Here is a 576,716-nt window from a genome sequence, read left to right on the forward strand (position 1 = left end):
AACTCGTCCTGCAGTCTTCACAATGTCTGTCCAGAAGTAAATCTGAGGTAAAGGGTAAGGATTGCAGCTTTGGGTGCAGCTAAGCAGAAATATTAACATGCAGCAAAACCCTATGCTTCTGCTGCTGTTTTGGTGATCACTCAAAAGTCCCACTGTGTGCTGTGGGCAGAATGTTGTTTGATTTCTACATAAATCTGCATAAAATTATGCTTCCAATACCATGGTCATCAAAGAACATCTTGTATAATTGCCTTAAATCCTCTGCCCTCTTTCTTGGATAGGGTTGGTGTGTCCAAAGAGCTGTCTTGAGTAATCCCAAAAGGCTTCATATGACCTGTGATTTTTTTATAAAAATAATTAGTTTAAGCAGCTGATTCTGTTCCCATGCCACACTTTCTGTCATGAGGCTGATTTACAGCAATCCTTACTGAACTATTCCAATTAATTCATTAAAACGGAACTGCAGGAGACATTTCAGGGGGTGGTCTTGAACAAATCTCAGCATCCCCTATTATTTTAATTTATTAGATTTATATACCACCCTTCATCATAAGATCTCGGGGCCGTTGACAGACTAAAATAAAGGATAAAACAAAACAGCAAATCAATACCCCCCCTTCCTATTGGCAGGATAAATTGAGAGTAAGTCTGTCGCCTTTGGTTTTACGCTTTGTGACCTTATGTATATGATATAGTGTATTAAAAAAACAACTACAGGACTGCGAAACTTGGGTGCTTTTGTAAATAAAATAACAAGCAGACTCGCAGCGAGATCGTTATCGGTCACCTCCGCAAACCCCACCCGCGCTCTTTCCCGGACTGTTTGAAAGCAGCGTGTCACCGCCCTTTCGTCCAATCAGAGAAGCGCTGCGCTTTTCCTTCGTTCCGTTCTCGTAAACCAATAGAATTCGCATGTGTTTCCTTCCCCGATCCCGCCCTCCGCCTGCCCCCACCCCACCCCGCCCGCCGAAATCCAAAAGCGAGTTTCCTAGGCGCCAGGTAAGGGGCGTGCGCGTGCGCACTTACAAGAAACTAGAGGAGGGGGGCGTTTCTCTCTCTTTCCCCCTCCCAGTCCCTCCTTCTTCCAGAGTTCGACGCTTGTTGGGGTTGCCGTGACGTTTCCGAACGGTGTCCTCGCGCATCAATGCGCGTGCCCGGAGGCGCCCGAGAGCTGCCGTTCCAGCTCTCGCTTTTGCTTTGGGTGAGCGGTTTAGTGTGGTGGGGGGGGGGGAGGTTGGGTGGTGTTTTTTTTTGAGGGGGGCATGTTTTTCTCAATCAGAAGCGGCCGTTTTAGGTCGTTTTAGGGGCCGTTTCCATTCTCTCTTGCTTCCCGCTTCCCCTCCCTCCCGTGTCGGCGCCTAAAGCGAGTGTCGGGGAAGCTTTTTTTGGCGGGTGTCCCGAGAAGAGAGGACGGAGGGGCGGGAGCCCATTTCAGGGGGAACCGGAAAAAAAAAGGCGCGCCCCTTTGCTTCCCTCGCGGCGCTTCGCTTCAGCCCCGCGCCGTCCTTAGCAGGAAAAACGCTAGAAATCGGCGCCCTCCACGTGTGCCTGGCGCAGTTATTTGTATTCTGCGGTGGGGACAGAGTTCCTCTTCCTTTCCTCCTCCTGCTCTGAGTGCCTTGGAAGTGTCCACACTCCTTTCCTATAAGTTGCCCATAAGAAGGTCGAAAACGGGGACAAAGCTGAGCCACATCTCGGCTCCGCAGCAAACTCTGAATGAATGCTTTGTTGGACGATGCTGGTGTCGGGGAGTGTTTCTGAGCATGTGTAGAGGGCTGCTCCGGCACCGCGCCCTGCTAATGTGCTATGGAAGAAGACTACTTTGAAGCTAGCAACACTGACCCACACGGCTCCAGAACAGTTGCAGAAAAGAGCCCTTTTCTTTTAAAAAGTAATTCCTGTAAATTCAACAAGGCAGTTAATTGCTACTTTTGTAGCAAAAGAAATAGTCTTAATTTATCTTGCAGATTTGTGAAGTACTTGCCTCGGTGTGAAAAAATATATTTGGAGCTGACCAAAACTTAGTTGTGATTCAGAATTATTTCGTACGCAAGAAAGTTGATGGTGCTTCTCACATTCCCCCACTCCCATAGTAAAGGTTTTGGTTGAAAGAGCATTAATGAAAAATTGAGTACGTACACCATTCTCTCTGCTGTACCCCACTTCAGGTGCTGGCAGCCTCTAGAAACAGCAATAAACTCATGCCAATCGGCTTAAACAGCTAAATATAGCACCTGCACTGTGTGTAGTCAGCAATCTAATGAGCTGTGTTCCTGAAAAGAATTTATTTTGTTAAATGATTGACAACCTGCATGTGTGTTTTGGTGCTTTGTATAACTTGATTTTGAAAATAAAAATACAGTAAAAGTTGCGTTTTGCAATTGTGATTGATGTAACTCTAATCTTGGACTGCTCTGGCATTTTGCTTTCAAAGAGCTTGTACCTGTTCCAGTCCTTCAAATGTGTGTTCCTTTTACGTTTGGAATTTCTTGAGCGTATTGTGAAAGAATTTACTCAGTGTCTGTCTTTGTGGAAGATCTAGGGATACTGTGCTACGCTTGTGTTGGCAGTCATAGCAAAGTCAAACAACTGCACAGCTTTTCAGTTTTGTTTCTCAGTTATTGAGCTCCTGTAGCAATTTAGGAGCTTGATGACAGGTCAGACAGTTTCTGACTGTACACTTGCCATCTAGGAAGCAAAGACTAGACAATGTGATTTAAAAGTACTGATAAAATAGAACATTTCTTGAATGTTATCTTGCTGCCTATGTGTAACCTCTCTCTCTTACCCTTTAGGGCAGCTATGAGAAGACAGTATAATGGAAGACTTCAAATGTATTGCAGATGAAACGTTTCCAAGTGTTTTGCTCAACTCTGTAGCTGGCTGCACCAGTGACATTTTTGACAATATCACAATTTCATCAACTCTTGGTATACCAGTTGCTGCTTCAACTGAAGCCAGACGGAAAACTGGCTCTCATGATGGGTAAGACATTTGTTAGTTCATGACTAGAAATTCGTATGTGAGTGTAGGGAAGAATGTATTGACTGAAGGATTGCTCATGGTAGGTAATTTCTAAATCTGAAACTGTTTCCAGGCATGGCTTTCTACTTCCATCAGTGTATGATTCATGATAAAAATAGAATCTAGATAATTGGAAATCTTACATAAAATTTGTTGAAACAGAATTCAGCAAGCTCATAATTATGTGCTGAACTGTCACACGTTGTGTAGTAACTTGGATGCAAGTAAAGCAGGTACCGGCAAGGGGCTGTTTGAAGACTACCTCCTCTCCTCCCAAGTGGTGAGATCTGGAGCGGGTCCCAGACATATTAGCATATTATCTCGGTCACCCTCTTGTGTGTAGAGGTGAATACCTGAATCCCTAGATATTAAAGCCATTTTAGCTAGTAACTGTAATATACAGGGTTGAGTAACAGTAGCTGCTCTTGAGGCAGTTAGCTGGAGGCTACTAGTAACTGCTGCTGACCACTGCTTTATGGGGAAGAAGACTCCAGAACCCTTTCCAGGTGGAGTTGTGAAGCAGCTTGGGGGCTGCTGGCTTAGCACCATGAAGACTTATAGTTGTTCGTAGCAATGGCCATTGACATCAGCAGTATCATTTAGTGAGCCACCTCATAAGCTGCTATTATTAGGCAAGATGCTGAAAGCTGAAAACCATGGTGGGGGGGAGGGGAAGCAAATATGTTCCTTTTTCAAAAGAAGAAGAAGAAGAGTGCTCTGAGTATGAGACACTAAGGATTGGAGTACCTTCCTCATTTGATTTTACCTTGGATTGCTACTGGAGACAAATTTATCATGTGGTTAATGTGAGGAGGTAGTGCCACTTCATAAGACATTCCTGATCACTGAAATGGTCTTCTAAACAACAGAGCTGAGAACTTGCAAAATAATGGTTTTGTTTTCTCTGTATTGCAGACAATATGATGAAGTGTCTTACATGGACAATAGATTCCCTGCTCCATTAGCATCTTCCTGTAGTGGTGAATCTGATTCTGATCCAAGAAAGAATCTTAACTTTCAGGATACTGTGTAAGAAGTAGATTACATAATTTAATGTTATATCTTGTGTTGGATCCAAAGATAAATTTCTGCTCACAGAAGACTCCCTTCTGCTTATAGATTAGAACTTTTTGATTCAACTTTAAAATTAACTTTCAAGAGATATTCTCTGACAAATAGGTTTCATGAATGCCTGATTTAAATGTTGCTGCATGTCTTATCACTTTTAACAGCAGAGATGGGGGTGTAATTTCATTATATATCTTTTGCCAACAGAAAAAAACAACATTCCTCTTCTTCCAGCCTTCAGCTAATTAAAGAACGTATGGTCTCTTAAACTCTGTTTTTTATTGTTTTGTTTGTTATTTGTTATGTATTTTTGTGCTTTTATACTGTAAACTGCCCTGTGAAAAGTGGTATATAAATTTAATAAATATAATAATACTATAGTCCCCCAGATGTTGGTCCTAAGCTTTCATAATACCTGACTGTTGGTCATGCTGATGAGAATTGCAGTCCAACACCTGAAGGTCCAAAGGTTCATTCCTGTTCTAGACTGCTAAGACCATGAAATATACTCCTTATGTTTTAAATCCTAAAATGTTAAGATTAACCTACGGATAGTAATGAAAGCCCAACTCGCTTGTTCCTTAGACTCATTTCTGTGGCATGTGGAGTTGTCTCACAAGAGAACCTGTGGTCAGATTGTATCTAGCAAACTCACCCACTCAAGGCCATTTATGACTCTAGAAGCAAATCTTATGTACTCCCTATTAAGTTCTATCTTTTGCTTGCATGGTGTATATCATTTTTTCCAAATTATGACCTGTTGAAGGAACATAAGTTCCCTGTTAAAAATGTTTAGGTAGATGCTGCTAATAAACCTAGCTTGGGTGTGGTTGGTTTTTTTTAAGTGTTGAAGTAGATAATTACTTCCTGGCTTAGCTTGTTAAAAAGTACCTGTAAGATCCTAATATATTTTTCAGATTTTAGCCTTAGTTAACTTTTTCATTTAAGTTAGTCTAATATTGATATTACCAGTTGAGAAGCACTAGAAAATCTTTATATGTTGCTGGAAAGCTAAACTTGCCTCCCATTTCAGAATGATCATGAGAAATAAAACTTTTATTCAAATACACCTACTATGTTGGAGCTAGAAGGAAAACACATGAGAATTGGTTTATGGAAAGATGTACTTAGTTTGTAAAATTTTGGAACAGCAAGCTATAGGCTAATATGCAAACTTAACTATAAAAATATTTATACATGTTAAACACAAATTAAATTTGAGTTGGAAACCTCTTATTAAGAATTGACAATGACTGTATATGTTTTATAAACATGCCTTTTATTATATTATATTTTTAAATAAAATGCAGCAGGTTGCAGCTTCCTGCCTACAATATCCAGGGTGTGATCCAATCTACAAGATACCACTAGGGAAGTCATTCTGGAATATATAGCTTAGTGTGGTTCAGCTAAACAATGCAGGTGGAGCTGTCTGACATTAAGTATATTAAACTACTACTAAGCAGTTGTAAAATTAAGATTAAAACCTTCATTTTTACTTTCTCAGGGAATGCTGTAATAAAGCTGCAGACAATCAGTTGGAGTCAAACCAGCAAGGACATAATGTTTTGCAGCAAAAGCACCAGCATTTTTCTAATGAAAGCTCTGGGAACCAGTGGCATTCTTTGCATGAGAGGCTTTCACTTCAACACTTGGAAGGTAGGCAGTTTTCACAGTGTCTGTAGGAATACTATTAAGCATTCTACAATGTATTCTGAAGTTCTGCTAAGTGTGGTATCCTCATTTGTGATACTTCAAGTGTAATATAGCTTTCCTGCTAATAGTCACCCACTATGAGTTTCCCATCAGTTTGGAAATGAACTGGAGCTACCAAAAATAAGGTAGTAGCTGGCATCTACATAATTTGGCTGGCTGACTTGGTGGGAATAGAAAAACTTGGATGATGGGGGAGAATGGAGTAGAGGAGGAGTGGGGAGCTGTTGATCTACAGACCTAATTAGGCCTGGCAGACAATTTTATTTCTTTACTTTTATTTCATAAAATTTATATACCGCTTGATTGTAAAAAACCTCAAAGTGGTTTAAAGTAATTTTGGGCAAACCAAACCCACATTTCTCTGTACCTGAGCTCATATGTGAATGTACTTGAAGGGTGGAATTAATTAAAAAATAATATTCTTGAATGATTCCATACTTGATTAGTTTAGATTTGCTAAAGGTTTTTGATAGCGTTCAATTTTTATGCACAGTGCTAAGTGGGAGACAGTGACCCCCCCAAAAATAAACTAGTGATATTTGCAGAGCAAGAGTATTTGCATAAAATTTGCAAGCAATATAATCCATGTACCACTGTGGTTAAGAAATTCCTGGCAAATTCTTTTCTCTGCCTTTGTAAAGATGACTGCTAATGCAGTAGGAAAAAACCTTTTATTTTTTAAACTTTCAGATTTGACAGCTAGAATATTTGCTTCATTTGAAAAAGACAGTGAAGACTGCAAGGTAACTTTTCTGCCGTATGATTGATGTAGACTTTACAAAGAACTAATGTACTTTTTTCTAGCAAAAAGTCTTAAGTAAATAATGTCTTCTGAAGCATCACTTTCCACATGCTTGGCCGCACTCTCAGAGAATCCAAAGCAGTAGTAAGGTAGGCTTTATCTTTGCAGAAGCCATGCTGTTGTTTCATTAGCAAGACTTCTTCTCTTTTATACTTTACCATTTTATCTTTAAAGCTTTACACCAATTTAACTGGAATAAACATTAAGTTAACTTGTCTGTAATTTCTTGAATCCCTTCTATTTTTTAAAACCTATGCAACTTAAACGTGGGATAATATAACATCATGTTCTGCTTTCCTTGGGGGCATTTGATGAACACTAGAGACTTTGATTGATCCAGCCAGTAAAAAGTGAAGTAATGGAGGAGACTCAACAATAAGTACTTCAAATTCCTGTATTGACTTTGGTTTGTAGGCTGTTTCATTAGAACATGGTCAGAAGAGGATAACAAATGAAATAGACAACAAGGCTAGGATCGACTTTTCCAGATTTATAGAAAATGAACAACCACTGAGCTTTGCAAGCTTAGAAGGACATTCTACAGGTATTGCTTTAAAATTTGAATTGTTTGGTATACTTCCAGTTAATTTTTGCTAAGGATGCCAACAGCAAGCCAGATTATTTGTGCACTGGTGTTTCATGCGATGCATATGCTTCCTGCAGTGAACATGTGAAGTGCAGATGATATACAAATGTCCTTAAAACACCTGTCTGCATATATCTGGGGAACTGTGGAAGAATGCACGTGGTTCATACTCAATATCTGAACTAATGGCAAGCTGCTTTTTGCTGAATTAGAATATGAAATTGGAGATGAAGAGTTCTGTGATGGCCAACTGGAGACCTATTTTGAGCAGCTGGTACTACCAGAAATGCAGATGGAAGATGTTGAAGAACATGAATTTGGAGAACATGTTAAAGCCATGGAACTGCCTTCAAATAGGAAAACTGTAAGTGAAAATTCAGTTATTCTAGTATTGGGGGTTTGTAGGCACACTATGACATTGTTCAGTCTGCATGAACAATTTTGTAAAAGGTGCTTGGGGGGTAGATAATGTTGGTAACTTAAGGGAGCTAAAATGAGGCACAGTTCACTTGCCCCAAAGCTGCATCTCCTGCAGAGGATCCTAATAGCAATAATGCCCCATTTCCCTTTTCTTTCCTCACCTTCTACACAAGAGCTACAAAAGAATACAGAATGAACAATAGATGGAGATAAGGCAGCACACAGAGACTAGACATTCTCCCTTATGTTGTGTACTTGTGCTCGTACGCCCTTGTCGGTTGGTGAAAAGAAATGATTCTGTTCAGGCTTTCTGGGATCCTTCATAAGCACTACACTTGCGGTGCAAGTGGATCATGCTCTAACAAAATGCATAAATAATCTTCTGCCGTTGCTCAAGAGTTCTTGGGTACTTGAGCTTCACCTGCTCTGAGCGTGATGAGTAGCTAGCCAACCTCCCAATTTTGAAGCTGTAGCGGTGAGCAGGCCTATCCTGACACACTGTATGATGTTCCTTGCAAAGCCACAGGCCTCCCCAACTCTAGAGCACATTGAAGGCATTTTGGCTGAAAACTAACACTTAAAATTCTTCAGGAAAAGTTCCAGATACCTAACGTTTGCCAGGCAGCAAGAACTGATTCTCCTGTTGCAAGCGACGAAGAACTGTATGACTTTAAGGAAGCTGGGCAGAACGAGAAAGACGAGCAATTTATGTTGCCCATGACAGCAAGGCAAGAGGTGCGTCATAATTAAGCTTGGCGAAATTTCTAGAGAAGACACAAACCTTTAACCAATATAGTTTGGGGGTTGCTGAACATGGGTTGCTTATACTCGAATACATTTTAAGAATTTTTTTCCCTTTAAATTGCAATGCATTTGCTTATCTTTTCTTTTTTATTTGCAACAGGTAGAATGCAGTAAACCTAGTCTAAACTCCGGACACAGTGATAGTTCTGAAAAGTTTCCTGCTGAAATGGAAGTTTACACATCTGAAGTATGCAGTAAAACAACAGATTATCAACACGCTTCTTCAGATGCCCTAGGTAGCAGCTCTGTTATTGATGGTGACATTTTAATGTACTGAATGTGCATATCAGTTTGGTACAACTTCGTTTATTATGTGTCTCCTTAAAAGGCACAATGTTGTCATGACAAATTTTAAGCATCTTTAAAAAAATGCATATTGAGTAAAAATGAATATAATGAGGAAAATACGGTATAGTAATGATGCCCAAAGTACTGTGGGAATAACATGTTGATGCCTAGATGTGTTACCTATTAAATGGTTTTTTCTATTACAACATTTCTTTCATTTCATTTAAAATCAATGCTAAATAACTGTATCACTGCAGGTTGTCATGACTGTAGTGAGGAAGATGGAATATCTGTAAAGACGAAAACAGTCAGCAGCAGCAGAAACGTAAGTAGAGGACTGAAAATCAGAATCCATGTATTCTGGCTCAAGATACTGAGTTTGACCTAATGTTGGGTATCTCCTAGAGTAGACCCATTGAAATAAATAATCTTAAGTAACTTGTTCATGGGTCTACTCTGAGTATGAGTTGGATATCACCAGTTTCTTTTAACAGGGGATCATATCTTTTTTAAATAAACCAGACTTCTTTTTGAGCAAGTGTTGGAGATACTTTTTGTTTCTGTTTTTTAAGGAAAACATTCTGAGTAGTCTGAATTTCCAAAGCTTCTCAAGAGTTTATGAATCAATCACACATGCAAATCCCTATTATTTTTTTCCAACCAGTAGTCATCTGTCTCATGCCAAGACCTTGAGTAGACAACATTAACTTGTTCCTTTTGTCCCTTCCTCCTCTCCCCATCACCACAATGAGCACTATAGTTAAGAGTACCTAGCTGATGATCCTATATGGAAGCTGGAGGAAGCTTTCCCGGTAAAATTGCCCAAATGGCATACACTACTTAACAGCAATAAACACTTTAAATTGCTTGCTAAAACCATACTCAATGAAAGTCCTTGAGCAGTTATAGAAAACCTTACTACATGAGGTTATTTAAAATTGGTCTGGGAAAGTATCTCTTAATTGACATTAAAAAGAAAATGAACATTTTTGTCCAGTTAATAAAGTAACTCTCTCTCTTTCCTTTTGCTTTTTATAAAAGGATGCCACAAACATAACCAACTGTGAATTAAAGCTAGATTCTCTCTACTTTAAATGCATTGCTGACAGTAATGCTGCTTCTGAGATATGGCACACAGAACAGCAAACCCAATTTCCTGATCTGTCGCAGCTTGCTAATGAAAATTATGTTCCTCTGGCTGATGCATACCTGTTGCCAAGTGCTTACAAAGGTTCAGAGCAATATGAATGTACAGCAGAAGGTTAGTTAAATGCTAGCTCCTGTGTGCTTTCAGCTTCTAGATTGATTTTGAGATGTTGCCGAATTGGTGGGTGGCTGCTGTGAATGCTTTTGTGTTATGCCTGATGTAAACAGCACATGGCCTTACTGATGAAATACTGTAGCTTACTTGAAAATGAGAGTGGAACAAAAGTAGCTTTTGAATATCCCGGTTCAGTTTTGTTTTAACCACTAAGTTAAAGCATGCATGTATTGCTTATTGTTGTTGTTTTGTTAAATCAACTCATTGTTAGCTTTCCTTTCCTTCCCCCAATTGTCAAAGTCTAGGTAGTAACATCCTTTGGATAGGAACCTTATTTGTGCTATATTGTAATGTACTCATTCATGTACATGTGTGTCATGACTGAAAGTGGAGGAAGCTAAAGACAATATGTGATTCCTTTTTTAGAGGACCCACCACATGATGTTGTGTATCAAAATGAAGATGGTAGATGGGTGACAGATCTTGCTTACTACACGTCATTTAATAAAGAAGAAGTATCCAGTTTCTCAAACTTAAGTGGAGACTTCGTAGCTGGATGTAAGCCTTACTATACCTGTAAATCTTTGGAAATGTCTTGGTTGCATTTCACTTCCTAATCTTAAAAGAACAGACACCTACATTTACAAAATATGTCAGTATCAGAAGGAGTTTTGTCGGAGCTCCCTTGATTTCTCGAGATTATTTTTTTTACTTCGGTTTTAAATTACCCTTTTCCACAAGGATAAGTAGGAAACATAGCAGGGGTCTTGCAAAGCTTTCCTTCGACCTGGCTTGAGTAAGTTTGTACTACAAGATTAATTATATGTTAGGACATGGGTCACCAAGATTCTCCACATATTTGTAGGTAATGTAATGCAGATGCCAATTGGATGACAGTGAAACAAAAATACTTCTTTGGGTAACTGAAACTTCAGTGTTAAAGCAATTGACAATTAATAGCATAAGTAACCTAACTTCTTTAAACTTAGGATATTAGTTGTGTTAGACTTCAAATGTAGTATTACTTACAAAACTGCTGAAATTAAATAATGGTAGAGGAAAAGGGCTGGCATGGCTTTCAGATTTCCTAGCAGATAGCTCTGCTCCTTACAAAGACAGCAGCACAGAATACCAGGGCTTCAGATGATACAAAAGCGTGTTTTTATTCAAAGTGGTTCTCCTTGAATGGTAAATATCTGTCTTTTCTTACAGTTGGTATTACCATAATATCATAAAACCACACAAAACTTTTAAATTTTATTTATTTATTTGGATTTATATACTGGTGACATTTTTAGGAAAAAATCTATTTAAGTAGCTACAAGTATCATGAAATTACAAATAGAAATCAGAAAATAATAACTAAATTATTTTTTAAAATCCATCAATTAAAAACATCACAGCCAGTAGCTGAACAGAATAACCACCTTAAACATCTCAAGAAGCCTGAGTAAGCAGATATGCTTTTAGCCGACTTAAAACATTCAGCTGATGGAGCTAAACAAATTGCATATTAACATTACATGACCTTACAGGAAACTAAGCTCAGTACATAAAATATGCCTAATTTTTAATGTAATTTTTACTTCACAATTACTTTACCTTTCACTCATTCATCCATTCTGCCTAGGGAATGTGGGATATGCTAAGAGGTTAATCGTTTCCCTTTCTTCCTCTTACTCTTTGAAAAGCTGAAGCAATTGCTGTGATTGACCAAGATCAAGAAGAATTTGAAAGGGAACACAGATTTATTCAGGTAGGAAACATCGTAAAGAGTCTATTCTGATCCTTTTGTCTATAGGTAATGATAATTCTTGACGTTTTTGTTTGCTACATTTTCAGGAAGAGAAAATGGAACTGCAAAATACCTCTGGATTAGAGGACTCTTCATGGAAATGTGTTAATAACGGCAACCCACTAAGAGGTTCACAAACTGACTTTAGCAAAGATGCTAGTTACCTACGGCTCTCTCTAGGAGAGTTCTTTGGTCAGAGGTCTGAGGCTCTTGGTTGCCTTGGAGGAGGAGGTGATGTGAAACGGGTACGTAGCTGTCTTGTCCACATACTTTTACCACTATATGTACATACTTGGTTTTTGACAAGATTCCTCTCAGACTACAAAATAGAAATAAGTAAATGAGCAGGCTCATAGCTGAGCATATGCTTTGCATACAGAAAATGCAGGTTTAGTGCCTTCCAAATTCATTAAAATATCTCTGATAGAAGTACTGAAAGAGATATATGCCTGAGACCCCGGAGAACTACTGCATTTTATGACTTGTTGAGTTATTTTCTACAATGGACTGTGAAACATGGGCAAAGAAGCAAATATTTGAAGGCAAGTTTGACATCTTCCAGATCTAGACGCTGTGTTGGCCAGCTTCTATTACTACATGTTTCTCAAAGCATTTATCACGAACGTTATTTCCTCTTACAGCCATCTTTTGGTTATCACATTACTTCACCGGAAAAGAGACAACCTCTTCCTTTGTGGAGGCAATCTGATGTATCTAGAACAAACTCTGATGAACAGAATTCTCAGACATCTACTCTTCAAGGTAATTTCTTGTAAACCTAATAATTTCTCGTAAACCTAAGAATTCTGTGCAAGTAGCTGTTTATCAGGCGAAGCCAACCTAGTGGCCTCCAAAGATTGTGAACTACAGTTCTCATACTTTCCACCAGCATGGCTAATGGACTGTTCACAACACCTGAAGGGCATCACGCTGGCCACACATGATGTTAGCCAATTGTTCACTTCATTTCCAAAATCTGCTTATGTATTGGGCCAAGTCTGATAACACTATATAGCATACAGTTGCAGACTATGCTGCTAGCCTGCCAACGGAGTTTAAGTGAGGGCAAGAAATTGGGATCTGTGTTTTATATTGAGCATATTCCAGAATGGCATTAGAGGACTGCTCTGCCCCCTGGCAACTATGCTGCAGGGTTTCATTCTGTTTCATATTAATGTAAGGAGCAGCTCATATTTTTCATGCAGAGGGCAGGATTGATTCATGGCCAACCCCTCTAGGGGCAACATGTCAAAGTGGGTATTGCTGAAGTCTGAAAGTGAGGATAGCTAATTTTAAATTTCTTTTTTTTAAAAAAAGACACATGGGTATCGCAAAAAGCTTTTCGTATCGTAACACTGGGGGTGCATAGGAACTTTTAAAAGTCATTTTGGGCTGTGTGTCAAAAACCGTGTTGGGGCTATATGCAGGCCAAGAGGTTTTTTTAACAGATTTTAAAATTTTTGTTTTAGTGCTTTATTATGTGTGGTATTTAATGGTACAGATATGTAAATTACCCTGCAATCTTTTCATGAAGGATGGCTTAGGAATCATATTTTTCCTTATGCAGCTACAGATAGGTAGCCGTGTTGGTCTGCCATAGTCAAAACAAAACAAATTCCTTCCAGTAGCATCTTAGTTGGTCTTTAAGGTGCTACTGGAAGGAATTTGTTTTGTTTTGACTTATGCAGCTAAGTATTATACTCACACACTGTGCTTGGTATGAAAATAAGCAGTTAGAGTACAGATAGAATTAAATTGCTTTCACATAGGATTTTCGTTATTCCAAATAGATCTTAGATGTGTGCTTAATTACATTTGTGTGGTGTTTACACTTAAAATGGCCATGTTCAGACAATCATTCCTAGTGTCGTAAAACACATTTCTCTCCCCTTTTCACATTGGCCAATGACTTGGATCTCCTGCCTTGCATTAATCCAGAATTCCCCATTGCATCCAAGCCAGGGAACTCTACATTAATGTGAGTTAACAAATCAGGTTAATAGAAGTATCTGTGCCAAAGCAAGTATACAACAGAAAGAGGAGGAACAGCAGCATGAAAACATGGATAATGATCTGAATATGGCTAGGTGCAACATTAACCTTTGCAATTTGTTCTTTGCAATATACATTTCTTTTATTGGCTTATTGTAAGCAGTATTCTAGCAAACACAAGCTAACTTTTCTTGTCTTAGGGGATGTAGAAGAAAGCATTAAGGAAGACTCACACTTTGCATCTGCTACATTTACCCTTTGTGAAGTGAGTGCAAAAGACAGAGAGGGAGGAAGGGTAAGTATTTAGATATCAAAAGCAAAATAGATATCTGTTAAAAAGTATTTCATTTCTTATAAGAATTCTGAAACAAATATTTCAGTGTGTCTAACATACTGTATTTTTCCATGTATAAGATGCCCCCATGTGTAAGACGACCCCTATTTTTTTAACCAGAAATTAAGTTGTTTAGCTTTTTTGGGGGTGGGGGAGGTCACTTCCACCAATTGCTCACTCGCCTGCCTGCCACTGCCAATTGCTTGCCACAGCCATTGCTAATTACACACCACGCCCCAGCCACCAATTGTCTGCCCGCTTGCTGCCACCGACAGCCCACCCACCCACCTATTTGCCGCAGCCGCCAGTCACCTGCCTGCCTTGCCACAGCGCCAATCGCCTGCCCAATTGCTGCAGCCGCAGCCAATCACCAGCAGGCCTTGCCACAGCCACCAATCACCCGCCCAATCGCTGCTGCCAATCTCCTGCTTGCTGCTGCCATTAATCACATGTCCCCCCTCTATATTCACTATCTGTGTATAAGACGACACCCAATTTTTGCCTTTTTTTTTTTTTTTTTAAGCAAAAAGCATTGTCTTATACATGGAAAAATATGGTACAGTTAAACCTGAAGCTGGAAGTTAAAACACTGTCTCACGAGTGGAAAACCTGGTCAATTTTTCTGAATAAATTGTCTGAGTAGCAGAACTACTACTGGATCAGACCAAAGGTCTGTCTAGTCCCACATTCTATTCTCAGTAGCCAGCCAAAATGACAATGGGAAGGCCACAAGCAGGACATGAGCGCGATGATGCAGTTCCTGTTTAAAATGCTCAATAACTGGTATTCAGAACTATACTGCCTCTGATATTGGAGGCAATATAACCGTTATGACACGAGTTCAGCTTTGCTACAAGATGTTAAAAATGTCAACTTTTCATTTTTCCAACTTCTAGGAGAAATGTGAAGACAGAAAAGTTGAATGTAAGCAGCATGAGCCATCTATATTAAGTATAAGCACAATTGCATCTGCTATTGCAAATGCTTCTGTTAGTACTGATCCAGCACAACTTGCTGCTTTGATGACGAAAGCCTCAAATAAAAATAGAGAAGTAACAAGCATCCCTGGAGGTGTCAAACCGACAGACTTTTCTGCCGCAAGTCAGTCATATGTCAACAATGTAGAAAATAGCACATTTGACATAGAGAAATATCTCAGAAAAACTGATGAAGTTGAGAATGACGGTGAACCCGAAAGCATAATTAAAGATGTAGCAACTGCCAGGGACTTGCATACAGCTTTGTACAAACAGGAATCTGAATTGCCTTCTCCAAGAGACTTATCCAGAAGTAATTTGTCTATCAGGCATGGAGAAGAGAAGCTTAATCTAAGCATAATACATGAGGAAAACAGTTACAGAGACTCATCTTGTAAAACAAGTTTTGAGAAAAAGGAAATGGAAAGTTTAAAAGCAGCATCTAACATAGGTGAAGACTTTCTTCCAAAAAACCTGACTACTTCTGTACCAGATTCAGAAAAGAGACCATCAGAAACTACTACCATATCTTTGGAGGATAGTGGAAAAACACTTCCCAGTAAGTCTTTAACATGTCTTCTAAACTGTTTGGTAGCTGTGCAATTTTAAAAAGAACATTTACAACTGACATTCACAAAATGGCAATTATTTCAATGCAGCTTAATGAAAACTTTGGGTCAGTATGGCTTGTAATGAGAGAAATGCTCTTTTGCAGTGGAATAGATCTTTTGACCACACACATAACCCTTTGCACCGCTCTTCACGTGGGCCTGCAAACAATCCAGGAAATCTGCACTGTGGTTTCTTATTTTTGTTTGTGTTGGGCAGCTGTGCTTAATAGTTTCAGAACAAATCAGGATACAAATCCAACTTCCAGCTGTGCGATAATACCCTGGTGTGTTTGAAAGCTGCTAACCATAATTTTCCTGTTTGGATGAAATGCAAACTCTAATTAATGGAAGAGTTTGTGGTTTGTTTGTTTGTTTGTTTGTTTGTTTGTTTGTTTGTTTGTTTGCTGGCTTGCATGAAGGTACTGCATGTGCAGCCAGAAAGCTCACATATCAGCTTTTGATGCCCATATATGTTTATCTAAATTATTTCTTTTGTATACAACAAGGTTCCCAAACTCTGGTCTGTGAGCTGCATTCAGGTGGCCTACAGTGTGTCTGCATTCACACATATTACATTGTTTTATGTTGCATTACGGTTTGAATGCATGGGATGCAAATTATGGTACAATAAAATACAATATAAGCAATTAAAGATGCAATAAGAATACAATTAACATTCATACAGCTTCTATCACAGTGTGTTGTAAATGCTACAATAGGCAGAAAAATAATTATGTGGTCTGCCAAGATCATAAGTAATTTCCATTGGTCTGTGTGGGAGGAAGTTTGCAACGCATTTCTAAGAGTGGAAAACCCTGCATCTCTGGTGTAAAGTCAAAAATATATAATTGGATTGTGAACACTTTTTTCTTTATCCAGCTTACTCTGAATCAGAAGGAAGAACCAGCAAGAACACTCTGCCCCTCAGTTTAAAATCTGTTCCAATATTGCTTTCCCCTCTTCCTGTACACCCTAATAAGGAAAAAACTACATCCAATATTAAATACCAAGAGAAACAAGAGGAGAAGATAATGGAAGAGAATGCTGCCTGCAACAATGAAAAACGTATAGCTTTTGAAAATATATCTGCTGATAACCAGAAAGATGTTGGTGAGTAGAGTATAGGTATATTGATTTCTGCCGAAGCCTGCTTTGAAAGTAAGCTGAAATAGTTTGTTATTTATCGGTTTGTAAAGTTTATTCTTCATTCCTGTGCTTGATAACTGCTCTCATCTACTTCTGGAGGCTGTTTCTTGGCCTCCATTGGAAGAGAACTGCTTTCCTCTGAGGCATGGTTGCTTTTACAGAACATTATTTCTTCCTTAGTTTTAGTTTAGTTAGGTGGGCTTGGTTTTGGGCTTCTGGGCAGAGAACCCTAATCTTCAAAACAAGGCAAGAAGAGGTATTATGTCTCCAAATTGTTCGCAGGAATCTAGGCCATTTGTTCTTTTTCTAGGCCTGAAACCAGGTACTAAGTGCACCCAGTTGGCATTATTTGGATTTCTGAAATGATCTCACTTACTCTAACAGACCAGGACCTAGCTCAACATTATGTTGGCTTGCCCCAAAATTTCGTTAAGATCTATACCCCCTGGATTTAAATGTAATTGTAAAGGACAAAAGGAGCACACTTCTCTCCATCAACTCTTACATTGCTTGATAGCAAGATTTGAAACCATAATTTTTCCCAATTTATTGTAGTGTTTGCATGTGATTTTCAGCAGAAGCAATTTCAATCTGGACTAAAATGTGGCAAAATACAGGTGTCTTAAGCATCTTACTGAGTCGCTCTCTAACATGTTCAAGCTCTGCAGAAATCTCACCCAAATGTTCACTGGCCCTTATTACTTGGAGTTGCAGCCACTCTGAAAGTGGGAGTACTAGCCTCATGGGTATTCTGTATGACTTTATTCTTTTCACCTAGTTCTCATAACTTGTGGCTCATGGAGCATCAATCTAATAGTGGTCATGCAGTAAAGTGGCCATGGTAGCTTTTGGTGCATAGCTGTTTTCAAGCAGCCATAGATTGATTCACACAGAATATTTTGTCCCTCTGAGTAAGACTCTCTAAGTATTGTGGTTAAAAACGTGTTCTTTTGATAACTAAGTCTAAGCAGAAGGGTATCAGCGTGACTAGCTTCAGGGCTAGACCTTCCATTTATAAACATTCTCATTTCCTGCAGATTTCATTGAATTGGGTTGTCCAGAATCAGGTAAGGGTATTTCAGGCATGGCCAGAAAACTCTACCAATTTCCCCTGGGATAAAGGAAGTGATTGTTTCAGACACAGGGGACAGATTTTGAGCTGGCCACAACTTGGTTTGTTAGTAGCCAAGACACCTCTTCTATGTATTTCTCATGTTTGCCATTGTTTTGAAACCAATGCCTGGAAAGAATCCCAAGTGATTTTGGTTGCCACATTCTATAATTTATATAATAATAATAATTTAATATTTATACCCCGCCCATCTGGCTGCGTCTCCCCAGCCTCTCTGGGCGGCTGCCAATCGAGTGTTAAAAACAACACAGCATTAAATATTAAAAACTTCCCTAAACAGGGCTAATAATAATTTCTTATTTATTCTAATTAAATAATTTATTATTTATTATACATTCTGCCCTTTCTACTGGCACTTGAAAGGAGGCAAGCTTCAGCAACCGCTTCACTGTTGAAGAAATGCCCATCTGAAGAATTTGAGCACAATTGCTAAATATATCTTTATAGGATGTCATCTCATGACAAACATGGGACATAAACTGCCATAGTTCTTTCTGATCATTAAGAGGTTGGCATCTGGGCTGACACCTGCATTTTATGTATAGTAAAAAGGTGGGGCTGTGCACAGTCAGAATGCTACATCTCAAGGATATCCTTCTATCATATACTTCACTGTTTTACCATTTTTATGTCTAGGTATTTCATAGCTAAATATGAAATCCCTAAACATAGGCTTTGCAAATTTCTGTTGAGAAGTATTGCCTCCTTAGGTGGATAGTCACTGATAATCTGAAGTCATTCTTTCCATGGCTAGGAGGATTAATTTCAACATCTCTTTTTTAAAATATTCAGGTAATGCTGTTGTATTAACAGAACAGACACCTACAACTCCTATTCCTTGTATACAGATTTCAGATGATGAACAATACAGTTTCAGACCTTCAACGTCTCCACTTATTCATTCATCTCCAAATGAAGCTTCTGGAACTGCTCTTTTAGGGTAACTATTGTGTGGGAACATGAAAAGCCCAAATGTGGGTGGGAGTTAGTAGTTGAATATGGTTAGATGGTTAGATTGCATGGTCTGAGCCATACAATCCATTATTGCCTACTGTATTGGTACAGCTCCCTCAGGTCACAGTTGGTCTTCCCCATTACCTGACAGCCCTTTTTAAAATGAGATTCCTGGGATTTCCTTTGTGCAAAGCATGCTCTCTGTCTTTGAGAGATAATCTCTCAGTTGAATATACACATTAACTAATCATGGCAAATATTACTTTTGACCTCTGTACACGAGGCCCTAATTTTTAAACACTCTTCAATCAATATAAACCTTTTCAAGACAATTGTCATAATATAAAATGGCAGTCAATTTTACATATTAAATGTGAACTAGAAATGAGGATACTGCTGCTGCTTAGCATTCTTGCCAAGTGAACAATATTGCAGTATTCAGTATCAAATCAAAGAGCCAGCATCATTAATTTATTCTTATAAATTATGTGACTCGCTCAAGTAGTAAGGATACTCCAGAAATTAATGTAGCTTCCTGTTAGCTACTCAGCTACATTCAGGCTTTCGTTGCTGGAATTCAAACCCTACACAACCTGGCACCAGGATCCAAACTGATCTTTAAGATCTTCCACAGAGACACTGCTGACCGTTCCACAACCACACAGTTGTCACTTTGTGACATCACCAAGAAGGCCTGCTTCCTGCATTGTCACCCATCCTCTTGGGTAATGCCTCTTAAAACATACTTTTTCCCAATCTTTCCTAGACTCTGGGTCTTAATTTTTAATTATCTGTTTAGTACGCTGCTCAATGTTACCTGTGGTGCATCACTTTGTGTTATTGTTTCTCTTCACTTTTAGGAATTTTGTTAAATGTTATTATCAATATTCCATTATCTATGTAAACTGCTTATTTTTATTAAGCGGTATACATTTGTTTTTGAAATACTGTGGTGATACAGGAAAAATGAAAGGCAAGCCTCATGCACATGTGATGCTACACAAACAAATTAACCATGGTGCTCCTAAATCCAAGTTCACCGACTGTTGAACAAGTAGCCAACATGGTGCCCTCCAGATGTTTTTAGACTACATTTCCATTAGCTTAAGCCAGCACTAACCAGTGTCATGGACGATGGGAATGTTAGTCTTACCAGCATCAGGAGGCTACCCCCGAACTATGTTTTTTGAGATTTAGCATGGTCAGACATGACACTGAAGAACAGCTAAGGTGATAGAGTGGGGAGGCAGAGCAATTGGATAATAAAAGAAAGGTGAAAAAGCACGAGTGTTCCATCACTTGATTATTAGCCAAGGCTGTGTCAGGGTCTATACTGTGTCTGTTACTGGCCTGTGGAGTGAAATGAGCAAAAGCAAACTCAAAAGCTGCATCTAGCCTCTTACTAGATCATGTAGTTTTAGCAGTTACTATGTCATTTTGCTTCATGCAGCTGAGATCCAGAAACACTTTTTAAAGGATTGGCTCAGATGTGGCCTCTGTTAAAGGCTAGTAGCACTAAGCTGGTAGCAGCGATGGATCTGCTAGGTCACACTTAAGACCAGAAGGTGGGAGGTGGAACATTGGAAACACAGTGCTGGTCTGGTGGCAACCACTACTCTTACCATGGAAACAGATGAGGGGCAAATCACATTACTGATGGAGTAAAAAGCCGGATATTATTAAATGGTTATGGAGGCAGTTTGCATGTGGGTACATTTTTTAAAGGCATTCTTTGTGTTTTAGAGCTGATGCTGACTGTCCTGATATAACATCAAATTCTAAGGAATCATCTTGTAATGATAGCTTACCTCAGGTGCTGTATACTGATCATAGCTTGGGACGATTGACCTTTGTCTCTGCCACTGAAAAAACACTTCAGAATCTAACTCTGTCTAGTCCAGAGAGATGTCAGGTAAGTAGCTTGTTAGATGCAAAATATTTTTATACACCAAGTTTCAAGTTGTAGTTTGATCTTAGGTACATTTTATGAAGAACTACCTTCCCAGAAGTATAAAATATTAGTCAAGGATCAGTGTAGTATAGTGGATGGTGTACTAGATTTTGACTTGTGTTACCCAAGCTGACATTGTTACACTTTAGCCAGGACTCTGACTTACTCTGTACAGTGGTACCTCTGGTTATGAACTTAATTTGTTCCGGAGGTCCGTTCTTAAGCTGAAACTGCTCTTATCCTGAGGTGCTCTTTCGCTAATGTTTCTTGTCCCCTTAAGTACAGTGGAACATACATACAAGGGATTGGATAAGTAAGGAGAACTAATTTAATGTTCTGGTCAAAATGCACTGTAAGTGGTAGAGTTAACCTCCCCCACTGCCACATTGTAAACTTACCATGTTCATGAACCTGCTGCTCTGGAATTCAGATCAGTGATATGAAAAACAAAATGGCAAAATCATAGCAAATACAGTGGTGCCTCGCAAGACAAAATTAATCCGTTCCGTGAGGCTCTTCGTATAGTGGTTTTTTCATCTTGCGAAGCAAGCCCATTGACAGCTTAGCGGATTAGCGCTATTAGCGGTTTAGCGGCTTTTAGCGATCAGCTGTTAAGCGGCTTATCAGCGGATCAGCTGATAAGCGGCTTAGGAAAAGGGGGGGAAAGGGAAAAAACCCCGCAGGAACTCACAAGACATTTTCATCTTGCGAAGCAAGCCCATAGGGAAATTCGTTTTGCGAAGCGCCTCCAAAACGGAAAACCCTTTCGTCTAGCGGGTTTTCCGTCTTGCGAGGCGTTCGTCTTGCGGGGCACCACTGTATTCTTAGGACACTTGCGAACATGAGCTAATATGAATTAATAACACAGTGGACTATGAAAACTCATTTGTGCAGTGCCACAGGAGAGGAGAACCTCTGGCCTGTGGACCAAACTTGACCTGCCAGGCCTCCCCATGTGGCATGCCAGAATGTTTTTCCCAAAGGTGTGTCCACCTGCCCCATAACTGGCATAGTCTGTGATGTCAGGTGTGGGGCAGGTGTAGACAAGCATGGAGGAAGCAGGATTAATCCTCCACGCATTAGCTCTAATCCTAATTTAGGCATTCCAGCAAGTTCCCACAGGGAATTGTCTAGTACATCCCAAACCTCTAGAAAGTAGGGTTGAACACTGATACACAAGGAGTTCTGTCCTGCTTCGGCTGTATTTCCCACGTCCATGGACCAATTTGGCAGGTGGGTGGGACAAGCCACCTGCCAGACACCTGACATCATTATGACATCAGGTGAGTGACAGGTAGGTGGCCTCACCTATCAAAGTTGACCTGTGGGGAGTGGAAGAAGATAAAGATCTGCTCTGCTGGGTCAAAAATGTTTCCCATCCCTGCCTTGCCTCATGCCAACTACTATGCTGTACCAGCAGGGCTAGTACTGGTGACACGGCAAATATTGCACCTAACCTTTAGTTGCACATACACACTTGCTCACTTAATACACCTTGATACTTCTTAAGAATTACTTTTTGTTTCATTCCTGGGGAAGCAGCCGCCTGGAGGCATCATGAGATTGCTGACTTTATATGAAAAGCTTGCAGTAAATACTCACCTTGTACCAGCGTTGTGTGGCTTTTAAAAATTAGCTCTGATGAATTTATTTAACATCGACGTCTGTTTCACACATCACGTTAAGCCCATGCTATGGTGTGCTGATGAATGCTGCTCAAACTGCACCTGCCTGGAGAGAAACCACACATTGAGCCTTGCACACCATGCTAAGCTTTCACTGTGATTTTACGGCTCAGGAAATGGAGGAGCAGAGTAGGTGCAAATTGAGGAGCACGCTGTTCATTCACAGTGAGCCATAGTTTGTTTCTAACTGTGGTTTAGTATAACATGCGAACAGGGCCAGCAAGTATTGTTTCTGCATTTAAAAGCCTTGTTTTTTTCCATTGAAGAGGATAATCAGTTTAGGCTATAATATTAATTTATTTTGTGAATTAATTGTGGTGTTTTGTCTACTTGGCAGGCAAGTATAGTAGGCTCACTTTCTGTGTGTAGAGGCTTTTAATATGTACTAATCATAAGCTTATTACAAATTATAAATGCTAATCAAAATTTTAATATCTTCTATTCAGAATAATCGTGCTAGTGGCTGGGGCACAACAATAGTTTGGACCAGCCCAACTTCAGCATTGGAAGAAGAAACTAAAAAAAACATTGATTTGCAAAATAACAAACATCCATCACTAAGCAGTGCAAGCACTAGTGCGAGAAACCATAATAAGAAGCTAGAAATAAACAAATCTGCAGATGCTTCCAGCCTACCAGAGCACCAGAAATCAACTGGAGAGCAACCATCAAAGAGCAAAGATCAGTCTGCACAGAAATGTTCAAATAGTAATGAACTGGGAAATGTTGAAGTACCAGTAACAGAGCATGGGTATGCAACCACAGCACATGGACCAGGCTTAGACTCTCAAAAAGATGTGCCTGCTCATGATGGTTTAGGTGACTGTATTTCATTAAGTCAAAATAGAGCAAACTTTAAATCACATGTTCCTGCTTCAGAAATTCCAGTCATATCTTCTCAAGTTCCAACACTGCTAACAGGGTGTTCCCTTAGAACAACACCATTTGCCCAACAATATCTGAGAAGCTTGCCATCTCAATCAAATATGGCTCTGCCTCAGTATCAAGTTGGATGTCCTCCAGTTTTTGGTGTTCCACCAGGACTGATTTATTCTACCATCCCCATGGGTCATGTTCCAAGCTCACTCACTGCTGGAATGACACCAGGTTCAGAAGTTGGATCTGGATTGTTGGGTGCAGCTCCACAGTGCAACTTCATATCCAGCCAGAATGTCTTTAGTAACACTCCACATACAGTACAAGTAACTGATGCTGGTGGACCTAGACAGCTGGAGGAATCTGTTCCATTTGGACTTGGTAAGTTATTTGTTTTTCTTCCAGCAACCTTACCTAATGCCTTTTGTGGTCAAGACGACATTTACTTGGACTCTTGGTCATTCTTTTATATATTTAATTTTTAAATGAGCACCATTTGCCATCTTTATTTGTTCATTATATGTAAAGCAGCCAGTGAACAATTTTTTCTCCTGCTCCCTTTGTCTGCTCCAAGAGGTTGATGAACCCTCCAGAGCAGATTTGAAGGGAGAAATCCTGTTGCATGAGTACAACTCTGCCTGCAGGCTGTTGCATTAAATCCATTTTATCCAAATACATTTTAGCCCTGTTTTATGTTGTCCAAAATTTGCAGTTGAAACAATTTATTGGTTGTTTTCTCTTTCCTAGAACGTGTAAAAGTCCCAGAAGAAGTAACATTCCCTAATGCTTGTTGTGTAGGGCTGACATCACACACAGTCCTTAGTATTCTTAACCCATCTGAACGGTGGCTACAGGTCAGCATCGGCCTTCTTAGTATTATGCTTGATGGCGAAAAGGTATGTACCAAACCTTGCTATGTATTATGCATCTTTTAACATTTTACTTTTTTTCTCTAGTGAAGCAGTGGCGTAGCGTGGGTTGTCAGCACCCGGGGCAAGGCAAGTGATTTGCGCCCCCTAACCCGTGGATTTGCGCCCCCTAACCCGTGGATTTGCCCTAACCCCAGAAGTTGCGCCCGGTGCGGCCGGCCCCCCCTGCACCCCCCACGCTACGCCACTGTAGTGAAGTAAACGGTGTTTTAAACTAGAGATGGTGGCCTGCTTGCCAGCCCCCCTACAAAAGGGCTAGAAAATTATTAACTTGAAATTTGGTTGAAGCTCTGTACTTTTTAATATCATTCGACCATAAACTATTATGGACTTCAACACTCTTCCTCCTATTGATAGCAATCCCTGTTTATCAAACAAAAAAGTCATTGTGATGAAACTTTCACATCTATGTTCCATTTCAAAAGTATTCACCAATGTACCATGGAGAAAGGGGGCAGCACAGCAGTAGAAAGGATTTGGATATGGTCAACGCAGGACCTTTAAATGCCATCCTAATTCTTTGCATCTCTTTTACACCTCTCTATTGAGAATGCCTTGCTTTGTCCTGAACCTCTGATTGTGTGTGTGTGCTTCTTTTTTTGCAGATGGACCCTCTGAAGCACAGGTGCTTCCTGTTTAAAAACAAAACTGTCATAGGACCTCGTACTACAGAAGATCTAATAATGCTGTTTCTACCCTGTCAAGCAGGAGTCTTTCAGTGTGTGCTTAGTATTGCCTCTTGGCCATTTACTGCAGATGCAGATACAATAGTCCAGGCACAGGCCTTAGCAGCTAGAGTGATTGTGAATGCAGTTGCTGAGATTCCCGATATTGAGGTAAAAATCCAGAGGAGTGTGTAATGCATGGTTCTGATAAATACATGGTGAGGGAAGGGGTGTAGCCCAGGCAGGGCTGAGGAGATCCCTATCTGAAACCCTGAGTGCCATTACCAGTCATTGTGAACAGTACTGAACTAGATGGACTAATAGTCTGACTTGCTATAAGGTATCCTAGCTCGCTTTTATTAATGTATTTGGTACATTTATCTTGCCCTTCATCTTTGGGGGACAGGGGGCGGGCTGGTGTGGAGGACTCCCTGGTCCTGAATGGGGTAACTGTGCCCCTGAAGGACCAGGTGCGCAGCCTGGGAGTCATTTTGGACTCACAGCTGTCCATGGAGGCGCAGGTCAATTCTGTATCCAGGGCAGCTGTCTACCAACTCCACCTGGTACGCAGGCTGAGACCCTACCTGCCCGCGGACTGTCTCGCCAGAGTGGTGCATGCTCTAGTTATCTCCCGCTTGGACTACTGCAATGCGCTCTACGTGGGGCTACCTTTGAAGGTGACTCGGAAACTACAACTAATCCAGAATGCGGCAGCTAGACTGGTGACTGGGGGCAGCCGCCGAGACCACATAACACCGGTCTTGAAAGACCTACATTGGCTCCCAGTACGTTTCCGAGCACAATTCAAAGTGCTGGTGTTGACCTTTAAAGCCCTAAACGGCCTCGGCCCAGTATACCTGAAGGAGCGTCTCCACCCCCATCGTTCTGCCCGGACGCTGAGGTCCAGCGCCGAGGGCCTTCTGGCGGTTCCCTCATTACGAGAAGCAAAGCTACAGGGAACCAGGCAGAGGGCCTTCTCGGTAGTGGCACCCGCCTTGTGGAACGCCCTCCCATCAGATGTCAAAGCGATAAATAACTACCTGACATTCAGAAGACATCTTAAGGCAGCCCTGTTCAGGGAAGTTTTTAATCTGTGATATTTTAATGTATTTCTGGTTTTTATGGAAGCCGCCCAGAGTGGCTGGGGAGACCCAGCCAGATGGGCGGGGTACAAATAATAAATTATTATTATTATTATTATTATTACAATCTCATAATAAACTACAAATATAGCAAAGTACAAACAATCTAAAAAAGACAGAGCAGGTAAAAAGGTACCTTAAATCAACTGAAGACAAATAATTTTATAAGTTCTTACAGAGCCAACACAGCTCATTACAGCAGCATACAGAAACTAATGCCAGCAACCTGAAGACGCCTGGGAAAACAGGAGTCTTAACCAAATTAGATTCCAGATTGTCAACAGATTCCATGCTAGGCACACTCCCTGATGGAGGACAATCCATAAGTGGGGCGCCAATGCAATATCCAAAAGGTTTAATTGTTTCCAAAAATTAAAAACACAAAATACAGAAATAAGCAGGAAATAAAAACACAGTAGAGTTGTAAATACTCAGTGCCTGATTCAATAAACGTTTTTGCCAGTCACCTACAGTATAAAGTTTGCACCAAATAAACATCCCTGCAGATGGTGTTCTGTAACTGGGGGGCCCTAACTGCCCCCCCACTGCTATGTTTGTTATCAGCTGTATCATTCCACAAATCGTTTCCTGAATTCCAAACGACAATACTGAGTCTTGAAACTTCATAATTCACTACACTATAAAAAAAAATTCAATAATTTTACTATACAATACTTGGTCTCTCCAAATCTACCAAAATTTGTTAGTTACCCATGTATAGCAGGATGTACATGTTCATCCTGAGGGCTGCAGTCTTCCAGAGGCTGAAGTATGGATTGACCTCTGTACAGTAGGTACGTTTCTGTCCACAGTCACACACTCCTTTATATTCTCCATCCAGGCAAGCAAGAGGCATTATCAGAATTCAAGAGCACATTCCAGCCAGGGAAAAAATATTTAAGGAGGGTATAAAGTTGGGCCAAAGAGGTGGTGTGACTTGGGGAGAGTCCTGAGGGCCAGACAGAGAGAGGTGGGGGCCACATTTGGCACCTAGGTCCAAGTTTTCCCCATCCCAATGTACACAATGAGTAATTTTTAATAACTTCAGATGTTGGTGAAACTTTTGTTTCTTTGTTTTGGCTAATCTGTAATAGTAACAGTAAGAGGTTGTGGTCAGAATGCTGCTCCAGGAGGGGGCACAGCTAGAATCTCTTGTCTAGTTATCTTTTAGTGACACCTGTTTGCTTCTTCATACAAATAAATATGACTTTGTGTGCCTCAATTCTTAAAGGTATTATTTCCCTCCCCCCTTTTCTAATATTAGGTGGAAGCAGGAACGACAAACCATCTTGACTTTGGTGATATGCCATCTGGCAGCTGGAAAGCTCTTCCACTGAAACTAACAAACAAGACATCTGCTAGAGTGCCAGTCAGACTTGTTATTTATGCAGTAAGTATTCATTCATTTATTTAAACTTGTATCCAAGCTTTTATCCATAGTTTGCAACACAAAACACGAAATACATTACAAAAACAAGAACAAAAATATGCAGAAACCAACAACCCCCTCCCAGTATAGCAACCTGTATAGTGATCTCTTGAGAAGCAACAACTTGTAAGTGACTGCTACATTGGTTCCACAGTATGGGTAACCAACAGCTTGGTTTTACTCCCAGATAATCAGAGAGCCAATGGTAACGGATTACCCTTGTTGCAGTGTGCTGATATCACTTGAGATATTTTCTTTGCATCCTGACGTGTTTCTCTACAATGGGAATGTTGGTTGTGTAGCAGGATTTCATTATGCTATTCCCACAACAGCTGTCAGAAGCAGATGTTCTAAGAAGCTGAAGCAGAGGGATTGCAGCTGATGAACCTTATTGCATGGCAATACAGTTGTGAGGCTGACTGCACTGTAGTTTTGACTTCCATTGATTTAGTAAAGTAGATCCTCGCTCTATTTCTGGAGGTCTACTTCAACTGCAAATGTTTCATTAAAGAGGTTGAAATATTCACTTCTGCCCTTGTCTCTTCTGCCTGTGAAACCGTTGACCAGGTCACTTTCTTCCTACCTGACCAATCACTCATTCAATGTTTCTGGCAAGGAAAACTTTTCCAATACTTCTCCCAGATCAGCACCCTCAATTATCTATTTTTGGTTCCCTACTATATTCATCCTCCCTTCCTCCTGGCTTTCTAAGTGTATGTACATAATGTAACATAGTTATTTACCTTCTTGACCAAGGAAAGTCTTGACTTTCTTGGATTCCTCTTTCTACTCTTCATCTCTATGTCATGTTGCTACCCCTTGTCTAACTTTGCTAAATACAGCACGCTTATTTTCTGCCCCTTAACGTAAACTCCAGTTGCCACCCACCATTACTGCAGCCTTTTCCTTTTCTGGCTTGCAGTTTCCCCCCAACCCCCAGCTTTCCAGAACTTGGCTAACAAAATAATTGATGGCCCCTTAGACTGCATAGCACCTCTCCCTAAACTCTTACATTGGGATCCTATCAACTCCTGGATGCAGCACAAACTCCTCATTGCTGCCTTACACAGCTGCATCCCCTCTAATTATCCACTACTTGTAGCTCAGTGCATTTGTGACATGTTCCACTACCTTTAGCTGTTTCAAAGATCTCTTGCTTGCTCAACTTGGAACACTAGAAGCATCCATATATCAAGTCCATAGGATCCATTTAGTATTGCCTATAGTGGCGGCAACAATTCAGGGTTACCAACAGGAGTCTTTTCCCAGCTTTACCTTGAGATTCCAGAGACTGAAATTAGGAGTTTTTGCATGCAAAACGTGTGCTCTGTTACTGAGCTACAGTTCTTTCAGTCAAACGTTTATTTAATCTGGCTTCTAGGTAAAGGTAAAGGTACCCCTGCCCGTACGGGCCAGTCGTGTCCGACTCTAGGGTTGTGCGCCCATCTGACTTAAGAGGCCAGGGGCCAGCGCTGTCCGGAGACACTTCTGGGTCATGTGGCCAGTGTGACGCAGCTGCTCTGGCGAGCCAGCACCAGCACAGCACACGGAAACGCCATTTACCTTCCCGCTATAAAGCGGTACCTATTTATCTACTTGCACTTAGGGGTGCTTTCGAACTGCTAGGTGGGCAGGAACTGGGACTGAAAGACGGGAGCTCACCCCGCCCCGGGGATTCGAACCACCGATCATGCGATCGGCAAGCCTTAGGCGCTGAGGTTTTACCCACAGCACCACCCGCGTCCCTAATCTGGCTTTTAAAAGGCATCTATTCTGCTCAGTGCCCCATATGCTTGGAATTCTTTCCCCAGAACCCGTGTGGTACCACCTCTTGCTTGAAAATTTTATTCAGTTGGCAAAACAGCAGAGCTCTATTTAGCATATCCTGACAACAGTCAACAACCTGAAATGCTGGGTAATTTAGGGGATGGCAGTGATGTTCTGCTTTTAAAATGTAAAAAACATTTTTATTACAGAATGCTGTAGCATGGCGGTGTTTCACATTTTCTAAGGAACCAGTTAACGCTAGTTTGCTCCCTACTTGTGACATTTCCCAGCGAGCAGCTCCATCAGTGATATCCCATGTAATGAATGCAAGAACTGATGGGCAAGTAAGTCACTATAAACCAAATGAATATAGTTGAATTAACCAAAATAGTATTTATCCCTAAATGCTTAGCCGAAAGTTTGATTTTAGTAACAGAGTTTTTATTTGGGAAGCATTTGCCTAAGATCCAGGACAAAGCACCACCTTTCAAAAATTCCCCTGTATGTCAATTCTGCCTTTGAAATCCCGGTAGTTTCTGGGAAAATCTGGACGTATGGCAGCCCTAGTATTGGGGACATCTGTCTTTCACTTAAATTGGTGGTGTGCTTTTCTTTGCCGGTCATGATCAGTTGTGTTCAGGTGAGCACAGAACCATTGACACCACAAAAGAGCCCTTCTCTCTTCCTACTGTATCTGTAGTTTAGGGTAGTAAAGACTTAAAGCCATGGTCTTTTAAAATATGATTCTGCTTGAAGATTGTAGCTGATCAATGTTTCAACCATAATCAGTTCTTAAAGTTAAAAAATGTTTCATTCTACACAAATGTCTTTCTTTCCAGGAGCCTGATGTTCTAGTAGTGTGGGTTCAGTTCCATGCACCGAGCAAATGCATCACTTCAGGTATAGATCTGCTATCTTATGAAATCGATGTACAGAGGTACCTTGGTTGTCAAACATAATCTCTTCCGGAGTCCATTGGACTCCTGGAATCGTTCAAAAACCAAGGTGCGGCTTCCAATTGGCTGCAGGAGATTCCTGCACTCAATCGGATGCCGCAGAAGCTGCGTCGGAAGTTCGGCTTCCAAAACACGTTCACAAACTGGAACACTTACTTCTGGGTTTGCAGCGTTCGGCAGCCAAGCCGTTTGACAACCAAGGTACCACTGTATTAGGAATCTGTGTTAGTCCAGCAGACCCGAATTCTGCTTGAAATAATATTCATGATTCCAACCTATATTCAAAATCTAGTATGCAGAGCTTTTGCTACTCAGAACTTTCAATCCTCTTCACAGTTCGATTTTTTCTAGATTTAAATGAACAAAGTATCATGTGAATAAGGCTCATGTGTTTGGAGACCCAGGAAGAAAAGAGCCAAAATAGTATTTATCATTAAATGCTTAGCTGAAAGTTTGCTTTTAGTAACAGTTACACCTGCTTAGCAAATTAAGGTCTGTGATATTTGATATCGTGCCATGTGATGAATAGCTCTCACATTAGATATTCAAGAAGCATTAAAATGTTTGAACCTGTGCATAAACGTTAACATACCAAATCTCTGTTTGCAGATTTGCATACTTAGGTCTGCAAGTGCTGACTCACGTCATATCTAGGTTAAAGAAGGCAATGTGCTAGGATTTCAAGTTTCATGGACGTTCTGGGCCAGGCAGTAATGGGCAAGCACTTATGAAATGTATATAAGCATGTGCCATAAGCTGTGCTGTCCCTTGCATTCATTGTAATGCATGCCTTTCAATGTGAGGCATGTCAAGCATGCATTAAGCTTTGTAGAAAGCCTGGTCCATTTTACCTTGAGTCACTATCTTTTGTTGAGGCTGGAAGCCAAAAATGTATCTCTTCAACCAGTTGTACGATGTACTCTGCATGCTGAAACACCTTTGAAGTATGCAGAAGCCCTGCTTCAACATATCTTTTAGGATGGACTTCATTATTGCTGTTTCCATTCATTTGCTGCTTTGAAGGCCAGTTATAACACTAAAACATTTCAAAATAAAGAGCCTTGCTTAAACAGACCAATATTGATGTAAAATACTACCATAGCACCAGATACATTCTAATTTGACATCACAGTTGGGTGATTAAATGTTGATAATACTTGGTGTCAAAGCTCATTCTAGAACAAATTATAACATTTTACACTTGATCAATCTTATTCTTTGCACTTACTTTATTCAGATTCTTTGGGCCCTGCAGATGAGTATTTTGCAAGAATTGATGTGGAGGTTGATTGTCCAGAGCCTGCTAAAATTTTAAGTATACCTCTGCATGCAAGATCTGGAACTCCTAGGATATATGCTCCAAAAGGCCTACAGGTACATTTCCCAAAACCATCTTTTGTGATGCAGCTTATTTCTTTATATATTTCACTTCTAACTATCACTTGAAACCTATTTTTTCTAGACTTTATATATGTCTGCGAGGATGGGATTATCAACAAGGCAGCAGTTGCCATTAAAGAACGCTGGGAATATTAAAGTTGACTTGAAAATCCTGGTAGGTTACCTTACTTTTCCAAGGAATAGTTCTGAAATTACGGTCAACCAAATCAGTCTAACTTAATCAGTACATAATAGACAGAGAGTCCAATCCACTCTTTCCCGGCAAAAAATTTAAAGTACAAAATGATATTGCTGTCTTATCAACAGTTTCAGAGGGGGTCATTGTTTTCATCTTGCTTTTGTCAGTGTTTAGTCAACTGGACTCACCCACAGTGGAAAGTGGAGTATAGGGCCTAATCCCCTGGTGCCTGCTTCTGAGACAAGAGAAATAGTAGACACTGTTTCCATGTTGCTGCTATGCTGGGCAGAAGGAAGACAGCTGCTCAAGTTGTTCTGGAATAGCATTATCTACTTATGTGTGTAGGGGGCTGGGTTAGTAATGTGATTTTATTTCTAAAGCCACATGGTTGGCCACTAGGAAGCTCTTGCACTATGCAGATGCTACTTAACCCTCCACACTTCCTGGTGAAAACATCAGCATTCCTGCTAAGATCCTCCCTGTGAGGTACAGCTTAGGAAATCATGGTAACTATGCATGTATCTTAACTGATATCTATGAAGTGGTTTAAAGTCAGCATTTTGAATTGAGCTCAGAAACTATAACTGATCAGAACAGAATAATTGCCATATAATTTGATCTAACTAAGGACGTTGGTTACAACACTGTAATTCACATTTGCACCACTTGGAGCTTCTAAATTTTCTTCAAAGGCAGCTCCGTGAAGGGTAACTTATATGTTGTAATTTGGATACAACTAGGGCATTGTTGTATGGGACAAAATTCAGTTTCTCTAGGAAATATCATATCTTGTGTAGCAGCCAGTGGAGACGAAGAGTATTCCTGGCTACCATTGTCACCTGAGCATCAAAGGATGACACCTTGAAATAAGACTATTCATTTCCAGGCACTTGAGCCAGATAGCGGCATATCCATCAATCCAGAGGACCTGGTTCTTATACCTGGGGAAGAACAAGAGGTGACAGTTGTGTTTTCTCCAAAGGACTATAGAAATGCTGAAAGGTAATGCAACCTAATTGGCCCAATGATATTAAGTAGAATTTCTATTTACAGAACTTCTAACTTGATGCTTTATTTTAATAGTGTTTTAAAAATCTTGGTACTGCCATCTGGGCCAGAATATAAAGTGACTGTAAAAGGCGAAGTGACTGCGGTGGAGAGCAAACCTTTGGTACAGAAATACCCCAGTTCAGAAGTTCCCCCCATCCTAGCTAACAAGCAGTTTCTGACATGGGGAGGTATACAGCTTGGCAGAACAGTGTAAGTACCAAGAAAAAAAGATATGCTGTTCATGATTGCTGGTGGTACATAAAGCGTGAATCAATTTTTCATTCAGGAGTATAAAAAACAGGCAACTCCCATTTTGTGTGCATTGAAAGCACGCGCCATTTTCAGACCCGGAAGAGAGCGCGGTGCGCTTATGCACGCTCTGCCAACATACTCGATGACCTAGAATGCAACCCCCATTCAAATCAGGGTTGCCGGCAATGTATTGTTCAAACATGGTGATGCTTGGATCCAGGAAGTCCCTGCATAAGCAGAACTGTCTTTGCCATGTCCACAGTCAGGTTTGCTGATATCCCTCACTATTCCAAATGACCATCAGAAGCAGCATTTAGGGATGTGTGAGAGACTACAGGGTCACTGTCTTGTCCTTACCGAGCTTCAGTATATTGGTCTTCATATAAACAGATAAAATACCTGGCAGCTGGCAACCCTTTTTAAAAGAAAGAAAAAAGCGACCCCTTAATGGCACACAAAATTTACTGTTGGATATGCCTGCCTTCTCAGTATTGTACCCTTTGCTGTACATTTAGAAGCAAGCACATGCTGTACATAAATAGCCAAAACTTTAGGCTGTCAATAAGGTTCTAAATATGTCTTATGATGAAAAATAACACTCCTATAACTGAGTAAAATCACAGGTGTACAGCTAGACTGACTAATTCTTCACTAGATCACCTTGGATTTACCATGCTGTAATTCTTGGTGGATTATCAGGGCAGCTGTTCATAAATATAAGCAAATTACTATGAAACGTTAAAGATTTCTATATTTTTTCAGCCAACAGAAACTAATCCTGAGAAATAACTCTCCATCTATTACTCAGCAGTTAAGATTGCTGATAAGGGGTCAAGATCAGGACTGTTTTCAAGTAAGTAATGCAAAACTGAAACTGTTTATATAAATTTAGATTCAAATATACTTGGTATTTGAAACTGAAGCTAGGTTTTATTTTAATCTTCTCACTGAAATAAGCCTTCAAATGGTATATTCTTAGTCTGCCTTCCTATACACAGTTACCTCAGAGTAAATCTCATCAAATTCAGTGGGACTTTATCAGCACATATAGGATAGTACAGTGGACATGATTTCAAATTTTAAATTTCTGAAATGTTGGTTTTGTTATGCCATTGTCCCTCTTACAGCAGTGCTTGCTGCTGGTTTTGTTGTATCAGACTTAAGAATCTTGAATTTTTCTTTAACATACTCTGCATTTCACAGAGCAATGTTATAGTAGAAAATAAAAGACATCTGAAGGCAGCCCTGTTTAGGGACGTTTTTAATATTTAATGCAGTATTGTTTTTAACACTTGATTGGAAGCCGCCTAGAGTGGCTGGGGAGACGCAGCCAGATGGGCAGGGTATAAATAATAAATTGTTGTTGTTGTTGTTGTTGTTGTTGTTGTCATTATTTTATTATATTCAGTGGCTTTTAAAACCACAAATTTGAAACAAACTTAAGATTCTTATAACTAGGGATGGAGAACAGGATGAGGTGATCATCCTGATTTCATGTGGGTGGGTGGGGGATCCCAAAGGGAGAGAAGAAAGTGCAAAGAAAGTTAGAGAGGATGCCAGTTTGAATGGAGCCATCAGTTCAGCCATTTAACACATTTTTCCTGTACTGAGATTTATCTCTGTGCATGGAAAACATTGCAAAATAGTAGTGAATAAAAAACACTTCTTCTTACTGTGTCAGCATTTCCATAGAGTGGCATACTTCAGAGGTCATAGAATTATAGGAGCAAATTATTTGGGTTTAAACTGTTCATTAAAATCTTAACTCTTCTAAAATAATTTTCTGAATTAAATTAATTTGCTGTGTGGATTTACTTGTGTATTTGCAGTTGAAACTTGGAGAACATGTGTACAATAATTGTGAAATCAAGATCCGTCCAAAACATGATTATTCTGTCTGTCTAATGTTTACACCAACTCGATTAACTTGTATGTATGCAAAGCTTGAAATGAAACAGCTTGGTCTTCTATCTCAACTAGGAATCAAGTTCACTGTAAGTTACTTTTTACACTGATCCTATTTCATGGGATGTTTCTGAATTTATTATGTTCATTTTTGCAGTAAGTCCTTCAGGATGTTTTGAAACATCTTCACACTTTCTGACTGTAAGCCAGACAAGAAATTGACCACTATAACATCCTTGGATTTTATTTTTTGTACTCCAGTTTTCTTGATATTAAGAGTGGTACAGAGTCTCTCCACATCTCAGTAACTCCCTTGCTTTGCACTTTGGATATCTTTTTCTTCATGTTCTGGGCCTTTCAGTGTCTTAAGTTAGGAGTAACCAACCTGGTGCCCCCCTGATTTTGTTGTACTCTGCGCATGGCACTGCGGTCTAAACCATTGGGCCTGCCAATCAGAAGGTCGGCAGTTTGAATCCCTGTAACAGAGTAAGCACCCGTTGCTCTATCCCAGCTCCTGCCAACCTAGCAGTTCAAAAGCACATCAGTAGCTCCCAAAGAAGCTTGCTTTCCTCACTTTTCTCAGTGGTGAAGGTGAGGGGCACCTTTGTGAAGAACCATTTCAGGGCACCATGAAATAGCTGTTCCCAACACAGCCAACTTCCTTCAACTTGCATCTTCCTGCCTGTAAAGATCCTGTTACTCGTACACATTAGAAACCAGTCATTATTCTGCTTACTTAAGCTACTTTTACCCTGTTTTCCCATCATTTGGTCTTTAGGGTGTGCTACATATGAAGATTTAAAAGAATTTTAGAATCCTTTGATTGTTTTGAATATTAAAGTTGGGGATAATGAAACTGGGAGCAAGGTTATTTCAATTCCTGTTTTTCTAAATGTACGTTTTTCTTTCTTTCAGATACCATTGTATGGATATGGAGGAAATAGCAATCTGAGATTAGAAGATGTTAAAAAACACTATAATAGATACATAGTGGGGCTGAATGATATAGCGGGGCTGAATGGTAAAACAAGACAGGCTTCTTTTTCTGTACAAAATACAGGGAGTCGGGCTGCGTACGTGAAAGCACTGTGCTTTAAGAACTCAAGTGAAATAATTGTTATGGATCCAAATGTGATGAGAGTTTCCCCAGAAAAGTTTGTTCTTCAGGAAAGTTCACAGCAGGTAATGTGAAAGCCACAATATATATATTATGCAAAACCTATAAAATGTGTAAGCTGCTAACATTCCCCCACCCACCCAAAAAGGTGCTGTAAAATCTTGCTTTGTGTTTGTGAATCTTACATATAATTCAAACAATTGTGCCACAAATTAATTTACCAAAATTTGACTGTTACAGAAAGTTACAGTAACATTTAATTCAACTGAAGATCAAAGTAATTTGCCAGTGTTGTCTACAATTTGTTTTGTCTATGGAGATGAAATTTTGAGACAGCAGTATCGCAGGTAAGGCTAAATGTTTTTTGAGAAATAACAAGTATATTCATTACTATCTGTTCTTAAGAAATAAGAAGCAGATGGTTAGAATGGATATTTAAAGAATAAAAGTTTGTTTTGATATTGGCTGTTAAATATTAATACAGAGCTTTTCAAACTGTGTGTCATGACACATTGGTGTGTCTGCTGTGTCACGCAAACGCACCCCAAACTCCTCCCGGGGTTGGAAAGGGGTTAATTTAACCTCCAGTTGCTAGTAAAACTGATTTACTGTGTCGTAAAAGGATGCATGTCTAAAATGGGTGTCACCAACATGAAAAGTTTGGAAAACTCTGTATTAATGGTTATTATCGCATTTTTCACTCTATAAGACACACTTTTCCCCTCCTAAAAAGTAAGGGGAAATGTGTATGCGTCTTATGGAGCGAATGCAGGCTGCGCAGCTTTTGCTGAAGCCAGGAGAGCAAGAGGGATTGGTGCGCACTGATCCCTCTTCCTCTCCTGGCTTCAGGGATAGCTGCCCGAAGCCTCCTGAGCAGAGCAGGAGCGCTCCCGCTGTGCTCTGGAAGCTTTGCGTTGCTTTCGCTGAAGCCAGGAGAGCAAGAGAGATCAATCCCTCTTACTCTCCTGGCTTCGCTTTGCTGGAGAGCCGCTTTGCAGCTTTCCCTCTCTGTGCAGCGCCCCTTCAGCGAAGTGGGAGGAGAAATGGAAGGGACTCCGCTTATACTGCCGCTTTGCTGGAGGTGCACTGCGCAGAGAGGGAAAGCTGCTCAGCGCCCCTTCAGGGAAGCGGGAGGAGAAGCGGAGCCCCTTCTGCTTCTCCTCCCGCTTTGCTGGAGAGGCGTTGAGCAGAGAGGGAGAGAACATTTTTTTCCTTGTTCTCCTCTAAAACTAGGTGCGTCTTATGGTCGGGTGCGTCTTCTAGAGCGAAAAATAGGGTAAATAACACAGCCAACTCTGTCTGTGTTCAAAGATCAACAGTCACTGGTATCAAGAACAAGTTCACTTTTTTTGATTATAAAATCCCCTATTGTAAAATACATTGTTTGCAAAAGGTTTGGGAAAGACTGGAATATGCAGCTGTATTCAGCACTCAGATTTGCTTCATTTTCTGGCTATGGCAGGTTAGCACTTGAGGGTGTTAGAATGCCTTTGCTTTTTGTCCTGCTCCCTCCCCCCTTGTGCATGGTAGTCAAATGCTTCGTAACAAGTTGCTAACTTCCAACAATCCCACAATGAACATGTAAGAGCAGTACATCTAGGAAACAGACATATGTAGGTGTTTCCCTCTTCCCTGCAACATAACCAAAGTAGTTCCTATTATCTGGCCTAATTTGGGCTTGCTGGGCACAATGTTTGTGGGCCAATAAACTTTCTCTGTTGTTAGTAGCAGGCCATTATATGTGCTCATTGTCAGTGCTGCTTCTCCCCTCCCCTTTGTCCTCTGTTATGTGCAGACAAATCAGTAGTAGTTGGACTCTCCACAGACCAGTGGAAGGCAAGATTCTACTTCCAGAGTTCTAACTCTGTGTGGTTCTTTAACCAGCATACTGGACATCTGGGGCAGATGATTACTGGAAGGAAACTTTTGGACACATTTTTGGAAGGATGATTGAGTCCTGACAGATTGTTATGTTTCTCATTGGGAATAAGAAGCTGATCAGATGTAGTTGCTAAGCACACTGCAGTGCATAAATGCTTTTAAAATGGGGTAATTGGATTGAATGCTTTACAGATTATTTGTGTCGTTGTTAAATGCTTCTTCATAACATTAATGAGACCCGAAAACTCTCAATTGTCTACTCAGAGCTGTACAGCAAAATCCAGAGCAAGTGCAAAAAATGCTTCCTGCTAATAATCCTGTGATAAATGTAAAGTTTGATGAAGAATTCCCTGGGGAAGAGCTGGTGACTGAAGGTAAGCTTGACCACCCTGAGAATATCTACTTGTTTGTATATTTGATTTCTCACCATTCTTTAGATGTATTTCAATTTTAGCTTTCACTACCACTTTCCCTGCTGATCAGAAGGTCGGCGGTTCGAATCCCCGCGACAGGGTGAGATCCCGTTGCTCGGTCCCTGCTCCTGCCAACCTAGCAGTTCGAAAGCACATCAAAGTGCAACTAGATAAATAGGTACCGCTCCAGTGGGAAGGTAAATGGCGTTTCCGTGCCCTGCTCTGGTTCACCAGAAGTGGCTTAGTCATGCTGGCCACATGACCTGGAAGCTGTACGCCGGCTCCCTCGGTCAGTAAAGCGAGATGAGCTCCGCAACCCCAGAGTCGTCTGCAACTGGACCTAACGGTCAGGGGTCCCTTCACCTTTTTAACTTTGCTTTTAGCTGTTGACATCCTTTTCCTGCATTGTGTGCATTGTGGAGGTGGTCTAGCCTGGATCTGTGTTCAGCTCACCTGCCCTTTTCCCGCAGGGTCAGGATTTGTGCCTCTGTGAAAACTGAGCTACCAAAACTTTAAAGAGTATGAGATGAAGCGATGTGAAGGCTAGTGCCCGTGCTGCTACAGCTGCCCTGCTGCTCTCTTGCCCTGCTGAGGGAACATGCCTTTACCTTTACCTTTACCACATTCCCTTATTCCTATGAATATATTCTTGCAATCTGGTTATCATAATGCAGGTGCTAGTGCAGCTGGGTTGTTTTTAACATGGTTGATAGTAGGGGATATTGTGGTGGGGCAGTGCTTCTCACCTGACCTCTAGTCCATCATGTTGCTGCTGTTTACATCCCCAGACCTCACAGCCTCCTTACTCTCCCAGGAAGCAATACCTATGTGACCTGCTGGAAGTCAAGTGAGCAGCCCATCTCACTGTCCAGTACTTGTTGAAAAATCAACCATGCAGCCATCTCTGTCCTCTCCATAGCAAATCTCTCCTCCCTCCCATCTCCCATTGTCATTCCTCCAATGCTATTTAGGATTCCCTTTTCATCTGCCTTTGGCAGCAGTAGTTGCTTGATCTTGCTCTAATTCTAGCTATAACTTTTTAATACTTTTCTGAAGCTTGCATCATTCATGTCACCTTTACAACATTAGCTTTTATCCTAAGTGTACATATTTGGAAGTTCCATTTGAAATCAGTGGGAATTACTTACCTTGTGTATCTGCTGGGAGGCTGGTGATGGACTATGTCCATTTTCTCTTTTAACTTCTAAAGAATTTGAAAAGGTCCAGGAATGCAATTACTGTATGTAAAGACGGTAATAACCCAGCTGATTAGTCTGCCATTAATCACCATTCTTCAGTAAATACTGCAGTTTGTTTCATTAATCCAACTTTGCTTTTGATTTTTAAATGTCTTCTCTAGTATATGATCTTCCGCAACATTCGTTTGATATCCAGTACTTTTTCATGAACATGAGAAGGATTATTGTTTCGGCGGTTAATGCCTTCAGTAGTTCTGCTTTCGATATCAAGCCGTCTTCAGTGCATTGTGTAGCACTAGAGAGGTAATTTTATTTGTCATTTTTTAGTATTTTCTGAAATACTGGTAAACAGTTCCTCTCCTTGGTAAACTTTGAATATTTCAACAAAAATGAGAATTAAAAGACTCTGAAATTAGGTCATAATGTGTAGTTACCTGACTGGACTACTTCAGTGACTGGGGTCTGTATATAATCTTTCTTGGTGGTTGTGGGTGTTGACATGAATCCTGTGGAGTAATACATAGGGGAAAGGTTATGTTGGAACTGAAAATCATTTTCAGAATACTAAATTCATCTGCTAACTTTTAATTGCTTTTTATCAGTTTTCATCTGTCTGAAACTCTGGCTAAGGCTAAGTAAGGCAAGGGTTTTTTATTTTCTTTTAGAAGGCAAGTTGTATACTCTGATATTTGCTTCTCTTGTCTCGTTTCCCAGTTTTTGGTGTTGAACTGCTCTTTCTCTGTTTCATAGACCTGGTGTTCCTGAGAAATCCAATATGACTTTGGATGTACTACCAGTTAAAGGACCTCATGGTTGTGCATTGTCATCAAATGCTAATAGCATTGATGAAAATAAGCTTGTTTCTAAGGAAAACTGGACTCTTCAGCCTGAATTTCTAATTCTCACTGCTCCTTCTCAAAGTATGTTATTTCCACACGTTTCAAGAGCTGTTTGTACCTATACATTGCTTAGGATTGTTATGTGATAGATTACTGTGAGACACAATAATAAACTGAATTTGTTTGGGATTGGGAATATTTCTCCATGTATATAGAACTCTGTTGTTAAATTAATCATGATGCATAAATTCTGGAATTAAGAGAATTTATTTCTGTAGCAGAGATGACTTCAAAAGCTTACCTAGAAACTTTCAGTGGAATTTTCTGTGTTTTACAGATCTGCTTGTTACAGTCATACCTTGGTTCTGGAATGCCTTGTGACTTGAACGTTTTGGCTCCTGAATGCCACAAACCTGGAAGTGAGTGTTTCGGTTTGTGAACATATTTTGGAAGCCAAACGTCCGACGCAGCTTCTGATTGAGTGCAGGAAGCTCCTGCAGCCAATCAGAAGCCGCGTTTTGGTTTTTGAATGTTTTTGGAAGTTGATCGGAATTCGGGAACCAATTCCGTTCAAGAACCAAGGTACAGCTGTAGTTCTAATTTGTTATAAGGAAGTAAAAGATTCCTTGTTTCAATGTTGGTAACAAATCAGTTGCTGGCAGCCTAGTCAGTGGTTGTAAAGTTTCCACTTTCCAAAGTAACTCCCAACCCACTATTTAGATATCAATAAAGTAATACATGCTTTTTTCCTATAGCTGTATTATGTAGAAGCCTCTGATTCATTACTGCATGTGTAAGTTTGGAAGTAACATTTGCATAATTGATACGGTTGTTAATGCTTTGTAAATAGCACTTAAATGTATTATAAGATAACTGAGAATTCATGCAATTCTTATCTCAAAAGGTGGAGCTGCGATTACTAAACATGCACAAATAAATAACAACTCAAACAGGTCATTGACATTTGAGCTATCGTGGCCTGCTCACTGTCTGACAGTAACACCTCAGCATGGAACTATTGAACCAGGGTAAGTACTTCCATTGTTCATTACTTTTCCACATGACTCCATATATTTGAAAACTGTGCTTTGCAGTAACTAAGGTTGCAATCCTATATCCACTTATGCACAACTAGTTTCTGTAGAATTCAGTGGGACTTACATCTCAGTGCCATTGTATAGGATTGCACTGTCAGTCTGATTACATCCAGCTCTTGAGATAGCTTGAAGGTGAAAGGGAAGGAATCTTTGTACAGTTGTGAAAAGAGCTTCTGGCTATGTCCATAGTGTCAAGCTTTTCTTTCCTAAAAGAATAAACAGCTTTGTTTTTATTTATGCTGAGAAAAACCTTTAATTTTTAGGGATAACCTAAAGTATTTGTGGTTAGCACAGAAAAAAATTATACTGTACGTATACAATATATATGATTCAGATTGAGTTAGCAGTGTATTTCAGTTTTTTTTATGAGCTGACAATACTATGATACATTTAAATAACTTAAAGTTAGAGGTTCTCTCACATATGATTTCATAGTCTTCTATGAAAAATGCTGCAACCATATGATCTGAAGCTGATATATTGCACCTATCACAATAATAGTTATACAGTTGGCAAGGATATTGTCACCCCACTTGATATTTTGTTTCTGATAGTGTTGTATCATGGACCTAATAATTCTAGCCCCATGTACATGGCAGGTGCACTGGTGATTGAAACATCACTCTGTGAGTTTTCCCTTGTCCTTATGAAGCTAGACTTGTAGATAGGCGTGGGTTTGCAATTCCTCAGATTAAATTAATAAAATACTAAAATTTCATCTATTGTGTACAAAAATGTCAAGAAGAACAGTAACCAGATCTAATAATGAAACATTGATTTCATTTAGCACATTAAAATTAATGCACTGGACGTCTTATTTCTAGAAGCAACATTTCAATTTATGTGAGTCCAAATCCATCACTCGCAGAAAAGAAATCCATCTTTCCATGGAGTGGCCTTATTTATGTACATTGTGATAATGGACAAAAAGTAAGTGGCTTAAATAAGTGTCTGTGGTTATGAAAATTCTGCCAAATGCCTTGGTTTTAGAAAACTAATTTCATGTTGTCAGTTAAGCTTTCATCTATTGCTTTAAAGGGAGTAGTTTGCATTTCCTAGATGAAGTTTGCAGTTATGGGAGTAAATGAAGAAATTGCTTGGGGTCAGTTTACCTGAGGAATAACCTGCTTCTATAGGATTGTGCCTGGCCTCAGAGGGTTTTCTCTTTGTGCCTCCCATATATGATATTAGGCAGGCATAAGTGTGTGTTCCATCTCTTTCTCTTTTGTTGATTGGTTGGTTAATTTTTATTTCTTATTTTTTAATTGCATAAAATAGCAAAATACCTTAATATAATAGTAGTCTGCTCCCTTATTGTATTTGTCCAACTATATTTGCCAGCAGAACTCAAATCCATTGGTAGTTTCTGTTCAAGGCGTGTCCAGTTAAATGTTTATTTTATCTCTGGTCACTTTTGCTCTTTTAAATTGTGTGTGCTAATACAGTGGTGCCCCGCAAGACGAATGCCTCGCAAGACGAAAAACCCGCTAGACGAAAGGGTTTTCCGTTTTGGAGGCGCTTCGCAAAACGAAATGTCTTGCGAGTTTTTCCGACTTTTTTCCCTCTCCCCCCCCCTTTTTCTAAGCCACTTATCCGCTAAGCTGATAAGCCGCTAAAAGCCGCTAAGCCGCTAATAGCGCTAATCCGCTAATCCACTAATGGGCTTGCTTCACAAGACGAAAAAACCGCTAGACGAAGAGAATCGCGGAACGGATTCTTTTCGTCTTGCGAGGCACCACTGTATATCTGTTTAATAACTGTAAGTTGTCTTGGAAATGTGTTGAAAAGTGGGAAATGCATTTCTTCAAGTGTTGGACAACTTATGCTCTTGTATGGAAGTTGTTTTAAAAGTTTAAGAGATGTATGTGTTACATTTTCTTTGTTACATTTAATATTTTCACCTTGCTTTTGAGTCCTTGGTTACAAAACAGGTTTGAGCATATGCACTGTCCAGCCAGTCTGGGAGATAACTGTAGGATTAACTTGAGACCAGTAACTGCAAAATACTATGATTTCGTTTCTTTCTTGTGCATAGCTTGTTAGGGTCCAAATTCGGGAAAATATCTCTGAGAAGCAATCTGAAACGGTTTCACCAGTTGCCAAAGTAGGTGTTCATCATCAACAGCCTGAGCTTCCTATTATGCACATAAGGCCACTTCAAAAGCCATCTTCGACAAAACTTGAAGTAAAGAATCGGACTGTGTTTTTTCCTGAAACAAAGTCTGGGGAAAGCTCAGGTAATGTCGGTCTTGCGTATGACTAGTATCTTTTTGAGTAAAATGTTTTCTAATGGTGAAAACGAAACATGTATTACTTCAGTGACACAAGCATGACTGGCCATGCATGGAAGCTACTCACAGTCTTGAAATTCACATTCACACAGTTCACACATAACACTAAGCCAATAACAAATTGGAAAGTGTGCAGGTTTCCAAACTGAAGTTGTATTAATTTCTTTATTTTCCATGTAATTCATCTCAATCTTGCAGCACTTTAAAGTCCTTTTTATAGAAGACTATAAATATGATCACTCCTGACCAAATGTTGCTAATTAATATGTTCCTTTTGGAGCAAAATAAAGTAGATTAATATGTCTTCCACTGTCTCTGAACTTAAGAAGCTCCTCAACTCACTGGACTCTCAGAAGAATGTTACTCTTGAGTAGCATGTCTTTCCCAGGTTAAAAAGTCTTTGCCTCGTCAACAGAAATCCCCTTGATCTAAGAAGCCTCTAGCCTGACTACCAGTCACAGCTTCTTCCATTCCAGGCTATAGGACCTCATGGAGCCTCACAGCCAAGAGACCTGCCACACTCCTTGTCTGTAACGAAATTCTCTCTTCCTAGCTAAGCCCCCAGGCAGTGCCCCCAAATGAATAGACAAGGAAGATAATCATTCCCATATACTATCTCACAGTCCGTGCAAACAAGGTCCAAATCCTTCACAGGCCCTTATAAGAATAACTGTTACTTGCTATGGATGTTTGTATGTGATGCCAATAAAAGGTTTGACGATGATGATGATGAATAACTGTTACTTACATTACTTGCCTGCACTTCTTCTTCCAGAAAAGTACATAGAGATTGAAAATAATGGAGATGCAAATGTGAAGTGGCTATTGTCATCTTTTGCACCGCCTTATATCAAGGTGAGTAAAAAATCTGGAAAAACAAACACACACTATCTTTAAAAGATCAGGTTACATATTCTGTAATCTTTGCATCTAAACAGACCTGGCCTGACATGAACATGCAAATAGAGATCTTCTGACAGAAGAAAAATATTGGAAAATAGGTTTCAAAAGCAACACTGAAAATTCAAACATTTTTAAAAAAATTCTTTCTGATCTGGTTTGCTTACCCTCAACTTGTAGTAGATAGACAAATGTGCATACTCTGCTTTTTATTCAGATTGTATAGATAGACAAGCGCTGGACATAGGTAAACACTTAAAATTTTGAGTGGTCTCAACTTTAGATTCACAATGGAGGTGTTAGAGAACAAACTGGAAAATCATTTTTATGAAATCATTAGATACTGAAATTTACAACTTCCATGTTAATAGGTGGCATTCATCTAAGTTTTACTTGGAGTAGCCCTGCTGAGTTAAGGGACCTAACTGAGTCATGATCATTAATTCAAATGGGTCTACTCTGAGAAAAACCTAATTGAACACCACCCAATTTCCAATCAATACCCACTTCACTTGCACTTGTTCCAAGGCTGCTTTGTAAAACTAGTGTTTCTGTTTAATAATTTCCTTTCAGGGCTTAGATGACAGTGGAGAGGTTTACAGGGCCACATATACTGCTTTTCGATGTTCATTGCTTTCTGGTATTCTTAAAGCTCATGGGGAAGAAAAGGTAAGTCACATTGGCTGTGTTTTCATCTTAATACACTGCACTTCTGCTTGTCTTCCATTAAAGAAAAATCAGTTAATGCTTCAAAAGTTCTAGGCTATAACAACAGCATTTTTGTGAAATGAAGTCAGCCTTCTACTCAAGAATCCATCTTGAAAAATCTAAAGAAATTGAAAAAGTAGCATCAAGATTACACAATACTGTTCAGTTCTGCGTGAAGAAACTTGCTTTTCTCAGAGTATACTGTGAAGAATTAACTTTGAGATATGGGTTGACTTCACCTACTCTGCATGTGCAGTGTCACATGACATAAATTCGTAGACCTAGTTCATTTGAATTTGTAGTCATACAAGGCGGGGGCGGGGGGGGGCTTATCAGATCATTCAGGATCCCCATGCGGCATAGAGCATCTCTTCCACACTCCCCTCACAATTGTGAATTACTTCCTGAGCTAGAAAGTGACACTTTTCATAGGGAAAAAGGACATACTAGTGATTCATACTGCTTGTGGGAATGGTTGTGAAAGCAGGTAAACTACAAACTCCAGTAACAAGAATGGGTGTCAGATGGATGTTGAAGGCTGCATTGTCCTATAGCTGTAATCTCAAGGCATTTGCTGAATAGAAAGTTGATCCTCTGATCAATCTAACTTTTACTTTGTGTTGCTATTCCATTGCCTTTGCTCCCCCTCACACACACCCCATTGCTGGCATGCCAAGAACATGGTGTCTCTCACATTATTTCCTGTGTCATCTGATGAACCAGTTACTAAATACAATGAAATAAAAATTAAAAAGCTGCTTATTTACAAAGCAAAAGTTAACATTCAATATTCTCTCTCTTTTTACCTTGAAAATCATTCATAAAACACTAATAAGAACGCTTGTCTGCCTTTTCCCTCCCCACACTGGTTGATGGCCTGCCATCAACAGGCAAACGCCTTTTTATTTAAACAGGCAATTGGCATTCTGGGCTGAATTGTTTTGCTCAGCTGTTCTGTGTTTTAATACGTATTTCTAATTGATGTTTGTAACTAGCTGACATTTTAATCAACTTTTGTCTCATGTGTTTATCTGATCTTATTGTTATCCTTAGTTTGGAATTTTTTTAATGGAAAGGTGAAGGGTAAATTGTGCCTCCTTTCTCCCCTTATATTTTGCATGGCAAACTTCTTTTCTCTGAGTGAGGACAGTCACTGTGCTTCAGAAAATCTCGTCACATTGGGGAACCTACATAAATTGGATAAGGAACTTATACCTTGTTAATACTGGCCCCGGGGGTTGGTTTTATAGCAGCAGTCCAGGTAGTGTCAGTGACATTACATAGATTGGAATAGCACTTTCGCCATCTCTGACAGACACAAAAGAAATGGCTATCGATTCAGTCAAATTTGGAAAAGAATATATTCTCTAATTTACTTTCTTCATAGGTTGTAGTCACCTTTTTACCTAGAGACAGAGGACACTATTCTCAGTTCTGGGATCTCGAGTGTCACCCACTTCACGAATCTCACTTGAAAGACAAACACAGACTTCAGTTTTGTGGAATGGTGAGTATATGAATGAGATCATTATTTTATTTATTAGAGATTAAAACTCAACAAGGTTTCATTCCCTGTTGAGATGTAATGTGAAACATTGTCATTTCATCATTTGTGTAGTCTCATCATTTGGCTAGCCTCCTCCATACAAAAGAACCCTCATGATAATAATAATATTCTTGTCTAATCTAAATACTTAAAGCATACAGGATTTAAACAACTTTTGTAGCTTTATGCTAGATACTTTGTACCTGTTTCCAGACAAGGTATCTCTGAGGAGACATACACATAGCAAAAAGGTCTCAGAGCACTAGGTGCTTTTGTCTCCAGCCAGATTAGATTGATTATTTAATTTCTGTATCACTTAATCTATTAAAAATATATCTAAGCGGTAGACAAAAAAGAAGTAACAACAGACATCTTAAGCAAATATTACAAAAATACAGTTACATATTAAAATGTTACATTAATATAAAGTTTTATCTGTCTATCTATCTATGCACATTTTCCTTCTGACACACCCTCCCCTTAGCTTCTGGATTTTCTCTCAGGGTCTAAACAAACTCTCAGTTCACCCGCAAAAGTCTCATGAGAAGAGTTCCTTGAAACAGTGGACAACACCCTAGTCTCTCACTCTAGACTTGCTTTTTATGGGCAGGTCCAATAACAGGATTGGAGAATCTGCGGTCCTTCAAATGTTGTTGGATTACCTCATCCCCATCCAGTAGTTGATGATAGTTGAAATGTAACATCTGGAGGATGTCAGCTTTCTCCCCCTCTGCATTAGATAATTCAGCTAGATGTTGAGTTAGAAAATACCTCCTAAAAGTCAGTCTTGCTTCTGCCTAGTTAGCGAATGGTCACAGGTTCCTGTTCTTTATTCTGCTACTTCCATTCTGTTTGAGCAAGTCCTCCCTTACAAGTCAGAGAAGGAAAAACAACAAGATAACAATAATAAGTGCTGAACTGTGCTACTTTGAACCTGCTTCTGCACTCATGATTCTTCAGTGGTACATTTTTCCTACTCAGTACAATGGCCTGAAGAGTTTTGTAATGTCAGCCTACAAGTGACATATGTAGTAAGTGAAATCTTCACTTAGTAGTGTATCTGCCTCAACACTAGAATTGTTTTTGACAACAAAAGTAGTCCCTCTCAAAGTAATGGATTTAATTTTTCACATCCGTGTAAAGATGTTCAGCGTAGTTCAGGGAGCTAATATTAATGTATAACTTCAGATGTTTCTTGCATCAGGGTATCTTAGGAAATGAAGATTTTAAAAATGAAGATTCCACAGCTGCTTTAGTAAAAGTCAGTGTTCGAGATGTGACCCTAAGAAGAGATTACCCTAATAGCTCTGAACACAAAATGTGGTACGTGAAAATGATTTTTTTTTATAAGTCTACTCTTTCTTCATCAACAAAGTAAAACTTGATCATTGTTGCTTACGTGACATAAGGTGATTCAGCTTCAAAGGAGGAACTGAGAGTGATATTCTTTCCTATGCTGAAGTGAAATCCATTTTATTTCCTTTTTATCCCACCCTCTTCCAAGGAACTCCAGCTGGCTTAGATGACTAGCAGATGGTTCGCTTATTTTTACAGTTAATAGCTTCAGACAAAAAATTACAGCAACAATGGGTTATCAGAGAACCCGCACCCAACAATATTACAGAATGTTTGCAAAATGCATTTTCGTAGGATTCCTAAAACTAAACAGTAAAGTGGGTTTGGTGGGACTCTCTATGAAAGATACTATCCAGTTGTGGTTGCAACAATGTGCCAAATGTTGATTCTTTGCTTTCAAAGAAATACATTACAAGAATATTACTAACACAGATATAATAATATAAATGATTGTTCGACTGTACTTTTACCTTTCTCTTTCAAAAACAGGAAGGGGGTACATGCCCAGGAAGACATTTATAAATTTCCTCCAACTAGAATTGGTGAATCCAGTACACTGAAAATTACTGTGAGGAATTATTCTTCCTTTTCAAACAAGGTATATATAGAATTAATAGTATTGTTTCAAGATGTGTTTATATAATAACTCTTACTCCTTAGCATCTAATTCCTGATAGTAGATTTCAGGCTAAATTTCTTTCTACCAATGTTTGTTTTCTGGTCATTCACTTCCCAGCATTCATCTCATTTTCAGCTGAACACCAATTACCTTTCCTTTTAAAATTGTACACTATATTGAATGTAAATCCCAATCTTGGAAACTGTGCTGTGGATTGGTTGTTGACCAAATATTAAAAGCTTAAACACTACAAACCTTTTCTGGTCTAAATCCAACAAAGTTGGGAGTGGGTTTAAGCAAGCTTAACTGTTTTGGATGCAGACCTTTTTGTTAAAAGATATACTGGAATGCAGGTTTATCTTATTGCTGAACTCTGGAGAACTATGTGCTTAGTTATTTAATGAATATAGCAACCTGAATTGTCTTAACCATTTCTTGTTAAATTGCAGCTGAAGTTCAGATGTCCCAGAGAGCCTTTTTACATCAAACATTCCCATTATACTTTGAGGTAAGTGAATTGAAATGTTCTAAAGCTTCAACTTTTACCTGGATTAGGAGGATGAGTATTGGCCGTGCTGGTGTGAATGGGAGTTGTCATTTAACAACATCTGGGGAGCACCATGTTGACTGTCTCTAGGACAGTGGTTCTCCTGGTGTGCTTTAATAAATTTGCACTAGGTTTGTTATGATGAATATGGGTCCCCAGATGTTGTTGGACTACAACTCTCATCATTCCTGAGCTCTGGCCTTGCTAGCTAGGGGTGATGGGAGTTGTAGTTCAACAACATCTGGGGACCCACAGGTTGAGAAAGGCTGCTCTAGAACATTTGTCTTGATACCGCTGCATAGACCATGTGGTTGTGGCACTGGAGACACTCAAAGTAAATGCCTGTGTTATGTCCTGTACACACATTTTCTAGAATGGCTTAAGTTTCTTGGTTATGCTGTTGTCAAAGATCAAAGACACAAAGAGACTTTTAAATGTTCTTACATATTCAAAAAGTTTGTAAATACTTAAATATTTTTTTATTTTAGTTGTATTGTTTTGCTGCTTTGTTATTTTCTGCCTTGGCCTCCTTTGGGAGGTAAGTGGGATAGAAATGTAATTACTGATAACAGTTAATAATCCATAATGATTGATAAACCAGTTTGAACTCCACACACAATATTATGCCACTGACTGCAGTATTCTGGCCAGTTAGCAAGTGAACTTTCTGCTGGCTCTTGCAGACCTACAGAGCTCCCAAAAAGATGGTAAAGAGCTACAGTACTTAACAGACTTTTCTCTAGAAATCTCAAACTGAAGCAGCCTGTTAAGGAATTGTCTAACTGTTGTAAACTTGTCTCTTGCAGATGTCACCACTACTGCAACTTACCAGTACAGTTCAAGCCAGTATCAGCAGGCACTTTCAAAGGCTTATTGATGGTAGAGACAGACAAAAGTGGCACTCTTACCATTCAGCTCATTGGTGTGGGTTTGGCGGAATAGTAGTTTAAAGAGCTACTGTTTTCAGTACGTGATGAATTCACAACTAAATTATTGAATGACGGGTTCTTTTTTGTTGTTGTACACAGACTATTTTGTAGGAAATGGAGGTGCTTGTAATTTTAAATAAAGTAATTTTGTATGTTATCATGCAACTTACACTACTGCACTTTGGCTGTTGAAAGCAGCATTGTGTCTTATTTTTGTATTGATTATGACTTTACAAATGACAGTGTTTTTAAACATGTTTTTTTTAAAAAAAATAAAGTTTTCCACTAAATTCTTGTCCGCTTTACAGCACCTATCACTAAACTCCGTGTGGCTTACCTGTTTCTGTCCAGCTCTATATTCCAGTAGAAAAAGAGTTACAATTTTCTGCAAATCCCTTCCTCTACTGCGTAGCTCAAAAGTGAATCCTGGTGTGCTTTAATAAATTTGCACTAGGTTTGTTATGATGAATATTGTTTAAAGCTGCTTAGAGCTCAAAAACTACTGAGGTATAGTTTCTGGTTTGCCTACTGAGTTCAGGAAACATGCTGTGACTTCAGCCTAATGGAAATTGAGCTAAGAAATACAACTCATAAACAGAGGTTAGATGGTCATCTGTCATGGATGATTTAGTTAGGATTCCCGCATTGCAGAGGGTTGGACTAGATAACCCTCGGGGTCCCTGCCAACTCTATGATTCTATGAATGGTAAGCAGCCTCTCGTTAATTTGGCCAATAACTGCATGCTTGAAATGAACAATTTTCCAAGATCCCATGAATGCTTTCAGCTATAACACCTCCTTCAGAGCAACAGAAAATAATCACTTTGTAGCAAGCTATTTATTTATAATAGCGCTCAGGTCCAGGGCCATATTCTCGAGCTAGTTTTTGCTAGTAGTGTTTGCATAGGGGTCAAAAGTGCAGTAATTTACACTTCTCTGAGCATTCTGTTCCCACTATCAGGCAATGCAGCTGAAACTGCTCCAAGCAACTATGACAAGCAAACCAGGAAATGATGACGGTTTAGTCACTAACCCTATTAAAGCATTCAAAAAAATGCATGAGGACCTAAACTGGGAAAGAGGAGATGGGTGCATGTATGCTCACAACACTTCTAACTCGCATTCACTGAACAAGAAGCTCTGAAGGAGGAAGAGATCAGAAACCCTGTGTTATCAAGGAATGTTGACTGTGAGGAGACATTCAATTATGTGCGTTTGCAAACACACACAGGCACAGCTCCCTTGCAGAGGCTTTTGTTAGTGGGGCCCTTTGGTTGTCTCTGACCCTTACATGTTGAAGGTATCTGCTTTTTCAGTTCCTTTCATCTCTGCTGCTGCCATTTCGTTCTAAGTAAATCTTCCTTTATTCACCCATTAGCGCACAGCAGCTGGGTTTAGGCTGTGGGATGAACAGATCAGATGAAGAACTGTATAGACCACCCTACACCAGAAGGCCACCAAGTGGTGTGCGGGATAATAAACAACGTAGCAACCATGCAACACAAATGCTTAAAAGCAATAACCTCAATGCATTTCATAATAAAGAAGCAGTATGGAACTGTTCACAAATTTATATGTGACAAGGAAATCACTGGGCCAAAAGAAGGACTTGATAAGAGAGAATTAAGTCAGCCATTGCCGAGTTGTTTTGCTAAACTCCACCTCCATCCACTCCCATTTTGTTACTTGTTAAGGGAAGTTTTCCTTCTGCACATATGTTTTTCCTCTGCACATAATTGTTGCATTATAGGGAAGCATTGCATCGTTCTCTTTCTACACATAACTGTGGCCTTATGGGAAGCATTGCTTCTTTTCTCTTGCATTCTGGGAACTCTCGCTTATAATCTTTTCTCTGTTTCTGCACACACTGTACGAACCTGTTCCAAACACCAAGACATTCTCTCATCGTTCAGTTCACTTTAAGTTCATGATGACTTGTACTCCATGCATAGCTGACCACATCTATAGCTATGTTAATCTTTAGTTATTATTAATTAGGAGGTTTCATGCTTGTCTAGTCCCAACCTCGTTTCCCAGCCTTTAATCTACCGGTGATTAATGTTCACATGTAATTCCCACCCCTCACATGTAATTCCCGCCTTGTATGTATGTTAACCAATCAGCATTAAGTTTCTTTGTGTTTGTATCAACCAATCAGCCACAAGCACACCTGTGGCAATGTTTGTAATATTCAATAAAAGAGAGTTCCCGGGACTTTCCCGGCAGACGCCTCATGACACCCACTACTCGTCTGTCGTGATTTTCATTCCTACAACTTGTTCCACTCCTGCACCACTATTTTTTGGTTGGTGGGGCTTAAGTCATTTTCAGCCCATACAAGTAGTTATGGAGATAGACAGTTGAAGACCCCTCAGCATAGCTTGCATAAAAGGCTGGAGCAATTCTGTGCTTTATGAAGGCTGTAAGCAGGGTATACGTCCAGGTAGACACTAGCATGCTGTTAGTATAGTTACATATAGTAATATAGGTTGGAAATGACTGTCAGAATCTGGTTTATTATATAAAACACAAAAAACAGATGTGCCACATAGCTTATTGTCTGCAGAATACTTTCATAATATTTGGAATATGTCTTGCTATTAATGTATACAGTGGTACCTCGGGTTAAGTACTTAATTCGTTCCGGAGGTCCATACTTAACCTGAAACTGTTCTTAACCTGAAGCACCACTTTAGCTAATGGGGCCTCCTGCTGCTGCCGCACCGCCGGAGCACAATTTCTGTTCTCATCCTGAAGCAAAGTTCTTAACCCGATGTATTATTTCTAGGTTAGCGGAGTCTGTAACCTGAAGCGTATGTAACCTGAGGTACCACTGTATATGTAACACTTTTAGGGACCCAAGTTGTTTTACCGGTACTGTTTGTGTTCCAGAGATTCACAGCTAAAACATCGGTGAGAATACTGGGCTCTTTTTGCTTTTCATCTGGAAGGGAGCCTGTTTTAATTACTGTTGTGGATGGAACTGATGGCTATTAGTGGCTTTCCTTCAGGTTACAGACCTGTGCTGTTTTCCGATGTCCCAATCCAGGGATAGGCAGAAGATAAATTGGGATCTACTGGTAGATCTTGGAGTAGTTTTCAGTAGCAACAATAAAAAAGACATGTCCTCAAAAAAGAAAGAAAAAAGATTAGGCTGCTGAAACAAAGAAAGCTTGGAGGAAAATTAAGTGTGTATTTATGTAGGCAGTGACTAAGAGATCCGTTCTGTTCCTAAAAACAAATTCCTGGTGCAAGCATCGAAGATGGTTCTTAATTCTAAGTGTACAGAGGTCCGTCCCCCCACCCCCACCCCGCTGTCACAGTGCCATCATTCTATGTCTGGTTCTGGTTGGTGGGTCGCAAGGTTCAAGTCAAAAACAAAGTATAATTATTAAGCCTGAAGTTGGCCCTCTCCTCAATCAGTTCTGGAAAGGTTCTTTGCCACCTGTGTAAACCTGAGCTCCATCTGTCAAAAACTGTAAGGTGGCTGGAAAGCCAAAGAAAGGAGAAAATTGTGCTTCAGAATATGCTTTTGAAAGAAGTCTTCACACTTTATTGTGTTCGTTTTTAAAAAAATCCAAATTGAAATGCTAAGGAGCGCACTGTGTCTTCAATAAACAATTGGTTCATTAGGTAAGTAATTATAATAAAATAGCCCTCTCCAATGCAGAAAAAACAGCAGGGGGTTAAACTAGTCCCTTTCTTTTCTTACCTTCATTTCCAATTTCCACCAGACTAGCGGTAGGTAATACTCATCCTGCATAGAGTTCTGTTTCATTGTGAGCATTCTGTCACTAGTCAGAGCTGTCAGGTATGTCAGTCATGGAGTATTGTGGCTGTGTCAGAGACATAAACAGAGAGATTAGATGGCTACAAAGAGCTGTGAATGAGGGAGTAAATTGCGTTCAGGAGGGGGGGAAAAGTTAAAGAAACTGTTTTATCAAAAGGTCTGTTCAGGAGGTTACTGCTAATATATTACAGCTGGAACAAGATAATTGTGGAGATCTTTGGGTGTTCTCTGCAAAATGCTGCATACTTGCAATAAATATTCAAATGCTTATTTTGTGTTGTGAGTGCCAGATAACCCATTCAAAGTGAAATACAATTCTTTTCAGAACATTTAAAATCTACTGCCAGGAAATGTTAGGAACAGTTTTATAAGCCCACAAGGAATATTTGTGCTAAATGGAGTTGCAAAAATACGTTTTCACAAAAGTTTCCTTGGAAAATCCATTCAAGCCTTAAATGGCTCTGCAGTGAGAAATATCCAGTAGCAAATTCAGTTGGGTCAAATTCTCAGCCCTGTTTCCTCTGACCAAACAGGATGCCTTGTGGGGTTAGGAACACTGCATACACAGAATGGAATTATTAAGGCCTTGTCACTGTGCAGAGCCTATCAAGTTTTCCTTTGTAGTTTAGCAGCTAATCACCCGTCACTCCATTTACCAGAAGGAAATATTCCATTTGCTTGTATGCAGTTTGATAAAGGATTTAGTTCACTACCTTTGGATTCCTAGTATTGGATGAAGGAACAACCGATGCAGACTTTTCTGTTGAAAATTCCCACGAACTTAACTGGAAAGGCATTGCAATGCATAATGCAGATGAACTCAAACCATTTTTTTTTGCCAGTACTAATAAAGCAAGCAGATGCTATACTTTCTCTATTCTAGGGAGTTTAGCAGCAGTGGATACTTTCCGCACTCCCTTCCAGGTATCCTCTTGTTTTCTTTAAACATTACTTTCAGTCATGTCAGAGCAACTTACACATAAGTGAATCACACACAACTGGTGGTTGAATCTGAAGTCACATCCACATTGTACATTTAAAGCACAGTTAGCACACATTTAAAGCACATGGCTCCCCCCAAATAATCTTGGGAACTGTAGTTTACAATTTCCATTACCCTTAACAAAATACAGATACCAGGATTTGGGGTGTGTGTATGTCAAAACGTATGCTGTGGGTGTGACCATTCATAGAATCATAGAGTTGGAAGAGACCACAAGGGCCATCGAGTCCAACCCCCTGCCAAGCAGGAAACCATCAGAGCACTCCTGACATATGGTTGTCAAGCCTCTGCTTAAAGACCTCCAAAGAAGGAGACTCCACCACACTCCTTGGCAGCAAATTCCACTGTCGAACAGCTCTTACTGTCAGGAAGTTCTTCCTAATGTTTAGGTGGAATCTTCTTTCTTGTAGTTTGGATCCATTGCTCCGTGTCCGCTTCTCTGGAGCAGCAGAAAACAACCTTTCTCCCTCTATGTGACATCCTTTTATATATTTGAACATGGCTATCATATCACCCCTTAACCTCCTCTTCTCCAGGCTAAACATGCCCAGCTCCCTTAGCCCCAGTGGCGTAGCGTGGGGGGTGCCAGGGGTGCCGGCCGCACCGGGCGCAACTTGGGCAGGGGCGCACTCGCACTAGCAGCTCTCTGCCCCTACTAAAATCCACTGGTTAGGGAGCCCGCGCTCGCTCGGCTTGGCGAGGAGGTCGCAGAAGGGGGAGAGCAAAGCCTTCTGCCGCTGGCAAAAAAAGGAGAGGAAGCCGGGCGGGCGGGCGGGCTGGCTGGCTCGCGGGGGTCTGGCTGCGCCTGCTGCTGCCGTTGCCGCTGCTGCCGGGCTTTGACAGCTTGGCGAAGCGGAGGGAGAGGTAATTGCGTCTCTCTTTCCACTGGCCGCCTGGGTAGTGAGCCGAGCGGAGCAGGGAGTCTGGCGAGGGGGCGGGAAGAGACTTTCCCCCCTTTTTCCCACCTCGCCTGGTCAAAAAGGAGAGCGGAGTCTCCTCAGGGTGCCCTCAGGCAGGGCAGGGCAAGGCAAGCAGAGCGAGGAGGAGAGAGAGGGGAAGGGGGGGGGGAGCAGCCAGGAAACGACGCGGTGTGGAGGGGGAATCAATTAAGGAGAGAAGCCTCGCTGCTGCTGCTGCTTGGGAGAGTAAATTACTGTACTTGCCTTGCCCCGGGTTAGGGGGCGCAAATTATTTGCCTTGCCCCGGGTTGGGGGGCGCAAATTACTTGCCTTGCCCCGGGTGCTGATAACCCACGCTACGCCGCTGCTTAGCCGTTCCTCATAAGGCATCGTTTCCAGGCCTTTGACCATTTTGGTTGCCCTCCTCTGGACACGTTCCAGTTTGTCAGTGTCCTTCTTGAACTGTGGTGCCCAGAACTGGACACAGTACTCCAGGTGAGGTCTCACCAGAGCAGAATACAGTGGCACTATTACTTCCCTTGATCTAGATGCTATACTCCTATTGATGCAGCCCAGAATTGCATTGGCTTTTTTAGCTGCCATGTCACACTGTTGGCTCATGTCAAGTTTGTGGTCAACCAAGTCTCCTAGATCCTTTTCACATGTACTGCTCTCAAGCCAGGTGTCACCCATCTTGTATTTGTGCCTCTCATTTTTTTTGCCCAAGTGCAATACTTTACATTTCTCCCTGATAAAATTCATCTTGTTTGTTTTGGCCCAGTTCTCTAATCTGTCAAGGTCGTTTTGAAGTGTGATCCTGTCCTCTGGGGTGTTAGCCACCCCTCCCAGTTTGGTGTCATCTGCAAATTTGATCAGGATGCCCTTGAGTCCATCATCCAAGTCGTTGATAAAGATGTTGAATAAGACCAGGCCCAAGACAGAACCCTGTGGCACCCCACTAGTCACTCTTCTCCAGGATGAAGAGGAACCATTGATGAGCACCCTTTGGGTTCGGTCAGTCAGCCAGTTACAAATCCACTGAGTGGTAGCATAGTCAAGACCGCATTTTACCAGCTTCTTTACAGGAATATCATGGGGCACCTTGTCAAATGCCTTGCTGAAATCAAGGTAGGCTACATCCACTGCGTTCCCTTCATCTACCAGGCTTGTAATTCTGTCAAAAAACGAGATCAGGTTAGTCTGACATGACTTATTTTTCAGAAATCCATGCTGACTATTGGTGATCACAGTATTCCTTTCTAGGTGCTCACAGACTGTTTGCTTAATGATTTGCTCCAGAATCTTCCCTGGTATTGATGTTAGACTGACTGGGCAGTAATTATTTGGGTCCTCTCTTTTCCCCTTTTTGAAAATAGGGACAACATTTGCCCTCCTCCAGTCTGCTAGGACTTCGCCTGTTCTCGAGACAATGGAGTTCGCCTCTGGGGGTGAAGTCAAACTACTGCAATAGCAACACCTAAATGACCTCCCTGGGGCGTAAGCCAGGGCAGTGTATATGGAGATTCTGGGCTGCCCCCTCTCGGCCTCACTGATGTGGTCCAAAGGAAAGTTTGGCACCAGCTTAGCTGCAGGAGATGCCAGAAGGAGGTGTACAAGGCGCCATCCAACCATCTTAGGGACTTCTCTCTGGATTTGTGTAGGTTTACTCCTTAGCCTTTTCTTCTCCCATGATATTCTGCAAGGCAGTGGAAGTTTAAGATCAGAGTTTTCCTTCTCATAGTTGGGCTATCTTCCCAGGTTGACAGGCCCCACTCGCCCCTCACTTCCCTCTACAGCACATGCAGAAACTGCTTTCTTGACCATTTGACCCACTATTGGTCTCATCTGAATCTGCCAGAGCTTTGCAAGCAGGGGAAGTCCCTAACTCACCAAGGATTGAAGACACATCTCACCTGGTTTAGCCTGTCAGTCAAATGTGCATGGTATACATTGCAAATGCTGATGCAGTTGACACTCGATATTAATAACAGACCCATTTAATCAGAATTTCCCACGTGGTTGGGCTCTTCAGGCCTGCCCCGACCCCCAGTATTGTGGGATAAGCATACAGGTAAGTGGCTCACAGGTTGTTGGGAAAACGCTTAAAGTGCAACTATGCATACCAGACAGCTGTAAGATGGAGCGACACATAACAACTAACAGAAACTGCTAGTTCTTGTGCAACCTTAGACAAATCTATTTGTGCAGGCTATTGATGGTAAAGGCTTGGTGACAGACTCAGTACTAACTGAAACCCATATCCCTCTGCAGGCCAAAGTATGACTATATGGTTATCATATAAATATTACCTTGTACAGTGGTACCTCGGGTTACATACGCTTCAGGTTACAGACTCCACTAACCCAGAAATAGTGCTTCAGGTTAAAAACTTTGCTTCAGGATAAGAACAGAAATTGTGCTCCGGCGGCAGCAGGAGGCCCCATTAGCTAAAGTGGTGCTTCAGGTTAAGAACAGTTTCAGGTTAAGAATGGAGCTCCGGAACGAATTAAGTACTTAACCCGAGGTACCACTGTACTCGGGAGTTTTTAAAGATGAGGTGTGGTGCAGTCAATTGTGGGACCAGGACCGACCCACCCATGAGGCAAGCTGAGGCAACCAGCGCCTGAGAAGTATGAAACTACATATGAAGTTATGAACCAGATTCCAAGTAAATTGGAGCCTCCACCGCCACTGAAGGGCAGCAGATTGGGCTTCGCAGGAATGCATCGCCTGCTGCAACTGCTGGTGGCAGCTATAGCTGTGGTGGTGTCTCCTTGGCAGGCCCTACCCCTGTTCCATTTCTACAGTGGCCTCTTGGCAAATAGAAGGTGCTGTTGGTCTTCCCCACCCCCTTGTTTCTGATGTAAAGTTTCCCTGGCCCCTGCGGGGGGAGGCGGGAGACACCATTTTGTGGTTCGCTTCAAGTGCCAAAATGTATTGGGCCAGCCCTGCGTGGGATTCTTGCACCTTGTGCGATGATTGTGATTGAAACGTGTGCTGTCCAGGCAGGTGGGTCTGGATCCATCTGTTAAGGCGGCACCTGGTTCTATATTATAATAACGCACCCTCCTGAGCAGGCTGCTGTTCAGTCACTGCTGCCTCCTGTTTTGCTTCTCACCTCTGTTTTTTCCTCTTCTGTCGGAGCCTGTCAACACAAGACAGTGCTGCATCCTCCTGAAGGTGGGGGATTGCGAGGCAGTTAACCCCAGCGGCATATCTAAACCAAGATGATGAGGAACATTAAGGTGGTGGGTGGAAGCCTTGTTTCTGAGCTAAATGCATTGGATCACATTAGCCCAAGTGTACTACATTGTATTTGAGGCATTCAAGGAATTTCCCTTGAGTGGCAGTGGAGGATACGATTTACTTGTACAGTGGTACCTCAGGTTACATACACTTCAGGTTACAAACTCCGCTAACCCAGAAATAGTGCTTCAGGTTAAGAACTTTGCTTCAGGGTGAGAGCAGAAAACGCACGGCAGCAGCGGGAGGCTCCATTAGCTAAAGTGGTGCTTCAGGTTAAGAACAGTTTCAGGTTAAGAACGGACCTCCAGAACAAATTAAGTACTTAACCTGAGGTACCACTGTAATCTGGTTCATAATTTCATAGGCAGTTTCATACATCTCAGGCCCTGGATTCACAAGCAGTATAAACTAAGTCCTCCGTTCCAGCTGATCTCTGCAGATCAGCACCTTTTCATTCTTACCCCCTCTGCCCATTAGGCTTGCAGTCATCAGAGCGAAGCACAAGAGCAGAGTGTGCCAGCGATTAATGTAAAAATCAATGGCAGGATTTCACACACAGCTCTCTTTGGTTATTGTAATGATTGGCAGCCGGAATGTTGTAGAGCTGGTCCTGGTGGGCACTGCATTAGCTTTCTCAAAGGCAAAAATTGACGTCTTATTGTAAAGTCTGTGAAGGTTTCTAAGACCAACGAGGCATCATTTCTTGGCTTGGCACCACTTGACGTGAATTAAAATTCATGCTATTTCCCCCCCAGTGGTTTTTCTCCTTTTTCTGAAGGGTATTGTGAAATATATTAGCCCAATATGATTGGAAAAACACAGATGCGGGCAAACTAGGATCCAGCATACCTTTGAGACTAAATAAAAAATAGCAAATCCACCTCTTTTTCACTATTGATTCCGTACAGAACTTTTGGAGAAATTTCATGTGTCAGGCTTCAATTTCATATATTTTCACCACAATGCATTATTAGGCTTTTAAAGCTGCCTTTGTTGTTGTTTCAAATTGGCTAACCCCCCCTCCCCGTTTTTAGCTTCTGGTGACGAGAGCCATTTGAACTTCAAAACCACCCACGCTTTCAATGAAGCAGTGTGAACCCGCTTCAAAATTCCTCCAAGTTTTCCAAGCTTTTATGCTCTCATATGGTTTGCAGACAAAAGCCCACAGGAGTTCCCATTTAGCCACCTAATAGCTAAAAGACAAAGGGGGGGGGGGAGAAAAAAAGTTTTAAACTGAAGTGCCCTCTTACAAGTGCATTAAAACCCATTTTGTTTTCTCTCCACTTCCAAAATGCCTCAGGGCAGTCTAAGATGCCATGTTAGCAAATGACTCACATGGGAACAGGGAAGAAACAGACCCTACTGCTAATTCTTGCCTTACAGTTATAGAGCTGCACAATGGAGCTACTTTACCCAAACCAAAATCCAGCATTTTGATGACATGAATCATACGGAGAGAAATAATCCAAATCCTTCAGCCTCTCAAAGCATGTTTGACAAATGCTTGTCAGTTACACAGTAAGAAATTTAGGATTTGAAGAATCCTAAGAACTCGGCTGGCAGCCAGTAGATCAACTGCAGCCTGTAGACAAGATGGTAGTTATAGCCACACCATGCATTCAAAGCATATTTAAAACACATGGCTCCCCCCAAATAATCCTAGGAATTGAGATTTGTTAAGGGTGCTGGGAATTATAGCTCTGTGAGGATTATTTGAAGGGAGACACGTGTTTTAAAATGTGCATTAAATGTATAGTGCAGCTCTTGATTACCCTGGAAATGCTGCTGCCACACTCTGTTATTTCCTGCACAACTTCTTAAATTCAGAGAACTTAAATAGATAATTCAATTAGGTTTTAACATGTTGTGCTGAGGCCTTTTCCTGTTTACTCAAGCTCCAAAGTGCTAATTCAAGCTATTAAGATAAGGTGGCCAGATTTTTTTCAATGAATCTGGGAACACTTTTCAACTTCAATGGATTTTGTATGGGGACTGATTTGTAAATCAGGAGACTGTCCCCAGGAAACGGGGACGTCTGGTAATCTTATATTAAGGGCCACACCCTTGACAGATTAGTTATTTAGGCAATGTTGCTATGGTTTGGGTATCCTATACAGTGGTACCTCGGGTTAAGAACTTAATTCGTTCTGGAGGTCCGTCCTTAATCTGAAACTGTTCTTAACCTGAGGTACCACTTTAGCTAATGGGGTCTTCTGCTGCTGCTGCCGCCGCCGCGCAATTTCTGTTCTCATCCTGAAGCAAAGATATTAACCCGAGGTACTATTTCTGGGTTAGTGGAGTCTGTAACCTGAAGCGTCTATAACCTGAAGCGTCCATAACCCGAGGTACCACTGTACTGTGGTTAGTTTCTGCTTCAACAGATGGAATTGGATGGCTGGCAGAGGCAGAGTGGTAGATAGAAGTCCCAGATATTCCTGTTTCCTGGAATGGACACATGGAATCTGTGCAGCTAAACCTACCATTCCATCTTACGAGTCCCAAACTGGCCAACCAGTACCAGTGAGACCACAACTTTCATCATCTCTGACCATGGGCCATGCTGGCTGGAGTTGATAGAAGCTGGAGTCCCACAACCACTGCAGAGCCATAGGTTTCCCATCCCTGCTATGCAGAACTTGAGCAACAGTAAGTAGATGATATAGTGTGCTTTTAATATGCTTGCATTTTTCCCCTGAATAAATAGTTGTTTTGTTGTTCACCTGGGCTACCAAATTTGTGCATCTTTTGCCAAATTTCAGACCTTAGTTCTTGTAGGACCTGAATCAAGAAGAAGCCTTTGTTGTGAGTAGTCTTCAGCTTTCTCAGACCCATGACCCATTTCTTATTTTTTCTTTACCGTATATTCGTATGGTGGTAGTGCTGCTGTTGTGACCCATAATAGATTGGACCACATCCTGGTTGTAGGATCTGACCCACTAGCTGAAGACCAACTAGTGTTAGAGGACTTTGAATCACCATTGTGTTTTGGTTGGTGTTGTATAATGAAAGCAGCACTGCTCACTTCTGATCCCCAGCAACTGGGATTCAGGGGGATACTGACTCCAATAGTGGAGGAAGAATATCGTCATTGTGGTTTGTAGCTGTTGAAAGCTTTCTCCATGCATTTGTCTAATCCAGAAGTTTTCAACCTTTTTGAGTCCACTGCTCCCTTGACCAACTACATCCAAGTTGATGGCCATCACTATTTTGGGTGGGTGTGAATGCTGCTGTTTGTTTAACTATGCTCTGTATAAAGGTGTATTTTCTTTTGCCTGTCCTGAATCTTCCAACATTCAGCATCATTGGATGGCCCCAAATGCTTAACTTATGAAAGAGATGGCAGGCAACTTGCCATCTGTGAAGTTTTGCTTGCTTGTACTGCAAGTGTTGTGTTTGCTGTTACTAAAAACTTCTATTTTTTAAAAGGAGGAATTTATCTATGAACACATCAGCAATTCTTCCAAGAAAGATTTTGCTTTATATGAAATGTTACTTTCTCTGACAGAGATTCATTATGTGCTTCACCAAGCCAGAAACATACCTCAGTATGGTTTGTAAAAACATTGCTACAATTTATATTCTATAACTGATGGATGGAAGGGCTGAAGACATTCTTGGTTTAATGAACCCTATGTAATTGAGACTATAATCGATGATCGATAAACTTCAGCATCCTTCTTTCATGTGTATGAATAAGACTTTCCTTTTATAGACCAATTTCATTGCTGATAACTACAGAATAAAGTTAGATTGTTTGTTAACCTCTATTTGAATAATGAATTAAGTAGTATGTATTGAGAGTTCTTGGGAGGATGGTGTTAGAGATTTTAACAGCAATAAATTCCTGCCTTTACGGTGCTTGCTTCATGGTTGGGAGGTCCAGGAAAGTTTTTAAACAGCAAATTATTCAAAATACATGGAAGGTTTTTGTAACTGCTAGAAATCTCAATCAGGATCCAAATGTATATTATACATCTGAACCCAGTACTGGATTTTTACCTATTGTTTTTTAAAACCCTTCATATCCTGCTTCTTCTACTAGATAGCATTTTATTTGTAATCATAGTTTTAAAAAAATGTTTTGGTTGCATTCTGCTCTAACAAGAAATCTCCAACACATCTAATACTGTATATATTACTAACTAAAGCAGAAACTGGCATCAATGGGGAGGTCTGCAGATGTGTGGGTGTAATTGGCAAAGGAACAGTGTAGTTTAGAATGTATGTTCGATGGTGTGAATACAAACAAGGAACTTATCCCTGAGTGCAATTTCACAGAATTAATATATAGCTTTTTATTTTTCCTTTTACATCCAAACCATAATTGCACAGTTTACAAGAATACGTCAGAATATAAGTAAACTTTAAATAGCAATAATTACCATTATAATCCAGAATATTATGTCAGCAAAAAAGAAAAGAAAAGAGAACATGGTAAAAGAACCAACCTACATTAGTGAATTTCATATCATTGAAAGAGGGAAGCTATTAAATAGCTCATTTTATATATATATTAATGATCCTTTGTTTAAAAAGCATATTCATATATTCTCGCAGAATTGCAAAGGGATTATAAATAACCCTGTGCCCCCTCTGTCTGCTATTTCAAAATTCTTTTAACATTACTAAATAAACATGTTACATTTTCAATGCGTAAGAGCTATTAAAACACTGTACATTTTTCTATTGCCATTTGAAAAGATTTGGAAGAAGGTTTTGTGGGAAAGATTATACTTTTGCTTAGTTTACATTTAAATCAATTCTTTCTTTTTGATTTGAAGGCAATAGTGAAATCTAATTTTAAAAAGCAGAGTATTTCCTGATTCCCTGAATTAATGATTCTCATATAGCTCCACATTATCATTTTGTATAAATAATATTCTTGTGTATCCAAAACTATAAATGAAATTGAATTGATTTAGTTTATCTGACAAACAAGGAAAAGAATTATTAGAGACTTGAAATATATTTAATGAAAGCAGTATAATGGGTCAGTAATGCTCAGATTCTGTATCTATAAAGGAATTATTATTGGCATTTTAATCCTGCTCTTCAGCCAAAAAAAAGAGTCCCAGAACAGCATACCAATATTAATGAGACAGTCTCTGACCTCAGGCTCACAACTGAAGAGACACAACACAAAAGGAAAAGGGACTGAGAGGGAGCAGGAAAAATCAAACTCGGGCACTAATTCTTAGTTACAGAGAACTTGCAGTGAACAGCAGGAATGGAAACATTTGGAATGACATGTGCTAACAATTCAAGGTAAACATTGAACCTCCCCTACAGTATGTATTCAATAGTGTATTATTGTCAGGTGAAAACCACAGTGACAAGTGTATGAGAATGTATGCAAGGATGGTAGTAATCTATGTTGTACCAGCCAACTTTTACTTTTCTCACAAGTCTTAGTTAAAGGAGTGATTTGCACTTCAGCTCTAGTTGTTGTATCATGAGATAGATAGGTAGATATAGATAGATAGATAGATAGATAGATAATTTCTCATGGTGCAACAACTAGAAATATATGTATATGTATATGCACACACACATGCAAATGAAAGCAAAGGGCAACTGGAATCTTGCTAATGCAGTTTTTAAATTTAAAAAATCATTTATTTTAACAGACACAGACACAGTTATGAATGTAAAAGAAGCAATGGCAATTGAATAGTATTGTAGTTCATGCTGGGTATTTTTTTTTTAAAGGAGGAAGAAACTGAGAAGGCCACCTAGAACTGAAATTGGGAATTGTGGCCAAACATCCTTTTCTATATTTTATTATTATTTGAGTATAACAGTATAGCTCTAATTATACATAACTCAGCCACCCACACTTCCGGATTATCTAAATTCTCTCAGTAGCCCCATAACCATTTTGAAACGAAGCACTGGGCAGCAATATAAAGTTGTGCCAGAAGAACCAAATTGCCAGGAGATGCAGCTTGCAATTTTAGGATGCTCCTATTCAAGCTGACTGCAGTGAATGACAACAAATGAAAGCCAATGGTCTCAGCAAAGGCAAACGTGCCCTCAGCTGGAGATGATAAGGAAAGGCTGTACTGCAAGACTCCAGACTCCAGGAGTGGCTTGCAGGGTTCATGGTCCCCCCCCCCCCCAAGCTGGTCAAGTATAAGAGGGTGATGATGATGAAGAAGATGAAAACTTTATTAGTCTGCTGAGCCATTAGCCCACCTTTCTGAAGTGGCTCCCTTCATGCCTGCATATTTTAAACCTACCTCAAACAATCACCTGCAGGACTCCCTTTTTCTTCCTGTAGGGCTCCTCTGAAACTGATTGATAATGCATTGTTTGGGTGGGATAAACAACAAGAAGCTATAGAAATCAGAAAAGTGGCTTCATTGACTACAATAGGAGCCAGCGTGGTGTAGTGGTTAAGAGTGGTAGTCTCGTAATCTGGTGAACCGGGTTTGCGTCTCCGCTCCTCCACATGCAGCTGCTAGGTGACCTTGGGCCATAGCTGTCAACTTTCAGATTTGAAAATAAGGGATTTTGTAGTTGTTTTCTACGGCTTGGTAGCACAAACCCTGCATTTTATAAATACACTTAATATTTGAATATGCAAATTTTGCATTTAAGTTGTAAAGCAACTGGGTTGTTCTTGTTTTTATTTTGATCATGTGTTCTGTGTTTTTATATCGTGATTTTATCCTGTGAACCGCTATGAGACCCTCGGTATAGGACAGTATACAAATTTAATAAATAATAATAAATAATAATGTTGTAGGGGCCCCCAAACTGAGTAATTGATACTCAAATGGGGGGGGGTGTCATAGGTTTCACCCAGAAATCCAACATTGCACAACATTTTGTAGTCGTTTTGTATGGTTTCTAGGATGGACTATGGATGCTTGAAGATGTCCTGAGGGGTCTTAGTTTACATATATAGGTAACAAGAGTAGACTTCTGTTATTTTCTCTTTTCTGTAATAGTTGACTCCTGGGAACCTGTCTGGCTTTGTTGATCTGTTTCTTCCTTTTCCCAAGTGAGTACTGTAACTTTAAGAATATCTGATGTAAGCCCTGAAAGTGTTCAAACTGTCTCAGGGACTGGAACATAGTTATTTATTTATTTCACATTTTTAGAAGCTTCCTTCCTCCAAGGATCCCAGGGTGGTGTATAGCAAACATTTTTAAATTACAATAAGCAATATATAAACCCTCCCCACAAAGCCCATAAATCATATCCAACTGTCAAATCAAATGGCAGTAGGGACCAAAAAATAAAAATAAAATTACATCTCCCCAAAGACCTTGAGAAATTATATGCAATTACAAATGCAATTATGTCATTGAGATTTGCTGCATACAGTGGATTGTGCAACACTGTACACTTTGGGAGAATGGTAGAGCAAATGTGTGTAGCGGTCAGTAGTTTCTATTCTGTATAAAGTGATTCCCCGCCCTTGTATTATAAACATACACACAAACAAGTGGCAGAAGTCACGTTCCAAATTATGTTCTAATGTACACTGAATAATCTCATCTAAATCATCATACATTAAAATAAAGTTAATGTAGTGAAAATACATACCGTAATTATGAGGTAATATTTATATGTTAACCACATAGTTGTACTCTGGCATGCAGAATGTGAACATGCTTCTTAGAGGGATATGGGTTTCAGTTCGTGGTAAATGAAGGCATGGCAGAATTTTCTGAAAGTGGCGTATTGTTGCTATGTGGAGACAGCAGATAGGTGAAAAAAGAATTCAAGCTAACCCTTGTGAAAGATTTTCTCATTAACCTGCTAAACAGGACTCTCTTTATTTTATTTGGCACCCTAGTATTACTTTTGTGAATCAAAATATACCTACTCAGCCCTTTTGAGATTGTTATTGGCTATACCTTACAGTTTGTTAAAAAGCTGTTTGGGAACCTTAGTGTTTTCTGTCAAGCTCTATTATGCCGACACACCAGTGTAGCGTAATGGTAGAGTATTGGACTAGGAACAGAGTTCAAATTATGACTCAGCCAAAAAGTTCACCTTGAGCCAATCGTTGTCTCTCAGCCTAACCTACCTCAGAGGTAGGCCAAACCCTACGCCAAAAGAAAAATGGACATAAATCTGATATCAGGAATCACAAGACAGAGAAACCAGTAGGAGAACACTTCAGTACATTCTATACAAGATCTCAAAGTAGTTGTCTTATTACAAAAGAATTTCAGAAATAGACTGGAAAGAGAAGTTGCTGAATTGCAACTTATTACCAAACTTAAAACCATGGAGAAACCTGGTCTGAATAGAGACATTGGATTCTTATCTCATTATACCACTTGCTTTTTCCTGTAAGATCAATTGCAGTCGTTAACAGTCCTCAACAGGTTTACCACACCCATTCCCACCACCCTTCTGAGCAATACCCCTCCCCACCCTCTCACTGTATATAAAGGTCTGGTGACTTCTGTTTCAGTGTATCTGAAGAAGTGTCCATGCACATGAAAGCTCATACCAATAACAAACTTAGTTGGTCTCTAAGGTGGTACTGGAAGGAATTTTTTTATTTTGTTTCGACTACCTCAGACAGTTGTTTTGAGCATAATAAGGGGGCAGTGGGGGAGGGGGAAGAACCACCTTGGGTTCCTATATAGGATTAAGACCTATAGAGGCTCTAAGTACTGAATACTAAACCAGAAAATAAAATGTTAAAATAAAACAGATTTATTGTAGCACACAATTAATATCACATTATATTGATCCAGGTTAGAAGGACAGCCCTTGGTTTGGGTGAGATAAGTAATACAAAAGAGTACAGAAAAATGGAGAGACTCTAACAAAGGTCTTATTTTCCCCACGATGACTACTTGGTTGCTTTCTTTGAAATATCAAATGTCAAATCATTTTTTAAAAATCTTTTTTTTTGTGTGCCCCAGCTTTGCCAGTGCCTGAAGCACTGGCTTAGCCTGCCCAGTGAGTAACGCAGCACTGTACTTGACAGAAAAGAAAGAGGCATAGAAATGCCAGTTCATTTCCAGGCCCAATTCAGGGTGCTCATGTTGGTGCTGAAAGAAGAGTTTGGATTTGATATCCTGCTTTATCACTACCTGAAGGAGTCTCAAAGCGGCTAACATTCTCCTTTCCCTTCCTCCCCCACAACAAACACTCTGTGAGGTGAGTGGGGCTGAGAGACTTCAGAGAAGTGTGACTAGCCCAAGGTCACCCAGCAGCTGCATGTGGAGGAGCGGAGACGCGAACCCGGTTCCCCAGATTACGAGACTACCTCTCCTAACCACTACACCACACTGGCTCTCCAAAATAGCTCAGGTAAACTATTTTGCTGGAAAGTCCAAAATAGCTCAGACAACATCTGACACACTGCCTGAAATATACTCAGAGTCACAAAGTGATTTCATGCTCTTTATTCAGCTCATAGTGGTGAGGAGGTATGAATGAAAGTCCCCTCACAGTATCTGCTTTATATACATTATTTACACAATGGGCTGCACATGATTGGCTAATTCTGGAATTCTACTGTAAGCCAATCAGGTTGTGGATTCACTTCTATCTGGAGCATGATTGGGTGGTTCCTGCCAACCAATCATACTGCTGCATTTTGGATCCTATTGTTCTAGGACCAATCAGACTGCTGCAGTTTGGATCCTATTCAACTCAGTACATAACACTGCCTCATTCTCTATGTACTCTGGGTGGTGGCTTTGGCAGCCCAGTGGGAGATGGCCTTCTCCATGGTGAAGCCTAAGCCTTGGGACTCCATCCTGGTGCCTTCATTGTACAGCTACCGCCTCTTCCCCCTGGACTTCAACACTTGAGGTGCACACTTTGAGGGCCTGCCTTGCTTTCGTGGTTGTTCATTGTTTTTAATTGTTCTCAGTATTGCTCTTAAGGCTGTAACCTGCCCTGTGGCTTTAGGGTGAAGAGTGGGCAATAAGTAAGCCCAAAAACACACAACCCCAAATCATAAAAGCTTGAGGTCTGTAATGATCAATAACCTGAAGGGGGCATATCCCTCCACATCCTTCAGCCCTGGACCTTCTGGTGGTTCCCTTGTTGCAAGAAGCTAAGTTACAGGGAACCGGGCAGAGGGCCTTCTTGGCAGTGGCACCTGCCTTGTGGAAAGCGTCAAGGAGATAAACAACTATCTGACTCTTCTATGACATCTGAAGGTAGCCCTGTATTGGGAATTTTTTAAATGTTGGGTGTTTTACTGTGTGTGGTGTTTTACCTTGTTAGAAGCCACCCAGGGCTTTTGTTAGGGGAGGGGGCAGAACCTCAGATTTGTATTGATTTTGATTATTTTTTTTTCGGGGGGGGAAGCTGCCCCCTGCCCCCCTTGGCTACGCCCATGGGGGCAACCCAGTCAGATGGGTGGCATATAAATATAACAACCACCACCATTTATGCTAAATCAAGAAAACGGGAAACTGGAGGTGCCAACAAAAGGGAGGGGGGGAGAGAGAAAAACGATTTTCTCGTTGAGTTTGGGATTTCAGCTAATGCAACTTTTTGCCTAGCCTGCCGTTGACACATCCAGCCCGGCAGGTGTCAGTATAGCCTGTGAATCGGCGCGCTCGGGGCTGGGCAGGAAGCTTCTCCTTCCCCTCCCCCTCCTCTCCGGCGCCCGCGCGCGTGCTCGCGCCCGGCCGCACGCCCCCGTCCCCCTTCCTTCCCCGTCTCCCCCGTTCTTTGCCTGCTGTCACTAAGAGCCAGACTAGCTGCAGACAGGCAGCAGCCAGAGGAGGGGGGAGGAGGAGGAGGAGGAGGAGGGGAAAGGAGGAGGAGGAGAGACTGGGAATGAGTTGGAAGCAGACGCAGCCTCAGCGCACAGATCTGCCCTGCCGGAGACAGACAGAGCGGGGAGGGGGCAGGGTAAAAAGGACCTCTCCTGCTCTGCATCAGGAAAGCCCCCCTCGCGGCGCCTCAGGGGCGAGATGTAGGGCTTGCAGGAAAGGTGAGTGTGCGCGGACAACCTGCCGGGCTCTCCCGTCCTTGGCTGGGCAAGCAGAGATGCCGCCGCCGCCGCCGCGCGCGCGCGCAGGGAAAGGGGGAGTCCCCGCGCTTGAAGGAGTTCCTCCAGCACCACCTAGACAGCCAGAAAGTGTCTGACAAAGTGAGGAGAGGCCCAAGTTGAAGGTCTGCGGCTCTTAAAGGGACACGGGCAGCACTCTTCTCGGGGGTTGCCCCAGAACAGAAGGTGCTTCTCTCCTCTCTCGTTCTCTCTCTCCCTCTCCTTTGTGTCTTTGGCACGCAGGCAAAGTGCGTGCAGGAGCGGCGAGTGTGTGGCTGGGTGCATGTACCGCACGCCTCATGTGAACAGAAGCACACACGTTAGACGGGGACTGCCCGCACACGCACACAGCCGAGACGTTTGGGTTGTGAATATGGCACGCGCGCACGCACACACATCCATATCCGGACTGCACATTCCAGTGGGTCCTTTCCCGGATTGGCGTAATATCCATCCAGGAGGAAGGAGGCATCTGTCTTGCCGGAGCTGAAATGAAAGTAGCAAACTGGGAACGAAATTCTATCAGGGCTTCCCTCCCATCCGTTGGTATTCCTCTTACCTTGTCAGCCAGGGGTTTGGTTACAAGCTGTGACATGTAGTTAACCACCCTGGCATCACTCTTCTTTCTTTCTTTCTTTCTTTCTTTCTTTCTTTCTTTCTTTCTTTCTTTCTTTCTTTCTTTCTTTCTCTCTCTCTCTCTCTCTTTCTCTCTTTCTCTCTTTCTCTCTTTCTTTCTAAAATCAAGTGATTCTTTTTGTCTTCCCTGACAGGGCTTTTTGGATGGTTCTCTGTGCATTAAGGTTTCACATTGTTTTGTTGGGGAATCTTCCCAGCTGAGGATAAAGCTGGAAAGTGGTTCATATGCATTTCCTGATTTGCGCCTGTGGTTTTGAAGGGGCTGCTTTGGAAATCTAGATACAGTTTAAGCTGGTGCCGCAACGTCTCATGTCACTGCAAAGCAAAGCTTTATATTGCGGGACCACTTAATATCTATGAAACGTAATAGAGAGATGAGGCAGGTTGAGGAATTGTTTTAAAGCTAATACTTGGAAACATTTTTTTTAAACTGTGCATGTTGTTGTTGGGAATGCTTAATTTTGCACGTCAGACAGTAAAAATCTGGATGCATCAAATTGTTCTGTGGTCCAGAGATGTCCCAAGAGATTGTTATAGAAGTGGCTGCCTACTGTAAACTATCAAAGGAATTATGCATGCAACTTTTTAAAAGAGAGACTCAGATGATAAGCATCCACTGAGAAGTCTGTACTTAGGGAATGTCAGTACTTGCAGAATTGGCTTGTGCTTTCCCCCACATTTCTTTTATGGGGGTTCTTACCTTGGCTTTACCTTTTGGTAGAACATATGCTGATGGGATGAGCTGGGAAAGTGAGTTCTGTTCTTTGGTGTAGATTTTTATGTGTCTAGGTAGATGAATTTCCTATGTCAGTGGAATGATTTTAATGGAGTGTTGTGTGGGATTATATTAATACCAAAGCCAACAGTCTTATGTGTGTTACTTTCAACTTTTGACCTTTAATTCTTGAAAGTTTTTCAGAGTGCATCTTCCAGTGTGTAAATCAGGGACAGGGGACATGGTATGTTGTTGAACTTCAACTCACACCATCCTTTGCCATTGGCTGTTCTGACTGGGGCTGGTTGGAGATGAGGGACCACAAGTCCCTTGGACTTAGTGGTGCCAGTGGTACAATTATTTACTGAGCAATTTCCAGTACAGTTCTATGCATGTCTACTCAAACTCATACATCGCTCAACTGAAGCTTAGTCACAGGTCAGTGGGTATAGAATTGTATCCTTAATGTGGTAAGGAAAGGAACTTCAGGTGTTGTGAAATGTTACTACGGTACTTTAGAATGGGTACTATCACTTTTGCTTGCTTTTAGTGTCTGTGTTTATTAATATGAATTAATAATTTAATTGCAAGTCTCCTGAAAAATAAAGGCATAGGAGGTATCTCAGGCAGTTTTTATATCTGCTGGAAGCTGCCCAGAGTGGCTGCAGCAACCCAAGCAGATGGGCAGAGTATAAGAATGATAATGTCAAAGAACTAATTTTGCATTTAAGTATCTGACAGTCCTACATATGTTTACATAATACAGCCCAGCACTGTATTAAATGGAACTTACTCCCAGGTAAGGTGCATAGGATTGCAATCTATGGGGTTACAGTCAACTAAATTCTACTCAAAGTAGACCCATTGAAATTAATAGAACACTAACATTTGTTTATTTTGAATAGGAGTAACTTTGAGTGCAACCCTAAGAATATGATTACTTGTAACTACTGTATAGATTAATGTAGTGAAGAGACTGGCTTTTGGGAGAAGGGTTCTAAATTGGCACGGTTTCAACTTTTTCCTATTTCTGATTGCTAGGGTAACATGTCAAAGTGATTATCACAGTACAATCCTATACATGTCTACTCAGAAGTAAGTGAGCTCAGTGGGATTTATTCTCAAGGCAAGTGGTATAGAATTGCAGCCTGTCTATTTAACGGAAGGTTTATATTCCAGTTAGCACTGTTGCTAATTATATTTGTTTGCAGATGGTACAATTGTTTTGCAGGTACTTGGAAGCATGTAAACACTGCCGTTACCCTGTTGCTTGAAATACAGTGGATAGTTTATTGGGCAGGACATTATGGGAGACAGCATATATTAAAACTAGTGAATGTCCCTACTTAGTTGCCAGATGAAATAGTGACAAAATGTTCTGCACGTCTATATCTGTACTGGTGTTTTCAGCACAAAGTATTGAGTTACTGACTGTGAGTGTGCCACAAGATTCTGCAGTGTCAAAATCTCAACTGCAACGTATCCTATATGCTTGTATATATGAAGACGTATCTCTGAATATTTTATGCTTCGCAATGTATTCTGCTGTGACTCCCAGGTCAGTGGATATGTAGGCATTTCCTTATTCCCTCTCCCTCTCTGTCTTTTATCAGGTGCTATATGCTTCTAATAATATAGAGTTCAATATAAAGTTGGTGGGGGGCCCAGACCTCCAAAGGCAATAACATTGGCATTGATTAGATTTACAGTGTGGGTAACTTTGCTTTTAGGGGACGTGGGTGGCACTGTGGTCTAAACCACAGAGCCTAGGACTTGCCGATCGTATGGTCGGCGGTTTGAATCCCCGCGGCGGGTTGAGCTCCTGTCGTTCGGTCCCTGCTCCTGCCAACCTAGCAGTTCGAAAGCACGTCAAAGTGCAAGTAGATAAATAGGTACAGCTACGGCAGGAAGGAAAACGGCGTTTCCGTGCGCTGCTCTGGTTCGCCAGAAGCAGCTTAGTCATGCTGGCCACATGACCCAGAAGCTGTACGCCGGCTCCCTCGGCCAATAAAGCGAGATGAGTGCCGCAACCCCAGAGTCGTCCACAACTGGACCTAACAGTCAGGGGTCCCTTTACCTTTTTACCTTTGCTTTTAGCTGTTGATGTCCTTTTCCCGCGTTGTGTATTTAGTTGGCAGGTTTGTTTCTTTCCTGTGGGAGGTGGCCTAGCCTGGCTCTGTGTTCAGCTCACCTGCCCTTTCTCCGCAGGGTTAGGATTTGTGCTTCTGTGAAAACTGAGCTACCAAAACTTTAAAGAGTATGAGATGAAGCAATGTGAAGGCTAGTGCGCGTGCTGCCACAGCTGCTCTGCTGCCCTGCTGCTCTCTTGCCCTGCTGAGGGAACATGCCCAGAGCATCCCGACCCCAGCCCAGCACTTGCCTTAACTCTCTACAGCAGATCTGCTTGTCAGTTCAAGCCAATATGTGGAATGCAGACACCTTCCCACTGCCTTCTGGATCTTGTTCACCCTTAGAGTTTCAGGGCCAGCATTGTGACAGGGGCTCTCTGTCATTAGTTATTGCCGAGAGGACAAATTCTATTGTAAGTTTTTTCTATCAGAGTCCCATTTCTCAGTCGTCTTCTTTTTGTTTTTCTGCTTTGCCTTTCTAAACTTTGCCCCTTAGCTTCTCTGTCTCATGAGGCTTAGCTTTCCTGTCGTTGGTCTTCTTGCAGATGTCCATTCTAGCTACTTCCATCTCTAAGGAAGATGTGGACTTTTGATCCCATCCAAACCAACCACTTGATGCCTTTTAAAGGAGGGGGCATCTTTATGTCTAGGATAGGCTAGTTTTCTTGATGGTTTTTTTGAGTCATCATAGCAGCTTATCCAATTGCTGTGTGTTTTCACTACCAAGGCATATTACAGTAATGGTTTTCTAATATTCTCTCTTCAGACTGATTTGTAGCATTCCTGGAAAAGTTAAACTTTTGAGCGTGGTGCTTGGAGGTACTTGAGGTGTGTCTGTGCTTTATCATTTTTTTCCTACCTGATTTTTGTGCATGCTGGTTCTTTAAAATCTATGTTCTGACTTCTGTGTAAATATTATTGGAACTGTGCACCATATGTGGAAGTATATAAAACCATTCGTATGCTGTTGGCGGGTTCTTGTTCTCGGTTTGGATTTCTTAACATTGTTTTTATTTTAGTGTTAATTCAAGATTAAGGAAAATAATTCAAAGGGAATATTTGCACTTGACATAACGCATAACCTCTTCTATAGCATTTGCTTCTTGGTGGGTGAATGCTATACTTGAAAGGCCTATGGTTTGGGAGTAGCATCATTCGTGTATGTTATTATCCACAAGGGAGACAACACATTTTGCAAGGTTTTCAGGCAATTATTCCAGGCTTGGTCTATATAACTGTTGAATTTGCCAGTGGCATCCAGCCAACATCAGCTGTTTATTAAATGACCTGATGCCAGTGCAGTGGTGCATCCGCTGTTAAGAATCCAACCTGTCTTGTCTAAAAGTTCTTAGACACATTTCCCCTCCTTTCCCCCAAATAATTGCTGTTTCTAAGAATAGCCTGTTTGCCTTGGAGATTGACCAGGTACAGATTTCTAACATAGATGCACCTTTTTCTTGTTCATAATAAACAACACAAGAAAGAACACAATCCTCTGTTCCTGAATGCAAGATCCTTGTAGGTTTTGTGCACTCAAGTAAGAGGAAATAATTAGGGTGATGCTAAAACATAGTTAAACTATTTTATACATATTTATGTATCTGTATTCGTGCTTTTTAAATGTAATGTTTGTATGATACTTATGTGGAATTGGCTTGCAACATTTTGTGCTATTATTAATAAAAAAGGAACATTATCAACAGATGGCACATCCAACATCTTGTGTTTCACACATTCACTGAAAAAGAGGGAAAGGATAAGAAGGTCAGATTTCACAATAGAAGGAAGAGGAGATAATGTGTACAGGCCATCTTACCTCTGAAACCTTCCTTGTTCCCTAGTTCTGAAATGTCCCCTAACAATTAATCAAGGCAATGATGGATGCCATTTTCTAGGCTTTCCGCAGAAGTTGGTAGTTGCGTCTGCATTATAAATCCAGCTGCATGAATATTTTGTTAAGAGATGCTTGGGATGTATGAGTTCATCTAAAGCATTAATGCCATTGACTTAATTGCACTAAAGCCAAAGAGAAGATGTTATCATGTTTATTTACAATTTTGAAAAAGAATTTAATAAAGAAAGGATTGTGTCTGTGCAGTACTTGCCTTATTGTTTATGATATCTCTTACAAATGGTACCACTGCTTCACATACCATTTTCTTTTGGGTCTCCACTGTGCTATGAAGATAGCTGTAGTTGCGTACAGCTGAATAAAAGTTTTGATTCTATTGCTTAACAGCCTTTGATTGCCACAGGTGTACTTTATATTTTACCTCTGTTTCCTAAATTATCAATCAATCAATCTTTGTTACGGTCCAGAGACCCAACCTAAATTATCCATATGTATCATACAGTGTCCCTGTAAGGCAGGAGTGGGGTACATTTTTCAGCCTACAGGTCCCATTTCCTAGTGAGTACCTTGCAAGGAGCAGTGGCTAAGGCAATGGATGTGACTGCTGCTTTAGTACAGTAGCCTAACATCCAGCTTGTAATCATCCCCATCCCTTCATCCAGGCAAGCACAAGGCAGTATTGCAGTTCAAGGACTCATCTAGCTGGTGAAGAGAACTGGAGGGAGTTGTGGAGCAGGGTCAGTGAAGTTTGGCCCATGGAGGATGTATGGCTTGCTGAGAGACCTGGGGGGCCAGCTAGAGATGCCTGGAGGGCTGTATATGACACCTAGGTCCAGCCCTGCTGTAAGGCTTTCAGTATTTTGGTTACTTGAGGAGCTGGTAGAGCTTAATCATGCCAAGTGCTGGAGATACCTAAAGATCTGGTCCAAATTCTTCTTTTCTGAGAGAAATGGTTTGGAGTGTTGCTTAACAGGCATTGTTAAATTGCTTAAAATTCTTGTAGGAGTATTTGAAGTTTCTAACTGAACAAGACCTAGTAGGGCAACCTGGTCCTACAGCTAAAATAGTTGCTTGAGATGGCATTATTCACCAGCAGCTCAATTACCAGTGTTGAGTGGGGAGTTGTCTGAATGGTGGGGTGGGTGTCATGGGTAATCCATATACTGGCCTTGGTCCAGTATATCTGAAGGAGCGTCTCCACCCCCATCGCTCTACCCGGACGCTGAGGTCCAGCACCGAGGGCCTTCTGGCGGTTCCCTCACTGCGAGAAGCCAAGTTACAGGGAACCAGGCAGAGGGCCTTCTCGGTAGTGGCGCCTTCCCTGTGGAACACCCTCCCACCAGATGTCAAAGAGAATAACAACTACCAGACTTTCAGAAGACATCTGAAGGCAGCCCTGTTTAGGGAAGTTTTTAATGTTTGATGTATTATAGTATTTTAATATTTTTTGGGGAAGCCGCCCAGAATGGCTGGGGAAGCCCAGCCAGATGGGCGGGGTATAAATAATAAATTATTATTATTATTATTATTGAAGAAACTAATGTCAGTAGTAAAATTGGCTGGTTTTTAAAAGATGCATCTTATATTGTAATATATCTGCCAGCACATATATAAGAAAATGAAAACCATCCCTTTTGAGTATATGCCAGCACTTATGTCTCATTCCTTTTCTTTTGCAAAACCTATGCAACATGACATGTCCCCCATTTGAAAGTACAACTTGAGTAAATCTCTTGCTGAACTTGTTGTTCTTACAGGTTTGGAAAGGATGAAGAACTGAAGGGTAATTTCTGTGCTGATTGGCAACGGAGAGCTTTTTTTGATGAAGTATGGTTACGCTGTGCCAAATGGTTGACTTTTCTAGAAGGAAAAAACTCCAAAGGTTATGTGAAAAGTACTCTGGTTAATATATTGGCATTCCCAGAACCCACTAAAACTTGGGCAGGTTGCCAGATACCACTTAATGAGGATGCAGAATGTCTGGCACAAATCTGCATAAACACAAAAGAATTTCAGAAAAGGGAGTTTGTGAGTGTAAGTTGCATATCTCTGTCTACGATTAATTTTTAATTACTATACTTTTGCACTTAAGATAGATGGAAGTCTTTCCAATTAGATTGAGCATTACATACACAACATTTTGTGTCTTTCTGTTTTTGCCTCTCGTTTATATTGTTTGTGGGGAAGTGGAATCAGAGCTGGATGTGTTCTCCAAGCCCACAATCACAGTGTGCTCACACACGCACAGAACAATGGGCTGGATTCAGGCTTAGGCTGCACTCCTAACCCTGTTTACCTGTGAGTAAGCACCGCTGCATTCAGTAGGACTTACTGCTGCATAGACATGGTTAAGATTATGCTGTTAGACATGCTTAGAGCAGACCCAATGGAATCAAATTAGTCATCATGACTAGCTTAATGCCGTATCCTGAGCTTTCCTTTAAAAACAACAGCAAGTAAGTTCTAGCCCTTAATGCCACAAATAAATAGTGTTGTTTTTTTAAAAAGGGTGGAGCCTGCTAAAATATTAGATGTGGATGTGGTAGGCTGGCTGAGCAGGGTTTCCAGTGTTCAGATATGACTTTTGTATCCTGCATACTCTCTTTGCCCTTTGAAATAAGCAGCAATTAAGCGAAATATACTGATTTTTAAAAATCTACATAAAGTCTCTAAGTTGCAGGAATCTCAGTCGGAAGGTCCCAGGTTCATTCCTTGGCACCGCCAGGTACAGTTGGGAGAGACACCTGCCTGAAATCCTGTCAGTCAGGGTAGACAACACTGAGCAAGGTGGATCAATGACCTGACTTGGTATAAGGCAGCTTCCTGTGTTCTTAAATAATACTGGGAAAGACTTCTGATTTGAGTCACAAGTAGGGCCGAGCTGAAACTTTTCATTGTTTTGCTTCTCCCCCAACCCTTGAAAGTAGCAGTGAGGTAGTGGAGGGGCTCCCCCTGCACCCTGAAATTGCTACCTCGGAGTTGAAAAGCATAACAATGAGCTCAACCCCACCAGTAAGTCAGTACTATTTCCATTTTACGGATGCGTCGCTGAAGCTGAGAGAGAATAGCTTGCCAGGTTTTCCTTAGTGTCGACGCCCCCCCCCCCCCACTGCAACATCCCATGCCAAGTATACCCAGTCACAGCTATGGGTTGCAGTGAGTTTGATGAAATCTTTTTATTCACTTATGCATTTAAGAAACGATAGGTTTTGTCAGACTGTTTATATGACAGTGCAAGTCTGTGCTTGCCAAGATCCAGACAGTCTGTTAATGTTACATGCCGGGATAAATAAATTACAGTGTCTGAGACAGAAACGCTCTCGCATTTGGTGCAAACCTGTGATGTGTCCCTACAGAGATCTGCTGGCATCTCAGATTGTAACAGGGTCAGGTAACATCAGCACCTATTTATTAATTTATGGTTTGATAACCTACCCTATCCCCAAAAGCGCTGGTGATATTTGTAAGCGATATTTTATAAAATAGATGAACACGTGTTTTTTAATGCAGCAATGTTTAGAATGATTGCTAAAGCGATAATGCTGCTTACATCTAACCAATTAAATAACCTTAAGAAATCTTACATCACTATGAGGAGATGCTTAGGTTTGAAATTTGGCAAACCTGCTGGAGAGCAGAGTCCAGAGCCAGAGTATTGTTTTTGATGAATGGAGAGTGGTGCCGTAAGGCAATCTGAGTTGTCTTTGGGAATGTGTGGAAGGACGCGGCAGGTCAGGTGGCCTTCATGGCTGTTCTTATTCTTCCAGGTTCTGCTCCCATGGTAACTTGAGCACTGTGCTCTTCTGTCACGTCTGTATAGGTCGCTGGTGAGGGGCAAATGTGACAATGGCTATAGACTTTCCCAGTGGAAGTGCTAACTGTAGACCATTGCTAAAGTGCTAATGTGAATCCTCTCCCCCCACCACTGGCGGGCAAAAAAATTAAAAATCTGCAAGAGGATCAGGAGGTCTTTCTTCAAGGGTAGGAACGTAGGAAGCTGACGAATTGGATGCCCTTCTGTTTTGGGGTACTATATATGATATTACTCTTGGGATATTGCAAACTTTATTCAGTAGCTTGCAAGGCCATTGTAGTTTAAAACAATAATATGTGGTTGCCCTAGAACCAAACTACTTGTATTATTAGCTGTGAGAATGCATTTGTTTTATTTATTTTTTTATTTAAACAAAATAACAGCCAGATCTGGGGGCTTCGTGTCTGTGTTGTGTGTGTGAGTTAACCCCTTACCTCTGCACTGTGGTACAGGTGAAAATCCCCTCACCCTATCCCAAAGTTCTGACATCTTACACTGCAGAGGGAATATCAGCTTTGGAGTCCATTTTTTCCAGTACTTAATGGAATCTATAATGGGACATAGGGTTGTTTTGTCACATAGAATACATATGAATTTAAAATATAATTATCACAAGGCTTCCATGGGTGAATAGGAAGTCTCATGGTGTCCTGGTTGCCCAAATATCCGTTTTATCTGTAGCATTTCTTTACTCTTTTTCAGCTTCTATCATTACTGTTTGTTGTAGCTACACCTTTTTATTTCTGTAACAGAAATCCCACCTTAGCCTTCTCCAAAATATGTTAGGAAAGCCTATTTTTATGGTGTAGTCATGCTGACACTATACACTTTTGGTTTCTCACTAGGGAATTGTTTGTGTTTTTCCCCTTACCCACGGGGAAGCTCTGTGACTTAGAGACAGGAAAGCTATTACAGAACAACGTCTCTGACACCTTTCTTTTACCAGTGAGCTTGGGGTAAGAGGTGTTGCAGTATGTGCATTAATTGAACAAAATTTTCATTCTGACTTCTTAAATGTGAGATCTTGGGGAAAACTGCATAAGGTTTCCTTCTACTCAAGGAGATGGATAAAACCACTGTATGTGAACTTGCCCTAAAAGTAAACTCTTGTATTAGAATGAACAACTCACTGGCTCTCTTACCAATGCCTTTTACTTAAAATTTCCAGCTGAGACCTCATTTTTGGCTGAAAGCATCTTGTAACTTCTTCCAGCAGCAGTCCCAAAATATGTGTACTGATCATAGCTGAGACTGAAATGGCTACTGGAATTTACAGAGAGCTTTGATCAAAGTAGTCCAGATGTGGCACAATTCTTGCCAATGAATGGTCAAGTTGGATCTTTCTCCCAATTATTTGTGTCTGAATATGCTTTTCAGGACTCCTTGTCTCATGGTTGTGTCACTAGGCATGCTGGTGTAAGTTAAGTCCGATGTAAAGTTACACCAGATACAAACCTTACTTAGCATCAGGGCTGCTGCTGGCCAGATGACTGAGATGAACAGACTTAGGATCCAGCCTGAGTCCTTCCCTCTGGTCCTGCCCCCACCATGCCCCCAGAACTCCCCTATTTTGACCTCAGCTGAACCCCTGTTGAGTTGGGGTGAGCAGGTTATTTTGATGTATCTATGAGCCAGGAATCCGCTGGATCCTAACCTCTTTCTGGCATTTCTTGCCATAAGACTGTCATCTTAATGTTACTAAGCATGATCTTTGATTACAATTTTTATTTCTGTTTTTGTTATATTGTTATAATATTGCTTTACATTCTGTACGCAAAATATTTTAAAAAACAACAACATTTAACAGAAAGGGTACATGAAAGAAAACAACGTGAGAAATTACATAACTTTTGCCATAACATGGTCCTCCTTTATTACATATACATCAAAGAAAGAACATGCATTTGAACCACCTAGGACACACGGGAGCATTTGGAATGATATTTTTTAAACCAGCAACTGTATAAATAATTTGTTATTTGATTATATTACTAATGTAATTACCTGGACGTAGTTGGGGCTGTTTGGGTGGCGGTTTAGGGGAAAACTGTATTTGATTGCTTGTATTTGATTATATCTTGTTCTTATATTCAACTAATAAAATATTCAAAACAACAACAACAACAACAACATAAAAGGATCTTTCAGAGTCCATTGGTGTTACTCCCAAATGGAGTAGAAAGGCTGCTTTGTATGGAAGTAATCACCCTCCACTCAGATCAAAAGTGGGTCAGTCCCATAAATTTGTAAATGTCTCTGTATGTTTATACAAATGATTCCATTGCTAAAAAAAACTGAATGAAAATGCTTTGTAGTAATGAATGGCTGCTAAAGAGTTCTGAACTTCTTAAATGTAGGGCACATAATAGAAAAATGCATGCTTAAATGAAATTATTGTCAGCGTGATTCCTCTGGAACAATTATTTCACCTTTCAAAATATCTCTTTAGAAGTCTGCTTGCTGACATTGCATAATTTTGGTTCCAAGTTTGTTTTTTTAAGAAAAATAAAGTAAATGACATGCTACAGAATGCACTTGTTTTCTGAACACCACTTTCTGAGTTGAAACCCTAGGTAGCTGGATAAACAAGTCATGTTTTAATTAGCTATGCCTCTTTTCAGCAAGATTATGTCAGAATATAAAATCAGCAGATTAATTAGGATTTGATTAAGGCTGCACTGGTATATGCAATTGTAAAATTGCCTCTGTAATAAGTTTTGTTCTAAGGTGCCACAAACGTATTCTTCTCATACTGTTAGACTTCTTAATAGCATGTATTTAAAATGCATTTAATTGGATGGTTAACAGTATTCACTATACTTACATTCTCTTTGTATGGAGGGAAAATGGGTACAGATGTGAAGTTTTTCTTTAAAAGAGCCTCTTTTTTAATTATGGGGACTGTAATGGTTAAAATTAAATGGTTACCCACAACGTCATCTTGAAGTATGTTTTGAAGTTTGGGAATAAACTACCGGTATGCTGATTTGTTAGCATTTAATACCGTTTTCCTTGCAAGGTTGAAGCTAAGCAACAGCTTAAAATGTTTTTAGGTTCCAAACTATGTTTCCTCACCATGATAAAAGAGGCTAACAGTGGAAGCCTGTACATGTCTACTCAGAAGTAAGCCCCACTGAATTCATGGGGCTTACTCCCAGGTACATGAGTATAGGATTCCAGTCCAAAAATGTCAAGCTTATTATATATCAGAAATCTTATATACAGGTTCAGAGAGGTGCTATGACTCAATGAGTGGTCCCTGTTCAATCTTGAGTCAGCCATGAATAAGTTGGATTTCTATTAACAAATTGTTTTCTCTTAGTTGCCCGTTGACAAAATGGAAATAGTGCTTTGTCAATTGGGATGTGTGTTTAATACCACCCTGCAACTTATTCATACTTTCTTTCTTGTGCTTTTGCAAATGTTAATAACCATGGTTCCCTTCCCTCTTTGCTGTTTTGACTGGAATCAACTATAAAGAATAAAATGAGGGAGAAGGAAATTATGCCAATCAGCACTGGACATGGTCTAGCCAATCATATTTGGCTGTGTCCTGTCTCACTCATGACAAGCAAGGGCAAGGCTTCCTAACACGGGTGATCTTAGCCAATCAGGGATTACTCTAAAAATTAAAAACTTTTGCTGTCATTTCACATCAATTGTAGAAAAATCTCAAAAAGGAGAGGGTACTTTCAACCCAGAAAAGATGTTCCCCTGTTGCACCGCAGCCCTGGTAATAGGCCTAATGTGTGGGCTATAATGGGCTTAAGGCTATATTGCACATAAAGGAACTGGTGTGTTATGGTGGATGTGCTTTAGTGTTGGGGGTGAGTAGTAGGTGGCCAGGTTTGCTGATGATACTATATTACCCAGGGTTAAAACAAAAAGAAATTGTGAAGAGCTCTGAAAGGACTAGGCAGTAAATGGCAAATGCAAACAACTATAAAATGACACATGTCAGGGCAAATAAATTCTTATTTTCACATATACAATCATGGTGTCTGAATTGGCGCTAACTAACCAGGAACAAGATCTTGTGGTTATAGTGGCTAGTTTCCTGAAGATATTGCTCCAGTGTGTGGCAGCTGTGGAAAAGGCAGATTCTATGCTAGGCATCATTAGGAAAGGAATTGAACTCCCTAAGCCATCCCAGATGCTGCATTCCAAATGTGGTCACAGTAGGAATATAGTGTACAGTTCTGATCACCTCACCTCAAAAAGGATATTGTAGTTTCTGAAAATGGCAACCAAAATGATCAAGGGGATGGATCATCTCCCATATAAAGAAAGGCTACAGTGTTTGGGACTTAGAGGAAACATAAGAAAGAAGTGACATGACAGAAGTTTATAAAGTGATGCATGCCATAGAGAAAGTGGACGGGGAAAGGGTATTCTTCTCTTATAACACTAGAATGCGTGGACATCCAGTGAAGATGAATGCTGAAAGCTTAAGAACAAATAAAATGTAAGCACTTCTTTACCCAACATAGAGTTAATGTCTGGAACTCACTTCCATAGGAGGCTGTGATAGCCACTAACTTGGACGGCTTTAAAACGGGATTTGACAGATTTATGGAAGATGAGACTATTATTGGCTACTAGCCATGATGGCTATGATCTTTCTCTGTGGCTGGAGGCAGTATGCTTCTGAATACTAATTGATGGAAAGAGGAGGGGAATGTGCTGTTGTGTTTGGGTCCTGGCTATGTTGAGAACAGGATGCTGAACTAGATGGGCCATTGGCCTGACCTAGCAGGCTCTTCTTATGTTTTTGCACCTCCTGATATCTTGAGTTCCTTCCTCTGAGGCAGAGGATCTGTCTTGCACGCAGAAGATCCCAGGTCCAGCCGGTTGTGGGGCTTGAAAAAGCTCAAAATCCTGGAGAACCTGGGATAAAGTAGCATCTTACGTTCTGTGCTCTGACAAACGTCTCCTCGACCTCTGACCTTTTCACGCAGTTTGCCTTCCTCAGTGTGGTTGGCTGGTTTTCTCTAATGTCAGCATGGATTGACATGGCTTCTGGCATCCACTGGATTAGATACTTTGATGGAACAGAGGCTCTTGCCAGCCTGGAGCAGGAGCTGAGTGCTTAGGAGAACGACTGAAAGATTTGAAAAACTAAATTCCATTCTGTGAGCAAAATTAGAGATAAAGTTACCTAAGGGTTAGCTAATCTATGATAAGTGATTCACGAATACCTTCTTATGATCTTTTGAAATACAACACTTTTATCCATCTGAGCAACTCTGATTGCTCCCAAATGGGCATTCATATAGGCAAACATAGTGGGCAAACTAGACAATCATACACATCGCTTGCAGCCATTTTCATGATTATGATGGCTTGAAAAGTTACTAATATGATCCTGGAAATTACAACCAAAGCAACCATATCTCTGCCCAATTCACGTATAACATTTGTCTATATAAGCATGTCTTTGAATAAATTAGTGTGACTGCCTCTTTGAAGAAGAAGAAAAATGTATACTGTGAATTCCTCGCCCATTTTTGTTCAATAGTTTATTTCTCTGGCTGGTTAGGGATAGCTTTGAGAGAATGCACTTTCCTCTGCCTGTGCACCTGGGGGTCTATCTGTCAGTTCCAGATCTATTTTGCCCTTAAAGCTTGGGAAATGCAATGTACTTATCCAGTGACATTGATATACTCTGCTTGAGGGTGTTAAATGGTACAAAAGGAGAGACTCTTGAAGTTTAAGCAGAATTGGCTGTCCGCTTTCACCTCCTAACTTGTATGAGATGCTCAGTAGAACGTAAATGAAATTGTCTGAATGGGAACAGTGCCCTTTTAAATTCTAATTAGTGAATGAATTAAGTAGTAAGAATTTTTATGAGTCACAGTGAATTACAGGTATTATTGACTTGACAGTCTTGCCTACACTAAAAGCAGTGGTTACCCAAGTGGGTCTTCAGCTGCCAGATCAAGCTGAATGACATTAAATAGTCTGATCAGGACTTCATTTTACTTTTAAAAAGTGTTTCTGTACCCTCTCAATCCTCCTCGTTCCTTTAATGAAGGGAAGCTGAAATAGTTAAGGAAAGAAGTGGATTCTAGTCTTCTGGGTGGGCTGCAGAATAGGGAAAACTGCTGTTGGCAGGCTTTCAAGTTCTGGTGCCTCATGGCTAGATTCTGAAGTTCTGAATTATACATATATCTTGTGCGTGCCTCATGTAGCATGAGGTTTATTACCAGAATGCAAGCATCATGCACTCAAAAGGAGAAGGACATCTATTGTACACTAGCACTCTTTCTCACAGTACAAACCTTGACCTAATTTCTGTAAACATGTTTCTTTTTTACCCTGTTGCTACAGCATAGGATGCCAGTATTGCTGTGTGCACCCAGCTCAAAAGGCACTTAAAAATTTAAGTGTGTCTTTTCTTTCCTGTTATTTGTGCTGAATTGTAAACTAGCCTTAACTCAGATCTTGAATTCAAGAACCAGCCTTTCTTCCTTGACAGGACGCAGAACTGTGCTTGTCAATTTTATTTGCTCCCACTCTATTACTCTGCCATGGGACAACAATAATGTTGGGCTTGAGAATGTTACTGGTCTGGGCTCAACACTTACCTGAAATGATTGACCAAGGACAGGAAAGTGGGGGCTGGGAGGAAGTCATTAAGAATTTATTTCCTTGGCTCTGATTGAACAGAGTGTCACCTCTCCAGAGGAGATCTCACCTCTTGGACACTGTTACTTGAGTCCTGCAGTTTGCAGAATGGCTCAGCAAGGGAATATGCTGTAATTGGAGCCCTATGTGGGCATTTTCCTCCATGCAGTTTTAATCATGTGGAGGGAAACAGTGGGACTGTGCTAGATAGCTCCAACATCACCATACATGCATTGCTGGGGAGGGCTGCAGAACAGGAGGGGTTTGCTCTATGCCTGTAGGCTCTCTGTGACTTTAGAACCCTGTGCTGGTTTGAGACCAGAAGCCACCGCCCACTCCCCCTATGCCCCATCTCTCAATGTTTTTAAGATTTCATGGACAATTATGCCCAAATAGGGGTTACAGTAATTCTGGATCCTCCCCCTTTTCACGGAATCCTGATGCACAGTGAAGTAAAGTGTCCATTGCTATTACTTCTCAGGCTTTGCACAATAATTTCACAGGCTGTTCTGTGCTGGTGTGGCTTTTTTCTTTCCAGAGAAGGAAGATACTGGCTTGTTTTCTCTTGGGCACCACCAGCAGTGCAGATGGTCTGAGGGCAGTATTTGGAATAAAGAGCTAAGCAGCGGGTGGGTGACACAAGATGTCCATTAGTGTTCTACCTAGCTCTAGTCTAGTGCAAGATGAACTGCTTTCTACTGACCTTATTTATTGTCTTTGGGTTGCCAACCTGCTAGCACTAACACCCTGATGTGACATTAATGCGCAGGTGCAAAAGGCAGGTGACCTTCTTGAACCAGTTCACTATTCAAGCCATCATAACATGCACTCTGAACACAAGAATGGGGGAATCAGGTGATTGAGAGTTTTGAAGAAGAAAAAATGACAAAAAAACAACCTCCAAAACCTATTTATTTATTTTTTAAAAATCTATCCTGCTCTCATCATAAATAATCTTGAGACAGGTAACAACAATTTAAAATACAGGTATACAAGAAGAGCATAATTAGAAATTAAAACTGCTATTATCTATCACATCTGTCCAATAGCAGTGATCTAAAAAGCAGAGACATCACCTTGCCGACAAAGGTCCGTATAGTTAAAGCTATGGCTTTCCCAGTAGTGATATATGGAAGTGAGAGCTGGACCATAAAGAAGGCTGATTGCCGAAGAATTGATGCTTTTGAATTATGGTGCTGGAGGAGACTCTTGAGAAGATCAAACCTATCCATTCTTAAGGAAATCAGCCCTGAGTGCTCACTGGAAGGACAGATCGTGAAGCTGAGACTCCAATACTTTGGCCACCTCATGAGAAGAGAAGACTCCCTGGAAAAGACCCTGATGTTGGGAAAGATGGAGGGCACAAGGAGAAGGGGACGACAGAGGACGAGATGGTTGGACAGTGTTCTTGAAGCTACAAACATGAGTCTGACCAAACTGCGGGAGGCAGTGGAAGACAGGAGTGCCTGGCGTGCTCTGGTCTATGGGGTCATGAAGAGTCGGACACGACTAAACAACAACATTATTTCACTGCTTGAGTCACAAAAAATCAGGTCACTGGGGCATAGTGGTCTTTTGTCTCAAAATATTGCTGAATGAATACTGTACAGCTGAGAAGCACATTGACTCCAAAGAGAAGTTAAAACGAATGATTATAGAAACAAAAGCCTTCCCCAAAAGGTGCAGCGAGCTTGTAGAGTTCACCACTTACTGCACCACTGAAAATATGTAGTATGCGTTTTAGGAATTCTACATTACAGATTGAATAGCAATAAATGTGCTCTTGGATATGATTTATTCTTTTTTCCTTTGGAGACTTAACATAGTAAGCTGTGTTCTGGGCAAATGTGGCCTCCCTCCCTGTAACAAAAGTGCAATCTTGAGCTGAAAATGTAAATTCATCTGTCATGGATGCTATAGTTGCTATTCCTTCGTTGCAAGAAGTTGGACTAGTTGGCCCCCAACGTCTCTTTCAACTCTACAATTCTGTAATTCTATGAACTGCAAATGTGCATTGATCGTGCAAAAAGAACCAAAAACAATTTGATTGAGTGGGAAGAATTATCTCTTAATCTGAGGTGGGTTACTGGCACCACAAAAATGAATGTTGCAAGTTATTCTTGAAGGTGACTGTCCCTACTTTCTCTCCACCCCACCCCATCCCCATTTTATGTTCTCTTTCTATCCCCTGCTTGACACTTTATGGTCCTGAATGGTTTCCTTTGCAGTCAGAGGAGCTAGTAGCTTCTTAGTGTAAACATGAGCGTGCATTCAAATCTGTGCTCTTTTTCTGATTCTGAGCTAAGAGCCAGTATCCCTTTAACATTAGAAGGTGCTATGCACAGCCAGCCCTCACCACCTTGGGACTTAATGTAGAAAATGTGGCAAGTGGCTGGCTTGTCAGAAGCACATTTCCTTCCAGCTTCAGGTAGCTAAAAGGTAGCTGACAGGGTGAACAATCTTATACTTACTTTACACCAGGGGTGGGGAACCTCTGACCTGCAGGCCAATTTAGGCCAAGTGGCTGTTTCTCTCAAGCTGCACCTAACTGCGCCATACCTGATATCATGCAAAGTCAGGTGTGGGGCAGGTAAGAATAAAGAAATAAATGGGCTCCTTAAAGCACTCTCCCAATTGTTCTTTGGCAATGATGCTTGCTCTCAGCTGATTGGTGGGATTGGCTGAGCTACAGAGTTCCTGAATGGAAACGCCATAGCTCTGCTGATCCCTGTCCAAAGAACGACTTACAAGTGCAATATTCCTTTGCTTTGAATTCAAGCCAGCAGTGCAAAGAATTTTTCTCCTCAGGCATAGCTTGAACTGCAGCTGCAAAAGGGGGGGGGGACCCCAAACACCTTTGAGTCACGAAATGTCATTTTGACACCACCTGTGAAAATGAACTGTGGAGGTTGGGGGAGGTCCGGATCTGAACCACTAGCTGTTTCCTGCCTTACACATATCTGGAGATATGTTGCTAGAATGCCTGCCGAAAGGCCACTAAGTATTATGCCTACTCAGCCTGGGAGAGGAGGGGAAAATACCCCAAAGAAAATGCAACCTAGTGGAGTAGACACAGGCTCCTGAGAAGCTCTACCATAGCCCCCCACTGTCTCTGTCAAGGTTTCAGGTGTTTGGTTTAAATGTTTTCATTTCAGGAAGCCTTTGCACCATGGAAGCTGTTCTGTTGTTTTAATGGCTGATGTTTTGCACATTGCACGTTTCAATTTTTTCTAAGTTGCCTTAAACCTAAATGTAAAAAAGCAGGGTAATTTCTTTAAGTAAATACCACACCCAAGCAACAAAGAAGCAACCTATGTGGCAAAGTGAAAGCTTTTATTGAATAACTTCTGGGATGCAGGAGATCCTAAAAGGAAAAGACGCATGTGGGGTTGCCATCTAGCCTTTCCAGCAGTGCTCCTGTGCCTAGGACAGTGGTGCCAGCTGCATGCTAGGGACACCTTAACCTGTTGTACGGTGGTCTGTTATGGAGTTTGCAAGGGAGCAGGAGCCTGCCTGGAACAAGTTAGTTAAGAACCCCATAGAATAATTGCCAGGAGCGTCCTGGTCATTGCCACTGGTCATGGGGTGGGGCTCCCCATGATCTGTATGAAAGTGGGCATGGAAGAGCCACTGGTAGAGTATTGTATTCGAAAAATACAGTATTGATTGTCCTTGAATCTTCCCGTGACACTTGCCATCCTCTCCTGCCACACCACTGTGGCACGTCACACCCTTTGACAACCTATACTTTCCTACTACAGTCAAACCTTGGCTGTCGAACGTAATCCGTTCCGGAAGCCTGTTTGGCTTGCAGGAGCTTCCTGCACTCAAGCAGAAGCCACATCAGATGTTTGGTTTCCAAAAAGCGTTTGAAAACCGGAGCATTTACTTCCGGGTTTTCGGCATCCGGGAGCTGAAACATTCCAAAACGGAGGTGTTCGGGAGCCGAGGTTTGACTGTGTCTGATTTGTACTTTCATTGGTGTATACCAGTTGTGGTGTGCTGCTATTTGTTATTCAGTTACACCATATGTTATGCTAAAATCCCTGAAGCAGGATGATAGGATTATATAATAATAATAATAATAATAATAATAATTTATTATTTGTACCCCGCCTATCTGGCTGGGTTTCCCCAGCCACTCTGGGCGGCTTCCAACAGAGATAAAAAATACACTAAAATGTCACATATTAAAAACTTCCCTGAACAGGGCTGCCTTCAGATGTCTTCTGAATGTCAGGTAGTTGTCCATCGCCTTGACATCCGATGGGAGGGCATTCCACAGGGCGGGCGCCACCACCGAGAAGGCCCTCTGCCTGGTTCCCTGCAACTTGGCCTCTCGCAGTGAGGGAACCGCCAGAAGGCCCTCGGAGCTGGACCTCAGTGTCCGGGCAGAACGATGGGGGAGGAGACGCTCCTTCAGATATACTGGACCGAGGCCATTTAGGGCTTTAAAGGTCAGCACCAACACTTTGAATTGTGCTCGGAAACGTACTGGGAGCCAATGTAGGTCTTTCAAGACCGGTGTTATATGGTCTCGGCGGCCGCTCCCAGTCACCAATCTAGCTGCCGCATTCTGGATTAGTTGTAGTTTCCAGGTCACCTTCAAAGGTAGCCCCACGTAGAGCGCATTGCAGTAGTCCAAGCGGGAGATAACCAGAGCATGTACCACTCTGGCGAGACAGACCGCAGGCAGATAGGGTCTCAGCCTACGTACCAGATGGAGCTGGTAAACAGCTGCCCTGGATACAGATTTGACCTGTGCCTCCATGGACAGCTGTGAGTCCAAAATGACTCCCAGGCTGCGCACCTGGTCCTTCAGGGGCACAGTTACCCCATTCAGGACCAGGGAATCCTCCACACCTGCCCGCCTCTTGTCCCCCAAAAACAGTACTTCTGTCTTGTCAGGATTCAACCTCAATCTGTTAGCCGCCATCCATCCTCCAACCGCTTCCAGACACTCACACAGGACCTTTACCGCCTTCACTGGTTCTGATTTAAAAGAGAGGTAGAGCTGGGTATCATCTGCATACTGATGAACACCCAGCCCAAACCTCCTGATGATCCCTCCCAGCGGCTGCATGTAGATGTTGAAAAGCATGGGGGAGAGGACAGAACCCTGAGGCACCCCACAAGTGAGCGGCCAGGGGTCTGAACACTCATCCCCCACCACCACTTTCTGAACACGGCCCAGGAGGAAGGAGCGGAACCACTGTATGACAGTGCCCCCAGCTCCCAGCCCCTCAAGACGGTCCAGAAGGATGTCATGGTCGATGGTATCAAACGCCGCTGAGAGATCCAGCAGAACTAGGAAACAGCTCTCACCTTTGTCCCTAGCCCGCCGGAGATCATCAACCAGTGCGACCAAGGCAGTTTCAGTCCCATGATGAGGCCTGAATCCCGACTGGAAGGGATCCAAATGGTCCGCTTCTTCCAGGCGTGCCTGGAGTTGTTCAGCAACCACTCGCTCAATCACCTTGCCCAAGAATGGAAGGTTTGAGACTGGGCGATAATTGGCCATCGTGGCCGCATCTAAAGATGGTTTTTTAAGAAGCGGTTTAATAACCGCCTCTTTCAGCGGGTCTGGGAAGGCTCCCTCACGGAGGGAAGCATTCACCACCCCACGAAGCCCATCACTCAGTCCTTCCCGGCTAGCTTTTATAAGCCAGGATGGGCAAGGATCCAGGAGACAGGTGGTTGGCTTCACTCGTCCAAGCAGCCTGTCCACATCCTCGGAGGTAACAGATTGAAATTGATCCCACACAACTTGACCAGACAGGACTCTAGCACTCTCCCGCCCCGGCCCTGCTCCCACGGTGGAGTCTACTTCTTCCCGAATCTGAGCGATTTTATCTGCAAAAAAATTTGCAAAATCATTGCAGGAGAACATGTGGCCCGTACTGGGCCCCGATGTTACAGGTGGTTCCGCTAAATTGCGAACCACCTGAAAGAGTCTCCTGCTGCTGTTTTCTGCAGATGCAATAGAGGCAGTGAAGAAAGTCTTCTTCGCCGTCGCTATCGCCACTTGGTAGGCTCGACGTTGAGCTCTAACCCGTGTCCGGTCAGATTCAGAATGAGTTATCCACCACCGGCGCTCTAGCCGTCTCAACGATTGTTTCATTGCCCTCAGATCCGTGGAAAACCACGGGGCTCTCCGGGCTTCATGCAATCGGAGAGGGCGCTTCGGAGCCAAACAGTCAATAGCCCTGGTTAACTCCACATTCCAGCGGGCCACCAGGGAATCGGCTGAAAGGCCATCAACATGGGATAAAGCATCCCCAACCACTCTCTGGAAACCATTTGGATCCATTAAGTGGCGGGGGCGGACCATCCGAATTGGTCCCACCTCCCTGCAGAGGGGATGGGTCGCAGAGAAGTCCAGTTGCACCAGGAAGTGGTCTGACCATGGCACTTCTTTCGTTTCGCTTTTACTTAGTGTCAGATCACCAACATCCGTAGAGGTAAACACCAGGTCCAAGGCATGTCCGCGGCTATGGGTTGGGCCTGACTTATTCCTGTACTGCCCCTATTGCCCAACTTCCAGAACATGCACTCAGAAAACTGGGTCTTCCCAATAGGACGCCTGGTGCAAACTAATGACTTCCTAAAAATCACTGCAACCCCCCCTCCCCGCCCACATGACCTGGGTTGCTGTGCGTAAGAGAAACCTGGTGGACAAGCAGCGGCAAGGACAGGCCCATCTGCTTCATCCAACCAAGTCTCTGTCACACATGCCAGGTCAAGTCCTCCATCCATGATCAAGTCATGGATGGCAGTGGTCTTATGAATCATTGACCTGGCATTGCACAGCAACACTTTCAGGTCATGTGGGTATCCCTTGCTGATTCTAGTATTCATCCGGTCAGGACCAGATCCCAGAGGATTGGAAACTATTTCCACCTAGGTATGGTGTAAAGTGCTGTTGGTGGGGGTATGGCCAAGTTTTGAGTGACTGCAGGCTTTGGCATGAGTCTGTACTTCCTTTGTGCTGCCTATGACTCCACTATGTTTTTGTCTGCTTCGCAATGACCTATATGGGAAGTCCTACTGACCTGTCTGTCACGCTGGCAGTGAATATAAACTTATGCCACTGTAGGCAGCCTTCTGCTGCTTTCTAAAAGCAGGGATGGGGAACATGTGGTCTTCCAGATGTTGCTATCCTGCAGCTGTAATCATCCTCAACCATTGGCCATGCTGGCTGGGACTGATGAGAATTGGAGTTCAGTAACACCTGGAGGGCACTAGGTTCCCCATTTCGGTCCTAAAGCATCTCAGCCAGCAGATCTTGAGTATAGGATTGCAGCCTAAAGTACTTGAACAAACCATTCTACGATTGGCATGTAAATTTCAATCCAACTATCTCATGTTGGGAAAATAGGTCTATAGAATATTGTAAGATGCTATTAGGCCTAAGATGCAAATAGGTAGTAGTTGCCATATAAATGCTGTGAATGCCTTGGAATACTATCTCAAGCTCAGTTGGTACTGATTTGGACAAATCAGGGCTCCTCTGAATTGTTTCAGGTAAATTTATTCTGTACACATGTTGGAAATGTTATTACATTTTTGTTTTGTGTAGATTTCAGTGAAACACAAGCTATTGTTTGGTTGTAGACAAGGCCATTCTAACAAACTTTTGATATTGACTTCATGACACGTTGCTTACAGATAAAGAGGATTTTTTTGAAGTGGAAGGCGTTGTCTTGACAACCAAACTCCAGCTAAGAATAGGAACTGAAATTAAAAGCCCAAATTTGCTATGAATTCATCTAAGTTGGTTCAGTCTTGTTCTGGAATTTGAGTGCAGATTTCAAAAGTCAGATTGTGCTTGTTCATGTTGTGTGCTTGTTCATTTGATTCCATACACTACTTATTTTAAACCTAAATTTTCACAGTATCAAATCAATTCTTGGAATTTTGTGTTTATGCAATAATTGATTCTGTGATGTTTTGTATAATGAGAAACCCCCAATTCCAACGGGATGCTTTTGGGATTAAGAACTGGAATTGAATTTACTTACATTAAAATTTAAGGGTGGAATTCAGTTTTGTGCTATGACAAACATTCTGTCTGCGCAAGCCTTTTAGCTTACCAGATGGAATGATCCCTTCTTTTTCCACCCACCCACCCCATTTTGGGGTTCTTTGCCCCCCAAGCCAATTTTGAGAGGAGGTGATCAAGATGGCTGCCAACCTCTCAGGTAGGATGAGGCAGCTGCTCTCACTGTATTACTGTTTTATTGCCCTATTTTGTGTTCTGTTTTATTGTTTTGCTTCCTTGTTATCTCGCTGGTCTAATGTATTCGCACTAACTGCAACTTACCAGATGAGAAAACCCAACTGAAAAACTGCCAAGAAAACTGCTAGGATAGGAGAAGTGCTGGGCTGAGAGAAACACAGGGCGAGTCAGTGTTTTACTGATCAGGTGAGGAGGAAAAGAAACGAAATAATTAACCCCTCTCCACTTTGTTGGATATAACTCTTTGTGGGACTCTGTGCAAGCTTGGCTTAATGCTTTGCTCTGTTACCTTCCCGAGTGGTTGACCAATATGGTGTATGCAAGGAAGGCATTTAAAGCCCTGGGAATTATGCCAAACTTTGCAAGCAGTTCTCCTGAACCTCGGAGAAGACAAAGTAAAATCACAGTTTTACCTTCAGGAGAGCAAAAAAGAGTCAAGCAAGCTGATACAAGATGAAGTATCCCCTATACTTCCTGCTTTGGAGTGGTCAGTAAATCTTAAAGGGGACATGCAAGAGCCTAGGAATATAAGAAAGTTCCTTCAATAAATTTGGCCCTAGAATTGGCCTTGGCAAAGGACATAAACAAGGTCAATTTGAGAAATAAATTGGGGCAAATCAACAAGCTTATACAGAGGTCGTCTTTTGAGCTCAGTAAAAGCCCACCCAGACAACAAGCCATTTCTAAATGCACACAAACAGAGAGACACTCAACTCCAGGATCAGCTTCATATGGTTTGCTCAGAATTATTTCTCATCAAAAACTTCGTTACAGAAAGCAATGGGCTGCTTACAACATTAGTGGAAAGTTTTACAATTCAAGAGAGAGTCGAAAGATATTGAAAGGACATCTAGACAACCCCAGCCGGTAATCAATTACAGAAGCTTTACAAGTTGATACCAACGGATTCCACTCTGGACACAAATAAGCCTACATTCAAAGCCCATAGGAAAAAAGGGAAAAGGAAGAAGACAGCAGCAAATGTTGCTAAACCACAACAAACGGTAGAGAAGGAAAATAAAACAGATGCCTCAGTTTAGGTTGCTGCTCTGACTCCAGGAGGGAAAGCACAAGGGAAATAGGATACTATCCACAAAATTGAACTTGATCCAATAACTGATTACCCAGAGGCCCAATGTGACTTTCATCAGGAAAAAAGGTGGAATTTGGTGATGATTCCACAAAAACCAGTTATCGCAAATTATCCTAAACCGACTCCCATCACAGAGATGTCCTAGTGATATTGATTTACAAAGAGTCTGTAATAAAATATTTGTTGAGGGATGATACTCCTGAAACTACCAAGATTGTTTCAGGGTACTTAGCCGAGACCTTTAAAGCTAAATCTAAAGTTGCCTGATTTATTCATTGGTCTTTTATATATTGTATATGTTTGGAGTATCAATGTATTTGGATGACTGTATGATTTTATGATTTTATGATTTTACTGTTTTAACTTATGCCAATAAAGACTACTACTACTACTACTACTACTAGTAGTAACGTATTGGCCTGAATTACCGAATTTTTTTCCAAATTCCGACCGTGAAAAGTTAAAGTGTGGCTTAAATTTGCCACCTTACAAAAACTGGCTTTTACGGTATCGCTGCTGAAACAGACATATTGTAAAACGGAACGGGTGTGAGTGCATGCAAAATTTTAAGAGAGCGGCTTATATTTGGATATTCTCTCCCCCCCCCCCTTTCCCCTTGAATTTTAAAGGTGTGGCTTATATTTGGGTGCAGGTTATATTCAGGCCAATACGATAATAGAGAGGAGAAGGGTGGGGAAGCCTTGTTTTGCAAGCAGAAGTCATTGTGCAGAGCTTCCACTTCCAAGGTTCAATTGGTTAATCCCGTCCTAAATATCTATTGTAGTAAATACTCGTTCTTTTCTGATGGCGATCTACCGGTAATTAACTGATGAAACTTCCTGAGGATACCACTTTTCAATACACCCCATGTTAGCCCTGCCACTGATAAAACCTTGCATATAGAAAACCAGTACATTTAGGGGCAAATTATAAGTAAGACTTAATCCTTTCACGCTAGTTTTCTATTTCAGGGAATTTTTATCACAGGAGAGATACAAAAGTGGTATCTTCCACCCCACCTGTAGTTTAACATTGTGCAACTGATTTTACCACTTGAGGACTCTCCCATCTTTATTTGGCGGTGAGTGAAAACAGGCATGAAGGAGACCATTGTCATCTTGTATTAATTAAAAATAGTAACCATTTTTTTTAGTGATATTAGATAAACTGTATGTAGTCTAGTCACAATATATAAGCACACATGTTGTTGATCAAAATTTAGCTAATAACGCAGGGAGCTAGAGAGCATGATAACAGCTGAAGAAAGCAATAGCTAAGCCTACCAAGTTCCTGGCAATTTCTTTTAAATTTTGATAAGACCTTAGAAATGGTTCTACCATACATATACGTCACATCCTGGAAGAGTGACCTCCTTTCCAGGAGGTACTCAATGAGATTGCTTTTTCCTTACTTCCTGATGATAAATCGGTTACAGTTATTGTTGGATAGAACCACCCAGCAAATTTCAGCTCACACTAGATGTCACTGTTCAGTTACACCACTATGTAGTGAAGTTTTGGATATTTCTCTTTCTCTTAATTTGAAAAGGAAAACCCAGAAAGAACAATGTTATTACTGTATGTGTTCAAAGTCAACATAATACTATTAAAAAACCCTGAACAGTTCTGTGTCTTTATTATTATTATTATTATTATTATTATTATTATTATTATTATTTAGTCCTGACAGTGGCTGTACTATACTTCAAAAATAATCATGGGTAAGTTCTGTTGCTAAGTTACATATAGTGGTGCTTCTGACTGAATGTGGTAAAACAACATATAAAATAATTGTCAAAACAAAAGATACCTGAAAAGGTAAACCATTAGAGCCTGTTAGATATTTTGGAATGAATCCTTTGTGGTTGTTGTGGTTGTTTTGTTTTGCCATTGTAGCAAGATGATCAGTTTACTAAGCAACACTTAAAATAACTGACTAAAAGTCACTGTTTGAGGAACACTGTTGCTTACAGTATATGATGGCGTTTGATGCCTGGGTGCTTGTAGAGAGGGAAGCTTATAGTTGCAACCAGTGCTTGAAGTGGAAGTTGGGGGAGCCGGAAATAGGATGGTTTCATTTCAAATGAGGCCAGGTTCAATTATCTCTATTGAAAACAACTTGGATGATTTTAGATCTTCTTGAAAATAGATGGGATAACGTCCTATCCCACTTCAAATACTGGTTGTAATTCAGGCGTTTTGTTCAGAATAATTTTGTTAAAGCCTGTGAAAGAGACTTCTTTTTAAAAACATCCAGCGATTTATTTATTTAATACCCAGTAAGAAGGTATTGCTAAATGCTCCTAAGAAATTGTGCAGGGGATCTGCCCTGTGTTTCGCTTTGCCCAGAAGCATTTTGTCTAGCTTGCATTAATATGTAAAATAATTCTGTTATGAGCCAGCCCTCACCATTAATGAAAAATGAGTGACCCACTTATAAACCAGCCATGTCATTTTCCTTTGCATTCTGCCTCTGGAGAAGCTTTAAATAAGATTTCTGGATATGTGCAGATATCCATATGCTCAAGCAAACAACAAGAGAAGAAAAAAAATTCTCTTTCAATATGGGCTAAGAATATGGGTTTTAAAATAAAACACACTTATTTACACTTAAATTCTTTCTTTGTTGCACTATAGCAGTGGAAACTAATAGCTTGCCATTTTGTTTGTTTGTTCGTTCAAGGTGCAGTTTGATTTGTCTCCTCAGCCAGGATAAGTGTTTCATCTTCTCCAATTAGCACTACTAGTGTTTGCTTTGAAACTTAAATAGTATGCATATGTGATCTGCAGAGAAAATGAACAATCCTTCTTGTTTCCCGTGTAACAACAAAGACCCCCCCCTTTCCAAAAACTCATGTGAAAGGGGCTTTAAAAGCTTTAAAAGTTATTTTGGAAAACATAATGATTAATCCTGTGTGCCGTTATTACGTTGGTATTGCACAAGTGTGCGAGGGTTGAACACATTTTTTAAAAGCATACAGTGGATGATGCAGAATTGCAAATGACATGTCTGCTGTTCTATTTCCAGAAGAGCCAAACTGAGTTTTTCTGAGCACCTTGACTCAAAAAGTATCTGTTTTGCCTGAGAAGGTAAGCTAGCACAGGGCTGGTCGAAGGACAAACAGATCCTGGTGGCATAGGGAAACTGTGGTTCTCCAGATGTTGTTGGTTCCATCTCCTACCTGCCCATTGTCAGGGATAATGAGAGTTGTAGTCCTGTAACATTTGGAGGGCTGTACATGTTCCCTGTCCCTGCTATCTAGGTATGGACAAAAGAAATGCCCCCACCTTCAGTTCAGCAGGCGTGAGACATATGGAAAATAGTAACATTCTATCTCCACCTGCTTCCAATCTAACTAAAGTCTCCACAGCCTCCAAAGGCAAAGCATTGTACAGGAAAATCCCATACTCACCTACAAATTCCTCATTTCTTTTTCTTGCACCTCCCTGAACCACACCTCTTTGTCTGTAAAGTCTTCAGTGACAAAGTCTATAACTGTCTGGAACCCTTCTCTGTCTTGGTCTTTCTCTTTCTCAGCATTCCTGAGCTGCATTCGATTTCCTCTGCAGTCTCTAATTCTTCTGAGTCTCCCACTTCTCTTTCCTAAGCTCATAAGTTGCTGACAGGTGAATCTTGCATCCTGGAAGAAAATCTCATAATTTACGCTTTCCACTGCTTTCCACTGCTCCCTGAGTACCTTTATGAGGGCTCTCCTCTATCTAGACTATGGTTGGCAGTCTTCTGATTCTCACTGCTGGTGTTAAATGCAACTGCTGGAGCCTACTGCTAGTCTCTGCTGGTACAAGCAGCATCAGACTGGAGAGGTGAGGAGATGGACCATTGGATAGTAGTAGTTAGTAGTAGCAGCAGCAGCAATAATAATAATAATAATATTTATATTCCACCCATCTGACAGGGTCCACCAATATCAGCACTGCATCATCTGTGACAGGGAGAAAGGTAAGAGGGAGGACTGTCCAGCTCCAAATCTTGTGATACCAGGAAATCCTGTCATAGTGAGATTCCATGTTTCAAGTATTGGGATCTCAATACTTGGAACAGAGATTGGCCTTTGTGTCTGGAGTCCTAAGGGGAGGTACCAGCACATCCACTGCCTCACCTGCAGACTTAAAGGAGAAGTAGAGCTGTGTGTCATCAGCATATTGCTGACAACATACTCCAAACATCCAGATAAACCCAGTCAATGGTTTCATTTAGATCAGTGATAGCCAAACTTGGTCCTCCAGCTGTTTTGGGACTACAACTCCCATCATCCCTAGGACCAGTGGTCAGGGATGATGGGAAGGATACCATTGTCGAGGAGACTTCTGAGAGGTCATGAAAAATTAGCAGGGGCACATTTCCCCTCTTCTTTCCTCACAGAGGTCATACAGGGCGAACAAAGCAGTTTCTTTGCCAAAACCGGGCCTAAACCCCAATTGAAATGAATCTAGTATATGTGCCCCCCAATCACTGTACCGCAGTAGCCACATTAAAAATTACTACATTTTATGTAACCCAAGTAGTTGAAGCATCAGGAGGGAGGTGAGGTGAGGAAGAAGGGTGGGAAAGATTGCACGCCTTTGTGCCGTGGTACAAAGCTTCACCCACATTTGATCTCACCACAATAGCGGTGGTGTGTAGCCACACACATAGCCTGATAGCTCTTTTTTGCACCCCTATCCCCCGTGCCTGCATCCCTGGTGGGGGCCAGTATCACCAACTCCTAGGTATGCCTCTGCTCATGGTGACCACACATCTAGTGTGCTGTCAGTGAAATGGAGCTTCTACTGTGCTTCTTATGCAATGCGAGTAAAGGATTGTTCCATAACACTATAATTTTATGATTGGTAATTCTGAATAATATGTCACTTGAAATGGTAAAACCACAGAGGTACTTTCTTTGCATATGTTGATATCTGAGACTCTTTCTGAAGCTTGTCGTATTATATTTAGAATTTGGTTGCTAAACTCTAAACCTGTTAGAAATCATGCATTTCATATACAAAATACTTAAAACTTGAATAGTTTCCAAATAATGTGAATAGAACCCCTCCTTAAACATGCTTCAGTGAAGTTACTACTGTGTTCCTTTCTAGTTATTATGGAAAGGATAAAGGAAATCTGAAAGCTCTACATCTTTTTTAAAAAGCAGACAATAAAACACAATTTAATGTTGCAAAGGGCACTTTTAGATGTAGCTGCAATGTGATTTTAAAAGAATTATGCCAGTGGGTAAGTGAATCACTAATCAGACACTGTAGGGAATTGTTCATAACTGCAATCACCTGGACATCTTTGACTTATGTTACTAAATATAATGACGATAATAGTTCTGAAGGCATTATATATTTCAGAATTATACACACCCTTTAGCAGCATGAAGGCTACAGCATTATTTCGCCCCCTGTTTATGTCTTATCCTTCCAGATGGTCTAGACATAGAAACTGTAGAGATGACCGTATTCTACTTTAAAAATTGTACATTAACAAAAAGAGAAATGGAGAGGCAGAAACTATTTAGAATATATAGAAATTCTAGAGTGTTTTGTACACAATGTGAATAATGCATGCACAGTATCTGGAACCATCACCAATATCCTAGCTGTTGCCATTAGAAACATAGGAGCATAGAAAGCTGCCATTGGTCCATTTAGCTTAGTGTTGCCTACAGTGATTGGCAGCATTCTCCAGGATTTCAGGCAGGGTTCTTTTCCCAGACCTACTTGGAGATGTTGGGAATTGAACTGGAATTGTTTGCTTGCAAAGCAGATATTCTACCAGGGAACTGTGGCCCATTGCTACTGACATTAACACATACACCGGATAGCAGTCATTACTCAACTGTGTCCCAGCAGTAATATTGAATCTCATCTCATTACAACAAAGGCTAATTAATGCATATATTTAACTACTGATACTTGAATAGGAACTCTTCCCCTCGCTCCAGTTTTCAGAGGCATAGCCACTTTGGTCTATTGCAGCTGGGAATCATTACTGGCTCACAAGCTCCCACTTGTCCATCGCCTAACCACCTTGTTTCATGCACCGACTTTGGCACTGTTCTTTTCTATCTACAGTTGCCTGTTATGCCAAAGCAGAGAACTGTGATTTAATTACAGTTTTCAGTTGGACCCTGATTTAGTAAACCACGGTTCTCTGTTTTGCATTTAACAGGGAACTGTAGCTGAAACAGACCAAATTTTGAAGCGCCAAAGTCCACACACAAAATGTGGAGGCAGGAGAAGAGTTTGTTCCTGGCTTAAACTATGGTACATTAGGGAAGGAATTTTATGTTATATAGTGGGCCAATATCCTTTGTAATACAGGCAGGGGATTTCAGGAAGTGTTGGCCTCAACACTCAGTGTCATGTATCTAAGATAGGGGTCGGTAAAGTTTTTGTGTCTTGGGCTGGTTCACGGTCCCGCAGACGTCACGGTGGGCCGGAGTGCGCGCGCATGCATGCACAAACGCTATTTCCGGCACTCCTCCCAGCACAGAGGAGGCGTGTGCAGCTTCCCATTGGCTGCAGGAGCTTCCTGCAGCCAATGGGAAGCCAGCCAGCATCGTGGAAGGCGGTCCCTGCTCTACTCCGTGCCAGTTTAGCGCAGCACACGGGAGCCGAAAGAGCAGGCAGTGGGGGTTCCTGAGCAGGCTGCGGGGTTCCATGGACCGGTTAACTTAGGTTGCCGACCCCTGATCTAAGTACTGGGTGTTGGCAGTCATCTTTAACTCTATTCAGTTGCACAGCAACTGCAACAGCCAAACTGTTGTTATGTGCATGTCCACTTTTCTGGAGATTCCACAAGATATGTTGGAATCCTTTCAGTGTAAAGGTCTTCAAAACTACTCCTGCACGTGATCTGTGTTTATATAAGCACTCTTAGTTTAATATAACTATTTTGCTAAGGAAAATGCTTCTTTTTTCACTTGGCTGCATAAGCCTGTATCCTGAAAGGCTACATTAGGACATGAATAAGTCCCCTGGGAGATAGGAAGTAGGATTCTTGGTAACATAGATGTATCTAGATCACTTTGTGTTGTGCTCTCTTGGGAGATCACTGTTTGAAGTATTCCTGTGGTAGCAAACTAGGAATGTTGTTTTGGCTCTGAGCTCTGCACAGACCTATTGGCCCTGGGTTCCAAACTTAACCCTGTCCTGAGAGTGTGGTCTGGATATTTCAAACATGATTTAAAATCTAAATTAAGCATATACAAGTGTGAGTTTTGTATTGCGGCATCAGACTTGGATTTCATCTGAACTTGGCTAGTCAGTACTTAAACTCTGATTGTTAGCATTATTTTCACTGCTTTCAGTAGATTTTTTTGGTTAACCTCTGAGTAAAGAAATCAGAGCCTAAAGCAAGTTAAGGATTCATACAGCAAACTTGTAAACAAGCTCTCTGATTCCCATTGAGTCTCCTTGAATTTGTTCATTGTTTTGCATGATGCATCCAGCATCACACAAGGGTGTGCATAACCCTCTTCAAAGAGGGTCTACCAACTCCGTTTGATGAGAATTTTCACATTTTCCCAGTCCTGCAAATAAATCAGTTTTATTTTTAGTCTTGCTTTTGAAGTATTTTACGAATCTATTTGCTCCAGGCTTCCTTTATTCTTGATGCAATTTTATCCATTGGCTCTGCTTGCTATGCTACCTACATTTTAAGTATATTGTTTCCAGCCTAATGCATTCAGCAGTCTAAGTTTTTCTTTTTAACAGCAGGCACTGGGACTTCCATTCATGCACAGCATTATATGACAAACTGTGTAAGACATGAATGTTTTGAGTTGCATGGCCTGTGCGTTCGTATTGAGTGCAAGGTAGGTACTTGTCATTCTGTTTATCTCAGTGTGTTTCCATCCCTTCCCACTGTTTCTGAGCTCCCTACTGTTTTGTTCAGTGGTCTATACTAGCAATACAGTAAAATTGACTGAAATCCACATCTCCCAGTGTTTTCTGCTGGCGCTTCAGAGATTGAGGACTATTCACTGTCATTTGTATTATGCAGCAATGAAGCTAGAATTGCAAAGAAGGGTAGCACAGCACCAGGCACTGAAGAAGCCTTCGAATTGGGGTGGAGGTGGGATGGAAGGAGTGAATGCATAGCATACATGAATTAAAAAAATAGAGAGTACTGAACTGAGGTAGTAAGTTCAGAAAAGCATTTGTGTAAGGTAAAACTCCAGAAATTGTATCATGCTAAAAAAAGTTGCTTACAAAAACCTTGTTGCTATGACGAGAAATAAAAGATGATTGCGATGAATGGATGCAATGTCATAAAGCATGTCCATGATACACAACAACCCTCTGCAAATGTACTTGAAGTAAAACCCCAGCGTTGTGAAATGAAACATATTTCATTCTAAGTGTGCATAGGATTGCAGCCTTAAGATGTCCTTGTGACTTTTTGCTGTCATTTCACCAGCTTGTTCTCAGGAACAACTGCTCTGTGCAACTGCTAGGGAGACTGATTTTTGGTGATAGGAAGGAAAACATGAAGGAACCTGAGAAGTAATGCACATAACATGCTGAACTTGACAGAGCTTGTAAGGAGACTGTCTCTTTGCCATCAGGGGGGAAATATCACGGACACCCACTGAAGAGTCATCTCCTGTTTTGCTCACTTTGATGATAGCTCTTTGCCTCATGATACAGGGCCCTCCTTCGGGTCTGCACTAGTTCTGCAAGCTTTCATTTTGAGTCCTTCATTCAGAAAAGGGTTTCCTTTTTAAATGCAGAATCTTTTATCAAGAAACACGTTGGTTTGTACTTAGTGTTTTAGACAGGAGCAACGTGTTGTTTATTTTCCTGCAGTCTTCCTTGACATTCCAGCCCGTGATATAATTTGTTTGTGTGTGTGTGCATCTTTCTCTCACACATAGAATGCAAATTAGCTTAATAGCTTGAGTTTGAGAGTTAGGCCTGATGTAAAAATTGTATCTGACTAGCCAAATCAGTCCTTCACGCAGCAGTGCACTTTACTTCTTTTCTAAGTATTCTTTCAGTTTTCATTGATTTCAGTGGGTGAGATGAAAGCACATGGAACTCAATGGAGCTTACAATGTACAGTAATCTTATAGTGTTTACTTAGAAGTAAAGATCCCATTGATGGGACTTACACATTTACATGGAAGTGTAGAATTATAACCTTAACTGTACTCAACTTCTTGCTGGAATCTACTTCTGGTATTTTCCTACTATTCTGGATTATTGCTTCACATGTATCATAAATAAGTACAAGTGCATAAATCATGAGATAAATTGACACCTATTTTTTGTGCTTTGTATTTACTTTAAATCACTTTTATATAAACAACTGTCTTGGTGTAAGTCTCCCTTTGCTTCATGTGGAATACTGTAGCTAGAATTCAAATGGCTGCTTTTAGGTAAACCATTTGGATTTTGTGCATATTTATATTTATTGTCCTTTTTTGGAGAACATATCACAAAATCACTTGTGAGACTTCAGGGACATTTCAAAAGCAGTTTGTCTCTTGGATGCAGATAAATAATTGTGCAATTTTTTTAATCCTGATATTCCAAATTTGTGATGAGCTAGATCCTACATAATTCTTCAATTTGTCTTCCCTTTATTTCTGTGCACTAGTGATCCTTTTAAACAGCAGCTTGACCCTGTAAATTTAGCTGCTTCAGTGCCAAAAGTGGGTTCTGCCATGGCAGCAGATGCAAAGCATCTATATTCATTTGCACCAAATTTGATGTTACTGCATAAAATACAGGTGCAAAGCAGCATGATCATTAGGTTCCAGGATTGTCCAGGGGTGTTTCGACTTCATTAAAAGTTGGTCTAGCATCATTTGCAGTCATACTGGAGCTTTTAACAATTTTGCCTGATCGTCTAAGCTGCTAATTCATTGCATTAGTTCGCAGGATTGGATCCTTAGCATTAACTTCTATAAATATATGTGGATACTTGTTTACAATCATTACAAATATGTGGTTTTGATTGGTGTTATGTTACTTGATAAAGTTCCTACGTTGGAAGAGCAATGCAGATAATTTGTTTTGAGACTCCCTTTTGCATAAGGCAAAAGAGCAGCTGTTGCATGTAGATCTTTGTTAAAGAGGGATGTTCAACATGAAGAATAAATTGGGTGGAAAGGATCAATACAAAAAATGTAATTCCAGAACTGCACTTTGCGGTAAATGCATAATCATGCATAGCATCTGTTAGATGAAAATATTAAGGTTGTTACATTGAAATAGCTATCTCTCTGAAGGTGCAATTATTTGGAAAACATTTATATGTTTAAAAGCCCTGAGTTACGTCTGAGTTGAGCAAAAGCATTCCTCTGTCAGAATGATGGGGAAATTGTACATGTAGGAATTATTTCAGTGAAAATTTTGAAACACATTTTCTGACATTAGTTTATTTTGAGTGCTGTGCTAACATATTGTCATGCAAGTCTAGTTCTTTTTGGAGATGCAGCTGTCATGAAGGGGTGCCTGGAATGTGTTTGAGAAACGACTATGCTAGGGTGATTTAGAGCTGAATCTAATGTGCAACCATGTACAAACCCAGAACTAGCAGCTTTTGTGTCACAGAAAGGCTTCAGCTTTAGCTTCCCGAACCTCTTAAAAAACATATTCCAGGCACAAAACAGTGGCACCTCCAGTCTGAAGAGTGAACAGGTGGCTGAGACCATTATTGGGGAGTGCCACAGTGTCTGGGCTTATGGGGGGTGGGAGTTCAGCATCATAGAGGCCGAAATCTTCCCTCCTGCATCCTCGAATAATACAGAAAGATGATTCAGGAATTTATTCTGATAAGCAGGGGCTGAGCCAGGTTAGCTCCACCTGCCCTTTGCTTACCCCATTTTCTCTTCTTCAAGGCTCTGAGCTGTGGCTTCTCCAGAGGTACTTTGCAATATATGTTGCCGCCTGTCTCGTTGCTTTCTCTGTGGCTTCCCTGGCCAAGATACAGCTGCTGCAGCCTCTGCCCACCCAGTCTCCAGCTTTGTCCTTGGGTCCAGCTGGCTCCAACACTGGTGCAAAAAAGAAAGGGAAAGGAAAAAGGGAGAATGGGCTCTGATGCTACTTGATGCAAATGCAGAGGTTCAGCACAGATGGGCAGGGAGTGAACAGAACGTTTCTCTTTACTTTGTCAAATTGGTTTTTGAGTTGGTCAGCTTTCAAGTAGGGTGCTTTTGAATTTAAGAACTTTCAAGTTTTTCAAGGTCGGGAACAGGAAGGTTTTTGTTTTACTCCAAAATGTGTTAAGCGTCAGTAAAGTTTTGCATCTGTGAGCACTGAAGACTGTTCCCCTTTTTGTTTTGCTCATTTCAGGCACTTCCCCTCCTCTTTTGGTGCTTCTGTCTCACTCATGAAACCACCTCAGCTTCTTGCTCGGTTTCAAACACTTGGGGTTGCAGCAACTGCTGCACTTCTGTTTGCCCAACAAACTTCCAGGTGTGCAACAGAACTTCTCTTTCTTCTTCTGATGCCTGTGACCCTCCCATTGTGTATCCTCAACATCTGCTTCAGAGGGTTGGGGGACCCTCTGGAGCAGATTTTGGGGTGGAGCTATATGAGGGAGGACAAGGAGAGGAATTCCCATTGTATGAGTGAAAATTGCGTTGTGCAGCGGCCATTGGATACATCCCTCCATCCTTTTCTTCCCTTCCCTTCATCTATGGCATCTACTGACTCCACCCACTTCTGCCAAGCACAGCTCATAGGAAGCAAGGATTTAATCTACATTTTCTTGGACTTTAATAAACTGTGACTGAAATCTGGAAGAGCAAATGAGGTAGCAGGAAAATTGAGTGGAGGTGAGAAAATCTTTGCTATCCCCTGAAGTCATCTTTGGTGCACAGTGCATCTGTGAGACAGATTGCCCTCTGGCAGGATTCTGATGAGGAAACAGGATTTATGATGGGTGGTGAACCTGTTCCATACTGAGTACCTTGTGACTTCCAAGAGAACTATATAACTGTTTCCTGCACACTCTATGCCAAACTGTGGCCCTCTAGCTTCATTCAGCTGGTCCACAGCATGTTAGAATTATACAATATAAGAAATAAAAGAAGCAGTAAAAATACAATTAAAAGTCACACATACAGCATCTAGCATAGTGCATTTCAATTGCTATAACAGGCAGAAAACCCAGCAATTTCCAAGTGGTCCATGGGAGCAAAAGTTTGGGAAACACTGCTCTATGCAGCTGCCCACTGGGTAGGAACTCAAGTTGCTTAACTCTATTGCATGGCATGTCCTTGCATGAGTCTGCATCCTCAGACCGTATGTTTGCAGACCACTTGTTTGAAAGCTCCTACTTTTATGAATATGGAATATGAGAGGCTGTCCTTAACCAATTCTGCATTCTCACTACTGTCTTTTGACCTCTAATGCTTAATGTCTTCGGATTACTGAATTTAGCTAAAATTGAGCAGAGGGGAGTTATATTCTTGATAAATATAATGTTTCCAAACTAAGCTATCTTTAATGACAAGTGTCCTTTTAAGATGACCTATGATTACAACCCACGGTTTTGCTGTCATTTAAGCTAGAGGGGACATGTGTTGCTGTCTTGCTCAATTGATGGGATTGGATAGATGACTGAGTGATGAGACCGCGGGCCGGGTCTTTAGCTTGTCATCTTGTCTGTAATTCAGTATGACAGCATGCATGCAAGGCCAGTAGATTTCTTCCATCGTCCTTATGCTTCGAGACAGAGCTCTCTGTGTGCTTTGGTGCTCTACATATTCTAGCTAGCTGAAACTTCCATGCATAGAAGTGTTTTCTCATTAACCATAAAGCCTTGGCAAGTTGTTTAGTATGGCTCATTTCTTGGTGAATTTCTCCTGTTATGCTATGACATACAAACTACAGTAATGTTCATTTTGAACCAAGTTATCAAGGTACTGCCTGCTGTATCTTAGTGTTTAACATGTTACGTATGCCCTTTTCCATTTCTCTCATTCAGGTGGTCTCTTTCCTCCTTTCAATCTTCCATTATCAAAACAGCTAGGAATTGCTAGGAATTATGGGATGTTTCAAGGAGCATGATATAGCTAGTTGTCAGTAAGGAATTCTAAGCACCTTTATACCTTGACTTGGTAGGTCAAGCCCTTCTGTTATTTTGTGGGTTTTTAACTAAACAAATTAGTACAATTATTTTCTCTCTCAAATTTTGGTGGATGAAAGGCTGTTGGAAAAAATGGGAGGAAATTGCCTGGTAGAGACAGAGAATAAAACAGCTGAACTAATCTTAGGTGTTAATTAGAATATTAACAATTCAAATATAATTTCTCTCTCTCTCTCTTTCTAAAAGATTAGCTGTTCTTTTCATTACTGGGTTGTTTTTTAACACAAGCAAATAAGTGTTTCATTTTTTGAAAGATGAAGCATCCTCCGTGCAGTCAGGTTTTCTAATGTACTAGTCTATTTGAATTTTTATTTCTGTTAATCTGCATGGATCATGATATATTAACACACGCATAAAGGAAATTACCATAATATTTAAAAATCTGTCCACATATATTATGCATAGGTATATTGCATGTTGAAAAATATATAGCATTTGTTCTGAAAGTAAGCTCATGGAAAGAGCATGGAGATCGGGCAGGGAGTGGGACAAGGAGATCGGGTGGGCGGCTGGGATGGTGAGGGTGTGTGTGTCCTGCTTTGCCCTCCCAAAATGTTGAAGGGTATGATGTGTAACTTAATATACAATGCCCTGCAAAGGCATTGCTCCACAGCTTCAGTAAGATCTTATAAGGACTTTCTTTCCTCATGCCACTTCAGTTGTTAGGGGTCTCTAACCGGAGTATGGGTGGAGAACATGTTGCCCTCCCAGATGTTTCTGGGCCCCTGGGATAGCTCAGTTGGCAGCGCATGAGACTCTTAATCTCAGGGTCGTGGGTTTGAGCCCCATGATGGGCAAAAGTTTCCTGCGTTGCAGGGGGTTGGTCTAGATGACCCTCGTGGTTCCTTTCAACTCTACAATTCTATGATCACTGTGATTGCGACTCGCAGCTCCCATCATCTCTGACCAGTGGAAATTGGAGTCCAGCAATGTATGGAGGGCCACTGGTTCCCCACCCCTACTCCAGGCAGACATTTCTCTCTGCTTCTGGCATCATCCAAAATTGCTACAGGATACTTGGAGGCTGTGTCCAGCGTCTGAGCAGTTTTTACTTATTAAGCAATTCAGGAGCCAAGTTTGTGGCTTGGAAGTATTTTCACGAGGACTTAAGCGAAAAGGTTACTAAAAGCAAATTAATTTTAAAAAATAACTGTGAGCTCCTGTTATTAGGAGCATTGAACTGGCAGCCAAAGTTTGACAACAGTTTCTCCACCTTAATCAGTGGGCCTTTCTTGGGGTGGCCTTAATTTTTATTTTTAACACTTGGATTTTGTTCCCAATGACTGAACTTCTTTGCTGCCAGCGTGTTACCCTTTGTTTTGAATAAGAAATTTATTGTGCAGAATGAATGTTGGAATGGGACAAGGGATTTGGTCTTTTCCTTGTATTTTTTCTTCTTCCCCTGATTGAAATTGGTTCCGCAAAACGGAAATTTGCCAAGCAAATCTGTTTACAGAACACTCTGCTTCTTAATATAACGAAAGCAACCAGAAGGAGGAAAATGCTGCAAAGCATCAAATAAAGAGCTGTTTTAATGGGGCAGTGACATTTTGCAGAATTTTCCCTTTTGTATTAGTTTCCTGCCCGTTAGCTATGTCAGCGTAAGAATTTTCTTGCTGTGTTGCTGGGAATGTGAATAAAATAACTGTGCCCAACTTGCTTCTGATATGTCATAGCCATGATTTCTGTCCTGAACCATAGAATGAAAATCACTTGCATGCATAGTTTGAATGCTTTGTCTGCCACATAAAATAAAGGCTTGTTTTCCCCCTAGAAGAATGCAATGACCTCTAGAGGGAGCCATCTGTCTAAGTCGCCTTGCTAATGGTTTTTTTCTGTCTCCCATAAGTGGCCCTGTAATGGCAAAATTTGGTAACAGTGGATCTGTAGCTATACTGTTAGCTCTGATATGTGGATCTTTGTAGACTGACCTCCGGCAGAAGAAAGCGAAAGAATAGACCAACAGTAGCTGTGAATAATTTGTTGTGTGCCTGTAGCCACAGTCAGCAGATGATGTTTTATTCCATAATAAAATGTACACTTCTGGGGCATATTTGTAGTAACTACTAACCACAGTGACAGTCACTCTGTATTTATTGTTTTGATGTCACATTATTTTGTGCTACACACCCAAATAATACTTTTCTAAAGATCATGAGTATGTTGACAAAATGTACAACATTGGGTTAAAAAATTAGACTGCAGAATAAATTATTCTGGGAACTTTGCCCATTCTCTCCCCAGCCCCATTTTACAAGGTGGAATTCATTGCACTATAGTCTAAAATAATTTGCAATCAAGATATGGAGAAAATTCCTTTATAAAAATGCTGGGTTGACATTAATGTAATTTTTCCATTGGAGCCATGAAAGACTCTTAAATGAGAAAGACTTGTATAATGAATAACTGTAACTAGCAGTACGGAGCATAATTGCAATACAGTGGTGCCCCGCCAGACGAACACCTCGCAAGACGGAAAACCCGCTAGACGAAAGGGTTTTCCGTTTTGGAGGCGCTTCGCAAAACGAATTTCCCTATGGGCTTGCTTCGCAAGACGAAAATGTCTTGCAAGTTCCTGCGGGGTTTTTTCCCTCCCCCCCCTTTTCCTAAGCCCTAAACCGCTTATCAGCTGATCCACTGATAAGCCGCTTATCAGCTGATCCGCTAAAAGCCGCTAAACCGCTAATAGCGCTAATCCGCTAAGCTGTCAATGGGCTTGCTTCGCAAGACGAAAAAACCGCTATACGAAGAGCCTCACGGAACGGATTAATTTCGTCTTGCGAGGCACCACTGTAGTTTGTTTGTTAACATTTTGTGTATTTTTCCTTTTCTCTCTTGGAAAAAAAGTTTTCAAAAAGTAACTTCTTTTTTGTGCTGTTTATAGATTTATTTTTCCAAAATAATGCTATAGTTTTTGCTATTTAGATGTAGCAAGAGAATATTATTTCATGAATGAAAGCTTTAAAATAACATGAAACATTTCTGTGATTTTTTTCTTACTGAACAGTTTTTTTTCAGTTTATGTACCCAACTGCTGCCCCACTTTTTGGGTACAGAACATTTATTCTGACTGTTCTCTACACACATTTTTTTGCATCCAAATACCTTCAAAAGGAAAGAGTCACCCACAGAGTAAAATAATTTTGAGGGGTGGGATGAGGATCCATATTTATTATTTTGCAAGGCACAAAGGCTGTCTGTTTTTAGCTGGGAGACCAAAAAATGATGCATGCCAAACCACATCCCTAATTGACCTTTTAAAAATTCATTTTACTCCAGGCACCCCCCCTACCCAAAATCATGAGAAAAATGAATTTTTTTATAAATGATGATTATCAGTGGGATAATTCTCAGACTACTGCTGTGTATGAGCTACCTGTGAATGATGGATTAATAATTCTTGAAGCATTGGCCCCCAAACTCTTATGCCTGTAACATTTATATAAGTGTGTGAAAGAAGAAAAAATCTGAAAACTACATTTTCATGTCTTGAATTGCTAATAAGCTGGAAATCCTTAGTAGTCTAATGAATAAATGTAATAGTTTCAAATTCATACATGCCAATTAAATAAAAATGAGTGTTCAGGATGGAGTGTGGAAGCACTCAGTCAAGCATACCTGTTTAGAGTTTCCCTTCATTCTTGGTTTCCATAACTATGTTGCAATAAACCCAGATCTGGAATTATCCAGGGGAAGATGGAATTTTTATGTTTTAAAATTAAAGCTCTTTGGGATAGAAGAAAGATAGCTTTCCCCCTCATGAAATGAGATGACAAGTTGGCATATCTATAGTATTTGCAGGGTACAAAGTGTTTTACAAATCTTATTTAATTAATGTCATAACACTCCTAACATTGTTTAGACTTGTGATTTGCCCAAGGCCATCCAGTGAGCATTAGACAGGCCTGCGTGAGAATTTCAGATTAGGATGCTCACACTGCTAATGTTTGGTCTGACGGTTGCTGATGCAGCTATTCCTTGCAGTGGCAGCTAGTCAGAATGGGAATTAATAGCTGTATGAAGATGTGGTCAGCCAGTTGTCGTCTTTAACAAAAAGCTTGGTTTAATTGGAACTCAGCATGTGTCCCAGAAATATGTTCTCTTTTGGCTTTGCTTCAGGCAATGAACACGGCACTATCGCCAAGGAAACTGGAGAAAACAACAATGGTTTAAGCTCAGTTTGGAGCTGGAATGGTTTAAGCCAGGCATAGGTAAACTCCGGCCCTCCGGATGGTTGGGACTACAGTTCCCATCATCCCTGACAACTGGTCCTGTTAGCTAGGAATGATGGGAATTGTAGTCCCAAACATCTGGAAGGCCAGAGTTTGCCTATGCCTGGTTTAAGCCAAACTTCCGAACATAGCAACAACCTTCATATATGGACCCCACTAAGTGCAAAAAATGATAATTCCCTGGAACTTTTACCATATCAAATGCAAGTGTACTTCCTTATTTAGCTATTCATTAACTCTGGGAAAGTAACAGTGAGGCTTCCTCCAGCAAGCGGCTTCTACCAGTAGCTGAATTAAGTCTAAATGTACTTTTCCAGGGAAATATCTGCACCTTTCCTTGGGGAGGGGGGCACCTGAATATGAGTTCTGATTGGCTAGAGTCCCCAAGTGACCTTCCTGTTCCACTTCAGCAGAAAAATTAGTTGGTTATACCTGCTGACACTTCACTAACCGTGTCCTTTGTCACATAGTGTACTTTCTGCCCAGCACTGTCCTTAATTGCAAAGTCAGTTGCAGCCTGTGGGAAAAATGATGCTCTACTTAAAAACATGGAGCAACACTGTTCTTATCCCAGCACAGGGCCACCATGGTTTTATTTCCCACCAGTTGTTGGTTTTATTTCCCACCAGTTGACACCCCAAACTATGGCAGATCTGGCTACCAATCCTTCCTCAGACAGTATAATACATAAACTTGAATGTTTTGTTCTTTAAATTACACTGCCGGCTTTAAAACTTGTTAATAAATTCTTCTCCTTTGTGCACAATTAATATTACAGTAGTGGGCTTTAGACATGGGATGAACATATATATGGATTTAGAGATATAGAGATAGATATCGATAAAGCCTACTTAGAATTTATATCATTAGACATTATCAGCGTTTCAGTAGTTCCTTGAATTGTGTACTGTCTCTTTAAGGAAACTTTTACATCCTCAAATAAGTTCATTTCCCTACTTAAAACTCATCATTTTCCTAACTTCACCCCTGCTCTCAATCTGGTTAAGTACCAACTCTGGTCAAGGACTCATTGGAAGTAAACAGAGTTGAATGGAGTTTCTTAGCTGTTACTCACCATTGGCTTCTTGTGATGGATCCTTTTTTCTCTGGAAAGCTTGCTTCAGCTTCCCTTGAAGTCTTCCATTTGATTAGGGACCTGTGGAGCAGGACACAGCAAGGAGGAGTCATGGTGTCCTCCTCTGATGTCTTCTTCCTTCTTAAGGCCAACTGCATAATACTGTCACACTGACCAGAAACTGGATAACCACCTCTGAAGTCTTCTCATAACTTGTGCCTCTGCCTTAAGTGGTATAAGTTAATAATCACCTCTTCACCTCCTTCCTAGCACTAGACCATACCACCCCTGGAAAGGGCTGTGTTTTCCCTTATATACCTCTAGAACTGCCTGCTCATTGGCCTTTCTAAACTAATGGGGGCAAATAGAACATTCTTAAATGGCCTCCAAAGCGTCACCTTTTGAATCCTCTAGTCTACTGTACTGTATAAGGTAACAGGCCTAGTTTTGATGTCTCTATAGCTTCATACAGTTATGGCCCCATTTAACCTCTTCCTGTTATTTATAAACACAACAGTATTGCCTTTTAAAACACAGTATTATTACACACAGCTATTCTAATGCATAGGAAACAGGTCCAACTTCCTGCATCTGCAAAGAGTTGGGCTAGATGAACTTCCAACTATATGGAAGTTGGCTATTAAGAATCCTTGGTTTCTGACTGTGTGGTTGCCATATTATCCTAAATTATATTTAGATGGCTAAGTGGCTACTCGTGTGTTCCTCTCCTTGGAGGGGAAAAAAGGGAAAGGCCATGTGCAAAGGAAGTGGGAGAGAATTAGCCTGAGGATTTGGACTGGATTTGGACTGTAGTCCATAGATCTTGTTGCAGACATAAAGATCACATGAAAATAAAATACTTAAAACAGAATGTGATGTGCATATTTGCCAGACTAAATGAGTCCACATGGGTGACTTCCATTCCATGCAACTACACAATATTCACCGTGCTTTTATTTTGTTTTTCTGTTAGAAAATAGTGCTTCAGTGGGTACTGGCAGAGGTTGATGTCATTTTACAAAAGCCAGCTACTGCCCTGTGGAAGCTGTTGCCAGTGCTCTTGCTTGGAAAGACCAAGTGCCCCCAAATCTAAACTGGTCTCCTGCATTGGTAACATGTTGTATTAACAGCAGATTCATTTATTTCCTAATTAACAAAAAGTGTTCTTTTTATTTAAGCCATCTGGCTGGAGAGCATGTTGTTTAGCTGCTTGCCATTACAGATTGGAGCTACATGGGGAGAAAGATGTCTCAGTTCTTGTTTTGGCTTGTGTCTGGTTTGATGTCGTAGGTGCACTATTGCACATGCTCGTCACTGCAGCATTCATTCCTCACTGACTGCAAAAAAGTGTGTTAAAATATTTCTTTTTACCAACAAAACAGGTATTGTTTTGACAGCCTATTTCATGCCACTCCATCAATTGCAATTCAGACTTGCGGTTCTCCTTACACAACAATGAAAGAACCTGGAACCAAGCTCTTTAGATGACCCTCCTCTGTAGGGGCTTGCCAAGAATTTTAAAATAGCCCCATGGTGGTCTCTTGGCTCATCTTCATTAGTGATGATGTACTTGTGTGGATTCAGTGCTGTAACATGAAAGGTCTACTGCTTTTTACCGATCCATCTTCTCTGCGGTTCCCTTCTGTTTCTCACTGTGCATGTAACCTTTCCCTGGTCTTTCCTAGCTGTGCTGTCTCACATCTCCATTCTGTCTTGAAGTGGAATTCTGCCTGACCTCTAAATTTTCTCTTTCCTGTGCAGCTTTCATTGTTTCTCCACCTTTGCTATATGAGTATTAGTCCATAAATTATCATTTTCAACAGATATGCAATTCTACTTTCCCATAATATCAAAGATCTTCTAGCCTCTGCTATGATCTTCTACTGATACTACTCGTCTTGACCTCCAGGAATATATTAATAAGAATATATTCTTGCCTTACAGGCCAGTCTTCAGCTTAGTTATTCAGGCTGATAAAAATCATGCAATTGGATAGCTTCCTCAGCTAAAACAGTAGCAAGCAAAATTGTGCTCTGTAGTCTAGCATTGGCCAACATTATACTCCAGAATTGCAGAAGACAGTATTGGGCCCTGAATTGTTTCTTTGACACATTAGTACTTCACTACACATGCAGGTTGACTTGGGAGCAGTCTGACTCGAGACCACAGTGGGAAAAAACACATGATTTGTATCCAGAAGGTCGCCGGTTCATCCCCTCCCATCTCCAGCTAGTGGTTGGAAAGACTCCTGTCTAGAACTGGAGAACCTTGGCCACTCAGTGTAGACAACACTGATGTAGGTGGATTAAGAGTCTGACCCTGTATAAGGCAGCTTCCTACCAGTAGAGAGTACTTTTTCTCAGATGACTGAATCATCAAGATAGCCTCATGCATTTGGGAATAGAGAGGCATAGTTATGGACCATCTGGATTCTAAGCATACCTCCCTCCGCCTTGCAATCCAAGGCCCACTGTCTAGATGTGATGGTGAAAGAAACATGAGCTCCAACTAAATTATGCCAAGACCAAAATAATGGTCTTTGCCGCTCGACCGAAACCTAATTTATGGTCAATTAATGGTATTCCTTTAGAGCAGGTCAGTTGCTTCAAATACCTGGGTCAGGTTGTTAGATCAAATAGGTCCTTCTCGGTGCACAGAGAATACATAGCCTCGAACGCATCAAAAGCAGCCTTGGTGATTAGAACCCTGTACTCTAAGAAACAGGCACAAACTGTCAAAGTTGCCTTGCGACTCTTTAAAATGAAAGTCCTCCCTCTTCTACTGGTGGGCATTGCCTTGGGCTCACGTAGGGACTTTGAAAAATTGGAATCTATCCAAACCCAATTCCTCAGGGCCATACTCAGGATCCCCCCCTCCGTGGCAGGTGCGATCATGAGATTGGAAACTGGTTGCCAAGCCTTTAGGTATGTGGCCCTGAAAGCGAAGTTATGGCTTTGGCTTAAGCTTTGTTTCAGACCGGTGGGTTTGGCCCCCTTGATTCTGAGGGATAACTTTAAATCTCCATGGGAAGGGGAGATAGTGGAGGAAGTGCAGAAGTGCGGGTTGTCCTCCCTTTATATAGAGTCCATGACGTATAGCCACGCAAAGGCGGTGATCGCCCAAAGATTAAGGGATATTGTGAGACAGGAGGACATAGCCCGTGTGAAACCAGGGCTGTTTCTGGGGGAGCAGATGTACCGAGCTGCTCCAGCTCACTACCTGGCGGATATCCACTACGTGGAATACCGCAGACTATTTACCGCGGCTAGGCTGAATGTTCTTGACTCGGCGGTTCTGAAGGGAAGATATGGAGGAGTCCCATATGACCAGAGATTATGCCATTGTGCGTTGGGTGAGGTAGAATCCACAGAGCACATTTTACTGAGCTGTCCCTTCTACAACGATTTAAGACAGTATCTTATAACCCCATACTTACCCCAGCTTAGTCCCCGACAAAGAGGAAAGCAGACAGCATATCTGCTAAATAAGTCTTCTAGGAAAACAACTTTGTCAGTGGCTAAATTCCTTTTCCTGGCACTCAAGCGTTGGAAACGTACAATTGAATGCCTTGATGTGGGTTATCTGTGAGAGGTTTAGTGCTGTGGCCCTACCTTACTCATGTACCCCTATGATGTTTTAGTTCATAATTCTGTATTGTGTTTTATTTCTGTGTTTTATTTCTGACTATCGGTCGAATAAAGGAAATTGATTGATAGACTGGGATTCTTTTTAATTTTAACTCTGGTCTAGAGTTATATCTGCACAGTGGTTAACACTTTTATCAAGGTTTGCAACTCTTATTCAAACTTGGTTTGAAGCACTAATTTAAATTTCTAGGAAAGGATGTGCTCCATAGGTCATGCCTTATATTTATTAAAATGTTTATGTTATTCAAATATGCCTAACAGTTTTCCTGTTGGGCTTTGTGGAGAAGCACCAGTTTTCAGGTAGGCTTACAGGTTAGCCGTGTTGTTGTCTGGTGGCCATCATATTACTCAGCAGAGATGTAGACAGGCAAGTTGACTTAGCAGGGTGTCAAGATGGGCATTTCAACATGGAATCAAATGCATAGAAAGTTCATACAACTGTTCTGCAACATAATTTTTTTGCAGCAGCAAGGTCATTAACTATTCTCTAAAACTGTAATGAAAACCTTGCTGTTACGAAAAATTAGAAAAAAATACCGGTAACCCATATCACCAACTAATAGGATACCCATATGTCATATTTTTTAAATAAAAACCCCAACACAGTGTTTAAAACTTTAAACTGAATATGAATTTGTACCAGAGATGAGGGCAAGCAGAAAGACCAGCATTTTTGAGGTTTGATGCTGTACTTTCAAAGCAACCAAGATTACACTCCTCTGCTGAAAAGTGTGCCTTCTCTTTTGCCTCTACTACTTTCACATCAAATCTCAGGAATGATGCCATCGCTCCAGGTCAAAGGAAAAGCAGAACCAGCTGCCTTAAGCCAAACAAAGAGCAGGTTTGCTGTCCTCCCTGCTGTTTTGGCTTGAGCTCTTCAGACTGGAAAATTCAGAAGCATGATCTCTCAAGCTTTGTAAATGCCAAAGCCATCTAAGAGGAAAATAGGACAAGGCTACCCCCAGGCAAGTTTGTACAGAAATCCGCTGGCTGCAAGGAAGATTTACGGTAAACATCGCATAGGATGGAACTGCTCCATGGAAATTATTCCACAAGAACAATCCTGAAGGAGTATATATAGGCAGATTTTAAAAAGGAACATCTGGGAAATATGATAGAAGGCAAAGGAAGACTCAACAGATGAGGTATTGCCTTTTCAACAGGGACCACAAGACGGCCATCAACAACAAAGCTGTCTAAACAATATTGGCTCGGCCTTGGAAGGTGATTTCATGTTGACAAGGCACACCAAAGGAGAAAGCACATGGGGTGTGCTTCTGCTGTGCTTCAGGGGAATCTGGGTAGTGAGAGACTGCACCCTTCACATGCTGCTCTGTAAATGGAAAAAAGAGAAAGCCTAGCCTTCACAGACCCAGTCTTCCAGTGCTTGCTGGAAAAAGGTACCATAGCTTTAGAAGCAACTACAGCAGCTTGTAAGCAAAAAGGATTAGGTAACACAAAGTGCCAATAAGAACCTTGAGCCTGGAGAAGGATCCAGATTTGGACCAAGTGCCGCAAGAATACTTCTAAATTGGACTCACTATTCTAAAAATATACTGTCAGTATTCATCCATTTCATTTTGAGCCCAGACACTTTAGTATTATGTCTCTCGATATTCTTATAAATGCCATACTGTAAGATAGATGCTTTGATAAATGGTGTAATGCAAAATCTAGCAAAACTGACCTATAAAGGTAGGGAGCACCAGTTGACTATTATATTGATGATTATATTTGCTCCAGATTGAGCAAAATTGCCTTACTGTAAAACACTTTGGGAATACACAGTTCCCCATCTAATGTGACATTATTATTATTATTATTATTATTATAGATTTGGAGAGGGGGAGGAAATCTAAAGTGTTAGCCAGGGAAGTTACCATTGAATGCCCTTTTTGGTACTGATTTCATTATCACTAGGATAAATCTTAAGAAGACTGTTCTGATTTAGAAATATGACTGCTTATCATTGAGGTGTAGAAACTTCATGCTACATGTTCAAGCAGCAACTTATGTACAACATAAATGAGGGAGTTAAAACTAAGAGCAATTATTCACTACCAGCTTTCTGTGTGTTGAGTAGTATGATGAGTCATATTTTTGTTGTTGTTGGCAGATTATCCCTAAATCATTCAGTCTAGCTGGGAAACTTCTTCCCAGGGAAAGTCTATCTTTAAAGTTTGGAGATCAGTTTTTGTATCCTTTGTTTGATTATTGTAAGAGAAGGCACCAATTCTCCAGAGAATATTTATGGTGTGTGTGTGTGTGTGTGTGTGTGTGTGTGTGTATGAGAGGCTGCAGGGTAGCGGAATTCCTAAAAATTGTGTGCTTCCCCCATTATGCTGGTTGATTCCTTCTGTTGGTAGACAGAGATCATTGGTTACCACTCACTGATTATTTGTTTGGAATTGTTTCACAATACTTTTTTTTTCAATTAATTGGAGTTTCATTAGTTTTTCTTTGTTGATTTGTCAAGGCATAACAGGTTTTATACTTCATATTAATGTAGTTGGTTAGATAGGAGGATGAATAGGGCATTCTAAACTCTGTTCAGTTTTGCGTTTGCTGGATTTTGCCTTTTAAAACAGCTAAAGTTGCATGAGCTGTCGCTAGCAAATGGCGTATTGTTACATCACCCAAACAGAATGGGTTTCTGCTTTTGGACAACATATCTCTAAAGTTCCTGGCAGATGGCTATCGCAGGAGGTTAGGAAGCATTGAACAGTTTGACAAACACAGCCTCGGAGAACCTCCTCTGGAATTCTAGAGAGGGTTTTCCAGCTAGACTTAGTCATTCCCCCCCCTCAAATGTCTTGGCATGGCTGATCACTTGAGGGTGACATATGGTAGGAACACGCTCTGAGGGACAAGCCTCCCGGATGGCAAACAGCACCATGCAAAACAGACAGATGGTGGCTTATTCAACCTTGGAAAGTCGTTTAATCCTACATACTGGCAAGGCCTGAGTGTAAAGAGAGACAGACACACAACCCTAATGGAATCTGAAGCAAAGATGTGATGAGTTCACTTACAAATTGCCTAGGACTGAGACTGCAGTAGAGTTGAACTGATATGGTTGTACACAAGGATTTGTGAACATACTAGTTCTGGTTGTTTTGAGCAACATCGTAGACTAAAGAACATCGAGCAAAGTCAGCACTTGTTCTTTCAGCTAAAATTAAAATGGCATATTTGAAATGCCACTGATGATTTGAATTGTTCACTTGGTTGAAACTTTGCTTAGGAGAAGTACCTGCTTCTCTTCAGGATTCTGATTACATTTTAAAAGTGAAGTATTCAGGTCTCATTTTCTCTGTCACAAACCATCAGGTTTATAAACACCCCCCCCAACCACATTTATATTGCATTTATTTGCATAATACATACAAAGAAAATGGTGAAATACAATATTTTGCTGGCTAACAATAGAGACCAACAAACTAAACAGTGGTAATCCATTAAAAATCCAGTTTGTTTTTTAAAAAATACTAATATGTTGGGTTTTTTTAATGTAAATTTTAAAGTCATAAAACCTCATATTTAGGTTCCAACTCAACTAAATCGTTGCACTGGCAGGAGCCAACACAATGACTCCTGCTAGTGCAACAGCGCTCTCCTTCCTCTCTACCTCTCATGCCCTCCTCCAAATCATCTCTTGGGGGTTGGGAGAAGTCCCAGAACAGCACATGGAGGTGAGGCACATTGTTCCATCTGGGAAGCAGAAATGCTGATGGAACGATTGTATTAGCACGATGCTGAATTCCATCCTTAAAAACCTCACCAATAGTGAGAAAGTGTTAACCTTTTTATGATTATTGGAGTGATATTTTATAGAACAGAGTCCTCCTGTGTAGAAAGTCCTTCTAAAGGATGTCCAGCTTCTGAGTTGTCTTGAAAATGCATAATAATTACTCTTCTGATCACTGCAATAGTTGGTCAAGAGTTTGGAAATATTCGTGGCTGAGATTTCTTCTCTGTGTTTTCTTCTCAGAATATTTGCCATCACATGCTTGGTTCCAGAGTGCTCATATCCACTTGAACTGGTTTCAAAGGGATACTGTGATTCTCCAATGTCTGCCTTGGTAAGTAGAGCTGTGTGTGGTGTATCCACAGTCAACCTCCCACCTGATACAGAGACTCCTAAGTTTTGTTTTGAGTAGCCCTGTCATTCTTGATTGTTTTCCCCATCTTCTCCAACACTCTTACCCAACTTGGTGCCATCCAAATGTTTTGGACTACTATGCTGACTGGGGCTGATGGATGCAATAGCCCAAAACAGCTGTAGGGGAAGGTTGGTGGACACCAGACAAATGTCAATTCTCCCCAAACACCTCAAGATCAATAGTTTGAAAGGGTTTGCAAAGATTTTAAAATGTGGCTATTAGAATGATAATAAAGATAGTCTTTCTTACAATGAAAACTGAAATTAAAAATTAAAGTGACGGATCAATATGCACATGCTGCCTCTTTCATTTTGTAGGCAATAGAAAAGGTTTTCATTTTGTAGACAGGCTAGACACAGCCTCCTCTTAGAGATTGTGTTTCAAAAAAGGCATATATTTCCTTGCCTGCATTCCTCTGGATATGAATAGCTAAGAGGTGCAGCACTTAGGAGAGGAGCCAGCTGTTTGCAGAAATGTCTTCTCTGCCTACAAAAGAGAGAGAAAGTTTCATGGCTCCTAGAAAAACTGACACAATTGTGTTTTCTCAGACATTTCTGCTGAAACAGCGAAGTCTACGTCAAACATATGTATCACCAATGATTCCTTCTCACCCCCAATATCAGCCAAGGACAATGGGAACACAAGTCAAACCGTACCCTTTTATATGCTAAATAAAGTCCAAAAGGTGGCCATAGGCATGTGAACTATTTGTCCTTTCAATACAAGTTCATATACTCTTCTCTATAAAGCAAGTGTGGGAAACCTTTGGCTTTCCAGATGTTGCTGAACTGCAGCTCCCATCACCCCTGGCAATTCTCTATGCTTGCTAGGGCAGATGGGCATTGTAGTTCAACAACATCTGAATGGCCAAAGGTTCTCCAGTGCTGTCATAAAGCAGGAGGTATTGTTGGGGGTATTGCCTGTCTCATGTTATTTTTATCTATACTACATAGCAGGGGAGGGTAACTTGTTCTGGGTACCTGGCCAGAACTTTCCAAACCACTGTGGATGAAATCTGACCAATGGGAGGGTCCGCTTGCCTCACATCAGGTGACCTGTCTTTACTCACACTTTCTGAAATGAAACCGTGTGGGTGAAGGCACATCCCACAAAGCAGTGACAATTGGCTGATCTTCAGCTGATTGTTTGTGCTTTGCAGATTGCTAAGCACTACCTGACCACTATCTGATGTCATAATAAGGCAGGTGAGTGTGATTTGGCCTAAATGGCCGAGCAGCCTGGGTTCTCCACTGCTCCCATATTGTGTGAGGGTTGCTGGCTGACCATCTCTTTTGCAGGTTGATTCCTGGCTAATAGTCCAGAATGATCAGTTGATGTTTTATCAAAGGGAGCTAACAATGGGAAATGCTCCCCTGGTACCCATGAGTCTCAGTCTCTCTCTCTCTCTCTCTCTCTCTCTCTCTCTCTCTCTCTCTCTCCCTCTCCCTCTCCCTCTCCCTCTCCCTCTCCCTCTCTCTCTCTCTTGGAATGTGATGCAGTCAGAGCTTGGGGAAGGTAACATAGTGCAGCACCCTCAAGCTTTGCTAGAAATTAGAGAAAAACAGTTAAAAGGTGTTTTACCACTCAGATTTGGAGACAATGAGAGAGCTGAGAGTTTTCTACTTCAGGTTTAGCTGGAAATTAGGGTGCAAGTTTGTGGAACTGCAGAAGTTGCACTGTAGAATCTGATGCAGGTTGTGTTGTCTGCTTGCAGAAGTGTCTTTTCCTTCTTCTGCTCTGCTTTTACAAGTAAAGTAGATATGAGGAAGGCACCATAAGCCTCCAGTGCTCTTTTAATCAATGGCAGAGCCAGTATGGTATAGGGAACACAGAAGAAGCACCAAATTTGGTACTGAGCGCACAAGAATTCTGAGAACCACAGAACCACTAAAGAGGTCATCCAGGAAAAGTAAATCAAGCCCCGTGTCACATTCTTGAACTAGGATCCCTGAACTGCAGAGTTGCACTGGCACTACAGGACTGAAAATAATTTCCTTATCCTGATCCCAGTCCTAATTTGGGGGAGAGAAGATTCCAGTGCAGCCCACAGACCTTTCCTGGCAAGCACATGCTGCCATTGGCTTGGATCCCAGGTTGCTCTGCTATTCATGCAGGGGCAGTGATTGCCACTCACACTGCAACCCCTCTTCATACCGAGGCTGATTCTGTCCCAAACCCAGGCCTGAATTGACTGAAATGGGTCAAGATAATGTGTTCCCTCCAAAACAGTCTTATAATCCAATATATATTCATCTTAATAATAGCAGTTTCCCAAGGATCCTGGGTGGTATTCAGTGTTAGTCCTACTCAGAGTAGACCCATTAAAGCTAATAAACATGACTAACATAGATTCATTAATTTCAGTGGGTTTACTCTGAGAAGCACTTAGCTGAATACAACCCACAGTCTCCAACTTAAAACAGAAAAACCAAATCAAATGTTTTGAGGCAAACCCCATTTTCAATAAAGCAGACAATATTCTACTTATTTCAAAGGATGGGTTGGGGAGAATAAATTCTAGGGATGTTTCCAACATATTTCTTGAAAATACATCATCTCTTCTGTCTCTGAACGTCCTTAATTTTGTTAAAAAATAACATTTTAAGCTTTTGGGCAGTTCTTCCTAAGAACCAGCATCTTACTGTTATTTTTCTTAGCATATCCTTTCATTATTAAAAGCTTGGTTCTGCAGCTGTCTTGCATACAGATCCTCCCTTTGAAGTCCCAATAGCTTCCAGCGCTGAGTGGACTGCAGACTTTGCCTCTGTGTGTTTTGGTTATGTAACAGATTAGATCACTATGAGCATAGTCGGATGATCTCAACAGAGTGGAAATGAGGGATTTGAGCAGGAGAAAGAACGAGATACAGCGTTTGTTTTAGTTTTATTTAAAAATGATTGCTACCCAAGATAGCAGCATGCCGTTGAATGCGAAAGTAACCACACCATAGCAAATGCTACCTTCCTTTCATTTTTATATTAGAAAAATGTTTCCCATGTGGCAAATAATAGGATTATTGGGAGTCAAAGCAACACAAGGGACTAATGAAAGAAGAGGGGGGAAGATACATGGCTTTCTAAACATCAGAAATCTGTAGGTCTCTTTAGTTAAATATTTGGCAATGGCTGTCTAGTAAATTATTTGGTTAGCCACATAAATAAAACGTTATCTCATCTATATTTTCCTCATCCCTCTGAGTAAAATTCATGCCGCATCCAATTTGGATACAAATATATAGTCTGATAATTTGTCAATAGCTAACATTTGCTGTGGAAGTTAAAGGTCAAGGCAGTGCAACATACACTCTTAAAAATGCCACTTCTACAGGAGACTAAGGGGCTGGTTAGCACAGTTGGTTAGAGCGTGGCGCTAATAATGCCAAGATCCCTGTATGGGCCATTGTACATACTTCGTACAGGAGATGAAACGAGTTTCAAGCATAACCTGCAAAGTTAAATGTGGGTAGTTTATATCCATTCCGTATCTGTCATATTTTTTTCATATTCAGTATGCCTTAGTAGGCAAGTACTTTTTGACTATAAAAGAATAGTGATGTGGTTTTTTTTTTTTTTAAAAAAAAAAACCTCATTACATTTATATATGTCGACAGTGATCATTGTGCTAATTATGTTTATAAAGTTGGGGTCCAAGTCCAGTTGGCTCCTCTGCTACAGTAGGATACTTTTCCATTCTTACCTCTGCTGAGTTTTAGTATCTGGTAGCTGTTTCCATTTCACATAGCAAGCAAGTGGCATAATAGTATGCTGATTGTGCTGAATAATGGAAATGTATTCCCCATAGGATAAGTGACTTTGTGGCATACTACAGATGTAGCACTAAACTGTGACCCCCCATCTGCACTCTACATTTTATAGCAGCATTGTACCACTTTAAACAGTCAAAGCAGTGCAAGGTGGTAGCACACAAGCATGAGACTTATGTATGTATTACCAACCTAAACCATAGCTTTGTATTACATCCATACCAGGCCTGTGTTTGTGCCAGCATGTGTATCTGCAAGAAATTATTGTCCTCATCAGAAAATAAAAAAGTGCAAGTTAGGAAGACACCCCTTTCTAAAGCACAGTTCAGTCCTGCTTTACCTTTTGCTACCTCTTATTGTGCTTGCGCAGAGATCTCAACATCATGCCCTTTTAAAATCTGCTTTTGGTTTTTCTTGGAGAGGTGTCATTTTTCGCTTCAAGAAGCTGAAAGTTCATCATGCGACTCAACAGATCAGTAAATGAAGTTCTAGAGTGTTACACACATGCAGTGCACACTTCAGACAAGCAGCTAACTTCTCCACTTCTGATAGCATTCAACTAAAATCTCAATTTTCATAATGTTTTAATGAAGAATGAAAAGTTGCCTTAATGTGGATGAGTAAGCCATTCCTCAAGTCATCAAAGAAGAAGGGGAAAATAATAATTAGAAGTCATGCCTGAAAGACTATCTGGTGTAGTTTAATGGCAGGTTGGCATTTTCTTCCCGCCCCTCAAATCATGCCAGGGGAAAATTGCTGATGAGTCATGATATGCTGTAACTGCTGCAATGAGGGGGGCATGTCAGATTATGATTCATAAATAATTGCTGGTAGGGATGAAAAAGTCGACCAATATCCTATAAAACAGGGAGACCTGTCACAAAAGCTTAATCTACCTATAGTCAGGGGATAAATTAATGACCAGTATGGATGTCACTTTAATTTTGCTCCTGCAACGTGTGTACCACAATGCAGTTACATTGGGTACTTCCAAAACAATTTAACAGGAATTCAGTACTGAACTGTCTGGGGCTTTGTTGCTTAATAAGATGAATCTCAAACTTTTTTTGTAATTATGCTGAACAGCAGTTAGTAACTTTGCAGGCTTACTCATTTGCAACTAATGATTTCATTTAATAAAATATAGTAAATCTAGACAACAACCAGCACATTTTGCTAGCATTTCCTATGCCACAATTTGGAAGTGTGTATAAGCAAAGCAAACTTTATAGTCTGCAAACTATACAAGGCAAAGGACAATAGCGAGTCTCCACAAATCAAAATAAATTCTGTTTGAATTAAGGCTTTCAAAAAGCATTTGACAAAATTGCAGAGCTTTGAAAAACTAAAAGACAAAGTGCGAGACTGGCTTCACTATTATCAATGGAGGCATACAAATTGGACAAGAAAATTGGCTTCCAGGTGGAAAAATCAAAATTGGAAACTGAACTGTTAGATCCCAAAACTAAGACTCTGTCAAGAATGTATAACTTGCTGTTGAAATGGAATACTCAGGACGAAATGGTGAAATCTGCTATGATAAAATGGGCACAAGATGTGGGACACAACATTATGCTGGCTGACTGGGAACAGTTATGGACCAGAGGTATGAAGTTTACGGCATGTAATGCCTTAAGAGAGAATATTATGAAAATGATATACAGGTGGTACATGACACCAGTCAAGCTCGCAAAAATATATCATTTGCCCGATAATAAATGTTGGAAATGTAAAGAAACTGAAAGTACATTCTTTCACCTTTGGTGGACGTGCCCAAGGATCAAGGCTTTCTGGGAGATGATCTATAATGAAATGAAAAAGGTATTTAAATATACCTTCCTGAAGAAACCAGAGGCCTTTCTCCTGGGCATGGTCGGCCAATTGGTGTTAAAGAAGGATAGAACTTTTTTCATGTATGCCACAACAGCAGCAAGAATACTCATCGCAAAGTATTGGAAGACACAAGATTTACCCACCCGGGAAGAATGGCAGATGAAGGTGATGGAGTTCATGGAGCTGGCAGAAATGACTGGCAGAATCTGAGACCAGGGAGAAGAGTCGGTAGAAGAAGATTGGAAGAAATTTAAAGACTATTTACAGAAATATTATAAAATTAAGGAATGTTAGAAGGATGTTGGAATGAAGATATGTGGTTTTAGTAGTAATGTTATAAAGGAGTATTTAAAGATGGATTATTAACAGATGAGAATGTAAAGTTATAATATATTAAGATAAATTAGTAAGATAAAAGTAAAAATGGAAAGGATTTGCTGAAATAACTAATTGAACTAGAATACAAAAAAGGGAGGTGTGAGGAGGTCAGGGAAACAAGCAAATGAAAGTTAAGGCATTGAAAGGTTGACTTGTTTTTAATTGTTTTTACTTTTTTGTACTTTGTATTTTTTGTTTCTTTTTACTTTTTCTGTTCTTATTCTTGTAACTTTTTTTTTTGAAACTTTAATAAATATTATTATTAAAAAAAGCATTTGACAAAGTCCCTCTCATCAAAGGCTCTTGAGTAGACTTGGCAGACATGGGATGACAGCTCTTCCTATGAATCAATAACTGATTAAGAAAAGGAAGCAGAGAATAGGAATATCTGGACTGTTCTCAGTTAAGTCACAGTGTAAGTTATCCTGAACATAGGTGCGAACTCCCTTGGAACTGTGGGTGCTTGAGCACCCACAAAATCTCCCATGAAGGGGCTGGGCACCCACAAATTTTGGTGCCATGGCCATGAATGCTGCATGGCACCCATAGCCCCGGGCACCCACAGTTGTGGGGCCAAGCTGGCACTCCTGATCCTGAATATGTAGTATTGCGGGTGGTGCTGTGGTCTAAACCACTGAGCCTCTTGGGCTTGCTGATTGGAAGGTCAGTGGTTCAAATCCCCGTGACGGGGTGAGCTCCTGTTGCTCTGTCCCAGCTTCTGCCAACCTTGCATTTCAAAAGCATGCCAGTGCAAGTAGATAAATAGGTATGGTGGGAAGGTAAATGGCATTTCTGTGCGCTCTGGCACTTGTCACGGTCCTCCGTACGCCAGTGGCGGTTTAGTCATACTGGCCACATGACCCGGAAAGCTGTCTGTGGACAAACACCGGCTTCCTTGGCCTGAAAGCAAGATGAGTGCTTCAACCCCATAGTCACCTTTGACTGGACTTAACTGTCCAGGGGTCCTTTACCTTTTTACCTTTTTATTGTTGGAAGAACATAAAAAGTATCTTGCTATATTAGACCAAGACTCCTCTATACCTATTCCCTTCTGATTTTGATCCACATCTCTTTCCTGCTTTCTATTAACTGGATTCTAGGAAAGGGGTGGCCACCAAGCAATTTCAAATGGCCCTGGAAGGTTTCAACAGTTTGGTGACAGTGGTGCCCTTTTTTATTTTTAATGTATCGGTCCACTTTGTGTATACAGTGCATTAGAGCAGCAGGTGAATAAGATCTTCCTCACCTTGCCTTGTTTCAAGGCATTCTATGGGGCTTTTCATACAGTTCCAATGGAGCTGCTGCTTCCAGATCACTAAGCAATGATCAGCAGCACTCGGGTATTATTGGAGGTTTCTGATGTTAACCTGAGTACCAGTGATAAATTCTATGGAAGCAGAGCTTCTATTGGTAACCACAGGAGAAACCCCATGGACCACCTTGAAGCAATAAGCCAGGCAAGAAAAATTAACTTTGCTGGAAGCTGCTACTTCAAAGGGCCCTGAGGCAGCAGTTCCCAAGGCCTTCCCTCATCCCTGCCATCAAGAAAGGTAAAAGGCAAGGGAAGCTGCCTGCAGTTGAATGTGCCTGCTATATACACAATCTACACAATCGTGCAAACCTCTTTGTGTGTTGTGAAAGAAAGGGAGGGAGAGAGAGAGATTGTCCGCGGCAACTTTGGCAACACCCATATTTTGACCATACTCACTGTATATTGTAGTCTCTTGAGGTTACAGTAGGGCAATGTGGTCCTCTGACTGAAAAGGTTTCTAGGGAATGCAGAATGCTGTCATGATTCAAGTTTTCTCTTTCACCCAGCAAGAGTTTCCTGCTCATTGTCGACCCAAATATGACAAATATTGCGAATCTAGTAATCTAATAGCTTCTACCTTCATTTGGCCTTAATGTGGAGGTGTTTTTTTTAATGTCAGGCTTGATTAATTTATCTGGGTTTGATATGGGTAACATTTAAAACAGTAAAATAAGTTTGGTAGTCCGTTCATTTTTATTGCAGCTCCCTTTGCAGCAATTTACCTCATGGAGCAGAGAAATAGAGTTTGTCAGAATTATTTCCAGATACTTAATTTACTGTGGAATTACTTAATGCCTGTGTTTTTAAAAATACATTCAAACCAATTATAGGCAGATATTTAGTTATATTCAGTATATTTATTTACATGAACACATTACCTGCGCTTTAGCTTTGTATGCAAGTTTTACCTTTTCATTTCATGTATTTTTGTATTAGGTGGTTTTAATATTTTACTTGCAAACCACACAGATAACTTTAAAAAACAAAAACAAAACAAAACTGGGTATTGAAAGTAAATGCATAAAACATACTTCCTCCGTAAACAAATCGGAAACTCTTATCTTGGGTGGATTGATTTTAAATTGTTTTTTAAGTTACAAAGAGTTAAATATGCGTGCTGAAATTTAGCAGCACTGCAGATACTTCTGACAACAGTGGCTATAACCTACTAGATGTCCTCTGTATAAGCACCAATGTGACTTTGGGGACTGCTGAGACTCAGTCTGTTGCGACTGGCATCAGTTGCCACAGGCAAGTAATCACAAGAAACTGACCTTGGCGAAAGCACATTTTACACTTCAGTGCTGTTCGACTCTGTGTGTGTGTGTGTGTGTGTGTGTGTGAGAGAGAGAGAGAGAGAGAGAGAGAGAGAGAGAGAGAGAGAGAGAGAACAATATGAATAAAAAGAAGGCAAAAGGATTATCACAATTTTCAGAAATTTCAGAGGTACAGTATATGCACAAATATAGACTAAACCTCTGGATGCCCAATTTTATTTCAATTTAATTTTTATGTCAATTGTCCTGGAAATATGTATCAAAAAGTGCTATACGAAATAACTATATATTTTTAAACAGAAAAACATGAGTAGCTGCTTTTAAAATATACCTCTCAAGGAGTGTGCAAAACAACTAACCAAGCTTCTTTCTATTCCTCACTGTGCATTGTTACCAGAAATTACAAATTCAAAAACAATATGTATGATTTTTAAAAAAGACCTTTTATAACGTAATTTTAAAATGCCTTCGTTGTGGTCCCAGTTTAAACTTTTTGCTGCAACTATGAATAATGTGCACTGTGATGGTGTCTTTTGCACTGCAACATGTGCTCAGTTGCCACTAATTAAGAACTTGATGGAGAACTTTATCACAATCCCTGATGCAAAAGGCACACATTTTCTCTGTGTTCTTTTCAACTTGCATATACAATGGCTTGAGGCCTTGAACTGCACAGTTTGTCAAGCCAGAAACAATGTTTTTCAGGGACATTGATGACCTAGGGCAGATAAGCTGACAGGCACAACCTGCAGAATTTAGACTGCCATGTGGTAACTTATAAGATACCTTTTCCAGTTTTCAACACTGGATGGCTCAAGTAAAAAACCCAGTTTAGTTTATACTTCAGATGCACGTTTGTTTCTTATAAATATTATTTAAGATTATGAACAACTTACTTATCCCAGTGTCCAAGACGCAGGCTGGTTTGCATACCCTCCAACATGTTGCCCAGAAAACTTAGACACACATCTTTTGGGACACAATCCTGCACAAGTCATGTGATATGACCCATGAGAGATTGTGCCCCAAAACATCTTTCAGGCCGTGGTGCCCAAAAACACACATTTTGGGCACCGTGCTCTGGAGAACACAGCCCCCCAAAATAGGATGTCCTGACTGAATTGGGGCATTCAGAGATTACCTGTTTGTCTCCAGGCCCAGTTCAAAGCACTGAGGATGACCTTTATAAATAGCATCGGTCCAGGAAACCTCAGGGGCTGCCTTCTTCCTACCAGCCTTCCTGCTCCAAAAGATTTGACAGAAGCTTGTCTTTTTGTCTTCTTGATGGTGCAGGCTTGGCTGATAAGAGCTAGGGAAAAGACCTCCTTTGTGGCTTCACCCAATTTACAGAACTCTTTGATTCCCCAGTGGTGTTTTACTGTATAACAAAAACCTTTTAGTTTAGGCAGATGTTTTATCAGCTAGGCAGGTTTTTATCCAATGCTTTTCTTATAGACTCACTGCTGCACTTTATATATACCATTGTATTTTATGGTTGCTTTGAATTCTTGATAGCCACTCTAAGTGGTGCATAGGCAGGATCTACCAATTCAAAATAAATAAATAAATAAATAAATAAATAAATTATTGGGCATCTAAATGAGTGAAAATTAGCTTTTTAGCAGGGAAGAGGCAGAGACTGAACTCACTTGCCCTCCTACATGCTAATTTTAGGCATTTTAAGAAGAGCTTTTGCATATGCAACCCAGGCTGCTGGATTAGGAAACCTGTGTGCAGTGCCTATTTACATGTACAATACCCAATTCAGCTAAGGATATACACTGGAAGCCTGCTTCCACATTCAAATTTCCCCCAGCTGGATCGAAGCAGACCAAAGCCGTGTTTCAATTCCTGAAGCTCTCCACCCATGCAAATTGGCTGATTTCAACCACATAGTTCCAAATTGTAATCACCACTGCTTGCTTCCAACTTCATGTGTTCAGGATTATGATGCAGGACAAAAAAGGTTCTGGAAGTTGGAACAATAGGTATAACCAATTAGTAAGTCAAGTTGCCTTCCTACTGGCAAAGTATTGATCCTTAAGTGGATGCCTTAGTATATGCAAACAAATCATGTTTATTTAAATTTTCTATGCTGCCTTTCTGCCTTTCTCTTCAGCTATAATGTGGTTTCACTAATTCCCATTTCTCAATCATTTGGGAGAGAGAGAATTTCTGTTAGTAACTACGAGTGCCTCACTTCTTTTTAAGACTTCATACTTTTCTCCATAGATTATAAACTTTAATGAGTGGTCTTAAGAGTGTAGGAGGATGAATCTTACAAGCAAGCTGTTCATGTATATATTGTTAATACACGATGAGAACAGATTACTGAGAAGCAATTCAGATACCAACACAATAGTCTGCCTTGTCCTCAAAAGTGGTAATTTCTACAACATTTTGATTCACCCGTCCCCCCCCCCCCTTACCAGATGCATGAATTACTCTTTTCAACAATATGTAGCATCTGCTAATGTTCTGTGTTGCTTTCACACTGTGGTACAATATCGAGACAGCAACATTGACATGTCTGATTCATTATTATCGTGGAGATGGAACAGGCACAGTTGCCCTGCTGTAGTCCTGGTCATTGTTCTTTGGCATACTTTGGAGAGATGGTCCTCCACCTTGGGCTGTGTACACACCATACTTTAAAGCACATTCCCCCTCCCAAAGAATCCTGGAAACTATAGTTTGTCAAGGGTGCTGGAAATAGTAGCTCTCAAAAGTAAACTACAGTAAACTTCCAGAATTCTTTTTTGGGGGGCGGGTGGGTTATGCTGAAAATGTGTTTTAAGTGAATGGTCTTCACTTAATCTCCAGTCTTAAATCAGTGGTGTATTTTTAAGAACTACTTAATATTTCAGCCACATAAAACCATCTCTGCCATAAATGTTTACTTTTCATTCCCCCCAACTCCAATGATACTGATGAAGGAATACTTTTGGAATATGAGTTGATGTCCCTCCATTTCCTCCTCCTCCTCCTCCTCCTCCTCAAGCCTCCAGGAGATTCTAGAACCATATGTACTGGGTGCATGTTAGAGATTTTTAAAGAGCTGAGATGCGCTCTGGTAAAGGTGTTATTGCCCATAGGGAGAACCATTCCCTGGTGAAAAGTGAAAACCCTTTTTTAAAAGCTGGCATTTTTCAGTAAGCTTTTTTTAATTTTATGGTTAATTTTATCTTTTGTGTTTCTTTTGTGACATCACTGTACACTACTTAGAAATGGCAGCGATAAGTGGTATAGTTGCCCTGGGCCTCCACCTGTGTAGTTGCAGTAGATGTAAATGTCATGGGCATCTATTAAATAGTGCCTATGAGGGTAACTTTATCTACCAAGCACAATAGATGCCAATTTCCAAAACCAAAGAACCATAGTTTTTCTCTCTTGTTGAGATTCATTTTCAAATTATTGGGACTCATCAAGACCATTACAGAATGCACATACAAATTTATCACCTGCGTAGCCTCACCTGCTTCCAGTGATGGAGAGAAGTAAAGTTGAGTGTCCTTAGCATACTAATGACACCTTCCTCTGAACCCTCAGATGATGTTGCTCAGCAATTTTACACAGATGTTAAAGAGCACGAGGGATAAGATGGAATCTTGCAGGACCTCACAGCTAAAGCGTTTCTCACAGCAATTGTAACGCATGAAACTTCACTTAGTTGTTTATCAGGCAAGGAAATAGAGGTTGGAACTTGAGTGCAAATACTGGCAGATTGGGGTGAATAACATATGAGAGCATGGAGACTCTTAAAATGAAGTGGATCATTAAAAACACCTCTGGAGGTGACCACTTGAATTTAAGTAGGACTGTACCTTTTAATTCAGACACTTTCCTTGAAGAGGGTCAAGCAATTGTTAAACCAGAGAGTTAACAGACATTTGAAATGCAGAGGAAAATGGAAGCTGACCAAAGTTAGGGCCATTGCCCCACTGAACTGTAAAAGGAATGCTAACGATGACAGATTTTTTTCTGGAAAGACCTTATGTGATGGAAGTTTAATTTCCGTTGTCAGTAGAAAAGCTTTTGGAAAGACAACCAGCAGTGTGCCATTTTTGTCACAACCTGAAATGTCAATGGAAAAAGTTTTAGAACAGATTGGTAGAATAAACAGCAAGAACACATGAGAGCCAAATGTTCATCTAGCTTTTTGTTTTATTGACTTCAATTATTCTGCAACATAGATCTGAGAATTTTAAAGTCATTCCCATGTCAGATTGCTGAAACTCTAGAATGTGTCCTGAATGCCATGGTCAGCTACAAAAGGGTGTATATTTTTGTGGGAGTTCAGAACTTAACTGGTTAAGTGTTCTGAGCTGTGCGTCACTTTCTGATGTGACGTCAGCTGTAGAAGCTGGGAGGAGTCTGGGAGGAGACTGTATCTTGTTGTTCTCTCTGTGTGTCTTGAGAGAGACGGACATGTTTTAACATGGCTGCAAGCAGTGATGGACAAATGTTTGAATAAAAGCTGTAAATAGACGAAGCTGTCTGTGTATGCTTGCATGGAGCAAGGGAGAAAAAGACTGTTTTACACCGCTGTCTGCTACTCTGCTAAGCCGTGGCCAAAGAGACAGCAGACTTTGTTGCGCAGCTGAGAAAGAAGCGTGCCGGACGCTGCGAATGACGGATTGGGATCGTAAAGCTGTCTGAGTACACGGCTCAACGATCAAGCTATCAAGATCGTTATCTCTGACAGGTTATGGGAAGGTCAGTAAACGCTCGTAAAACAGTCGGTGTGAGCTCCAGGAACGCTTTGAAGTCGGCACAGAAGCTAGCTGGAGGTTGGAAGCTGCATTCCTTGAGTCTAGCCTAATGCCGGGAAGCAGAGGGAGTTTTTGCCTGCTTCCGAGAGACAGTGAGAGCTTCTGATACAGAAAGCTGGCTGGAGCTGGAAGCTGAGACGCAGCTGCTGTCGTTTCTCCACGGAAGGGTGAGGCAGAGAAGCTGTACCTGATCGTAAGTACGCTTGGGCCCCCTTTAGGAGAATGGGAAGACAGGCAGGACGTTTGCAGGATGAAGAATTACGACGCCAGAAGGAGGGCAAAGCTGGCACCGGGAGCTCTGGGAGTAAGGGCGGAGCCAGGCCAGCGGAATGCACGGTCCAGGCCTTGTTTGTTCGTCGTTGCTACATCTGTAATTCACCAGACCATTTGCGTCGCAGTTGCCCCCACCGGAGCACAGAGCCAAGACAGGATGTTTTCAAGGACACTTCTCATGGGAACCAGGCGAGTTTCCATGGCAACAAGACTGGCCAGGCAGGAAGACGTGCAGGTGGGCGTCGGGGTAAACAACAGGAAGAGTCTTTTCAAACAACTGCCTGCATGGCCTTGTTTGAGCACAGCTGTGTGGAAAATTCCAAGCTTAGCTTTGTCATCGACTCTACAGCCAACCGCAACATGGTTCCAGAGACCCCTGCAGTCGAGATGTGGAATTGCACGGCAGTTTCAAAAGGACAAAGGACTGATAAGTTTGCTAATGCCTATTTTTCTGTTTTGCAGGAGACGCTGCAGTTTTGTGTTATCCCAGAGGGGGATCATTGTTTGTTATCTGTGCCTTATTTGTTAAGTAAGGGGTTCAAAGTTTGTTTTGAAAATGATGTCTGCACAATCTCCAGAGGAGGGAGGTTACTTGCCACGGTTAAGAAGGGGCAGAATGATCTTTTCATTCTTAAAACGTCTCTTGGGGGTGAGGGGAAGGTTGAGAGAGCACAGGCGCAGCGTGCTACAGTTCCCACTCATGTTCAATGTGCTTGTGCATGGCATCAGAGGACCAATCATAGTTCTCTAGAAGAACTGCAAGTACTTCCTGAGGTTACCAGAGGGTGTAAAATTAGAGATTGTGGACGTGCCATTAGTTGCGCCACATGCAAGCAGGCGAAGGTGAGGGGGTGCAGTTACCCAAAGGTGGAACGGGTTGCCACTAAACCTTTTGAGTTGGTTCACATAGATTTGGCCGGTCCTGTCAAGGAACCAAGTCTGGGAGGGGCCAGGTTTCTGCTAACTTTTTTGGATGATTTTTCGCAGAGCACCTGGACCCACGGCCTCAAATCCAGGGAGGATGCAGCACAGCTGATCAAGTGCTGGGTTGAGGGGGTGGAACAGAGATTCTCCACCAGGGTTCAAGCGATCGTCAGTGACAGAAATGCTAGGTACACTGGTTCTGCTTTGCAGCAGTTCTTTCACAGAAGAGGGATACGTCACACAGTTACTTCACCCAGTAAGAGGGGGGTGGCAGAGCTGAGAAGTGAAGCTCTGGTTAAGGCTGGACAGGTGATGCTGAAAGACGCCAGGTTACCTCCAAAGTTTTGGCGGGAGGGAATCCGTTGTGTGTCGTTCACCTGGAATCGTGTCTACAACTCACTGGTAGGTGACACACCGTACTCGTTGTTAAATGGCCGCAAACCCCAGGTTCACTTTCTGCGCAAGTTTGGATCTCCTGCGGTTGTCCCTGTGCCTAAGGCTTTGCAAGGGCCAGATGGAGACAAAGTCCAGAAAATGATCTTCTGTGGGTATGAGCCAGACGCTCGTGCATGGAGATTTGCTTATCCGTCAGGTGATCAGAGTAAGGTGCTGGTCAGTAAACACGCTGAATTCTTTGAGCAGTATGAAAGGCCAAAGATTTCTGCACAGCGTGATGTTCTTTCAGAATGTCTCTCTGATCCAGAGGACAGTTCTGGTGAGGAGGAAGAAGAGGCTGAGTCTGCTGATGACGACCAGGTCACTGACCAGGGTCAGGAGCAGGGTGGGGCGTCTCCACAAGTTGTTAGAAAAGGACAGCCCAAGAGTGAGCCTAGTTCTCCTGTGAGTGTAATGGAGAGGATTCGAAGACGCTTTAAGTCAGAGGGGGAATCCTGTGATGCAGAGGACACACCTGCTGGTGACAGTGAGCCAGAGGAAACACCAGAGTTTGTGCCTAGGCGATCCAGTCGCACAACCAAGGGTATTCCACCTGAGAGGTACCAGGCCACAGGTACGTGGGTAAGTTTCGCACAGTGCGATTCTGAGAGTTGTGAGGTGATTCCACAGATGCCCAACAGGTGCGCCAAGGTAGGGCGCAAGGCATTGGGGAAGGGATTGATCTCACAGGGTGTGGCTGAAGATGTTACACAGGTCTTGTCAGAAAGCAACGCAAGGGGGTGTGTGGGAGTTCAGAACTTAACTGGTTAAGTGTTCTGAGCTGTGCGTCACTTTCTGATGTGACGTCAGCTGTAGAAGCTGGGAGGAGTCTGGGAGGAGACTGTATCTTGTTGTTCTCTCTGTGTGTCTTGAGAGAGACGGACATGTTTTAACATGGCTGCAAGCAGTGATGGACAAATGTTTGAATAAAAGCTGTAAATAGACGAAGCTGTCTGTGTATGCTTGCATGGAGCAAGGGAGAAAAAGACTGTTTTACACCGCTGTCTGCTACTCTGCTAAGCCGTGGCCAAAGAGACAGCAGACTTTGTTGCGCAGCTGAGAAAGAAGCGTGCCGGACGCTGCGAATGACGGATTGGGATCGTAAAGCTGTCTGAGTACACGGCTCAACGATCAAGCTATCAAGATCGTTATCTCGCACAATTTTGAGACTTGAAAGTACAGTGGTACCTCAGGTTAAGTACTTAATTCGTTCTGGAGGTCCATACTTAACCTGAAACTGTTCTTAACCTGAAGCACCACTTTAGCTAATGGGGCCTCCTGCTGCTGCCGTGCTGCCGGACTATGATTTCTGTTCTCATCCTGAAGCAAAGTTCTTAACCTGAAGCACTATTTCTGGGTTAGCGGAGTCTGTAACCTGAAGCGTATGTAACCCGAGGTACCACTGTATATACAAAGTAAAAGACAAACAACAACAACAACACAAAAACAGTAAAGTGCCTTCAGTAGTGTGGTCAACATGGGTGGGTCACACTAAAGGGAAAGCCTGCATGAGTAAGAAAGTTTTTAACAAGTGTCTAAAGCATATAGCACCATAGATGCTTGCCACGTGTCCAAAGGGAAGGAATTCCATAAAATAGGTGCAATAGTGTTAAAACTTCTGCTCTGGGTGGCCATGAGGTAGATCTCAGTGACATATGGCACAGTCAGAAGAGCATCTCCGAAAGACTACAGTGAGTAAGGGGTACAGGTGGAATAAGGCAGTTTCTCAAATAGCTTGTTCCCAGGTTGTTTATAGCTTTATATACTATCAGTTTTACCTTCAGCCTGGGCGAGTACCATAATGGGAGCCTGTGCAGTTCTTTCAACAAGGGACATAGGCTGACACTAAGATTCAGTCGGTAGTCTGGCTGCTGCACTGTGCCCTAGCTGCAGCTTCTGGACCAGTCTCAAAGGTAGCCTCACACATGGTACATTACAGTAACCAGTCTTTGGGATTGCCAGTGCCCAGATTGCTGGAATACCTGTGAATTTTATTTACCAGAATGCGTTGACTGTGCTATTTGCTCAAACTGTTACTGATATGGTTATAGTTTTACTGATATAATTATATTGATTGTAATGTTAATTTTTAATGCTGCTGCTGCTAGTTGCTTTCAGCTCAGTATTCCTGTTGGAAATGTAGAATACAAATACAAATTAAAATAAAACAAGATCAGATTGGAAAAGGAAGCATTTCCTACCAAAGATCAGTTTGTATGTCTGTTATAATAATGACAGAATACGCAATACTAAGAAAAAATTCAAAAATGTCTAAATTAGAGATCCCAAAGGCATAGTATGTGAGAGGTCTGCACTGCAAAATTCATATTTTTCAATACTTCCAATGAAAGGGGGGTGGGAAGGAATGTTCCATAAAGATAAACTGTTTATCTCTCAATAACTGAATTAATAACAACAACAACAACAACAACAACAACAACAACAACAACAACAACACCACAGTGGTACCTCTGGTTACGTACTTAATTCGTTCCGGAGGTCTGTTCTTAACCTGAAACTGTTCTTAACCTGAAGCATCACTTTAGCTAATGGGGCCTCCTGCTGCTGCCACGCTGCCGCCGCCTGATTTCTGTTCTCATCCTGAAGCAAAGTTCTTAACCCGAGGTACTATTTCTGGGTTAGGGGAGTCTGTAACCTGAAGCGTATGTAACCCAAGGTACCACTGTATTTATTTATTTATTTATTTATTTATTTATTTATTTATTTATTTATTTCCCGCCCATCTGGCTGGGTTGCCCCAGCCACTCTGGGCGGCTTCCAACAAAATATTAAAATACTATAGTCTGTTAAACATTAAAAGCTTCCCTAAACAGGGCTGCCTTCAGATGTCTTCTAAAAGTCTTTTTCTCTTTGACATCTGGTGGGAGGGCGTTCCACAGGGTGGGTGCAACTACCGAGAAGGCCCTCTACCTGGTTCCCTGTAACTTGGCTTCTCACAGCAAGCCCTCGGCGCTGGAATTGGTATTGAATGCAGGAACACAAAGTTGTAGGAGTGTGAGGTTGTTTAAGAACATGGTCACTTTGTCCATCTTACACATGCATGCTTAATCAAAATAAAGGACTATAGCAGATTGAATTAATGACACATAACATAGTGAGCATTCTTGTAGGCATTATGACCTTCCTCCAGCTTCCAAACAGCAGCAGTAAATGGCTAATGTTTATCAAAGTTGTAGAAGAACACCTGTAATTCATAAAACATACTTTATAAGACCATCAGTGACTGTAGATGGATTTTATGTAAAATAAACTTTCCTGGAAATTTTGGTGTTCAGACCACAATTCTGCACATATGTTAGCATAATAGAATTTTTGAATGGGAAGGTACTTCGGTGGTAATGTAGTCTGACCATCACCACCCTGCTCCATGTAGGAAATCCTAGACAGATAACTCTCCAGTCTTTGCATAAATTTATCCAGCGAAGAGAGAGAGAGCCATCTACTACCCAGGGCAGTCTGTTCTATGGTCAACAAGCAAATGTTCTGCTAACGTTGAGCCAAAATCTGCTTCCTTGAAATTTTCACCTATCACACATAGTGTTTATCATAAACTGCATATATTTGTGTCTATTTTAAAACAATGAACTTCCAGCTTGGCTAAGATTAAAAGAGTCAGGAGTTTGGACATTACCCCCCACCCCCACCCCAAATGAATGAATGAATGAGATCCTTCTGCCATATCACAAACTGCTTTTGAAAGACCCCCCTTTTTTTTCTTCTTCAAAAGGGGTTTGTGTGTGACTTTGGATGAACTGCTGTTTGAAAAACAGAATCACAAAGCTTCTTTAGACAAGTGTAACTAGTTATGTGGTTCTTTGGATCTTGGCCAAATTGCATCCTCTCATTTTAGTTCATTGGGTTGAATAACGTTCATTATGTAGATTCATTATCCTTCTATATGTAACAATAGCATATCTAAATGGTCCACTTATGATTTTTGCAACTTGTTCAGATATGAACATTCTAGCTTGCTTGAATTGGTATCTGGGATCATGTTCCCAGAATTGTCTTTGAACACATTGCACAGGTAACACATTAGGACAAAATGTTTTCATTTGTGTGGGTTCTTTGTAATCATTCCAAAAGCCATCCCATGGATGCAATATGCTGTGTTGGATCTGGACAAGACTCTGACTGCCATCCTGGGCAAATTAATAGAAACTGTACTTACAAGCAGATTGGTTGAGCTTATGGAGAAATATGATATATTGGGGAAAGGGTGCTATTAGTTTTCTTAAATGTAACTCATACCTTGTATGGTGCTGTGGTCTAAACCACTGAGCCTCTTGGGCTTGCCGGTCGGAAGGTTGATGGTTTGAATCCCCATGATGGAGTGAGCTCCCGTTGCTCTGTCCCAGCTCCTGCCAACCTAGCAGTTTGAAAGCATTGCAATGCAAGTAGATAAATAGGTACCACTGCGGCAGGAAGATAAACAGTGTTTCCGTGTGTTCTGGTTTCCATCACGGTGTCCCATTGCGCCAGAAGCGGTTTAGTCATGTTGGCCACATGACCCGGAAAGCTGTCCGTGGACAAACGCCGGCTCCCTCGGCCTGAAAGTGAGATGAGCGCTGCAACCGCATAGTCGCCTTTGACTGGACTTAACTGTCCAGGGGTCTTTTACCTTTTTACCTTTTGATTGTTGGAAGAACATAAAAAGTATCATGCTGTATTAGACCAAGATTCATATAGTTGAACATTCCTCTATACCTGTTCCATTCTGATTTTGATCCGCATCTCTTTCCTGCTTTCTATTAGCTGGATTCTAGGAAAGGGGTGGCCACCAAGCAATTTCAAATGGCCCTGGAAGACTTCAACAGTTTTGTAATATGGCAGCTACTTTGAGATCTTGTATAGAATGTCCTGGGAGATTGAAGTGTTCACCTACTGGTTTCTCTGTCTTGTGATTCCTACGCCAAAGGATAAATGGACATAAATCTGACATCAGGAATTTCAGAAATAGACTGGAAAGAGAAGTTGCTGAATTGCAACTTATTACCAAATTTAAAACCATGGAGAGACCTGGTCTGAATAGAGACATTGGATTCTTATCTCATTATACGTGATAATGCTATTTTTAGCCATCTCACCCCTTGCTTTTTCCTGTAAGACCAATTGCAGTCGTTAACAGTCGTCAACAGGTTTACCACACCTATCAGGCAATCACCCATTCCCACCACCCTTCTGAGTAATACCCCTCCCCACCCTCTCACTATATATAAGGGTCTGGTGACTTCTGTTTCAGTATATCTGAAGAAGTGTGCATGCACACGAAAGCTCATACCAATATCAAACTTAGTTAGTCTCTAAGGTGCTACTGGAAGGAATTTTTAAATTTTGTTTCGAGTATGGCAGTCCAACATGGCTACCTACCTGTAATCAGAGCTTACGTCAATTTGGGTTTTTCGCAGATTGCCATTGCTCCTGTTGAGCTTTAGAGAGTGGGTTTTCATAGGGAAAGCTCTGGAGCGGGGGGCGGGGGCATTCAGACATGAAGCTTTAAAGTGCAGACCGTGCCTGGAAAGAGCAGAGGAAAAGTAAGTATGAATAAACCCTAAAAGATCTCTTAGCAGAAATAAGAACCGTTTTGGAATCTCTGAAGCTGACCACCTAAAGATGCTGGAGAATGCCGATGAAAACAGAAAAAGGAGCAGAAATTGTTGGTGTTCACTTGTTCATCCCATCTCACAAACAAAAATCAATCTGCTCATATTTGCTGTCGCTGCTTCTTTCAGTCTGCAAGTGATACAAAATTGATTACATTTCCCTCCATTTGTGTTGTATTTCCTCTGCATAAAAACAAATGGGGTGGAATAACATGACAACATAATGTAATTTGTGAAATTAATTACAGTGGTACCTCAGGTTATATACGCTTCAGGTTACAGATGCTTCAGGTTACAGACTCCGCTAACCCAGAAATAGTGCTTCAGGTTAAGAACAGTTTCAGGTTAAGAACGGACCTCCGGAACGAATTAAGTACTTAACCTGAGGTACCACTGTAGATGAATTACATAAATCTTTTGGTCTACAACTGCCATCATCATTCATCATGGTTAATTATTATTATTATTACATTTATATCCCAGCTTTACTACAAGGAGCTCAAGGTGGAAACATGGTTATCCCTTCCCCATTTTATCCTCACAACAACCCTGTGAGTTAGGCTAGGCTGAGAAACAGTGACTGGCTCAAGGCTACCCAGTGAACTTCATGGCTAAATAGGGATTTGAATCCTGGCCTCCCAAGTCCTTGTCCAACCTTCTAACCACTACAAGTGAATGGATACACAATTCTGTTGACGTTGAACCCTTCAACCCAGTGGTTCCAGTATTTTTGCTTTTCAGGGGCATTCAATATGGCACTGCAGAAAGCAATGCATGCCAAAACAAGGCTGTGGCATCCAGCTATTTCTGGACCAGGCTGGTAATTAGCATGCCATTGGTAATTCCCTGCTGTCTCAAGCACTGTGCTTGGTTCCTTATTCCAATACAGAGTGTTGGGAGACGGGGTTTATCTTGTTTGGAAATGTGGCTTTGTCAAGACCTCCAAAATGTCACTGTGAGATTAATCGCTTTCCCAGCAAAAGTTCAACAGACCTGGTATTTCCATTGCAATTGTTGATTTTAAGTAGGGTGCTCTTTGGAGCAAAGCTGCAGCTTGATAGACTGGAGCTTAATGATACTTCATTTCAAAGAAGGATGTGCTATCACCTAGAGCAGGAACGACTGATATGGTGTTGGGGGAGAAGGTGATTAAGGAGCAAAGACTCTTGTTTCATTAAAGGATCTTGCACTTTTCTTATCTGTTTCTAGCTTTAGCTTCCTATTTTTGTCTCTCTAGACAGATGTTCCAGTTAATAAATCTGCCTTCACAGAGGTGATTTTTATTTTATTTATTTATTTTTTACTTAGCCCAGTAGAGTTTCTATTAACCCCAAGTATTTTCTCTTTGCTCGGTGACTGAAAGAGCTCTGGTGCAGCTAAGCGCACCACAGCTGTTTCATGTTCTATGTATTTCTCCACAAAAATGCCAGTGGGGGGTGGGGGGGAATGCCAGTTCATAATTTCTAGCAATAAAACCAGGGGAAAAGTAAAGTATTTGAGTAGGAATAAAATATCTAGGTGTCTGTTTTGATATTAGCTAGTGGGGAAAATTCTCCCCTTTAACACCCAGCCTACATTTTAACTGGATATGAATGGTCACACTCCTCCACATATTTGCAGTCATGTGGAGTGGGAGACCTGGGACACCTGCCCGGGACTCCCTCAGCAGTCCCCCTGCCCCACCATCCATGGGTTTGGGAAACATCTGCAAAGGGAAGCCTGCCGCACACACATAGGCTCACCCTGTTATTTGGAGTCCTGACCAGTGACTGAGGTGGAATCCAGACACACATATAAAACAGCTTTGAAAATGCTTTTTCTAAAAAAAGTTTTAAAAAATACATTGAATTTTCCATAAGGCTCACCATCACCATCTAGTGTCACATTGTATATTGCACTTAAACCACACTTAAAACTTTTTATTTGCAGCTGTATAGCTGACTCCTGAGAGAGCCTATGACAGAAGTAGCCAGCACAATGTTCTGAAGATGTTGTTGAACTATCAACCCCAGCCATTGGACATACTGGCTGGGGCACATGGCACTCAGAGTCAACAATGCATGAAGTCAACATTGGCATATGTGCCTCCAGCAAGCTTCAGTGCATGGATGACCAGAGGGTGGGAGCTAGTGGGAGGTACCATTGCAGGAGCTGGCCATGCAATGACAATTTGTAACCTGTGCAAAGCCAAGTTTGGCAGCAGCTGTTAAGGTGCTGCTATGGGAAACTTGGGGTTATGGCATGGATAAATAACTCTGGTGAATCCAGAGGAAACTAACATTCACTGCTAAGGTAGCCATACGTTCGGAATTTCCTCGACATAGCTGGTATTCAGCCCTTGTAAACTGTCCGGGCCCATGTTGGCAGTGTAGATTTTCACAAGTTTTATTAAAAATAGCTCACAATCTCTCTCTTTTTTTGGGGGGGGGGAGATTTTGCAAAAAAAGCTCTGGATTTTTACTTTTTGAAATATGGCAACCCTTTTCACTGTACCTGTGGCGATTACTGAAAATTAGAGGGGGGGTACACATCTCTGTTATTTGTACCTTTTGTACAGTGGCAGTAAAAGCAACAGGGAATGTGAATTTTCAAGGGGTTAAGAAGTCTCTCTCCTACTTCGAATTGGAGCCTAAGTGTTTCCGTTTTGTAAAGCAAAAAGACATCTGGAATTAGAACTTAACAAGCACACTATTTCCTTATTTCTTCCCTGGGTAAACTGGGAAGCGCTATATACTCATGTCTCTACAAATATAGTTGTCATTGGTAACACAGGGAGATGACTGCCTCTTTCAAAATGGTGCCAAGGTGCATCTATGCTGGGATGCAGTGCGTTGTGATAGGCCGGAGTGGAAGAATTGCTACCAATACACAAACACACACCCTGCCCAGGAACCCAGCCTCCCTTTCTGGGAAGTGGGTACAAAAGGGACAATTAATTTATAGTAGCACCTTCACAGGCCACTAAAACCTGTTGCAGTGAAGAAAAAAATAATCTCTTCTAATCACCCTGACCTCTGAGGAATGGCAGAACTGAGGAGCATTTAACCAAGAAGCTTTCCCAATGGAATTTCTCCTTACTTTCTTTCTGGTATATATAATGCACCGATTTACTAATATTGTAATTTCCCCAGTATTCTGCCCCTATAAAAATTAGTATGTAGAATTCTTAAGAGTTGTGGATGGAGGATGAGGGATAATGTATTTTATGGTGCTGTAAGCAGTGCTTTTTTCTGGGGGGATGCAGGGGGATGCATACCCCGAAACATTTTGTGAATCTAAGTTTGGCCTCATTGAGGGGCAGTTTTTCAGTAGGAAAATGAGAGTACCCCTGAATATTTATTTCAGAAAAAAAACACTGGCTGTAAGTATAAGGCTCCCATCATATGTGTATAAGGTTCATATCATATTTATATATTATAATCTTTTTATTTTATTTTATTTTTTTAATCACTGATTCAATCACTATCAACAGAAATTTTATCTCCATGAATTAGAAATGAAATAAGCCTGTAACTTCTTATATTGTGTTGTTGTCAATACTTGCTCTTCCAGGATCACCAACAAAGAGAAAAAACTACAGGATATGTACATATTTTGTCTGAGAGAAGCCCTCTATTTCCTGTGTTTGCATACACAAACATATCCTGCAACAATTTAAAGTTGTAAAGAGGCCAAACACTTAGTGAGGCTCTTGTGAACCAGATGATAGAGTTCATCAGTCAGAGGTGCAATGTGGCAAGGGTTTCCTTCTGTCTTGAGTGTTGGAATGTACCATTGTTTGTATTCTAAAAATGCTTATTATTTAGGTACGGTACTTGTTTTCCCCCCATCTTAAGCTTTAAATTCTTTTTTGTTTCCTTTTTGCACTAGAGAAAAACTTAATAGAGAATTAATATGCCTTTGTTTAGAGGTATCCTGCCCCACCCTGCATCAGTTGTAATTGGATCAACAGATCTTCAAAATACACTAAGATCCAATGGGCAGAGATTAGTGGACAGTTTTTGAACCTAAGAGACTTGTATTTTGAATCCTTAATGGGAAACTTTGGACAAGCTTTGAACAAGCAACTATCCCTTACAGTCAATTTCCTGTCAGCAAAATGGGAAAATTTGGTCCAGAGAATTGAGTAAAGGTCTGTGATAGCATTCCGTTCCTGAAACTTAGCTGGTGCAGGGCTCTCCATGATCTGGATTAGCAACCCATCTGTGCACCATTTGGTAGGAGTGTACCATATAAATCATAACAACCACCAAGATCTGGCAAAAGGAAGTCAGGAGTTGAATTGTTATATTACTGGACTTTGCAAAGAAAAGCAGTGATCATCCAACACCCGCTGCCCAAAAATATGTTTAAATATGTTTTCATTAGTTCATTGTAACTCATATAGGTTGGAATTGTATGTCGCTCCATGGAAAACATGGAGGTTAATAGCAACGAAACATGCACATGCAAAGGCATCCCTCTTCTCCCATTTATCTTCTCAAAAACCTTCTTTTTTAGAATTGTGTAGTAGCATTAAGAATGACTTTCCTCACTGTCCAAAAATCTTTCAACTGTTGCAGAGTCTGATAATGCCACATATAAGGAAAGCAAGCATGAACGAGCAATTCTGTCATATGTTTCTGCTTAGCATATTATTTTGTAATGCACCTTTTAATTTTTTCCTCCTTTTCCTGGATCAGGTATTGGCTTTCAGACTGTTCTATTTCTCTTTATAGTTTTGAGTTTTCTTCAAACAGGCAAAGTTGCTGCAGTTTCTTCAGTTTCTTGTAAAAGAATTCAATGGAATTGTAACTTTTACATTATGAGCTGTTGATTTCATATCTGATAACCAGAAATGTCATTTTGGCCCAGCACAGTTTGAAGTGCTGCATTTTGTTTTGACAGGAACTTTTGATTTTAACATTACAATGGCAAAAACATAAGGATAGCTAGAAGTAAGAAATATTTGAAGGGAGTGTTGTTTTGCCAATGACACATTGAAGGGAATGGCCATGGAAGTCAAGCACTGATGTCAAACAGCATGAGTTTTGACACAAGGTTTGAATAATGAAGGTCTTTCAATTTGCCTAGCCTACCCCTTTGAATGGATTTTTTAAGTTTGATTGATTTTTTAAGACTTTCATGTGGATCTGTCCCAAGGCCTGCCTAACCAACTTGTATCCTTTTCCTGCTGGCTAGGAATGGAGGAGAAATTTTGTTTGGTGTGCATTTAAAGCCAAATCTATCAAACTCACAACTTCCAAAACAGCATGAAAACCAAAACATAGCTATCCTTTGAATTTTTCACTTTTCTGCAATTTTGCAATTCCTTTATCCAAACAATAGTTTATAAAAATGCATATATTAGGGGATATTGTGCAAAGAAATGGAGGTATGGGTAAAAAATGCATACATGCATTATACTGGATAAAACTGTATGCAAAAAAAATGTGAACATTAGTCCAAACTGCATTTAAAATGTGTTTATTAAGAAAAAATCACACTAAAATGCTGATGAATTTTCATGAGGATTTTTAAAAAAGCAGAATGCAGCAAAATGTGGAGAGCTGATTTAAGATGGAAAAAAATGAGAAACTGAGAAAGCCAGATCGACAGATATTTCCATCTCTGCTGCTAGTCTCTGCTAGCATTCCAGCTGCTGTCACTTTGACTACCTATGTTCCAAAACACAGACCATCCTTTATTAAGGCTACATAAAATAAATCAAATATTCTTGTTTTTACCCTTCAAAATCCTTGAAGATCCTTGTGTTGTCTTATAGCAGTGAGTTGAGAACCATCAGATGCATAGTTTGACATTACTATATTGCACTGAGCTCTTATGAAATCACTTAATTTGTTATTTTATATGACAGTATCGTTGTAGGAATAGTTAATGTCTTTTAGGTTGCAGTCCTTTGCAATTAGTTGGGAGTGAGTCTGAGTAGAACACAGCAGGACTTGTTCCACAATATCAACATTTTAAAGAGTGGGGGCATTATTTCCAAGCTATGTATTTAAGAATGGGGCTGTTTCATCAATGACCAGCTAAAACAGCTCAGAAGACATTATTTCCCTCTGTGGAAAAGAATGTCCCAAGGATGATTGTTTAGAAAAGGGGTCTCAGAAACGTACGCACTACTTGAACAGAGTAGCCACATTCAACTCTTTGACTGAGGCCGGACACTAATTGGGGCAACACTCTCCCAGCACCTCACCCTTATTCTCTGAACCAAAACCCCCTTCCTTGTGGAGTGGTCAAGGCAACAGAGTGGGAGTGGCTGACCTGTGGCCTTCCAAAGGGAGTTGGACCCCAAATTCTATCATACTTGACCATTGGGCATGCCTGAATAAGGTAAATGGGAGTGCAGCAGCATCAAGAGGTCACAGATTCTCAGCCCTGCAATAGTGTGCCTATAAAGGCCTTCACGCTAGTTAAATCTCATAATCCCTGGCACATAGATTTCACCTGGTCCTTTTGAAGTGAAGCTTCTTCTTTTTGTTTAAAGTCTCTCTTTTTTTGCAAGTTGAATTTACAGTTGTTTTTGCTTGTGTCCTTTCCACAGGATGCCTGTTAGCCTGGGCTGACAGTGTGGTTTGTACATGAGATGCATTCAATTTTTTGGATCAGTGACCTGTATCCCCTTTGTTGATATCTTATGTAAGAGGATATATGATTCTTACTGATGTGTCATAAAGTGTCTCACCCTTTTGCCTTTTAGAGTCTTAAGATACGAAGGAGAGAGGTTATTCTTTGATTGAAATGATGAACGTGTCTTAAAAGCATGTGCATATGTCTCACCATTCCAACCTCCACCTCTTTCGCACTGCTTTCTAGATAATTAGGAAAGGTTTTCTGAAGTTCTTTCTAGCACAGCACTGTCACTGCACATGTCTGTATACTTGTAAATGCCAGTAGGTTTGAATCACAGCAAATTCTTTATTTTGGCTTAGCTGTAGGTAGTAAATTTAAATTGCAAGTTACCTTGATGTGAAGCAGTGTGGGTGAGAATCTGTTGCACTTGTACTCCCTGGGGTTGTTTCATTGAAGTTAGCCGAGTTTACACTAGGGAGATCATCAACTTTGTGACTCAGTTCTGTTTGGGAAGTGAATCAGTGTGAGTTTATATAATATTTAATAGGACTTTGATAATATCCTGTAGGCCTTGCTGAATGAAGACATCAGGAGATTCTGGAAATGTTCTTATTGTTCAGCCATTTTGATAATCTCTCTTTGAATCATCCATCATTGCTTTGTTTTCTGTCAGTTGTGACTTCAAATTCATATAACCTTTGCTTATGAATGTAGAGAAACTCTAGCACTTTTTCTGATCTAAGTACCATGTGTGTTAAGGAAGGATAAAGTGTTATAAGCTGAATTAATCCAACTCATCACATAGGAAGCTGCCATTCTCCAGGTCAGACTATTAGTACATGTAAGTGCAGTATTCTCTACTCTGACTGTCAGCTGCTCTCTAGGTAAAGTTATTTCACACCACCTATTTCTTGGGTTTTTTTTATCTAGAGCTGCCAGCAATTGAAGCCGGGACCATCTGAATGTGGTCTACCACTGAGCTATGATTACCTGGAATCTTCACTGTGGCAGCTGCAGACAGATGGTCCATCTTCAAGATGCATGGAAAAATGGGGCACAATAGAGGGCCTAGAGAGAAGGGGGAGCAGGTTAGTTTGCAACCCTGTCTACCATCTCAGGATTGAGTCTACTCTTTAGAGCACTGCAGTTGGTTGTGCAGAGAAACATACAATACGTACGCTATATACAGGAGTACCTGCAGTCTGTACTTTGCCTTGGAGAGGGTTCCAGCCCCTGACTGGTTTTTAAAATCAAGTATAAAGTAAAACACATAAACACCTGTACTGTCAGCTGCTCTTTGGCCTCTGTGTTGTGTGGTTTTAGCACTGCTGTTTAACATGGAATCCTAGAAATGTAGCATACCATTTGAACTCAGTTTTGATGACTGAGGGTAAAGGTAAAGGGACCCCTGACCGTTAGGTCCAGTTGTGGACGACTCTTGGGTTGCGGCGCTCATCTCACTTTATTGACAGAGGGAGCTGGTGTACAGCTTCCGGTTTGTGTGGCCAGCATGACTAAGCCACTTCTGGCGAACCAAAGCAGCGCACGGAAATGCCGGTTACCTTCCCGCCGGAGCGGTACCTATTTATTTACTTGCACTGAATGCTTTTGAACTACTAGGTTGGCAGGTTGACAAGGTTGACTGAGGGGTAGGGCTGTGTAATAAACCACCATATCATTGAATACCCAGCAAGGCCCTCTGCCACCGCAGATATATATAGTGATATATCATGATATTTAACTGGTGCTATATTGTGATGTTGAAAACCAGATACTGCCCATCCCTACTGAGGGGTCTAAACATAAAATAAACCTTCTGATACCTTCTGTAAATCTTTCAAGATCCTGTGCTCTTTAACAGTACTGGGTCTAGAGCAGGGGTCACCAGCCTTTTTCAGCCGTGGGCTGGTCCACCATCCCTCAGACCATGTGGTGGGCAGGACTATATTTTTTTGGGGGGGGGGGGATGGACAAATTCCTATGCCCCATAAATAACCCAGAGATGCATTTTAAATAAAAGGACACATTCTACTCATGTAAAAACACCAGGCAGGCCCCACAAATAACCCAGAGATGCATTTTAAATAAAAGGACACATTATACCCATGTAAAAACACGCTGATTCCTGGACCAGCCACGGGCCAGATTGAGAAGGCAATTGGGCTGCATCCGGCCCCCAGGCCTTTGATTGCCTACCCCTGGTCTAGAGGCTCACAGCATGAAGCATCTGATAACAAATAAATAAATGGAGTTGTGGGTCACACGGCAAACACTTCTGGATATTAGGGAGAACTTGAGTGGGACTCTTTCCCTTTTTACTTTAAGGTCGCTCCAACAATAAAAAGCCCTTTCAGACCAGAGCATTCTTTCTCTAGATATATGCTAATGCACTGTGAAAGTGCTCATCATGCCTGGATGGGCCCTGCTGATAAACTACTGCCTGGAGATCTTTCCAAGTGCTAATGTGTCAAAGTGCCTCCAAGCACAGGGTGAACATTATTAGTGCTTTCTAAAGGTCGTGTCTGCTGAAGTTAGCTTGTACACTCTGTGGGGGAGAATGATATTCTCGCTTTTAAAGAGATTTTTTTGTTTTGTTTTGCAGGGGGCGGGATATTGGAAAAGCCAGGGACTAATAGGAAAAATCAATATAGTTGAAAAAGTGTCTCTTACTTGTACATAATTGCAGAAAAGCAAACATTACAGTTTAGAGTTGGCTGATTGCGAGCATGTTTTTTAAGAGTTAGCACTGTTACTTAATTAGTAGGTTTGATGCGCCGGAGCTTTAAAAGAGCTTTAAGACTTTGAAAAGCTTAATGACCCCTAAAAGCCATTTGTACCCTTCCCCCTCCCCCTTTTTCATCATCCTTTGCCATCCTTACTATCATGTAATTGGAGAGAATAATTGAATAATTTTAAAATGTTGTTTGGATTAGATTCAGCTCTACTGAAACATAAAGATATATTGAGATGCACTATGATTCAAGCTAAAGAAACTAGTTAGAACTGTTTCAATCCTTTGTTAGGTATAACCTTTAAATTGAAAAATATTTCTTCAATAGCAGTCAAAATTACTGAATAAATATTTGTCATGAGACGCTAATAGTTGCTCACTTTGAGAGGATGGGCATGTTTAAATATTGTAAAATAAAGTATGGCACATTTCACTTTTTATCTGCTGGTGCATTTGCATCAGGATACTACTGGTCTGTCTGGTTGCTTGCAGGGTTCCAAAGTGCATGAAGCTGTTGAGTCATCTCATTGCTTGCTTGTGGAAACATTCATTTTGACCTCAGTCTTGCAACCGAGTTGATATATTCTATAGGTGGCACTGTCGTCTAAACCACTGAGCCTCTTGGGCTTGCCGATCAGAAGGTCGGCGGTTCGAATCCCTGTGATGGAGTGAGCTCCCGTTGCTCTGTCCCAGCTCCTGCCAGTCTAGCAGTTTGAAAGCATGCCAATGCAAGTAGATAAATAGGTATCACTGCGGCAGGAAGGTAAATGGCGTTTCCATGCACTCTGGCTTGTCACAGTGTCCCATTGCTCCAGAAGCGGTTTAGTCATGTTGGCCACATGACCCGGAAAACTATCTGTGGACAAACGTCAGCTCCCTCAGCCTGAAAGTGAGATGAGTGCCGCAACCCCATGGTTGCCTTTGACTGGACTTAACTGTTCAGGGGTCCTTTATCTTTTTTTACCTTACCTTATTCTATAGGCAGATTTAAAAGACCAGACTAGACTTACTAGTGCAGGTTTTAGCAGGAGTGAATGAACTAGATGGGGAACATGGAACAGTTTTTGTTTAGTATGGTGATTTAAATATGTTTTCTAGATAAAATAGAAATAAATGTATGCTGTGTTCAGAATTGCTTGGCTATCATCACAACAACCGTGTGATGTAGTTTAGGCTGAGAGACAGGCCCTGGTCACCCAGTGAAATTCATTATGGAGTGAGAATTTGAACTGTGGTTTCTCTTACCCTAGTCTGACACCCTAACCATTACACCACACTGGCGTTCTAAAATCATGGATGCTGCTGCTGCTGTTTATTTACTGAAAATATATCCACACCAAAGTATATAAGAGAATGAGGTTTAAGAAAGATTTACATGGAGGAAATTCTTGTCCTATTTGTCTTTCATTTTCTTTTTTATTCACAAGCGAAGCTGTGTGACATTACAATTACCTTTTTTAAAAAAAGAAACAGAATGCTTTTATGAAGCTTGGTCTTCATCATAATTATCTAATTGCTTCTTTAAATGGATGCCTCTGGTCAAAAGGTGTATTCAACCAATATTAATGGACATATTTAATTGCTGTTCACCCTCCCTTCAATGACAGTCATAATCTCTTTTATTGTTTTCGATTTAGCAAGTTGACCCTGTTTTAATGTGCACTGTTATGAAATTAAGCTTTCAGACACATCATTTGATTACACTTCATAGTATGTGTTTGCCATCTTCATAGATTATGGCTTATATCAGAGAGAAATAGCTGTTGTTTTCTCCATATATGCTATATGTTAGTGGCAGTTGAATTTTTACTTTTTTGTGGATACAATTTGTACTTGAAGTCTTGATTGTTACTGTTTGTCATTGCTGCTGCTTTTTCTGATAAATGCTCAAGATGATTGTTCACACTATTTCAAAAACAATAACACATTACAATAAGAATTTAGAACAATGCTATTCCATAGCATACAAAAGGAAGAGCTCAGATGAGTGCTTTAAGTAGTCTGTTCATGAGACTGTTTAAAAGTGTGATGAAAATAAACAAGTTTTAAGAAGCATGTTCCTTAGACATACAGCGCAGATCCCAGGAATGATTTGAAGGAACATAATGCTACTATCCTGCTGAACATAAGCAGTCTGTTTAAGCATCTAGATTGGATACCTCCTAAAAGCTCCTGCATAAACTCTCTTCAGCCTCTCTCACGGAAGAAATATAGGATAGATGTGTTGATAAATAATATAAATACCTTGCCAGTGTTACTTTTTCAGCTTGTTCAGTTTGTTTTTACAGCCCAATCCTAAATGTAGTTAGCTGAAAGTAAATTCCACTGAATTCAATGATACTTAATTACCTAATAAGTCTGCCTTCTGATGAAGTTGTCATTTCTTCCTTTTTTCACTGAATATTTCTCTTGTGCTTGAGTCAATTCCTAGAAGAAGGAAGAAAAGCAAAGTCCAGTTTTGAGTTGTGGTAGCTTTCCCTCTATGCCTAACAAGCATTTCTCCCTAAATATTATGATTTTAGTAGTAAAGGAAATGCAGTAACTATTGTGACAGTGTTCTGCTGAAAAGAATAGAAGTCAGGTAATACATTTGGAAGACAATATGCTTTTAAATAATTGTAGCTAAAACAAACTAGAATGTTTTCCTACTGCTATATATTTCTTTCTTTATTTCACTATTATGTTTAACTTCATGAGAATCCTAAGACTGAAATTGCATTGATCAAATGTTCATTTCAGGAAAGCAGCTATGGAACAATGAATTGATTGCCACTTAACAGTTGTGGTTACAGCAAATTTAGAAGGTCAGTGCCCAGAATAGTGGTGGTGGTGATGATAGTTGGTTTAATTTAACGTAATGGACACTTACCTATATTTGTTGAAAAATGGAGCATATAACGTGTGTTGAAACCGGATTATTTAGTCTAAATAAGGGGGTTTGGCCTGGATGTTATGGAGTGTTGTTGCTGTTACAGTCAGTAGTTGCCTGAACATGTGAAGATGGAAACTGCACCAGAATTGTGGATTCACCAGTACAATTCACTTAAAAGCTTATTTATGGTCATGTAAGCTCTGCCCACAGAGTTCCTTGATCCCTGGGCTGCTCTTCAATTCTTTATATTGTTAAGAGTTTGACGGAGAGGAAGTAGGCTGTATCCTGCAACTGTTAAAATACAGTGGTATTACCTCGAGTTACAATACCTCGAGTTACAAACGCCTCAGGTTACAAATGCCTCAGGTTACAAACTCTGCTAACCTGGAAGAGTTACCTCGAGTTGAGAACTTTGCCCCAGGATGAGAATGTAAATGGTGTGCCTGCGGTGCAGCGGCAGCAAGAGGCCCCATTAGCGAAAGCACACCTCAGGTTAAGAACAGTTTCAGGTTAAGAACGGACCTCCGGAATGAATTAAGTTTGTAACTAGAGGTACCACTGTATAGGCCAGGCTAGCTTCCTATGTTGAGGTGATCACGTAGGTGATGCGCCATTAAGACAACAAAGGAAAGGGGGTTCGCCCTCAACTCAGAGATATTTAGAAGGACAAAGCGTGAGTTTAGAGTTGAAAGTACTCACTGATGTTGTCAGCATTGTGAAGTTTTCATGTTTCCTCATGCCTTCTGTTTATGGAATGTGCCGAATCAAAATTATCTGAAAGCGGCCAGACATGCTCCCAAATTACTTTCTTGGAACTGTGTCCAAGGATGACTTGTTATAGAAATTCTTGGCCATCGAAAGAAAACTAAAGTACACTTTCTGCCTCTGTTTTGTAAGTTTTGGCAGAGTTTAGGAGAGTATAAAGGGATTTTTTATCATTTGTTTGTTTACTTGGTAAAGATGAGAGTTCATTGCCATTTCATGGAGGGTATTGATTTGCTTCTAGAGACTTTGAAGGTTTGCTTTTCTGCTTTGGAGAATGTTCCTGAAGTTGTGGATGTTGTGCTTTTATATATATATATAAAAATACACATACTGTTTTTTGCTGTTGTTTCTTAAGCATGGAAATTTTAGTGCATATTTAAAGCATTTCCCTTATTTGTATTTTGTTTAAACTGAAATTAGCAGCATTTAAACTTACAATCCTCCTGATAAACATGGTAGTAATTTTGAAAAAAGGTTTTACATGCTCATCATTACAGTGGTACCTCAGGTTAAGTACTTAATTCGTTCTGGATGTCCGTTCTTAACCTGAAACTGTTCTTAACCTGAAGCACCAATTTAGCTAAATGGGGCCTCCTGCTGCTGCTGTGCCGCCGGAGCATGATTTCTCTTCTCATCCTGAAGCAAAGTTCTTAACCCGAGACAATATTTCTGGGTTAGCATGTGTAACCTGAAGCGTATGTAACCTGAGGTACCACTGTATTAAGTTTTAATGCAGATGATGGAGCCATGCCTCCAAACTGATAAGAAACATTGTTCCCCAAATTTTGCATGTTAAATTTTATTTATTTTATGTTTTGTTGTTGGATCCATGCAGGCAGTTTTTTAAAGTCCATAGAAAATGCATGTAGATCCCCCCACCCCACTTCCATTAAAGAGGCCTCCACAGTCACTTACGGACTCAGTGTTAAGACTGCGTTCATGGAAGACAATCTTACTCAGCTGTGAGTGATCGTCAAAGAAGATGATCAGGACAGCCACAGGTGGGGAAAAACCTGGTTCTTTTACAAGCAGTGAGCACAAAAGTGCCAGAGGCAGAAGGTGTAGTCAAAACTAAGCTACTGGTCAGGAAGGAAGGCAAGGCATAACAATTTAGCAACGAGTTGTTCAGACTAATGACCTGGCTTGGCAACAAAGGTTTTACAGGAACTGATGTGTGCCAACTGGCTTAGGGAGTTAACTGACAGTATGAAGCTAGGAGAGATGGGAGGAGTCCTTTCAGGCTGGAACTGTAGTCCCTGTTCTACGTGGCACATGTGGTAAATTGCTGGAGACTAGCTGTTGAAGACTACGGTTTGAGACCCACCCCTGTGTCATGGACAACATTTGTTTATTTAGCTATAATTTATATGCCGTCCTTTGCACAACTCACAGGGCATTTTAGAATGTAAGTAAGTGCACAAGAATACATAATATTTGTAACCCACCCCCTTCATTATAAATGCCAAACAATAAATTGCCGAATGACAATAACTAACAGGCCTCAGGGACTTGAAAAGCTTTGGGCTAAGGTTCCTGTTTTAGTTATTTCCTTTTGAATCATGTATACCTATAAGATCTGGGAGCCATGTGAGAATTGGCTTCCCCTATTATACCTACAAATAGCAACCAGACTTTCAGTTAGGTACCTGTTAGCTTGTGAAGAATAAAAGCAAAGAGGAGCAGTGTTCGACTGTCACACACACAGCTTCAGAAGAAACTTCTATAAAAATCTGCAATAAAACTGGCTTCTCCCAGTGGTTACTCAGGAGAAAGTTGTTAGAGCAGGTTGGAGGTGGGGTTTAGTGCAAACCCTCCCAGTAACTGGCTTCATTTCTGTATTTCCATGTCTAAATCCTACTGTTTCCTGGAAATGTTAGTTTGGTGAAGCAGACTTGTGAATATTTTGGCATGTGTTGAGATAGTGACTCATCACAACCCAATTTTCAAATGCCTTACAAAATTATATTTGGTGACAGAGCATGGTGCTTATCCAGTGTGCCAAAATCTCCCGAAAAATCCATGTGTGGTGACTTGATCACACACAAATCAGTTGCGTGAATTCTTCACAAGTTGTTTTACAATCATTAGTTTGGAAGCAGGGCCTCAGAGATCAGCGCATTTGCCCTGATCTCTAGCCAAACGTTCATTGCCTTCTCTCTCAGCCTAATAGAACTGCCTGCATTGGTGCAGATGGCTGATATGGATCAGCAACCGAAAGCTCCTGAGTCAAACCTGAAGAAGTATCACCAATCTAGGAGTGCACGAGATTTAGAAAAAGGGACAGCAGCAGGAACACAGATTTAACTAACAAGCCACTGCAGGAACCGAGAAATGAAAAAGGGCCTTTGACCCTTACTTCTTTTTTCAACATGGCCCTCCAGACAAATGAGTTCCTGACCAGGGTTCTGAGACTTGCCGATTTCAAACCTTAAGTTGTTGTGATTGTCCTAAGCAGGTCAATAGCTGTGCTATGGAGTGATGTGATGTCAGCATTGCAGAGACATTGGCACAAGCGTACAGAATCCAGGGTGTGAATCTCTGGGACTTGTTGAGAAATGTTTTTGGCTGTGTGAATGGCAGGGCTTTAACTGTGGTTGATTTGACTGGCCTGCTTCTTATGCTTATTTTTTATGCTAGTAAACAGATGAGGAAATAGTACAGTACACTTTGTTTTATATGGAGGTCAAGGTACCATGTTTCTTGTGTGCCGTTTCCCTTGCTGTTGAAGCTTGACTTCCACTGTGTTTTTGTTATTATTTTATTTATCTTTTCATAAAATAAACATAGGGGTTTTGTTGGTTTTTTTTTTTTACATAACTTGTTCTGTACCTTAAGTGCATGTATTCCACACACCCACACCTGGAGCAAATCACTGTGATTGCCTCAGGTTTTCACATATTGGTACCATTTTTAATTTATTTTTTGCCCGATAGTGAATTGTAGTTGAAGTGCAAAGCCTGTGGGGGAGGTCACTTCAGCTGGAAAGGAAATAGATAATACTGTTTGAATTTACCGAAGGAACACATTGTTTTGCATTTAAAAATGATGGAGCCTGATTGCGTTTATGAACCCTTCCAGCTCTTGAGACTCTGTGTTCTAATCATGAGTTGCCAATGTTGATGGTAGTTCTGTTTCAAGCTTTTTACTGTGCTTCCATTAATGGGATGGTGTCTGCTCCTTCTGCTCTTCTGGCTTTGCACATTACGGTAAGTGTTTGTCATCATTCTCTGTCTTCTGTGTTCAGTGCCAAGTAAAGTGTTTTTTTGTCTCTCCAAGTTGGTGGCCCTGGTGGAACTGAATTGTCCACCTGGGAGAGAAAAATAAAACTAGCAATCTCCAGAGGCTTCTTTGATTTGCATGATGATATCAACTGAAGCTTGTTGGTGTATGTCTCCTACCTTTCTGCATGATTAGTCAACATGACTCCAATATATTTATTAGCCTTTCTCCATTACACTGACAGATTGAGAGCCCTGTATCCCACCTCCTTGCAGCAAGTCTCTTGTGCCTTTTAACAGGGATGCTAAGTCATTGTTAATTATCAAAACCTGGTTTCATTTCATTATTTGTTAAACCCATATATGTTGTGTTACTCATTTATGAAATATCCATTTTGTTACTTAAATTTATTTTATTGTGTCCTCACAGTATGGGATAGTGGCAGGGACACCTACTTCCACAGGTCTACAAAATGTGGTTTGAATACCATATACATTCAAATAGAAATGCCATATTGAGGGAAGATGGAGTGAAAATTAGAAATGGCTGGTTATTTCATACCAAGAGTGGAGCAGAGAGGCCCTTATTGGTGTAGATTCTGGGGAAATGTTCAGCTTCTTTCTCTCCTAGGTGAAGGTATCCTGATGCAAAGGACCACTTGGGCTCCTGTTGCCCTATGCATTTTTTTAAAAAAGTCTGAAAAACTGAGCCTTGTGACTTACCACAAACTACTTTTGAAACTCTTATCAGCTTCAAAATACAGTTTGCCATGTGGCATGGTGATGGCGGGGGTGGCTGCTATTAGAGAAAAACAAGTCTAAAGTCCCCCTGGGCTCACAGAACTAGCTTCATAGCTTTTTAGATCTTGTTTCTTTTGCAGTTGTTTTTTAGTTTAGCTCCAGGATGGCAGATCTGCACTTTTTGTAGATTTTCAGATACTTATCTAGCAGCATGAATAAGGAATAGAGACAGAATGATGCATAGTCATCATTGTGCAGCTGCACCATGTTAGGACAAATGCTTATTTAAATATTTTCTGCTTGTGTTGGAAACTGTTTTATGTGTTTCTGTCTAAAATAAGTTTGGCATTAAATATTTTATTTTAGACTAACTGTAGGGGATGGAGGGTAGGCAGAGAACTAATTTGGGGTAAATTTGGTCCTCATCCTTCACTTCAAATAGTTTCTGGTACATATATAAAAAAATTCCTTCCAGTAGCACCTTAAAGACCAACTAAGTTAGTTCTAGGTATGAGCTTTCGTGTGCATGCACACTTCTTCAGATAAGTGTGCATGCACACGAAAGCTCATACCTAGAACTAACTTAGTTGGTCTTTAAGGTGCTACTGGAAGGAATTTGTTTATTTTGTTTTGACTATGGCAGACCAACACGGCTACCTATCTGTAACTGGTACATATATGTTATCTTTTTCTGTAAGACCTACTGATGTTCATCAGTAGTGATGACAACAGTTGTCAGTCTTGCTTAGCAATGTTTAGGGAGCAAGTTCTCTTTGTTATCTAGATCTGATTAACCTTCTGGACCAGCATGTCTACTTACTGTAGCCCAAACATGTATGGTGTTGTTTTGCAGAGCTCACTCTGCCTTTTAATCTGATCTCCTCCTTGTTCAGCTGCCATTAAATTAAAATACACCTCCATGTTTATGCAATACGTGTTGTTCTACAGCAAAAGGTTTGTCTTCTAGTTTTTAAAGAAGGGTTTTCTTCAGCTATCTCAGTGGTGTATGTGAGGGAGTCCTTTGTGAAAGAGTTTGTTCATTTTTCTAAACTCATTGGAGGAATGCACACCCCCCCCCCCCCGTTCTCACTCATGCAGAAATGCAACTTGGATCGATGAAGCAATTCCAAGAGGGCTTCAGCATTGCTGGTGTGATACATCTATCTGAAGGCTCAACCAAAGTGGACTTGGCACTGGTCTGCAATAAATTTGGGTGTAGACAAATCATATCTGAAAGACTTAGTATGACAATTTTTCTAGATAAAGATTCTACTATTAACCCTCTTTGATGGACAAGGGACAGGAAACAATAGATCTAGGATACTAAATTACAGTTTGAAAGCAACAAATGGTGACTGGAACTTTTAATATATTTTTTTAAAAAATTTGCATTTCTCAACTTGGAAAGTTTTATAAAATAACTGTGTGCGTGTATGTTAAGAATCTAGCAAACATATCTTATCTTCCTGTGTCATCATCACGTCTCTCTTACATAACCCCATGATAAGTTACAGTATAGAATTTATGGCAAGATTCTGTTTGGAAACATTTTTTAAAAAATGAGTGTTCCCATCCAGATCCATCATAGGTTCTGTCCAAGCAGCTAGAAACTATAATACATAAAACTGTGCCTTCTCAAGTCAAGAAATGTGTTTTGTGCCTACTTAAGCAGGAACTCACCGGAACTCAGTTCCGACACCTCTCACTTGGGTGCCGTTGCTATTATAAGAGAACAAGGAAAGCAGTCATGGTGAGTTCCAGAAAGACTCTCCTCCCTGAAAGAGAGGGGAGTGGTTGTGGGCGGGAGCCCGAACACCGCTCCTAGCAGGGGGCGTTGTCCCCTGCCTCCAGCTCACCTGGCTGGCACTCACGCCCCCCCCCGGTGGCCGTCCAACCAGGTGCCATGGGGGAGGCGTGTTCAGCAGCCTTTATGCTGCAGTGCCAGCCTCTCTCCCCGGCCTCATTTCTCTTCGTCGTCCTGTGCGAGTCACCCACCCTCCACTCCCTTTGAGTTAGGGCTTAGGTCATTGGCCTTGCTATGGACCTTAGGTTGGTCGCCCCGGTTGCCCGGGGGGCCTGGTAGGAGTTTTTCCATTGGTATTAGGCTTTTTGGTTTTTTCGCCTACCTCGTAGCAATCGTCACAACTTTTTGTGGTATTGGTGGGTAGGTTAGGCATTGGAATAATGTGTTGTGGTGTGTCGAAGTGCTAGGTGTGGCCATCGCCTATGCCTTCAATTTCTAGGGGTATTCCGTTAAAGGAATCTGGCGGTCGTGTATTCCGTCCGAAGCCTGCTTGGCGGGAGGCCATGGCACGACCCTCGGTGACATCAGCCTATAGTTGGATTAGCATCAACAGGTGATGAACCCCTGGTGAATAAACCCACTTGTTTTGCGATCCAATGCCTAAGCCAATACCTTTTCATTGCTGTAATCAATAAAGTCGTGGCCTTTTCTAGCCCATTAACCTTATATCATGTGTCCCTGTGTCTTCATTTCACTTCGCCGGGGTTCGGGTCCTCGAACCACAACCTCTTTTTCTAGAAAAACACTGTCCATAAGTATTTACAAATTATTATTTTGGTTGAGGTGAAGAGGGAAGGAAGGAGACCTTCAGATGCTCAAAAGATAATTCAAACAGTTCTTCTTCAAAGGCACTCTTAGCAACCATTTTCAGTCCTGGTCTCTTCCCAGTTAATGTTATATTCAGTGACATTTTAGCTTGTGTACCTGAAGTAATCTTTCCTCCCCCCCCCCCTTGCGTTTGGCACCTTTCTGCATTTTCTTTCTGGGCTAAAGAGAGTCAGCCCTCATGCACCATGGGAAACAGAGCCTTTTATATTTTTGATAAAATAATAAATTTCTCTTAGTCAAAAGAGAAATGCTAAAGGACCTTATAGTCTATCTAGTGCAGTATTTTGATAGTATCCTTGTGTTTGCCCAGGGGGTGGAGATATTTAGAGGTATGTACTGTTTGAAATATTTTCTTTCAGAGAATAGACCTCAGAATTTTACACCCAAATGAGAAATAAAATACTTGTCATTTGTGTACTTAGTAACAGAAAGTAGATATGGCCCCCTCCTCTGCCTACTATGTTGGGGGAAAGAAAAGTGAATATAGTTCCCATTATTGCAGTTAAGTTACAAGATTATAAGCTAAATAGAAATTGCTGTTTTACTTCAGCAACAATCAGACAGGCTAAAATAAGTACATCATCAGTCAATGAATCAGGGAGCAAGATTTGTAAAATGGCACAATGCTAAAGCCACCCAGAGATTTACGGGTATAAGGCAGTATACAAATTTCATAAATGATGATGATGATGATGATAAAGGAGGGGCACCAAGCAAGAGACAGAAACTTGAGATTATGCTCAGTGGTGTTGTGTGCTAAGGCAAAATCCTGGGCCTGACCTGAAAGCGTTTATTTCTAGCAAAGAGTTGTATCTTTAATAGCGCCATGGAGTTCCACTAGTAAAGCAGCACTTCTGTTTATTCTCCTCCCCCTGTTTTCCTCACTAAATCATCTCCATAGGGTCCCCTAATCCCCCAGATCTGATGTACGAGGCCTGTAAGGGGAGGGGAAAGAGGAGAAAGATGCAGGGGAGAGAATGGGAGTTATTAATACTCAGTCCAGAAGGTCAGAGGAGCAGGATACTGGTGTGGGGAAACAAGGGCTGGTGAGTAACAGCAAGATTGGTTGGTTGCTAGAGGTAACACTGTCAGCCTGAAAACTGCTAAAATGGTTGCTGACCAAGGTTCAAGTCAGCAGAAACCTAGGGATATAGCTACAGTGGTACACTTCAGGTTACATACGCTTCAGGTTATAGACTCCGCTAACCCAGAAATAGTACCTCAGGTTAAGAACTTTGCTTCAGGATGAGAACAGAAATTGTGCTCTGGTGGCGCGGCAGCAGCAGGAGGCCCCATTAGCTAAAGTGGTGCTTCCGGTTAAGAACAGTTTCAGGTTAAGAACGGACCTCCAGAATGAATTAAGTACTTAACCCATGTTACCACTGTATGTGAAATAAGCAATGATAAAGCATCCAATTATATAGTTTTACATGCTTGTCCCATAGAACTCAATGGAACGCAGGCCCGAAGCGAGTACATATTAAAAGAATAACATGGCATGCAGGAAGGTGGCAATAAAGTCTCATGCTCTGAATATATGTGGTCACCAAGCTAAAATAATGACTGATTATAAATGTTCATAAATCTGGCACATTGCCTTCTTTTACTGTGTTGAAAAAAAAATTGTGTATTTATGAGCAGCAGTTTGGGATTTAGTAGCTAGCCAGGGAACATAAGCAGAACTAAAAAGCCGAGGAGTTTCCCCTCAAGGCACTTCTCAAAACCAGTGACAGAGAGAGGTCACATGCAGAAAAGGATTTGAAATAGTCACATAAAAGCAAAGGATTTTAAAGTCAGTTATTCAAACTGGAATTTTCAATAGAACTCATCTTCCAGCCACTCTTGATTCAGGTAGGGGGCAATTCATTTTTAATTACAATAATGTATGCCTCTGCATATTTGGATATACATGGATAAGTGCAAAAGAGAACCTTTCATTGATGTATATTGGATATAATTTGAGGTTTTATGACCCAAGGAACTTGTGAAATTCCATGAAATAATGCTACGATGTTGGTTTTTGTTTTCTTTGATAAAGATACGGAACTTAAGGTGCGGCGTGATAGCTTCCATTATATGCCTAGTGCTTTAGCTGCTACAAATGCTTTGTTTCCCTTCCTCTTGACTGGAATCAACAAATTAATAAGCAAAACGCGATTGCCGCATTTGCTTAATGGCAGCTTCCCCATGAAAAGGTAAAAGAGCATATCAAGGAATGTACTTGAAACAGAAGTGAAGAGGAGATGGTGTTGGTCTTCTGTGCCACTATTCTAAATGTGCAGCAAAGAGAAGAGCCTAGCAAAGGTTTCAAATAAACACTGCTATCCCACGCCCTAACCCATTCCCCAAAGTCTTGAGAGACATGCCTTTATATTTTAGGTTATCTTGGTCTAATTCAAATATCTAATTGATAAATATGTCCTTCTACCATTGCAAAACTGGGATTAACACAATTACAATCCAAGTGTAAATTCTTCAGCAGTATTAAACTTGCAAATGACAAGTCTAAAATTATAAATATACTACCTCTCTGGTTGTGCAGCAGCCAACCAAAAACATTATAATCCATGGTGAATATTAACCAGTATTGTTTGATGTAGGTATATGAAATATCAATGCAAACAGGCATGGAAAATATTGGTTTTATCTTTCGTTGAGAAATGGAAGATTTCTTATAAAAAAATCACATAACATTAAAAAATCATTAAAAAAAAGAAAAGTTTTCTTCGCAGTTTCTTCTAACTAGAGATTACTTAGTGTTCTGAAAAATAAAACTGGAAAGAGATTTAACACTTTCATTCATATCTCTCACTACTTCTTAGATCCAGCTCTGAGTTTCAGCTCAGTGGAACTGAGGACTTTCATGGCAAGGAGCAGCAATTTACATCCATTGATCAGAGGCTGTTAAATGAACTTTCCTCTAGAATCAGTGATTTCCCCTTTTGACTTTTCAGAAGGAGTGTTAGGTCTTTTGTTTAGCTAGTTGGCTAGATTTGTTTGTGCTAGGTAGCAGCATTTTCCTATTTCCCTTTGGTTGTTGAATTTCTTTTATTTATTCACATACCATCTTGAACCCTGGAAAGTGAGCTAATAAACCATTTTAATAAATAATTATTTCATTTTTCTGATGACTGTTTTTTATTTTTATTTATTTATTGAATTTATATACCACCCTATACCTCGGGGGGTTCACATAAAAAGATCACAGTATATAAAATAAAAATAAAAGCAATAACCCAATAATACCCCTCTCCCCAAAAGAGCCACATTTTAAAAGGGTATGGGATGTTGATCAGGCCTGGTTAAAAAGGGACATTTTTGCCTGGCGCCTAAAGGTGTATAATGAATAGTAAATGAATTTATTAATAGCAACTAATAAAACAGATACCTTAAAAAGTAATAAAATGGTGAAAGGCACAGGGGAAGAGGATTATTTTGGATCAGAATAACTGACCATTGGCAGTAGAAATCCATGTTGGCTATTCCACACTCTTCCTGTTGCTCTGTCAAAGTGGGAGTCAGGAGCAGGTCAGTAATAACTCACAAAGTGTCAAAGAAATTAACTCTTTATTCAAAGAAACAAAACAGCTCAAGCCTAGTGAGCACAGCAACTCCTCCCCATAAGTGTTGCTTCAGTGAGGCAGTTGCAAGGACTGAAGATCCTCTGTGGGTTCTGGGAGACCTGGGAGACCTGGGAGGGGAGCTGGTCACAGCAAGAAGATCCTGCCTCATCTCTGCCTCTTGGCCCCCCTCCTCTCCAGCCTTTGCTTCTGCCTTTGATTCTGGACTGCTCTCTGCCACAGCCTCTTCCTGCTCACTAAACCCTGTTGACCTTTCAGCTCTGAACACCTCTTCCTCCCAGTCTGCTCCCTCTTCTCCATCTGATCACTCATCATCATTCCACTACATATCCCCTGGCTCTGACCTTTCTTCCCCTGGGGGTTCCCACCACTGCCTCTCACCACTCCTCTGCATCTTGCCTGTCCATTACATCCACTGCACCAGAAAAAAACAGTATTTTCCTAGTGGCAGAGTATTTTTCTGATGTGTACTGAGAAAATGTGCCTTCAACAACAACAAGAAAATAGTTGTAATAAGAATAAGAATAATTTTTTATATCCCCCATCTGGCTGGGTTTCCCCAGCCATTCTGTGCGGCTTCTAATGAAAGATTGCAAAAAACATTAAAAATCAGTCATTAAAAACTTCCCTAAACAGTTGCATTAAAAATGTTTCTGGAAAGGTTCTAAGGTTGCTTGGTACTACGGTACTGACTTGCTGTCAGTACCTCCTAAATAGCTTTTAATTTATTATCAGTCAAAGCCTGTTGGGCATTCTTTAGTAAAAATAATAGTGGAAAGTGTTTATGGAAAAGAGTGTTGGTTTTTAAATGTGGATGCCACCAACTAATGTTTGAGCAAATCTGTCTTGCCCAACCTTAACCTCTGTGGAAGATGGATAGCAACACCTTGTTCCATTGACAACCATTAAAGCAGTACATTTGATGTACAGTAATGCACATTAAAGGAGTAGCATAACCCAGGTGGTCTTACTCTAAGCAATTGCAGGGCAGGGGGGAAATGACAATAGTGTTCAGAAACAAGTCGAGTCCAGAAATCAGATTAACCAGTTTATTTAGGGAAGTGAGAAAGTCAGTGCATAGGTGCAATCTAAAGGAAAGTAAAACACTAAACCAAACTGTCATTGCAAAACTTGTAGTTACCTCTGCTGTTGGTAGTAGCCCCTGGAGTTGGTTGTAGGGTGAGAGACAAAGGGCTACAGCTACCATATCTATATTGCCTTTTGCGCCCAGGTGGCTTTGAATGACAGGTTGTGGTTTGAGGACCCGATTCCCCAAAAGTGGACTGAATACACAAGGACACGTGATATAAGGTTAATTAATGGGCAAGAAAAGGCCACAACTTTATTGATTACAGCAAGTGAAAAGGTATTGGCTTAGGCATTGGATTACGTCAGATGACTGACTCCACCCCCTCAAAGAGGGGTGAGTCAGAAACAAGGGGGGTTTATTTACCAGTAGGTAGAAGGCGAAAGATTTATACGATCTGAAGAGAAACCAGAGTGGAAGGAAGCTTCGTGGAAGGAAGCTTTTATCACATTGATACCAAAATCTGAAGCTGAAAAGACACAACTTAAAAACTATCGTCCCATCTCCCTTCTGAATGTGGATTACAAAATATTTGCAGACATTTTGGCAAGTAGATTTAAAAGAGTTCTTAATGAAGTAATTCATAAAGACCAGGCAGGCTTTCTCCCAGGCAGACATATGTTTGCAAATACTAGGAACATTATTGACGTTTTGGAACTTTTGCAAACAGATATAAATACAAAAGCAGTGTTAATTTTTATAGACGCGGAGAAGGCCTTTGACAATATCTCTTGGAAATTTATGAAGGGAAATTTGAATGAAATGGGAGTGGGACGGGGGTTTGAGAATGGGATTGACGCAATATATTCAGAACAAAAGGCTAAACTAATAGTTAACAATGTGGTCACAGAAGAGTTCAAAATTGAAAAAGGAACACGACAAGGCTGCCCGATTTCCCCTTTGTTATTTATTTCGGTTCTGGAGGTGCTCTTGAACTTGATCAGAGGGGACCGGTTGGTGGAAGGGATTCAGGTCGGAGCGAAACAATACAAATTGAAAGCTTTTGCAGATGACCTAGTTTTGACTCTGCAGGAGCCAGAATCTAGTACGAAAAGAGTATTACAACTGATACAGGATTCTGGTCGGGTGGCAGGATTTAAATTAAATAAACAGAAAACTAAAGTGTTGGGAAAAAATTTGACAGATACAGAGTCGGAAAGGTTTCAGAGAGAAACAGAACTAACTATGGTTAAAAAAGTAAAATACCTAGGGGTAAACATAACAGCAAAAAACCTGAGTCTATTTAAGGATAATTATGAAAAATGTTGGTCTGAAATTAAGAGAGACTTGGATAGTTGGACAAAATTGAAGCTTTCTTTGTTAGGCCGAATTGCTGCTATCAAGATGAATGTATTGCCAAAAATGTTGTTTTTGTTTCAAACATTACAGATCGTGGACAAAACGGAGTGCTTCCGGAAGTGGCAGAAAGATATATCCAGATTTGTCTGGCAGGGCAAAAAGCCCAGAATTAAGTTTAAGATATTAACAGATGCGAAAGAAAGAGGGGGCTTTGCCCTGCCAGACTTAAAGTTGTACTATGAAGCCGCAGCTTTTTGCTGGCTAAAAGACTGGCTACTTCTCGAAGACACTGACGTGTTGGACTTGGAAGGTTTTAACAATGCTTTTGGTTGGCATGCATACCTATGGTATGACAAAGTTAAGATCAATAAGGCCTTTAAGAACCATATTGTCAGGAAAGCAGTGTTTAATGTCTGGACAAAATACAAAGACTTACTGGAAAATAAAACTCCAAGGTGGCTCTCACCTCTGGAGGCTAAGGCCCTAAAAAGACCCAATATGGAGGCTAAATGGCCAAAATATTGGGAAATATTAGAAAAAGATGGAGACAATTGGAAATTGCAGAGTTTAGAGAAAATGAAGGATAAGGTGCGAGACTGGTTACATTATGCTCAGATTAAAGAAGTTTTTAAAAATGATAAAAAGTTAGGGTTCCAGGTGGAGAAATCGAAGTTAGAAACTGAATTGTTAGAACCAAAGACTAAGGTATTATCTAGAATGTATAACTTGCTGTTAAAATGGAATACACAAGACGAAATGGTTAAATCGGTTATGATAAAATGGGCACAGGACATTGGGCATAACATTATGTTTGAGGACTGGGAAAGGTTGTGGACCACTGGGCTGAACTTCACCGCATGTAATGCTCTGAAGGAAAATGTAATGAAAATGATATATAGATGGTACATGACCCCAGTTAAACTTGCCAAAATATACCATTCGTCTGATAATAAATGTTGGAAATGTAAAGAAAACGAAGGAACATTCTTTCACCTCTGGTGGACATGCCCTAAGGTGAAGGTCTTCTGGGAAATGATATATAATGAGCTGAAAAAGGTATTTAAGTATACCTTCACAAAGAAACCAGAGGCCTTCCTTCTGGGTATTGTCGGCCAGAAGGTGTTAAAGAAGGACCGAACATTCTTTATGTATGCAACAACGGCAGCAAGGATACTCATCGCAAAAAACTGGAAAACTCAAGATCTACCCACACTGGAAGAGTGGCAGATGCAACTGATGGACTATATGCAACTGGCCGAGATGACAGGCAGAATCCGTAACCTGGGAGAAGAGAAGATGGAGGAAGACTGGGAGAAATTCAAGAAGTATCTACAAAAACATTGTAATTTGGTTGAATGCTAAGAAGGATGCTAGATTATAAAAAACTGGCCACCACTAAATTAGATTTGAAATTTGATGATAAGTGAGACTAAAGAAAATATAAATTTTTTTGGAAGAAGTGCTAGATTATATTTGAATGAGTGGACATGAGATTGTAAACAAGTTGATAATTTGTTTGGAAAAAACTTTTAACGATGTAAATGGGAGCGGGAGACGTGAGGAAGTCCAAAGAAGTGATGAAATTATGTCTGTGATAGAAGTAAGACTGTTTATTATTTGTGCATTTATATTTAAAAACTTTAATAAATATTTATAAAAAAAAATAAAAAATTTACCAGTAGGTAGAGCCTGTTGATGCTAATCCAACTATAGACTCTCCCCTGATGTCACTGAGGGTCGTGCCATGGCCTCCCGCCAAGCAGGCATCGGACTGAATACACGACCACCAGATTCCTTTAACGGAATACCCAAAAATTGAAGGCATAGGCGATGGCCACACCTAGCTCTTCGACACCACAACACATTATTCCAATGCCTAACCGCCACCTGAGCCCAAAAGGGGCTCGTCGCCAATACCCTCACAGCTGTAACCAATCCCTAATGCTGCTGATGACGCTATCTAGCCAAAAGTCATTCCCCAGGTCTGAGAGATGAACCCCATCATTCCGATACAAGGCCTGGTCGCCAATCCAGATATGGTCATGAGAAATGACTCGGCCATTCATAAAGCGCACCCAACGGGCTACTGCCCGATTTAAGAGTTTCCTGGTTTTTTCAATGGCCATACAGTTCTGCCCACCACGCCAAACAATTCTCTTCAGGAAGGAGGACCAGAACACTGTTGTTCCGGGACACAGGGCAGCAATCGCGTCCAGATCTCTTTTTATGTTCCACCACAAGTCCGCACTTCTCCTGTTAACGAGGTCATTCTCCCCTAATTGAATGAGAAGGATGTCGGGAGGGCCAAACGTGGCTACTTTCTCCCAGAGCAATGGCATAAGCTCTTCCCAACGCATGCCTCATCTTGAAAACCAGGAAACTTGAACTCCAGGTGGCAAACCAAGATTAGGAGTGAGGCCGCAGCTGACCACCCGTATGCGGGCCCAATGGACTATACTGTGGCCACAAATCCACACACTTCTTCCGAAAACAGCTGAGAATGAAAGGAAAGAGAAAAAACGGGTAAGTAGGGGTAATGTAGCAGAGTGTACCCTAGCGAATATAACCTTTATAAGCATCGGATTTCCACCAGCCCAATTCCTTAATCCTATCCGCAGGCAGACCCAAGCGCGCAGCTGTTGTGGCAGTGCCAATCCTGAATGAGTGCGCAGCATAATCCTGGGAAGATAAACCACAAGCATCAATAGCTTTGCGGAGTACCCTAGTGAATTGGTGTCTCAATAAAGGTGACCCATCTTCGTGAGCCAGAAGCGGACCCGGGCTGGGCGGTCTGAGGTAAAGGTACCGCCTCGTGTCCTTGACCGGGCATGGGCCCTGCTGTGCTGACGCTGTAAGTTTAACAAGAACTCCCCTGCCGGCCTGATCAGTTTTGGATTGACGTATCCGCACCGTCATGCAAGTTTCAGACAACTGCACGTCCTCCATTAGGAGGCCGCGCGTTGAGCCGTTAGCACTGACCTCGACTACCACTTCGCCAACTCTCAGGGCGCCAAAAAAGGCGATAGCATATGCTGTGGAAAAGAGGCGGGCCTCAAACTTGGTCCAGCAGATTGACCTAAGCTTTGTGCGTATCTGAGTGAGCAACCCATAAGAAATCGGCTTACGGCCCTCGGCCCTAGGGGGTTGTAGCCTGCCCCAACCCTCAATAGCCCTGCGGATCAAGAAGTCACTGCACGGATCGGAGGAAAAGGTGGCTTTAGCAAAGAAGCTGATGGTGGCTACATGTATCTTTAAGGTTTTGGGGGCACGCCCCAAGTCATCAAGATGGGAAAGGTATTGCAGAACGTCGTCAGTGGTGGGTGGCACGCTAGGCGAAAGCCCAGATATCCCAGACCTGAAGCCCAAGAAATCTCACCAGGCCTTCTTGTAGGACCTGAGAGTGGATGGTGCGACAGACGCTAATACTCCCTTAATCACTTTGCGTCTCCAATGTTCCACAGGTGCTCCGGAAAGGGTTCGGGCAATAGTTGCGCTCCAGGTGCCAGCGACCGGAAGCGAGGTATCTGAAAGCGAGACAAGCTATATCATTATTGATCCCCGGTATAAATTTGGCTGAAAATATTATGTTATACTCAAGGCACCGGAGAACGAATGACCGCAGAAGGGAGGAGACCCTCGCAGATCAAGATGACTGCCTAGCCAGTATTTTCACCACCGCCTGGTTGTCGGTTCTGAAACACACCCGACGATTTCAAAACTCCTCCGTCCAGATATGTACGGCCACTACTATTGGAAAAAACTCAAGAAAAGTGAGATCATGCGTGATGGCCTCGCCGTGCCACCCCGTTGGCCATCGTTGAGCGCACCATCGTCCCCTGAAGTACAAGCCAAAGCCCAGGGACCCTGCTGCATCAGATTGAACCTGGAAATCTGCGAACAAGTTAAGAACATCCTGCCATAGGGATATTCCATTGTAGTGGTCCAAAAATGTCAACCAAACCTCTAGGTCCACCTTAACTGACTTGGGAAGTGGGACCCTGTGGTGTGGGTGCTTGAGACCCACTGAAAGCCTGGCCAGGCGGGCGCAGAAGGGGCGTCCGGGGGAAACTACTCTGCAAGCAAAATTAAAATGACCTAACAGGGATTGTATCTGTCTAAGAGTGACCTTTCTTAGCTTAAGGGTAGCTCAGATTATTTCCATAAGGGCGTCAATCTTTTCCTTAGGCAAGCGGGATGATTGGGCAATTGTATCCAACTCGATGCCCAAGTACGTGAGGCGTGTAGCCGGGCCCTCAGTTTTTTCAGCTGCGAGGGGAACATCCAGGTCCTGGGCCAGAGCTGAGAAGGCCCCAAGCAGGGAGGCGGGACGACGAAGAGTGAGGCCGAGGAGGGGCTGGCGCCGCAGCATATAGGCTGCTGTACACGCCCCCTCAGAGACACCTGGTTGGGTGCCTGCCGATGGGCGTGGGCGCCAGCCAGGTGAGTGGAAGGCAGGGGGCTAACGCCTCCTGCTAGAGGTGGAGCTCGGGCTCCTGCCCACAACCACTCCCCTCTCTTCCAGGAGGAGAGTCTTTGCTAGGCCCAGCCAATTATAGAACATACTTCAAGAAAATGAACATAACACCTTTGGGAAGTTGGGAGATGGGGCTTTCAAAGCGTTCACTACTGCCAAAATTATGTGACTTCTTTGCTAGACAGCAGACTTTGGGTTGTGTATTCAGACTTGGTTGATGGAGGGGAGACATGACCTCCATGCTTGAACATGATGGAGCCTAAGAGAATTCAGATACCTTAAAGGGATATGCAAACGCAGGGCATACTTTCGTGACAACGAAAAGATAATAAGCACATTTTACACTGATAAGTGCATGATTTTCTTTTTTCTTTTTTAAGTGTCAAATTTAACAAAGCAGAAAAAACATAGATTTTTTTTTAAGGACAGAAAAAGACACGCAATAGCTATACACACTGTTGGCTCATATTGTGAATACAATAGCCATTATTACTTTCCTCTAAAATTAAAGAATAAAGGTCAATATAAGCCATCCAGGTGTCCAAATAGGTACCTACATGGTGTTTATAGATACAAATGTAGCCAGGGCAGTGAGGTCTGCAGACCATTGCAAAATGGATGGTGAGTATTTACCCTTTTCAGGCTATAAGTCTCTTGGCAACCATAAGGGTTGCAATACCCCTTTTGTTTTAACCCCCATGATACAGGAATATAATGTAAAAGTACATGAACATCTGCAAATGTATTTAATTTGGGCAGTACAAAATTTATACAGATAACAACTTCAGATCAAAAATACTATATCACCGGACATGCCACATCTTATTTCTCAACAAGGCCTTTCAAGCATCTCCAGCATCAATGTGTACAGTATTTAATACTACCTTCCTGTACAAATGTTATTGAGTCCAATATACCCCAAAGAACATTTTTTATAGGATAAGTTTCAAATATAAAACATTCCTTATAGATTCTAAAGCAATTTTCCATTGTTTAGGTTGTATGGCACTTTCTAATTCCCTGTTTTACAACTCTTTTAAGTTATTGAACATCAACTTTCCAAAAGTCCCATAGGCCTTTATAGGCAGCAGTTGTGGATTTAGCTTTCTGAGAAGATTGATTTATTCCCTCCAATAATTTAGGAAATGCCAAAGCACTCGATGCAGACAGTGCATAAACAAACTCCAGCATGTGTTGTATTTGCAGGTGTTGCCATTCTGCACTCACTGGTAAATGATATTTAAACCACAATATGGAAAACGACAACAAATCTTCATCTGAACTTATCATCTAAATCCCACAATAGACCCATTTCTTCCGCAAAAAACCCCTCCTCTCTTACCTTCAGATCTTGACAACCCCATAAAGTTAATTTGGCATAAGCATATGGGTCAAATTGTATATGACTATACACCACGTCTCTCTTGTTGCTAAAATTGTAAGTGTTATGGGTCCTTTCCTTTTTTTATACTTAGCCCCAAAGCTAACTATTCTAGAGTGCATAAATACGGTAAATTACACATGGTGGGGTATTATTATTAATAGCAAATTTTATTCATGTGGGATAGAATTATATGTCCATAGTCTTCTTTGTGATAGGAAAGATATTTAGTCTCCATGCTAAGATGTTATGAAACAAAGTGAATTTTGGAAAAGCTTCAGGCTAGAGTATATTTCTTGACTGTTATCTAGAAAAATTGCAGCTGACTTATTGCTTTCTTCATTAGGCTGTTAAAGCTTTCATATTGGGAGTTATTATTTTTCCTGTGACTGAAAGTTTCCTTCAGCTCTAAATATGGTGATTTTTTTGGCATTATGGAGTGTTCAGTGCATTTTTGTGGATTTTATTATACAACTAAGTCAAAATGGAAGAAGTATACCTTTGTCTGAGCTTTCAGGCTACCTAGAAACTGAATTCAGTTTACTCATGCTTGCTTCAGAGCTTACTTTTTTAAAGCATCATAATCATGGAAGGATTGTTTCCCCCCTGGTGGAGCACTTTCCAGGTTAATTTCTTTGGGCAAATGTGTTTTTGTGAAGGATATTATAGATGGATGCAGGCTTAGTTGGTTAAAGAAAATCTCAGTTGAAGTCCTTTTGTACTTAGTAGGATTTATTTCTGAATCAACATGCATTGGATTGTACAGTTGGGGAGGAAATACATACACATGTTTATAGATAGAAAGTACGCATATAATTTCTGTTATATAACAAAGATTAATGCAGTAGGTGACTGCCTGTGACAATGATTGAATGCATTTTCCATTCTCTTCAGTGGAAGAGTCTTGCACATATCAGTCTTGTTTTGGAGATTGCCAATTCCAAATTGTAAAAAAAGCATTGTCTGTCTCAGTTCTGTGAGCCTTGGTGCCAGGAACACCCTGCAGCCGATTGCGTCTACAGTTCTTTCAACTCTGTTTGCTTGTCTGGATAATGTTCTACATTTGCACTTCTTTATTTAGCGCCCAGACGGAAGATGTTGACTACTGGGACAGTGTAAATAAATCAAATTAATTCTTGCAGCATGGTTTGATTTGCAGGAGCAAACCAGAACTCACTTTGCCCAGTAATGCATATGACAGTGTTGGGGCTTTCTCCCTAGATTCTTTTGGCTCCTGAGCAGCTGCTGGCCACAGCAGATGGACTTTTGCAGCACTAGCTGATCTAACCTTCCAGGAAGATGTGAATTTCTATGAGCATTTCCTCAATACATTTGCAGTCATGGTCTGCTCATTAAGCTGTTCTGTGAATGATTAAGCATTTTATAAATGAGTTCTATTTTTTTGCAAGAGCTCAACTGTGCTCAGATGGTAAAAATATCTTCTGGAGTGGCAGACTTTAGGAAAGCTACATGCTGATGTGCACTTGTTTCTATGATTTCGTTGACTTCATCAGTGCTTGCAGTATTCTATCGAACTAATTTGGTGTTGAACTGACATAAAAAGCCAGCTTACTTCTCTGTGTCAGTATTCTGTGGCTAGAACCAGGAACCACAGGTGTGATCAAGCCTCAGAGCCCTCTAAAATATTGTTGCTGTGATGTCTTGACCTGAATATGCATGTAGAAAAGAATGCCTATTTCAGTAGGTCTGTAGGTGGCCAGCTACATCTGATTTTAGGCCCAGAGAATCTAATTATTATTATATCTGACAGGGGTGCCCCTGCCACTCTGGGTGGCTTCCAGCAAAATATAAAGGGACAAAACAAAACATTGAAAGCTTCCTGAAACAGGGCTGCCTTCAGGTGTCTACGAAAGGTCTTATAATTGTTCAACTCTTTGACATCTGATGGGAGGGCATTCCATAAGTGGGTGCAGTTGCTGAGTCAAGTTGGGTGGGTGCAGTTACTGAGAAGGCCCTCTGCCTGGTTTCCTGTAACTTCATTTCTCACAATGAGGGAACCGCCAGAAGGCCCTCAGCGCTGGACCTCAGTGTCCTGGCTGAATGATGGGGATGGAGAAGCTCCTGCAGGTATACAGTGCCGAAGCCATTTAGAGCTTTAAAGGTCAACATGAACACTTAGACTTGTGTTCAGAAATGTACAGGGAGCCAAAACAGATCTTTTAGGACCAGTGTTATATAGTGGTACCTCGGGTTACAGACGCTTCAGGTTACAGATGCTTCAGGTTACAGACTCCGCTAACCCAGAAATAGTACCTCGGGTTAAGAATTTTGCTTCAAGATGAGAACAGAAATCGCATAGCAGCGCGGCAGCAGCGGGAGGCCCCATTAGTTAAAGTGGTACCTCAGGTTAAGAACAGTTTCAGGTTAAGAACGGACCTCCGGAATGAATTAAGTTATTAACCTGAGGTACCACTGTATGGTCCCAGCGGCTGCTCCTAGTCACCAGTCTAGCACCCACATTCTGGATTACTTGTTTCTGAGTCACCTTCAAAAGTAGTCCCATGTAAAGCGCATTGCAGTAATTCAAATAGCAGGTAACCATTCTAGTGAGACAGTGGGCAGGAAGGCAAGATCTCAGCTGGTGTACCAGATGGAACTGGTAAACAGCCACCTTGGATACAGAGTTGACCTGTGCCTTCATGGACGTCTGTGAGTCCAGAAGCTAGAAAATGGGGAAATGCAGGAAGTAGGATCCTGTCTGCTATACTGACCAGGAAATAACACAAAGACAGGGTCATCATATTTATATCACATGTAGTCAGTCCAGGGACTTCGTATACTGCTTGCCAGTCAAAGAGGTGATAATACCTAGTTGACAGAGCAATGCCTGCTGTGTTTGAAGCTCCTTTCTGCTTCCAGTTTCTTCACATTCTTCACTATTAGAGATATGGTTGCCTCTAAGCCTGAGGTGGGGAACATCTGTTGCCCCAGATGTTGTTGGGATTCCATATCTCCTCAGCCAGCACCAGATCCACATGTGTACACCAGGCTGGTGAAAGTTCTTTGTAAACATGATAGCCCTTTCAGACTGGGGGTGAGCAAACAATGGAGTTAAAGTATAGTGCCTTGGGGAAGGTATTTGCAGTTTTTTGCACAATGCATTTAAACATGTTTCTTATTTGTTACGCACAGTCTGCACGTGTTCTCTCAGAGTAGTACACCTATTGTAAGGATGGCACACTTTCCCAGGACTCATAACACAATATTTTTCTACCTGGTTAAAATAAGATGCCTCCTTCAAATAGCAAATTCACTTGCTATTGTAATTGGTGTGTGGAACATACTGATTCGCAGAAGTCCTGCCAAAGATGCTTTGGGACATTCCAGGAATCACGTGTTGAAATCAGACTTTGGTTTTACAAATAATGAAAGGGAAATAAATAACACTCAGCCAGCAACACCCAGGAATGCCACTTAAAAAAAACACAACTGAATCTGACCGGGTCATAAAAACCTTTAGACCATGAGCACTGAAGCTGTGTCACCGTCATCAGCCTTTTAAATCAACAGCAAAAGTGGGTGGATCCAGCCCACATTCAAGAGTGCTTCTATGCCACTATGTAATACGAAACAGAACGCAATTGGTGGCTTCTGGAAAAGAGGCCTGTGCAGCTTGTCTTCCGACATAGGAAGGCCTCTTGTCCTTAAGTATTTTTCCCTTTCTGGAAATAGACTATCCTTACTTCAGACTCAAATTGTGAGTGGAGAGAATGAGGGAGGGAGGGAGATTGCTTTATGGGAATCATGCTTTCCTCTTGAAAATTAAAATACTAGAGAATGGTTTTCTAATACAGTAATATTTTGAAGGCGGGGGGGGGGGGGCGGATTTCCCCTGGCTAAACTGAAAACAAAGCACATATTCCAGAAAAAGCAAAGCAGAAACTCATCACAGACCTACAGTAGGCGGAAAACAAAGGAAAAGAGCAGAAGCAACACTATTATTCTGACTAGGGTATCAGAATTAAGGTGGAGATGGTTTGGGGCCCACCTCAGCTGGATCCCCATTACAACCTGCTTACATTCTCCAAGATAAGGAGATGACTACCATTGAGTTCTAAATGGCAAAATAACTGGCTGCTTTTAAAACTATAAAGGAAAGGGGGGGATACCTTTTTGTGCACACACAGGAGAGAGGAGAAGACATGGAAATGGGAGTGACCCGTGAGCAAGGGGGAGAATGGTAGGGGTTGGTGAGCATGGCGAGCAGGGACACAGCCCCCGGTTAAAATAGTCCTAGTAAAATAACGTTTTAAAAACCAACACAAATGCAAGGTAATTTTTTTGCTGAACAATAATTTCAGCAACTTGGGTTTTAAGAAAAACAAAAGTTGTTCCTAGCCTGCTATATGCACTTTCTCTGAGGTTTTACCTCAAAAGGGCAAAAATAGGTGGTACAAAGTGTCATATTTTATAAGAGAGTTTTAGAAAATGGTAATGGTGAGACCTGATTAATTTATAGAATAGGCTTGAGGGCCTTGAGTGTTTTTACTTTTCCCTTTTAACTCCAGTTTTGTTATTGTACTGCTCTTCCCCCATCCTTACTAAATATGGCTTTTGAAATGTAAATCGTATCATGTTCAGAGATGCATATTGACATCTTCAGCACTGCTTCTCTTTGCATTTCAAAGAGTTGTGTGGTCACATTTTGCATTTCAGCAAAATTGCAGTATTTTCCGTCTAAGGATCTACTTTTATGTGGGCAATCACTCCCCACTAAACGGGGTGTTTGTGTGTGCACAGACGCACATGGTCTTATTCCCTGAATGTTGTGAATCTTGCTGTAAGTCATCAGGAAACATCTTTTTCCTTTTTAATTTCTCAGCTTGCCTGAGGGGGAGGTGAAGCTCAAAGAGAACACAGAAGACAAATGAAGACCACATCTGGCTGAATCCTAAGGAAAGTAAGCAAGCAAACCCAGTGATGTTTTCTGAGCAGAGGACCAGAACTAAAGTTTGAAAGAGAATTTTAAAAAAACAACAATGTGTGGAATGACTGCTTTCGTTTACATGGACACAGTAGCCAAAATTCTCTGGCAGGACGGTTGAGGCATGTGATCTGCACTTACCACTTGAATTTGACGCACATCCTTTTTACTGAAGGGCTCAAGGGACCTGGGAACAGGTGGGAATTGGATGATGCCAAATGCCAGCTTGCAGGGAAGAAATGGACATTGACAAGCAAAGATGGAAGTGACTTGATAGCTTCAACTCTGGAAGCTGTCTCTGGAAAGGACAGGTTAAGACTGGAATCACAAACTTTTCTGGGAGAGCAGTATGCAGGAAGCTGGCTTTCAGGCCACAAATGCTTTCACAGGTAAGGATCCACCCCCCCCCCGTAATATCAAGACAAATTATGTTTTCCTCGAAAGCAAATGTATTTGTGTTTAGATAGAACCACTGACATATGTGAAAAATGAGAAAACTTAAGAAAAGACCTGCTAATCTTTTCGTCCTGATCATTTCGCAGCATAGTGATTCAGGATTTATCTATCACATCCTTCAAAAATGGCTGTGCAGGCACAAGCAGAAGGGGGCAAGATGTACAATCATTCATGTTATGAGACCACTGTCCTCAGATTCCTTAAAACTATGAATTTACATGCTGTTGGTGGAGTTTAAGTGATGGTTCTTGTGATACATTTTCTACTTGAGCATAATACTGAACTATGCATCAGATATGATGGGTGCATGCATTAATTTTTTAATTTACATGGTGTGCACGGTGCACAGGTCCAGATTTATATCCAGCTAGAATAAATATATTCTTGAAGGATGCTAGATTATAAAAAATTGGCCACCACTAAACTAGATTTGAATTCGATGATAAGTGAGATTAAAGAAAATATAATTTTTTTTGGAGAATTGCTAGATTATATTTAAATGAGTGGATATAAGACCGTAAACAAGTTGATAATTTGCTTGGAAAAACCTTTTACGATGAAAATGGGAGCGGGAGACGTGAGGGAGTCCAAAGAATTGATGAAACCACGTTGCGTTGGAAGTAAGATTGTTTATTATTTGTGTATTTGTATTCAAAAACTTTAATAAATATTTATATAAAAAAAATAGAATAAATATATTCTTAGAATACTTAATCTGTGTGGGCTGCGCAGAGAGAATGGGATGGAGAACTTCTGCTATGGTCAGTCCTGCAGCCATTTTTCACACGAGACATGGAAGAAGGTAGGAACTTGCATCCAGAATGTCCCTTGGAGAACTTCCCAACCCCAAACTCTGAAAACTCATGCGTTTGTTTTTTGATTTTGTTTTGAAGGCTTGAAGACTACAATCCATATGTTTATACTATAGTAATCTATACTACACAAATCAATGTGACTCCTGTGGTATAAGTGGATTGTGGAATGTGTGCCTTATTGAAGAGGCACCCAAACATTGTCTGTCAGAGCTTGCAGTCTTTGCTTTATTTTGGTTGGCTAGAAAACCCTGGGAAATTATGAGCAAAAGCATGCGGTGACCCTCTGGACGCCAACAGAGGCCACTTGGAAAAACACTGCGATTATACAATGTAACTTGTAGGCTCAGACAAAAATTCTTCATATGTGGGTGAACTTGGCAGATGGGATTCACTTCTTTAGATGCTCAGTTTTTTAAATCAGTAGGAGAAGCTGAATGTGGTTTGCTTCTCTGTTTGTTTGGTTCAGGGCTTTTTGGGAACCCTACAATAAAAGAAAATGAATACCATCCAGGGTTACATTCTTTTCTTCACAGTGGTGAAATCCTAGTAGACCCAACTATAGTCTTTCAAAAGAAACCTGAGATTCATTGCTCTAACAAATGAAGAACAAATAGAAACTGGTTTTGAAATTCATCTAGAATTCCGTGGGGTTTTTTTGGGGGGGTTTTAATAAAAAAAATAACCCCAACAACTTTAGGACCGTAGCAACACAAATAAGTATTAGGTATCTAATCTGTCTTGGTAAAAGATGCCAGCATCTTAAAGAATGTCCATTAAGCATATCTCACTTGTATAGACCCTTTAATAATATTCTCTACCTTGTGGACAATGTGACACAAGTGTGCTTCAGAGTCCCCACAAAACAATTATCTTGCATTGTCTAGGATTGCTAGCTTTTTGTTCCTGTATGCCCTTTTCAGTGCCTGCTAAAAACATTCTTCTTTAGACAAGCCTACCTGGATGTTTACAAAGTTTAGGTTATTTTAATCTGTTTTAGTATTTTAGCTTTTGCATGTTTGAAAGTATGGTTGTGAATTCTTCTTGATTTTGTTGTTTTATCTGCTTTGAGGCTATATATATATATATATATATATATATATATATATATATATATATATACACACACACAATCAAAGGGTATACGTATAAATTTAATGAAACAAACAGATAAATAATGGCAGTTTGATTTGCAGACACTGCAGGTGATACTAATTGTGCTCTTATGTCTGTTACTTCCCCCAGATATTTTTTTGTTAGGGTAGACTTACCTTTGAGACTTCACCCTTGCTTTGGAGATATCTCTCCCTTCCAAAGTGTGCATGATGTTTGTGCCTGCCCTTGTGTATGTTCAAAAATAGATCCCTATACTTCTGTATTCACCCTTGCTTTGGAGATATCTCTCCCTTCCAAAGTGTGCATGATGTTTGTGCCTGCCCTTGTGTATGTTCAAAAATAGATCCCTATACTTCTGCTATTGTAAGTCTTGGAAGGGAATAAGAAAAGGAAAAGCCACTTGACTGTAGATCAGGGATAACCAATGTGGTGCTGTCCATATGTTGGACTCCATTAGCCGCAGCCAGCACGGCTAGTGGCGGTGATGGGAGATATAGTCCAATAATAGCTGGAATGCAGACACTATATTGGCTATCCCTGCTGTAGGCTACAAGGATGTGCAGTGATGGAGAAGACTATGGGCTTTGTGGCTGCCGCAAGTGCAAATGTTTTGCTATATATTGGGGCTTGCAAATGTTATCTCTTGCAGCGAAGGTAGTGCTGGGCCAGGAGACAGAATAAAGAAGTATTTCAAGATGAGATACTTTCCCCCTTTTACAGGGGTTTTAGAGCCTTCATCATTGTTTTGACTCAACTGTAATTGCACCACCAGTGCTGAGTCTACAGTCTGTCAGGGCTTGGCACCTTGAAATGTGAATTCTAGAAGTTTTAGCGGGCTACTCTCCTTACGGAGCATCCTGCCTCCTGAATAGAAGGCCTGATAGTTGGTAACATTCCAACCGGTTGTGAGCAAATAGTGTGATCATTTAAGGCTGTCTGCTCCTGGTATCTTTGACAAGCCTGTAGGCTTTCTCTTCCTGATGTGAGTTGCAGAGATGACAATTCAGCTGTCAGCTCTTCTAACAATCACTGAACAAAATAATGTGAGAAGTCCCACTTGCCTACCACATTGCTGTCATTTTCGCCTCCTTACAAATGATCCTTTGACATGATGTCAGTTGCGTGGTTAATTCCTTAACCTGCTTAAAATCCCCCAGTATAATATAGTATGTTAAAGTGATTTTCATGGGTAACCAACAGTATAACAGTTGCATCAATTAGCATCTGTGGTGCAATTAATTCCAAGAGCACTGGCTTCAGAATTTAGAGTTTGGGACATCCCCAGATTTAGTTCTGGTGTCATGCAGGCACTGGGATGAGTAATTTAGAATTAGGGGCAGCCCCAGTTTTCTGACTTGACCAGAAAATGAATAAACACAGTAAACACACACCAGCATTGGGCTGTAAAATATATGGGTCTCATTCTTAAATGCCTTCCACAGTGCAAGAAATTTAAGTTAACACTTGATGGTCAAGCAATTGATTATGATCATTTATTTGTTTGTATTTTTGATTTCATGTTAATTTTAAAAAGCTTTAAGAAGTTATCTCATGGTTCAACATTACCTTTGATTATTGTAGGTACTTGCATTTGAGATGAACAGGGCAAGACCCCAAACTGAACTTTATCTATTGAAAGCCTTGGCATGATAGCCTTTTTAGTTTATTTTTCTTTGTATCTGGTGAAATATTAACTGGGTGTATTGGATTTTAAAGTTGTTTTCTTTTACACACAATAAAACAACTTTAAAATACAATACATATAGAATGTGTTAAGAAAACAATTTAAAATTTTTAGATAGGCCTTTTGAGAGCCTGTATTCCACAGCTACAGAGCAACAACTGGAAAGGCTCTGCTCCTGACATAAAATAATTTTAGCCCCCATAAAGATACTCTTTGAGGTAGAGTCTCATCAGTAGATCTTAAAACCCTGGGGACTCGTGGAGAAAGTATTTCTCAATAGACTAGGAACTGAACTCGTGACTTCCAGCATGCAGAGCAAACACTCTGTTGTGATTTATGGAGTACAAATGTGAAAATTCAATCAAATTCTGTCCTTGGTTTCAAAAACAGGTGCCTTAGAACAATAGCTTCTGGAGGTGGCTATAAGAATGATCCAGCTTAAAAGGAAAGCTGTTTTGAAGATACAGAATACATTGAATTCTTTTGCTTTGAATTTGCTACATAGGCTGAGACAAAGGGTGATAATTTCTTTGTCTTATCCCAGTTTCTGAAGGGGTTCAACATCTATGCATCCAAATGGCTAGGTAAAGGTAAAGGGACCCTGCCCTGACCATTAAGTCCAGTCATGGCCGACTCTGGGGTTGCGGCGCTCATCTCGCTTTATTGGCCGAGGGAGCCGGCGTACAGCTTCCGGGTCATGTGGCCAGCATGACTAAGCCGCTTCTGGAGAACCAGAGCAGCGCACGGAAACGCCATTTACCTTCCCGCCGGAGTGGTACCTATTTATCTACTTGCACTTTGACGTGCTTCCGAACTGCTAGGTTGGCAGGAGCAGGGACCGAGCAACGGGAGCTCACCCTGTCATGGGGATTCGAACCGCTGACCTTCTGATCGGCAAGTCCTAGGCTCTGTGGTTTAACCCACAGCGCCACCTGTGTCCCTGGCATCCAAATAGCTAGGGTTAAGGTTTTTGAAAAGGGTTTTTAAAGTTCTTGGGGTTAGGAGCAGTTAGCCAAATGCAATGCTAGAGGCTTCACAAATTTTCTTATGCAAGGTGACCAAGGCCTCAGCAGGAAATTTTTCCAAAAACCTATATTCAGTCCTTGAATATAGGAAGTAGCAGTCAAGGATAGTGTCTGCAAGTGTGTTCAAATGGCCTTTTTAATGCTACTGAGCAGCCACAGCACCATATTTTGGAATAATGTGGCAAGTCCACTGAAAGAAAAAGCATAACATCCCAGTCTGCCTTACACTCTCACATTGTACTTACTTGAAAGTAAGCTCCATTGAAATCAGTAGGGCAATTCTGAGTAAATATGCATGGGATCAGACTGGAAGTGACTGTGAAAATATCACCTCGCTCAGCAGGGAGGGGGGATGTGTCTGAGCCTACTCTAATATTATTACAACAGGTAATAGTTTGCTTGAATAAATCAGAGATGGCAAAAATAATTGGCAGAGCATGGATTTATGTGAACAGATGGTATACAGGAAAGAACAGAGAAACTCTAGGGAAGCGTGAGTTGTCCACTGAGTCTTTCATTCTGTTCCTGCTCTGACTTTATTTCCTAATGCTGTGTTGTCTAATTTTGGAATATTTTGATTATTATTTTTTGAGGGAAGGAAGATGGCCAGCTTTCTGACTGCTTTGACATTTGTGCTCTCCCTTAAGCTACTCCCATTTGATTTAAGGGCACAGTCAGAAAGGGAGCTTTGTGGGGTAAATAAGGAATTCAGCTTTTTTTTTTTTTTAAAGATGAGCACAGTCACAAAGCATGTATCTTTAGAACAAACATCTGTGCACAATCAGTGCTTCTGAGAGCTTCATTGGTGAAACAGTTTCGTACAATGACAGTTGAATGTAGATAGCTTGTATATAGGTTGTGGTATGAGAGAAGGGGCTATGTAAACAGGGCAAGTTTAGTGGCTCAGAAAAGCATGAAATGCTTGTTTGGGATATGAGTGATTCAGAAATTGTATGTTTATCCTGGAGGCTTAGACTATACAAACCAGTAATTTATACTGGCGGAAGATGAATATGGAGCCCGGCTGTGTATTCAATCAGTTCCTGATTTAAATGGAAAAAATGGAAATTGCAGATGACGCACTATTTCCCCTCCCCTCCTCCTGAGTCTTATTATACTTGATCTGTTTATCTTGAAAGAAATGCTCTGTGTACACTGTTACAAATATTGCCCCTCAGTTGTTCCAGGCAAGACATTGGACAGACGTGAGACCTGCCAATAAAGTGAGAAAATGGTTGGCTCAGCGAAAATTCACAGGGGTGGGGAACCTGTGACCATCCAGATGTTGTTGGAATACAGCTCATTTTTATTAATCTTTTTTTTTTTTAACCATTGGTCATGCTGGCTGGGGTTGATGGAAGCTGGGAGTCCAACAACATCGAGGGTCACAGGTTCGCCATTTCTGTTTTAAGGAATCTGTTCTACTCGTAAAGGAATGCATATTTTCTCTCTCGTTGGAGAAATGCAGTTTGCTTGCCAGAAGAATTCTGCGGTGAAAGAAACTGCTTAATGTGTTTCACATGGCATTGGAGAGAAGATACAGCAGACTGTAACACATGTAGCAAATGTGGTTTGAAAAGGTAGCATGGATGAACATTTTGTAATTGGGGGAGTTAAAAAAACACCACCTTTTCAAAACCGCTGAGTGCTTCTCAGAGAATTTGGCTCTTAGGACTATTGGGTTAAAATACAATCCATTTTATGTGTTGTGGCAATGTGCTGGGTAGCCTCCGTTATTCTGATGACTAGCTGGAAAGACTGATGTTATGATAAATGTTCTGATAAATGATTGTCTGGCTCTACACAGGACTCTTGTTCACAGCTGAAATGGGACCATAGCAAACTTGGACAAAGGGCAAATTATGGCAACCCAATACATATTCGAGGCCAGAAAGGAATCTTTAGCCTGCTCAGATTAGCTAAAGATCCTTAGGGTTTTGTTTTGTTCGGTTTCTGGCTTGTTTTTCTTACCTGAGTCATCTGGAGAGATTTGCTGGGCAGGCATCTGCTTGTAGTACACTGTTGCCTGGATGTTCTGGGTTAATAAATATGTGTGTGTTGATAGGTGCTGTTTTGCGATATGGTTGCCAGCTAAAATTTCGAAAGTATGGAATGTTTGTTACACAGGCATGCAGTTGTGATGATACTTGGGAAATTTAAACGCTACTAGCAGGGCTCCCCCCCCCCAATCCAGAGCTCAGCTCCAGCACCTCTCAGGTGGGCGGCATTGCCATTCTAAGAGAACAAGGGAGAAGTTCATGGTGAGTGTTGACACCTCTTTTTCTAGAAAAATAGTACTGGCTTGTATCACAGGGTTGTGAATTTCAAATCTGGTCAGTTTCAGTCCTGGGGTTCTATATCTACAAATGAAAGGATCTGATTATTGATACATTTTAAATTAGTGTGTGTGTGCACGTGCAAATACCTCCCTCCCTTTTTGTTCCACCTCCCACTTTTTATGTCAAGTTTTAAGTGGGTCTGCTACCATCATGTGCCATTAGAGGTATGTGTGAAACATCTTGTTACTTATCTTTGTCAGCCACCCTGGGAGTCTTTTTGGGCTTTACAGCAGGGTAAATATGCTTTAAATACATAAACAAACAAAGAGGTATGATCTCCTGAGACTTGTTTTCTGGTCCCAAACATAGAATTAAGCTAACCAAATTTAATCTTGCCACCAGAAGTCCCAGTGGATCTGTTCTTTCATTATACATGTATATAGAAACCTTGGGAGGCTGACAGTCAACAACCCGACAATTTTAGATAGAACATGCCAGACCTTGACAATGTCTTTCAAGTTGGATGCTGTTATTTCATACTGCAAAACCCTAATCACAATTTATCTCACTTTGACTGATAAATTTGATCTTGACTCATTGCATGATACAGATTTTCATAATAAACCTTCCCATTTCTTATTCCCCTCTGAAAAAGAAGCAGATCATTTCCACAAATAATTCCTGATGTACTGTGACTTATGCAAGACTATCAACTTTATATATTTTCATTGGGCCTGTAATAAAGAGTGATATAGCAGCAATTGAGATATAAATTAAAAGTAAATGCAGTCTCTTAAGTATCATCAAATGATATGTAGCAGATAAAAATTCTTTTTTTTTACACTTATTAACTGTGGAACACTGTCTAGAAATACAGGCTAGTGCTAAAATAACATTCTTCTATCAAATTTCATATTTAGATCACTTTGTTGGAATGTAAAAGCATCATTTGGTGATAATTATGGAGTAATTAAAATAAATTGTCTTCTCTGGTTTAAAAACTCTATTGTTCAGAACTACTACAGCACACACCATCCATAGTTTAAACTTTCAGGCTGTGGTCCTGAACACACTTAGTAGAAACTAATATCCATTGCAAATAGTGGGAATTACTTCCTAGTAGTTCCATATATTACAACTGGGCAGGGTCACAAAACATGCCATCAGATTGTGCTGCCAGTTCTTGTCTTTGTCTTATAGATACTGCAAGATAATAAAATAAACGGATCTTTGCAGCCTTTTACTCGTGCATATTTGCTGAAAAGTGCTCACATGGCTTCAGAATATTCCAGCGCTTGAACCGCTTATGAAATAACAGGGCATGAAAAACTGAATCTGGAGCTATATAACTTTGTTTTGTTCATGACAAGTATGTTCAAGGGAGTCACTAAAACCTTTAGATGTTTTATTAAAGGTAAAGTACTGAAAACTAGAAATGGGTCAAAGTGGTTTAACCCTCTAACTTTGACCCAATTACTATCCCTTTATTTTCTTTTGCTGCATAAAATTCCAGAGCTCTAGAAACTCTGCACAGCATACAGGCATGGATTACTGTCACAACAGTGTGTGTAACTGAAACAAGGAATGGACTCACAACGGTAGAGATCACTACCGTGAGCTGCTCTGTGTGTTAAGAGGGGGGATCATTTTGCCCTGGGAAGCCCACTTTCTATACAACAGTTCCACAAAAGCTCTTAACTCCAAATTTAAATTTGTCCTTTGATTACTGGATCTGACAAGTAGCAAATGCTGAGTAATTTGAAAGTTATTGAAGAACCCCCATTCTGTTTTTAAGTTCACACCTGTGTTGCAAGAGAAATATGTCAAGATGCATCAGTGTGGTTCATGTAGCAAGCCTTGTGCTTTTTTTGAGCATGGTTTATCAACTCCACTACGCAGTCTGGAATTCTCAACAGCACTTGGGTGGGCAGGAAAGGGTAGCATATGGGCCAAATCTCATGAAAAATAAGCTTAAAGCTGGTTCCATTTTCTGGCCTGTATCCAATGTTCAGTGAGTATTTCAAAACTGTATTGACAGTTTGGAGAGATTGTCATCTTTATTCAAAGGTCTGATTGAGTCACCTTTATTGAAATTTTGAAATATGTAATTTTTTAAAAAAACAATTAATTGGTTAACAGATCGATTAGCCACTTAGAAGCCAGACAGTTAATTGATTCAAATCTTTAATTGGTTGACAGCTCTAGAAATTAGAAACATGCTGTTGGGAAAGAGAGGGAGAAAGCACTGAATGCAAAATGTGTTTTAAACATCAGCAATCCTTTGAGACATTTATAAAAGTTAAAGTCTGCAAAGGTGATTATAAATTTCATTGCGGGACAGCGTTATGTTAACGCCTCCTTGGCACATAGAAATATGCCATTGTGGATCAGTGTGTGAGGCAAAGCAGCCAGTGCATTTTGTGTGTCTGGTTTGTGATGGTGTCGGATTGATAATCACATTGACCCAATATTTAGCAACCCATTCTAACTCTGCTTGCTGTGTCGGCCTAGTTGCTTGAGATACTAAGAAGAGATTTTGTTAGTTTGAAAAAGATCAGGAAGGTAAATAAGGGGAAGTGATGTAACAACTTCATGGCAGTCTCAGTATAGAAGAGGAAGGTCCCTGAAAAAAGTAATACCCCCCTCAAAAAACGCAATACGTATTTATATGTTTACCTTTTTCCAATACATGATTACATTTTCCAGTATATAGTTGAGCTGCTGGTAAATTGGAATCACTACAGTCTTATCATCATCATTATCATAATCCATTTATTAATACCCTGCCTTTTTCCTTGACAGGGACTCAAGGTGGCTTACAGATAAAAATAAGAACAGCTAAAAACATAGACAAAAGCAATAATTAAAAGCAATTAAACATTGATAGAATTAAAACTATCTATTAAAATTTCAAAACCATACAGCCCTTTTGTTAAAAGCAGCCAGTTCCCCAAAGCTTGCTGGAACGAGAAAGTCTTTTACCTGCCAGTAGAAGGACCACAAGGAGGGAGCCAGTATAACTTCTCTAGGGAGGAATTTTCAAATTCTGGAAGCAATCACCAAGAAGGCCGTCTCTCATGATCAGTCTTACGATCTGTTGTATCCATTTATTTTTCGTTCACATATTGCTACTTTTCTCCATATGAATGTGAGGCTGTGCAAACCAAATATGTTTGCATAGGCAATTACGTTGGTGTTGGTAACGCTACCAAACTTGTGAACCTAACGTATTGGTAAGTTAGTACATGCACTTTCATTATGTCTGCAATCTCCTGTGAAGGTTTGCATGGGTGAAATAGACTGTGCCATACCAGATCAAGCCATTACGGCAAGCACATTGTGTGTACCGCCAGGCAGAACTGCAACCATAATGTTACTGAATTCAGGAAGTTCATGGTTTAAGCTCTGTTGAGCACTGAGTTGTGAAATGTATGAGAGAAAAGCCACCCCTACTCAGCCTCTCTGAACAGACCGTCCACATGTCCTACTGTAAGCCTGTTCTGAACTTGCTGTTGGTGTTATGATTATTGGCCCCATGTATTTCATCTGAGCAGAGTCACAAACAGAACAGAGGCAGACTCAGAGTTATCGTTCATTCGGTTTAATAATTTCAATGAGAGGAAAGTATATCTTGACGTGTAGCAAATTAGGGAACGGTTTAGAAGAGTGGGGACAAATGAGCTATCTGCAGGATAAAATAATGGATGCCAAATGCCAGTTGTGGCACTACTATGCCATTTGCCAGTTGGTAACAAACAGCATTATTATTTTGCTATACTCAAGGACTGGCTTATTGTGGGACCCGGGAGATTCTTCATTGCGACTTTTTGATCAGTGATGCTGAAATTCTAAGAGATTTCCCATATGGCTGCTCTGCATCTGCTCATGATCAACAGCTGGAGGTGCTGGAAGTAGTTAAATTCACATGATTAGAGCACAAAAATTGACGTTAACAGGTGTGTGATTATTTGGCATACCCTGAAATTGTTTTGGCTCAAAACACATATATGAACACCCAGCTTTTGTCATACAACATTGTTTCAGTCAAGAAGCTGACACTTAGGGTTAAACTAATTTTGTGTGCTAGAGTGACTGGGGTGATTAATTTCTCACTGTGATAGTAAATTATAGCACACTAAATATGTTCATGCCATTATAGGACATGAGATGGTTTATGGCTTCTTTATTTTTTAAATATTAAGCAGATATTTATAAGTTAAGATTGCATGCACATTTTAAGCACATCTACACCGAAGAATCCTGGGAACTGTAATTTAAGGGTGCTGTTAATTGTAGCTCTGTGAGAGTTAAACTATAGTTCCCAGGATTCTTTTTTTGGGGGGGGGGGTTCTTTAAAAGTATGTTGTGTACACAGCCTAAATTTCCCTTAATTTCTTTTGCTGATATTGAAGATACAAACTTTTGTCTAATGATCTCATGCACTGTGTACCATCTGTTTCCATAAAATATCTTCATTGTGAAGGGATACAGTCCAGTCTCATGCCTCTATTTATATTTGTTTTTAAAGGAGTAACTGAAGATGCAAACTTTCTTCCTATAACTTTTTATTCTAGACTGTTACTTCCTTTTTAGTGATAAATTGGTTGGGGGCTATGACTTTGACTTCCTTCTAGATTTCTTTCCCCCTAGATTTTGAGGGAAGGATTATAGATCGGACTGCAGTCCTCACGTACCTAGGAGTGCATGTCTACTTCTGATTGCACTGTCCAAAAAGAAGTGAAGTTAATTCCAGCTCATGGCACAAAATTATATAATTGTACTGTTTCACTGACTGCATAGTCACATTTATCCAAAGACCCTTACTTTCTCTAATAGACAGACTGTCTTTCATAAGCTATTTCTTATTTTTCATAACTTTTTATGTGCTCCTCAGGGACATTGTGGTTTTGTGAAGATCACACTGCCAGGTTACTGGTTTTCTGAACATGTTGTAGCTGCCCAAACTGTTTACCATATGTGGGGATGTGTTTTCTGAGTACAGTCCATTTTATTCATGCTACTTGATTATTTTTCAAATTGTGTATTTTGTGATAAAGTTCCTCCTGTTAGTGTGTGTGTGTGTGTGTGTGTGTGTGTGTGTGTGTCTGTCTGTCTGTCTGTCTGTCTGTCTGTCTGTCATCTATATCTATCTATCTATCTATCTATCTATCTATCTATCTATCTATCTGTTAAACTTCTAGTTCCCATCTGTACCACCCTGCTATTTTGATTAATATGTAGAGACTAGAAGAGCAACAAATTATTTTATTCATTGCTTCTCCCTGGCTACTGTTTTTGGCTGCTAGGTAAGAAACCTGGAGAATAAGGTCTACCTTTAAATTTTCACACAACAGCATGTGACAAATGAGGTGAAGCAGTACTAGACCATTGGTAAGAAGTGACCAGGGGAGAGAGGTGTTACTGGTGAGCTTTGTGAGTTGGCTGTGGAAACAGATGGTAGCTGGTAGCTGGGATATTGCAGGCATTGCTCAGTGATTGGCATGCAGAGGCGCAGCTGGGGGGGGGCACTGGGTGCCAACAGAGGAGGGCAGCACTTACTGTGGGACCTACAGTGTGCCCGAGCCACGCGTCTCTCCTGGGAATGGCATGGTGGCTCAGGTGCCTGCAGGCTCCATGCTACCCGAAATGGCAGTGTGGGGCTTGTGTCTGCCCGTTGCCTCTCCCTCAGCTGCCCTACAGGGGAGGTGGTGGCGAGGCTCCACGTAGCATGCCTTGCCCCAGCTCACCCTGTCCACATGGGCAGCTCGCAACTAGGGAATTTGCACCTACAGGAGGTAGTGATGGCCACCAACTCGGATGCCTGTAAAAAAAGGATTAGACTGATTAATGGAACTAAAAGCTATCAATGGCTACATAACTTGATGGCTAGGCACTGGAGGCAGCAATGCTTCAAAATACCGCTTACTGGAAAGTATAGGAGGGGGAGAGTGCTCTTGCACTCAGGTCCTTCTTTTGGGCTTCCGTTAGGTGTCTGACTGGTGACTGTGATGGTGGGCGAGAGGGCCACTGGTCTGATCCTGCAGGCTCTTCTTATGGTCTTAGTCCTTAGCAGACTCCCGACCACTATCTCACACCAGATCCCCAGAAAGAGATGCTAGCACCCCACTAGGTGAATTCAGTTTAAACAGTGGTTTTCAGCTCACTTTCTCTCTGTGTCCGTGTCTTAATTTTCTGTTTTGCTCCTTCTACTGCTTCCAGTCCTTCTTCCAGTCCCCCTTTCCTGGGAGAGGGGAAGATATGTCATCTTTCCTGGGCTCTGATGGGTTTCTCCTTCCAAACCATTTCCTAACAATTAGTGTCTATAGACATTTCCCTGGACATCCTGAACTAAGTAAACTAACTAACTAAAATAAGTAATTTGCATGTCAGAGGGTATGGCCAGGTCAGTATTCATGCCGTTTTGAAACAAACTAAAGGCTTATCCACACCTACCTTTCCTCTGCTCTTTCCAGGCATAGTCCATGCTTTAAAGCTTCTCCCCTCTTGACCTTTTAGTATTTCCCCAGTCAGTTTCATTTCCTTTCTCACAAAGAAGTGTGCTTGTTTTGGGGGACAGGGAGGTTGCGGGTTTTAACTTTTTGGGGAACAAAAAAAAACAAAACACAAAAAAAACAACAAGGGGGGAGAGCTACTTAGATGGTTGATCCCTGACCTGGCTTGACATGCCTTTTTAATGGTGCAGTCCAACCCAGGAATGTGAGAACCTTCCCTGAATCCCCGCAATTAATCTAGTTGTTTGGAGTACCCACCAAACTGATGCACACTTAGTATATGATACTATTTATATCGTCAGCCAAGAATTTCAAGGCTGTTAAGTACTGATGTCTATCAATACCCTATCCCTACCCCCCTCATAGCTGACCTTATTAAAAACTGACAAACAAACAAACAAAACTGGCAGCATTTACCTGTGAATTAAAGTGCCTTATGTGGAACTGGATGATAAAACAATGGTGGTGCTGTTTGTATTATGAAGCCTAGTGCAAAGGAAAGTCTGAAAGCACTAACCGTAATGTAATGGGATGGGATTGTATACGGGTGAGTAGACACAGCATGTGTAAAATAAGCATTGAAAATAATGATGGCATTACATTTCACAGTTCAGCATTTAATGATTACCGCCCCATCAAGGTATATATGTATCAAATTCTTTGGCCACAGTTTCTTTGGTACTTATCCAAAAGCCTACTTACTATATGTATTTATTACATTTTTAAAAAGAGAGGGTTTTTTTGAGAACAATTTGTTTCGAAGCTGCAGCTTACACAGAATGCAATGGCTTGCTTTCTAATGAAGCTACCCTATCGGCTGAACATTGCCTTCTGGGCACTCTTTAAGGTGCCATTTTTTAATTCATAAAATGCTCTATGCTGCAGTTCTGCAGACATCTAGGCTACCTAAATCTCATGGAAGGCAATAGGTTTTAGAGAACCTACCCCTATGCTTTAGCTATTGTATCCAGGTTGATAGGGAGTTATACTTGAGTCTCCTCACTTTTATTAAACTCTCTTCTTGTGAAGGATCACCAGAGCCGGAGCATTTTTCCAAAGTTGGTGCAAAGTTATTTTATTCAGTCTGTCATTGACAACCAGCATCTCCCCTTGGCAGGAAAGGTCACAGCGCTGAAAAGCTGGAGTTCCTACAGGCACCTGTCTCTAATTGGTGTAGAGGGGGAAATTTATAAAAGTTGGAATTAGATGGCAATGAAATGTATGGTAAGTAGCAATTCAATTGGGACACAAATGTGTGCAAACTAAGCACAGTGCCCATTCACACCAACAGTAATAATCAGTTTAATATCTGATGAAATTGTTTTGTTGTTTTTGGACGTTGTAGGGATGCAAGCCTAATGATTTTTTTTTAATCCAACTAATCTTTTAATCCATAGCTGCTAATACTTCCTACCTATAGGGGTTAGGGGCTGCTCTGTAACTGACCAGCCAGGATTGCTGATTGCCACTTGAAAGTGGAAATGGAATAGCTTTGAAAAGTTATTTATAAAACACAGTCATGCTGGATTATCTTTAAAACTTAGATCACCCTCCCCCCCCTCCTGTCTAGACAAGCTGTGTTACAACTCAATTTATTGAGATCTCTTTGGTATGTCATTAGGCACAATTATGCACCCTGGGTTGGTTTTGATTTCCTTACCAGTGCAAGTTTGAGACAACTGACGTGATTCCTAACAGCCTCTTCAATTTTTGTTAGACACAGAATGATCCTTGGTATCCTAGCCTGCTCCCTGGATAGTGAGGGAATTGCTTCTGAATTTATCTGGATCAGCAGAACCCAAAGGGAATCTATTTGATTGCAGAGGCTTCCAGTTATATGATGAGCCCCAGGAAATTGTTACCATTGTGATGGAGTATCTACCTGGTATGGCCCAGAGTCAGATTCCAAGTTCTGGTCGTAGGCTTGGATGGCCTTGGATGACCCAACTTGCCCAGAAGCCACAATGTATGAAGAGCTCATCTTGCCACCGTCTTACCAGCCTGAGAAGGTTGTGTTCTTAGAGTAATTCTTGGAAAATATGATGAAGGGCAGGTAAGAAATCCAGTGAATAATAGCCATGGCCCGTTCATCACATCTAGTTGGGCTCATAGGCCAAGTGAATGGCGTTGCTTGTTGCTCATGAAGAGGGATAAACTGGAAACTTCATGTTCTCAGTTTTTCTCCTAGGCATATTTAATTTCTATAGTACAAAAAAAGTATGTTGCATGCTTGGTAGCATAATAGCTCTGTTTAGTTGCAAACAGATATGCTTTAATTTGTTATAGCAACATATTTGTATATCTACTTGTACAGAATCATGCAGTTGGAAAATTGCCTTAAATTTCCCCTTTTTCTTGATGATTTAAATTGCCTTGATTTAAATCACTGCACCCTAACTAGGCTTGATTTCTTTAAACAAATCCTCCCTCCTGTTATTGGAGGGGGAGAGAGGGAAATTTCAGTCATTAGTACTGAAACACTACTGTGAATGGGAAAGGAAGGCTGCACTCCTGTAGTACTTACCTGGGAGTAAGCACCAATGAATTTGATGGGGATTATTTTTTAGTAGACCTGTATATGATTTTAAGAGAATTGTTTGAATGTATATCTGTTTATAAAGGTTTAAAACAAGGGAGAAGTGTCGCCAAAGATTTCTGAAAAAGGCAAATAAATAATTTCAAAGAGCTGAGAGACATTTAAGATAGTGTTTTCATAAAAGAGTGTATATATGTGGAAGTCAGATGTTCTGCATTTATTAAGAGTATCTGAAACTACTGGTGCATGGAAAATACCTTGGAATAGGAGAGACTTAGCTCAAAATGTCATTTAGACCAACAGTTTTTTATTATTATTTACATTTCCTGACCCATGCTGCATATATATTCTAGTTCAAAAGAGACTAATGTGTCAGTATCAGGGGCAGGCAAAATATAGATTGGGATCTACTAAAAGATCTATGAGTGATTTGCAATAGACTGGAAATAATTTTGTACTCTCAGTTGTTTAACAATAACAATCAAAATGATTCTCTGCCCCCCACCATCCTTAATTGCATTACTGGCATGAAGAAAGCTGGCAGGGGTAGGGGCGGGGAATATAACTAGGAGTGGATTTTTGAGTAGCAGAACTGTGAGTTCAGTTCTGATGTTCCTAATACATTTCTGGGCTTGGTATTCTTTAATCCTAAGTGTTTGTGTTTTGTACCTGCCTTCTGTTGGCAGATCTCTGGGTTTTGGTAAAAAACGTAAGTATCTCTCATAAGCCTGTAGTCTGTTCACCGCTCTTCTGAGTAGATGGATTTCAGTGGCATTGTCTGTCTATCTTCCTTCCTTCCTGGCCTTGGATACAAGTGAGTTTAGCTAAAAAGTAGACTTATTATAAGTGGCTTCATGAAAGAGAGAATGGTGGAGGCATGAATAGTCTGAATGGTACAAGCAAGACTTGTTAAGTTTTCACCAGAGAGCTGTTGAAGCCTCACCATTTGTGATTGGGTTCAAGCAGTGAACTGTCTTAGTATGGCACTGGGATGGGAGGCCATCTCCCAGCTTCAGTTGTGCATTTGAAACATGGTGGTAGTCATAAGAACCAACTGCTAGGGACCCCTGCCCCCAAAGTTGATGGGCATTGCCATTCAGATGGTGTGCATGTGCCACATCATGTAATTGATTATGCAGTGTGGGGCTTACCCCTCCAATATTTTATTCAGGTTGGCACCCCTAGTGGGAGTAACAACTGACTAAAGTGGTTGAAAGCTAGTAAGATATGGATTGCAGGGCTGTCTATGATTCTCCCTTATACCACTCTGTTGGATTGCAGGCCTTGAAGTAGTGCATATTATTACTCTTCGGTACATTTAATTAAGGCTTTTTGACCCTTGCAAATGAAAAGCAGGCTCTTTTCCTCATCAGCCTTTATTTAAGAAAACATTCCTTTAATCTGAAATAATGATAGGAAATTGAAAATCTAGAACCAATTGGGCTAAGCTTTTTTTTGCCAAGCTAAGGAAGATCTCGAAATGTATTCAGCAGCTTGGCAATACTGACATTTGGGAATTGAGCACATAGGGTGAAACAGTGACTGTTCGACTGTGGCAGTCCTCCAGTTTGTTAATCTCCATCTGGCAGTTGAGAAAGGTGGGCAGAGATATAATTTTATGGGCCTGGATGGATTCGTGCATATTACAGTATCAAAGCTGAGACATTTTGCAGCTTTAAAGCCTTGTTTTAATGCAGGGACAGGATCTAATGATTATTATGTCTTGTCCAAAGCTGGCAGCATTCCAAGCAGACACACAAGCAGACAGCTCTTGCCTAGTATGGATTCAAATACAGTATACATTATATATAATTTCTAAAACCAGACTTCCTACTGTCCTAGATGCTGAATGTGGTTTAAAAGCAACCAGCTTTGCAGAGAACTTAATTTTTGAATGTACACCCAGTACACACTTGAATGTACACACTTGAAATTAAACAAAGCAATTTCACCAGTTTTCTGCATATTTTAGTAGCAAATAATCAATATAATTTTATAATGAATGATTTTAGAGTGTTGTTTGTGCTGTACATTTGTACTGTTTTATTGTTGTTAGCCGCCCTGAGCCCGGCTTCGGCTGGGGAGGGCAGGATATAAATAAAATTTATTATTATTATTATATTAAATACAGTTTGTAGGGGGGCTGTACTGTTCCTGCTCTGCAACTGACACTTTCAGATGTGAAAAGCTTCAAAACATTTTTTTTAAAATAATAATCATGAAATGCAGATTTAGTCATCACAATCCTGGATTTAGTGATCCATGTCCTTGTTTCTGGGTATGGAAAGGAAAATAGCTCCTTGTGTTTACCAAGCTTCATCTACTGTACAAAGCACTTGGAGTTCCACATATGTGTCAGATTCTGGACTGGAAAAAAATGGAACAGGTGCTTAGTCTATGATTAATCTGCTCTTTTTGGCTGTTTGGTATTATATTAATTCTGTTTGTACTGCTTTGATGCATTTATTGTATCTTGTCTTTGTTATTTTATTGACAACTGCCATGGAATTACAACGTGATGAGGGACACTTTATAAATCTGTTAAATTGATATATGCACATATATAAGTAACCTCCTTTCAAACTCTTCTTTTGGTAGCCGCTTTCTGCATGTTTATTTTAAATACTTGCCTTAGCCTTGGTTTTTAAAAGAATTCGAGAGAATGGCTCTATTCAGAGATGCACAAAAATTAGTAGCATCTAATCTGTCCTATTGATTTCAGTAATTCTTAAACACAACTAAATTGGGCTGTTAAAATGAAACACAGAGACTTAAACCAATTCCCGTGTGTGATGTATGTGATAAGCTGTAATGATCACTTCTGCATCTACTAACTCATGAAAAGCAAGATGGGACTTAACAAAAGAGAAGACTCTGCAGTTCTGATGGGTTGCACACAATCTAACAGTCGTGGATGACAGTTGTAAATTATAATATGGAAAACCTCACTGTGTGAATTGTGAATTGGTACCTGGGCTATAATTCTGTATAATTTCAAAACATAAGTGCCAAACTTGTTTATGCTGCATTTTGTAATTTCTTGTGCAATTTAAATAATCAGTAATTAAGATGGTTATTAAACTGTACTGCAATACAGGACTCCAAAGGTCAAATAGGAAGAAGAAGAATCCTTTACATCATCCCCCACATGTAGAGCTGAATTAATTTAAATAGTTTTAAACCTTGATAGACAATGAAAGAACAAATTAAAAAGTACTCACATCTTCCTTTTTCTTCTGCTGTACTTTTCAGAGTGCAAATTCACCTGCACCAGTGGCAAATGCTTGTATCTTGGCTCACTGGTCTGTAACCAACAAAATGATTGTGGGGATAACAGTGATGAAGAGAACTGTCTGCTTGTAACAGAGCATCCACCTTCAAGTATCTTCAGCTGTAAGTACCTCACCCCTGTGTCTATGGGCAGTTATGACGTTTGCTTTGAAGTCTGTTCTACTTCTCATGCTATTCTGCAAAAATTTGAATGAAAGTAGCAAGGTGTTTCCCACCCAACTCCTGTTACTACTTCTATAATTGGGTTAGACTAAAAACATAGCTGTAGTTGTGACTTGCACTTTGCATTTCTCTCTATAATGCGCTTCCTTAGAGCTTGAGTGTTTCTCATGGCAGCTGCTGTTTTATAAGTCAGCCAGATGTGCGAGAATTGTTCTTCTAAAGGCAGAATTGAGCGGTACTTCATATGGACACTATACTTCTGCCTGTTGCATGGCTGGGAACCATTGCTATCAGCTCTCCAATGATGGAGTCCTCCAGAATGATCCAGCGTGATCCTGAGGATCCACATGGCAAGTTGCTCTATACATGAGCTACAGTGAAGTCTCCTGGACCAGAAAATAATATCAGACTTGCCCTTTGTACTGTTTGCCGGGGGGAGATAAAGCTGTTCCTTTTAAAACAGAGAAAGCAATATGCACAGTCTGCCCGTATTGAAACTCATATGTTTTTTGTTCTGTTATATATGTGCTGAAGATGCTTTAAAGTGCTTCTAGGTTGAGATAGAATTGGATGGGATGTATAAAAATGGGAAATATTCCAGCTGACAAGGTAACTGGTGTGCATTTGATATCCTCCTTAATGGACTTCCGAATTAAATATTATTTGGCTGTATTTCAGAAGGATAATATTTTTGAATCCAGCTTTTATAACCAAGAAACACATATTTCTTAAGAGTGTAGTATGATAGTATGAAACTAGTATTTTTCATGTGATTCAGAGGTATTTGGTTACCATAATGCGGCCATAAAATATGTGCTTTCAGATAGAATATAAATTAGCTGCATTCAGTAGTAGTTTTAAAGGGAAGTCGTGCTTTCAACATGTGTTTTATCCTGTGGATTTTCTTCATAAATGCATTTATGAAAAAAAAACCTATGACATTCTGTGGCTTTACTTTAGTATGTGCGTCTTAAATGCTGTGCTGGCTTCATAAACACAGTTGATTTAAGTTGTTGCATTCTTTGATCTACAAATAATGCCTTTGCTCCAAGTTAAGTCTGTCATGTGACTAGTTTTGTAGCATGACCTGTTCTTTGGAGCAAAAGATGGGTCACTATGGACATTTCAACATTTCACCAAAGATGGGCAGCCTATCAAACTGAACTGGCTTCTGACATCTTAAAAAGTGTGTGATTTCTTGAGAGAATAAATATTGGGTATTGGGCATAGATATGCACCTGAGTCATGACAAATGGCTAAGATTTTATTGCCTTTTAGCAGAAGGCAGCAGGATTGGGATTTGCCAGTGACCCAGCATTGGTAAAGGGCATGTTGACCCAACCATTTTGCCATTGCCAGTTTGTATTGGGAGCTCAAAAAAGTCAGAATCAATGTGACAAAATTCCTAGTTTGAACACACTGTTTCTTCCAGGTTAAGGTAACCAATTTAACTGCCACTAAAGGTTTACCCATTTCAGGCCCCCTCCCCAGATTTGTCTCAAAAATGAAGGACAGGCTATTGAATGGAAAATATTTATAGAACTCATACTTACAGAACTCATACTTAACAACATGTATTGGCTATAGAAAGAAAATATTGATGGAAAAACAAACAAACAAACAAACAAAAACAAACATACCAAACCTCGGAGAGAGAGAGAGAGAGAGAGAGAGAGAGAGAGAGAGAGAGAGACTGCCACAAAAAGGTTTTATTGAATGCTTGTTCTGTCAGAACACCTACACAAACTTCCCTGTTAATGTCCTATTTTAGTTACTCAAAATGACAGGTTGTTTGTTGGTTTCTAAGGGAAAATCAGTTGTAAAAATTATGCTGTAAAGAACAACAACTAGCCTTAGGAAGGACAGACATGATGTAGTTTCAAATATTAAATTTGCCAATGCTACCAAGATTTAACCATTGGGTGTGACTCAAGACGACTCCACATAAGTTGCCACCAAGAGCAGAGGCAGCTTGCCGTAGAATTGCCTGTTGCGGAGGGAGAGGGCTATTACCCTTATTGGGCTTCCTGTAGGCATCTAGTTGGCCAATGTGGAAAACTGGATGCTGGATTAGTTAGGCCTTTGGTCAGATCCAGCAGGGCTCTTCGCCTGTTCTCTTACCTGCAATCTTACTAAAGCTGGTCTATGTCTGTTGTTGTATAACAAAATCATATTTCTGACTGAACTGTGCAGAGCACAATAAATTTCACTTATCAACACTGAAAGCATTTTATATGAAAATTATTTAGAACCAAACTACACTTGATTGCTGCAGGGTCTTCCCAAAGCACATATAAATTTATGGTCTCATTTTTAGAGCCTGGGAGGGGCTGCTAAATCTTCCCACAGACAGTCGCTCTTGGTACTTCTTACCCAAGATCTGGTACCAGGAATGGACCCAACAGGGTTTAGGGTGGAAAAATGAGTCCCTACAACAAGATTAATGTAGCAAATGAAAGAAAGATAACAGAACAAGGTTTGACTTGGTTACAAATGACCACATTTGAAGTTTTAAAGTTGGAGGTCTGTGCATTCTGATGGCTTGGTGGGTAGAGCATGAGACTCTTAATCTCAGGGTCACATTGAGATGTGCCAACTCTACAATGCTATGATTATATGAAATCTGTACATGTTTTAGGCATATTTTCATTGATAAGATTTCTTAAGTTTATTTAGTTGAAAGGGTTCTCTGATAAAATATTTAAGCAAGTTTTTTGGGGCCTCAGAGAAAAAAATGTGTCGGTTTACATTTCTGATAGATAGCAATACTACAGGCAATGCTATGTGTAATAATGGCAGGCCTGCTAGTTTAAGTTTCAGATCTTAAACCCCAAGGGGCCTCCTGGCAGTTCCCTCACTGTGAGAAGTGAAGGTACAGGGAACCAGGCAGAGGGCCTTCTTGATAGTGGCGCCGTTCCTGTGGAACACCCTCCAACCAGATGTCAGGGAGATAAGTAACTATAAAACCTTTAGAAGACACCTTGAAGGCATATTTTATTACAAAATGTGCATTTAATATGTGTGTTTTTTCTTATTTTATCACATAATACGCATTTTTAGTGCATGTTGGTATGTTTTTGTGAGCTAAGAACTGCATCACGATTTATTTACTTTTCAAGGAACTGTATCACAAAGTTCAAAGAAATGTCAGTTCTGAAGACTGGGAGGTGCATATCAGCTCAGTTCACATCAGAATTCTCAGAAATCGAATTTATCAAGCATCTCTAGCTGCTTCCACAGAACCCTTTTAAAATAACAGAAAATTCTAAACTTGCTATCAGTTGTTCAGAAGAGGGCTGGATTGAATCTCCTCTGCTTCCCTCTTCCCACCAAACAGTGCACTGTAAGATTCCAGCTCCTTTTAAAAACAGTTACATGTATGCTCTATATTATTGGATCCTGATTGTATAGGACACTATATTTTGTGTAGGAAGAGGCTCTTGATTTGTTATGCTCCAGATTTTTTTCCAGCTCCAAATTTTGATAGTGCTAGGCCAGGTGCGGCAATCACAACTTGGGCAACAGTTTTAAATTCCTAGGAAAGATAAGTGCTAGGCACTCAGCTGTACATTTAATTAATGCATTGTGTTAGTTACTTTGATTGCAACGTTCTGTACTTTTGCATTAGATCTATCCTGGGCTGGGTTGAGGAGGACATGCTTAACAACCAAATCCTCTGCTGACAGAAGTGGTAAAGATTTATCATCATATACCTCCTTATAAGAGTTGGTACATTATGCTTTTATAGTTGCCGTGCTCGGTATTTCGATATAATTGGTAAGATCTATTCATAATGCCATAGACTATTAGGGGCAAAGAGACACAGTCAATATTCTTCACAGCTTGAATGCAAAGAAAACAAATATGTCAATATAGTTTTATAGCTCCTTTTCATAATTGTCCACTGTAGGAAGCATACATTTACTTTCTATTTTAGGTCATGGCATGCGGAGTGTGGGTGAGAAGGAAAAAAGTAAAAATTTACGATGAAACTATTCTATAAGTAACTTGAAGTATATTTGCACCCTGAAAAAATATTTAATCAGAGGATTGTGAACTCTAAAGGATTGCAAACTCCATTTTAGTCAGTTTACTGTCAGACTGCATGTTTTGTTTTCGATGATATTACAGCCCGAGGCGATAATCCTGCAAGAAATCTTTGCACCTTTGCTGCACTGGGACTGCTCAGGTGTGCAAAGTTAATTTGTGTGCTTTCAGTACTGGGAGCTCATCAGTTCCTCTGCTGATTTACAGTGGGAATGCTTTGGTGAATAAGATATGTGCTCACATACATCCATAAAATGTGGCCATATGGTGTGCTGTGTGACTTTATACTAAAATAGTCTCTATGGAATATTCTGCATCCATTTGAGATAGCATGCACTGAAATTTTATTCGTCTTAGAATTAGATGAACAGGCAAACCACTTATTAAGGCCAGAGAGTTATAGCTGGATAGCTAGACTGATAATTTGTAGCATGGGTTTCCACCTTCCAAAGAGGAGATAAAGGACATTGTTGATTTAAAATGTTAACTAATTTAAATATATGCAATCCTAGAATAGTATAGTGACTTGCTGAACAATTGAAAAGAGAATGGGAGGAACCTATACCAGGATTTTAGCCTTTGTTTTACTTATTTGCCATGCAAAAGAACATAAAAAGAGATGTGCTGCATCAGACCAAAGGCTCATCTACTTCAGCATGCTGAGCTCACAGTTACTGACCAGATGCCTCTGGGAAGCCTGAAAGCAGGAGCTGACTGCAGCAGCACTTTCCCCACTTGGTTTTCAACAACTGATATCCAGAGACATATTGCCTCTGACACTGAAGGAAATATATGGCAACCTTGACTAGATGCCATTATTCCACCATCCAAGTAGGTGACAATCAGTACATCTTGTGAGGGTGGATTACATAGTTCAACATTTTCTGTACTGAGAAGTATTTTTTCCCCCTGTGTCCTGAATCTTTCAACATTCACTGGATGGTGCTGAATTCTGAGAAAAGGGGAGAAACTTCTGCCTATTCGTTTTCCCCCACACCATGTACAAATTGTATGCACCTCTATCGTTTTGTTCCCTTGCTTGCAGTTTCTCTGCACTAAAAAGCCTGAAATATTGTGACTTTCCCTCATAGCAGAGTTGCTGCAGTGAATCACATGGTACTCATCAATATGAGATGTACAACCCTGAAATGCTTTTGATACCCATAAGGATCACACAACTCAGTTATGACTTACAGCCATGTATCTGTGGGCAGGAATACAGCTAATACATTTCTTTTTAAAATTAAGAACTTGTGTCGGTCTATGGAATTCTTGTGATTAGCAGAGCTCTGATATGCACATGGATGTCTTCAGCCCATAAGTAGTAGTAGTAGTAGTAGTTGTTGTTATTGCATTTATATCCCACCTTCCCTCCAAGGAACTTGAGGTAGTGTCCATAGTTTCTCCCCCGAGGCATTTTATCCTCACATACCCCTGTGAAGTAAGTTAGGCTGAAAGTGAGTGATTAGTCCAAGGTCACCCAGTGAGCTTCATGGCTGAGTGGGGATTTGAACTGTGGTCTCCCAGGTCCCAGCACTCTAACCACTGTACCACACTGGCTGTCATGCTCCAGCAGTTTGTTCTGTCCTGTGTGTGAATGATTAGGATGCAAAATCATAAATTAACAAAAGCCATATAACTTATGGCTTCTGTGAGGATTTTCTGAGCAGACATGATTGAGAGTAAAGATGGCGAGATGACTTGGGAGAGAATAAAATGAACCACCCAGAGAAAACAGTGGAGGAGACTCAACAGCAGCATCCCGCATATCAACAACAACAACAACAATGTTGGAGAAACTCTAAATGTTCACCTGTGGACAGCTGATTTATTGGACTCCATCCAGTCCTACTGTTTTGTTTAGATACTAAATGGTATACTTGTTTAGATAACAACCATATTATCTGTTTCAAATATTGAAAGGTTAACAGCAGTTAGAAAATTGGTGTGTTACTATTGTCTTGTGGAGAACCTCAGGCTCGGAGGCCAAATGCGACCCTGAAGGCCTCTCTGTTTGGGCCTGAGGCCACACTCCTTAACACAGGGACACATTCCTCACTGGCCTTGCTCCACACCTGCCTCAAGTGCTTTTGCCAGGCTGGGATGTGATCCTCTCTCTTGGTTGCCTGGATGGAGAATTTATCAGAGATTGTGTGTGTGTGTTCATGTGTGTAGGTGTGTGTAGGTGTCGGTGTAGGAGGTGTAAAAACCTCCTGCTTTTGTGTGGCTTGAATGTAGCCTACTGCACAAAAGTAAGGGATTACATATGTTGTTTGGCACACTTTTGCCCCTGGCCACCAATGTCTTGCATCACACACCCTGCTTGGAAGAATGCTCATGAGATAATGTAGTCTGCATGCTGAAAAAGGTTTCTCACCCCAGTGTACACTGTGTAGCTGGAAACTCATGTAATATGGGGGCCCAGAATTTAATGAATACTTTTTTATTCTTCAATACATGGGACAAATAGAGTTCACTAAGGTGAGGGTTTGCTTTGCTACAAATCCATGAATTACACAGCCTCCCCATGCCCCAGCTGCCCAGTGGAGGTCCTCTTATCGCATCAAAATAGACTTGTATATGTTTACAATCCTCTCAAGATTATTTCCGTATAGGTAAATGGTAGCATGTGAGGCTGATCTCAAGAACTGATTTTCATTCTTATTTTTGAAATTTATTTACTTTATTTCTTCTTCCAGGTGTGCTGGGGCTGTCCCACATCTGGAGTGGCTCGTCCATTTATTTAAATATTTAGTAGTCTAGAATAGATGTTAATGAAAGTCTGGCACTGCTATTTTGAGAATTGCAACAATGATAGTAATTTTCAGTGTCAGATTACTGCTTCACAAAGGGAAAGAATCTGGGGAGGAGGAGGAGAGAGAGAGAGAGCAGAAAGAGAGAGAGAGAGAGAGAGAAATATTCCAGTTCTAATAGAGTTTGCCATCAGCCTGGCTGTGCCAGACAGATGGATCATGAATACTGTCTAGACACTCTCTGCCTGAGTGAAGCTGTGGTCTCTAAGGACGAACAGTGAGATGTTGGTTTAAGTAACTGGGGGGAAGTAGGACTGCATTCTCCTCTAATCAGATAACAATCAATGCAGATTATGCTTCACCAGGCCTGAGAAAAGGCCCCCTGTTACTGATAACAGGTCAATCGTGATTTCAATTGAAACTTATCTATTACTAGGCTTTAGAGAGAGAGAATAAAGGATAAGGCGGTGTTGTATGCTTTTATAACCCTTGATTTCAACTGATTCATCTCAAAGGATTTAGAATGATTGGATTCATGGGTGCAAAAGAGGTAGCAGCAGAGAGAAAAATGACATAATTTGACCACAAAATTCATGCACATTCCTCTTTGGTTACCTTTGTTACCTTAGCAACCACGTACGAGGTCTTAGCCAAAAGGTAAAGTAATTTTGTCGAGTGATGTAAATCTTAAGGGCCTTTAACAATGGCTAGTATTTGGCCACCCTTGCAGCACTCCAGCACCATTCCATGCCGTCTGCACCTGCTAATTATTCAGCAAGTATGTATGATAAATGGGTTTGGGTAATTCATGCTAACAATCTGAACGAATTTGCCAGTTGTTATGAGGCTTGTGGCCTATATAAAGGCTTCGAGAGATTCTTGATTGAAACCAATCGCAAATCACCTGCCTCTTTTATGTTTTCGCAAGTGGCAATCTGGTTTGGGACTGCTGCAATGTCAGGATTTGGAAAGTTGATCCTTACAACCTGCACTCAGGTTTTCTCAGTGAAAATCACTATCCTGTTAGGCCAAACTTTGCTCTCATTTTTCTAACAGCAAATAGAAATGGAGGCAGAAGGGGAGGCTTCCGCTGAGAAAATGATACAGGGAGGAAGGGTTAACTCTCCTGTCCATCAGTGCTTTGGTCTACCTGCCTGCTGCCCTGCCCTGTGACTGCTTTTTGCCAAAGCAGAAAGACACACTACCAGTCACAGCTCCCTGTTTTCTCACTTAGGTTGGGCCTGAGTAACTGAGCTATAAACTGGAAGGTGCAGCGCATGTGTGTATATGGATATCGTAACTGAGACAGATCAGGCCCAGTGTAAAATGAAGCAACGCAAGTAGCTTTCTCCAAATAGGAAATCTAAATACAGTAGGAGCAAAGGCAGAGCTTGACCAAACAGACGGCATTTCTGTTACAAATTTGCAGTAAGAGAATTATCCCTCCCCCACTTAGAGATGCTAGTGGCTTCTGCTCTTCTGCATATGCAATTCATTTTAATATAGGACAGTTCTATATTTCTCACTGAGTAGCACTAAGGCAGCCAGATGGCAACCTTCTTTCCAATGGAGCAGCTATTGTGTTTCTGTACAAAAACAAGTTGGAGGAGTAGAACTTGGTTAATTAAACAGCAGAAATGTGTGCTTTATCTGCTGATGATGCAGAAGTGGCAAGTTTCGAACTGTATTTTCTCCATAGTCAGATGTAAGAGAAATTGCCTCTGCAGCTTTGTGGCAATTTCTGCATACTTCCCTGGTGTTCCATGTATATCAATATATCCTGTGCAATGTATCATGTGCTCTTAATCAATGCATGACAGACAGTAGCAGTTCAGAAGGCGAGCCCTTTTCCTGCCATGGAGTTGGCAGGAAATGTCACCTGTAGAATTTCTGCCTGTTTTACAGAGTTTAAAGGCACCAGAGTCTTACCTCAAAACAGTGGCATTGTTGCTTATGGCACAATTATACAACAGAATGATATAGCTTTTTCCTCTGTTTTGGTGGCAAAAGTTCTCTGTCCCTTGATCATTTTGGTTGTTTTCCAGAATTGTAATATTCTTTTGGAAAATGAGTCATCGGAACTACACACAGCATTTCAGAGTCATGCTATAAATTTATATAAAGACATCATGATGCATCATTTGTTGATTCATTTTTTTAATTCTGAAGATATATTTGTGATACTCCCCCATAATACATGGCTTGCGTTTTTAATTTAAAAAACCCAAACCTTTTTCTGACGCAGAATATGTTTCCAGATGACTGTTCTAGAATACATATTTTAAACTACCTCCCTCTGTGTGTGTGTTTATCTAAGTATGTATGCATGCAATTTTTGCTCAGTGTACACTTGAGGTTGCCAGATACAAAATACAAAAGACCCATGAGGCATTTGTAGAAGAGAAAGATGGCAAAGAGAAGTGATTCTTGCCCTCCATTACAAATTCCTTGACTGGGCATATGCAGACTGATGTTGCACCCCAACAGCTGCTCAAAATTCCTAAACCCTCTCTGCAAGGTTCAATGCTGGAGTGTGACTGAGCTTTCTCCTTATGGGAACTTGTTTAGTTTTAGACAGTGCTTTTTTTCTAAATAAAAATGCTTAGGGATACTCTCATTTCCCTACTCATATTGAAATACTGCCCCTCAATGAAGCCAAACTTAGATTCACAAAATGTCTAGGGGTATGCATCCCCCTCCGTGCCCCCAGAAAAAAAGCACCGGTTTTAGGACTCCGAAAATGTAGGCAAGCTGTCTACTTTCAACCCTGAAGTCCCAAGTGTTTTAGCTGTGGTGATTTTTGTGGGACTAAAGTGTGGAACAGAGTGAACAAGTTGCCCCATTTCTTCTCCCCTTAACCCATTGGGGGGGACATGTGCTGGACTGAAGAGAAGCAAGTCTAGCTTCCTTCAGCCACCCAAACTTTGCGCCCCAGCAGTCAAAGGGCTTGTACCTATATTCTGTGGAGATTTTCTGTGGAAGCATGTTATTGGTGCATGTGCAATTATTATTTTGGACTGCGCCAGTTTGGGCAGTTTTGTGTGGCAGAGGTGATCTTCTTTCAACCCTTTTCTTTTCACTGTTCAATATTATATAACATTTCTGGGTTTCTGAACTGCAGATCTTCACATCTAGCAAAGGCATGTGTGCTGCACACATCCACATGAGGAGTGTGTACTAATTCAGCCACACCTTATGCTTGTAGTTTTCACCAAAAGATGGTCTTCCTTGACCTCTACCAAGCTTTAAAAATTCTGTGAATTGTCAGATACCCGCAGTTCACAATTTAAGCTGTACATTAAAGAGGACTAGTGAAATTTACAATTGTTGGTGATTTCTTGTGCCTTGTTTCTTTATTTTTTGGTAATCATTCACCACTCCCTTCTCCAAAGTACTTAAAAGCAGCAAAGCAGAAGCAGTTACATTTCCACATTTATATCACTAACTTATATAGTACTGAACACAATCTGTTTATTTCTAAACTCCTTTCTGAGTATATGGATGAGGAAGGAGCAAAAAGTTTGAGGAACCTTCAAAGTTTATGATCATCTCTACCAAAGGCCATGTGCAGAAAAATAGCAGGAAGTAAAACGAGAACAAATGGAAGAGGAAATGGAACAAGAGCTCACTTTTATGTGGATTCTTAAGATAACATAAGCAAGCAGACTTTGCTATACAGTGGTACCTCAGGTTACATACGCTTCAGATTACATGCGCTTCAGGTTACAGACTCCGCTAACCCAGAAATAGTACCTCGGGTTAAGAACTTTGCTTCAGGATGAGAACAGAAATCGTGCTCCGGTGGCGCAGCAGCTGCAGGAGGCCCCATTAGCTAAAGTGGTGCTTCAGGTTAAGAACGGACCTCCGGAACGAATTAAGTACTTAACCCGAGGTACCACTGTATATGTATTTAAATTTTTTAGAATTGTTCCTCCTTGATGTGGTTGGGTTATATAGACTCATCTTAAACTTTGCTACATGTAACTGCATCTCTGTAATTTGTTTTTTACACTCACACATACACATATAAAGAATTGTTACAAAATTCAAAAATAATTACAAAAATGAGAGAGAACTGTTGTTGTTATTTATTTTTTCCTTCTCATGGCAAGGACAAAATACATCATCTTATCAAATGTTCATATCAGTGACTCCCAAAAGCCTTTGGGGCTCATGATGAGCTCTCTCCCTCTTGCCTAGTTCCAGGAATGAGTCCTTTATTGGGAATGCAAAGAGGATCTATAGCTCTTAGCAGAGCACATGCTTTTCATGCATAAAAACTGAGGTTCAGTGACCAGCATTGCCAGGTAGGCTTTGGAAAGAGCTGCAGTTATAGTGTCTATTAAGATAATCTTGCAATATTAAGGGATATGTCATTAATCCATAGCTTCCCTTCCTACACCTATGAAGATTTGCCTATCTCCCCTTAAGTTTGTAGACCAGAACTTGGAGAATATGGTTCTTTTTTTCCATGTTCCCACTTAAGAAAGCATTTTTATAAAATCACATAGCAGATGCTAGAACATACTGTGTTCTTTTGTTAAGCATCTTTTTTTAAATGACATTTTGAAAGTGGGACACACAGAAACCAATAACTAGCAAAGTTAGTGTATTGTGCACAACTCACCAAGCCATGCTGCTGCACATCGCTCATTCAGTTCAAGGGGCAAAGCATGACAGGCAGCACTCCTTCTTCTGCTGCCTTAGACACGTTTTCATTTGTGAAAAGTTAGGATGGATTATTAGCATATTTGTGCAAAATCCAAATATAAAATCAGGAATTATAAACCCTTCTAAACCTCTGCCGCTTTAATCCTTTTTTCTAAATTTCTGTTTTGTGAAATATTAAGCAATGATATTTGTTTTAAATAATGAACCAATTTAATTCTTGGATGTGAAAATGCTGATTTTCTAATATCTTTGGTCATAACTATTCAAACTCAGTTTAACTCAAGTTAAAAAATTTCTGATGTGGTTCTGAAAAATGGGACCCATTGGTTAATATGTGGTAACATGGCAGTTAGGTAGAGGATGTATTTACTCTTTCTTAAAATATAGTCAGCTTAGCCATCTAATTTTCATTTTGTCTCTTGTATTCTAAATTCACATATGCTAAATTGGCCCTTGACACCCACTTTAAGCTTATTGGAGACTGTGAATTTCTTTTTTTTTAAAATGATCCACTTAACCCCAGCCAAGGTTAGGAGCGCAAATATGTGTATAACTGCATACCAGACCTAAAACCTTATGTTATTCGTAGCCATACATCTGAGAACACCTACTTCTGAGTTAAATGTTTTCTAGCACTTTACATTTGATATCAGTGGCCAACAACATTCCTGTGAGAAACCCACAAGCAGGACCCGAGTGCAAGAGCCCTCTTCTCTTCTGTGGTTTCCACCAACTGGAGTGAATAACCTGATGAGATGCACACAGCAAAGGTGTATACCGGTAATTGAAATCTTCACTAGAAGTTGGTGTCTGTTTCTTTATATTGCTGACAGTGTGTGCCGTTTCCTGTGACACCCTTTGCTTCTCCTCCACCAACCACCAACCTTTTTGCCACCTGCTATGTGCTGAACAAGACTTTTGCCTGATGCAAAAGAAGACAGAAAAACTAGAATCAAAGGACTGGTTGGATACCAGGTACCATAGATCAGTGAACATGTTCACAAAGCACCCAACATCTCCTTTTTGTGTTCTTCTTGGCCACATACAAACTAGTTCTGAGATGCCCTGGCAGCTAGTTTTGGACAGTTTGCTTGAGAGATGTGAAAAATTCATTTTGCATGTGACAGAGCAGCACCGAAACAAAAAGCACAAGGCATGTGTGCTTCCTGTCCCTTTCATCCCCATATCTGGTAATACCTGTTGCCTGTTCTTTTCTGCCTTCTGGATTGCCTTTTTCACCCTTCCTCCCCCCATCAGGTCCAGAATAAAAGGACACAGGGATAGTATCCGCAGAGTTTGTGAATACAGAGTCTGGCACCTAGTAACACCTTGATGGAAATAGAAAGCTGTGAACGCAGTATTAAAATATGCTAACAAGCTGCAGGAACTAATGGGCTGAATTTTTACACTGCAGATGTTCATTCCGGCACTTGTGCTGAGAATGCAGTAACAAATGTGTGGGGCGGCTGTCGACATGATTGTGTTCTTGGCATTGCCAGTCTCTGAAGCACTCTCTTCCTCTCCCCTCCTTCCTTCCTTTTTTTTTTTTTTTTTTGCTACAGTTTGGAAGACATTCTATTATGAAATAAAATAGAGAGTATAAAGCACAACAAAAATTGCGCTTTAGCCTTTGCCAATTCGTACATGGTTGATCTTGTACATGGTTGATTAGCTTACTCTGTGAGTGCCCCTTTTGCCTTTCTTCCCAGCATTTGACTTGACTAGCTTGCTGGAGTCAACTGAAGGTGATTCCCCAGCAGACACCTTCTTGTAATGCTCCTGTGCTCTGCTTAGAGATATGGTCTTCTCCAACTGTCTGGTTTTATGCAGTATGTATTTGGATATGTGTGCAAGAGTGAATGTAGAAAGACATTTGGACCCATGCACCTGTGCCCACATACATATTGTGCTGGTACTGTCTTTCAAATCTCTACTCTTCGGAGTCATGACTGGGAAGCTCTTCCACTGCTGCCGCTACTTTTGTCTGTCAGTTTCCATCCTCTCCATGCCCCTTTCCCACACTTTCTCGGGTCAGTGAATCATTATCAGTAAAGAACACATACACACACAATGCATTATACTTCACAGTTCATGTTGGCATGCTCAGAAAATCCTATTTCCAGAGAGTTACTGACTTCCCCTCCTGTCCACCTCCTAACTTGTACAGCTAAGAAAGTGTGTGGAAGAAAACTCTCTGATGAGAGGGCTGGTGCCAAGCCATCATTAACCAAAGTGAAATTCAAAAAAACAAGAGAGCAGGATTGGAGTTCTTCACTACTTTTCTGACCTTGTCTATTCAGACCCTTCACTTGATTGAGTATTTATTTATAGCTGCAACCACTAAAACATTATTTGTTAGCTTCCCTTGGTACCTAAAAACAAGCACATGGGAAGAAATATTTGAAGCTGTGGGCTTTGCTTGGTTTAAATGAGCAGAATATTTCTTTGCAAGTGCATACACACCATTGAAATCAATAAGTGCAGTCAGGATAACCAGGTCTCCATGTCACCAATGCAAAAGGCTGCATAGGGCTGGAAACTAATTGTGACATCAGGCACTTGAGGTAGGTAACCACACCTCCTCCAAGCAATAGTGGTCATTAACATCTTGATTGAGAAAGGGAAAGGGAAGGATATTTGAACTGCTATCTTTCTCTGCAGGAATGTCTGTACCCTGGACAGCAAACCAATTTACTGGTTAGGAAATTCAGTAAGGCAGAGGAAGGAGAATAAGGTGTTAAATTCAGATTGATTGCAGGGTGGCAAGTCTTGCAAGCTGGTAGACCTTCTGGGCTTCAAAATGGAATTTTGTACTTTTAAACAGTCTGGCAGCCGAATTCTGGATTAGTTGTAGTTTCCAAGTCACCTGGCACAGTCCTGGGTGTTGTTGCTGGTGCTGGGGAAACGAATTCCCCTGCTTCCAATCATGCAGCTTGAACGGATATGTAACTTTTCATCAGATAGTTCCTGGACCACAGTGGTAGTGTTTCTGGACTCCAGCTTCCATCATTCCTCACCATTTGCCATGCTAGCTGGGGCTGATGGGAATTGGAGTTGAGCAACATCTGGAAAGCACTATGCTGGCTACCCCTGATTGATCATGTTAGGAAACCAAACTTCCACTTTTCATAAGCTTTGACTAAGGATGGAAGGATCTAGCCATTTTGGTTTCTCTCATTTGTTCCTTTTTCCAATCTTAAATTCAGTTCCCCACACTTCTGCAGCAATTTTATTTTTTAACAAATACCTACATCCCTCCCCCATTATTTTAGTGCAATTTTCTCTTAATAAACACATCTTTATATGCAAATATGACCTAATGTGCACATTTTGGCAAATAATTTCTCCTAAAATTATGCATTTCTGTATGTTATTTTTAAATAATAACATAGTACATATTAATATTTTTATGCACACTTTCCCCTAATATATTTTTGTATTTTTGTAAACCGTGCTTGGGGGAGAGCTGCATTGCAAAATTTGGATGAATGTGAATTTAGAAGGATGGTTGTGGTTTAGTTTTCACATTGTTTTGGAAAGTGCTAATTTGATAGATTCTATTTTAAATATAAACTGAGTTTTGATTTAATAAAGTTTTGATTCTGTGTCCTTCCTCCCTTGGTAACCTGAATGCAGCCCTGTAAGTCACCCATGGTTCTTGTTAAACCAGTATGAGTGGTAGGTAAACCAATACAAAATAAAAAAGTAATTCTGTTTTTTTAAAAAAGAAGAAAAGAAAATGCAAAGCTGTTTGCTGAGTTAGTGAATCAGCATGCCACTTTCAAAACATTTCTGTGACAAGTTTATGGGTGTTGTTGCAGTGCCCAGGAAGGCAGCTAATCTTCCAGGACCATATCCACAGTCTAGAATTCCCCTGCACAATAAATAGCTTCTCTCTTATCCATCTTCCAACAGCTTTAGCAACTTGACTTATTTCCAGCAGGCTCCGGTGTTCTTGACAAAATCTGCATTGATGCCAGTGAAATATTTGCCAGATGCTTCTTGGAATCATTTTACCTTTTCAGTCTTTTGTGTCCCTCCGCCCCCTTTAACAAAGAAGTGCTTGTGAATTGTACGGGATTCTGCATTGCTTTTGTTTGTTATCCCATGTACCTTTTACACTGAACACCTGTTGTTTGCACTAGGATACCTGCAGTACTGCTGGTCAGCCAACTGCCCTGTGACATTTACAGTAGATGTTACCATTCAATAACTGCTCACGGAATATGAAATTGCCAGATATTCTTATGCTACAATTTTTATACAATGCATTGTTTGCCTACAATGCACTGCATTGACTGTATTGTTTATTCTGAATCAACTGCCTATTAAGACCCTCACCCTGCCTTCCTTTCCTACGAATTTAAATTATGTCAATAATAGGCATACATTCTGGGTGAGATCATGCCCACATGAAGGCTTGACTGGCCTCAGGTGTGCTCATACAGCACGCCCAGTCCTTGCCAGTCCCTGATCATCTTCCACACCTGAACACAGATTATGTAGAACATATTGGTGGAACACTCCACAAAGGGATAGGGCCTTTGTGCCACATTGCAACTGCTTGTCTAGGTAGCACTTTCTGTAGTTTTCTTTTATTAGTACTGTTTCTCCAATGCCAATGCAACTGCTAAATGGAATCATGGGCCAGAAGGGCTGTATGCAAGGCTTAGATATTTGCCAAATAGGGTTTTTAGAGAGGGATACTGTATTGACAGACTTTGTCAGACCCAGTAAGATGTGCTGTAGCAGGGAGGGGGCCGGAATTGATTCTTCCAGACAGAGGATGCATAGAACTGTTAGCTTATTTGCTGAAGGTAGAAGCAGCAGGGTCCAGAAAGAAAAAAGGAAGAATTTGCCAGTCTCATAATCTATAAGGGAAAGTGGACGGGATTGCTAAACATGGGGAGCTGTCCAGCTACAGTGCTCTAGTAAGTAAGGATGTTGCACCATTTATATTATATTAAGAGTGTTATATCTCTCTGACCTCACTTCCTGCTGCAGTTGTAGCATCCTGTAGGCTTACTTCTGTAGATATTTCGACCTCTCTGCTAGACTCATGCTTCTTGGGAAATGTGTGAGAGACCAGGAGTACATTGTATCTCATGAAGGTTGCTTGACCTTTAATATCTGTTTCATCTGTTGCTCATGTGTAAGGGATATGTTTCAGAAGCAATAGTAATGGAAATAGGGTCTTATGGGTTTCTCATTATTGACAGACAAAGACATGTTTTCTGCATTTTGGTTGTTGGAGATCCTGGGTGGAGGCCCTTATTCTCATCTGAGAATAAGTGAGTGACATAGTCTTGCGATGGGAGTTCATGACACTGACAGACACACCAAACACCCAAGAGTTATTGAAAGTTTATTGAAATGTCATCTGTCAACAGCAAAAATCTTTGATATCTTTGGTGATTTGCACAGAATTGTATGAAAGGAAGAAGTGGTTTTAGCACCCTTTCCCACAAGAGTGTTTCTTCTGACATTGGAATTGAGAGCTATGAAATTTGGATAATTGCAGGTGTAAAATTGCAATTGGAGCTGGCATCAACACAGCAGGGGTTACTCTCCTGGGGAGTATGAGCTAAGTTTGGATGCATGCTAGTGTGTGGCTCTGGCAGTACTCCATTACACTCCCTTTCTAACCTTCATCCCTCTCTGGTCTGGACTGGGTAGCAGATTGCTAGGTAGCCACACTTGTCTTTTTGTTGTATGATATACCTGCATCCAAAACTCCAAGAGTTATGGGGTTTTTTGGAAGCTAAATTTCTGGTTTCTCCCTTTATTTTTTATATAAAAGTCCAGCTTCAGCAAATTGATTTTTGTGTGACTGAAGTGCTACATCTACTGTGTGTATGGAAAAGAGGAAGAAGGCAACTTGTTAGATCAGTGCTGATCTCTATTCATTGAAATGAGGACCAAAATCGCAATGAACTGTGGCAGCCTTTTTTCACTGCTTGCCATCTTTGGATCAATTCACTTCCTGCTGCATGAAGGAATTATTTGAAAAGTCCATTGTAACCTTGAAACTGCATAGCTTTGAGCCCCTCCACTTTCATTCAGGTCCTGGATGAGGGGAATGGCCAACAAACAAGGAGGTTAGGCTTGAGTTTCAGATAAAAGATTTGAGGTTGATGAAAATGTTCCAGCAATAACGGTGTGGCTTCAGGTTTTTGCTGTAGAATGCATTAGAATAAGAACAAAGAAATTACTCAGTGTTCAGACTTCTCAATCTCTGACCTATGACATGCATTGAGAAACCAAATATGAGGATATGGCTTTTGCAGAAATTTAATGAAAAGATCACCTGGCATTTTCCTGCAGCTACTTGTTAGAATTCTCCACTCTTACTATTGAAGGCTTATTGAGGAAAACTTCTGGATAAAGGACTTGGAATTGAGAAGAACTCTCAATCAAATCAAAAGTTATTAAACTTCTCTGGGGTTTCACCTTGACATTACTTAACCATCTGTATCATCCAGTCAAGTAGTAAAGAGAATTTCCACATGTCAGAGCCAGATATGTGGTAAAATGTGTGGACCTAAGAAGAGCCTGCTGCATCAGGCAAGTTTCCCATTTAGTCCAGCATCCTGCTCTCACAGTGGCCAACCAAATGCCTGTGTGATGAATGGGTCATCACTCAGTGTTAATTTTCCCATATTTTGTACTGAACTGATTTTATTTGTAAACCAAGGTTAAGGCATTTATCAATGTTTTCCTTGAAAGAATGTGATAAAATAGTATGGAAAACCCATTGATCTATTAAAACAAAAAACAAAAAAACCTGAAGGTTTTAACGCACAGATGGGGAAACTGTGCCCTCTAAATGTTGGCTTACAACTCCCAGCATCTCTGACTATTGACTGGTGGGAGTTAAGAATCCAACAATGTCTGGAAGGCCTAATGTTTCACACACCTGTTTCACAGGACCATTTCTATTAAATGATGTTCACTTCAAGCTGTTAAATTTCTCTGGATTTAAACAAATTAATAAAACATACAATATATGTTGAAAATGTATGGTAGGATATAATAATGTGGGGAATTTATTGCTGTTTCTTTCTAGACAAAACTACCCTACCCCAAAAGACGAAGGCACTCTGTGCTCTGTCTAAAAGGAACTTTCCTGGACAGGTTTTGAATGTGCTGGGTTGTTTTTTTCTGAGAAGCTTAATACTTTGCTTGGAAATCCAGCAGCTTTTTTCAGAATTAGTATTTTTGTGCAGATATTGTATATTAATTAAGCAGCTCAATCGAAAGAGAGGAAAGAGAGAGAGACTTTTTAAATGCCCAGGAAACTGCATTCCTTTAGGACAGAGAGAACCACAAATGCTAGATTAATACGGTGATTGCTCACAGCTTCACCATTAAACTTCAACTTTTTCAGACTCCTGAATGCAGACTCTGAAATTAATGGTGGACTTCCTATTTCTTCACATGCGTGCATCTCTGTGTGTGCACTTTTGTGCATGTACACTGTTTCATTGGTGATGACATTGTAGGGAGCACGCAATGGACTGAATTTTGATAAGGTATTTCTAGCCATGACCTGTGGTGCGGGGGGGGGGTGATGCTGCAGGGTGGCAAGCAAAGGCCATAGGCAAGTAGAAGAGGCAGGCCAAGTGTTCATAGGCAGATGTGATGTATGAGTGGGTTAGTGTAGTTACCTGTTTTGAGATGCAGGCGGAGATCCTTAGAAGTGCTAAGGTGGAGGGAAGCTGCAGAAATGCAGGCTCCATACATAGGCTTTCATTTGTGCTTGCTAAAATGCCTGCCATAAGGAAACTTGGAAGGATGCCTTCAAAGTCTCATGGAAGAGTGCTTACATAAAGACAGAGTTGAAGCAACCAAGAGGGCCATTTAGAGGAAGCAGGAGGTCAGCTACTTGTGTGCAGTCCCTGCCAAGGTCAGGATAAAGCTTTTGCCTTCCTTAATGTGCTACAAAGCTACATTGGAGTTGGCAGTAGCATGCAAAAGGCTGGCCTTTTGGGTGGGTGACAGTGGCATATGCAAACAACTTCTTCCCATTCCAGTTTCCTTAAATTAAACAAATATGATCAAAATCATTGCATTTTCCAGTAGGGAAGGGGGTACCAAGCTAGCAAAAGTGTCTGCATGCTTTGTTGTAAAGAGTGGGATGCAAACTAGAGGGGTGATGAGCTATCTCTCTCGCAAACTCCTTTCCCCCTCTTCTCCTTCCCATATAGAAGTGGGTGGGGGTGCAGTTGCATTAAGCAGAACCCTTTCTCATCCACCAAGCTTTTAACAACTTACTTTAGGGTCCATTCTTAATGTGCATTTTTTAAATGATGAAGATTTCATTCAGTAATGTGTGAAAGTGTTTGTTTGAAATTGCCCTATGTGAACATTGCTCAACTGAAGGTGGTGGCAAGTCCTGCAGCTGTCATGAAGGTGTAACTTGAAGCAGAAACCACTTCATGTGAAACAGAAGGGATTGCACACAATGACATCAGTCACCTAAGAAGTGAGACTTCTGATAAACCACTGTAAATGGTTCATAATAAATATAAGGGAGTTTACCCTCTCTGGGGGCGTAGAAAAAACTTCAGAAATTGTTATGCACACAGTGTTACTAAAAGAGGGGGGATCCTGAATCTGTGCCAACAGTTAATTCTGCAGTCATGAAGGACTTTTCAAGTAAGTATGTTGGCTCTGTTTGAATATCCTGCACCTGGTCATGAAACAATAGACAATACCACTGGAACTGTGTATTGAAGTGTGTTATAAATAACTCACTTGTGACCCAGCTTGTGAGGATTAATGCGTTCTTCCTATTAACATTTCTCTCATGCTAGAAAGTTTCACAACCTTAAAAGTTTGAGAAATGAAAAAGTATTTTTTCTAATAGATTGGTTATGGCTGCTATCTTGTTCAAATGGTTTGCCCCACAGGACCCATGAGAGAAAGGGGGCATTTTAAAGCTGGTGTGGATGCCAGCTTTAAATGCCCTTTTTCCTCTCATGGGTCCTGTGGGGGCAAACCAGGGCAGGGCAGGGCTGGCAAGATTGGACAGAATAGGATCCAGAGATTGGAGGTGGGGAGAGCTCAAGCACTCTACTTGCAAGAGGCACATGCCCCTTTCTTGCAGGACATCACAGAAAGGGAGGCGGAGCTGTCCGAGTCAGGCTCTTGAGGGCAAAGTTTCCATGGTAGCCAAGGAGGCAGTTGACCAATCAGCAGGGCTGGCTGAATCAGAGGTGGAAGGAGAGTCAAAGGGAAAAGCTCAAGATCCTCCATCAAGAAAGTGCCACTCTCTGCATTGACACAAACAGACCTGGCCCATTCCTTGGAGTGCACACTTGCAAGCACAGTCTTCTCACTTGGGATGAGAAGACCCTGGTCCTGCCAGGAGTAGGAGGGATGCCTCAAGCATTTGGACAATGTCTTAGCTACTGCCTAGTCATGAATCTTATAGCTGTGCTTATAGACTTATGAATTGTGTATCCTCTATCTTTAATTAATGCTGAGACCATGAACTGATTTACTGAATACAGCTTTCAGGTTTCCTAGAGCAGAGAATTCAAATACCATATTGGCCTCAATATAAGCCTTGCACCCCCCCCCCATTCTGACCATGAAAGGTTAAAGTGTGGCTTAAATTTGCGACTTTACAGCATGCAGCCAGGAGCACGGGGCAAACAGCACCAGGAGCGTGGCGAAGCTGCGCCCGCCCCATGCATAGTCCCCATCCTCTCCCCCAAGGCCAGGAAGGGAGACAGAGCAAGGAAGGGGAAAGGCCCCCCCCTCCAGTATGCAGCCAGGATCAGTGAGGTATGGAGTGTATTATATTCAGGTATTTTTTCTTTTTTTCTTTCCCCCCCTCCAATTTTTAAGGTGCGACTTATATTCAGGTGTGGCTTATATTCAGGCTAATAGGGTACTCTGTCTGAGGGTGAGAGCCAGGAAAGTTTTCTAGCATTTGAAACACAGGCAGAATTTACAGTGACAGGCAGAAATGGCTGGTTGGGAGTGTTATATATGTATCTGTGTTGAATTGCTGAAAAAATGTATGTGTGAACTAGATTCCATGGATTTTTGCCCATTTTTTCCACTGGATACGCCTCCCCCCATGCAGTGTAGATTGATCTTGCCCACTGATCTTGGTTTACCGATGCATGTTTTTCTTTCAAAATGCATTCATCTACCTCATAGTTTGCTGCTGCTACTTTCAATAACAGTCTAACTATTGAAGACTCCAGCTAGACCTCCTGTAATTCAGTGCTTATGAGTTTCTATGTACCTGGATACAATTAAGCCACTTCAAGTGCCCTGAAGTCTAGGAATGCAGGATACAAATTGTGGAAATAAATGAATAAAGTACAAAGCATGTGCTCTGATTCAAATTTGAAGGCAGGTATGTATTTTTATCTCAATTCTTCCTTTAAAATACATATACACAACTCAAATTTGGCCTCTACCCTTCTGCATTTTAATGAGGAATATGGCACCCTTTGCAGAACTACTTCTTACAATTTTTTTTGTACTTGGATATAAATAGTCAAGTACAAGTACAGGTGCTGTGTGTCAAATATGAAGAATATACAAGTGTTCGCTCTGTTCCTAATTAAAATTCACTCAGTCATGAGGGCCTGCTTGCTTCTCATATGTATTTTAAGGATGAACAAGGCTAAAAATGATTAATCTTCAGTTCAATTGGGATGCTATCTATGTGCCTGTTTACAGATTTCAGTGAGAAATAAAGGATAGGAATAGGCATGGATCACATAAGGTAATATCCAACTATATCATCTTTAAGAGCAGACCCTTTTCAATCCATGGACTTAGGTTAGTAATGGCTAACCCTACTGACTTTAATCGGTCTACCGTAAGTATGTCTGAATCAGATATCTCCCCATAGTACACAAGTTATGTTAATTAATTGCACTGTATGTCCTCATAAAACCGGCATTGTGACTTCCAAGCTAGCACTGGTGTGTCAAACAGGGCGGGTTACAGGACAAAGACAAAACACTCCCCAACTCAAAAGACTTATTTGAACTTAAAATGGTTCAAGAACCCTCTTTAATGGGAATGTTGAGTTTAGGGGCTATATTTCCCAGCAGTAGTTCCTGCTGTGACTTGCATCTCTGACCAAGAAAGGGGGAGCTGCTTTTCCTGAGTTAGAAGAGAGAGAGAGAGAGAGAGAGGGGGGGGGGGATGCCTGCAAAAGGAGGGAAAACAGAGCTAAAGAAACTGGGATTTTTTTACTAGAACACCATGGCCTACCAATCAGAGCCAAGTGTCAAATAGTGGCTGGAGCACAGGGGTGGAGCCAGTGGCGTAGCGTGGGTTGTCAGCACCCGGGGCAAGGCAAGTGATTTGCGCCCCCTAACCCGTGGATTTGCGCCCCCTAACCCGTGGATTTGCCCTAACCCCAGAAGTTGCGCCCGGTGCGGCCGGCCCCCCCTGCACCCCCCACGCTACGCCACTGGGTGGAGCCAATGCAAAGAAAGTGGCATAGGCTGAGCAAATTGCTTCCTGCTTTCCATGTGCCACACACTGGTATGGGTTGCATACACAAGTCTGAATCTCCATCCGACTTACTACAGGTCAGGGAATGATATTCAACTAACTTTTATTCAGTTTAGACCCAATGAAATGGATGAACATGACTTAGTTAGGTCCATTAATTTCAGTGGGTCTCCTCTGAGTAAAACCTAGTTGAATATCACCTCTGGGATCTAAGTTAACCTGCTTTTGAGGAGTCCTCCCAATTCCATGTGCAACATTCTACTGTAAAGAAGCCAGAGGTCAGTACAGCATTTATAATCTATAAAGCAAAATTAACAGTGTTAACAATAAAGCAACCAAAATATAAACTAAGACCTGTTACCGTAAGTTCATGACTCAGAATCTTTCATTCTGTTCAGCTCATTAAAATACACATACACCTAACGCTTCTGCAGCAGTCCCCTTCTGAAGGTTCCTTGGGCTGGAGGTGGGACAGCACAGGTGAAACCAATCATTGATGGCAAACTAGAGTCTCACTTCCCTCACACACAAGATAAACTATGCATTTATTCATAACTGAAGCATTATTTTATGAAGCATAAAATAGTACTCCAATCACAATTTAGTACAGTGGTACCTCGGTTTTCAAACGTCTCCATTGACGAACATTACGGTTTTTGAACGCTGTAAACCTGGAAGTAAATGCTTCGGTTTTCGAACACGCCTCAGAAGTCAACCGTGCAACGCGGCTTCCGCTGAGTGCAAGATCCTGAGGCCTAGCTGTCAACTATTGAGTTTTTGGTTTCCTATATTTTCAGAACTCAAACAGTCTTCCGGAACAGATTACATTCGAAAACCGAGGTACCACTGTACTTCTAAACAGCACTTCTGCTACAAAAATCATCTCTTCTGATTTCCCCCACAGTGCCCTATACTTGTGCCAAAGGCCCTTTTGATTGAAGCCCTGGTTCCTTACCTTGTCATCATTGTATCCGTGTATGCACCTGCTCCAGGGTTATAAGGTCACTTGGACCCAATTTCGTATTCTCTTGTGGCTGCCATCCAGAGGAGCATAATTTCATCCTTATTGTCAAATATATTAACAACAACTAGATCCCCCACTATTGTGGTCCTTGCAATTTACACGCAGAGGTGGAACTAGATGGGAATATTTTATACACAAAGATAGCCACCACTGTCTTTTTTTTATTCTCTGGCAAAGAGAGCTTGGCTTTACATACATACACATACACGCAGCAGTTTGTTAGGAATGATTCATGTCTGTTCATAGCATCCTCTTTCCCCCTTTATTTATGCCTCTGCAACAGTTGCATGCCATCCTGTAACATCAAGGTATCTGGATGACTTATAAGCATAAAACTAATTTAAACACAAGAGAAAGCATAAACCCTAAAATCAAAACAAACAAACCAACAAATAGCCCACCACAACTTCAAAATCAAAACACAGATTTAAAGACTTAGAGGAGCAGACTGAGTTATTTAAAGGGCCTGGATGAACAGACCTGTGATAGTGCCAAGTGAACTACTCTCGGAAGGTTGTTCCACAATCTGGTGCCACTACCAAAAAGGCCCTGTCTGAGGTGGTTATGCACCTTGCTTCATGCGTGAGTGGCCACTTACATATCATCAGAAAAAAAGGTGAAAAGAGGACAAAGATTTGCATATATTTATCTATACATACAGGTACAAATTTAGTAATAATTGCTTTACTATATATAGAAATACAGTACATCTCACCATAGTGGCAAAGAATGTGACCTGGTGACTTGTGTGCCTGCCCAGTTTCCTGTTCTAGTGCCAAGAGTTAATGAGCAAGTTCAAGACCCCTGCTCTCCCTTATTTTTCTTTATATTTGAACCAGACTGGGACCAGACAGCTCTCCAAATAGAGGCCTACCCTCTGTAAAGTAGGACACAAGGCCACCCTAGACCACTAGCTGCTGACTACTCACATAAGGATGTGGTTGTCAGTTACAGTTTGAGCGTAGAAGACAGGGCACGTCAGAATTTTATAACAAATCTGGGCAGCATTTGATGAGATACTTTAGTCTGCTCTGCTCTTCCTCCTCCTCTTCCTATCTATTACTGTGTCCCAGGGCACCAAATATTGAGTGCTTTTCTTACTCTTTTCCTTTGATAACCCTTTCCCACATATTTAGCTTTGTGCTTTTTTGATACCTTGCGTGCTCTGCTAAAATGAAGTGACTTTCATGTTCAAAGATCTTGCTACTTACCTGTCTGCCTAATTGTGAAAATGAATGGTGCCTCTTTGATTTAAAACTCACTCGAAAGGTTGCTGATGGTGTTTGGTGAGTGCATATGCAGTACACAAATCACAAGAGACAGTGCAGAGGAGGATGCATAAAATGAAATGTTCAGTCTAAAAGCTTTGCTTTACGGCTCTGTCTTCAAAACACGGTGACATTGCAGCTTCCTTTCATCGAGGCTCTTCTTAGCAATCCTCCTCAGGCTTCCTTGTGCTGATGCATTTGTGTTGTGCTTAAAGGACTATTTGACTTTCTTCAAGCTGTTTGTAAGCTCTGTAGAAAGGCATTTCATTATTTTTCTTAGATCCTAGTTGAATAATGTAAACCATTTAAGCTTTGCATCAGCTGCTGCCAGTTTGGGCTTACATACGTTGACCTGGATCCAAACTTGTGAACTGAAGTTGCTGAGCAAAAATTCAAAAGAATGAAAGATTTTAAAGATGTACAGACATGAAAGCTAGGCATATTTAGGTAGTTTCTTAACTATGGGTTGTATCCAGTCATACTCAAAGTAGATCCACTGAAATCAGTAGACGTAAGTTTGTCATGCTCATTGATTTCATTGGGTCCTCATATTGTTTTGTACTCTGATAAAATATCTGAATGTTCTAGGACAGTGGTTCCCAATTAGCTAATTACTGAGGACCCCCTATTTTTATGCAAATTGATTTTCTCTGGAGTTAAAGATCTGACTGGGACAAACCTTGTTATGTTGAGCTCGTATTTTGCACAATTTGTATACGGTGTCTGTTTGATAATGTGTGGTTTGCTATGTCTAATAAAGGATAACTATTTAATACCCTCTATTTTTCAAAACCAAGCCATGGATTCCCTACTTTTGAAAATTATCATAACTCTATGGTGGTTACCTGTGCAAAGCAATTTTTTGGAGAAAATGTGGGGTAGTCCCTAATAAGCAAATGATTTTAGGTGTTATTAGCATGCAAAAATGACAGAGATTTAGTTGGGGGGGGGATACAAATTATTTTATTAATGTATAGTACAAGTGAACAAATTAGGACTTGTCTAGCAGCTAATAAACAACAACAATAACATTTATTTATATGCCACTCATCTGACGGGGTTGCCCCAGCCACTCTGGGTGGCTGCCAACAAAATGTTACACCATCTAAACCTAAATGTGATGGGAGAAATCATGCCTCCTTTTGTCCCTTCCACATCCGGTTCAATACTTCCTACTTTTATTCTCCAATCTGGTTCAACATCGAGCTGATTTCTATGCTTGTTCTTTATATAACGAAACATTGAAAATATTTGTTCACAAAGTTATGTGAAACAAAAGGAAACTAGATGTTTCAAAGCTTTTTCATCTAACTTCTTATATCAGCAAAAACCTTCACCCAGAATTGGTCCAGTCTACATTGTTTGAAAAATGATTTCAATGAACCATCACAAGTCACATCAACAAGTGCATTTTGCTCTTCCGCACATAGAGTTGTTAGTTGTACATAGGTACTTGTCCAGGGTTATTGTTTTTGTTTGTTAGTGGGTTATGTATTTTTGTGTTTTTTTATATTGTAAACATCCCTGTGATCCTCGGGTGGAAGGTTGTATAGAAATTTAACAAACAAGCAAGCAAATAATTTTTCTTTCGACAGTGCGTGTATGTGTGTGTGTTCTCTCTCTCTCTATTTAAAAACTTCTCCGGAGGAACACTGCTATTAGTAGTGATTCTTTACATGTGTGAAAGGAGTGTTCTTTCAGTTAAATCATCCTTAAAATGTGCAATGAAGTGCAATTAATTTAATTTTAGGGGCATCTGTTTTGCATGAAATAATGAGAATGTATGGTAAAATATTTACACTTCATTGTGTATTTTTAAGAATTGGGATATCTAAAAGACAACTCCTTTCACACATGTAAAGAATTGCTATAAACAGCACTACTTAATACAAGCTTGTATTCATCACAATTATAGGCTCCTGACTACGAGGAGTCTGCAAGTGAGCATATTATAGCCTTAAAGAAGGTCCAGAGCTCAGTGGGAGATCCAAGGATCTGAGGGCCACAGTCTAAGATTACAGATAATTGCTTCCCACTGGGCTACATGGACTGATGATCTGACTTAGCATGGGCAGCTTCATATGTTCCTTTGCCTCATATGTAAACAGAAGTAGGCCTCTGTGGTGGGTGGAACTAATAGACAAAATGGAAAGCAAGGTGGGCCAGGTGGATCTGTGACAGACAAGTAGGCTCACATTCATTTATGTGAGCCCCACCTGCAGTCTCTCAAGTCGTACAGACCAGACAGCGGTTACTTCCTTAGTGACAACTAGGCCTGAGGCACATACCTTATGTATTGCTAATTAATATACTTTTTTCTGTTCTCTTGGGGCATGTATGTGTGAGATCATGCCCTTGAACATTTTTATTTTGCCTCCTTCTTTATAGCTACTGTGACAGCAGATACTCAAACTAAAAATGTTTGTCATAAGTCAGAGTACTTTTGATCCCAGAATAGATGAGATTGCATGTGGCCTCCATTACACAGTATTCATAACATAAACAAACTTATGATTATGTCATAGCAACAGGCAGTGCGGTTACACATGTAAATTTGATTGAGGTCTCCAGGAACGGAGACCTCTGCGTCCCAAAATAACACAGCAACCTACTTCTCAGTAAGGGGGCCCTAAATAATTTCAGAAATTAGATACGCCACCAATAATATGATGCCATTTGCGGGCCTTCTGTAGGATTAGCAGGGGGTAGACTTGAGTCCACACAGATGTCTCTTTCCTAGGTAGGTGAAAACAGCTCATCATCTGAGCTTGGTGTGAGACACGATAACTTAGATTCTGACAACGTGCATAACGTAGAGAAGACTGATGCTTTGGCAACACCCCATGGAAGAAGACTCAAGAGACAGAGTAATGCTGGAAAGGTCATATTTATTCAAAGATAGCAATAGAAGATCTTCCAACAACAATCAAATTATCTAAGTATGGGCAGGTAGGTTTGAATTGACATACATGAGGGAATCTTCCCTCCACTGCATTGGGCAAGTAAACAGCCACATTCTGTGGCTCCTCAGACAGGGGCTTGGGACAAAATCCTGCCTTCTCGCTATGTGAACCATGGGTATGCGAACCCAATATGCTCACTTGGGCCCTCACCAAGGTGTACACAAGAGCTCTAAAGGGAAGCCCCAAGAAGCATCCGCTCTCAGCCCAAGCCAATAAGAGTGGAATTTAGAGTGACCTTTAACCTGATATTGCCTCGGGGTTAAGCCAATTAAGTTTCCTTACCTGCCGACACTGAATGCCAAACAGACCAAATAAGCGCATACATCAAGGGCAAATCAAAAAACCCTGCAGTTTGGAACAGGCAAAAAGGAATCCCAAGGGACTTTCCCCTCAACACTCCACGGCCTAAATAAAAGTGTGAGGTCCATTTCCCATATCCTTTAAGTTTTCTGTTTCCCTCCTCAGATTTAACACAAAGTTGCCACAATATCTGTATATATTGATTGTCCATCTCAAATATAACAGTCATAGTAACATTACCAGAAGAAAGAGACTTGCAACACTTATTTTGCTGCAAAAACAAACTGATACTTTGATCTTGTTTGGATTTGAAGGTAAAAATCTACAATGACTAGCAAAATTTTATATAACCCATAACTCATGGTAATTTAATATATTTGCTTTAGAATCTTCAGCTATTAGAAGAATACTGGGTAGTATTGTGATTGTTGTCAGTATCCCATTGGGCTAAGAGGAAATAAAAGAAACCGAAACAAGGGAGAAAAGAAAAGTTCTCATTGCGCTCAAGGTTACTATAACAAAATGCTAATTTCAATATTGCCATTTCATCTGTGGCATTAAGCTTTATTTAATTGTTTATTATATAGTCAACTTATAGATTGCTTACTATATATAAAATACCTCAAAGTGGTATAAGTTTATGGCCTTCTCATTGCCATAGTATAGGGCATTACTCTCTTGTAAATTGTCAGTTACAGATAGGTAGCCGTGTTGGTCTGCCATAGTCAAAACAAAATAAAAAAATTCCTTCCAGTAGCACCTTAAAGACCAACTAAGTTAGTTCTTGGTATGAGCTTTCGTGTGCATGCACACTTCTTCAGATACACTGAAACAGAAGTCACCAGACCCTTCTATATAGTGAGAAGGTGGGGAGGGGTATTACTCAGAAGGGTGGTGGGATTGGGTGATTGGCAGATAGCTGTGATGAGCCTGTTGACGACTCTTAACGACTGCAATAGGTCTTGCAGGAAAAAGCAAGGGGTGAGAAGGTGAAAAATGGCTTTGTCATGTATAATGAGATAAGAATCCAATGTCTTTGTTCAATGTCTGGAAAGAGAAGCTGCTGAATTGCAACTTATTACCAAACTTAAAACCATGGAGAGACCTGGTCTGAACACATCAGGAATCACAAGACAGAGAAACCAGTAGGAGAACACTTCAATCTCCCAGGACATTCTATACAAGATCTCAAAGTAGCTGTTCTATTACAAAGGAATTTCAGAAATAGACTGGAAAGAGAAGATGCTGAATTGCAACTTATTACCAAACTTAAAACCATGGAGAGACCTGGTCTGAACAAAGACATTGGATTCTTGCTTTTTCCTGCAAGACCTATTGCAGTCGTTAAGAGTCGTCAACAGGCTCATCACAGCTATCTGCCAATCACCCAATCCCACCACCCTTCTGAGTAATACCCCTCCCCACCTTCTCACTATATAGAAGGGTCTGGTGACTTCTGTTTCAGTGTATCTGAAGAAGTGTGCATGCACACGAAAGCTCATACCAAGAACTAACTTAGTTGGTCTTTAAGGTGCTACTGGAAGGAATTTTTTTATTTTGTAAATTGTCTGCTTTCTTTTCTGACAATACTATCTGTGTGTGTGTGTGTGTGTGTATGCCTGTATGTGTCTGTAGTGTCTCTTCAATAAAGGCTTGGCATGAACATAGTACAGCCTGTTCAACCTTCTGCCTGTACTCGATACCAGGTGTCTTAAATTATTACAGTGACCACTTACAAGTTAGTACCCATGCTTTCTGTATTTGGGGGATGGAATTGCTAAAGATAATCTGGTTTGACTTTTCACTTAAAAGGTAAATATTAACCTCTCACAAGAATATATTATCCCAGAGGTTTGGAGGTTGATATTGTTTCAGACTGGGCTCGTGCCACATACTGCTAAACCATAGTTTATTGTTATAGTTAGTGGACCTAGCCTTCCTCTCCTCCTTCAGTGTGGCAGCAAGGTGGAGTCTGGAAATTTCTGAATCCATTTTATGCTTACCATGTCAACTGAACACAGACAAACTGATGTTCATCTTCATTATGGCAAGTTAACATCAAACTACAGTTTACAAAGCTAGCTTATTTTCACTAACCATAGTTAAGGCTAATCAAAGTTTAGGGTTCATGTTAACTGGGTTTATGTTAACTGCAACTTGAATTGTCCTTGAATTTTCCTATGTCTTATGTCACAGATAAGCATGGCTCACCCATAATACCCTGGCGGGCCAACCTTTGAGATCTTGTGTGCCTAGTTAGACCTGCAGTCCAGAAGTTCCACACTGAACTATGGTTTAGCTTTATGCGCAAACTGGGCCAAAGTGACAACATTTTCTTTTCTTTTCTTGAAGCGTCAATTGTTGGTGAAGGGATTTTTTTCAGTTACTTCATTTGTGAAGCACCTGCTGCTTAGAAATTTGATTGCATTTCAGTGTTTTATTAGCTTGTGGGTTTTTCTTTTAAAGGTACAGAATTTTAATCTTAGGTGCAAATTAAATAATTCTGCTAAACAGATTACACTTGTCTCATGTGTTAATATAAGTGGCTGTAACCCACTTCCAACAACAGAGGAACACTAAGTCACATGATGGTGTTGGACTTTTTTAAATTAAGAAAATTTCAATTTAATATTTCTTTGCCTACACTGATTGTTCTAAGTCTCCCATCCAAATTTGATAAGTTTTTTTTTCTCCCTGAGACATAAGTACACCTATTTTCAAAATGTAATAATGGAATCCTTTGTCAAACCAATTATTTTATAAATTGAATAACTTCTAGTAGTAGTCTTCAAACTTTTCAGATCTAGGATCCAACTTTAATGCAAACATGCTTCCAGATTTTTGTCACATCTATTCTGCATGTTTGGAGTTGCAGCCCAGTTACGTTTTACTTATTTATAAGCCGCTTTTCTCCCAGTACAGGATGCAAGGAAGCTCACAGCATGAATTTAAGCAAATAAAGCTCAAAAAACACAATCAATATAAATATTTTCTTTTTTAAAAAAGTAACCCTATTAAAAAGAAGTGCTGAAAACACTTTAAACTGTTTAAAAGAACACACACATGCACAAAGAGAACATATCCTTAGAAGGCCATTCTGAAACAGCCAAATAGTGACCAAAGGCCTGTCTGAACAGAAAAGTCGTTGCTGGCCAGCAAAAATGAAAGCAGAGAGGGGACTACCTAATGGTGGTTCCTGACTCACCAGCTTGAGCTCCCTGTCACCAAACAGGAATTTGCTTCAATTAGCCATGGCGGCTATCCCCAGTTGCAGGCAGCAATGCTTCTGAATACTACCAGTTGCTGGAAACCATGGGAGGTGAGAACGCTGTTGTGCTCATGTTTTGCTCACTGGTTTCCCACAGGTATTTGGTTAGCCACCGTGAGAACAGAATGCTGAACTAGATGGGCCACTGGCCTGATCCAGTAGGCTTATTCTTAGGTTCCCACCTTCACGCAGCCTTTCTTGCCTGAGGTTAGCTTACCTCTTAAGTTAATTCAGAATAACTCAGTTAAATTGCTTTTTCCTCTCTGGCTGCTATGATCCCGCCATTCATTGTTCTACCTGAGTCTATGTGGCACTCTCTCCCTCTTCATTTTAAGATTCCAGTTCTTAATTTTAAAGTTATCTGATTTTTTTTTTTATGCTTCCTATCTCCAAGCACAATTTCTCCACATTCCCAGCTCTCTCTCATTCCTTTCTACAAATGCATATATGACACCTGGTCCCTTTGTTTTCTCTGACTCTATTTTACTCATAACTCTCCCCTCTACAATGGACCTAGTACTCCTATGTATGTAAATATCTTTTGAGGCAAGTGGGAGTTTTGTAGAGGCATTTTTTTTTTTTTGGCTGTAGGGTAGGATAGCTTTGCTGTTCTCAGACCTTCTATTTTCAGGGCCCACTTGAGATGGCTGTCAATTACTGAGGCCCCCCAGTCACAAAATGGCAGTACTACTGAGTCATTTACAAAATGGTGGTGGTTTAAGGAAGAGTTTGGCATACTAAGCTGATATTTGCTAACACCATTTCTTTTGCAGGGGACTTGCTAAATTATTTGCCACAGTAGGTTCCTTCTTGCAAGCAGTCCCACAGCTAAGTAGATTATACATTGGCTCTTGAGGCTTCTTGACTCTCCCTCCTTATTTTCGGCACAATTTGCTGATCCAGAGGTTCTAAACCTGTAACTGTTTTTATTTAACACATTTGCCTCCCCTAACTAGCTTTTAAAAGTATTTTTACTCTTCACCTGTCATTTCTTTTCCACTTCTCCTTTCACACTTGATTCCCCACAAAACTACTAGTTTTTTTCATCCCTATTCCTTTTCCATCCACTTCTTCATCTTACAACAACTTCTGTCACTTATTCCCTTTCTATTACCAGTTTGTTTATTATTTAAAATATTAAGCCTTATCTCTCTTTCTGATTTATTTTGATGCCTGCTCTGGCCCTTTCCACCCAGACAAGAGAGAAGTTACCTGACCTAGCAAAAGACTGAATGGGAAAGAAAGGGGACTGGGGAAGGGTGTGTGTGAGAAGACAAAGGGTCAAAAGACACACCAGGTCCCTTTTCATTCTCTCTCCCTCAGGACGTCCATCGCTTTTGCCTCTCTCTCTTTCCCAGTTTTTCTCTTCCTTCCCTCACTTGGCCAGCTACTTTTTCCATCCATCAACCACTTCCTCTTCTTTCTTTCTTGCCCTCCAAGTTTCCTTTGCAAGAGATCTGTTGTTGCCAGTGTTGGGCCAAACAAAAGAGTGTGCTGCTGCTGAGGACTGCAGTGCTGAGGCCCACCTGAAGCTGGTCTGAGACTCACCCACATTTTGAGTCAGATATGTTGACTATTTGCTTCTTTTTTGGTAAAGCCTCTTGCTGAATACCTTCCCTGTGTCAATTTTGAAAGCCATGATAAAAGTGCTATTGTTAATAGATTGCCGCGGAGATCTAAACGTATTCCCTCAAAGGAGCAGCCCCAATGCTGGCAAATAATCTCCCCCACAGCATTTAAAATACAGTAATTCATTGCCAGGAAAATGCTTTTCTTTCCTTAGTTCAGCCATTGCTCTAATGCTGTTTGAGATACTGTTAGGAATGTGATCACTGGAATCTTTTGGATATTGCCTGTGACGAGTGGTGATGAATCACAGAACTGCTCTACATACCCAGGTTCCCTCTAGATGATCTATAGCCCTATACAGGACTTACCTGCTTTCAGGAGGATTTCTCCATTGCAAACATTTCCTAGCAACAAAATAATTTGAGCCACTTGCTAGGAAATGGGAGTGGGGAATCGCTGTGGCTGAAGAATGGGGAGAGAAAGGCCAGAGTTTAAATGTTGACATTTAGTGTAGTCAAATGATCCAGCTTTCTCTTTATCTGACACATAATGCTATGTTCAATGAGCCCATGAAATAAAGTATATAAAAAGTGTAACATTCAATAAATTATATAAAGGCTTACACTTCATTTCAAAAACAAGGGATACACAAGACACTACACAGCAAAATGAATAAACTACTTATTTATACATTTGGGCAGCCTAGAACTGGCTTCATAAATACAGGTGGAATGCAAAATACATTCCCAGTTCTCAGTTTTCTTACAAATTGCTGAGCAGATTGATGTTGGTGCATTTAGCTCTGTCCTTTTTAGATAAAGATCTGCTTCTCACATGATTTCCTTCCTCTCATCTAATGTGCTCTTCTTTGATTCTACTGTACTTCCATCTCCAATATTCATCTTTCCCCAGCAAAGCTTCATTAATGTCTCTGGTGAAATACAGCAGATTTTATAGCACATTTGAATGTTGGACATTGACACTGAATGTTGAACATTGACATCCAGAGACTTATTTCCCAACAAAATTCACAGCACAGTTTTTTTTGGGAGGGGGGGTTTGTGATGTTCATCTCCAGCTCCCCCCCCCCCATTCTATATCCTCTGCATGCTCTTGTCATACTAAGTATTTGACTTATCCCTGAATGTAGGCCTCTTTAGGATGAGGCATGTAGCATTAGACTAGGACCCGTTGTTTCAAATTCTGTTGAGCTATATGACTTTGCTCATGTGCAAAATAGCAGTTGCGGTTGCAAACGAGTTACTTTGCGTGCACACACATAACAAAACCCACCACCTGTCTTTTCCTTCCCACTTTTCTTACCATCATTCCTCTTTCTTTGTGGCTCATCGTCTTTTGCTTTCTGTTCCTCTTTCTTTTATTCCATTTTAGTATCTCCATCTTCTCCTTTTCAGAATACCAGAAGGTGTTTTCACCTATGGCTCCTCTTTTAAAGGAAGATCTCTCACTTTCTCCCTTAATCTGCTGCATTTTCAGAAGTGTCAGTTCCGTGGAATCGACGCAGCAGCTGTAGTTCCACAGGTGCTGAAAAAATAATACATTTTAACAGTTAGCATGCAGCATTCGGAACTGAGAGTGCTTGAGTATTGTAATATTAGCGTTTTGCCTCGGACAAGCCCTTCCACTTTTTCAGGCTTGCAAGCAGCCTTTTGGAAGTGGGAGAGGGGCTAGAAGGGCAACGTGAGGGAGGGCACAGCAGGGCAGCAAGCCCTTCCAAGCAGTCTGATTAGGCGGAATGGAAGGGCGCATGCCTGTTGCGCCTCCTGTCACCCTGCCAGCCCCACTCTGCTTTGCAAGGCTGGGATGTGGGATCGGACTCGCAAAGCAGTGCGGGACTGGCAAGGTGGCTTGAGGAGCAAAATGCCCTCAAAAAAAAAAAAAAAAGGGCCCGAGACAATGACACCCCTTGCTGCATATATGAAGGAGCGTCTCCACCCCCATCGCTCAGCCTGGACACTGAGATCCAGCGCCGAGGGCCTTCTGGCGGTTCCCTCATTGCAAGAAGTGAGGTTACAGGGAACCAGACAGAGGGCCTTCTCGGTTGTGGCACCCACCCTGTGGAACACCCTCCCTTCAGATGTGAAGGAAATAAGCAGCTATCCTATCTTTAAAAGACATCTGAAGGCAGCCCTGTTCAGGGAAGTTTTTAATATTTAATGCTGTATTGTTTTTAACACTTGATTGGGAGCCGCCCAGAGTGGCTGGGGAAACTCAGCCAGATGGGCAGGGTATGTATAAATAAATAAATAAATAAATAAATAAATAAATAAATAAATAAATAATTATCTGTACTACGCCTCTGGATTGGCCTGTTGTTATACTACTAGATCTACTGTTGCAGCTAGAATTTCGAGTTCAGTTACATATCTCAAGTCCAATTAAGGGGTATAGGAAGCTATCTTCCACTGAGTCAGATCTATGACCTGTCTATGTCGGTATTGTCTATACTCACAGGCATCAGTTCTCCAGGGTTTCAGACTGGGGTCTTTCCTAGCACGGGGAATGAAACCTCGAACTTCCACACGCACTTCTTTTGATCAGCAAGTGGTCAGATCACTACCCTTCCCCATACTGTGTGCTACATCCAGCAGCTTATTCTTTCTCTATACCGTTTGAAATTATAGCTCACAAGTACACCTTTAACTTCACTCTACTCTCAGAATTGTGTGGTGTTTGTAGCATATTTATTCTGTAAAATAATTGAATGCTAAGCAGTATCGTAAAGCCATTAGTAAACCATTCAGCATGAGCCCTTAGGATGATTTTGTTTCTTACTTAGGATATCATAATGTGAAGATTGCTCTTTCTTATTTAAAAAACAAATAACCAAGGTGGAAATCCACAGTAAATTTACCCAGAATTAATCCCATTGAAATGATGTCTACTCAGAAGTCTTACTGAATTCAGTGGTGCTTACTTCCAGGCTGCAATCCTATGTTTGGAATTGAGCTATAGGACTGCAGACTTAAGGACATTTACTATGCAGGTGTAAGTCCCATTGAATTCAGTGTGACTTCTGAGTAATATGTTTGGAATTGGACTGTAAAATTAAATCAGAGTACAATGAATGTGGATAAAGAGCCTGTGATAAATTGTAGTTTGGCAAATCTGCTTCAGCACTGAAAGCTTCTCAGTCTTACCAGCAATCCTCCCCCAATTTATTTAAATAATAGTCTACATTTTAGGATGATGGGAAGCCAGTCTATGGTTGCCAGAACTGTGGAGAGAACGGATATATATTTAACAGGTACTTTCCGTGCATTTGCAGTGATTTACAGCAGTTAAAAGCTGTGAAAGAGGTTTATTTGTATTTAGAATAGTGTAATGAGAGACTATAATTTGACTCCTTTGCCTTGTTAAATTTAACATTTCTGGTAACAAGTTTTCCCAATGTGAATTCCATAGTGTGAGAAAGAGAGGATGATAATGACAGTGATAGCATGACCTAGCACCGAAAATATAAATAGCTTGGGTATGTGAGAGAGAGGATTGAGGTGAAAGATGCGGAGAAATGGAGCTGGGTTTTTCTGTAATACTTCAGCATGAATAAGAGATGATTCCTGAAAGTCAGTGAATTTTCTACTCTGGCACTATAAAACATAAATTGTCTCCCATTTTGGCTTTGTAGTATATTTATTATAGATTTAGTTTTCCAGTAACAAGGGTGAGCTTTGCATTCTCCATCATTCTCACCTTGTTAACTAGTTTTCTTGTTCAGTGTGTGAAACAAGATGCTGCCTATGAAATATCAGGACTAGGTAGGCCTATCCTAAAGTACAACTTGAAATGGCAACTCCCCCCCTCCCCCGTAACTAGCAACATATGCAAGGGAAATTTTATGGCCATCACACAATTCCTTTAAAAATAACAACAGGGAATGAACTTAAGAGAGCCCTCTTTTGTTCCTCCTCAGCCAGCCTGACTGAGGCTTCCTGTGTGAATACTACCATAGTGCACCAACTATTACTACAGGAGACTTGTAGACACTTCCCATATATCCATACAACCATCATTCTCTTCCCAAGAGCCCCGTCTTATAAATTCGGCACATACTAGTGGTGGGGAGATGTAGAGGGCATGGGCAAGAAGGATCCATTGAAATGGCTTCGGGGTGTGAACTAATTATGAATATGTCAAGGTTTATTTTTCTAGCTAGTATAGAATATATCATGTATTTGAGAAACAGATTGTCGCCCCCCCATCTCTCACACATGAATAGTTTCTCCCACAAGAGAAGCTTACATTGTCCTATCCTCCAATCACATGCCTAGCGTTTATTCAATTACGCAGTATCCTGTTGCTGCTTGTTTCCCAGCTCTCCCAACGCATGTCCATCTCCTCTTCTGCTGCAGGTAGCCTGCTTGCTGCAGGTAAGGCAGGACTTGTTGGTGCTGTTTTCAGGTTTGGTGGCTGCTGCTTTGTGATTCTACTGGGTCCAGTTGCATGAAGAGGAAGTTGTTGGTGAAGGAGGAAATTGCTTTGGGGCCATTGGGAGCCTTTTGGTGGTTTCAGAATTGCATCTTTAGAAGAATGCAGTCACACGGCTTTTCTTCTTATGGATCATTGATAATCTTCTATTTCATTAGGTGGAAGAATCTTAACAAGAAAGGGGGGAAAGGAAACATGATTCCTTGTGAGAATCGTGCCAACAGCTTGTTTGCTCTTTGTCTGCTCTTAAATTTGCCCCTGCTGCCACCGTTTGCTGCAAAAGATCTTGGAAGGAAATAGTGTTTTGTACTTTATATACCTATTTATTATACACATGGACAATATTTTGTATTTTATCTGATTTTGCACCTTGCAGCTTGTATTGTGTCTTGTTTAAGCACCTGCTTCCTGCTTCTGAATCCTAACTTTGACTAAGATGCTAACTTCACAGTTCAAATCCAGCCAAAGAGGCCCTAAACACATTTACTTGGATGTTAAGCTTACAGTCATACCTCCATTTACGTAACCCTCTGTTTACATAAACTTTGGGATGTGCGCGCGGCAAACCCAGAAGTATTTTACCAGGTTTTGCCGCATGCGCAGAAGTGCTCCTCAGGTTGTGGAAACCTCGGGATCTGATCGGACCTCCGGAATGGATCCCGTCCGCAACCAGAGGACTGTATTTGATTTTGAGGGAACTTGTTTCCTTGTTATTTACTTGCATGTAAAATTTCTCAAACTGATCTTTTATCAGTGCAGATACATATGAGCAGCTAACAAGGATTAATATATTTTAACACAGCTTGACTGTTCTTTTTCTTCTCCTGCCAGTACTCTTAAGAATAAATGAAGAGTGAGTGTGAATCTAAATGGTATTAGTAGCTGTGAAGGAATGTTAGTTTGTCTGGATGAGTTATACCAAATAGTATGTTCTTAAGAATTCAGTCTTGAAGAGTTCCAGCATCTGGGAAGCATGAAAGAGAGAAGGTCACATCAATAAGAAGCGGAAGGAAATCACCTTTAGGGCTTGTTGCGTAGCCTCTGTGACCATTGTGCTCTGTATAGTCAGTTGCTGAAATCTGCTTCCCAGTTGTCAAGATCTTGCTTGTTTCTTTGGTGTTCCGAATTCTAAAATATTCTTTTGTTATGGAGCAGCTGCTGCAGAACCTCTAGCGATCTGACTTCAGTCTCTTGTCCTAATGGTAGGTGATGGCAGAACTAGCTCAGTAGCCCCAAAGGCTTGGTACTTTCGTTGTCTACACTGGAAGGGCTGTAAAGTCTTTTTAGGGTATAAGGGCCTTGCATAACTATTATTTGCCCTTTTCTTTATTCCTCTTCACTGCTGCAGCTGGACACTTTAAAGGCAGCATTTAGCCTCAGGACTGAGTTGCTGGCCCCTTTCCAAAGCATGATATCAACACGCTATTGCATTATGTTAGGGCTATATTGCACTTTAATGTATTAGTGTTGTAGAGTTGATGCTTTATAAACTTACCAAAATAATAATAATAATAATAGCCATTTGGACACAGATTAAATTAAATTCATGTGGCTGAATTAGTGTCATCTGTTGGGATACTGCCAGGGAGACAAAGGCCATCATGATCCCACATCGATTCCGGACGATCTATCGATCTCCCGTAGACACGCAGTATCATTCAATTAGCGACACGAGCTCCAGAAATAGCTTGCCACATTCCAGAGCTGATGCACGCTCTATCAGCAGAATTCGCACAGCGAAAGATGCACGCAGGAGAGCATTATTTACAACTTTATTCAGCGTTGGTCAGAACAAAGAGAAAACATGACTGCCTGCTTCAATGTCTCAGGCACAGAGAGAAAACGAAAGCATAGACACAACAGAAACATCCCGTGAACAGGAAATACACAGACTCTGTGACTCACAAAGCCTGCTCTCTTTTAAGGTGGAACGGAAATATCCTAACATGTCACAGACATGTCACAAGGAAGCAGATGTTCCTGGGTAGCACACAGTAGCCTTATACAGTTTCAAAGTGGTAATGGCTGGAAGCAATTCTACCAGAAAGTTGGGAGTAAGTACTTTTATTTGCAAATGTTTTATTTTAGAGAACTTACTCTTGATAAATGAATGTGGAACAGCACAAGATGTAGAAAATCTTTAAGGAAGGCACAGTTTTGCAGGAAGGCAAATAAGGAAGGACAGAAGTTCAAGGAAGGAAATAATTAATAGTCTGCTTCAAAAGCAGATGTTCTGTTGCTTAGAAGAATCTACTTATAGAGACGTGACTTATATTTCTGCAAGTGCTGTTTGCTCTTTCAGGATCACTTGCTTCTGTCAAAGGGCCCATAGGAAATAAGCATTTGCTTTGGGGTCTGCTGAACACTCTGAGCCAATGGTCTGATCACAGCTTCTTCCTGCTAACACTTTTACGCAGTGGAAATTTGTGTACCTACTGGTTTGAAAGAAGGTCGGAATGCGTCATGCAGATTCCTGCATTGCAGGGGCTTGGACTAGATGACTCTCCAACTCTACAATTCTATGATTTTGCCATGGCTTTGCTCAAATAAACCCCATTCATATGGAGTATGATAGTAAAGCTCCCTAACCATTGGTAAGGTGCTCTCTTTATGCTGCAATTCTATTGACAGGAGAGAGAAAGAACCTAAAGTGGTTGAACTGTAACGTCCATTGCCCTGGACAGGGTGGAAGTAAGGAAAGAGCAGCATTCTGTCACTCTTCCACTTTAACTTTTCTTTAACAATTTCCCTACTGTTGGGGAACAATGGGAGGAAAGTTCATTAAGCCACTAAAGCAGCTCTAGAGTTGTCACCATTTCATCCCTGGATTAGGAGCATTTTGGAGGACTGGGAAGGCTAACCCTAACCCTTTGAATCAACGTATTCCCCTGTTGCACCCCAGCATGCCTTCAATTTGGCCCTGGCATGCTCTCTTTTTGCTTCTAGTGATGTCAGAGCTCTGGCGACGTTAGGACAAGGACCAGTGATGTTTCTGTGTTGGTACAGAGGAGGTATCTAAAGTTGGGTCCTCTTCTCCAAGGTTGGAGTTCTCTCACTGTCCTTGGAGAGGGAGATACAACACTTCATGAGGCCCTTGGGATGCTCTCCCAGGGACCATAGAATTGCAGAATTGGTGACGCAATTAGAATTGTTTCCATTTTGATTGGTGCATCATTGTGAGCTGCTCTGGCGCTTTGTGGGCAAGTTGTGGGGACAGCTCTATACATTGATTATATAGGGAGAAGGTGGAATTTGAAATGGCTACATTAGGTCAAATCAGGGACCCATCAAACTCCCTCTCAACAGTGGCTACATCAGAATTCAGTTGTTTTAAAAACAGCCAGCTTATTCCCTGATGTCTATACCCAGTCATTAGCAGCTAAATTAATCCATGCACCGTATATAGGAAACTCTGAAATGGGCTTATTTTCCATTCATATCATTTGTTCAACCTCTTGGCATGTTAGCCTGACACCCATTTTTATTCCAAGTAGATCTTGTGTTTGTTCATCTTAACCATTATGTATTAATTGCACTTGTTTCCTTCAGTTATGTGCATTGCATGAAAAGGTAAATAGCTGTTCATTGTTCTGTAATCAGCTTATGATTTTAGGAATACCCATAATGCCTCTTTTAAAAATACCTCTTTTCAGTGCCGGAGCGACTTTTCATGTAGAAAGCATGTTATTGTCTGGTGACTTAAATATTTATAAAAAATATTTAAACCACATTAAATTGGCCCACCTTGTTGTGATTTTTATAGAGGACATTGCCTTGAAACCAGAGCTCTTACCTGCCACCTTTCTTAGGTTTATGTCGGTAAAATGCAGTCATATGGTTCCACTCGTATTACCTCTCCTTTGGTAGCCATTTCATCAGGAAAAAGCTGTATGAGTCATTATTTGCCCAGTGGATATGTTGCCTTAATTCCTTTTCCTCTTTGTTATCTCTTGTTGCACAGAACAAAAGTGCAGTGTAGTTTCTTATTGAGCTCTTGTGCGAGAGAGACCACAAAGAAGAGGATTAACAGAGGTATTTACAAGTCGTGAGTAAACATTGCCAGGTGGAAAGAATTTTATAATGTCTGCACCACACTGTTCTTGGCTGAACACAGTGTAACCAGTACTTTGTTTTTAATTAGCATGCTATTGTCACAGTATTTTTTAAAAAGGTAAAATGAAAATCTGGATAACACATTATATGCATGTGCTAATCTCTGTTGTTTTTTTTAATGGTGGATACAAATGAAGTAAAGGAGATTGCTTGAAAACTGTGAGAAAATGCTCTCATTGAGTTTATTGCTCTCTGAGGCTGCAACTGTATTCTTCCACACCACCCCAATCTCTGAGCAGTCTGGTGTTGAGTTAAAAGTGTAATTGTGTTTTATTATCTATTTATGATTATGTGTGTTCTAATGTGTTTGCTAACTTGCCTGTTATTTTTCTACAGGGAATCTGTACTTTGATGTTTGTTTGCACATCTGGGGGCAGATGCCTGATTTTGGGAGGGTTAGTGCTATGAGTTTGTTGGTGGCAGACCCCTCTAATTAATTCCTGGATCCAACAAGGGTTAGAATTTAGTCAAACCTTGTAGTGTTAACCTGGATCTGGCAAGTGCCACAAGCTAATCAAGCCAGGCTGTCTTCCCCTCCCTCAACATATAAAACCAGAGTTTAGAGTAGGGAGTTAGGAGTGCTGTGACCTAGGCTCAGGTTGTGTATATGTGTAAATAAACCATATATTATAAAGATACCTCAATTTCCAAGTGGTATAAGATTCCAGAGGTTCCAGGCGTTTACCAAGAGTTAGTGTTTCCTTTTGGAAAGTAAGCACACCTCAAAAAGATCTCTCCCCCCCCCCCCCGATTTCTTTTCAAGGTCACATCATTCCTAACTCTCTAAACTCTGGCTTTATCTTTTGAGGGAGGGGTCCTCCACCCATTAGCCATCTCGCAACAAACCCAAGTCTTGTAACACCCCAAGCCTTGATTAAATTCCAACACTTGCTGGATCCAGGGATTAATTAGAAGGGTGTGGCACCCCAAAACCTATAGCAGTATGCATAATTATTTGTGAGTAAGACCCACTGAGTAGAGGTACTTACTTCCTAGTAAAAATACACAGGGTTGTGTTGTTGCATATTTGTGGGCTAGGGATGTCTAGCCCTCAGTCAGACTTCTTGTACCTCTAGCAGCTGTGGGCCAGGAAGATGTCCGACTGGTAGAGTCTCTTATGTGGCAATGAAAGCCTTCTCTTGCTGAACCTTTGTCTGCCATGCAGCTAGTAAGAGCAGAGGAGGCCTGCTTAAAAAACCTCATTGAGCACATACATTGCAAGCAACCATCTACTATTTGTTGGTGCAACACTGAACTATGGTTTAGATTTTTGTTTGATATGGGCCTGTGTGTGTGTGTGTGCGTGCACAGGCAGAGGGGAAAGAATAGGTAAGCAGGTCATGCTAATAACAAAAGAGGAGTGGGGAGAGAGTTGTGGAAAACTGACCTGTTTTTATGAAGATTTGCTGGACAGGGGAAGGAAAACAGGAAGTGCATTGTGTGTAAGAAGAGAGAAAATGGGTATGTTCTCTGGCTGTGATTTATTTACTGGCAATGGGGTCGGTGCTTTCTTTTGAAATTAAACTCTAACCCCATTGCCAGTAAATTACAGCCAGGGATAAATTACTGCACAGAGAGGTGCAGGGACATTGAATTGTATGAATGATATACCATCACTCTGTTAGCACTGCTTCTTCCAAGTACATGGGGAAAGAGGAAACTGTAGTTGCTTAATAGGAAGAGGAAAGGATTCTGCATATGCTCACATCATTTATTCATACTGTTGTATTATGAATTCACCATCTGATCTTGGGCTTCTTATTTAGTGGTCTATCACAGTTTTTGAGCTGTATTAGTATCCCACTGAATCAGGGACAGTCAGCAAGTGGATCCAGATCTATTACTGCTAGATCTCTGGACAATTTGTAGTAGATTGGCAAGAGATTCTACCTTCCAATTGCTGAACAATATCAACTGTGAAAATACGTTTTTTACCAATTAATTTTTACTATATTTCCACACAAAAAAATAACAAGGAAAAAAAAGATAATTTCTGCTCTAAATTAGTTGACTGAGGTAAAGAGAGCTTGGGAAAAAGCTAGATTTTTTTTGCTGTGTGTGTAGAAGGACTGTAAAACATAGGGGCATTGGAAGATGTTTCATCCTTAATCAGACCACTAGCCCATCCTTAAAGGGACACTGGTGGCTGATCAGAAAGTTGGTGGTTCGAATCCCCGTGATGGGGTGAGCTCCCATTGCTCAGTCCCTGCTCCTGCCAAAACTAGCAGTTCGAAAGCACGTCAAAGTGCAAGTAGATAAATAGGTACCGCTCCGGTGGGAAGGGAAACGGTGTTTCCGTATGCTGCTCTGGTTTGCCAGAAGCGGCTTAGTCATGCTGGCCACATGAACCGGAAGCTGTACGCCGGCTCCCTCGGCCAATAAAGTGAGATAAGCGCCGCAACCCCAGAGTTGGTCACGACTGGACCTAATGGTCAGGGGTCCCTTTACCTTTACCTTTAGCCCATCCTTGCTCAGTGACTGGGAACAGTTCTCCAGGACTTCAAATGGCTTTCCTGGAGATGCCAGGGATTGAACCTGGGACCTTTTGCATGCAAAGCTCTGCCACAGAGCTATACAATCCTTGTACAACTATGAACACAGTTCTGGTACTGAAAAAAACCTCATAGGCCTGCCTTATAGCAAGGGTAGGGGACCTGTGGTCTTCCACTTGTTGCTGACCTGCAGCTCCCATCATCCATGGCCATTAGCCATGCTGACTGGGGCTGATGGAAACAGGAGTCCAACAACACTAGGAGACCACAGGTTCCCCACCCTGCCTCAGAGGAATTTAGCCCCCTAATTCTTAGTGTTTGCTCCCCTGAACTAATATTTTGCACCTTGCTCTAGTTGATGGAGCTTGAGCTTCACTTGAATCTGTCTACTCCTGCTCTAAACATTATGAATCTATATAGGGCATATATGTGTATATGTATTTGACTTTCTATGTAGTTTGTGGCTTGCGGTATTGCTTTTGTCATTTGCTTGTATGCAATTTTAGTTTCCAATTTCTGCTTATGCACATTTGAGTCTGCTTTATGTTAGAACCACCAACTTGCCCCAGGCTGCATTGCTGGCCTTTGCTCCTAGCTGTACACACTCATATGGATGAATATCCCTTTTTTCATCTATGAAATGTTGGAATGTATGTAACTACAGTATCTGGGCTATCATTTTTATCCAACAGTATATCTTCCTTGAAACCATATTTACTACTTCTTTTTTTTAAAAAAGAAAAGTACAGGAAATTGCCAGTTGTCAGAAGAAGCTTTGCATTTCAGATTGCTAATGGCAAACAGTTTGCATAACCATACAACAGATGAACAAAAAACAGACCCTGGAACAAAGTTGGCTGTAGCTAGGTTTTATTTGGAGGAGAGAGAGGCTGGTTGTCACTAGAAGCTTGCATATTTTTATGCAATAATGGCTCAACAGCAATGTCACTTTTGGAAGACTTTCCAGCTTCCTTCTGTCATGAGCAAAATGTGCCCCCATCATTTGGTTTATATCTTTCTATTGCATTAAATGTGAAAATATTCAGTCTTGTCTTATCTCTATAGGACAGCTTTTCAGGGAAGAAAACTTAGGCAGCTGAATGCAATTTACCCAGTACTCAGGACATGCTTTTGAGATAATTTGATATTCATTTTAAGTCGAGCCACTCGTATAATCATCCCTCATCAATCAGATTTTATCAGTTAAGTTACTTAAGGTAGTTGTGTGCATGGTTGTAACCTTGCTTTGTTTTTAAGCAGCCCCCATGACTCCCTTTTCTAGTTATTAACACCCACCTGGATTCTCCATAAGCTTAGCCTTTATATAAGGCTTGAAGTAAGGTGGGGGGGGGGAGGGAGTGGACTTCAGCTGTGTTCAGGACAAGGAATGGAATGATGAAAGCCAATGCTATGATTTTCATCCAACAGGGTGCTGCTCTGTGTGGCCTACCTGGCTCCATAATATAGCACAGTTATCTTCTTATCTCCAGTGACTTTGTCCTTAGCAGGTATGCCTATTAGACATGGTAATGCTTCAAGAGGTATGCATACTTAAGTATTAATATTGATGACAGTAATAACAATAATCAGATTGGTAGCAGAATCAAATTAATGTGGTCTCCCGCAGCAGAAATATTTACCCGATGTGTCCTGCCAGTTAGAGAGATTGGCATTAAAGCTAGACATTACCTCATCTTCCTGGGCAGACAGCCTATTTCTATGCTAAGCAAGTCTGCAGGAGTGAACAACTGAATACCTGCCTGATTAGCTCTGCAGTGGCAGATCTTGGTTGGAAGTGATTTCCCTTAGTGCTTTCCCTCTTTTGCTTGCTCTCCATCTCTGCAAGCTTTGTCACTATGCATTATCAAACCATGTTTTTCATCTTGAAGGGCACGTTGCGGGTAAGATTTGCCAGACAGGTGGGCAAGTATAAATGCTGATCCAAATCGGAAAGGTCACAATGAACAGAAGGAAGAAAAGTAAATGTGTGTGTGTGTGTGTGTGTGTGTGTGGAATGAGTGTCCCCCTTCTCACCCTCTGTATATATCTGTGCCAGGCAGGTGAAACTAGATTAATGAGGAAATGCAAGATAAAGACCAGAAGGATTCTGCTATGAAAAGGAGATTTTGTTTTTAGCACAGGAGACAGTTCCAGTCTCAGGGAAGTTAGGAATTAATTGGCTGACAGAGATAAAGCTTTGTTCTTAGGATGCAAATCTTTTCTTATTGGAAATAAAATCTCATAAGATCTCTCCCACCTGGTACTTCTGTAGCTGTCTATTTTTGTGGATTTCAAAACACTTCACGAACTCTGTAGGATTAGACCAGTCCTCCACATGTGCTTCACATAAGACAAAAAGCAGCAAGGGATGCTGGGTATTTGGTTCTGCCAGCAATCTTCCTCTCCTTCCTAGAGTTAGTCTCTTCTGCTAATGATCTTTCATCCTCAGTGTGACTCAGAAGGCTGGTAGCTAAACTGTCCCCAAGGTCACTCTGTTAACAACTTTTGGAAATGTCAATGGTTATTACTAGAGTCCTGACTCCTGTCGCTAAACCACTGCAGCTCTCTAGATTTGTGTTTTGTATAAAAAAACCAGTCACATATAAATAATATGCTTCAGTAACTTTTAAAAAAAGAAAGAAAAAAGATCATAGTATTAATTCTCTGTTTTCCTTATTTGACTTGATAGAATGAGGAAGTGGTAAATCATGTGAGTTCCATGGGAAGCATTCACAGTAAGAAAGATAAGAGTTGCACATGTACCAGAGTTTGGAAGCTTCTAATGTTCTAACAGAATTTGAAGCTTTTTCTGTCTTTCCCTTTTGCTGTATGAGTGTGTATGCTAGGGTGGGACGAGCATCTTTAGCTTAGTATTGCGACAGAAGGCAGATCAAGATTCTGACAGGATTCTGCAGCTTTCATTTCTCTGGTGTGTGCATGTGTGCACTTATTAAGGTTTAGTAATTTCAGTGCAATAATCAGTGCTATTTTTCTAGAAAAAGAGGTGCCGGAACTCACAGCGAACACCTCCATCGTATTCTTAGAATGACAATGGCGCCCACCTCAGAGGTGCCAGGACTAAGAGATGCCGGAACTGAGTTCCGGTGAGTTCCAGCTGAGAAAAACCCTGTCAGTAAACATTGCATTGGATGGTGTCTGACCTTGTTGCTTTTCAGATGTATTTCCCTCAAGGCTTGCACATCTACGATATGAAGGCCAAACTTCTAAAAGCACCAAGTGTGTAAATATTTTTTTTTTTGGGGGGGGGGAGGAAAAAGGAAATAACCCTGCAACAAAGAGTTGTATACTTCGTCACAAATTCACTAGAAAAGCTAATCAAGATTGTTCTCTATACTTAGGTCTCCCAGCTGTGTAAAAACTGCTTACTGGTGGTTGGTTTACAAGGCTGCATTGTGGGCAGGATTGTATGGGGTCTTTTCCATGAAACTTTCATCCTTGATTGCATAGGAAAGACCCATGACATTGTGGCTAGCTTATTTAATTGCAGGCCTGGGTGGGACCTGCTCACCAATAAGAAACTTCTGTTCAACTGGAAGAATGTTTAAAGGGCACCTACACTAGCCTGGAAACCACCCATAAATTCAGGGCTTGCCCTACCATTTGGTTGAATGAGGCAGCTGTCTCAGGTGGCAGATGCTAAGTGGTGGGGAGTTGTTGGAAGAGAGAACTATGTATTCTGTGCGACCTGCACTACACTATCAAAGCTAGCTTACTGCTATTGAGTATGATGTCCCATTACCTAGTGTTAAGGTCTTCCCCTCACCTTTTACATAGAATGGCAGAGAGGCATCATTTTTCCTTTGTCTCGGGCAGAAAAATGGCACGACCCATCCCTGTGTGGATCTACAGTGCAAGACCTTCTTGATTCCTGATGTATTTGCAGGGGATCCTGTTGAATCTTGGCAAAGTTCTAATTCACAGGAGAGCAGGACTATGGCCAGCTCACTGTGGAGACACCCAAGAGCAACAAGCTTGCAATGTTGTTCCAGCAACTGTCTGGGGCCAATGGAGAGCTATTCCTAGCCTTCACCAACCTAGTACCCTTCAGATATTTTGGCTACAGCTCTCAAGTCATAGTCCAAAACTTCTGGAAGGCACTAGATTGGCGAATGCTGTTTAAGTAGTCCCACTGTTAAGTTGATGTCTCAAGCTGTTCCCCATATGAGGAACCTGTTTGGGCTGTTCATATTCCTCAAGTGAAGGTTCCAGATGAATCGGGGGACTTCCTGCTACCCCAGGATATAGTGCAGTAGTGCTCAGAGCTCTGAGGAGGAGCCACATCAAGCAGGCAGGGTGCCTCCTCAGTCCGTACAGACATTGCTGGCTCCTGAGATTTCCCTTCCATGAGGGTCTCTGGAAATGGGAATTCTGAGAATTTTATTTTTTGTTTCCACGTAAACATTGCTTACTGTCTAGAGATCTCAAAGCAGTTTACAACAGATAAGCACAATAAAAACATGTTTTACATAAAAAACCGGATAAACTGTATCTTTATCCATAAACACAATATAAATCCTGTTGTCACAGAAGCCACTTGAGACTCCAGTGACAGGTTGGAATCAAAAACTACTCCCAGCCTGTTTTTTTAAAGTAGAGTACAACCCTTGCCAGAACAGGTTGTACATGTAATTCCTCAACACAGAAGCCACCCACCTATAGCATCTCTGTCTTATCAGAATTCAGCTTCACATTATTGGCCCGCATCCAGTCCATCATTGCTTCCAGACCCTGGACCAACACCTCCACGGTTTCTCCTGATTCCAGCTGATGGAGACATAGAGCTGGATCTCTCTTAGGTGTGACGCCTTGTTTTTTTTCCAAGCTAACACTAAGGAGGTCACAGTACAAGCAATCCACATCTTCTTAATTTCTGAACCTCCTAGGACTGAATCCAGGCATACATTGTGTCTGTCAAGCTAGCAAATGCCAAAGATAATTTGGATTTTTGTTAAGATATTTTCTCTTTAGTCAAATGAAGGATCAGTTACCACTGAACAAATCTGAGGTCTACTTTATGTGTTTTTGTTATTTCTGTCCATAGATGAATGATAACATTTTAAGGCAGGAAGTGGTGTAAATATGTCACAAAGATGCATCTGGGACAGAGTTAATTTTGGTTGCTTGGCATATGTCCATTGTGTGCCTTCAGAAATGTGTTATTCCCCCCTCAAGCTGTTCACCCCATGACATCCGGTAGACATGCTGAAAACATACTTGCTATGTAAAGTGTGAAGTTCCCCCAAATTTGGTTCCAAGGGTAAAGATCTTAAGACTGAAGAATAAGGCAAGAAAAATACCAGAAAACTGAGCTGTTGAGGATGTACTGGGTTTCTTTAGGAAATAGTACAGTTTGACAGATTTGAAAATAACACTTTTAAAAAAAATAAATAAATTTATATATATTTTTAAAACTACTAAATATTCATGTGTTTTGGATCTTTGTTTGTGTGTACTTGGAGTATTTTAAAAAAATTCAAGAGAGTTAAAGGTCAGTTTCAGAAAGACAGGCTACATAAAAAGAATATTCCATGCAAGTCGGTTTAATGAAGAAAAAAATAGTTAGGGATATTTGTTTTCTGTGCATTGTATTTAAAGCAGGCACCCCCAAACTCAGCCCTCCAGCTGTGTTGGGACTACAATTCCCATCATCCCTGACTACTGGTCCTGTTAGCTAGGGATGATGGGAGTTGTAGTCCCAAAACATCTGGAGGGCCGAGTTTGGGGATGCCTGATTTAAAGGATTCATATGAAAGAGGTCTTTCACAATGACAGTTATTAGGTTAAGCTAATAATAACACTGCTAGTGGTAAAACATTGTACCCCATGTGTTATGTATTCAGTGATCTGTGTTTGCCTGAGCTTGAGTCTGGACTAAGGATTCTGAGCTCTTGTGCTCTGATTCGATACATGATGTCCAGTCACAGAGCATTTCAGAATTTGGGCCTCTGCCATTGGCCCTTGAACTCTGAGTTGTGATTTGCATCTTGGAAGTTTAGACAGCCAATCACGTTGAGAATGGGAGTGGCCCAGGCCTTCAGGAATGTATATAAGCAGTTGCTTTGCCCCTGTTTCCCAGTTATGTAGTTCAATAAAGGTTCTTGCTATTATCACTGAGTCTTGCCTCGTGGAAACCCACCTATACTTCACCATGCATGCAGCCTGTCGGAAACCAAACATCGTAGATCCACTTGTGTCCTGTATGTACTTTTGGTCATGCAATCATTCATGCACTACAGAAATAATAAGTACTGTTCATGCAGGATGTGTTTTTTTTAATGTCATGTACTACCCATTTATGTATATAAGACTTAAAGAATGGATCCTGTAAGGCTAGTCTTCAAACACTGCAGTAAAATCCTTTGAGAAATTATGGTGTTCACATTCTTATTAGGTGGTTAGGCACTCAATTAACCACTGTGTGCATGGAAATTTCTGTTTGCTTGGGAATAATTTCATGTTTGATCAACATGGCCCTGAAAGTTCTTTCTGCTTAGTGGGATGATAAAATATTTATGGATAGCAGATCTTTACAAATGTCCAAGGGGATTTAGCAATTCAAACATAATTAAAAGAAATATCAAACAGGTACCTCTTCAGTTTCTGCCTCTGAAAGGAAAGAGTGAAATTATACTTCATGGAGCAGAACTATTAAATGTTCTGCCCTTTAGCATCTCTTGAGATCATAAAAGTGTTGTGCAGTATTTTATAGTCTGATTAAGAATATGTTACCATGATTCAGATGGTGAATGCTAAATTGAACATTCAGATTACAGTGGTACATGTGGAATATTCTGGAATCAGGCACTACCCTCCTGGGATCCTGTCCATGTTTGCGTTGCTGCTTCTGCTGCAGTACTTTCTTATCTTTAGGGAAGAGGAGAGCAAGGGGGAAATGCTTCATGTTTCAGGGCGAAAACTGTTGTTATTGTTCAACTTGCAGTAATATTTCAGGAAGTACAAGCAGTCCCTCCTGTTTTAAGGAGGTAAAAACCTGAGTGTGGATATACTAGAATAGAGTAAATGCCAAAGCTTGCATTTCTTTTGTGTGGTTCAGGCTTTTCCTAATTTCCCTTGGATTCCCTTCCAAAAAGAGTCTGAACAGGGGAAACTTAACAGTGTTTAATTTACACTTGGCTGTGAAAAGCTGAGGGGGGGGATCTAAATCACCCAGTGCTGAAGTGTCAGAGAGTGAAGCAGTTACACTATCATTGGTGCAATAAGATTTGATGTTTAAAGCAGTCTGAGGAGTAAAAATGCAGGTTACCTTTATAATGGATTTTAGAGACTGGGTATGAGATTTCGTTTAGGTTATGATTTAAGACTTTATAAGAAACAGCTCACACAGTGGAACAAAACCGGAGCAAAGGGAATGTTGCATCACCACTTGGAGCACTTAAATATGGGACCACCATTGTGTTCTCTTTGGTTCAAAAGTGGCACACAAGGTAAGGTGGAGTCACTCAGTTAACTTCCTGAAAGTTGGGTCACTGATGCTTACCAGGAGGGAGAGGGACAAGGCGGTAGGGTGGTTGGCATGGTGCAATCCACTGGCTGGAGTGCTGGATTGACTCACAGGCAAGTTTACACCACACCAACCTCCCCACTACTTTGCCCTTCCCCATCTTTCCTTCTGGTGGCTCACCTGCTGGTGAACTAACATAGCAGCTTCACTCCACCCAGTGAGGCATTTCTGCCATGCCACTGAGCATCTGGAACATGCGCAGCCCATTATGGAGTGATTGCCATTGAATTCATAGGATTGCAGCCTTACAGTGCATAGGATTGTGCTGTTAGAGAAAGGTTTGACAGGCTTTAAAGAAAAGTTAGCACTGTTTCTATTAAGGCTGCTAAGATTGTTGGCAAATAAGTTGAATATCATACCTGACAACATCAGATTGCTTTTATCCAAGGACAACAGTTGGGGGATAATTACTTGGACAACTTCAATTATGAATAAATGCAGTCTCGCCAAAGGAGAATTGATGTCACAGTTGTCACTGATGTTGAATGGTTATTTCTGCTTTAAACTTTACGGCACTTAAGTAAGGTCCTTTAAAAATGGTACAAAAGCTGTCAACACTAAAGTAGGTAGAATGAATGATGCAGATTAATGAACAGGTTTCAGAGAAAATTGGGCTTCAGAGAAACACCTAGCAAGAATGTCTTCTCTCATCTCAGGTATAGAACTTCTAGCCATGTTTGATAACACCAGTACAAGAGATTAGCTGTGCATTCTAATGTAAGTCTCATTTTTCAGGTTAAGTTTGACCAACAATAATTTTAAAGCAGTCTTTGCTCCAATTACATAATATTAATCTCCTCCCATCATAACATTATTTTTCATTATGTAAAACAGTCTTTGTAAGTGATTAAACTGCATTAAATTAAACTGAGTTATTGGGACATAAGTTATTTGTTAAAGAACAGCTCAGGGTTGGAGATGGGTGAAAACGCTGACTGCTCTTTGATTGTAAAAGTCAGCATTTCTCTCTGTGGGACCACTGTGCTAATATCAGAGATAAGCCTCTGCCTGCTGCCTTTTACTGTCAAAGGGCAGACAGAAGCTTATCTACAGTCTTCGCACAGCGGTGCTTAGTGGTGAGATCCGAGATCCCTTAGCTCCAGCTAAACTATTAAATATGGTTTATCATAACATGGGAATGCTACCAGTGTTTTCTCATAATGCCAGACCACTCTTTAACATTATATCCGAATGCAGCCTTTGAATTTGAACAGTCTTTTGTAAGAGTTAAATGGCTAAACTATCAGCACTTTATCAGTGTAGTGTAATGAAAGAAGCGATCATTTCTGGAAATGATTTTAGTTTGATTGTTTCTTTCTTGGCTGTTTTTGTTATGAGTATTAGTCACTGTGGGTGTCTCATTTTGGGACTGAATGCTGGGAAACCTTTTTTCCAAATGAATCAAGGGAGCAATTCCATCGGAAGCAGTGTAACCTTCACTCTGCCAGTAGGAGGCCTGCTGACCAAATGTCACTTACACCTCAGGAAGTAAACTCTGTTAATATAGCTGTCCCTTTGATGGTGTTCCATTGGCAATGGAGGCCAAAACAGAGCACATCAGGGGTAGTCAAAAATCCACATAGTCCTCCTTGTTTCTGTACATCCAAAAAAGTGAGAATTGGGTATAGTTCATTCCTTCCATTGACTTTTGTTCTAGCCAAGGTAGAAAGGGGAACGGTCTTCCTCTCCTGCCTGGTCACAGCAAACTGGGAGGGATTCTGCTCAGCAACAGAATTATACCACTAAAGCTTGAGGATTTATCTGTTTATACAAATTGAGATAAATATTCAATAATATGATTTCTCCATATGAAAACTTTTGTGGAGGTGGGGAGGATGCCACCAATTCCACTTGTATCGGGGAGGGTCATCGTGTGTAACTGGTATTTGACATCTGAAAAATGAAAAAGGCTATAAAAGGTAAAGGTAAAGACCCTTGGACGGTTAAGTCCAGTCAAAGGCGACTGTGGGGTGTGGCGCTCATCTCGTTTTTCGGGACTACTGGTTCAAGCACTGGTGTTAGTTATGTGTAGCCAATTTTCTTTGTATTTGGTCAACGTGCTCAAAATCAGTGTGATCTAGTATTTAGATGGTTTGACTAGGACATTGAAAAATCAGGATTCAAATCCTCACTCAGCCATGAAGCCCACTGGGGGCCTTGGACAGTCTTTGAGCCTAACTTACTACACAGGCTTGTTGTGAAGATAAAATGGAGGGGGGGGAGTATGCACACCACATTGAACCCCATGGAGGAAAGATAGTATGTAAGTAGTAATAATGAAAAATAATAAAATTGTATCAGGCATACTGTCTTAAAATAGTAAAAAAGAGATTAACAGCTCAAATCTATGCATGTCTACTCAGAAGCAAGTCCCATGGAGTTCAGTGGGACTTATTTCAAAATAAATGTGTCTAGGTTTGAAGCATAAAACAATTACTAAGGATGGTGTACCCTTAGACCCCTAAAATAGTGGTAAACCAAGAACAAACAGTTACAGCTTGTGGTTTGTTTGGAGTGAGACAAACCATAAATTCAGGTTTGGATGTAGTGCTAAGCCAAGCCATGGCTTAGTTCCTGGTAGCATAACAGCTGCAGCAGCGGATGAGGAACCATGGCCCATGGTTTTCTCACTACACACCAGCATGCTTGCTTGAGCTGAATCACAACTTCATTAACAATAGCTAAGATCATTAAGGTTCTGAGAAACAAAGTCTGGTATGTTGCCCAGATTATCAAATTGAGAGGTATTGTTTATCTGATGGATGAAAGAGAGAATGATGCTCTCTCCCCTTCCCCTAAGCTAGAGGCATTTATTTGGTTTGTTTTAAATGAAATCACAATATTGATTGACATATATAATTGTTTTTCAATACTACAGCTGAAAACAATTTAGTTCAAAACAAATGTTTGATATGCTTCATATTGATGTAGGCTGCAATCTTATACCTCTTATCTAGGAGTAAGCCTCAGTGAACTCAGCTTGCCTTACTTTGAGTAGACATGTATAGGATTGCACAATGAATTGCATACTTTTGGAAGCAACTTTCCATTTGATTTCCCATGCAGAGAATCAAGGACTGCTTTCAAAATACATTGCACATTTTTCTTGGCTGCCCTGTATTCATCTATAATTCTGAATATAAATCAATCAACAACTTGCTACTTTTATTTTTCTAATGATTGTTTTTCTCTTCGCTTAGTCTGTTCTTAGCAGCTGAATTAGGAAGAAATGTGAAGGTTGCTGAATGTTATTTAGTCACCCAAGCATTCTGTGAAATTCAGTGTTACTGAAAAATGAGTGCGTTTGTGTTCGTCTCTCACCTTGTAGTATGTGCGATATCTAATCTTTGGTTTTCTTCCCCCATCCCCCTTTGAAGTGGAAAGTCTTTAGCCAAGGAAAGTCTGTTCTTATATTATGCACTGCAAGTGATGTTGGTTGTTTTTTTTTAATACCCTCAAAAATTGCATGTCAAGATGAACCTTTCATGAGTAGCTTTGGCATTTGACAGGCTCCCTTCGTGTTCTGTATCCCCTGATGCAGAACAAAGTTTAGTAATTTACAAGGTTGAAAATCCTTGTACAGAAATTGCATACCAAATAGTAAAATACGCAGGGAATATACTGTTTTTAACGTATGCATAAGGGCAGATCCAAACAGGCACCTTCTTCTTTATGAGTTTGAAGTCCTATTAATTTTCCATAACGTTTGGCTCTTCTGTCATATTTTGGGGTCCATGTATTGAAAGAAGCAGAGGGGCTGTTCTGCTGACCATTCTCCTGATGTTACAAGGCTGCCCCAGGCCCCAATGCTGCCCCCACACACTAGGCATTTGCACACTTCCTCCCTGCACAGCAAACAGCCACAGCTCACGCATAGACTTCAGAGGAGAAGTTGGGAAAAGATCTGCAACATCAGGGATGGGTGGCAGGATACGCCTCTGGGGGCCCATGCAGTCCCTGGGATGAGACGAAACCTCTCCGGGCATCCTCCTGATGCTGCGTAGCTCTGGGATGTCTATAACTCATCAGTCCCACATGCTCCAGTGACACGCAACAGATTTTTACGTGCACACTCACTCAGCAGAGATTTAGCAGAAACGAAGTGGAGAACTGTCTGCTCATTCTAAGCTTTTATTCAGCAATATATACAGGACAAACGATCATGGTGTTCTCTTACTCTAGCTCCGAGAGAGAACAGAAAGTGAAAAAGACAAAAAGACAAAAAGCAGAAGAGATAAGGCTAACTTCTGCTCTCAGGCTTTTCCAAGCCTAGAAAGTAAACATGGACATGTGATGTGACAATCACACACTCAGCAATGGAGGACAGATATACTAACAGTAGTATGGCCCCTCTGCCCATTTAATAGCACGAATCCCTTTGTAAGTAGAAGGAGCCTCCCATGATGACACTACCAAGTATTAATGTATTAAATAAGACCAGTCTATGAACACTACAGATTACTTTTCCTACCCTTACAGTACAGCTGTGTTTCATACAGGACTCCCTGTGGTTATGTCCTGATTATTAATTTTGCCTGTCTAGCTGCATGCCTGTTTTAGGTGCCTGCTGAGAACTTTTCTGTTTCAGCAAGCCTATTCAGACACATGATTTAGTTACATCTATTTTAAGTTTTACAATGATTTTATCTTTGCCTTTAATGTCCGGTCTATATGTATTTGTTTTCAATTGGTTTGTGTATTTTAATCGTGGTTTTATATGTAATTGGACTCGTACGCCACTTGGAATTTTTTTTTTAAGCAAGCAGTTTATACATTTTCTTAAAAAAAATTCTTGTGATGTGAAGTAATGGGAATGATTACCCACTTACAGCTGCCATGGCACTAATCCTGACCTAGCATCAGTAGCCTGAGACCTATCCAGATGCAATGGATAAATCTGGAGAAGCCTTACTGCAAAGGGAAGAGTCAGTTCGGTTTCTCTTTGTTCCCTGACTGCAGCTGCTTCATCTAGTCCAGGTGTCGGGAACCTGTGGTTCTCCAGATGTGGCTGCAGTTATTCAACTCCCATCATTCCTGACTATTGGCTATATGATCTACTGTAAGTTTGATGGAGGTTAGAAACAACATATGAAGGGCCACAGGTTCACTACATTTGCTCAAGGAAAAAGCTTTAGAAAGGGATGGGGGGCTTCTGTGAGTGTTTATTTGACACACTCCAGTTATTTACAGAAGAGGTTAAAGACTTAATATTGTTGATTTGCTAGAAATCTAAAAAACAACCCATGCATTTCCTATGTAAACCAATTATGTACAAGTCAGACATGACTAATTATTAGTATATGTATTTTGTTATTTGCTGTTTTTCAAATTGGATTGGGCATGTGTGTGTGCATGTGCGTGTTTTAAAATTGCTTCTTATTTTTTGGTGGAGTCTCAAATGTGGAGAAGCGAGAGTGTTTTGATACACTTTACTGTGTGTTTCTGAACTTTCGAAAGTTTGGCTTTCTCTATATCTAACATTAACTCATTGCCATGATTTTGCAAATTGGATTCCAAATAATTAAGCCTGTATTCTATAATAAATTCTTCCTGAGGTACAAGCTTTCTCCCTCAACTCCTATTTAATATATATTTTGTGTGTTTTATATATATATTATGTTGTAAAAATACTAATGACAGTGATGTAAGTTAAGGAAAGAATTTCACCATTGGCTTTCAAGTTTTTTGCTTTTGCAAGCTGCTGTCATGACCTAAATGTTGATCTAGTATAGAATTTGGTGATTTAATTTCCTGTGGGTTTTTAATGGTAGTATTAAAAGTGAATCGAATGGAACAATGTAAAATATCTTTGTGGGTGTATTTCTGTATTTACTTTAATGGCTGCTTTGCAACTTTTAAGATTTTAGTAGCTCTCCAAGGCATTCATGTGAGCCAGTGCTAGGAACTTGTATTATATATTTGAGAAATAAAGTCTTCCCAAATAAAGGTGTGTTGGTGTTAAATATTTTGAGCCAAGTGCAAAAGGTTACAAAGAGCTAGGAAATTACCATAACTCACATCTAATCCTCATTCTTGCATATGTGCTTATGCAGTAAATTAGCTGTTTGTTTTGAAATCTGTATTTTGAGGACAGGAAATTTAACATATTAATAATCATATTCAGTTATCCATTTGTTATATTTATACCCCTCCATTTCTCAGGCCAGGGCGTGAGTTCCATTAGTCTATCAAACAGGTTATGATCAATTATAACTCTATGATCAAACATAACCCTAATCTACCACTGGACCCAAGCAATATTATATATAGAACTACATACCAATAAAGGACCATTGGAACCAAAACCTCTCTCAAACTACTCACAGCACATTTACATACGGTTGGCTTTTTCTATCCTAAGCACTTGTTTTGAAGAAAAGTGGAGAATTCCTCTTCCACATCATCGTTGTATAATCTGACTGAGATGTTATAATGCTGGTCAACGTCCCAACTACTAAACTGTGATGCTCTAATTTGGAATATGACAAACATGGCTTTTTAGAGGCTAACCTTGCCTCTAACCTCATAACCTTCCAATTGTTTCAGTTGACATGTGGTATCCTGCTATTGTAGGAATCTAACCCTGGGCCTGGAAGATGTCCTGATCTCCTAAATCCTACTCTGGACTTAATAAGCAAAGCCATCTTGTTTACTGTCAGGTAGCAACCGCGATACTGTATAGCAATTTTATTACGAGTGCCTGAAATTTATCACATTGCTAAAGTGATAGAAAATATTTGATTCAAAAAAGAAGAGTAACTTCATAGACATAGGAAATATCACAGAATCATAGAGTTGGAGGCCATCTAGTCCTTGTAAGTTATCTGGTCCAATGCTTTGCTTGATGGCATAAAATCGAAGCAGGGCTACAGCATCCTTGACAAATTACAGTGCACTCTCTGCTTGAAGACCTCCAGTAAGAGAAAGCCCCTGCTCCTGGTTATTAGTTTCGTTGTCAAATTGCTCTTAACTATTAAGAGGTTTCTACTGGTGTTCCACTGAAATCCCCCCTCCTGTAACTTAAGCCCATAAGATCTAGTCCTGCCCTCCGGGGCAACAGAGAAGTGCCTGCCCTCTTCTTGTCAATATGCCAAGAAGATTTTTGCCTCTCTTCAGAAGTCTCCTGTAGTGACATCTGGCCAGCTGCCTGCACTGCAGCTGCAGTGACCTTTCAGGAAGAATTGCCTGCAGTTTTTAATTATTTCATGTTCCTTCCTTTTATACACTTCAGGGAGACTTCTGCCTGATAATGAAAAAGCAGCGGTTGCATTTAAAAACAAATGGACAATCGAAATAGCTGCACAATCTACCTGGTTGTGCTGCTGTATTTCAAGCGGGTGGGTGAGTTGTCCATTCAAATGTGAAAAATGACACCGTACACATTGAAAAACTGACAGCCAAAAAGACAAGTTCTACATGGTACAGTACTTCCGAAAAACCCTCTAGGAAGTTTGGCTCCTTCAAAGTCGAGATCACAAAGCTGAAGTAAATAATGCATGCTTTTATGAGGAAATCTCTCGTGTTGCCTTGGGAAGAACCATTCTTTATATTAATGAGTCAAGCAGAGAGAACAGAGTTGAAAGCCAGAACTATAGAGTGAAAGGCAGTAGGCCATAGCTGTCAAGTTACAGATTTGAAAATAAGGGACCAGCAGCCTTGAAAATAAGGAACCAGCAGCCAAAATAAGGGACCTGCAGCCTCACCTGTTCCAGGCAATCCAGTCTTCCTGTCCTCCTGCAGTCTGATCATACTCATGCTGGTAGCTTTGAGAACACTGTCCAGCCAACTTTGTAACCAGAGGTTCAACTGAATAGAATCTGAATCACATGCACCACAAGGCCTATGCAGCCTCAACTTAAGATGGCTCCCTGGCCTGGCTTTGCACTGCAAAGTTTGCAGCAGCAAGTGCAACAAAATGGCGTCCAGCATTCAAAACACTCCTCAGCTTGCATTAACTAGCCACACACAAGGCATGCAAGCTCCACCCCCCAGTCATTCTTAGACTTCTTATTGGGTGAGCAACACAGCCAAGCAACACAGTTGGAGCCTCCCTCCTCCCTGGCCGGCTGCTTCCTTTGAAATTTAAGGGACATCATTTAAGGGACATTTAAAGGACATCCATCAATAAGGGACAGCAGCGGGACATGGCACTGGAATAAGGGACCGTCCCTTCAAATAAGGGACACTTGACAGCTATGCAGTAGGCTGAGGGGTTTCTCCCCACTTACCCTCTTTAAAATGTCAGTGAAATACATGGAAATGCAGGTTCAATGCATAATCTATACTGGAAGTGGGGGACTATAGACATTATTGGCAAAACGAAGCATGATTTTAATAGCCATTAAGGAACAAGAATGGAAATCAGAACAGAGAAAATTTAACAAAAAACTAAAATGCCATGCCAGTTGTCAGGCTTCTAAGTATTTCCTGTTTGTTCTGTCTTTTAAACTGCTTCTTCTTCAATATATGTGGATAGATATATTTATGGTTTTACAGAATGTATAGCAAAACAAACAAAAGTGAATAAAAAACAGTTAAGCTCAAAGAAGAAACACTGATATATTCATTACTTCCGTAAATCACTGTACAGCAATCACAAGGTAATTACTTACCTATCTAGATGCATAGCTAAGAAGTCCAAAAAGGCGATTTCACAGTAGGAAACATATTTATAAAGAGATGCCGCAGTAAGAGGACCAATTTCCACGTAAGAAGCGAAGGGATGCTATTTGCTATAGGCATCAGGCTTGGCTAATCCCTAGGAAGGAGTTGGTGGGCTGATTTCTCTATAATTGCCTTGTCACAAGCTCTGTAATGGCACGCTGCTAAAGTTGTGGACTTTCATTCTTTTGCCAATTCCAGCTCTGTAGCTCCTAATAAGGATATCATTAATTTTTTATGCAGCATCATCTGGGAAAGTACTCAAAAGAGCTAACCTAGGGTAGTATTCAGTTAAGTTTTACCCAGAGTAGAGCCACTGAAATTAATGGACCTAATTTAGCTGTTCTCATTAATTTCAGTTGGGCTACTCTGAGTAAAATGTAGTTGACTACCACACTGAGGATCTAGGTTAAACTGATGAGGATTCTTCCCAATTTTGTAGGTAACATTCAGAATTTATATGCCTTCTACTTATAATACAGGGTGTCTGAAGGATCCTGGCTTTTCCAGGACTTACTTGGGAATGTTGTGATGGTGATGACATCAGTGGGTTGTACCAGTTGCTGCTACCAACTCAACAGCTCTGCACCCACACATCTGGGCACCTGGGTTCCCATCTGTATTCAGCAACACTGTGCAGAGGAATCTAGTAGTCCTTCTCCATACTTACACATGGGTCATTGCATGAGTTTTGTGAATTATTTTGTTTTGACTGTCTTGGCTCTACTGCCAGTCCATTTTGTTGGATGTTCACAGGCTCTAATACTCTCTATCCGTTTAGTGTTAAACACTTATGCCACATTCTTTTTCTTTGCCCTTTTCTGAATCTTCTTGAGCTCCACTGTATCCTTTCTGAGGAAGACCATCCAAAATGACATAGTTTTGTAAATTTACCTGCACCATAGATTTATTCAGAGGCATTTTGATACTGCCACCCTCTCCCCCAGTTCCTTTCCCAATGATTCCTCACATAGATTTCACCCTTTTCACTGCCACTACATATTGAGTTGACATGTAGCTGATCTACCAGCTAAACTAGTACCCCTTTGCATCTCCTCTTGCTCCTTACAGGTCCCTTCACCTTTTTAGGAGTTTCCTCCAACTTTTCTTGTCACTAGACTATTGTTTTAAATCAGGCCTTAGCACTTTCACTAGACCACCAGAACTCTGTCCCTCTCTTACTGTGAGACTTATCTTTGCTTCATGCAGCCATGCCCAGAACAGTCACCATTCTTATTTGAACATAGCGAAAGTGCATCATACATCAGTTACAATTGATAGTGGAAACTTCTCTCTTGGATAACAGGAAGAATGCATGTTTTGTCCCAGCTCTTACTAACGTTGGAATCCAATTTACACTGAGCTAAACCATTGGTCCACCTAGTTCAGTGCTGTGTACACTGATTGGCAGTGGTAATTTAGAGTTTCAGAAACAATTCTTTCCCAGAACTTCCTGGAAATGCCAGGGATCAAATCTGGAATCTTTTGCTTGTAAACCACCTGCTTCTAATTTTCAGAGCTCTTATTTTTCTGCACATTTGCAGAGTATTTGCTTTGATTTTCATGTTTTTATCAAGATTCTGGGAGCTCAAGAATGATCATAACAATATGTCTACATGGAATCTGGCAATTCCGTATTAGAACTTATAGCTTTGATAACCCCAGGTGCTTCTTCAACCACACTGCTAATTCCAACACTCAGCTATTGTGGTTTGTGTCTTACTGGTGCTGAATATGCCTGCATTTTCCACTGAAGTGCTTACATTTGTGCTCTATTTTAAGCTATGCATTTAAACAAAATTTGTGCTGGTTTGAAACCAGTCTCCAGTAAGGTGTTCTTGATGTGATAATATTAACTTTTGTAGCTGAGTGATTGGTTGGTTTTAAGATTCATTGTATTCAATAAGGTTTGGCTGTGATGCATAATGGAAAATGAAAGGCAGTCCTAACAGTTCTCTGTTATATAGAAACCTACCGTCTGTTTCATACCGAGAGGCCAATTGGGTATCAATCATTAATTTTTGTTGGTTCATCTTTCATTTCATGCTGTGTCTAGCAAGACTTGATTTAAACGTTTGAGTAATTTGCATTCTTCCTTCCCACTTCCAGCGCTTCATAATTGCTTTTTATGCAGACATACCTTTATTCACAGATTTTGCAATATGTTTCTTCAGGAGATAGTTCGCAAGAAATTCCAGCTTGCCTTCTTTTTTGACCAGCCTCATTCCTTTAAATAGACACAGAGAGATTTCTGGGAAATGGTTACAATAACTCAAACACTTTTAATGACAAATGTGATTGGACATATTTCAGTTGTTTAAATAACAGCAAGTATGTGAATATGCACCATGGCCAGCTGTCATGTACATTAATTGTTCAACTTACATCCACTTCTAACATATCTGATTAGGGCTGTTGAAGGTTAGGATTCAATTGAAGGTTAGACACTTAATTAGCCAATTTAACTGATTATATGAGGGTTTGGCTTTTAATTCACCAACTTAAAGCTACAAATCTATTTTGTGGGATATTAATGAAGGTTACAAAACTTTCTGATTTTAAATAATAGTGTTTTTTTAAAACAAAACCAGGGTTGGGAACCTTTGGCCCTCCAGGTTGGACTTCAACCCCAGCCAGCCTGATCAGTATCAGGGATGATGGGAGTTAAGAGTCTATCCACATCTGGAGGACCACAGGTTCCCCATCCTCGTTTTAGAAAATACAAATTTCCAGAATTTAAGAGCTATTCATAGGGTATGTGCAAACATGGCACCAGGCCTGCAAATCTGGCGCCATTTTTGAAGCCCCTTCACAGGTGGCATTCTGCTTAGAAACTGACTAAACTTCAATATTTTCAATTTGTGTTTAATGTTGTGTCTAATTAATACCTTCATCCTTGTTAACTACCAGACTGCTTTATTTTTCCATGTTGTTTTTAAAGCATGGGATTTTGAAATTAAATTTAAAAATGCAAGAAACAAAAAGGAAGAGCACATAACAATGCAACAAGATCACTAATTAAGGGAAAAAGAAAACCCACTGATTATTGTACTTGTATATCACGGGTAAGCTTCTGGGACAATTAGAAATAAAACAGCTTGAGGAGGGGCTCACTAACTGTTAAGAGAGTTTGGATGCGAAAGTTATGTGGCTGAATAATAGTCAGGAAAAAATACACCTCTTCTTGATTGAAATTTGATCAGAAGCACGAATGATTTCCACATAGGAGAGAAGCGGAAACCATGGCACCATAACATCTTTTTTTAAAATGTGATTCTTTGCCTATTGCATTTACTGAATAAGTTTGTACACAATAATGGTCTTCTGAATTACATATATCCCCTGCTTTTTAGAAGATTGCTTGAGTGGCTTCTAGTTTCATGGTAGACATGACTTGGTTGCTGTATGTGTATGTAGTCCAGCTGCACAACTCTTAGATTATTTGATCCTGCCAAAAATTCTAAGATTATCTGGTCCTGCCTTGAATCTGGTCCAGCGCCGAGGGCCTTCTGGCGGTTCCCTCATTGCAAGAAGCAAAGCTACAGGGAACCAGGCAGAGGACCTTCTCGGTAGTGGCGCCCGCCCTGTGGAACGCCCTCCCATCAGATGTCAAAAGAGATAAACAATTACCTATCATTTAGAAGACATCTGAAGGCAGGCCTGTTCAGGGAAGTTTTTAATGTGTAACATTCTAATGTATTTTTAATCTTTGTTGGAAGCCGCCCAGAGTGGCTGGGGAAACCCAGCCAGATGGGCAGGGTACAAATAAATTATTATTATTATTATTATTATTATTATTATTGCATTTGGATAGCTGAAGGAGAATGAGCTGATAGCAATGTGGTGTAGGTGTGAGAAAGAGAGAGAGAGAGAGAGAGAGAGAGAGAGAAACAGAAAGTTGCAAGGGACGTGGTGAATTGTTTAACCCCGCATTCAGTTAACTGCTAACTTGTATGCTAGTTCAATGGTAAAACTGCTCATTCCACAGCTGTGCTATAAGTTCTGATTTTATATCATATATGTCATTGCCCCTGAGAGAGTTGCATACACAGCCTTCATGGTGTTTCTCCTGTGTCTCCAGATCTTTCTGACCTGGTCTGTAGAAGCAATTGGAACTATTCACTGGGAGCCAGTTATCAATTGCCCCAAACATCACAGCCTCTGAGGATGAGCAGATGGCCTTTATTTAAGACTATTCCAATTTCAAGTGCCATAGGGTTTTTTTTTTATTTTTCAGTTTTGCACTTCTACAGGTAAGCCACCTAGTTTTTATTCTAGTGTATTTATTTGTTTTCAAAGTGGCCTCATCCTTTTTGGTCTCAGACATTTATTCTCTGGTTCAATGAAAGCTGCAAATCTACCCACCCTGTGCATGTTTGACATCATCCTGGCACTTCAGCGGGCACTTCAGAAGACTTACAGTCCAGACAGAAGCAATTGTTTTGTGACTGAGTGCTTTACTATTGGTCTTATATATGCCAGACTCTAGAGGTGGCTTATTTAAAAATAAATGAATGTTGCATGAATCAGACTCATTAGTCTGTTGTTTTAAAGAATGATTAGGTATTTAAGAGCTGCTATTTGTAGAAAAGTAGATTGGTCTGTGAGCTGTAATAAGCAGTGCACCTATTTTTTCCCCTTTTCCCAGAGAGAAAGAGGCTCTTCAAATCCATCTTCTGAAACCTTTTCCCTTCTCAGTTACATTCATAACTAACACACTTTCTGAAAGGCATTCAATCCTGGTTGAAAGCTGGTTATGTTTATGCAGCAGGTTGTTAAATATATTTACAGTCTTTTCTAGAAGTTCAATAGGGGACTTGGCTGTGGTTATTTATTAGTCTGCTTCAAACAGCTGCCGGTTGAAATTAAAGCAAATCTATGTGTGCTATTTGCAGAAACACTAGGAATACTCTTGTATTTGCAATGAACAGTAGAAAAGGCAATTTGAATGATGGTCAGGACATATTGTTAGCCACAATTTATATAGGTTTAATGACTTGTGTGAACTACAGATAACCAAGGGTGTTTCCAGATGGGAGCATATTGTGAATAATGCTCCTCGTGCATGCAAGATTTTTTGGAGCATCCACATTATGTCAAAATGTGACACCATATATGAGTGTGCGCACACATTTAATCTAGATTTTTTCCTATGGCAGAAAATCAGATAAGTAAAAAATACGTTATACATTTTCCGTCACTGTTGAATGTGGAAGCTTATTAACTTTTTTTGGGGGGGGGGGAGTTGAGTTGGTCACATGTGTGTGGTAACATTTCAGTTGGTGGCCTCTAATGCCGGACTCCTACTTTTGTTTTGATTTTCATCTGAGCAAATCCATCCACTTTCTTTTTGGCAACCTGAACAGTAAGAGCACACCTATTTCCACCAACTGCTGCATGCTGAAAGTATGTTTGGATTTTAGCAACCCAGGTTAGGAAGAGCTGGTTCCTCAGTCTCTACACAGTACATGTAGGGGATTGATTACCTTGGATGAAGTAATATTAGTATATACATTGGACTTAAAAACATTAATGCAGAGATTGTGCACAAGACCTCTTTATCACTCTTGTGCAAGCCCTGGTCATCTCAATATCAGTCTTGCACAAGACCTCAGTATTACTATTTTTTTAAAAAAAGAAAGAGACCTGCTCTTTTTTAGAAGCCATTGGCTATGGTGGCAGGGGGTGCGTACTGCTGTGTTCTCCAAGGTGGAGTCCCCAGAGTCTGACAAAGTCTAAGGGACCTCTTCAGGCTGGAGAGGTGCTGGCATCACAGGCTCCTCTGATTCTGGAACTCCTTAGAAAGCTGTGGATGTCAAAGGCTGGTTCTGAGAGCAAATTTTCTTCCCTGTCTGACATGTCCATGGACCCTTTCCTTGAGGATAGGAGTCAGGGCCCTGGGTCTTGACAGGAACATAGGAATCTGCCTGAAGCAGACCAGTTATGACATCTGGCTCAGAATTGCCTACATTGGCTGGAAGGGTTTTGGGCAGGGAGTTGACCAGGGATTGAACCTGAGGCCTTCAGCACTGATCTACAGACACTCCTCCTTACTGACATCACAAGAATGATTCAATTACACATGACAGTTGTACAACAACTAAACACACTTCAGTCAAGATAGTGATTGCTTCTGTTATGTCATGAAAGAGCTGTTTCCCCCCAGTAATCATTTGTGGTTGAATATTGAGAAGAGGCAGTTTCTTGGAATGAGGGCACACCATTGCGAGGAACCATTTGCATACCTGCAAGTAAAGGATTTTTCAATGGCCATACAGTTCTGCACACTGCGTCACACAATTCTCTTCAGGAAGGAGGACCAGAACACCGTTGTTCCGGGACACAAGGCAGCCACCTCATCCAAATCTCTCTTTATGTGCCACGACAAGTCCACACTTCTTCTGCTAACAAGGTCATTTCCCCCTAATTGAAGGATAAGGATGTCAGGAGGGCCAAACGCGGCAACTCTCCCTCTCAGCAATGGCATAAGCAATGCCTTGTCTCGAAAACCAGGAAGCTCGCACTCCAGGTGGCTGTCAGGAGGGCCAAACGTGGCAACTCTCAGCAATGGCATAAGCAATGCCTCGTCACGAAAACCAGGAAACTCGCACTCCAGGAAGGCCAAACGTGGCAACTCTCCCTCTCAGCAATGGCATAAGCAATGCCTCGTCACGAAAACCAGGAAACTCGCACTCCAGGTGGGTGTCAGGAGGGCCAAACGTGGCAACTCTCCCTCTCAGCAATGGCATAAGCAATGCCTCGTCACGAAAACCAGGAAACTCGCACTCCAGGTGGGTGTCAGGAGGGCCAAACGTGGCAACTCTCCCTCTCAGCAATGGCATAAGCAATGCCTCGTCACGAAAACCAGGAAACTCGCACTCCAGGTGGGTGTCAGGAGGGCCAAACGTGGCAACTCTCCCTCTCAGCAATGGCATAAGCAATGCCTCGTCTCGAAAACCAGGAAACTCGCACTCCAGGTGGCAATCCGAGGTTAGGGGTGAGGCCACAGCTAACTGACCGTACGTGGGCCAATGGACTATACCATGGCCACAAATCCATTTAATCTTGGTATGTGATGCCATTCCACTTATTCTCTTTATTTATTTTATTTTATATATATATATATATATATATATATATATATATATATATAAATATAATTTATTATCTTTATACAAATTATTCATCTATGTATTTTACGTATCTTACAATCTAAGTATAAATTTCACTAGCCATATCAGCAATAAACAATGGCTGAGTGCTTCCCCCCAACTGCTAGCTTCACCTAGCCATGACAACAGGAAACTGCCTGTTGATCGGTTGCCAGGCAACCAGACAACCAGACAACAATTGCCAGGCAACCAGACAACAATTGGTTGCTAGAACAAAAGATAACACTAAGAGAGCAGCTGCATGAAATGTCTCACAACAATAATGGCCCTCTTACAACTGTGAATGCTGAATAACAAAGCCCCCAAGCACCTCTCGTTAGCTGCTGAGCTTCAAACAGCGTTTCTATAGCAGCACCGTGAGAGGAAGACAAAATCAAATTCCCCAACTCCCTTTACCCCCAGCGAGGAAGAAGCGGGGGGGGGGGGGTTGATTGGAAAATCAAAGCCACGAGGAAGCTAAAGGCAAAGAAAAAACAGAAAAGGGGCTTCTTAACTGAAATAACTCAAAGGAGCGGAAATAGATCTGCAGGAGGAAGCCCTGCCAAATATACAATCCAAAATTAAAAGAAACCTCTCCCTTCTCTCTACTCGATACTATTTAAAACTGCTAAAGCAGTTTTAAATAGTATCGAGTACCTTTCCAATAGTATCGAGTACCTTTCCAACCTACAGGCTACTAATCAAAACAAGATCAACAATATTGTCAATCTCTCACAGCAAGCACTCAGCCCAGCTGAGGAATCAGTCCTTTCACGTGGACTGTCATTCTGCCCTGCCAAATCCCCAGACATGATTCAGTTCTGTGGGGACTTGGAAGCATTTTTCCGCCGTTTACGCCATTTACATCATTTCAGGTATTGGCACTATTACAGTGGGTGTCTCCGGTTATATGGACTCTGTTCTGAAACCATATGCCATCAGTGCTCCCAGCTATGTACGTGACACCACAGATTTTCTGAGGAAAATACAATCTTTAAATAATCTTCCCAACAATACTATACTAGCTACTATGGATGTGGAATCTCTGTATACCAATATCCCACACAACGATGGTTTACAAGCTATAAGGAATACCATTTCAGATAAAACCACAGCGGACTTTGCTACCAAACTCTGCCAATTTGTCCTTACCCACAACAACTTCAAATTCGGTGATGACCTGTTCCTTCAGATCAGCGGCACAGCAAGGGGCACCCGCATGGCCCCACAGTATGCCAACATCTTCATGGCGGATTTAGAACAACGTTTCCTAAACTCCTACCCACTCAAACCTCTCTTGTACCTGCGATACATTGATGATATTTTTATCATCTGGACACATGGTCAACAGACCCTGGACACCTTCCACCTGAAATTCAATGATTTTCACCCCACCATCAACCTAACAATGAATCAATCTATGCAAGAAATACATTTTTTGGACACTACTATAAAAATACAGGATGGGCGCATAGACACCACCTTATACCGTAAACCAACTGACCGACAAACATATCTACATGCCTCTAGCTACCATCCCAAACATACCAAACAGTCCATTGTATATAGCCAGGCACTACGTTACAGCCGCATCTGCTCCAATTCTACAGACAGAGACTCTCACCTAAGAGATCTACAGCAAACCTTTTTAGAACTAAAATACCCAGCAGATGAAGTTAGACAACAGATCAACAGAGCCAGACTGATACCCAGAGAGAACTTGCTGCAAGACAGACCCAAAAAAGAAAATAACAGAACACCTCTAGTCATCACATACAGCTCCCAAGTTAAAACAGTACAACGCATCATCAGAGATCTACAACCTCTCCTGGACAATGACAGTTCTCTTTCTCAAGCTCTGGGAGGAAGACCTTTCATTGCCTCCAGACAGCCCCCCAATCTTAAACAACTCCTAACCCACAATAATACTATAACCAGACTTAACACGGACACTGGCACCAGAGCCTGCAATAAACCCAGATGCCAACTTTGCTGCCACATACACCCGGACAACACCATTACTGGCCCCAACAACATCACACATACCATCTCGGGACTATTTAATTGCTCATCGTCTAACATTGTGTATGCCATAAAATGCCAACAGTGTCCTTCAGCTCTCTATATTGGACAAACAGGCCAGACCTTACGCCAAAGAATAAATGGACATAAATCCGACATCAGGAACCACAAGACAGAAAAACCAGTAGGAGAACACTTCAATCTCCCAGGACATTCTATACAAGATCTCAAAGTAGCTGTTCTATTACAAAGGAATTTCAGAAATAGACTGGAAAGAGAAGCTGCTGAATTGCAACTTATCACCAAACTTAAAACTATGGAGAGACCTGGTTTGAATAAAGACATTGGATTCTTATCTCATTATACATGACAAAGCCATTTTTCACCTTCTCACCCCTTGCTTTTTCCTGTTAGACCTATTGCAGTCGTTAAGAGTCGTCAACAGGCTCATCGCAGCTATCTGCCAATCACCCATTCCCACCACCCTTCTGAGTAATACCCCTCCCCACCTTCTCACTATATAGAAAGGTCCGGTGACTTCTGTTTCAGTGTATCTGAAGAAGTGTGCATGCACACGAAAGCTCATACCTAGAACTAACTCAGTTGGTCTTTAAGGTGCTACTGGAAGGAATTTTTTTATTTTGTTTTGACCATGGCAGACCAACACGGCTACCTATCTGTAACTGGAACTATGGAAGGCACCACATTGAGCCGCATGAAATGGAAGTCCATCAACCTCACCAAGAAACTTGCACAGGTACAGACTGATATCTTCTTTCTTACTAAATGCAAGAACCTGGACATTATACCCAAGGGTCTTAGAATTAAGAACCCTCTACAATCCACGTATCCCACTGAATATGCAAGAAAACTATGCAGCACTTTCTCTAAGAAGCTGCTCAAACATCTGATCAGCGTTCTCTACTCTAAACAGAAGCTAATAAAGGAGGAACTCCTTGTATTGGACAACTCTATCAGGAACCACCAAGCTTGGCAAGAGTTCCAAAAGGAAAAACAGAACATTTACCACTCTCAACTGGAGCTACTGAAAAAACAGAAAAACAAGAAACTCTCTAACCTTTCCAACCTACAGGCTACTAATCAAAACAAGATCAACAATATTGTCAATCTCTCACAGCAAGCACTCAGCCCAGCTGAGGAATCAGTCCTTTCACGTGGACTGTCATTCTGCCCTGCCAAATCCCCAGACATGATTCAGTTCTGTGGGGACTTGGAAGCATTTTTCCGCCGTTTACGCCTGAAGGAGTATTTTCAACACACACAACAACAAGACAAAGCAAAACAAGCAACAACTTCACAACCCACTGCAGAACAACAACCACCCTCCCAACAGAACACTGACCACCAACTACCACCGAAAAAGTGTTACACAAAAAGGGACTCCACATGGACCCCTCCTGATGGACGCAACACCACACTGGACTTGTACATTGACTGCTTCCGCCACAGAATCCAAACAGATGTGACCAGAAAACACCATCGCTTACAACAAAATCTAAACCATGCCGAAAGGAGAGCCATAGATAATCTCAGAAACAACCCAGACATTATAATTAAAGAAGCGGACAAAGGTGGAGCGGTCGTCATCATGAACAAAACTGACTACATTCAGGAGGCTCACAGACAACTTTCCAATACCGCCTTTTACATAAAATTGGACTCAGACCCCACACAAGAATACAAAAAAGAACTGAACAAGATTGTTAAGGAGCTACCCCCACACATCCAAGAACAGATCCTCACAAACACACCAACAGAACCTCGACCAGGAACTTTCTATCTTCTACCTAAAATACACAAACCAGGAAATCCAGGACGCCCCATCATTTCAGGTATTGGCACTATTACAGTGGGTGTCTCCGGTTATATGGACTCTGTTCTGAAACCATATGCCATCAGTGCTCCCAGCTATGTACGTGACACCACAGATTTTCTGAGGAAAATACAATCTTTAAATAATCTTCCCAACAATACTATACTAGCTACTATGGATGTGGAATCTCTGTATACCAATATCCCACACAACGATGGTTTACAAGCTATAAGGAATACCATTTCAGATAAAACCACAGCGGACTTTGCTACCAAACTCTGCCAATTTGTCCTTACCCACAACAACTTCAAATTCGGTGATGACCTGTTCCTTCAGATCAGCGGCACAGCAAGGGGCACCCGCATGGCCCCACAGTATGCCAACATCTTCATGGCGGATTTAGAACAACGTTTCCTAAACTCCTACCCACTCAAACCTCTCTTGTACCTGCGATACATTGATGATATTTTTATCATCTGGACACATGGTCAACAGACCCTGGACACCTTCCACCTGAAATTCAATGATTTTCACCCCACCATCAACCTAACAATGAATCAATCTATGCAAGAAATACATTTTTTGGACACTACTATAAAAATACAGGATGGGCGCATAGACACCACCTTATACCGTAAACCAACTGACCGACAAACATATCTACATGCCTCTAGCTACCATCCCAAACATACCAAACAGTCCATTGTATATAGCCAGGCACTACGTTACAGCCGCATCTGCTCCAATTCTACAGACAGAGACTCTCACCTAAGAGATCTACAGCAAACCTTTTTAGAACTAAAATACCCAGCAGATGAAGTTAGACAACAGATCAACAGAGCCAGACTGATACCCAGAGAGAACTTGCTGCAAGACAGACCCAAAAAAGAAAATAACAGAACACCTCTAGTCATCACATACAGCTCCCAAGTTAAAACAGTACAACGCATCATCAGAGATCTACAACCTCTCCTGGACAATGACAGTTCTCTTTCTCAAGCTCTGGGAGGAAGACCTTTCATTGCCTCCAGACAGCCCCCCAATCTTAAACAACTCCTAACCCACAATAATACTATAACCAGACTTAACACGGACACTGGCACCAGAGCCTGCAATAAACCCAGATGCCAACTTTGCTGCCACATACACCCGGACAACACCATTACTGGCCCCAACAACATCACACATACCATCTCGGGACTATTTAATTGCTCATCGTCTAACATTGTGTATGCCATAAAATGCCAACAGTGTCCTTCAGCTCTCTATATTGGACAAACAGGCCAGACCTTACGCCAAAGAATAAATGGACATAAATCCGACATCAGGAACCACAAGACAGAAAAACCAGTAGGAGAACACTTCAATCTCCCAGGACATTCTATACAAGATCTCAAAGTAGCTGTTCTATTACAAAGGAATTTCAGAAATAGACTGGAAAGAGAAGCTGCTGAATTGCAACTTATCACCAAACTTAAAACTATGGAGAGACCTGGTTTGAATAAAGACATTGGATTCTTATCTCATTATACATGACAAAGCCATTTTTCACCTTCTCACCCCTTGCTTTTTCCTGTTAGACCTATTGCAGTCGTTAAGAGTCGTCAACAGGCTCATCGCAGCTATCTGCCAATCACCCATTCCCACCACCCTTCTGAGTAATACCCCTCCCCACCTTCTCACTATATAGAAAGGTCCGGTGACTTCTGTTTCAGTGTATCTGAAGAAGTGTGCATGCACACGAAAGCTCATACCTAGAACTAACTCAGTTGGTCTTTAAGGTGCTACTGGAAGGAATTTTTTTATTTTGTTTTGACCATGGCAGACCAACACGGCTACCTATCTGTAACTGCTAAAGCAGGGTCTGTTGTTTTCAATGCGCAGGGCTGGCCAGCCGAGGGGGAGGAAGGACACTTTGGATTAAAACTAACCGAGTGAAACACCCAGGCAGACACGGAAATAAAATACCCACTTTAAAACCAAGCGGGTGGGGAAGGTAGAGGGGGGGGAGCTCGGAGCACAGGGGAGGAATAAAGCTAACACAATAAAGCATGAAAATGGGGGCAATAACAGTAGTCTGCAAGGAGGCTTGGAAGGAGCAGCCACCCCCTGAAATTGTGGACGCGTGGAAGAGGGGGGGAGCGCAGCATAAAGTCCGTTAAGGCAGAGAGGTGAAACGTTGCCCCCCAAAAACGCCCTGACCACGTGTTCCAAAACACCAATAGACCAGTAGAGGAGGATGAGTTAAGATCGACCCTCCTGCCAGCAGACACTCAAAGCAAACACACAGGCACCAGCAGAATACACACAGCGACCGTCTTAAGGACAAACAAAAGGGAAGGATTACAGCTAAAGCAATAAAGAAGCAAAATGGGGCAACAACATGATTTTTTAGTTAAGTAAACCACATGGGGCAGAAGCAGCTTTGCCTGGCAAAGCCCGTCAACAAAATACTATTTAAAAGGCAAAGAGAGGCTGGGTTTAAACGCACAGAGTCGGCAGGCAAAAGGGGAGGAGCGGCAGAAATGCAGCTGGAGAAACTGGGAGAGGATTAGCAAAGTTCTTCACAACCACGGACAAACCACTTTAACAACTATAAATGGTGCAGCAATGGCAAAATAAGGAGCAGAGCTAGCCTCGATGCTATGTGTTGAGGCAAAGAGGATAGTAGGTATGCGGATGAAGCTGCAAGCGCACGTGTGCCGAGGCAAGACAGCAAAATAATACAAATAAAAGGAAAGTAACCAGGCAGTGAAGAAAACTGCACTGTGGCAAAAACAAAGTCGCTAACCCCGCACCCAAAACAAAAGGAGGACTTTAGACGGGAGGCAGAGAACACTAGAAGTAAAGTCTTAAAGGGTAATGTAGAATTTCTGGAACTAAATAAGCTCAGCAGACGGAAACAATGAGAAAAGGCTTTGGAAATCTAAATGAGAAAATAAGGTAGAATGATGGGAAATCAGTAGGGAAAAACAAGGTACAGGCAAGGGGTTAGCTTGGACAACAGCAACAACACGGCGAAACCTCCCTTTAAAAAGTCCTCTTCAAAGTACAGGCTCCACGTGGTCGCTCAGCTGGGCACGCGGAAGAGGAGATCCTGATGAGTTGACTCGCAACGGGACGACGAGGAATGAGGCCAGGGAAAGGCTGGCGCTGCAGCAAAAGGCTGCTGAACACGCCCCCTCCGTGGCACCTGGTTGGATGGCCACGGGGGGGGGGGCGTGAGCGCCAGCCAGGTGAGCTGGAGGCAGGGGGCAAATGCCCCCTGCTGGGCGGTGCTCGGGCTCTCGCCCACAACCACTCCCCTCTCTTTCAGGGAGGAGTCTTTGCGAGGAACCATTTGCATACCTGCAAGTAAAGGATTACAAATGGATAGCAGTTTTTCCTCCTAGATGTATTATGTGGTATTAACATTTAGTGGATGAATCATGCACTGGAAACACCACTTTCTTTTGGGAATGGTCAGATATTTACCTCTCTTCCTGCTCTAATGTGGTTGCAACAGTAAACGAAACCATGAAATAAGACACCTGCCCAAAATATGAGATCTGTTCATAAGAGGAAACAAAGTGTTTAGTGAATTACAGCTGACGTTTTGTTGGATCACATACTCTCAAATGCATCTTTGGTTTGGGAGGTCAATGGGCCTGGTTTTTAATGTTTGTTGTAACTGTGGATTATTAAATACATTCATGCCAACTCATACATTCATTTATAGTTTTCAATAAAAATATTAAATGATACATACAGAATGTTAGACAAATGAGCATTGATTAATCATGTAATTGAATCTCCTTAATGTTCATCTAGTCTTATTAATTCATTATGGCTGTGGGTTAAACCACAGAGCCTAGGACTTGCTGATCAGAAGGTCGGCGGTTCGAATCCCCGCAACGAGGTGAGCGCCCGTTGCTCGGTCTCTGCTCCTGCCAACCTAGCAGTTTGAAAGCATGTCAAAGTGCAAGTAGATAAATAGGTACCACTCCGGTGGGAAGGTAAACAGTGTTTCCATGCACTGCTTTGGTTCACCAGAAGCAGCTTAGTCATGCTGGCCACATGACCTGGAAGCTGTACGCCGGCTCCCTCAGCCAATAAAGCAAGATGAGCGCCGCAACCCCAGAGCAGTCATGACTGGAAGCTGAGCTGGTGTAGTGCAGTGACTAAGCAACTGAGCTACGTGTTAGGATATCTGTGAATCTCACCACTGCCACTTTGTGGCCTTTGACAAGTTGCCATTTCTATGCCCCTGCCCCATGGGGATAATAGGAGTGGCCTATTCAACAGGGTTGTTTGTAAGGATTACAAAACAATAATATATGTGGAATGTTCTGCATAAATTCTAAATGTCATCATGATGAATATCAGGTGAAATTAATTGGAAATATATGATTCACTAAATGGCCTTGAAAATATAGGCCCTGTCCTGAGTTCAGAGTGTCAGTTTGTCTTGTTCTGGTCCTTTGGGGATGGACAAGTTGCAGCACCATGGAGAGCTCCTCATGGGAAAATTGCTTCTTGGGGGGTTGGAATTGCTCCAACAAGGGTTTTCAGCCTTTGCCTCCAGTCCTCCTCTCCTATGCTCCACTCCCTTTTAAAGAACTAGGATTTATTAAAGGGCCGACCCTCCTGCCTGAAGACAAGCAGCTCTTCTGCATTCCATGGTCTCCAGTTAAGGCTAGCTATGTCACCAGTCTGAAATTCTTGGGAGCCGCAGCCAATCAGCGTAGACAATACTGAGCTAGATAGTCCAATCAGCTGGCTCAGGATAAGGCAGCTTCCTATTTTTTAAATAGCCATAATACTAATAATACAAGAGAAACTATCACCCTTTGTGTTGGTCTCAGAGAAATGAAAGATTTTGCCGTTTTATTGCCTGAGAATAGCACTCTTTTGATAATGTATACAAGGCATTATTTTGATATTTCAGAAATGTCAGTTAATATAGCTACAGATACTTCAGAGGACATAGTTACACACTCATAATGCATTATCTATCTATTATCTATCTATCTATCTATCTATCTATCTATCTATCTATCTATCATCTATCTATCATCTCTATTTATCTATGTATGTATCATCTATCTATCTATCTATCATCTATCTACCTACCCACCATCTGTCTATCTATTTATTGTCTATCTGTCTATCATCTATCTATCTATCATCTATCTATCTATCTATCTATCTATCTATCTATCTATCTATCATCTCTCTATCTGATAACTTTGAAGCAAAAGAAACTCTCAATTAAGTATCAGCTGAGCATTGTTTCAGGTATTACATTGGGAATCCAGAGGAACAATGTTCCTTTCCACTCTCTGTGACACTGATGGATTGTTGACTTGTAGAATGGCCTTGTATACATTACTGGTGAACTTATAGGCCTTCTCTCCACCTGATTTATATATACTTGTACCCCAAACTGCCCGCAAGAACTATTACTGTGAAATTTTAATTCCTGAAAGTGCAAGAGGAAACTGCAGCTGAGTTCAAATTAGCCTCACAGCATGTAAATTGTCTTTATTGATCTTATTGTGATTTCGTATATTGCATATTACATTGTTGTATTTTTATGAAAAGCACAATAAATAAATTAATATTTAAATAAATAAATAATGTATTATTGTGTTTTTGCCAAGTTTTATGAGAGCTGATTTTGACACTTATAAATGCATAAATAGTGCAAATCATTTTTCTCCCTTAATTTTAGTTGAGGGTCTCTTTTGCTTCATGAATTGTTGTTATTTATTTATTTATTTGGAAAGCAAATGCATTATGAGTGTGTAACTATCTCCCTTGAAATATCTGTAGTTGTATTAAGTGAAATTTCAGAGATATCAGAAGAGTGCTATTTTCAGGTTATAAGAACCGTATCAGATCCTTTGAAAATAAAATCAGACTAAGATGAAATAGCAGCAGCAAACCTCATTATGCAGTCTGACTTTTATTGATAATGTCTTTAGGGCTCTTCAATATTTCTCTGTCCTCATTGGGGACCATATTGAATAGCTTCAGTAAATGTAATTCTGATGCTACCCTTTCTCCATTTTAGTTCATTAGTTAGCAAAAACAAATCTAACAGTATCCTGCCAGTTCCACGGCATGTTTTTCTTACCTCCACAGATTCTCCATCAGTTCTTGCCTAACTAATCTTCTTGTTGGCAATTTTGCATCTGTTGTTAGCTTTTCAAAATCCTCATTGTCACAACTCTTTCAGCAGAAAGAAGCCTGGAGTTGGCAACATAATGCAATTGCGAAGCTTCTTTTCCAGTATTTAGGTTGGCATATAGCAGGCATGGCTAGGACTTTACTCACTCACATATTACGTATTACAAAGTTCAGTTTCCCATTCTTCACAGTCCAGTGGTAGCATATCTTTGTCCACCTGGCCAGTGCCTCTCCTCATAGGCAGGGCCGCCTCTACCATTAGTGAGAGAACTGCCTCAGCCAGCAGATATTGGGAGGCAGGAAGTGACAGCAAGATGCTGAAGGATAGTGCTGTACGTGGCACATGCTGTGCCGTACATTTGCCAAACTTGACTCCTGCCCTCAAGTGCAGTGGACTTCTGTTGCTGAAATAGGATTCAGCTACCATTGTGGTTCACTTCTGTGCATGGAACTGAAGGGGGATGTGTTTTTCAACTTTGGCAGCAAAATGCGGCTAAGTCCTGGTATACCTAGGAGCCAGGATTCAAGGACAATGGATCAACCACCAGAAAGGCATTACAGGCTATCAGCTTCTGGTTGAGAAATATAGTCCACTCATAGATAGTATAGGTGGAAGGTTCACTGCTTTTGCTCCGTTCAGTATTCCAGCTTTCAGGTAAGCCCCAGTTATGTGTATGTGATTGTGAGCCTAGGAAGGCAACAGTGTACTTGTCAAAGACACAGTAAAGACTTGCTTGTATCATTTATCCCATCTTGTGAACTGATGGTGCACCATTGTCCATAGGGAGCATACCTTAATACAAAGAACAGAACAAAGCAACCCTTTTTCCTTCCTCCTCAGGTGCGGTAGAGTTACTACAGTCGTACCTTGGGGAAGTCGAATGGAATCCGTTCCAGAAATCTGTTTGACTTTCAAAATGTTCGGAAACCAAAGCGCCACTTCTGATTGGCTGCAGGAAGCTCCTGCAGCCAGTCAGAAGTTGTGGAAGCCTCGTCAGACGTTTGGCTTCCAAAAATAGTTTGCAAACCGGAACAGTCACTTTTGAGTTTACGGCGTTTGGGAGCCAAAATGTTTGAGAACTAAACTGTCTGAAAACCAAGGTATGAGTGTATTGTAGAACTATTTTAGGATTTCACTGTAGTAGCCAAGGATCCAAAATTTAGGGATCTTATATCAAAATCTTCATATGGCTATATAGGTAAAGGCACATATTGTTAGTCTGTGTGGAGTAGCTGCTGGTCTGTGGCTAACTTGGTACTGTGGCCTAAGTCTGTCAGATTCCATTGTGAACCCCAAACACCATCTTGGAGGACACAAATAATTGCCTCCCTGACACTGCTGCTCTGATGCATCCTCAATTTACTTTAATACCTAGAAGCATTCTCTGCCTTAAGCATGTCTCTTCCCAACAGGAAATCTCTCTCAGTTCCTGGAGCAGAACAGGCTTCTCCCTTAGATATGAACACTTAAAGGATTTCTTCAAGTGTTCTACAACACTCATATTTCTTTAAAACAGTTAGTACAGAGTGTTTTATTGGTTCAGGATGGAACTATAATAAACAAGGCTTTATGCTGGTTTTGACCTATAAAGCTCACTATGACTCAGGAGCCCACTATCTTCTGGAATGCCTCTCCCAATATGAGCCTGTTTGGATCCTTAGATCCTCCTTTCCCATGTCTTCTGTCTGAAAAAAGACTCAGAGGGTACTGACCATGGCACCCTTTTCCGTTGTGGCCCCCTCTCTGTTGACTGCTCTCCTAGTCTTCACTGATGTCCTTTGGGCAGCAGCTAAATACTTATTATTTCCAACAGGCATTTGATAGACTGAGAAGGTAGTGTTATTAGTGTGTTGCTCCGCTTTCTATGGCTCTTAAGGGTGTGTTTTGTTCTGTAGTTATGTTTTCAATGTAAGTTGCTTCGAGACCTTCTGAAGTAGGTGGCGTGTTTTGCGAACTACATAATGAGTTCAGTGTGTAACTTTTAGTCTAATTGACTATATATTTTGGAAAGTGGTTTGTCTGTCTGCCCATTTGTTTGTTTATTCTCTACATGATTGGATGCCTCTTGAGATATCATTGCCAAACTTGGCATCAGGATTCCCGAGGTCGGGGTGGCATGCTCTGTCAAAGTTTAGATGCTGGACGCCATTTTGAATCAAGATGGCAGATTAAAACATCACTTTGGTGTGACTTAATCTGATTTTAGACGTGATGAGTCCAAATGCAGATATCACACTATCCGTTTAAAAAACTCAATATTGTTTGTTTCTAAAAAGTCCCAGACAGCTCCAGGCATTCTCCCCTAGTGTGTCTCTACCTATCAAACAATTTTATTTTTAGGCCAGTGTAAAAATCATAGAAGAACTTAGGTAAAAATGTGAGCTGTTTCTTTACATCTTCCAAAATTTGACTGCCAGTGAATTGACAACTTAATTTTCTGAAAGAAGACAAGACTATTTTTTGACAGCATTGCCTTGGTAATACTTTATTTAATATTCTTCCCTAGATTAACTCTCTGTGTGCCTTGTGCAAATGAATATTATATTTAAAATGTGCAAACCTATAGGAACTTAGATATATTAATCACTTCGGAAAATAGGAGCTTGCTTTGTACAGAGTCAGGTCATTGATCCATCTAACTCAGTGTTATCTACATTGATTGACAGCCAGCTCTCCAGAGATTCAGAGAGAGTCTTTCTCAGCCCTACCTGCAGATGCTGGAGATGGAATGTGAAACCTTCTGCATGCAAACCATGTGCTCTGCCACTGCGCTACAGCTCGTTTTCATATATATTTTCTTTTAATTTTGCGCTTTTAGTGGGACGTATATAAAAGTAGGATATGTATTAAAATGAAAGTTATTTCCTAAGCACACCACATTCAATAGGCAATAACATTTTATGGATATATAAAGTTTCCATAGTGCTCACAGCACTATGTCATGGGCTGTAATGCTGATCCATTAAAATAAATGGGAGTCTTGCCATTGATTTCTATTAGATTAAGGCAAGCATACACAAGGACGTTTTTCTGCCATTAGTTACATATGGGACTTATGCTTCAGTAGCAAGGTATAGAGCAGTGTTTTCCAACCTTTTTCCAGCTGTAGATCCTTTCCGACCTTGTTTCCTTCCTGTGCCCCTCCATGGGCATAGGAAGGGTGGCAGCTCCCACCAGTAAGTAAAAATACAAATCAATACAAATCTGAGGTTCTGCCCCCCCCCCACAAAAATCCTGGCTACACCCATGCCCCCCCATCCTACCGGTAGAAATGTAGCTACAGTGGTACCTTGGTATAAGAACAGCTTAGTTTATGAACAACTTGGATTAAGAACGCTGCAAACCTGGAAGTAGGTGTTTTGGTTTGTGAACTTTGCCTTTGAAGCAGTACATATTTTGCTTCCTGTTGAGTGTCTGGAAGTGGAGTGCATTCACAAAGTACTTGGAGGAGAATAATGAGAAATGATATTAGAGCTTTTCCGACTGAAAGAATAAAGAGTTATGAATGCTGTAGGGTATTCTACTTTGGTCAACTTGTTAGTTTCTGGCCCAGCTCTTCTGGACCAACATGAGCTTGTTCCTCATTAGAGTAGAGACAGGGTCTCAGAGGCAAATTTTTACATCACCCCACAGGATACATTTTTGCACCTTTGACACTTGCTGGAATCCTTATAATCCCACTTGTCTAAACTTTATGGATGAGACAAACATGCAAATTATACCCCCCCCTCCCGGTATGTATTTCCTAGAAGGAAAGAAGATAGAACCAGCATTACTACCAGTATTTTATACAGTTTTGCTATATTTTTACAGGACTTGTGGAATAAGGAGGTAAATTTAATGTTAAATGACACTTCAAGTCAGTGCTCAGGAATACATGTTTTAGAGATGTCGAAACTAAAGGCTGAAGTAGAGCAGAAAGGAAGATTCAGACAAGGGCAGCAGATGATAATTGCCGGGGAGCAGATTTTAAGTGAGACAGAACAGTACAAGAATAATATACTTAAAGGTCAATGAATAAGGTGACTATTTGAATTTCCTACTAATTGTTTGTAAAGTCCCAAATAGACAGTGGGGTTGCTGAGACAGTAGTCAGCCAATGAGTGAATAGATTTGCTGGTTGGAACTTAACAATTAATACTGGTCCTTTAGATTTCTGTAGCACCTTGTAAACATTGCTTGATCAAGTTTTAGTGTTTTGGGAGTTCTTATTTTTTTCTATTTTGTAGGAATGAAATGTGGCACGAGTTCTGAGCTGGCTTATTTTCATTTCTTCCTTTTGGAAAATGATCATAGGAATAAAGTTTCTCAAATATTCTAAATAATTTGACTGCACCAATTACCTTCGGTTTAGTGGACTTTTTTTTTTTAAAGCTACCATATTACAAAATGCCCATATGGTATAAAGTGAGGTGTAAAAATCTACATCAAGAATGTGTTTACTTTACTGCAGGAGCTCTATAAAATATAATTAGAACTCCTTCTGAGACACAAAGTTATAAATAAATACATGATCGGCTTGTAATGAGGTGGGAATATTCTGACGGGGTGCTGCTGGTTACAGTGATTAGTTCTCATTAGATTTGGAGATATACACTTATTCGTAGAACTTAGTCGTTTTTGTCATGTTTCCTTCCTGCATGGCTCATTTGGACTTAATTCTAGCCCCGCGTATTGGCAAATGCCTACTTAAAGCTAGATGGAATTCACTAGAATATCACCCCATTCACCCCGACCCCAATGTCCCACCTTTTGCCTTCAGTAACAAATGTGTGGTGTGAGTGGAAAGTCCATTGTGTGTGCTGCTGCTCATGAGGACGCGCTCTGTGCAGTTGGGACAACTGAATAACTGGAGTCATCATCATCATCGTCATCATCATCATCATCATCATCATCAGTGGAGCCCCTACTTATGAGCAGAAGCTTGTCTCTAGGGCTCTCTGTTAACACAACCAGACACAACACATGGTTATTGCATTAAATTAAACCAGCCTTGTTGGAATGCTATAGCAGTATTATGCAACAATATGGCGACACAAATGTTTAGATCTGAGCTACAAATGTCAACAGTCTTCCAATTGTTAGATTTTTAAAAAACAGATTGTTGGGTATCTTGCCACTGTTGTACTATTATAACTTTTGACACACATTGCACTATCTTTTATTACTTTTAATAAAACTGTTTCCTGGAATTGCCTTCTAGGAAATGAATGCTGCATTTCTTACCTTTTTGTGGCTTCCCCTGCCCCCCCCCCGTGCCGGAAAAAAAAGGGTTGACCCTAGTAGGTTACCATGCTGTGTTTGTTTAGTGTTTGCATTTATATGCTGCCTGTCTTCATTTCATGATCTTAGGACAGGTTACAAAATAGTAAAACACCGTAAGAAAATTAAGCTAATAAGAACACAGAGAACACAGCAGATTCAAAACAGTTTACAAGCAACATCAGATCAGCTCCCAGCAAAAGTCTGAGTGAATAAAAAAATGTTTAGTTGGTGCCAGAGGCCAAACATCAATGACACAAATTGTATCTCATAAAGGAAACTGTTCCACAGCCAAGGACACCACCACCAGGAAGTCTCTTATTACCACACATTTATTTATTTATTTATTTATTTATTTATTTATTTATTTATTTATTTATTTATTTATTTATTTGAAAGCCTTTTATATACTGCTTAATATTTCAGTGAGTTTCACCTGTTGACAGGACTGCACAGAGATCCTCCCCTACAGATCGTAATACATGGACTGGTTGCTATTGGGAAAGGCACTCCTTCAAGTATCTGGATTCCAAGCCAATTAAGACTTTATAATGGATTGAGTTGGCTTGGTAACATATGGAACTGTGCATGTATTTTGTTTCAACAATTTCAAGTGCTTAGGGTAGGATAGGTTAATAAATGGACAAATACCTGACTAAAACTTAGCTTTTCCCATTCAAAAAGGGCCATATTTGTAGGCCTTGAAGTCTCACTGTGTAGCAGGTGTTGTTGTATTGTGCCATTGGGTGGAGAGCGGGGAGATTCGGCATGAGATTATGGAACCACAGAAGAGTGATGCGAAGAAAAAATAGGAGACACAAATCTGTCCAATTATTATGTCACCTTTGACATACAACTTCTGTTACATTGAGAATTCTTGTAGTTAAGTCCTGACATCACAAAGAAATTATGAATACTGTGGGTTTCTCTTGATGATGGATAGAACATATAGATCAAACAAAAATGCTAGGTAAACCCTCTGTAAAATCCTTTGTGTTTAAGTATTTCTTTATCTTACCATCTCTTTACCTAAATGATGTATTAATTCTGATTGACCTGTAGCCTTTGGAAAATGCACACTTCATATTTATTGTGGTGGTATTCATATTTTTTAATGATGGGTCAGTCAATTTATTCAGTGTGGATTTCCCCTACATCTCCAATCCGCATTGTTCATACTCTTTGTAGATCTGTAAATTTTACACAGTATAGATTGTGTAAACTTAATTGCTGCAATCTCTGCATCCAATCTACACAAGGAGCTTGCTGCAAGGTAGGCTTCCAATTCACCATTAAGAAGGGGCTCATCATGCAGCAGGATTGTGCATGCAGATGTTGATGGATATCGTTATAAAGGAGCTGACTTGATACATGGATATCGGCAATCTCCTTTTATAGTTTCAGTTCGGCTTTGTCTGAGTCAGCCAGGGACTATATCATTCCGTTTGCCTGTATCTGTAATAAAATTGTTTGTTGCTTATATGAAATGCCTTAATTTTGAAGCTAACGTTTTAGATATAAATTACAGTATTGTGAACCACCTTGGGGACCCGTCCCAGTCAAAATAAATAAACGACACTGATTTTTGCTAACTTGAAACTAACTCATCACTATACAAGAAAGCAGCTGTCATGTTCCTAGATGTCAGGAAATGTGGAATGGTGCTGCTGTGAGTGACAAGCATGAAGTATAAAATACTCTCTGGACCACAACAGATTAGAATGGAAAGGACGGGATGTGACTATGTGGGAGCTTCTTGATTTCACTGCTCTTTGCGCACTCTTTGCAACATGATGCTTGATGGAGTATGGATCATGGACAAAGTACCTAGGGGGTTCAGAATAGGGCCCTCTGGCCCTTCCCCCTGGCTTCGGCTACAGAGGGGTGCAGTGTTGGGATTCAGGTTGTCCCTGTATCTTCCTAAAGCTTGAGAGCCCGGTGCAACTTTTCCCCGATGCTACATTTCAGTGCTAGAAGAATGCCCTTGTTGAATCTCTTGTGCTTTGCTTTGTACCTACAAGAACCCTATACAACAGATCAGTGCCCCTGCATTCAAAATTCAAGGCTAAAGCTGGCTGTCAGTCCATTTCTGAACCTTTCAATTTGATTGGGCTTTTTTGTATCTGATGCTAGTATTTTTTCAAATATTTTAATGTAGAGATGGGCCTGAGGACCCCAATAAAGCTCCCTGGGGCTTTATATCTGGCCTTTGGGACTCTTCCCAGGCCATAGCCTCTCTCCTCAGGCTGCATCCCTCACCATCCCTGCATTACATCCTCCATAAGTGTTTGTGCCTGGCTGGAATGTGGTCATGAACTCTGTCAATGCTTTTTCCTTGCTTATATGCAGAGGGGGGTTCATCTAGAAGGTACAAATCACATTTGTTGCTCTGGGCCCACCCACATGTGTCTGCTTGAAGCTTGCCCCAAAGGTAATGCAGCCCTCAGGCTGAGAAAGGTTCCCCAACTTTGTTTTAAGGCTTTCATATTTCAGGTAGGGTAAGTCAAAGGGACCCCTGACCATTAGGTCCAGTTGTGGCTGACTCTGGGGTTGTGGTGCTTATCTCGCTTTATTGGCCAAGGGAGCCGGCGTACAGCTTCCGGGTCATGTGGCCAGCATGACTAAGCCGCTTCTGGCAAACCAGAGCAGCGCACAGAAACACTGTTTACCTTGCCGCCGGAGCGGTACCTATTTATCTACTTGCACTTTGACGTGCTTTCGAACAGCTAGGTGGGCAGAAGCAAGGACCGAGCAACGGGAGCTCACCCCATTGCAGGGATTCGAACCGCTGACCTTCTGATTGGTAAGTCCTAGGCTCTGTGGTTTAACCCACAGCGTCACCCGCGTCCCTATTCAGGTAAGGTAGACCCTTGTATTTGAGAAAGACGCATCTGAGAGCCACTGCCAGTTGGGGTCAACAATGCGGAGATATGTCCCTATCTGCTGATAATTTTTTTATTGTGTTGTTATTATTCTATTGGCCTTTCTTAAGCTATCCCACATTTATTTTTATTTGTTTACTTACTCGAAAGGTACTACATGAATCTCTAAGATAAACAAATGAAACAGTGCTTTTCTTACCATCACCAAATCAATCCAAAGCACTTGAATGGTAGCATCCCTGCTTTGTAGCTCTGGATACAGCCTACTTTAAATACATGCGTTCTCATATGACCAAGTCTTCAGACGGGCTCAAATATCCATGCGGTGCAGTCCTATCCATGTCTACTCAGAGGTTCGTTGGGACTTCCTCCTCGGTTATTGTGTGCTTAGGATTGCAGCCTTAATATGTATTTCCTCATTTAGTAAATTCTGGAAGAAATGTGCAATAAGATAATAGCGTGCAAAATTATTAAATGGGGAGCTGTGTCTAGTTCACCTTAAAACACTTCCTGCTGCCTTGCAACACGGTTGCATTGTTTATGTGGGGGAGACGAGGCAGAATAAACAAACAAGTACAAAGACTTTCTGCTAGCGACCCGACTGCATATCACTTAGCAACATCAATATTTTTGTGCACAAATAAATGTCTCAAGCTTTAGTGTAGGTTCGGGGTGTGTGTGTGTGTGTTGTGTGTGTGTGTGTGTGTGTGATGCTGACCTTGTATGCAGAGAGATCAGTTTGTTCAGTTGATTATTGGTCAGTCCTTAATTTGGATGTCTAGACATTTCAGTCAGCGAGAATGAAAGGCAGACATCTAAAGACGTGAGGAGAGGTTTCAAGGCACTCTGGAACAGTAAAAAGAAAAAAACCCACCCAAGGTCCCTACTATTTCAGTTTTAAAACACACATTATTATGATTACTGTCCAGAATACTTATTGCCTTATTTTTGTTGCTTAAGACATACATGATTAAGATTCATTTAGGACTGCCATCTAATAAAAATACAGTAAATCCAATGAAGTCTTGTTTTCTGTCAACAGAACAGAAATTCTAAATCATTAAAATTATTAACGCTATAAGCAGCAGGAAATATTATAAAGAGTGGCATTTTACTACACATGCAGCTGACTTTACATTGTCTGTTAGTGTGAATAGGATAGAGAGAAGGAATTCTGCTCTGTTCTTTTTTTTTAATTGTATATTCATTTGCTACCCTGGGTTCCTTGGGGAGATAGGGCAGGATATAAATTCAATCAATCAATCAATCAATCAATCAATAACTATTTTTAAAACAAATTATCTAGGAAAGGAGAAACAGTATTATGCAAATTATATTAAAACTGCAGCTATGAATACCTAAATTTATTATATTTTGAGAGCTATAATTTTACAACTCCCCCCCACTTCGTATCCCCCCCCCCAGGTTGACTGGAATAAATGAAACTTGAGCTGTGATGTAATCTGGTATATACCCCAATGAATCCAGTTGACACTTGGCTTGGAAGCAATTGGGGCATTGTCGAGGGTTGGCCCAAGGATGAAGGACCCCAAATATTTTTCTAAGTGTCACAAGTTTTCCCAAGTGGAATATTAATTTGGAGAAATAAATTAATTTGACTGTCTAGAGATTATTTGGGTATAATGAGTCAGACTGAAGGGGAATTGAATTGATTTGGAGGAAGATCTGTTGGGCAATTTATTGAGGCAAATGAAGTGAAGAGGAACTGATTTGGAATGGAGTACAAATTGATTGAAGAGTTTATCTGAGGTCATCTGGGTGGGAAATCAGTTGCCTTGCTTTTTGTGACATTTACATTCTAAATTTGCATTCATACATCTATACCAGCACATGCAAATTTCTCTCTATGGGCCCTTGCCTCGCCTCTCTGAAGTTCCTAGCAACATCTCTGGGAGAATCCTTGATTTTAAGGTTATAAGTCATTTGCATGGAGAATTTCAGCAAAGGTTTTACTGCTGCCTGAAGTGGAATCTAGCATCTCTCAACTTAATTTACTTGTATTGAATTAACAGTTTGATCCTAAGACTTGCTGCACCAGCAATGAAATACCTAGGATGGAGGGCATACTCTCAGCTATGCCAGGGCACAGTTACAAAACATGACATGTTATAAAATATGACAGACTTGCAGGGATGCTATGCCAGTGTTTCAGGCAGATATGCCAGTGCAAATATTTAGGATTGAGTGGCAAATGTCACATGACGATCCAGCACAGGAATCACAAGCTTGAAAGCATGAAAGGCTAAGGACTGTAAACCCAGAATAAATATATATATTTGTAGTAGCAATATTTGCTTTAATCAAAGTGTTTCTATTACCTGTCATCACTTAGAGTGGCAAATTTATATTGTTAACCTCTTAGTGACATTGAATATATATTCTGGAATGTTCAAGCTTTAGGGAATGTTTTATATATCTTCCAGTGACATCTGAGTAAAAACTAGATAACAGGAAAGTGATTCAGACTGCTCTGCAGTCTTTAGAAGGACATACTGACCCCAGTCCGGATCCAGTGGTTCCATCAGGGTATGAATTTAGGGCAGAAGTCCAGGGCCCCAAGCAACAGAAAAAGCTGTATGAACCAACCCCTAAAAAAAAATTTAAAAATTCCACAGCACGGCTGTTTTACCAGATTTTGAAGTGAGTAAATGGCTTAATAAATGTTACCAGGCCCGGCGTACCTATGAGGCAAGGTGAGGCGACTGCCTCAGGCGGCAGGATCCACTGGAGCAGCAAATCTCCACACTTTCCCCATCTCCCTCTCAAGATCTGCCTTTATACTCAGTGTCCTGATCTTCCTTACATCACCCTCCCCCAAACTATCCGCTCTCAGAATGGCCTGGTTCACTCTGACTTACAGGAAGTAGGCTAGCTCCATGTTTCTTTTCGATTCTGCACTGTGTCAACTGAACCAAACCAAGGTTTTCTACAGTCTTATCTGATTAATGATGAGCAGGTCAGAGGAGTTGAATTAGAAATAACAGACCTTCTCTTCTTCTTTAGCTACTTTATCACTCTGCATCAGGACCTGCCTCCTGCTTGGGCCTAGCCTCCTAAGCTAGATATGGGAGGTGCCCTTAAAGATTTAGTTAGATTTATCCTTACAGCATGGTATTTGAACTGGGATCGTGGTGAAACTTTCTCCTCACTAACTATGAGCTGCAACCAATGAAAACCAGCATGTGGTACAAAACATAACATCACAGCAGTGTGATGTATATTTGTTTATAATCCTGTTCCAGCTCTTTTTTTCAGATGTACACATCATGAACACACATTATGGGGTGGGGGCATCATCCTGGCAGCATACGCCCTCCCTATGCATGAGCATTAGCACCTTCAAGTGTACGTTCTAACATGTTCCAATGATTCATGTGCACCTGTTGGAAGAGCAAGCTTGCCAGGGCAATGTCACTCCCCATTCCCCCTGAGTTCATTTAGCCTGATAATATCTGAAAAGGAATCACCATCATCTAAATAAATGGAAAAATGTATTTTTCAGAGTTAGTTGGCTGACATCACCCTACGGGAATGTGAAAACATAATTTTGAATGTGTATGAGATTTGTCAGTGTGACATCATTGCAAAGAAGCAGGAAATTCAGATAGCTAATTATTTCCTTTGAGGGGATATAATTTTGTTTTTCAAACATGTTGTTCCTTCTCTTTCTCAGCTTTCTTTTTAAAAGAACATATTTCTTGACTGTCCTTTTTTAATTTTAAAAAAGCTTTCCTAGAACTGTTTTACACCACTGTACTTTTTAGTTGGTCTTTGTTTTTCTGTTTATTTGAAAGTTGTCTTCTCTTTCCAGCCCTTTGACAAGTTATTCTGTTCAATGAGCTCTAAAGAAACAATTTAATTCCCTTTCCCTCTGCTTTATTTCTTCTTCTTCTTGTCTTTAGTTTTCCCAGAAGTGCAGTAACCAGGATTTGATTTCTGTCAGAAACTATTCTCCTTCCGTCTTGTCTTTCCTTGTCTCCGCAGGGAGGTTAGGGGGCAGTTATCCTCAGGCTAGTCTAGACTCAGTTCAGCATTTGATGAGAATGCAAATCCCCTTGAAAGCAGATACTTTTGCTGGAGTCATGTTGCCCTTATGATGGATATGTGCATCAAAAACATGTATTTACCCAGCTCCTGAAATATTCTTTCACAGGAAGAAAATAAAATCTTGAGTTAAGGAAGTGGTTGGACTGTTCAGAGTGTGATATTTATTGCGTAATTTTACCATACTGGACCTGAGTAACTAGTAGGGCATAGGGGTAACTCCTATGCCCTTTTAAAATGTTGTGGTTGGGGTTTTTTTTGGGGGGGAGGTTATTGGGTTGATTTAATATTATTATGTATTTTGTGGTTTTATATTTTGATTTTATTCTGTGAACCGCCCTTAGACCTCACAGTATAGGGCGGTATATAAATTCAATCAATAATATTTTTTATTGTCATATTTTCTTAGTTCGGTGCATATAGGACAGGGGTAGGGAATCTTTTTCAGTCTGTGAACTGCATTTGCTCATGGTGAGCAATACAGGAGCGAGCTGCCACATACCAGTTGGGGTCGGTGCCAGAGGCAAACATGGGTTGATCAATGCATGTGTCTCTTTTTACCTTTGTAAGAAGGAATGCTACATTCCAACGACACCAAAGTCAGAGGTATCTACTTGCAACACAAACAAAGGAAGCTGCCTTACCATGTCAGATCATTGGTCCTTCTTGCTCAGGACTGTTGACACAGACTGTCAGTGGCTGCCCAGGGTTTCAGAGGGGGGTCTTTTCCAACCCTACTTGGAGAAAGCAGGGACTGAACCTGGTTCCTCTGCCGCTGAGTAACCTCCTTCCCCTATGGAAGCACATGTCTCCAATCTCCATCTCTGGAAGAAGGATGCTTTGTCACAATTAAGAACATATTCCAGCCAGAGGAAAGCACTTGAGAAGGGTGTGCCACAGGGCCTGTAAAGGACTTGGATGCAGCTTGGTGAAAAGGTTGTGGCCTAGCAAGAGTCCCAAGGGCCATAGAGAGAGGCCTGGGACTGAGGTCCTTCAGGGTTATAAGAGCTGGTCAACCTCCTTCCAACTTGGGTTACAAGGTACATGCGAAAATGCATGTGAAGGCCCAGGGAAGAGAATTGCCATCTCCATGTTGAATAGAAAATGCTCATAATAATCATAATAATGGTGGTGGTGGTAGTAGTAGTAGTAGTAGTGCCCTGATATTATGTGGCAACTCTTGTCTTCTGTTATGGCTCCACAGACTGATGAAAAAGGAAGTTGGCTCTTCCTACTCGTGGCCTGTAGTAGTAGAACATTTTTCTCATTGCTGGTTCAGTTGAAATGAGAATCACTGTTTTGTCTCAAACCAGCCAAGGAGGGAAAGAATGATTATGTGGAAGGGGAGGAGGGAATATGTGATCCCACAGCTCTTTGAAATTTTATAGTGCCAGACTATATTCAGTAAATCAGCCTCAGTCTAGGTTCAGTGAAGAAGCCTCAGAAAAACAGTAGAGGATCTGAATCTTTAACAAATTCATTTATTCTATCATCTATCTCTATCTATCATCTATCTATCTATATCTATATCTATCCATCTATATCTATCTATCTATCTATCTATCTATCTATCTATCTATCTATCATCTATCTATCTATCTTATCACATTTTTGTGCCCTACCTTTCAGGACAAAGTTCTCACAAGACGGGCTTACAATAATCAATTTAATACTTTCTGGTTTCTAACAAGATATCTGGATATGATTCTCCCTCTTCCTTACCCACTACAAAAGTGTAAATGCCTTAAGTAGAATATCTTATGGTTTCCCATCAGACCTTGATTTCAGCCTAAAGCCACAGTGAATTCCTGTCCTGGACCTCTAGAAGGCTGGGCAGGGTGAAACCCCTTTGCTTTTTATTTTAACACACACATACACAGAGAGAGAGAGCTTTAAAACAGTTGTAATGCCAGGGGATTATTGTGTATAAGGATCTAAATTCAAGCTGTTCCAAAAGGTCTGTAACCTATTGGCCATCTGTATATTTACTGTGCTCTGGCAGTGCCAGTGTTTTGTTGCTAGCATTGATTGCTGACATAATAGGGCATCTAAAAAAAATCAGCTGAATCAAACTTCCCTGTACATCAGTTGGTCTGTTGATTGCACTGTTGTCATTCCCTTAACAACCATCACTAAGTTTTGGTTTCGCGTCACAAAGTTTCTATCTTTATTCAGACCAGATGTAATGCTTGCAGAAAAAGTAACAGAGCTTATCCCAGGGCAATCCAGACCTCCTCTTGCCTGGGGGTGTCACTGTGTTAGCTCTTCTTTTGCCGGCAGGTGTCATTATGGCGGAAGTCAAAGGAGAGCCTTAAAACATTTATTTTACATGGCAAAGACTGAAGGGTGTTGCATTATTATATGGTGAAAATGTACACTGTTTTCATATAACCCAGCCCCACCTGGTAATTAAACTGTGGTTGAAGCATCATTTCCTCTACCACAGATATATCTGAAATTTAAAAAGAAGAGATTCTAAATTAAATATCATCAGAGTTTTATTTAGGCCTTCTGGATGTTATTCTGGTAATATTTAGGGGGTTGGGTGTGGGTCTACTGAAAACAAACCCAAATTGTGTCCTCAGAACCACCTGTTGTGCAAAACAAGATAGCAGAGGTGCCATTGAAACATTCTGTCCACCAACTATGGGGGAACCCCTTGAAGCTGTGGGTCAGCGTTTAAATGACCCAGTCATGTGGGTGTGAGCTATTGCACAGAAATGGCATCTTTTCCTTTTGGGGTGCCAGTTCCATGTTAAAGACCCACAAGCTTGGCACTGCCCACATAGTTGTATTACTTAGGGAGCAAGCCTACACACATTTGCCTGGAAGTAAGTGTCACTGAAAATGAGACTTTCTTCCAAGCAGATCTGTGTAGGGTTTGTATTGTTATGCATGCTACACAATATATTTAGTTCTCAATGTGTTTCAAAGAAACTGTTCATCAAAGAGAATGTTTAATGCTTCTTTTCTACTACAGCTCACCTAAGTAGTTGCCTTAAGCAGTTTTTCATTAAGAGGCAGTAAGCATTTCCCTTAATAAAAATGTGTCCAAAAATGCACTAGGCATCATTGCTGCTGTGAGCCAGTGTGGTGTAGTGGTTAAGAGCGGTAGACTCGTAATCTGGTGAACTGGGTTCGCGTCTCCGCTCCTCCACATGCAGCTGCTGGGTGACCTTGGGCTAGTCACACTTCTATGAAGTCTCTCAGCCGCACTCACCTCACAGAGTGTTTGTTGTGAGGGAGGAAGGGAAAGGAGAATATTAGCTGCTTTGAGACTCCTTCGGGTAGTGATAAATCAGATCCAAACTCTTCTTCTTCTTCTCTTTTGTGTTCATGGATTTTTCTGCATCTGTCATTGATCCTGTCTGTTGCATCACATTCTCCCAGCTGCATGGGATAGCCTCATTCCAAGTCCCAATCACTAGGTATGAGTGTGGTGTAATGCATACAGTATTGGAGTTGTATCAGGGATACTTAAATTTGAATTCTCATTCAGCTGTATATTTCACTTGGGTGGTCTTGGGACAACCATGAGGTTGATATGAGGGGTGAGTGGCTGCTGCATCAAACTCTTTGAAAGAAGGGCAGGAAAAGAACACAGTTATTGGTGCTATTTTTGGTTATATTTTCTTCTTGGTGATTCTGTTTTGCCCCTTTCCCACCAACACTTGACCATTTCCTGGGCAGAGTTTTCCTCCCTCTCTGTTGTAAGCAAAAGGCAGTTGTTCATCCACATCATATATCTAAAGCATCATGTTGCTCTTTCAAATTCTCCCTTCTCCAACCCAACTGCTAAATTGATTCCTATTCTAGACACAAGCAGAGAGCTGGTAAACGTAGTCGTCTTGCTACATCAAAAAACATATTGGCAGGGTTCCTCCAAACTCAGTCACTTAGGGGTTGCTGGTTGAAAATGTGAGAAGGCGCAGGGGGAAGAGGTGAAGGGAAGCCCCAAATTGCATGCAGAACATTGAGCACAGTCCCTTGCATCCTAGTTTTATTTTGGCTTCTGTAAAATTTGTTTAAAGTGCATCATATTTCAGCCTAGCACAATTAAGCCTAGCTCATGAACCATTTGGATGGCTTATTTTCATTCTGTTCCTTAGCCTTGTACACTGGCCTTGTACACTGGCTCAGTTAGCACATAACCCTATGCCAAACCATAGCTTAGCACTAATGAGCAAATGTGTAAGTTCTTGGCAAAAAGATTGTGGCTGCTTTGCTCATCTTGCAGAACTGTGAGCTAAGCCAAGGTTTGGCTTAGCCGTCAGTACCCAGGCTTGACATTTGCCTCACTCCAGACAAACCAATGTTTGTTTTCCTTTTCTAGACAAGCTCCTTGTCTGAAGGAAACAAGGTCAAACCATGGCTCACATGGAGGAGGGGCAAAGTGGCTGCAGTTGTCTTTCCAGGAAATACATGTTTGCTTGGTTGTGCTAAACCAGTGTTTGACTTAGCATTTTGTCTGAATTGGTTCGCTGTGTTCCAGTGTCATTTCATTCAACTCATACTGTTTCTTTCTGTGATTCAAGGCCTCATTATTTGTCCTTTTGTTCACTTTTTTCTCTTGGTTTTAAAACATTCACCTGCAGTGCTTAGAACCACAACCTTGAGGAATTATTTGTATTTTAATGCTGTGTGAGTCACAGAAAAGTATACTCGGCTGCATATCCTGGCCATCGTGCCAATTTATCCCACCATCATCAAGTAGTTATCTGGAACATTGATGTTGAAGAGAATATTTGGAGGCTGACTAAAATCTCCATAACTGTTTGAAGCAAGATGCAGCCACATATAAAAAAACTATGCCTAAAGCCATCAAAATTACAATGTTGGCATGGCTGTTGTCCCTGAGGGTTACCGTTTCAAAAATCTGGCTCCAGAACAATGGAGATAGAAATTGTACAGTCAGCACTCATGTAATCTTTGTTCCTTAGTTACAGGAAGCTACAACATTAATTCCCTGCTACTTAAATGATAGATTTTTTACCATAAACTGAGAAGAAATAATGTATTTTACTAGGGGAGAATAAGGTGCCCCTTCCATTTGCTTAGCATGAACAGAGAGCTTGGAGTTGCCATGTGAAAGCTGTTGGGAGAAAAGATAATTGAGAAATTGTGTGTCGTACTACCATTAAGCATTCTTAGGTGTGCATATTTACGGGGGGCCAAAGTGGTGGGCTGTACTTCTGCAACCCTAATTTTGTCACTTTCTGACATTTAAGAACTGAACTGTGCAATCTTGATGTTTTATTCATGTAGGTTTCTTTTTTTAAAAAAAGTGTTCTTTAGCTATTCTGGCAGTGGCATATTTGCACAAAAACATTTCTGTAGCTAGATTCCCCACACCTTTTGTGAGGTGTGTAGGACAAACTGCTTCTCTCAATTTCACATGCAACTTCAGACTGACAACGCTGCTGACTAATGACTGCCTTATGTAAGCCTTGCTTCTTATACACAAGCAAAATGTACATTTAGAATGGAGTGTGGTCCTCGTTTCATAGGGAAAAAAATACCTTATTGGATGAGGCTGTGATGTGTAAGGTGAATTTTACTGACAAATATGACAAAGCAAGGGAGAGAGAAAATCAGGGAGGGGGGGAGTCTTTCCTTGTATTTATTTATTTCTTAATTAATACTCCTGTTGATTTATTAAATGTCCCAGGACCTTTATCAAGGTACAAATAATCATTTGCCTTATGGTATTTAAATGTCTGCTCAAGTGATCAGATAACTTTGTCAGCAAGGAACTTCCTTCCCACCTTCTTGGCCATCCACTGCTGCCATGCGGCCCCTGGAAGGTCTTGCAGTCCTCAGGCTCAAAAAGGTTCCTCGCTCCTGGGATGGTTGTTCATATGACGACTCCCATTTCACAGTGATAGAGATATTCTTTGAAAGATTCACTCTTCAGCAGCACACGCACATGCATGCACAGATAGCATTGTGGTGACAGTAAAACCCAAGAATACCCCGTATTAGCTAACCAAATATGAGCTAATAAAGGTATGGCCTCATCATTACTTTTAGTTCTTGACAGAAATTGCGGGCAACATGTCACAGACGATCTAATGCTTCTGAAACTTAGTTATTAAAGTACCTTCTCACCTCTGACCCCCTCAAAACGGTTAGTGCTGCGAGATGTGCCCTTAAAAACTATTTGAATTTGTGGAAGTGACGGGGGCAACTTTCGGAAACATTTGCTGCCAAGTTTCCTCTGCTGCAATCTTAAAATAGACCAGACTGGGAGAAGAGGGGAGGACTCTTACCAATTGCTGCACTCGGTCTCAGGGCTGTTTTTGCTTGATCTGTATCGGCTGGCGAAGTTCTTTGTAAGTAGAAAGGAACTCACCCCACCCGCTTCCTCTTTTCAGTCTATTTTGGGATGGCTGTGAAGTTCAAAGTGTACTTTCTCATCCACAGCAGTGCTTGTGTGTGTGTGTGTGTGTGTGTGTGTGTGTGTGTGTGAGAGAGAGAGAGAGAGAGAGAGAGAGAGAGAGAGAGAGAGAGATGCTTTCTGGTAAATTGCGTTTTTATCTTTGTAGGAAACAAAAATGAAAAGATGACTAACCCTACAGTGTTTATGTGGGTTTAACATTTTAGTGATAAAAGTGGTTGGTTAGTACAGTGGTACCTCGGGTTACATACGCTTCAGGTTACATATGCTTCAGGTTACAGACTCCGCTAACCCAGAAATAGTGCTTCAGGTTAAGAACTTTGCTTCAGGATAAGAACAGAAATCGTGCTCCGGCGGCGCGGCGGCAGCAGGAGGCCCCAGTAGCTAAAGTGGTGCTTTAGGTTAAGAACAGTTTCAGGTTAAGAACAGACCTCCGGAACGAATTAAGTACTTAACCCGAGGTACCACTATATTGATTTACCAGGTGATTTACTGGTTTCTGGTCATTGCCTGGATGGGCGACCACCTGGAAAGCGCATGCCTGCCCACTTGGGTTCCAAGACAGAGGGAAGGCAGGAGAGAAATGTAATAAATGAAAGTTAATCCTCTACTTGATAGATTTTGTTTGAGACTTCCACTCGGACCAGGTTTCACAGTGTGAAGAGGGCCACTTTAAGAAAACACGGGAGGCAAAATGTCACCTATGCTTTACCCAGTTCAGGTTGTATGTTACATCAAATCCAGATGGCAACTTCATGTGCATCCTGTTGTGCATCGAATCACTGAGCTGTAGGAGGAGAAAGTATCCTGGACAATTCTGCACTCATTCTGTCTCAGTTCATAGCAACCTTGTGGCTTGGAAGAGACCTCTACAGACCAAAGCATCCTATGGATCTAGGCGAGGGATTTTTCCACACGGAGCTTTTTCTGAACAGAGTATACAATGCCCAAAGGTGTCCTGCAGCTGCACCAGTTTCACATAAAACCAATGGCCATCAAATGTATGAATAATTAAGTGATGAGAAATTAAGGTGAAGCAGATGCATGCCTGAACCAGTCCTAACTTGGGTATATCTTCCTTAATACGCCCCACAAATGCACTACAACATTTTAATGAAAGGCAAAAAGCTGAGTTGTTAGAGAGAGCTATTATGACTTTACAGAACTAGTCCAAGACAGTTTGCTGCCCGAGGCAAAAGACAAGTTGGCAGCCCACCTCGATTACTTGCACAGAATCCAAGCGGTCTGGCAGTTAAATCTTATTTCAGTGCTGGTGATGGGACAGTGTCCTCCACTCCAGCTAAACTGGTCAACAGGCTAGCTTAGAGGGGGACCAGGTATGTAACATACACAGCTCTGTCATCCAACAGAGCAGAATGGTCGGTGGGTTTAGGACGTCTTATACGTCCTAAACGTCCAAAATAGGGGACGTCTTATACATGGGGGTGTCTTATAGATGGGAAAATATGGTACAATACTGTTTTATTTTTATTTTACAGTGGGGGGGACGACGACAAAGAAAACTATTCCCAAAAACTACTGCAAGGAAGAACTTGCTTTTTTGAGCCAAAAGAAGTTCCTCTCCAAACAATGTTGAAGTCAATATCAAATTAAGCATTGTTGTATTATGCTATATAATTGATTATATCATCTGTGGCTCTGTGATATGGGTTTTTAACTGATAAATATCTTACTATTATTAAGTGTTGTTAATTTATTTATAAGCAGAGCTCATTATGATTGCTCTTAAGTATGAATTCAATTAACACAGCAAATGTTAACACATACAATATAATTTCTCCAATGCATCTAATCTATCTAATCCAATGCATCTAATCTATCTAATCTAATACTCACAATCACTATTTGTTTCCCCACACATGTGCCTACATACATGATATTATTAACTTAATATCATCCAAATCTGTCTGCCTACTTTCCATGCATATTTTGTATAAACTGCTTCGATAATTCCCAGAATGAAATAATCAAATGTGTGCACTATGAAAGCTTTCTTGCATATGGAAAATCTAATCTACCAAAGAGAGGAAAAGCAAAAGTCAGACTGGTAGTTCCTGAAAACCATCCTAATCTGGAAGCCTTACACTTCTAAAACAAAATTCCTTGCAAGATGGCAGCTAGTTTAAGTTGCTATGTATCTTGAAATTGCATACATGATGTGTGAATGAATCTCCCACATCTACCGCAAGTTTAAGACTTAAAAGAAAGCAGAACTGCCGATATTTCCATGTGGAAATGTCAAAGGCAAATACGCAACAGCGTTCCACTTGCTGACCTCTGAAATCTGTACACTTTCAGTGTTTCCAGCTAAATCAAAATGATACCCAGTGGGAAAACATTCAGCATTCATAGTCTTAAGGCACGAAACAGTTCTAGCTAGAAAGGGGAACTGAATGGGAAACGCTGAAAGGTTTTACTGCTGCTGCTGTTCCCCTTCCCTGGAGAATCACAAAATATGCCATTTGGGCAACAGCAAATGTTTAACAAGAAATCTGCATAATTATTTTTCTTTCCATTCAAACATATTTTTTTGTGCCCGCCCACCCCCTGCTCTCAAAGGACTGTCCTTTCAGTAAGAGGGCACCTGGGAATGAGCAAGCCTCCATATGAACTGTAGGTCCATTTTGTTCCATTAACAAAAGCAGAGCGAGAAGAATAAGCCTCTCATTGCAGCTAGGTCAGCCTATATCATGGACCTCATCTCTGGCATGGGCATGGACCAGCTGTGCACGAAAAAAAGGAAAGCAAACACCCAACTGGAGCCTCCCTCCCATGCCAATGTTATGACCCAGCTTCTATATGCAAGGGGTTATTTTCCAATGCATAGTAAATAAAAGCAACAGGCTGTTGTGACTGCAAATGTGCAATCCGACTTTGTGCCACACCACCTGGACAAGCGCTGGAATTAGAAGAGTTCCTGCTCTCAAACTGGCACCAGCTGAGTGACTGATGCATCCCAGAATTTATGACTGTTCAACTTCAGCTGCTTACAATAACCTCTCTCAGAACAGGGCATCACATGGCATGAACTGTCTGTGCCTGAGATCATCACAGCTGACGTATTCCCCTCTTAGAAAAGCATCCTTCTTTTATGAATGCAGTGGTTATTGGCCTCTGCGTTCCGCCACTTCCCACCTAATAATTGACGTACAAACTCTGCCGCCTTTATCTCTGCATTTCAGGAAGATTTTTTTAAAAAATAACAATTTTTTTTAAAAAAACAACCTTGCGCAAATACAATTATCCTCTGTTTTCCGATCCTGAGATTATCTGAAACACTTTGTAATCCGGATTGACTCTGTGCCCCCAGCCCCTGCCCCTTTGTAGTTCAAATTCCATACAACCCCACATGAATAAGGATTATCCTGTTTATCTGAATATACGATTGGCCAGAGCTACAGACTGCAAACTCTTTTTGCTGATCCCAATGCAAGCTCTTTTTGATGGCAGGGTGGGTGTGACGCCTTGCTTCATCCTGCAGCGTTCTACTCATTCAGGTACAGTCACTTTCAGCCTACACTTGCTCACAAACCCAGAGACCGGTACACACTCCACAGGCATCGACCAGCTGGTGCAGCCATAAGGCCCGGTTCCTTTTCTCTCAGGGGGTGAGTGGATGGGGGTTACACAAAACCCTTAACCTTGAATACTCTCTTCCCTTGGAATTGGTCCAGGGTTCAGCATCAAATGTAAATAGCTTAATTTCTAAAATGTAGTGGACTAAAGCTTGCCTGAATGGCACACTCTTTGTCATGTTATAATAATAATAATATAATAATAATATATTATTTATACCTGGCTGGGCTTCCCATGTTAGCCCTTCTGGGATTGAGGTTTGTTCTAGGGGGAGGGCTTGTATACTTTGTATATGCTCAGGGGCACCACTTACTTCACGCTTCAGAAATGAGCCATGGCATTCAAAACAGGCTTCCTTATAGGGAAGATTACAGCATCAGAGGAGAGGACAGCTGCTGCAGTTCCCCCCATCCTGCCTCCTCCTCACCATCCAAGTCCTTATGATTCTTTCTTCCTTCTCTGTCCTAAAAAAACCAAGATGCCCCCCCTTTTTTTAACCCTCCAATTTAAGGTTTTTGGAAACCTGCTGGTTAAATGTGGTTTTAATGCTCGCTGGCAGTCTGACAAGGATGATCTCAGAAGTAAACTAGTCACATCAACAGAAAACTCAATATTAAAATAATTTGGCTCCTTGAGGGTAGTGTGGGTTGGGAAACCGGATTGCCATACCAAAAAAAATTTCAAAAATATATGGATGGCTGAAGTGAAGTACTCTCTACTAAGAAGGAGGCAAATTGTGTTTTCTTTCTGTTGGTGCTGCCGTGTTCCAGAATAATAGCTTTTCAACAACCAAAAAAGGCCCACAGCAGCCTAATAGGAAGTTAAATCTTATTCCTACGCACTTTTTGGAATAGTGAACAAAAACAGCAGGGCTTGTGCAACAAAAATGCGACATTTTATTTCAAGCTGGCTCAGTGCAATATGATTTCTTTGGCTCCTCTCCTGCTTTTCATTGCCCAAATAATCAAGATATACAGGGGAATGTCAGGTTTAAGCCAATCAGCATGCTTTTTGGCTCTCTTCCTGAGGCGACTCCCCACCCCACCCCCACCCTGCTTTCTAACACTTCTCCACTTCCTTAGCATGCACTGAGACAAAAAGGAAAGGGGAAGAGAAAACGAGATATTAGCAAAAGGGGGGAAAGAAAGAGAGGAAAGGACTGATAAAACAAGCAATGTATTTGAGGTGGTAAACCAAGCTAGGATACTGTAAAAGAAAATCTGAACTATGTTAGCCCCCTGTTGTTTCAGGGCGACTGCTGAGAGAGGCTTGGAGGGCTGCCACGGTAATGAAAGTAATAAGATGTTCTAGGCAGTGTGCCTCTGCTTGGGAAGGGATTAGATAAAAGAACCAGAAGGACACAGATGTGATGAATGTGCTATCAGGATAGATTCCAAGTCGCTACAGCTGCAAAATATTCCCTTGTGTTTAAAACATTCAAACACTGACATTTGTCTGAGATTGGAAGATGGAGGGCAGCTAAGGGAAGTACTAAGAGGAAGGATAGTTTAGCTTGCACTGCATCCTCATGCTTAAAAAGAAAGTGGGGGAGAGGGTGTCCTGTGGACTGGTAAGTTCAAGAATGCGTGTCAGGAATGTTCAGTGATTCAATGGTTTTCCTTTGCAGTCGCAGGGCCGGCCCTGCCATTAGGAAAAGCGAGTCAGTTGCCTCAGGCGGCAGATGCTGATGGGCAGGAGCAGCATCTGGCTGCTGCTCCTAAACGTCCCCTATTTTGGGGGACTCAGATTTAAGAAAATGGGGGGAGATGGCCCCGTGTATAAGACGCTCCCTAATTTTTGACATTATTTTTAGGGAAAAAAACCTAGTCTTATACATGGGAAAATATGGTAATTTGAATCTCTTCCCTCCCCAGTAATCTAAAATGTGCTCTCTGGTCAGTGGAAATATAATTATTTCTTGATATCTTAAGAAAAAGACTTGAAAACAGAGGTTTCAAAGATGCTCTTCAGTTAATAATAATTTATAATAATAATAACTTATTACCGGTATTTATACCCCGGTATTTATATATATTTATACCGGTATTTATACCCCGCCCATCTGGCTGGGTTCCCCCAGCCAGTTAAGCAAATAGGCCCACAATCTTGCTTGTAATGGAAGGCTTCTGTTTTTAACAGACAGAGTGTTTCATTTATCATATGTATGCAGAATAACTTCCCCTCTTAGTCATATTCAGCGGCGTAGCGTGGGTTATCAGCACCCGGGGCAAGGCAAGTAATTTGCGCCCCCTAACCGGGGCAAGGCAAGTAATTTGCGCCCCCTAACCCAGGGCAAGGCAAGTACAGTAATTTACTCTCCCAAGCAGCAGCAGCGAGGCTTCTCTTTCCCCCGCGCTCTCCCGGAGCTGCCTCTTTTCTTTCCTTTTTTCCCTTTCTCCAAGGCTTTTCGCTTTCTCTCCTTAATTGATTCCCCCTCCACACCGCGGCGTTTCCTGGCTGCTTCCCCCCCCCTTCCCCTCTCTCTCCTCCTCGCTCTGCTTGCCTTGCCCTGCCCTGCCTGAGGGCGCCCTGAGGAGACTCCGCTCTCCTTTTTGACCAGGCGAGGTGGAAAAAAGGGAAAAGTCTCTTCCCGCCCCCTCGCCAGACTCCCTGCTCGGCTCGGCTCACTACCCAGGCGGCCAGTGGAGAGAGAGCCGCATAAACCTCCTCTCCCTCTGCTTCGCCAAGCTGTCAAAGCCCGGCAGCAGCGGCAACGGCAGCAGCAGGCGCAGCCAGACCCCCGCCCGCCAGCCAGCCAGCCCGCCCGCCTGCCCGGCTTCCTCTCCTTTTTTTGCCCGCGGCAAAAGGCTTCGCTCTCCCCCTTCCGAGACCTCTTCGCCAAGCCGAGCAAGCGCGGGCTTCCTAACCCATGGATTTTAGTAGGGGCAGAGAGCTGCTAGTGCGAGTGCGCCCCCCGCCCATGTTGCGCCCGGTGCGGCCGGCACCCCTGGCACCCCCCACGCTACGCCACTGGTCATATTGATGCATGCGATGCGTGCCAAAATACTGTGTGACTGAGGGGCAGTGCAGCCGCTATCTGTTCCAGTGGCTTTCTGGTTTGGCCTTTTCCTACTGAAAGTTGTGGTGTAAAGGGTCAAGTTCCCAGACCTGCTACTGTTGTCTTAGACAGTAGAGATGCATCTCAGTGAGATGAGAGTTGGGTTAATGCATGCCCATCAACGTCTGCTCTCCTCTCCTCTGCACTGCACTGCACTGCACTGCACTGCACTGCACTGCACTAAGTGCTGTGCAATAAAGGGTTGAATACCAGTTACTGGTATTGAAATAACATTGTGATAAGTGTTTTAACAATGTAGAGATTTAACAGCTTCCAGCTGAGCCATACTTTACAGATACTTTGCTGAACATTTGCAGGCACGGTGTCTCCAGCTTTGTTTGCTCTCTCCTCACACAAACCAGCAAACCCTTTCAGCTTCACTGGTATCTTTCCACTTAAGGTAAAGGTAAAGGTACCCCTGGCCATTAGGTCCAGTTGCGGACGACTCTGGGGTTGTGTGCTCATCTCACTCTATAGGCCGAGGGAGCCGGTGTTTGTCCACAGACAGCTTCCGGGTCATGTGGCCAGCATGGTCATCTGGCGAACCAGAGCAGTAAACACCGTTTACCTTCCCGCCGGAGCGGTACCTATTTATCTACTTACACTTTGACGTGCTTTCGAACTGCTAGGTGGGCAGGAGCTGGGACCGAGCAACGGGAGCTCACCCCGCCGTGGGGATTCGAACCGCCGACCTTCTGATCAGCAAGCCCTAGGCTCTGTGGTTTAGACCAGAGCGCCACCCACGTTCCACCATCTTTCCATTTAGAGCTCAGCTAATTTTGCAGAGCCTTCTAACAATCCAGAAGGAACCCCCCATGGCTATTTAATCAAAGATCTCACCCCCACCAGTGAAAAAAAGAGGGGGAAGAGTTTTTATTTTTATTTTCTGGTGGTGGCTATGTTATTGGTTTCCCCTAAATAGCTTTCCACCATATTAAAAAGGAAGGGTTTCTTATTATTATTTAAAGGAGACTGTCTTTTTGTTTGCTTTGTGTGCTGTTTATAGAAAGGACTATACTGAATCTTATTATCTCCTGGTGCACCTTGTCCCAGGATATAGCAGGACTACTGGTTCTGGAATAGCAACAATACCACCACACCCCAACTAAACATAGGAGCCACAGAAAGTACTTGCATTGCTACTTTCCATTTGGCATGGGCCTCATATGGTAGTTGGTGGTCATGCTGCCAATGTCCACCCTAGATTTGGGCCAAGAACTGTTGTTTTGACACTGAATAATTCATACTTGCACAGGTCTGCTTCTAGTGGCTTTTAAATATAGAATACATAATGGGTCCTAATTGAAAGCTGTCTCAAAATATTAATAGTTTTATGGTACCGTTAACTACTGTGAGTTATTGGGAATGACAAGCTACAAATCAAAATAACACCTGCATGTGCTTCCTAATTTGTTAAGCAAGTTCAGAGTTGCACAACTTCACTGATTTAATATGCCCAGAAATGTTAGCTAGATGAGTTGCTGCTGCTTAGATGGATTTTATTAGGTGTGGTCTTATTTCCAAGGCTTATGACTTCCATATCAAGACCATCTTGGTAGCTGTGTTGATTCAACAGAACAAGACTTGGTAGCTATGCTGATTAAATAGAACAAGAGTGTTGATAAGGCTGCAATCCTGGGCTGTTCTTGAAGTACCGTATTTTTTGCACCACAACACTCACTTTTTTCCTCCTAGAAAGTAAGGGGAAATGTCTGTGTGTGTTATGGAGCGAATGCCTACGGATGGCGGGAGGATCTGCTGCAGTCGTGAGCAGAGGATCCATGGTTCCCCTTTCTTTCCTCCTCCGTGGCTTGCTTTGAAACAGCAAAGCGGGAGAAGAGCCGCTGAGTGGGGAGGAGAGAGCCTGCTTGCTTTAAAGGAGCAAAGCGGGAGAGGAGAGGAGCCTTCTCCTCTTATACCCCTCTTCTGCATTATTAACAGCATCCTTCTCCACCCACCCCATGCGTGTTTCTTGTCCCTTGAGTGCTTTTCCTTCCCTCCCCAATTAAAAGGTGGTTACAAAGCACGGATCTACATGGATCCTCAGGATTTTTGCATTGGGCTACCCCAAACTCACCGTCAGATCACATGTCTGTGGCCACAGCATGAACCACAAAAATCATACATCTGCTGTTTCGTTTAGAATATTTTTTTTCTTGTTTTCCTCCTCTAAAAACTATGTGCGTGTTATGGTCGGGTGCGTGTTATAGAGCGAAAAATATGGTAAGTCCCATTCAGGCAAAGTTCTGAGTAAAAATTATACTGTTAGACCAGTATTTTATGAGTCATTAAATTGGCACAGACAGGTGTTTGACATTTGTGTTTAATTTGTAGTGTGTGCATTGAGTGGCCTATAGTTTGTTTGTTTATTAGTCATTTTCATATCCTGCTCTTCCTCACAAAAGGGAGCATAGGCAGCAAATAACAACAACAAAAAGAATTTTCAGATATAAAGTGGATTATTTATGGGTAGATAGCTAACTAACAGAGGACCTTAGGAAGCATCTGTTTCTTATTGGCAAACAGTTTGAGGTCTTTGCCCTGAACATGAAGAAACTCAGCTTAAAAAACCCCTTGAAATAGTAGCTTGTTCCCATCAATTCCTATTTTTTAAAATATTGTTTGAAACAATATAAACATATTGTTTACCAATAACAATTCATCATAAGGAAAAACCCATGCGCAAAATACTCCTTACCTTTGTCTTTGTGAAGAGCTGAAGGGCATTTATATTAATACAGCACTAGCCTTCATAATCTGTCTCTCCATTTGTCTGTTTCTCAGACATATATCACCTTGGTATCTCCAGTAAGTACTGATTTATTTAAAACTCATAAATCAGATTATTATCGATTTCCTTTTTGGTGGTTTACTTTTGTTACCCACAGTACATCATGTATTCATGATACTAGAGAAAAGATGAACTTGTAGATAAGTCACACAGCTGTAAATCTGCAAACTTGGTTCCCTCAGGAATGTGGTCATGGGAAAATCACTTACGCTTTCTCTGCCATAGTTTCACCGTCCTATTCCATTGACTCCCCTCTCACCCTGCCTCTATGATATTTATAGAGAGGGGTGGGTGAGGACAGAGGGGAGAATATTTGGATCATGTATTAATTAGGATTCTTGCATATCAAGAGTGCTATGTAGAGGGGGCATATAATTCTGAGCTAATCACAATTACTTGCCTAATTCTTCTTCAGTGTTCTCCCTTTAATGCTGCTTTTAAATAACATTATTAATGAAGCTGTGCGCTTAAGAAGAATGGTTGCAAAACATTTTTATTATTTCGCATAAAATTTATGCTTCCTTCATTTTTACTCACCCTCCTCCCCAAATAAATGAATAAACAAACGAATAGTAGGCAATAGCTGTTACATGTGATCTACAGTTTCTGTCAGGCTTTGGTAGTAAGCCACAATCTGTGTTTACCACTGACACTCCTTCGGTCAAGGAAGGGGCAGCTGAGGGTGTAGCCTTGTTTCTCTGCTCTGGAAGCACCCGCAAGTTGCGAGAAGTAACTCTGAAATTCAACAAAACTGTAGGGACCCCCTCCAACCTGTCTCCTGCCTCAGGGCTCCCTCACACTCCATTACAGAGGAAGAGATGAGCCTTGTCCATATCAACTTTCAAGCTGGGGCTGCAAGTGCCACAGATGTGCTCATCAGAATACTGGTGACCATTTTGCTAGCCCTCTGTCAGGGATGTCTTAAGACACTTGGCTATTCTCAGAGGTTTTTAGATCCCACAGTGGATGCTGCGCTGTAATTCACAAAATCACACACAACCTATGGCTGTGATAATCAAAATATCAAGTCAGAATAGTATGGCAATGGATCAAAGCACATAATCTTCAAGGTGGAGCAATGGGATATTTCAATCATTTGTAGTAAAAAGAAAAGAAAAATAGGGCTTGGCCTATGTTTTCTCAGTTGTGTTGCTTGTATGCATCTACATATTATTATTCATCAGTGGAATTGGGGAAAACAATTAGCACAGACTTTGTACCTTGTATTAGTCCTTTGCTATATATTGCTTTTATCATTAGCTACAGTCTTGTTGGCTTTTTATACCGATATCATTGTGCTTTTTATTTCTCACACTTTGTCAGGTCTTTTCCCTGGGTTTTCCCCACACCAAAAGTGATAGCTTAAAGTCACCCAAATATGATACATTTGGACCACGTAAGAAAGATTGCCTGTGCTCTCTGCTTATCTTTGGCCTCTTTCCCTTTCATCTCTTCCTCCTCCTCCTCCAAGTTGCGTCACTTTAAATGAGATTAAAGCTATTTGCATTTTAGGTGTTCAGAGCATTAGCTGCTGGTCTGTCTGAGCTGCTCACCTCCTGTAAAGGTTGGAGAGTTCAAGAATGTCTTGCTTGCACAATTGACGTCTAGACATGTCTGGAGTAGGCTTTAATTTTTCAGGGTTTGTCTGAGATTTCCTGTCAATAAGAGAGTGATGGCGAGGGAAAGTGACAGTAGAAAAGAACGAGGATGCTATAAACCAATCCTTTGTGTAATATGTGGCTGAGGATATGTGTGCGCGTATATATACACTTTATATTACAGTATGATGTTAAGAAAGAATGTTTTCCTAGGGGCTGTAGCCCTGCTCGGTCTGCTCACCAATCCCTGGCATTTCCCCCATATTAACCCCCTTTGGCAGCGTGCCGTGGCACCCTGGGGTGCCTTGAATGATGTTTGGGGGTGCCATGGGCAACATTGGCTTCTGTCCCTCTCTCCTTCCCTCCCTCCTCTGATGCCCTCTTGTGTCTCTACCTCCCAAAGCCTTGCTACACCTGTTTGTTCCAGCAGCCCTAGCTACAAGCTCCCCAGGCGAACGATGCCTCTGGGGCTGGCCAGGAGATGGTTCACAGGCCCTTGTGGGGCAGTTTGAGGAGGCATCTCTCTTTAGGGGAGGGGGCAGCGCAGAGACCAAGGGCTAGTTCCTGGGATTATCTCTTTTAAAAAGTTGAACAGGAACACAGTCTGAGACAATATTGTCATATGTATGGATTGTTCAATTTATATCTATTTTATTTTAAAGAATTCCATGGATACCAAATGTTAGATCAGGCTGTAAGTTATGCGGCCAGATGGAATGACTAAGAAAACCTGGGTCCAATAAATCCTAATGTTCAAAATCAGCCTGTCGATCTCGTAAGATAGGATTGAATATAATGCAGTTTAAAAACATAATAAATGCATGGATATTTTTTTCTTCCTATTTCTAATGACTGGATACCACATTGTCATTACATGTTCAGATGGTGTTATGTTGTCATACTCTGCCCCACCTACTCAGAGCAGACTGCCCTATTTTCACACTGTCAAGTGTGGTGGTGGTGCAATTTTTAAAAATCTTTTTTATATAAATCTTATGGCAGACCTGTAATCTGGCATTCTTTGCTCGTTATATGCAAGCACATAGAAAAATAGGTTCATTTTGGAATTGGGATAGACTTTTAATTAAGCTCTGTTTTTATTTATACTCTTAGACAAATGTATAACTCTATATCTGTAACCAGTGACATCCATAAAAAGTTGTCCGTAGAAACAATAAAGAAATGTTTCTACAAGTACAGTGAGACAGTGAAGCACGTTCAGTGGCTTCTTCTGGCTAGTTCACAGTCTACAAATTACAGGTAAATCCGGAAGGGATAATAGGATATCATCTTGTTGCATTCATCTCACTTTTCCATATGATGAGAAGTTCCAGGGGGTGCAGCACTTAGGTTTGGTTTCCTTTGGAAGGATGTCTCTAGATGCTAGTCTTGGCCAGTGTTGGGGCAGAGCCGCACTCCCAATGGTGGAGTCACTGCAGCTTTCATGGAAGGTGCAAGGTAAGGGCTGTGAATCTGGTCCACTTGTGCATACACTCAACCTGAGCACTGTCCAGGTAAGTTGCAACAGCACTCCTGTTGGGTGGGGAGTGCATCTCTGTAGCTCTGCCCTACCACACCAACTACTACTGCTAGAAGCTTATGAGTTTTTTTAAAATATTTGAGCTCTTTTGCAGAGATATACAGGCTGGGCATAGGTAGAAGCTTAAACTCTCTAACAGACAGCCAAATCCACAGCCTCACATCAGATTTCCTGCTAGCTTCCAGAGCCCAAATTCACCTGTTAGTCTGTGCTAGTCCGCCTTGAAAACTACAGTCTATTGTTCTTTTCACAGACAGGGCACATGGTCTGAAAGCCCATCACATTCAGTTGTGGGGAGGAAGGTCTGCTTCTCCCCGCTTTCAGTTCTCTCTAAGCCATCCAGAAGTCTTAAAGAAGATTGACTAGCAATTTGTTCCAACAGAGATGCATCACCTGTAGTTTTCCCAACAAAAGATAATGGCCGTAAAACGTCACTATTTCAATTGGCTTTCCCAGAAGAATGAGTTGACTTGTGGAAAGTATTGGATTTCTCTTTGAAGAACTGTGTTTCTCTGTGTTTATTTGTTGTGTTTCTGCTTTTGTTTTTGTAAAATCACCCAGCATTTTATGTAAATATTCCAAGCTCAGTTTGTAGATCATGACACTCTTAATCTCATGGTTGTGGGTTCGAGTCCCGCATTGGGCAAAAAGATTCCTGTGTTGCAGGAGGTTAGGCTAAATGATCCTCATGGTCCCTTCCAACTCTGTAATTCTGTGAAATAAAAAATAGATTAATAATGTCTTCTTCAGCATCCCTGGCTTATTGAACTACTCCTGCTCAAACTCCCAATCTCACGGCACTACCTTCCGAGAAGCCTGACATTCTCATCAACCTGAATTGTCTGAGTGAGTTTCCAAGCCAGCATTGAAAATAATCTATTGGCAAATAGAAGAGCAAATGAAAACAGGTCTCCAAGTGAGAAATACTGAGACTGTAGTGCTTCATGACATCACTTCATGCAGTGTGGGAGCTGCTGATTATACCAGAAGTAGATGTGATTAACTCAGAATTAGAATTTTATTTTAGATCTTTCTTAGTTAAGGGATGACTGAGTGGGGTGGAAGCGCTTTTCAGTCAGTGGGTTGTAGGTGGTTACCATCATGAGTTTCAGGACGGTCTTCAGGCAGACAGGCTTTTATGGTATTTAGTGCTGTCACAGTAAGTGTGTTCAAGCGATTAAGTTTAGGATTCAGGGGAAGTGATTCATAAATTTTAAAAAATGACCGTAACAACAGTTTTTATACTCACTACTGTACTGTTAATATTGTGGTTTAGAATAAATGTCCCAATCTGCAGATATTTGGAAGAGGTGTGTGTGAATTTTCATTGCACTCCCATTATTAGGTAATGCAAAGGAAAACTGTCATCTCTCTATTCAGGGCTTATTTACATTTTATTTTATCATTTTATCTAATATCCAGTTTAACTAGTTTATGTAAAGGGCTACAGAGTACTTTGTAAATTAAGAAATATTCATAAGAACTATTCTTGCCATAACAAACAAAACTATTTATAAAATAGTTTAAAATAAATGAAACCAGTTACGACTCTTTCTTAACTAAATGCTTGAGCAGGTGCCAAACTGCATTAATTTGCTATTTGTGGGAAATTGTCTGCTTATGTGGTCTTTAATACAGAATACATTTTAAAATATGAATGGACAGAATTAAATGAAATAGCTGATCAGAATACTTATCACTATTTTGCTTCTAGGACTGGAGGAATGGTGAGACAGGTGCTTAAGACAATTATGATTTGAAATATATGCAAAATTAAACGAAAAAAGGGGGGAGAAGACAAGCATTTTGCTTGTTGTTTACAGAAACAAATTTTGTTGGAGAAAATGAGTGCCAAGAAGTATTGCTTTCCTTTTTATTGGTAGTTGAGAAGACTGCATTTAAGGCAAGTGATTTCATTTTGTTTTATTTCTTAAGTCTTTACCTATGCTGAAATTGGGCTTGCACAACACAACGTATTGTTATTTTTCTAGACAAACACAAGAACCATCAACCAGTTATTGTGTAATGATTTGCATTTACCAATAGACTTCTGTGATATTAAAAAGAAAGGCAAAACCAGAGTTTTGCTGTTGAGGGGGGCTGTTTTCAGAGCTGTGTATCTTTTGCAATTGCACTGTGGAGAAAACAGAATTCAGAATCTTGATAGTCTCTGCTTCTCTTTAAGCTCTCCACTGAACCACCCACACTTATGGCCTGGTAAGATAATTTTAAAATGTGCAATGAGCTGAACGGGTCTTCTCTGCAGTGGCACCATGGACTCAGCTACATAAGTAAAGAATAAGCATTTCAAATGTGTTATAACACTGTGACACCAGATGGTGCTGTGGAGTTCCGTTTTTCAGCAATGTGATTTCCCATTATGAGGTTTACAACGTGTTTTCCCGAAAAGTTAGTTTGATGTGTCTAGATCCAGCCCCTGTCTATGGAATTCTCTCCTCTTGGAGTTCTGCTTCAAACCAACACTTTTGTCATACTGGTTTGTCCTGGCTTTTTCATTGTTTTATAGATGTTGAATAACTGTGGTAGATAGGCTGCTCTGTGATTTTAGTTGCTTTCGTCATGAAGTTTTTATGGGATTTTATGGAATCTGTATTTTATACCCCAGCCTAGAATTCACGTAGATGAAAAGTGGACCAAAAATAAATGTTTAAATTGCATCACATATTCAGACAATATTATTAGGCACAGAACTTTGGTTTCTTGACAGACAATTTCACTTTTCTGAGCTTGTGTGGAACAGCCAGCTAGTATGAGCCTGAATTTGACTTTCATGCTGAGCTTCTTGAAAATGGAGCATTAATTCCAGATTGGTTACACTGTGAAGCTTGGGCTGCGCAAGCCATTTGCCGTCTTTCTAGGTACAAATAGCACTCATTTCTAGTGAGTGTGGTCTTGGAGATTACTCTAGAAATATGCAATGGAGGCTGGAGTAATTTCTCTGTGTTTTGCCTCTAGCAGCTTTAAACAAAATTGTAAATGCACATTTTTAATGACTGAAATATAGCATTAGCAGAGAGGCATTCTGCTCCAGTTCTTTCATTAGAGAATGGAATGCTTGGAAACTGCTCTCAGGGAGACGTTTCTGTGGTTGACATCATGCCCCCTACCAAATAAATAGCATAAAGCCGATGTCTTTGTCCAAACTGTTGTGGCGAAAAAAGTACACGCTCAAATGAAAGGCCATGCCATATATAGCCACTCTGAGGTTTGCTTTGAGGTTTTGTTTTGTGAAAGTAAGCAGTATATAAATTTTATGAAATAAATAAATAATATGCAACATTTATATGTTGCCCTTCTTAAAATGTCTGTCAGAGGTGTGCATGGAAGCTTTTGCTTTAGATGACAAAGATCTTGGGCCTAGATTTGGATATATGAAATGTTGCTACCCTGTTACAGTTTAAATTTCATTTTGAGCACAAAATGTGGGCAGTACTATACCAGTTGCCCATATTTTAACAAACACTTAAATTGGAATTCGATTAACAGTAGAGAACTATTTTGGCAACCCACCTTCCTCCTAGGCAGGATTATGAATTGATGCGGGTCCCTAGATAGCACTACCATTGCTTTAGTTTAGCTGAAAATGCACTTCTTCTGCATCACGTTCCCCATTTTTATCTGTGAGTTTCCACAGATACCATTTTGCAGTAATACACCGGTGAGCCAGCTATGATGTCTACCATACCAGAAGCCTATGAGAAGCCCACAAGCAGGACATGAACCCTTGATTAGCAGTGGCTACAAGCACCAGGGGATACGAAACATTTTCCAGATGTTGGACTACAACTCTCATCATCCCAACACTCAGCTATGCTGTTTGGGGCTGATGAAGTCAAACACTTACAGTCAGAGCTTTTTTTCCAGGGGGAACTCACGTGAACTCAGTTCAGGCTCCATTGCCTTCCTAAGAGAATGAGGAAGGTGTTCTTGGTGAGTTCTGGCACCTCTTTATCTAGAAAAATAGCCCTGCAGTTACAGTCCTATTACTGAGTCTTTAGCAGAGTGTTTCTCCCTTGAAAGCACGTACCAGGCAACCCGTGCCACTTGCCTGTTTATTTCAGACCAAAGTCTGGAGCAGGTGAAATTGGCTGCTGATGTTCATTTATTCACCAGTGAGTTTGGGTTGTCCACCACAGTCTGCTTTCTGGTCATTGGAGGATGTCTGAGGGCCGCGACACTTTTTGTCTACCAATATAATTTACCACTGACAATACTTCTTAATTGTTCTTCTTGTGGAAACATTTCCCCCCAATATCCAAACATGCAAGCTCTTCTAATTCATTAGGAGCTTTAGAAATAGGGAAGAAATCCCAATACATAACCTAAATAGAAAGCTTTCACATGAGCATCAGGAATCATGAAGGGAAAAGCCTGCCTATATTGACCTCAGTCTATGCCAAACAAGTTGTGTGCCCCCATTGCCATGTGCAGGGCCTGGTTTCAGCATGTTTTGAAAAACACTGATTTCTGTTGCATCCCAGACACAAGCTGAATGTGTGGTGATGGGTATATGCAACTGCCTTGATTTAGTTCACGAGTGCACACACAGCGAGAAACTTTTCAAACAGTTTTTTCATAATCACTGCTCAAGTGTTGGCTGTGTGGACAAACTGTTTAACCCAACATCCTCATTTGTTATACTAGTGTGGGCTCTAGTCCGTCTCAGAACTGGCTGTGCTAACATGACTTCTTTAAAGGCTATTGAACTTGTATAAATGAAGATTGGGTGAATGCCTGCATTCTTGTACATTTAAGAGAGCTCAGAGTAGTCCAAGAACCTTGTGTAGAGCTGCTCTTCTGCTGCACTCGAGGCTCTTTGGGGATTTAGGAGGTTCATTATGCAATGAAATGGGAGGGTTCTTTCATTTTTCAGAGCCAAGTAAAACACTGAAAGGATTTTGTTTTGTATTTTGTTCCATGATCTAATTGGTTCGTGCCATTGCCTGCAGGGAAGAAATAAGCAGTGCAGTTAATTATTTCATACTAATATATAGTCTGTCTATTAATTGATGCAAGAGAAGAAAGGGCAAAGTTGTGTGGAAATATGAGTTTGGCCTAAAGGAAAAAGTGTTATGAAATTAAAAAGTAAATAAGGCCCTGAAACAGCATGTATCCCGGGGAGCTGAAAACTATAGCCTTTGGTTTCTTTGACTTTGTGATCTATTAATGTGTGAATGTTATGGCATATGAGGAGTGGAAGAAGACTGCTACCCTTTCTACTGTTAACATAATATGGCCCAAAAAAGAGAAAAGGTAAGGGTTAATGTATGTAATGAACTATTCCTGAATTCTGTTAACTGACTCCCTGCTGGAAAATCAGCATGCAGATAAATCAGTAATTGAGGCAACAGTTACGGGCTTTTTGCCCTGTGATGCGGCATACACCCAGATTTCTTGACATTTGCAAGTCCTTGGGGTCCTGCGTTGTACCATGCCTTAGTACAGTGTGACCCAGGCAGCAAGCTGACTTCAGTATTTGGAATAGGGTGTTCTTAGGCCTGATTCACACAAAATATCTTGCTCAACATCCACATTTCTACATTTCTACATCCACATTTCTGCATATATTGTGTGAATCAGAGATCTGCAGTTAAAGATGAGAAAGTGACTGCCTCATGGACCATGGGAATTTCTGGTAGCTGTTTTCATGATTGTCCTGTTCACATCTTGGAGTTGCTCATGGGAATGCATGTCCAAACACTTCTCTTTTTTTCTTATTTTTATTTATAATCCTAGATTATAACACAAAAGAAAACATTTCACAAGTTATTCAACAATACTTCTAACATTTGAAAATTTGACTTCCCCTTCTTTCTGCATTCCCTTGAAGTTATTTTCGTATTTCCCTGCATATCCAAAATTATTTTGTCACGTTCTTTTTATTCCATATGTGTGTGTGTGTGTAAGTTTTTACAGTAGTCCTGCTAATGTCTTGATCTGTTTGCAATTTGTTTGTAAATATTCAAGAAACCATTTCCATCCCTTGATAAAGAGCTCGTGGTCTTGATTTCTAATTCTGCCAGTAAGTTTTGCCATTTATGCATATTCCATTAATTTCTGCAACCATTCTTCTTTCGTTGGAACTTCTTCTTCTTTCCAACATGCCCAAACACTCTCAGGACTGCTGACTAATACAGCAAAACACATTTTTGAACCAGATTTGTATTTGCAGAGGCTTGTACTAAATGAATGAAGTGGATCTGCTGAAAGTGATTTGGCTACTTCTTTTTTCATTGTTAAGTCCTGACAATATGGATACCGTTTTTTTTGCTCCATAAGACGCAGTTTTTTCCTCCTAAAAAGTAACGGGAAATGTCTGTGCATCTTATGGAGCAAATATGTGGTCCCTGGCAGCGGCAGAGCTGGGGACTTTGGTTCCCGGAGCAGCGGGGGTGTGGCACACTGCTCGTGCTCGTGGGAGTGTGGCACGTCGCCTGTGTGAGTGTCCTAATGGCGGCGCCCGTGCGAGTGTCCCCTGCCCGCACGAGGGGGTGTGGAGAGGCAAGGCAGGGGAAGAGGGCTTTAGAACACTCTTTAGAGATCCTTCCATCTGAGGGGCTCTTGCATGACAGCGGCCAGGAGCCAGCACGGAAGGGGGATCTTTCTCATAATATTTTTTTTTCTTGCTTTCCTCCTCTAAAAACTAGGTGCGTCTTATGGTCAGGTGCGTCTTATGGCGCAAAAATACGTTTTGTGTGTATCTATCTCTCTATCTCTCTATCTCTCTATCTCTCTATCTATCTATCTATCTATCTATCTATCTATCTATCTATCTATACCAAGCTATATATTTACCTTTACCTATATCCCAAGGTCTTTTATATACAAGCAGCTTCATTTAATTTTTCCGTCAAAAATTACACGGAGCAGCATTCCCTTTACTGCCTTGATTTCTCTTCCTTCTCAGCCACTCTTTCAATTTTAGAGAGTCACCTCTTTTTAGCCACCTTTAATTTCTGGCTGCTGCCTTTTGTACTAAATGGCAGGAGTGTGTGAGTGCAATAGCTTTGCAGTAAAAAGAGCCTTATATATATATTTCTCTCCTGGTTTGTTGTATGGCTTGTAACTTTTTGTTCCGATCCCTAGAAAGCTTTTTACCCCAAATGAAGTGATTAATTTAACTTTTTCCCTGCTTCAAAATGAAATGAATGCCTGCTGTGAACTTTTCCTTGTCTAGGGCATTTTGAGCTTTTATGCTGAGCTTGACAGCACTGAAGATTTCCTGCCCACATAGGTTATTAGGTGCTGCTTATCCTTTGGTTCCACTGCCTGGTGAAATATTAGATAACGGGAAAAGAGCTTATCTTAACATACGTCTGAACTGACAAATATGGCAGCTTTTCAACAAAAAGGCTAATGCACATGAAGTCCTCTTCCTGGCTTAGAATAAGAATGAGCTTGGTACTTGTCTCGTCCCATTGACAATGGTCAAATGCATACAATGTGATTTCCATAGCATCCAGACAGCCTGAGCACCTAATATCTACCTGTCTAGCCAGTGCATCAGCTTTCCTGGAGTTTGTCATTGAGACTAATTTCCAATGCATCGCAAACACGCCTTTTACCAGCTTGCTTTATCCCAGAGCATACAATGTAAGCTGCATAAATTTGTTTACCTTCAGTGACAAATAACTGTCAGTCACCTTTTGTTTTGTCTTTTAAATAAGATAGCCCTCTAAAACGCTTTTTAGGATTACATTTTCATTGCTTCCGACAGAGGAGAAGGAAATGCTGACAAGATAGGGTTACATGTTCCTGACTGAACAGTACAGATGGGTTTGTGTCCCTTTTTTTTGCTTTACCTTTTTTGCCTTCCCTGACAATAATTAGGAGGGCTGTATTTTCATATTGGACGATGTTCGCTCAGTAACACGGCTCACATTCAGCAGCTACTGGGGCTGCTCCTTTTTAAATTTGTAAGTTTAAACAGATGAAAGGCAGGGCAAAATGGGTGCTAAGCACGGGAGACTTGGGGTGGAAAAGAAACTGTTTCTATATGGGTGGGAGCTGCCCCACACATTTACAGATCAGAGAGGTGTCACCCATTTCCACACTGTGCTAGCTACACGGGGTAGTAGTCAAATAGGTTTTAATCCAGGGGTGACCTGTTGAAATGAATGGACCTAACTTAGTCATGCTCATTAATTTCAGTGTGTGTCTGCTCTGAGTAAAACGTACCTGAATACCACCCATATTTTCTGTAACATTTGAAGGGGAGACATATGTATGAAAAAATCCTAGAAACATACTCCTTGGTGCCTGAATATCCCCTGCAGCCATTACAGGAAAAGACATGAGTGATTCTACAAAAATATGTAAGAGTATATATTAAGAGCTGTTCGACGTTGGAATGGCCTCCCTCAGGAGGCTGTAGACTCTCCTTCCTTGGAGAGCTTTGAGCAGAGGTTGAATGGCCATCTGTCATGGATGCTTTAGCTGAGATTCCTGCATTGCAGGGGGTTGGACTAGATGGCCCCCAGGATCCCTTACAACTCTAAAGTTCTATGATTCTATTTGGACCTTCCACATTCCCATTAATTTCACAGATAATTTAGTAGCTCGTCAGCGCTGCTTATCCTATGTATAATATTTTATTTATTTATTTATAGCATTTATTTTTAAAAAATCCCCGTCTGCCTATTTTTTCAGCTAGAATGGTCCTTCCAGTGGCTCCCAAGACCAGTCCCTGCCCTCTTGTTTGCCATCTAAAAGACATGATGCATAAGGATAAAGGGGCGTGCAAAGATGGGGGGGGGAGCAAATTCAGGTATGAATTCTTAACAGTTACAATTCAGTTGGGATGGAAACTGTTCAGGTATCCTGGCAGAATGGCTGCTGCTTGGTGACGGTTGAGGGAGGGCCAGAGGCAGCTGGTCTGCCAGCAGATGCAGATGACAAAGAAATAAACACCTCCTTCCCCCAGTCATTTCTATAGCACAGCATTGTTTACACCAGGGAAGAGGATCTGTGGCCTTCCAGATCTTCCTGGACTATAGCTCCCATCTGTCCTGACCATTTGCTATGCTGGTGGGAGTTGGGAATCCAACCAGGAGCTTGAGCAGGTCTGTTGGGAGTTGGAGTCCAGCAACATCTCAAGGAGCACAAGAGAACCTGGTCTACACTGTCTGGCAGCAGCCCTCCAGCATTTCAGACAGGGATCTTTCTTAGTCTCATTGGAAGAAATCAAGGGTTGAACCTAGGACCTTTTTGTATGCAAGATCTGTGATCCACCAGCTGCAGCTACAGCTTCTCACCAAATCACATGGTGATCATGGGTGGGAGTTGTTGTTTGAGGTGCACAAGTCCCCCTTAGGTGTACAGAACCAGCTCTTTGGATTCCAAGCCAAGGTTTCCTTGGGTTCTTAGAGTGTTGTGAAAATAACCAGCTATTCAATTCAAACAGAACACCATTATTTACATGCCTAATAGCATCATTTTTATCTTAGCAGAGCCTCAACATGAAAGTGATTGGATGCTTTATAGATGCCTGGATATAGAGCGTAATTTGTGACAAATTGCACCCATCTCTGCTTCATTCTGCCTCTGACATTAGCCGTGTGATTCTTGGGAGGTGTTTGAAATATTGGAAGAAAAGGGAGATGGATTACTGCCTCCTTCACATCATATCACTCATGCAGTGGGAAATGAGAGAGAAGGAGAATAGATGTGCCTACACTCCAGCAGTGATACAAAGCTTGAACAGAAATTAGACCTCTGTTAAGTTTCTCAACCCAAGAAAATTCAACAGTGTGCGGGTATATAGTTCTCTGACTGACATGCTTCCTTGTTTGGAAGTATGACTCCTTGAATAATTTTATGTATCCTACTTCCTGAAAACTCCCTATCTCTAGTAAGTGACAGTGACATCCACACCTCAACCTTAAAGCACTCATATGCCACTTTAAGAGACATGGGTTGGATCGGTGGCATTCAACTAAGTTTTGCTGGAGTCCCTAAGACGGTTGGATGGCACCTTGTACACCTCCTTCCGGCAACTCCTACAGCCAAGCTGGTGCTCGGCGTATTGCTCTGCTTTCCTTTGGACCACATCAGCGAGGTTAAGAGTCGGATGCTATCGTCTGGGCAGCCCAGGACCTTCACACGCACTGCCCAGGTTTGTGTCCTGGAGAGGTCCCTTCAGTGCTGCTAACACAGCAGTTTGACTTCACCCCTGGAGGCACACTCCATTGTCTCTCAAGCCAATAACAGACCTACTGAAACTAATGGGCCTAACTTAGTCTATATTCATTAATTTCAGTGGAACTACTCTGACTAAATACTTAGGGAGTTGAATACTACTCAAGGCGTCCCCCAAAGAACAAGACTGCAGGAAGCTGCCTTATAGTGATTCAAATCATTGGTGCATATAGCTCAACATTGACTACATGGGAATCCCATTTAAGAGCCAGGTATTCATATAGTAAATTAAGAACTCATGAGGCAGCTCCCCTTCTCTGCCTCCCTCTCTACCCTCCAAGTCCCTACATTAAAATCAGGGTGGTCTTCCATCCATATTGTTGTTCATTTTGCTGAAAATTTACATTCCAATGTTCCGTTCTAGCCATGTTGCATGTATTTTGCAGATGTGATTCAATTTGTATATGTGCTCAGTCCTTTTGTAAAAACTGTTAAATAGGGTGGCCATGTGTCCTGCTTTACAGAGGACAGCCATCTGTTTGAAGGACTATCAGAGGACAGGCCTCTACTTGAAGCCCTGTCTTTGAAGGGCTGCCTCATCCAAGTCCAGTTTAAAGATCAAGAACTCTAATAATGGAGAGCAGGAATCTTGCAGTTGCTCATCAACAGTGAACACTTAGACAACAAACTGAGGAGGTACGCATGTAACAGGTCTCAGCCTTCCCCGGTATGTTGAGGTGTATTATTTCTATTTAAATTATAGTAATTATTTCTAACTTTGCATTTATGTATATATATTAGCATATGCAAATCTTATACTGTACCAATCTATGTCTTCTTTCTTTGGTGAGACATTTCCTTTTGGGGGGTCATGCAGAAGAGGCCTCTCTAGTGCAGAAAGCCCCAGTGATAGGAAGCTCTGGCCTCCCATTGTATGTTTTTGAAAAAAGAGGAAGGTATTGCTATTGTTGTGCTCTCATTTTGACAGCCTTTCCTATGCAGTGAGTTGTGGTTGTAGCAACATTTGGAGCCAAAAAGAACTTTTTTCTTGAAGATTTATTAACCCTGGCAAAAACCCTACTCCTTTCTAAGGACTATAGGTTTGCCAAGTTTAAATTCTTTCAAGTTTAGTCATGTGATTAGAATAGATCATTTTAAGCAGGAGATTGTATTTTTCACTCTCTCAGTAAGTGGAAAATCTTTCTCATAAAGCTTTCCAAAATGTTGTTTTTACATAGAAGTCAAGCTTGGGAAAATGAATTCTTAAATGTTATGAGTGTTAGAACAGGGTAATAATGAGATCTGTTTGTGACCTTAACAAGAGATGGTTCCAAGAGATTTTTGGACCATTATTGCTCTTTGCGAACAGAACCAATTATCTTTGCGACCGAAAGCCGAAAGCACCAGCCTGAAGATGACGAGTGAGACCTCGTCGAAACGTCGCCTAGACACCCCAACTTTTACACGGGAAGACACCCGAGGACACCAAAACCTGCATTCCTGTACCCGTGAAAATCTACGAAAACAAATATATATATATGGTATATATATGAGAGAGAGAAGGTCCTTAAAACCTCTTTTATGTAACTCATGCACTCTTAACATTAGACAGGGTGTTTCAGTATCTAGTGCACTGGACAAGCATGTCCCAAGGAAAAGTCGTACATCAAGTCAACTTTGCCAAATCTCCATGGTCTGGATTGAAGCAACTCTTGGTCTAGTGGATATCACTTTTATAGGAAACTTACAAGAAAGAACACTGTATACTTGAATGTAGAAAAAGTAGAACTGTACTGTTATGATAGAGAGATGATAGATAGCCAGTGTGGGATGGTGGCTAGAGTTTTGTATTTAGACTGGAAAAGCCTTGTCTCAAATCTGTGGTCTGCAGTGAAGATCAGTGAGTGATTTTGGACCAGCCTTTATTTCTCAACCTAATATACCCTCAAGGCTTGGTATGAAGACAAAAGGCCATCCTGAGCTCTCCATATAAGAAAGGAGGGATAACAACAGACTAAGTATTAAGCATTTGTTTTCATGATGTATATTTTTAAATGCAGGTGGTAGTGAAACCACCTTTAAAAATGGTTTCTAAACTGCTGTGACGTAGGGATGGGATGTAGCAGTGTTTGTGTGTTCAGTAGGTGTCCAGGACAAGCATACCAAATGTATACACATCTATAGTAGTAGCAGTAGTGCTGGTAACTACTTTGGCTTGTCCCAGGTGCTGTTTAAAGGCTACAAAACTTGAAAAAGCGGGTTTATCAGAGACTATGGTGGGACAGGAAGCATTAAGTACCCCAGGCATTTAATACCTCTAGGTATACAACACTGCATCCAACACTTTGAAAAGTTACTGTCTATACAAAGCCTTAGACAGGGGTTTATGAGCTACTGTTTGCAGGAAGATTGCAAAATCCTGTTATGCTGGCATTGCAGAGTCATTAGGAAAATAACAGAAGACTTTCTCTACCCAAATCATCTTATTCACACATAGCATCTCAGTTTAAGGTTTGCTTGTCGGTGCCTGTCTCTTTCACCTTGACTGCCAGATGGCTTGCTTGCAATTCAGTTTAGGCAAGTGAATAATCTACCTGGCATGAGTCACACTGTGGCCCCAAAGGGACTCATTTTAGTGAAAGAGCGAATACTCCCTTTTGTGTGTAAAATGCTGTTAATGGCTTGTTTAGCGACATATATCTCAACAACATGGCTTTTAGTTTCTGTGTCAGGGAGGAATAAGATGCTTCCATATGCAGAGCTGCTGGCACCCCTGCTAATTCTGTCTCTGGCTCCCTCACTCTCAGCTGTGATATTTCTGTGCAAATATAATAAATGAGGTGTGGTCTCAAGTTTTTAATGCACCTTTTTTTAGCTCCTGTTTGAATGGGATGAAGGGAAACATAAGGTTGAATCCTTCCTTTGGTAGACATTGTAGGGAAAGCCTAAACAGTGTCATACCTTTGTGAACAGGAATAAAAGATTTAACACTCAATCTTGGGTGACAATCAACGATGGGTCAAAATGGGAAACAACATGTAACTGGTGGTAAATATGTTTACATAAAACATATTGACAATGGTAATCTTCAACACTTTGTTTCATAGGCCTTTTACTGAGGCCATGAAGCTGTATCTTGAGCACATAATGAGTGAATGTTCCTCCATGTAACACGTGCGCACCCACCCACCCACATCCACTAGGGCTGCTTTGAGACTGTCACTATTTTTGGGTGGGATTCTATCACATAAGAGCAAATTCAGGTTGTATAATTAAAACTGATTTGGAGGTCTGTTACAACAAATCCCTTCCTCAAAATATTGGACATATTGCACTTAAGGAAAGTGATGAGAAAACATACTTGAAACCATAGGATAACATTTGACACAATGTTGTTTAACCTTTCCATAAACAAATCAGAATGAATATGCAGTAAATAGCCAATGTTTTCTATGCTGCCTGCAAACAATTCAGGTTGAATGCTCAATAAGCAGGTTGTTTGGAAGTGACCTAGAGGGAGGGGAGAAGGCTTGCCTGATCTAAATTTGTGTGGATGAATTGGTGTGCTGATTGTGATCCACCACTTGAAACCTTAAGTGGTACAGCTCAGGCTCATAAGGCACAGCTTGATAGTCAGTCCCCTTCACCTAAGACGTGCTCCTCCACATCTTTATGTGCACCCATTCCCCAGATGAACCCATATCTCAGAAATTATGGTTGCTGGGCATTGTCAGCTCTCACAGAGGTCTGCCAGAAACAGAGAAAAGGAGTGCTATACGCTGGAGACACCTATCTGACTAACCAATGGCTTTGTTTCCACATTGCTGCTGTTGTTGCATAGTGTGTGTGTGGCTTTCGCTGTTGCTTTAGTGGCAAGTCTTCTAATCTACAGATTAGATCATCTCACCAAGTAGCTCAAATATAAAGAAATACTATCATTGTAAAGGGGGGGGGGGATAAACTGTGCCCTTTTCAGTAAGGATTATTTAATTCCTGGAGAATCAAATGGAGGATTGTATTAGCCAGTAATTGAATTAATAGGAAGTTATTCTATTCCTGTATTTAACATTACAGCTGCCTGTATCAAATTTTGATTCTTAGCCGCCTAGAGACTTTCTCTCTTTAGGGATGTTCTCCTCACATGAAGAGACCTGAACCAATTATCATGTGCCAATTTAGAAATCTTTTCTAAATGTCCCCTTTCCCCATGTTCAAGTACAGTGAGAATTTGTTTTACTTATAATTCTTTCTCTGTTTGGTGCATTTCTGTCCTACCCTTCTCTAAAATAACTCAGGGTAGTTTTCCCTTGATCCTTTTTATTCTCAGCACAAACTTGAGTGATAGGTTAGGCTGGTTAGGCTGACAGATATTGACTAGACCTGAGTCATCTAGTTAGCTTAATTGCTCAGTGTGGATTTGCACCCTGTACCCTGTTATTTAACTCACTTGTGAGAACAGAATGCTTCTTCACATAGTCATGTTCCACAATATAAGGACTCTGGCAAAGAATGCATATGTAATATGAGGAATGACAGGTTGTTGTTTTTTACCTTAAAAAAGGTTATCCCAACTCCTTTGCAGTTTAAATTCACCCTTAGAGTTTGCAAGTCATAATTTTATTTCCATGTTTATAATGTAAATGGCCGATAAAGTAATACTGAAGCCACTCAGTGGCTGAAGTGAGATTTGAACCTGATCTTTGAAGTCCAAATTCAGCAATATGCACTGAACCACACTAGTTCTCTGATGCATGTAATACGTTGACTGTGCCAAGATGATAACATTGTCAGCAGCCTTGTACCTCAAAATGACTATTTAGGAACTGCTGGCTTACAAGGCATGTTTGGCTAGATTCAACCCTGAATCTTTGCTTGTTTTTCAAGTGGTAGTGCTCTATGTCTCAGGATAATTCATTCCTGCATAGCACAAAACAAACTCAGCCACAAAAATGAGGCATTTTAGATGGATGGATATGGCCTGTGGGTGGACCACATGGACTGTGGATGAAGCACAGCTGTGTTTATCTATGAAACAAGATTCTAGAAGAGATTTAGTCAAGGCTTTGGAAGATTTTTTTTTAAAATTCAGGTTAGTTTTCAAAGTACTTACTAATAATGTCAAATGAAGCAAGCTTTAAGAGTGATTTAATATAGAAGCCTAAACACTCTACTTTTGTTTTAAATCCTTCCTCCAAACTTATTTCTTCTGGCTTCTGTTTCTAATCTCCAAGCTGGTGCCATCTGTTTACTTGCTCACACCTAATCACATTAAAACCAAAATAAAATACAATTTGAAATGTTAAAAAAAAGGTGGAGGTGCCACACACTTTACTTCTTATTTTCAGCAAATGAGAAAATGTTTCCCCTCTTTCTTTGTCCGCCTTGCCTACATACCATCAACAGGTATCCATCAACAGGTTTACCATCAACAGGTAAATGGCATTTCCATGCGCTTTGACTTCCATCACAGTGTCTCATTGCGCCAGAAGCCGTTTAGACATGTTGGCCATATGACTTGTAAAGCTGTCTGCAGACAAATACCGGCTCCCTCGGCCTGAAAGCGGAGATGAGCGCTGTACCTCATAGTCAATTTGACTGGACTTAACCGTCCAGGGGTCCATTACCTTTTACCTTTACCTTCAGCTGTTGGGCTCCTGAGAGGGAGAGGTCTTTATTTCCACAGCAGTATATTAAACATAAGCTTAGGCCTTCAGACATGTAAAGCACACTCATCTCCACATTCATAAGCAAACAATCCATAACTTTTTATTCTAAGTCCTCAATGAAAACTCTTGAGACAGATGTTGTAGTAAACCCCCTTCTGTCAGGCTTTTGAATGAGGGAAGAATCTGTGTTCATCCCATGATAGGGAAAAGGAGCAGTTATGTATGTTTCTGCTGTTTTAATGTTGTAGTAAGTGTTTCAAAGTGCTATTTTATATGAAGCCACCCTGGGTTTCATTACTTGTTAATGAGGGATGGGGTAGAAAGGAGCAATAGATGCATAGCAGTAAAACTGCCACTACATGGAAAGTGAAGTCCAAAATGGAATGGATTGTTAAAACCAAACACTATCAGAATTTCAGCTATAATGGCCAGAGTGGATTCAAGAATTATAAGATTCCACAGGAGTTGCTGTATTTGTCTGTTGTAGCAAGAATTAACGAAGTATCCTATACCAGACTGAAACTTTATTCCAGTGTTGTCTGGTATAGAATAGTGTACAATGGTATCATTGCTTGCATCGCCTGCCAATTTTCAGTGGATCCCCCTCCTCCTAATTTATTTTATCCTATAGGATCTATGCTGTCACCCTGCTCATCACAAGTCTAGTGCAGCCCAATTCCATGCTGTGATGGTGATGGACTTCATGTCTTCCAAGAATGGGGTGGTGGGGATACAAGACCTTCCCATCCATCCAAGCCACTTCCACTACACTTTCTCTCCCAAGGGTGTCCTCAGAATTTTTTTCCCAGAGGGGGCAAGGTCTATAATTTGTGACTACACATTGTTGACTTGTGATAAATCCCACAAATCATTACACGGTGCTGAAGAGAAGTAACAAGAAACAATGGCGGTTTACTGTATTGTATGGAATTATACATTTCAGAACTACTAACTTTTTACATTTAGTAATAATAGAGCAGGCATAGGCAAATTCAGCCCTCCAGATGTTTTGAGACTACAATTCCCATCACCCCTGACCACTGGTCCTGTTAGCTAGGGATGATGGGAGTTGTAGTCCCAAAACATCTGGAGGGCTGAGTTTGCCTATGCCTGTAATAGAGTAAGGCAATAGAAAGGCATACAGCTTTAATTTGTCAACTGAACAGTACCATAACACCAAATTTTAAAAAATCATAATACTGAATTACACACTATTTGCACATTTGTGAATGCCAGACATAAGGTCTGAAAAAGTCAAACTGTTTTTGTTAATGTTTGTCCATCCATAATATAATGCAAAGTGGATCACTCTTTAAACAAAAACTGGAGTATTGGAGGGTCTTCACCAAAATGGTCAATATAAATTTCTCCTTGGGATAATTCTTCAACTTTTCTCTTATGGACACCTAACAAGCCAGACAATTGATCTTCACTCATGGTGGAATGTAGCTGTGTCAGCACTTTGCCCCAAGTGCTAAAGAATTGTTCAGCTGTGCATGTTGTAACTGGTAGGGAAAGTGCTGTGGGGATGGCCATTTTAATAGCAGAGCAAGTTGGGTGTGGTCCAATGGTTCAGTAAGGCTCATATTGCATGTCACAAGATGATGGGTGTATTTCCTTCTCCCTATAATTCATATCAAGTGATGGATTCATCCCTAAAGCTTTCAAATTTGTACAGTTCCTGAATGAAATTGACATGGACTTGCAAGTTTTTAAATTTTCCTTCAGTGTGGTACTTCTGAGATGGATGTAGTTTCAGTAAACTGTAAGCAGGCTAGTTTTCATGACTAAAACAATCCCTTGGTGAGGTAATAAATGAATCCAGGTTGGGAATGTAGATGGACCACTGGTATAACTCTTCTGTGGATTGGTTGGGGGACTGGCTTGTCTTGTTTAGGTGCTTTGAACTGGCCACTTCATCTGCCAGTTTCTTGTTCTCTATTATGCTTCCCTGTGCTGTTAAATTATTCCCAGCAACTTTTGTATATGTTCTTTCATTTCAATTGTACCTAACTTTACAGATTCCAGTGCTTGGTTGACTGGTTCTGACATTGAAGAATCTTTGCTTACAATCACAAGACAAACAGTAAAAGTGGATGTCTATGATAAAAGTTTATATTATGAACTACCCTGTTATCTTCGGATGAAGGGCAAGTATATAACTTAGATAAATACATACATACTGGCCTGAAATTTGTTTTTTTCTTGGTGTTGCTCGATCCTGCTAATTGCTTGAGTTGTGATATTTGAGTAACTATCTGCATGTGAAGAGATACTCTTGATTTCTGGCTCCATGTTTCACATAGCATTGGTAGTTTGGGTATTAGATGTCATCTGTGGATGCTCCCATGGAAATATTTCATAATGGTTTTAATTATGCCAACAGCATTGCACACATCACTTACACTGTTTAGTTCATTTACAGTAAGATGATGTCTATGGGATGAGCAGTGGACAAAGGCTGCCTGAGGATAGTTTTGTGCTAGAACCCCATTTTATTTTCCTGCCATGGTTGAATGACTGTTGTATCCTTGTCCAACTACCTTATTGAGATCTATTCCAAAATCAGCAGGTAAAACTGTGTTGGTTATGCCTACTGCAGTTTGGTCTTATATTGAAATAAACCCCAGGAATTCCTCATGTACAGATGCATTCCTATCACTTTCTTTCGCAACACCTATAGACAGTTGTTCTATTCCAGAAATATCTGTTCTTTCATCTACTAAAATTAAAAATGTCATGGAAGTATTAGCCTTCACAACTGTGTCTTCCCTCAAAATTTGGCCACACAACTTTATTAATTCATTCTGCATTCTTGCAGGTGTGTACTTGTCTGACCCAATTTCCATTAAAAAAAAAAATTCCCTGCCTTAACACAAAACTGCCAAAGGCCTACCATGTTACCCGTAGTACCAGTCTTACAACAAAAAGCAAGGTCGTGTCACCCACAGTACACATTGGCTGATATTATAGAGTTCAGATTTTGTTTATTTTTCTCTAGCTCTTGCATATGACTTATGAAGTTGCCATTCAAACAAAACCCTTTGTCTTTTCATGGCAGAAAGAAACCTAGAAGCCTAGAAACCTAGTCTTCATAGGAAACACTGTACCCTCTACTTTGTGAGTTATCTCTTGCAGGTTCACCAAAGTCTTTGTACTTGGAACAAATTTGCCGATGAATATGTCCTGTCCGCCTCGTACTACTGGCTGGGAAATAAAATGTCATAATGCTATGTAGGTCCTTTCAAAACAGCACAGTATGCTAACCAAGGATAATATTTAGAAAACCATGCATGGTGAAATGTTCTTGGTACTGTCCTGTCCTGCCTAGAAGTCATAACTTTCTGTCAGCATCCAGCACTGTGTAAGCAGCTCAGCTTTAATACGTCTGGTAGAGGATTTGCTTTTGATATGTTGTTTCCTATATCCAGTTTTTTTTCTGTCACTCGAGTTGTACAGTACCTGGTTCTGCTTCAGTATTTTCATTTTGGATATTCCCATGCCCTGCCTGTGCATGGATTTTTTCTGTCTCTTTTGAGGCAGACACATTGGGTGCTACTTGCATGGTGTGTCTAGGGCTCACTTCTGCTTTTTGAAGTACCGGTAGATGTTTTGTGTTCCTGACTCAGAGCAAGAATGCAACTAATTGTTTCTAAATTTGCATTTACAGTACACACAAGCCCCAACTTGTGGGGCGGGGTTTGCGTTCTGGGTCATCGCGTGTGACGGCAGTGTGCCTAAGCCCCTCCACCCCCTTTTCTGGCCATATTACCATGATGCACATGTGCGGAGTTGCTTGCCAGTTGGATGCATGTAAATCAGTTGTTGCCTGTATATGCAGAAATGAGGCTAGCATGTGCAAGTTTCATGTACATATTTTCCCCTTTTGGGTGATGCATTTCCTCTGTTTCAGCAATGTACCCTCTAAAAAGCACGACGGGCTATGGCTTCCACCATGGAAGTACTTGTGTACCAATAACCTGGAGCTTAAACTTGCCATCTTAAGTAAGAGCATTTCTAAAAAGCCACTACCACCAGTTTCCTAAATGTTTCTTCTTAATGTGGCATTTTGGCATACAGTACCTCTGAATATTGTCTGGCTTTACTGGCTTTGTCTGCTAGTAAAAAGGTAACAAACAAATGGTAGCTCTATCAGTTTGAGGTTTAGAACGGCCCTAAGAATGCCTTTCAGGCTGCAGGCAGTAGTTTACTTGAGAGCAAGTGTCACTGAACCTAATGGGTCTTTCTTCTGAGTAGATGTTAGACACCTCTAGATTATCTGTTCATTCAACATTCATCCTGATGTGCTTGCACAAAGCTTACGCCAAGATTATATGGTATTCACTATTTATTGAGCATTTGTTCTGATTTATTTGCAGAGATTAAATAACAATGAACATTTATCCCAATTTGTTTGTGAGCAGATTATACACCTTCCCATCTATCATTATCCCACAGTTTTTAGTGTATTTCCTTGTCACTTTTTTAACTGCATAAAGTCCTTTTTTAAAAAAGGATTTGTTTTTTGTCAGAGCACTTTAATCCCCAATTTAGTTGCATCTACATTTTTGATATGCAAGTATTCTGATACAGTATGCAACTATTTCCTGCAAAATACTTAAAAGTCTGGAGGTGACTATACACAGGGGTTGTATTGTTATTTTCCACTTGTCGATGTTTGCTCATCACTTTGCATCCTGTCCTTTCTGCTAGGAGTTCAAGACCATGTAGACATCACCAGCTTCTTAAAAAATAAATAAATCACACAACTCCTGTGTAGCTACTGGGTTTGAGCGGTGATTTGGATCCAGGGCTATCATGGTTCTAACCCATTTTCTTTTATCTGGTACAATGCAAAACAGGATGTGGAAGAAAGCTATTTGAAAAAATGTATGTCAGCATACATTTTTTCAGTGTTGATTTTTCATTTGGATTAGAGATGTGGGAAAAGGAAAGGAGAAGAATCTTAGCTACATGTGGAAAGAGCTTAATTGTGACCAGAATTTACAAACCGAGCGCCATGTGTTAAAACACCCACATCCCTGCAAACACCTCCTTTTCTAGAGGAGAATCAGCTGGAACATTTTTACCGCGGTGTAGACCCATTAAGCTTAATCCCGTTGATAACACACAGGCACGCTCCCCCCTTCCCTCGCCGCCCCACTAAGTATTCACTTGACAGAGCCTTGGAGGCAGATGCCTGCGTCAAGAGTTGGCAATGCGCGTACCACACCGAGGGAAGATTAGCCTCCAGGCCCTGCTCATCTCCATACCGGCGTTTCCTATAGATCAGGGTGGGGACTGAGGCGGGAGGGCGGCATACTGTAACCTTTATGTACTCAACGTACGGTGTTGCTGGCGGGCGGAGGGGAAACCGAGACAAGGAGGCTCTTGTGACACGGGACGGCACTGGCAGCGCCGTCTGTGTGTGTGTGTGTGTGTGTGTGGTGCCGCCGCCGCGGCCGCCGAGAGCAGAGCTCAGCTGGAGAGAGCACGTGTGCGCCGTTTCCAATAGTAGCCGGAGCCTGGGCTGGGCGGGGGAGGGAGGGAGCCCAGCGGAGCCTCCTGAGTCAAGCGGCGGCCGCGGCGGCGAGGGCCGCGTTTTGGGCACGGAGTGACGCACGTCGCGCTGGAGCAGAAATGCGGAAGAATTAGAAGCCTCCACAGTGTCCACGGGGCTTGGTTTAAAGAGCGCAGCAGCCGCGGCGGCGGAGCAGTTGGGTGCGGGAAGTTGGTAAGAGCGGCGTCTTCCTTGGCTTTCTCCCCACCCTTCGCCCTCATTCTCCCCTTCCTCCTCCTCCTCAAGCTTTTTAATTAGGCCATGTTAATTTTTTTTCATGTGTAATATGGAGCTCCATATATATATGGAATTAGGACATCCGATCGGGATTAATAGATCGACGTTTTCTTTTTCTATGATTTTCCTTCCTTTTTAAACTTTTTTTAAAAATAAAATAAACAGCTATAGAACTCTCGGAGCGCGCTGCGCCATGCGCCTTTACGCAGGGTCGCCCCCTTCCGTGTTTTTCCCTGCGGGTGCTTCGGTGCCCCAGCCGGTGGCGTGGAGCGAGGCCCGGAGGAGCCTCTCCAGGGGCTTCGCCTCGGGCCGGGTAGCATGAGAGGCCTCGGAGCAGAGTCCCCCGCTTCGCGGCGCTCGTGCGCTCTTCGGCGGGCCCTTGTCGGGCGGCGCGCGCCTCCGCTTGCGGTTTGAGCCGCCCCGACGGAGTTGTGTCTAGGAGCGCCGGCCGCTTTTGCCTGCCTGCCGAGGGAGAGACGCGGCCAGCCCAACCCCCCCCCCCCCCGCCTGGGCGACTGGGAGACTCGCGACGACGCTGCCTGGCTGCTGCAGGGAGCCCAAGGCGATGCCCGACGCGCTCCTTTCCCAGCGGAGGAGGACACGATTATGTCCACTGACCAGCTTAACAGTACAACACTGAAGGATGCTCAGTTGAAAGACCTGGTTTTGGAAGGAGGTATTCTAGACTCCCCCCCCCCCAGCTCTTAGTTTAATTTTGTCTCCAAGTTATTTTTCTTTCTCTTCGCCTTAAACCCTTAATCACCTCCCTGCCTACCCGCTTTCTGTTTTACTTTCTCTAGCATACTCTGTGTAATGGGTCTAGTATTTTTGCTGTTACTATTTCTCTCTGGGAGATTTTATGACTATCCATACTCAAGCACCTAACATAGAAAGCCCCCCCCCAAAAAAAAACCCCGGTTAATTTACAGCCAATTCAGTTCATGTCTAGCTCAGATAGACATTCCATTTAGTTCAAGTATGTATGTATGGATGATAGTCATGGTCAGGGCAATTGAAATGTTTTTGTTTTAAATACATGCTTGCAGGTGGAGATCATATCTGTATAGAACTAGGGCAGCGAGGTAGACTGAGGTGTACAAGACTGTGGCACAAGTCAGCATTAGATACTGAAGAGTGGCGTATGGATATGCCTCTTATTTTGGTTTACACTTTATAGTGATAGAAGTGTTTCACATGTGTGACTATTATATGTACAAAGGCTGGAGGCTTGTGCTTATAATTTTGCTTTTGCTGGTTTTATATGACCCCAGAAACATCAAAATAAGTAGGATAAATACTACCAGGCATACTTTTATAATCCTATGTAAATAGCAATAAATGTGTCTTCACTAGTACTGTTGATCTATTCTCTTGCGGTAGCACTTGCCACTATATAAACTGAAGACTCTTAAGATGTTTTGCTTTCATTAAGAGTTAAAAATTCTTGGGGGGGGGGATATTATAATTATGTATGCAAATGAGTGTGTTAGCCAAGATGAAGCCTTTGTATAAAAATTGTTTTCCTTCACCTTGTGGAAATAATCCCCAGTGCTGGGTTTTGGAATGCAGACACAACTGATCTGATGTGATATGGATGTGAGGAGAGAGCCCAGACTTTTGTGCACTTAGCTTTAGAAATGGCTGGATGTGAGGAGAGAGCCCAGAGAGAGCTGCTGTTAAAGTTGTGAAACTATGCTGCAATTAAAGATGTGTCTTTGGAAATCAACCCACATCCTGTTGATCAAAAGGGTCTGATTATGGCTCACTTGGGCTGCAATGCTATACATGCTTACTTGGAAGCAAATCCCACTGAACACAGTAGGACGCACTTCTGAGTAGACTTGCATTTTTCTGTCCGTCTTGCTCTCCTTTTCTACACATGCACATATTTAACATACTTTTATTTATCTCATTTTTGCCTCTTAAAATGTTCTTGTTTATCAGATTTTGCTTGCATATTTTCAGACTTTTTGTTTTCAAAATAACCATTCATAGGAAAAGAGGAACTGGCCTTCTGTAAAAATGTTCAGGGCCCTTGATTAAATTTAGAAGTCTGTGCTTTTGGCAGATGCAGAAATAACGTCATTCCAGCCATCACCGCATTCTAGGAAAGCCTAAATCAACATTACTTATTTTGCACATTGCTCTTTCACAACTGCTGCTCAATTGACACAGTAATAAAATATCTTTGGGCCAATTAAGTACTTGGGTTATTGGCCTCTCAAGTAATCGGCCTGCTGGGGTCCTGTGGTTGAGAAATAGTTAGGCTGCTGCTTTTGAAGCCTAAAACTTATGCCCTCTTACTAGGTCGGGGAGGCATGGTGGAAGAGGACACAGGGCACAGAAATCAAGGATTTCTTTGTACCCTGTTGTCAATAACAGCTGCAGCAGTGACCTGAGTATAAACTAACATATTGACTGATGCATGTGAAGTTTGAGGTAGCAGCAGTGGGAAACTCACTGGTTGAATTAAAAATATTTGTACTTTGCCTTATTGATAGCCATAATGAGGGAGCAACTAGGGAAGCAGAAAAGGAAATTTTCTGTTTTCTTCAGTTGCATAGTGAGGTCCTTTTAATCCTCCCTTAGACTGTGAATAATTCTCACGGCATGCAGAAAAATGGTAAGATTTTGTGCACAGTCTTGGAATGCATGTCCTTGTATGGCAGGTGTCGTTAGATTCTACCACTAATCCACTTTCTACATTCTCTATTCTTGTGGAGGTGAGACATCTTGATTATTTCAAAATCTTGATTGTTAATCTTAAAACCCTCTCCCAATGATTGGAAAAGGGATAGTTTGGAGGGAGAAAAAAAATAACAACTATATTTTCCACCTTCTGCCTAGCCAAAGCTTTAAGAATAGGAATTGTGATGTACTCTTATTCATCTTTTTGTGCACTTAGCTTTAGAAATGGCTGAATTATCATCTTGCCTTTTCTTTGAATTTCCGCCATGCTAAAGATACCCAAGTGTCAACCATTATGCTTGTGGATGACATAATCTCATATGCGTGAGAGATTCTGGATCATTAAAATGTTAGTTAATACATACCTTTAAAATACATTTCTGGCTTTGTTTTGCCATTGCTGTGCCAGTACAGTGGTACCTCTACTTATGGACGCGATCCGTTCCGGGGTGCCGTTCGAACCCCGAAATGTCAGTAAGTAGAGTGCTGCTTCTGTCTGTGTGTGACACAACAGAGTGCTTCTGCGTGTGCACAAAGCGCGCATAATACTTCGCATGCGCGAAGTACACAGAACAGTTTTATGCGTGTGCGCACAGCGAAACCCGGAAGGATACATTTCCGGGTTTGCCGCGTTCGCAACCCGAAAATCCGCAACATGAACCTAACGCAACTAGAGGTATGATTGTATAGCCAATGAAAATAACCAAAGGCATGCTTCAGCTGAAATATGACTTAATCTTTTATATGTATGGGCTGTTCAAGATGTGAATTGTAAATATTATTAATTTCATTAATATCCCACCATTGCTGCAAGGAGCTCAAGTGGTGTATATGGTTCCCCCCTCCTCATTTTATCTGCACAACAACCCTGTGAGGTAGGTTAGGCTGAGAAACTGTGATTGGCCCAAGGGCACCAGTGACCTTCATGGCTGAGTAGGGATTCGAACCCTGGTCTCCCAGGTCTTAGTCCAGCACTGTAGTTTGCCATGCATATTTGAAGTTTGATTTGTATTTGCTGTGAACAGGAAACTGAATGGAAGGAAAACCTTTTCATTCTTGCACGTACAAACAAGTACATTATTCTGTCATTGATGTGTTTTTCCTGTTAATTTGAATGGCTAAAGGTGTGAACCTTCAAGATTAATGATGTGACAAGTTTGTCCCAAAGTGCCATAATTTTAATTGATGCATTAATTGAATCTGAGGCGTGTAAAGCAATTATCATGTCTTCCAAAAGGAAAACATTTGTAATACCCTGGGGCGTTTTCTTTAATCTTTAAGACATTTTATGGGCATTGCGACTTTGTAAAACTACAGTGACTTTCTAGGTTAATCTCTCATCACCATGGTTTCACTGCACACACATGCGCGCGCGCGCACACACACACACACACACACACACAATCAATCCTGTATGAGCCAAGGAAAGTCAGTCCTTGTTCCTTTTTTCTTTAATGAAAGCTTTACATATTCAGGGTGTTCTTCTTCTTCAAAGGAATCCTTCTGGTTATTTAAGCTTCTCCTTACATTTTTCATTTATTGAACTCTTACTGTGGTGGTGTTGATGGTGGTAATATTAATGGGAGACTAGATATAGATAAACGATTACTTATTTCAGTATTCTGGTAAGTGGGCAGTGGCACAGCAGTCCTTATAATTCTCGGGCGTCCTGTGCTTGTAACTTCTGGATTCTTAAAGGACCTTTAAGTTATTATGTTGCTCATCATTAAGGTTGGAGAAATCAGTGTGTTATGTACAGATGGGGACCATTTTGTGCTCATCCAATTGACGCATGACTGCTGATGCTTGGGGCTTTTTGGTCCAAAATGAAGGCGTAACAGGATTGAACAGGCTCCGCCGACGTGCGTGAGGGCCAGGAATGGAACCCCTGCACAAAATGGTCACCATCTGTATGTAGGAATGGAAAACCATTTCTCTACAAAAGGGTTTTTGGCCAGGACTAGCTAATTTAGGGCCAGAACCAAAAGTGGGTGGACTTTTATCATTATTTCTCTGCAAGCTTAATGAAAATAGACTCTGGACACATGTCAAACTTCCAGCCGGATAGGAATCCCTACTGTGAATGCCTTCTTGTACCTGTCTTTGGTCTATATGTGAACCTTCTATAGAAAGCTTTATGTAGCAGGATGGCAGGACAGCACAGCAGTGCTTCATTTATCAATTTTGTGCAGGTTTCTTCCTATCCCCCTGGATGACGAGTTACTTGAATTGATTGCAATAATAGGAAGGATGTTGTTACTTAAACACTTCTTTTTCTTGAAGGATGTTTTCACCCAGGATATTTGCTTACCTTGCAGTCGGTTCACTGTGTACTTCCCAATATGACATACTGAAAGTGCAAGAAGATTTGTATTTCTAGATGATGCAAGAAGTTTTTTAAAAAGCATCTCAACTTGATTTCTTGCTGCATTTTTTTATGTAGAGCTCTCCTTCATCAATTAACTTGGAGGCTTAAAAATGATGTTTAAGGTGGCGGCGGGGATGATTTATATTGAATTTTTTTGCTGTGCTGTGTCACTGATGAAAATCAGAAGAGAATCTTTTTTTTTAAGACATTGAGGGAAGAGGGAATCCTCAGATAGAGAAAAGGCATAATTATTTAGCCTTTCCAATTTGCAGATTTTGTTATTCTGAAATGTGTTTTCCAGAGAGGAAAAACAAAGCTATTTCAACCCTGAAATAGTGTGTTGGGATCGGGTTTTTTTGCTGTAGTAAAAACTTTATTGAGCAATATACATGCATCAACAAATAGATTATTTTGGGTATCAGCTTGCAGTTTCACCTTCCTCTTTTTTTAACACTCCTTATCTATCCTAAAGTGACGCTTTTTCTCTCTTTCTTTTCCCACAGCTGAACTAGAGTTTGTTCAGATCATCATCATAATCGTGGTTATAACTGTTATGATAGTGGTGATCATCTGCTTGTTGAACCATTATAAAGTGTCAACACGGTCATTCATCAGTCGGCAGAGCCAAAGCAGGAGGCAAGAAGAATCTTTACAACCGGTGAGTTGAAACTTCCATGCTACCCATATTGGTTTAATATATGTTTTGTGGCAGACCTTTTATTTATTTGCCATATTAATATGCTGCTCAATAATGACATTCTCTGGGCAGCCTCCAGTATTGCTAAACTATTGGAAACCAAGCAATCCCATCTAGGAAGAACATTCACATATAGGATCCCAGCAACAAAAGTCTTTCTCCCTTGTAGCCACCAATCACACCTCACTTGGCAGGGCCACCTGGAGTTTACAGGCAAACAACTGGTCACCAGGAAAAAGACAAAAAAAAAGGAAATTGTGTTCATATATTTCTTAATCGCCTTGCATGAGAACATTCCAGGGCAATATACAAAAGTGTGAGAACCATTTACACAACAAATACATATAACATATGTGAAGAAACATTGATAGTAGAAGAAAAGAATAACGTTTATGACCATCTAACATTCCTGGGCAAATAGGAATGTAATAGTCTTAATCTGGCGTTAAAAATGTTGGCATCAGACATGTCTCCTTTGAGAAAGCATTTCACAGTTGGGGCACCACCACAAAAAGTGTCCTCTGCTTTGTTACTACATAACATATCTCTGTTAAAAAAGGTTACTTGGAGAAGGACCTCAACAGAAGATCTTAAGACACGGGCAAGCTGGAATGGGAACAGGTACTTCCTCAGATATCTGGATCCCAAAGTATAAGAACCAGCACATTAAATTGTGCTCTTGAGAATATGCTAGTCTTTGTAATACAGTCATACCTCTTCATACATTTGCTTCAGGTTAAATCTTTTCAGGTAGCGTCCCGCGGCGACCCAGAAGTACCGGAAAGGGTTACTTCCGGGTTTCGCCGCATGCGCAGATGCTCAAAATGACGTCACGTGCATGCGCAGAACGACGAATTGCGACCTGCGCACCCACAGACGTGGGTTGCATTCTGCTCATGTTGCAAACGGGGCTCCGGAATAGATCCCGTTCGCAACCAGAGGTACCACTATACTTTCAGAAGATATGAGTGCTGTGGTTGTAACCGTAAGAATTCTGATGGCCAAATTCTACACTAACCGAAACTTCCAGGTGGTTGACTGGTGTGGTCCCACATATAACACATATTAATCCAACCAAGAGTTACTAGAGCATGAATCGCCCTGGCATGGCCGACCTATCCAGGCCACCAAATCATTGGAAGCTGGTAAAAGGGCCTCTGTATTCTATCTCTAATAAATTCTGTGCTTGCTGATTTACTACAGAAAAGTTAGCAGAATTTTAAAATCCTTCTGCATTTTAAAGGCTGTGCTTGGCTTTGTTTCATTCAAGAAGTGTGAAGGCCCTTGCTTTTGTATCACATTTTTGTAGCTCATCCATCTCCACTGCCATCGAGGGTCATTCATTGGGCTTTTCCTTATATCCTCACAAGGTAGATTAGGGTGAGAAAGAATTTACGGCCACTTAGGGATCTCCATGACTAACTGGGGATTTGGATCTGGGTCTTTCTGATCCAGCACTACCCATGACTCTTCAAATGGTGGAGGCCATTCACAGAGGAAGGTATGACTGGTGCTCCCCCATTGTTAATATTGCCAAGTTTGTTTTGTTTTTAATCTTAGTCATGTTTAGCAATCCTGGGGCACTTAGCCATAATTTTACTGAACTAAGGCTATTTTTTAAAGGATGCTCAGGTTTTTGGAGGTCTGTCTTTCTGCATGCCAAACTGGCAGTCTTGCCTCATGGCAAATGAGTTGTATGACCTGTTCTCTACATATAAGGGAACTTCTGCCAGCTGAATGAAATAAGTTGTTGACTCAAGTCTGGCCAGCGTGAATTGGGCTTCAGAACAGCATTGCAAATTCCATGGCCACTACACTATGTATGTATGTTTGGGGTGGGGCGGGGGGGGGGAGAGAAACCTGCAGTTTCTTCTTGGGTGGTTGTTTTCTACCCCTGGCATTACTGCTATGCGAAAAAAACACATACAACTGTAATAAATGTAACTTTTCTTAATCAACAAGATCATATAAGGGCTAAAGAACTGACTAGAATACACCTACAGGAAAAGAAAGTATGAATGGGTGTGTAATGTTACGTACCCGTAATCATGCCTAGAAGTCCTGGTTAGACTGGGTTATCCAGATGTGCACTTATTGGCATGATAGTGCACATGTATGTTCCACACCCTTAATGTGTTTCCAGGAAGCACCAGTGTGTTTGTAGCAAATGTATTGCTGCATGGAGTGCGCAGCTGTTCTCTGTAGTAGACATTTGGGTTGTAGTAATCAGGTTGGGTTGAAGTAATCAGGTGTGATCTGGGCTCTCAGTCTGGCATTTCTTTCACTGGTTGTATTCAGAATCTAAAAGGAAGTTTTAACTGTAGCCATCCTTAGTGACTGAGAGGTATCAAGTATCCAACGAATTAGATATTATCTGCCTCTCTGCTTAGATCTTGAACAACCACCGGAAGCCTCCAGTGACTAGGCCTTTATGTTGTCTGATTAAGATGACGGAATTGGAAAAAGCAGTTACAGAGATGTATTGTAAAATTGTGCTTAAAAACAACAACAAAAAACAAACAACCCTTTAAAATTCTATTAAATTGTCAATCTTTTTATTTTATTTAAAGAATTTTGAAGGCCTTATTTCTTTTTAATTGGTGATAATGACTGGGTAGTTGATTGTGGGGAAAGTAATTATGTGTGTGCATATCCTGATTCTGGATTTAGAATGTTTGCTGACTAATAATGCCTGAAAGCCGCTGCAGCTTCCTTAACAGAAGAAGCCTCAGAATCTTGGGTGAGGGGGAGCAAGATTTAAAAATATGACATATATGAAAGAAAACAGTCATTTTTTTCTTGGCAGAGTTTAGTGAATTTAGCAAAAGTCTTTCTGGCTAGCTCTAGTGTAGTTGTACGGTTAGGGCTAGGCAGTCTTTTCTTTCCCTCCTCCCCTTACCTCCAAATTCTGAATATTCCCTTTCTGATTCCACGTTTAATATTCCTTAGAAAAATGCAAGATTCGTTCCTTTTTTCTCTTGCTACTTTGAACTGCTCCACCAGTTCTGCCTCTAATAACTGCAGCTCTTTCTTGTACAATTCCAAGATGCCCCACTGTCTAGGGGTGGTGGAGAGAAACATGCTGCTTGAGCAGTTTTGAACAGAATCACTATATGAACATGGAAACCATGCCTCCTATGAAGTCAGACTATTCATCCATCTAGCTTAGCATTGTCTACTTTGGCTGGCAGAAGCTCTTTGGTGGAGGTTTTTCCCAAGCTCTGATATCTGGGATCTTCTGCATGCTCTATACAGTGAACTAATGCCTACTGCTAAAACAGAATAGGTGAAATGGTATAACTGGGTCAGTACCTTTTCTTGCTTATATATTTATCTCCTTGGCAAAAAACTAACCCAAAGAGAAATTCATTTTGTTTGAATTCTGTCCTTTGTATCTTCAGGTGCTGTTTCTAGCCTTGCTCCCTGACGACTGAATGTTTTTTTAGGAAGGAAGTCTTTGCACATTCAGCCATATGTGCAAAGGCTTCCTGCTTGCAGAAGTTTCTGTTGTTGTGGCCATTAGAACCCTCTCTGCTGATCTTAGTACCTGAGAGGTAGTTCCCATGCCCTCTCAAGCTCAATGGGGGGGGGGGAGTGCCCCTGGAAAGGGCATGCTCTGTGGTGGCCCCAAAGTTGTAGAATTCCCTCCTTGCAGAGATTTGCCTGGCACCTTCATTTATACAGCTTTCAGTGAATGCTGAAGACTCACCTCTTTACTTTGGCTTTTGACACTTGAGATGTATATTTTTGATGTTGTTTTGTACTGTTTTAATATTGTGTTTTAACTGTAACCTGCCCTGAGTGAAGTGAGGGGAGGGAATGATGATGATGATGATGATGATGAAATAATGTGTTTAGAGAAACTTGCCAGGGTTTAGTTCAATGATGCCAGGATTGAAGTTCAGGTAAAACATCTGTGACAGCTTTGTAATCAATGATCTACTTTACAGTGGTAATAAATAATGGGATTGCCCAACAGGCAAGAAGAAACATGCATCTTTTGTTCCACGCTGCATACTCTTGCTGTAAGCCATTGTATAGTGACGTATATTGTGTCATTTAAGAGAACTAGCAGGTGTTTTGCTGTTTGTGTATTGCCAAAATACATTCTTTCCATAATATTCTTTCCCCCAAAACGGTTTCATAAAAATGTTTCCTAGGTTTTTACAGAACTAGAGCTTCACAATAATTGTGCAGTAACATTTCCCTTTGGAAGTTTCCTTGACTGCTGGGAGCGGGACAGGAAGGGTGTTTTCTGAAGCTCCAGTGACATAGGTGGGCCTCTAAAACCAAAGGGAGTTGGAAAAGTATTATTCTTTGTTACTGCTGCTACAACTTCAGCCACAAGCCTAGTTGCTTGTGGTAAGTCAGCATCTCTTCCTAACAGGGAAAGCTTTTGCAAACTGGAAGACCCTGTGCATGGCTTAGTATCTTTTCAAGGATTTGTTTCTGAAGCTGAATTATTGTATCTAATCAACCAATCAAATTGGTCAGTTGCATACATACAGTAATCAATAAAACGGAAATAAAAAATCTAAATGCGCCTGCTTAAAGTTGCTGGGCACAACATGCAGGGGGGGGGGGGAAGTTCTGTCAGGATTTAAGGTGTGCTATGATACAGGCTAAGTGTTTCTTTATGGACGTAGCCCAGTCTGGAAAGCCTGGTTTGTCATGGTAACCCTGGGCAATTTCATAGACGTTTCTGATCATCTTTCTTACTTACTTTATGCTGTATAGCAAATATTTGTCCTGTGTCTGCTCAGTAAAAAGAAGTGAGGAAGATTGGAGTATGCAAAAAGTTGTAAAACTTAGTGGTCGTAACTTAGTTGTTTTTCTGCTTATTTTGAACTTTCAGGACATTTCCCCACTGGTTGGCACCCCCCCCCCAAAAAAAAGAAGTGTGTTTCTTGCATTAGTTACTATTTTATTCGTTGGTTTGCTTTTTTAAAAGGCTATTTTCTCTCTCTCTCTGAATTTGTCATGTGTGGCTTTTAATGGAATCCTGCATGTACTTGCCTGTCTGTTTCTAGTGTAGGATGCACTGTGGCATTGCTTATGCTCTGCTCTGAAGAGGAAGTGTTTGGTGTCATTAAGAAATATATTGGTCTGCCTTGTTCTCTTTTCTTTGTCCCAAAGGACACCAGGTAAAAAGTGCAGACCTTGTGTGCAGGGACCACATTCAGCATCCTCCTGAGATCAGACATATCTGGCCTCTTGCTGCCACCTAGAGGAAAAATGGAAAAATGACACACAAACCCCATTACTTGCGAATGCAATGGGAAAGTTATTGTTATACGCATCCTTTTGCTTATTGTATTTCTAATGTAATTATAGCAATGCACCATTATCACACTTTTTATTCAGTCAGAGGAACACGTGTGTTGCGTTATTTTTTGAGAGACGTGACAACTTTTGCATCTTGGTCTTCATGGCTTCTGCTTGCTTTGCCTGATCTTGAGCCCAGGGGTGTGGGTGGGGGTGTGGCTGAATATCTACTTTGACCTTACTTCTGACACCAAAGGCATGATATGCGTAGAATATAAAGCTATGCAAATATCTCCCTTTTGAGCAAGGTGATAGACTAATTTCACACTTGCCACTTTTGAGCTTCTTTCCTGCTATTGGTATATGTGTGTGCATTACAGAAATGAGGTTTTAAATGTGCTTTGTCTCCTCCCCCCCCCCCCGGAATCTTTTTTTGAAATAGAGTTAAAAGTTAATAATTGGAGACCAGGATCCAAGTGTGTAAAAAGCACCTCTGATAAATCACCTTTCAGTAGCTCAATCGGTAGAACATGAGACGACAGAACGAAAATCTTTTCCTTTTTTATTATGTAATAGGGAAGTGGTGTTTGGAAGCACAGTCGGTCTCTTAAGTGGTACACCTTGACTTTCTGCTGCTGTTCCTCTTACAAGTTCCTTTAACTCGCAGACATAAGCTCTGTAAAATGGTGTAGCTTCCAATCCCAAAAGCATGACTCAGTGCACAGGCCCTTGATACAAATTGCATATGTTAATTTATATTTATAGATGCAAATTTAGGTCAGCTTCCAGAGGAGAATTTGCCTTGTAAAGCAATGCAATTTTAAAAGTTTTTTTAATCAAAAAAAAGAAGGCTAAGAAGAGACGGGAGATTCAGGGTGCAAAAGACCTTGGATTCAAGCCCCCTGGGTCACACCCTAACAGTGTCCCTCCCCAAAATATTTTGCCCATAAAATTGTCAGTTTGGAAAACTCCCAGTGGCCTAGTTGAGACATAACTATCCCAGCCCAACAAATGATGCTTTATGAGCCTGGGAACTCGCACACCACCCCCTGCTCCTCACATGCCTTGCTTCACCACAGAGTTCCTTGTTTCTTCAACTAGTTTCCCTTGACATTCAAATAGACAAATTATGGAATACAGTGCAATCACAGCCTGGATGGCTAGTAGGTTAGAGCATGGTCCTGATAACACCAAGGTTGCAGGTTTGATCCCCGGATGGGACAGCTGGATTTTCCTGCATTGCAGGGAGTTGGACTAGATGATCCTCAGAGTCTCTTCCAACTATAGGATTCTATGAGTCTATGAATCACATACTTATCTTCTTGGAAGCAAGTCCCATTGAATCAACAAGGTTTATTCCTAGGTACATGGGTGCAGGATTGTATCCTTAAAAACTAAGATAGCTTCACTGGAGCCAGTAAGGGAATGTGAGCTTGCAGGCTCCTGGGCCATAAACCATGGTTTATGTAATCCATTGCATCTGTATGGAGGCCAATAAGTATTAAGAATTACAGGTTTTGAGACAGTTGATTTGAATTACTGTTGTGTCTTGAAAGAGTACAGTTACAAGTATTTGCACTTAATTTGGGGCCTTGCCGTGACATTAATTTTCTGGTTTGAGCATCTTAGACCTAGACTGCCTCTTTTGTGAGCAGCACCTGCTTCTCTTAGTTGTTTTAGCCTTTGGGCTTACTTCTGAATTTTCCTTAATTTCATTAGCAGAGGATGCTTTATGGGTACAATTCTTCAATCAGAAATCTCTGGCCAGAGACTAGGACTAAAGAGAAAAGGGAATAAGAGATGTAGAGAGAAGTGGTAGGAAACTGCAGCAGCAGCAACCACAATCACAGCAGGCACTGTAAATGCAACAGAGACCTGAAGAAATTATGATGGAACCCATTTTAAGGTAGTTTTGCAAATATGAACTAGGGTGTCTCCCTCTCACTTGCCACCCACCCTCTGCTCAGCTCACCTGCTCTTTTTCTTAATATACTACTGCAATTGCATGTCACAACTCTTTCTCTGGGGGAAGGAGATGTTCACAGAAACCACTTCTCAGCTGCTGTGATGTTGGGTTTTTGGAGGGAAATTGTCCCATGGAAATTAGAGTAGTTTGGATTTTCGCATTGTGAAATTTTCTGCCACCCTAGAGGGTGATCAAATTTTACATGTTTATTCTACTTGTATTTAGTAAATGAAGCTAATTTTGAAGCAACGATTGTATTTGCAATTGGCATCCTGCATTGAACTGAAGAAACTGAAAAGTTTCCATGGAAAATCTACCCCATTTTGCCACCCAGCTTATAGGGTCTTCCCATCCAGGAAATGGGAGGCACTAGGAATGCCGTGAGCCTGCTTTCCTCTGCCAAGAAATGAAGAAAGCCGAGGAGTCCCTGAGCTGCTCTTCTGGGCCTTCTACATTGGGGAAATGCATTGGAATGCTATGCGTGCTGTATGTGTCTTTCATTTCTCAGGAGTGTGGACGGGCAAGATTCCTCTCAGGCTTTTTGTTTTTTTGGGTGGGGAGAAATTGGTTTATTGCCATGGAGGCCAAGCAAGTACCTATTTAAACGTTGATTTCTACGGTGAAGTGGGTGAGGGATGCACACAAGACTGTTCAAATACTAAGGAGAAATCCTAAACTGTGTCGACTTGGTCTATTCATGCCATCTTTAGCATCAAAGCAGTGTGTTAAAAAACCACCCACAGCATTCTTAACGACAGATGGACCACAGCCTGTTTGGTGCAATTAGCATTGTACTTTGCTCCTACTGGCGAGCGCAAAGAGCTGGATCCAGATCGAGGACAAAGAGACAGTCCTGGCAAAATTCTATTTCTGAGCAGATTTAAATGAGCTTGTTTTCATGATAACAAACCATTACCTCACTTCAATAATGGGTTTATTTACACAAAGAGTACATTTCACCTTGGGATAATTAACTTCGTTAGGAGTGTCAGTATTGGGACCTTAGCTAGAAACAGTGAAGTTTGTAGCGTAGCAGTGACCTTTATGTGCTCTCTCCTTCCGGACCAGTTAGGGTTCTTGGCCCTAGGGGCCCTAGCCATGTAAACACAAAATGAAGATTCTGACTTGGGATAATCCTAAATGAACATTTTCATATTCATAGCTTTGATGGAAACAAATCTGAAGATGGAAGCTCTTTCTCTCTCTTTCTCTCTAGTTGGCTTAAAGTTTGTGCCTCAGTTTTCCTGATGGGCTGATCAGTAAAAATAAAACATGGAATATTATAACAGAAGGAATGATTCACAGAAATATTGGAGTCAGGCATAAAGAAGGGGCAGAGATTAGAGAGAATCTACAAATATAGTGCTAGAAAATCTTTATTGTAGTTTATTTTCATTGATGCAGTTGAGTTTCCACGGAAACTGGATCAAAAAGCTCCATTGCATGTCAACTAGCATATTTGAGTGCGATTTTCATGCACTTTGTTGTCAGATAAAACCTGCAACTACTGGTTTTACAAGCCATCTTCTACTTCTTTTAGATGGTTTTTAGTTTTTATGTATGGTACTTTTAGAAACTGGTAAGACAAAATAAGTATCTTCTAAATGTTCCCTTTGGCAAGTGGCAGGCTTGCTGAAAAAGAGAGAATAAATACTTTTATTCAGAGTGTGTATTCACTGGATTGTGTTACAAGACCAGTTTAATTAAACTGGAGGTGTAAACTGACATAGACTGGAATGTTGTGCACTTACTGGGAAGTAAGTTCTGTAGAACTAAGTTGGACTTGCTTCGGAGCAGATGCACACAGGGTCAGGCTCTTAGGCTTCATTTACTAGTAGGCCATGCCCATTGGCTTAATTGGAACTGAATCACTGTATCTGCCGTTGGAGAAAATAAATATATCCTAATTCTTTGAGTATGTAAATATTAGAGCAAATCATGAATGATGTGAAGTTGACTAGGATGTTGAACATTAATATCATGAAAGTATAATAAGAAACCTTGTTCAGAAGCTAAGTGTTCTCTCGTTTTCTCTCTTGTGCTAGGAGGGGTGTTTGTGGCCTTCCGACAGCTCATCTTCACGTCGGGGAGCTTCCGAGGTAAGCTCTCATTCACACTTCAGATCTTCCAGAAACTACGTTTTTGTTAATAGCACATATTTCCCCCTTGTGCTGTGACTGCAGTTTTGCAGTCAATTTCTGTCAGTTCAACTTAACTTCAAGTCTTAAGCATATGTGGTGCTGGGGTGCAAAGATCTGCCCCCCCCCCAGGTTGTCCAGCCCCAGGTGAGCAGGAGGGCAGAGCCGGCTGCCTCAGTGTCTCCGAACTCATAGCGCAGAGCTGCCCGCAGCAGAAGAGCCCACTGTGGCGCTCCGACCGACGGACAGGCTCTTCTCTGGACTCAACTCTTGGGCCCCGGACTCTCGGTCTGGCGCCCCTGAGAACCCAGCACCCAGGCACCCCTAGCGCCTATGCTTCCAGTGTGTAGATTTCCACACAGTTTTCCTAAAATAAGTGGGATCTTTGAGAGAGGAAGTGGTTTGTACAGTGTTACCTTGGTCTACGAACAGCCTAGTTCACAATTTGGAATACAAACACTTCAAAACTGGAAGAAGGTGTTCTGGTTAACAAACTCTCTTTGGAATTGAACGTACTCTGTTTGGGAGTGCACTTCTGTTTTGAGTGCCACACTTCCATTGTCCGACAGTGGAAAAGGCGGTCATCATGGTGTTTCCCGCAGCCACGAGGGAGGGAAGCTGCGTGCTTTCCCACAGCAGCATTGGGGGGTGGGGATCTGTGTGGATCCCAGTTCAGCTACAGTTTGATTGGTTGTGTGACTGCGGAAATGGATAAAAGCCCCCCCATCCAAACAATGACTTATCAGTGCAGGTAAGAATTTTTTTTAGTTTTCATTTTTATCATCCACAATACTGTTTTATTTTATAGTACAGTACATTGATTATTGCTTTCATTTTATGGATCAATGGTCTCGTTAGATAGTAAAATTCATGTTAAATTGCTGATTTAGGGGTTGATTTTAAAAGTCTGGAACGGATTAATGCATTTTGCATTACTTTCTTTGGGAAAGCACGCCTTGGTTTAAGAACAGACTTCTGGAACAGATTCAGTTCGTAAACCAAGGTACCACTGTGTAGAGCTCCTTGGGCCACGGGTCCTCCTCAGGTGTTGTATACTGGCTAGGGTTCAAGGAATCGAATCAAAGACCCAGTGGAGAATATAATTTTGGATCAGAAGTTTCCTAAGTTTTAGAATTCATTCAATTTGTCTGATTGGTTAAATCTACAGTGGTGCCCCGCAAGACGAACGCCTCGCAAGACGGAAAACCCGCTAGACGAAAGGGTTTTCCGTTTTGGAGGCGCTTCGCAAAACGAATTTCCCTATGGGCTTGCTTCGCAAGACGAAAATGTATTGAGAGTTCCTGCGGTTTTCCCCCCCTTCCCCCCCCTTTTCCTAAGCCGCTAAGCCGCTTATCAGCTGATCCGCTAAAAGCCGCTAAACCGCTAATAGTGCTAATCCGCTAAGCTGTCAATGGGCTTGCTTCGCAAGACGAAAAAACCGCTATACGAAGAGCCTTGCGGAACGGATTAATTTCGTCTTGCGAGGCACCACTGTAATTTGTTTGCAGAAGTCTTGTCCTATGACTGAAACTCATCCGTGCCCTTTTCCTTGGCCCAGATGCTTGGGTTATATAAGACATCTTGGAGAATATCATCCAGGAAAATAACCCTTTATGATGCTGCTTCTACATTATTCTACCCCACACCTGTTATGTGTCCTGTACTGAATATGTCTAATACATGGGTGAACTGGGTTTTAACTTGATTGATTAGTTGATGCCTCCTCCTTCACACTGCAGATCATGTATGCCCCACGGTCCAGAGACAGGTTTACTGCTCCATCCTTTATGCAGAGGGAACATTTCAGCCGCTTCCAGCCAACCTATCCGTACATGCAGCACGAGATTGACCTCCCTCCTACTATCTCCCTCTCCGATGGTGAAGAGCCGCCACCATACCAAGGGCCATGCACTCTGCAGCTTCGGGACCCAGAACAACAGATGGAACTCAACAGAGAATCTGTGAGGGCACCACCCAACAGAACTATATTTGACAGCGACTTGATAGACATTTCAATGTACAATGGGGGCCCGTGCCCACCAAGCAGCAATTCGGGCATAAGTGCAACCAATTATAGCAGTAATGGAAGGATGGAAGGACCACCCCCGACTTACAGTGAGGTCATGGGGCATTACCCAGGTTCCTCTTTTTTCCATCACCAGCAAAGCAACGCCCCTCCTTCGTCACATAGGGGGAGCAGACTTCAGTTTCAACAGAACAATTCGGAGAGCACAATAGTCCCAATTAAAGGCAAAGACAGGAAACCAGGAAACCTTGTCTAGTTTCCTTTTCCATATGCACTTGAAGAGAGATGGAAGAATCAAGCAGGAGCATGGTAGAAGTTTCTATGCCCCTGTGCACAATATTGTTTTAAGTTTCATGTGATGCAGTTTCGTAAAACCAAACGTGCAAAGCTGTTGTTTCTGATTCCTTTCAGGGGAATTGCATGAGAAGTGGTTTGAAACAACTACAACCTTCCATTCAGTTTGGCCATGAGCAGTGTTCTACTTTTCTTTTCTTTTTGGGGGTGGGTGGGGGAATATATTATTATTATTTTAAATAAACTATTTGAATTTATTTAATTATAAGAGGTAACTTAGCACAGAAATATGGCTTACACAGCCAGTTTTATATTGAGTGAATGGCTAAAAGAAGAGGACAAGAAAGGGTTACTAGTTAAATGGGGGCAAAATTGGCCAGTTTGCTATCCTTACCCCGCCCTCCCAGAAGTGTGAATTTTTTATCTGACTCAGCATTTCTGTTTTGTGTGCCAAGGTATAAAGTTAGGGAAAAACCTAGATGAATACGAGGAGTTAATTTGTGTTGTGATACAAGTGTATTAAATTTGCACTATATGAGAACTGTTTTACATGAAGTTCTTCTATATGTTGTCTTTTCACCTGTGGAATAATGATTAGCCCCTGGGAACCCTCTTCAGAAATTTGTCTAGGCTTCTGTTGATTAATCATTGAAAGGGGACTTTGATTTAATCAGATCTTTTACCATTTCCCATAAATAAATAAACAGCAAAAGACATCTTAACATGTTACCCTTTGCAATAATTTTTGCATTCAAACGGGACATTGGCAAGTTGTCTTAGAAATTTATGAGTGGAAGAAAGCAAATGTGAAATTACAGACGTTTCCTTTAGGTGGTTTTTGCTATAAGCCATTTGTTTAACTAGAAGCAGATAAAAATGCCAGATGCATTTACCTTTTTGTGTGTGATTATTACTAAATCTATATTGCTTGTCCCCCTCTCTTAAAAAAAAAAATAATGCAGTGTCCTTGTTACCTAAAGCTTCTGCAGATTTTTATCTTCACTGGAGCCCATAATCAGTTGCATAGCCTGGCATCCTACAATAAATGGTTTAAACATACATTATGACTTTTTGCTGTTAAATTGCACTTTTGTTGTGCTTTTCCTATTATCTTTTGTGTGCTAGATCAGACCTCTGTAAGGCCCTTTCCCTAGTAGCTTCCATTTCTTTTGCTAGTTTGACAATGCTAAAGTGGTTGTTTGCAGAGCTTGCACCATTAGAATGCTATGGGGAATTGTTTGGGAATCTGAGTTAATCGGTTTTGTAATTGGTTAATCATGTCTTCATGCACTGATCTGAACTGGTTTATGTCGAGTGTGCAAACAGTTGTGTAAACTTGTTTTTAGGATCATGCTGTGTCATGTTTTTGAAAATCATTTAGAACTGTACCATATATATAATTATTTTTTTAAAGAAAATGCAGCCTAAGGCATCCCAGTGAATTTGTATTTCATTCTGTGATTGATCACCTGTGTTGCAAATGAAATTGGAAGGTATTCCAAAGGGGACTGGTTGTGAAAACAAAGCACACACAAAGCACAAACAGGTACTTCAAATGCAGTTAACAAATGAACTTTAAAAGAAAGCGTCTTAAATTTTGATATTCCTGAGAGAGTTTTAGCTGCATGGCAAAGATTTCCCTTGGAAGTCTCCCTTTTATATAGTCGTTAAGGGCACCATTTTGCAAACTCAAACAGCTGACAGGTGCACCAACTATTGTAATGACCTGCACTGTAGCCCTTGCTCAGCTTGATGAAGTTTGGATTTCTGTTGAACTTCACAAACTAAAGGAATTTAAGATTGAAACCTGATTGCCGAACGGAGTCTCTGATCTATGCAGAGTTTTTATGCCAAATCAGCATGTGTGGTGTATCTGTGCTTTAGATGTTTTCTCTGTATAAATATGCTTTCATTAATCTAAGGTGGCTTGTGAACTTGATGACTAGCTTGAGGGACAGTCTAGCTAATAATCTAAAACCACAGAAGCTTTTTGTGAGCTGACCAGAGCCCACTTCCTCATTGTCCTAAAGTAGCCATGATTTAAAAGCTCTTTTTCTCATCTAAGTAAGCGGGGCTGACTTGCATACCTCTGTCTGTCACGTGTTAACTAAATATCTCGTGATAGCTTAGTTGTGTGAACAGCCACTACAAGTCGGCTATATTGAAGTTCTTGCTTTTTGTGAATGCTGTTCCTTTCAAGGGAGATAAGCTTATAAGGTGATTTAGTAGTATCCATTTAATAATATCCACTGGACTCTGTTCAGTGAGACTAAATGACCAGCTGTTCTTCAGCTCCTGCCTAATGTGATTTCCAAGTGAGACGTTTCTGAACTTAATATTACAGAATTAAATGGTTAGAGATGGGGCATACCTTTATATTATAATTTGGATTTAAAGTTTGCACATGTGTTAAATTAGTTTGCATCTGTAGAAAGTTTCTCCTGTTGTATGATCTGATAATTTATTCAAACCTCTAAGGTCTTTGCATTTCAGCAGTCGTTAATTGGAACTCAGCTGACAAACTGGTACTTATTGGATCAACCAATGGGCAAGTAGGTGTTGGCATTAGATCACCTGGACTGCAAATTTCCTCCCTGCTTTGCCAAGAATGTATTCCATAAAAGGTAATGCTGTTGGATTTGGTCTAGTGTTTAAGCACTGATCTGCAGAGGGTTAGGATTATTTCTAGGTGGCTGCCACAAGTTCCTGAGCTCTCCCGATTTCCTGTGTTTATTCAAAGGTTTTATTATTTCAGAAAGCTCTACATCGTTCATGCATTTGGCGTGAGGGCTTAAACATAGATGCATATTCATGAGCAGATGCTTACCCATGAGATGGCCCATCGTTAAGTGTCTAAGCAGCATCAAGGCTGAAACATCTTTCTCCTTTATACTTACATAATCTCCAACTTAAATATATGAGACCACATTAATGTCGTCCTGAGCTGGGACAGTCTCTATTTGGCTGGCTGTTGGGTTCTTTCTTTTTCCTTTGCTGCATCTATGAGTATTGAGACGTTTCTCCTTTGTTGCTGTCCTTTTTCGCACCTGCAAGGGCATTCCTGACATAATGAATTTGATCCCAGGTTCATTAATGAGAACAAAGTTTGTTTAGCATCTTGGATGAGAATTGCTAGTGAGCTTAGAAGTGCGTAAATTCTAATGTGCTTCTTTGTGCATCCTTTGTACTTGCTTCAGGACAAGACTTAATGTGGCATGGATTCTTTTTTTTGGGGGGGGCAGATATTCTTGAATGAGGTGGGAAGGGATGTCAAGGGGTGGGTCGCTATGTTTAAAATGCAAGATAATTTCTTAAATCAAAACAAATCCTGACTTGGTGCAGGATGACTTTAAAAAATCAGTTCTAAGCTGAAAATCTCATCAACTCTACATCTGAAAACAAGTGCCCTCCCAAGCAGGCCCATGTAGTGGGGAGGGGGGGCAAGATACATTTGCCCCAGGCCTCGGGTTTGGGGGGGGGCTCACCAGCAGCTCACCAGCAGCCTGCTGGACCTACACTGTTTGAGTTTATAACTTTATTCCAACAAGACTCCCACCCCCGGCCTCAGACAAGCACTACAGAGGCCTGCTCCCAAATATTGTACCCAAGTCTTGGCAAATAATAGCAAAAGCTGGTCAAGATTATTTTGATATCTGAGGTAGTCTCTCTCCTTAACATTAAAAGCACACAGACAGTTTGTTGCCCTTTCAGTTCATCCAAAATCAGCTGCTTGAAGTGGCTGTCTCTGTGTCGGCATAGGGCTTGTCTTGCCGGAAGGCTAGCAATATGAAACATGCAAAGTGTGTATAGACCACAAAATCAAGGTCCCAAACCTTTTCATGTTTAGCATCATTCAAAAGGGAGCATCTTCTCTTTATAGAGACACACACAATGCTCAAACCAACCTATGACAGAAGGGATGTGTGGAAACTGGCTGCTCCATTTTTTTGTAGACTATATGCAAGAGGGGATTTAAACCCAACTTTGAGGATTATCCCTTGTCATTTTTCTGTTAGTGTGTGGCAGTCCCCCAAACATCAGGTGTTATGCAGGAGAATAATGCAAAAAATAGTTTCCTTTTTCACCTCTCAAGCTTCTTTCAACTAGGGCTTGAGACCATGTACAATCAAAGAACACTTGACTTTTTAAATTGCTTTTAGTTTGGTACAGATTAAACTATTTTGCAGCATTCTTCGATTGGTTTTGAAAATCAATTGTATCTAAATCTAGTTCTTTCAGAATTTGCAGTGTTATCTTCCCTTTTTCCTGTGGTGGAGAGAGAAATTCACTAGTATTAACAGACTTTATTCAAGGCCTGCATATATGGGATCCCTATTTAAAATGTTATAAATGCCTCTTCCTAGGAAGGAAATGATAAAGGTTTATGTGGCGATTCCTATTGAGAACTCTAGAAGAATTCTAGCTCAGAACTAGCTCTCAAGTTCTTCACTTGTGAAAATGGTGAACTGAGGGGCTTAAAGTGGTAAGATAATTTAGCCTAAATTTAAGTTGTTGTTTTAGGACTTTTAATTGTGCAGTTTAAAAGTGAAAGTTGTTATAAGAAAGTACCAATGGGAGCTACTTATTTCATTGCACTCCATGTACATTTTCAGGGCTTCATTCCTACTTGTTTGGTGTTGGGCATGAAATTAAGTTACATCTGTTGTGTCTTCCAATTCCTTTACACAAAATACTGATTGGATATGTTTATGAAATAGGGGCATTCCTTGTATACCATAACCTCACACCACTTTGCACAATGAGTTGTATGTAGAGCATTTAAAGATGCATCTAGATTTGCGGGTTTGGAGTGATACTAACATATGCAAACCACACAGGAGCTTTACCAGTCTTCACATTTATTCTTGCTAATCAAAATGGCAGTCTTGAGCATCAGCTCAGTGGACACATTCCAGAACAGGGACTTATAATGTGCAACAAGCAGATATTGTTTCTGGTTGGTACCACTTTTCTTGTTTTGGCATGATAATGCTAAATCAACAGGGGCAGGTGGTGTCATCAGGATGCAGTAAGTCTTCGTTGTACTGTATTGTTTTGTTTAATTCTTTTTCTTTCTTTTTGTAATTTTTAAACAGCTAATAAATATTATTTTTTTTAAAAAAAGGATGCAGTAAGTCTTCGGTCCACTGAAGCTGCACCATAGCATGACTGCTAGAAATTCTGTTTTCTTGTTTTGAAACATCATGCATGCAGAAACTCAAAACTGCCCCTGCAGTTTCATATGTCCAAGAGATATCATACTGTTCAGTTAACTGCATGCTCCTTGGCCAAGAAAAAACCCAGATCACTTTGCTGTTCTGAAAATATTGTGTTATCACACTATAATTTATTTTTGTTCTTGTGGCTGTGTAATGTATGACACAGAATCATAATATCTGTGCTTTTAAACTAGGGAGGCAGAGGTGTTTCCTCCCCCCATACAAATCAAACCCCTTGCTACAACATCTCTTATATTCCAACTTTTGGATAGCTTTAGTAAAAAAATAACCTTCATTTATATATCTTTTTAATTTGGAGGAAAACCTCGTTGTGAAACAATGCTACCTTTGCTTTATAGGCATGGAGGTGGTAGTGGTGGCGGAACCCCTTGAAAATATTAGAACACTTAACTCAGTTTAAAAAAAAGTCTCTAAAATGATGTGCAGTGCACACAATTGTTCAAGGTGTTATCTTGACATAACTTCCAAATGGCAGTTTAGTGAAGCCAATGGAATTTCTATATATCACTTCAATATTTGCTTTTGTAGATTCATTGAATATCTTGTCTATTCAGATTTTAGAAACTTTTTCAGTACTATTCCAGAGATTTGGTATCGATTTTTTGAATGGTATAAATCAACTAATTAAGCCTTTTTGCCTTTAGAGCTACACATTTGAGAGGAGCTGGTAAAAGGGAGAAGTGTTTGTCACGAGAATGCAACAAGTATTTGGTCAGGTGATTACGTCTAGTTATTTCTTCTTTTCATATGTTCTTCTTGTTCATATATTTCTTGCTGGGACACGAGTGGCGCTGTGGTCTAAACAACTGGGTCTCTTGGGCTTCCTGATCGGAAGGTCAGTGGTTTGAATCTGCTTGATGGTGGTGAGCTCCCATTGCTTTGTCCCAGCTTCTGTCAACCTAGCAGTTTGAAAGCACGCCAGTGCCAAGTAGATAATGAAGCACTTCTGCTGCAAGAAGGTAAATGGCGTTTCTGTGCACTCTGGTTTCTGTCACGGTGTTCATTTGTGCCAGAAGCAGTTTAGTCATGTGGCCACACGACCTGGAAAGCTGTCTGTGGACAAACGCCGGCTCCCTCGGCCTGAAAGTGAGATGAGCACTGCAACCCCATAGTCGCCTTTGACTGGACTTAACCGTCCAGGGGTCCTTTTTAATATTTCTTGCTACCCCACCCAGGCGTATGTGCGAGAACGTTCATTCCATCCAATATCTCTCTTCTTTGCAAGTGTCCTGTCCAGGACTACTTTTGGATTGATGCAAGTAGAAAAGCATCCTTTTGAACCTATGGAAGCAGAATCAGCAACACCACACAAACACTACCTTGTCTGTGGGTGTAGTTTGGTCAATACTTGCTTTTTAATTTGGATCGTTACCTTCCTAAAGAAAAATGAGCAAAGGTTTTTCTTTTTTAAAAATCCACTCTTTGCCTTCATTTCACTGTTTGCTTGTCAGCGAATATTACTAAAAAATTCTGTTAAATCCATTATTTTCTTTCTCAAAAGTCTGCCTCCCCCTACCTGTATGTGCACCTTTGTGTATGTGTCTGTCTAGATTTGGCTAGGAAGAATGCAGTTTTCCTCCCATTCTTTGAATGGAGACATGGCAAAAGTAATTTCTTCTTGTACTCTGGTATGATCCTTGGGGGAAGTCTGTGGCTGCCACGTAGTTTCTACTGCTAATAGTGCTTAGAATTGGATTTGAAAATATATATGGCTAAGGCCATCAAGCAAGGCTTACTTTTTCTTGTTTTGTAGAACTCCATGGAAGATTTCCCTTCCTAAATTAACTCTAATTAATAGAATGCTATTGTTGTTGTTCCAAGTCTTCCTAGAGACAGGGCTCATTCATATACATTTTCCTTGATGGATAGGCTACTTAGTATATATTGGAAAAGTGCTTGCTACGGGCTTTGGGGACTATGTCAAACAAGTGTTCCTTAAAAATAAAGAGGCCCCTATATGGAGACTGATGCTTGCAATTTGGATGACCCCAATGGCTTAAAACAAGTGAGTTTTCTGTGACAAGGTATAAGACGACAATGACAGTTATATTCTTCAGTTATGTTGACAAAGGAACCACCAATCATTTGCCAAAATAAGATTTTTTATTTTTTTACACTGAATTGTACCCTCCATCCCTGGCACCCGAGGGGCATACTCTTAAAAGCACTCTGAAGGTAATCGGATTATCCAAGTATTGACTTGTAGTGAAAAGGTATACTTTATGGCCAAACTAGCCATTTCACTTACGGACTTTCCATAATAGACAGGCTTACTCACTACTTTATTTGAACATACTCCTGCTGAAGTCAGTGGTGTGTATGGTAAATTGCCTTTTGAATGCCAGTTTTGAAAGTGGCTTTACTTTTTTAGGTGATTCATTTGCCTGGTTTAATTTTTTTCTGATAATACTACAGTGATGACAACCACCAGTGTCAAATGTTAGAACTACAAATATATTGGTGAAAGTTCTCATACTGTCTTTTATTGCTTCTTTCTGTTCTGAAGAACAAATGGAAGTGCTGAGACTAGTTGGAACATGTCTTAAACAAGACCAAACACAAATATTTTCCCCAGCTTACATGAATTTTGGTGGTTCGGAATCCAGTGCACTGAATGATCCTTTTGTCATTCTCTAGCTCCCTTTTAATGCTAGAAAACTGTCCATTGGGCTAGGGGAAAATCTTTTATTCCAGTCCCACCAAACGTGTGTGTTGACAGTGATGGCTGTTGAGTAATCCATTTGTATTCATGGAAGTCTGTTCCATTGAAATGGGTATGGGTTTAATTTCATGTAATTTTGTGTAGGATCAGGCTGGTTGTTGCGGTATTGCTGCTGCTGCTGCTTTAAGTAGAGTTGGTATGTGAGGTTCTTTGTTTGGATACAACATGGTATGTGCTAGGATCTCATTTCCATTTCCCTCCCCACCCCATCTCTTTGCCCTTCAAATAAATAAATATTTTGTCTGTGTTTGTCCCATACGTTACGAAAGGGATATGACTGTGTGTATAAAATATATCATTTGGAGGTATGCATGATTATAGTTCATAAGCAACTAAGGTGCCTCAAGTTCAGGAACATCCCCCTTGCACTCTCTAGGCTTGAAACTTCAAAGGCCATTGAAATCAGTAGAAACATTCCCAGTGACTTGAATGATCCTTTGATTCGAGCCTGTTCTCCCAGCTTTGTTGTGCCTCACTGAAAATGGTGCTTTTTTTGGTCATCCGTCTCTTCAATTTTGGTTTTTAAGAGTGCTGTATGCATGAATATATTATGCACATATCCTACCCAATGGGTAGAAAAACAAAATGAAACAAAACCCATTGTTAATATTGTAACATAATGTATAGAAGATAACTGTTTAAACACAAAAAGGCATAGAACTTGTGAATGCCTACTTATGTGCTTCGTCCTTTTTTGTAAGAATTTGCAAAAGAATGCATACAAAGGACGGGAAGTCCCATGTATTTTTATTTTCCTATTAAATATCAAAGTACTATAAGGGAAAAAAAGTTTGAACAAACCACTTTTGATTATTAGCCTGTTGATGATAATTGGTTGCTTGATGCATCTCTGCTGTAAGGAGTCACTTGTGAGTGGTGTTTGCGTGTGTCACTTTAAATGCATAAATACTTAACGTTGTAGCTAGCTGCTGATTTTTCCTTGTTGCTTTACTTGTTATGAGATTAGACCAGCCTTGGCTTCTTTTTGTTATTTATGACACGATCAACCTAGAGATGGGCTGAATCCTAAGAACACCTATATTTGAAATGCCAACATTTTAAAATAAGATTTGGTTAAAGTAGGAACTTAATTCCAAACCACCCTTCAAAATGTAAGATGGACAAGCATTTTTGTTTCACAGGAGCAGGATTTTTTTTTATGCCATTTTAGATTTAGTGTGTGGTCCAGGCAGTGATCTTAAGGGGGGTGAATTGGTGTTCCCTGCACATCTTTCCTTTGCAGTAGGAATGTGCTGATCACTGTGATACAAGACTTGCTATCCAGTCCTTATAACCCAAGTGATATAAGGAATAACACATACTGCTGCTACCCTCCCACAAAAATAGCAGAATTTTGCAGGTTCTTCACTGCACAAACTTTCATGCACTTTTCATTTTAGTGAACACAAGCACTGCCATCTTGATGTGTCTTCCCAACTTGTCCATCCAGTGTGTGTGTGTGAGAGACAGGCAAGATTTTAAAAGGTTCTGGTTGCCCATTGCAGGTTGAACTTGGGAATGCTTGACGTTATGGTGACTTTTGAAGGATGCAAGCTACTTTCCTTGCAAGACCTCTTTTTCTGGCCAATGGATTTTTTTGTTTCTTTTCTTATGAAAGAGTCTATTGCATTTTTTATTTTTTTTGCTTTTGCGACTTTGTTTTTAATTTGGATAATGAGACAGGACTTAGACCCTTGATGAGAACAAGGAAAATATTGTTTGGTGTGGCAGGTGCTGTGCTCAGCAAGGTTGCCTTGGCAGTAGAAGTTCACCATCTGTCTGCACTGTATCCTGCTTCTGGAGCTTAGGCTTATTAGCCAAAGCAAATACCTCAGAAAAAACTAAGGCAGGTTTTTAGTGTTGAAGACAGCAGAATATTGTAATTATTTTTCTTTCTTTTTTAAAGGAACCCTTTTCAATATCCTTGTTGGTTCACAGGTTCAGAATGACCTTGTTACTCAAGAGTGTGAAATTTGTTCCTCTAACAAGTCTATGTTTTCCTCCTCTTGAGTGACATGGTGATGATGTGGATGCCTTTCAGGTTAAACTCAACAGAACTATCCTAGTCGGTCTCTTCTAGCCCACCCCCAGCAAAGCTGGACCACAAATTGATGCTTGACCACACCTTTGTTGACTTAACTTACAGGAATGAAGAGAAGTCCTCCATGTCTCGTGGTGGCTGTGTTCTCAGGAGACATTGTGGCTTTCAAAGGCTGTGGTTAAAAAGTTTTTTTTTTGTTTGGCTGCCCTTGTCAGCAATCATTATCTAGATCATTGCTGGAGGCCTGATCCAAATCTGAGAAGCAGTCTGCATTGTCTTTCACAGTGGAGGTCAACAAGGCCAAACAAGTTCAGAAATGTGTTCTTCGCTAAGCTCTTACTAGCATATCGTTACTTCTGTACCAGGCCTGCAGTTTTGCTTGTTGATATCCTTCTAGGAAATATATACTTCTATCCTGTACCAGGATACTAATTGCTTTCCTCATTCTCAAGTACTGTGGTGTTTGTGGCGCTTTCATATTTTTGCCATCTGTTCTGTTCTTCCACCTCCACACCCACACTAGATATTTTTAAGTAGCCTCCCAAAAACTTGTGTGCACGTTTTAAATATTGTTTGTTCATTTGGTTGGGAGATGGAGTGCTAACCTTTTAAACTTTTGTTGTGCTGACCATTTCCTTGCTCGCTCTGCGCTATTGTGATGTTCTCCAGAGTAGATGAAACCTTGCATGTTAGTGAACTGTGTGCAGGGTGGTATTTAGCATGCAGGTTGAAAATTGCAATAACAAAATGTTTTATACCCATTGGACCAAAAAAAACCAACACCCCCAAACCCTCAAAACCCTTCTCTTTAAAAATAATCAATCTGCTTTGAACCTGCAGTGAGGAAAGATATGATAAAAACCTGTCAAGTAGACCTGGAGCTCCGTTCAGACTTTGCCACTTATTAGATACCTATCATTTTAAATCAAACTTTAGCCCCCCACCCCACTACAACCTGCATACAACCAAACACTTTCCCTCTGGAACAAGAGCTCAAAGGCATGTTAAGACGGCAAAAATTAAAACAGACTTTATCAGAGTAACTATTTTCTTTACATGCAGTACTAAAGCAATTTACACATTACCAGAGACCTTGGTCTTCAAATAGCAAATGTTTCTATTGTTTGCACACTAACTTGGCTATTAGATACTGAATTTACTGCTGCATTCATGCCTGCTTTCAGTACATTTTATTATTATTTTAGTGTTAATTTTCCAGCCTATAATCTGTGTTACACAATAAGGTGCATATGATTTGTTGCTTTCCAAACTGGGTCATATGTTCTGCTCTTATGTCTGCCTCAGTTGTTTGTGTGTGTTCATTTTCTTTGAAGTTATTCCAAAAATACAAATAATACAGCACTATCTACAATATTTAGTCTTTCATTTAAACTTTTAAAAAGGTATCTGGGGGAAAATAAAAAAGTGGTTTTTATTCAAACTTATTGGTAGTGGTTCATGTGAAACTACAAGGAATCTTAACTTGCTTTAAGCTTCTGTTGTTCCCTTTAACCTCAATTTGCTGCTTAATTTCTAATGTCACTTCCAGTTATATGCAGAAAAAGATTTCAGCAGTTGTGTACCTGCCTCCTTTTAACTGAGCAAATGGTGATGTTCTAGTTTTTAGACCTAAGGTCTGTTATTGCAATACTTTTAAAGGAAAATGTTGCTCTAAGTGCTGTTGTTAGTTTTAAATACAGATTTTATGCTTGTTCTTAAGGAGCTGTGGTCAAACCACAGAACAAAGCTATTAAAAAATCAAGATGTTAATTGGTCTCTTGTTCAGTTTTTTCTTTTCTCAAACAGATGATGCTCTAAAATAAGGGGGCGGGAAGCCTAACAATGTTACAGATGCTTGAATATACTCTGGAAATGCAACATACATTTAAAACCCATGACATCCCCCAAAGATGGGGAAGTTTTGTTAAGTGTGCTGGGAACTGTGTAGCTCTATGAAAAGGAAACTACAGGTCTCGGGATTCTAGGCTGTAAATTTGTTTTGGATGCAGTGAATTTGCTTCCTGCTATAGCTCATATTGAGTTCATGTATGTTGGGAGGGGGAGGAGCCTGTAAAAATTGTCAAACTGTAGCAAAAAGTGATAACTACAGCAAAATGGATTAATATCAGGGCATGCCCAGATAGGCTGATTGGAAAAAAACATAAGAAGAGTGTTTCCTTGGGCAATAAACTGCTTGTTCCAACAGCATAATCTCCTTCCCCTCCCACACTGTGTGGTGTTTTGGGGCTTCTCTCCACCCTCCAGAGCAGATCTTTGGGGGGGGGGAGGTCTAACTATGCTAGTTCTGCTGGTTTCTGCTAGTGCGACAGTTTAGTCATATAAGACTCATTGGTTTTAAACTTAACTTTTTAAAAATTTACTATAAAAATTAAATAAATCCAAACCTACTTTTACTGAATCCTCTGGGTGTATCTTCCAACAACACTTTTGAGAGAGTTGATTTCTTCTCCCTGTCCCCCAAAGCTTCATTTTATAGATTCCACTAAAGAAGATAAAAGCTAAGTTTGTTTTTTTAACCCTGGTCCCAAATCCCCAATGCACCAGTCAAATGTACACAGTTTCATTTCTGAGACTGCTTTGATCTTTCTCCCAATCTGCTTTTCACTGTAATTATATTTGTTTGAAAATATGGCTTCCATTTGACTGTGCCTCCTGAAATCATTGCCTGTCAACCAGCTATAGACAGGGTCACTCTCATCTCCATAGGTGGTTTCCTGTTGGAAGTTGAATCCAGTATCTGTCTGCTATTATGTGGTAGAATGTTCAGGGTTCGCTTTCAGCCTCCCAAACGTATTGATTTTTAAAAATAATAATAATAATCCCTTTTCTAGCTAATGCTCTCTTTCTGAGACTTTGCTGCTTGGACAAAAAATTAATTAGGCTTCTTTTTCATTATCACATTTTTTTTTTATCTGCTGTGCTTTGAATGAGTTCTAATTAAAATGTGCAGTTAAAAAGAAACCCTGCTTCCTGTATCATCTCCTGAAATGACCTCATTTACACTCCATTAAGAAGCCAGGACATATTTTTATTTTGTTTGATGCTTTTTCTGCTTTATAAATCCAAGGATTATGGTTATTAGTTTAAGTTAGCCCAATTGGTCTTGGCCAGCAATGGGGATTACAGTGGTATCTCGGTTTAAAAACAGCCCTGTTTATGAACTATTCAGTTTACGAACTCTGCAAAACCAGAAGTAGTGTCCTGGTTTGCGAACTTTTCCTCGTTCTAAGAACGGAAGCCAAATGGTGGAAGGGCACTGGCGGTGGGAGGCCTCATTAGGGAAAGCGCGCCTCAGTTTAAGAACAGACTTCTGGAACGGATTAAGTTCGTAAACCGAGGTACCACTGTATAGTGCATCTGTATAATATTCCAGAGTATACAATCTTACATACCTAAGACTTTTTACTTATTACATTTATATCCCACCCTTTCCTTCAAGAAACTCAAGGTGACATACATGGCATCCTCACTCCCCATTTTATCCTCACAACTCTGTGAATGAGCTTGGGCTAAGAGACAAAATCAGCCATGAAGCTCACTGGGGTCTGTCTCCCAGCTCCCAGTCCAACACTTTAACCAGTATCCCACACTGGCTCTTTGAACTTCTCCCACTTTCAGATGGGAAGAGGGAAGGACATATTTCCAGCAGAGTTTAATCCACAGACTGGCACAATATTTTCTATATGGCATTGAACTCATCCTCATTGTATGTTATACAAAAATGGCTTAGAACAGCTCATTACCAGAGGGAGACAGTATATTTGGCAGCGGAGTGGATTGAGCTGAGCTGCACTCAGTACCTCAAGGAAACCCCATACCTCAAAATTTAACCTTACTCTGTGGGTCCACACATCAGAGTATTTCAGAATTTCCTCTGAAATATACCAACCCTGCAAACAACAACAGCAGAAAGCAAATCTAGTCTTATGCTAGGCTGCTTTAAAAGGTCTCCGCAAACCTAAACAGGATATCTGACATGTGGTGACATAAGAAAAGACAGGTTCTGAACTACTGTCAGTTGCAAAGGAGCAGAGGAAGCCCCCTCATAATACATCAGGGAGTTCCCTGATGCTTTTCAAGGCCCTTGTGCAAAGGAATAGAAGAGGAATGAATAGAGGTATAATTACTTGTAATGGGTGAATCTCCTTCCCCAGCTCAGTTTTCCATTGTGCTTGGTAAATAAGCTGTTTTGGGAATAAAGATAATAGCAATACTGAAGTAGATGGACCAATGGGCTTAATTCTGCATAAGACAGGTTCTTACATTATTGTGTTTAGACATGTCAACACTACAGGACAAAGCAAACGTTAAGAAAGCAGTGCAACCTGATTTATCCAAGAGAACACAAATGGGCATTTTTTGTGTGGGCCTCTTATGCAAATTGTGTGGCATTAGTGCTTAGAAAGAAAAACCAACAGCTCTGCTGATTTGTGTTAACAACGGCACATTTTTTCTTTCTCTCTGAGATTCTGAAGCTTCTAGGCAAACAGCCAGAACACAGCAGTATCTTAGTGACAGAAGCCATATCTTTTCCCCTCCCTGCAACAAGCCTAAGCAACACCCCGGAGCTCAAGAAGCCCCCTTGAGAGCCAGGCCCTGCTCACTCCTGATTAATTTAACTTTTACCGATATTACGGAGATTGACAGTTGAGTAAGTGGAAAATCCCAATTTAATCTAGTGTTGAGTGTGCTGCAGATCGCAGACACAAGCTCAGACAGCTTGACCTACATTTAACCCTACACAGCAGGAATCTCTTAGCAAGGAAAAAAGAGAAAAGAAACCAGTTTTATTCTTCTCACTACGGAAAAGATTCTTTCCCCCCACCCTGTTTGTGGGTGTGGGTGTGGGTGTGGGTGTGGGTGTGGGTGTGGGTGTACATCCTTCCCCTATCCATTCATGGTAAATGTGACATTCCCAGGCTTGAAATGCTTCAGAGACTGAGGATCAGGGCACACTGCGCCACTGCTCAGCATGGATAACAATGTGATTCCAAAAGTCTTAAAAAATAAATATATCTCTCTTTAACAAGTTATCCTCAAAGTGCCCAGGGAATGGTCATTCTGTTGTTCTCTTGTTTGATAACCAGAAAACGAGTCCAGCAAAATAAGTGTCTCTCATGGGATTCCCAACCTAATTAAATCAAAGTACTCAGATTTAAGGCTATTTAGTTGTCACTGAAGTAGCTAGGACCAATCGACACTTCGGTTAAGGCAGGGGATTTGGATTTAATGTGATTTGAGCTCATTGGCATGAATGGGATTACATAATTTTTAAAATCAAGCCCTTTAGTTGCAAACTGGGTTGCCAACTGGGATATGTGCACTTTTCAAAGTCAAAATCTTATTGCAGCCCATTTACCAATTGGAAAGTAAACCTCACTTATTGTGGCAGCTTTAATGCTCTGGCTGATGCACACTGTAGGAGCAGCAGCAACAAGGCTTCAAATCTGCTAAGTCCTCCTCAAAAGCATGATGCACTTGAGCATGGTCTTCTACTTGCACCTTCTTCTCCACACCCCTTACTGCATTGTCATGGGATACCCACTTCTAGCTGTTAGTGCTTTTCTTAAGACACAGTCTGTGGAGCAGGTCTCATCGCTGGTGCCTACAAGTTCCTATGCTTGAGGCTAGCAATTCTTAAGGTTGGGCTGATTTATCTTTATTTATTCATGTTTGAAATTTATAGCCCACACGTGGCCCCAAAATGTGCCCTTATGGTAGCAAACATGGCATTACAACAATCAATAAACCAGCCAGTTAAACACATCAATAAAACCAGAAGCCATACAACAACCATAGCAGTCTAATTGTTAGAACACCACGGCAGGCTAAAAAACCACCATGACCTATTGCAAGACAATGATCAATATCCAAGTGCACACCCATACAAAAGGTTTATTTGTTCACAAATTTTCTGAAAGCCAGTATGGAGTGAAATGCTCTGGGGAGAGAATTTCTAAATGTGAATGACATGGCTAAAAATTCTCCAGCCTCCTTGCTAGCTAAACTAATATCAGATAGCACTAGCACAGGCATACCCAACGTGCAACACTCCAGATGTTTTGGCCTACAACTCCCATGATCCCTAGCTAACAGGACCAGTGGTCAGGGATGATGGGAATTGTAGTCCAAAACATCTGGAGGGCTGAAGGTAGGGGATGTCTGCACTAGCACCTAAGACCACAGCATCAACCCACTGCCAGATTACAAAAGAGCAAGGTATTCAAAGGATCTTCCAACAAACACCTAACAGGATACATAACATATAAGAGCCTGCTGGCTCGAGCCAGCTAGTCTAGCATCCTGTTCTCAATGTGACCAACCAGATGCCTGTAGGGAATCTCCAAGTAATATCAGAGCATGCTTTCCAGCAACTGGCTTTCAGCATGACTTACTCCAACTGTGGAAGCGGAGCATAGCCGCCACCACCTCCAGCAACCACAGTGTTGTCTAGTCTGACTAGTAGTGGCTCTCCAGGAGATGTTTCAGCCCTACCCATAGAAGCCTGGGACTGAAGCTGCAACCTTCTGCATGTAAAGTTGATGCTCTACGGCCCTTTCCATGCAGGGAAGGGGCATCTGTAACTAGGGATGTCATGAAGCTGTTCCTCCATGGAGTCTCAAGATGTTCCATGTGGAAAGACGTTCAAACTTCTGAAAATTTATGGCCTGCATAACAGAGGTTGGGGATGGGATGTTGTCCCAATGGTGATTGGAGTGAATCAACAACTCTAATCAATTCCAAATTTACTACGTCAAATTAATGTACTCCATCAATTTCCGCTTTAAGTTGTGATGGGTAAAAATGGTAAATACTTGTAAATTTATTCTTAAAAATGGAAATATAATTGATAAGCACCATTATAATCTATCTGTACAATGCCTTCTGGTCCACCACTAACGTTTGGCCTCCTATTTATTTAGTTTCTTTCCTTTTGAATGTATAACAGATTTGTTATTCTTTCTCATCTATATTCTCTGCTCTCCAGATCTTAATATATGAAAGCAGGAATGGCTAATGTGGGCAACCCATCAGTTAATGTTGGACTACAAGTCTCAATGTGGCAATTCCTGCTCTAATGCTACCCCTACCCCAAGGTACTGCTTGATATAACCAAGACATCACCTTAAAACACACACACACACACACACACACACACACACACACACACTCAGTGTTAACCCTGGCTATAGTCAATCCTAGAGTCATTAGAGAATAGTTATCAGTAATGAAAACTGTTGACTTCTTTTGTCTACCTTGCATTACTTACATTGTGGTGGACAAGTTCTCCATTATCTATTATTATTCTAGTCACATTTGCGTGTCCAAATACATCCCCTTAATAAAAATCTACCACTACACTGTATGTTTTCTTTTTTCTTTTTTTAAAAAGCTGACAATTCCCTTTAAAAACAACAAACCAAGTTTATATTAATGCACAGAGTCGCCTGTGATTGTCTCATCAATTAATCAGGCTAGGAAACAAACTCAATGTTACAGGCTTGCTTGCAGGCTTATACAATCAAGATGTGTTCTTTCTACTTACAGAATTGTCCTCATCAGACTAGCCACATAATTGCTAGAGGTAATTAAGATTCTGTAATTATTATTATGGGTGACAGTAAACGATTTATGCAGAAGGATAGAGCTTGATTTTTATTAAGCAAACCACCCAAAGGGATCACACATAACCAGAAGACCAGAACATTAAACAAACCTGACAGAAAAGTCATAGAAAGGAGGAAAAAACACAAAGGCTATGCCAATATGCAATCAGGTTACCTGGGAGTCTGTTGCATGCAGATTCTGTGCACACATTATCTAGCATCTTGTTTCAGCGAAACAGGCAGCAAGTTCATGAGATGTAGCTTCCAAGCTAAAATAAAATCAGATGCCAAGTAAGCATGGCTGTTGAATTCCCAGGTACTCTAGGGACACAGGGAGTGACCTGGATAGGCTATGATGGATGAATAAATTATTGACTTTGTGGGCCTTGTTCAGGTTCCAGTTCTAAGCAGATGTTGTATTGCAAAGCACGGAAGCTTCGATTTTAAACCCAAACTAGTCCTGGATTTATGAAAATGCTAATTCACATACAAGGTGCAGTAATAGAAAGTTGACTGGATCTCCATCAGGCTGAAACAACATGAGAGATGCAATCATGCATCTCATAAGGCTTGGTTTCCAGACCCTTGATCATATGGCAGAGGAAGCATTTATGCAATTGCTATCATGTGATATTTAAGCCTCAGACCAGTATACTTATGAAAACTTGCCCAGAGAGATCTTTACATCTGACCATTTCCAAAGTCTGAAACCTTCTCAGTAAAATACTCCTGTTACAAAGCTTGTTTGTTCATAACAGTTATGTTAGACAGAAACTTGACAACCTAGTAGTGCTGAAATACCAAAGTGTCTCATGCTGTTTTAATACTTATTCTAAAAATGGTGACAAAAACTTTTGTGCATCTAAAAAGTACTTTCTTTATAGTATTTTGTTTAAGAAATTAAAGGAACAAGACTAGGCTCCAAGAAAAGATGGCTGAAGAACTGTTTGATCCTGCAGGTGTCCTACTCTCTGCATGGAAAAGGAGCTCTGCTACTACACCAGCCCCTACCACCTTAGGATTGCTCTGCTGGTTGAACTAGTATTGATCACTTTGGTATATGCCAGGAAACACTTCATGATATTTGTACAAAACAAGTCTTGATAATGCTCTCTTCAGCTGAATCACTGCTGGCACCAGCAGCTGAGAAATTTATTTCACTAAAGATGCCTTCACATAACGTTTTACGCAGAATGTTTTGATTCAGGTGAGAAGATAACATAGCACAGTCTGATCCATACTGTTCTGGAGAAATTTGTTGGAATTAGTACCAGTTATTTGGAGGGAAATATTATGGATTTGTGCTTAACTGAAGTATTAAAACAGAACCCTTTCACCAAAGAATGAATGAAAAGCCATGATGTTTGGCGCTCTTGCTATGAAGCAAGTTCCCTCCCCCCATACTGAATTATGTAATTCATATAGAATACATGAGGTCACAAGGTGTTTGAAGCAAATGGCTTGCGTCCAGTGGAGCTTTCTCCATTTGTCTGTTTTCTCTTTTGGATGGGAGTCACAAAGATAATTACAGTGGTAAAGAAAACAATTCAAAAGAAAATTTGTAACAGCAAACTAGTTATTAGGGACCAAGTGGAGAATGGTTGTGATGCAATTTAATATTACAACCATTTCACAAGCAAAAGTTTATTTTTCAGAAGAGTATCGTTAGCGCTTAGGGAAAATTAGAATAACATCTCTGCAAACTCCAAGCAAAAGTCTCAGCACAATTATTTCCACAGTAAGGATACAAAAGTTATGAAAAAAAAATCATTTAAAAGATAATTGCTTTTCAAAAACATACACTACACACAATTTATATCTATATCAGCAGAATGTTTAAAGCATATTGGAGGACGGTGAAAGGGAGTTATAACTTACAGATCCTCTCAGCCAGTGACACAAGAAGAACCCACAGACAGTAATGATGTGCCATGAGTACTTTAATAATGGTACTTTGCAAAATTTATTCCAGCAAGATCCATCTACAGTGGATATAAGAAAAAGGCAAACTTGTCAAGGAATAAATTGGATAGCGGATGAAACAGAACATTTCACCAAATATTGTGGTTTTGCCATCTTCCTTCAGTGTGACTGGCACAGAGAGCCAGGGAAAGTCACACTGAAATGAATGATCAAGCACAGCAGCAGCATGCAGATACTGCTTCCATTTACACCAGCGTGACATCCCACCCCAATATTATTTTTAAGCCCTAGGTGTTATCACTACAACAAAACACAAATTTTATTTCAAGAAAGAGGATGGAATTGTTTCATTTTAAATAGACTGACATTAAACCAGAATATATTCTTTTAAACTTGGCTTAAAAGTACAGAGACAAGCAAGGGAAAGTCGTTCAGAAATAGAGGACTGCAGCCTAGAAATCTATTTCCCCCTGTACTATTTTATGTGTATTATATACGCAAAGGTAAAAGTGGCGAGCTCTGTACTAGGGTGAAAGCTAACATCCATGCAATTGACATCCGACAGCATAACTCTCCAACATGCTCTTTGTGGAAAAATAAAATAAATATTGCGCTTAAGGCCAAGGTGGTACTTCACTTCCAGCCATGGCTCTTATTTTTGACTACGCTGTCCTTGCACGCTGTGATGACCTCATGACCCCAGTGCTACTTTCTGAAGTATGCTGTTCTAAGTATCAACCTTTGGGGCTTTCCTCTAGCAAGATCCACACATCTACCTTGGAAAAAGCAAGCCAATACATATCAGGGTACAAGGCCAGGTAAACCACATCTCATTAATAAGCAGGTGCCCACTTTGAATTCAGACTAACATTAGGGCTGCTTATTTTAGGGCTGCTTATTTTTGACCCAAATATATAGGGACACAACCATGGTCACAGTTCCCTGCGTCTCCCGATGCTGGCCACGTGCCTTGCTTTCATGTTGCTTTTGTTATTTTCAGCTTTATTACATATGCTAAGAAACTTTGTGAAAATGGCTGCTGATTCAAATCTCTGCAACAGGGGAGGTCCCAGTTTGACACCTGCAGTTAAAGCAATTTAAAATTGGCGTGCTAAATGTTAATGCCATATTGACCTCCACCTTTTTGAATATTTTATCCATAGCCATTTTCTCCCAAAATCTTTTCACTCAATTAAAATATACAAGAAAGACAAAGGGAAGACAAAAAGCCAACTGCAATGTCTTCTTTCTCGTGCATCCAGTCCCATTCACAAAGCATGCTTATAAGAGCATTCCACCTGGTGGTGGATACAACTACCTATTTTATCACATATTTTTCTTCCTGATGTACACAGAAAATCCTCATTGCCAGCTGCCAGAATGACACTGGGAATCTTCCATGTGATGAGAGAAAGGAGAAAAATTCATATCAGGGGTATTTTGGATAGTTCAGTTGAACTAATACAGTAATGCCAGGATGAACATGTAGTGTTGAGTGGTGCTCATCCTGCACAATTGGGACCAAAGGAAACATACCTTGGAAGAAAAAAGGCATGGTGAGCACTTGGAAGATGGATTCAACAAACTCAGTCTAGGACACACAAGTGGCAGTAAGTTCAGCCTCACCATTGAAAACTGACCATGTAAAGAGGGGAGAAATTTATACCATTGTAGAATACTGTCTTTGAACTCTTATACAGGGTGAGTCTTTTAAAAGAGGTCCCGTGGAACATGGGTACTCTGTATCCACGGGGCATCTTTTAAAGGACTCACCCTGTAATAGTGTAACTCTCAAAAGTCTTAATTGCTCTGCACAAGATGGTTTGTTGGTAAGTGCTTCCCTCTTATACCTGAAAGCATTAAAGAAAACAATTCCTTAAATCAGTAGCATGAAAAAGTAGTCAGAGCACATTTTGGCAATGGACTTTGCAGGTGCCTCCTGGACTGCCATCAATCTTGCAGCATCTCTCACAATGTCCCTGAAAGAGGGCCTTTATGAAGTTAATTCTACAGATGCTTTCTGGTAACTTGACAGAAATAAAAGAAGCAAGTCTAGAAATAGACGGATAAATACATATCTTCCTTCATATAGCTTAAAGGTAACCAGATTGCAAAAAACGTTTCCTGCTTTGGGTGCAATCCTATCACTGGCTCCTTTTTCCACCAGTCACAGCACAAGCAGTGGTATACATACACAAGAGATTGAAAGGGTGCACCATGAGCTTCTGGATCTCCCACTCCAATGCAGTACTCCTTTATATTCCAGCTTATAAGCGCTTTAAAAAACAAAACCATAGGAGAACTGAAATGCCATGTTATGCTTCAGACAGAACAGGTAACTTTGGATGGCATTCAATGAAGATATACTCAGAGATGACCCACTTAAACCAATGAACAAGGCTAAGCCAGGGCCATTAATTTCAATGGGTCTACTCTGAGTAAAACTTAACTGTCTACCACCCATAGAAAATGACAACAACATGGGAATCATAAGAATCACACCTGTAAATTTTAGATTACTCCACAGTACTCAACAGTATAGTAATGCTGAAGTTTTGTGAAAATTTTCTAGGATTCTTCAATGTAAAAGGCAGCAGCATCTATCAGTCTTTACTTTAAACACAATGATGAAAATGTAAATGACTATTCATATGCAGAGGTAGGTTTATCTTCTCCATTTTCAAAACTTTTAATGATGGCATGACATTTTTAGTCTAACCGTGGAATAATCAATCCAATTGCACATTTGAAATATACAATTAAGTTTAGTATCATTTTACAGTCTCTCTCATACACCATTCAGTAAACTGTTTATAAGAATATAGCAGTAATATATATTTTATAATTACCTGATCATTTAAGAATATTATGATTAAATGATTTACAAATATTGACACCATCTCCAAAATACGTTTGTGTACATGACCCAAACATTCTCATACATTGCTTCCAAGACACTTAACAGTGACAAATAGGTCAGCTCAAATCAGATGTGTAGATAACTTTGTTCTTTCTCCACAAAGATCCAGACAAGACTGTTGGTCATAATTAGGCAGACCACAGAACCCCACTTTGGGACCTAGCTATGGTCCCAAATCTTAACACTTGAAAATATTGCAATAATTTTCTAAAGTTGGGTGTGAGCCTTAGATGTTATTGTTTTAGTTTTCAAATCACTGGCACTTTCTAATCAGCCCAAAACATCTAAAACAAGCAAAAACAAAAAGCAGCAAGTGTATACATTCCACATTTGCTAAAGAGTTACGAATGCTTTGGTTTTGCTGCCAATTTTCCTATTCTTTCTTTTTTATAAATGAAACCTTATCTTTTGTTTCTTGTATCTTTTCTGTTATCCTCTCTTTTGTTTCTTCCATCTTCCCAGTCAGCCTCTCTTTTGTTTCTTCCATTTTGCCACTAATCATGTCTCTGGTTTCCTCCATTTTCCCCGACAGTCGCTCTTTCGTTTCTTCCATTCGATCCTGAATGTAGTCCTTGACTAGAGGTGGTGTGGACATGTAGCCTTGCTTACGAAGGTACTTTACAGTGATAGATGTCCCTCCTAGAGTCACTGTGTATCTGGCCGGAGTTGCAATCTTGTCAGTAAGAGGGAGGGAAATACACATACATGTATAACTTCAACGGCAAATTCCTCTTACCAGACAAAATTCCTGACAGGTCTATCATTGTTAGCTGCAGCAGCACAAAAACTACTTGTACCTCTTAAGTTAAGCATCATCCTTACCCTGGCAGGAAAACTCTCCCTGCCATCCCAGTTTCCTACTTTCTGAAAAGATATGTGCGACTTTTCCCAAGCTTCAGTATACCTTCCAGTTGCTAAATGAACACGAGGTATGGGACAGTCTTTTTATATCTTCCCTTGTATAAGTAAGTATCGCTGCCTGACAGGAGCTGACAAATACTGCAGCAGCAGCAGCAGCAGCAGCAGCAGCAGTGAGGATGCTGCTGAACTAGCAATGGTTGCTAGCAACAATATAGTTAGATCATGCCCCCTCCAGACTCTTAAACCTGATCCTTTAGAATTGAAGCACTAGGAAATAGGATTAGTGTGCAAGTCACAACAAGCTTTACATGGTAAGGCAGCAGCTATTCAATATCAAACAAACTGACAATTAGGTTGAAGTATCTTTAGGATAACATGAGCATATGAAGGCTAGACAGTGGTCAGGGTACCTTTTCATTCCTTATTGAAACAATGCTGCATTACTCTGTTATGGTAGGTATTTTAAGGAGAGGGCAATAAATCAGACATATATTGTGGGCTTATTAACCTTCTGCCACATCCTCTAGACGTTACTAACTGAAGTTGTTTAGGGATTGATCAGTCTATTTCTGTCTCACTTCAATTTTGCATGTGCTCATTGAGAAGTCTATCCTGTCCTGTTTCAGCATACATCTGCCACTTTAAAAACCTGCATGAAAATTCATATTTAAATACTTATTCTGATCAAAAATATATATGTAAACATGCTTTTATTTCAGTGTGCTTATTTCCTAAACCTATTTCATCCTAAAATATGCATTTAAATATATTTTCTTATCTGAGAACCATATTACAATATTTAGAGACATGTAAAATCCAAAGGTTAATTTCCCATCTGCACATCAGGCCAGATATTGTTGAACAGGTCAGCTTGCATCAGAATTTGCAGAAATAAACTTTCCTAGTTCTGTGCAAAGTTATTTAGCGTCCAATCGTATGTCTGCTTGAAGGACTTATGACTGCAGCCTTCTACAGCAAAAGGATGAATTCTCCAGTATTATATACTTGAGATGATGGACAATAAATGACTGATAATATCCAGAAGATATGTCACAAAAGTTACTAAGCTCATTAAGATCTGTCTGCATTACTGTGCTTTCATTAAAGTTTCTGAAGGTTGACAGTTGCAAAGCCCTGCTTAAGTAAGAAAAAATGGAATCTTGCTTTGAAAGTTAGCTATGCTATAGTGTGGCAATGCAATACAGTCGTACCTTGGAAGTTGAATAGAATCCGTTCCAGAAGTCCGTTCGACTTCCAAAGTGCGGTTTCTGATTGGCTGCAGGAATCTCCTGCAGCCAATATGAAGCCATAGAAGCACCGTCAGATGTTTGGCTTCCGAAAGAATGTTCAAAACCGGAACAATCACTTCTGGTTTTTGATTGTTTGGGAGCTGAAACGTTCGACTCCCAAGGCATTCATTCAGGAGTTGAGGTACGACTGTACAGATTTAATCTTGAAGAGTGACTTCAGTAGAGAGTGAAGCTTTTTCAAAGAATACATTTTCAAAGCATGAAGATGATGTTATCTATGTAAGGGCTAAACAAGACCTTTATATGCTTTTGATTGTCCTTTCTAATCTTGTACCCTGTGTGCTTGCTCTTTACTCCCACCCAAATCTTTGTTCCCAGTTTTGAGTTCCACATAATGACATATCATCAGGAAATAAGTGGGAGGACATATACTAATTCCTACTTCAATGAAAGCTGATGGTTTGGCAGTTTTGTATCTACTTATAAATGCTTTCTGCCTCTTGCATCAGAAAAAGCTCGCACATTACTTGATAGTGTCTTATTGGAAAATATTTAGCACCTGGCAGTAGAATTAAAGCTCAGAGATCTTAATAAAAGGCTAGCCAGTGGCACGACGTGAGAAATGCAGGTGAAAGAAAAATAAAAGGCATTAAGACAGAGCACAACAAATTCTATTGAGAGAGGAAAGCAATTAAAGCAATTCAGTATCCATGCAGCAAAACAAAGCTGTTGTTAAAATTCAAATCGAGAGAACAAAAACTAAAAGACAAAAAATCCCACATTTATTCTTTTTGAGAAGGTAAAATAATTTCCAATATTGCTCTTCAATTCTGAAAAAAGTGGCAATTCCTGCCTTAGTCCTACATATGGGAAGCAAGATCCAAACTCCATTCAGGAGCAAGGCTACTGCTGGTTAAACCAGCCTAAGACCAGCAGAGGGGAAACAAGCATAAATTCCACCACGTTGCCAGGTTACATGAGCAAAAAGAATAGAGTTAGGATCCCGCATTAAGTTCACTCTCCCTGGTCTCACCTCCCTGCCTATTTTCCAAGGTTTATGTCAGTCTGGGCTCGGCACTAAGCCAAGATTAATGATTGGGGACTTATGCTGGCATAACCAGGCTGAGCACAGAGCCTGCTGGCTAAACCAGCGATCTGCCACACCTCTCATCTCAACAGTTCTAGGGTTAGATCTTCACCCTTTGTATTGTATCCTTAGATGCATCTTAAATCACTTCATGAAAAACAGCAACAAAAGAGATTAAAACCTAAACTCTTGGGTGTGAAAGAAATAGTGGGATTTTTAGATCTCATTCTTACTGGACTTGGTCATATTCATTTTAATAGCAGTAGGGCCTCCAATAGAAAGAAAAGAAAAAAATCTAATCAATTATAGTCTCCTTAGCAACTGAGAACACAAGTCAGACTCTCACTGAACAGACAAGAGAAATATCTAAGACATGTGAATCAGTGGGAGAACAACTCCCTACTTAATATTGATACCATGTATCTAGCACTTTGATCTTGCTCATTCTCAGAACAAATCGGCCAAGGTACGACATTATTATTCCCATTTCACATATGGGAAATGGAGGAAGTGCCTTGCCACTCAAAGTTCACCAATATCATGGTTTAAGCTAGTGTCTCATTGGTTCACAAGTACTCCTCTTAATGCATTCAACTGGTCTTACAAATAGATGCAAAGAGGACAAAACAACACCATTAGTGCTGCATTATATTTTCATGGTGACACACTAATGGAAGGACTGATCTTCTATTGCCTCCAGAACTTACAGGTTTTAATTCTGAGGAGAGGAAGGAAGAACATGCATGGCCTTTCTCAGAAAGGAAAATATGTGGCCCTCCAGAACTACTACAACTCCCATCAGCCCAAACCAGCATGGCCAGTGGTCAGGAAAGATGCAACTTAGAGAGTTGAGCATCTGGAAGTTCCTCATCCCTGGCTGCACTGATGATAAACGAAAGCACTTTCATGCAGCGACATACAGAGATAAATAAGCACATGTAAAATCAGCCAAGTAATTTTGCTGTTCAACAGGCTTTCTTCATTATAACAAGGTGATAGAAAATGAAAAAGCACAGCCAAGAGAGGGGAAATAGCTAGCAGCTTAAAGGTTGTTTCTCACACGAGACAACAAAATGACTGGCTTTTTTGCAAGTCTGGAATTACAAATTAGTGTAAATAAAGTTCCTGGAGCAACACAGCAAAGCAGAGAATTGCCTAAACCCACATGCGTCAACAACTGAGAGGTCTTTCGTTCCTTACTGTGACACAAGTGTTTGACAATGGTGAAGAGTCAAATTTTAGACCACGTTTTGCTAGAGAGGATGGACTTAGAGAGAAAATAAAGAATGGCAGGCAGGTAAAGTAAGGTGTTCTTCAGCTACATTACGTACAGTTTACAGAAAACTGTTAAAAATACCCACTTATTTCATATGTACAACTCTTAAAATGCTTTATATCCACATTTAAATCTCTCATGATGCCCTGTAAATAGTATTTCCAATTGTTCCCTTCCTTTGCCTAAATGCTGACTTGGAATCTGTCTTCTTCATAACCACAGCATTGTTACCTACCCTGAGCTCTTGTGGCAAGATCTACTTTGAATAAATTTATTCACAGCTGTGACTTTTATTTCAGAAGTTCACAGCGTTGGTCATAACAGACTGCAGGGTTAATCTGTAGCCCCTTCATTATACGATTACATGATCAACATTTTTATGGTCAACGTTGCAGATGAAATTAATAAATATTTGCAAGTACTTACCTTATACATTGCATAGGCAGTTAACGCGTTACCACTCTGAGAATGCTTTAGAATATTTACAATGCTTTCAGGCAACCCTATGAATTCGAGGAAAGGAACAACATTTATTCCTCTGTGAAAGAAAGAGATTAAAATGAATAAAGTGCTAACAACCTTATAAACATTTATTCTGACAAGACTGCAGAATAAAATATTTTTATATTTAACAATAAATACAGTACACTTGCAACCTACGCGCATTTAACTGAACACTCATTCAGCTTTATGCACTTGAACATTAAAAAATAAAAGGGGGCAGACATGTTGGGGAAAATCTCACCCACTATTGCACTCAATGGGTTTTGACTGTAACCAATTTTGGCTTCAGGCGCAATGCTCAGAAAGTAACTCCTGCGTAAGTTGAGGGCTTACTGTATTGCAATCAATCACACTTTTATTGCACCAGTATAAAGTGCAGATTCAAGCATTAATGGCCAATGAAGAGGAAAATGTCAAGAGAGATCATTCAGAAGATATTCCCAGTTGTAATACTTTAAACCAGAAGATCAAGATCAACTGTTGGATTTCTGGTTGATTTTCAATAGAATATTCAAGGGTTTTAGACTTAGTTGTTTAACAATAGCAATATCAAAATGACTTCTGTCACCTAAATTATGCTGTTGAAATGAAGAAAGCAAACCAGGAGTGGACTTCTGTATGAATGGTCTATAAGCTCAGTTCATCTCTGATATTGAAATCAAAGTGCAAGGTACAGAGCTCTATAACCAGGTACCAGATTACAAGAGTGGCAATGTACATGACTTCACAATGAATAGAAAATTAGAAGAAAAAGCCTTCAAAAATATGACACAGAGAAAACTTCTAGAGTACTTTCCCAGATAGTCCCATCATTTTGGAAGGAAGGAAAATTGTGCACCTGCAGTACAAGCAATAGTGATTTACACATACATACTCTTTAAAATATTGGAATGTTATGTGCAACATAATATCTTGTCCTCAACTGGTGATATGGGACACATACCTGAGTTGCAGCCTAATCCAAGTTGGGTGACCACCATACAAAATGCATGATAAAAATTAAGAAATTGGATGGAAGATTACTGAAATAGACCATTACATTCTACATATGCTTTTAGAACTTGGGGTTTTAATAATATCTGTAATGGAAGGTTGCATGCGTGTGTGTGTGTGTGTGTGTGTGTGTATCTCACACACCGCATAAGTGATTGGGCGCATTACTGTAAAGATTTGCTTAAGACTAATAAATATAGTGATTATGAGTTCATCACTTACTTTAAAGCTGCATAGTAAAAAATTCCAAACCATATGCTGGAAGTCAAAAGATGCACTGGAATCATAACTTTGCCATACTGTTTAAAAGTTCTCTTGAATCTCTGCACGAGACTAATAGATTTGTCTTGTAAGGGATCAAGCTCTACAGAATTTGGTTCTACAGAGTCTTTCTGGGCTAAGTTACCAGATGGTTTGGTATGAATTTCTCTTTCCAGTTCTGTATTGCGATGGTCTTCTAGTTGGGATGATGCCATGCCCAAGAATTGCCTTTCTTTGGAAACACAAACAGCAGCAGATGCATGTAGACACTGGTACTGGGAGCTCAACGCCAAGGAAACCATTTTCTGTCTAGTATTAAGCAAGGAGGCTTGTCCTTTTAAGAATGGAAAGATACAGCTGCGATAAGGCATCCAATATGTCCTGTACACCAACTGAAATGGTTTCTGCATTTTGGTTGATGGCAACAGCATATTGAAGATACTGTTATATACAGCTCCTAAGAAACGTTGACAGGAAAACTGTTAAAATTAAGAACAAATACATTGTAGGCTACTGTAATACACTGAAATCAACTGTTACATTGTTATACCACAATGGTAAAAACTTTGCTCAAAAGAGGAGAATTAATATTAGTACAATTGTTCATCAGCATGCAAATTTTGGCTGTGTTTACAAGCGAAGCCCATTGCCACCATGTGTTTCTGCAAAAGGTACAAACAGCACTTTGTAATGCTAACAATCTACAACAGTCCAACTATTCCTCCCTTCCAATTGGGTGGGTAGGTGAAGGGAAGGTTGTTGCTCTCCTGAGAGTAGGGCTTTTGCAGAAATCGAAAGCAATGCTTTGCTGCTGGCTCCTGCAAAAACCTGTCAGGAAAGGAAAGAAACTACACCTTTGTCCCCTTGGTTCTCTCCCTATTGGGTTTTTACAAGAAGCTGTAGATAGACATTGCAGGAGTTTTCTGTAAAAAGCTCAACTTGCAGGATAGAAGCCACCTCTCTTTCCCTCTACAGAGTACAGGAAGGACATTGCCTGTAGGAAGATTTTTGGGGAACGTGCCAGGACCACCTCATGCTAAAACTAAACAGGAAGAGAAACATCTACTTCTTTCCCCCACAGAGGAAAAAGGCAAGAGTTCCTTTCCTGTTGGGTTTTTGTATGAAATTATATAAAAGGGGGGGGGGGGATAAATGAAGTATTATAGAACACAATTCAAAACTGCATTCAAAAAAACATGAACTCTTTGCTTGCTTGATTCCTTGTTTATTTGCAGGTGCGTTACTTCACAACTTCCCCTTGCTCCGCGACAAGTTCCTCAGGCTTATAACTTGTTTCGAACCTTCTTCACAAGTGGAATTTGAACTTCATTTAACAAGCTATAAGCCTGGGGAACTTGTCACGGAGTAAGAATTTGTAACGTAATGAACCCCGCACCTGTAAATAAAAAAGGAATAAAACAAGCAAAGACTTCACCATCGTTTTTTGAATGCAGTTTTGAATTGTGCTATATAGGGTTTCTGTATGAAGCAGAATTAAGATACTGAAGTGCTTTTTGCAAAAGTCAAAGTAAATTCTCCTTCTCTCCTAGAGCACGGAGAATGAAATAACTAGAATGGGGTATGAAAAAACTACCACAGGAAGGGCTGTGGGTGGAAAGACAGGGGGTGCTTGCTATTGGTGAGGTGGTGCATGGGTTTATGGCAAGGAAACACAGCTGGAAATTAGGTTGTCACTCATTCTGTAATGTAAAGCACTTAAAAACTGAACTGAGATTTTAGAAAACTGAGTCCTAAGTTGTTGACAGAATTTTCCATTCTAGACACCCAGTTGCCTGAATGCACTTTTAGTTTACCACAAGCAAGTGGCTAATTTGCAAGTGTGGTCCAAGGCCACTCTATCTTCACAACCCATTCATTTAATCGTCAAGAATATGGCTGCTCCAGAAATCCAATTTTCCAGGTCAACTTTAACTGCCTGCCTCTTTAATCAGACTTGATTTCACCAATATGCAGCTAACCTAGTGGTGCCATTCTTTTCTGCGTTCACAATGTTCATGCTTCTTGATGATTTCATGTGTGGGCATGCATGTAACATAAATGTACAAACATGTAATGTGACATGGCTTTGGTTCAGAGGAACACACTTTTGATAATCATAAAAGCAGCAACTGCCTACTAAATCTTGAACATTTTAAGAGCTAAAAATCCCAGAATATATGCCTAAACTTTTCTATGCATATACCATGGCTTTCACAATAATTTCTCCAACTACATGAGACACAGTTCTGGAAGATCTTTTAGTTTTCAGCTGTGACTTATGTATGTATGTATGTATGTATGTATGTATGTATACATGCATGCAAGAGTCACAAAAGGCCAAGTATTTGTTTCTATTTATTATTTTATTGGGGTTGAAGATCAGCGCTTTAGTAATGTTGTCTCAGATGAGGAGTTAGATAGACTGATTTGAAGTTACGGTCTGCCCTCTACTGCACCTTCCTTAGATTACAACTAGTGTGGCAAACTTACTGTAATTGACCAGTAAGCCTTTGTTACCCTTTATTCCCTGCTCCTAAAAATATCTCTTAGAATATCTATTGATCAAACAGCAAAGCAATTCCGATAAAAAGAAATTTTAGATCCTCATCCCACACATTTTCTAAGCATATTTTTAAAATGTTGGTTACTTTCATACCATTCACTATAGCTAAGTTGCCTTAATTTTCTTTTACTTCCTATTCCCTATACAACCAAGCTAAATATAAAGTGCTCTCTTACTCACTCGCTAAAGTGCTCTCTTACTCACTCGCTGGAGCTCTCTGTTTCACAATGTGACACAAACACAAATTAGGCCTAAGAGCTAATGTACTGGCTAAATTTAAGAGCGGCTCTCCTTAGCTGAATGTATTTCAGCCATCTGCCAGAGATGCTGTAGTAGTTGCATCCTGCATTGCAGGTTCTGTACTGAGCATGAATTGAACTAGAATATGATTCATTCCAACTATGATTTTATTAGTGTTGTATGTGTATACAATAATGCCATTAGTGGTCAGGTATCAATTTATGCTAAATCAAAACTGAGTAAACTTTCATCTCAAGTAAGAGTTGGAACAGGTTAATAACTTCTCTCAAAACTAACTCAATTTGTTCTGAAGACCTTTGAGTCGTATTATGAACAAAAGTTCCATAGGAAATTCACGTTATCTATAAATATTGTGATTAAATCCTTAGTTTACTACTGAATTAGTAGCAACCACTTTCTAGAACCCCTTCATGGATCACTGCCTTGCCGTGGCGAAGGGGCTTGAATAACTCAGAGAAGCTATGAGCTATGCCGTGCAGGGCCACCCAAGATGGACAAGTCATAGTGGAGAGTTTTGACCAAATGTGATCCACCTGGAGCAGGAACAAGCAAGCCACTCCATTATCCTTGCCAAGAAAAACTCCATGGACAAAGACAACAGGCATATAAAAGTTATGACGCCGGAAGATGAGCCCCTCAGGTCGGAAGGCGTCCAACATGCTACTGAGGAAGAGCAGAGGACAAGTACAAGTAGATTCAGAGCTGATGAAGCGGCTGGGCCAAAGCCGAAAGGTCACTCAGTTGTGGATATGCCTGGAAGTGAAAGGAAAGTCCAATGTTGTAAAGAAAAATATTGCATAGGAACCTGGAATGTAAGAACCATGAACCTTGGTAAGTTGGATGTGGTCAAAAATGAGATGGCAAGAATAAATATTGACACATCCTGGACATCAGTGAACTAAAATGGACGGGAATGGACGAATTCAGTTCAGATGACCATCATATCTACTACTGTGGACAAGAATCCCGTAAAAGAAATGGAGTGGCCTTGATAGTCAACAAAAGAGGGGCGAAAGCTGTACTGGGATGCAATCTCAAAAATGATAGAATGATCTTGATACGAATCCAAGGCAGACCTTTTAACATCACAGTAATCCAAGTTTACGCACCAACTACTGGTGCTGAAGAAACTGAAATTGACCAATTCTATGAAGACTTACAACACCTTATAGAAATGACACCAAAGAAGGATGTTCTTCTCATTATAGGGGATTGGAATGCTAAAGTAGGGAATCAAGAGATAAAAGGAACAACTGGCAAGTTTGGCCTTGGAGTTCAAAACGAAGCAGGGCAAAGGCTGATAGAGTTCTGTCAAGAGAACAAGCTGGTGATCACAAACACTCTTTTCCAACAACACAAGAGACGACTCTACACATGGACATCACCAGATGGGCAGCATCAAAATCAGATTGATTATATTCTCTGCAGCCAAAGATGGAGAAGCTCTATACAGTCAGCAAAAACAAGACCTGGAGCTGACTGTGGCTCAGATCATCAGCTTCTTATAGCAAAATTCAAGCTTAAACTGAAGAAAGTAGGAAAAACCACTGGACCAGTAAGATACAATCGAAATCAAATCCTTTATGAATACACAGTGGAAGTGAGGAACAGGTTTAAGGATTTAGATTTGGTGGACAGAGTGCCTGAAGAACTATGGATGGAGGCTCATAACATTATACAGGAGGCAGCAACGAAAACCATCCCAATGAAAAGGAAATGCAAGAAAGCAAAGTGGCTGTCCAACGAGGCCTTACAAATAGCGGGAGGGAGAAGGCAAGCAAAATGCGAGGGAGATAGTGAAAGATACAGGAAATTGAATGCAGATTTCCAAAAAATAGCAAGGAGAGACTAGAAGGCCTTCTTAAACGAGCAATGCAAAGAAATAGAGGAGAACAATAGAATGGGAAAAACCAGAGATCTGTTCAATAAAATTGGAGATATGAAAGGAACATTTCGTTCAAAGATTACCATAATAAAGGACAAAAGTGGTAAGGACCTGACAGAAGCAGAAGACATTAAGAAGAGGTGGCAAGAATACACAGAGGAATTATACCAGAAAGATATGGATGTCTCATACACCCCAGGTAGTGTGGTTGCTGACATCCTGGAGAGTGAAGTCAAATGAGCCAGACATCCTGGAGAGTGAAGTCAAATGGGCCTTAGAAAGCACTGCTAATAACAAGGCCAGTAGAAGTGATGATATTCCAGCTTAACTATTTAAAATTTTAAAAGATGATGCTGTTAAGGTGCTACACTCAATATTGCCAGCAAATTTGGAAAACTCAGCAGTGGCCAGAGGATTGGAGAAGATCAGTCTACATCCCAATTCCAAAGAAGGGCAGTGCCAAAGAATGCTCCAACTACCGCACAATTGCACTCATTTCATATGCTAGCAAGGTTATGCAGTATACTGCTTAAGCAGTATGTGGACCGAGAACTCCCAGAAGTGCAAGCTGGATTTCAAAGGGGCAGAGGAACCAGAGACCAAATTGCAAACATGCGCTGGATTATGGAGAAAGCTAGAGAGTTCCAGAAAGACATCTACTTCTGCTTCATTGACTATGCAAAAGCCTTTGACTGTGTCGACCACTGCAAACTATGGCAAGTTCTTAAAGAAGTGGGAGTGCCTGATCACCTCATCTGTCTCCTGAGAAATCTCTATGTGGGACAAGAAGCTACAGTTAGAACTGGATATGGAACAACTGATTGGTTCAAAATTGGGAAAGGAGTATGACAAGGCTGTATATTGTCTCCCTGCTTATTTAACTTATATGCAGAATTCATCATGCAAAAGGCTGGGCTGGATGAATCCCAAGCCGGAATTAAGATTGCCGGAAAAAATATCAACAACCTCAGATATGCAGATGACACAACCTTGATGGCAGAAAGTGAGGAGGAATTAAAGAACCCTTTAATGAGGGTGAAAGAGGAGAGCGCAAAATATGCTCTGAAGCTCAACAGCAAAAAAACGAAGATCATGGCCACTGGGCCCATCACCTCCTGGCAAATAGAAGAGGAAGAAATGGAGGCAGTGAGAGATTTTACTTTCTTGGGCTCCATGATCATTGCAGATGGTGACAGCAGTCAGGAAATTAAAAGACGCCTGCTTCTTGGGATAAAAGCAATGACAACCTAGACAGCATCTTAAAAAGCAGAGACATCACCTTGCCAACAAAGGTCCGTATAGTTAAAGCTATGATGTATGGAAGTGAGAGCTGGACCATAAAGAAGGCTGATCGCCGAAGAATTGATGCTTTTGAATTATGGTGCTGGAGGAGACTCTTGAAAGTCCCGTGGACTGCAAGAAGATCAAACCTATCCATTCTTAAGGAAATCAGCCCTGAGTGCTCACTGGAAGGACAGATCATGAAGCTGAGGCTCCAATACTTTGGCCACCTCATGAGAAGAGAAGACCCTGATGTTGGGAAAGATGGAGGGCACAAGGAGAAAGGGACGACAGAGGACGAGATGGTTGGACAGTGTTCTCGAAGCTATAAACATGAGTCTGACCAAACTGCAGGAGTCAGTGGAAGACAGGAGTGCCTGGCGTGCTCTGGTCCATGGGGTCATGAGGAGTCGGACATGACTAAACAACAACAACTTTCTAGAATAAGATCTCAAAATATCTGGTCACTTCTTAGCCAAAAAAATTTCAGTCCCAATACCATATTGCTAGGTTATTCACACACAGAAAAAGGAATTGCTTACCTTTTCCCAATACTCTTAAAAACAGAAAGTCTATCACAGGGACAATGCCTTTAACCTTAAAAGTTTATCACTTGTTTGATTAGGCTCCTGATCAAGTCATTGTACTTCTGATGCTTCAAAGGCCAAAGCCACTGGACGAGACCACTGATTCGGTGTAAGGATTCTTCAGCTTCCAGCTAGAGTAAAACCTACATAAAAGTGAGGACATATTTCAAAACCAAGGAAGCAAGGATCAGTAGAACAATTTTTTCATCTGGCATATGATGGTACCATTACCTTTGACTAGAGATACCTACCGTATTTTTCGCTCTATTGGACGCAGTTTTTCTCCTCCAAAAATTGAGGGGAAATATGTGTGCGTCCTATGGAGCGAATGCAGGCTTCTTCCATAGCCGCGCGCAGCCCCTCCGGCAGGGAGAGGCTGTACGGGGCTATGGCTTCTTTAACCCTGCTGCGCAGCGTCTCCCGGCAAGGAGAGGCTGCACGGGGCTAAAGGGGAAGCCAAAGCAGCGAGCGGGATCCATCCCGCTCGCTGCCTTGCCTTCTTCCATAGCTGCGTGCAACCCCTCTGGCAGGGAGAGGTTGTGTGCAGCCTGTACGCTGCTCTTTGAGGCTGGGGGGGGAAAATATTTTTTTCCTTGATTTCCCCCCCTAAAAACTGGGTGCGCCCTATGGTGTGAAAAATACGGTAGTTAGGAAAAGCCTCCAGGCCAGAGCTATCCCACTTTGTTCCAGCTGATTATTTGACATAGTATAGCAACCAGCTAACCATTAACGGACAGGTTGGAGATGGGATGGTGATCTACACAGACAGCTTACCCTATTGAAGGCATCCAATACTAAACTGTAGAAAAAATGCTAACAGTATTTATTGAAGGGTACACAGTATTTATAAAATTGATTTGGGGATAGGCTGGATATAGCTCACCCATACAAGGCTCCCTAGCCAACTAGATCTCAGAAGCAGTGTTGAAGCTTCCCAGACACCCAGAATGAAGTTGGTGCTCAAGGCTGCCTTGAAATTTCATAAACTTCAAGGCAAACATAGATTAATTCCATACACCTACTTCACTGAGCACAGATATAGAAATATTTAGCATTTGAGGTTTCAGATGGTCCATAATAATCCATAATACAGTACATGAATTCATGTCAGGTCTCTCGCTTGCTAAAGAAAGAGGTATGCACAGGAACATGAGAATGACCACTTGTAAACCTGGTTGGGAAGAGCTGGACTCTAGGAAAATTTCCCCCTCTGATTTCACTTACTTATTCTACACACCAGATAGATGAAGAGGTGTTTGGTGAATTGAGTACTACGCTGTTTTACTGAAGAATAATTGTTTTGATTGACAGTCACAGGCCTACCTCTGCAGCTGTGTTACTTTTGTTACTTCTACATACTCAAGGTCAATCTTCGGGTGATATCAGATGGCAGAGCCACAGGCTGACAAGTACTGTATACTAGGTTAATAAGGCCTAATTATTTTCCAGTCTACATAAAACCCCCTGAAGAGCTACCACAAGCATTTTAAACAATTCACTAGAAATGCAACACTCATTTTTGAGGTGATCACAACAGTATGCAAAAGAAAACAAACTGCTAGATGACATATACAGCAGAGCTATGAGAGCTAGGGGGGTGGATGGGATTCCATTAGTCTGAATCTATGAACATTTGTTTGGAAGCCTGTCATTTAGTGCCATTTGCTTCCTAGTGTGTCTGACATTATCTCCTTGGTCTTCTTCGGGCCTTTTTGTTGTTGTTTTGTTTAACATACAGCCTGAAAAAAGAGTTCTGATAAATTCAAAAGCTCCTTTGCTTCACGATGACTTTTTTTGTTTTATCACTGAAGAGGCATACCACAAACACTTTCATAGGCTGCATAATGTGGTGTGTTCAGTGGCCTGGAGCTTCTGACTCCATTTGGAGGAAACATGCAGCCATCATGACCACCGGCCTTTAAAAACAACAACAACAACAACAACAACAACAACAAAAAACCAAACCCACCCCACAAATTGGAGACGAAACATTTCTTTCAGTTAATTTCAGCTGGGGGTCCCCATCACACCTTTGTGGCGCCAAAGTCTACATTTTAACTATGCGCTCAGTGAGGAAGCCCTTTCTTGCGCCCGGCCCGAACCTCTCAACCCCTGGCTTCATTCAATGAACCTGGGTCCCTGTATTATGAGGGGAAGCATAGGAGCCAACTCCTAGGGGCCGAAATCCCTACGGCACCCCCCCTCCATTAAAATGTTTGAGGGGGCCACCCCGCCAAGTTGATGGGGCATTGCCGTTCAAATAGTGAGCGTGCACCACGTTTTGTGATTGATTATGTGGGGCGGGTCTTACCTACCCCCCCCCCGCAGTACAGTGGTGCCTCGGGTTACATACGCTTCAGGTTACACACTACACTAACCCAGAAATAGTGCTTCAGGTTAAGAACTTTGCTTCAGGATAAGAAGCGGTGGCAGCAGGAAGCCCCATTAGCTAAAGTGGTGCTTCAGGTTAAGAACACTTTCATGTTAAGAACGGACCTCCGGAACGAATTAAGTACTTAACCCGAGGTATCACTGTATTTTATTCAAGTTGGCACCCCTGAGGGGAAGGAAAAACCTGTCCCTTCCTTACTCTCTCTCCGCCCTGCGTGGTTTTATACACTCCTTACTGCCCCCCCCCCGCCCCCCGCAATCCAAACGCGGCGACCTTTCACCCACAGTCTTAAGGGCTGCGCTCGTTGCCCGACCATGGAGCGAAGCCACGGAGGTATTGGCCATTGCCTCGGTCGATACCGAGCGGGATTTAGCCTTGCACCTGGTGGGTGTGGCGACCTGGGAGACGCAGCTTTCTCTCAGCTCGCCGAACAACGCCGGCCGCCCCGATCCCTGCAGCTTTCCCTTCATGGAGAGAGAGCATGAGGAGGGGAGTGGCCTCCTCTGGAAAAACCAGCAGGACTTTCGAAGAAATAAAGAGGAACGAGGAGCCCGCGCACCAAACTGGGCCCACAAGACGCCACAAAACGCGGGAAGAAGAGAAATAAGAAGCTGCAGCAACTCCTCTCCCTCATACGTCCTCCCCCCGCCCCGGAATAATACTAATAAAAATAATTCGCTACCTTTCGAAGAGAGCAACATCCCACCACAGGCGCGAAGCAGCGGGCGGTCGCTCTAGGCTCACTTCTCTCCTCCCCTCCACTGACCTCCATACGAGCAACGTGCCATTTGCAGTCCCAGCTGCTCCGCGAGGGGAGCGCGCTGCTGCTGCGCATGCTCCTCGCGGGCTCCCTCTGGGGCTTGTAGTCCTTCCCGGCCAGCCGCATTTCTTGCCGCGTCTTGGTGGAAAGGGAAGGGAGGCACGCTTGGCACGTACGCCCAAGTAGGCGCGCCCGCCCACTTCTTACGGAGGAGGAGGAGGAGGAGGAGGCAGGCGCGCGTGGGTGACCCGGATGCAAAACTGCGCCTCGTTTCCTGAGAGCGGGACGGTAGAAAAACTCAACTTTGGCGGGTGAGGAAGGTGGCTGCGCAGCGGGGCCGCTCGCAGGGTCTGAGGTTCGGGGCGGAGAGGCGGCGTCGGCGGCGTCCTCGTGGCCGGGCAGAGTTAGGCGCGCTGTGCCGGGCGTAAGTTTGGGCCTACGCCGTCGCCGCCTCCTCGCACCGCTTCGTGTTTCTGAGGCCTTATAGGAGAAACGGTCGGTGGTGGGGGGGGGGAGGGGAAGAGTTGTGGCTATTTGAAGAATAATAACGGGCCTCTTTCTCGCCTCTCCCTTCATCCTGGTGTGTGAGAGGCCTCTGGAATCGGGGGCGGGAGGTTTCCACCCAATGGGACCCGCGAAGGGAGCGCCTGTAGCTGTTGGGCCCGACAGCCCTGCGTTGCGGGGCCCGTAGTTTTTGCTCGCGCTCACAATGCGCTCCGGAGCTGCGGTTTCAAACCCTCGGTTCAGAGCGAAGTGAAGGGCTGCTTACTTCTGCTTTGGCCTGGTTCCCAGGAAACTTAGGCAGTCTTCAGTCTGAACGTGATTTTTGCTGGGAGTTATCTCCTTGAGCACAGCGGGCCTCCCCCCCCCCGCCCTTTTCGAGTAGGCGTGCATGGCATTGTTTGGGGGGTGGAGGTGGTCGTTCCCTTTAATGGCAAACTCAACTGAGGGGCCCTCGCGGGATTGTAGACAAAACGGACCACCGAAACAAAAAGAGATGAGCAGCCTCAGGGAACCCCCAAGTTTGCAGGCATACAAAAATTAATAAATAGGAGTGTATCTGAAGAAGTGTGCATGCACACGAAAGCTCATACCAAGAACTGACTTAGTTGGTCTTTAAGGTGCTACTGGAAGGAATTTGTTTTGTTTTTAATAAATAGGAGTTTGTATGGAAGTTATGGTCAAGATCCCCCAGCTGCCCAGTGGTCACAATAATACTAGGTGGGGGACACAGTAATGGAATAGACCATATTGGAAGATAGCAAAATACACAAGAGAGCATAATAATACATATTGCTAAACAGCCTGTTTGTCTTGGCCAAGGGCTTTGTGGGAAGAAGTTTGGATTGCTGAGATAGATGCTTTAAGAACAGTAGATATTTCCATGAACTATTTTAGTTTTTTCATGGAAAATGTAAATGCCACCTTGAGTCTTCGTCTTTCGACTTTGCCTTTGTCTTTGTCTAGAGTCTTTGTCTTTCGACAAAGAGGCTCAATACACAAATGATTTTTATATATATATAAAAAGATTTAAACATCTTGGGATTCAAAATCAAGTTAGGCACAAATGAGCACATTTTAGCATTCCGATTTTAAACATAACAAGAACTCCATTTAACATGCAGTGTAAAACCATGACCACATCCGGTTTATCATGTTAATTATATCAATTATATCTTACAACAGAAAAAATATAACTGTCTTACAACAGAAAAAATATAACTTTCTGTTTGCAGATATTTATAACACAATAATATTTATTGGAAGCATGGCTGAGTTACTAGACAGCGGAAAGAAAAAAAGAAAGAAATTTGAAGAAGCTGATAGTGCAACTGCTAAGGACTCAAAGGCTGATTCCTCTATCATAGCAAATGATGGTAAAACTTCTAGTACATGTGATGAAGATAAGGGAGATGGGAGTGCTCTTGATGACAAAAGACTGAAAAAGATGAAATTTGAATCTGAATCTGAAGAGGTTCCTGCAGATAAAATGGTGAGTGTTTCAAACAGCAATTTTGAAGCCTTTTTCTCTTTTAAGCATTTGTGCACTGTAGGCAGAAAATGTCTGTTTAGTTGTAACACACATTGATCAAGGTCATCAACTTTATACAGTGGTGCCCCGCAAGACGAACGCCTCGCAAGACGGAAAACCCGCTAGACGAAAGGGTTTTCCGTTTTGGAGGCGCTTCGCAAAACGAATTTCCCTATGGGCTTCCTTCGCAAGACGAAAGCCCATAGGGAAATCTCCGGGACAGCGGGGAAGCGCAGCGCGTCTTCCCCACTGTCCTTGGACCTCCTCCGAAGGCTGGCGGTGGGGCGGAGAGACCTCCTCCCGCCGCCAGCCTTCGGAAGGCTGCTCCGAAGCCTGGCGGCGGGAGGAGGTCTCTCCGCCCCACCGCCAGCCTTCCGAAGGCTGCTCCGAAGCCTGGCGGCGGGAGGAGGTCTCTCCGCCCCACCGCCAGCCTTCCGAAGCCTGGCGGCGGGAGGAGGTCTCTCCGCCCCACCGGCAGCCTTCGGAAGGCTGCTCCGAAGCCTGGCGGCGGGAGGAGGTCTCTCCGCCCCACCGCCAGCCTTCGAAAGGCTGCTCCGAAGGCTGGCGGTGGGGCGGAGAGACCTTCTCCCCGCGCCAGCCTTCGGATGGCTGTCCTGAAGACTTGCGGTGGGAGGAGGGTTTTCCTTCCCACCGCCAACATTCAGAATGCTGTTCTGAATGTTGGCGGTGGGGAGGAAAAACCCTCCTCCCACCGCAAGCCCCGGGAACAGAGGAGAAGCGCTGCGCGCCTTTCCCTCTGTTCCCGTACCTGTCCGAAGGCTGGCGGTGGGGAGAAAAGCCCTTCTCCGCACCGCCAGCCTGGCAAGCGGTTTCCATAGGAACGCATTAATTGATTTTCAATGCATTCCTATGGGAAACCGTGCTTCGCAAGACGAAAAGCTCGCAAGAAGAAAAAACTTGCGGAACGAATTAATTTCTTCTTGCGAGGCACCACTGTATACAGATTGAGCTAAGGAATTTTTCTTCCATACCAACATGACTCTCTTTCCACAGGCTAGTGTTACTGACACAGCCAGTTTGGGGGTTCCAGAAGCTGGAAAGAACTTGGTTGAAGAAGCAAAGAGAGATGCTTCCCCAGACCTAGAGATAAAGCCTGCTGTCACGGTGGAAGAAAATAAAGCAGCAATAAATAAAGAATCTTGTGACACAACTGAAAAGGGAGATGTCAGTGCTGTGGACAGCAGGAGAGCAAGAAAAAGAAGAGGGGATCCTGATCTTGACCAAAGCCCAACAAAGAAAAGAGTAAGTGTTTCCATAGCAGTTCAGTCTTTATCCTTGAACTGTAGCAGCACTAATAGGAAAAAAAAAATAGCTACTCTTTATTTCCTTAATCCAGGGATGTATTTCCTTATTCCTCTGGATGTTTTTGGACTGCAGTTTCCATAGTCCCTTATTGGCTATGCTTGGGGCTGAAGGGAGTTGGAGTCCAACATCATCTAATGGGTCACAGGTCCTACAGACTTCGTCTTTGTTTGCATTCATGTGTCATGACAAAACATAGTCAAATGGCTCCTGCGTGGCTCTTCCTGGTACAAGAAACAAATTGTGACTCCCGACTTAGCATTACATCTGAGCTGACTATCTTATTCTTGCTGTATGGATTGCATGTGAAGCTAAGGTTTGATAGGTTGTAATGCTAAACAAGGATTCATAATTCTTTGATCACACGGATGGAGAGTAAAGCAGGAGCAATCTTTATGTTCACAATAAATGATTAAATTTGTCTTAATGGCATGCAGACTGAACATATGGATGATCTCCTGTTAAGACTGCTTGCTTGCATGATTGGACTTGCAGTTTCTCTTCTTGGTTCTCCAGCTACAAGTTCTAAAACAGATTTTGGGAAGGTTCCTCCAACCCTTGGGAGCAGATTTTGGGAGCGCACCCAGCAGGAAGTGGGTGAAAGGAAAAGTTTCACTGCATAGGTCAATTCCTGCTTGTGCTACATTGGATCTCGCCCTATGTGCTGTTTAATCTTAGGAATTTTGTATGAAACAGTACTTTTATATGTTTATTCCTAAAAAAAAAAAAAATCCTTCTGGGTGGGGTAGGAAGCTGGAAAAAGCTGGACAGAGTTCAAGGTAATCTCATTAGTTGCATGAGACATGCTATTATTTCTATAGTACTATTAACTTTCCAAGGTTATTTAAGTTACAGTATTTCTAAGGTTTTTTAAGTACAATAATTTGTTGATCATCTAGTAACGTTCTTAGTTACCAAGTGATTTCATTCTAGATTTCTACATCAAAACCAGATACTCTACCTACAAATCAGTGGTGGTGGTGTTTTATGTTTGTATAAAGCTTATTTTTTTTGTACTGTTCATAGTGCATAATGTGCTGTTCATAGCACATAATGCTACCACTAAGTAGCAAATGAATGCATATAAAGCCTCATATTTTTCACTTTATCTTTTATTTGATGTTCTTGTGCAGCATACTGAAACTGTAGCAGCACATTATAATAAGCTTGAAGAAGTTGGATTGGAACAGCGTAGTATGAGTCGCATTTTCTATCTTCGGAATTTTAACAACTGGATAAAGAGTGTGCTCATTGGTATGGCTATATATTTTGAAATATATATACTTCTAGTGTATTCATATTTTCAGATGCTACTCTGTTGGGATTGAAGAAAAAGCTACATTAGTAGTACAGTTAGGTATGGTGGGTCAGATCTTGCACTTGATTTTTGAATCCCAAATATGAAACCTAATATCTAAAGCAAAAGAACCATTATAATATTAACGTGTTTACTCTGTACAGTGCTCCTTAATGTAATACTAATTTATTGTTTGAGTGATTTGAGTGAATTCTATGATTGAGTGTTGGACTAGGGCCTGGAGTTTACTGGATGATATTGAGCTAGCCACTTTCTCTAAGCTTAACCTGCCTCACAGTGTTGTTAGGATAAAATGAAGAAAACCATGGCTGTCACCTTGAGACGGCATATGAATGTAGTAATAAATGAAATAATTACACTATATTTAGATATGTGTTTCCTACATCTATTGGGGTCTCTGGCTCTCAGTTTTAAGTGCTATGAACTTGTAATTGCAAAATTATTGTGAGCTAAACTACAATATTTTTTCTTTAAGAGATAACAAAAAATAGATGCCAAACCTATACATTTACCTGGGAATAAGTTCCAGTGAATTCAGCAGAACTTATTTCTGAATAGGCATGCATAGGATAGTATTGTAAATGCCTTTTCCATGCTTACATTTTAAATTTATCTCAGACAAATGAATTTTCTTTGCTTTTAGTGGAGTGCAACTTTTTGTTTAAGTTACTCATGAGATGGTAAAACTCCCAGAATTACAAAAGGAAATGCACAATAGATGTATTTTTTTATTTATGCTAAAGATTTTATGTGTCTTTTCTTTCCTAGGTGAATTCCTTGAGAGGGTGCGGCAAAGAAAGCAAAGCATTGCAGTTTTAGACTTGGGATGTGGCAAAGGTGGGGACTTGCTAAAATGGAGAAAAGGCAGAATTAGTAGGCTTGTGTGTACAGGTAAGAAGGCAAATTTGATATGGGTTTATTATTCATAAAACTCAATTTTTTAGCAACTAAAAAATCACATTGCAAGCCAAGTTTCTTCCGGTATATGGGTACCTCCATAGAAGAGTCCTGCTGCTTGCCTGAACCTACCAGCCTTGCCATGGCAAGGATACATGGAACAGAGACTTCGTGGATTATCTTAAGGGTTTGGCAGTTTCATTTTCTTCTGTATCTTCTTCGCAAGGAACTTGATTTAAACATTGAATCACTTAATATTTGGAAATGCATAAACTGTTATTTCAGTTCCAACTATTTAGCAGAACTGGTCTGCAATGCCATTAGCCAGGCTTTGCCAACCTGATGCCCTAAGAATATTAGATATGCATTTCCAATTAGGCCTAATCAGCATAGGATGATGGAAATTGTAGTTCAATAGCATATGGAGGGCCACATGTTCAGCATTGATGCCATATATGGTATATGATATATCATATGTCATCTGCTTACGTTGAAAAACTCTGCAATTGTCTTTAATTATCTTTAATTTAGCTGTTAGCATTCCAGTACTGTATTTTCATAGCAAGTTACAAAAAGTTATACAGAAACAATAACAAACAGAATGTCCCCTCCATCCCTTACCAGTTTGCTCTGTCTCTATGCTAGATACGCATTCCAGGGCTTGACCTTTGGAAGTTGCTATTTCATTTAATGTGATTGCAGCTTGAATTCTTCATTGTTTTGGCTTGAGCTGCTTGTCCTTTTAAGTTCAAGTATTTTACAATTATTATATCCTGTGGTATGGTAAGCGCTATTTTTAGTAAAAATTCACTCTGCAAATTACTTAATTGAGATGGCTACTGGGGTTGTCTTCAGATTTAATGTAAAACTTTATCTGTGAAGGCATCTACTCAAATAGCTTGCTGAGAGTTCTTTAATTCTGAAAGACGAGGTTGCAGTGTTAAGAGTGGTTTTCAAGTCTTTTGTTCAGATATGGTTGTTTATTGCTTTCAGGAATACTTTTCTGCAGCTATTCAAAAGTCTAAATTAGGGTTTTCCAAGGCTGTCACCTTGTGACATATTTGTATTCACTGCCTGCTTAGTATAGCTGACATGATTACTTCCTTTAGCTCACTAACAATAAATGGTAAAAAGCAATCCCAGTATTGACCTAGAGATGGCAGCACAGCCTCCTTTTTGTTTTCAAAAACATGTGTAAATAGTTGTGTTAGGTAAGCATTCTTAAAAAGTTTTTTTATGGTCAGAATAAAATTACAGATAGTCATTTTCTTCACAGCATTAAGAATTCAAATTGAAAGTTGTCATGTTACAAAAAAGTAGTGTACTAAATCATTTTTTTTAATTAAATACTTTTGAGTTAAGCCAAGAATGTGACACAGCTCTAGTTTTAAGAAAAATACACATCTCTTCCTCATGCAAATATTTAATATTAAATTATGAAATCTTTTTGCACATAAGGTGCAAATGCTTTTCTTTGTTTCCTGTTTTGGTTATGTACAGTGATTTTTTAGCATACCCTGTGCAGATCTCTGAGTAGTTGTGATAAGCAGTTGCCAAATAAAATACTTTTAGCCTTCAATTATATACTTGCCTTCTCCTGCTTTACAGCTTTCTGAAGAGTTTTTTGATTATGCGTTTTTTAAAAATAGATATTGCTGATGTTTCCGTACAACAGTGTGAATCGCGGTACTATGATATGAAAAACCGTGGTCGTCAAAATGAGAGAATATTTAGTGCAGAATTTATAACTGCTGACAGCACAAAGGTATAGTTATTCCATGTTTTTTAAAATTAATGGTGGGTGTCTAAAATGTAAATGAAGGGAAAGGTTAGAAAACAAATGTGTAGAAGTAAACCAGCCATTGCATTATTTTCTACATGATTGCATAGTTAAAAGACAAGGTCTGCATGAAAGTATTACTTCTTTGATAGGGCCACTTTATCAGGAACTCTAAATAAGTTAGTGTAACTATTCTTTTATGTGCTGTAGTGCAGATTTTTGCCTTAAAATAATTTATCTACAATATTGGTGTTTTCTTTCCAGCAAGAAATATTTTTAGTTTTAGTTTTTAGTTCCTAACATTGGAGATAGGAAAATATAATGGGTTGCGGTGATTTAACTTGCAGGTTGTCAGTTGAAAAGAGCAGAAAAATAATCAGACGACTTTAGGTTTGTGCCTCCTAGAATAAAAAACTGTGTTTTTGTGGTAAGCATACTGGAACAATGCAATTGTTTTCCCGTCCCAATTTTTTCCTAACAGCAAAAATAAACAATTCTCTTCTGTTTGTCTTAGGAACTTCTCTCCAAAAAGTACAATGATCGAAACATCCACTTTGACATTTGCAGTTGTCAATTTGTGTATCATTATTCTTTTGAGACATATGAACAAGCTGATATGATGCTTAGAAATGCCTGTGAAAGACTTTGCCATGGAGGATATTTTATTGGCACAACTCCAGATAGCTATGAACTTGTGTAAGTATGTATGAATGATGTTTTTAGATAATAATTGGGGGTGGATACTTTTTAGACTTCGTGTAGCATATTTACACATGTAAGCTTGTTGATGACTCTTGGAAGAACTAATTTTGTACTGATACATTAGAATAGCACAGTCACCCACCTTATACACCTGCAAGTGTTTGTTAGGTCTCTTGTCTGCAGTTTTTCCACACTTTCCATCCCACACCTGCCTCAAAATACAACATTTAGGACATGAAAAGGAATAAACTTTCTCCATAGGTTTTGCCAGACTGTAGCCACAAAGAAAGTCTGGCGTCCTCAAGAAAATTCCAGGCTCTCTCCTTGAATTTCCATCTTTTGTCTGCAATAAGTCTGGATATTTTATTCTACTATCTAATAATTCACTTGCCAGCAAATGCAAAGGCCCCTGACTACCTAGTCCAAATATATGCAATTTAGCTAGATGTGCATTCTGGCAGGCAGGGCAGAGTATCTTGGTCTGCCATAAATATTGGAAGTACAGTTGTACCTCTGGTTACGTACTTAATTCGTTCTGGAGGTCCGTTCTTAACCTGAAACTGTTCTTAACCTGAAGCATCACTTTAGCTAATGGGGCCTCCTGCTGCTGCGCCGCCGGAGGAGCATGATTTCTGTTCTCATCCTGAAGTAAAGTTCTTAACCCAAGGTACTATTTCTGGGTTAGCGGAGTCTGTAACCTGAAGCGTATGTAACCCAAGGTACCACTGTATTATCATAAGTCAGCTGAAGAAGGCCAGCAACCTCACTGGTGCAGTTAAAAGCAAGATTATCTGACTGGCCCAAATATTTGGTTAATCTTTTTTCCAGTTATTTAAATTCATAAAAATGAATCAGGGAGATACATATTACTAAAGTTACATTATATACAGGAAGTTAATATATTGCTCTAAATAGTCCTGGGATAGGATTTTATCATTGTTTTACTGTATCCGACTTCATTAGTGAGGTTAGAAATATGTAAACAGGCCCATACTGTTGTGTTATGTTTCAACAAAAGAGACGGTTTTGTGGGTTTTTAATTCCATGTCGATTTTTATTATGCTGTCATAGAAAGCGCCTTGAAGCTTCAGAAACAGACTCTTTTGGGAATGAAATATACACAGTGAAGTTTCAGAAGAAAGGAGATTACCCCTTGTTTGGCTGCAAGTATGATTTTAACCTGGAAGGAGTGGTTAATGTGCCAGAGTTCCTGGTCTATTTTCCATTGCTGGTAGAGTAAGTTTTTATGTTTTACCTTTTATTTTGTGTGTGTGTGTGTGTGTGTGTGTGTAAATGAAAAATGGTTGCTAGAGGAGTGCTATGTCAGCTTTTAGCCACTTGAGCTAAAATGTGGTAATTTGGAGGTTGGTCCATCATATCCTAGATATTTGAACAAAATCTGACATGCCCTCCCTTTTAACCGCCTTCCTTTTTCTTGGCATCTTGTTAAAGCCATGATACTTGGTTTCTACAGGGCCATGGTATCCAGTTTTGTCTTCTATACTGCATAGCTGTTTTGCTTCCTTTCTGTGCCAGGTTCCCTCTTCTCCCCTGCTTATTATTTCCACTATAATGGTTGTTTTCTGGTCTGTGTTTACAAAGGCACACCTGAACCTATTAAAAGTGTATCCATAGCTTGGATACATTGCCACAGTCCACATTGTACTTTAAGGACATGATCTATATAAGTATGCATTGGTGCCAATGCCTAAGCATTTCATAACTAACTTACAATATTGAATATCTAACCCCCTGAGCTGCACTTTCAGGGTGTGGTTGCTGTTATAGTTGGGCATCAGTAGGTGTATGCATGCTGTACTGTGTATGTATATATGATAATACATACGTATTTTAAATGTACAGTACTGTTACTAGTTTTTTTTAAAAAAACCACATGTTCACATTAAGTAGTGGTGAATTTAGATGAGTTGCAATGTTTCTTATGATCTTGTATTGTGACACAGAAGTAGTTTTTGGAAATTTGAATGATGCTTTGATGATCACTCATAATTTGTGTTTTGTGCTAATTAAGCATTTATATTTCTAACAAAATTTATTTTTCCTAGAATGGCCAAGAAGTATGGCATGAAACTAGTCTACAAAAAGACTTTCCGGGAGTTTTACGAAGAAAAGGTTAAGAATGAAGAACATAAGATTCTTTTGCAGCAAATGCTGGCGTTGGAGGTTAGTTTTCAAATGCATATAGACAGATTTGTTCTAATTGTCAGCCTTGTCAATTGTTGCATTGCTTTTTGATAAACACTGTGCAGTAATTCTAAGACAAGTTAATTTATATGTTTACTTAGGCTATACTAGTTATCCATCTTACATTGCATTTGAATGGGATTGTGTTAGGTATGCTTTATTTCACGTACCCTGATATCTTGGTGTGTTCTGTCAATGTACAATCAGTGTGCAGACAATTACACTGCAGTTACATTTCTCATTTATTATAAACATGCTCACTTGGAAGTGTCTTTTTGATAATCTGTAGAACATAATTCTAAGTTGATGTACTGTACTTTGAATTCCTCCATTTCAAAACTTTCGGCTCATTGTAGTGCTAATGGCCTACTTCTGCAATAAATAACAATAATTAAATCATGATCATTAGAAATCTAAAGGATCTTGTATTTCTACAAGTGTTGGGCATGTTACTAAGAGATTATATGATAGCTATCTTCAAATTCAGTGGTACCTCAGTTTTCGAACGTCTTGGAAATCGAACGGTTCAGTTTTTGAACGCCAAAAACCCGGAAGTAAATGCTTCTGTTTTCAAATGCACCTCGGAAGTTGAGCAGCTTCCACTGAGGTACCACTGTATTTTACTCAATTTTCTCTTTAAATTTGCAGACTGCCCTTTGTGCCTTGGTTTTCGAATGTTTCGGAAGTCGAACGGTCTTCCGGAATGGATTACATTCGAAAACCGAGGTTTCACTGTATCTAAATGGAAGATAGAGAAAGCTTGTTTTCTATTGCTCCAGTGGGTAGGACCAGAACCAATGGATTAAAATTACAAGAAAGAAAATTTCTGACTAAACATTAGGAAGAACACTCTAGTAGAATGAGCTGCCGAGGTTTTTAAACAGATGTTGGATGGCCATCCATCAGTGATTCTTTTGCTGTGAACTAGATGATTTGTATGAATCTGTGTCTTACACATCCCAGGCTGTGGTCTGAGGACACTCCTTTCAGAAGCTAAGCAGGTCTGGATCAGGCCATTGCATGGAGCATGCTTAGGAGCACAAGGTGAACACCTATGAGTTTCATCATACAATAAATCAGAGCTATAAATGTGGAATGTAAGGTGACAGTGTTGGTGACACAGAATACATCTTTCATTGGGTCAACTACTAAATAGTATTTGGGGGCTTACAGTTGGAGCTATTATGACTGGGTATAAATACCTCATTTCTTTGTCATTGTTAGCTCAAGGGCAAAGTAGGCATCAGTACATACAATTTGTGTCTGAATTTTCATTTGGGCAGGTATACAACAGTATTTTTTAGTTTGCCAACCCTTGGCTATATTTGCAGTAATTCTGTATAATCTGTTTTTTTTTTTAGAAATACCCTGCTGATGAAAGTTCCAGGCTGGTCTCAAATAAAAAAGAGGACTATGAGCATGCAGAAATGCTTAAGAATGGTGGGAAAGCCAAGTTACCCCTTGTAAGTATCAAGTATCCAGTCTCTGGAGCAGATCAGGCTGCTTTGCAGCCCACTCTTTGCCTTCTGTATCTCAACACTTGGCAAAGCTTATGCATGTTGGGTTGGGTCCATGGAACTGAAAAACTCAGGATAGTGCCCTGAAAATCATTGATGGCCATGTGCTAAGTGGAAAAGACCATACCTTCCTGATAGTGCCATTGTGAAGCAAGAAGTAGTGACAAATGCTGGCTACCAATAGTGCTGCTGGATTTCTGTTCTTTTGTTTTTGCAGAATTATGAAACTTCTATTGCCATTCTAATGCGCTTGAGTACTAGTCTCTCTGGGCATTAGAGCAGCTGCAGGGAGGCCTGTGCAGGAAGTGTCCTCTCATTGTTGCTTTGAAAGTTTTCATCCATGAAAGGAGAAGGAAATGTGCTATATTCCCTTTTGTTTGGCATCTGAACTTTGGCAATTACAGCAGACTTATTTCTGAAGAGATAGTCCATAGTCATAATCTATGGTGCTCAAAATCGTATAGTATCAGCTTTGCAAATTAATCTATAAAAGCTATTAATATATAACTTTACTAGACAGCCTGCCCACCACATACTAATGCAAGTCATTTGCATCCTTAAAATAAAAGAGAAACTGCTTGATTACAAAAACTCATGTGTCTCCTTCCCTGAATGTGCAATCAGGCATAGCTAAGTACATAATAAACCCGTCCCTTTACAGTGAGATACTTCAACTCACTGGTTGATCACCTTCTAAATGTGCTAACAGATCTTTCCCTTTCATTGAGAATACTGAAGTACAGTGGCGCATGTTTTGGCTTTCTGTAATCTGAAACTATTATTGATATCTGAAGCATTAAAATATTGCAGCAGGAAGGAACAGTTTGTCCCTGGAGAGAGAGAGAGAGAGAGAGAGAGAGAGAGAGATTCCTGCTAATTGCTTAAAATGTATACAATAATTTGCTGTCTGTAAATGTGACATTTTCTTTCTTTCAAGGGAACCCTGAGTAAATCTGAATGGGAGGCAACAAGTACGTACTATAACTGATGTTTAAATATTACTATAATAGTTCAGTATTGTATTTTATTCCCCCAAACTTGTTCTATAGCTGTCAGGCTAGTTTGTTTTTAAAATGTAAGAATTTCTCCAGCAGGAACTTTTTATGAGGGTTATCTGCTAAGTACAGAGTTTTCAGGAAAAACAGGCGATACATAGCTGCTATGTAAAAATGCCTCTAGATCACAACTTCATTCAGCTCAAGTACATCACAAAGTAAATTTAGTAGCAAAATTGTTAGCTAACCAAGATTTGTTCTTGGCTGTAGAGCTTGTGGTAACCACAAGCCCCAGTTCAGATGACATGGTAAGCCAAATGTTGGTTTAGCTGCTATGGGAGCACAAAGGACCAGACAGGTGTTGGAGTGACTACAACTTCCTCTCTGGGAATCTGCAGTTTGGTGATTTGGCTTACCATGGTGTGTGAACCAGGCCAGTATTTTTTCTATTAGGTATAGCCAGACAGCTTTGGTGCTATAATTTTTTTGCTTGCCTTTTGGTTTTGGATGCTCATAATAGCTGTCAGAGCTCTTATAAACAGAGCCGTGCCCTGTGTCTGGCCAAATACCAAACCAAATTGGGTTGACCCAGAATTTGGCTAGATCACGTTTGGGGCAGCCCCAAATCACTCCGAGTTGGATCAGGTCCAACTAAAGTGAAGTGGTCTTGGCATAAAGGAGAGAGACGGGAGAAGGAGGACTGCAGGCATCCTGCATGTGTCTTCTTTCCCCCTCCCAACTGAATGTTTAATTAGGATTTAAACCCCCGCCCAACCACCTGAATGTGCAAGGCCCTTGCATCCGTTGATAGGCTGTATCTGAGTGAGGTTGGTGGAATGGGTCAGATTGGGAGCAATCCAAAGCCCAGGAGCACCACTGGAACTCTTCAAGGCCCTATCACCAGTGGCCTCAGATTGGCAACCCTTGCTCTAAGCTCTATTAGATATGTTGTCAGATTTGGTTGTTTATGAACAGAAATCTTTGAAACAGGAGAAGGTTAATGCTTTCTTTTTCCATTTTTTCCAGGTATATATTTGATTTTTGCCTTTGAAAAGCAGCAGTAAAAGAAGACCACAAAAACACAATTGAAGTGATCTAGCATCCAAAGTGACAGCTATTTTATATTTTTATGTTTAAAAGTGTGCAGGACACAACCAAATTGGGCAAGCTTACCTATGGTTTATGGTTGACTGTCTGTGACAGATGGAATTTTGTTTTGTGTGTCTGTCTATACACACATACACACACAATATGATTTTTTTGTTTGGGGGGATGATTGGGTTCTTACTTTTAACAAAGGATACATTTCCTGAAATACTTCGTTTGCGTTCAGATGCATTGGTTCATTACTGACTGCTTATAAACTTACAGCATGACAGTGATCACAGGATGAAGAAATTATAATGTAGCTTCCATCCAGATGGTAATCCAGCTATTGCCATACTCTTTCAATACCTTGACAAGCCAAGGTAGTAAAGGTCTTGGTAATTTATTGCAGATAGTAAGCTCTACATGCTGTTTAAGCTGCCCCCAAGTTTTGAAGTGTTCATCATGCAACAAGTGTTTATTTGAAATCGCCTGTTGTTCTGCTTCACAAAGTTGCAGACAAGCAAATTAGTAAATGTCAGCTGAATTCAAAACCACTGCACTCCATGGAAAAATAGCTGCCAGAGCTATGTAACTGGGTGTCTCCTTTTAGAGGAGAAACCTTTGTTAACCAGTTTAAGTGAATGACGATGTGCTTGCATGCATGTGAGCTCTGTGCATCAGAATGCCAGACATCATTCATTGGTTGGGCTTTTTATCGCCACTCCACAGTGCAGTATTTTCAGTGTTAAATGTGGTTGATGTGTCAGATGGGGAAGTATTTGGAGGAACACAAATTTTGTTGTTTGTGCTCATTGGTGTGTAATTTTTCATAGTATGTGATCAAGATTAAATAGAATTCTGTTCTGTACAAGTGATATGTGTCTGAGTTTTGTTTCCTTATTACATGACTGTTTATGCAGAATGGTCCGAAGAACTGAATGTGCAAGTAGCAGTCACTAAAATAACCCTTAAGAATTTTTGTCACCGAGAACTTTTGCAAACTAGCTGAGCTTTGGAAAGCAGCATAGAAACACAGTAGAATAAAGTTAATTACATAGGGTGAAATTTAACATTACTGTGAGCCATTTTAGTGAATCTTTGAACAAGAGATCCTTCAAATATTTAGAGGAAGTAAACTGCACATCAGAACTGCTTTGCATGTCATGATTGTCCTTTGTGCATGTTTGTATCTTGCTGTGTGTGACACAATACATAACTACATATATATGGTAAAACACATGTTTGTGTTCATCGAACATGAGGGATATGTGTAAGGAATTGTTAATTGAATATTGCCTATAAGATTTAGGCTATATAAACTCATGTCGAGACTTATATCCTAAGGAAGCCTAATCAGAGCCCTGCAAAAGCATCCAGTCTTTTCAATGAAAGCAAAAATCTTTTGTTAAACAAGAACATGAAAGACTAAAGGAAATATGGTAGGAAGCACTTTGCAAAGGCAGAAATCAAGAGAGCCTAGAAGGTAACAGACCTCTCTATCAGATTGAGTGAGGACTGCAAGAAGCAGCCACAGTCCTGTAGATCACAGGAATACGCCTTTTATACCACCTGATTGTTTTAGATATAGATGTTAGGGATTTAACCTGGACAACTCTGTGGCCTCTGAACTTTGATTAAACTTCACTGTTGGAGGTTAGCCCTACCATCACTTGGTTTACAATGTGTATTTTCACCAATCGCCGGTGTTTTCTAGAGATCCCTCCTGAGCACATGAAATAAAGGAGACACAGCTGTAACATGTAATTTCAATTATTCTCTGGTAGTTATTGAAAATTGCTCTGAAAATATTCTGAAAACAGTGAAGGGGAAGCTACTCCCCAAGAAAGTTTCAGCTTTAAAAATGGGCAATTGTTAAATGATTTTTCAAATATTTCCACAGCTTTATCCAAAAGAACACATGTTGGAGAATAACCTTTAGCCAGGAATAATAACACATTTTATATACTTCTCACCAGAGGTGTTCCTTGTACCAAGGGTACAAGGAGCTGTATCTGCTCCCCTTCTCCGCCCAGAAAAAATCGCTTTGCTGCAATAGCCACATTAGAAATTACTACATTTTACGTGACCCAAGTACAGTGGTACTTCTAGTTGCATTCCGCTCTTGTTACGGACTTTCAGCTTATGAACGTGGCAAACCCGGAAGTGTTTACTTCCAGGTTTGCCACGCACAGAAGTGATCTGCACGCTTTGTGCATGCGCAACAGCGCTTGATTGCGCCGCACACATGCGTGGAAGAGGCGCTCTAGTTGCGGACTTTTCGGAGTGCGAACGGCACCCTGAAACGGATTAAGTCTGTAGCTAAAGGTACCACTACTTGAAGCATCTGGAGTGAGGGCAAGAAGGAAGGGCGAACATGTGCACACCTTTGTGCCACAGTGCAAGGACAGGAAGCTTCTCCTGTGTTTGATCTTGCCACAACAACAGCACCACGTTACACATACCTTTCTTAATTATTTCCCACTCCGTTTCATCTACACAGGCTAATTATACACATGCAGCTATAGTAACCATTGATTTGTGGGAATGAGAGAACTTTTGGGTGGGGAATGGCTGTCTTGCTGTTAGAAATACTGACACCAGCCTTTTTCTTCAGTGTTGGCCCAGGGCAGAAATCGGTGCCTCTATCTCTCACACACACCTTGTTTCCACATTTATTTTTCATGCATTTAGATGCATATGAAAACATTTCTATGCCTGTAGCATCTCTGTTGCTTAAAGAACAGAAATCTTACACTCCCTGTAACCTTGTTTGAGCACTCATGCTTTAAATTCACACTTTTATGTAGCCAAAATTTATTGGGCCATTTTGGATCATTAAAGGTCATATCCCATATGTTTGTGTGAAGCTGGTATATTGGTACCACTTCTGTTGTCTGCTTGGATAAAGCTTGTCTGAGTGGCTGGTAGGATTTCAGTTCTCTTTCTGTCTGCCACCCCCTGCCTTTATTCCCCATTGATTACTTAAGTTATGTAGTCTTGAGAGGGCCAAGTTAAGATGGCTGAATACTGCTGAGGCCCACCAGTCACTAAATGGTGGTGCAGTGAAATAGTGAGCACAAAATGGTAGCAGGTGGAAGCAGAGTAACATGCTTTGCTGAGCACTCCGGGAGAAATGACAGATATATATATGGTCAATGAAGAATATCATTGCATTGCTATTTCCCTCCATGTTTCTATAGAATTTCCCAGGAGCCTTCCAAAAAACAAACAAAGGAAAATAAGCTAATTTAGTTCACCCTGAACTAGGGACCTGGGATATTGTATAGGCCAGGGGTGGCTCTTTTGGTGCTCTCCAGATGTTGTTTAACTACAGTTCCCATCATCCCTGACCATTAGCCATTCTGTCTGGGAGTGATGGGAGTTGTAGTGCAACAACATCTGGAGGGCAGCCCATTGGCAGAGGAGAGGCAAAGGGTTTCAGAAAAAAAAGTGCTGTCCTGGTCCACTCTTGTGCTCCTGTTCAGTTTCTTTGTCTTTTAAAAATCCTAGATGCGGATTAAAGTTTGTCTGGATGCCATTTTTAACCCCTTGACAGAGTGAGCAAGCGTGTGAGGAATGACAATATAGTATGCTTGGATTATCTGAAGGCTTTGTGTTGATGGAAATCAATCATCCCTGGCTTAGGAGAATGAAATAATCATTTGGCAGCACATCAGCCGTTTGTGATGACATCCAGTGTGTACAAGATGTGAAATCAAAGTCTAGGGATAAATGGTCCATTTCGACTGTGGGGAAGGTTAAATAGTGAGCTCCCAAAGGACTTTCACATTTTTTTAAAAAGTGAAAAAAGTCTTTAGTGTAGTGCCAAGATTTGCACACATGAATTATTCAATCCAATCAATTCCTCTTCCTATTGTGAAGTGTTACAAAAGAATCTTGCAAAATTAGGTGAACAGATAATTGGGGGGGGGGGGAATCATACTTATATATGCCAAATAATATAGCAGACACAGTTAGTTGCTTTTAATTTTCTTTTTAAAAAATCAATCCCATCCACTGCTATAGTAGAGTGCTGAGAGTTTTTAGGAGAGCCCTATTCTCACAGAGTTACAGTTGCCAGAATTGTTTAATAATTAGTCCCTCTTCCCAGAATTGGAGTTGGAATAAACTGGAAATGGAATAAAATGCCATGATAATACAGCCACATTTTTGCATTTTTCCATACTTCCGCATCAGTTTACACTGAAACCAGGAATAATAATAATAATAATAATAATAATAATAATAATAGTAATTTATTTATACCCTGCCCATCTGGCTGGGCTTCCCCAGCCACTCTGGGCGGCTTCCAACAAAATATTAAAATACAGTAATCCATCAAACATTAAAAGCTTCCCTAAACAGGGCTGCCTTCAGATGTCTTCTAAAAGTCTGGTAGTTGTTGTTCTCTTTGACATCTGGTGGGAGGGTTTCCACAGGGCAGGTGCCACCACCAAGAAGGCCCTCTGCCTGGTTCCCTGTAACTTGGCTTCTCGCAGTGAGGGAACTGCCAGAAGGCCCTTAGCGTTGGACCTCAGTGTCAGGCTAAACGATGGGGGTGGAGACGCTCCTTCAGGTATACTGGACTGAGGCCATTTAGGGCTTTAAAGGTTAGCACCAACACGTTGAATTGCGCTTTGAAACGTACTGGGAGCCAATGTAGGTCTTTCAAGACTGGTGTTATATGGTCTTGGTATCAGCATCACCCTTGAGCCAGTGTAGGAGATCATCAGGAGATTCTTGGGTATGGGAGGGGTGAAATCTCCTCATCCTCCCCCATTTCATCCGACCATTCAAGAAGCTTTAACATAACTGCAATTTACACACACACTCCAAAAGTTGTTCTCTGCTTACAACCTTGGTAACATATTTGCAGGTATCTTTCTCCCCCTTATCTAAGACACTTTATCACATCATTAAACAGTTACTACAACCACTCTGTGTCTATTAGGAAAGAGTTAAAACATAAATCTCAACCTGTAGCTCACACAAAATACACACTGTGAATACACAAATGAATAAGCAGCTTCTGGAAAAATCTTCACACTCATTTCTTCCTCTCAAATACAAATTAACATTTCTAATTAGGCAGACTTGAACAAACCACTTTAAACACATGCTTGCTCCTTCAATCCTGATCCTTCAAATGTCAGGTAAGGAAATAAATGCAACGTTTTGTGCTATTACTCTCAGCACACTTCATGCTAGGTTTAAAAACCCCACCAGAGTTGCATGTGACCGCAGCCTTAGCGAACTCTTCAGAAAACCTTTTCGGTGGTACACCCTTGGTTGTTCTCTCGGATCTGCGCAAAACTCTTTGATCCTCTTGTTCTGATGCTTCCTCCTCTTTGGGAGAATGGGGAGCTAAAGTATATGAAGCTGCTAAGTCTGAGTCAGCGTCAGACTCACCTGAGGCTTTTGGGCTCTGATAATCTGTGCCATCATCTGGAACTACATTGGCATCAGGATTATCAATCACATCAGAACTTGCCTCCCTCTTAACTTTCTTTGCCCCTTTTGCACCATCATCACAAATGGGATGGCACTGAAAAACGCCAACTCTGTCCCATTGTGGATTGTCATCAATGCTCCTGGTCAGCCTTATGGTTTTCGTGTCTGTGTTCAGGACACGATAAGACCCTTTCTCATATCCTAGGAAAACACCATGTTCTCCATGCTTACTCAGTTTGTCACCCTGCGAGGTGTGCACCCAAACCTCCGACCCAAAAATTTTAAAATGCTTCACAAATGGCTTCCTTCCGTGAAGCATCTCATATGGGGTGCAATTTACACTAGACTGGTACCTCCTGTTATACACGTAACAGAAAAACGAAAGAGCTTCGGCCCAAAAAGGATCGGGCAGCCCCGAATCATGTAACAGCGTTCTAATTCCTTGCTGCAGGGTCTGGTTCATTCTCTCACATAAACCATTCTGCCAGGGCGATCTGGGCGTGGCAGTCCTATGCTCAATGCCCTGTTCAGAAAGAAAAGCCTCAAACTCTTCTGAACAAAACTCTCCACCCCTGTCAGTGAAAAAACAATGTACATTCTCATTATGTACATTCCTGAGCCATTTACAAAACTGACGAAACTTGGTAAAGGCTTCAGACTTTTTCTGCAGCATATAGATCCATGCATATTTAGAGTAGGAGTCTATCAAAACCATGAAAAACCTTGAATTGCCTCTAGAAAGCGCTAGAGGCCCCACTAAGTCTGCATGAATGACTTCGTATGGTTTCTTGGCCTCTCTCCCAGACTCTGTACCTTTGGGAGCTTGCCTTGCCTTACTCTCAGCACAAGAAACACATTTCATGTGGTAGGGACATTCTTTCAGCTTCATACCCTGAACCATATCAGGCATTTTTGCCACAGCCTGGAAATTCAAATGACCATAAACACGGTGGTAATAATGAATACATTGGTCATGCAACTTCTCATTCTTTTCAACAGATAAATTGCAACACTCTTTCTCAGTTGCTTCTGCAGTACCTGTACCTGAAACAAAAGGCAATTGATACAGACCATTTACACATTTTGCATATAGAATGAGCTTGCCATCTCGACGAATTTCACAGCGAGATTTAGCAAACACCACCTTAAAACCTTGATGATCAAGCTGGGAAACACTCAACAAATTGTCCTGAATATCAGGCGCATACAGGACATTCTTAATAGTTGCATTCAGGCTCTTTAAGAACACAGTTCCCTTAGCCTCACTCGTGAGAACTGTCCCATCTGCTTGATGAATTTCTTTCTCTTGCTTCTCAAGCTGAACAAAGAGATCCTTATCTTTGGCTACGTGGTTGGTACAGCCAGAGTCGATCACGAAGAAACTCCGCCCACGTTGATTGGAACAGCGAGAGATCAAGGCCTTTGAAGTAGCAGGTGCTTGGGGATTTCGTCCTCCTCCCCCTCTGCCTCTGAAGTTTCCCTTCTTCTTTGAAGATTTCTTGCAGCACTGGAAACTCAAATGGCCTTGTGCTCCACACGAAAAGCACCACCTCAACTTTAGTGCTTTAACAGCAGCAGTTTCACTTTCACCTTCCCCTGCTGAAAACTCAGGCACATTTTCTTTTTTCTTTTTTTTTTTAAATAATTTTTATTCATTTTTCAAACACATAATAAAAACAAACAAAACACAAGACAAAAACATACAAAACATTTAAACATGTATAATTTCATAATCTTATTTTCATACACCTTCTTTCCTCCGACTTCCCCATACCTCCCTTTCGCTGCATCCTTATTTTGAAATTCTTTAGCAACCCTTTAGTCAGTTTGTCTATTAGTTCCCTTTCATTACGTTCCCATAAGCTTGTTAGTTACAGCTGTAATTCTCTACTTCTTACCCCTTGACATCTTAACATTCCTCAATTTTACAACAATTTTTAAGATATATTTTGAATTTCTTCCAGTCCTCTTCCACTGTCTCTTTCCCCTGGTCGCGGATTCTGCCGGTCATCTCTGCCAATCCCATAAAGTCCATGACCTTTGTCTGCCATTCTTCCAGAGTAGGTAGTTCTTGCATCTTCCAATACTTTGCCAGAAGAATTCTTGCTGCTGTAGTAGCGTACATAAAAAAGGTCCTATCCTTCTTTGGCACCAATTGGCCAACCATGCCCAGGAGAAAAGCCTCAGGTTTCTTAGGAAAGGTCCACTTAAGGACTTTCTTAATTTCATTATAGATCATTTCCCAAAAGGCTTTAACCCTCGGGCAGGTCCACCAAAGGTGAGAAAAAGTACCTTCATGGTGCCAAAGAAGGATAGGACTTTCTTTATGTATGCTACTACTGCAGCAAGAATTCTTCTGGCAAAGTATTGGAAGATGCAAGAACTACCTACTCTTGAAGAATGGCAGACAAAGGTGATTGACTTCATGGGACTGGCAGAGATGACCGGCAGAATTCGTGACCAGGGGAAAGAGGCAGTGGAAGAAGACTGGAAGAAATTTAAAATATATCTTAAAAATTGTTGTGAAATTGAGGAGTGTTAAGATGTCAAGGGGTAAGAAGCAGAGAACTACAGCTGTAATTAATAAATTTATGGGAATTTAATGAAGGGAACTAAATGGATAAATTAACTAAAGGGTTGCTAAAAAAAAAATTTAAAATAAGGATGCAGCGAAAGGGAGGTAAGGGGAAGTCGATTGAAAGAAGTTACAAGAAGAACTTCCGGGTCGGCGCCATCGCCGAATGGCGGACTCCCTCCGAGCTCCGGAGGGAGCCTGCACGGCAGGGGCTGGGTCCTACCGCACCGGCGATGCGGGGACCCTTAAAAACCACGGCCACGGGGGCCGTGGACATGGAGACTCGGCTGACACCGTTAGCGCCCTCCCGACTCGTGAAGGAGCCTTTTTAAAGGCTACGGATCGGGTGCCGGGGAGAAGCGTGGTGTTTTGAGTCCTCTGCTATCCCTGCCGTGCGAAGCCGCATGCCATTCGGCGGAGAGCGCTGGCTTTTTCCTTTGAAAATTCGGACCTAAAAGAACAACCCGTAAGTAATTGGAACTTGGACTAAAAAGAGGGACAAAAACTTTAAAAATTTCGGAGCGAGCGGGGGAGGCGCAAAAAAGGAAGTCAGCCACCCCCTCCATTGTAGAAGGGTCAAAGCAAAGGATCTGATAACTAAGATCGGAGTAACATCATTTTGGCAAGTTTTTAACCTCACGAGTGAAGAATATGAGATTGAGCTGGAGGAGGAAAGTAGAATTCAGACTTAAAAACAACCCCCCCTGGAACCCCGGGAGCGATCGATGACGGAGTTTGGAGAGGAGAAAGGCAAGTTTTGACAGCTGTCAAAGAGCTGTCAAAGCGGAAAATAAGATAGAGACTATGTTACAAGGACTTTGCTGGTTATATTTGTTATAAATTGGATACAAATTGTTTTAAATAAGGATTATAAAGTTACTAGGGCTAATGGACGCGATCTGGAAGAGAACTCAGTTTTTGCAATCCACCTAGAGGAGCCGAGGGATATTACAAGTGGTTTTAGCTGGAAATTGGAACAGAACTGTTTATCTCCTGGGAAACTGCAGAAATGGAACATTATTATGACTACAGAGGCCACTACACCGAAGAAGACAATGGAATCATCTGTTGTGGAATGAAAGGAACTTGACGTAATGTTTTGTTTCTGAATAACAAGCCTCTGTAAAGGAACTAACTTTTGGAATTAGGACATTTGTGCAGGAAAACAGGGACAGAAAGAAATAGAAAGAGGAGTGTGATCAATAAGAACAACAAAATAACAAGAATTGGACCAAGTCAAAAGTGGGGACGTTTGGGACATCCAGATTTGACAAGCTTAAGGATTATAATTTGGAGTTTTTCACTCCTGGATATAAAAATCTGGATGGAAAAAATGGGCCTTTCTTTGAGACAGAATCCTTCCATGATTGGACATTCGAAACTAAAGAGGACTGGCAAAGGACTATGACTTAGAGAGACGTGGAAATATCGGACATTGAGGAACATTGGGAACGCAACCGGGAAAAGGGGGGGTGGGAAATGTGGAATCCAAAGGGCGTAAACTATGTTTTATTTAGGCTATATACATCTACATGGTATTCTAAAGTGGGGAACTCGTGGTGGGAATAAGCCGATTTTAGGGGAATGGAAAATAATGTTGTTTTTTTTTAAAAAAAAATTTGGGTTAAGGATAACAAGTCTGAATTGAGGAGAAGAACTTGTTGAGATCATTTGAGAGATTTGGAATACAAGGGGGGGAGGGAAGGGGAAGTCCTGAAAGGATGTAATTGGAAAAAGATTTGAAATTGGATGTTTTATTAATTTGTAATTAATTGGAAAACTTTAATAAATATTATTAAAAAAAAAAAATGAAAGAAGTTACAAGAAAATAAGATTATGAATTTATTTATGTTTGATTTGTTTATGTTTGTTTGTATTTTGTGTTTGTTTTTTAATTATGTGTTTTAAAAACTGAATAAAAATTATTATAAAAAAAAAAGATAAAAAGTACCTTCAGTCTCATTGCATTTCCAACATTTGTTATTGGGCAAATGATAAATTTTTGCAAGCTTGACTGGGGTCATGTACCACCTATAGATCATTTTCATTATGTTTTCTTTTAAGGCATTACATGCCGTAAATTTAACACCGGTGGTCCATAACTGTTCCCAGTCAGCAAACATAATGTCATGACCGATGTCTTGTGCCCATTTAATCATAGCTGATTTCACCATTTCATCCTGTGTATTCCATTTCAACAGCAAGTTATACATTCTTGACAAATTTTTTGTATTGGGTTCTAACAATTCTGTTTCTAATTTTGACCTCTCCTTCTGAAATCCTATTTTCCTGTCCTGCTTAAATGTCTCATTTATCTGATGGTAATGCAACCAATCTCGAACTTTGGACTTTAATTTCTCATAACTCTGGAGTTTAACCTTTTCACCATCTTGTTCTAGAATTTCACAATATTTTGGCCATTTAGAGTCCATATTAAGTTTTTTCACCGCCTTAGCTTCCATTGGTGACAACCACCTGGGAGTTTTACTTTCCAACAAATCTTTGTATCGAATCCAAACATTGTATAATGCTTTCCTGACGATATGGTTTTTAAAACTTTTATACACCTTTGCCTTGTCGTACCATAAATATGCATGCCAACCAAAGTTATTGTCATACCCTTCCAAATCCAAAATGTCTGTGTCTTCAAGAAGTAACCAGTGTTTCAACCAGCAAAAAGCTGCCGATTCATAATAAAGTCTTAAGTCCGGCAGGGCAAAACCCCCTCTATCTTTTGCGTCAGTTAAAATCTTAAATTTTATTCTGGGCTTTTTGCCCTGCCAGACAAATTTAGATATGTCTTTCTGCCACTTCTTGAAACAGTCCATCTTGTCCAAAATCTGTAACGTCTGAAATAAGAATAACATTCTAGGCAATACATTCATCTTAATAACAGCAATTCGGCCTAACAAGGAAAGTCTCAATCTAGACCATATTTCCAGATCTTTCTTTACTTCTGTCCAACACTTTTCATAATTGTCCTTAAATAAGTTGACATTCTTAGATGTTAAGTTCACCCCCAGATATTTCACTTTTTTTCGTTATTTCCAGACCTGTTTCACTCTGAAACCTCTCTCTTTCTTCCATTGTTAAATTTTTTTCCAGCACTTTCGTTTTCTGTTTGTTCAATTTGAATCCTGCTACTTGACCAAATGTCTCAATTAGTTCTAATACTCTTTTAGTACTAGTGTCTGGCTATTGCAAAGTTAATACTAGGTCATCTGCAAATGCCCTTAGCTTGTAATGTTTAACTCCGACCTGAATTCCTTTAACCAACTGGTCCCTTCTAATCATATTTAACAAAACCTCCAGGACTGATATAAAAAGCAAGGGGGATATTGGGCATCCCTGTCGTGTACCTTTTTCTATAGATATTTCTTCCGTTACCACATTGTTTACAATTAACTTTGCTTTTTGTTTAGAATATATTGCACCTATACCGTTTTCAAAGCCTTGGCCTACCCCCATCCCTTGGAGATTCTTCTTCATAAAGCTCCAACAAATATTGTCAAAGGCTTTCTCCGCATCCACAAAAATCAAAACAACCTTCCTGTTAATGTCAACTTCTAACAACTCCAAAATGTCTATAATGTTCCTCACATTGTCTGACATATGTCTCCCTGGGAGAAAGCCAGCTTGGTCCTTATGAATCTCCCCTAACAATACTCTCTTCAATCTTTTTGCCAAAATGTCTGCAAAAATCTTATAATCCACATTAAGTAAAGATATAGGGCGGTAGTTAACTCAGGCACATTTTCAAGCACATTTTTAGCAGCACAGTCCCGGCTTTCTTTAACAGCCTGTCTGCGATCCCATTCATTCAGGAGCACGCTAGACACATAATCTTCTGTTAGCCGGTTGGAAGGCATTGTAGAAATCTGGGCAGCTACTCCATCTTAAGAATCATCTAGGCTATTTATCATCAGCATTGCAAACACAGCCTCTGAAATAGCCAGGTCTCGCTGAACAAGGTCCTGTCTGAGACGCTTTAACTGAGATAGATGGCTAGGCAAATCACCACCTTTCTGCAACTGTAACCTGCACAGCTTCTTGAAGAAAATCACACTGGAACCAGCATTTTGTCTCAGATGCATATCTCTCAACTTATGCCAAACAGCTTGTGCAGTCTCTTGACCCTCTAAGTTCACCAGCAAGTGGTCTGAAACACTCAAAACAATTGTCCCTCGGGCTTTCATATCTGCAGCATGCCACTCAGCCCAATCATCATCATCTTTATCTGGAGGGTCATCTTCTATCGTGTGAAATAGCTTTTCCCTCTGTAAAAGCGCTTTCATCTTAACTTGCCAAACTGCATAGCTTTCAGGCGTGAGGAGGGGAAAAGATAGAGCCATCTGGCCAGAATGTGCACAGGCCATGTCTGCTATTACTTAGAGCAAGACACTTCCCTCGTGCAAACATAGATAAAGCCTTGGACTTCTTCAGCCACTCTCTCTCCCACTCAGAGCGCAATTAACAGGCAAACAGGGATGCTATCTTCTTTCTTTGGCAGTCAGCAACATACCTCAAGCAGCAGCAACAGCAACAGCGGCAGCTTGAACACTCTGCTCCAACACAACTCTGCTTCTAGGCACCACAAATCAGTCCAGCATGCAGCCTCCGTTCCGCCGTCCAGCAATCAGCAACAGACACCTCTGGCGACTGGGACGACTGGGATGACTGGAACAACGACTGGTCAGACGACTGGGCCCATAACCGATGTCAGCATCGCCCTTGAGCCAGTGTACCAACTGGACTCATGCACTACAGCCCCGACTGGGCTAGGCGAGCTGGGTAGCACTGCCAGAGACCTCCTTTCTCTCAGGAACAGGTCACAGTGCTGTGGACTCACAGCTTGGAGCTGAGAGCACCGGATTCACTGTCTCAATAATACAGCCGTTGCGCAGCAGCGTTTTGCAGAGTCTTGCAGAGTATAAACCACTCGGAGAGCAGCTCTGTAAAATATCCTCCTTTTATTCTGTAACTACAACTATAATACAAAACTATATACAGAGCTAAATATTCTGAGCATAAATCAATGCTATACTCTGCAGCTGCTCTTAGCAGCAATCTTATCTTTAAACACGATCTCTAGCACTCTCTCTCCGACACACTGACTGACTCTCTCTCACACACAGAGACTGACTCACTCACTTGACTAATTAAGTAGAGAGCAGTACATTGCTCCTCCTCTCTGTAGAGTCAGCAAAGGCCTCAGGAGATCATCAGGAGATTCTTGGGTATGGGAGGGGTGAAATCTCCTCACTTGGCAGCTGTTCCCAGTCACCAGTCTAGCTGCCTCATTCTGGATTAGTTGTAGTTTCTGGGCCACCTTCAAAGGTAGCCCCACATAGAGTGAATTGCAGTAGTCCAAGAGAGAGAGATAACTAGAGCATGCACCACTCTGGCGAGACAGTCTGCAGGCAGGTAGGGTCTCAGCCTGCATACCAGATGGAGCTGGTAAACAGCTGCCCTGGATACAAAATTGACCTGTGCCTCCATGGACAGCTGCGAGTCCAAAATGACTCCCATGCTGCGCACCTGGTCCTTCAGGGGCACAGTTACCCCATTCAGGACCAAGGAGTCCTCCACACCTGTTCACCTCCTGTCCCCCCAAAACAGTACTTCTGTCTTGTCAACCTTAATCTGTTAGCCGCCATCCATGCTCCAACTGCCTCCAGACACTCACACAGGACTTCACCACCATCACTGGTTCTGATTTGAAAGAGAGGTAGAGCTGGGTATCATCCGCATATTGATGAACACCCAGCCCAAATCCCCTTATGATCTCTCCCAGCGACTGCATATAGATGTTGAAAAGCATGGAGGAGAGGACAGAACCCTGAGGCACCCCACAAGTGAGAGCCCAGGGGTCTGAACACTCATCCCTCACCACCACTTTCTGAACACGGCCCAGGAGGAAGGAGCAGAACCACTGTATAACAGTGCCCCCAGCTCCCAGCCCCCTAGACGGTCCAGAAGGATGTTATGGTCGATGGTGTCAAAGGCCGCTGAGAGATCCAGCAGAACTAGGAAACAGCTCTCACCTTTGTCCCTAGCCCGCCGGAGATCATCGACCAGTGTGACCAAGGCAGATTCAGTCCCATGATGAGACCTAAATCCCGATTGGAAGGGATCCAAATAGAAGAAAAATGCTTTTCATTTTCCCTGTATTAATGTGACTTCCATTAGCAAAGGATCACTTTGAGAGCTGGTGTTAAACTGCAGAAGGTGATAAGACAAAATTAGCTTGACATCCTTTGGGAGAAAAATGATTCCTTCAACTTAGGTTCTTATTAAGCTTATTCTTCTCTATTTGGCAGAAATGAAAAAGAATGCCTAATTTTCATCTCATTCTTTGACGGAAGGTTTATTATTCTGTTCTAATATAGAATGTGTTCTCTGAAGTGCAAATGACTTAATACTTTTCCTATTGATGAGAAACGTCTAGATACTTTTGCATATGAGCTGTGTGGCACTATTATACTGAAATCAAGATTTTATTGTATCATTTTTCTAGGTTTGCTATCACATACTCAAGTTTGTCAGCCAATCTGGTTTTTCTTTTTTTCTTCTTAGTTCCCCAGAAAATTTGAGTATTTGATGACACAGCTTACACATTAAAATGATTTCACTTGCCACTTTGAGATGTGAATTGAGACCAAGTTCTCTGCTAGTATAATACATACTAAGGGACAATTATTTAATCTTATAGCAAACTGCTGTTCAATTCTATTTTTTTTAAAGCACTCTATAAAGTGCTGTAATTCATGTACTTAGCTTAAAGAGTTCAAATAGCACTGCAGACTTGACTGGTATTGCTGCTGTGCTTATCATGAACTGTTTTCATAAGTGTTCAGGACATGAGGGCCTTTGTTTAAACTGATTGTTGAAGATTACCCTGCAGAATCGAACTGCAGGTCAACCTTTTATTATTACTGTTCTATATTTATGACCTAGAAGTGAAATCTGCAGTATCTCCTCTAATTTATTTTAAGAACTTCACTCTGCTTCTCTGCAAGAAGCAAGGTTTATGCTGCAATCCTATGTCCATTTAATTGGGACTTCTGAGTAGAGACTTATAGGCAGGGCTTTCTTTCAGCCGGAACTTGCTGGAACTCAGTTCTGGCACCTTTCAGGTGGGTGCCATTGCCATTCTAAGAGAATGAGGGAGATGTTAACAGTGAGTTCCGGCACCTCTTTTTCTAAAATTGCACCTCTGCATAAAGGAAGGAATTTCAGCAAGTGTAGTTCCCATGTCACCAACTGAAATTCTGCTCCTCTACACAACAGGGACATATTACAGTCTCCTATGCACACCCATCTGTGAGTATGTCCCATTGAACCCATATGGGGCTTACTTCTATTTATAGGATTGTGCAGTTACACATTAAAATTGTGTGTGCATGTGCATTCATCAACCTTTGTTACTGACTCAAAAATGACAAATATCTGCACTGTTATTATTCTGTACCTAGATATTATTCTTGAACACACACACACACACACACACACACACACACAGAGCAGGTGGTGAAACTGTGAGTCCCCAGTTGTTGTTGGGCTACAGTTTATATCATCCCTGATCTTTTGTTATGTTGACTGGAGCTGATGGGAGTTTAAGCCTGACAACATCTGGAGAGCAGCAAGTTCCCTACTCTGATTAGAAATACACCAAAATAGAACTATGTTAAAACACAGTTGTAACAAATGGTGCCAGCAATATATATATACAGCAGCATGAAGCTAAAGGTTAGCAACAATAGTTTTGAAACAGTATAGGGCAGTCCAATGCAAAAGAGGACAGAGCTCATGAACTTTTAATAATTGTGTATAAAAGGGACCCTGAGAAGTATTGGGAGTGCATAGGTCAAGGAGGGAGTTTGCACTATGTGGGAAGCCGCCACTAGTTCCTTCCTAGTACAAATAGCAGCTTCAGAGGTAGGTTAGGATGGCAATTTGTTGGTACCATGGCAAATGGAAAGGGCTAAACTTTTCTTTCTCACCCTCTGTTGTCCTGCTGCTGTGCGCACGGTTATTTTATTCTTTCTTAAATCCCCCCCCCCAATAAAGTTCATTTGAAATGTTGTCAGGCTAGGCTATTTTAGTTTTAAAATTATATTGCCATCAGAGGTGGAAGCACACTCAGCATTGTGGGATCAGAGCCCTGCAGTAGTTAATAACAAACCCCGGTGATCTGCAGCTGGTCTCTTATTAAGAGTTATACATAGAATGGACTGTGGCAGAAATATAAGCCACAGGCTTCAGTGAACTTGCAGAGAGAAGGTGGAAATTGAGACAAAAATGATTCATACTGGCAGGAGCTATTTACCAGCATTTCTGATTCCAAGCTAATAATAAACTACTTAGGCAGACTATCCAAAACCTCTGCTTTAGGTCTGGTGGCTCATGGAAGAGCTATGTACTACTGCAACATAGAGATGGGAGGTGTAAGACTACTAGGACACAGAATGCGAGCCTGCCACAATGATCATTTTTAAAGCTGTACATATAAGCTGTACACATATTTGGGCAAGGCAAAAAGCTACTAGGTGCCCCCTTTATTGCTATATGGTTTTTGAAAGGTCTTGTGTGTTGTAATTTAGAAAAATGGAAAAAAAAATTGCACCAGCTGCTTGGTAGCTGGTGCTGATGACAGTCCCACCAGGACCCTCAACCACTCAGTTTGTGATAGATTTGTAGACCCTCATTGACCTATAATTTATGGTCAAATAATGTTGAATGGAATGTCCACCAAATGAGCAATTACATAATGACTTTTTGAATCTTCCTGCCTCATACATACAGAAAATTGAACTGAACTCTTGCATAATGCCCCCTTACAGCAACATTTGGCAGACTGCCAACCAAAGCTGCATACAGTGGCTTATATACCAAACTGTTGGCATTTTAGGATGAGATTCAATCACATATCAGTAAATTCAGGTTGTGCAATTATAGCTGATTGGGAGGTCTTACACCACAAACTTCACTTCCCAAAAAGTTAGTCCTTTTTGCAATAAGGAAACTGATGGGGAGATACACAGGAAAATGTGGGATAACACTTGCTTTGACACAACCTCTTCTAATGAATGTGCAATAAACAATGGAACTGGAAGCAAACTTTGTAAACATCCTGGATAGAAGGCTGCCTGGGTTCATGTATAAGTCATTCTTAGGAAGAGTGAGAAAGAAATGTTATCAGTCAATAGGCATGCCATATGTCAGGAAAATTCCTGACACATCCCAGTTTTCGGGTGTAAAAATGGCGTTGGGGGAATTTTGCCAAATTGGCAAAATGTCACGGAAAACCTGGATGTATGGCAGCGCGATGGAAAAAGCAGCGGAAACAGCTCAAAAAGCTTAAAATCACTACTCAACAATGCTCAACCTGCAGTGTCAGGAATTGTACTTTTTGAAATATGGCAACTCAATATCAGTCAATCAACAATCCACCCGTCAGTCAGATAATATAAGAGGCAGATGTGAAGGGACTCCATTCCATCCCTACATGTGTCAGAGCACTGCCAGGTCTAAACTGCAACAGGATGGGTAGTTCCCTCATGGCAGGCCTTGAACCCTTACATTAGATCTTAAGTGGCAATTCAAAATACCTTTTAAGGTGTCTCATATAGTATCATAGAACTGTGCAGTTGGAAAGGACACAATGTTCATCTAGTCCAAACCTGCTGCAGTGCAGAAATCTCAACTAAAGCATCCATGACAGATGGCCATCCAACCTCTGCTGAAAAACCTCCAATATGTAGGAACAATATTTGAATGGATTATTTAAAAAAAGAAAGGTGCCAAAGATTTAGCAAAGTTAATCAAATGAGTCAGTCTGTTGTTGTTTTTTTAAAAAAACAACTATGCCCACATAACCCAAGGATCTATATTTCCATCCATGAAAGTCAATGGCCCATTTCCAAATTATTTCTCTGAAGCTGATTTGGCCCTTCAGCATTACTCAGTTGCCTGTCTGCCTTTAATGGAAAAAATAGCCTCCTGTTGCTAGATCCGGAAGCTGATTTCCCTTAATCTGTCTGTTTTTGTGGGGTCGTGCTGACTGCATGGTAATAGCCAATCTTCAGCCTTCACATCTGGCTGTGGCTGGTGTAGAAAACTAATGACTCCAAGCAGTAAAACTTGTCTGAGTTTCAAAACAGGTTTGTCATGGGGAGCTGATGTTTGGAAAACAAGAGCTCCAATGCTACCTCCTGAGCACTGGAACTAATTGTGTGGTTCTTTGGTTCAGGGGCTTTATTCTTCTATGCTTTTGGATAGTAAAGGTGATTTCTTTGTTGTAAAAAAGGGTTCTTTTAAATGCCCTGTAGGAATCCTATTATTCACAGTCAGCCCTTGCCAGAGTTCACTCCTTGCCTGTTAGCTGAGCTCTACCCCTGAAATGTAGTGTGTGTTCGGGGTGGCAGTTTAACATTCGTATATTGCTTTCAAAGGAGAAATGACTCTTGTGGAAGCACTTTTTACCAAATTGATGACACATTCCATGCTAGGAGTTGTTTGCCAATGATGCTTCTGCAGTGGTGACGTGTCCTGAGCTTAGTCAAAAGTAAGGTTATCTAAATATATGCTAAGACACCCAAATACATGGCATTTGAAAATTAGATAATTACCCATGCTTTAGGCTATGAACCCATACAAAGCGGGTGGGGAAACTGAGGGAAAGGCAGAACATCACAGCACCTTCCTCAAACTATACAGTAAATGGAAATATTTGCCATAGCAAGTGGCTCTGGCCCTTCAAAGATTATAATCAGTCACAGCTGGGGTTGCCAGTAGCCAGGGCTAGTGGGAGATGTCAGAGACAAGCTGAGTCACCTCTGATTTACTTTCATACATTTTTCACTGCCCAATCCTATATAATCTATGCTTAGAGGGCCTAGTGTGAACTCCTCAATTGTTGCTAAGTAACGGCAGAGTTTGTGCATCCCCTTTTTTGCACAGCAGCAACCAACAGCAAACAGAACAGGATAATGAACTGCTTCAGTGATATTTCTTCATCAGCTGGCAGTAGTATAAAGGAATAAAAATGAAATACATTACATTAGATACAGTACAATAATTGAAAGGACATGCATGCATATTCACTACCAAATTATGATACATTAATTATTACATTACCAAGTTAATAGTGCCCAAAGGTACATAAAGTGATTGTGGATCAATTCTCACTCAAAAGTGTAGTAGGCTGATACTGTTAACAGAAACCTGGTAGTATCATAAAGGCTACCAGCAGGTGCAATGAATAAGGTAAAACCACAAGGAATTTTAAAGGTACAAATCCAGAACGTACAAACAGCAGCCATCTTCCCAAGAAGCTTAAACAAAATGAAGGCTATCCACAGGTAATATAATTGTACAATATCCAGAGAATACAAACAATAGCCATCTTACCAGAAAAAATATTGAACAATTTTTAAACAAAACAGTTATAATCTAGTTCGGTATTCAAATGCCCAGGGTGCAGTGATTTAAACAGGTAAATTAATCTGGTTTCTTGTTGGTGCAATAATTTGATATAATTTTTCCTCCTCCCAGGTGTTCCCAGACTCACCCATAGGACTGTGTAGAGAAGATCTGTGTCCGAGTGATGATGTTTTACAAAGTGCTCAACCAAAGGAGCCTCCATAATTCGATTCCTAATATGGGATTGATGCTCCCCTATACAGTGGTACCTCTGGATGCGAATGGGATCCGTTCCGGAGCCCCGTTTGCATCCTCAGTAGAACGTAACACGCGACTGTGCGTGTTACCACTTCTGCACATGCGTGTGATGTCATTTTGAGAGTTTGCGCATGCACGAGTGGCGAAACCCGGAAGTAACGCGCTCCGTTACTTCCGGGTTGCCATGGAGCATAACCTGAAAACGCTCAACTGAAGTACATTTGTCCCGAGGTATGTCTGTACAGCCCATGTGGTGGATCCAATGTAAAATAAATTACAAGGGCATCTTATTAAGTACACCACATCTTTGGTCTGACATTACTAAAATTACGGATGGTGAATCTGAAGTTAGAATGAGCATCATAGATCTCTTTCATCTGTAACATGAAAGGACAGGAAACACATCTGCTTACAGCACCACCCAGCTCCAGTTCATTCTCAACCAAACTTTGATATAGATATGAACTGTGGAAAGGCTTTCTGCCTCAACGTCAGTGTTTCTTTGTGGTTACACACCATTTTAAGCGTTCCTGTTGATGGAATATTTATTTGACTTCTATTAGTTCGTGACTTCTTGCACGTATTATATGGCTTTTGTTTATGAATTAAGAAGCAATTGATAGTGTTTCATAAATATTGCCAATACAGTGGTACCTTGAGTTACAAACACCTTGGGTTACAAACACTTTGGGTTACAGACTTCGCTAACCTGGAAGTAGTACCTTGGGTTAAGAACTTTGCCCCAAGATGAGAACAGAAATCGTGCGCTGATGGTGCGGCAGCAGCGGGAGGCCCCATTAGCTAAAATGGTTCCTCAGGTTAAGAACAGTTTCAGGTTAAGAACGGACCTCCAGAACAAATTAAGTTCGTAACCAGAGGTACCACTGTATATTATTAGCCCACGTGTTGCCTTTTGTTCATCAAAGTAACAACAGAGGTCAAGAGTTCTGGTAGCTGGACCTGATCCAGGCCTGGCCATCGAGACAACCACCCCACTGTTTCTCATTTACATTCTGCAGTTACACTGTGGAAGGGCCTTTAAAATGCCTTAGGGGCAACCAATATAAAATCTTCAATTTTTGAAATATTTCAGAAAGGGAGGCAATATAATCTATTATTCACCTGCGGGTTCACTATAACTTGATAAAAAGCATATCTTGCTGAAGTCTACATTGTAGTAGACTTGGAACAAGGATTGAACAGTTAGCTGCTGGGAGTTCTGCTGCTGTTGGTACATGAAACAATATTCCCATATGTCCTAAGATACTTGAAAAGTATGGCTGTCTTTCTGGCTGACTAGTTGGTGGACAGTTTGATATATAGATGTAACAGCTGAGCTATAGATCACCTTCCACCAGATCATTCCTTCTTTCCCCACCTGAGACATTATTAGTTAGAGTTGTAGTTTTCTCTAGTTTGGGAATGGGGAACCTATGGCCCTCCAGATGAACCCAGCGGTGCTTATGTCTGAGTAAATATGCATAGGATTGCACTGTTACTCACTGAAACAGAAATGGTGAAAGTGTGAGCCTCCAGATCTTGTTTTACTGCAGTTCCCATAATCCCTTGCCATTGGTCATACAGGTTGGGGTTGATGGGAGTTGGAACCAACAACATCAGGAAAGCTACAAGTTCCCTATCGCTGCTCTAGTTTTTCCATGGAGGCCTAATGACATAGCACTGTTGGTTACATAATACAGAGAATTGTTTTATTCATTCATCATTATCACTCTTTTTAAAATGGGTCTTGTGTGCATGGAAGGGTCTCTAAGATGGTTTTCTAGGTCACCAGTTTAGAAATGACATAATGTTAGTTGTGATGCCCTTATTGTCAGGCTTACTCTGTTTTCTACTGCTCATGTTGCCTTTCTCTATTAAGATACGGACAGAATGAAATCTTGTTTTCAGCTTTTATTGTACCATGGCTGGGTCTATACAAAAATAAAGCACCGCAGTGTCTCTGGATACAGCAAAAGGGATACTGAAGTTATTAATTAAGCTAAGCTGAGCTGTAAGGGAATAAACAAATTGTGGAGAAGAATTTATAAATGGGTAAGATTATGGGAGTTAAACAAGAAAAAGTAAAAAAAAAACAATTAGAGAACCACCCCAACCCTCCTGATCTGTGCTTAAAAGAATACATTGTCTACTGTGCTAAAAGACTTTGTGCATAATGGGAAACAGTGTTGCCTATAGGGGGCTTATTTCTAGGCTGCAGATAAGAAAATATGGAGAAACACAGAACAAAAAAAGTACCTGCATTGTACATGAAGAGTTCAAAGGAAACTTCAGGTAGTGGACTTCGTTGTTCTCTGCAGGTGAGAGAATGTGAACTGAAAGTGCTGCCCAGTGAAACAAATAATGCTTTCAAAAATCCTTGTTATGCAGCAGTGAAGCTGTGCTAGGTGTATAAGACCATGAGAACTGTACTTCATTGTGGCTGCAACCAAGAGGAGAGCACAGCTGGATGGATTGCTATTTTGCTTCAGTGCACTTTTCATAATACCAGTTACATCTAAAAAGATGTATAAAGAAAGGATTCCCATTGTGCTATGTCCTCATCTACCAGGCATGAATGACATATGTGCTGAGGGATATGTTCTGCCTGCCTGTTAGCTACTAAGCTAGCTTTAAGGTCTTGTTAATTATGTATTAATGTAGGCTTGGGGAGTCAGGCTGCATGATGCCCTGAGCCCTGTCAAATTCTTGGGTTCCTGTATCTGTGGCGGGTAGAAGGTATGAGAGCAAGCTTGCTAAATCAGTCCCTTTGTCTAGCTAATGGTTGTGGCCAGCACCATGATAAGCATCAGAATGAACTAGACTGCAAGAGCTACAACTCAGTGATGGTGCTGTCTGGGCAAATGAGTGTGTCTTCCCCGCTCCTCATCTGGCTGGTAGGTGAAGAACAAGAGGAGTGTCATTGTGTATGAGCTGAGCTGGAAGAACAAGTTGAAGCTAGAGAGCCAGACACATGTTTGCTCTATGCTGGGCCCTGGGGTTCCTAACGGGGAAGCAAGATCTGTTGAGCTAGTAATGCCGTGAGCCCCTCCACCTTCGGCTCAGGTTGCATATATGTGTAAATAAACCATATATCCTAACACACCACAGTCTCCACATAGGAAACTGAACCCTGGGCAAGTGCCTGGAACCCCTGGAGTCTCTCACCACTCTGAGATTGGGCTAGCGTGTAACAATGCAAAGCCTGAAACAAATTTGGAACAGGTTATCTGAAAGACTGATCAACAAATGGAACGCAGTGAGTTTTTCCACAAACCAGGTGATTATCAGTTTATGGTCACATGGATGGGGCTTTTTCATTGGTGGTACTGGTGTGATGGAATGCACTCCTTGCTGAAATATGATCTCATTTGTTTTGGCATCTCACTGGCTTTTGATGATGCAACTATTTGCATAGGCCTTCTACTGTAATCCTAGTCTCCTCTTTTAACTGCTGTGTTTTAATGGGATTGTTTTATTGTATATTCTAATTGTGGGTGTTTATTTCAATGTTTGCTTTTTGTATTATGTAAACCTCTTAGAAGCCTATTTTGGCATTAAGTGGCAAAAGAACAAACAAACAAACAAACAAACAAACAAACAAACCAAAGGTGGAGGTAATTTGTTCTCAGTCAGTCAGTTTATTAATGCTTGGGCCATAAGCCATTCACGTATAAGATAAATAAATACAATACAAAACCCAGTACTGCATAAAATCACATTGCTGCCTAGAGTCATATATAAAATCTACATCTCTGAAATACTACATAAATTTGTTCTGCTCCCAAAGCTGTGGGAGTAACTATTGCTATTCTACAAAGACACTCCAAGGAGCAGAGATTTTCTTTTTTGGCCATTGTATGTGGAAGTAGTTACATTTTTCATAGGAAGGATCCCAATGGCTGGTGAAGGCAAAGAGCATGGCATTTCTAAAACTGGTAATTAAATCCACTCTTTCTTTAAACTTCAGGCTATATAGTTCATGCTCTCTGGAACCACTTTTAATATAATGGTAGGGCCATTTTCCTCTCTAAATTGCTTCTGATTAGCAAGTCATTTTTATATTTCTTAACCTTTAATGTCTTGATATTAATATTCTCCTTTAATAGTTCTTATTTTAAAGAAAGAGAACTTGCTAGGAAATTGAGAGTATTCACAGTATCCCCACCTTTAAGAGAGACAGCTGGCCTGCATGACCCTTGCTATGGTGTTTTACCATGTGGCATTTTCTACCTCCATCAATGATTCTGCATGTGTACAAAAGTAAGACATATTTCCGTCTTTAAGTGAAAGTCAAAGTGCATCAGGACAGTAACTGGGGAACCTGGGGGGGGGGCTATAGTGCAGACTCAGTAGCTGAAGATAGGAGACTTACAGTCCACAGTCTATTAAACAAACAGGAAAAGATCATCTCATCCCCTGCATATCCAACCAATCGCTGTGCTCTGTGGGAGAGGGCATCCTGCAGACGCCATCCTGTCAGGAGGTCCATTCTGCACATTGCCAGAATCAGGTCTTTAGTGTGACAGCACTATCAGACAGGTGGTTTATTGATTGTCCTTTGCCTGTTGAATATGTTCCTCTTTCAACAAGCTTTCTCAGTGGAGACTTTTATTCTAGCTGGTAACTCTCTCTCTCTCTTTGCGTGTGCATGCATGTGTTGCTTTTATATACAGTATTCAGTTGTTCTCTGCATGCTTTTATTGTATTGTAAAACACTTTGAGATGCCTCATGGGAAGTGATTCATTCATGAAATAAATAAGAATAAAATAGCGTTCGAATGAGATCTCCAGTAACTTGGGTTAATCTTTAGAGGAGGTTTAGGATGGAGGAAAATGCTAAATGAGAGGAAGTGATGTACATAGGTTTTGGACGGATGGAAGAGGAGGAGGAGGACTGATATCTTAAATGGACATGGGAAGAGTGGTAGTTTGTTAAGAGTTCTGACCCACAGAGCTACAATCCCCAGCACCCTTAACAAACTACAGTTCCCAGGATTTTCCATGACTGGAGAATCACTGCAGAGAGTGATAAAGTAGTGCTTCAAATGTATGGTGTGGACGTGACCTTAGTTCTGTGGTGTCCCGCTCACTCCCACATGTAAACAGTTACAGAACAAGATAGCTTCTTTTCAGCAGATGGCAATACCCAGCCAGCTTTTTTATAGTGTGCTGTCCAAGGTCCTGATAGACTCTACCATGTCTAAGCCAGGCTCTAGCATACCTGCTTTGGGGTTGGGGTTCAGTCCCCAGTTATGCCTTCTGTGGATGGAGGAAGAATTGAAACAGAGAAGAAACTTTTGTGAGAAGAAACTGTGACTTTTGAAAGATAGTTTGTGAACCCCTATTGGCATTTCAACAGCTTATTTGTTTCTTTATTATAAAGTAGTCACCTAGCAGGGATAAGTGATGTTGCATGTACCCCTATAAGTGGTGTGTGGTCATGATATTTATTCCTTTTCCCTCCCACCATGAGTTTCTTATTTTCAGTTTCAAGTTTGCTGGATTAGAGTGTTGTGGGCTTAGTCCTTCTCACCATCTTGGAGCTGGTTGGCTGTCATTGGTGGAGGGGTGGACCCAAGTCCCAGGTTTATCTGTTGACTGGAATAGACACATGGCAACCATTCTTGTTGCAAGTATCCAAATGGAAACCAACACCATCTACATAGGGTTAGTCAATGTGGTGCCCTCCGGCAGTTGGTGGATTACAGCTCGCACCATCCCAAGCCACTTTGACTGGGGTTGATGGCAGCTGAAGTCCAGCAACATCTGGAGGGCATTGCAATGGCTGTTCCTAACACAGAACACAAAGAGTTGGTTTCTTACACTTAGGAATAATATAATAAAAAAAAATTATCAAGATGCTACACATGCATTCCCCTTAAAAAATTTCACTGAGAACAGGTGCAGAGGCTAATGAGCTCTGGTTCAAATTAAGCCTTTTACAGTAAGTCCATATCTCCCCGTCAGAGGAAATCAGTGATAGTCTTTTGATGCAAAAAAGAAACCTCGCTGCTTCTAAAGAATTTTCAGTAAAATGCCAGGTCATATTTCAGTCCGTTTAATATTTGGGAGATTAAATGGAGGCAAAATATTAAAAATAGCATGGGAATTATATCATACAAATAATGTGTAAAGCAGGAAAAAAATTGCAGTTTATAAAGATGGGGTGCATCACAAATATCAGCCACTAGGTGATGCTAAAAATTCAAGTCTTTGCATCTTATTGAAGTCTATGAGAAATTGGGGGTGGGCAGAGGAGGAGCTGGAAGCCGAACATTGAAGTCATTAACTCTGAGACTATAAAAAGACAGCTCCACAGTAAGTAATTTATAACAGCCTTGTCTCTTTGGATGTGAATAGTGCTTTTCTACTGTTATGGCACTGGTTCCTGTCAAAAGTGCACAAACACTTGATGCTGAATGGACAGGTGATCAGAAACTTCTGACAGCCGGAAGAACATATGCAGGATCTGAAGAAAAATAGGAAGGAACAGCACTGGGTAAATAGCTACATTTTTTCTTTTATTGTAAATGGAAGCTATTAGAATCCTTTGAAAAATGTGTTGTATTCATGAAGGGTTTTGACTGCTTGCAACATCTTTCATAATGCAAACATTCAGAAACATCTCATTATTCAGACGGAACAGAAAAACCATACTGCACTTTAACCTTGAAGTAATAGTGATCAACTTAAAAAAATAGCAGCACCAAACCTGCTGTTATAGCAAACCCTTGAATACTGTATCAGTATATCTTTGGGGATGTGAGATTTTGCTGCAAGACGGCTGGCTAATGCTACAGTCATTTGTGTCACAGTACTTGCAAACTTGAGAAGTACAAAGATGAAGGAGAAGCTTTGAAAGCTTAGCTTGTAATTCTTGCAGGAATTCAAACTTTTATGTAAATCTGATTGGCTGAGCTAATGAAATCTGGTCTTATAGCTGTTCTGTTCAGTGGGGTTCTCAAGACTTGTTCAGACTGAACATACTAATTTTCTGTGGTATTAGTGTATTTATCTTCTCTGGGATATATAGAAATGTGTCAATCATGAGAAAAATAGGTGGTATAGGAAGAGAGATTTTGTATGGGTATAAGATACGGGGTGGGGGAGTTCATCACCCTATCTCCTTCCCGTTCCTATGTTTTAAATTGCTCCTGTGCTCCTTGTTTTATTTGACTTTGGAAGCAACCCACATTGCAACTCTTGGGTCTGCCATTTACATATCTAGTTTCCCCTTTGCATTTCATTCCTTTTGTCACCATCAGCTCTGCTTTATGTCATGCTTTGTGATCGTTTGGCAGGATCTTCCGCCTTTCCGAAGAATGCATCTGCAGGACTGTTTTACAATAAGTCTCCCAGACTGAAAACAGCACCTTCTTCAGTCAAGATGAACTCATCTAATCAACCCAGCATTCCAGACCTTAACTTGAGTGCTCTTGGGAGCAACCTGACTGTGCCCACCGTCAAGACCAAGGCATCAACATGTGAGCAAGTGGTCATAGCAACGGAGGTGTTTCTCATACTTGGCATTGTAAGCCTTCTTGAAAACATCCTAGTTATCTGTGCCATAGTTAAGAACAAGAACTTGCACTCTCCTATGTATTTCTTTGTGTGCAGCTTAGCTGTTGCTGACATGCTGGTCAGCGTGTCAAATGCCTGGGAGACCATAACCATATATTTATTAAACAATAGGCATCTAATTATTGAAGATGTTTTTGTACGTCACATAGACAATGTTTTTGATTCGCTGATATGTATATCTGTTGTGGCTTCCATGTGCAGTTTGCTAGCTATTGCAGTAGACAGGTATATCACTATCTTTTATGCCCTCCGTTATCACAACATAATGACGGTGAAAAGATCAGGGCTCATAATTGCATGCATTTGGACCTTTTGTACTGGCTGTGGGATCATCTTCATCCTTTATTATGAATCGAAGTACGTCGTCATGTGTCTCATCACAATGTTCTTCACTATGTTGTTCCTCATGGTCTCGCTGTACATACACATGTTCCTTTTGGCTCGTACTCATGTCAAGAGGATAGCAGCCTTGCCAGGATATAATTCCGTTCACCAGAGGACCAGCATGAAAGGTGCCATCACCCTGACTATGCTGCTGGGCATCTTCATTGTCTGCTGGGCTCCATTTTTCCTCCATCTCATCCTGATGATATCCTGCCCTCAGAATCTCTACTGCATTTGCTTCATGTCACACTTCAACATGTACCTCATCCTCATCATGTGCAATTCAGTTATCGATCCCTTGATCTACGCCTTCCGAAGCCAGGAAATGCGAAAGACTTTCAAGGAGATCATCTGCTGCTACAGCATAAGAATGGTCTGCGGACTGCCCAGCAAGTATTAGGGGAAATGTGAATTTGGGTTAAAAGAACAAAACTTCTTAAGAGGCTCTCTAGATGTTGTTGGATTTGAACCTCCCAGCTGAATGGTTAATGGGCTGATGGAAACTGTCGTCCAACAACATTTGGATGGTCACATGTTCCCCATCCCTCTTCTAAACATTTTATTGTTCCATATGGAATGCTATGTCCGGCTTGTGATAGTGATCATTTCAGTGCGGGAACCTGAAATTTCTCTCACTGAAATTACTCATTTTGGACAGTTTTCCATGGGCTCCCATAAACATGAGTGGCATCTGTTTACTATATGAAAGCACTTAGGGTGGAGGAGATAACCCAGCACTGATACCGACACACACACACACACACACACACTGACTAAATAACTGTGCAAGTGGAACTACTTCTACCCCATTCTCCTTACCCCTAAATTTTTTCGGAGGGTTCTCCCAACATCCTGGAGCAGATTTGAGGGTGGCACAGGGCACACGGGGTGGAAGGGAGAGAGAGGGAGGGATAGTCCTGTTGTGCAAGTGGAAGTCATTTCACTCACACAATTATTTAGTTAAATATTGACATCTACCTATCTATCTACGGCATGTGTGTGTGTATACACACCAGTGTGCAAAGGAGCAGAATCTATATTTTTTATTTTCCTAACTAGTGACTGTAAATATATTTGTTTCATTCCCTTTGCACTGCATGAAACCCTGGTGAGTTTTAAACCAAACAATGCATTTGTTGGCATTCTTTAGTTCTGATAGGATCTGTCAGGTACAGAGTGAAGAGTTTCCTTCACAGGCTCTGATTAATACTAGGTGACAAATACAATTTGCAAATGCCAGGCTCCACGTGCCTCAGCCTCTATGAGGATGGCCAAGAGATATCAAGACAGACCGACACAGCTCTTCATGATTTTAAAAACAAGAACAGCACAACAGATGAATGTAACCAAAATATTTTCTTGTGTGGAATGCAAATTCTGAAGACGTCCATTTTGTTGTGTCTGTTACTTGTCGATAGAAATGTGGCTAAAAAGCCTGCTGTAGAACTGTGATAGAAATAACTAGTCAGAGTAGACCACTGGTGGGTGAAGGAGAATGGATGGTCCAACTCTGTGGCCCAGTCATTTTGGTTTACACAGCCAGCACTGCTGTTGTGTGGCACAGGGAAGCAGGATGGGATAGAAGAAAGTCCAGGAGCAGCTCCGCAAATGGCATCTCAGTGCTGATCATTGGCTTGCAAATAGCAGCGGCTGTGCCTCTTGTGTTGCTGTATCATTAAAAAAGAAAAGTGGGTGGAGCAAGACCTCTGTCTCCAACTTGTCAAGCATAGGAAACAGCTCTAGCTTCTGCAATGCGAATGTATTTTGGTATTATGACAGCTAAATTTCATTTACAGATCAGTTGCTCATCAGGTGCCCACTGACCTGTGCATAGCCCACTTGTTTTGATGAGATAACCTGTGCCCATGTTTACAAATGCACTTGAAGATACGCAAGGACGCTTTTCAGTGAGGAAAAATGGTGGACTTTATGAGCCTTTCATATTAAAGATGTGTTAGAAACAGGGATGGTTAGAAACATTGTGGAATTGTAGAGTTGGAAGGGAGCATGAGGATCATCTAGCCCAACCCCTTGCAATGCAGGAATATTTCATCCAACATGGGGCTCAAACCCACAACCTTAGATTAAGAGTCTCATGCTCTACCAACTGAGCTATCCCATTTGAAAGCCCAAATCAGAAAGAAAACCTGCAAACGTGGGGCTCATCATAGGCATATACAGTACCGCAAGTCTTTGGTTGCAAAAGAGCTCCAATTTTCTTTTTTGGGAGGATGACAAAGGTCCTATGATGTAGAGACCTTGACCCTATTTGCACGAGCCTATTATTTCCTATTGAGAGTATCAACAGTGTCATTAAAAACTCCTACCATGCTCAGAGTAAATGGGGCATGAATTAAGCACCTTTAAATTTCCGCTGATTTCAGCGGGAGAGTTAAGCATATGCTGAAATCTCTTTTGAATTAAATAGGATTTAATGTTGCCTAGATTAATGTCTTAGGGTTTTTTTTTTTTAGCACTGCAGGAACTGAATTCCAGAATCTATAGAACACATCCATTTCTTCACCCTGAGTGTGTATTTCAATGTCAAATCAAGAGGATTATTACCTTTGTGATTGTTCCAAGGTCAATACTGAGAAGCATTAAAGCACATTCTCATCTACACAGCAACTACGCAGTCAACCTTGGGAAGTCATTTTAGAAAAATGCGGAGGAACAGACATACCTGTAGGCTCCATCATTCTCAAGGAACAATTGCTTTTGGAAATTATGCTTTCGGGGAATTGCAGTGTTTAGGAAGGTGAGAGGTGGGTTGATTTCAAGGCATTAGTCTTCCAGAAAATATAGTGGATCTGCAAGATACCTTTTAAATTTTTTTTTATGTGTGCATTCATACATAAAATGCAGTAACATGCAATTAATAGTTTTCTAACATATACTTGAAATCCTCTTGAGCTTTCAGTACAAAGTATAAATCTCAAAGTTTCAGCAGTGAACTTGTTTTAGGGCAAAGTTTTTTCAGGGCCAAATTTAGTCTTCAGACTGCTTGTAGGTCTTGGAACCAGGAAGCAGTATAGTGTGGTGCTTGATGTATTGGAAAGAGATAATTCTTTTGGTAGGGCTTTTAACTTTGGTTAAAAACCAAGTGATGGAAATTGTGGAAGAAACATGTGCATTATTGAATTGTGCATAAGCAGATTTGCCTTTCTGTTGAATAATATTTTCATGTTTTCCTAAATATCTGACTATGCCTTCCATCACTGTGACATTGGGAAAATGATAACATTTTCTTATTTTCATCCCTGCAACATCTATATGAATCAGGGTGTTATCTCATTCTGCTGATGGGACACTGAGGCTAGGGGATTGCGACAGCATAATGTGACAATAACATACTTACTGAACCCATGACAGCATAATGAGGTAATAACTGAAGTAGAATTTGAACTTATATGGATTTCCTTATGCTCAGGTTCAACTACACTAGAATTGTGTAGTGAATTTGAATTTAGATGAATGACTTTCCATGATTTTTTTTTAATGACTGGACTTAGTTAATTATTACCATACAGTCGTAAGGGTGGCTAAGGGGTCAAAAGTCAGTTAAACCGCGTCCTCCTTTGTCCCTTTCCCAAATCTTTCTTTTTTCTACATTTCCCTCCCATGTTTCCAATGGAAGGGAAATAAAAGGGTGATATTTACATTATCTCCTGAGCTGGTATAAAATTCTTCTAGGTTGGGGGAGTGGGATGGATCCAGATTCTTTAACTACAAATCTTTCCACAGTCTTCCCCAGCACATCCCCAACTCTTATATCATCTGCTTTTTGACCTTAGTGATTTTGGAGTTCCACAGAAGTTGCCACAGCTGTGGAGGGGTGATGGGGTCGGGCAGAATCTAATACTAGATCCAGTGGCATAGCGTGGGGGGTGCAGGGGGGGCCGGCCGCACCGGGCGCAACATCTGGGGGGGGGCGCTCGCACTCGCAGCTCTCTGCCCCTACCTGGCTCACTCAGGGTTAGGGGACGCAAATTACTTGCCTTGCCCCGAGAGCTGACAACTCACGCTACGCCACTGACTAGATCTTCCTCTCTCTTTCTTCAGCCCTAGTCATAGGATTGTAGCCTAAAACCTACATGAATGCATGGTGGTAGAGCCCAACACTGATGGTATTAGCAGTCTGAACTGCTGTGCCATGGTGAATTTTGTTTGTAGCATTAAGAATGGAGAGTTCATATTATTTATTGTTATATTGTAAAAAGCACAAGATGCATCCTATTTGTTCCATAAGGAAATCACAGTCTTCAGTGGGCATTCCATTTAAACATGATATAGATAATATTGAAAATTGAAAATTTCAGCTGGATTGTTTAAAAGATTTTGTTGAAATGTACATAATCTCATTTTCTCTGGAATTTTACTTGAAATAAAAATACACGTCTCTGATGTAGTTTTGAAATGGGTTGAAATGGAATTATAGAACTTCCCTGTGCTTGCCTGTGAATGATAGCACATCTCTGTCATTTTTAACAGTACAGTGGTACCTCTGGTTGAGAACGGGATCCATTCCGGAGGCCCGTTTACAACGTGAAAGGCCCGCAACCTGAAGCATCGTATCTGCGCAGGTGTGCGGTGTGATTTGGTGCTTGCGTGCATGCGCAAAGCGTGATTTAGCGCTTCTGTGCATGCGTGAGCAGCAAAACACAGAAGTAACCCTTTCCGGTACTTCCGGGTTGCCACGGGACGCAACCTGAAAAAATGTAACATGAAGCAAACGTAAAATGAGGTATGACCATATCAGTAAGACTGCAACTGGCCTATTTTAGTAGGCTTGTCATCTAGAGTAAAATCACACATTTTAATTTCTCAGTTTAAATGCATGTATTAACTGCATTTTAAAAGTTAATTTTATTGCAAAAGAAATAGGATTGTCTCCAAATTTGTGTGAGTAGAAGGCAGTTCATGCAGAAGGCTTTCCCTTCTGCCCTTCTCCCACGCAGACCCAAAAAGTCACTCGCTGAGGCAGGGAGCATCTACCAAACAGTGCAGGATATTGTCAGGGACTGGCTGGATGACAAGGAGTGGTGCAAGGCACCTGATGGCGAACCCCTAGGAAAGCCTCAGAGGAGGAAGGTTCAGAGCATGAGGAATGGTAGTGGGACACTGAGGACAGGTCAGAAGATGAAGGAGGGAGGAGAATGGTGGGCCACTGAAGAAGCAACAGGCTTGGGCGAGAGGGAAGAGCCAAGGGCAGAAAGCTGTTCAGACTCAAAACATGAAGCAAGAGTCCTGTCCCACCGTGTTTATGGCTACGTGAGCAATCTCCAGAAGAGGAGGGGTCTTGGGGGCAATTGTGAAGCAGGAACCATCAGTCCTGGAAACTGTGCTATGGAAGCTGGTCTTGCCTTGAGACTTCTTTGTGTTGTCTGCTGTTTTCTTGAATAAAGAATTAAACTTCCTGCTCGTCTCTATGTTTGAGTGCTGACCTATGTCTGAGCCAGCCCTGACTGATATGTTGTGTCATACAGGGCTGAAGTGGGAGGGTATCCTAAATTGCCCAAAATCAGGCAGAGAAGTCTCATCCTCAGTGTCTCTTTTCCCGATGTCATTCTGGAAGGTTAAATGTACACTGATGGTGTGGAATAAATGCTAAAAATAAAGAAGGGAAGCCATTGTATGCACAGATATCCATGTATGGATGCAGGACAATGTACTTCAGACCATGTTCATTGTGATTTGAGAAGCACAAGTCACTTAACATTAGAAAACATATTGTGAATAAAATGATTGAACAGGTCCCTGTACGGACAGTGCACAGAATATTTATTTCATAAACTTTATACACCACGAGATTATGAAAACCCACAAAGTAGTATACAAAAAGATAAAACAAAAGAATCCAGAAAAATTAACAACCTTATGCATATTCCTGTACATATTTGTCTAGACTGTATTTACTAGTTATGTGGATATTCCTGTAATGGAAAATTATTGTTCATAAAGCAGAAGAGTGAAAATGCACAAACCGTACCTCTGCATTATTTGTAGTATATAACTTGTAGTTTTAGATTGTATGCACATACATTCTATTTATATGAGCACAAAATCCAATTCAGGGTTCTGCACCCTAAAGCCCACTGAATTCAGTAGGTATAAACTAGCAACTGTGTGACTCATTATCTGTGTCCATGTGTGCGTTATATGCTCAAACTCCATGGTGTGCAAATATAATTGGAAATTATATTCCTATTTAATGAGGAGGAATATGAAAGGACTGAGCTACAGGTGCCAGGAATAACTTCTCACCTGAAGTGAGGGTTGAAAGTGCCATGTGTGAGCTAATGAGCAAACACATGGCAGGTGCCATTCTCTCTCTCTCTTTTTTTAAAAAAATATTTTTTACTGGAATTTTATTTACAACATAACATAACCCCCCCACCCCCCAATACACAATCCACCCTCATTAAACGTGAACATAACATACAGTGAGCATAACATACAACAATGCAAACAATGAAATAAAAGACTTCCTTTATCCCGTATCTGGCCTCCTTATTTACTTCTCATAAACTGTTTTCTTTATGAATAATTATTAAGATTTTTCTAATTATAACTTAAATATCCACAAAGTCTCCTGCAGACATTAATTGAAACAAGTCCAGGTATGTATTTTAGGGCACTGTTTTGTGAAGTATTCTCTGCATTTTCCCCATGCTTTTTGAAACTCTTGTCTAGTGTGAATCTCTAACTGCCTCTGTTAATCTAGCCAGTTCAGTTTAATCTAACAGTTTGTCTTGCCATTCCTTTTTTGTTGGCACAGTTTCTTTTTTCCAGTTTTTAGCAATTAGGATCCTTGCCGCTCCTGTGGCATAGAGGAATATTTTCTGATCTTCTCTTGCTATACCTGTGTCCATTATCCCTAGTAGAAAAGCGTCTGTGTTTTTCATAAAGTTATACTTAAACATTTTTTTAAGCTCGTCATATACTGTGTTCTAGAAGCTTTTGATTTTTTCACAGGTCCACCAAACATGTATAAGTGTCCCCTCTGTTTTACCACACCTCCAGCACAGATTTGTTTTTGTCTTATACATTTTAGCTATTTTGGTGGGTGTTAAGTACCATCTATAAAACATCTTGATTAGGTTTCCCCTCAATACTTCACAGGCTGTAAATTTCCAGTTCTTTCACCATAGTTCTTCCCATGCTGTTAAGTGAATGGTTTTCCCAATATCTAAAGCCCACTTGATCATTACCTCCTTGACCTGTTCATCTCTGACCTCCCACTCCAATAATGTATCATACATTTTTTATATTACCTTGGTTTTGTTTTGTAATAACACTTTTTCTAATAATGAAGGTTCGTTTGAGAAATCTTTTTTCTTATCTGTCCTGAACACTTCATGCAATTGATGGCATTGGATTCAACCCATAAGGTGTTTAATTTCCTCATAATTTTTAACTACCAATTTATTGTCTTTTCCCTTAATCAGATCTTTATATGTGGCCCATTCTAATTCCATAATTTTCTTTTTTATTGTAATTGCTTCTAGAGGTGATGCCCACCATGGTGTTTTCACTTTTAGGAGATCCTTATATTTTGTCCATGTTTTATATAATGATTTCCTTATGACATGGTTCATGCCATTCTCATCCCCTGGAGTTTTTGCACCACAAACCTTTGATGAAAGATGTGCAACGCCTCTTCAGTGACCTTTATCTGAAAATGTCAGTCACAAAAGAGGGCTGAATGCATAATGAGGATAACAACAACAAGAAGAAGCAACCAGAGAGAGCAACGAAAGGCAATGGAGTAAGAAAGGAAGCAGAACTGAAGAGAGAATTTGATACTGCAAGGCATAGAAGCTGGGCTGATATAGACTACACCTTCAATCATAAAATAAGACACATTGCTGTGCAGGGTGGGGGAATCAAATAACCTAGTCCCCCCCTCAATATATGCACTGACATTAGTCTAAAAATCCCAGTGGTGTGGTAAATTGCAAAGAGACCTGGCCCTACAATGGACCATATGGGCTTCAAAGTGCTGTATTTGATCATGAAAGAGCATGTAAAAGTCAGTGCACAAAATAGGAACACTTTGTACTTGCTTTACTTTATTTATCCCTCCTAGGTATTTTCAGAAGCAGATGTTTCCATGGGTAACTGATTAAAAAGTAAACAGATCTCAAGGTTATGGTGGGGCAAAGCACACAAGCCCCCCATTTTCCCACAAAAAGGCTTATTTATAGATGGTTGAATCCAGTGCTGCTGTTCCACTTATGTAAGTTTTTCACTTGCACAGTGGAACTTCCCCTGCAGTGCCCCTTTCACCTTCTAAATTTGGTCCAGAGGTTTGGAGAACCACCAACCCTAATCTCAAATGCTGATTCACCACACTACTGCAAATTATTCCAGCAAGTTATATTGTGTCCCAGATCAGGTTTTTCTTGTCAGGTTGCAGGAGATGATGGGGTGGTGGAGGCAAAGGATCAGGCCCCTTTCTTCCCAGGCTATAGCCCTGATCCCATTGCTGCCTTTTTGAGAAATGAAAAGATGCCGGGAACTCCAAACACAGGAACTCCTATGGCATGTCTAGTTTGACCCTAGAGGTAAAGTTTAATACTGTCACTCAGCAGCCATAATGGGACAGCTTATCCATGCACAGTTTTTTTTTTTTAAAAAAAGCAAAACACCAATAGACACTAACAAAGCAGATACCCATAGGAAAGAAACAACGGATGTGCACATGAGGCTCAGGAGCCCATCAGAGATAATAAATGGGGCAGCACTTGGAGCAGCCCCCTATCTTGCCCTTCTCAATGCTCCCATTCTACTGTTCCTGGTGATTCGTTAGTACTAGGTGAAAACTTGTGAAAATTATGTTAGAGACTTAAATGTCTGTAGGATTTTGGCTACTCCTTAGTCAAAGGCATACTTCAACGCTGTACTTATGTTTGGTGTTCTGCCTCCAAACATTTTCTGGCATCTTTCTGTAATAGCTGATCTCTGATTTCATTTTTTTCAAAATTTATTTTTTAGAATAAAGGTTAGATGTTTTTTATTGTCTAGTTTTACGTATGATTGTTGCAAACTGCTCTGATTTTTTTAAATGAAGAGCGGTATGTAAATACCCTCATAATAAATAAATGAAGCATACTGCTAGAAAACAGCAAAATACTGAACTTCACATCTCTTTATGTACATGTTGGTACAACGGTCTTTTTTTTTAGAAGCTTGGTATCCTAATGAATAATTTCACAGAGCATCTGAAGACATGTTGGGTTGCTTATTGATTGGATAATTATTCTAGTTTCTTTTTTCCTCTGAGAACCTAATTAGCAGATGGATCTCGGGAGACAACAGCTAGCTGCAAACAAACAAGAGGAGAAGAAGCAGAGGGATTGGCTTAAACTGAAAGATGAAAAGAGTTAATTAAGTCTGGTTCATCTAAATGACAACGTGGGGAGAATGGAAGAAAACTGATTTGGCTAGAATCTGATTTAATAGTTTCTAATTGATTTTATTTTTATTGTATTTGCTAAGCTTATTGCACACATAAGCTTGTTTCACATAAGCAGTGTAAAAAGTGTTGAAATAATTAAGTATATGATAAAAGTTATGATGAAATCTGGAAAGTGCATTAATCTGACCTGGGTCTTGCTACCATCATCCATGGCTTGGAAACTTCCCCAGTTGGATCACTGTTACAGTGGTACCTCAGGTTACATATGCTTCAGGTTATATACGCTTCAGGTTACAGACTTCGCTAACCCAGAAATAGTGCTTCAGGTTAAGAACTTTGCTTCAGGATGAGAACAGAAATCAGGCTCCTGCGGTGCGGCAGCAGCGGGAGGCCCCATTAGCTAAAGTGGTGCTTCAGGTTAAGAACAGTTTCAGGTTAAGTACGGACCTCCGGAACGAATTAAGTACTTAACCTGAGGTACCACTGTAATGTATGTAACAAAGAGCTGCCTCTCATCCCAAAGTTGCCCCTGTTTTGAAGCGACAGCACTGGTTTCCATCTCTAGGGCTGCTTGTTGCCTTTTGTCATGAACTGGTAGGACAATGGGAAGGAGGAAGAAGATCCCAGCAAGGGGTTTAGCTGGGACTGGGACACACTGGGGCAAGCATGGGATGGGAAAGGAAGTACTCACAGCGTGACGGAGGATGGTGAGGGGATGGGGTTCAGTGCACAGGAACCAGAACAGCAGGACCCATCACCAGAGCCTGGAGGGCCCCTGTCCCCATAACATGGTGGGCTCTGAGGTTTAGAGACTAGTAGGAGACACACTAGGAGACTGAGACAGGCAAAAGCCCACAGCCCAGCTCCCTAGCTTGCCAGGTGGGGCTCGCTAGCTCTGGGTGGAGGGGTATTATTCCTCAGCTGGAGTAGGCTTGGAACAAATGAGAGTCTCATGCCTCATCAAGCCCAGATGCTGAAATCAGCAAAGTACAAAAGGGAAGCAGAACTGAGGGGCTGTGTCTGCTCAGCTGCCCATGTTGGTGGCCCTTGGCTTGGATGCTCCTGGATCTCTAGGGGACTGTGCTTCAGGTTAACTCTGGACTGTATCCTGGCAGCTGGATTTCAGTGTTGGCTACTTGGATTAACCCTGGACTGTGTTTCCTGGACTTTGGCTGTATGGATTGACCCCTGGACTTCAAACTTTGGACTTGACATACTGACTTGCTGCCATGTAGGCCAGGGGTTCAGGACACCTTTAAAATGTATATGTATTATACATGGAAATTTAGGAATAAATACAATAATTGGAATGAAACTATAACTTTCCATGCTGGGGAGGACTGTGACCCAATGCTCAATGTTCTTGCTCAGTCTGCTGTCCATGCTGTTCTCCTGTCTTATGGTTCTTTACTAAACTGGACTTGGACCACCCTTTAAATTAACCAAAGACTCCTTCAAATGGAGGGCTGCCCTCTGATAGCCTTGAAAATGGAGAGCTGTCCTCTGTACAGCAGGACACATGGCCACTCTAGCTCAAGAGTCCATATTACTTTGGCTGCATACACACCATACTTTTATTCCTGGGAACTGCAGTTTATCCCCCACAGAACTTCTATTCTCAGCACCCATAACAAACTACAGCTTCAAGGAATCTTTTGGGGGTGTTGTGTGCTTTAAATTTGTGGTGTGTATGCGGTCAGAGAAGTCAGCTCAGTGAGTGAAGCTTTTCCTGTGATGGTGCCTTGTTGTGGCTTGCTTTGAAAATGCACAGGTTTAAGAGCTTAAGGTAATAGCATGCTTAATAGCTGCTTTGGGTTAGTGTGGGAGAGCCTGGCAAAGTTGGCATGATAATTAACCACATTGTTAGTGCCATTATGTGGTATCCTGGAGTGATGTGAGATGGAATCCTCCACAGTAACCATGGTAGTCCTGCCATTTCGAATGGAACATGTCACCTTAGAGATCCACTCAGCTAAGAATGAAGACTGTTTAGATTTGTAGCACTGAGCTGTTCGAATTTAAAAAAGGGTGCTGGATGATACCAGCAACCTCACAACTTTCACCTAGCCTGACCACCACCACCTTTATTGTATGTAGCATACAATTTTTGTTATCGAACAGAAATGGCAAACTTTGCTTCAGCGTCGAGAAAATAGCTTACAAAAGCACACAAAGCTCAAGGGACAGCTCAGTCGGTCCCAACAATTCACAAGTAAGCCACTGTTGCCAAGGATGCAGGACTGAGGGCTTTTGTCTGTGGCTGAGGGCGCGTTTAGGGCTGAATGTATGTTGAGAATATCTGAAAATCCTACAGCACGGTGAATGCTAAAGCTAAGGAGATAAATACAGGCATTTGTATTCTACAGGTAGGATCGCAAACAAAAGCCTCAAATGGCAGTGAGGGCTTCAATCTTATTTGTGGAGGCGTAAGTTCTCCATTAGGAACCACTGCTTCTTATAAAACCAACAAAGAAAAGAAAGAAAAAGAAAGCAATTTTGTGCCATCATTTTTGAACAGCTCCCCCCCCTCCATGTTTCAGTGTTGCTCAGGCAGTTATACAAACAGATGAAGGGGATGGAGGCGTGTGTGTGCAGGTCCTGGCCCAGGCCCAGGCCCAGGCCCCAACATCCCCTACGTACATGGCCTGGCACCACTTCAGACCTTCATTCTCTCAGTGCAGAGATTCAAAGTGGAACCAGTGTGTGTATGTGTGGACTCAGAGGGGAGGGCTGTATCCCTCACCAGTTTAAGCCTTCATGCCATTGCTCAGATGTTACAAAATGCATATATTAACCCATGTATGAAAGTAAAAAAATAAATGTGGAAAATCTGACCACATTCACGCTATACTTTTAAAGCACTATGATATCACTTTAATCTGGCATGGTCTCCCTTCCCCCTCAAAGAAATCTGGGAGCTGTAGTTTAAGAGTTCTGAGAACTGTTAGGAGGACCCTGATGCTCAGAAGTCTTCCTTTGGATGTAAACAATTACAACATTTTGCTATAAGGAATTATTGGAAGTCTGTTGGGTGTTTAGGGACATACTGCCTCCATTCAGATGTAAGAGAGAACTGGCATGATTTATTTATACTATTATTTCCAGTCTTCATTCTTAGATGGTAACCTATCCAAGGATGAACTTAAAGCAGTCAGTTAATAGAGCACGCTCTATGGAGTTATGGAAGGTGATAGACTTTATTAGCAAGGACTAAATAGACAAAGTTCCTTTAGGCTCAGCCAACAGAGTTCTGTCGCCTGGATGCTCTGTGGATGTCATGATGGCCACAGGATGTAGTGATGGCCACTGACTTGGAAGACCTTAGGTTAGGACAAGTTCATGGAAGATAAGGCTGTCAGTGGTTACCAGTCAAGATGGCTATGTTCAGCCTTCACTGCCAGTGGCCTCTGAATGCCAGTTGCTGAGGAACACAAGTGGGGAGAGTACTATTGCATCATGTCCTACTTATGGGCTTTCCATTGACATCTGGTTGGCCACTAGGAGAATGGGATGCTAGGCTAGATGGAACTTTGGCTAATTCAGCAGGGCTTTTCTTATGTCTTTACACAAGAGGATGGCAAGACTAGTCGGAGGAACCTAAGTGGACCTGCCACAGAAATTAATGGAGTGCTGATAGCCACACTTGGTCGCACAATTTGGATGCACAGCGCCTACGTGAACAGGTCCACAAGTCTATAGTTTCATTTTATCTAATTGCAATTCTTTGTCTGTCACTTAGTTAATTACTTTGATTGGTGTACTCCTGCTTAAAGCCAGGCAGAGGTTAATTACTTTGAGTCGTCCATAATGAATTTCCAGAACTGAGTGTAAAGACAATTTAATTATGCAATCCATGAGGCACAGTCAATAATTACTGAAAGACTCACAAAATTATGGTCATGGTACATAAAACTCACACGGCCTGAACCTTCAGGTACAACCTGGATGCTTTCATAATTAATTGCTATCAACATTTGGTGCAAAATTCCTCCTTTAAGGAGCTGAGAAATGGTTTCTGTGGTGCACTAGAATAAAGTGGAGGATTTGATATTTGGTAAATAAGGCCATCATTCATAACCTTCAGTAAAGGTTGCTGTCAAAGTCATCAAGCAGCAGCTTGTTCACCTTTTTCATTTCCACCCTTAGAATGCAACAGAAGTTTTCATTTAGATATTAAAAGATTCTCTTCATCACAGCAAGGAATGAATTGGGAAACCCATAGCTGTCTGAGTTTTTACATTTGCCATGAGGATCAGCATACCTATGGGCAAGTTATTCCAACCCCTACCCAGAGTCTTGTCTATTAGGAATCATCTGAGAGTGTTCACTCTCACATAGCTTGATGTCACTATGTGATGGTCCTGATTTTGCAAGGTTAGTTATAGACAGAGGTGAGAAATTTGCTTAAAGTATGCAGATTGCTAAAGTGAATGAAATGCCTGAACTTGCTTTTACTTTGCGATCTACAGCAAATTCTTTCTCTCTCTTTTTGCTCTGACTCATCAGAGACTTCTAATTTTCCAAGTCAATTATATTGACCTCTCCTCATGAGCCATTTCAGATTTCTACACTCTTTTCTTTCTTTCTTTCGTTCTTCTTTTCTGATTTCTAACAAAACCTTAGCTAGTTCACATCTCTTTCTGCATAATAGGAGCAGCATGACATGGAAAGATAATAGGAGCTGGCTTATTTTGAACATTGTCTCTTTCATCCTTTCAGTGTCATGTAATCCTCCTACTCTGTGCAGAAAGTATTTACTGCAGCCATTTGTGGATTCATTGAACTATGGTGTGCTTTTTAATTACTTGTTTTGTAAATCATCCTCTGTAATGACTTATGACGAATTGTTCCAAAGCAGTCAACATGATCAGTGGGAATGGTGTGGAAGCACCTTCCATACTGAGAATGGCAAAGGTACTAAAGGTTGCATTTAACTAATTTTAACCCAGAAATTAATGGATGTAAGCAACGGGCATTAATTTCAATGGGTCTGCTCTGAGCAAAAGTTCTTTGAAAACAACACTAGAAGTCTTTTATTTTTAGAAATGAGATGACTATCAGGCTGCACAGAGGTTTTATTATGCATTGTGTGTGGAAGAAGGTGCCTGGAGAAGTTCTTCACTGATTCTCATAAAAGCAGAATTTGGGGTCAGTCAACAAAACAGATTAGCAGTAGCAGATTGAGGGCTGACAAAAGAAGCACTTATTTCCACAAGGCTTAACAAATGTATGGGATTCATTGCCAGAAGATGTGAGGAACGATTACTGGCTTAGATTATTGTAAAGGTTTATTAGGTGAATTCCTGCTTGTGGGCTTCTCAGATGCATGTGGTTGGCCACTCTGGGAAAGAGGGTTCTGAAATGGATTGATCCAGCAAAGCTGTTTTATGTTTTTAATTGAAACAATAATTACACATATTCCAAGTAGGCATTAAAAAGAAAGATAATTACAAAGATCCAAATAAACCTGGGCATACATTAAAGCAAGGGCAGTCAACATGGTTGCTTTCAGATGCTGTTGGACTCTAACTCTCATCCTCCTTGACTCTTGACCATGCTGACTGGGCTGATGGACTCCAACAACATCTGGAGGCTACACCTCCATTAAAGTGTATGAGGTGAGAGAAGCCTTGTAAGAGGTAAGCACAGAACATTCTGGAACAGAAAATCACAGTATGCGCTATTCACATTCATAGCAGGAGAATACCTCAGCCTGCAAACATGGGATATGAGTTCAGTGGTTGGCACTGACTTCTCTTCCCAGGCACCTTTGCTGGGATCAGCTACTGGGATATGTGGTTACCAGGGCATCAGGTCTGAAAACATCAACAAGGACCTGACTAAGCTAAACGTGTCAGATTAGAAGTAATCTTTCAGGAGTGACACTCTAGATATGTGGTGATACGCCAGAAGAACAACACAGGAGATTTGACATCACATACAGTACACCTTAGGATAGGTACCCATGTTAGTCTGTTGCTGCAAGAGTCACGCGGCACCTTAAAGACTAGTCAATGTATATTGGCATAAACTCTTTCTTGGAGCAGAGCCCACATTATCTGATGTACGAAATGTTGTCCACAGTTGGTAGCTATCTATAACTATACGGATATTGAGGGAAATTATACAAACAGTGGGGTTTAAAAAAAAAGCACAGCGACCATTCACAACAGTAGTAGTTGGTGGCAAGTACTGTGCCTATTTCCCTAAGTTGAATGTTGCTAGACAAAATGCTAAGTTCACAGTGGATGTTCCTGCGTACACTGTTAGAAGTAGAACTTTCATACAAGTTTAGAATACGGAGTTCAATATTCAAATGGCTGACATTACAGATGATTTCAGAAATGCCTAAAATTAACCATGTTTTTAGATCCTGCTGTTGAAGTAGTGTAACTAATTGTAATTAATAGAAATCACATTAATGTGTTTTATAACAAGACAGAGCTTTTGATGACTAACAGCTGTCTTCAACTAAAAAACATTTGTTCCCTGGATGATTAAGTCTAAATTCATTTCTATCTTTTCTACTGAAGCTTTTCAATCAATGAACTTCCACCATTTTCTCATTGTTGCCTATTTTAGTTTAAAACTTAACTAAAATATCTTTATATCTATGTGCTCACTTCAGTAGCACACACACTAAAATTGAAACAATACAGATCTATCTAACATTAGAGTATGCAGTGTATGTGTGTATATGTGAAATCTATGGTCTGGACTAAGGACTCAGCCATGTATAGATGCACACATTCCCTTCTCCTCTCCTTCCCTCAGTCCACACACGTGACTTAACACTTCCTGGTTTGTCAAGCCATACTTTGCCATGATGAATAAACTGGCATACTGTGGTTTGAACAATCCCTCCAAATCAAGTTTGCAAATCAGAATCCAATCGTGCGCACACATGACTAATTTCTGATCCCCCACAAACTGTATCCAAGCTAGCCTCTCCTGAACATGGTGCCCTCTGAACATCTTGAAATGCAGCCCCATCCAGTACGACTAAAGGTCAGAGATGGTGGGAGCTGTAGTTCAAAACATCTGGAGGCAACGAGGTTAGGGAAACATGATCTAAGTCATGTCTGTCACCACTTTATTCACCCTCTTCCTAAACTGAATCTCCTATGAAGATATCCCCCCCCCCAAAGTTGCTGTGTTAGCCTAGCAGCAAAAAGATAATGGTGGTGCTTTGGAGACTAATTGATTCATTATGACCTGAGATTCTGTAGGCAGCAGTGTATTCCAGCAAGGCTGATTCACATGTGGTCTAGAAGCATAATTCAGCCACCTGGCAGGGAACTGAAGAGAACCTGTGGTTCACATGCTGTGCATATAGCCTCTAATAAAAACCAGTGTCTATATGAGAGAGAATGCATAAGCCCAAGGTTCACTGCTGTACCCCACTGTGTGGCAAAGTAGCCCTCAGATGTCAACATCACATTATTTTTGAGATACAGTGATACCTTGGTTCTCGAACTTAATCCATTCCGGGAATCCTTTTCATTCCCGAAATGGTGTGAAAACCAAGTTGCGGCTTCTGATTGGCTGCACTCACTTCCGGGTTTGTGGTGTTCAGGAGCCAATTTGTTTGGGAGTCAAGCTGTTTGAATACCAAGGTACCACTGTACTACAAGACAAAGCAAATGGTTCTATGGCAGTGCAGCTCTGGTTGCTCTGCATGCTGTTTTTGAAGTTCCAGTGGTTAAGTCCAGCTTGGCTTCCGGCAGCAGAACAATCTCTTAAATGTACTTCTCAGTTCTGGACTTCGAAATGCATAAATCATGGGGTCAATCACAGCATTGCACATGATCAGTATACCATTCACGTGAAAAATGGACCCATAGCAAATGCAATAGGGGTTTTGTGGGCAAAATGCCATCAGAAGCATATGAAGGACAAAAGGGGCCCAGCAGCAGAGAAAAACCCCAAGTAAGACAGTTAAAGTAATGACTCCTTTCATGTTAGCTCTCTGGTGAACCGAGCTGGTAGGCTGCAAAGCAATCTTCTTGGCATGAGAGCGTGCAAGCAGGAACATATGAATATAGAGGCTGAGGATAAAAATGAGCATGAAACACAGGAAGACAGAGAAGGACACAACAGTAGCTGTTTCATGGGAGAAAATGACCACTGCGATGCCACTGCCAGCACAGAATGCCCAAATGACCACCAAGATCACTAAAGTACGCTTCATTGTCATGATGTTATGGTACCGCAGTGCGTAGAAGATGGTTATATATCTATCAGCTGCAATGGCTGACAGACTGAAAATGGATCCCAGTAAAGATAGAATAAACATGAAATCTAAAATATCATCCATTGTTTTTTCCAAGGCTCCCTGACATGTTAGGTATCTCATCTTGCAGAAGATGATGAAGAGGATATTCTCCAGAGTCTTGTACAAACTTCCCAGCATGTCTGAAACAGCTAAGCTGCAAATGAAAATATACATGGGTGAATGCAGATTCTTATTCCTCCCCACTGCTATGAGCACCAGCAGGTTTTCCAGTACTCCTAGAGCGGCAATGGTGAAGAAGATTTCTTCTGGCACAATGACTTGTGCACAGTCGGAGGTGTTCATTGAGAGCTCACTGTTGTTTTCTGATGGAGGAGCATTTGTCTGTCCCAGAAGCCTTGTTGTTTCAGAACTTCGGTCGATCTTCATGGTTGCAACCTTTGGTGAGGGAAGATGCATGAGGTTGAACCCACATAGATTTCAGTACTCACTGTGGCTTGACCTTCTGCAACAGCCAATGTGTCCAGCTGAGCATCTTGTTATGGCGATACCATTCGAAGTAAACCTGGAAAAATGGTTAACCAATAAGGAATGAGAAACACCAAATTGAAATATACAGAAAACTTAGACTGAGTTCACATATATTGACTAGAAAATGTAAGCATTCTGCAAGTATTGTTCTTGGCTGCTACTGGGAGTTGCCTGCTCCCTAATCGGTGTATGACTCAAGCTTGAGAAGAAGCAACAGAACCCACATAGCTCAGAGCAATATGGTTGGTTGGCTCACTCTGCTGAAATGTTAGCTGTTGCTGTGAGGTGTACAGTGCCCTGATCAGATATTCATCTGGGACGTGTGAGAGCAAAACTGTGTAAAGGAATAAATATAGAGGAGTAAAAATATTTTCCAATTAATTGAGGCATTGTGCTCTAGCCCATGTCAGTTAGATGGAAAAAGCCACAAAGGCTGTGCATGCATTACTGTCTTAAACCACATCAAGGTTATTCTTTTCTCAATTTGGATGAAAGCTGGTCTGGGGGAAACTGCATCAAAACACAGCATTTAATAAGATATGATAAGACTGATACAGGATATATGTGGATTGTGGCTAACGTCATGTGTTCATTGCTTCCTAAACTAGCAGGGGGAAGCACAGTGGATACAGAGCAAACTATCTGGCTACACTAGGCGTAGCCAAAGTGTGCATTCCAGATGTTGCTGGAGTCCAATTCCCATCAGCACATGGCCATTGTTCAGGGATTGTGGGAGTTGTAGTCCAGCAACTTCTGGAAGGCACTGTACATACGTACATAATATATTGTTACAACCAGCCAACTCTTCCTTTGTTAGGGAGATGGTTAATAATTCAGAATAGCCAGTCAATGTCTCTTTAGGTAAGGGATGGTGAACCTGTTTTCTTCCAGATGTTGTGAGACTCTAACTCCCATCAGCAAGCATGCCTAATGGTTAGGGATGATAAGAGTTGAAGTCCAGCAACATTTGGTGGGCCAGAGGTTTCCCATACCTGGGGACGAATTGTTTGGAGATCATCCAATAAGCTGGAGATCATATCTTCACTTTCCACTATCTACATATTGTGAAGAAACATTCATAGAGAAGAACCTGCTATCTGTGTTGAACTTGATAAATCCTAGGAGAAGCCTAAGCAGGTTCCCCTCTAGGACATGGCATGGCCATTGGCTCTCCCAACATGTAGACAATGGGCTAGTAGGGATGCAATGTTGGGAGGACAGGACCGGGGACTATGGCCCTACTCTGCCCTCATGCTGTTAGTTGATTGTGTGCGAATCTCTCTCTCTCTCTCTCTCTCTCTCTTAGTCTCTATGTACACATGTGTATGTATACATTATTAGTAAATTGCATATGTGTGAATATCTATCACCTCACTATTATAGTGATCGTTTACCGGAGAAAGTTACCATAAAGCAAATTTATTATTTTCTTTCTTTAATAATGAAGCTTTCTCAGCTTGATCAGATGCTGCAATTTGAAAAAAATGCCAGAAATTAGCCTGCTAATATAAACCTCACCTCATCACAGAGCAGTTACAAGAAACACCATGGAAGATTGACAGGCAAATGTCATTTCTCACATGATCTTACTAACCTAATTTCAGGGATAAAAAAAATCCTTATGCAAATGTGTTAAAACTTCATATCCTGAGACTTATGATATTAATTTAATGAGAAGAAGAAAATATTTGCATTAGGCATAAGTAAACTGAACAGGAAGAAATGGCCAATTCTGCACGTAGGTGGAAGCAGATTTTAAACCCATGCAGAGCCTGATTATGTTCATGTTCAGTCAGAAATAAGTTTTACTGATCTTGATGGTGCTACCTACAATGAAACTCTAGGGCAAGTTTATATGATCATAAGTCTGCAGTCGGAGGCTCAAAAAGGTTGGGTGAAAATGTTTTCCCTTTCCCTTCCTGGCAAGCTTCAGCATCTTTTTATAATCCTGGCACTTCTTACATGGCTGATGATATTATTAGAAGCAAATTGTATGAACAAACATTGGAGCTGCTACAGAAATTAATACAATATTTATTGCTACACAAACCTCCAGTGTTCCTTGTTTACATTTGCTGGATATCAAATCTGTAAATATTGATGTCTGCAATTTAAACGATGCCATCTGGCTGATCACTTGCAAAACCTTCATTAGGAGCAAATTGCACATTACATGCAAACTTGTGTAACAAAGTCTATGGCCAATTTTAGGGATTTTGTTGTTTGTTTCAAAAGCAACTTTGAGAGAAAATGTGCTTTCCCCTTTCCATGGAGAAATGGCAGGGGAGAAGGTTTTGAACCCATTTCCTGCCACCATTTGTCTGGGCAAAACTCGAATTGTTCAATACTGGAATCCTAGGGGGCAGGGAGACAGTGGAGACGGGATTAAGGTGGAAAAGAGCAGCCAGGGAAAAGATAATGTATCGTTCTCTCTGCTGCTTCCACCTGCGAAAAGTGTCCCTCCCTTAGGTAATAGAATAATTGATTTACGTATAGTATTTCTTAGTTCCACAACAACTACTGTTCTCTGGCTAATGCACAGCATACGGTAACGAAAACAGCAGGAAAACCATAACATTTAAAATGCAATTTTAAAAAGCGGTAGGAAAACAAATCAATATAAAACAGAGAAAACAGAAACCATGTCAGCAGCAAATAATCACAGGAATAAAACAGGGGTAAAAAAGATGAGATTTAAAGGGACGCAGGTGGCTCTGCGGGTTAAACCACAGAGCCTAGGACTTGTCAATTAGAAGGTCAGCGGTTCGAATTTCCATGATGGGGTGAGCTCTCATTGCTCGGTCCCAGCTCCTGCCAACCTAACAGTTTGAAAGCACTTCAAAGTGCAAGTAGATAAATAGGTACCACTTCAGCGGGAAGGTAAACAGCGTTTCCATTCACTGCTCTGGTTCGCCAGAAGCGGCTTAATCATGCTGGCCACGTGACCCGTAAGCTGTACGCCGGCTCCCTCGGCCAATAAAGCGAGATGAGCGCCACAACCCCAGAGTCGGCCAAGACTGGACCTAATGGTCAGGGGTCCCTTTACCTTTACCTTTTAAGAATAAAGGGACTTCCCCTTGCGGCAAAATCACATGAAAGAAGCCTCTTTGGCAGCGGCGGAGCATATGCCTGCGTTGCTCAGGGAGGGTGTGCTCCCAAGGCATGGAGGGTGCCCTCCCAGGTGCAGGATAGCTGCTCGGGTGCACAGAGCAGTGCACGCGCCCTGCAGCCAGGGGCGGAGCCAGCTGGAGCAGGATGCTTTGCAGGGCCTCTGAGGAGTCTGAGTGCCTCCTCCCAGTCAGCTGCCCTACAGCTGAGGGGGAGGTGGCGGCTGGACCGTTTGGGACAGTGTGGAGCCTTCGGGCACCGAAGCCACCACGTCACTCCCAGAAGAGACGTGTGGCTTGGGCGCGGTGCAGGCCCCGTGGTGAGTGCCACCCGGCATTTTGTCACCTGCCTCCCCCAGCCGGGAGCACAGGGCAATGGCACACCACTTGCCCGTGACTCCCGAGCCTCCCCTGACTCCCGACTTGGGATTCGGGGGAGGCTTGGGAATCCCATCCCGAGCTGTTAAAACGAAGGGGGAAGACTGCCGGCAAAGTGGTGCAGCTCCCCCCTTCCCCGATGGCTTGAGGACAGTAGGCTTGGGAGTTGCAGGTGGGCGGTGCGCTGAATGTCACCCCCCCGGGATGACGACCAGGGCAGACCCCCTTCCTCCGCCACTGCTCTGCTCTCCACCATATAAGAAGAATGCCAAGGTGGGGAGCTGGGAAGGAGGAGCAGAACTTTGTTCGCTGGGAGCTCCAGCTTCCACTCCAGGGCTAGAATCTCACCCAGCACTGTGCAATCACATTGCTGGAAGATGTGCTGGAGGAGAGAGGAGTAGACAGCTGTGTGCTGTTTTCTGTGTCTCTCTTTACCAGCAGTTTGTCTTGCGTATGCCAGTAAGTCATGTGGGGCAAATGTATCATATCAAAAACTTGGGGCACTTACCCTGCTACTGCAGAAACCAGCCCCAGACAAGCAGGCAGATGTTGGCAGGCAGACAAGGGGGAAACAGATCACTGAATCAGGCCCAAATCAGATTGTGGGAAGGGGGTGGTGGTTTGTACAACACTAAAAACGATGCCTCTTACTTGCCAGGATGGAAGACAGAGAGATGTATGTTTGTGTAGAAATCCCTGGGTCTTGCATGTCTGGAATGTGCCCTTATATGAAGGTACATAAGAGCCGCATTTGTTGCTCTGCCCACTTTTCCTCTGTTCAACTCTGCATTTTGCCTCCAGCACCAACCACTACTGGAATACAGTCCCCAGAAGATTGTTCATAAGATAATCTGAAAATGGCACCTCACTCCTCTTTAATAGGCTATTTTGCCTTAGGGCACATGGAGACACGTACTGCTCATGTACTAGTTTATTGGGCTCCATGATCTCATGAATTTAAAAAGCTAACAGGCAAAGAAATACAAGAGGCAGAGCTGCCACTTTTGAGACACTTAATATAAGTATCCCATGAGATTTCCTATCTATCACTCGGTTTTAATACAGACTAGACATGAGGTTCAATAAGTTAAGAGGTCAATAAATACTGAAAATAAGACACTGGGCTATGTGTGAAAATGGAAAGGCACTTGTCCCCTGAGGCCATGTCAGTTCAAGTGACTCAGAAAAGGTTTAGAACTATAAAGGCAGCAATGTACTTTAAATCACATTACTCTGAAAGCTGTTTATTTGAATGAAACCAGCTAAAGCTGCTGTTCAACAAGGTTAAAAAAGCATACCCACAGGCAAACAAATTAATAAAGCATTGCTCTCTTCCCCTCCAACACTACTGGGGCTCTGTCAGTCAGAATCAGCATAGCCAATGGTCAGAGATGTCGGGGGAGATATATAGTCCAACAACACCTGGAGGACCAGATATTTCCCCATCCCTGATCTACATACTTGAGTGAATAACACCTTACTACTGATACATTACCCACCACAAACATCAGAACTGGGGTAGGATTCTGGGACTGTAGTAGGAGTCACTCTTATGGCCTTGATCTGGCTTGGTTCATTCCCTATTTACATTTTTTAAATGAGCACATTCATTGCTTTCACATAATTAATGCCATGCTTCGCTCATATAGTTCTATCCCAAAAATGTATTCAGAAAGTAGAACTTATGGAAAACTCTGAGAACATTTTAAACTATTTATTCCCCCCACCAGCTTCATGTTTTAATTTTCCTAAGTCCTTGCAATTTACTTCTAGATTATGTGTCATTTCATTGATCTTTTAGTCTCTTCTCATGGTTGGTGGTGCCTGTTGTCAGTTTTTGTTCTTTAGACCTCTAGGCACAGGCTAGATAATGTACGGCTATAATTATGATCTGCACAGTTAGGTGTGAATGATATATTGCAAAATGACTACCTATTGATTACTTTCTCTGCCTTTTCTAGGTATTGCAAAATAACTACAGTAAAGTACAGTACTCTACAATGCCAAGGGGATAGATTTACATTGTGAAACATTTCACAAAGATCATATTCTATCTTAATCTAGTAATATAGTTATAATTATGCTGCATTTAAGAATTGCTTCTTCCTCCATTAGTACTGTATCATTCAGAACATCACCAGAAACACCTGTCCCCATTGACACTGGAGTAAATTGCTCAGCTTGAAAATTTCAGACATGAACCTTCTTCTCACACTTGAATCATCACCAAAACAGCTGGATGCCTGCATCTGAGAAGGTTCAGGACTTTTGTCATTAGATTTCAGTGGAATTTTGATCACTTCCTATTCTGTTATGAATATAACAGGGCTGGAATAATAACTCAGCTTGGAGGTGACTTGCAGAAGTTGCTTCTGATTGCTCCCATGCAGTGCTGCTTAAAGCACAGGTCAGGCTTTTGAAAATGGCAGCTGAACTTCCTTTGTCCTAGATTGCAGAGTTAATAGCAGCAATAGATACCTGCATTGCTTTAATTTAATTTCCCCAATATTTCCCATGTAGAATTTGAGACATGCATCTTAAAAGCCTTATTTGAACACCCCACACCAATTTTCCAGTGTTCATAATAAAGTAGCTTTTGTACTAATGTGCTCATTGATGACACAACGCTCCTCAAAAATCTCATTCCCTAGCCCAAATGAGTTATACTTTAATGCATACTTAATCTCATGAGTCCATCCCACTACCCATAGATTAGTAGCTGATTCAGAAACATATAATAGAAAACAAATCTGAGTCACTAATTACCATTTCAGCCTTGGACCTAGTATCTGGCATATCTGAACTTGCTAGCATCACATTGTTCGAATGGCAGAGACATTATCCTGGCAGGACCCAGTTATTCTAATAGGAGCCAGAAAAAGTCTGGGAACTGTGACAAAGTGGCAGTAATTTGCCCCAGGTAATCAAGAAAGATCCTTTGGTCAAAATAATGAATTGAATTCAATGCTACTATCATTTGAAATGGAGTCAAGATGAACCCCTGGTATATGCATTACATTGTGCTATGGAAGTTGGAGCAGTAGCATATTGAAACACTTCAGAGCCATCCATTATGTTCCACAGACAGCTGTATTCATGAGTAAGGGACATGATGTGAAAACAAGAGGGATTGCTGGGGAAAAAAGGAATAGCTGGCAAGCCTGTTACTTATGTGTGGAAATATCAAGTGGGTTTCACACAGATTCTCATGAAGAACAGTTTGTGAACAGTATGGGACACTAGCCTTGCTTGAAAGGGAGGGAGGCTCATTTTTGATGGTGATATACTACCTGACAATGTTTATTCCAGGGACATATATTTGCCAGCAAAGGATTTTGGGGGCCCTGGGGCACAGACCATTAGCAACAAAATGGTGGGTTGTGCAAACTGAAAGTACTCTGAATTGCATTTGATCTATATGGGTGATTCATATGAAGTGAGAAATGATGCTGCTGTTTGGATAGTGGGGCCTTTGTAAAGCTCAAGTCAGCAACTACTCAACGTCACTACTCTTTGGAGCCAGCCCTGAAAGGAATGCAAATAGTGTTTCAAGAAAGGGGAGGAGTTAACTACTTCCCATCTTAGCCAGGACTTCCAGAAACATTTGTGTCTGTCATGTCCCCTCACTGCATTGAGCTTTATCTCAGATCAGCACAGTGCCTAGAAACTGGAGGCAGCAGGATCCACATGCCTGCTAAACTTTCATCATTTCATTTTAGGAATATCCTTCAACCCTCTGGTTGTAATAAATTAGAACAGTGTGTCCTTGATGTTGAGCCATGAGTTCATGTGGAACATTCTCTGCTGTACATAAATAATAATCACAGGGAAATCAGTATAGTAAATTAGCTCATTGTTTGAACACCACACAGATTTGCTGTTTGAGAGAGAATTCATTCAGTGAATCTAAGTTGCTGGGAGGTATTTGAAGGGTTCTTATTGCTGATTAGTTTCATGCTGTGGTTCGACACCTATCACAAATGCTTTGTTTAGTTAGCTTGCTGTTCTTTCAAGGAAAGAATATGCTGAAAACATATTCTTAATCATTTTTTAAAAAATCAAGTTATCTATTCTTAAGGCTGCTTTGAATGTACTCTGCTTGCCACCCTCTGTTAAAATAACGTGGAATGCCTTCCTAAAATGCCACATGCTAGTCAGCCATTCATCCCCTTAAAATATGTAATCAAATCTTTTCTTTTTTAAAAACCAGACTGCTAAGCATTTCAAAAAGGCAAATTAGGAGTTTAGAACTTTCATTGCTATTCACACACAGCTACAATTCTTAGCACCCTAACAAGCTACAGTTCCCAGGATTATTTTTGAGGGAAGTAATATGCCTTCAAATAGTGTGTTATGCAGCCATGGTAGCTATTAAGTCTCCATGAAAAACCACAGACATCTTTGCAGTGTTTAACAAAATCTTCCCATCACAAATATATCATCAGTGAGAAAGCATTTCCGCCTTGGAAGTTGCAAGAAGACTGAATTTTGGCTTTTTAAATGTCACTTAATGTTGTCTGTGTGAGCATAGCCGGCCCAAGTGGAATTACTGGAATCACATCTTTAACCTTTTCCTACAGAGAGCAATAAGAATGCAATAAGTTGAGTATTTTAAAATGCCAAGCTGTGAGATATATATATATATAGAGAGAGAGAGAGAGAGATATATGTTTACTGGTGGAAATAGAATATAAATGTAACATCAAAAATTGCAGTTCCAGAGCTGAGGAAACCCAAATTCTTAGTAAAGAATAAATTATGCAAGCACAACAAGTGTATACAGTACTACTTTCCTGCATTCATAGTTAGCATGATTGCCACTTATCTGAATCTGACAGTAAATAGCTTAAGAAGCAGGACTTGTTAATAGTTTGTATTATAAGTAGCACAGAAGAGGAATGAGCATGAAGTGGGGACATCTAATATTTCTGGAAATAGTTAACCGGGTAATAATATGCATACAACAACCGTGTAAATCATTAGTGTATGTGGGAGGGTAGTAACATGTCTTGCTTCACTATCTTGGTCCTCTGCAGTCTTCTTCCCACCTCCCCAAAGTTCACCAGGACATTGGCAACTGGCAACGCTAGAATTCCCACAGCAGCTATCTCTTAAATCTGGAAAGCGGAGAGGACATTGTGAGGAGCAGCTGTCAGAGCTCTGCACCAGGAAACACACATCCTGTTTAGTTGCTGTCTCCACTAAGGGGTTTTACACCACATGGGGAGCTGCTTGAGCAAAACGGACTTCTCCCTGCAGACATTCAACCCCCAACACTTGAGGGGCTGCAGGAATGGGGGCAGGAACGAGCAATAGGGATTGGGCCAACCAACAAATTCATCCCTACATTCTGCTTTGCATGATGGCAATTGTGTATGTGTGTGATAGAGAGAGGGAGAGGGAGAATGAATGACTAAATAGGGCTACAGCAGATGATGTGAGGACCTTTGGCTCTCTGTACATTGCTGAACTGCAACTAGGTTATGACCAACTCCTTGATAAAGGCCTGTTAATGCAGGCCTTTAGCAATGTCTCCCAGTCCAAAGAAAGAGGAGAATAAAGTTACATAAGAACCTAAGACGAGACAGCTGGTTGAGACTAATGGCCCGTCTGGTCCAGTATCCTGTTCTCACAGTGGTCAACCAGATGCCAGCAAGAAACCTGCAAGCAGGACATGAGTAGAAGGGCATTCTCCTTTCCTGTGGTTTCCAGCAGTTGGTATTCAGAAGCATTTTGCATCCTCTGACTTGGGAAGCAGAGCAGAGCATAGCTAGCAGCCACTAAAAGCTTTATCTTCCATGAATTTGTCCAATCCTCTTTTAAAGCCATCCAGATTGATGGCCATCCTTGTCTCCCGTGGGAACGACTTCTATAGTTTCACTATGCACTGTATGAATAAGTGCTTTCTTTTATCTGTCTCAAGTCTTCCAACATTCCGCTTTGTTGGATGTCCACATGTTCTATTATTCTCTGTTTCTCCATGCTGTGCATAATTTTATAAACTTCTATCATGTCATCTTTTACTTGACTTTAAATTAAAAGGTCCTAATTGTTGCAACTTTTCCTCAAAGGGAAGTCATTCCATCCCCTTGATCATTTTGGCTGCCTTTCCCAAACCTTTTCCAACTCTACAATATTCTTTCTGAGGTGAGCCAACCAGAACTGCATACAGTATTCCAAATGTGGTTGCAATATAGATTTGTATAATGCTGCTGTGATATCAGCAGTTTTATTTTCCATTCCTTTCCTAATGATTCCTCACATGGAATTTGCCTTTTTTTTTGGTAGCTGTCACACAATGGGTCAAAATCTTCTTCAAGTTATCTGTTGTGACCCCACGGTCTTGTTCGTCATTTAATTTCAGTGAAATTAATTTTTTTGTGTGTGTTCCAATGTGCACCATGTCACACATGTTTACAAGCTGAACCTATAGTCTATGGGAGGCGTTATTTTTATATGTGTAATTTTCTTATATCTTGTGAAACCAAGTGGACTCTGGTTCACAAAAGCTTATGTATGCTATAATAAATCTATTAGATGTTAAGTTGCCACAAGGTTATTTATCATTTGGACAACAGGCTAACTGAGCTACCTCTGTGGAGGCTATTTATGAGGAAGCAATCAAATATTCAACCCTGAAACCACAGCCTTAAATGGTAGAATCCAGGGGGGTAAATTATATCTTTTGATTTATTGAATGCATTAACTAACTGCCTCTAAGTTCACAGTCACAATTTAGTATAAAAGAGAAAAATAAAATACACAGTAGTGAGGCTACTGGAGTTGGTTTTCTGCCTCACCGTGTAATATCAGGGTCCTTATAAGAAGGCTGGTACAAGTCATTCTCATTTTCATCTAAAAGAGGATTTCACCGTTATGATACAGATTTTTTTCTCTCTCCTCAAAACCTACTACTGAACAAGAAGTCAAAGCAGTGAGTATCTCAGCTCACCAGAGAACAAAGTTTCTGACTTCAGATCATGAGGGAATCATATAACTTCATAGAATAGTGGCCACACATTCCAGTCTGCCTCCCCTCTCTTTCAAAATTGTTTGATCTGCAACTTTTAAGTACTTGAAGGTGATGTGAAGAACTCTCTGCACGTTCCCAAGGGGATTGTAGCTTCCGAGGTATTATGCCACCTCGTTTCCAGCCTGCCTTCTGCCCACACATAAATCATTGGCATTTAGGAGATCCACAAGGAACAAGGGGAGCAGAGTTGTGGGGTTAGGGAGTAGGGAGATTGGTTGCAGCAATGAGCAGCTCAAGGAAATAAATGTAAAAGAGTTTCAATAATGTTGCCATTTTCTGGTGGAGTTCAATCACGTACTGTAAAGTTAAGGTTGTGCAATGAAAACTGGTTTGCAGTTCTTGTGCCGTAATCCCACTACCCTGTCCTCCCCAAATTGGACTTTCTGTGATAAGGAAAGTGATGGGGAAAATGTGCGATAATGTTGTTTGATGCAGCATCAGCTAACCTCATTGCAAACAGAATGAATACTCCACAAATAGCTGTTAAAGCTGTTGTCTAATCTCCCTGCAGGGAGATTAGAATGAATGCTCTGTAAACAGGTTATCTGAAAACAACTCAGTAGAGTTGGGTCCATGGTTCAGTACTGTCTCTGTTGCACTGCAGAAATAATTATGTAGTATAATTCTCCAGAAATCTTAGGAATCATTTTGTAAATGAAGGCAGGCTTAGCTCCTACATGTAGAGCTATGCCAATTGTACACTTCATGTGATACCAGTTTCACATAGAGGAAGTGAGCTGGCTAGCCAGAATGTCTGCAAAAAGATTCAGATGCCCACTCCATGTGGACCCAATTGCAGAAAGGCCAAGAAAGTAAATGGAGAGATGAAACAATCATTTCAAAGAGAAGCGTGGGGAGAAACGCAATAAATATTTCAATTGAGATTTATACATACCTTCCAGTGATCGCAGCACAGATTTCACAAAGGACGGGGAAATGTCTGTAACAAGTCTTGCTGGAAAAAGGAATTTGTGAAACGTTCACAGAGGTGAAGAGTTCTTTTCTCAAACTCTTCTTCTACAATTCAGTACTTTTTCTCCCAAGCAAAAGAAGCAACACATAGGTCAGCATGATGGCAACTGCTAGGAGGGAAATTGTTTGTAAAAAGTGAACAGTTCCCTTGCGTAAGAAATAGATGAGAACATCTAAATCAGAGAGAAAGGCAATGGTTGTGTTATTGCAGCCTTGAAGAAACGTCATTTAAAAATAATTCATCTGCTTTGTGCCAAACAACTCTATGGAGTCAAAGAAAATAGAAATCTAATTAAGACCAGCCTGGCATGGAGATAAAGAAGGGGCAAAGTTTCACTTGCTTTGTGTCAGTGTGTGTGCCTGTTGTTAAAAGCCCATGAGGAAGACAAGTCCCAGGCTCCTTTCAATGTGACACAGCAGCTGCGGCTCCACACGGCTCGCTGCCATTGCTGGGGCTCTTCTTGTCCAGTATCCCAATGGCCAGTGGGAGACATCATGTTCTCTCCCACCAGCCATGGGATTTGAATCAGGCCCACCTGCAAATTTGACCAATTGTGGGGGCCCCTGGGGGTGGAGCTGACTAGAGACTCCTGTTGCCCCCTCAACTGGCAGTGCAGTTGGTTTCGGATCACCCAGCCTCCCTAGTTTGCATGTTTAGACCCACCCAGAGGAAATTGTGTGGGTCTGTGGTGTGGAAGTATCAGTTGCTGTATTCAGGGCCAGGGAGGAATTTTTCCTCCACACAAATTGAGCCTGTCTGGGTTTTTTTTTGGGGGGGGTGTTGTTTTTTTGTTTGCTACTTCATAGCAATTGTCACAACTTTTGGCGGACAAGGAATTGGGTATGAGACTTAGTCATGGGTGGAGGGGGTGGGTTTGTAAGCCACTGCTTTTCCACCTCCAAGGAAATGGGATATCCCATTTAAGGGGTCCTAGGGGAGGTGCTTCTGTCTGAGAGTGGATCTAGACACAGGTTAAAAACACTATAAGTCAGAAATTAAATCATTACAACAAAAGAAAAAAAACCCCTATGTAAAAATCCATATACCATAAACTCCTTTTTGCTCTCTGGCACGATCTGGTGTTGGATGTTTATAACACATTCAAAATGTATTATTGTGATGAATGTAGCTGAGTCCCAGATGCACAGACAGGGGCTGAGGGCCACAGCACTCCCCAAGCTGGCAATCCTGATGGTTGTTCCCATTTGATGTATGTCATAGGGCAATCCTAACTGAAGATCGACCCCAATGCTAATCAGCCAGCAGATGAGCTGGTCATTCCAGGATAAACTCAATGCCTAAGCCCACTTATATCTGTAATCAATAAAACTTGTGGCCTGTTAGGTTCCAAGAACATTGTACAGTAGCTATTTTGCTTCCACACCCCCAGCTTCATGGGCGGCAGGCTCCCTGGGCCTGGGCATGCAAGCAGAAAAGGTAACAACTCAAAGTTTAATCCAACTACAAAGAAAAATCCTTTTAGCTGGTTCATGTGATGTACTAAGCCAGTCCTTATGTGGAGGCTCACATACTTGTTGTGAAGCTTGCTGGAGTGGATTGGGGTGGTGGTGGGCTAAAAAGGCCCACCGTTGTTATCTCTTCATTTGAAAAGTGATTTCATCTTACAGATTAAAGTGCTTTGCCTCTAATGCTTTTGCACAAAGCCTCCCACGTTTTTATTCACCCAGCAAATATTTTAATTCATTTCTGTTCAGCTCTTCAATAATCATGCTTCTGTTAAAAAGCTTCCAAAGATAGCTTTCTCCTCTGATAGCAACATTATTTTCAGCTTCTTATTTATTTTATTCACAGCTCACTCCGTTCCCAAGGAGCCTCTGTTCAACTTCCAGGAGTTTCTTATCCAGCCACTAACAGGGCCAAATTGGCTTTGGCAGTAGAACTGTAGCATACGTACCTTCAGACCAGGAATGGAGGGATATGTAAATGTATGTTTTTCATTTTTCCAATCTTAAATTCAGTTCTCCTCATTTCTGCAACAGTTTGCAAATTGCCTTAAAAATCATTTTTTTAAAAAAGCACATTTTTGCAATGATTTTCTTATAATGTGCAGTTTTGTATGATATTTTCACCAGTATGGTCATTTTTATGCCTATTTCAGCATAATGGTAAACACTGCTTGATTATAGAACTGAATCACAAAATTCAGAGAACTGTGAATTTTGAAAGATGTCTGTGTTTTGGTTTTCATATTTTGAAAAATGTGGATTTGATTGCTTCGGCTTTGAATGAGAATTGAATAAATTTTCTTCTTCATTCCTACTTCAGACTCATCTCTTGACACAAGAGTTAAAACAATGTTAAACCAGGCTTGGTAAGGAAGTGTTGGAAGTCTGAGAGGGTGTTTAACCTTTTCCCATAATGAATGTCTTTCCTAGATCTATCCAACTATAGCTTTTTTATTATTTTTACCTGCAGCAAACAGCATCTTCTGGGAAAAGGTTGAATATCCCCCTTCCTGCAGCATGGTTGATCTGGGTTAAAAAAGAACATGCTTTGTGATAAACAAACAAGAAGAAAAATTCTTTAATGTAGTTTGATCGAAAGATATTTTTCATGAACATCTCCTCCACATTTAAAAAAGTGGTCCATAATTTATTTTTCAATATTGGTGGGTGAGGTAGGAATTATGTGCACCATTACCACCATTTTCTTATGTATCCCTCAATCTTTCAGTTATTGTTTTCCTATTTACTTGTTAATTTAGTCAGCTGTGCCTTATATAGTTTGGACATCCCAGCAACTGATTCTTACTTCAACTACACCTAAGGTCAGCAGGCTGGCTTAGGGCAGGCTATGTGGAATATACACAGCTCTATCCCCCTAGCATCTTGCTGCTGCTCTCCACCCTACCAGTGGTTGTCATCAGAGGCAGACAGCTCACTTTGCCTAATGGTAGAGCTAGGCCTGGATGCTGGGCACAGGTTGGTTGTTATCCTCTCTATGGGCTACCTCTACCAATCTCTTTCTCTCATTCTGTGGCCTTCATTTGCAGAGTTTACACGAGTTGACCACAGATATCGAGCAGTAATTCCCTACCACACAGACCACATTTAGATCGCACTCTTGAAAGAAGAGAAGACTATATTTGAGGGTTTGGACTTTTTGATGCTCAGATGAAAGAAAGACATGCAAAGTTAGGTTGTGTATGATGTTTGATGTGCCATGACACTTGGGGATCTTAGCTGATTTACTGCAACCAGGGGGTAAGTCAAAGCAGATACATACTCATATGAAAGGAGAAAGGGTGGCAAATAGGGAGGGGGAAAGAAACCTTACCAAGATGAATAACTCCCCCACAGTGGCAAATATCAAAGTGCTGAAGATTGGTTTATTTTTTTTTTTTTTTTTTTTTTTGGGGGGGGAGTTTTCCAGTAAATGTTTGCAGTGCCTGGTGTGATTTGAGTAACTGCTCTCTATCAGATGCAAAGATACCTTTTTAAAAATTATTATATTAGAGCACTGTAGTTGCTTTGAGGATGAAAGAATTGCTCAGATCAAACTTAGAAAAGATCATTCCCTCTGATGAAGAGCAATTGCTTGAAATGTACCAAATGGGGTGTGCTTCAAAGAAACCAGTCTTTAGCAGTTGGGATCACTACCTCTCTTTCTTCCCCTCCCTTCTTTTTGGCACTGTTTAGTAAAATAAGAGCAACCATGACATATCTACAGATCACGCTGAGTGTGATTTACCACTAGGAAATTACACAGTTCAGAGAGTGTCATTTTAGCTCCATTAACAACAGCTTGAGAGAGATGTTAAACCAAGACTGATAGTGGACTGACAACCCTGTGACCTTCATAAGTGAGCAGAGATTTGAACCAATGTTTTCTCATTTACACATGAAATGTGAAGAGAAATTTATCACCATTTTTTTTTAAAAAAGTTTGATCATTTTTGTTTTTAAAAATGATGCCTCAGGCACCGATATGTACAGCATCAATAGGTTTTATTTGGATATGAAGTTCCACTTTTATTCCTGTTTACAGCAGTCAAGCCAATTTAGAAAGGAATATGCAAGAAACGCATACTTGCTATTGTCCTGGTGAAGCGATGAGAAAGTGGTCTTTGGGGGAGTGTGCTGAACACAGATAACAAGTTTTATTGTTCACCATTTGGTGCCACAAATAATATAATAAAATCCAAGAGCAGTGAGATAGTGCTAACAAGGTCTTACAAGCTGAACAGTAACAGTATAAAAGTGCCTCTTTGTAGATTTTAGTGTGGGCCTTTGTTGTTGGCGTCCACCTGTCTCAAGACACAATGGAAGAGTGTGCCTTTGTGGGTGAAATCAAACCATTGGAGAGTTACAGTGTCTGTTGTGGCTGTACAAACCAATACAGGAGAGACATGTTTTGTGGCAGCTGGGGAAGATGAAGGCGTCTGTTTGTGCTACTGCAGATGCTCCACACATTTCTTTTTTTCTGCACTTCTCCCAGCAGTCATTCCTTCTCTGGTCACTGTTTTGGCGTATGATTTCTTCTAGCAATTAGCAGAGCAATTGCACATGGCTATTAAGAAATAGGCCCCATTGAGTTCAATGGAATGCGCTTCCAGCTACATTGTGTACAGAACTGTAGCCTTAACTGTCTGTTCTTGGGTATCATTGGATGAAGAAAACATTGATGTTTGATTAATCAGGCAACCTAAAAGTGGAATTTTGTTAAAACTTTTGGAGCTGGGATCAAAAGGTTTATATGGACAGCTCTGCATGCACAATGGGATTTCTGAGGTCCTATTTAAAAAGTCACTTTCTCTGGTCAACAGGCCATTTTAAAAACTTGAGGATACTTTTTGAAGGCTATCTGATACAAGGAGTAGCAGTAGCCTAAAGGTGTCAGGGTTTTAGCAGTCTGAGGGCTGCACAATTTTTTGGAGACCACACAACAGTGGGACAAGAGTGGGCAGACCAATGAATACATATTTCATCAAGGGCCTATTCCAGCTATTGAAAACACTCTAGGAAGACGTGAGGGGTGTGGCCTGGGGAAAAAAAGTGTGACTGAAGAAGCTGTATGGCTTGGGGAGAGTCCCAAATGACTGGCAGAGGCCTGGAGGACTGCATTTGGCTTAAGGGTCTGAGGTTGCCCACCACTGCCTAAAGTTAATTTAGTAAACAGAGCTGCAACAGCTAAACAAAGCTGAATGGTTAAAATACAAATGGACTTTGTAAACTCACTGGCCTGGGTTTGCCAATCAAACAGCAGGGATGTTTGCTTCCTATCTTTGAGAGAAAGAGGGTTTTTTGGTTCCACAACTGCCAACCTCTTGGAAAGTTCTGGACATTTAGCCTCTGTGGTATACTTAGTATACTTAAATTGGTTACAGAAAAACCAAACAGAAAACTGCCACATCTCCTAAGCAGATAATATTTATGCAGCTCAAAAGGCATGTGGGCTGCATAATTAAAGATTTTGGATTATTTATGATCCTGGGTTGTATAAAGGCTCTATTTAGTTGCAAACCAATTTTAATTGCTTTTGTTAGTGACCTGCAGGGACCTGCAAAGAACCTTGTTAATAAGCTGATTTATCAACACATATACAGAGCCTGAATTCAGTAATCATCGCTCAACAGACACAATTATAATAACCAATTATGATTCATGTTTGCTCTAAAAAATGGTGAATTTCAAAAAGAGCATGATTTAAATCAATTATTTAAATTGGTCTTTTTCCGTGTGACTTTAATGATTAAGTCAGTGATTTAAATTGTCTTGTTTTAAATCAACTCACACTGCAAGTACCTTTTGACCTAATACAAATATGGAAAGACTGAAGGCTGTCATTTTCCCAAACAATCTCTGTTAGAAGTACTTGTAGAAAGTGCTGTTGTAGGATGTGGCTGAGTTGTGTGTTGGAAATTAAAGAATAGTTTTATATAAATCATGAACTCTTTTGCATAATAGCAGTAATAATGTGCACTCCTGACTCCCAACAGGGATAATATTCAAGAATTATTCCAGTTTCCCTCCTTGTTCATGGACCACCCATGACTTATGTGGTTGGAAGGATCAAACAGCTCTTTGCACTAGACCTGTCTCTCCATTTAATGCTGCTATCTGAAACCGAAGTACTTTAGAAAGTTTACTTGGAAAGAGAAAATTTTAATAAGCAACCTGATATTGAAGTGCAATGTAATATTTTAGAGCTCATCATTCTTAATTGTCAAGGTGTTACTGTGTATTACTCTTCTAAAGCTCTGCAAAATTATAGCCTTGCTTTGTGACTGATTAGTTAATCTCTTTCTGTGAGTCATATTTGATGAGGGAAAGGATTATACAACCGTATATACAAAGCTGATGTCAAGCACAGACCTCTCCCCAAGTTGCTTTCTTCAATAAAGCCTGACTCGGTGGTAAGCATCGTTGAAATGAGAGGCGTTTTACTTGGGGTAACGGTATATGGAATGAAAAGCTATGTTCACAGCTATTTGATTAGCCATATGAGGGATGGGAAGCTGCAATCAATTTGTGATGCGAATTGCTTCTGGAGAGGAGCTGCAGTTGCTTGGACAGTGTTCTACACAATTCAATATCATTTTAAAGGCCTTGATTCAGACACTGGAAAACATTCCAAAATCTGCATTAAGGGAATACATCTTTGTTTACCACAAAGTGTGCTGTTGTTTTAGTTCTCTAGAAGTCTTTGTCAAGCCAGCTGGGGAACTGGGAGGAGCAATTAGCCATGGTTGGACCTACGGATGGAGTCTGCATTTAGCCACAGTCTTAAGAAAGAATGTGCGAGGAAGTAGGATATGTTCAAACGAGGCTCTGTCAGGTGCTTTGCAGGGTTCAGGTTGTATGAAGGTCTATCGTGAGGCAGAAAATACAAATGTTTTAGAAGTATAAAATCAAGCTGCTACACAGATCTGTCTCCGTATTTAACGTGTAGGGTGTGAATTTACTTACTTTTGCACACGTCCCTGTGCAAATGTCACAATTCTTTGTCAGATAATAGGCCAGAATGACCTTCTGGTATTTTCCAGTCCTTTGATTTCAGAGATCAAAATGGGTATTCTTAGTAGATGGTATTCTTAGGTACACAAGACCCATGTAATGTAGGACAGTGTGCATTCCAATGCCAGCATCTTGAATTGTGTCTTAGGATAGACTTCCCTTCCTCTTTGGAGTGTTGGGAAAGTTTGGTATCCTTGGGCCTCTCTTCTTTTCACTTCTTTATTTTATTCATGTTCATTCTATTTTGCTCTTGTGTTTCTTTCAACGTAAATTGTTCTATCTCTGTAGGGAGTCAATGCTCATCCAGATGCTTTGATGTCTTGAATTTGAAAGATTGACAAAACTGGCAGGTATATCAATCCTGCCTTTCAGTGACAAATGAATCATTCTGTAGCTATTACAAAATGACTGAAGAAGGCCGTATATTGTTCTCCCTAATTCTTAACAGAATGCTGATAACAGATTCGCTAATAGTTCCACTCTTGGTTCCAAGGCCATTTCTTTGCATGTTCTTAAAGGATGCCTTTAATGAGCTGAAAACTCTTTTTACTGCTTATATGTTTATGTACCAAGTACAGTGACAGAAACAAAGTTGGCACAGGATTTCAAGGACAAAAAAAATATTGTTCTATAAACCTTTGCATAAGTGGGAAGGATTCTAGGTGACAAAAGTTCTAGGTCATTGATGAATAACTTTCACTATATACCACTATTTTAAAAACCATGCATACTAATGCTTCCCAAGATATATTGAAACTAATGTCCCCATTTAAATGTTTGCAATATATATTTCAAAGAAAAACTGAGTTAACTTTCTAAATGTGTAATTGTTACCATTGCTGCTTTCAGAGCCAAATGCCTTTGTGTTTAATATGGGATCAATTTAAAGTTTGTCTTTCCATTAGTACTCAACAGCTGCAACAGATTTTCTTGAGGCAGACAAATGGTTGAGTCATTGGAACTGACACTTGACCCAAATGGAAGGGAGATCCTTGCTTGGGAGAGGATTGCTGTCACCAAACCCGCCCCCCCCCCCCGAAGCCATTTTTAAATTGGTCAGAACAACTTAACTTTAATTGGGAGGGAGAAACTGAAAATTGTCCCTGAGTAGCTAACAATTTTATCCAACATGGACATTGCATTTTTTGTTCTTTACTCTGGCAATTTCTCCTTCTGAATGAGTAACGGCAATGGATAAAGGGAACACATCATTTCTGGGTTGTTATTTTTTAAATTTCTCCTAGAACCTCTTGAACCTCTAAATATGAAATTTATCCCAAGTGCCTTATCTCCTATGTGACAATTGTACCATAATATTCATTTACATTTGCTGTGAGGCACACTCTGGTCTAACAGCCCGTTGCTAGAGGACTGCAGATTTCCATGCACTTTCATTGAATGAGCAGCAGCTATTGAGTGAAAATGGCTTGGGCACCCTAGTTTCATAGGATGATTAATAAATAAATATTTATTAAAAGTTGGTTAATAAATACACTAGTAAATATACATTCATTGGGAAACGTTTTTCACTAATCATACAATTTGAGTTCATTCCTTACCAGATGTTGCTGTGTTACAGTGCTTACTAGCTGACACCAGAAAGTTAGTGCCATAAATATGGTAGTTATATTCTTCTCATGTGAAAAATCGTAAGGGTGAGGTCCCACGGTTTACATTCCTTTGGATGGGAATGGTCTGAAGACATATGCATTGCTCCAGGTTCTTTGTTTAAAGAATAAATAAAATTAAAATAAAATAAAGAAATATGCAAGCAGAGTAAATATGGAGAGAAATGGCCATTCCCATCTTTTGTTCTCAGATCAAAGAAGATGTTTCTTTCCACATCTCTCTTTTAAACAGACCCAAAAGGCATTAATTGCCTGCCACCTCTTCCCTTCTCCAAAGGACATCAGAGTTTTATAGAAAATAAGCACAATCAAGAAGAACATTCTCTCTTCTCACACTTTTCAGAGGCATTTGCACTTTAAACAACCTCCTGTAACACCTGCAGTTCAGTCTCTGCCCCAGGAAGAGATAGGGAGGGGGCAGTCTCTTGGAAACCAATTAATGAGCTGTTTTGGCAAAGCTACAGGAGGGCAGGGGCACTTTATATCTTGCTGAAGGGAAAGCGCTGGCTGATTGAAAGCCACAACTTGCTTCCCAATGCGGCTTGCTTTCTAGACTGTTGCCTGTCCCATAGTTTACTGTGGTCGACACAGTCAAAGGCTTTTGCATAGTCAATGAAGCAGAAGTAGATGTCTTTCTGGAACTCTCTAGCTTTCTCCATAATCCAGCGCATGTTTGCAATTTGGTCTCTGGTTCCTCTTCTAAATCCAGCTTGCACTTCTGAGAGTTCTCGGTCCACATACTGCTTAAGCCTGCCTTGTAGAATTTTAAGCATAACCTTGCTAGCATGTGAAATGAGTGCAATTGTGCGGTAGTTGGAGCATTCTTTGGCACTTCCCTTCTTTGGGATTGGGATGTAGACTGATCTTCTCCAATCCTCTGGCCACTGCTGAGTTTTCCAAATCTGCTGGCATATTGAGTGTAGCACCTTAACAGCATCATCTTTTAAAATTTTAAATAGTTCAGCTGGAATATCATCACTTCCACTGGCCTTGTTATTAGCAATGCTTTCTAAGGCCCATTTGACTTCACTCTCCAGGATGTCTGGCTCAAGGTCAGCAACCACACTACCTGGGGTATACAAGACATCCATTTCTTTCTGGTATAGTTCATCTGTGTATTCTTGCCACCTCTTCTTCATAGAATCATAGAATCATAGAGTTGGAAGAGACCACAAGGGCCATCGAGTCCAACCCCCTGCTTCTGTTAGGTCCTTTCCGCTTTTGTCTTTTATTATGGAAATCTTTGTACAAACTGTTCCTTTCATATCTCCAATTTTCTTGAACAGATCTCTGGTTTTTTCCATTCTATTGTTTTCCTCTATTTCTTTGCACTGCTCGTTTAAGAAGGCCTTCTTGTCTCTCCTTGCTATTTTTTGGAAATCTGCATTCAATTTCCTGTATCTTTCACTATCTCCCTCACATTTTGCTTGCCTTCTCTCCCCCGCAATTTGTAAGGCCTCGTTGGACAGCCACTTTGCTTTCTTTCATTTCCTTTTCATTGGGATGGTTTTAGTTGCTGCCTCTTGTATAATGTTACGAGTCTCCATCCATAGTTCTTCAGGTACTCTGTCCACCAAATCTAAATCCTTAAACCTGTTCCTCACTTCCACTGTGTATTCATAAGGGATTTGCCTTGGATTCGTATCAAGATCATTCTATCATTTTTGAGATTACATCCCAGTACAGCTTTTGCCACTCTTTTGTTGACTATGAGGGCCACTCCATTTCTTTTACGGGTTTCTTGACCACAGTAGCAGATGTGATGGTCATCCGAACTGAATTCGCCCATTCCCGTCCATTTTAGTTCACTGATGCCCAGGATGTCAATATTTATTCTTGCCATCTCATTTTTGACCACATCCAACTTACCAAGGTTCATGGTTCTTACATTCCAGGTTCCTATGCAATATTTTTCTTTACAGCATTGGACTTTCCTTTCGCTTCCAGGCATATCCGCAACTGAGCGTCCTTTCGGCTTTGGCCCAGCCACTTCATCAGCTCTGAAGTACTTGTCCTCCGCTCTTCCTCAGTAGCATGTTGGACGCCTTCCAACCTGAGGGGCTCATCTTCCAGCGTCATAACTTTTATATGCCTGTTGTCTTTGTCCATGGAGTTTTCTTGGCAGGGATATTGGAGTGGCTTGCCGGTTCCTGCTCCAGGTGGATCACGTTTGGTCAAAACTCTCCACTATGACCTGTCCATCTTGGGTGGCCCTGCACGGCATAGCTCATAGCTTCTCTGAGTTATTCAAGCCCCTTCGCCACGGCAAGGCAGTGATCCATGAAGGGGTTATTGACTTTTATTATATCATTTTGCATTGGTTATAAAATAAGCATTTAATATGGGTTGCATTTAAAGAACACTTTTGTCTAAATCCAAAATAACAGAATTATGTCTTAAAGTGAATATCTGCACCCACTTATTTGGAAGTAAACTTGGCTAAATTCAATTAGACTTCCTTCTGGGTAGATGTGTATAGGATTGCAACCTTTATGTTTACCTTGCTGAGCTCATTTTGGTCCTAACAAAGGCAGGATACAAGTTGTTATTGTTTTTATTATATAAAAGAAACTGTGCAAAGCTTTTCTTTAATTTTTTTATTGCTTAGAAGTGTCAGGCATATTGCTGTGATGCAGTGAAGGAGGATTTATTTGTCCAGCTTCAAAGGATTCTGGATAAGGTGAATAAATTCTTCCTTCAAAATGTAATGATGCTTTCATTATCCTGGAACATTGGCGGTTAATTGTGCACACCATTTTGTAGAAATATATTTCTTTTGAACTTCATTGAATGCCATCTAGTTATTGTGGGGTTTTTTTTGTTTTTTTTTTTCATTTCCACATTTTTTCATTGGTCCATAGCCACACTCATTATTTCCACTGTGGCATTTATTGACTGGCATCTTTATGTGCCTTAATTCTTAGTAAAAGCAGTCATTTTGATGACAGCATGAACAACGTTGGTATTAAGCGAAAGAATAACAGGAGTGAATCCTGCAGAAAAGAAATATGCTTCTGCAGTGTCCTGATGATGTGCCAGTCAAATTGATACTTTGGAATGTCACATTTAGTACATTGAGAGCAAAATAAAATGGGCAAAATAAACCAGGGAACTAAAATAATGCATGTTGATTACTGAGCTTTTGTGAGAGTCTGTCTTCAGCATTCTTTGTAAGTGTACTGTGTTGCCCTAGCAGTATATTAGTCCCAATATTTACAGAATCACATCAGGATAATAATGATTCTTCTGTAAAATACTGGGTGGTAGGTGAATCAAATAGGCATTGTGCTTCATCCTTTTAGCTTTCTGGCTTTCCAAATTGCACCCAAATCTCAGATTTAAGAAAACTCTGTTTAGGCTTGGATAATAATGAAAGATGTTGCTCTGTATTAGGCTAAGTTGGTGGCAGATGCAAAATACTGCTGTTTGACTGTCTTTTGAATATGGTTTGACTCTATGTCATGCTCAGTCTTTCCTAATATGTGTATGCACATGCATATGATGCTTATCTCTTTCCCCATGAGTATTCTTCACATTTCACTGCCCAGAGTTGAATAGTCAAGCAACCACACTGTGTAGCTTTCTTAGTAAGAAAAAAGGCAACAGCAAACATAAATGTTAAATCATTATTTACCTGAATTTCCCTAAAGAAGGACCAGCAGAGTCCAAAACACATTGGAATAATGTGCTTTTGTATTTTTTCTCCTGCTTCCAATATCTGAGTAGTAACCAACTGTTGTAGGAGGTTGTAGGAGTTGTAACTAAGGTAGACAAGAAGGCCATGCTAGAGTGAAGAATATGACTATTTTTCAGATTTTTTGATGTGATCAAAGTAGCTGTAGCAAGTTGTGAGTAACGCTCACTTTGGGAGCATTGTGTCCTTTTTATATTTCATGCAAACTTCTTACTTATTTAGGAAAACCACTCATGAAAGTACTTTTTGCCCTGTGGAGAATGAAACACATTCACCCTTTGGGCATTTTTACTCGGCTCCTAGGACATGGCCTGGTCAGTTTATGGCTACTGTAAATGAGGCTATCTTCTCATATGCTCTAAGAAAATGAATAATCCTTGGAGTGGGCTCGGGGGGGGGGGGAATTCCATAATTTGGAGGCCATGAACAGGAAAGCCCAGTCTCTCATTTAACACCTTTGAATACCAGTTGATGGGAATCATAGGTGAGAGACTGCTGTTGTATTCAGATCCTATTTGCAGGTTTCTCATAGGCATCTGGTAGTCGCTGTGAAGACAAGTTGCTGGATAAGATGGGTCCTTAGCTTCATCCAGAAGGGCGCTTATTGTGTTCATAATACAGAGAAGGACCAGAGTATCTGCTTTAGTAATAGAGCATCTGCTTTGCACATAGAAGGTTCTAGGTTCAATCCCAGGCATTTCCAGGTAGGCTGCAAGAACCTGTCTCCAATTCTGGAAAGTAATTGCTGGTGATTGTAGAAAGTATTGAGCTATTGTATTGACTGGGGGTCTGACTCAGGATAAGGCAGCATTCAATGTTCCTATCTCAGTGCCAAGATCCATCCCCATTTCTTATTTCTTTTTTTAAAAAATCAAATTTATTCCTCTCATGACTTTCTGTTTCCAGTTCATTCCAGCAGCAGGGTTATATAAAATGAATTCTTGTCTGCAAAAGAAGTTACTGTACATACTATGGAATAAACAGTGTCAAAACTGTGTAATGTTTTATTTCAGGATTACTAAAATAATTTGACACTTTCTGAGGCAATGCATATGAAAACACATTTTGAGAAGCCAGGGCTTTAATTGTTCCACACAGTTCCATTTACCAACAGAGCAACTGTTCTGTTTGCCCATAGAAATGTTTCTTGTGTGGTGACATACATGAGTTGTAAATATACAGCACTTAACAGCTGCTTTTATTACAGCCTGTTCTATAAATATTGCATTCATTCAGTGGTTCATTCTCTCTCTACCTGTTGATGCTTCAGAGGCTTATGACGTTTTGCAGTTTTGCAGTTTTATAATAGTGGGTTTAAATTGCAGCTAAGTTCTGCTTTCTTTGTTTCTAGGTGTGCAGTTTAGATCCTTATGGACTTGTGCATGCAGGAGGACCAGTGTTCCTTTAATTAAGGGAGTAAGCTGGCAGATATCTTTTTTTGGATGGATGCCTCGAATGGAGGAAGAGTGAACAGTTGTACGTAGTTTCATGGTGCGACTTTAGGGAGGTTGTCTCCTCATATGCTTGAGCCCAAACACTGGCATCCAGCACTGAGGGCCTTCTGGCGGTTCCCTCACTGCGAGAAGTGATTTCTAGTCAAATGTAAATCCCATTGATCTAAATAGGACTTACTACCATGCAGACACATTTGAGCTGCCTGGTAGGTCGGTTGCTTTCATTATTTTCTTTGTACTTTTGCACCAAAACAAACTCTTGATCCCTTCTTTCCAACATTTTACAATATTACCCTTCTGTGTTATTTATCTGGCTGTTTCTTATGGCAAAACAACCATTCCTCTCTGTTGGATACCATTATTTTCATCTTTCACTCACCTCGTTTTCTCTGCCTTAGCTCATCACATGTATCTTGTCATCTCTTTAGTATTAGTTTTACCAGCAGGAAGCACTATTATTTCCCATCTAGCCGTGCTTGTATACATTAATGAATAATAATGGTGATGATTACAATAAATCTCAAGGATTCTCCCAACCAGAGCACTTTCAATTAATCTGTGATTGCTAAGATAAATGCATAAATTCAAGTATATGCTTCAACCCCCCTTACATTTGATGAGTATGGATTGCAAAGCACATATACGTGCATATGTGTTCTACTGAAGTTTTTGGAATTTAGGCTAATGTAAAAAGATTTTAGCTTGTGTCTGTAAAGGAGTATTTATGTGTATATAAAGAAACTACTGTTGTGATCATTCATCACAATACGTTCATAAATATGAAGTTCAGTTGTCTAAAGCATGTGCAGGCAGGTTTTATTTTGTGGGCCAGTGCACAATATACTCCTACAAATCTACTGGAGGAAATCTATCCGGAAGAGGAAATTAGCCAGCACCAGACACATTTTACAATAATTACATATAATTATCCACTTGACCGATAAGCTCATTTCAGTTTAATTCTGCTCCATGCAAAGGCTATTGTGCTAAGCATTTTCTGTTAATAAGTTGCACCTCCTATTTGTCAGTATGTGGTTGTTTTCCAACTGAGAAAGTAACAACTGCCTTCTGCTGCATATCTAAATGTGATGAAGATGTCCCGAAGGAAGTGTTGTATGTCGTGTAGCATGTGTTGATCTGTTAATTAGAATTTGGAGTGGCAATACTGATTTTGCATAGTTTGAGGGCAATGACTTCAGGCAGCATACATGGTTTGATGCATAGCTGCTGATAAAAAAAGGGCCTATCTGCTGCCACTAGGACAAACTGATAGAATAATACCACACACAGCAAGCATTTGGAATAATTACAGAAGGTGGATCTCCAAGTAATTATCACTTTCCTTCATGCTGGAAATCACTTGTCTGAGGTGTTTGACCAATGCAAAAGTTACCTCCCTTATAAAGACATTTTTTTCTTTTCCTAATGCCCACTTGAAGCGATAATCAACAAGCCTAAGATCATGAAAATAGAATGTCAGATGGAGATTATTATGGGACAGTGTAAATTGGACCACTCATTGTCATCCCACCACCGGTCCTTCGTCCCTTGCTGGTGCCTCCCACCACTCCTCTGCGTCCAGCCAGACCATGACACCAGAGGACTGAATGTCCCCAAGCTCTGGCCATGATGAGAAAGCCATATTCCTCTTGTACTCTGCCTCAGGGCCCTTATCTGTAAGGGATGAGACAGCAGAGATGGCTAGAAAGTTCCTGAGTTTGGGGCTAGCTGTTGATGAAGCATTACTTCAGATTTTTCGTGGTGAATCATCCACTGCTATCTGGAGCACCTTGATTCCTGAACAGCCCCCTGGCTTCACTGAGGAGGCAGAAGTTTGAGCCACAGAGTAATGGTGATGGGAATGGAATCATATAAATGTGTAATGCCCATAGCTTATTGCTAGGGCACAGCAAAGTTTGCATGCAGAAGGTCCAATGTTCAACCCCTGGCATAGTTAAAAAGCTTCACTGAAAACAGCACTGAGAAAGCTCTCTGTCTGAGGCTTTAGAAAGCCACTGCGTGCCAGAGTAGACAATACTGGCAGAACAAGTATAAGAGTAAATAGTATTTGAAATACTAGTTTTGAACACGAGTCCAATGTTCTGGGTAAATTCCATAAAGCTGAAAATTTGGTCCTAATCATCATTGGGCAGTTACCCAAGCCACAATGTGATAGAGCCTTTTTGATGAGCATAGGATGTAGATTAGCTTTTATCACTTCATGACACTGATTCAGTGCCAGCACTGCTAATCTTTTTTATGCACTCACACGATCTTAAAGGAAGCCAGTATGAAGCAAGATAATGAAACAAATTGGCTAAGAAGTTCAGTCATTATGGAACACATGGGAGAATCCTTGGGGGGGCTTCTTTTGGTGGGAAAAAAGACTGCTGGGCTTTAAAATGTCACCACTGTCATACTTCCCTTCTCTCTGCAGGATAAAGTCAGGGTTGTTCATTTCAAAGAAGTTTTCTCCACCATTGTAAAATGTACAAAAGTTTCAAGAGTTATTATGCTCAACTGTATATTTTTTAAAAGAAAAAAAAAGGCTATTGCAGAATGTGCAGATCTCTGAAGATGAAAGTGTAATGTTTTTGTGTTCTCTGTGGACAAAAATATATTTTGTATGCCCAAACGCAGACAGGGATCAGTGTCAACAGAGGCCAGGCTAGCCAGTGTCAAGTGATGAGGACAGTACTAACTTTTCACCCATATGATATCCCCAGATGTTCCTCTTTATTCCTCAGAAGTGAATGGTACTGTGCGGTCTGTAGAAAAAAGTAAGGAAGTGCATTCTGAAATGCTTCCTCTTTGAAACTAGAGTGACTATTTTCCATGGTCGTATGGCCTGCCCTGTGCCATTCAAGGTACCCTGTTGTCCTTGTATGCAGTAAAGGGTGCTACCCCATTGCCAGAGGTAAAATCCAGCTAGATTCTGGGATAAAACAATGTTTAGGTTCATACCATAGTATTAATACTACCAGTCTTCTTTGCATTAAGGCCATGTTCAGTGGTAATGCACAGAAGACAGTGAAATGAATGCTCAGTTTCAGCTGCTCAGAAAATGGAATTTCCAACTGAACACTGAAAGACAATGGACTCATTCCAAACTGTTACTGCTTGGGGCTGCCAGGGTCATGTCAGTTGCCTCTAAACTTTGGTTGATGTCATGAACACTGCATCATTTTAATTCTGCACTTGGATTCAGTCAATACATTTAGCTCTGCTCATGGATGGCAACGTGTGAAGATTTAAATAATTGTAAATACGTTTTGTACATTTACAATATTGATCTCAGTACTGAAAACAATGTTCACTCTTGAGCTTCTTCTAACATGTGGATATTGAAGTAGAATTTTGGAAACCACACACTTCTCATTCAGTGGGTGTTTTTTGGTGTTCCCAGTGGAGTCTAAATCTCAATTCCTTGTTAACCTATTGAGAAACAGCATGCCTTAATAAGGAGTTTGTAAATGTCCACATCAGAACCACCACTAATTGGCATCCCTGAGGGATATTTCAAATTGGCGAGAGACCGGCATAGCTGCTTGTAATTGGCATTTGAGGGCATACCATGAGCTTTTTATAGTTTGGATTCATCTCAACTTTACTGCTTATTCCACAATATCCTAGAGAATAGTATGCATTGTCAATAACAAGTGAGTATTTCACTCTCACAGTGCTTAAACTAATGTCCAACTGAAAACAGCAAACCAGAGTTTCAAAAGAGCCAAGTACTTGCATTTGGAGCTACATATTTTGGAAATTTCCATCACCATGGCCATGCTCACTTGGTCTGATGGGAGTCCAGCAACTCCTGAAGGGCCACAGGTTTTCCATCTATATTTTAGAATACTTTATTTTGAAAGCATTTTAAACAACTTTGGGCTTTGTACTGTTGTGACCACAGGGTAATAACCTCCAGAAGCTGAATGTAGCAAACAACTGGGAGATAGAATATTATTTTCCATTTGCCCCAGCCTCACTAAAACTTTTCAAAACAAAACAAATTCCTTCCAGTAGCACCTTAAAGACCAACTAAGTCAGTTCTTGGTATGAGCTTTCGTGTGCATGCACACTTCTTCAGATACACACACGAAAGCTCATACCAAGAACTGACTTAGTTGGTCTTTAAGGTGCTACTGGAAGGAATTTGTTTTGTTTTGACTATGGCAGACCAACACGGCTACCTATCTGTAACTAAAACTTTTCATACCAGTACATTGGATTCTAGTAGCAACTAGGTATTTTTTGAGTGGAGTCCTGGTTGAACTATTGTCATTACAAATGCAAGACAATGCAATGCAAATGTGAAAAAATTAACATGTTCTCTGTGTTCATTAATTTAATTGTTATGTACTTTCTTCCAGGCACATTATTAAGGTCTTCTTGCAAAAATAATTTTTAAAAATTTAATTTAATGCATAACATAATTGTAAAATAAGGATCACCTAAAGAACATCTAGGGATGCGGGTGGTGCTGTGGGTTAAACCACAGAACCTAAGGCTTGCCGATCAGAAGGTCGGTGGTTCAAATCCCCGCAACAGGGGATTGCTTGGTCCCTGCTCCTGCCAACCTAGCAGTTCAAAAGCATGCAGTGCAAGTAGATAAATAGGTACCACTCCAGCGGGAAGGTAAACAGCATTTCCGTGAGCTGCTCTGGTTCGCCAGAAGTGGCTTAGTCATGCTGGCCACATGACCTGGAAGCTGTACTCCGGCTCCCTTGGCCACTAAAGCGAGATGAGCGCTGCAACCCCAAAGTCGTCCACGACTGGACCTAACTATCAGGGGTCCCTTTACCTTTAAAGAACATCTAGCTAATAACTACACAGGGAGATTGGTTAAAAGTAGAATCTTCCTGCTTCTGTTGTTGAGTGGAACTCAGCACTGGTGAGGTTTCAAGGAATCTCATGCCCCAAAGGAGACCTCTAATTCAAAGCGTGTCCCAAAAATGCCTAACCCTTACTCTAAAAATAAAAATGGGTCCCCATCACTGACGCTTACAATAAGATGCACTTTTTGATATCTTGGCTATGCTAGTTTTGCAGATTGTTGGTGCATTTCAAGTTGAACATGGCAAACTCAAAGCCCTCTTCAGGGAAAGAAGCTGATTTCAAAAATATATGTATCCCCATTGTGGAATGCTGCAAGGGTTAGGATTAGAGTGGAGGCATTCTAACTGACAGTGGCTAGGCTGTCAGAGGATAGTACTCTATTTGTAGGGCTGTTCAGGCCAAATCCATTTTCGGAACATAGGAAGTCTGAACATTGGTCCATCTAGCTTGATATTATCTACACCACCTGGCTCCATTTCAGACAGGAGACTTTCCCAGCCCTACCTGGAGATGCCAGGGAGAAAACCTGGAACTTTCTGCAGGTCTTAGTCAAAAATATGTTACCCATCCTGGGCTAGATTGGTAACTTGTCTGACCTGGTATGAGACAGTTTCCTATGTGCTTAGAAAGGTGAATAGGGCAACATTTAGGTTCACAAGCAACTATTGCCTAGTACTGTATGGCAATTGGCCCAGGTAATATTTTCCACCATCTGTAATTCTGCAAGGTTTTTTTCAAAACGAGTTTCTGAATATATTATTTTATATTTTATTGTTTAGAAGGGATGGATTTTACTGAAGATTGTAGGCCACCTTCTGGAAGAATTTCCTCAAAAAGAGGGGTGGGGATTTTAAAATAAATAAAATAAACAAATCTATCAGCTGTAAGAAGTGTGAGACATTTGGGCAGGCTGTCACAGGTAATACTTGCAGAATTGCTTTGCGAAACAGCATGTGCTAATCTCTGCGCAGTAACTGGTTGCAAGCAGCTTCAAGCACAGGAGGAGATGTGCTATTTTTGCAACTGTTTGTATGCAAGCATGTACACATTTTTGTTCTCTTGCATCTCAAGTTATTTTTGGATATATAGCATTTTATTTTTCACATTCTTTGTACAACAGAATATAATTTATTGCTTTATGATTGCCCCTGTGCTTTTTCTGCACCAAGTCAAGATTTTTTTTTATTAATCCAAATATTATTATTAGTTTTATTGATTTTGATTTTTCTGGGAGTAAACTCCATTGAACTCAATGAGACTGATGTCTGAAATGATTTTGCTGTTTTTATTGTGTGTCTTGGTCTGTGGGTGTTTTATTGTGCTGCTGTTTGTTCAGTTCTATTTTTATTTCATTCTTTTTAGCTGTGTTTGTAAATACTTTTTAATTTCTTGTTCTCTGGTTGGGAGAGTGCTTTTTAATGGAAAAAACAGCCTACAAATACCCTACATAAATAAATTAAAAATAATATGGGAATACAGTATTTTAATAGCTTTTGCCATTAATACCAGAAGTAAATTAAATATGGGATTTAGTAGATCTAACTTTCAGAAGCCATTCAGCTGAAATGTTTTCTGAAAGATACTCAGAAACAAATGAGAAAAAAAAATAGAAGAACATTATTATCCTGATAGCTATAAAATTAATAGAAGAACATTATTATCCCAATAGCTATAAAATGCCAATAGTAACTTGCCTGGAAGCAAATAGACCTTTCTCCCACTTTTGGAATACCAGCCCCACCTCCAGACTATCAGTATTTTGTGGAAGGGATTCAATTACACACTGGAAATTTAGAGCTGTGCAATTAAAGTGAATAAATATGCTTTGATTTTCTGGCACAACATAGCCACTTAAACACTCCACAGACTTAATTCAGATAGGAAAGTGATAAACAACTGACTAATGGGAATACACAACTGACTAATGGGAAGATGTATAACCACAGCACAAGGAAATCAGGATGTCTGCTTATATTGTCATGAAAACTCCCTGCAAACAAATCAGGATGAATGCTCAATAAAGAATGGACACAGTTTAACCTCTGGATATGCTTTATACCAGCAAATCAGGATGAATCCTGAGTAAACAGGTCATGTGGAGGTTTGCCCTGGTTTGATCAGAAACATTTTCTGTGGTGCCCTTTTGGAAAGGCATCTTCTGACTCTTAGCAGAAATAGCCAAAGGAATCAACTTTGATTCTAGCCTGCTGTCATGGTAACAACGAGCCTTTGATCAAATGAGCATTAATTCTTAGTTTAAAAGTCAATATTGGTTCCCCCCCGCCCCACTGAGGACTATCACGGAAAAGTTCAAAGCATTTTCTTGACTCTGCCATATCAGTTGTATAGCAGTTCTATTCTAAATTGGTAGCCAATTCCCCTTGTTATTAGAGAGATATTACTTTCCAAGGCTTATGATTTGTCAGCCAAAGAAGGTTCTGTCACTGCTAGGGAAACGTTCTCCTTTTTTAAGGTTCTTGAGCTGGTCATTATCACCCAGTCATTGCCAACAAGAGATCTCGTTCTATTTGGCTGTTAATATTCTCCTGCTTTCTTATTACCTAGAGTAAAATCGAGGACACAAGATACTACTACTACTACTACTACTAATTTATTATTTATACCCCGCCCATCTGGCTGAGTCCCCCCAGCCACTCTGGGCGGCTCCCAATCAAATGTTTAAAACAGTACAGCATTAAATATTAAAAACTTCCCTAAACAGGGCTGCCTTCAGATGTCTTTTAAAGATAGGATAGCTGCTTATTTCCTTCACATCTGAAGGGAGGGTGTTCCACAGGGTTGGCGCCACTACCAAGAAGGCCCTCTGTCTGGTTCCCTGTAACCTCACTTCTTGCAGTGAGGGAACCGCCAGAAGGCCCTCGGCGCTGGATCTCAGTGTCCGGGCTGAACGATGGGGGTGGAGACGCTCCTTCAGGTATACAGGACCGAGGCCATTTAGGGCTTTAAAGGTCAGCATCAACACTTTGAATTGTGCTCAGAAACGAACTCGGAGCCAATTCAGATCTCTCAGGACCGGTGTTATGTGGTCCCGGTGGCCATTCCCAGTCACCAGTCTAGCTGCCGCATTCTGGATTAATTGCAGTTTCTGGGTCACCTTCAAAGGTAGCCCCATGTAGAGCGCATTGCAGAAGTCCAAGTGGGAGATAACTAGAGCATGCACCACTCTGGCGAGACAGTCTGCGGGCAGGTAGGGTCTTAGCCTGCGTACCAGGTGGAGCTGGTAGACAGCCGCCCTGGACACAGAATTAACCTGCGCCTCCATGGACAGCTGTGAGTCCAAAATGACTCCCAGGCTGCGCACCTGGTCCTTCAGGGGCACAGTTACCTCATTCAGGACCAGGGAGTCCCCCACACCCGCCTGCCCCCTGTCCCCCAAAAACAGTACTTCTGCCTTGTCAGGATTCAACCTCAATCTGTTAGCCGCCATCCATCCTCCAACTGCCTCCAGGCACTCACACAGGACCTTCACTGCCTTCACTGGTTCTGATTTAAAGGAGAGGTAGAGCTGGGTGTCATCTGCATACTGATGCATACCATTCAGATCAAGTGGGCTGTTGAGGCCCTTTATTTTTTGGCCCTTTATTATGGCCAAAAATGATAAGGTGGATATAACCCACCAGAAGAAACCTTCTCCTTCTGCTGAGTCGGGCCCTGGAATCCTGCCCTAAAGTCTGCCCTGATGGCATCATTGAGTGACAGCATGACAATCTTTTTCTTACTATCTTAAAATGGGGCTTAGGTCCACCCTGTGCACCTGAAGAATATCTGCATGCTCCTTCAAAGAACAGGTTTGTAGCTTGGAGCTGCTTTTTGATCCACCCAGTGGCGTAGCGTGGGTTATCAGCACCCGGGGCAAGGCAAGTAATTTGCGCCCCCTAACCCATGGATTTGCGCCCCCTAACCTGTGGATTTGCGCCCCCTAACCCGTAGATTTCCCTAACCCCCAGATGTTGCGCCCGGTGCGGCCGGCCCCCCCTGCACCCCCCACGCTACGCCACTGGATCCACCATTGTTGCTGGAATCACAGGTGCCTTTTATGGTTTGGAGTGCCTTGGATGAGAATAGTCTGGCCACATTGATCCATGGTAACCTTGTAGATTACATTAATTCACTCTAATAATGAAAATAGTATTTAGCAGGGGACTTTTAGCCTTTTGTGGATGACTCATGCTGAGATCCCCTAAAATGTATTAATGCTCTATTTAATGCTGTGTTTAAATGTGTTGATTACTACTATGAAGTATTTGCAGTGTACACAAGTCTGTGTTATAATAGCTTAAATGCAGAGCAGCAAAACTGTTCCAGTTTTTTTGATACTGTCCTGATTGAAAACAAATTCTTTATGCTCCACGCTTCAGCTATGATTCCCAGAGTGGCTTTACAGCATACAATAAATAAATAATAGAATACAAAGCAAAACTGAAACAATCAAATTATTAATGTTATTATTGCTAATACTAAAATGAATATGAATGCTGTCATATTCATGCCACTTTTTCTGGGCATTTTAGCTGAAAGCAAAGGCATGTGTAGGCTGTTAAAAGTATTTTGACATTAAGGAAAACAATACAATATGCCATTCTAATCTAATCTGGAGCATTCATACAAAACTTTTCAGTGACAGACTGTCAAAAATAAAGAGGTGTACTGCCAGATATAATAACAGTAATTAATGGCATGTAGCACTTTATATTGACCTTTTCATTCATGGCGCTCAAAGCACTTTGGGGAAGTAGTAAGCGTCATCACACATTAAACTAAGTACTGAGTATGGGCTTGTGGTACAGATGAAGCTGCCACTCGGAGGCTGCTCACAGTGGGCATAACAGAAGGCTGAAAGGTTATTTGGTGTCAGTTCCTTTTCATAGCCTCCTCAGGCTGAAATGGCATATTTGCCACAGGAGTATACTGTACTTTTCTGTCTATAAGACGCCCCCATGTATCAGACCCCCCCTATTTTTGGGGACTCAGTTTTAAGAAAATGAGGGGAGATGGCCCAAAGCTGTTGAGCTTCTCCCCCCATGCAGCTTCAGGCAGGAAACACTCCCTAGATCGTTTCCCGCTCACTGCAGCATTGGGGGAAGTTGCACTCTCTCCAACTGGCTGGCTGGTGGGCGCGCCACTTCTCCCCCCATGTCACTACCCATGTATTGGACAACCTCAGTTTTTTGACACAATTTTTTAGTCAAAAAACCTCATCTAATACATGGAAAAATACTGTAATAACTTCTGTGTCCATTGGCTTCCCCATGTCTCTGATTGGCCATTGTGAAAATTGCTGAACTAGATGAGTCTTTGGCATGATCCAGCAGGGCTCTATGTTGCTATGTAAGCATAAGACCCTGTTCCTTATACAGTGGTACCTCAGTTTTCGAACAGCTTAGTTCATGAACAACTTGGAACCTGAACGCTACAAAACCGGAAGTAGGTTTTCCGCTTTTTGAACTTTTTTTTGGAAGCTGAACCTGCTCTGTTTTGAGTTCCCCTGTGTTTCCTGTTGCACCGCTAATTTGTGTGCCCCCCATTGTAATTCAAGCCTTCCATTTCTGATTGCAGTGTTCTGAGGTGATATTTGGAGCTTATATTTGGTGCTTTTGTTTTTGCTATTTATTTTGCATTTTTTGTTTTGAGGCGTTTCCATTTAATTTACTTTTGTGACTGTGTGGATCCCAGTTCAGCTACTGATTGATTGATTGTGTGACTGCGGAAATGAATAAAAGCCCCCCATCCAAACAATGACTGTCATCAGTGCAGGTAAGAAAAAAAAATTTTAATTTTTATCATCTACAATACTGTTTTATTTATTTTATAGTACAGTACATTGTTTATTGCTTTCATTTTATGGATCAATGGTCTCATAAGATAGTAAAATTCATGTTAAATTGCTGTTTTAGGGGTTGTTTTTAAAAGTCTGGAACAGATTAATCCATTTTGCATTACTTTCTATGGGAAAGCGCACCTTGGTTTTGGAAAAGACTTCCGGAACGGATTAAGTTTGAGAACCAAAGTACCACTGTAATAAAATTCCTTCTGAGATTCCAGCTAGGATTTTAGGAAAATGGCCACTTCACTATGGAATCTTGGGTCTCTGGATGAACAGAAGGTATTGCTTGTGGGAAGGTCTGTAGTTCAGTGGTAGAGCATCTGTCTCTTATGCAGAAGATCCTGGTTTGGGTGAGAAATACCCCTTTCTGAAACTGTGGAGAGCTGCCAGATAGTGTGTGTCAGGTTTAGCGCTTCTCCCACACAAGACATGGAATGCTGGCAGTTTAAGTAGCTGAGGTTTATTTCTCAATAACAGGCTTACAGCAGTCCAAGCTTCCACAACTCATCCTTCGCCATTGGAGTCAGTTGACTCGACCTGGCTTCTGACCTCTCCCAAGGCCAGATATATGCCATGTCCTTCCCCGCCTCCTGCTGGCCCGCCTCTGCTCTAATCGCTTGTTCCGCCTCCTACTTCTTGGTGACTCAGGTGCAGCCAATTCCTCCTCCTCTGGAGGTGGGGACTCAGGTGCAGCCAATTCCTCTTCCTCTGGAGATTCCTCTCTGCTGGGCGTGTCCCTGACAGTGTGGCTCATACTGAGGTACAATAGAAATGTCCTATGTTCCATTGACATTAATGGTTGTTGTCACTTGGTGGCAAGGAAGTGGATCAGGGAGACTGGCTGTTCAGTGTGGCTGCCATCAGTTCCTCTTCTCCCTATCCTCTTACTTGCTGCTCATTGACAGCAGCACTACATTTCAGCGACTGCAGTGAGCCCTAGGTGTACCGGAGCACACCCTGCTGCACTTTCTAACCTCCATACGGTCCTACTCTGATGCGTCTAGTTACAAGAAAGGAAGTTCCAACTAAATATCAGGGAGAACTTTCTGACAGTATGAGTTGTTCGACAGTGGAACAGACTCCCATGACTCTGCTTCATTAGAGGTTTTTAAGCAGATATTGGATTGCAACCTGTCATGGATGATCTAGTTGTGATTCCTACATTGTAGGGGGTTGGAATAATAGGTCACCCTTGGGTTCCCTTCCAACTTTACAATTCTATGATTCTAAGTGGTAGCAGATTTACTTAGATAATGCCATATCAGGCCAAGTCTCAGTAAGTGGGATCATGTCCAGTAAAATAATTCAGAAGAATGTAGTTGTACTTGGCAAGATACTTTTAAATTCAGCTCCAACTACAGAAATCTATCAGTGAGTTCAGAGAGAGAGAGAGAGAGAGAGAGAGAGAGAGAGAGAGAGAGAGAGAGGAAGAGGAGAATATTATGTGGAAAGCCAGCAGCATAATTATTTAATTTATTGGTTTTATTGGTTGAGAAAATGCCATTTCTCTGACATTTACTCAAAGCACAGCAGTTCCTCTTGACAAATGGGTAGATATTATAGTATGTGGTTCATGGAAGCATTTAAGCATGTGTAATGCAGCTGACCTATATTGCTAGTGGTCAGACCTGAAGAAGAACAACTTCAACCCACTGATGACTATTTAGTGAGACCATGACTGCTCTTGTTTATATACTTAACTCTTTGGGAAATTAAACCTGTTTGTTTGAGACTGCAGAAAATAGATTAAGTGGAAATTACTGCAGAAAATTCTGAGGCTTGAAAAAATATTAAATCTAAGGCATTTTTTAAATTATTTGACCTGTTTCTATGCTTATCAGATAAAGGTTAGAACATTAAATACTACTACCCTGTCAACTCTATGTCTACATAATCTGGTGGCATTGGTGTTGTGGTGCATTGATTAGACTGTTGTATACTGTTAAATTCTAAACTAGTTTTGCAGTACTGGATAGTTTAATCTAAATTTTCTATTACTATATTAGAACATTCAATTAGTAACATTAAATTCATAGATTTATTCATTTGTTTTTAAATTCCGTTTCCTGGGTAAATAAACCTGGACTTTAAAAAAACAACCTTAAACCTTTGGGGATTCTATCTGATTTAGAGTATTAAGAAAGAATAGAAGTATGTAAATCCACATGAATCTGTTTTTTTCTTTAACTTTTCCCAATTTTGCCAATTAATGTCATTCACACACTTTCCAACAGCACCAAATAAAAACTTCCCCTGTAAAAGTTTCTCCTTATCATTGTCATTATAAGTAAACATATGTTTCCACAGAACCAAATCCTTAGGATAAAGAACAACAAGTGTCCCTAGAAGCCAAAGCACGAACAGTAACAAGACCTGAAATGTAAGAAAGGTACTATATTGTACTTAGTGTATATGGCATAAGCTACATCAATAAATATACAGTGAAAACAAAGCCAAATAATGTTTGTAAGAAAATACAAGACAGAAGACAGAATACCAGTTGGGGGAAAAAAATCTGTCTGGACAGCTCAATCTTTTTCAGTTCTGTCAATTTTTTTCAGTTGCCCTTGGAAGGAGTTTGGATGTTATCACTCCTTCCAAGGACAGTTGAAAAAAAAAGAAGAACTTACAAAGGCTGAGCTGTTGAAATTGATTTTTTTTCTTATATTCTGGGTCTTGTTACTGTTTATACTTTGCCTTCTAGGGACCTTTATTGTCATTTTTCTGAACCACAGGTTTTGCGTGTGCAGGTTTTCTCCCTTCTGAATCATTTCCAGAGTATTTGTACTAATCACTCAGGAGACGTGAATCTAGATCTCCAGTGTTTATAGACTGGCATTTAGAAAAATATCTGCCATGCACTAGAAAGTGCCAAGCATATTTGTGTGGTTTTTTTTTCCATTTGCGTCATCAGAGCCTCATTTAGTTTACTTGGCTCCTGAAGGACATTTTCTTTGCAGAGATTTTTGCAGGGATTTATTTCTTAGCATAGCAGAGACTTTTTTAAAAAAGTAATTAAATATAGTCCTACCCAATCAATGCTTATTTTTATTTACTCTGAAATACTTTTTTTTTTTTTTGAAAAATACTGTAAGGCACACCTCATTTTATTGCAATTCACTTTACTGTGCTTCACAGACATGGATCCTTAGGAGGATAAGGGTGTGGCTGCAGGCAGCTTCCCTTCCTGCCGCTCTCCCTCTTCTGTGCATGGGAGTGGAGCTGGTTACAGCTGGTGCCAGATTTCCCCACTCCTGCCCCTGCAGCCGAGGGGCAGGGGTCTGGTTTAATAGACTACAATATAATGTAAACATAGCTTTTATATGCACTGGGAAACACAAAAAACGAGTGACTCCTTTTATTGCGATCTTCACTTTGCGTGTTCAGACCCAGAAACCTCTCCCTGAAATAAATTCACACTTGACTTGAAATTTTGGTTTGGTTTTTGGCAGAATTTAGGCCACAACTTTATTGATTACAGAAAGTGATTGGTTGCATAGGCTCTGGTTTGGTTAGCTCCCTGCCATGTAGGTAGCGCTGACCCAGGGTTGCAGCATAGGTCAGCCAAGGGTGAACACCTGGATAAGTGGAAAGCTGGGAACGGGCTAACTCCGCAACCCAAATGTCCCCCTGGACTCAGGCACAGGCACAACCCCCTCTCAGGGGTTGACCAAACCATTGAGTCCCTGGATTCCTTTAACGGAATACCCTTCACATAGGGATGGCGAGAGCGTTCTCCCATCCCTATCACCTGAACCACAGCCTATCCACAACCTTACAAGTTGTGGCGATTTGCTACGTGGCAGGCGAAACCCAAATGGCAACAGCCAATCAGCCAAGTGGGGGAAATTCCTGCCGTGCCCCTGCCCCAACAGCAGACAACACACGACGGCACAGCAAGGTCAAGCGAAAAGCCCTAAAAGTAGGGAGAGGTGGGCGGGTATTCTGAATGCACGCGCTGGAAGAGGAAGTTCTGGGTTACGTGCATGGGCATTAATAGGTGCCTCAAACCATTTGGACTGTGTCCCATTGGCTAGATTGTACCCAGCTTCGAGGGACCTACCAATCAGATGTTGTGGCTGACCAATCATACCCACCCACAACACAGGGTGTCGGTTTTCCAGGTCTCACCACAATACGTGCCCTCTTTAAGGGAGGACCTGATTTATCCAGTGGTCTGAAACTAAACCCACAATATCTCCAAAGTATGCCTGTGCTGTGAATACAGCTCTTGCGTAGCAAGATGATAATGAGCCATCAATAGATTTTCTGAGTAGCTAAAGAGCCAAGCTTGTGGTGAACCCTTCATAACATTTTGTTCTAAATCAAACATTTTGTTTGTCATGCCCTTATTCATGTGAAGAGGTCAGTCATAAGGATTTTGTCTGAAGTCATGCCTGAATATAGACTAGGAATCAATAAAATAAAGTTACTGCTTCTTAATGATTGTGCTTTGAGTCTTTGAAGGAGTGAGTCTTGTTTCTTGGACCAATTCACATCTCTGTTCTCATGGATCAGATGTTCTCTTTTTTAAAAAAAATGGCTGACAGTGCCCTAAGCTGGATCTGGGTTACGGCATGCTGCGGGAGAAAGCTGTAACCTCTGTCCCTACTATGCTTCCTATATCCTCCCATTATAAATAGTAAGTGTGAATGCTGGGGGTGAAATTCTGATTGGGACCATTGCGTAGTCACAGAATTAATTAAAAATAAATGTTTTCTTACGTTTAGATCCCACCTTTCTTACACACATACTGTACATACAGTACATACATACAGACAGACATAATTTTATTTGTAAGCCACCTTTCCACAGTTCAGAACTTGCTCAAGGCAGCTTACAACATGGAAAAATCTGTAACTACAACATAACAAAAGTGTATATTGTGCAGAATTTGGATAGAGTTCATCTACCAGGAATTGTAAAAATAAATAATCTAGTTTACAGATTCTATCTTAAATAAATATATTTGCAAAAATAAAAATAAAAAGAGCAAATGAAAACATCAAATTCTTACAATAATCTAAAACATCTTTGCAAACTTGAATATATGTTTCTGGTTCCAGATTTTAGTATATGGTTTTCAGATCTAAATTTTCTCTGAGTCATAGCATGCCAACTTTGAATGTTCATTCTTCATCACCTCTGAAAAATAATAGTCTCAAATTATATTGTAATTTGACCTATAAAGCCTTAAAGAGCTCAGGGCCACAATACCTCACGGACTGCCTCTCCCCATATGAACAAACCCAGACTCTGCAATCATCATCTGAGGCCTTTCTTCATGTACCCTCTACATGAGAGGCCTGGAGGCCAGCAATATGAGATCAGGACTTTTCTGTAGGTTTGCCTGGCACTTTCATTACATCTATTTAGGCACCAGGCAAAGTCATTCCTTTCTCCTTGACCTCTGGCTAATTAAACAATATATGGCCTTTTAAAGGTGTTTGTGGGAGGAGATGGTTATTGGCTTGTTTTTGTTTTATTTTTTATTTATGTTGTGAACCACCCTGTGATCTCTGGATGAAGGGCGGTATAAAAATTTAATTAACAGCAGGAGCTCAAAATTCACTCCAAGAATATCCTTATTTTATTTTTCATTTTTGCAAGAAAGTAGAGCCACCACATGTGACAGACATGTTCCAGAAGCCTTTTGACATTTCCATTAATGTGAGCTGTGCAATTTATTCATTTTACATAGCATTACTGAGATTTCATACCACATAGCCATCACTTTTAAAGATTTTTTCTCCTATATTCATATTTAGAGAAAAACCATTTCCTTCTTTCCATATATAATCCTAAGCTTTCTTATATTCAGGCTATCCTATGGAGAAATAACACTCCAGATTAAATCATTGTCAAGGCATTTACATGAGGTGACCTGATGTAAACTAGACCCTTTCCTCACCAGTCAGGAAACATTTCTTTTAAAAATCCCTCTTAACAGCTTGCTGAGTACTAAAGATATTTCTTTCCACAGTGGATGAAGCATACTCCATCACTCAGCCATTAGCAAAGGAGTATCTCAGAGCTCTGCTTTTTCTCTGCTCTAGCTGCTCTTGAAGCTTTCGTTCTCTCTTGAGAATAATGAGGAAATGCTCCTGCAATTTTTTTCTGAATTACTTATTATGCTTTTGAATACTGTGAACAAGGTCTGAAATGAAGTGTAGTAAAAGCTCATTGTGTGCATGTGTATGGAATTCAAAAATTAGTTGGATATGTGGGCATGCATATAATTTGAAAGAATATGCATCATCAAGATATCCCAGTGCACAGGCTGTACTGGAGTAAGACATGCTTGATTTGAGCTATGAGCTAAATCAGTCAACCTTTGGCTTCTTCTTTAAAACATTTTATTCAAAAGAGTCATGAGCAAGCAAGTGGAGTGGTTTTTGTAGCTTAAGGCTAAGCTAGCTGCCAAACTTAAATAGCATTGCCTCTATTGATAAGGGAGGAACCCGTTTCTGAGAAAAGCTCCAGCAGCAGGTAAACGGAGACAAAAGCCTATTCAAAACTATACATTTTTTGTTAGGTTTCAGGAAGAGGGCAAGGAGGTTGGGTTGAGGAATGCCAGTATCCAATCACATCGGATACCCACTAAGCCCTATACGTATGCAAGATGGCAACCACTGACACATCCCTTAGCTGATGGAAGGAAATGAGGAGTTATTTGCTTCAGGCAAACTATGTACATCAGGGGTTGCCAACCTTTGGATCTCTGAGTGAGTGCCATAAGTACCACTTCCATGGACACTTCTCTCTCCCTCACCAAGGTAGACTTCCACCCACAAGAGAAGGAGCAAAAGTATGAACATGTGCGCTCCACTTTTCCAAGGGATGTGGGTAAAAGTTGGAATCAGTAGTATTAATTTGAGCATTGAAAAGTATAACAAACTGAAAGAGGAAGTGGGGGGAAACGGTATCTCTTCCTCCTTCAGTGCTATGTACTTTTCAAGGGAGAAAAAGGTAACCACCCACACCATATCATGACCAAAGGGCAGTGGCTGGGAGGGCTCCAAGGGTTTAGAGGTGCTGGGGGAAACCTCAAGGACACCATAGCACACAAGGGCAGCATGGTGGCGATCCCTGATGTAAAAGGATTACAGTGGTACCTCAGGTTAAGTACTTAATTCGTTCCGGAGGTCCGTACTTAACCTGAAACTGTTCTTAACCTGAAGCACCACTTTAGCTAATGGGGACTCCTGCTGCTGCCGTGCTGCCGGAGCACAATTTCTGTTCTCATCCTGAAGCAAAGTTCTTAACCTGAAGCACTATTTCTGGGTTAGCGGAGTCTTTAACCTGAAGCATATGTAATTTGAAGCGTATGTAACCTGAGGTACCACTGTATTGCTTTGGAGAATATGGGTGAAAGGCACCTTCCTCTCTTTGCTGGATGGAAGAAAGGGTCTATGGCAGACAAGGACATTTTTAATGGAGAGAGGGCTTTGGGTTTTACTCTCTTAGAAGGGGCATTTACAAACAGACTGTAGATGTTCTGGTATTAGTTCCTTAAACAGTAGCTCTGTCTCTTTGCTCTCTTCATAATCCCCTTGTGATAACCTGCTAATTAAAATGAAGGGCTGCCTAGTCATATTGTTTTCAAACAGGGCTCTTGTTAAAGCTCTTCCTTGCATTAGCAATGGTAGAAATGGAATGTGCATGTCAGGCCCTAGAGATCTTCCCAGAGCCTTGAGCTGTTATTTATTTTTGATTCCATTCTTATCCTGCCTTTCTTCCAAGAAGTTTGGAGTAATTTGCAAGTTTCTTCCTTTTGCTCATCCTCACAGCCCTATGAGGTAAATTAAGCTGAGAGATGAGTCCATGGCTCCGAAGTCACCCAGTGAGCTTCCTGGGCCCTGCTGTTGCTCTATTCTCTAGAAGGTTATTGCAATCCTGGGTACACTCCCTGTGGGAGCAGGGTCAGCCCAAGACATTTTGCTGCCTGAGTTATAAGGGTTTTGGACAGGCCATATGGCACACACAGGTCTGTCTTCCAACAGCAGAGTACAGCCAGGGGGCTTGGGACAAACAGCCAGGTGGTTGTCACTTCTGCCTCCCCCTCCCCCCAGCAACTGCTGTCTGAGGCAGTCACCTCACTTTGCCTCATGGTAGGGCTGGCCCACCCTGCTTGAAAATATGGACATAACTTTTGAGAGACAAGTCTATAATTAAACCAGTACTACTCTTTTCTAATGTTTTTCACTGTCTAACCTCCCTCAGCGTCTTCTTATTCAAGGTTGTTCATATTTATAGTCCCTCAGTCATTACTTGCATATTAATTCATTTAAAATAGGAAGTTAAACTAAATGGGAAAAGCTAAGAAAAGCATAGATATGCTTACATTTCCCCTGAAGGATTAGAAGTCAGTCTTCCAAATCTAGTTATCATACAGTTTATTCTACCCATTTTTGCCCCCTTCGAGAACTGCTTTCTTCTTAGATAGTTAGCCATTTCCTGAATAAAAAAGAATCTTTTAAAAAAAGAATCTTTTTTGAAAGTGAATGAATATTTTATAAGCAAATTAAGCAAAACTCACACAGTCTTTTACTTAATTCAACAGTAGCCTATTCATTAATTTTCATAGAATACTTGAAAAAGCATCATTTTGCCTCCTTAGTGTGGGTGTGGATAAATAATATCTTTGTAGAATACATCTCAAAGGATTATTCTCCATGAAATGTTTCTGCTTTGACTCAGAATCTAGTCTTTATATACTTCTAATATACAAAAGAAGCATTTTATCAATGGATTTTTAAAAAGAAATATGACTGTAAATTCTTCAGTTGCGTCTTGAGGGCCCCAGGACACCCTTCCCAAATGAATTCACACAGACACATATTAAAGTTTAAGGCTGATGGGCAAAATTTAGGCCACAACTTTATTGAATTACACAAAGTGAGCGGTATTGGCTTAGGCATTGACAAACTATAACTGACTCCTGCCCGCCTCGCAGTTAGTCTAGAAGGGTAACCCAACAAGGGAGCTACATCAATGCAGATCGACAGAAGCTCACTCCGATGTTCCCGTGGTGCTGGCATGGCTCTAGCCCCTCAAGTAGACTTCGGACGAGATCCAAGACCCCCAGATTCCTTTAACGGAATACCCTTTTTCATGGAGGGGCAGGTGATGGCCACACCTCCCCTCCCACATCCCCCAAAAGTCAATGCCTAACTGCCACAAGAGCCTAGCACTCGCCACCAATACCCTCACCCTGCAGCCATATCTTCAGTATTCAAATTACATCGGCCAACCATACATCATTTTCCTCTGGTGAAAGATGAACGCCATCTGCCCTAAACAGGACCACTTTCCCAAAGGTAATACCTGGATGGGGAATCACCCTGCCACCCATAGACAACACCCTTTGTACCACCTTACGATCTTTTATATTTTTTGCATTATTAGCTGGGCTTATACAGCTGTGCCATATGCCCAGCGCCAGAAGATGCAACCAAAATATCGTTGCCCATGGAAATAAAATGGCCAACTCCTGTAAATCATTTAAAATACATTCCTGCAGTTCCAAACCCTTCATGAAAGGAAGATCATTTTCGCCCAGCTGCAGGACCAAAGCTGAAGGCGGACCCCAACTGGCTGCACGAGCCCACAATAAAGGTAACAGTTCATTCCAATGCATCTTGCATCTGGCCAGCCATGAAACTTTTATGTGAATAGGCCAGCTGAGCTGCCGGCCCAAGCCCGATTCAACCACCCTCACGCTGGCCCAGTGGACGATGCTATGTCCAAAAATCCATAGGTGCAGTTCAGGCAGCACTGAAAAGAAACAACAGGTAAGTGAGGGGAACGATGGCCTAACAGCCCTGTCTGATGTAACCCTTATATGTGTTTGACCTACAACAACCTAAATTCTTGATTCTGTCGACTGACAGCCCCCAATGGACGGCGGTCGTAGCCACGCCAATCCTAAAAGAATGAGCCGCATACTCCAGTACCGGCAATCCGCATGCTTGGATGGCCTTCCTCATAACCCTCGTGATTTGCTGTCTGGATAACAGGGAACTGTCTTTGTAAATGAGAAATGGACCAGCCCCAGGGGGGTCTAACCTGAATCTCCTTGAGTCTTTTACAGGGCAGGGACCCCTCTGTGATGTTGCTGGCAATCTAAGGCGGGCCCCCAAACCCCTTTGGTCAGTTTTAGAACATCGGATAAGCACCACCAGAGCCATGTCCTCAAGGAGCAGACCCCGATGAGGCTCCCCTGCGACTGTTTCGAATTCGACCTCTCCTACATGGAGTGTGCCAAAAAATGAGATTGAATATGCTGCCAAAAACAACCTCGCTTCATACTGGGACCAGCAGACTGATTTTAACTTCCTATGAATCTTACAGAGGATATCAAAGGTAACAGGTCTCCTACCCACTCAGCAGGGTGGCTTAAGTCTACGCCAGCCCTCCAAGGCCTTACGTAACAGAAAATCTGTGCATGGATCAAATGAGAAAAAGGATTTACTAAAAAATGAGATCGCAGCCGACTGAATTTGTAAAGTTTTTGCTGCTCGTCCTAACTGAAAAAGATGAGCAAGATATTGCATGACCTGATCAGTAGAAGGGGGCTGGTCCGAGGCGATAGCCAAGGTGCAGACCCTGAACACTATAAAATCATGCCATACTTTTTAATATGATCTTAGGGTGGATGGGGCAAAGGAATTGATTACTCCCTGTAAAATTAAACGCTTCAAAGGCTCTATATGTACTCCGGAAAAGGCTCTGGGAGCAGCTGCGCCTGCGGAGCGAGATATCTGAAGCGGTCCATCTTAAAGTGAGACAGCGCATCAGAAATATTATTAGGCACGCCTGAAATAAATTTAGCCAAAAATACGATATTGAATTTCAAGCACCACAGAACAAAGGAGCGGAGAAGACAAGAAACCCTGTGAGAACGTGAGGACAACCTGGACAAAATATTAACCACAGCTACGTTATCTGAGCAAAAGCAAACCCGGCGATTGGCAAATATGGATGGTCACTATAATGGAAAAAAATTCTAAAAATGTCAAATCTTGGATAATGGGCCCGCCCAACCATTCCTTGGGCCAAGGCTGAGCGCACCATTGGCCTCTGAAATAAATGCCAAAGCCTAAAGATCCCACCACATCAGAGTGGACCTGAAGGTCAGAACACAGGTTCAGAGTGTCCTGCCAAAGAGAGACACCATTAAAATAATCCAGGAACTGGATCCAAACCCACAGATCCACCTTAATCTCCTTGGGTAGTCGAACACAATGATGGGGGGGGGAATCTTGCCCCAATGAGGCAGTTGCAAGTACTGAAGGTACTTTCCACAGCCCCCTAACTCCTTCTCCGGTTCTTTCCCAAGCAACCCGAGACTTCTCCACCTTGCCTGTCTTTGCTCTACCCTCTTCATACCTCTGTGGGTTCTGGGAGACCAGGGGGAGGGGAGCTGGTCACAGGAAGAGGGGGAGACTCTCTGGCTTTTTCAGCAGTCTGTCTCATCTCTGCCTCCTGGCTCCCTTCCTCTCCAGCCTCTGCTTCTGCCTCTAATCCTGGACTTCTCTCTGCCACAGCCTCTTCCTGCTCACCAGACCCTGTTACCTCTTCAGCTTCTGACACCTCCTTCTCCTCCCAGTCTACTCCTCTTCTCCCTCTGACCACTCATCATCATCTCACCACTAATCCCCTGCCTCCAAACTTCTTTCTTTGGGAGTTAGTGCCTCCCACCACTTCTCTCCAACCAGCCAGTCCATTACTACCAGTGTGCTTTTAAATTCCTCCTGAAAATTGACAATGCCAGGGACAGACACTCATAGAATCAAGGGAGACTTTGTCACATGCTTTGCTGAAAGAAAGATAAATTAGGTCAACAACATTTCCACAATCTACATGAAAAATATCTGGAGTCACAACCTGAGTTTCCATTACAATGATAATTAAAGGGGTTAACTGCTATTGAGAATTGAAATAAAGAGACTGCACCTGGTCTTTAATGAATATTTTCATTAATCTGTTATATTTGTTCTCATTATACTGTTAGAAGAAAAAAAAAAAAACATTGCTGCAATTTTTATCCCTTCTTTCTTTAAAAAACCACAAGGGTTCTTTTTAAAAATAGAAATAAACCCTCACACTGCTTGACTTATAATGCCAAATCTGTTCCACTGCTTTCATCTTATTTTTACAATGAATTATTATAGAAATTTGCAGGCAAAGAAACCTGCTTAGAACCTAGTGACATGACCATGAGTGGTCATTTCCATGGCAACAGGTTATAAATTATTTTACAAAAAAACAGTAACTGCCATAAAATTGTACATGCTAATAATGACAATGACCTCAGACCTCAGAGCTTTTCCAATACACATTTTGTATGAGAGAAAACTGCAGCAGTCAGTGTATGTGACAAGTTACCATGGCCCGCTTGTCAGAATTGACCAGTGAGTATGGTAACCTGTCCATGAAATTCATTAATTAAGAATAATGTCTGTAATAATATTTTTTTCGCAGCATAGTTACACAACCAGTTATATAAAAAATGGAATCTCTCATATTGACACATGGTATAACAAAACAAAACAAGAATTGCTAGTTTTTTATTCTCACAGGGTAGTTTCTTTACCACTGCACACCTTACTGCAATCTGTGATTGTTTTGTATAAAATAACTATTCAATATACAGGTAGCTTTCTGTTTGTGACTTTTATTTTTAGGAGATCCTAATAAATATACTGATTCTATTTGGATTTAACTAGAAGTGGGCTTCTTAGTCCTATAAACACAGAAGACTAAGACCTATGGCATATATGGGTTCATACTGAAAGGCAGACAGGTTATCTATTGTCTGCAAACAGTACAATTTTGCTAACATTAATGTACTGCTATGTGGTGACTGTGAGCACGTTCTGCAAACTGCTGTTGACCTTCAACCCCTTTGCCCATAAGATGAATCACTCAGTTTTATTGTTGCATTTTAAATAAATAATATCAGTTTGTCATAAGCAAATATACTATTGAAAAGCTTCCATATTTTTTTCTGGCTCGAAGCAAAACAACACCGAAGTGGAGCAAGCAAATATGTATAAATTTCCATGTGGTAGTTGCCTCGAGCCATTTCTGAAGAGCACATAATTTCCTCAGAAGTATTCTGAATAAAATGCTCTGCAGCTGTGGGTTTCTTGAGAGTTACTGCACTTGGAGGTCTCTCCTGCTTATAGGAAGATGTTTTTGCTCAGGCAGGTGCCTATTAGTATTCGTGACTTGTGAGTGTGGCACAAATAACTCAGGTAGGACACTAGTGTTCGGTGAAATCTGTCCCCTCCAACATTTCTCTGCTGAAAATAGGAACACCCTAGACCACACCTTTACAGATTAAACATAACAGTAGGGAGAGGATCAATTCCTTATTCCATTCAGCCCTTGCTGATGGAATGACACTCCATTGGGGTTGGGAAGCACCCAAAGTCCCACCATGGGAGTCAGCCAGTGTTGAACCATGAGACCATGTGGGATGATTCTTGTGAGACCCTGAAGGAGAGTGCTGCAAGGAGATAAACCTTGCCTTCCCTGGCCAGGGCTAGAGCCTTCTCTGAGACCTGGGAGAGCTTCTGCCAGTCAGTTTCAACAATACTAAGCCAGGTGGACCAATGGTCCAAGTTAATATAAGGCAGCTTCCTTTGTTCCTTCTTTTTTAAAAAATAATAATCATTTTTATTAAAGATTTGGGCTTTTAGGTCTCCATACCAAAAAGGTTGGGAACCACTGCTCTGGACCACCATCTTGTATGCTTTGAGTGGAAGGGGACGCCAGTCTAGTCTCATTTGGACACAAGTGTATGACATGTCAAAACATCATTTTCAAAATACATTTTGATTTATTGTTTGATGAACTGATACTGTAACACGAACAAAATATGGTCTGGCACAACAGAGTCAATTTCATCTTATTTCTGACTTGTTGGAGACTTCATATTGGTCATCATATTTCAGTGTTGAAAACAGAAATCATTTCTTAAATTGTCAGTGCTGCTATTCTAGACAGTAGTTCAATTTGGCAGAATGCAAGTTAGCTCATAATTTAAAAACAACAAAAAAATGTTCTTGATTGTTGGTTGCAACTTATGAATTTCAAACCACTCTGTAGCCAAGGATACCATATACACTGGCAGGATAAATGGCAATAATGAAAGAAAAACTGTACAGATTCCCTTTGCAAATCTAGCTTCTAGATGAACATAGGATTGTTTGCTGTTCTAGTTTCAAGTTTCCTGATGTCAATTTCTTGTCTTGCATTTGTAGAATCTTCATCTTGCCCCCACTATCACAATATCGGAGTGTACCTTTTGAACCAGGGATTCTGTTCTATGTGAGAAAGCTGTTTACTTTATGTAGACCAGGCATCCCCAACCTGCGGCCCTCCACATGTTTTGGCCTAGAACTCCCATGATCCCTAGCTAACAGGACCCGTGGTCAGGGATGATGGGAATTGTAGTCCAAAACATCTAAAGGGCCGAAGGTTGGGGATGGCTGATGTAGACCATGTGTGGGTGAATCTAAGTAAGGGGAAAACAGCTTTGAGGCGGAGAATTTTTTTTGGGAGAGAAGGGACAGAGACAGGCATGGGGAAGATTTAAGCACTCCCCATTCCCATCCAACGTTTCCTCCTTGAAACTATGCCTCTTGGCCTCTTCATTATTTCAGCAACTGTGTGTTTGAGGTGGCTGTTTCCACTCCAAGCAGGGGTAGCACTGCTTGAGGCAAAACAGGAAGTACTGCCCTGCCTTGCCCTGCTGCTGCTATGCTGACCTGCCCCTGCCAAAGCATCCCTTAGCTAGCTTGTTCAGTGGTAGCACAAAGCAGCGAGAATGACAGCAATGGCAGATTCCAGTGACATTTCACAAAACCTTGCCAAAAATGGGTGGTGAAGGTGGTGAGACAGTCAGGATATCCACAGGGGCACCACCTCAGAGGCTTCTGCCCCCTGAGGCGGCTGCATTACCTTGCCTCATGAGTGAGCTGGCCCTGATTCTAAGTAAATTTGCTTAATGAAACAATGACGTGGAGGTACTTATGGCCTCAAAATCACACCATAGCTCCTGAAGTCTAGACTTCTACTATTTTCTGTGTCCTTGAAGTACAAGCCAAGTAGATTAAATTTTATAATCCTTCTCGGAACATTCACGAGTCTCTTCTTGAGTTTACAATAGACTGACCCACATGGGCAAAACCTTATCTTCCCTGATATTGAAAGAAATTCAGTATGAAGGTGTTTTGAAATATAAAGAATAAAATACTAAAAAGTAGATAGTAGCAAAAGTTGAGCAAGCTGAAAATGAGAGCTAATCCTTAGCAGTGGGCAATATACCCTGTGCTCCAATAATGAAGTATCCGTCTTGCTGTGAATGTGGCATTGCACAGGGGTATTGCCACAGGGTTAATTTTATGAAATAAATTAAAATTCACCATTTTTAAAATATAAGGTTAGTCCTCTGAAGCAGATATTTGCATTGGGTGAAAAGCTCCCACTGGCACCAATGGAAGCTTTTCCTACTGAGGCAAATAGCAGCATTGAAGGAGTGATTTTTGTCAGAACCATAGTGGGGAAAAGAAAGAGTTAAATTCTTTGCATTTATTAAAGTGTATGTTAGATGGAACAATTCTGCCACTTTTACTCTGAGCTGGCATGGAGAGGAGCAGAGGGCATATATAAGAACAAAGTAGGGGTGTAGGATTTTGCTTCTGGTACAGAGATCTGTAGTGAGATTTAAGGATGTTATTTCAAGCAGGGCAGGTGGTCACATAATTAATTTGCCTGGAAAAATATAAATGCCGAACACTTGTCAGTCGCTAATAAGAGCACTTTGTTCAGCAGAATTATTTCCACTGCAAAAACCTAGGAGAGATGGTACATTAAGAACACATAATAGTTTAGGCAGTGAAAAAGGAGCTCCCTGTTTTTTTAATGGTGTGTCTGTGCATTTCAGTGCCATTTATAAATCATATGACAACTTCTTGTCTTCAATTTATGTTTTGTAGGCTAATTTCAGAGCTGCTTCCCTCTTTATTCATCCAGCTTCATTATCCAAAGAGCAATCCATTCAGAGACAGCTTCCTTGAAAGGGTATTACTTTGCCCTTTTCAGTGACTCAATTATAACTTCCAGTCCCTAATTGGTTCTGTTGGCTGCAGCAATGGTAATGCAAATTGTTATTAATGGTAATTATACCTATTTATGTTTCACAAACCAGGCGTTACACTGTTCTACTTCTCAGTAAGTACAACAGTGACTGAGTCCATGGTAAGATATTGGTATAACAATTAGGCTTTTCAGAAGGGGTAGTATGGGTAGCCAGCAATGTTTGCCTTAGACTTGCATTAACTTCTTTTTGCTGTTACTCAACATTTACCCTTTCCATGATGCATTCATCTGCTAAAGGTATATAAAATATAAAGCATTGTGGATCTTGGGGGTCTCAAATTCCAGTAGCACCTTGTGCTATGCCAAAATTCAGCACTCCTCTGCCTCTCTCACTCCATTGTAAATCATAGTTGTAGCGCCCCTCGCGGTGCCCTGAGAGTCCGCACTCAGCGCGACTGAAACAGTTGCGCTCCTGTAAATCCACCTCTGTTTAAAGAAAGTTTGTCTTACAACTTTAGAGCATGTCCACATGGCTTTTCGTTAGGACTGATCCACACAGGTAAATTTATTGTTTGATAACTACTATCAACTGAAATATTCTAGGTACGAATGACAGAGCTGAGCTTCTCAGAAGACACTCATCAAATTTCTCAGAAGGCTTTTTTGGAGAGAATTTCTGGGATTTTCCTTCTTCTCACACATTGTCCCCATTAAAAAATGTAGGCAACTTTGTAGACTTTTCTCTGAATTTTCTCCAACATTTCTTCTGTCATGGCGGCTGCCATCTCCCCTCCCCTCTAGTGAATGACACTTAGGTCTTAGGCCTCGTGGAGGCAATATTGTTGCCAAGCTGCTCTACAGGGATGAGTTGCAGCTGTTTGATAATTTCTCCTCTCCTCCTGGATAAATTTGGTGAAATTCTCCTCTCTCTTTTCTCTGTCTAGAAACAGGAGACCATCTGCACACAGTTCTAGAAAAAGCCTTCAGAGGTAAAATGCAAGTCTGAACTTTAATATGACCTTGCTGCACCTCCAATACAATGTGTTTTAATGGTGTCGCTTCATTAATTCGGCTTCAAGTCACTAAGTGTTGCTTAATTGGGGTAATGAGAGACAGTTATTTACATGCATGTGTGAATCAGCCCTTAGAGTATCAAAGGATTACATGCTGTACTTGCTAATATTCAAACCTTTCAGAAATTGAAATCAGAACCTTCTTTCTCATTAGCTATGAAGAAAATGTTTATTTTGTTCAGGAACAAAAATAATTATTTGATTTTCTCTTTGTGCAAAATAATAAAGTGGGAAAGCTATATAATTTTCAAATCAAGGTCACCTACATAGTACAAGCTGCAGCTGCTCTATGTATATGCAGTATTAGCCTTCTTTTTACCATACAAAGGACCTTTTTCTGGGTCAGGTTTCTTTTAGGACAACGGTGGCAGATCACATGCATTACATGCAGAATGTTGTAGGTTTAGTCCTGGAAATCTCCAGACAAGGTTGCCAGGCAGTGAATACTGGTTTAGGATCAGAGTTTTTCTTCTCCTAGATAGGCTGCCTTCCCATGTTGATGAGCCCCATCTGTCACTCAGTTCCCTCTATAGCATATGCAGAAATTGTCTTCTTGGCTGTTGGACCCACTATTGATCTGTTCTGCTCAATCCACTGCTAGGGAAGTTCCTAACTCACTGTGAGTTTGAGACCCATCCGTTACCCTTGCCTGGTTTAGTCAGACAATTGAAATCATTCCTGGGAATCTCAGGTGTGGCTGCTGTCACATACTGACAGCTTTTAGGACACCCAGGTGAGATCTGAGTGTAGGGTGGGTACAAACGTGGACAAACTACCCCAGAAGGAGCATGACATGTCTCCCACCAGAGTTACTACCTTTCCCATAACACCACATATCCCCATTTTAGGTTGTAATTTTCTATTAATGGACATTGTTTTTATATTGTACATAGTGTACATGGCTTGGAGATTTTTAAAATGTTGAACAGTTCTGAAATGGTTATAAATTAAAAAAATAGATTCATATATTTAGCTACCTGCTTGTCTGTTACTGGGATGAGAAGCTCCTGCTTTCCTCCATTAGAATGAACAAGCAAGTATGTGAGCATGTAGAGAATCATATTTGTGGAGAGAAATGCTTGTCTCCCTAGTTAATATACAAGAAAGCCCTCGAACTAAACTACAAGAAGAATAAATATAATTATCTGCAATAAAAGTCCTCCTCACCCAAAGTCCTCGAGTAGAGGAAGAATACAGTGAGAGAGTCATTCCAAAAAGGTCAGATTTATTTTTTATTTTGAAAGGATATGTGGTAAGCAAGGACAATCAAATTGGGAAGGGATTGCACTGAGAGTTATTTCCGACATATTTTTAGAAAGGATTTTGTTGGACCATTGTTTACATGATGTTTCAGAGAGTGCTTTGTGGGATATCACAAAAGATCTGGCAATATACTGGGAAAGCTCCTCATAACCTAAAGGTGTGTCAGATGTAATAAGTGCAGTGACTCATTGTGTGTCTCAAGCATTTCAGTGATTTCAATATATTTATATTTTGTAGGTCAGTGATGCCCCCATGTGGATGTAAGGAAAACTGAGACCTGGTATCTAAAATCTAAATAGGATTGCTCCTGCTCATTCATTCCGCAGCACAGTTAAGGCAAATGGGTTGTTCAATCCCACAGAAATAAATAGGTCAAACTGCTTTAAATCTGATTACTTTGGCTTTCTGTGTTTTGTGTTATGTTGAGGGATGTCCATGTTGTTTGAAGAATGCTTGTATAGGTGTAAAACTGCACATACAAAACCCATAAAAGAATTAGGAAAAATGCTCAGAAAATAAGTGTGCAAACATGGGCATAACATTTTCAAAATCTTGTCAACAGAAGGGACAGTGGGACTTGCAACTGATATAGCAACACAACTCATTATTATATTTTAGGCACCATTGTTAATTTTCAGTTTTCTGAATTTTCTGAATTTTGCTTTTTATTTCATGTTTACACATTTACATGTTCTGTAATTTTGTGACAGGCCCACTTGCAGACTCAGTTGCCACGTTATGCTTATCATACAAATATTATTTGAAATGGCCTTTGCTTCATTATTTAGCTCTACAGTTGCTTTGGTGTTGAATTCAGAGAAATACTGGTGGAAGGTTGAGTTTTCTGCCCCCTTCTCATCCCTGGCTGTCAATTATCCCCCTAAAATGGGTTGTGGACCATGCTGAACGGGGTTGGCTGCAGCACAGGGAGCTGAGGTGAAATGGAGGATCACCAAAAGTCAGGTGGAAGAATCTTCTGGGTGGAGTTAGGAACCTTTTGAGAGAACATACAAACAGATGATGGAACATAGGAAGCTGCCTTATCAGCATACCATTGGTTCATCTAGCTTAGCGTTGTCTGTATTGACTGGCAGTGACTCTCCAAGGTTTCATATATGGTCCTCTTCCACCTAGAGATGCTGAGGATTGAACTTGAGACCTTTTACACATAAAGCAGATACTCTACCACTGCATTTTAGCCCTTTCCCCAAAGGGTTACCAGCACTGGCTAGCCCCATATAATTTAGTGCAATTTCTTAGAATATGTTGTATCAAGCACACTCTGAAGTCTATTTGCATACAAACATGTGTATATTAGGAAGAAATTGCACTAAAAGGCTGATGAATTTTCACGATTACCTTTTTTTCCAAAAAAGAAATCACAAACTGATGTGGAAATGTTGAGAACTTAGGCAGAAATTCAATGTGGCACAATGTGAATTGCTCTGTCATCGCAAGCTTTTTAGCTTCCTAGACAGAACAATCCTTCCTTCTATTTCCCTGGCCCACTGTCTTGGGATTCTCCAGACTGCCTCAAGCTGATTTCCGGGGGCACGGGGGTGCATGAGGGGAGGTGAGTGGGGAAAGCCATATTGCACAAGTGGAAGTCCTTGCATAGGCTTCTACTAGTGGGATTCATTAGTTGAATCCCACTTTAAAACTAACTTAAATTTCAAAGATATGAGAAATGGAGAGAAACCCAAACCAAGAGATCCACAACCCCTAGTTGCAGGAGTGCTAATAATAATAATATACTGTATTGTAGATTGCATTTTTTTGCTACTTTTGGGCTTAAAGGACCGAGGTCAGTTCCAGAGAGCAGTATATCAGTACTGTGCCTCCATAGCAATGGCATGCTTATGGTGTCATGTGAAAACAGAGAAATCAAAAAAACCTGAGTAGCTATAGTGCTACAAAAAGCGGGGGGTGTATGTCTCAAAGGTCAAGGCATCATTTACCACAGAGGAATACTCCTTCTTGGCAGGAATTGACATTTAGCAATTTCTCAGTTCTAGTGGGGAAAAGATGGCAGGACTTTTACAGCTATGTGCACTTTTGGAGAAAGCAGGAAGGCAATTGCTCATCCACTGAAGAGACTTCATAACTGGATAATGCTAGTCCCGCAAACATATGACAGTTGTGATCTCTCTCTCTCTCTCTCTCTCTCTCTCTCTCTCTCTCTCTCTGCGTGCTATTTAGTCATATTTGAGAATAAGCAGTCAGTAAAACATAATCTAAACAACCACTTGATGGCACCCTCGGTCTGCAGTTGCTGAAGGCTCTTTTAAAATTCTGGGATATTAAGCAAGCTAACTTTTTGAGTAAATGCCACTTTATTGTTTTCAAAAGGCCCCATGCAGTGCAGCCAACTTTTGTTTTACTCCTTTTGTATTGCTTGAAAGACTTCATTTAAGACCTTCACCACGGAGAGCCAGGTGGAGTAATATTTTGCAGCAGCAACCATTTCTTCTCTGGTTGCGGAATGCTAGCAGGTCATGCTTATTAGTTGTCTCTTATTTATCATTATTTAGTAATAAAACATTCAAGGTCAATAGAGAAGCAAGGAGATTAAAGATACCCATTTGTGGGGCAGGGAAAGAGATACTGAGATCAGTCACGATGATTTCAGTTTCTGAAATAAAACACATAGATGTAATAAAAAACTGAATGTGTGAGGGGATCCCCATAGATCTCATTGGAGCCCCTTCTCTTTCATCCTTCTTTTTAGTCATTTTCTTTCACAGAAATGTGGCTACTCACTAATAATAATAATAATAATAATAATTTATTTATACCCCACCCATCTGGCTGAGTTTCCCCAGCCACTCTGGGTGGCTCCCAATCAAGTGTTAAAAACAGTACAGCGTTAAATATTAAAAACTTCCCTGAACAGGGCTGCCTTCAGATGTCTTTTAAAGATAGGATAGCTGCTTATTTCCTTCACATCTGAAGGGAGGGTGTTCCACAGGGTGGGCGCCACTACCAAGAAGGCCCTCTGTCTGGTTCCCTGTAACCCCACTTCTCGCAAAGAGGGAACTGCCAGAAGGCCCTCGGTGCTGGATCTCAGTGTCTGGGCTGAACGATGTGGGTGGAGACGCTCCTTCAGGTGTACTCACTTCAAAGCTACTATCAGCTTTGAGAGGCCTGTATGTGATTTTGTCTGTGATGATAGGCACCCTGTTCTTCTCCCAAGGTCATATGAGCGTTCTACGCTCCACCTCCACGGTTAGAAGCAGTAATGCTTCTGAATGCAGGCTGCTGGAAACCATGGGTTCTTGCATTTGGGTCTTGCTTGTGGGTTTCTCACAGGCATCTGGTTGGCCACTGTGAGAACAGGATGCTGAGCTAGATAGCCCACCGACTAGATCCAACAGGGCTCTGCTTATGCTCAAATTTGCTACTTATAAAGTGACTCTCGCCTCACCTGCAATAGTGGATTTGTGTAACGAAAACTTCAGGACAAGTCTGGTTACACTTAAATTTTCTGGGCTGGTGTCCCCACCCCCTATAAATGCATACATCTCATATAGATTGCAGCCTCATTACTGTCTCAGAATGTGCAGCTGTAGCATGAAATGTCGTTACTCTCAGGATGATTACAACGGGCTGCTATGGGATCACAGCCAGGGTTGTGGAGGATGGCCTAACCATTCTGCCTCCTGTGCTTACAATGCAGTGATCCAGACGACTGGGAATAAATTAGGAGAGCAAACAAAATGGGAGTCGTAAGCATGACAGTCAATGCGTCAAGAATATGTGCTGACCGCTTCACATCTAAGGGCACGAAAAAATACATCTGACAGAGGTTGGCTGAAGTGAGGGGGGGTGAGGAGGGTTCTGATTACTAAAGAGCTGCTGGCAAGTTCTCTACTGATAAGAGAAATGAGTGGAGCTTTCATCTTTGAAGGCAAAGCGCGCACACACATGGGTACGACGACATTCAAAGCCTTGGTCAATGTATTCTGCTTGAAAATATATGTGACGTCTGAAGCACCATGGATTTTGTCAGGCCACCCACCAGTGAAATAAAGCCAAGGATTTGCTTGTCACCACACTTTGCCGGAGAACACAGGTTCCTGAGGCCACAGTGCACATGGATGACATTTTCTATAGACATAATCATGCGCTTCAAACATCTGTCCTGTTTCATGATGGAAACAGCAGCTACTGAAGGGGATAATATAAAGAGGAAGAATAATGTAAAACGCTCTTATTTCTTTTGAAGTCAGGAGAGATACAAATTCTGAATTCAATTTGAGGTCTTAACCCATGTTATGCTTTTCTTCAATGGCTGGTTAATATAAAACCTCACCTGCACATGCCTACCCTTCTTCACTGAAAAGCATTTACATTTCTCCCCATGCTTACTAGTTCAAAGTATTTGTGAAATTCAGCTCCCATCCTCCCATCTCTCCTGGACTTTCTGGTCCTTAAATGCTCTCCACTCAGATACTGCCTGTACATACAATTTATTCTGATAGTGCATGAAAGGGAATGTTTCATGAGGTGTCGTTTTGCATAGACCTGCCAAGGATGAGAAAAGCCACATCTGGGAAAAGTTTTCCTTCTACACAAAATGTCAGGTGGCAGCACAGACATTGTGGAGGGGAACAGGAGGACAGACACTGCAACTTGGAATAAAATAAACCACAACTTTATTTAACTCTAAACAATTACAACTGCAGTGAATGGGAACCTCTGCTCCTGATTCTTACTCCAACTCTTTTGATAGTTGATACTGAAGCTGAACTACCATAATACTTCCCATAATACTTATAGAATAAGTTGGGGCTGATATATATTCAACACTGGCCACAAGGAGGCTATTTGCTTATGAGTCAATTGAACTGTTTGTGCTCTAGATTGCTCTAGATTTCTCTGGGACTGTCCTTATTTTGTTCTATACTTTTACAGTTTTTAATCTTTTGAAATGCTTTTAGGGTATGAAGAGGCAAAGCAAATTCAAAGGGGCTATGCAATCGAGCATTTAGTCATGCCTCTGCTTCCAAGCTCAGTGTAGCTTTTCCACTGTGGAGGCTTTTATATTTATGGAGCTCCCTGCATCTCCCAGGGTTCTAAAACATGCAGAAAGCCCACACAAGTAGAGTAGGCAGGTCCAAATGCAGATGTGACAACTGACTTTTCAAGAAGCCAGCATGAGCATCACAATAGCAGGGGGGTGGGGCTTAAAGTACACCCCTGTATTGGCTTTCCCTCATTGTGCAAGTTAAGGAAGATGAGGGTCTATTTGGATCAACTTAAAAGGATGATGGTCAGAATCCCTAGTGCAATTTCCCTTTGAATTTTAAAAAAATCTATTAGTCAGAGGGGAGATGATGCTGAACAAGAAATAATTTATTTTTAGGGTATGACTGCCAAAAGCATAATTCCTAAAATAAAACATGAGACTGATGGCTGATTGTTCAGTTTCTCAAAGAGACAGTGTCGTGCTGAGGACAGCAATTAGAAGCACCTCTTGGTGTCTGTCACAGAAGGCGGCCAGATCCATTTGGAAAAATAAAGCGGTTTTTAAAAAACCCAAAATCCTGTTAAGAAACACAATATGAGGAGCTCATTATGGAAGAAATGCCAGAGGGGGCTATATAATGAAGGCAGGTAAAGTCGGATACCTCTGCAGTGTGTGGGTCTTGCTGCAATTTGTCTTTTTGATCCTTTAGAAACCAATGCTTATGCTTTTTGGAACCAGATCAATTACTCCAAAGTGAAGGCAACCTATTGCACATGAAGAAAACCATCCTGGAGTGGTGGCATTAGGAATCCAATTAACCTTTCTCTATCCTAGCACTTTTAATTGTACTATTTATTTTCCTGTTTAAAACTGTATTGCATTTGCATATTAATCATCAAATCGCACAGCACCTGACAAGCGAATAAAAGGCTCACACAAAGATTTGGGGGAGTCACTTGCTAGTTTTCTGTTGGCATTTTTTTCCAGACATTTGTAGCACATGAAAAGTTTACCCACTTGGCTGAACTCGTGATCTTTAACTGATCAGTCATAACTTGACCTATGGAGAGTTGTGTCAATGGCAACATGATGATCTTTTGAAGACAGAAAAGGGAAAAAAGACAACAGATAATAAAGGCAGGGTAGAGAAAACAAAGGATATATCTAGATCAGGCTTCTTCAACCTGATGCCCTCCATATATTTTGGATGACAACTCCCATAATCTCTGATCATTGGTCTTGCTGGTTGGGGCTGATGCGAGCGACAGGGGGGAGTTCATCTTGGGGACATCAGCTTGTGAAGGCTGATATTGCCAGAAGATCACAACATAGGAAATCCAAAAATTATATATGCAATGCAATGTGTTGTTACCATATTTGCTCAGGACATAAGTCTCTACAGATATCTGAACCTATTTCTGTTTGTGGAGCAAGTTCTTCAGGATCAGCCAGCAACTGGGAAATGTAGTTTGATGCTAGGGAACCTCTTCCATCTGTTGCCCTGGGCAGAATGAAAGTCTAGTACAACTGGTTCAGAAACTAGTATGAACTGCCACTTTAACAAGAGCAAAGTATAGGTGCCTTGCGTCTTTTGTCTGGATACGGTTCATAGGAAGGAAAACAGAATGGAGATTTTGAGACTTAACCCACAAAGGCTCCAAAGATAGAACAATCACTCTCAAATTAATGAACATCATCCCAGAAGAAGATAAGATGGAGCAGCAGAATAGCAGTGAAACAAGTTAGCTGAGAAGCTTCTGCCTGAGTGGGAGAAAGAATTGAGAAGAGGGGGTGGGTGCAATTTAGCTCTCCTTAATTTACTGAAGCAGTTGGAGCACAGGAAAGGAATAGAGAACCTTAGAGGTAGGTGAATCCAAAAAGCAGAGAGGACATATTTTCTGATGCCACAGTAAAGCTGCTATTGAGCAGAAGCAGAACATACAGAAAAATGAGAAAAATGTGGCAGGAACTTTCCAAATTGAACTGGGCAGGCAGTGTGCCTGAAGGACTGCCCTCAGAATGCATGCTAGGTTTATGAGTCCAAAAGTAGCTTTACAGTTACAAAACAAAACCAAGCGGCAAGAAAGGGGTGGATATATCAAGACTATTTTCTTACAATGGGGTTGACTCTGGATGGATGTGTTTGGTTTTGGGTGGAATGTTACAAAGGAATCCAAGGCTCTACAATATTTTCAATTGCACTATATTGCCCAAAATGCATTTGGATGTTCAGACATATGGTTTCAGCATGCCCAAAAGTTATACCCTGAGGTTAGTATACTCTTCTATTTGAACAGAGTACAGAAGCAAGTCCGGTCAGTACTGTATCCTTGTCCTTAGTTGTAATTCCTTCCCAGCAAAGCATAAATAAACAGACAAGGTAGAACCTAAGAGACAAAATATAAGCATGAGGAAAAAATGAAGCCATTATGGCCACAATTAGTACTCCATGCCACATGTTGGAACACTAACATAACTCTAGATTGCCACTCTTTCATTCCATTCATCTCATGTTCTTTGGAGACCTGCACAGATGAGGCAATGGGAGAAGACAATTGGGACTACTTGTATTAATGCTTAGTGCAAAATTGGTATTTTGAGTTCCAGTGGTATATCAACGAAATTGCTGTCAATATTAGTCTTTACCAAAGAGATTTCTCAAGGCCAGTTGACTCCATTAGTTTCAAAGTGTGGCCAACCTTACAGACATGTAATATCAAGAGGTACATAGGGAGGGTAGTCCCATGTGTCTCCCCCCTCCTTCAGATCCTAGAAATGAACGAGAATTTGATGGGAGCTGAAATGGTTCTGTAAGTCATTGCTATGGGGTTGTACTTGTAAATCAGTCCAACTTGTTTTAAGACAGTTTCACAAAATATGTAATAATAATTGCCTATGAAGTAAAAATAAACCTTCATTCGTGCAACTGCTGATTGATAACGTGCCTTTATGTGGTAGCAACAGATAATATGTTATGATCTAACAGATGGCTCACACCTTTTATGATCTGCTACATTTTGATGTGTATGCTAAAAATGCAGTTTGCTGTACTATTGAATTCCTGATAATGTTGAAAATACATGTTTGCTTCTCGTCAAAATTCAGCACTAGTGAAGTCTGACAGTGCATACTCCAGAACACCCTTGCACTTTTCTTCTTCTTTGGTGATCACTCGTAGCCGAGTAAGATTGTCTTCCATGAACACAGTATTAACAGTGAGTCCGTAAATGACTGTGGAGGCCAATTCTAGAGCCACACGTCCTTCCACAGTGGGGACATAGGTTTCTGGGTGACAGTTCCTGTTAGCATGTTTCTACCTTTCGTCCTGAGTTTGAGTGTCTTCAAAGTCCATGACACCTTTGTTAAAGGCTGTTCTCCAGTTAGAGCGCTCTCAGGCCAGTGTTTCCCAGTGGTTGGTGTTTATACTACATTTTTAAAGATTTGCCTTGAGAGAATCTTTAAACCACTTTTGTTCACCAGCATTCCGCTTTCCATTTTTAAGTTCAGAATAGAGCAGTTGCATTGGAAGACGGTAATCAGGCATCTGAACAACATGACCAGTCCAACAAAGTTGATGTTGAAGAGTCATTGCTTTGACGATGGTGATCTTTGCTTCTTCCAGTACACTGGCATTAGTCTGCCTGTCTTCCCAAGTGATGTGTAAATTTTTTCGGAGACACTGTTGATGGAATCTTTCGAGGAGTTGGAGATGGCATTCATATTTCACAAGCATATAGTAAGGTTGGTAGTACAATAGCTTTGAAAACAAGCACTTTGGTTTCCCTGAAAATGTCTTGGTCCTCAAACACTCTTAACTTCAATAGGGAGAAAGCTGCACCTGCAGAGCTCAGGCGATGCTGGAAAGATAACTGCCCAGGTAGGAGAAGTGATCAACACTTTCCAATGTTACACCATTGAGTTGGATTTGTGGTGCTGCAGAGGGTTTGTTTTGTGCTTATTGGTGCAGCACTTTGGTTTTTTGGATGTTGAGCGATAGGCTTCATAAGCTTCTGCAAAGATATTCAGGATGATTTGGAGGTCATCCTCTGAGTGTGTACACACTACACCATCATACGGAAGCTCTATGACGAAAGTTACAGTAACCTTACTCTTTGCTTTCAGCCTACTCAGATTAAAGAACTTTCCATATTTTCAATATATGATTTCTACTCCAGTGGGGAGTTTCCCTTCAACAAAGTGTAGGATCATGGCAATGAAAATAATGAATAGAGTTGGGGCAATAACACAACCCTGTTTAACACCTGATCCCACTGTGAATGGTTCACTTTGAGGGCCATTGTTATCTGTGATTGTTGCTGTCATATTATCATGGAAGAGGCGAATGATGTTCACAAATTTATCTGGGTAGCCAATTTTCAGAAGGATAGTCCACAGGGCATTATGATTTACAGTGTCAAAGGCGTTAGTCAGGTCAATAAACGCCATATACAGGGGTTGGTTTTCTCCCTGCATTTTTCTTGAAGCTGTTGAGAGGTGAAAATCATGTCCACTGTCCCCCTAAAGATTGCATTGGCTTCACTAAGAACCAATACATGGCTTCTTTGGTATCAGCCCAACACAATTGTATTGGTTTCAGTTAAAATGTAGTGCCATGCTTTTTCTAAAACATACAGACATTATAAAACTGCATATTAGTTTTAGTACCAATGTATGCTTTCCAGTAGATTCATTGTGGCTTTCAGCAAGATGGTATTGATTTTATTAAAATGTGCTTCTTGAGATAAACAAAAATTCTGTTAAAATGCATTGGTTTCTGTTAAAGTTCATTGACTGAAGTGAAGAACATAACACAATGTTATTGGGTAGCCAGCGGGGCTTTTTAAACACTGGATGGGAAAAGTACAGTTCAGTTACGATGGAGTTTGTTGAAAACAATGGCTATCTAATAACCTCTAGGAAGAGGTAAATATGCTAAACATTAAACTGCATATTTCTCATCTTATTTTTATCAGCTGGGTGAAAACACAAGAAGTACTTGTGCAGCAAGCACAGTAATCTTTATACATGTTAACAGCCTACTGTGGAGAGAATAATTAGGAACCTCTGCTGCACTGAGTCACTTTTCAAGAACTCGCTTTCAATTTTACCATGCAACGAACTCAGCATCCCTTTGTTTTTAAATCAATAGATTCTTTTGACTTTGCAGCTTAGATAAGTACATATAGAGGGTTTGCCATTTATCCATGGGCCATCCACAATAATGACTGAATTATTCTGTCCAGATTTGATTAATAGCCACATTTTCTATACTAGAGTCCAGGTTTCCTTTTCATTTACTCTTTCATTGCTCCTCCTCCCTCCTCCTCCTTTTGAGTCTATTGATTCTCAGCTAAATCAACCTAAAATACTTTGACCAAAGAAGTGGAGGTATTTATCTCGATTACTATCACTCTGAATATCTCCTTGTTGGCAGACTGCCTTTGTCTGATATGATACTCTGTATAATGTAATTTTAGGGGATTTTCATTGGTTAAGGAACAATGGAGCACATAAAAGTGAACACTGAAAGGGATGGCCTTGATCATAGATTATTAGTGGATAGGGCTAGCTGAAAGTTCTGCTGCAAATTTCAAGGACAGAATTTCCAACGGATAATGGACCAATTCACTTCGTCTCAAAATCATTGAGATTGTCTATTTCCATTTGTCTGTTTTCCATCAACTGGTGCCACCAAGGCAAACTAGTCTAGTGAAAGTGACTTCGCATCAGAGTGGCTGGATAGGGTTCGAGTAGTGGGGCAAGACACCATTTAATGTTCAGTGCAGCCCAGCTTTCTTGATGCAGACTTTTTAAGGGAAACTTTGTTAATGGAACTTAAGGAATCTTTTTGTGAAGGGCAGGGGGAGTCCCCAGTCTCCAATGGCAGACTGTCCACAGTACAAAGCTTCAGGGGTGCTCACTGATACCTGGGATTCCTTGGAAGAATAAAGCAACACTATGGGTAGAACTTCCATAATTTCATATCTGCCCTTTTAATTCACCAGGAGTGGCCAAGAGCCAATGAGTACCTAACTTAATAGGCCAGACAACCCACAGCATCTGCTCAAAGCCCAATCCTGGAATGCCTTGTTAGCAGTGGCTGCTTGATCCTTGGGGCCTGAAGTGACATTCCAGGTGCCTTTTCTACCATCTTTAGTTTAGTCTCCAACTCTATCCTTGCAATGACTAAGAAGACCTGGTGAGCTCTCCCATGGAGGATCTTCCCAAATACCTGATGGTGGTGCTTGATCCCTGGGACTCATTAGAGGAGTAAGATGATGTATGAGATGCCACTTACATCATCTTTACTGTCTTTGCTTCCCTTTCTCTGCCAGAGACAGCTGAAGATGTATCTTGGCACGTGTTGATGTGAGTTGCTGAACTACCATGACTAAGTGCCCAGTTGGACATTCGACTTGGTGGGGCGACTGCTTAGATGTTTTAGCCCAAAGTTGCATTTTGACAAAACCTTTGACTTATTTTATGATCATGATTTTGAGGGTTCTTCTGCACCACTGAAAGCTAGCTACAGCACTTCATGAACAGAGAAAGCTTGGCCACAGAGATGCGTGCCCTGGTAATATCCAGAGCTGATCATTGAAATGTGCTCTACAGGGAAGCTGCAACTGGTGCAAATGGAACAACCAAGGTGCTCACTGACACTACTGGTTAAGACACCAGTCTTAACAGGTTTGCACAGGTTGCAAACCATGCTCAGTGTGCTGACACTGATATATAAGTGTATAAGCAGCTTGGGCCAAAAATATCCAAAGGAGCACCTATTTCCACATAGACCTGCCTGGGTGGTGAGAGCTTCAGGGAACTCCCTGTTAGCAGAACTCCTGTCTTTTGGTATACTGGAGGAGGGTTTCGGTGAGTGAATAAGAGGGTGAAGTTGGAGGGTCTTCTCTATTGCAACCCCAAGCTGTGGAATGTCATCTGCTCTGATGTTCATTTTCCACTTTTCAGCAAAGGGTGAAGATGCACCTTTTGCATTGGGAACCTCCAGAGTTTGGTGTAGAAATTTCTTAATGAAATAAAAGAGGTTAAGGATTCAGCACAGCAGCTTAAACACTGATACTAACTAAAGGCTATTCCTTGCAGAAGTGTTACAAAAGCATCGCTTGGCCTGCCTCATGGCTCTCTTCTCCTGGTGATTCAGGTAACTGTTCTTTCATATCAAATGTTCAATCTAGTGACAAATTGAATTTTATTCCTAGTGCATTCAGACAGATACATCCCATTTTGATTCAAGTGGGTTTATTCTGCAGGACTTCAAATGAAGCAACCTCAATTCCACTGCAGTATATATATATTTGAAATAAGATTTCCTTTTGGGGAAGTGATCTTTAAACTCAATGTGATACCCATTAATGCTGCTGATTTTACAACTAATAATGATACTAATTTGTTTCCTACTAAAAACACTCAATCTTTGCTGCTACATTAGTCTAGGCAACAGGATCTTCTGCAGCCTCAGCCTATCTGGAGAGATAATGATAGACAGAGTAGCTCCACCAGCGCCACCCATCTAGAAAGAGAAATTATGGAGCAGAGGTGGATCATGGAGGTCGTATTTTTATAGGGAAGAGCTATAGCTTAGTGGTAGATCATCTGCTTTGCATACAGAAGGTCCCAAGTTCAATCCAGGTAGGACTGGGATAGAACCCAGGGACACAGTCTAGTCCAGTGCTTAAGACTACTTTGCTGCCTCGAAGTTGTCTCTGGGACTTGGCTACATTAGTAAAAAAACAACAGCATTTTGCATGTGTTATAAACATTCAACAACAGATAGCTCTAGAGAGCAAAATAAAAATTTAAAAGTGATTTTCGATAACGTTTTCCCCCTCTTTTGTTATAACGATTTAATTTCTGACTTATTTATAGCGCTTTCCCCCTGTGTGTAGATCCGCCCCAGGTTTCAGTTCTGATAGCTCACCAGATGGGGAGCCAACACACAGAACTAATGTTTTATTGTTTTTTCACCAGTGGCTCCTAGCACAGATAAAGAACAAATGTTGTCATAGGCTGAGTGCTTCCCATGTTTTGCAAGACAGCAGACCATCTATTGTGGTTCGAGGACCCGATCCCCCCAAAGTGGAATGAATACACAAGGACACGTGATATAAGGTTAATGGGCAAGAAAAGGCCACAACTTTATTGATTACAGCAAGTGAAAAGGTATTGGCTTAGGCATTGGATTACGTCAGCTGACTCCACCCCCTCAGAGAGGGGTGAGTCTGAAACAAGGGGGGTTTATTCACCAGTAGGTGGAGCCTGTTGATGCTAATCCAACTATAGGCTCTCCCCTGATGTCACCGAGGGTCGTGCCATGGCCTCCCGCCAAGCAGGCATCGGACAGAATACACGACCGCCAGATTCCTTTAACGGAATACCCCAAAATTGAAGGCATAGGCGATGGCCACACCTAGCTCTTCGACACCACAACACATTATTCCAATGCCTAACCGCCACCCGAGCCCAAAAAGGCTCGCCGCCAATACCCTCACAGCTGTAACCAATCCCTAATGCCGCTGATGACGCTATCTAGCCAAATGTCTTTCCCCAGGTCTGAGAGATGAACCCCGTCATTCCGATACAAGGCCTGGTCGCCAATCCGGATACGGTCATGAGAAATGACTCGGCCATTCATAAAGCGCACCCAACGGGCTATTGCCCGATTTAAGAGTTTCCTGGTTTTTTCAATGGCCATATGGGACGACGAAGAGTGAGGCCGAGGGGGGGCTGGCGCCGCAGCATTTAGGCTGCTGTACACGCCCCCTCAGAGGCACCTGGTTGGGTGCCTGATGATGGGCGTGGGCGCCAGCCAGGTGAGTGGAAGGCCCCCTGCTAGAGGTGGAGCTCGGGCTCCCGCCCACAACCACTCCCCTCTCTTCCAGGGAGGAGAGTCTTTCTTGAAACCCCGCTGTGCTAAAACTTGTCCTACAATGTCAGAATGGTTTTACAGGTCTGCAGCCCAAACATCCAAAGAGATTTAACATTTCAGAGTGAGCCAATCTTCTATGCAGAATAAGGAGAAGGCATTTTATTTATAGCATTTAGATACCTTGCATCTTGTGCTTTATACATCTTAAGACTTGAAGGATAGGACCTTTTTTATGTACGCTACCACAGCAGCAAGAATTCTTCTGGCAAAGTATTGGAAGATGCAAGAACTACCTACTCTGGAAGAATGGCAGACAAAGGTCATGGACTTTATGGGACTGGCAGAGATGACCGGCAGAATCCGCGACCAGGGAAAAGAGACAGTGGAAGAGGACTGGAAGAAATTCAAAATATATCTTAAAAATTGTTGTAAAATTGAGGAATGTTAAGATGTCAAGGGGTAAGAAGTAGAGAATTACAGCTGTAACTAACAAGCTTATGGAAACGTAATGAAAGGGAACTAATAGACAAACTGACTAAAGGGTTGCTAAAGAATTCCAAAATAAGGATGCAGCGAAAGGGAGGTATGGGGAAGTCGGAGGAAAGAAGGTGTATGAAAATAAGATTATGAAATTATACATGTTTAAATGTTTTGTAAAAAAAAAAAAAAAAAAAAGACTTGAGAGCTCCCCCACTTTGTCAAATTAACATGGGAAGGCGGCAGAAGTTTAATTTGATTAAAGGCTTTAAGAAGTGTTTGTTTTGCTATATCATTTTTTAAAAAGGGTGTTTGTTTTTTTAGAAGGAATTGGGTTGTAAAATTAGATTTCTTTTCCATACACCCCCACAAGGTATTTCCAGTTTGTGTCTTTTTCTTTTGTCACCAAAGCATTCTTCTTAAAAATCTTCCTGGTTGAGTATAATCAAACTTAGTCTTGGCACAGGAACTTGAAGAGCTTTTAGCAAAGTAAAAATCAAAGAAAATCTCCACTTTCTTATCTAGGGCAACATATCATCTGCTTTAAACCAGAATAATTAAGTGTAGTGCAACTCTGCTCATTACATACAGGGAGATGGTTCAATCATTGTTACATGGACATTTTTCATGAATTTATGTTTTAAAGCAGTGTATACCTCAAGGATGTGACATTTTTACAAACTCTGCTAGCTCCCATACTTTTTGCTGCAGAGAATGGGCTGGCTTAGAAATGCAGACCCTTTCAAAAGGATGCCCTTTCCTTTCCAAAGAGTTTTTGATTGGAAAAAAGGCCATGTTTCATTTCCAAGCAATTTTTCTGAAGGAATAATAGCTTTGTGGGATAAACTGTGGCTGACTACTAGTCCCAGAGGTATTGGGCAGAAGAGGGCATAAACAGGTTAAGAGTGCCAAATATTATTTATTGGAAAGCAAACCTTTTGTTGTTTACTTTCAATTCTGAGAGCAAAAAACAGTTTCCCATTTTGTAATAAGCAGTTTGTTTTGCGATCTGTACTGCTTGTAAAATATTTTTTACAAGATTTTGCAAGGCTTCTTGTTTTGTGAGGCTTCTTATTTTAACCTAAAATTATTATAGATCTATTTTATTTAGATAGCAATTCATAATAAAGTATCTGCTTTCTTCAAGCATGAAAATATGGCACATGATTTTCAGTGCAATCTTATATATGTTTATTCAAAAGGATGTTCCACTGAGCTTACACTGACTTACTCACCAGTAAGTGGATATAGGATGGCAGCCTGAGCTTTGTAAAAGCATCAGCAATCATTTTCTTTCTCCTCTATTCGTCTCTTGGTAGTCATCTGATACAAAAAAAGATGCACCCTTCATATTATTGACAAAAGTCTAATTCTCTAAAAGCATTAGAAGTAAGTGGGCTGCACTGCAACCCATTTTGGTCTTAGGGTGAAACAGCACTTTGGGGAAGCTTGATTTATTCCTGAAAAACTCTTAGTGCTAAAAGCTTTCACTTCACTACCATTGTTTCCCCAATCTGTCCCGGCTATAGGACAATTCCCTCTCTTTAGTTAGGGTTCCGTTCTCCTTCATAGTGTGATCCCAGACAATAAGGGATCCTGTAATTATATGATAAGGTAATAGCCAATCAGATTTGGCTACTTCTGATGTCACTGGTAGTAGAGTGAGGGTGATGCTTCTTGAACTGCTCACATGAGTGATCCTAGTCAATCAGAATGCAAAAGCAAAAGAAGATTATGCAGGTTGTCTTTCCCACATGACATGAGACCTGAAAGTCACTGGTGGTGACCATCTTTTGGTGTTGATGACTCACTGTTTTTAACCCGAAACAAAACAAATTCCTTCCAGTAGCACCTTAAAGACCAACTAAGTCAGTTCTTGGTATGAGCTTTCGTGTGCATGCACACTTCTTCAGATACACTTCAGTGTATCTGAAGAAGTGTGCATGCACACGAAAGCTCATACCAAGAACTGACTTAGTTGGTCTTTAAGGTGCTACTGGAAGGAATTTGTTTTGTTTTGACTATGGCAGACCAACACGGCTACCTATCTGTAACTGTTTTTAACCCGGTTCTTGTAGGAAGTGGATGTTATGTATCACATAGACCAATAACCTGTAGGAGACCCAGGTTCAGATAAATTGCAATTAGTAGCTAGGGTTCTTGTGCGAGAAGGGGTTAGCTCTATTTTGTATGCTGCCTGTTTCTAGTTTTCTGGATCTAGGACCTTACAAGGATTTAGCCTATTGGTACAGACATTTGCAGAGGGGAGGCAGGGGTCTTTTCAAACTTTTTATGCCACAAAGGCCCAGGTTTCCCTCAATAATTCTGAGTTGAACGGAAACACCCTTTGAGGATATGGCACAGTTCTTTTTGTTTCTCTACCTCTCTTCCTTACCCTGTTTTCTACCTGCTCCCTCTTCTAGTCTTGGCATAAAATATACAACATCCAAACAATATATTCTTGGAGATGCAACAGAGGGTGCCTTTAGAACAATATAATTATTGGTACAGTATTTGGAATGCTGCATTTTAGGAATACTTGTTAACTGACAATATTTAGCCAGAATCCAGGACACTCTTCTAGGGATCGGGACCAGTGCGAGACATTTTGCGGCCTGAAGTGAAGGACAAGATGTATCTTCACCCAATTCTGTGGAGAGGCTGTTTAATCTTACTTTCAATACATGCAAGAAGAATAACATCTCTAGCACACTTGAGGGCAGCAGGGCATGCAGGCTAGACCATCTCTCTCTCTCTCTCTCTCTCTCTCTCTCTCTCTCTCTCTCTGCCCTCCTCTCTCTCTTCCATCTGGCTCAGGAGGAACAACTAGGTGGCTTCCAATGTTTTCCCCTAGCACCAGTGATCAAGAGAGGTCACGTCACTCTGTCTAATGAGAGGGCAGGCCTTGCTGGTCATAGCCAAGAGACAGGACAGACTGTTTTGCCTGGAGTGCAACTTTTCTAAATGTGGGACATTTATTACACAAGACAGTTATCGAGAGTTTGAAGTGGTACATGTCTAACAGTCTCAAGTATAACATGATTATTCTGAATATATAGGTTCCATTTAAACTGCAGAACAGTCTGTGAAAATCAGACATCTAAGGAGCGTCAGCTACTGATGTTGAGCAACCTGTATTTCTTCTACTGTGCCATTAGCTTGTCTAAAACGTCCTTTAACTAAAGGTAATGGGCTGAATTCAGCAGGAGGTATTCACAAAGCTAATCTTGAGCTCTTAGCCAAAACCACTTGTAGATAACTCACATACAAGCATGCAATATCAGATTGATTAAATATAAATGTGCTGAACACTATTCAAATGGGCTTGTTAAATGACAGACCATGAAAAGGGAAGGGGGGAGGGGGGGAATTCCACCTGCATGAACTTTGCTGCCAACTTGGTTCTAACATCCAGCCTGCCTTAAAATATTAATACCTGGATTGGATACTACAAGTAACAGGTCACATTGGAAGAAGATTAAACAGAATACAGCAAGATATCTGTCAAATCATTTGACGCTTGTTTCATCGTTTAAAATACCTCAAGATACAGGATAAAAATCCATCTTTAGGAAAAGAGAAGTTTGTGGTATTTGATAAGGGTAAGTTGCAAAACTCTCATTAAATGATGGGGATGAATTTAATGCTCTAAGAGCCAAGTGGACTTCTAAAGCAATTCAAGTGTACTCTTTTTGTGTGTGAATAATATAGAGTATAATGTTTAGTTGAGCAATTAATTTGACTAAGCATTACAAACCTTTTGATTATCAAGATACTTCCACTGTCAGAGGCAGCATGCCTTTGTATACTGGTTGGTGGGGATTACAAGTACAGTGGTACCTCAGGTTAAGAACTTAATTCATTCTGGAGGTCCGTTCTTAACCTGAAACTGTTCTTAACCTGAAGCACCACTTTAGCTAATGGGGCCTCCTGCTGCCGCTGCGCTGCTGCTGCACAATTTCTGTTCTCATCCTGAAGCAAAGTTCTTAACCCGAGGTAATATTTCTGGGTTAGCGGAGTCTGTAACCTGAAGCATATGTAACCTGAAGCGTATGTAACCCGAGGTACCACTGTAATGTGAGAGCTGTTGCACTAAGGTCATGATTGCAGGCTCCTTAAAGGCATCTGGTTGGCCATGGTGCGAACAGGGTGCTGCTGGGCTAGATGGGCCTCCCACTTGACCCAGCAGGGCTGTTCTCATGTTCTTGAATGTTGGACCCATTTTTGGTTGGACCCACTCTTGGTCTCGTCCACTCAATCTGCTGGAGCCTGTCTTTGCATGCATGGGAAGTCCCTAACTCAACAAGGGTTTGAGACTCATCAGCTAACCTCATATGGTTTAGTTGGCCAGTTGAAGCTGTTTCCTGGGGTGTGGCTGCTGTTGCATGCTGACAGCTTCTAGGAGCCACAGGTGACAACTGAGTGCAGGGTAGGGACCAAAGGTGGATAAACTACCCCAGAAGGAGCACAGCGTGTCCCCTACCAGAGGGACCATTTGTCCCCTAACACCCCATACATCCCATAGCTGAAACGTAAACTTACATATAATCATGTAGCAGGAACAGTTTCTGAATCCAATGGGAAAGTGTGAATTTCTCAAACCAGCCTTTTTCAGCTTGGTGCTCCCCAGGTACACTGGACCACAATTTCCATCATCCCTGACCTTTGGCCGTGCTGGCTAGGAGCTAATGAAACTTGTCATGCAAAGCATCTGGAGGGTGTCAGGTTGAGGAAGTCTGTCTTAATGAAAACAAAATGAAGAACCACTTGAGTTGTAGATGTGGATCTCCCTTATACATGCACATAGCAGAAGGCTGTTGTGCAAACAATTGAATGAAATTTCATTTTTAATTTCCTGTTGTCACACAGCTGTATTATTTTCTAATCTTGCTATTTCATTTGAGTGTCCCTTCCCCTTCCCCACAATAGCTTTAAGAGAAAGCTAAGGTAACAGGTAGCCTTCACTCATTGCTTCTAAGTCCAAGATGGACTGAGACATGAAGGTGGTACTCTGAACCTTCAGCATTCAGAGGCTGAAACATAGTCTGGGTGATGCATTTACCTATTACAACATTCAAGCTCTGCTGCCCTTCACTGGTCCTTAAACACTCCATTTTCCATGACTGATCAAAAGGTTAAAAACTGAGATGGATGTTGTACCTTACAATATTTATTAAAATCACAGAGCTGTACCTTATTACTACTGTTGTGTAGCCTACTCTGCACAGGGTGACTCCACAAATGGCTGCGTGTACCTTTCTCATTTGAAGCATGTTTGGAAGCCACTCAAGGCTTGCACAGATATTGAATTTAAAGGCAAAACCTCCAGTGTGTTACCCCAGAGTGGTGGTGACTCATTATAATCTATATTCATTTTATTTGGGCCACTACTGTAAGCTCTAGTATTGCCTTATGTCCTAGTTTTCCTTAAACCCATTTATTTTCTTCCAGGGATATTAAAGATCCACCAGACCTTGGTGTTTATACAACTTCTCCAACTTGCAAACAGCATAGCCAAGACTTAATTTGAAACTAGGCAGGTTCATTAGGAGCAAGACTGACAGCTGCTTCACACTTTGTAGCACTGTTGTGGCTTCCAGACTCAACTACCAGACTCTCATCAGATTAGACTCCCTGGTTAAACTGAGCCCAAAGCAGGTGTCCATAGCCTTCTGTGATGCCAGGCTTCTATTAAAACACGTGTACGCTCCTCAGGCTTTTCGGACACTTTGTGTGAATATGCAATCATATGGTGACACTTAACGGTGTGAACTGGTTTGAATCCAAGGAAGCATCTCATACTAGTGCAAGTTTCATGCATGTAGGTCAACATTTGTGTATTGAGGCGCTTTTTATTTTTTTACTGATGCATGTTTCTGTAACCAGGAATATGGAATTGCTTCCTCCCACCAAAGAAGGAAAGAAAAGGAGAGAAACTATAATGTAGGCCTTTACACATTATGTGGTTGTGGACCTGAAGCATAAGAAACAGCCCACAAATCCCGGTTACATCATTGCCCTTTTTCTGCATCTGAGTGTCATTTTTAGGGAAGTTTTGTGCATTTTTGGGACCAATAAGATGTCTTGCAATCTCAACAACCATGTTTGGTAACTAATTCCCTACTTCCTTAACTCTAGTAGTCTCCAGAAATGTGATGCTTCTGCTGTACCCAAGTTGAAAAAGTATCCCCACCGTACATGGCAGTGTAGAATCCACAGCCATTTCATCCTTCCCTTAAATAAAAGAGAAGCATGCGGCTTGCCAGAATAGTGCTTCACATCACAGTGAGTAGTTTGTGTTCATAAATAATTTCATGCAAGGTTCAGTCAGAGAGGCTCTTCAGTGTGTTGTTTTTGTAGTCCTAACACAATGCCGCGTATGCTCAGCTCACCCTTTTCATTCTGCGGGTTTCCAACCATTTTTGATTGCTTAGACTGTGTGATGTCGTACAGTAAACGAGAGGTGACTTCTTATCTACATGGAAAAGCCACCCGGCAAATCAGAAAGATGAATAATTTATATGGCAGCAGTAGAGAAAACAACATTTCACACTCTTTCCCTCCGTGTAAAATGTCACATGAATTCTAAATGGACCAAACCATTTGTACGCATTTGTGACTGCAGGATTGACTGCCAGAAAAGGGTAGGCAGTGGGGGAATGGGGAGAAGAAAGGAGAAGGATCAGTTATTTAGTCATTCTAAATTATACTCAAAGAAATCAGTGTTGATATGGCGTGCTTCCTGCCACTGATTAAACAGAGAAACAAGTGTAGAGTTACAAAAACCAATGTATTCATATAAGTATCACATCCAGCTTTAACTGGAGTGTTTTCAAGAAGGTTGAGGATATAAGCAAGCCAAGCTCCAAGTGGGAGAACTCCCCTAGAAAAGAACTCTTTGGTGTGACCTTGCGGACATTAGTGAGTCTACTGCTGGCAGTGGTTGGACGCAATGTGAGCTGTGATGGGTGGCTGTGGCAATGGCGGACTTTGGCCTCTCAAATTTCAATGGCACCCTGTGCAATGCTAAAATCTGTCACCACCCGCCTCTCACACACCATTCTACAGCATTGTTTGTGTGCAGCCAAACCAGTTGTGTGCAGCCAAACCAGTTGCGCTACCCTAAAACTGCCTCGGGTTGTAGAAGGCCAACATTGCATCACTCCAGGGAATGGCAAACAATTCAAAATGACCATTTCCCAACTTCCTGCTGCTACCATGAATAAACCTGGGCCAAGAACGAGGAGGGAAGAGGAACCCAGAGCAGGCATCACAGCTGGTGGAACATGCCGAGGCACTAAGGCTACAGCAACTGTCTGAAGATGCTGGAAACACAAGGTTTGTGATAATTTATATGATAGGCAAATGTGACGGGTAAATAAATCAATTTCTATCAGTTTTTCATTTTGTACAATCTTAATTTCAATTCTCCACACTTCCACATCAGTTTGCAAGTTGTTTAAAGTCCTCGTGAAAATCTAAGTACAGAATGTACAAAGGGAGAGCTAATATAATCTAGTTCAGAGAATGAGCAGGCTCATACGTGGCTCTCATCTCTCCTGACCCATGAACTCATCCAAGAGTCTTTTCCAAGCCACTCCTATCTGCCTTAGCCCCACAGACTGCAATATAGTCTACAGAGTTAATAATACAATCCTTTTAGAATTCTTGTATGGCTTTACTAAGATAATGCAAGTCAAGTGATTTGAAGAATCTAAAGCTCTATTTAAATGATATGTATATAGAGGGAAACAGAGGACTTAAACAGAAATGTTTGGCTTCTCCGAGATGTTCCTGAGCTGTCATTACTGGAGGAGGAAAACATGGCATATTACGCTTTAAAGCAAAAAGCTCTGTCCTGTTGTTCCTGGGAAGGTGCATGTGGAAAGCAGATGCAGAGCTCTCTTGTAGTAAAGGCCAAGAGAGTTACAGTGAAACTTGCTATGAATTTTTGTGGACATCTACCAGCTATATACTATAATTTGCAAACTCTCGTGGCAGTGTAGCTCTTAATGTGATGTGCTCAGTAGAGTAGAATGCCCTTTCTGAGGCTCCACAACACAAACATAATTGAATAAACAATTCATGGTTTATTACTATTGCCAGATTTGTAGGCTTGGTGTTAATCATGTTAAGTTCAATACATACATACATGCAAATGCAAAGTGTTGTCATATTTTTCTGGGTGGGGAGAGAAGGGGCAGAACTTGTATTTTAGATAAAGTACATATTTGGCCACTTCTACATCACAGAAAGAAAGAAAGAAAGAAAGAAAGAAAGAAAGACACAAATTTGCATAAAAATCAATTTATCTATATAATGCAAATTTAGAAATATTTACTATAGCTAAACAGGAATGCAGTGCATCTTACCATAGTGGGTAACCAAGCAATCTGTGTGCTTGCTCAGTCTTCTCTTGTTCTTAATGTGCAATATCAAACCCCCTGCTATTCTGTTTTAGGGTCCTTTAAACTGGGCTTAGGCTGAACAGTCCTTCGATTACTGCATTAAATAGCGGACTAGCCTTTGACAACCTTTTAGTGAGAAGACCAGCCACTGTAAAATTGGACACATGACCACCTGAATACAGAACAAACGCAGCTCTTTCTAAGTTCCTGTAGAATTAATCAAAGATGAGAAATGCTTTGGAATATGTATCACTCCAACACGCCCTTCCAGATCTTGGTAGAAAGATGATTGTATATGTTGTGCAATCATTTTTTCTTATAAGTTGGGTGCCATATCAAAATGTGTTGGTCCATAAAGGGTGTCGATTTTGAGCTATAATTTGATTCCAAGGTTTGCTTAAACTAGAACCGTAGCCTTCTGCTCGAGAGCACACAGTACGGGGAGACCATCAGTAAGTTCATTTCATTGGAACCAAAGTTAATCCTCTTGGGCCTGCACATTGGAACTGGAACAGACTGTTAATCACATATTTCCAGCACTTCAATTGCAAGTGCCAGAAAGGGCAGAAACACATGAAATGAAATGTAATAGAAGGAAAAAATTGATATACATCCCTTTGACCTCTCCGCCTCCTCAAATGCAGTTTTGGTTTCTTTTGAAGTCTGAGTGAAAGGTCAGGTTGGTAGTTAACATGGTAAGAATGAATTCCCACATCCCAAGGAAGTGAGCAAATTTCCAAGTGTATAAAATAGGGAGCAGTCTGATGTTTTACTTCATTGCTACAGTAGAGGGCACTTGAAGACAGTGTTAGCAAACCAGAGCCTTTCTGAAGATCAATTCTAATAAATTTGAGATGCATGTGGAGTCCACAACAGAATACAGTACCATCATCACTCAAAAGTGGAGTCAAAGTGTGATGGACTCTGGGTTTAATTCTAAACAAACTTAAATGCAAAGGTGTATGTGTGTTGTATAATAATGTGATAGGAAAAATAATAATAATTAAGAATCCAAAGACATAAGCAACTGATTTATACTAAGAAAAAAAACTGTTAGTGAAGACCAGCTGACAAGAAATCCATTATGTTCAGTGAACTTGCAGGCCCACACAGCATGAAGATGTTTTGTGGAAGATGAATAATGCCATATAAAATTAATAAAATGACGGTGGCAAAGGGCATTAAATCTCAGCACAACATAGGTGTAATACAGTTCACTGAGGGTAAAGCATACATGGCACTATTCTGTGAGCCTTAGCTGATGTCTGAGCTACTTCTGGAGAATTAAATGACAATTGGCATCTATAGTTGGCAACTTCTGGAGAATTAAATGACAATTGGCATCACCGTGTGATTGTTATAGTGGAATAGTTTAAAAAAACCCCAAAAACCACCACAAGGAATTTGAATTATATTTGGCATAAGTTCAAGTCTGTCTGAACTGCAGTTGTCAAATCAAATCATTGTCTATGTATCTAAGATTTAGCATTGATTCTCACATATATTCTTCTTATACTTACAGCTTAATCCTCAGAGGAGGGGGACTTCCCCAGGTCTATAGGAAGATGCTCATGTTGCACAAGCAGCACACTCCTGGTCTTGTCACTCTCAAGAAAACCTGTCAATTGGCACCCTTGGCTTCTTTAGTAACACCCATTCAAGGCGAAACAACACAATGAAACCTTGCACATTACTTGGAGCACATTTAATCAATTGGTTTCAGTGGAATTATCCCCATTGCCTAGAAGCTCGATTTTGACGTTGCTACTTCAGTAGATCAGCAGCACAAGCAGAGAGGATTGTTACATAGATAAAAGGCCCCATTGCATGTTTTCCTGTGAGTAACATTTATCATATATATCACAAACACCCACACCCACACCCACCCACCCACTATGTTACGGTTAATATTGTAATAGCCATTGACTACAAACAGTAATAAATCTTGAATTTGAGCCTGTAAGTCAGTCTTATAATGCTCAATAGGCTTACAGCCAAACAAGCATGCATCCAGGGGACTGCAGTATAGCTGTGTGTGAGACCAGGTATGTTGGCTTTTTTGGATGCTGATGTCTTCCTGGTGTGAATAAGATCTTCATTTTCTGAAAGAAGTCACTCTGTGTGGCAGCAGAAAGGACCAAAACTGTGGCAACTGCAGCCTTCATCTTTCCCACTCATGCTTCTTATTTACAGTGCAGCTACACCATATAAACTACAGTTATCATGAAGCAGTGTGACTGTAAGTAAAATGCTACTCGTGCGATCATTCACTGGGCATCCTCAGTGACTGCAGCCTTCATGGGATGGATTGTATCCTCTAGGCTGTGGTTGGGGGATATTTGACTCTCCAGATGTTACTGAACTACAACTGCCATTTGCCCTAGCAAGCATGGCCAATAGCAAGGGATTGTAGTTCGGCAACATTTTGGGGGCAACAAAATTCCCCATACCTACTCTAAACTGCGATTGCAGCAGGAGTGGCAGGGACAAACCAATCTGAGATGTTGTCATCCATCTATATGCTATCCAGAGACCCTCCTGTTTATTTGATTTTCTTGGCAACCAGTTTCACTAACCTCTCAAATAGTCAATATTTTTCCATGTTTTGCATTAACAGCTTTGATTTATTCAACCTGGAGTTATTTCTTTAGCAGCTCATTTAAAGGACCTAAGTTCCCTTTGTACCTGGCTCTCTGAACAACTATACCTGTGAGAAGTCATGATTATAGCTGCTGCTAGTTCAGATTGCTGACATTCTAGATGTTCAATTTGAGCGTGAATAAAGAATTGGTGCTGGTTGCTAAGATTCAATATCTGAATTCAGCTATACATATGTGCACAGTTCATGCAAAAGCCAGTGGGAGTTGAAATCAGCTACCAAGGGCAGAATTTGACCCCCACATTCCATTCATAGATATCTAATGGAGCTGTGATGAATGTGAGGTCTGAATTAAGCAGACTTAATAACTCATAACTGGTTAATTAAGACACTACAGACAATAGTTTTTATATCTTATAAGCCTTTATATTGGTTTCAAAGGCATAATTTTCATAAATCATACACAATACAGCTCTTGTCTTGCCCACATACTAGATCTTTTATGGACTTTTTAAAAAAAGCTTTTTAGAATTATCCTGACCTTGTGGGATCTCTTTAAATAGACCCCTTCTTTGTCCGCTAGTGGAATATATGGCCTTTGTACTTTCCGAGAGGAAATGGCCACGGCATAAGGGGCACAGTGTCACCCAATCTCCTCACAAGGATGAAGTGTGGGAGCCATTTATCAAAGAGCAAATTTATAAAACACATCACAGTAACCAAGGCTGTCAAAGGCATCCTTACATATTACAATGTGACCACATTGAAACCAATCTGTGAATGATCTCTGTTGAGTCTTCTGATCGTTAGGTCAAGCTAGCGATCAAGAGTGCAGAGGACAGTTTGCTGAGCATTTTACATTGGTATAGGTAAGAGTATATTTTTAAGATTTTTTATGATATTGGGTCGTTTGGAAACAGGTTTGTGAAACCATTTTCTATTTTTTGGTGGTTCTTTGCATAGTAGTATAGGATTTCTTTGCATGCAATGTGTTTCCTTTAACAACGTAAGGCAGGGGAAATCACATTGTATGAGAAGACCATGCATGTTTCCATCTTACTATGGATACATAAATCAGGATATTGTGTGTTTGTTCTTGCAAGTGTTGTGATGGGCATTTTCCATTAGTCACATGTGCCTCTCTACGTAGGGAAAGAATTTCATTTTTCTCAGCATCAAGGTACAGTGGTACCTCGGGTTAAGTACTTAATTCGTTCCGGCGGTCCTTACTTAACCTGAAACTGTTCTTAACCTGAAGCACCACTTTAGCTGCCGCTGCGCTCCCAGAGCATAATTTCTGTTTTCATCCTGAGGCAAAGTTCTTAACCCGAGGTAATATTTCTGGGTTAGCGGAGTCTGTAACCTGAAGCATATGTAACCTGAAGCATATATAACCCGAGGTACCACTGTACTGTGAGTTAGGAAGCTTATACTAAATCACTGACCCACCTAACTTAGTGTTCTCTCTCCAGGATTTTAAAAGAAGGTATTTTACAGCCCAACTTGGAGATGCTGGGGAATGGGCCTCCTGGGCAGGGCTGCCACACACTTGGTTTCCCTTGGCAGTGGAAGCAGTGGAGTGGACGGGCAGAGCACTGCCTCTTGCCCTTCCACCGCCTGAAGTAGGTGCTTCAGCCTGTGCCATGGCTGGGACAGCTCTGAGTATGTGTGAAATTGATATACCTCTTTGAGGAACAAAGCTGTTTCCTGCTCAATAAATAAACAAGAGACTATTTCTCGTGCTATAAAATAAGAATTTGGAAAGGCTCCCTACTGTACCAAACAAAGCAGAAAGTTATCAAATCCCTGGCGGAAATGTTCCCTTCCTGTATGATTTAAAATCCATTATTGTGTGTCTATATTTTCACCCCTTTAGAGAAACAAGACAATATTGCTCTCCTAATTTGTATGTACACTGATGTACATCAGGGATGAGGAACCTTTGGCTATCCCCACGTTGTTGGATTTCAACTCTAATGAGCCTCAGCCAACATGTCCGATTGTCAGGGATTATGGCAGTTGCAGTCCAACAATATTTCAGTGCCACAGGTTCCTCATCCTGCATGTACATAGCTGCTTGAAAGTCCACACTTTAACCATTTCCTTGTTATTTATGAATCCGGACTATTTATTTGACCTTGTCTCCTGTACAACACCAGGCCCTTCATATCTAATATATTTGTCTTAGCCACTTCTCTGTTGGAGAAAAAAAAAGTCATACGTTTCAGATTTACAATGTGTTCTCAGTTTGGCATGGGACCTCATATTGGTTTTCTGCTGAAAATTGTCACCCCCATGGCTGCTACTTGCTCATCAGTGCATTGGTTATTGCAAAAAGGACCTTTGGTGGCAAATAGCAAAAAACTGGTGGGAGCCCTGATATGAATTGGGAGCATCTCTTGGATCAGGGCCCTGCAACTGTTCACAAACCCCCTGCCCCAATACAAGTGTCTACCTGAAGCACTTTTTAAAAATATGAATAACATCAAGTGTAGTTTGAGCCTAAATGTCATTTATGACAACTCCATCTCTGCAAAAGTCTTTGCTTACCTCTTGTGGTTTGTCTTGGGTACATGAATGCTACTCCACGTGCTTGGTTTGTTGTCTTGTTATGTTTTTATTACATTTTCAATAAAAAACATTAAATTTTTTTTAGAAGTGTCATCTATCAAAGCGCAGTGGATGTGGTCCAGGAAGGGAATTTTGTCTTCCCGATTTGAAACAACGCTCTGATTTAGTATACTGGAGGACTTTAGCTTCAAGCTAAAGTGGTTAGAAAACTGTGCATTCAACCTTCTAAGTTGATAATATTCTCAAAAAAAGATACAGGTTACATATATACATCTCACTGATTTGACAGGGTATGGTTATATACAAACCCAAATTTGCTACTCAACGAGACTCAGAGCCAATTCTAGTTCTCCTCAGAGTGTCCATGTTTTCAGATGTCTATTTAATATGACAAATTCAGACTTTACACTGCCAAATACACACTTACTCTTATGTGTACTGATTTTGCTCATATATCTCATTGATTTTGTTTTTGTTTTGTTTTAGAATTTCAAAAGCTGGAAACCTTGTTGACAGCAAAAGACTCACGAGTATTCTCTCTAATAATATTGAAATCAGTAGCCATTTCACCTTATCTGAGGGTGCCAGCTGCATACTCTTTTCCAGCACAGTTATTCAAATATTCAAAGAAATGCATAAATAAGGTGGACACCAGAAGTTTGATCTCTCTCTCTCTCTCTCTCTCTCTCTCTCTCTCTCTCTCTGCTTTTTTGTTCTAATAACCTGTACATTTCACAGTGATATGCTCGTAGAGCTATATTGAATTATGGTATTTTGCTTTGATTCTGCCTGCAATGTAATGTTGAAATCTTATTCTCCTTGCAGAGGATTTAAGTGCTTAGAGATCTCTTTACCCCTTTTGCTTTGTATCTTAGTTGTTAGTTACAGGTGACTGCAGAAGCTCCAGTCATGGCTATTATTCATTTATTCTTGGCTTCTTGCTGTTTTATGATGTATTGCCATTGTTTTACTGTTAATTTTATTATTGGTTTTTATTGTTTGTGTGAGAAAAGACAGATTGTCAAACCACTAATAAACCTGATTGATCAACTGTCACTTAAGCATTCTGCAGTGAGTGCTGCTGCTTTTTCAACATACAGTATAATTCTCTTAACAATTTGCAAAAGCATCCATGCCATGTGCTCTGCTAATGAATCTTTAGAAAGTGGCATATAACTGAGTCTTTTCAGTAGTTTGCTTACTTATGCCATTGCTTGTGTGGTTTAAATGCTAGATTTTCCAGCTAGGAATGGAAAGGCTGTGATTTATATGAACTGAAGTGATAGAGTTGTTTTTTTTAATGATCATGCTATGAATTATTAAGAAAACAGCCAGCAAAAAAGTGTTTGATAAGCTTGCCCACTGTGGGCCCTCTTGAAAAAGATGCCCACTACACTCAAGTAATCCTCTACTACATCACTTGGCTGGATCTATGTCTTGCAAATTTGCCGCACAGTGATTTTTAATTGGGTGTTTTCTAGTTATTCACAAGCAAACATAAAAGCCTCTGAGGAAGGCCTGTTTGGGCCAAAATGTGGTCATTAATAAAAAAAAACGCATTACGCTTCTTTGAGATTGGTTCTCCTATTTTGTCCTTTCCATGCTTCCTGTGTAGTGCTTTGTAGATCTACATATGCGACGGAATGGGGCATGGAGACCTAAGGCGGTAGAGTGGACTCGAGCTTCTAATTGCATTTTTAAAATAATATTCCTTCATATGTCTTTTTTAAAAAGCTGGAAACAATAACATCAGAAGAAAAGACAGGGCTGGTGTCAGCACCTGGCAGCCTTGGGCAGCTGTCAAGGTGCCAGGACCTTGCCAGAGTCCATTTATGAGGCCAGCCTTGGGGGTTCCTAGCCTGTTGCTCTAGGTGACACTGGATGACTGGGTTTAACAGCCTTTTCAATTTCCCACAATGCCCCAGAGTAGCAAAATATTGGGCACTTTATGGAAAAGTAACATGTTGTTTACTAGACCTGGGCTCTGCTTAGAGTGTTGCTTGTACAGTGTATGCTGGCCAGATCCTACTGATGGAGAATGGCACTCACTGTAGAACTCTTTGCTCAAGGCTCCCTGAAATACAGACATTTGTTGTTTAGTCATTTAGTCGTGTCCGACTCTTCGTGACCCCATGGACCAGAGCACACCAGGCACTCCTGTCTTCCACTGCCTCCCACAGTTTGGTCAAACTCATGCTGGTAGTTTCGAGAACACTATCCAACCACCTGTCCTCTGTCATCCCCTTCTCCTTGTGCCCTCCATCTTTCCCAACATCAGGGTCTTTTCCAGGGAGTCTTCTCTTCTCATGAGGTGGCCAAAGTATTAGAGCCTCAGCTTCAGGATCTGTCCTTCCAGTGAGCACTCAGGGCTGATTTCCTTAAGAATGGATAGGCTTGATCTTCTTGCAGTCCATGGGACTCTCAAGAGTCTTCTCCAGCACCATAATTCAAAAGCATCAATTCTTCGGCGAAATACAGACATAGCACTGGAGAAAGTTCTAACTCAGCCTTTTTATGTATATTATGTTCTGGTTTCCTTTGCTTTTAAAAAAAGCAATAGCAAAGTAAAACACAGGAACATTCAAAACTGTGAGCCATCTACCAACTCATTACTTCATTCTGCTGCATGTGTTGATTACTTGTACTAGTATTTGGATTTCTTAACTGCCTTTTACCATGATGCCCCAGGGTGGTTTATGGAAATATAAAAATATAAGACAAAAATCAGCAAAAACAATTTACACTCAGAAGGACAGGGTGGTTCCTAAAATCTCTCTTTTTCGGATGTCCAAAACAAGAGTAAAGAGGTGCATTTTCAGCATATAACGAAAGCTTTACAATGAAGGTGCCAGAGGCATTTCTGGGGGAGGGAATTTAATAGTTTGTGGGTTGCTACAGAGAATGCCCTTTCCCAGGTCACCTAACTTACAAGAGTGGTGAAACAACCAAGAGACCCCATCTATCAGTTTTAATACCTCAGAGAAGCTGAAGATCTAACCAACATCTGAGAGAACCTGGTGCTTAACCATATGCTGTTGAAATCTCTGTTGAAAAATTCATTCATTCATTTAAAAACAGGGCATTGGATTGTGGTTAGCATTTGTTTTACGTTTCTGTATTGCTGCTAGCTAATAAAAACCATCATATGTCTCAATTAATCCGCGGAAAATATTTTGCCATCATCTTTCCTTCATCATCTTACATCTCTTCCTTAATTAGACACTTCCATATTGCAGAAGTATAAACCTAACCCGAACCTGAAAAATAGTCGTATATGCGGCGTCTGTAATTATGTTCTGATGGTTACTCTGTTACTAAACATGAAAAAAACCAAATTAGGAAGGAAATGCAAGAAACGTAAAAAGTAGTTGCAGATAAAATAGTTGAAGAATGAGACATCTTTCTTCCCAAAATGGCACCCGGAGACAATGGAGACTGCTAATAGATTTGACTGTGTTCATAAATCTTTTGAATTGATGTTCTTACACCTTGTATGCTTCTCACAGGGATCTGCTTCAGTGAGTCCCTTGGTTATATCAGCTTTGTGCAAAATAGTGAGAAAATAATGCCCTTTGTTTCAACTTTTAAACATCTGCTGAAAAGTTTTATATTCCATCAGCCTTATTCAGGCGGTTAAGAATACAAATTTCTACAATCGTTAGCTGATTTCTGGTTTTAGCTTTTGATGGTTTTTGTTGTATGGTTTTATGTATAATTGTTGTAAATCTTTTCATGTATAGAGATATGTTGTTATTTTAATAAATAAACCAACAGCCAATTATCTTCAGATCTGTCCTAGCCTGCCCACTGTTGAGACTCTTTCTTTAAGGGATTAAATGTGCTGCTTCAGTGCATTTGAGTTGTACAACATGACTTGTACATGCAGTTCAGCCCACACCAGTCTCCCACAGGTCCATGTGGCTGATAAGGAAGAATTGAGCTGTCTTCATGGGTGGCTTCCCATGCAGAGGACCCACTGACTGGGAGGGCCCATTCAAGGATCTTAGTTTTCAGGTTTGAGAAAGATTTTGATGAGACCTTGAGGAGCTCCTGCCAGTCTGGAGTAGACAATACTCACCTGGGTAGGCAGATAACCTGATCAGGCAGCTCTGTATAGTGGACATGGGGATGTCATTGAGAAAAGCATATTATATAAGGATTGTCCAGACATTATTTAAATAGAATTTTATAAAATTTATTTTTAACATACTATTAACATAGCACAAGTTTCCCCATTTCCTCCCCCCTCCCTCCCGGAGCAGATGAAAATAGTTGACTGTAAACATCTTAACCTTGACCCTCATCTAATTCTTCAGCCCAGGGCATATACTAATTAATCTGGTTAAAATATGCTAAAATAAAATATCGAATCCCTTAATGTTCCGTAATGCTCAAATTGTGTTGAAGGAAAATTCAAGGAGATGGCAAAGTTACTTTGGAATGCTAATGTAACAGCTGTGAAAGCATGAATTATCAAGGCTGACTCAATAGTAAAGCAAAGATGCTGATGAAATTCTTTCCGTCTCGATCTCTCTCCAGATTTTTGGATTATAACTTACAAATATATTAGTAGTATGAATACATTAGCAATCCACTGTTCTTTCATTTTGCAACTGGGCAGCTATTACAATGGGGCAAACTGAATGTGGAGAAAGGGGTTGAGATAATATACCGTCTATTTTCAGTCAACATAATTTCTGAAAGAACCGTTATGAGTACAAACTATAGCGCTCAGTTAACAACAACAAAACAACAACACCAACACCCTTTCAAGTTAATATGTGTTAAGGGCTCTCCATGTTCACGCAAGCTCCAAAATGCTGGAAAGTTACAGCTGTTAAAGACCATGCCCTAAATATATGCATTTATCTTGGCATTGTGGATATGGTTCACCACTACCTTGTAGTTGGATGGCTATCAGTGGCAGATTTGTTTGTTCACTGGAATAGACATGTGGAGTCTATGCAACCGACAATCTGTCTGGCAACCAACAACATCAACAAAGAATGATAGAATAGCTGTAAAGGACTTTAAAGGTCAAAACTAGTCCTTTGAATTATGCTCAGTAGCAGACTGGAAACCTGTGGAGTTGCTTTGAAGCTTGGTGAGATATATTCTGTATGACTGGTCACATTTCTCTCTCACTAACCTAGCCTCATCCTTCCCACCCCCTGCTTTGTTAGAGTATCTGATCTGGAGCTTGTGCAGAGTAGATATTAATTTGCTCTTCATCGCAACAATGAGTTTCAAAGCTCTACTGCAGAACAGTCTTGCAATAGTTACAAATAAATATTGCAAAATAAGCACGTCGCTCTTTAATAGCAAGCAATGTGATCCCATCTTCTTTAAATCCCTAATACAGTTCAATAAATTTCTACTCCCTGGTCCCAGAGAGAGATCCTATTCAGGCATCTTGCTTGTTCATCATTGCAGAACCTCTAGGACTCACTAAGATGTTGAGTTCTCAGGTTTCATCTTCTGCTATGAGAGAGATCTCTGTTTGGGTTTCCGAGATGAGTCATCAGTTAACCTGACTGGAAATATCCACCCTTTTCTTTGGTGTGTTTAGCTAGAAACAAACCTCCTGCCCAATGCAAACCTCCCTGCATAACATTTTACATATAATGCATTGAAACATAGCATTTTATGCACATTAAACTTATATCTTTAACATTCTTCCTCATTTGCTCATTGGGAGTGAAGAAATAATATACAAGAGAGTGAAAGAGAGAGAGAATGAGAATATATTTGCTAATGAAACTTTGTCAGTAATAGTAATAATAATAATAATAATAATAATAATAATAATAATAATAATTATTATTATTTATTATTTGTACCCCGACCATCTGGCTGGGTTTCCCCAGCCACTCTGGGTGGATTCCAACAAAGATTAAAAATACATTAAAACATCAGTCATTAAAAACTTCTCTAAATAGGACTGCCTTCAGATGTCTTCTAAATGTCAGATAGTTGTTTATCTCTTTGACATCTGATAGGAGGGCGTTCCACAGGGCAGGCACCACTACCGAGAAGACCCTCTGCCTGGTTCCCTGTAACTTGGCTTCTTGCAGTGAGGGAACTGGCAGAAGGTCCTTGGTGCTGGATCTCAGTGTCTGGGCAAAGTGCTTAAAATCTTGCATTGGCTGATGTATGTTACCAGGCCAGGTTCAGTGTTACAGTGGTACCTCGGTTTAAGATCAGTCTGGTTTAAGAACGATTCGGTTTACAAACTCTGCAAAACTGGAAATAGTGTACCAGTTTGAGGACTTTACTCTAAGAACGGAATCCGGACAGTGGAAGGGCACCGGTGGCGGGAGGCCTCATTAGGAAAAGCGCGCCTCAGTTTAAGAATGGTTTTGGTTTAAGAACAGACTAGATTTGCCAAAATGCTGAGTTGCTGAGGTCTGTTATGTAAGCTGCGAAGACTCTGTGGATCCCTGTGTGCCAATGTCCGTTGACATCGGTTCCTGTGATGTTCAGGCTGAAGAAAGCTTTTGAAGCTCTTGAACAATAGACCAGGAGGGAGAGAAAATGCCAGTCGGGCATGTGTCTCTGCCAGGGTCCTACTTGAGTGTAGGACGAGCTCCTGACAATTTTAAGGACTCTGTGATCACCTACATCCCTGCCTGATCACTGAGATTTTGGGGAAAGTCTCTGTTGATGATCTCCCTTGTCTCAGATGCACAATTCTTAACTATTAGAAGTTGTGCATTCCATTTTGTGGCCCCCAAACCTGTGAAACAACAGAGATTAGACAGCCACCCTCATTGTTATACTTCAGTTATTTAACATACTTTTTTTTATTCCTCCAGGCATTTTAAGGGAGTGTTCCATTTTTGATGACTTTTCTTTGTTTTATTCTCTGCATGCTTCATTCTTATGCACGCTGCCTAAAAATGCTATTGGTTAAATGGTATATAAATACCTATATATACACATACACACAAACACACCCTGATGGTGCTATAGCAGCAGCGGTGGTGATAATAGTATTACTACTTGTAGTACTATTACTGCTGTTACATTAGTAATAATAATGATTTCTAGCACATTTGTTAAAAGTGCTATATGCTATATCACACGTATATGCCATTGATTTACAATAGCATTTTGTGTGTTTGTGTTGTGTGGACGTCTTTGGGTCTTTTGATTCAAAGAGAAAAGTTTGAGCTTCAAGTAAACAGTGTTTAATGCCAAACCAAGAACTCTGAAAAACATTGACAGATGCTTAATGGCAAAGACCATACTAGGTGTTGCTGCATCATACCATATCATATGGTAGAAAAAGAAGCTAACTTTTAAACTCACTGTAGCTTCTGACAGTATATGCTATGTGCTGCAGGATGACACTCGCAAAACAGAACTAGTTATACCCACTTGTTTTTCAGCGCATTTGGACTGTCAATTCTCTATCTGCAATTGAAGTACTTGGATTTAAGCTAAGTTTATTTAACCATTTCCCCCTGAAAAGTGCCACCATCTAGTAATTTTTCCTCTATTATAGTTGGTATTCTAGTGATGGTTGGTCTTCAAGTAGATTACAGTGGTACCTTGGGTTACATACGCTTCAGGTTACATATGCTTCAGGTTACAGTCTCCACTAACCCAGAAATAGTGCTTCAGCTTAAGAACTTTGCTTCAGGATGAGAACAGAAATTGTGCTCCGACGGCGCGGCAGCAGCAGGAGGCCCCATTAGCTAAAGTGGTGCTTCAGGTTAAGAATAGTTTCACGTTAAGTACGGACCTCCAGAATGAATTAAGTACTTAACACGAGGTACCACTGTACTATTATACCACAGGCACAGGCAGCACATGTCACTCTGCCCTGCCCAGCCACTGCTGCTGCAGCCAACACTGCCCGCTCTGCTGCTGTTGTGCACCCTGCCGGGTGGCACCAATTTCAAGCAAGGTCATGACGATTTTGAGTGAGTTCTTGCCCCCAATCACATGACATCTTACATGTTCCACAACATCTCACACAATCTCGGGCGAGATCTCACCCCAAATGGGTGCGATCTTGCTCGAAATCAGTGTTGATGGAGGCAGCACTTCTTCACCTGTAGCGGAGGTGGCGGGGCAGGTGGGGTGCTGTCCTGGGGGCTTCTGCAGCCTGAGGCAGTGGCCTCACCCTGCCTAATGGCTGGGCCAGCACTGACGACAGATTTAATAAAGTCCAGCACATTCTTCCCCTACTTTTTTTTTGGCTCATTGTTTATTATAACAGTATTCGTAGTTTGGAGACTATTTTCTCCATCTTCAAACTTTGTTCCAGTTCCCAGAGTGGTTTAACGATCAATCCATCTTCACAGGGAACTCTGAGAACTGTAGCTCTGTGAGGAGAAGTGGGGTTTCCTAACAAGTCTCAGTGCCCTTAATAAACCACAGCTCTTATAATTCTTTGGGTGGGGTGTGTGTGCCATGACTCTTTGGTGCCATTGTGCTTTAAATGTATGGTGTGAGTGTGATCATTCCCTCTTGCTTGGAGGACAGCAAGTGTAGTGTGTGTGTGTGTGTGTGTGTGTGTGTGTGTGTAGAAACTAGCCTAATGCACAAAGGTAAAATTTACATTTGCTCCTCCACCCACTTTTGCCCCTGGCCCCACCCACTTCTGGCACATTGCCTCAGAAGTTTGCCCAGAAGAGATTTTAACCCTTGGCCTGAAAAAGGTTCCCCCACTCTTATTTTAAAGCAGCTGGCATTACTTCTAGTTCAGGATATCTGGCAATTCCAATGATACTATTCCATTGGTACCCACTGAAAGCTCGCAGCCTTAAGGAGATTTTACATTTCTGCACATTTCTACACTTGCTAATTGGGTCAGTCTATAGAAGTGACTTATCATCCTGCTTTTAATTAATTTCATCTTTTTAAATCACTGTTTCTCCACTCTGTCTATAATTTTCTAAAATATGTTTGCTCTGATTTCTGGACTTGCATAGAATCTGTAAAACTTTACAGCCTTCCTCATTATTAAATCCTATGCTCCTTTTCCTGAAGGAAAACACATCCCACAGTGCAACTTCCAATTACCACAAGTTGGGATTCAACCAATACCAGTGTTTCTATTATAATTTAATCAGAAAAACCTGACAATAATCTGCTCTATCAAGTCATTCTTATTCTAAGTTCATACCACTTCCATCATTGGTTTGCAATTTCATTTCCAATTAGTTTCTTGGCATGTACAAATGCAAAGCTTATTTAATTTTATTCAGGATTTGTGTGTACACTTTTCTCTGGCAACCTGTCTCACCCCCTCCCCCGCATGTGTGTTTATTTTTACCCCCTAGTGTGCTTTCTGAGTAAGTAGCTAGCAAATCTTTCTTGATGCTTATCATGTTCCAGTTTGCTATCACTGTACAATCCTATTTTGGCTACCCATCAGCCCAGTTCAAATCTGACAGCCACCAGAAAATATTTTTTTTGAAGATATCTATGAAGGGATTTAGACATCCTGCTGTGTTTAATTTGATGGAGACACCTTCCCAAAATATATTGTGCAGAAACACATGAACAAACAGAAAAGTGCTGGGATTCAAGGACACTATCCTCTCCTCTTCAGCTAAGCTGTTCTACATTTGTAACTCATCTGTCAAAAATGTTCTATATCACTATTTGTGACAGCTATTTATTATTGATATATCTCTGATTAAGAAATCAAGGCTGGCTTTGCATAATCTTCAGGGCTCTTACTATGGCATTATAAAAATGAATGAGTTATCAATTTTAAAAGGAGAAATTTAGATGTTCAGAAAACAGTGCTTTTTCTTTTTTTTATCACACATCAGATAAGCTTGGTGAAAGAAAACAGAGATAAATGTGGGCTGTAGTCTATGAAATCTCTGCAGCTGTTGCCTGCCAGAACTTTGGCTTCAGACAAATGAACTTATATCTTACTAGCCATTGGCTCATATGTTGAAATATAGAATGTTTATGAACAGTCCAATTATTTAGAGGTGTGGAAAAAAATATCAACACACAAGAGCCAGAGACAGTTAGAATTATATTTGTTTGATGCACCCAGTAGAGAAGGGAACTGAATGCACAAACCAATTCCTCTTCTGGATGGGGCTGCACTTCCCTTGAAAGAGCAGGTTCATAGTTTGGGGGAACTCCTTGATGCATCGCTGTCACTGGAGGCACAAATGGCCTCAGTGGCTAGGAACGCCTTCTTCCAGCCTGGTCATGGTGGACTGGCTGAGAACATGAAGAAGAACAGATAAAAGTAATCTAAGAGCAGATAGAAAAGCATAAAAGCAGGGGATCAGTAAACACTTTTCAGGATCATACAAGGGGAGACAGTCCTTTAGCTATCCTGAACTCGAACCATTTAGGACTTTAAAGTTAATATTACCAGCACTTAGAACTGTGCCCATAAATGAACTAGAAGCTAGGCCATCTTATAAAAGGCTCAGTTGTGTGTCTTGAATATCTGGTGTGAGTTCAACATGTCACACCTAAAAATTTGAAACATTTGTCCTTCCTTGAGCAGCGCTACCACCACCACTACTAATGGAAATCAAAATTATTGCTGGCTATTGAATACTTGGTGCTGGTTCCTAGAACTCTGAATATTGCATCAGATCTGAAAAAGCAACTATTGTTTTCTGTTTTGTTTGATTATTTTAGATAGAGGTCACACATTTGCTAATAAACATGATTACTGAGCATGGGTAGAACTAAGATTCCAAGATGCCTTGTGTGAGGCTTAGGTTTTGCTGCAATGTTTGCCTGCCACTTTAAAGAAACTGGTAGGTCTTTTCCCAATTGTGTGTGTCTTTGCTGTCCTTTTGAGTGCATTTATTTACTACTAGCAATATAGCTGCTCTGGGAACCCTTACAAAAACCCTTCTCTTTCAGTTTCCTGACTCTTCCTCCACCCACATTTTTTTTCCTTTTGAGTTTTATGGTAGCAGTGACTCTCTTCTGAAAATCTCTAATTGCCATCTGCTACATATATCTGTCTCACTTCAGTTACTCTATTTCCCTATCAATTTATTTGACAGCCATAGAAATGCCTTTTAATATGTTTTCCGTTTCTCCAAGTCTGCTTTGGAGTCTGGTCAGAGAGAATTCTTTAAGGCCAATGGAAATTACCCTGTTATTTAAGCCTTCCTCTACAGCCTGTACTTTCACACCTTCCATAAAACATGCCCTTTACTTCCACCTCTTTGTTGCTTACTAGCATTTTATGCAGACTGCCGCTAAGGGCACAGTGACTGCGCCACTGTCTGGAGAGCAGTTATCTCCTGTCAGCTTCCAAAAGGATAGACTGGTGTGCATAATGTATTCACAAGATCCTATGGAAACACTGGATTCCCTGAAAAATCTTTATCTAATACTTAGTGCAACCTTCAACAACTTTGTGCCCTCTAGATGTTTTCTGCTACAGCTTCCATCAGTTCTAGTGTGCACAGCTAAAGGATCTACACTGGCTCCCAGTAATTTTCCGAGCACAGTTCAAAGTGTTGGTGCTGACCTTTAAAGCCCTAAATGGCCTCGGTCCAGAATACCTGAAGGAACATCTCCACTCCCATCGTTCGCATGAACACTGAGGTCCAGCTCCGAGGGCCTTCTGGCGGTTCCCTCACTGTGAGAAGTGAAGCTACAGGGAACCAGGCAGAGAGCCTTCTTGGCAGTGGTGCACTCCCTGTGGAACACCCTCCCAGCAAATGTCAAGTAGATAAAGAACTACACAACATTTCGAAGATATCTGAAGGCAGCCCTGTATTGGGAAGTTTTTAATGTTTGATGTTTTATTATGTTTTTATCTGTGTTTGAAGCCACCCAGAGTGGCTGGGGCAATCCAGTCAGATAGGTAGGGTATAAAATAATAAGAACAAGAACAAGAACAAGAACAAGAACAAGAACAAGAACAAGAACAAGAACAAGAATAAGAGTAAGAATAAGAATAAGAGTAAGAATAAGAAGCAGCTGTGGAAGGCTGGATTGGCAAAATCCAGATTAGCATGTTTCCCGTGCATATTTATGTGTTATGTACCCCTTTTAGAGAAAACTTTTTCGGTCTCTTTCAAATGACTTGATAACATAGGTTAAATGATTGCTCTTTGGGAAAGGGGTCTAAGTTTCTTTCACAGAACAATAACAGCCTGTTTAATTTCACTTGCTACTAGGAAGGTGCTGTTGGTTTGTAGAGGAAATATCTTTTAGTAGTTGGCATTCTGCATCCACTAGGGCTTTGTGCTGATTTGTATTTCTGCTGGAATGGGAATTACTTTTCCTTTCTCCACCCCCAGTTTGATATATTTATGAATGCAATGGATGCAGGTGTCATGGCTGGCCTGCTCATGAAGCAGACTGAGGCAGCTTCCTTGGTTGGGACCCTCGTGGGCAGCCCACCCCTGCTGCCTCTGGATAATAATAATAATAATAATAATAATAATAATAATAATAATAATTTCATACCCCACCAATCTGGCTGAGTTTCCCCAGCCACTCTTGGCGGCTCCCAACAGAATATTAAACGGAATAAAATTTCAAACATTAAAAACTTCCCTGAACAGGGCTGCCTTCAGATGTCTTCTAAAAATAAGATAGTTGTTTATTTCCTTGACATCTGATGGGAGGGCATTCCACAGGGCGGGCTCCACTACCAAGAATGCCCTCTGCCTGGTTCCCTGTAACCTCACTTCTCGCAGTGAGGGAACCACCAGAAGGCCCTCAGAGCTGGACCTTAGTGTCTGGGCTGAATGATGGGGGTGGAGACGCTCCTTCAGGTATACTGGGCTGAGGCTGTTTAGGGCTTTAAAGGTCAGCACCAACACTTAGAATTGTGCTTGGAAACTTACGGGGAGCCAATGTAGGTCTTTCAGGAGAGGCAAGGAGCAGTGGCAACAGTAGCCTCTGGTGAGATCTCAGGCAGCAGCAGGAATGGCAGCATGAGTGGCAGCATCCTGTTTCACCTCAGGTGGCAAAATGAGATGGGCCATTCCTGGTAGGTGAACAGTACTTGCTGTGTTTTTCCAGTTGCAAATGTATAGGAGAGAAGCATCATGGTATCAGATTTGAAGGCCTTCTTGAGCTGATTACTTTTGGGGAGTGGAGGGAAACTCACTTGATTCTCTAAAGAGAGCTGCCTGGGGACCAAATTTGATGCAATGCCATTCAGCAACTTGCACTTGCGTGAATGGCTTTTGCAGGTTTTGAAGTGTCCCCCCCCCCCAAAGTGGGGGACAAAGAGCTTGTAATCTTTTGCCAATTTGAATTAGGCTGATTTAAAAAGTGCTCCTAGTTAAGCAGACTATTTTTTAGGGTGTTTTCTATTCTAGAAGAAGCATTTTTCCTTGTTTCGCTTCCCCTCCCTTCTCTAGCAGGGAATTCTTCTTCAAAGGTTAATGCCTGCTGAGATATCTGCATATGTTACTAAAATTAACTTTCTCCCCCTTTCTGCACTGTTATTTTATTTGAATGCAGCCATATGCAGAGTTAATAGAGGAATCAATTAGTCAATTAAGAACCTATATGATTAATTAACCTAATATGAGCTTAGTTAGATGACAGTCCTGTTGTTTTATTTAGTTGTGCAATGCAACAGCCTCAAGCCATGTTGCATTAGATGCAGGATGGCTTTTCCATTTAACTGTGAACTGCTAAAGGAAATCCAGTGTAGCAAAAGCAGGAAGCACACCTGTAGTGCATGACTGGAGTTCCTTTAGAAAGGACACAGAAGTATATCTGTGCATTTATTATGGATGACTAATACACAATGAAATGAATGTTATGAAGATGAAATAATACGCAAATGCCACAGTGGAAACAAGATAGTATTCAGTGATTTGAGCCTCGGGTATATTCCTTGTGCTATGAATGAGCCTTTTTTTATTAATTTCCTGGGCTAGGGTGAGAATACACATCACTTGTATTTCAATACAAGAATAAAAGCTTTGGAATGAGTTTAAAGCTTTATATGGCTCTTTTTCAATGAAACTCTATCAACTTCATAAGACGAGTTGAGTGAATAGGAAAAGGGCCCATACTCCACTTTAGAGTCCTTTTCATTGGGAAGTAAAATTTGACAAGACGGGATGTGCCAAGGCTAAAGAGACCTGCAAATTGTCCCAAGTTTCCTTTAAGATGTTGAGGGCAGAAAGGCCTTCCCTTTTAAAAATGACTGGCTTGTTTTACTACCCCCAGTATAATTTATAGTCAGTGTGGGATAGGGATGGGGACGAAATTTGGTTCCGTTTGAATTTCAAGGTGAACTTACTTAATTTGCACTTCCTGAAACAGTATATAAACCATAACACAGCTATCTTTTCAAATTCACACTTCTCTAAATTTTGCAATGCAGTTCTCTAGCCAAGGAATGTGCATGAAAATTCTTTTACTAAGGTAAAATGTGTATAGCATGCTTATGCTGACAACTATAAAAACACATTTCATTAGGAGGAATTGATTTTGCAAAAATGTGTATATTAGAATCATAGAATTGTAGAGTTGGAAGGGCTCACAAGGACCATCTAAGTCCAACCCTCTGCAATGCAGGAATCTTTTTTTCTCTGGCATGGGACTCATCCCACAAACCTGGGAGTTTCATGCTCTATCAACTGAGCTATCCTGCAGGCAACTGGGCAAAATTATTTTAAATGTGTATATATATATATTTTCCCTCTCTTGGCAGAAATCTGCACTAAAATGCTGGGAAATGTTCATTAGAGATTTTAAAGTAATAAGCAGATATGAAGAATTGAACTTAAAGTTGGAAAAATGAGAAATGGAGGGAAACCGAAATCCATGGTTTTCACCACCCATAGCATCGGATCAGCAAATTTGGCATATAGCTTAATAGTTTTGTATGTTGTTTCCATCCCATATGCCCAGGTACGATTGCATATTAGTGTTGATTCAAGCCTAGGGTATCTCCAGAAATTAAAATACCCCAATAGTAAAGCTTCATAGGTTGATGCACTGAGCCACAACTGGTCACTGAATATGTAGTACCAGGCACCTAGACTGCTGTGGCAGCGCTCCAACAAACCTGTTCACTTGGCTTTCTGTGTTCAAATATCACTTTTCAGCTGTCTTTTGCATTTTATTATAATGTTTTAATAATGTATCTTTTGCTTTTATTATAATTATAATGTCTCTTTTGCTTTTATTATAATGTTGACTTGATGGTTGGTGTGAAAGGGCATATTTTCCCTCTCTCAAAATAAATCATATAAGCTGCTTTCTGATTTTTATAATGCTAGGTAGACTTTCCATTTAGTGAAGATTTACTGAGACAGTATTACAAAGGCATTGTTGAATCATAATTAGACATAAGGTACAATATGCTAATTAAATATTAACTGAATATTCAAATATTCATTGCAATAAAAGTTGATAATGCTCCCTGAATGCATTTTTCATGATGCACCTATGATGTAAAGTCTAATGAACATCTTATTAAATGCCAGTTTATGGTATTTTGTACTTCCATGTGTTTGGATTCAGCCTATTAGTATGGGATATGAATTACATTGAGTTGAATCTAAGCCCTTGTATCAAAATCCTCCCACCACTTGCATTTAGTTCCACTGATTCCACTGGCATGGCGCCAGAATAAGGACTCTTCCTTGCAACAGAATCCTGCAAATTGATATCGAAACAGGTTTCTCTGTTTTTGAAACAGGAGACAACACAGCAGACATGGAATGTGCATGGATAGATACTTCTGATATTTCTGTTCCAAACACTGCAATGATTGTATCAAGACATATCAAGAACTCACATTGGACTCTTCAGTACTGGTATGTTCATAGGCACTAGCCCATCGATTCTTCTAAGATGTAAATGTTTTGTCTGATTTTTTTGGTCATATTTCAGGTCAAAATGCATAGTCTGAATATTGTGGGTGGGGCTTAGCACTGTGCCCTTGCTCATGGTTACCTGGTTTAAATTACTGGAAGCTGATGCTCAAATAGGGCAATTTAGATTATCTGGGCTGCATCCAAAGTAGTGCTAAGTCCCTCGTTCCATTCATACAAAACTTTTCCTTGCAGAATGGAACTTCCTTGCCCTCTCATCCAATTGTGCACCAACTATATCTCCGCGGCAGGGTTTCCCAACTACGCAGAGCAGATTTTATTGGGGTGAGACAGGTGAAAGTTCTGTTGCATAACGATAAATCCTTGCATTAATAGAAGAAGGGGCACTGGATATCACCCCTACATCATTGTTGATGTTTGAAAGTCAAGCTATACATGTGTTTATTTGTTTTTAAAATGACTATTTTCCTGTAAGGAATATTCTGGAGAGATGTTTAACCAATGTTTGCCCTACTCTTTAAAAATGTAGGATTTCCAACTTTTGTTACCATGGCTCTCTTAACTCTTCCTGCCATTCTACCCACACATGTATATATTTTAACAAACCCAACAGCTGCAAAACACTTCACAGTTAAGATAGTAACCTGTACAGCTGCTCTGGGATACATAAACCCTTTTGACTCTTTCTAATTATGTGGAATTTTGTTTCCTTCCCCCCGCACACCCTCTTGCAATGCCAGCATAGAACAGAAAGTGGATTTGTTGTCAGAGAAGAGTTAACCTGCCCCTTGCTATAAATTTGTAAATTACTTTTTCTGTTACGGCAAGATTGTACTTTAAAATTTGTGTCTCTGTGTGTATTTTGCTTGAGCATTGGGGAAAGGTGGAGAGATTGGATTTAGGATTGGATTGAAATAGGAACAGTGTAAATAGATCTCCAGGAGCCCATTGGGCAGTGACTTCTATCCCAACTCTGCTTTGTTCTGATGTCCCTAGAATCAGGCTCTGCTGATGGACTGGTTCTTTGCTTTAGCTTGTCCTTGGGCTGTACATTGTGGTAACATTATTTCAAGTTGTTGATTTGCTGTCTCCAAAAGAAACAATGTGAAAGAATTCATTGGAAGCATCATGCCTGACTCAAGCTTACTCAGTTATTGAGCCCACCTCATTCAAGCTCATTAAATTCAATACAGTGGGACCTCGAGTTACAAACTCCACTAACCTGGAAGAGTTACCTCGAGTTGAGAACTTTGCCCCAGGATGAGAATGGAAATCGTGTGCTGGCGGCCCAGCGGCAGCAAGAGGCCCCATTAGCAAAAGCTCTAGTTAAGAACAGTTTCAGGTTAAGAACGGACCTCCGGAATGAATTAAGTTCATAACTAGAGGTACCACTGTAAAGTCTTTTGATAGTAGTCAGAGGCAGCAATCATCAAATCACAGAATTGTAGAGTTGTGAGGGACCCTTGAGGGTCATCTAGTCCAACATCCTGCAATGGAGGAATCTCAACTAAAGTGTCCCTGACAGATGGCCATCCAATCTCTGCTTTAAAATTTTCTAATTAAACAGTGTCTACCACCATCTGAGAAGAGTCCATTCCATTGTTGAACAGCTCTGTCAGAAAGTTCATCTTGATGTTTAGGCGGAATCTCCTTTCTTGTAACTGGAATCCATTGGTTCGGGTCCTACTCTCTGGAGCAAAAAAAACAAGGTTGCTCCATCATTCAGGGGGACTGCAAATCCTCTCAGAATAGGTTGACCACCTAATTGTGTTGCCCCTGCCCACTCATAGCATCTTTGACTTATCAAGAGATGGCCTGAGTTTATTGACCCCCTATCCAGCTTCCAGACTGCAGGTAGGAGTAGAAATACAGTCATACAGTGCCTCACATAGTTACCTCATTGAGTTGTTCCAGAAAGACACCATAGTTAATGGTGTTGAAAGCCAGTGAGAGGTCAAGGAGAACCAACAGGATCACATTCACCCTTTCACTCATCTAATCAGTCCAAAAATCAGGGAGACCTAGGCTGTTTGGTGCCAAAACTCGGCCTGAAACTAGACTGAAATGGGTCCAAATAACTGGCTTCCTCCAGGCATATCTGCATCTCGTTGGCTACCACCCACTTGATCACTTTGCCCAAAATGGGAATATTAGAGAGTTGGTGGCAGTTTTCTAAATCCTCTCTATCCTGGGAGGGCGTCTCTAAGAGAGACAGCACCAGTGCTTCTTTCAAGGTCGTGGGTATAACGCCCCCCCCCATAGTGAGGCATTGAACACTCCATGGAACCCATCCATTATTTCCCTTCCTATTAGAGTTTACCAGGCTTGTTGGGCAGGAATCAAGAAGGCACATAGTCACTGCTACATTCATCCTGTCCACATCCTAAGGCTCAATTCTACTTTACCCCTTCATCTGGCACAACCTGTCCTATGGTAAATATCAACCCACTGTGTGCAAATCACTGTAATATAAACTATATGTAGTTAATTCTATTTTTTTCTGAATGAACTGTATAATTGATGTACACCATTTGCCAACACATATCCAATTGTCTGCTACTCAAGTGGAGAGGGAGGGTAAGGGCAGAACAGCAAAACTCCTGGTAGGTTAATTGTAAGTCAAGAAGTGTAGCTAGATTGACACTTGATACTAGCACTAGCAATTTCATCCACTAGTTTCATTCAGTTTATTATCATTTCCCATATGGCCTTGTTTAATCCACTGGAAGTTTAATGGTATTGAATTGTCAAAAGGAATTCAACAAGAAGCTGCGCACTAAGCTCTTATCGCCAAGGATCTGATAATTTCAAGCCTTACAGCTAAAGAGCTTAATGTACTAACAGAAGCCTAGGTTCAAGAGTTCAATATTTAAAAGCACTGAATAAGGAAATATATTTCAGGAATTTTAAACACAACATGCATTAAAAATCAGGCAAGTCTTTAAATATATGGAATAAATACCTTGTTTGCCATCATTTCAAATATGCCCATGAGTTCTAAAGCTGCAGACTTAACAAAGTCCCCAGACTTGGTTTTACTGAGCTTTTCTTTGAAGGCTGTTTGGAGGCAAATCTAAGATGGGGTGGGGGTGGGGGACTTCAATTTGGACAATAAAAATATGTGTAGTCTGTGGGAGAAATGAGGAAGGTGCACACAGCCAGTCATCAGACTACCCAGCTGCCACCAGCTGAGGAGAAGCAAGGGAATAGCCACGGTGACCTCGTGCAAGCTGAGGAAAGGGAATGCCATTTGTCAGATGTGGTAGAAACAGCCATAATATAACTGTAGTTTATTATTTGCTATAAGCTGCCTTGGGTATCTGATTGTGAACAATAAGCACTATTAGACTCCCATCCCAAAACACAATAACAGCAACTTTTACTTGAGAGTGAAGAAGAGACCTTTGTTGAGGCTAACAGCTCAGGCTCAGCCACAAGCACAAGGTCCAGAAGTGAAGAGTTCAAGGTACATGAGCAAGTCATATCTTAAGGGAAGCAATGAAAATGTCCCAACAGTTGACACACCCCACCAGCCAAACTTTTAAAGATGAAGTGGGATAAGCTTATTCACAATACTCTTTTGCCTTATGGGTCTGCCATGCCTCAAATGAGACTGTGTCCTGCCCCACTGCCTCTAGGTCCTCCACCAACTTTCTCCTGTTCACAACCTCCCTTTGGCCAGTCAAAGTCTTCCCCTTCCACCCTGTTTAGGGCCGGCGGTCTGCAGGAGGGAATGTGAAGAGTTCTGCATTCCCTTCTCTGTTATCCAGAGTCAGAAGGGAAACACATCCACCCTCCATCCCTGGCTGACAGCCTTCTAGACTTCTATTTGTTCTTCCTCCTTTGTCCTCTTCCATCTGCCATGGCCCATTTTGCTTAATACCTACAGGAAGGCAAAGTGGTTGCATTTGAATTGCATTTGGATTTGTGCATTTGCTTTTGGATTGTGGGATTCCCACTTATGGGAATAAGCACCCTCCTGCCTGATCCTTTGCATTGGCTTTTGCTGCAGCTCGGCAAATGGTAGATCAGAGGGATCCAACCACTTAATTTACCTTCCCTTCGATAAATTATTTGCAGGGCAACTGACAGGGAGTCAGCTTTGCATCCACATCCACAGACACACACTTTTCTTCAACCTAGAATATGCACCCCGCAATCAACTTTTGACTGATGCAACAAGAGGACATAAGAGGACAAACTGGTTCCTAATGATGGTGCTGGGAGTCTGTATACGCATTTAATGATTTGCTGCTTCTCCTATGACAAATCCACCAGGGTGCAATTGTCTATAAGCTAGGACCATGGAGGGCAGTGTCAGCATTCATAGTGAAGAGATTTCCTTTACAATCAGTTCATATGTGAAGTTTAGACCAAAAACTGTAACATGGGTCTTGGGATGTAAGAAGGCATCATTTTCTCTTCTGTCCTGCATTCATCACATGAAGCAATGTTTCTATTCCACTGCAGATCTTTTCCCACCTAGAACTATGTAATTCACCTCACTGCTTGCTGTGATTAAATTACACTTCAACACATAAATTATGTTGTCATTAGATTTTCCCATCCCATTTATCACCATCATCATTATCATCATACCCTGTTCATCTGACTGGATTGGCCCAGCCACTCTGGGCAGCTTCCAACATATATAAAAACTTAATAAGTGCAAAGGAAACAATACAAATGGGGGGAAAAACAATCAATTATGCCTTGTTTGCAGATGGAAAGCAACAACACTGAATACTGATCATATTCACAGATGTGATTTTCATTCTGGATACAGTACATATAGGTAAACACTGGCAATTTCTGCTCTCATTTTCATTTTCGTTTGAATTCTCTGACATCCCTACTGAGGCTACGTGGAAACATGGACATCATACAGGGTCAGTCTTCAGAGGGCAATGATTTACTGCAGTCCCTTTTGAAGTGCATCCTCAGAGGCTAGGTTTGCTGTCATGGAGGGCATGATGGGCCCTCAGTCCTTTCACCTGTGAACCTCTCTTTCACTGGCAAGAGCTCCAGAAATATAGATAGGATGTTAATTTTGAGGAAACCTAAATGCCCTCAGAGCATTTGTTAATGTGAAAGGAGTGGCTTGCATTGTTGTTATGGCTCTGCCATTAAGCTGCATGAATGTTTCATTAATGGGCTTTTCCAGCTTACAGTGAGATTACAGGTAGCTGCTGATTAGGCCTCCTGTGAGGCAGTGATTGTGTTTCTAAAGCAGCAAGGATATCTAATACCTGTGGAGGGCAATCACTACTTTTGATTTTTATCAACTTTCAAGAGTAATCAAGTGACAGTTACCAACTACTGTAGCTGCCTTGCTGACTCAAGTTATCTTCCACATATTCTAATTAGGCTGAGTTCCCTCTCCCACCAGCTTCCTAAGGCACCAAAATGAGAGAGAGAAAAAGAAAGTGTACTTGGTCTTTATTTAGTTATTTATTTAGTTTTTCAAAAATTACAAAATGAATAGAGGAAGCTTAGTTTAAGTTTTCAGACACAAATCTATTTCACTTTTAGTCACACCGACAGCTAGGAAACCCATAATGAAAATGGATTTTGAACAGCAGCCAGGAATTAAGTTTAGTTCTCAACTTTTGTGGCATAGAACTTTATAGTTGTTAACACAATTTTCTAGACAAATGTTTATATTTGAAAAAATAATAATCTCAGAAGTGTCAGTTTTGTTTGACCCTAGATTTATGGAAATTTCAGAGGCAGGCGGGGGAGACAGGCCTGAAAACTGAGAGGCTGACAAGTGAAGTAGAAAATATATATGTGTGTGTGTGTGTGTGTGTGTATGTGTGTGCGCGCACACACACACATATATATGTAGTATCAATTATTATATAAAAATATAAGATAGCAGATGCTTCCATGACATCTTTTGAAAGTCGAGTGTTGATACATATGTTCAGCATCTCATATAATTCAATTACGGTATGTTTTTTTCCTCCTAACCAAAGGGAAATGTCAACTACTGGACACTGGTGACAAAAATAACTGTAACATATGGATGGATGTTAAGTGAAAGGACTGTACAGACACCTTCAAACTCTTTTATAGTATAATCCTGTTGTGACGTGGGGTTTGTGAATCCAGATCCGGAGTCCACCTCCATGTCGCACAGCTGACCCTCAATCTTCACCTTGACGTGTGCCTTGCCTTGCGCTGGAAACTGCACGACCCTCCCGTTGATCTCCGTTACGTAGTTGCAGTCCTTTAGAACATGGTTTGCTGTGGCCGATCTGCGATGCTCCAGTCTAGGTGCTCCTGTCGCTCCCAACGCCGCCGATCTACAGACCCTGGCGATGTGACCTGTCTTTCCGCACGTCCGGCACATAGCATCCCGGAAACGACAACTCTTCCGCTCATGGTTTCCGCCACAACCAGGGCACCTGCCTCGGTGATCTTTGTGCACTGTGCAGGCCTGACGCACTGACTCGACCCCACGAACTGGGCTCTGGCTCGGAGTAGCCTCTAGCTCGTCCATGGCATGTGCAACTTCTATCTGTGGCTTAGGGGCCCTGCGACTGGCATCAAGCTCCTCTCTTTCATAATTCTCCGTGGCGGTGGCCTTCTTCAAGGCTGAAGCAAGGGTAACCTCTTCTTTAGCCACGATGCGTCTTCTGGCTTTCTTGCTGCTCAGACCACCGACAAACCGATCCAGGAGAGTCTCTTCCAGATCTTGGAAGTCGCAGTGCTGAGCGAGCTTCCGCAGTTCAGCTAGAAATGCAGATACAGACTCCCCAGCACGCTGCTGCCTCTTATGAAACTCCATCCGCCGGGCCATCTTGGTCTTAGTAGGCGCTAAATGGCTTGTTAGGCAGGCAAGAATATCTTTGAGAGATGTCTCACTTAGCTTCGCTGGGGCAAGCAATGCCTTGGCCAGCTTGAAGGTCTCAGGCCCACAGTAGCTCAGGAATGTGGCCCTTCTTTTGCTGGCATCGGTGATCCCTTGAGCCACTGTGAAGAACTCGAAGCGTTCGACGTAGTCTTCCCACGTGTGGGGCTCTGATGGCTGGAAGGGCTCCAATACCCTTGGACTCTCCATTGTCCTGTGGGCAGGGTCGTCTTCTCAGCTGGCCAGTGAGTCTTGTTCTTAGCTACAATCCGGACTCTGAGGCAGGGCTGCGTTTAACCGCTCCTCAGCATTCCGGATCCCATCCTCGTCGCCAGTTGTTGTGACGTGGGGTTTGTGATTTCAGCTCTCTTGACATAATATGCTGGAGACAGTTCTCTAGTAACACTTCTTTATTAACGCAACAAGACTGAAACTTGAGGAGGGGAGAGCTACATTTATAGGGACAGGGAACTAGCTAGAAAGGATACATTTTGGAGGGAACAATATCAGGCAATCACAGTCCTGCCTTTTGGAGGCAACCAATAAGACAGAGGATCCAAATACAGCAGCTTAAATGAACCAATAGTAGCTGTACCCTCTGGAACCAAAAGGCAGTTACTTTACCCTAATGCAAATACAGACAATAATAATACAGATATAAAATCCTTTGACTCAATACACAACAAATCCTATGTATATTTTTGAGGTGCACGGTTGCACTCCTGTACCCACTTACAGGGAAGTCAGACCCACTGGTATCCCTAATCCTAATGGTTAGGATTGCACCACAAGCCCCTTTGAAGCAAGGGGATATACTTTTGAGTAACCATTCTTAGGATCAAACTGCTAATCATTCAGCCAGTGCAGTGTTCACCTGTAGCCTCTCACATTGCACAGGCCACAACTTTATTAATGTGATTATAAAATGGGTTAAAAAGAAATGGGTGAAATCCAGTGTATCATGGACTTCCACTCATGGAATGGGATTTCTCCTTCCTCTGATCTGCCCTCCAACCACTTACACTCCCAACCCTATGGATCAGATTTTAAGTTATCCATCAAATGTGTTGCATTTTGTCCACAGAACATTCTCAAAATTTCAAATGTGCCTACTGACTACAGTTAGATCACTGTGAAGGCAATATATATATATTTATTGTACAATTCATATATCCTCATATTTGTATAGTCAGTTTGGCATCCCTAGTTCAAGCTCAAGTCCCCTGACTCTCATGAAGCCATCTTCCTTACCACCTGGGGAGGTAAAAAGCAGATACAACAGAGCTGAGTGGCTGCTGGAGATGGTATCTTCACCATCCCAGACCGTAGCTGGAAACAGGAGCCACTAAGTTATAAGGAAATTCTTCCAGGTCAATATGACTGTGGAGGTCCCTGTTGAAGCCTACTCCTCTACACTGACTCACCTGCAAATGTGTGATGTCTTAATTTTTCTGCTCCATAGAAAAGGCCTCAACGTCTATTTGACCTTCATTTGTATTTTCCCCACTTTGAATTTGTTCTTCTTTGATGTAGCCTGGATAAAGTTACTTCAAGATGCAATTGATGAAGAACAAAAACCACAAGACAACATACAATTAACAGATGTCCTTGGTAATACATAGTTTTAAAGGAACTGGTCCAAATAGGCAATTGTGAGTCTCACATGAACTAAGTCTACAACCCCAGCTGGGGTCATCTTAAGCCAACATAGTTGACAGTATTGCCTGATTAACATCTTATCTCTTTTGGGATAAAAGGCCTGACCTTAATTAGTCATTACAGTAACTGGATTGAAACCAAACTTAAATCGGATACTCTTAGTCGTCCTGGTACACACTGGGAGAAATGCTTTGAAAAACAAGAATATGTTAACTGGCAAACATTGTGTCAGCCATAAAAATGGATGAATATTATGTCATAGTTTTCTGAAAGGATACAAATTGGAATAAAGATAAGGATATGGGGGAAGATATAGGAAATGAAACTTAGTCTGCCTATTGTTCTTTTCCATTTGCAGCTTGTGGGATAGGAAGGCATCTTGATTCAAATTTGAGTAAGTTTTTGTATGACTATATGTCATGGTTTATATCTATATAACCCCAAACCCCCCAAAAGGGTTGATCAGTAAGTTAATGCTGCTGCTGCTGCTATTTGCCTTCTCTGAGAAAGAGATAATAAAAGAGAGAGATGGATGGGAATTTTATAGAATTTTAAAAAATGTGCTGTATTTTAGGATTATACCTAACTGTACCAATTTATTTGCACAACAGATTTCTGCTCAGTCAATAGGACTTCCCCTTCATGTCTCTTGCAATTATGTTAAATACATCCTGTAAAAGTTCAAACTCAGAGTTGATTTTCTTTTGGATGGAAAATAGCAGATGATAACCATTGATATATGCATTACATATCACCTATCAATATGGTCCAATACTGAATGCCACTCCAAGTACAATACTGCCATATGAATAATAAAATACATACCATTAAGAAAAAATATTTGAACATTAAGGAAATACTGTACAAATATTGGACATCAGAATCCACAAATGGGAATTTTTTAACAAATACATTTTAGCTCCCAATTCAATACAGCTAAAACTCTAATGAACTGAGAGTGCAGGCTGCAATCCTGACTCCACTTCACTGGGACTAAACCCTATTCAGTAGGAATATACAATTAGGATTGCAGCCTAAAAATGACATATTTTCTCTCTCTCTCTCTCTCTCTCTCTCTCTCTCTGTGTGTGTGTGTGTGTTGCTACAACTGACTAACACAATAATCTGAAAACTGAATAGAGCCTTCCTGTTATGACTCACTTTGTTACTGGATATTACTCTACTATACAAGATAATATTTCACTTGCTACTAAGTATGCTCCACTTTATTCATAGATTAATTTCCTTCACCATTTTGGCAGCCACCTGTTATTGGGAGACTGATAGCAAAGTTATAATTAGTCAAGATCCACAGGTCTCTCATTTCCTAGCTGATTAACATTTGGCATTAGTCACAAAATGCATGACCTTAATTTTGTCCTAATGAATTCAATTCAATTTCTATTACTCTAGTTCAGGGAGTCAATTAATTTCCCCCTGGGGCTTGGCTTTCTTTGGGGGGAGAGATACTAGCAGAGAACACTCCAGCAGAGATGGTCAAATATTGTGATGTAGACATTGCCCTGTTCTTCCTAGTCCAACTGAGAGTTATGTGTTCCCTTCCCACTATAAATATGTGCTAGACTTTCAGATCTTCCAATGCAAGACACCCATTTCACTGCCTTGCTAAATGTTTTATGTTTAACGCGGCCTTTAAAGGAGGTGATGTATTTCTCCTTTCATACCGTAAAATACCTAGGTGGTCTTCCAGGATGAAACACATTCCAGATTAAATGGTATTATATACACAATACAATTTAAATCAGTCATAGTCCTGTTTCCTCATGTTGCAGATGGCCCTATATGTCATGTAACTGTGCCTCATTTATGTGAGCAAAAGTCAGCATCTGACAGTATATTTCTTAGGATGAATTCTTTGAAGACTGGATAACGGCTTGCTTGATATTTTTATCATTTTAGGCAATTAGCTGAAGACCATTCCTTTGTCAATTTTGACAACTAATGCAGAAGTGAAAAGTCACAGAATTCTAATATTAAAGCTAGATCATTAGACACTGAAAAATAGCAAAATTGTATATTCTCTTTGCATGATGCTTTAAGAATATTTTCAGATGGACAATTAGCTCTATGTTGACTCCATGTGGGTGCTGCCTTGATGATATCTTAAAAATACTGCTTCAAGTATATGCTTCTGTGATAGAGAAAGGCACATAGCCCAAAGGGTGTCTATTACTTTGGTTTCTAAATAAATCAAAATCAAAATAAAATAAAAGAGACATAGCTAGGCCAAGATGATGCGAGATGACTTGAATGTCATGATAACCTAGTGGTTATCATGGGCATACTCCCCTTCCTATGTCTTCTGATCCAGCCACTGTAAGATTGGAAGCTTTCACTTCCATTCTGATGATCTGCAGTTTGTTGTTCTGTCTGAAGACAATGTACCATTGTGCATCTTAACTATGGTTGGCTCAAAACAAACAAACTTGAATATCCCCGAGATATTCAAAAATTGAGGAGTACCTGAGAAGTGCACTGTAAAATGTAGCCTGGGTTGAAACTTTTTGCTCTTCTGAATTGTGACATCCAAACAGACCTTTTGTATGACAACAAATAAATACAAAGCAACAGGAGCAGGTCTTGAAAGTACTTCCTTTTGAGTAAATCTTATTGAACTCAGTGGGGCACAGTTTTGAGCAAACATGCATAGGCTTCTGTTGTAAATGTACCAGCTTAATGTGCAAATGTACACATTTTTCATGCATTGGTAAACAAGTATTTAATCACAGTGAAAAATTCATGTGAAGATGGAAATTCGGTACTTTGAATTAATTATATGAAAAGTTTGAATGTTTGCCAAACATCTAACAGGACAATTTTTCACACAACTCTGTTCAAATGACCACATTACTCAGGGAAGTGACTGTTTGTTATATTGGAAAATGAATTAATGGAAGCAACATTTTGTGCTGAAGCCTATGAGAACTCACCAGTGTTGAAATAATAAAATAAAAAGCGAAATTCCTTCGGTTATTTGTGATGAACACATTTGATCTCAGTTAAAGCCATACACTGTTTTATGCCTACGTTCCAGTTTTTTTTTCTAACAAACCTTTGAATAATGATATGAATAATGATGGCTATCTCCCTTTCCTCCTTTTAGAAAGGGTGACCATTACTCTAAGCAATGGAGCTTTACAAGGGTAAGTCTGATGAGACAGCAGCCATTTTGGAAGAAAGGCTTGAAAACACACCATCAGCATTAGCTCAAAATATTTTGCTGCCTTAGGCAGACATGATTCCACTGCTCTCTCTCTCCCCCCAATATCTTATTGTACACAGTAGGTGGGAATAATGTTCCATTTTCATGCTATTCTCTGATTTCATCCACTTGGGAAAGGGAAGAGATCATAATGAAGGAAAAGACAGTGCAGCCTCATATCTGAAGGCCACACTTTATCTCCTATGGAGATTGTGGGAAGAGCTTATCCTTTTCCTCTGTGTCCCAGACCCAAACCAACTTGTCCTCCTGAAGCTGTAGTTAGCCACAAAGGGTAAATACATCAACATAAGAAGTGTCAAGGCATTTCTTGAAGTGTTTTTTCTTTTGCCCAATATGGATAATCAGGATCAGGGCTGTAGAAAGGTGAGAAATGATTGGACCTCCTTTCTATTACCACATATCTAATTCAAATCAGCTGCTTTTAGCAAAGGGGGGGGGGGTAATATCAGGAGATTCATTTCCCAAATTACATGGACTTGCATCCACAGGCAATGATGTTCTAAGGACCTGGGGTATGGATACTGCGTTTCTCTAAAGCAGAGTGGGTGGGAAGGAATTGAGCCCAAGGGTCATATTCCTTCATGGGCGATATTCGGGGGGACATGTTCCAGTATGGCCTGAACAAAAGTGAGTGGGACCAGAAGCAAATATAGGTAGAGCAAAGCATGCAACTTTTACCATTGCATAGTAGGCTACATTCCAGCAAGGCAAAAGCCAGAGGTTTCTACACGTACGCAGATTCCCACCCGTTATCTGGACAAGAAGAGGCAATGTCACAGTTCAAGTGAGAGGGAAGAATCACATTCCAGCCAGCTAAAAACAGGCCTTGTGAGTGGTGTGGTCAGGTGAGAGGGGTCATGGCATGGAATGAGCCTGGCCTGGGAGAGTTTTGGTGGCAGGATAGAGACACCTGGGGGACTGTATTCAGTTTCGAGGCCTGAGGTTCTCTACTTCTGCCCTCAGGATTCTCCCCATCAGTCAGTAGTTCTGGGGATTCTGTTGCATAATGTATGCTATAAAATATATGAACTTATTTAAAATATAAGGTATATATTTTGAAACAATAAATATTTCTTCCTTAGAATAGATTTCCATTTCCCAAATCTGCTGATAAAAAACCTGGTTCTTGTCAAATCATATTTTCTACTTTTTGTCCCATAAGATCAAATATCATGCTTGTGACAAATTGTAGTAAGTTCTAATCAGAATATGGCATTGCTACTCATTTTAAATGGTTCTGATTTTATATCATGATTTGGAGGCTTTTTTTTTTTTTTTTGATAAAGCTAATTTATGGAAAAACCATCTTCACGGAGCCTCAGAGTAGATATAATCTCTGATAGGCTGCATTTCATTTTGTAGATGCACGGAACTCTGTGTATCCAAAGATTGAAATTATTACAGTCAGTCAAGATCTGTCATTCTGATCTGAAGGGAAAACATGTTAAGAAAAGCATCGGATTATGTCCTTCACTTGGAAGTGAAACTATACAAGCAAATTTTTCAGTGTACTAATAAATATTCTCTGGCTGCTGTTATTTGTGAATGTGCCTTTGTGAATTTGATGAGCACTTCAGATGTTCATTTATGGTATGAAACTTAGAGATGATGGCTGAAAAAGCATTGGCTTGTCTAGGCTTTCAGTACAAATGTGCAAAGGGGTTCTTGTGAGCTAGCAAGGCTCCCCAGGCCAGTAGATGATCAGCATCAGTGCAAAGGGGGTGAGGAGAACACATGTACAGAGGTCCCTCCATGCATGCTTGTGCCACCTTCAGACTAATGTCAATTATGTGTCAGCAGCGGTGTGTGGCCAAGTGCCTGAATTGAGCTAAAGATGACAGTGTAAGGGTGCATAATTTAAAGGTAAAGCAAAATATGTCCGATGATATACAAGCTAATAAATTACATACGATTTATTGTGCCAGGATAAATCAATACTGCAATCATAGACTACCCAGTTCAAAGTAAATTAAAGCTCAGTTATGAAAACAAAGATATAATTAAATGAAATAATTGATCAGCGTGGTCTAGACACTGCCTTTATATGCAGAGGATCTTAATTGCATTTATCTCTTTTGGATTGAGTGACTGACTCTAGCATGATGCTAATGAACTCCAGGATGCCCTCCATGCCCAGAACAACCTAGAATAAAATCTTAATTAATTCTAAAATGATCTTTAGAGCTGCATTTAAGTAGAATGCTAAAACAGATCCTCTGAGCCAGTGCAAGGAGATGATTTGTGCTGCTCCAGCAATTCTGAGTCATCCCCATAACTTTGCAGCAAAAGGGGGCATTATAGGAAAAGTTTATCGGGGTTGAGAGTGGGGAGAGACCTGATATAATGGAAAGGGCTAGCTCCTTATTTATTTATTTCCAATATTTATAAACTGTTTTTCACCATAGATGGCCACAAGGTAGTTTACCCAATGATTAATAGAACAATCCATCAATCAAAATAATATGGTGCTTAAAGGAAACAAAAACAACAGGTAAAAACCAACAAATTGGCATGGTGTAATCTATTACTATAAGGTTATAGGCACAGATAACATAATAAGATGATTTCAGGCTTCTAGTTGATACAGTATCCTGTAATTCGGCTTATTGGGTTCAGTATATCTATATGGTATTATTCAGTGGTTGGATGAGATCAGATAGGACTGGCCCAGCCGTTAGGCAGGGTGAGGATGCATCCAAATAAGCTTTCCTCAATGTAGACCCATTAAAAGTAAAGGATGTAAGCTAGCAATGCTCATCAGTTTCAATGGGTCTACTCTGAGGAAAGCTAACATGGGTTGCAACCAATTTTCTATTAAAATAAATTATTGATATATATATGAAAGAGGAAGGTTTGTTAACACTGACAGTCTCTCCACACTGATACTGTGGAGAGAAGGATAAATTATTATTAGGTAAGAGTGCAGATCTTTCTACAGACCCTTGTGAAGAAGGGGACAAAATCCAGTCCACATAGATGTGCTGCAAATGCCACAGGTGTCTCAAGTACTTCTGATAGTTAAGTGTAAAAAGACTGACTGAATGAGACAGACTAAACTGCTCTAGTAAGTTGCATCCATAATCAGCTCCAGGGACGCGGGTGGCACTGTGGGTTAAACCACAGAGCCTAGGACTTGCCGATTCAGAAGGTCGGGGGTTCGAATCCCGCGACAGGGTGAGCTCCCGTTGCTCAGTCCCTGCTCCTGCCAACCTAGCAGTTCGAAAGCACGTCAAGTGCAAGTAGATAAATAGGTACCGCTCTGGCGGGAAGGTAAATGGCGTTTCCGTGTGCTGCTCTGGTTCGCCAGAAGCGGCTTAGTCATGCTGGCCACATGACCCGGAAGCTGTACGCCGGCTCCCTTGGCCAATAAAGCGAGATGAGCGCCACAACCCCAGAGTTGGTCACGACTGGACCTAATGGTCAGGGGTCCCTTTACCTTTATAATCAGCTCCAGAAATGCCTCTGCTCTCCAAGTCTTTCTTCCTGGAAAGCATTCTTATTCTTTCATTGCATTGAAATGCATGGCTATTTGATGACTATTTATTTATGTATTTGTGGATTGGCCAGTTTTTAATTTTTCAAAACAAATTTCCAAATAGGAAAGAGAAGAAGTAAGAATGGCAGATTTAAGTAGTTGAAGTATTAGACAAATATCCAACGTGGGGATACTTGAACAATATGGGTGGTGCATATAAAAATTAGAGAAATTCCACTTCAAGATGGACACATCTGCCCTTTAAACTTGTGTAGACTGAAATTGGGTTACAGCCTTTGCCTAGGCAATATTTGCAAGGTGAGGCAAGGTATTTCTACATTCTAGGGACTGCACACATTGATCACCAACGACTAACCCCATTTGACCTTGCCAATCCCCTCCCTCCCTCTCCTTACAGCTTGCCCCAAATGCACCGTCCCCATCCCTTAAAGCAGGGATGAGGAATCTTTTATGACTGGAGGGGCTGATCTTTATTTTCCCCACTTCTGACATGCCAAATGTGACAGGTAGGAAGCTCAATCATGAACCACAGGGCTTTCAAACAGCCTTTGGTAAACATCCTCTTGTAGCGTGGTGACTTTTTGTGTGTGGGCTACAAAAGTTTTATATAGTAAGATATGTCATTTGATCTTGCCTGTTTTATGAGTTCCTCTACCCAGTCCTTAGTATCAGGTGGAGAGTAAGATTTCCAATCAGGTAAAACGAGCTGCTTAACAGCTAAAGCAGAACACTGAATCCAAGCCACACGTATCAATGGTAACAGCATTCAGCGCGGCAGTTTCTGTTGCTGTTGGCATTTGTCCCTGCATCATGCCTCAGATAAGAGATAGCATTATTTACTTAATTAGTCCACGTGTAATACCACTCTTCATTTAGAAAACGCGGAGCAGTTCACAAATCAAGCTGTCAAATACACAACAAAGCAAAATGAAACCATAAATCATCTTCAGTCTTAAAACAGTATCGCGTTAAAACATTCCCACAGACTTTTAGGGGCATGCACCAGATCAGGCAAAGAAGGACCAAGGACCAGAGGGAGACATCAGGGAGAGAGTGTGTGTCACTCAACACCCCCACCCACCCACCCCCATGCATAGAAGGAATGTATAGAAGGTGCTGTGGGGCCATATGGCCTGGCTCTACCCTGCACTATCATCATGTGACCACTCATGCTCCTCAAGCATCCATACATTTGATGCACATCTGAAGTTCCCTGCATATAAGAGCATATGCATGCAGAGCTTCTTCAAGCAAGGAGAGCCTTGCCTTACTAGGTCAAGGCTTCCCTTCTTGTGAAAAAGCTCTATAAATGCACATTGGTATGTACAGTGGTACCTTGGGTTAAGTACTTCATTCATTCTAGAGGTCTGTTCTTAACCTGAAACTGTTCTTAACCTGAAGCACCACTTTAGCTAATGGGGCCTCCCGCTGCCACCGCGACGCCAGAGCACAATTTCTGTTCTCATCCTGAAGCAAAGTTCTTAACCTGAGGTAATATTTCTGGGTTAGCGGTGTCTGTAACCTGAAGCGTATGTAACCTGAAGCGTATGTAACCCAAGGTACCACTGTACTTAGAATTTCTTCTGATGTATGTTGAACAAATGGGTGTCAGGGGATTGTGGCCATGGTGGTTGTGGAGCAAGCCTCTTGACTCCTTCCATGCATTCATTCTATATGTGGAGAGAGTTGTCAGAGCACGGGTGGGCAAACTAAGGCCCAGGGGCCCGGGAGCCGGATCTGGCCCAATCACCTTCTAAATCCAGCCCGTGGACAGTCCGGGAATCAGCGTGTTTTTACATGAGTAGAATGTGCCCTTTTATTTAAAATGCATCTCTGGGTTATTTGTGAGGCATAGGAATTTGTTCACCCCCCCCAAATATAGTCCGGCCCCCCACAAGGTCTGAGGGACAGTGGACCGGCCCCTGCTGAAAAAGTTTGCTGACCCCTGTGTCAGAGCCTCCCTACAGTCAAAAGATGAGCTGTAGGTCAAATACTGGTTAATTAAAGAAAGCAAAAACAGAAGATAGGGAAGACAAGTGAGTAACAACATGAATGTGACGTGCACAAATGAATAAACATTTCTTTTTCGTGCACACTCCTACTTACATTAAAAACCATTAATTAAAAACACTTCTGCCCGGTTAATTGGAATGACTTTTCCTAAACAAAATATTTGTAATCAAATTATTTCAGCTTGTAAAAATGCAACCTTATTTTTATTTTTTTAAACTGTTAAGCCCAAAGCTTTGGCTTTTTATAGCCAGGGTGTTTTGTTTCATGTTGATCCTAAAAAGGTGTGTGTGTTGTTGTTTTTAAATGCTATATTCTTTATTTTACAAAATTGGTTTTGTGAGCCTAGCTGTCTTTATGAGCATGAATGGGTTTATTACTATGGCTTTGCCTGACAAGCTTGAAGGGTGATCAGGGACTTAAGAAAAATGCTGAATGTTCCTTGGTGGGCTTAGTCTTTGCAATGAAATTCCCTTCAGATTTTGGGGAAGGGAAAGAGCTGTGAATTGGTGATGTGACTTGGAGTGAACTTAAAGAAGAGGAATAACTTATGAATGGAATATATGGTGTTTGTGTTAGAATTCCTGCTCCATGATTGCAGTCATGGGATTGTTGTCTATCACATGACGGTATATGTTTTGACTCCACAGTGTGGGAAGTGATGGAAACAGGATGTTTGTGTTACAGTTATACCTTGGGTTAAATATGTTTTCAGGTTATGCTCCACGGAGACCCGGAAGTAACGGAACTTGTGCATGCGCAGATGCTCAAAATGATGTCACGCGCATACGCAGACGCTGTGAATTGCGACCCGCACACTCACAGACGCAGGTTGTGTTCGCTTCAGTACCACTGCACTGTGTTTCGTGAAATGGGACTATTGTCCTTTGTTCTTTTTCTTTTTGCTGTCTGATGCTAGAGAGAGAGGGAGCCATGTTGCAGTGCTCCATGTGTGTTTATATGTAAATAAAGTAGATTAGCCAAAATGCTCAGTTGCTGAGGTCTGTTACGCAAACTGCGAAGACTCTGCAGATCCCAAGTGTGCTGATATCTGTTGGCATTGGTCACTGTGATGTTCGGGCTGAAGAAAGCTTTTGAAGCTCCCGAACGATCGACCAGGAGGGAGAGAACATGCCAGTCAGGGTCCTGCTCGAGTGTAGGCTGAGCTCCTGACAGTTTGATCATGAAACAGGATCACGTTTATTGGTTTTCAAGCAAAGCCTGGATGGCCATCTATCAGGGATGTTGAAGTAGTGTCCTTCCTGCATGACCAGGGGGCTGGGCTCGGTTGCCTTTGAAGCCCCTTCCACTCTATGATTCTGTGATTATCTTGTGAACTTCCAATTCATTTCAATGTGGCATGCACAGGAAAAATTCCTTGCGGATTAGCTGAAATATTTTTTTAAAAAGGCATATACCATGAAGCGTGACTCTTTCTACTTGAGCTGTATAATCCCTGTGAATTGTGTCTCAATTTTCCCTCTGATTAATGATGCTATTTCATATTTGCTAGGTCTCCTAGAGACCACGAGAAACGCAAAGGCAATGCAGCTTATTTATGTGATGCAGCTGCCAATTTTTCAAAGGTGACCTGGCTGATCGCATTACCAAACGGCCTGAAAATTACACTTTTCTTTCTTGTTTTGGGGGGAATGTTTTCCAAGAGCTAATCAATACCAGAACTTCTTGCCTTACCTGCTAATTATCTAATTAGAATGGGGGAGGGAAAACATTGGAGCTACCAGACCAAGTCTTGTTCCAAAAACTCTTTTGAGTCCTGTTATCTTGCTCTTTGAATTTTAATGTATCAAAAATTTCTCCTGAACTGCCGTCAGTTCCCCAAATCAAACATCTGCTTTTTATTTTTTATTTTTAAATCAAGCAACCTATAAATGAAGTAACACACAGGGGAAACATGGTATGTTTTCTCTCAGAAAGCTAAGATGCTTTACTGAGACATTAGCCTGACACCAGTCAACCTGTTCTGCATTATGAATTAGATTATTTCAGAGCTGGGATTGAGGCAAGGCAATTAGCATATATTTTACTAGCTCCATTGCAAAGTTTCTTATGTTTTGCTTCTTCAGTATTAATCCTTCTCCTTGTACTAATTGACCTCTACATGAGCTGCTTGAGACCTATAAGCCTTTCAAGTAATGACACACCTGGCCTTCAGACTTTCTGAGGCATGTATTTTGTATGATAGTTGTGGGTTTGGAGCTGCATGAAAGCACTTATCTCAACTATTCTACCTTTAATAAATTAGTCCTTCTGGGGGTCTTTCAGTTCTGCCTTGTATTTGAAAGGCATCTAAATTGGAAGCATTTAAGGCAGTAGCATTAACAAGATATTCCCATTACACAAAAATTAATTAATTAAAAAGGTTCTAAAAAAGTGAGCCCCTGAAATAAATATGATATTATGAATGCATAATTTGGCCTTTATAATGGCTGAATGCTATGACCTGCTGGAATGAAGAGCAGCACTTATAACCAGTCATATCTGCACATCTGGTCCTCTGCCATTGGTCTCCTGCTGGTGGTATTTCACAGAAGTGAATCAGTTATGTTTGTATATGTGCAAGAACTCTTCTCTCCATCCAGGGCTGTCCCAAGACAGTTGCCGCTTGAGGCCAAGATATGATGGCAGCATCCATAGCTCACATTCAGAAACCGATCAGAGTGGCAGTCAAACTCACCCAAGTCCCTTGAATCTTCATCTGAGACCCTTCTCTAAATTCCCTTTCTGAGGAAAGTTTGGGTGATTTTGACAAAGGAGAAGCTTTTTCAATTGTAGCTCCCTGTTTGTGCAATGCTCTCCCCAGTGAGGTTTGGCCAGAACCATCATTAATATCCTTTTGATGCCAGGTGAAAAAATGATCTCTTCTCCTAGGCATTTGATGGGTTATGAAGATTTTACTGTCTGTTGATAATGTGTTTTGCTGCTGAAGTTTTTGCTGCTGTTTGTCTTATAGGTTGTTGTGTGACTTTAATTCCAGTGCATTTCTCTTTTTTTGGATTTTAATGCCATGCTGTATGTTTTCAAAGTTTCTGCACACTTTGAGAGTCCTTACATGCCAAGTGAACCATAAATTGAAATACTACTACCCCTTCAACACAATCAGCAGGACAGAGACCTCTATTGCACAGAGGTCAGAAGACTAGCTTAGAACAGCTCCCCAAACTGTCTGGAGCAAAAATAAGGGAATACAGGGAAGTGGGCAGACACATGGAAGAAGAGAGGGCAAGGAACTTATTTTGCACAGCTAAATTGTGCTAGTGCAACGGGTTAGTTGAATACTGCCCAAAATATATTAACATTTTTGTTTCAACTCTACTCATTTTTTTTAATCCTTATGTAATTTATTTTGCTGCCTACCAGTGGACTATATGGTGCAGAGTATCAACAGTTTATTGCAAAGAAGCTGTGTCACCACCAACAATTTCCATTTGGTACCTCTTCCTACTAGTGGTTTTCAACTGCTTCCTCAGTAATCACTCAATACTCCTGGTAGACAACTGCCAGCATTACAAGATGTGGAAGAACAGCATCCGCCTGGGTGTGAGTCACTGTGTTCACTTCTCAAATAGGCATTCGAAATGCAGGAACATCCTGTTTGCTAGTTAATGATGCTTCATGCTCTGAATGTTGCATCTCTTTGTGTTTTTAGTCTATTAATCTTTAATACTTGGTTGCATTGAAGCAAAATAAGCACCCCAACCTGACCAGAAGCTTTAATAAAAGTATCTCCTATTGCAAGGATTCTTCCCAAAGAACAATTGCTTTGGGTTGCTGTTTTGTATTCCCATCTTTTGCTTGATTTCATTCTGTCCTGTGTGCAAGGACAGCACACTTATTTAATTTGAAAGTGTAGCAATCCAAATTTCCCCTTATAACTTGACATTTTGTAATTGTTCTCTCTCTCTCCTTCTGTCCTCCTCTCTCTCTCTCTGTGTCTGTGGTGAACGTTAGGCTTAGCAGACTGAACAATTGAGCAGATGTGACTAAAAGCCCATAATAAATTCAGTGTGCAGGAGGCATGGAGAACATCTACCCTGATGCACTAGCCAACTCCAGACCCAATTAATAAAGACCCAGCAATCTGGTCTGCAAGAGAGTGCAAATAAAACAGAGAGCTGTTGGATAGCAGTTTGTAAAGGAGGAAAAGAGTATGAGGAAAATATGCTCTGCTATTTGGAGCACCCTGTTTCATGAATGGTTGACAACATAAACAGCCATGGGACTATTTCCACACATTATTTCTCCCCAAATGGGTAATCATATCCATGCAGTTTGGTGCTAAACACTGGCTAGAAGGGTGATCCCCTCCCTACTTTCTGCACCTCTAGTCTGGGAGGTGAGCAATGCCATCACCACCAAGGCTATTATTCAGTAACAGGAGTTGGAAGTAATGGAATTTGTTTCCTTAATTTAAATTAAGATGTGGCTGCAGCATCTGCTTCATTTCCCCTAGCCAAGTTCCTGTTGACAGGACTAGCAAGGATTAAACTGGAAAGAGGAAGAAATGGAATCAGGAGAAATCACTTTGCATTGTAGAATGACAGCCAAATTGTCTGGAGATTGAATTCTCTGGTTACTTTTTGATCTCGTTACTTTTTTCTCCCCCTAAGGCGGAAGTGAGAGCTAACCATACAAAACAATGGAGGGATCCAGGATTTTTTGCAACTCTGTGAACGGGCAGGTGTGTGCCCACCCAGTTGCAACAAAAGGAAGCAGCAAAGGTCCTGACTTCATTCATTTTCTAATTCAGATTTTATTTCATGTCAGACCCCAACATTGGGGGGGGGGGAGAGAGGGGAGTCGCACATGCAGGATGTCACATGCATGCCCCCCTGCCGACTTATCCTGCCCCCCTGCGAGCCGCCTTACCTTTGTGAAAGGGATGCACTGCAGCGAAGATGCTTCACCCTGCCACATACCTGGCGGAGGACATGCCAGGGTGAAGATGCTATGTGATGGCATTGGGACATGATGGGTGGCACTCACTGCAGGGTCTGCAGTGCCCTCTCCTGGGAGAGACGCGCTGGCTTGGGTGCACACAGGCTCTGTGCTGCCCAAATGGTCCACCCACTGCCTTCCCCTGAGCTGTAGGGTGGCTGAGTGGGAGGAGGCAGGCAGACCCTGGAGGCCCCACGGTGTACCCCACCCCCATGGGCAGCTTGTCCTGCCCCTGGGCACGCCGCCCAATGTGCCGGAGCGACTTCCTCCTCCGCTGGCTGGCACATCCCTGGTAGAGACTGCTAGAGCACCTTCCTGGAAGATACTCAGGTGATCATTAAAGAGATTCATCAGGACAAGAAGGTATTTAAATCATTCCACTGGTTCTGCCCCACAAACATAATGTCTAAGGGTGTTTCAGAGGGTGTGTGCCATTACCAAGAAGACCTGCTTTCAGGATCTCATAACAGAATCCCATCAGTTGTGCAGGATGTCTAATTAAAAAAAAAAAAAAGCCTGTTTGGAACTTTCTGTAGTAAATTCTTAAAACACAGTTGTAAAAATAGAAAACAATGTGGCTTGATATAGTATGGAACAATTGAAAACAGTTATCCAAGGAAAATATGTATATATTTGTAGTGTACTTTGAAGTTTTTTCTTCTTATGCTTCTTTTGCTCTGTCAGTGCCAGAACCATTTGGATTAAATTCATTATGCATGTGATTAAAAAACCAATGAATGTGGGGGGGGGGAATGTATATTGATTTTATTGGATTATGGCCCAGATTTCTGTTCTTTTATCTGAATCCACAGCGCTCTCTTCTTCCACAACTTGCTGTGAAAGGAATTCTCAAGTGCAGGTTTATCAGTCTGTGCAATAGCTGCAGAAAATTGTGGAAGTTTCAAAATAAATGAAATAAATGTAATAAAGATTTGTGGACTGTGATCAAGGACAGATGTCCTATGTAGGCAGTGCGATTTACTTGTAGTCTTTTATTGCTAGGAAAGAAAAGAATTTGTGCATGGGTTGACCTTTCCTTGCTACAGCCACCAAACAGATAACATTGAGAGATGGTGTGTTAACTTTAACTGGCATACATAGAGTGAAAAGCTAATTGGATAAGCATGCAGTTTTGAAGAGGCCCTCCATTCTTTTTGTAAAAAATGTCCTAGGTGCAGTCCTGCCATTTCCATGGGAAAGCATTGCTCCCCTGACTTCCCAATGCTATAGGTCACTGCCACTTACCAAGAGGGAGAGGAGCAAGGTGAGGGGATATTGTTGTGATGCAGTGTTGCAGAGGCAATCCAACACTTCTGGCACTGCACTGCACAGAGTTCCCAGCATGTCACCCCTTCCCTTTCTTGTTAAATAGCAACAAACCACAGTGTTGGGAAGCCAAGAGAGCAATGCAGTCCCATTTGCACCATGCTGCTGATAGATAAGAGTTCGGTAGATTAACTTGAGTTTGATTGTCTGCCATGGTATAAGACAGATTCCCATGTTTCTTATGCTCCTATGTATCCCTGAGTGTAAGCTTTGTGCAAGGAAATCAGGTTGATTACTGATAGGTTGTTTTGAGGAACCATCAGACAGCAAAATGTCTTGTATACAGGGATGTAAAAAGGCATCGTTTTCTATTCTGCCCTGTATCTGTTGCATGCAGTGCTGTTTCCATTCCACTGCAGTTCAGGTTCTGCCAATACAATGCTATTTGGCCCATTGTCCACTGTGGCCAAATTTAATAAACAAATTAACTACATTATTGTTACATTATTCCACATCTTTCATTTCAGTGGGTGGGGCATATAATTGATAATATACTGGAAAAAATAATGGCAGCAAAATGCAAACTGAAAAGAAAATGGGAACAGTGAATACTAATCAGATTTGCCTGCATGATGCCCATTCCTCTTTGCAGTTGGACAGGCAAACTGACACAATCTCCAGTACCTTAATTTTCAGTTGTGATGGAATTCTCTGACATCCCTAGTTGTATAGTCCAAAATAAGAAACACAACAGTTGTTTCATTGCATCCTGGATCTCCATAGATACTTTTCCTTTGTTTCCTTTGCATTTTCAATGGAATTGGTCACAAAGTCTTTTTGAAGCACATTTCAAAAGTTACAGAAATCTGAAACTTCAGTTTGCAAACTGCTTTCTAAGACATCCAGTATAGAAGCAAAGAAGCACATACCATTTCCTATTTTACAACCCCCCTAGTACAATGATTTTAAAAAAGAAGAAGAATGTGATAAGAAGCATTGTAATGAAGTTGCCCCGGGGGTAGGTGTGCAGGGCAAATCATGCAACTGTTCAAATACTAAATCTTGTTTTGCATTCTAGCAAGCATAAAAAAGGAAACTGAAGCAAGGAAACAGACATCATCTTAGATTAGCTCAACGTAAATGAAAGAAAGAAGGAAAGCTGAAAATTGGTCGCCGAGTTGATTTCACTCCATGTTTATGTTAATAGGGTATTTGACTTTTGAATGCTTCATAAACCTTGTTATGTTCAGTGCTATTTGAGGTAGTAAAACAGCTGGAACTCTGCCAGGAGCTTTAATTGGAATCAGCTTAGCTGGGGCTGACAAGGTTTCCTAGTGTTTAGTCTCAAACTTATTATAAAAATGCAAAATTATGTGCTATTTATTTCCCATGCCTCTTTTGTGTATGCCCATAAAGGTAAGGCATAACAGGCCAGAAAACAGAATAATTTCCCTCCATTGAGGCCTCAGGCCAGTGCTTTGACAATGGCAACATGGGCACTGCCTCTCATAATTAGAACATTTTTGTTGTTGTTGTAAGTGTTGCAAAGAAAGTCAAGGGGCTCAGGAGTTGTTTTTCTCATTCATGTCTTGGTCACTGGCTATTTAAGGTCATTAAATATTTCCTTGCCCATGTCAATCATAGACAGAAAAAAACCTGTCTTCCTCCTCTTCCCACTAACCCCAGTGAACTCAATGATGCTTGCAAGTAGAATGTACAGGGCAAAGATCCCAGAGGCAAGGCAGCTGAGAGAATCAGACAGGGCTGTGATCCCAATCTATGTGCACCTTGAGAAAGTCAGGAAGGAGAGAGAGGAGTCTGTGGGAATGCATTTGGAACTGTGGACTAGGAAGTAGAGGGGGCATTTGGCTGTTGGGTCTTGAAGGCTGCAATCCTAAACATGTTTATCATGAATCACACTCCACTGAACACAGCTGCAATTACATCTAAGTAATCATAGTTTTGTGCTATGATGGGCATGGTAGCTGTGGTTCTCTAGATGTTTTGAGACTCACATTCCTATCAGCCCCAGCCTATGTGGCCATTGACAAGGGATGGTGGAAGCTGTAGTCCAACGGCATCTGGAGGGCCACAGGTTTCTCATCCCTGTACTATATGACTTGCTGAGATAGGAGAATTTTGCTAGCTGATCCTTCCACCATTTCTGTAGCATTGTGATTTGGCAATCTTAAGGAGGTAGCTGCTGTACAGGGCAAGAAATGGTGGGGTTGTTGAGTACAGTGGTACCTCGGGTTAAATACACTTCAGGTTATATACGCTTCAGGTTACAGATTTCGCTAACCCAGAAATAGTGCTTCAGGTTAAGAACTTTGCTTCAGGATGAGAACAGAAATCGTGCTCCAGTGGTGCGGCAGCAGCAGGAGGCCCCATTAGCTAAAGTGGTGCTTCAGGTTAAGAACAGTTTCAGGTTAAGTACGGACCTCCGGAATGAATTAAGTACTTAACCTGAGGTACCACTGTACTGAATTTTACATGTTGATTTCAGCCAACCAGCCAATTCTTTTAGCTTTCAGGTACCTAGTTTCAATCTACTTACATTTTTATATTTCAGAATATAGATGAGATCGACACAGAGTGTGTGTGATACAGGAAAAAAATGACTTCCACTAAGGCTGTCAAGGCAACAATGAATCCCAAGCCAAAGTCCCATTGTCAAGAGACCCAAAGAAGGCAAGGAAGTCATATGTGACAAAATGAAGTTCCTGGAGTTTTAATAGAAAATTTTGACCTTGGGAGATTTTGGTTTCCTGAATATACTGCTCTGCCTGGAAAAGTGTTTTCAGAGGGACACTTAATGTCACTCTCAGATGGAACACTGGCAATTCCCACTGAGTAAAGTGCATTCTGCTCATAACCTTCCCTTATAAGCAAGATGAATTAGGGAGCTGCAATAAAGTTTAGTGGTTGCCACTAGTCATTGCTTGACATACGACAGTTGGGCACTATACAGAGACTCCACGTAGAAATGTTTCTAGAGCTCAGAAATGATCTTGGCAGACTTGTTTCTCTGATATTGAAAACACCTGAGTTCTTTATAGCAACAAAAGAACTGGATCCCCAAGACCTTCTTACTGTCACTTTTAGCACCATTCTCTGCCCAATAAGCAAGGGATGCCTTTGCCCAGTGGTTCTGTGGCCCAAAGTTTTGCCCAGTATCCTCTCTGTGTGGTCAGCTCATGGGAAAAAGCTGTGGGAAAACAGCTGTTTTGCTTTGAGAACTTCCCGCCTGCCCACCATCGAGTTAGAGCCTTCACTGAGCAAATTTGGGTCACTAGTTGACAGGATCAGAAAGGATTTTTTCCCTCTCAACCTGATTAGCACTTGGTTGGGGATTTTTGTTTTAACCTTTTCCTCAGTGAAATTATGGCCTTTCTTTGTTAGGAGGAGTAACATTGTTGCTATGAGGGCAGAAATGACATTGGGCAGGATCAACACAGCATAGGAGGCCTGAAGGGAGAATCCATAAGGGGCCTGAAGGGAGAAATGACCACAGCAAACCCAAGCTTTGGTTCTGTATCTGCCTGGTTGGAATCTGCCCCCTGGTCCCCCAGTGAGACCTTGCTTGCTTGGCTTCCGCCATGGCAAGGTTCAACAATGGCCGATTCCCATTGTGCAGGTTTGGAGTGATCCAAACCAAGCAGATCCATCCCATCAATATAGGGCTTGTGGAATGATGAACTGATCCTGGGACCCGATGCCATGCTAACCCTTGCCCTGCCTCCTGCTGTCAATAAAGATTTGGCCTGATTTTATTCCATCATCGCTGTAGAGTCTGGTTATTTTGCTGCTCTCGTTGTCACATAATGTGCCTGCCTGGGCAATGACAAGCCCTGACTGGCACTCAGTCTCAAACTTGGATTAGGTAGGGATTGCATATGATCCAGTTCTCTTCAAGTGGTAGGACTGTTAACACATTTGGCCAAATGCAATTACAATTCTCCTTCATACCTTCCTGAACACTATGGGAATATTGTGGGAAAATTCACAAATGTTTACCCACAACTCTGCACCAATAGTATTTCCACATTAATCTCTCACCCCTCACAGTTCTTCCTCTGGAAACAGCTTCCTTATGAAGGCTCCTAGGGCTGGAGGGTGAGGCAAAGCAGGAAAAGGCAATTGCCTGATGGCCAGCACAAGGTTTCTCTCCTCTCAGAGTTCTTCCTCTGGAAAAGCCTTTCCTCTTCCAAGAGGGGAGGTGTTGTGGGCGGGACACGATTTCTGCGTCTCCCAGGGGGCGTTATGCCCCCTGCCCCACTCACCTGGCTGGCGCACCACGCCCACAGGTAAGCGCCCAACCGGGTGGCTTGGAGGGGGCGTGGTTTGCAGTTTAAGTTACTGCTGCACCAGCCATTCCGCCTCATTTTCTGCCTTCTCATCGTGAGTCACCCACGCTCCACTCCCTTAGAGCTTAGTTTTCTCTTGACCTTGCTATGGACCTTAGGTTGGTTGCCCAGGTTGCCCAGGGGGCCTGGTAGAAATTTTTCCATCTGGCATTAGCCCATTTGGTTTTTTGCCTACCTCTTAGCAATTGTCACAACTTTCTCGGTATTGGCGGGTAGGTTAGGCATTGGAATGTGTTCATGGTGTGTGGAAGGGGGCTAGGTGTGGCCATCGCCTACCCCTTCAAATTTGGGTATTCCGTTAAAGGAATCCAGCGGTCATGGATCCTGTCCGATGCCTGTGTGGCGGGGGGCCATGGCACGACCCCTGGTGACATCAGGGGAGAGCTTATAGTTGTATTAGCATCAACAGGCTCCACCTTCTGGTGAATAAACCCCCCTTTGGGCTCACCCCTCTCCGAGTGGGTGGAGTCAATCTGTTGTGGTCCAATGCCTAAGCCAATACCTTCTCACTTGCTGTAATCAATAAAGTTGTGGCCTTTCCTTGCCCATTAACCTTATACTCTGTGTCTGTGTGTCTTCATTCCACAAGCAGTGATCGGGTCCTCGAACCACAACAGCTTGTTTATGAAGAAGCTGTTTCCAGAGAATGGAAGTCTGTAGGGAGCTCACCTGTTATAAATTTTGAATTCCTTATGCATTCCTAGGATGGAAAACCTGAGAAACAAATGTTTCCTGATCTAGTGAACTCCATTGGCAGCATTCTATTGGAAGTCGCCCATGACCATCAAGCCAGGATTTCTTTGGCTTAAGATGATAGAGTGGACACATATTTGGCTCAACAGGACGGTTGTGCATCAGGCTTCATTATACTACAACATCATTACAGTGCACTTTAGTTTTGAAATCTGAAACTGACATAAATAGAAAATAATATAGCTGCCACAGATGTGAGGAGTAATACAAAAACAACAGCGAAATGATTGTAACCATTTCCTATTTGTGTTATGCTTTGCTTCTTAGAAGAAGAGGAAAAATTTAAGCTGTGAACTGATGGATACGAATGCAATTAAAAAAGGTGTTTAGGTACACCTTTCCTAAGAAACCAGAGGCCTTCCTCCTGGGCATAGTGGACCAAAGGGTGTTAAAGAAGGACAGAACACTTTTTATGTATGCAACTACAGCAGCAAGAATACTTATTGCAAAAGGTTGGAAGACACAAGACCTTCCCACGCTGGAAGAGTGGCAGACGCAGTTGATGGACTATATGGAATTGGCAGAAATGACTGGCAGGATTCGAGATTTGGGAGAAGAGACAACGGAAGAAGACTGGAAAAAATTTAAGGATTATTTACAAAAACATTATAAGTTGTATGAATGTTAAGAATCTGCATGATTTGGAAATTTTTGCTCCTGCAACTAGATTGGGAAAATAGAAAATTAAGTTATAAGTAAGAAAAAGGTGAAATTTAAAGTTATTTTATGTATTATTCTAAGGCATAAATATTTGAAAAAAGGTACTTTAAATCTAGAAGTAAAATATTTTGAAAGATACAAATAAGACACGAAATAAGGTAATAATTTGCTGACATGTTTATTGTAAAGAACGCAGGGTGAGGGAGATGTGGGGAAGTCCAGTTAACAATGTAAAAATGCATTTTGAAAGTTGGATCGCTTTTTCTTTTTCTTTTTTCTTTTTTCTGTAAATTGAAAATGTAATAAAAATTTTAATGACATAAATAGAAAATAATATAGCTGCCACAGATGTGAGGAGTAATACAAAAACAACAGCGAAATGATTGTAACCATTTCCTATTTGTGTTATGCTTTGCTTCTTAGAAGAAGAGGAAAAATTTAAGCTGTGAACTGATGGATACGAATGCAATTTCCCTTCAATAGTTAAACTATATGAAGATAGAAAATGTTGGTTTTCAGAATGAAGCTGGTCATTAAAAAATAAGGGACTTGGAGGTGGAGGGGTATGAATATAGCAAAGGTCAGTTTCCCTTCCTTGTAGCTGGCATACAAGTTTAGGCTATAAACAGTAACTGGGAGTCAAATTCTTTTCATGGCCAATTTAACTTTAGTGCAATGGTGGTGCTATTTTTATTTTTTTTAATTCAACACAGCAGGAGAACTGTGAAAATAGTTGACATAATTGGGGTAGTAGTGTTTTATTTCTAGACTACTGTATGCTGTACTAGGCAGTAACATCCTGTTTACCAGCACCATTCTGCTTATATAGGGTAATATCTTTCAATATCGGTAATAATAGGATAGATGAGATTGATAGAGATAGAGATAGAGATATATGTAGATGTAGAAGGCCCTAGTTCAGTGGCCTTTCAATCCCTAAAATCTCCAGGTTGGACTAGAGAGCTCCTGTCAGTTGGTGTAGATAATAATGAGCTAGATGGATTAATGGTTGATAAGGCAGTTTTATATATTCCTATGGAATTGAAGAGAAATAATATAAATCTCACTGTCCCAAGATCAGCTTGGTGCCCATTCTTTAGCTGTTCAACTGCAGAAAAAGAAGGAAGTGTAGATAATCTGGTGTCGGGCTGCTTCCACATTGGGCACCTGCCATTTATTCTGGAATAGCCACACTTTGTTTGCCTTTTCAGAGTGCATCTGCAAGGCATCACCACCAAAACTTATGCCTTCCATGTTTTCCATGTTCTGCTACCATTTGCTTTTAGATTCAGAAAATCCATTCTTTGAAAAACACAATAGAATAGCTGCACCACAGCTTGGGGACTGGTTCTCTCTGGTATTTGCTCCAGGCATTTCCCTTTCTCTGTCTTTATTCTCTTAGAATCCACTGCAGCTTTCCCCCTTCCAAATACATTGCCTTCAAATCTGTACCTTTTGTTCCTTTGCAGTGGGGGGATCATGCATTGCAAGGGGTTGGACTAGATGGTGCTCAGAGTCCCTTCCAACTCTATCTGCCCATAATTCTATGACAGGGAATGCTGCCTGTTTTAAGTCCAGTTTAAGTCCAGTTTGGAGACAGAGAGAACTGTAAAAGCAGGAACCTTGAAGCTGTCAATTAACAGCACCTAGACAACAGACAGAGCAGGTACATAGACCACTTCACCTGGTCACAGTTTTCTTCACTTGGGTGAGATACATTGCATTTCTCTCTGAATTAAAGTATTTCTTTCTAAATTTCTAAATATAAATTAGCGTGTGGCAGATTATGCCAATCTGGGTCCTCTTTTCTGGATGATGCATTGTCATTTCTTTGTCAAGGTGTCAGTGGTTACCCTCACCTCTCTTCAGAATTCAACACTCATTTGCAAGCTATGATTTTATTTTATTTTTTGAAGCAAGTTTCAAACTCTATGGCACACCAGGAAAGCAAAAGACTATGTTTGAATTTGACCTAAGCTACTAAACAGCTGGCAGTACACTCCACCCATATGTGCATCTATTCAGAAATAAGTTCCACTGATTTCAATGGCGTTTACATTTGGTTAATTGGTTCTAGGATTAAAGCCTAGACCCAATCAAATATGTCCATTTGTGAGAGATATGTAAAGTCTTTCACTTGGGTTGCAACTTTGTGGTTCCTGTTGCTGACAAAATCAATCTTTCTTTCTTTCTTTCTTTCTTTCTTTCTTTCTTTCTTTCTTTCTTTCTTTCTACATTAAGGGCGGGGGGGGGGGAGGAAGCTAAAATGAAAGACAACTAAGAAAATAGCTAACAAAACATTGCCTTGTGTTATTTTAAAATGCTTGCTATTTTCATGGTAATATAACCTGTCCCTGTGCTTTGGATTTGGTAAGTCTGCTAGCAGTGTGACCTTGTGCAATACTTCAATTTATGTTTTCATCTTTAGGAGTTCCAGGTAGCTTACGAGCCAGTGAATGTAAAATACCGGGATATATCTTAAAGAAAATGCATTTCCTTTATCAAGTAAGTGGAAAATAGAAGCTTCTTATATGGCACAGGCCCTAAACTGTAAGGATATCATAAAATAAAACCTGAAACTCTTCAGTTTATGTTATAGTTGTTCTTGTCAAAGGGGAACCTAATAAATGCTGTGCTTGGTTGTGAGCTTCTCAAGTAAAAGGTAAATCAAACAAGAGAGCTCAAGTTCTGGATTTAGTGCTTGTTCTTCACTATAGTCACAAAGAATTTTGTTATTGGCATTTTTTAAAAAATGGAAGTAAAATAATTAGATATTTACAATTCCAGGCCTAACATTTGGGGAAGGGTCATAGCTCAGTGGTAGAGAATCTACTTTTCTTGAAGCAGGTCCCAGGTAAAATCCCTGGCCTCTGCAGGTAAGGCTAGGAAAGGTTCCCTACCTGAAACCCTGGAGTGCTGCTACCAATCGGTGTAGATAATGCTGATCTAGCTGGACTGCTAGATCTGCTTCAGTTTAAGACAGCTTCCTATGTCCCTATGCCTCTAACACAATTTTTGCACAAAAGAGTTTTGGAAAAATCGGTACCTAGCTCAAGATAGCAAGCTAATGCAAGTGAATGTTCTTCTCTTCCGTTGAACTGAATAGGAACCCAACTGAGCATTATTATGCTCTTATTTATTTATATTCCATAAATTATGAATTGTTCTGCATTCAGAGAATACTTGAGTAGTGCACACAAACAAAATATAAAACATAATACAGATCATAAAACAGCATTAAGGCATACAAACCAACAAAAATCTAAAATGCAGAAATAAAATGGATCAATATGAGAAGGCTTGGGTTTTCAAACAAATTGAAAACATGACAATATGCCAAAAGAGATGAGGAAACTTTTTATGTACAGTGGTACCTCAGGTTACATACGCTTCAGGTTACATACGCTTCAGGTTACAGACTCCGCTAACCCAGAAATAGTTCCTCGGGTTAAGAACTTTGCTTCAGGATGAGAACAGAAATCATGCTCCGGCAGCACGGCGGCAGCAGGAGGCCCCATTAGTTAAAGTGGTGCTTCAGGTTAAGAACAGTTTCAGGTTAAGAACGGACCTCCGGAACGAATTAAGTACTTAACCTGAGGTACCACTGTATGATACAACTGCGGCCAGGATATTGCTGCCCAAAGATGGAAAAGCGATGAAATACCAATTAAAGAACAATGGCAAGAAAAATTGATGGAATACACTGAAATGGCAAAGCTAACTGGAAAGCTTAGAGACAAAGACAATAGAGACTTTTAAAAAGACTGGGAACCATTTATGATGTATCTACAGAAACAATGCAAAGAAATGGACTCACTAGCAGGGTTTGAGTAAACACTTACAATTAATAAAATAAGCATAGAAATAACAAAGATGATGTTTAAAGGATAAGAGAATAATAGTATTTGACATAAAGAACTTAATATGAAGATATAATACAGCAAGCAGGGGAAGTTAATATGTTAAAAACCAGAAGAGGAAGTTGAGGGAAGTCCTGGGGGGGGGGGGCGGGACCTGGGGAATGAGTCTTTCTTATTTCTTGTTATCTGACATGTTATTATTGTAATAAAAATGTAAAACTCAATAAAACTCTTTTAAAAAGAAAAAAGAAAACACGACAATTTTGGAGCTCATTTCACATTATTTGGACCACTATAGCCAAGCTATCCCTGTTCAAGAATGGTTTCAGCTGACATACCAGCCAAAACTTCTTTTTTAAAATGGTGCAGACAACTGGAAAAGTTGCATAGAAGTATTTTTAAAAAACAACATTAATATCTCCTTTATGCTGAGTCCTACTTGCTATTTTCTTCTATTTTCATTTGTTTCTTTAATAGGGTCTTAAATAATCACTGAAGTTAAGAAGTTTACAGTCACTTAACACTAAGCAGGTGTTAATGGCTCATGAATATGCTTATCAAGTGACAGAAGTCACAATACTCAGAAAGATTTGTCCATTGGTTCAATAATTCTTATGTTTAAATGCAGTTACTTGCAGAACAGAAATGAAGTTCTTGTAAACAGAAGCAGTTTGCAACAGTACCCTGGGAAAAAAGGAATTCTATTTTAGTGCTCCAATGCAGATGGCTATTTCTATTAGCTCTTGAACTCCTTACATTTAACCTCC

At 41.0% G+C, this 576,716-nt stretch overlaps 6 protein-coding genes and 2 long non-coding RNA genes across 27 annotated transcripts; 4 read left to right on the forward strand and 4 right to left on the reverse strand.

The window, feature by feature from the left end:
• Positions 1-961: 961 nt before the first annotated feature.
• Positions 962-50,830, forward strand: CEP192 (centrosomal protein 192). Of its 6 annotated transcripts, none has more exons than XM_081873761.1 (47): positions 962-999; positions 2,796-2,985; positions 3,940-4,053; positions 5,600-5,751; positions 6,499-6,551; positions 7,025-7,154; positions 7,409-7,560; positions 8,208-8,351; positions 8,521-8,656; positions 8,966-9,033; positions 9,750-9,969; positions 10,396-10,527; positions 11,661-11,725; positions 11,812-12,009; positions 12,406-12,526; positions 13,957-14,051; positions 14,987-15,626; positions 16,558-16,788; positions 18,749-18,896; positions 20,654-20,822; positions 22,993-23,803; positions 24,170-24,318; positions 24,957-25,187; positions 27,423-27,548; positions 29,564-29,698; positions 30,194-30,254; positions 31,548-31,684; positions 31,773-31,865; positions 32,776-32,891; positions 32,973-33,149; positions 33,954-34,044; positions 35,021-35,185; positions 36,012-36,278; positions 36,454-36,560; positions 38,359-38,468; positions 39,868-40,009; positions 40,457-40,626; positions 41,450-41,573; positions 42,467-42,572; positions 43,678-43,879; positions 44,709-44,788; positions 45,407-45,502; positions 46,929-47,048; positions 48,292-48,410; positions 48,933-49,041; positions 49,512-49,570; positions 50,416-50,830. In XM_081873761.1, the coding sequence occupies exons 2-47, from the start codon at positions 2,819-2,821 to the stop codon at positions 50,549-50,551; spliced, it is 7,374 nt and encodes a 2,457-aa protein (XP_081729887.1). In that variant the 5' UTR covers positions 962-999; positions 2,796-2,818; the 3' UTR covers positions 50,552-50,830. The 6 variants fall into 6 exon arrangements, with proteins under 6 accessions (XP_081729887.1, XP_081729886.1, XP_081729890.1 ...); XM_081873760.1 differs by lacking the exon at positions 962-999 and adding an exon at positions 1,072-1,201; XM_081873764.1 differs by lacking the exon at positions 962-999 and adding an exon at positions 1,072-1,201 and having other exon boundaries at positions 13,966-14,051.
• Positions 50,831-68,635: 17,805 nt separating this feature from the next.
• On the forward strand, positions 68,636-347,669 carry LDLRAD4 (low density lipoprotein receptor class A domain containing 4). Of its 7 annotated transcripts, XM_081875129.1 has the most exons (8): positions 70,122-70,406; positions 121,627-121,717; positions 154,436-154,500; positions 178,590-179,080; positions 198,364-198,504; positions 334,728-334,882; positions 344,198-344,251; positions 346,030-347,669. In XM_081875129.1, the coding sequence occupies exons 4-8, from the start codon at positions 179,041-179,043 to the stop codon at positions 346,570-346,572; spliced, it is 933 nt and encodes a 310-aa protein (XP_081731255.1). In that variant the 5' UTR covers positions 70,122-70,406; positions 121,627-121,717; positions 154,436-154,500; positions 178,590-179,040; the 3' UTR covers positions 346,573-347,669. The 7 variants fall into 7 exon arrangements, with proteins under 7 accessions (XP_081731256.1, XP_081731255.1, XP_081731254.1 ...); XM_081875130.1 differs by lacking the exons at positions 70,122-70,406; positions 154,436-154,500 and adding an exon at positions 68,636-68,761; XM_081875128.1 differs by lacking the exon at positions 154,436-154,500.
• On the reverse strand, positions 141,191-154,124 carry LOC309349315. Of its 2 annotated transcripts, none has more exons than XR_014159839.1 (3): positions 154,046-154,124; positions 142,394-142,519; positions 141,191-142,300 (listed from the first exon to the last, which is right to left on the reverse strand). It is a non-coding gene; the product is annotated as an uncharacterized lncRNA (long non-coding RNA). The 2 variants fall into 2 exon arrangements; XR_014159840.1 differs by lacking the exon at positions 154,046-154,124 and adding an exon at positions 149,356-149,456.
• Positions 236,195-237,749, reverse strand: LOC309349311. Its single transcript, XR_014159835.1, has 2 exons — positions 237,388-237,749; positions 236,195-236,537 (listed from the first exon to the last, which is right to left on the reverse strand). It is a non-coding gene; the product is annotated as an uncharacterized lncRNA (long non-coding RNA).
• Positions 347,670-366,163: 18,494 nt separating the features above from the next.
• Positions 366,164-385,118, reverse strand: FAM210A (family with sequence similarity 210 member A). 5 transcript variants are annotated; one of them, XR_014159830.1, is made up of 7 exons: positions 384,968-385,118; positions 381,849-382,036; positions 375,278-375,773; positions 373,985-374,096; positions 368,667-369,757; positions 368,359-368,440; positions 366,164-366,223 (listed from the first exon to the last, which is right to left on the reverse strand). XR_014159830.1 is itself a non-coding variant. In XM_081875136.1 (5 exons), exons 3-5 carry the CDS (start codon positions 375,745-375,747, stop codon positions 369,458-369,460), a joined length of 882 nt encoding a protein of 293 aa, XP_081731262.1. In that variant the 5' UTR covers positions 375,748-375,773; positions 381,849-382,036; positions 384,968-385,118; the 3' UTR covers positions 366,164-369,457. The 5 variants fall into 5 exon arrangements, 1 of the variants encoding a protein (XP_081731262.1); XR_014159829.1 differs by lacking the exon at positions 368,359-368,440; XR_014159831.1 differs by having other exon boundaries at positions 366,164-368,440.
• Positions 385,119-385,208: 90 nt separating this feature from the next.
• Positions 385,209-399,774, forward strand: RNMT (RNA guanine-7 methyltransferase). 3 transcript variants are annotated; one of them, XM_081875112.1, is made up of 12 exons: positions 385,209-385,356; positions 386,782-387,038; positions 388,092-388,340; positions 389,534-389,654; positions 390,487-390,609; positions 392,265-392,380; positions 392,910-393,091; positions 394,169-394,333; positions 395,164-395,281; positions 396,664-396,765; positions 397,757-397,790; positions 398,841-399,774. In XM_081875112.1, the coding sequence occupies exons 2-12, from the start codon at positions 386,814-386,816 to the stop codon at positions 398,876-398,878; spliced, it is 1,473 nt and encodes a 490-aa protein (XP_081731238.1). In that variant the 5' UTR covers positions 385,209-385,356; positions 386,782-386,813; the 3' UTR covers positions 398,879-399,774. The 3 variants fall into 3 exon arrangements, with proteins under 3 accessions (XP_081731238.1, XP_081731240.1, XP_081731239.1); XM_081875114.1 differs by having other exon boundaries at positions 385,254-385,356; positions 386,914-387,038; XM_081875113.1 differs by having other exon boundaries at positions 385,315-385,469.
• A 25,140-nt stretch (positions 399,775-424,914) lies between these two features.
• On the forward strand, positions 424,915-430,438 carry MC5R (melanocortin 5 receptor). 2 transcript variants are annotated; one of them, XR_014159828.1, is made up of 3 exons: positions 424,915-425,110; positions 425,913-428,435; positions 428,785-430,438. XR_014159828.1 is itself a non-coding variant. In XM_081875127.1 (2 exons), the coding sequence occupies exon 2, from the start codon at positions 425,999-426,001 to the stop codon at positions 426,974-426,976; it is 978 nt and encodes a 325-aa protein (XP_081731253.1). In that variant the 5' UTR covers positions 424,915-425,110; positions 425,913-425,998; the 3' UTR covers positions 426,977-430,438. The 2 variants fall into 2 exon arrangements, 1 of the variants encoding a protein (XP_081731253.1); XM_081875127.1 differs by having other exon boundaries at positions 425,913-430,438.
• Positions 430,439-443,550: 13,112 nt separating this feature from the next.
• MC2R (melanocortin 2 receptor) lies at positions 443,551-456,337 on the reverse strand. The gene is made up of 2 exons (XM_081875126.1): positions 456,175-456,337; positions 443,551-444,795 (listed from the first exon to the last, which is right to left on the reverse strand). The coding sequence occupies exon 2, from the start codon at positions 444,687-444,689 to the stop codon at positions 443,700-443,702; it is 990 nt and encodes a 329-aa protein (XP_081731252.1). The 5' UTR covers positions 444,690-444,795; positions 456,175-456,337; the 3' UTR covers positions 443,551-443,699.
• Between the last annotated feature and the right edge of the window lie 120,379 nt (positions 456,338-576,716).

This window comes from Podarcis erhardii, assembly GCF_964252035.2.
Source record: "Podarcis erhardii genome assembly, chromosome: 8".
NCBI lineage: Eukaryota > Metazoa > Chordata > Lepidosauria > Squamata > Lacertidae > Podarcis > Podarcis erhardii.

Coding starts and splice junctions, on each gene's coding strand:
- CEP192 (XM_081873761.1), top strand. CDS start 2,819: ATGGAAGACTTCAAATGTATTGCAGATGAAACGTTTCCAAGTGTTTTG. Junction 11,726..11,811: donor GGGAACACAGATTTATTCAG/GTAGGAAACATC, acceptor CTACATTTTCAG/GAAGAGAAAATGGAACTGCA. Junction 34,045..35,020: donor AAGATCAGGACTGTTTTCAA/GTAAGTAATGCA, acceptor GTGTATTTGCAG/TTGAAACTTGGAGAACATGT.
- LDLRAD4 (XM_081875130.1), top strand. CDS start 179,041: ATGCAGGAAGCTGGCTTTCAGGCCACAAATGCTTTCACAG. Junction 198,505..334,727: donor ACCTTCAAGTATCTTCAGCT/GTAAGTACCTCA, acceptor CTTTTCCCACAG/CTGAACTAGAGTTTGTTCAG. Junction 334,883..344,197: donor AAGAAGAATCTTTACAACCG/GTGAGTTGAAAC, acceptor CTCTTGTGCTAG/GAGGGGTGTTTGTGGCCTTC.
- FAM210A (XM_081875136.1), bottom strand. CDS start 375,747: ATGCTGTTGCCATCAACCAAAATGCAGAAACCATTTCAGTTGGTGTAC. Junction 374,097..375,277: donor TTTTACTATGCAGCTTTAAA/GTAAGTGATGAA, acceptor TTTCTTTCACAG/AGGAATAAATGTTGTTCCTT. Junction 369,758..373,984: donor CTGCCTATGCAATGTATAAG/GTAAGTACTTGC, acceptor CTTACTGACAAG/ATTGCAACTCCGGCCAGATA.
- RNMT (XM_081875112.1), top strand. CDS start 386,814: ATGGCTGAGTTACTAGACAGCGGAAAGAAAAAAAGAAAGAAATTTGAA. Junction 389,655..390,486: donor GATAAAGAGTGTGCTCATTG/GTATGGCTATAT, acceptor TTTCTTTCCTAG/GTGAATTCCTTGAGAGGGTG. Junction 396,766..397,756: donor GGAAAGCCAAGTTACCCCTT/GTAAGTATCAAG, acceptor CTTTCTTTCAAG/GGAACCCTGAGTAAATCTGA.
- MC5R (XM_081875127.1), top strand. CDS start 425,999: ATGAACTCATCTAATCAACCCAGCATTCCAGACCTTAACTTGAGTGCT.
- MC2R (XM_081875126.1), bottom strand. CDS start 444,689: ATGCATCTTCCCTCACCAAAGGTTGCAACCATGAAGATCGACCGAAGT.